This window comes from Molossus molossus, unplaced genomic scaffold, assembly GCF_014108415.1.
Source record: "Molossus molossus isolate mMolMol1 unplaced genomic scaffold, mMolMol1.p scaffold_m16_p_8, whole genome shotgun sequence".
NCBI lineage: Eukaryota > Metazoa > Chordata > Mammalia > Chiroptera > Molossidae > Molossus > Molossus molossus.
The window spans coordinates 104235609-104786880 of NW_023425402.1; the positions used below are offsets into that span (position 1 = coordinate 104235609).

General features: G+C 45.3%; 1 protein-coding gene, 2 long non-coding RNA genes and 3 pseudogenes across 9 annotated transcripts; 4 read left to right on the plus strand and 2 right to left on the minus strand.

Moving 5' to 3' along the window:
* The first annotated feature begins 6061 nt into the window (after window positions 1-6061).
* Window positions 6062-6408, plus strand: LOC118621767 (annotated as a pseudogene).
* Window positions 6409-12649: 6241 nt separating this feature from the next.
* Window positions 12650-37738, plus strand: LOC118621802. The gene is made up of 4 exons (XR_004957794.1): window positions 12650-12799; window positions 25634-25732; window positions 32796-32939; window positions 37190-37738. It is a non-coding gene; the product is annotated as an uncharacterized LOC118621802 (long non-coding RNA).
* A 20010-nt stretch (window positions 37739-57748) lies between these two features.
* Window positions 57749-471679, plus strand: ARID1B (AT-rich interaction domain 1B). Of its 7 annotated transcripts, none has more exons than XM_036249054.1 (21): window positions 57749-59542; window positions 113485-113679; window positions 186733-186882; window positions 214821-214931; window positions 355550-355793; window positions 381172-381261; window positions 402071-402250; window positions 417577-417904; window positions 419590-419718; window positions 434362-434507; window positions 441493-441602; window positions 442289-442447; window positions 447819-448028; window positions 450911-451115; window positions 456723-456861; window positions 457111-457283; window positions 460489-460612; window positions 462417-462513; window positions 463761-464544; window positions 466298-466428; window positions 469136-471679. In XM_036249054.1, exons 1-21 carry the CDS (start codon window positions 57749-57751, stop codon window positions 470858-470860), a joined length of 7224 nt encoding a protein of 2407 aa, XP_036104947.1. In that variant the 3' UTR covers window positions 470861-471679. The 7 variants fall into 7 exon arrangements, with proteins under 7 accessions (XP_036104947.1, XP_036104948.1, XP_036104949.1 ...); XM_036249055.1 differs by having other exon boundaries at window positions 457114-457283; XM_036249056.1 differs by having other exon boundaries at window positions 441511-441602.
* On the minus strand, window positions 136077-148684 carry LOC118621270 (annotated as a pseudogene).
* On the minus strand, window positions 200105-200549 carry LOC118621699 (annotated as a pseudogene).
* LOC118621700 lies at window positions 254960-263789 on the plus strand. Its single transcript, XR_004957760.1, has 3 exons — window positions 254960-255034; window positions 262546-262670; window positions 263562-263789. It is a non-coding gene; the product is annotated as an uncharacterized LOC118621700 (long non-coding RNA).
* Window positions 471680-551272: the final 79593 nt, after the last annotated feature.

Below are 551272 nucleotides of genomic sequence, written 5' to 3' on the forward strand. Positions count from 1 at the left end.
ACTGGTAATTTATGATGAAATGGATAATACTAAATGAAGGCAGTCCTTGAGGGAGAAGATCATGAGGTTGGTTGAGATGCTGAATCTGAGGTGCCCCTGAGACAGCCAGGGCATGTTGAGTGGGCAGTAGCCTACAGGTCTGGAACTCAAAGGAAAGGGCAGGTTAGAGAGATAAATTTGGGGATCACTGGCATATAGATGGTAACCATGGGTAGCAGTGAATTGGCTAAGTAGAATGTAAATAGCAAAAATAGGAAGAGAGAAAGAGAGAGATTGAGATTGACCAATTGATTTGGGGACCAAGTGTTGAGCAGCTCCAAAATTTAACATATGTCTAACAAACGTACTCTTCTAAGAAGGACCAGATTGAGAATAGGGAAGAGAATCAGGAAAATACAGTGTCTCAGAAGTCAAAAGAAAAAAAAAAGTGCTTTTCAAAACGGAGTAGTTAAATGTCAAGGCTACTCAGAACTCAAAAAAGATGAAGACCCTAAAATCTCCATTGTGTTTAACCACACGAAGGTCACTGGAGGCCTCTGCCAAAGCTGGTTGTTACCAGAATGATGAGGAAGAAATCCAGCCTGTGGGTGCCACACACAGCCCTCCAGTGTCCCTGCCAGCTGTCACACAAGGACAAGAAGGCAGCAAGATCCAGGTGCTCCACACATGGCATTACCTTGGCTCAACCTTACTTGCAAGTCCTGTGGACAGAAGCTCGCTCACACTCACTAACATCCCCCCGGGTCTACACAGTAGCATGTCCTGCCCCCCTTTCTCCACCCTCTGTAGAGGTTAAAAAAAAAAAAATTACAGCTCCAAAGCATGATAAAACCATTATTTAACATCATTTTATGGGTACTTAGGAAAACAGGATTAACTGCAGATGCCACAATTTTGTTATAAAACTAAACAAACTCAAAAAGTTTATCCACATTAAGTTAATTTAACTATAAGAAAGTACCCAAAACCACATGCAGTTAAGGAAAAAAAAGAAAAGAAAACTTTCCACTAAATAAAACATACGTATACTTTTGAATTAGTTTCTTCCTTTTTTTTTTGCAGGGGTGATCCTTGTTTATTATTAAAGATAATCCTTGTTTATTTTTCTTAATTCCTGATTCAGATTACTCTTACAAATATTGTGACTACATATTTCTAGTTTATTCATTTATAAAAGAATCTGATTCTTTTTGTCTTTTTAACAATTCTCTGTCAAATAAATCAGTTTTGAACTCCCAGACCTGGTCTTTTCTCTCTCACCACCTTCCGCCACCTCATGCCTCAGGTCTCTGCCTCCAACCCCAACTCATTTTGCATAAGCACCTGCCTGCCAAAGTTTTATTCCTAAAATCCTGTTTTAATCATTTCTCTGCCCTTTCTAGAGCTTACAATGCCTCCCCAGCTCCCATCACACGAAATATTAAGTCCCCTGCCTACAGCACAGGACTTGCCAGTCTGTTCCCATTCGACTCATTCGGTGGTTGTAACTACCCGCCAGAGTACAACTTCCACTTCCCTGAGGCTAGCATCAGAACCAGCGCCCACACTTCGATTGCCCGTCCCCTCTGCTTTGACCCCCCACCTCCCCTTTGGCTGAAATGCCCTCTGCAAGTCCCTTCACATAACCGAATCTCACCCATCTTTCAAGGCCCAGGAGAAAAAATCTGCACATAGAAATTGCTTATCTTCTATAAGAAATTTGCCAGTATAAAAACAAAAACAAACTTAATTTAATGGAGAGTTTACCATGCCATGCTCTTTTAAGGAATCATCTCAGAACAGCCCTTTAAGGTGGGCAACATTTTGCAGATGATGAAACGAAGGACGAAGTTCATTTATGGAAAGCACCTAGCACAGTGCCTACCCATAACAGGGATTAGATCCGTGTTAACTGTCACTATGCTTACTAGAGAGTGTTAGTACTTCTCCTGGGTCACACAGACGTGTGTGGAAGAACTAAAATGTGAACTCTGGCTGCCCTTTCGCCTTCTTTGCCTGCACTGCTGCTACCTTGCCAGGCTACCATTGCTGAGAGTCAGCAGTGATTTCTGCTCTCAATCCCTTAGCAGTTGGAGTGTCTGTACTACTCTGTCTTGCACTTGATGGCTATCTTCCTTGGACTTTTACTTTTTCTATGTCTGAAGTCAAATTGGCCAAGAGTAGACTAGTGGTGTGCTGATAAATGTTTAGCAACCAGATCTCAAGGTGGAGAAGGGCTGATTCATAATGTTTGTTGATTTCAGTGGTATAAATACTCCTGCCATGGTCAATTTCAAGATACCAAAGCAAAGTCAACCAACTCAGAGAACTGCTGAAATTTTAACCATCGGCTTTTGAGAGTTGGTGCAGACTGCCTGCAACACACCACGGGTACTAAGGATTAGCCGTAATACTGTGTTCTCATCTGCCGTAATGCCAGGCGTAGTGCTAAGCAAATAGGATGCGTGACCATGTATCTGGAGCTTCTGGTTCAAGGTTGCAAATGCATCTAAACATTTACTTAGCTCACCTCCCAAAATCCCATTGAAATCACGGTATTCAAAAACTAATGCTTCCATAATAGTGCTTAAACAAGAAAGGATGCCAACACCAATCAGAAAATTTGACAAATTTCTGAAAGACAAGAAAGCAGATGGAATCCTCCTGATGGATAAGCCAAAGGAAATCACAAACTGAAACATGGGTGAGGGCTGCCATGGAGATGGTAGCCATTCTACCCAGGGAGACTCTAAGCTCAGCAGGTATGGAGAGCTTAAGTGGACAGGAGAGCAAATAATCAGAGTAATTAATTAAAGGCTAAGGAATAGCTGATCCAGTTTGTCCCCTCCCTCTTCTACATATTTTGAACATTGTGTTCTCAGCTACAGGTCTCAGAATTGCTTTCTAAATCAAGTGCAATCTTTCCCTGGGGAGGACCTCCACTGTAGATATTTGGGGCTGGAGAAATAGAACAGAGCCTGTGCTATTCTGAACTTCCAAATGGATGTAGAGGGGAGAAATGGGTGTGGCTTCAGCTGCCCCACTAAAGTCTATTCTGTTCACAACTGTAGGTACTCACTATCTGTTCAGTGAATGCACAAATGGACCGTAGAACTTTTGGACAAATGAATGATTCTTTAGGCAACATGACAGCCTAAGCAAATACACAGAAATTCTAGTTTATTTAAAACCATTAAAAATTTGGCCCAGCCAGTGTGGCTCAGTGGTTGAGCACCAATTCATGTACCAAGAGGTTGCTGGTTTGATTCCTGGTCAGGACACATACCCAGGTTGTGGGCCCGATCCCCAATGGGGGGCATTAAGGAGGTGGCCAGTCCATGTTCTCTCTCATCGATGTTTCTATCTCTCCTCTCCCTCTCACTTCCTCTCTCTCTAAAATCAATAAAGAAAAAAATGTTTTTAAAATAAACAAATAAAACCATTAAAAATTTATTTTAGCAGGCAAGTTACAGAGATGGGGGAAGGAAATCTCCAAGTAGCACAAATAAAGAGAAACATCAGCCCAGCCAGTGTGGCTCAACAGCTGAGCATCGACCCATGCACCAAGAGGTCACTGGTTCCATTCCTGGTCAGGGCACATGCCCAGGTTGTAGACCAAATCCCCAGTGGGGCGCATGCAGAAGGCGGCCAATTGATATTCTCTCTCATCAATGCTTCTATCTCTCTCTCCCTCTCCTGTCCTCTCTCTAAAGTCCATAAAGAAAAAAGAAATTTAAAAAAAAGAGAGGGAGAAACATCAAAGGCCAGGTGTTAAGAACAAGCTGTACAGCTCATCTCCCTTGCTGCTGGGGGTAATCATGCGAATCGCTTCTAGCCAACAAGACTTAAGCAGAAGTGGCTAGGGGTTTCTGGGAATGTTTGGTTCTGATCTGGGGCCCATCCCTTCCTCCTTGTTTTGCTTCCGTCTCTCTTTCTTACCTGGACAGTGGCTATGAAGCTGGAAGTGGGATAGCCAACGTGCCACCAGGAAACAGGCAGAAGGATAAATCCACTGAATGATGGAGGGGCAGGAAGATACAGGGAGCTTGAAGAAAAGGACATTGATGACAGAATTTCTTCCCTGCTCTGCCTACTTCCAACATTCTCATTATGTGAGAAAAGCAAAACCACTATAGTGAGGCTTGGCTGCATCCCTAAGTAATACGTGGTATGTCTGGGAACTTGAATGGGAGACAAACACCTTTGAGAAATGGAGACTCCAAGCCTAGATACATGTGTCTATGAGGTCTGAATTTATACTACTTGCTTGACTTAAAACTCCTAAATTGAGATAGCAAACTAAATAAAAAGCCAAGTCAGTACTTTTGAAACCTCTAGTCTTAGTAGTAAAAATGTACACACACACTCCTTGGAAACACTTATACATCTCTTAGGAGGGGAAAAAAAAATTAAAGATATGTTCACAGTAAAAAGTTACAAGGTCCATGAAGGAATAAACTATGGTGAGTTGAGTCAACAAATAAAGCAGAAGGCAGAATCAGGACTCAGAGACCTGTATATAAAAGAGGATTTGAAAGGTCCTGTGAAATAACTACAACACGCCTAAAGATATAAACGAAATAATAGAAACCATAATAAAAGAAGAAAATACAAAAACAATACAATAAGCAACTTTGAAAAAGAACCAAATTAAGTCTCTATAAATGGAAAACATAGTCACTGAGATTAAAAATGGATAAATAAAACAAAATTGAAAAAAGAATCCATAAACCAGAAAATAGATTGGAGGAAATTTCTCAGAATGCAGGACACAAAAACTATGAAATTGTAGTTAAGTGCTATGGAAAATAGATCAATAAGATTCAAACTATACATCAAGTAGAAATTCCAGACAGAACAAAGAACAGAGAAATGGAGGAAGAGGCAATATTTAAGAAATTAACACCGGAGTTTTCCAAAACTAAAATAAAACATGAGTCTTTAGATTTCAAAAGCATGCAAACACCCTAGTAGTAGAATTTTTTTAATTTATAATTTAATACACTGTGGTGAAACTTCAGAATGTCAATAAGGAGAAATATTTTAAAAGCAATCAAAGCAGATGCCTAAAAACAAAAAACAAAAAGCAAAAAATATCCCATCCAGGAACATCCAGCCCACGGGCTGTATGAGGTCCATGAAATCAACACCAGCTAATATCACATGCCTCACCAAATTAACCAGACCGAAATAGCAGGCTAATTTTTAAGTTGATAATTTTGCATGGCCCTCGAATGATAAAATCCAAATGGCCCTTGGCAGGGAAAAGATTCCCTACTCTAGACTATCATCAAACTTGTCATCAGTCACTGTAGATGTCTGTGGGAAACGAACAGAATCTTTACACTGCTAAGGGAAAAGAATTCTCATCTTAGAATTCTATACCTAGCTAAATTTTTATTCCAGACAGAGAGTGAATGAGACATTTCAAAACAACAAAGATTGGGAGTTTACCACCCAATGACCCTTCCTAAAAGACTACTATAGAGTTTACCTCAGTAAGAAAAACAATAGACTTCAGAAGGAAGAATTGAAGGGCAAAATATAAGAATGAATAGAGAAATTGTTAAACATGTTGTCAAAGTTAAATATAGTCCTCCCTTGTTTATGGTGGTTAATCCGTTCCAGGCTCTAGCGGTTGCACTTGGTGTTGAAGGATCCCTGGGGTGCTCGAATACATAGGCCTACAGTCCATACATACAGTAACTGTAATTTTAATTGTAATACAGGGGTGTATAATTGACTCAGACAACTGAGCGCGCGCTGTATCATTTTCACTGTCTCGATCAACTTTTTAATGAATATAATAAACTGCGGTAGAGTGAAGCCGCGGAAGTCTAAGCTCGAAGTGGTGAGGGACGACTGTAATGACTTACTATAAATAAATTTGAAAGGACTTTAAAAATAATGTAGCACTGAGCAATAACAATAAGGTAACAGTAAGCAATAACATGGGATGTTGCAAAAAAAAAGATCTGAGTTTTAGGGTCCTAAGTTCCTGGGTTCAGAAGAGAACAGAAATATTGATTAACTGTACATTCTATTAAGAATGTTTACGCTCTCTTGGGTCCTCGCTTCCAAGATGACCAAGAAAAGAAGGAACAACAGTTGTGCCAAAAAAGGCCGCGGCCTTGTGCAGCCTATTCGTGCACCAACTGCACCCGTTGCGTGCCCAAGGACAAGGCCATTAAGAAGTTCGTCATTCGAAACACAGGAGAGGCCGCAGCCCTTAGGGACATTTCCGGAGCCAGTGTCGTCGCTGCCTCTGTGCTTCCCAAGCTGTATGTGAAACTCCGTTACTGTGTGAGCTGTGCGTTCACAGCAAGGTGGTCAGGGATCGTCCTCTGGAAGCCGGGAAGGACCGAACACCCCCACCTCGGTTTAGACCTGCGGGTGCTGCCCCCCCGACCTCCACCAAAGCCCATGTAAGAAGCTAAGTTCTTGATGACTGAAGAAAAGTTCTCTGGGAAAAAATAAATGAAAATTATACTTTGTAAAAAAAAAAAAAAAAAAAAAGAATTTTTAAGAATAAATAGTAAAAGAATAGAAATATTATAATTTTCAAACCAAAAGAGGGACATTAAAAGAAAAAAAGAACTTGAGATATTGACAATCCAATAAAAGGCAGAAATGGGGGGGGATCAGAAATACAAAAGTTAAATAAGTTTTAAATAGAAAATAAAAACGATGCTGAGTGATACATACATTATGTAAATATAAGTGTACATTTTAAAACACGAATCAGCCCTGGCCAGTTTGGCTCAGCGGTTAGAGCGTCAGCCCGAGGACCAGGGAGTCTCGGTTCGGTTTCAGTCAAGGGCACGTACCTCGGTTGCGGTTAGGTCCCTGGCCCTGGCCGGGCTGGTGCGGGAGGCACCTGGTGCATATGTCTCTCTCACATCGATGTTTCTCTCTCTCTCCCCCTCCCACTCTATCTGAAGATAAAAAAATGAAAGGGTATCTTCGGGCGAGGACTACAAAAATAAATAAATAAAAAACAAAACACGAATCAATATAAAATATTGTTAATGAACAGATATATGAAGAAAAACATAAAAACAAGAATAGGAAAGGTAGTGAGCAAGTTCAGAATAGTGGCCACCTTTACAGGGGAAAGGTGGAGACTAGAACTGAAAACAAAGGGGTATGTTTTGACATGCCTTCACATGGTTTCTCTACACGTGAAACAGGAAGGAAGGAAGGAAGGAAGGAAGGAAGGAAGGAAGGAAGGAAGGAAGGAAGGAAGGAAGGAAGGAAGGAAGGAAGGGAGGGAGGGAGGGAGGGAGGGAGGGAGGGAGGGAAGGAGGGAGGGAAGGAGGGAGGGGAAGGAAAAGAAGGGAAGAAAAATGATAAACTATTCAATCTAAGAATAATTCTAAACAAACAGGCAAGACAAGAAAACTGCCCTCACAACAAATTAAAAAATACAACAAAACAGATAAAGCATGAATAAGTAGGAAATAAGACCAACAGAGGATGATTTGATAACAGTTTGTCTTCAGTTACTGGTATTGGCATTAGCATTCTAACTACAGAGGTTTGCTGGGAGAGAAAATGAATTTAATTTGCAAAAGAAAAGATTGATATTAGAGTGAAAGAAGAATTATGTGACTCTAAAGATTTTTAAACATTTGGTAGAGGTTAGTATATATATTTTAGAGGAGTCTTATTTCCTTAAAATAGTTACAAAGAAGAATAATTTCACTAATAAAGTCTCTTTCTGACAGCAAAATGGTATATTAGACTACTGGTTCTCAACGTGTTGGTGTGCAAACATCTGGATGAAAAACTATAAATGGTAAAAGTCCCCTTGGGATATAAATGGTAAAGACCCCTTGGGATGTTTCCAATTGGAAAAATTTCAAACTGAGAAGGTTCCTCCAGCCACTGCAGTTTGCTATAATTCTGAAGAAGAAGGGGAAGGGGGAGAAGAAGAGGGGAAATGAGGGGGAGGGAGGGGATCAGATGTAAAACTATGAAAACCACTCACCTACTCTAACCTACCTGTTCCCTGTTTCTCACTGAAGCAAGGGATTGGGTGCAAAGAGAACTAGAATAAATTTCACATGTGATAGCTTTCTACATCTCCTTTTCCCAGAATTTTCTCAATAGCTTGGCATCCCTTACCTTGGCCAGGGTCAAGGGAAAGTGGGATATAATTACATCTCTTCCAATTCAAGCTGGCCACAGGTATACTATCAGTAGGAAAATTAGCTCTTTTTTTTTTTTTTTTAATTCTCACCCGAGGATATTTTTCCATTGATTACCAGAGACAGTGGGATGGAGGAAGGGAGAGAGACACAGAGAGAGAAACATCGATGTGAGAGAGACAGATCTACTGGCTGCCTGCTGCAGGGCTGGGGCAGCGGATCAGGATGGAACCTGCAACCCTTCGGCCCACAGGCCAACGCTCCAACCGCTGAGGCAAACCGGCCAGGGCAAAATTTGTTCATTTTTTTATTGTTCAGTTTATGGCAACTAGAAAATATAATCGCTGCTTTTCTGTCTTTTCTCAAAGCGATGACAAAGATTTCCACCCAGACATCAAGACTACCAGACATGACATCCTGGGCCAGTCCTGAGGACCCTTCGCTGACTTGAGGAGGCCCCGAGGACACTGTGAGGACCACCAGTTGACATGATCTCCACCACTGCATCCCGAAAGGCGATTTGGAAATGTCACTTCCCCCAGTCTTCTCTATTTTTAAAATCCTCACCTGACAATATGTTTTTATTGATTGGGGTGGGGAGCATCAATGTGAGAGAAACACTGATTGGCTGCCTCGTGTACACACCCTGACCAGGATCAAACCCAGAAACTTTTGGTGTATCAGATGATGCTCCAACCAACTGAGCCCCTCAACCAGGGCCCAATTCCTTTTTGAATGTTTTTATTGAGGTATAATTTACACATTACAAGATGCGCATTTTTTGTTTGTTTGTTTGTTTGTGTTTTGTGGTATGTGCCCCTAGCAGGAACTAAACCCGGGACTCTCTGGTCCACAGGCCGACGCTCAATCGCTGAGCCAAACTGACCAAGGCAAGATGCACATATTTTAAATATACATTTCTATTATTTTTTTTATTATTATTATTTTTTATCCTCACCCGAGGACATTTTTCCATTTTTTGTACAGATAGAGTGGGAGGGAGAGAGAGGAAGGGAGAGAGAGAGAGAAACATCGACGTGAAGGGACACATCGAGTGGCTGCCACCCGCACGACCAACCAGGGCCGGGAACAAACTGCAACCGAAGTACGTGCCCTTAGCGGGAACCGAACCCGGGTCTCTCCGGACCGCAGGCCGACGCTCTAACCGCTGAGCCAAACTGGCCAGGGCCAATTCTATTATTTCTGATGAAACTATATACCCATCCCAATCAAGGTACAATGTAAAGTCATTTTTAAAGGAAACTTATTATGTGGATAGACCCAATAGTAATGAAACACAATAGCTACTATTTCCAAATCTTACATTTGCAATCTTAGAATAGCATCCAAGATTCGAAGCTAATGAGAGACAGCATAAGAAGTAGTACATTTTACCCCATCTATAAGAATAGTTCTATTTTCCATAGTAATTTAGATAAGAAATAGAAAATGCTATAAATCACTGTAAAGTGATTTGTACTTTAAAGTACAAATCTTAACATTTGTGTGCTGAAAAGTGATTAATCATACTATATTTTCTTCTCAAATTTTCTTATACCACCACAGAAATAAAGCTTATACACTTTATCTTCCTTCCCATCTGAAAAACCTGAATTAACAGCCTAGGCCAACTTCCATCCTAGCAACGGGGTGCATGGCTACAAATAGTTCTCTTTAAGTCAAAGGAAAATAACAAATACAAGAACACCCACTCTGATGTTCCTTTATTTTGGTTTAAACCTCTCTTAACAGGCTCTTTTCAAGTCTTTGGAGCATTATTAAATGATCTGCTATTGATTTTCCGTGCTCAGCACGGGTGAAATAGAGAGGCTTGAAGCACTAATGACTGAAGTCCACTCACTGTCTAAAGGACAGGTACAAAGGCAGAAGAAGCACTTGGAGCTCATTCCTACAACCATCCTCGTAACTTAAATTCAACACCGGGGGAAAAAGGCCAGGTGGGAAATAGGGCAAGGAATTCAACTAATCTCTCTCACTTAAATGTAACGCCGCTGCTACTTGTTACTTATCTTGGGAAATTTTATAAGTATTGGTATATTTTGCTATTCAGCATGAAGCTGTATGCTTCATTTCTACCTCTGAAATCCAAATTTCCAGATAATCATTTTTAGGAAAGCATTCCTCTATTTTCAGCTTCATTTTCCATGGGCCATTTATTTGCAATCCAGAGCCATTGAGTAACTAGAGGTTACAGTAAGAATCTGTCTTGCCAGTTTCTACCTTAAAAAGAAAAGCTTTTAAGACAAACAAAGCAATTTTTTTAATGGGTAAAAGAAAAAAATTGGCACTTCACTATTTCACATAAATTCAACCTCATAAATAATCAGGAAAATGCAAATTAAAAACAAGACACCATTTCACACCCCATCAGATTAGCAAAAATTTGTAGTCTGACAATAGGAAGTGTTGATGAGGCTGTAAAATCAGTGAAACTCTCACACAAATTGGTGTGAGGGGTAAGTGCCTAAATGGGTAAAGATGATGAAAACAATTACTGTTTTTTGTTTGTTTGTTTTTTAGAGAAGGAGAAAGGGAGAGAGGGAGAAAACAAAACATTGATGTGAGAGAGCTACATTGAGCGATTGCCTCCCCAATACGCCCAAAACCTAGGTTTGTACCCTTACTGGGAATCGAACCCACAGCCTGCAGGAGCACCGTACGATGCTCCAACCAACTGAGCTACATCAGCCAGGGCAAAAACCATTATTTGTGTTTAGTAAAGTTGGTAAGCATACTTTACATCCCACCTCTTCTAGGTGCTATTAGGGAGGGGACACGTGGCAGTGGGGGAGGTGGACTCCAATTGCACCTGTAATGGGCTGACTAGTAGATGTGTTTGTTATATAATTTTCTATAGGGTTGTTGTTGTTGTTGTTGTAGGCCTGAAATTTTTCCCAATAAAGTAATACTCATATAATAAAAATAATTTTATTAAGTGAGTCTCTAGAAATGTAATTAACTGAAGGTGTAATCATGGACTTTTGGACTAATTTTAAAAATATTTTACATCTTTATTTTTGGCAAAAACAAGATTTCCAAACCAGGGCATTTAATTTCAGCAAAAAAAGAAATATATTTTTTTTTAATCCTCACTCGAGGACATTTTTCAATTTTTTGTTCATTCAGATAGAATGGGAGTGAGAGAGAGAGAGAAAGAGAGAGAGAGAGAGAGAGAGATCGACGTGAAAGGGACACATCGAGTGGCTGCCACCCACACGACCAACCAGGGCCGGGGACAAACTGCAACCGAGGCATATGCCCTTAGCGGGAACCGAACCCCGGTCTCTCTGGACTGCAGGCTGACACTCTAACCGCTGAGCCAAATCAGCCAGGGTGGAAATAATTTTAATAAGAATATTTTCTTATCATTATTACTCAGTTTTGTTTAAAATCCAAACTATCTCAGGGGAGAGGTTAAAACATGTGCCCCTTTCTCCTTAAAAGTATATATATATTTAAAAGAGGGGGATAAAGAAAGGCACTGACTCTGTAAAAAGTAGTCGTCATTTTATTCTTTCAGCATATTCTAAATTTAGGAGGAAATCTATGGCTCAGAAAACCCCTGGTGACTAGGCCCTGCTCCCAGCCTTGGCATGACCAGCCATCCCAATCCAGGCCGACTCTGTCAGGAGGCAGAATTACACATTTGCACATGGTTAAACAGTTTCGTCACCGAAGTAGATTTAAACTAGCTTTCAAAGAGGGAAAAGAAAACATTCGGTGCATTCCACATTTTCCCCTAAGTATATTGTACCGTCAAGTCATGCTGCAGTTTGCATTCCTCAGAGCTCCAAAACACTACTTAAATTGTGCACATAAATCACTCCATCCCTGGTGAAATACAGCTGTCTCCTCCTGGAGAAATAAGGGGCGACACCTGGGGTGAGGACCCCGGCTCAGCAGGAATCGATGGCAATTTGCAGGGACCCACGCTGTCTGGAAGGCTGGGAAGTTTGCGAGGTTCTCGTCCTGTTACCCATGCACCGCAATCTGTGGGTTCAAACCTCTTGTTCCAGAAAGCGGAGAGAGCTACCTCCTGACCACAGAGCCGCCGGGGCAGTCCCAGCGTGTGGGAACCGCAGGGTCACCGGGGCGGAAAGCAGCCTCCAAAGGCAGCGGTGAGCAGAGAAACTCGGAGTGAAGCTGGAAGAGGCTACAGAACCCAGAAATTCAGAAAGATATCAAGGGGGCTGCCTAAGCTCCTGGCAAAATGACTCTTCTTTTACCGAAGAATCCACCTCGGGCCTCCTGAAACGCACAGACGCGATGTGAGTGACAACAAAGCTGTTTACACATCACATACCCCGGGCTGGCCGGTTCCAGAACCAGGGCCTGCGTTCCAGACGCTTCCTCTGCAAAGCAGCAGGCCGCGGGGGCGGGGCCTGCGAGGGGCGGGGCGGGCGCGAGGGGCGGGGCCGGGCCCGGGCAGGCGGGGCGCCTGCACCTCGGCGCTCCCCGCCCGCGCCCGCGCCCGCAGGGCCTGGGGAGGGGTGAAACCAGTTCTGTCGGCCTGCCAGGGGATTTGGCGGAGCAGGGCCGGGCGATACTCGGAACGGGCCTGTTGCAAACACTCGCCTCTGCCCGGCCCGGCCCAGGGCCTCCATACTGTGCACGGACTGCATTGCCAATAAGGACCTCCGAGGAGCTAGGTAATTTCCCAGCCCGCCCCTGCACCACCCCAGCACACACACTCACACACACACACACACACACACGCACACGCACACGCACACACACACGCTCTTGTCCAGACACACGTGGGGTAGGTAGGAATTGCTAAGAGTTGCCCCCTCTCCCTACGGAGAGTGTTCAGAGCCAGCTCCAGCTGGAAGGCAGCCCTCGCTCCAGGCCCTCCGCAGGACCATGAGAGGTGGACCTCTGGAAAAGCCTGGAAGCTTCCACGTCCCTGGGCAAGAGAGAGACGTCCTCCCCTTTGGCTAGGCCAAATATTGCTCCCTCCTGTTGGGCCTGGCTTTCTCCCTAACTAAAATGGCTACATCTAACGTGGAATATCACTAAGTTGCTTTCTATTGAAGAACAGTGGGTTCTTAATTTCAGAATTAAATTCATCGCCTACTATGACAGGGCACCATGCTAGGCACTCCCACAGAAATGAACCCACTGCGTCCGTGCACAGCTGAATGGGCTGCTATTAATATCCTAGCAAGCTAAGGAAAAAGCTTAGCAGGCCATGCTATTCGGATCAAGTCCTACAGACTAGCTATTGCCTGGCTAGCTATTTCAATTCCAGGTTTCAATACTATGTAAGTTAGAAGTGACTTCACCCTTGACCTAACACAGGCAGCCCTCCAGCCCTCCATATCTAAGGGTGCCTCATTCAAGGATTTAACCAATCTCAGATGGAAAATATTTTATGTTGTTGCTGATATGTAGTTAGGCCTCCGATGGTTGTGTCTGTACTGAACATGTATAGACTCTTTTTTTCTTGTCATTATTCCCTAAACAATGCAGCATTGCCGCTATTTACATAGTATTTACATTGTATTAGGTATTATTATAAGTAGTCTAGACATGATTTAAAGTATACCGGAGGATTGCATAGGTTATATGCAAATACTATGCTATTTTATATAAGGGACTTGAGCATCCTTGGATTTTGCTATCCAGGGGGGCCTGCAACATATTCCCCAAGGATACTGAGGGCCCACTGTATTTTTCCTCACAAGTCATTTTCAGTTTCTTTTCCTATCCTTCTTTCCCACCCCTTCTCCACAAAGTTACTTTCTTCTGGACTCTGGAAAGCTGGAGAGGAGAGAGGATTAAAGGGCTTTAAGTAGGGGAAATCCTACCCATAAGAAAAGGACAAAGGCAAGGCCCGGACTTCTGCTCCTCCTGCCAAGTTAATATGGTAGGAGAACCAGCTAGGTCGGGTCTAGACATGCTTTTCTGTTCTGCAGCTCACAGAATTTTTTTCGTCCCTTTAACTTCAGTGATCTTTGGTGCCCCTGAAGGTAAGTAACACACCTGAATCATAAAGCTGCAGATGCGTTGAGTTCAAAGTTTTATTTTCTACTTTTAAAACCCTCAATAAATTATGGCAAAGGTAGCTGGAATCCAGCCTCCTGGCCTGGCGTTCCTCTGGGATTGTAAAGGTTGGCTGAGCAATCTGCTCTTGAGAAACCAGGTGTGACAAGACCTGGATGGAGAGATCCTGGGGTTGTTTTCTGAACTTTCTCCTCTGCGCCAGAGTTTGTCTGGGGCAATCCGGCAAGCTTGCCACTAGAGCTGCTGGTGGGGACCTGCCTTTGTTATGCAAGTTGCAGAGCACACAGTGTCCCAGCCCAGCATTCCTGGCCAACACAGGAAAGGGGTCCGTAGGAATTCTGGGCAGTGGGCTTAACACACCTCTTCACTCCCTCCACCCCCTTACCTCCACCCCATCATCTTTAGGAGCCCAGCTAGCTCACAATCAACAAGAGGTGACACGTCAGAGCTCTGCCACCAGTTTGAATAGAGTCATTAGGGTTAAAGTGATATAATATAGTCAAAATTAACTTTCAGCACACATCTAAGTTGATCCGAAGAAAGCAACTACTTCTGATTGTTCTCTGTTTCCCTGATCTTCATGTGGAATCATATTTTGTCCTACCTCTCTAATGTTTTTACATTTCCGGCAAAACAGTTGTTTCTTTCTAAGGCCCTTTTAAAAATTACAGTGTCAGGGATGGTCAGCAATTCCTGTGTGTTTCCCTGAGACTGTCTACCTGCAAATCTGCTGCTGTAGCAACTAACATGGTTTTGAATCCAGCTGCAAAGATGCCATTTGCTGTAGTTCTCCAGGTTGTGCTGCCTGTTTCCCCAGGGAGAACTCAGAGACCCTGGACGAGTATGTATGTTGAGACAGGAAAGGAACTGAGAGCAACAGAAGGAAGGTAGCTCCAAACCCCTGGGATGGCCCCACAATCACACCAGAATCCTGTTCTGGAAGATCTCTGCACTCAAATCAGGTTTCCAACAGCAACAATATAAGTAGGTGGGAGTGAGAACTGTGGAAGGCTCAGTGCTCTCTGGAATGAGCTTGTTGATTTTATTAATGCCTGCCTTTTCATTAGAGTGGAACTTGGAAAAAACAGAAGCTGTCTTGCAGGAAGAAAACAAAAAGAGAAAGTGAACCACTTATCAAAGATAAAGGAAATCTTTCTCACTCTGCTTTGTGTGGTGAGCTAAACCTACTGGAAGTCAGACCCAAGAGATACAGAAGCCCGCATTGATGAGGATATCATGTTGTCCGTTCCATGGGGTTTGAAAAAAGCTGAGAAATGACTCCATTCCATATGACTCTCCAGGACATTCTACAATGGTCTTCATGGTGACACCAGCTGCTTCTCCACCTCCTGTGATTTACTAGTGGGTGTTCTGCATAGGAAAGGGCCCCTTTATACTTTATTCCAATATAGTGGTCATTTTTATAACACTTTATCTCAGTGGTCCCCAAAGCATTTTATAGAGGAATCGAAATCCATTATTATGGGGAAAATGCAGACATTTAGGGAACTGAAATGAGAAAATCCTTTGGCTGAAATAATTTATCCTTTATTTCACAAAGTCTCTCAGTAACATAGAACCTGTCTGGGTGGTAAATTGATTCAAAGTCCTGGGGGAAATGACCCAAAAATTATATTTTATTTTTACTATCTTGTTAGGCTTTCTGAGTGAATTTAGAAAGTCAATGATAGTCAAAGCAGGGTACTTACACCCTTACACATCAATATTGACAGGTGTCCTTAAAAAATAAAATTAAAAACCAGCTCTTGATTTCTTACATTATGGAACAAAAAAGAATTTGTTCTAACCAGCAGACCAAAGGGCCATTCATAGAATAAGAGATAGATGAATTGGACTGAAGTGGAAATATGGGGGATTAATCTGAGTTACTGATTGTTTCTTTTCTCAAAAATCTTTCTGGCAAAGATAAATTGCACCAAATATCAATCAATTTTATGATAATAAGACTATCAAACTTATTTCATTACAACTGTCTAAACAGATTTTCCCATTTAGCAACCTATCCATCCAGAGTGTGATTATGCTCTAACTTAGGAGATTCCTTGAATCAAGTATTAATATTTGTACAGTTATTACAGTAGTTGATGATTTGTACAGGGACTCTAAAATTAAACACAACATGTCATTTATAACCTTAGAAAAGACTGTAAGTGGAAAATTATTTTCTAACCTTTGGTTTTTGCTGTAACAACTCATAAGATGACATATTCAAAGTGGTATGTATAATAAACAAACTACCTCTTTAAAGTGCACTATTTAAGCAAAATCTTTTACATTATATAGTGCAATGCTTTTCAGACTGTATTTATCTAAGGACTCTTTTCCAAACAAAATATTAACTAGAAGCCAAATAAATAAAACAGGTAGAAAGAAGGGTGCCAAGGGACAGGGAAGGAACAGATTTCATTCTTCTAACCCGTGCCAGGGCCAGACAAGTACCTTTGAGGAACACGGGGGCTCTAGGAAGTGTGAAAGCCAGTGTAGTTAAGACTTATTCAAAAGAAAATGAAAGGCCCGGCCTGTGTGGCTCAGTGGTTGAGCATCAACACATGCACCAAGAGGTCGCCAATTCAATTCCCAGTCAGGGCACATGCCCATTTTGTGGGCCAAATCCCCAGTGAGGGGCATGCAGAAGGCAGCCATTCGATATTCTCTCTCGTTGATGTTTCTATCTCTCTCTCCCTCTCCCTTCCTCTCTCTAAAAATCAATAAAGAAAAAAAAAAAGAAAATGAAAGGCACTGTTTAAGATGACATTCCTTGCAACCATATGTGTGTATGCATGTATGTGTTTGTGAATTATCATTCAATTAATATCTAGTTCCTATCTTATCATTCTTACTCTGCAGCTGCAACTTTTGTGGCATTTTATGATAGCACAAATGGATTCTGTGTCTAAGAGTTTCAAATTTTAAGTTTTTTTATCCTAACAGTACAGAAAAGGCCAGAGGACATGTTAGGTCAAAATATATGTGATCTCAATGAATTATTTAGATAAATAGTTCTATCTTGTAGAAGAACAGTAACATCTCAAGAAACACTTGTCAAATTTTGATTAAGACCTTAAAGTATTTCATCTGAAACCCTGATTGATTTTTTATTTTTATTTTTTTTACTTTAAGAACACTGAGATCCTGGAAGTTGAGGAGCCTCACCGAGGTTACAGGGGTGCATTCCGGAACCCAGTTCTCTTCCCCCTGACTCACATGCTTTTTCAATACTCTGTGTATTACATTGTATAAATTAATATGGAATTCTTACAACTTGAAAATATCAAAGTTAACTATTGACTGAAATCAGTGAAATAGTTCTGTATTTCTATAGACGAACCCAGTCTCGTTCACATTTCAGTCATAGTCAAGAAGCACGGCTTGTGTTAGATCAAAGATCATGGGAGCATCTTTAAGCAACACATGTCCCCTGCAAAAAGATTTCTGCGGGTCATACCAGGAGACAGAGAACACTACAGTATACAAAGCATCCATGCCCTCTTTGGAAAGCAGAGGTCGCATCAGCAACTGTGAGGCTGAGATGAGAAGGCTGAAAAGTTGGTGTAGAAGAGTCTGCTCTCCTTCCATCTCTGAGAACTCCGTTCACACCTAACTCTGAGCAGAAGGCGGGGAGAGGTTATCCCAGAGGCTGACTTTCTCACAGACCCAGAGCATTAAATGTCGGACTGGATGCAAAGGATTCAGTTTGGCCTGTCTTGTGTCTGTGTTATCAAAATAAGGGAGGTTCGTGTGATTTTTAACTGGTTTAAGTGTATCTGAGCACATGCCACATGCATTTTTAAATTACATAATTGGACACTTTGTAAGTCACACTTCTTTAAACATGTCATTCTCTGTGTCCAGCTAAGTTGGCATTGTTTGTTTAAGTTCCTTTTGAGCTTTCAAGAGAAATACTCAAGAAGGATTTGCTGTGAACCAAATTAATACACTAGTTTCCATTTTGGGTTTTTTGGCAGCTTTGTTTCTGCGTGGGAATACTAGCTCCCGTAATGTTAGTCGCTGTGTGCCTCATTGTCGATAGCATTATATTATATGCCTTTCAGTATTTGTAAATGTATACATCAGAGTAAGCAACCACAGTAGACTTCAGTGAGCAGGGGAACAAGGGAAGTCTGTAGGTGAGGTCGCTCAGTCAAGTCTATTGACAACGTCCTGTAACGAGTCTCCAGTTGGGAGACTTATTATATTAAACAACTTACCTGTGGTTTAGTATAGTTTGGCAAATGGAGGGTACTAGTGTCTGTGAAAACATGTGGGGTACTTGGGGCAATGATAATGCTTGGTATCCAGTTTATTCAGATTACATCTGGGTGCCTTGATTTTTTTTTTTTTTTCAATTTTTATTAATTTATTTTTCTTACAGATATTTCTCCTTTTTCCTCCATTGACACCCTCCTCCGGATCCTGCCCCACCCCCAGCATTGTTGTCTATGTCCATTGGTTATGCATACATGCATATAAATTCTGTGGTTTATCTCTTCCCTCCCCAACCCACCCCCTATTCTGAGGTTTGTCAGTCTGTACCCTACTTCTATGTCTCTGGGTCTATTTTGTTCATCAGCTTGTATTGTTCATTATATTCCACAAATAAGTGAGATCATTTGATATTTCTCTTTCTCCAATTGGTTTATTTTACTCAGCATAATACTCTCCAGGTCCTTCTATGTCATCTCAAAGGATAAGAGATCTTTCTTTCTTACAGCTGCATAGTATTCCTTTGTGTATATGTACCACAGCTTTTTTATCCACTCATCTATTGATGGACACTTGGGCTGTTTCCAGATCTTAGCAATTATAAATAGTGCTGCTATGAACATAGGGGTACATATATTCTTTCTGTTTTAAGCTTCTTAGGATATATTCCTAGAAGTGGGATCACTGGGTCAAAAGGCAGTTCCATTTTTAATTTTTTGAGGAAACACTATATTGTTTTCCATAGTGGTTGCACCAGTCTGCATTCCCACCAGCAGTGTACTAGAGTCCCGTTTTCTCCACACTTGCCACCATTTGTTTGATGATTTGCTGATGGCAGCCATTCTGGCAGGTGTGAGGTGATACCTCATAGTCATTTTAATTTGCATCTCTCTGATGACTAGTGACGGTGAGCATATTTTCATATGGCTCTTGGCCATTTGTATGTCTGGTTTGGAGAGGTGTCTATTTAGGTCCTCTGCCCATTTTTAATTGGATTATTTGTCTTCCTTTTGTTGAGTTGTATGAGCACTCTATATATTTTGGAAATTAGCCCCTTATCTGATGTATCATTGGCAGTTATGCTCTCCATTATAGTGGGTTCCCTTTCCATTTTGATGCTTGTTTCTTTTGCTGTGCAGAAGCTTTTTATTTTGATGTAGTCCCATGTATTGATTTTTTTCCTTTGTTTTTCTTGCCTTAGGCATTGTATTAGTAAAAATTATGCTGCGTGCGATGTCTGAAATTTTGTTGCCTACATTTTCTTCTAGGATTTTTATGGATTCACGAGTCACATTTAAGTCTTTTATCCATTTTGCATTTTTTCTTATATGGTGTAAGTTGATGGTCTAGCTTCATTTTTTTGCATTTAACTGTCCAATTTTCCCAACACCATTTATTAAAGAGGCTGTCTTTACGCTCTTGCCACCATTGTCAAATATTAGTTGAGCATAATGTCTTGAGTTCTGAGTTCTCTGTTCTGTTCCATTGATCTATATGCTTGTTCTTGTGCCAGTACCACGCTGTTTTGATTACAGTGGCTTTGTAGTATAACCTGATACCTGGTATTGTGATCCTTCCTACTTTGTTTTTCTTTTTCAAGATTGCTGTGGGGTCTTTTTTAGTTCCATATAAAATTTTGTAATATTTGGTCTAGTTCCATGAAAAATGTAATTGGTATTTTAATGGGTATTGCATTGAATCTATAGATTACCTTGGGTAGTATGGACATTTTAATGATGTGAATTCTTCCAATCCATGAACAAGGTATGTGTGTTCACTTTTTGTATCTTCCTCTATTTCTTTTTTCAATGTCCTGTAGTTTCCTGAGAAAAGATCCTTTACTTTTTTGGTTAAGTTTATTCCTCGATATCTTAGTTTTTTGCTGCAATGGTAAATGGGATTTTTTTTTTAGTTTCTCTTTCTGTGAGTTCATTATTGGTATATAAGAATGCTATCGATTTCTTGACGTTAATTTTGTATTCTGCTACTTTGCCAAATTCATTTATTAACTCTAGTAGATTTTTGATGGAGTCTTTAGGGTTTTCTATGTACAATATCATGTCATCTGCAAATAATGACAGTTTCACTTCCTCCTTTCCAATTTGGATCCCTTTTATTTTTTCTTCATGTCTGATTGCTGTGGCTAAGACTTCCAGTACTATGTTAAATAAGAGTGGCGAAAGTGGGCATCCCTGTCTAGTTCCTGTTCTTAAGGGAAATGCTTTTAGTTTTTGCCCATTGAGTATGATGTTGGCTATAGGTTTTCCATATATGGCCTTTATTATGTCGAGATATGATCCCTCTATTCCCACATTACTGAGCATTTTTATTAGAAATGGGTGTTGGATTTTGTCAAATGCTTTTTCAGTGTCTATTGATATGATCCTATGGTTTTTATCTTTCCTTTTGTTTATGTGGTATATCACATTTATTGATTTGCTAATATTGTACCAGCTTTGTATCCCTGGGATGAATCCCACTTGGTCATGGTGACTAACTTTTTTGATGTATTGCTGGATCCAATCTGGTAATATTTTGTTCAGGATTTTGGCATCTATATTCATCAGGGATATTGACCTGTAGTTTTCTTTCTTTGAGTGTCTTTATCTGATTTTGGAAATAGAATTCTGCCAGCCTCATAAAATGAGTTTGGAAGTTTTCCTCGGGGTGTGTTGATTTTTTTTTTCTTTATCTTGAGATAGAGCGGGAGGGAGAGAGGGAGGAAGAGAGAGAGAGAGAAACATCAATGTGAAAGAGACACATTGACCGGTTACCACCCACACAACCCCAACCGGGCCAGGGACAAACTGCAACCGAGGTACGTGCCCTTAGTGGGAACCAAACCCGGGCCTCTCTGGTCTGCAGGCTGACGCTCTAACCGCTGAGCAAAACCAGCCAGGGCTGGGTGCCTTGATTTTTTTCAATTATATGATCTATTCAGTATTTAAGGTTTCCTCAGAACAAAGCTCAAGGAAATACAAAAGTGTTCATCATGTATTACTTAATATTTACTCATCCTACCTCACAAGATTGGTGTGAACAACACATAAATTTGAAAATCGTAAGGGACATGGCAAACTGTGAAGAATTATTCACATCTGTTGATATCGATACATGTTTGAATTGCATTTCAGCACTGAAAAGTTCAGGTGACTACTTTGACCCATTCCTATGAAAATATATGACACTTGTTTTGTTTTGTTTTTTAATAGCTTTATTGAGGTATAATTTATATACCATAAAATCCACTCATTGAAAGTATACATCTTACTTATTTTTAGTAAATGTACACAGTTGTGCACCCATCACTAGAATCCAGTCTTAGAACATTTTCATAACCTTCAAACTTTTCCTCATGCCCATTTGCAGTTAGTTAATCCCTTTTCTTACCACCAGCCCCAAGAAATCATTGATGTGTTTATGGTCTCTATAAAATTGCCTTTTATAGATATTTCCTGTACATGGAGTCATGCAAATGGAGTCTTTTACATCTGGCTTCTTTCATTGAGCGGATGCTTTTGAGAGTCATCCATGTTGTAGCATGTATCAGTACTTGGATCCCTTTCATTGCTGTGCAGTGTTCCCTTGTATGGGCATACCACATTTTATTTATCCTTCAGCTGGCAGGCATTTCTATTGTTTTGCATTTGGGGCTTATGAATAATGTTGCTATGAACATTCATATATGCATCTTTGTTGGGACATATGTTTTCACTTCTCTTGAGTAGATTCCTAGGAGTGAATTGTTGGGTTTATGGTAAGTTTATGTTTAACTTTTTAGGAAAGTAACTATCTGTAATCCAAAGTGGCTATATCATTTTATATTTCCATCAGCACTGTATGGGAGTTCCACTTTCTCTACATCCTCCCAATGCTTGATCATGTCTGTCTTTTGACTAGCTTTTCTAGTGGATGTGCAGTAATTTCTCATTGCAGTTTGGTTTGCATTTGCCTAATGACTAATGATGTTAAGCATCTGTTCATGTGCTTATTAGCCATTAGTATATCTTCTTTATTAAAATGTCTATTCAAATCTTTTGCCTATTTTTAAAAACTAGAATAATTGCCTTATTATTGAGTTAGACACCACTTATTTTTTTACCATTAATTACCATTTACCTTACACTGACTTGTGGCCTCTTATATTCTGTTGTCGTCCACTGTTTCTAAATTTCTATACCAGCGATTTTTCATCTCATTGCACACATAAACTAATTACTAAAATTCTGCGGCACACCAAAAATATATTATGATGTTTGCCGATTTGACAAAAAATAGGTATAATTTTGATTCGTCCACACTGATGGCGATTGCTTTGTTGACTGTTGTCATATTTTTATTTGACGATCTACAGGAAGAGAAGTCAGTGCCCCTGACTAAATAGTCAGTTACTGCATGTTTTAAAAATGCTTGCAGCACACTGGTTGAAATTGCTGTTTTATACTATGATTAAACTTTTAGTGTGATTAGGCTGGGGAAGGCAGGAGGGGGGTGGGAGCAGGAAGGAGGGGGTCAGTGGAGAAAAAAGGGGGACATCTGTAATACTTTCAACAATTAAAAAAAAAAAAAAAACCGCCCTGGCCAATTTGGCTCAGCGGTTAGAGCGTCGGCCTGCGGTCTAGAGAGACCCGGGTTTGGTTCCTGCTAAGGGCGCGTACCTCGGTTGCAGTTTGTCCCCGGCCCTGGTTGTTCGTACAGGTGGCAGCCACTCGATGTGTCCCTTTCACGTCGATGTTTCTCTCTCTCTCTCTCTTCCTCTCTCTCCCTCCCACTCTATCTGTACAAAATATGGAAAAATGTCCTTGGGTGAGGATAAAAAACAAACAAACAAACAAAAAAACCCTTTTAGTGTGAATATATTTTTTCTCCAAACTTGACTTTCAAAAAATTTTTATTGAGGTATAACTGACCTGTAAGATATGAGTTTCAGATGTGCAACATAATGATTTGATATTTGTGAATATATTGTATAATATTCACCACAATAAGTCTAGTTAACAGCTACCAGCATACATAGTTACACAGTTGTTTTTTCTGTTTTGTAATGAAAACCTTTAAGATCTACTCCCTTAGCAACTTTCAAATATGCACCAAAGTACTGTTAACTCTGCATTACAGCCCATGCCTTCCTTATTTTATAACTGGGAGTTTGTAGTGTTCGACTCCTCCACTTATTTTACCTACTCCCACCTTCATCCCTCGCCTCCAGCAACCACTAACCTGCTGTCTGTATCCATGAGCTCCTTTGTTTTTCCGTTTTAGATCCCACTTATAACTGAGATAATAAAATATTTATCTTAATCGGTATGGCTTCTTTTACTTAGCACAAGGCCCTTAAGGGCCATCCATGTTGTCACAAATGGCAAGATTTCCTTCTTTTTATAGCTGAATAATATTCCATTGTGTATATATATCCATGGATGGACACTTTCTCCAAACTTGGTTCTTAAACTCCCTCAAGAAGGCTAGCCCTTTCACTCTTTTTTTTTTAAATATACCAAACCTAGCAAAGTACTCTGAAAATAATACGTCCTCAATAAATATTTGTTGCATACGTGATAAAAAGCTCATTGTTTTTATGCAGCTATTGTCAGCACACCCCACATCATAATTTAGTAAGTTGCATTAAATTTTGTTTCTTGATCAATTCTTTTGAACATCAGAGGTTTTAGTTTTAAAAACATTTCCAAAGGGAGTACTTTAGTGTATAAACTTGAACAAATAAATTTAATTATCAGAGAAAAGTGATTCTGAGAAAAAAGTAAGATTTTATGGTAATTAATATGTTTCAATAAAATAAATTCAAATTTTTAGCCATTTTTTTCCTGCAAATGTTCCTGGATGTCTTAACAAAAATAGCAAAACCACAATTAATCACAAATGCATAATGCTCTCAAGTTAACCCATGTGTTAGAAGAAAGCAAACCAATACTTCACCCATCACCAGTACTCTAGACTCAAAAGATTTCAAATTATAAGTATAAATTTATACTTATGTATAAGCCTGAATATAAAACAAAAACAACTTTCCTAGTAAATAATGGGGGGAAAAACTTTTGAGCCTTGCCTGGAAGGGTGCCAAAGATATACACTTGAGAATATTTTAAGGTAATTAGCATTTTTGTCTCTGTGTCAGTAAAAATAGGCTTTTGCCTGCTACTAATTTTCTTTGGGTTAGTGAGACCATTGTATGAATGAAGGGCTGTTAAAGGCCATTTATATTGTGCAAACAGAGGCACAAATTGGAGAGGGCATGTTAATAAGGAGAGGGGGCTTCTGAGTGCTCAATTATGAGCCCAGAACCTGTTTCTATTTTAAGGGGATAGAAAACACATCAATCTTGCTTTTAGTATATTTTCAATTAAAATGAACAGCACAAGGCATACTAAGAAGCAGCGAAGGCTGTGGCCATGTGGATTTTGACTAATTCTTACATGCTGTCTTAGTATCAACACTGATATACGTATAATGGGCTGAAATATAATTTGAGATCCCAGAAGACCCAGGTCCCTGAGCTGCATAAGAAATTCTAAAGGAAAAGAAATCTAAAACTGGACCATCTGCTTCACTTTTCAGCATGCAACCTTTAGAGTAGAATATTTGGAGGAGGATGCTGTTTAAAACCTGAATAGGGATGAAATATGGTACATATACTCACAACATATCATTAACTTCCTCTCTCCTAAGCATAATCAATAGCAGTGGGCAAGCCTAGTTCTGCATGTTAAAAACAAAGCACAGTGTTAGCTGCAGGGAGCGTTCAGTTTTCCCCACACCCAGACAATCCTGAGTAGATGACTCTCCGGCCCCAGGCAGCGCCTCCTGCCTAATTAGGGTGAGCAAAGGGAGGCATCCACTCTGCATAGGCAAGTGTTTGGGGAATCTAATTATACTTTGCATACGCAACTCCCTGTATAAGCCTAGTTTGCCCCTGCTGTAGCCAGTAGTACTTCCAGGGGCCTAATATCATGTATTTTATATGTGTTCATAAAAACATTTCAAGATATTGTCCCCACAAAGCTACCTTTTCCCCTATGTGAAATATCTATTTTAGAATGACAGCTAACCAGGTTGCCAGTGTTCAAATAATGTTCATAAAGTAGAAAAGCACAAAATAAAACCATGAAGGGTAGCAGGAATGAATGTGTTTGGTCTCAAAACAGAGAAACCAATACCTCCAATGCTATTCAATAAGCCCAGTGCTGAACTTCTCAAACCATGATTGTATTGGATTTTTGACTTTTTTTTTTCAGGTGGTGCTAGTCCTCTCTTGAAACCTCTGTAACTATTAAGGCTGAAGTGCCATTTAAAGAAAAAAAAGAAGGCAAAGAAATGAGCAATGAGAAGCTACGGTGAGTCATTTGTCAATGTACTCTGTCTTGAGTTTGTTGAGGAAGCAGGCTTCAGGGTGTGGGATCATAGGCTTTATTTTAAATTTGTCTGTTATAACCTGAAAGCTTTCTTCAAGGGAGATACATAGGGTTCATGTCTGTATACAATGTCTGTTGCTATGGAAAAGTTTATACTTAACCATATTACAGTGTTCTGGTAGGAGCAGGGAGACGGGGGGTATCAGTTCATCTTTTTCTGGAAACCATATGTTTTATAGGATAAAACAAAACAAAAAACATATACAGCACATATTTCTGGCATAAGAGAACAATTTTTAAAGGCCTTTTTTACATTGAATGTATCAAGGAGCTACTCTACATTCTGAGATCTATAGTAGGTTCTTGCTACAGAACTTAGTTATAATGTAATACATGTCAATTACTTGCCATTTATTATCTAGGCTCCTCTGATATTTCCATCTCTAAATTCATTTCCATGTTGCGTTTCTCATTTCCACCCGAATATCTGCTGTTGGCTCCACAAGAAAGCTATCCTGTTAGCATGTTTTCTAGTGTTCTGTTCTTGGTGAGCAATTTCAACACAGTAAGATTGTACTATAAATGCTTGCTGTTGATGAGCCCTCTGAAACGGAAAGGTGGAGGCTGCCTGAATATTAAAATCTGGGCTGTTCTAGAACAATTCAACAATTGCTTAGACACAATCTGAAATTTTTCAGTTCTCCTGTTTTTCTTTGTATCAAAGTTTGCAAAGTATTGTCTCATTATTGATTTATTTATTTTAATCCTTACCCGAGGACATTTTTGCATTTATCTTCAGATAGAGTGGGAGGGAGAGAGGGAGGAAGAGAGAGAGAGAAACATGGATGTGAGAGAGACACATCGACTGGCTGCTACCACACAACCCCAACCAGGGCTGGAACAAACTGCAACCAAGGTACGTGCCCTTAGCAGGAACCGAGCCAGGTTCTCTTTGGTCTGTGGGCCGATGCTCTAACCACTGAGAAAAACGGGCCAGGGCCTTTTTTTTATTGATCCGGTGACCTCCTGGTGAATGGGTTGATGCTCAACCACTGAGCCACACTGCCGGGCTAATTTTGCTTTTTTTTAACTCAGAAGAATTTTAAATGGTAGAATCTGGGGCAATGTGGCTGGTCATTTGAAAAATAGGTGGGGTTGCATGCCTTTCCCATGTCCCATAAATAATCCCATTAAAAAGTTAACCTGGCCACTGGGGCTCAGTGGTTGAACATCAACCCATGCACCAAGAGGTCACTGGTTCGATTCCTGGTCAGGGCACATGGCTGGATTGTAGGCTCGATCCCCAGTAGGGGGCGTGCAAGAGGCAGCAAATAGATGGTTATCTCTCACATTGATGTTTCTATCTCTTTCTCCCTCTCCATTCTTCTCTAAAAATCAATAAAATATACATATATATTTTAAATGAGTTTTGGCCCTGGCCAGTTTGGATCAGCAGTTAGAGCATCAGTCCATGGACCAAAGAGTTGTGGGTTCGATTCTGGTCAAGGGCATGTACCTCGGGTGCAGTGCAATTCCCGGCCCTGGCCCTGGTCAGGGTTGTGCAGGAGGCAACCAATCGGTGTGTCTCTCTCATATCAATGTTTCTCTCTCTCCCTTCCTCCCTCCCTCCCTCCCTCTCTCTCTTCCACTCTCCCTCCCTCCCTGTCTCCCACTCTATCTGAAAATCAATGGAAAAACATCCTTGGGTGAAGATTAGGAAAAAAAAAAAAAAAGAGTGTGCCCTGGCCGGATGGCTCACTTGGAACATCATTCAGGGCACCAAAGGGTTGAGGATTCAATTCCTGGTCAGGGCACATCCCTGGGCTGCAGCTTCAATCCCCATTTGGAGTGTATCGTGGGGGCACAACTGATCGAAGTTTCTCTCTCTTTTCCTTCCTCTCTCTCTAAAAATCAATTTAAAAAAAATAAGTTTGCTCGTACCTGAGAGGACAGCTTTGCCTTCCCATATAATAACTAGGATTCTCTTTGTCCATTGTCCTGCTGAAAGCTACTTTGGATTCTAGATAATATAAATGAAAAAGAGTTTGTCTGAATGTATATTTGTTCCCTATATTAAAATCTGTTTCCTTTATTAACAATTCTTCCATGTTAGTCAATGTAGCAAGAGGGTTAAAATAGCTTTGCTAATTCACCCCAGTATATGCAAGGCTTTACTAGTATTCCAAGTATAATAAATGTAGACGTATAGAAAAAGACAAAGAGCTCGTTTTGCACACATCCAAAGTGATACCCGAGGTTTCGGCGAGACCTGGAATTCATTGTCAGGACTTGGCATTGATCCACAGCCAGTGGAGCCATGATTAGGCCTGTTTGCTTTACTCAGAACATAATTTGGTACTGTCAAGTCAATCTGGCTACAATTGAATAGAATTTTTTGTTCTTTAAAGGTTTGTTTTTCACATTTCATTTATATACTGTCTCTAGTGAGGTCAAATTCCTCTGTAAATATTATCTAATTTATTCTCGTAACATCTCTGAGAGATCAGGGGCATTTCTCTTTATTATTAGCATCTGGTGTTAGGAGATTCACATTTACTTTGTTGGGAATCACCGGGAATAAATCTCAGAGAGACACTAATGGAAAATATAATAGGAGATAAATATAGGTATATCTGCAAATGAAGATATTTTCCCACCTTTGAAATCTGTTGACTAAAAAGATAAAAAGTGGAACAACTTATGATGATTGAATAGTAATAAAAAGCAGCATTTAATCTAAATCTCTTTCCCATGATTACAGCATGCTAAATATTGCTCAATACTAGAGAGCCTGCTGATGAGCTATGTAAATGTTTTCCAATAAAATTAAATAGATTAGAATTGGAAAGAGAATGTTAATGTTTCTAAGGCTTTTTAAGAGTCTTTGCTAAAAACTTTTCTGAAAAACACAGTTTAAGACTATGTCCCAGGGTCATCAGCCCTAGCAGAGTGACCGCCGTCATGTCCATAAGGGCAGAACAGGCAGCCGCCGCCACTGTGTTTGAGAAGTTCTTGTCATCTGTGATCCTTTATTGTTAATCCTCTTCATGTATTTTGCCTGCTACTTTGTTTTGGTTGTCAAAGTTTGTTACTGAGACAAGACTAAGATCATCCTATTCTAACTGTCACAGACTGAGTTGGTATGACGCACCATGAGGTGAGTCTAATTGCTGTTAATATTGGAAGGATGAATAATCCTATTAAAAAGAAAAACAGTTATAAAAAAATAAATAGGTGGAGGCAAGTCTAGATTACATGAAAGAAGGACAGCTTGATGAGGGGAAACCCATTAACCTGAAAGGAAACAGTTCTTTGCTTCCAATTTAGCGGTTCTGAGCAGTACTACATTCATCCGAAATGGAAATGGAAACAATGTTTCTGATTCATTTGTAGACTTAAATATTAGGTTTTTTTATATGGGGAAAAAGAGACCCTACTGTGATTCCTAATTGTTGACAGAATATCGAATGCCACGTTAGGTTTATGGGAAAACCTTCACCTTGTTCCTGAGTATTATTAAGTCAAAAGAGGTAACTTTACTAGGTAGAGAGCACAGTACTTGAAACCAGTGCTTCTCAAACTTGAATGTACACAGGCCATCATTTAGGGATCTTAATAAACTGCAGGTTCTGATTTGGCAGCTTTGGGATGGGGCCAGCATCCTGCACTGAAGAAGCCCCCAGGAGATACCCATCCTGCTGATTCAGGACCACTCTTGGAAAAGGCAGCTCCAGACAAATATTATAAAAAGAAATCACAAATGCGACATGACTTGCTTGCCATCATTTCAGGAAATTAGATGGCATTGGGATAACAATACCCATTTGCTTTGCAAATGGGAATGAAGAGAATGAGCCAATTTAAAGTTTCAAGGCCTCTTTGAAGGACAACTTGAATTATGGGTAGGGTTGAAGCTGTAATGGAACAGTCTGGAAAGGCAGGAAGTCTCCTGGTTCCCACTGGACTTTTGTTCATAGCCTCCTTTAATCCCTCCCTTCCCTGTGATCATAGTTATTAGATGGCTATTAGAAAACATGGAGCCCTGGCCGGTTTGGCTCAGCGGTTAGAGCATCGGCCCAGGGACCACATAGTCCCAGGTTCGGTTCCGCTGAGGGCACATACCTTGGTTGCAGTTTGTCTTCAGTCCCAGTTGCGGTCGTGTGGGTGGCAGCCACTGGATGTGTCTCTCTCACATCGATGTTTCTCTTTCTCTCTTACCTCATCTCTCCCTTCTGTTCTATCTGAAGGCAAATGCAAAACAAAAACAAAAAGAAAACATGGAAATACTATTTTTATACAATAGACTTCACTACTTGAATTCATGATGCCTTAGTAAGAGAGAGCATTATAGTTCTGCTCCTCCGTCCTGCTACAGACCAAGTTGTTAAGAGAATGTGGAATGCTGTGAGGACCTCATAGCAAGCATGTTTCACCCATTTAGTCTGCCCAGGACATGCTGCTTATTGGTAGTTACATACTGGAAGATCATTTGACACTCCCCAGCATGAAGTCTGGTGTTGTGGGCTCTCAAATGCATTAATCTTAATCGAACATCAGATAGCTGAATAAGAAGGAGAACATTGAATTACTCTGAATAATTAAGAGTGCATTTGAGCCCTGGCTGGGTGGCTCAGTTGGTTGGAGCATCATCCCATACACCAAAAAGGTTTCAGGTTTGATTCCTGGTTAGGGCACATACCTAGGTTGCAGGTTTGATCTGTGATTGGGGTGTGAATGGGAGATAGCCGATTGATGTTTTTCTCTCACATTGATGTTTCTCTCTCTCCCCGTCCTGTCTCTCTAAAATCAATAAAAACATATCCTCAGGTGAGGATTAGAATCTAAAAAAAAAAAGTACATTTGAGTCAGGCAAGCTTTAAATGGGGAAAATGTGTTTCAGAAACTTGACAACATGTTAAGTATTCTGAATTTTGGGTGATCGCAAACTATCATTTCTCACTCACATGGTAAGTAGGTAGGTACAGCATAAACCTGAAAAACAGATGGTGGGAAAATAAATTGCAGCAACATGGGCAGTATGTGCATGTATTAGTCTGTTCAAGCTGCTATGACAAAATACAATAGACTGATTAGCTTAAACAACAGGCATTTACTTTTCAATTCTGGAGGCCGGGAAATCCAGGATTAAGGTACTGGCTGACTTGATTCCTGGTGAGTGCCCTCACCCTGGTTTGCAAATAGCCACCTCTTCCCTGTGTTCTCAAATGACAGAGAGAACAATTTCCCACCCTCCCTCTTCTTCTTCTTTTAAATCCTCACCGGAGGATATTTTCCCACTTATCTTCATACAGAATGGGGCTGGGGTGCCTTGAGAATTGTTGCATAGGCCTTGCAGCATTCTTTTTTTTGGGGGGGGGGCAGTATATGTTACGGAGGTATCTGCTGTCCTTTTCATTTTTGTTGTGCTGTTTCTGCAACCTTGACATAAACAAACTCTTTTTATTCACGGGCTTCCACAAGAAACCTAATGGGACTGATACAAAGACTCACTAATGATTTGTTGTGGCATTGTAAAGACTTAAGTCCCATACTGTGTAAACTTGCACCCCACAACCTCACTGAACATCTCTTGTTCTTACATCTTACATCATTTCTGTCCCAGGATTCACCTATCGGGATACACTCTAATGAAAGAGTTGCAATAGAAATGATTTTTTTAAAAATTTGGCAAAGTAATTAAAGACACAGTTCTGAGCAAGGCTTCAAATCTTCCTGAATATTCTATCCCTTATATTCTTAATTTATTTTATTCTAAAGATTTTATGAGACATGAAGATGGTCATCATTATTCTTTGAGTTTTCGTTGTTCTTTCCTAATTTTTTCTTCTTTCTGAAACATAAATCTATCTTTGAAGTAATGACTATGTATTAAAGTTACATCAAACAACTACCTTAAGATTAAATCAAATAGAAGAATGCACTTTCTTTGGGAAATTGATTAAATCCAGTTTTCCTAGTGAGAGATGTAAATAGAAATGATTTTAAATCAAGTTCAACCTGGATAAGGGGTCTACTGGTAAAACTAGGAACATCCTTTTAAAATAAAATGTTTATTACACTTTCTTGAAAAAACATCTTTAGTATGTATGACAAGGTGGTAATTTTCTTGATATCCAAATTTTCTTACATATCAATAAAAAGGTAAACAAGTTGATTTAAAAAACAATAGATAAATAGTTTGCAGGGAAAAAACTGGTAAGCATATACAAAGTTCAAGCTCAGTTATAACTGAAGAAATGAAAGCTTCTAAAATTGGGAAGTGAAATTTCCTCTTTCATATTGCTAAGGGCAGAAATATCTGCTGTGGGTGTGGGAACACTACTGTCTCCTCCCACCAGTAGCCGTATAGACAGAGACAACCCTTTTAGAGAACAATTTGGCAGGATGTATTAAACTGTAACGTATAAATGTTACTTTTAACTTTAAGTACATCCTTTGATCTTCCAGTTCCATTTAGAAATTTAACCTATAGTTTTTTTTTTACACACATGAACAAGAATAACCATCGCCCCATTATTTGTAAATAGCCAGCAACCAGCTGAAGGCCCATCCATTAGGATCCTGTTCTCTTATATGTTATGGCACATCTGTGCTTGTGTGCAGATGTTTAAACGAAGGAAATAGAGCTATAGAAAGAAGTCCAAGATAAATAGCTTGTGCAAAAAAAAAAAAAAAAAAAGCAAGTTGGAAGAGAACATGCATAACATGATCCATTTGTCTAAAATAAATTAGTATTTTATGTATATGCTTTGGAAAAAAGTCTGGGAAGTGGGTGAGAAGCACTTTTGCTTTGTACATTCTTCTGTTGCGAACCATTTATTTAATTTTTTTCCTTTGTTTTTGGTTTTGTTGTTGTTCTGTTTTGTTAATTTCTTTGTTTGCTTGTCTGTTGCCATGAGCACATGTTATTCTTAAAAAGTGTGTAGCCAGTTGTGAAAGTCATTCTCACCTATATTAAATAGTTTGTTTTAATTGTCCGTAAATCTTTTGGGAACCACCACATATAGGTTTTTCCCAACGACAGGAACAAGATTAAGCGCATCATCAGCCTCTCTTCCCTCTTCTACCTCGGGGCACCCCTGGTGGCGAGACTCTCCTTGAACCGTTGACTAAAGAGATAAAGGGCCTGTGCGGTCAGAAGAAGAGCTGAGGGCCATGTGCATGCCAGGTCTGAGGGAAAGTGGGCTTGAAAAACCAAAATTAAATGTGCTTTTGCAAAGAATCTATGCTGGCCCTGGGCAGGCAGCTCAGTTGGTCAGAGCATTATCCCGATTCACCAGGGCCCCGGTCAGGGCACATACAAGAATTAACCAGTGAATGCATAAATAAGTGGAACAACAAGTTGATCGCTCGCTCTCTCTCTCTCTCTCTCTCTCTCTCTCTCTCTCTCAATTAATCAGTAAAAAGAACATTTTAAATAAAAAACCTGTGCTTATGCTTTCGTGCAGTCTGTCGTCTTCTCCCAGACCATCTCACATAGCAGCTGTTACAAGAAAGAGAAAGTGGAGAGGAGTTAAAGGCTCAGAATGAAGCCGATATTTTGGAGCTCACTTGAGTAGGAATGTCCAGTTCCACATCACCTCCCATTCTAAATAGCAGCAACAACCAGAAACAAGTGTTTTGCTTCTGATCATGTAGATTTCAGTGATATGTTGAAAAGATATATTCACACTTATAGGAGTGGGGCTTTTGCAGACTGAAAAGCACCTATGAGATGCTTACAAGTACTTATTTCAGTGGGATTTCTCTGTTATTGGACTCAATGCACTGAAAAAACAAACATAAGAGAAATAGGTTGTTCTAATAGCTGTTTTATTTATTCCTCTGATTTTCCTATTTGATCAAGTTATCTCGCAAACTCCTTTGTAGGTTCAAATTTATTTTAGTAGGCAGCACATTGGTTGAAGCTGCTTTTCAATAAGGAGGGATTAAACTGCCCTCTTTCTAATTGCTTTCTGAAGCCCTCCCTTCTTCCTAATCTCACTGTAGTTTCTTAAGAAATGAGGCACTTACATATCCCAAGGGGTTAAATGGAGATTTCTGCTGCAGAGGGTGAAGGAGGGAATTTGCTGCATTAATCATTGAATAACATCCATCACACATCCACTTGGGCAGTTAAATTTCTGTTGAACAAAGTACGGAAGTACCTGGGGAATGTCTCCCTCTTTGTAAGTGGTGTCATTAGACATCTGTCGTGAAGTCCTTGTGAAAATAGATTTGGGGCTGCAAACAAAGTCATTTTAACTCTGGCACGATGCTAGGCACCCAATGAGCAATATTCTAGCAAATTTATTGAGTGAATAAATTCCAAAATAAATTATTGCACCAGTTCCCTAAGCAGACTATTAATTACATTTTATCCAAACTTGTATGCTTATTGCAGCAAGAATTATCTTCCTTCAGCACCATTTTGATTTTTCAGAAACTACAATAGGTCCAAACTTTTTTTTTCTTTATTGATTTTAGAGAGGGAGAGGAAGGGAGATGGAGAGAGAGTTAGAAACATTGATGAGAGGGAACATTGATTGGCCGCCTCCTGCATGCCCCTCACTGGGGATCAGGCCCACAACCTGGGCATGTGCCCTGACCGGAATTGAACCAGTGACCTCTTGGTACATGGGTCAATGCTCAACCACTGAGCCACACTGGCCGGGCTAGGTCCAAACTTTTGCTCACATAAAATCTGTATTGCTGATCCATGTTGGAAGGGCTTCTAAGAATTGGTTCCTTTCTCCCTAATTTCCCTCTTGAAAAATTATTGTACATTCACATTATCCTTGCTAGCCTGGAACACATGTGAATCTGCCTTATAATTTGCTTTCTGCAGTCCAGACGCTGCTTCTGCCCTGGGCGGTGCCTTGTTCCCTCTCCCTTACCGTCCGATCCATCGCATTCTGCTCCCTCTGTCATTCGTCATCCCAGCCCACTCTGCACATGTAAGCACGGAGCAGTGTCCTGATAGTCACGACTTACAGAGTTCTATTTCTGTTTTACACGACTCTGTGTCAATGCAGTGTAGTCTTAATTTAGTGGAATATAAGCACAATGTAGGCAAAGGCTTTTATAACTCTCTCACACTCACCAAAATGATTAACATTAACAAGGGCTTCAGGACCTAGATCCCAGGGCATGATAACATCTCAGAAAAAGAGCAAAGTGACTTCGCTTAAAAGTAAAAAAATATCTGATGGGTCCTGTCAGTATCATATTGTGTCAATAATGAAAAAGTGTCAAATATTTGCAAATCAATATGAAATTCAAATAAAATTTCCAATTCTCACATATCTATTTTTTTTATTATTTTACTGTAATATTAAGAAAAAGCATTCTAAAATTCATCTTGAGAAAATTTTAAGAAGTTTATTAGGGAGGACATATATCAGTTTATTATACAAATATTTAAAAGGTAGAATAATGAAATGACACTGGTAGAATAATAGATATGTTGATCAACAGAACATGACTGAGAGTTTAAAAATGATCTATGTACATGAGGACAATTTAGTTTTTCCTAGAGATAGCATTTTGTGTCAGGGGATAAAGGATGACTTATTCAACAAAGTTTGAAATATTTGATTAACTATTTAGAAAAATAAAAATGTGGATCCCTACCAAATAACAAAATAAATACTAGATAGGTTAACAATTTCAAATAAGTCAAATCAAAAACAAAATAACACATCAAAGTATTGGTGGATATTTAGGCAGATATTTCTATAATCTGTAAGAAGAGAGGGCTTTCTAAAAATAATACCAGAGACAAAAAAAATGAGGAAGAAAAATCCTGATAAAGTTTTAAAATTCTGCATAAAACACCATAAACAATATTTAATATAATAAACTAAAGACAATATTTATAATATGTAAGGCAAAGAGTTAAATACTTAGTCTTAGTAAGTAAAGAGTATTTTAAAAATCAATTAGAAAAAGAATGCCTTGATACACAAATGAGCAAGGAACTTTTTAAATATATTTTCATTTAATTTTTTTTAGAGAGAGAGGAAGGGAGAAGGAGAGAGAAACATGCATTGACTGCCTCCTCCACACCCCCCGCTGGGGATGGAGCCCAAAACCCAGGCATGTGCTCCAACCAGGAATCAAACTGGTGACCTCTTAGTGTGTAGGACATCGTTCAACCCACTGAGCCACATGGGCCAGGGAGCAAAGAACTTTTAAAAAGCAACATAAGCCTTGCCGGTGTGGCTCAGTGGATTGAGCACCATCCCATGGACTGAGAGGTCCAGGTACAAGCCCCAGTCAGGGCACGTGCCCGGGTGGCAGGCTCCATCCCTAGTAGGGTTCATGTGGGAGGCGGCTGATTGATGTTTCTCTCTCACATCAATGTTTCTCTCTCTCCCTCTTCCTCTCGCTCTAAAAAAAAAAAAATTAATTAAAAATTAAATAAGTAACATTTAAAAAGCAACATAAAAAAGAATAACACAAATGGCAAACAAATATTTAAAAATATTTAAACATCCTAGTAATCAAAAAAGACTACTTGATAGGAAAAATTGGAAAGAATGTTCTCTCTTCTCCCACATTATCTGTTTATTAGTTTCACCTGTTTTTAAATAGCTCCCCAAATTAGCCTTTATTATTAACGTTGTGGGATATCCCATAGGTAGCATTTCTCTTTCGCTCGGGAATTCAGAACCAATACAGAGAAAAAAAGGGGGAGAGAGTCAGGAATAAGAGACTGCAAAGCCAAATATAATATTAGCTTTATTTTATATAAAGTTGATTGGAGACAGTGGTTTTAGGTCTAGGGCCAGATGGGCTTGCTGATACTTTGTTTCTGAATTAGATGGACTTGGCCCCCGATGGCACAGTGAGGCAGCAGCAGGTCTCCCTAACAAGGCTGGTTCTCAGCACCTGGACACAGGCATACCAGCAGGTTCCTTCTCGAGGGCAGGCTCCTCCGGAGGAGAGAGAATAGCAGGGGCTGAGCCAAGCATGTAGAGCTCTTCCGACTGCAGAGTCTCCCTTCATGCCTTTGGGAAGAATGGTTAAGGGTACAGAGAGAAATTAAGACTGTTTTTATAGTCCGGCTGGTGTGGCTCAGTGGTTGAGCGTTGACCCATGCACCAAGAGGTCACCGGTTCAACTCCCGGTCAGGGCATGTACCCTGGTTGTGGGCCCAATTCCCAGTGGGGGGCATGCAGGAGGTGGCCAGTCGATCTCTCTCTCATCGATGTTTCTATCTCTCTCCTCTCCCTTCCTCTCTCTCTAAAATCAATAAAGGGAAAGAAAAAAATATATTGTATCACTTGTGGAGATTGAAGTAGAACTTTTCTCCCTCCTGTGGACAGATGAGTGGGAAGTAATTGTTCCCCTAACAGTTATTACTATTATTGCTGTTTTGTTAATGTTGTTTTCTATAGTCTGTGCTGAAAGTGAATTTACTATGTAATGTTTTAGCTTCAGGGCCTTAACTTGATGGAACCTCCCAAGGCTCTGAAACCAGGAGGAAGCAGCAGCCCCAAGAGTTAGAGGAACGGAGTCCCGCCTGCCCAGAGGCCAGTCTTCTTGCTTTGGTGGTGATCTTGGAGCTGCGGGAGAGGGATGCATGGGCACTGGACCCCATGGAGCCTCAGCATCGTGCCCAAAGAGGCGACTCCCACTGTTCCGCTCTGAACCTGAGGGCCATGTGACTTGGCACACTCACCGCTGAGAACTGCCCCGGCAGGGTGGGGGTGGGGGGATAGGGTGTGGTGAAACTCAGCGACCTTGATCAGCTTGCTGTGACAGTCAGATCAAAGGGTTGGAGTTATCTGAAGACTCCCCAGCCAACAACAATAACAAATGTGAAGCTAAAATAAACTTTTCTGAACTATGGCTGATTTTATTGTAAAGGAACAAATTTTGACCAACTGTGTTAGAAGACTGATTTATCTTTCTACTTTTTTATATAGGATGATATTTAAAAGTAGTTTTCACATCCAGAGATGGACCAAGAGTATGTAGCCAAAAAATTATAGGGAATAAAATGTATTATAGAGGAGGTAAAATTATAATAAAATGTAATATATTCCTGAATTTTGTAGCATTTAGCTACAATTTAAATTTTTAATTTGCTGTGATTTCTATTCTTATTCAAAGGAAATGTAAACGTTTATACCTCATTATTTATTAATACTTTTCTTAGAAAGGGTTTCCCAAATTATGAAAGTTCTATATCCTACAAAACGTGGATCCACCCTAGTTTTTAGTTATAAAAAATATTTGCAAATTTCTTTGCTCACCTCTGCCCCGTGGCTTCCACATCTTTTCTCAAGGTCCATTGTTCTTCTCAATCAAGCACATCTTTTAGTAGTTCTCCTCGTGAAGGTCTGTTAATGGTAAACTTTGATAGGGTCAGAATTTAGCCCTAACTCTTAAATGAAACTTAGCTGGGTAAAGAAAACTTATATTTGAGATTTTCTTTTTCTCCTTTCAGCAGTTAGAGTTGTTATTTCTCTTCTGGGATTTGCCATTGTTGCAGAACAATGTACTTTTTCTCTTGAGGACGACCAGTCTGTCCTCCCTGTCTTTTCAGTCTTTTGTGATCTGTAGTGAAACTCATCCTTCCAGGTTTGAATTTTTTTTTTTCAATCCTCACTCGAGGATATTTTCCCATTTATCTTCAGATAGAGCGGGAGGGAAGGGGAGAGAGAAAGAGAGAGAGCGAAATATTGATGTGAGAGATAGACATCAGTTGGTTGCCTCCCGCACAAGCCCTACCAGGGCTGGGGACCCAACCGCAAGCGAGGTACGTGCCCTTCACTGGAAACAAACCCAAGGCTCTTTGGTCTTCGTGTCGATGCTTCAACCACTGAGCCAAACCAGCCAGGGCTGAATCTGTTTCTGTTCAACCTTTGAGGGCCTTGGTATACTACAATCTGAGAACTAATGTCATTTTTCAGTCCTGAGAGAGTGTCTTTGTTTAGCATTCTATCTTTTAAATGGTTTTTAATGAGTCCTGAGCAGATACAAAACAATACATTAAAAAGATATGTAAAGTATGCCCTGGCTGGTGAGGTTCAGTGGTTAGACTCGGCCCTTGAACCAAAGAATCACAGGTTCCATTCTGGCCTGGTTGAGTTGCGTGTGGGAGACAACCAGTCAATATGTCTCTCTCACATTGATGCTCTGTCTCTCTCTCTCCCTCTCTTCCACTCTCTCTAAAAATCAATGGAAAAAATATCCTTGGTTGAAGATTAACACACGCACATGCACACGATATGTAAAGTATAGCCCTGGCTAGTTTGGCTCAGCAGTAGAGCGTTGGCCCGCGGCCCAATGACTCACGGGTTCAGTTCCGGTCCAGGGCACGAACCTCGGATGCAGTTCATCCCGGGCCGTGGCCGGGGTCGTGTGGGAGGCAGCCAGTCGATGTGTCCCTCTCACGCTGATGTTTCTCTCTCTCCCACTTTCTCCCCCCTCTCTCCCTCACACTCTGTCTGAAGGTAAATAGAAATATATCCACAGGTGAGGCTTAAAAAAAAAAAGTAAGGTATAAAGAATGAGAAAAAACAAAAAAGAAAACTAGTACAACACTTAAATACTCACCATTGAGCATAGGCCAGAACAGAAAGAGCAATACCATTACTTTTAGGTTCCCCTATACACCATCCCCAACAAACCCACCTATTTATACCTCATTGTCTAGCAATACTTTTCTTAGACAAATTATGAAACTTTATGTCCCACAAAGCATGGCTCCACCCTCCCCCTTCAGAGGCCACTATTATCCTAAACTTACTATTTACAATTTCTTTGTAGTTTCACAAAGTTCATATATGGCAGTGCATGTTTTAAAATGTTGTATCAGCCCGGCTGGTGTGGCTCAGTGGTTGAGCATCGACCCATGCACCAAGAGGTCACTGGTTCGATACCCAGTCAGGGCACATGCCCAGGTTGTGGGCCAAACCGCCAATGGGGGACATGCAGGAGGCGGCCAATCGATGTTCTCTCTCATCCATGTTTCTCTCTCCGTCTTATTTACTCTCTCTCTAAAATCAATAAAGGAAAAAGAAATTCTTTTTTATCCTCACCCAAGGACACTTTTCCATTTTTTGTTCAGATAGAGGGGGAGGGAGAGAGAGAGCGCGAAACATCGACGTGAAAAGGACACATCGAGTGGCTGCTTCCCAACCAGGGCCGGGGACAAACTGCAACCAAGGTACGTGCCCTTAGTGGGAACTGAACCCGGGTCTCTCCGGACCACAGGCTGATGCTCTAACTGCTGAGCCAAACTGGCCAGGGCAAGAAATTTTTTTTAATAAATAAAAAAATTTTAAATGTATCAGTGGACTGATGCTGTATGTATTCTTCAATTTGTTTTGTCCACTCAAAATTATATTTGTGAGATTCTACTGTATCATTGAATATAGCTATAATTTACTCCTACTCAGTACTAAATAGTATTCCATCACCCATATTTTATTTATTCTACTGTCAACAGGCATTGGTTTGTTTCTAGTTTTTTACTAGTCAGCATAGTGCTACTTTAAGCATTTGCAAAGATGCTTCTGGAACAGGATAATTGCCCCAGACTTTATGCCCAGGAGTGGAATTGCTAGGTCATAGAGTATGGGAAGCATCATAAAGAAACATTGGTTTCCCAAGTAATGGTACTAATTTACACTCCCATCAGCATGGGAGACTGCTTTGCTCCCTGTGCCTGCCAATGCATAGTTTCAGATTTTAATATTTGCCAGTTTTGAGGATATGCAATGGTAAGTCGGAGTAGAATTTGTATTTTTGGTATTGGTAATGAGATTGAATGACATTTTATTTTTATTTATTTATTTATTTATTTATTTATTTTAAACTATGTTTTTATTGATTTTTTTAGAGGGAGAGAGAGGTCGAAACATCGATGTGAGAGAGAAACACCAATCAGCTGCCTCCTGCACGCCCCCCTACTGGGGATTGAGCCTGCAACCCTGGGCATGTGCCCTGACTAGGAATCGAACTGGGACCTCTCAGTCCATGGGACAACATCCACTGAGCCACACTAACTGGGCTTGAATGATATTTTATAGGTTTATTGACCATTTATGTTGTCTTTTCTGTAACATGCTTCTGTAATTCACTTGACCACCCTCCCCTTTTTTATTGGTTTGCCTTTTTCTTATTGATTTGTAAAACTTTTTTACATATTCAGGATATAAATACCTTGACAATTATATTTTTAGCAAATATCCTCCCATCTATGACTGGTCTTTTGATGAATGGACATTGTTAATTTCAATGTAGTCAAATATGTCCATTTTTCCTCTGTGGTTTTCAATTTTTATTTCCTGTTTAAGAAAATGTTTATATTCCTGATATCATAAAAGTATTCTCCAATATTGATTTCTAAAATTTTTATAGTTTTGTATTTTACATATGGCTTATTAATTCACCTGAGTTGATTTTTTTTGTATATGATATGATGAAGGGGTATAAGTTCTAATTATCGTATGTGTCTTATCAGTGTTTGTTTTCATATGCATGTGTCTGATCTCCCGTCTCGTTATAAAGATATATTGTGACACTCAGGAAAATGGTATTCTGAGAGAAATTTACATTCTTAATATTTTAAAGGCTGAAAATTTAGTACCAATGTTTCTAAATTTGAAAGTTAAAGAAATAATAACAGAAAACTCACAAAGGAAGTAGAATAAGAAGCAATATAAAGATAAAAGCAGAAACCAATTAAATAACCATCATATAAATGATAGATCAATTAAACAGAAATCATATTAAATAATAGGCTCAAGGAAGGCAAAATATTGTTCTTTGAATAGTAACAAAATAGATTAATTTTGGTAAGACTAGTCAAGAAAAAGAGAAAAGGCACAAATAAATATCAAATTGATAAAGGTGTAATAAGTTGAGATGCAACAGAGATTTAAGAGATAAAGAAATGCTTTTCATTAACTTTATGCTAATAAGATGGGAAATTTAGGAGAAAACATGTAAATTTCCAGGAAAAAATGTATATTGATTTGCATCTATCTTGCTAAATTCTCTTATTAATTCTAATAATTTCTCTGTGGGTAATTGTGAGTTTTATATAAAACAACCATACAGTATGTGAAGATAACAATATTTTTCTTCCCCCCATTGTCACTTAGATATCTATTTTGGAACTTCTCATTTTGTCTTCCATGTCTTATAACTCTTTCTCTATTTCTATCTTGTCATCTCTGTGTTACATTACAGAGATTTATTCACCTGTTTTTTAGTTGACTACTTTGTATGAAGATTTAACTATTCATTGAGGTTGTTTTTTTTTTATCCTCACCCAAGGACATTTTTCTATTTTTTGTTCAGATAGAGTGGGAGGGGAGAGAGAAAGAGAGAGACATCGACGTGAAAGGGACACATCAAGTGGCTGCCTCTGCACAACCCAAGCTGGGCCGGGGACAAACTGCAACCGAGGTACATGTCCTTAGCAGGAACTGAACCCAGGTCTCTCTGGACCGCAGGCCGACACTCTAACCGCTGTGCCAAACTGGCCATGGCTATTCATTGTGTTTTTAATTTAAATGAATTAATCTTTTATTTCCAGAAGTCCAATTTGGTCCTATTTTAAATCTGCTTATTCTCTGCTCATAGTTTCCTTTATTCTACTATTATTTTGATTTCATCTTTTACTTCTTTAATTATTTTAAACATAGTAACATTTATAGTCTCTTTTAGAGTGTTCTTTAGGTACCAATTTTGTTGACTATCAAGTCTTTTGATTTATCCTTATTTCCTGATATGGTTTGTAATTTTTTACTGTGAGCTCATCTTAAACACTGCTGGTCTTTCCTGCGGGAGCCCTGTGCACCCTGGATCATGGGTTTGTCCTGTAGTGAGGATTTACATTTGGTTTTGCAAGGGTCCCAGAGTTTCCATGGGCCTTGACCAAATTTGATTTTTTTGTTTGCTTGTTAATCCTCACCCAAGAATATTTTTTCATTGATTTTTTTTTAGATAGAAGAGAAGGGAGGGAAGAAGAGAGAGAGACACATAAATCAGTTGCCTCCCGCACAACCCTGACCGGGACGAGGGATTGAACCTCCAACCCAGGTATGTGCCCTTGACCGGGAATTGAACCTGAGCCCCCTCAGTCCGCAGGCCAGCTCTCTGACTGCGGAGCCAAACTGACCAGGGCCCAGATTTGATTTTTGTTGCCCAGCTGAGAATTCTTGTGCTATAAGGCTAATGTAAAGTTAGATCCCACAGTCAGGTTTGGGGGTTAAAATTCTCAGAAGAGATGTTTCTTTTTCCTTCATATTTAAAGCCTTAAATATTGCAAGATTCCGCTGTTTTTCCTGGCTGAAGTTCTTTTTTAGTGACATTTTAATGGACTAAACAACTTCGCAAGAGTTTTACCTTAATTCAACCTCTTGCTTCCATGTATTAATCCTGAGTGAAGCCACGGCCGTCTCCTGTGTCCACGCGAGGGCTGTACTCCAGCGCCGTTCTCGGGTGCTGGTTCTATTAGCCCAACGTGCAGCTGTAGCTACCACAGCATCTCCCTTCCCTTCTTCTTGACTGAATGATCTGCTTTTCAAAGCACAATATATTTGTGTATTAGTGACTTATTTTATTTTATCCCAAACGTCTATGTGTTTATTGCAGGGGGTGAGAGCGTCCCCCACGTTGCTGAACCAGAAGTTACAGAAAGAGTCTTGATTTACACTCACATTTAGATCTTCATTTAAATAAATATTCTCCATTGAGTGGGATTACAGATTATTTTAATTTTCTTCGAAAGCCTTTTATTGTTGGGACTTTATACAATGAATATATAATATTTTTATTACTTGAAAATATTATTAAATAATTTTAATTTTGAAAAAATTTTAATGAAAACTTGATTAGGTATCACATTACCATGTAGTTCAGAAATTATTTTATTCTCAATTGACTATGTCCAACAGGGGAGGCGGTCACATAAAGTTCTCAATTATTTTATATTTGACTTCAGAATGCATTAGAGCGAAATGTCACCAATTCAGACTAAATGAGGAAAAATGAATCTAAGTTATTCTAAAGGAAGGACGATTTTAATGCCTTTTAAAAATTTCTTCAACTGAAAGCAATAAATGGAAGAACAAATGGTGTCAATTAAGAAAAGTTCTATGTTATATAATAAATATATTAGTTGTTTTATGCTTCTACTTAGAAAAATATTTTTCATTCCCATCTATACTCCTCAATCCTTGTATTTACTAGTTACTGTTAAATTCAAGTATTCTTGAGTTTGTTGGACTGATAACTTTTTAAATGTCAGTGGTCTCAATTACTAATGGTAGTTGTTTGTTTCTGGGTCTGTCTGCTTCTTGGGGTGTGAGCGTGTGTGCATGTGTTTAAGGGAGACTCGTGGGTGTGTGTAGGGGGTGTCTGCACCTAATGATTTTTAATTCTCCTTTACTCTTTCAACGAATACCTTTGCTTTTAGCCTTGTGCAAATTCAAATGATCATTAATTCTAAATTATTGAGGTTCAAATAATGTTTTTCTTTAAATGATTTGCCAATATGTATGTACTGAAAACATTTTTTTTTTATTTGAGGGTTTTAAAACATCTATTTCTAAAGTAGAAGAAAAATAGAAAATATTCCCCACAAATATCATATCAAAACACCACTCAGTATATTACCTGAACGTTTCCCTCACAACTCCCGTTTCCTTTGGAAAGCCTTTACAATGAATTTTATTAAAATCAATTCTGTAGAACAAAGGATTGCCCGTCTAACAAAATGTGTAAGGCAGTTTCTCACAATGGACTGTCAGTGGATTACAAACATCTCTCTTCTAGACGTTACAGTTTTCCTAAGGCCTTCGAAGACTTTTAAGTTTTTCTTATAGAGGAAAGAAAGAAGGAAGAAAGAAAAAAAAAGGAGGGAGGGGAGAGATTGAGGGAGGGAAGTAAAAAACCTAATAAAGTCTTACCAAATATAAATATATTTCTTTATAAATCTAGCATTTCCTATTCCAAAGTATTGGTAGCCCTGAACTAGGAGAAGTAAGGAGACAGTTCCTACGTTGTGGTCTGGGGGCACATGAAAGGTAAGCACAGTAGCCTGGAACAGCCGGGCGGTGTGTGACCCTGGAATGCGACCCATCCATTGAGATGGGCAGGAAATACAGAACCAAATCCAGCCTGGGAATCAGGGAGAGGTGCAGCAGTTCGGGCCTCTCACCTGGGCCCATTCCCGAAAATGTGGATTAGCTGGAGCCCCACCCCCACCTCACCCCCACTTTAGAGTCAGGCACACCTGTGTCCAATCCCAGATTCTCTGATAATTGCTTGCGTGAGTTTAAGCAAGTCGTTTTACTTGACGTTTTTTCAGGCTCCTCCTATCCATATGCCTACCTCACAAGTCCCCAGAGATCAAATGAGATGAGCCACGCTGCGTCCTTTGCACCGTGTCCTGCCACACAGGAAACACCAATTTGCTGTTGGCTGTCACTGTTCGTGCAGTTACTCTAGTATTGGCATTTGTCCTGCAGTAATGTGGTTCTGTTGGTGATCTTCTGAAATCTGCACCCGTGTCCTGACATGAGAAGCTTTCTGGACTTTGGGGATGCTCAGAAAGTGTTCGAGCCCTGGCCGGTTTGGCTCAGCGGTTAGAGTGTCGGCCTGCGGTCCAGAGAGACCTGGGTTCGGTTCCTGCTAAGGGCATGTACCTTGGTTGCAGTTTGTCTCTGGCCCTGGTTGGGTCGTGTGGTGGCAGCCACTCGATGTGTCCCTTTCATGTCGATGTTTCTCTCTCTCTCTCTCCCTCCCACTCTATCTGAACAAAAAATGGAAAAATGTCCTCGGGCGAGGATAAAAAAAGAAAGTGTTGCCCTGGCCAGTTTGGCTAAGCGGTTAGAGTGTCGGCCTGCGGTCCAGAGAGACCCGGGTTCGGTTCCCGCTAAGGGCACGTACCTCAGTTGCAGTTTGTCCCCGGCCCTGGTTGGTCGTGCAGGTGGCAGCCACTCGATGTGTCCCTTCACATTAATGTTTCTCTCTCTCTCTCTTCCTCTCTCTCCCTCCTGCTGTATCTGAACAAAAAATGGAAAAAATGTCCTCGGGTGAGGATAAAAAAAAAAAAAAGTGTTTGAGGAGCTCAGATATTTCAGTTACATTATTACTGTGCTCTGGGGAAAGGGATATTGCCCCATTATCACTCTCACTGGTTGCAGAGATCATTCATTCACTCATTCATTCATTCCACAAATGCTAATGGAGGACCAGGTCCTATGTTAGTTAGGCCCTGGATATATGTGGGGTAATTTCCTGGAGCATTCAGTCTAGGAGGAATCATAAACATTCATAAATATTTACAATATAATATCATATGGGCTAAAATAGTGCTGTCCAGGCCGTGGCTCAGTTGATGAGAGCATATCCTGATTCACCAAGGCTACTGATTCGATTCCCAGTCAGGGCACATACGAGAATCAACCAACGAATGCATAAGTAAGTGAAACAACAAATCAATGTTTGTTTGGTTTTTCTGTCTCCTTTCTTCTCTAATATCAATAAATTAAAAATTAAAAGAAAACTCGAATAGTGCTGTCCACAGATTGGTTTTATAGCTCAGGGTTGACTATTGCACTGGGGATGTGGGAACTGTGGTCAGGAAGGCTTTACTCAGGGAGTGTGGGTTGCGCTGAATTTGGAAAGATAGTAGCTTAAAAAATTTTTTTTTTCTGTATTAATCAGAGAGGGAGAGAGAAATAGAATCATTGATGAGAGAGAACATCGATTGGCCTCCTCCTGCATACCCCCACTGGGGATCGGGCCCACAACCTGGGCCTGGGCCCTAACTGGGAATCAAACCGGTGACCTCTTGGTGCTTGGGTTGACACTCAACCACTGAGCCACACCTGCTGGGCTGGAAAGACAGTAGCTTTTGACCAAGCAGTGGGAAAGAGCTTAGAAAGTAGCCAATATAAAGGCAGAGAGCTAGGAGAGACTGGGGTGGGGCAAGAAATTAGAAATGGGATTTACTAGGGGCGAGTCCCCAAGCAGGCAGTAGTGAGCCAGACAATGGAGGAAGTGGCTGGACAGTTAGGGGGTGAAGTGCAGAGGCACAGAGAGAGCAGGCACAGGTCTATCAGGGCAGAGAGGATGCCACCTGGACCAAGGCAGGGCTGTTACCAGGTCGCCGTGGTGGGCTGGCTGGCCACAGGGACGTGCCCTGAAAGAAGAGGAACAGGAGCACCCCAGCATTGGGGCGGGGGCGGGGGCAGGGGGTGTTGATGGCAAGGAGGTAACACACGGGTGAAGGAAAAGGAGAAAGCAGAGAAGAAGCTTTGGGCTAGAATGGTCTCAAGGAAGTCAGAGGAAGAGCAAAATAATTGTGAGGCCTAATGAGTCATCAGAGTAGCTGCCACCTGGTTCAACTGCCTCCTCTTGTTATAAGGAAGTTGAAGTCCCTGCCTGTACCTGCCTCTTTCAGGTTAAAAATTCTGTCAAATGTCCTTGAAACGCCACTCACTCCCGAGTCTTCATTCTTACTTGACATTTAGAACTTAGATGGTCTAAATAGACCCCAACCTTAGCTTTTATAAGCAGGAATAGAATGAAAACCACAGAACACCATGCCTCAGATTTCAATATATGTATTTCCTAAAGATTGAAGCAGAGGAAAAACAAGAAAAGACAAGAGGGTTTTTCTAGAAGAAAGAATTTCATTAGAAATCCCAGATGAAAATCTTCCAGTGGCCAGGTGAGGTTAGAAGTCAGAATAAGGCAGGGATTATAAAATAAAAACAGAGGCAGGTAGATCAGCTGTCCAGAGAATTTATCCATGGAAGGTCGGCAAGAAAGTTATAACCTTGAACCTAAAAATTTTAGACTTCCATGAATTCATTTACATTAGTAATATGGTCTAGCCTAGTTAATGATGACTATGTCAACAAATAAATTATAATTTGCAACATTGTTTTTTTCCAGACCAGTAATGTTTCTTTTCTAGTAGCAGTGTGTCTATCTCTAGAAGACTCTGTTTTTCTTGTCCCCTATCCCTCCCTCTTCTTCTTCTTCAATTTCTTTTTTCCTGCTTTGTCCTTTTCTCCCCTGCACCAGCCCTGGATGAGGCAAATTCTCAACTCCATGCACCCGCCCCTCCTTGTCAGTGCAGCCAAAGGGACTCACGTGGCCCCATGAGTGGGGGTGGGCGTTCCAGAGGCCAGCGGTTCCCTTCCCTTCTCTCTTTCCTGGAGCCTTAGTACCAGCATTCCTGTGTCATGCAGAGGATTAACTGACCTCCAAAGTAAACATGCTCCATGTCATCCTCTGTCCTCTCTGGCCACAGCATCATGGGATGAGCCCAGCCTGGAACAGCACCCCCAGACTGCATCGCGTCCCTCTCCACCCCTGGGTCTCACTTGATCTAGCAAGGATCTACTGTAACACAGCAATCACCCATCCTGGAATCTCAGCCCTTAGGAAATGGGCTGAGGATCCCAAGCCTGAACTGTTAGGATGGTAAGAAAAAAACTTTTCAATATTTAGGTATGTTTTCCCTTTCATACTTTCACCCACTAATATGTAGGGCTATTTCTGAAGGGATACTGTGCAGGATATGGAACTGTCTCCACATTGCCCCTGCCCCAGTCACTGCAGTCTCCGGGCTTCAGCTCCTGCCTTCTCTCTGGCACTCACCCTTGTCTTCACCTCCTCTGCGTGTCCGTGTCCAAGCTGGCCTTCAGGAGTGGCTCTGAAATACTACCCGTGATAAGGTGTAAATGGCTGATAAAAGCTTATGGTATTACTTGTTAGAAACACATTTGTATTTCAACAGGGCTCTAATCCTTTAGAGAAAGGAGTAAGTCCCCAAATCTTTCATGGAGAACTTTTAGTTAGGTATCAGGAGAAATGTTTGGGGTCGAGTGGAGTATACCTGGTTTGCTTGAAACCTCAGGACAGACACCCATTCTATTTAGAAATTAACACAAACATACACACACACACCTGGCCTATTTAATCCCAGGTCATGTGTTGAATGCTTTACATATTCTCGATCATCTAATTCTTACCCCTCTACCCTACTCATGCAGGGTAGATATTTAGTGTGGCTCATACATCCTGCTACACAACCAGGTTAAGAAAATGGTCCAAACTTGCACGGCCTGTAAATGTGGACCTTGATGTGACCCAGCCTCCCCGGATGGGGAAACCCCACGAGGAGCATCCTTCTCAGCCGTGGGAAGCAGCCATCAGCCTGCTTCCGCGATTGCCTAGCTGAGGAATGTATAGCGCTTTAGAAATCTTTTCTCATAAGTCATCTTAAAAAGTCCCCTTCAATCTTTGTTTTTCTCTGAACTCCCCAGTGTGTGTATGTTATCCTCATAATGATGTGCCCCAAATGAAACACAGTGGCCTGGTCTATTTTCATTTTCAGCCTATGCAGGATATAAAAAATAAACAGCATATGGTGAAAAGTTAATGAGATTTTAAAAAATAAGTTCACTTAAAATAATCCACGGGCTTTCCTACATGTGTTCTTGGTCTGGTTTCAAAAACCACAGGAGTTTTTACTATGCTTCAGAAAAGGGTGAATATTTGCATTGTGTCTGTTGGGGCCAGTGGGAAACCAATTTCATACAATCGGCTCTAATAATCATGTTGTTTATAAACAAGTGCCAGGCTAACCTAGGACAGACCAAGTCGTACTGTGATGTGTCCTAGCATTAAACATGTTCAAAGCAACTCTGTAACTCTCCCAGTTACAGATCCCAGGAGCACAGGAGGTTCCTTTGGCCAGCAAGTGTAAGGAAGTCTTACCTAGAGAGGAAGGTGGGAAAAACCAGACAGCTTCTGAGAGGAGTAGCCCTCTGAACATATCCCAGAACTTGTTACCATAATAGGTACAACTGACCCCAAGAAAAATGTCCTACACCTCTGGAGTCCATAAAGAAAGTTAAAAATCCTGTTTTTATTTTAAATGAGGAGTCACATAAAGTTCTTGTTGCTTATGCTACATGAGTTCTCTGCATTGAAAGAAACAATTAATTTGGAAATGCATGTGAATAATTTTATTTGCATGATTGTATTTAGCCACAAAGTTCTCTCGCCAATTAAGTGCTAACAGCCCACTGTGCAGCCGGGATTGTTCTGAGCACGGTGAGGGATGCAGAAGAGAAGGAAGATAGGGACTTTGTCCTTAAGGCATGCTGATCCGGCTAGTGAGGTGTAAGGTCCTCAATAAAATAAAAACTGGTATCTAACACTTCCCTTGTGCCAGGCACTATGCTCAGAGGTTTGCAGGGATTATTTCACTTAATCCTTAGCAACACAATGATGTAGGAAATCTACAGGAGGAAATCCAGGCTTGAGAGCTGTCCCGAGCTCTCCAAGAGTTGTTGCAAGAACTATATGAGGAAACATAATGCACTATTTCAGTTAGGTTTAGATTTTGTTTCCTACTAAAAAAAAAAAAAAAAAAAAAAAAGAGGGGGGGGGGGAATATCCCCAAAGAAAACAAAGAAATAAAAGAAATAGCTCAAAAAGATAGTTTATTTTTCTCTCTCATAAATCAAGTCCAGAAAGTTACTAAGCCAGCACTGTGGCTCCCGTTAAACACAGGACACACCTACTCCCAAAGGATCGAGGAAATACAGATTTTCTTTTTTTTAGACGTTGCCATGTGCCCATGGAAAGTTAGGGCTTCTATTACTACAGGTGAGGAGAACAGATGTTGGGGTAGACAACTGGTTTCTCTACTGTATGTATGCAAAGTGCTGGGCACAGGATAACGCAATAAATGTTAAGTAATAATAGTTATAAAACTCAACGCAGCTTCCATGTGGCTTGGTTTATCGATTAAATACAACTACTTGTACCTGAGGTTTCCCCTTTTCCAGGCGATGTCCTACCCCTGAATGGGGGATGGAGTGAGAAGGGAGGGTGCGAGGTGCTCCAATACAGGGAGCTTTGCCTCCCAGGGTGGGCTTCTCCTTTTCCTCCTGCAGACAAACTCGGTGGTTTGCCCTAAGGGTTGCACCTGTGGAAAGGTGGCTGCAAGCCAAGTCTTGCCGCCAAACAAGGACACTGCCTAGGCCTGGGCGTTTCCCAACCAGGCTTTTGCTTTCTTCCCATGCAAATGATAGCTCCGCACTGTGGCAGATGGGAAGGAGCCGGGCGGCCACTCTGCCTGATTTCAGGGACAAGCAGACACACAGGACAGAGGTGTCCTTTAGATCAGTGACAACAAGCGTGACACCCCTGGCCTGTGCAAACAGGAGGCCCTGGGAAGGGGGGCTAGGTGTAAGTCATGGGTTGTCTGTCTTCTCAGTGTGTTCTCAAGGAACTTTCCAAGGATCATCTCAAGGTCCCAACTTCCTAGGGAAGAAAGAGGCCCTCAGGCCAGAAAACACTTTGCACGATGTGGATTTCTGCGGCTGCCCTTGGCTTCTTAAACCACCCAAGCAAGCTGCCTTTAGGTCTAAGATTCTGCTGTGAGCGGACCTGGCTTATCAGAGCAGTGGTGGGGGCGAGGGGAGCAGGTAAAGAAAACTGGGGTAGATGGATACGGTGGACAGGACGGTAGGGAGATAAGTTGGAGTTGCCAGCTGTTTCATACACTGATTTGGGCCAGAAAAAGGTGAGGAGCGGAAGGAAGTGACAAGACCTTGTTCCTTCGATGGCCTCACCCCGTCTAATCTATGACCAGATCCTTCCATGTTATCTCCTCACTGTCTCTCCCACGGAGGCCACTGCACGCATGCGCGGTGCTTTGTGTGACTTATAAAAAGACACCCCACCTTCTATGGACTCAGTCTTGTGTCGGGACAGAGTGAGTCTGAAAGTTAGGCTCTGGCCCCCGCTCATCTCCTTGGACAGGAGCCTTGAGTCGTGGTGGATTCTTCAGAGTCAGCTCACTTAACTCTGTCCCCGTGGTCTCCCTGCCCCCCACCTTCTTCATCTCTCTGCTGTCACTTGGTCTGCTCTGTCATGACAGGTAACGAGGAGAGCCATTTACAAAGAACCTCAAATTTAGGCTTTGGTGTGGTTGCCAAGTAACGTTATACATTTAGTCCTAGAGACACGACGACTAGATGAAAAGATGTTCATCGTGTTATTTGTTTTTAAACTTGTGATCTAGTAACAGACCACACAGCCTGTAGGCCACTATGAATCAATTAAAATAAATCTTATTCTGTGAAAAGAATGCTTGCATTGTATTATTGAGGCAGAATACATTACGTTAAAAAAAATGTAAACATTAAAATAATTTTTATGACCCTCTTTTATTATTTCTTAATATCACAATACACTAGGAGCCTTAAAAATGAAGGCAGTCAGGCCTCCTTGGCCTGAGGCCTGATCCCAGACTCCTGGGACTTGATCCCCATTTTAACTCTTGTCTGCTCTGGCCCCTCCTCTCTTCCCAGCAGCCAGTGGTGTCCTGTGACAACCCAGGTCCCATCACGGTAGCCCCCTGTTTAACTACTGCAGTTACTGTGCACTGTTCTTGGAATGTGAGCCCAGACTGAACTGGGCCTGCAGGGCCAGCGTGGTGGCCCTGCCCCCCTGGGCTCCTGCTGTCTGGGGTGCCCTTTCCCTTCTTTCCCTGGTTGGTTTCCTCCTCTCTTTTCAGTTTTCAGCCCAACCCACATTTCCTCAGGGAAGCAAGCCTTCCCTCAGGCCCAAGTCTACGGCAGGCTTCTCGTTTATTTCCTTGATAGAATTTTGTGTCTTTCCTTCAGAACATGTTGTCTCTGTACAATTATATTTTACACTTATTAGTGTGATCATTTGATTATCCAGCATTAATGCACTCAATGCAGTAAGATAATTTGTATTTTTCACTGTGGTAGCCACAGAGCCTAGAATGGGCCAGAATGAATAAATGGGAAGGTCACCTTCCCAGCTGCCCCTTGTGGGTTATGCGTTGGGAGAGGAACCTTTTACACACGTGGTACTTGAGAAAGCAGGTCACCAGCACCAGAGAGAGAAGTGTGGCTTCAGAGGAGACAACTGAGGGTCAGAGATGCCAGGGATAGCCCACCAAATTTAAATTCCTATAATAACACGTCACAACGTGGAACTTTCCTTTAAGTTAGGGAGAGAAAATTATTCTTAACAACTGGAGCATTTTTAGAGGAATGCATCGATAAGCAAATTCCTCAATGAAATGGTCATTTTGTGGAAGAAAAGCACATAACTAAGCCCTGTGGCCCTTACGAGAACAATCAGAGGGTGTCAGTAATTTACCGGCAAAGGTGACCGTGGATTCTCTTAATGAATTAGAGGCAAAGCAATTGAGTATAAGTGGGGTGAAATAAAAATCATGAATGTAATCCAGTAATGCACATGGGTTATTGTTGATTGGAATTTATTGTGCTTGATATTTTAGAAGTTTATATGTACCATGAAGCAATTTGTCACATATGAAAAAACAAAAACAAAAACAAACAAACCCAGAAAGCCCTCAGGTAAGTCACTGAAATCCTTCCAGGGAATTGAGGCGACTAGCCTTCAAAATGACTTCCCTTTGTATTCTTGTCATATATATGACCTCACGTATGTTTATTTTCCATATATTTGTAGTTTTGAGGAACTACAATAGAGTTATCTATAAGGTCTCTTTATCCAAGCAGCGGGTTATCAGTGATAAAAATTATAGGGGAGAATACTAAAATGCACTAATATATACTCAATAAGTGATTTTGATGGTGGCAAAATAATACTGGGAATAAAATGAGATGCCACTGAACACACACTTGTATAAAAGTTATAAAAAATACTTGTTACACACCATTTAAAATGTGGAGGTCTAGTACAAGATAAAAAGTGTAGTGTTCTAAAATGTAATAAGGTGTCCCTTCATTTATTTCACTGGTATTACTATGTTTGTAGGGGCTTTGGAGAGAAATTGTAGTCTAATGTTGAATTTGACTTCAGGTCCTGAAAGTCTAGTTCCAGTGGTGGTGGGTTCCCAGTGCCGAGTGAAGCCATCCAAGGTTGAGGATGAGGGCTTGGTGCCACCAATGGTGGCCAAGAGGTACACAGGGCAAGAGGTTGGGTGGTAGTGTGAGCTGGCTTGCTGACTGGTCAAGTCCTCCATGATGTTTCAGGGTAGCCGTGTCTGTTTTAGGGGAATTATTTTCTCCCCTATTGAGGACAGGCCCAAGGTAATATTTATCTTTTTTTATTCTCAGGGAATGTCACAAAGTAGATTGTAGAAAAATTTGTTGAAAGCATCGGTGTAGCTTCCCCCTCATCAACGTTTATTATCCCCACTATAATATTCTTCCTAAGTACAATAGTGTTATTGATCATCTGAGTTCCCAATTCATTCAAATTATTTGCCTAGATTTAAAAAATTCCTAATTGTTTTGCATACCAAACTTATAGGCCACTGTTAATTTGCAGAGTTGTTTCAAATCAAATGGTATATGCCGTGTCTTGCACTTACTCAGTTATTCACCGCTAACATCTAAATCGGAGAAGTGAAAAGGACAATTGTTTAGCGCTTTTTAAAGTCCCTGACCGGGATCAGTAGGGAAATCCCATTAGCTCCATTCATCGCATTTCTCATAAATCTAAAAGGAGAGCAAGTATCCAAAGCCTTATTCTTTAATAGTTCTTATTTGTAAAACCTTGACAGGGCTTTATTCTAAATTGCTTCCAAATTATGTAAAGAATACTGAGAAATATGATGGGTAGTGAATCGTGATAGTTTCAGTTATTGAATAAATAACCAGAACAGTAAAAGGGGACTAATCTGAAAGCAAACAGTATGATGGGCCCTGATGAGGCGAAAAGAACTGTGGCTTTCTTAAGCTACCATCTGGCTCAGCCCTCTGTGAGTGGGCAAGTCGGACAATCTTCTATGCAGCGCCCTAAAACTTATTCAAAAGGAGCTGTATTTGAATATTAATTTCTCATATTGTTAACAACAATAACAAAAAAACCAAACCCAAGCCCTTTCTGTAGCTGAAAAGGAATGTTTAACAAAATAATCCTCTGGCTAAACATGAGGGTGTGAGGCAACCTGTGGGTGGGAGGTCTGCTGTGTTCGCAGTGTGGCCGCTTCTAGGCCTTCACCTCTGCGGCTTCTTTGTGGCTAGGGTAACTTATTAAAGTTGTCATCATGGTTTGAAATTTAGGCAAGAGGTGCAAAAATAAGGAATTCATTAAGAAAAATGAATGCGGTAATTTCTACTACTTTTTAATAAAAATAAGAAAATAATGTAGAATTGCCATATAGGATAATGGGGGCAAGTGACAGCAGAAATGATAATCTACAGTTCAAATTGTGCTCTGTGAACTGTGAACCTATTTCATCACTTTCTGACAGACCCACCACAACTGCTGTTTTGTTTATTAAGTCCTGGATTTTTAAAGGAAACTGTAAGAGGCCTTAATTTTGTTTTCCGAGGTGTGTTTGAAAAGTGTAAGTCGAATAAATAGAAGCCCACTACTTATCTTCAGCAAGATGCTTTTAAAAAGGTATGTTAGCAATCTCTGTGGTTTAAAAGACAAAACCAAGTCCTGCCGGCTTTGTGTTGTGCTTCTCTTACAGACTGCAGTGCCTTCTGTCTGCTTTAGGGTGTGGCATCTGCCATTGGGGAGGAGAAACTGGCATGTGTCGCCTTTTATAGCAGACTGATTTCATTGTGCTGGGGGCCTCTATTTCATAGCCTCTTGGTTCCAATCTTCTAGATGACTTGCTGAAGCAAATGGAATTAAAAGAGATTTCAACTTACATACCCTTTTTGTTTTTTATTTTCATGATTTTTCTCTATGAAATATTTTAAAGAAATGGGCCAGAGCTGAACTTGGTGACTCATTTTCCCTTTTAGAATTAGTTATAAAAATAAGCCAGAAATATGGCTAGCCTTGTATGAACTGACTTTGATATATTTTATCAGTTTGAAAAGAAAGTACTTTTATGATTGTATGTGTACATTTAGTTTGACCGTAAATGTTTAAAAGCATAAATATGTAATTGATTTTAGAATATATGCATATACACACATACACAAAACAGACATATATTTGCATATGAAAAACTTAAAACATCCAACTTATGTGATATAATGCATATAATTAGTACACACGGTATTTGAATATACAAAGGGAGAAAATCCAAAAAAAAAAAAAAGTCAAAAAGGCACACTAACAAAGATGTAGTATTCTCTTGGCAAAAACTGATGAATGATTTGGCATGGATTCATCTTACAGTTCTGTTATTCTCTCTTACACGGAATGATAGAACCCTGTTTTCCAGTTGTTTGCATAGAATTGCAATTTGTTATTTCTACACTCTATAATGACCCTTGGGTATGCACCTGATTCCCCTCCCCCTCAATCAGTCACCGGTTTTTCTCATCTATCCTTTTCTATCTTGTCCTGGAACATTTACTTGGTCAAGCAGACAAAAATAACCACTGCACTTGAAATAAACTAAAACAGTCTTCATGAAAAGCTGACAAATGAAATCATTTTAGAAAACTACGTTCTACCAAATCATATATATTATTTCAGCTAGTGTGACCTCTTGAAAGCTCTGGTTTCAAATGCTTCCTATCCATGGAAACTGAGTCCACACTAGTACAAGTTAGCCATTGCTTAGGTTACAAAGTCCTTTGGAAGATATTCAAGGTAATAAATGAACAATAAACACATTTAAAAAATAAAAAAATGGTAAGGCAATAGATAATATTGTTTAAAGAACAAAGCAAGAAACATTTCTACTCTAGGATTAACTATGATCGATTTATATTATTATTGATCTCATGCTTATTAAATATAACATGTCTTAGTTTTGTTTCAAATTACTTAGAAATGAACTCATATCATGGGGGTTAACTGTGGATATTAACCTCTGAAATATGGTGAAAGGCGTCATATAGATTTATGAAGGTATGAGATAGACCTTAGCTGTCACTACTTATGGCACCGATAGTTAAATTTCCATGTATGAGTTGTTTGGAGCATAACACACCACTCTTCATACTTGAGGACTTTCTTTTCTGAGAGGGGATAGACAAGTGTGTTGTAAGAAAGACGCTCCTTTGGGAACACCTGGGAGTTTTCACGGATAAGCCTACACAGATACATGGTGTAGTCAATTACAGGCATTTATTGAGTACCTGCTGTGTACAGTGTACAGGGTACCGTGCTCCTCAACTGCGTCTAACCTTCCCTTAAACTCTTAATTCTGCAGTTTCAATAAGTTGTGGGAATTAGGCTGATGGCCCGAAATCAAGGCAGAGAGGCAACATTCTGAAAAATTACATAACTCCTGGGAGAGGCAGGGCTTTGCAGATTGCCCAAATATTTTCTTTCTCCGTCGGCTCCTCGTAACCTTTGAGGACAACAGACAACTTTGTTCCCCAGCCCTTCTCCCTCTTTTGTCTGCTCGTCAGACTCGTTTTCCACCTTTGTATCATTCCTCTTAGACGTGAAAACAAACACGCGAACTCCCGGTTGGCAAGGAGACGGAGGCACGAGGGGAAAGTGCAGCCTCCGGCCGCCCCACGCCGCCGCGCTCCGGGCGCCCGCCGAGCCGGCCCAGGTCGCCGGCCGGGCCCGCCGGGCGTCTGCACGCTGCGCCCGGGCGGCGGGCGGCGGGCGGCGGGCGGCGGGCACAGCCCGGAGGGCGGCGGCGGCCCGCCGAGTCCAGTCCGCGTTTTGCGAGTGCACACGAGTAATCAGAGAGAAGTGGATAATAGTTGCTCGGGCTCGCTCGGCTCCCTCTCACGCCGTGCTGGGCCCGACAGGCTCAGCCAGTCGTATATTTACCCATATCCGGGTTAGAGAGGAAAAAAGTTTCATTTAAACCTGAACTCAAAACTTTCACCGTGAAATCACACAGCGGGAGCAGGCCCAGACCGTAAGGCGTGACTCCCGGTTCGGCTCCGGCCGGGCCTGGGGAGGGGGAGGGGGCTCGCTCGATCCCCGTCGGGGCGTGTGGATGCGCACAGGAGGGGCCGCGGACTAAAAAGTGGGTTTTATTGTCTCCCCCCGCCCCCCGCCCGGCCTCGCCACGCCGCGGCGATCATGGCCGCGCGGGCAGCAGCAGCGGCGGCGGCGGCGGCGTCGCGGGCGGGCAGCGGCGAGCGGCGGGCGCCCCCCGGGCCGAAGCCGGCGCCCGGGGCCCGGGACCTGGAGGCGGGGGCGCGCGGCGCGGCGGCGGCGGCGGCACCGGGACCCATGCTGGGGGGCGGCGGCGGCGACGGCGGCTGCCTCAATAGTGTGCACCACCACCCCCTGCACCCCCGTAACGAACTGAACATGGCCCATAACGCGAGCGCGGCGACCGCCGCCAGCACTAACAGCGCCAAGAGCGGCGGATCCGAGGCGGCTCTCAAGGAGGGTGGAAGCGCCGCCGCGCTGTCCTCCTCCTCCTCCGCGGCGTCCTCTTCCTCCTCGTCGGGCCCGGGCTCGGCCATGGAGACGGGGCTGCTCCCCAACCACAAACTGAAAACCGTTGGCGAAGCCCCCTCCGCACCGCCCCACCACCATGCCCACCACCACCACCACCATGCCCACCACCACCACCACCATGCCCACCACCTCCACCACGCACTACAGCAGCAGCTAAACCAGTTCCAGCAACAGCAGCAGCAGCAGCAGCAGCAGCAGCAACAGCAGCAGCAGCAGCAGCAGCAGCAGCAACATCCCATTTCCAACAACAACGGCCTTGGCGGCGCGGGCGGCGGCGCGGCTCAGCCCGGTCCCGACATGGAGCAGCCGCAACATGGAGGCGCCAAGGACAGTGCCGCGGGCAGCCAGGCCGATCCCCCGGGCCAGCCTCTGCTAAGCAAGCCGGGCGACGAGGACGACGCGCCGCCCAAGATGGGGGAGCCGGCGGGCGGCCGGTACGAGCACCCGGGCCTGGGCGCCCTGGGCGCGCAGCCGCCGCCGGTCGCGGTGCCCGGGGGCGGCGGCGGCCCCGCGGCCGTCTCGGAGTTTAATAATTACTATGGCAGCGCTGCCCCTGCCAGCGGCGGCCCCGGCGGCCGCGCTGGGCCTTGCTTTGATCAACATGGCGGACAACAAAGCCCCGGGATGGGGATGATGCACACCGCCTCAGCCGCCACCGGAGCCCCCAGCAGCATGGACCCCCTGCAGAACTCCCACGAAGGGTACCCCAACAGCCAGTACAACCATTATCCGGGCTACAGCCGGCCCGGCGCGGGCGGCGGCGGCGGCAGCGGAGGCGGAGGCGGAGGCGGAGGAGGAGGAGGAGGAGGAGGAGGCAGCGGAGGAGGAGGAGGAGGAGGAGGAGGAGCAGGAGCAGGAGCAGCAGCAGCAGGAGCGGGAGCTGTGGCGGCGGCGGCCGCGGCGGCGGCAGCAGCAGCAGGAGGCGGCGGCGGCGGCTATGGGGGCTCGTCCTCGGGGTACGGGGTGCTGAGCTCCCCCCGGCAGCAGGGCGGCGGCATGATGATGGGCCCCGGGGGCGGCGGGGCCGCGAGCCTCAGCAAGGCGGCCGCCAGCGCGGCGGCGGGGGGCTTCCAGCGCTTCGCCGGGCAGAACCAGCACCCGTCGGGGGCCACCCCGACCCTCAACCAGCTGCTCACCTCGCCCAGCCCCATGATGAGGAGCTACGGCGGCAGCTACCCCGACTACAGCAGCCCTAGCGCGCCGCCGCCGCCGCCGTCGCAGCCCCAGTCCCAGGCGGCGGCGGCGGGGGCGGCGGCGGGCGGCCAGCAGGCGGCCGCGGGCATGGGCTTGGGCAAGGACATGGGCGCCCAGTACGCCGCTGCCAGCCCGGCCTGGGCGGCCGCGCAACAAAGGAGCCACCCGGCGATGAGCCCCGGCACCCCCGGCCCCACCATGGGCAGATCCCAGGTAACCCCCGCGCCGGCCGGGCCTGCTTCCGCCGCGGCGGCCTCGGCGCGCGCCGCGAGCCCTAGTTTCTTTCTTTCCGCGTACTTTTCTGCGGCTGCTGCCGGGGAGGCGGGGGCGAGGGGTCCAAAGCCATTTTAAGTCCCGGCCGCTTCCCTCGGAGGCTGGGGCGCGCACCGGGTCCGAGTGCGCGGCCCAGGGGCCTGGCGAGGGGTCTGGCCGAGGGCCGGGCCGGGCGCGGGCACTGCCGGCGGCCGAGCACCCCGCCTCGCCACCCCACCCCAGGCCGGAGCCGCGCGCCGGAGCCGGGGACTGCGCCGCCTGGCCGCCGGGTGGGCGCCGGGGACGGTCGGGCGGCTTTTGTAAGGCAGTCGGCGCCCCGGCCGGTCCGGTGCGGACGCCAACATCGACCCCGTCTTCTCGGCTAGCGCCCACAATAAGCTGTGACTGGGGAGAGAAGGGGGAACTTTGTCCCCCCTCCAGCCACCCCGCGTTCCCTCTGAGCTCCCAAGGTGAAGGAGGAAAACACACGTTAGCTTTGTGGCAGCCGAGTGTGCTTTTCGTAGTTCTGCCCAGCCACGAGCTGATGTTCGATGCGGGCTTTGAGTTTGAATGTTCGGCAGTAAAAATAACACCCAAGTGTGCAACGACGAGGACTCGAATATTCTGAAATATATCGATTCGTTCCTAAGAACCGCGAGGAAATCCATTATTTGGCTCACGGGCTGCTCGGAAGGAGTCACCTTCAACAGATAGGCTGTTTTAAAGGAACACATTCCGGGTAAATTGAACTTATTTTGATCATGGATTAGGCAAACATTTTATTCAGCGAGTCCAGGAAAATAGCAGACCAGTGAAAATGGATCTTTTTGGATCGGATTTATTCAGATTTTCTCTAATTTGCTGTCGCCCAAGTCCTACAGCGTCATTAGGAAATGCCCTGCAGCCTTGCTGTTTCTTGCTCGGAGGCTGATCCTAAAGACTGACTTGATCTCCTTTGCAAGGTTTGGAATTTGAATTGTGGAGGTAAACTGGCTGTAATAGTCTCCAGACAGCTGCCTCTGAGTTGACATCTAATCTGCCATCTGATTGGCTCCCCTCTCACCATTGGGCATTTAGCACTGCTGATGTAAATAGAAGTGCTGAGCAGTACAGTCACAAAAATTCTTGCCACAAATAATAACTGAGCTCTATTACAAGCAGATGTAAGGTTGAATATTATTTAAGGCTTAAATTATTATGAATCATATTATTAATAAGAGGATTAAATACATAAAAACAGTACTGTGGTGTCCAGTGTTGGGAATTTACAAAATACAGATCTTTGACAGTCCTGACACCGGACTTTGCATATATCACAGCCTTTAATTGTAGGGCGAGGACATGGCAGTTGAAAAATAATTAAGCCAAGGGTTTTAACAAGTTTTGGATTTGTTAAGCTTTTATAAAAGCCCCCTTTACAGATTAAACTGAGAAATATTTGAATTATGTCATCACGATTTGCTATAAAATGGAAATTTGTACTGTTAAAAAATTCAAGATTCTGGTATACAACATCTTTTAGTGTAATTTAATTAGCTTTATAACAAGGTTAAAGCTCTATTTCTAGTAATTTGTATTTTTAACAATTCTGTGTTAAGATGTTACATGTAGATGAGGTGTTTTAGTTAGAATTGACATTATATTTGAAAAAACAAAGTGAGAAAGCTGTATAATTTTTGCAGATAATTAGTAAAAAGGGAAAAATGGACATTTTAGTGAAATACTAAAAGTCCTATTCACTTCCGATTTGGAGAATACAGAAATGCCCCAAGAACCCCCCCCCCCCATTATTTTGTTACATTAGGTCATGTGAGCCTTATTTGAACTGCTTACACAATGAATTAGGTAAAGTAGATTGCATGCAAGTTGTTGGGTGTGTTTCTTCCAAATAATTTTTCTTTCATAGACCTTTTAATGCTATGAAAGTTTTAAAATTTTTAATCTGTTGCAAAGTAATAATAGTGGTTGTAATATATATTTTCACTCAGCTCATTTACTTAGGAAGGTGTATTTTAATAATCAGGTTTTAGTAGAGAGACTTGTCTGAGTGATTGAAAGACCGAATTTAACTGATAATCACGTGAATCTCAGGCTGAGGACATTAATGTCCACTGCTTTCAAATCTGTACTTATTGGAGTCTTACTTTTAATGATAATATATTTTCCATTCTTGATAGAAAACTTGCGGTTTCAATTTTTATTTTTGAGTCACACATGTAAAAACATTATAGAGAAACCTTGTGAAAATAAACTCACGTTATTAATTTTAAAAAGATTTGCTTTGTCAGCTTGCTTTTAAAGGGACAGTTTAAAATTCACATCTTTGTAAACTAGAAACGAAAGGATGATAGAGGCAGATGTAGGTTCGTGTTACTTTAGAGTATTATTTCTTAATGGTACCAATCATTTTAAGTATTTTGTTTTCTTGGAATGAGAGTGAATCCATTATGTTCTCAGTGTGACCCTTGGGAATAGCTTTTTTATTTTTGAGGGGGAAGAAAAATGACAGGCATATGACCTAGATTCACAGATTTCTTTTAGGTACCTTACCGTATAACATGTGGAATGTGTCTTCTTTATATTTTTCTTTTTGGAACCCTATAGTATTACTTAGTATTTGTTATGGTAAATGGCTAAGAAACAGTCATTTGCCCCAAATATTAAATTACTACATAACTATAGGTCGTAAAACTCTATTAAATCACGTTATATGATGACATTTTCTTGTGGCTTTTAACACATTTAGTTTCATTTTTGATTTTAGGAAATGGTTTGTATTGGGTGGCAAATGTTTTTGTAATTAGGAACAAAACATGTGCATGTATTGTAGGGGGAAGATCTTTTTAAAAAGTGAAATAAGCCATTTTATGATACAGTTTAGGGTTTTTGTGAGATAAAGTATTCAGATAGAGCAGTCTCATAAGGAATATTGAGGTTTTCTCACATAATTAAGATTTTATAATGTCTACATTTGTACTGAATTCCATTAATGCTATTTTAACTTTAGTTTTATTGAACATAATACAGTGTAATAAAAAGCCTTATTTATCATTAAAAGAAAAGTGATTAGCTGGCTTACAAAGCAGGAAGTTAAAGGCTGGTTCCCGATTACCTTAAAATTTGTATAAGGCACATTAGAGCTAGCATAACATCATTCTCCTCTTTCCTTTCCTTCCTCCCACTGAAATCTTACGCTGTCTGATATTTTACATCTTGTAAAAAAATTTTTGTGGCCTAGATTTATGTATTTTCCGAGGTATGGCTGGCTGGCTGCTCTAGTGTCAGAAGACGTGGAATTGGCAACTGTGGTTCATAGAAAAGGCCTATCGTTTAAAAAACAAAGAGCAAATAATAAAAATGTCTGCAGTTTTCTGTTTTCCTAGGTTATCTGGGATGAAATTATGCATGGTTTAAATTGTTTTCATTGGAGATCCTATAATCTGTGTACTTTTGACTTTTTTTTTTTTTTAAATAACAACTACTCTTTAAGACAGCTATCACTTAAATTTACATTTATATTTACAAAATTGATAAGTATATTTCAGGAGGGAACAACATATTTTTACCATGGGTCTATAATTGGGAACCTTAATCCTCCTTTTTTCTTTGGTTTTGTTTTTTATCTATATTTAGGAATGAATTTTTGGCAAGGCTTTTTATACTTGTTCCATTTTCCCCAGTGTCATATAGTATCAGGGATGTGTATCTATCCCTAAACAGCATGTTCCTTCATTAGAATTGAGAAAAACATCTTCACTTTGATATAAAAATACTATTAGTTCTGGTTTGAGAACCAGTTTAAAAAATATAAGACATTGTAGAGGAAGACTCTTAATATTGACTCATTTGGTGATTTTATCAGACACAGACACAGTTTTAAAAAGATAGGTGTAATAGAATGGGATTGAGTTTTCAGTTGTTATTAATGGACTTTATTACTTTGTAATTCGGGGCAGGTTGTATCTAAAAAAATGACTTCTGATGTAATAGGAATTTACTTATTTCCCTAGAATAAATACCAGTATGACAGGCAAACCAAAAAGATGATTATTTCATTTATTTAACCCTATCCTCTCCAAGGAAGAGAATGGTTTAAAATTTACTGGGGTCTGTGGCATTTTGCTACTTATTTTGAAGACTGATTTGGAGATGTAAATTTTGGATGTATTAATATAGGAAACTATATTAGCTTTTTGCCCAGTGTCCTAAATATAGAGGCTTTTCTCACTACAGTAGACTGACACCCATTCAGTTAATGGATCTGTGTGCTTTGATCCATATATGTGGAAAAGGAACTAATATTTCACTTGTGTCTCTTTCATTTCGGACTGTGTAGATTTGAAAATTTGAGGCTTATATTTCTGTTTGAAAGAACTGTCATGTGTTCCTTAAAGCAACAGATTTATGGAAGCTCAAAATGAGTATTAAACTCATTCCATTAATTTTTGCAACATTTAGATTTTGAGAATGGATGTTACAAAATTTTTATGACATTTTCAATGATGTTTATTACTTAAAGGGCCACATCTACGTCCTGGGCCTTTTTGGAATTGGGTAGTTTTTGGTAGCTTGCCTTTTAAGAGGTGTCCTTCCTTTATCAGGAGATTTGTGCAGATTCTCTGTGGATATGTAAAGTAGAGTCACATACTTGCCGTGGATTTGTGCTCGAGGCTGAGTAATCCCAAGTCCTAGTTCCCTGTGGTGTGGAGAAGTAACAGGCAAAACTGCTTATCCACCAAGGAGATATATATATATGTGTGTGTGTGTGTGTGTGTGTGTATATATATATGTATGTATATGTATATATATGTGTGTGTGTGTATATATATGTGTATATATATGTATGTATATGTATATATGTGTGTGTGTGTATATATATATATTTTTTCATGTGACATAAATGAGATCTATTATGCATTGTTGCTTTTTCCAGTTTGGAGGCTATTTATACAAGACTAAGTGGTCCTCTGGTTTAATTGGAGGATTGAATGAATGAATTTTGATCTTAAAACCTGGTATACTTTATAGTGACTTTTTCTCTTAGAAATTTGATGAAAAAAGTGATTTAGATATTATTGCCTAGGTATCATTAATATCCACTTATTTTGCCTTATGTTAACTACAGAATGAATGGAATTGTTGATATATGTATATGTATTGAGTAGTTTTAACAATTCACATTAATTGAGTGACTGAATGAATTTGTTTTATCAAAGTAAAATATGTGTTTCCACAATAAGTTTTCAGCAGACGGGCTATTTTCAAAATCTAACTTGAAGTAATGCTCAGAAAACTATTTCCTTGGAGTCACGTATTTGAATAGCATCCATTCCAACACGCAGTTTTTGAACCCGCTTCTGAGTGGATCAATGCCACGAATATTAGAAGGCTGCGGAGTTTGACAGATGACCCAATGAGGAAATTAATTTGTTTCTTGAATGGTATTTATTGCTAGGAGAGAGACCAACACCCTAACATCATCAGCATATCTGGTTTACCAGGAGACACTCCTAGGGAGATGGGCGCAGAATCTGGGATAGATCTTGCGCAGCGGGACAGTCCGTTTGAACCTGTTAACCATCTTCTCTCCCACGCGCTTCTCAGTGTCTCCTGTGGGCCTCGATGAAAGGTGAAACTTGAGAGCCACTCAGAAGTCATTCCTTCTTAGGTGACTCTGGGAGGGAAGCCATATTTGATGAAATCAGAAGAAAATCCTAGACCACGTTAAAGGGGGGGGGGGTTGCTAAAAAAATTACATTTATGTATTTTTTTATTGTAGTAAAATATACATAAAATTTACTGTTTTAGTAATTTTTAGTTGTACAGTTCAGCGGCATTAAGTACATTTATGTTGTTTTGCAGACGTCAGCGCATCCATTTCCAGAACTTTTTAATCTTCTCAAATTGAAATAAAATATATATTTTCTTTTCTTCGTGTCAGACTTTAAAACTGTTAGTTATCAATGTGTATTGTAACTACAATAATCTTATTTTTATAACTATTAATGTTGCCCCTTTATAGTCTATTAGTAAATTCTTCCTCAAATGTTCCGCAGGAATGTTAATGGTGGTTTTTTTGTTTTTAGTCTATTCTTTCCTCCTAATTCTAACATTAGGGTAATTGACCCAGTTTTTGTCTTTTTGGAAGGTTAGTTAGTTGTCTTTGTTGTGTAGGTTAGTTTTTTCATAGTCAGTTATGTCATTAAAAGTTAAAAAGCAGCTTTTTGAAGCCTTTCTGCTTAAGGGTTTGGGGTATTTTGTTGAGAGAAACATGGGACTTTTGTTAGGTAATAGGGAATGGAAATGAACTGTTACCATGATCATTTTTCCCTTTACTTATTTCTCTCATCTCTTGCATTTTTGGTCTCTTGAAAATTATTTCTTTTCTCTTTGTGCTTTAAGTTCTGGGCATTCCACCACTCCTAAGTCCAGAGCAAACAACCAGTCCATGTGATGCTGTGTCCATTTTCATACTGTGCCGAGCCTCAATTTGTACTCCCCCCACTTGGGTTTTTAATTTGTGGTCCTCTGTAAAGCTGCAGAAATTTTTGGTACGTGGAAAAATTCCTAAATTAAAATGATTGGCCTTTTAATTATATTTTAGAGGCAGCTGTGAAGGGTTACTTCTTAGATTCTGAATAGTCTTTCTTGTGAGCAGGCTTTATTGTGTGTGAGTGTATAAAATATTGAAATTGTATTTTAGCTGCTGTTGATGCTGATATATAGTCACATCTTTCTATGATCAGTTATGTACTTTAACATCGGATTCCACAGAGGACACAGAGAAAATGAACTGTGATTTAAGAGCTTGTACTGGGCAGCAACAATTGCTTCTTAAGGTGTAAACATTTAGTATTATGCTATGAGGTTCGTGTTAGATAAATATCTACCCCAGACGATCAATTGGCAAATATTTATTGAGCACCCATTTTCTTAATCAGCCTTTGGGCCAGACACAGCTGGTAGCCAGGGTCTGGGATCGCAGCTGCCCTGGTGTGCAGTTCAGGCAGAGAGGTTCTGCCAAAGCCGGCTCCCACTGTACCTGGGCTTGGGAATTTGGCATCGTTGACTTAGAATTGGCTCATTTAAACAAAGTGCAAATAGCAACCATGTGGGTCAGCAGGCTGTTGGCCTGCTTTTTTGGGCGGGGCAGTGGATTTTGGCAAAACAAATAATTGTAGATTGTTGTGTGATATAGCTGATAACGAGCTAGTGACTCTTTTTCCATTTCTACCAATCAATTACTGGCTTTGTGCCAAGGCAAAATATAGATCCACTACAGAGAATAATAACTAAAAGAAGGGAAATATAATCACTTTGAAATTTATATAGAATGGTCCTTTTTCTTTATCTCAGTTTTCTACATTACATGGGCTCTTGGAAAAAAAGTTAAAACAGTCTGCTCAGATTTAGGAAGATACTTAGATTGCTGGAGTATTTTTGGTAACTGTTTAGATAATGTATGCTGGCTGAGGAGTAAATTCAGCTACTGCTTCTAGGTCCTGAAATAAACCTTTCAGAAAGCGAGGCACTGATGATTAGTAGAGGCTGTTCCAGAAGTCTCAGTATCTCCTGTTTCTTTTTTGGACGAGCATCTTAGATGTTAAAGCACTCAACACACTTCATAGCCTCATTTTCAAATAATTGTTAAAATTCTAAAATTTTTCTGGAATTTGGCATTCAAGTTCTGAAATTTTAAGAAGAAAATTCTAAACATTCAATGTCCATATGTTTACACAGCATAGGGCAAAAGTAGGTTTACAGTCATGAGTATGCAAAACAGTTTATTTTTGTATTATAATTAATTATATTATTTTCCATATGAACAACTGTAAACCTACTTTCATCCCACTTGTATATATCAAACTATAACCCCTTCTTAATATCCTTTAAGTTTTCTGCTTCCAGTTTGTATTTTTTATAATAAATTCACTTTACCCAATGAATTATAAATGACCTTGCAAATAGAAATGTAAAACATTGCTATTATTCTGCTGAGCAAGTATCTTGCTGAAGAAATGGACTTATTTCTAAGAGAACTGGTACATGTTTGTTGTATGTTAGTTTATTCTGTCATTAGGAGGAGTGATGAGAGAACACGAATATGTTGCAAGGCATCTGATGTAAACGAAAGACCATGGACTTGGAGTTGGTCAGATTTTGACTCATTTGTAGGATTCAGCGCCCATTTTCTCTGAGATAAGGCAGGGACTCAGTTTCCTTGTCTGAAGTCTTGCCTGCTGGGCAGGGTTATCATTGAGGTTATTGCTCTAAATCCTGTGGCACCTGTCCTGGCACCTTTTCTTTCCCCTCCTCCCTTCCCCCTGGTGCAGTGAGGGGACCTGGGTTCTGTTTTCTGCCTGGCCCTGCTTGAGGACAAGTCCCTGCCTCCATCAATCAGGTGACCCCTGGTCCCTCCCAGCTGCAAAATCCTGTGTTGTTTTGAATTTTAAAAAATAGTGCCTAATCAGCTATGCACCACTGAACAGCTTATTAAACTACACTAGCTCCCAGACATGTTCAGTGAATATAAACTGAGACCTGTGCAAATACACAGGCTTTGTGAATTCCACTGTAATTTCCCTCACAAAATGTAGTTCTGTACTGATTGGGACTCCTGTAAACAGTTACCTGAATTGGCTTTGGTTTACCCATAGAGCCTTCATGCACTGATGTCATTGGAACAAGCCAGTGCCCCATTTACTATTCTATCTTGAATATTAACCAGTCAATTCTGTCCTCTGGCCAAGAATCAGTCCTTTCTTATCCTTCTTAGACCTTCCCACTTTCAGGGTCTGCAGAAATGACTGGCTTTTTAGGGAGTACTTTTTGTAAAGGAACCAAGTTTCAAAAATTTAGAACTAGGGTTTTTTGAATTTCTGGGAGGTGTACCTGAGGTCTGTCATTAGTTCTGTATCTGCTTCACTTTACTGAATACATGATTCAGATTTGGTCCTTAGCAAGATTATAATTTACTAGGGCTGCTCCTAAATAGTCAGACAGGGAATAGCAAATCTGCAAATGCCAGGGGCCTGCCTGAAATCTGTAGAGAAGAACAGTTAAAAATTTTTTTTTTAAATATTGAGATTTATGAAAGTATCAGGGACAAAATTCAATTCTATGATGAACAAATACTTACTGAGCACCACCTGGTGCCCAAGATACAAAGAGTAAATATCACATATGATCCATAATTTTCCCTGGTGAGTTACCATAGATTCCTGGTGTTTAGCTAAGTGGAAATGAAAATGAATGGCTACAGTATTGTTCTGCAATTGTATGCAGAAAGACTATATCCCTCAAAGTCCATCATCTAAGAACTCTGAAGAGTAGTTAATGATGTACCCAAACTGAACGTTTCCTGACAGTGTGTGGTACACTTCCATGTCAGTTTCAAGGACATCTGTTCTGTCAGTTTCACTATTTTAGGTGGAAGGTCAGTGTACTTGGAAATTGTTCCTAGGTGCTGTGTCATTGATGAGAGAGTGGTCTTAATTTGGATTTTGTTCTGGGTATCATATAGTGATTTTTCTGCTAAAAATGACTTAATATCATTAGCATGATGGAATTAAAGTTCAGTTCACTTCACCGTATTGAATAGTGTGCTCTGTGTCAGCTTTTGGACTGCGGGTTTGTGTCATCGCAGGGAGAGCTGGGGCACCAGACAGATGTTTGTGGAGAGCCTGCTGTGTGCCCAGCGCTGAGCTGGATGAAGGTTCCCTCGGTGACTGTGCAGTGACTAAGGACAAGAGAACAAGCTGCACGATACAGTGTAAACGGTTCGCCCGGGAGTTTCGATTTTAGAGGGAGCCTTCCTGAGCCTAGATTGGGACTGGGGTAGGAGTAGGAAGGCTCCATGCAAATGTGGTTGCCCAGCAGTTCACCAGGTGAAGTGGGGGTGGGGGTGGGGGTGGGGGTGGGGAAACCAAAACTGGGGCAAAGGCGGGAGACAAAGGCCCGCAGGTTAGAGAACTCGGAAGATTGGCTCTCAGGCAAGTTACTTCTCTCTGAGGTTTGTAGTTCCCTGATGCATAAGGGATGGGAAGGAACCCTTGACTTGTGCAGTTGCTGTGAGTAGCCTTATCAAGTACTGATACACTCTCTGGCAAGGAGAGAGACGTTCTCATACAGTAACAAAGGACTGCTTTCTCAGGGGTCAGGAATGAGTTAGGTTGGTTCTGTATTAGTTAATTTAACTGCTTATTAGTCTTCTCAGACCAAATACGTTAATACTTGAAGCTTATTTCTAATCTAGACATTTCAGACTTTTTATTGCCTGATACATCTTTACCTTGCTGACTATTTAGGGAAAGCAAGTTACGGAGCAGCTGATCCCATCTCTAAAATGTCTCCTGTAATTTTCCAAACATTTTTAGTCTTTTTTTTAACTGGTAAGGAAAAGTCCAGAAGATCGATAATTGGAACATTGAATTTCACCAGCAACAAACCTTAGGTGCCCTTGGTGTAGGGGCACAGTGCCAGATAAAAAGATATCCAGAGAATATTAATAAATTGTTAAACTTTGTGTTGTTCATTGTCATAGAGGAATGTCCTTAGATCACTAAGTGAATATTGGTGAGTAAAATAAATAGGATAGTTGGTAGGATGTTTTTAGTTTACTTACTATTCCATTTAATTAGAAATTTGGATTGAATAACTGGCCTCATAAGCAAGCTACATGTTGAACTGAAGAAGGGTGGTGGTAGGCAGACAACTTTCCAAGTTTGAAATGGATCTTTTGTTTGTAATTATTGTTTTCATGTATTAAACAAGTTTATTATTGTTAACTGTTGAAAGTTATAGCTGTTAAGCCCTGGCTGGTTTGGCTCAGCGGTTAGAGCGTCGACCTGCGGTCCCGAGAGACCCAGGTTCGGTTCCCGCTAAGGGTGTGTACCTCGGTTGCAGTTTGTCCCCGGCCCTGGTCGGTCGTGCGGGTGGCAGCCACTCGATGTGTTCCTTTCACATCGATGTTTCTCTCTCTCTCTCTCTGTCCCTCTCTCTCCCTCCCATTCTACCTGAACAAAAAAATGGGAAAATGTCCTCGGGTGAGGATTAAAAAAAGAAAGTTATAGCTGTTAAGAGTTGTAGTCATATTTGTTATGATTTTGTTGGATTTGAAAATCTGCCCTTTCTCTCCTGTTAGTGCCAGCTCCCTTTCATTTGGTTGAGTAGGGAAGACACTCAGCAGGTGCCATGCTGGCAGTGGGCAGAGCTGTGCTTTTCAAAGTTTTGGTTTCTTACCTAGTGTCCGTTATGAGTGGCAAGACTGTCCTTCTCCACTGAGACGTTTGTCAGGAGCACGAGTGCTTTAAGCAGCTTTCTTTCCTTTACCACAATTATTTAGTGAAGGTAGGATGCAAAGAGCACTTTGTGTTCTCTTTCATTACGCATTAAGTTCCTGTAATTTTCCATATTGCCATATATTAATGAGGAGAGAGAGAAGCCTGGAGGGAGAAGGTGAATTTTATTTAAGACAGTTATATGTATTTGGATAACTTGAAGAGAATGTTGCTTTTTAGTCTAAATTACCTTTTCCTGGTCTAAGTAGGTTTATGGTTCATTGAAAACTAATACAAAGAAGTTGTAATCAGCCCTTAAGAATCTGAATAGGCAAATCACAGACTGGGTGAACATATTTACAATATGTGCATTTTAGAAAGAACTTGTATACAGAATGTAGAACGAACACCAACAAATCAAAAATAAGAAGAATCATCCAGTTTTTTAAATGTGCAAAGGACTTGAAAAGATGCTTCACAAAAGCAGATATATGAATGGAGAAGTTGCACGTGGAAAGATGCACGACATCAGAGTAACAGTGATAAACGCCACGCGAGGCGACACCACGTGCCCACTAGCACGACTGTAATGAAAAGGGCTGACAACACCGGGTATAGAGAAGTATGTGAGAGGCCAGACCTCTGGTGTTGCTGGTGAACCAGTTTGGAGAATGGTTGGTAGTTTCTCCTCAAGTTAAACATATATCTTTTCATTGATCCTGCAAAATCCATTCATAGGAATTTACCTAAGGGAAACTTTTCACAAAAAGACTAACAATCTTCTCAGCAATTGTATATATAATAAGTCCAAGTGTGACAGTAACCCTAATGACCATCAGTTACAAAATGGATAAACAGAAAAGCAAAAACAACAACAAAAAAGTTGTAATCAGCTGTTAAGATATTTGAGCCAACTGGTTGTCAATATGTTGAATTGCATTGTCAGTGCATCTAGAAATTTCATATAAATGCATTTTATGAAGAGCGAGGTGTACCAGCATGGCTAAACTAGTAAAGCGGAAATCTGGATTTGATTTGCATGTGTGGTGTTTGTAAGGGACTCTCAAAGTTTCACACATGAAATAAACTAGGTAGTGTGTGCGGCATCACATGATCAAAATATTTTTCCCCTTGCTGCTGCCAGAAGCTATCTATGGCTTTTCAACAATCTTACTTGTTGGGCATCATGCCAAGATGTTTAAGACAACCCCTTACGTGAGCTGTTCCATTCTTAACCTCTTTGACTGAAGTGCCGTGACCTTCACATATGTAGATTAGCCATGTGCTCTGTGAATTGAAACTTGCTGCCTCAGGAAGAAAGGGTTTTTCTTTTTATTCCACTGGGAATTTGACAGCCATTCATCCCTGACCTGGGCAGAGGTAATGCAAGGAAATTGGATTCACACGGAACGCGGACAGATAACACAGGGAGGCAGGCAAGCTATCTACCTTGTCGGGGATGAGTATTCTGTGTTGTGGATAATGTGCTGATGCGAAGAATCTGAAAAAAAGTGAGAGATGTAGCATTATCGGAACAATGTCTTTAAAAGAGATTGTTATTATGGGCCTTCCTTATTAGTTTGGACTCTACCTTTTTCTTCTTTTCTACCTTAAGTTTTTGAAATATGTTTTGCATTTTTGTTTATTTCTTAATTCTACTTGATAATTAAATAGTTTTAATATTGTGGACAAGCATGGGCTTATGTACATTTAATTTAGATGAGCCTTTCGAAGCAGAAGTCATCGGACAGTTGGCGAGGTGGAAGTTGCTATCTGGATGTGGACTGGCCGCTGGTTCTGCAGAGCGAGGTGTACCCAGGTGTGCGTTCTTACTCAGTTTTGTAGTGATTAATAAAAGTAATTAACGAATGGTGGCTGTTTGGATTTTTATTAGACAAAACCAGTTTTAAAGAATGTTTATCTTTGCTTTGTTACTAAACATACTTGAAAATATAGTAAAATTCAGTGTAAATAATAGTCATGATGCTTGATTTGATTGATATGACAGTATTCAGAGGAAACGTTCTCATTATGAAGAATAATGAGTCTGAAGTGGTTCTTCAACTTGTTTCTTAGCAAAAGGAGAGGATAGTTAGGGCAGTTGGAAATTTACGAGTGCTTTTGTGTGCTTTTCAGACCAGGCCTTTCGTGTGTTCCTTAGGGCTTGTGAAACATTATGGGTCAGAGCATCCGTCTGGGCTCTGGGGGAGGGAGGGATTATAGATACCTGGCTCTCTCTGCAGGGTACAAAGGAGGATGTCTGGGCGGGAATGTGTATAGTGGGTGCAGGAAGCAAAATTGTCCCTTGACTTGAGGAACATTTTCTTTTCCATGTGATGACTGACAGAGACACTGAGGAAGGATCTGATCATGCCCGTGGAGGAGTGTGGGCTTCCGGATTTCTGTTCACGTGGCAGACAGAAGAGTAACAGTGCATCGATGGCAGGACTGATGTCTTACCATCATCTTGATGTGCAGCCGGGAGGATGGAGTGGCAAGTTGGCCACAAATTAAGTTGATACTGTAAGGGTGGAGGTGAGGGGGAGTGGCCACCCCTGAGAAGATGGAGTAACTCTGCAGTTGGAGGAGGAGGCCATTCAAGCCCCAGTGGACAAGTGTGAGGCCCTTCTGGGAGAGCAGCCAGCTGGGTGCAGATGAGGCAGGAAAAATGTTAAGGTGGTTGTGACTCAGCAGCCAGGCTTTGAGTGATTTGTTTTTTTTAAAGGAGGGTGGCCTGTATGAGAATGTTATGTGGGGATACATGAAATCTGCCTCTCATTCTAGTCAGATGTGCTTGGTACAACTCTTACAAACATATTACTTCCTTCTCATTCTTGGCCTCTCAAATAAAGAGATGCAGGTTCAGAAAAAGATTTTTTGGGAGAGCCCTAAATAATTGTGATACAATGAAAGCAATAACAGAAATAATAGCTCCTGTTATTGAACACCTACTATGTGTGCCAGGCACATTGCATGGATTTTTTTTAAGGGTGTATCATTACTTTAAAAAAATATATTCTTTTACTTTATTGGTTTTTAGAGAGAGAGGAAGGGAGAGGGAGAGAGAGAGATAGAAACATCGATGAGAGAGAACATTGACTGGCTGCCTCCTGCATGCCCCCCCACTGGGGATTTGGCCCACAACCTGGGCATGTGCCCTGACCGGAAATTGAACTGGTGACCTCTTGGTGAATGAATGGGTCAGTGCTCAACTAGTGAGCCATGCTGGCCGGGCTGTATCATTATTTTTTAAAATTAATTCACTAATTGCATTTTTATTGAGGTAACATTGGTTAATAACATTATATAAATTTCAAGCACATAACATTATAATTTGCTATCTGTATACTCCTGTTATTGTGTGCTTACCACCATCTGCTACCATATATTTCACCCCTTTACCCATTTTGTCCTTCCACATTCCCCTTCTTTGATAATCATCTTGTTGTCTGTATCTGTGAGTTTGTGTTTGTGTTGTTTTGTTTGTTACTTTTTTGTTTTATATTCCACTTATGGATGAAATCTTAAGTTTTTGTCCTTTTGTGTATGACTTATTTCACTCAGCACAATACCCTCAAAACCATCTGTGTTATCGCACATGGCAAGATTGCATCTTTTTATGGCTGCGTAGTATTCCATTGTATGTGTGTCACATCTTTGTTCATTCTTCCATCCAAAGACACTAAGGTTGTTTCCTTTTCTTGGCTATTGTAAATAATGCTGCAGTGACCATATGGGTACATATACCTTTTCGAGTTAGTGTTTTAATATTCTGCAGATAAATACCCAGAAGTGAAATTGCTGGATCATATGGTAGTTTTATTCTTAGTTTTTTTTTGAGGAACCTCCATACTGTTTTTCATTGTGGCTGTACCAATTTACATTCCTACCAACAGTACACGAGGGTTCCCTTTTCTCCACATCCTCACCAGCATTTATTTCTTGTCTCTTTGATGAGGGCCATTCTAACAGGTGTGAGGTGATGTCTCTTTGTGGTTTTGATTTGCATTTCTCTAATAATGATGTTGAGCAGCTTTTCATATACATTGCACATATTAGTTGTAATCTTTTCAACAGACTTGCAAGTCAGTCTTTCTGTTTTATAGACAAGTAAACTGGTAAAATGAAGACATTTGTTCCATACTGAGGTTTGTCCGATGCTAAAGCCTGCATTCTTTCTACCATAGAAGTGGTTCTCAAGCCTGTTTGCACATGGGAAACACTCAGGGGGCACACAGGTCCCCCAGGCCCTCCACGCTGTCAGGCCGTGCAGCGTCCTGTATGCCCGCCTCCTGCCGCCCGCAGAGGCCACTGACGGGCTCGAGGTAAAATGTAAAGATTCTTTTGTTATTGTCAAGACATGTAGAATTACATTCTTATAATTGAGGAGCTTTTAGTGTATTTTAGCTTTATAGTCACACCAGAGAAAGAGGAGGAAAGAATCTGCTGCAAGGACATGAAGCTGGCATTTGGGTTTTTCTGACAGTGTCACTGACTATTAATTTATATCTGCCTGTTAGGTGAAACTGACCCACAATCTGGGACACTGGTTTCATAAAGAAGCCCGTGAAATAGTCTGTTTAAAGAGGAACATAGATTCTCTTCTCTCTGGAGTTGGTTAAGTTGGCTGAGACTGAAGTTAATGAGTTGGGGAGATGACGGACCAGCATCTGCAACGTGTCTGTAGCACATAGTATGTGCTTAATAAGTAACTTCAGCACGGCTGGTGTGGCTCAGTGGATTGAGTGTTGTCCCGTCCCCTGGACTAAGAGATCCCAGTTTGATTCCTGATCAGGCCACATGCCCAGGTTGCAGGCTCGATCCCCAGTAGGGGGCGTGTGGGAGGCAGCCAATCAGTGTATCTCCCTCCATGTTTCTCTCTCTAAAAAAATCAATACAAATATATTTTAAAAAATAAGTAGTTTTGGATAGATGGGAAAATGGATGAATGGACTGGATGGTGTCTCAAGGTCACTGGTGCTACACGTCCAGAAAGTGTAAAGAGAGAGTAGGGAAGGGAGGACAGTTGGGGATCGGAAGATTGGAGAGAAGGGAGAATACAGGGAGCTTCAAGAGCGAATTTAGAGTGAGACCAACAAAATAAAATTCAGTGCTCATTATGTGCCCAGAGTGAACTGTGGTGGTGAAAGTTGTAAGACAGACTCCCAAATTAGCATATCTTAAAATAATCAAGATGTTAAATGCACAGTTAAAAGAAGAAATGTAAGACAGAAAAATCCTCCGATTTGGCAAGGTCATGTTGTGACGGATTGTCACGATTATTTCTGTCTTTGTGTTGCCACATGGCCCGATGCAGCGGTGCTGGAAGGTAGGAAGCACTCACGCTCTGGAGCCAGCCAGATGCTTCGTTGCTTACTTCCCCGAGGACTGACTGTCCAGGCTGGGCAGGCCGAAGGCTATCGGGATGGGCCCAAGACCCTTTTAGTCTTCCTCTTCTAATTACGTCTAATGGTAAAGTACGATACTGGGAGATTCCCTTTGTGCCCCAACTATTCCTCTCTCTTAAAATTTGTCAATAGATCCAAATCTCACAGCTTTAAAAAAAAATCAATTTGGCTCATAACCTTGTCTTAGACGAGCAGTGTAAGTTCAGTTGCACTTAACCAGCCCTGCAGAGTGTGTGAGCAGTAGGAAAGATCTCAGTGCTGGGGCTGGTGCCTGGTTTCGACTTGTGTTTTCCTTACCTCCTGCTCGTTCCTAAATTTGAGGCCGAGAGTATTTCCGAATGACTTAGCTCCATAATGCTCCTTTTAGCTTAGAATTAAATGAAGGCTTTCCTCTCTCGTTTCCTATTTTATAAAAATACTTGAATTTGCTTTATTCCTTAAAATAACATATCACTTCTAGAGTAACCGTGGATTTATAGTTTTTTGAAGTTAATGCTGACTACACCTAACTTATTTTGAGTACATGAATGAACAGTATTTTTAAGAATGTACAGGAAGAAAAAACAAAGCAGAACTGGTAAACTGTTTCTTTTTATAGACTGTTGCTGTGTGTCATAGGAAAGTTCTTTTCTCTAAGACTGGATCTTTAATTGTGTTTGGGTCTTTAAACTTGTGAAGAGCTTGGGCATCTTCGGTGGCTTAGCAGCCACCTTTTATCTTGCTACTTACGATAAAAAGGATCATTTGCCTAGAAAGCTAGCACTGTCTTCCTGTGTTGGTCCTTTCAGAGAATTTCTGTAATCAGGTTTCATCCATCTAGTGCTACAGTTTCAGCCGTGCAGTCTTAACGTTCTGCAGCAGCCCCAAAGCCCTAAGAAGATAACCAGCATAACGCTCGAGCTTGACTCTCTGGGAGAAGAATAAAGCCCCCCCCCCCCAAGCATGGGTGACAGTCACTTGGTTTTCCATGGGAACTTTCCTTTGCCATGTTGCAAGTACAACGTGGAGACGTTAGCTGAGCAGCTGCGGGGCAGCAGACGGAAAGTAAGGGGCCCATAGAAGCAGACAGGTTCTGCCAAGCCACAGGGACGAAACAAGCTGTGCCAGCCAGCGCCCGATGACCTCGTGGGGGAATCTGAGAGAAGCGAGCCGAGCCTTCCATGCCCTTGTGTCTTTGAGGGCCTTGGGCACTGATCTGTAGGAGATACACTAAGTATAGTAAAACAGGGACATTCAGGGGAAACTTCCATACCCCAAAGACCCTGGGAAAGAAGAATGGGAAGCTAGGGTGGGGGGTAGGTGGGAGACCTAAGTTGATTGCTAGATACTGTGTTACTTTATAGACTTATTGACAAAGAGCTATTGATATCTATCCACACCTACTGTGTGATGGATACACTGAATAAAACACAGACCCTGCTTTCATAAGGCTTACCTTCCAGTAAAATTTGATCCCCAAAGTCAGCAGAACCACCCATCCACATGGGGGTGGGCACCCTTTATAGTAGGATGAACGGCAGCACAGGGGAATCCGAAGGAACCGAATACTTTCAAATACTGGTTATGTAGTAATGAGGCTATAGATGAACATGTAATAAAATCAATATGTAAAGGAACAACCACAGTTATTACTGCAGCCTTACTAATAAATGCTTTGCCTGTACCTCTGTGTCACAGGACAGTGACCAGATGAAGCGTTCTCCCTGTCTGGTTGGCATGGCTCGGCTGTCATGTCCTCCGCGCCCAGAGGAGGTGCTGCAGACACGGGGCTCTAGAGCTGTCTCCCCCGGAAGTCACACGGCCCTGGAACTTTCTGAAGGTGTCCAGTTGGTGTTTCAACTTGTCGTGTATGTTTAGTAACAGACGTGTTCCAGAGCCGAATGGAGGTGCTTATAGACAGCAGGAAATGGGGATCTGGAGTGGAGGAGGGTGATTTGGGCCCAGTATATAAATGTGGGTTCTCAGCATGAGAGTGGGGTTCATGCGTTTGCCTTTGGGAGCACTGACATTTAAGGGGTGAAAAAGGAGCCAGAAAAGGAGGTGGAAAGAGTGGGAGGGTCCCACAGAGCGGCGGAGGACAGGTTTCTGGAAGAGACTGGGGAGCGGTCCAGCAGAGAGGGAGCACGTCTTGGTCACTGGCCATTGACGACCTTCGCCAGGGCAGAGGAGGGCAGAGGAGGGCGGCGAGCTGCAGTAGGCTGAGCGTGAACAGAGTGGGAAAGGCACTGAGCTGGTTGGAAGAGGAGCAGGCTGCTTTTTTTTTTTTTTTTTTATCATCACTTGCATTTATCTTCAGATAGAGAGGGAGGGAGAGAGGGAGGAAGAGAGAGAGAAACATCGATGTGAGAGAGACACATCGACTGGCTGCCACCACACGACCAACCGGGACCGGGGACAAACTGCAACCGAGGTACGTGCCCTTAGCGGGACCCGAACCCAGGTCTCTGGTCTGCAGGCCGATGCGCTAACCGCTGAGCCAAACCAGCCAGGGCCAGGAGGAGCGGGCTTCTTGTTGAACGTCTTTTATTTAGTTGAAGAGGGGTAGAGAATGCCTGTTTGCTGCTCACCTTCCTTGAGCCCAGGTGCTGTGCCCAGTGCTCCCCTAAATGTCACTTGACCAGTTATCCTCCCGCAGTGGCCCGGAGCCCTGGGATGGGCCGAGGCGGGGGCCTTTTCCTTCCTGTGCCCCCAGTGCCTGACGCAGCGTCTGACACGGCAGGCCAGGCGTGCTCTGAGGCCCACACGTGCTGTCTGAGCGCTCTGATTTAATCTTGCAGCTTGCCTGTGTGACAGGTACTGCTGTCCCCATTACACAGATTCTGAGGAAACGTAGGACCGGGGGCACGTGTGCTTTGACCGAGGCCATTCAGTGATGGCCCAGGAGTCAAACTTGAGTCAGGTCGACTCCAAAGCCCATGTTGCTCTTTCCCTTTGTGAATGATGGAGCTATTCCACCCGATTTGTAGGCTGAGGGGAAGAGGCTACATTTTTATAAAGATTATTTACAAACTTGTACAGAAAATATATTTTGTAATATATCAGACTACTAATGTATGTGGGTGCTCTTGATATCTCTGGTAACGGGTTGTGAACATGAAGCTGTGAGTCAGCGGGGCTGAGGGAGACGTCTTCGACGGTCTGGAGAGACTTCTCAGAACAGGCACTACTGCATTTAGGGAATAACTGTGGTTGTCACCGTTTCTGTGCTGGTAATTTTAGGCCAAGGCAGTGGTCAGCAAGAGTAAAAGTTGTTACACATTTTCTCATTATCCCCTCTGAAAACCTGTGTTTGAGAGCTGGCTTCCAGGATTGGCCACTGAAACTTGGCAGTTCTGAAACGGTTTGCTTTATGTGTATGAGGTGTTCTTTGATGTTAAAATTGTTAATTTAACACAGGTATGTGTTTGCTACCATGTAATTATAGTGAAAACATTCTTTAAACTACAACTCACATATCCATCCCCTTTCAAGCATTATAGATTATAGGTTGGATTCCTTTATGGTGCCTGGAATCTCAAAGGGAAATCACTTGTGTTTTCATTGTATCGAGTAGTAGTAATACGGCACACTTGACTGAAGTTCCTAGGTGTCGGGCACTGTGCTGAGAACTGTGTATGCACTCTAGGACGTAGTGCTGTTGTTGCTGACATTGTACCCATTGCGCAAATGAGGAAACAAAGGCACCATCGAGCGCCTAAAGCACTTCTCTAGGAAGTGGCATGGGTGCAAGGTGAGCCAGGCGTTCTGACTGCATTGCTTTCTCAGACTGTGCTTCCTCTCAGCAGTGGCTGGTGTGAGTGGGGTGACGAGTGGGTGAATTTATACTGTGGAAGCTGTCATTGCACCAGCATGTTTTTCTCGCTTGCACTCTCATTTGATATTCCACAAGGATATTGGAAAAATATCCTCTTCCCACCCACGTAGGGGATAATATCATTTGGTGGAGAGAGAGAGAGAAAGAGAGAGAGAAATTGAATCCTTCTTAAAGCCATATGGTAGGTGGTACGACCCCCAGGCCTAGGGTGAGACTATAAGAGAGTCATTCCTGTCTTCCCTGGGTCCTAGGAGACAGGGGGAGGGGGGATTCCTAAGGTGTCCCCTGGGACTCTCTCTTTCCCTGTGACAGACATTTCTACTGTGCACGGTCCTTCTGCCTCTCCATTTGGGAAGCAGATTTGGACTCAGCATATCTCTTGTTTGATGAGAATGTACACGGGGTCTTTATAATTGGTATACTTTCCATTGGCATTCCCCCTGAAGAAAACTCAGCGCGCGTCGGGACACTGTGAGTGAAGGACCTCTCTCCAGCAGAAGGTCCTTTTAGCGTTTCAAGTACCCTCTAGAATTGCTCTGTCCAGTATGGTAGCCACTAGCCACGTGTGGCTACTTACATTAAAATTAACTAAAATTAAATATATTCAAGAGTCCAGTCCCGCAGCTGTACTAGCCACATTGGAAGAGCTTTGGAAGGCACACCTGCAGCGCAGGAGTCGCCCTGTCCCTGCGGCTGTCATGGGACAGCTGGGCGTGCGGACGACAACAGTGGATGACGTGCTGCGCCCGTGAGCAGGAACGTGGGCCACTTGAAGTCCGGATGGCTGTCGATGATACGGGATCTTGAATAATCATTGTTTTGAAGCTATCTTTGCTGTCAACAGTACAAATGTATTGTAGTGATCCAAAATGTAAAAATAATGGGGAAAACCAATGAAACGACGTTGTAAGAAGTTACTTGTCCTTGTTGCGGGGGAGCGTTGTGTCCAGGCCCTGCCTGCCCGGTGCGAGAGCGGGAGCAGGGAGGGCGCCGTGGTGCCGCTTCTGTGGGAGAGGAGCGGCCGCAGCTGGAGGCCCGTGGGCCGGTTGCCTGATTTCGTGGTGTATCCCCTGAGACCGCAAGGCTCGGCGTGCTCCTTCTCCTGCCGCCGGAGGGAAGGGCTTGATTTCCCTCCGTGTCACAGTTTGAACTTGAACCAGTGGCCTGGTACAGTTGGAATAGGTTATGCATTTTGCTGTGGAAGAAAATCAAATTGCTTTCTCGAGATTGACGAAAATGTTTTAACTCTTCATAGCAAATGAGGCGTGAAACAAATTGTCAAAAGGATGGAGACAAAATTATTGCAGTACTGAACGTTTAACTGGCTGGCGATGTTCTGACGGGGGTGTGAGCCTAGCAGATAAGTGTTACTCGGCACCTTTCTCTTCTCCCTGCGTCCCCGCCTCACTGGGGGACCCAGGGCGGAGCAGGGACAGCGGAGCAGGGACAGCACAGCCCTCCTGAGTGCGCGAGTGGACATCTGCTCCGAGGATGTGGATCAGAAACAAGACGCTGCCTGTTCGCACTCACTTCCCTTCCCAGCATCCCTAGATGGGGCAGAAGTTCATTGGGGCTCCCTGCGAGCTTGGCCGGTGTGCCAGGCGTGTGGTTCTGGGTGCCAGCTCTCCGCTCAGCACCGGCTGCCTCCACGCCGAATAATTCTCTTCTTAGGGCGTAGGGTTTTAGGGTCTGGCTGTTTGAATAATGATGCTTGAACTGAAAAAAAAATGAAGTGTTTAATCATGGGCTTTCTACTTTTAAAGTATCAAATTTTAATTTAAGGAATGGCCAGAGGTTTAATAGGCAGCACTTGATAGTTGTGGCTACTCCTCCTTCACTTTTCATTTTGAAGCTTCACTTTAGGTTCTTAGAATTGATTAAGAAATAGCAAATAGAAGGTTATAGCTCTTCTAGCCCACTGGGCCTTTTCATTTCAAACACATCCTAGAATGGCTAAAATAGATGTTCCCTACACAGTGTGATGGGAGAAGTTTTAAACAGAGAAAGAGTATGCATTGGCCTTGTTTTTCTGTGACTAAGTATAAGTTATTTTTCATATTTCTAAGTATTTTGAGCATCATAAACAAAGGGGTATATAAACGTGTACATAGAAGTTCATGATTATGTATCACAGGTATATGTATGTATGTATGCATGTACTTATTTGATGTAACAAGGATGGAAAATAGAGAAACTCACCCTGTCCAGTTTGGCTCAGTGGTTAGAGCATCAGCCCGTGGACCAGAGAGACCTGGGTTTGTTTCCCCGCTAGGGGCACATACCTCTGTTGCAGTTTGTCCTCGTCCATAGACTGGGTGGCAACCAGTCTATGTGTCTCTCTGACATCGATGTTTCTCTCTTTCTCTTCCTCCCTTTCTCCCTCCCGCTTTATCTGAAGATAAATGCAAAAATGTCGTAGGGTGAGGATAAAAAACAAAACAAAAACAATTAACATTACCGACTAAACTTATAATCCTATCAGTAATACAGCTGATACTGCTTTTTTATCTTTACATTTACTACCTTTTTTAAAAATGTTTTTTATTGAACTTTAAAGAGAGGGAAGGAGAGGGAGAGATAGAAACATCGATCAGCTGCCTCCTGCTGGGGATTGAGCCTAAAACCTGGGCATGTGTCCTGCCTGGGAATCGAACCAGCAACCTCTTGGTACATGGATCGACATTTAACCACTGAGCCTCACCAGCCTGGTTCTACTACTTATTCTTGATGGGTGTGTGAGTATGACCACTTTTTTCATCCTTTTTTTAAGTTAGCACTATAGTGATAGGTATATGTAAGGGATATAATAAATTGATTATACAGTTTCCTAGCAACCATGTTTCCTTTTTACTGGACTCACTTATTGGAACTGACTCCAGTATGCTGAGGTGATTGAGTTTTTTGGTGTGTGATTTAGTGCATTTATTAATCCTTTCAGTGAAGGTTTAGGAGCCAGCATTTTATTTATGGAATGCAGTCCACATTCCTAAACTTACATAATAGAAATGCATGTACATTTCCTGTGCGTTTCACCTGCAGAGGGGTAATGGGACTTGCAAAGGTTGCTACTTGCCTTTATAAGAGGGAACCAGAATATTTTCCTTTCCTTTCCTTTTGATTTACTCTCATCTTTGAGCTATCAGTCGTCTTCATCCCTTTGTGTGCATATGTCTCATATTTACCTAGACTTATCTTTGCATTTGTTTATGGTTCCCCACCCCCAATCCCTTCAAGGGAATTCTTTTGCTCTCATGGTATGCTCTCTTGCTTTCATTTTGTCCTTTTCTCTCTCTCTCTTTTTTTTATTTCCTTTTCTTGATCCAGTCCTTCCTGTCCTGCTGCTGCTCACACTGAGTGGATCAGTTTATAAGCTTCAAAGTCCATAAGCTACCCTGAGTGGGCATGCATACAGATTTTTTTTCTGTGTGTGTCTTGTTGTATTTTACTAATATGTATTAAATATTTGGCCCTTTTAACCTCCTAATATCTCTGGTATTTTGTCCCTCCTAAAACTGTAAATTTTAAAGAGTAGGCAATATTAGTAATTGCCAGTATTCATAATGAGATGTAATTAGATCAAGTGTTTAACAAATGCAAACATCTGCTGACATTCTGTACTTTACTCACTGACTTCTGACTGACCAGTAGTTGCTTCTTATAACTGTATTTGTTTGCTTGTATTGCTCAGGCTGGAACAAGTCTTCCTCAACTTACCCCGAGTCTTAATTAGATGCTTTTTCTGGGATGTGATCCTGGCCCCTTGGATTGGAATCTTAAGGCAAATTTAGCATAAACAATTGACTCTCACCTGCCTCTTGCTGGGCAGAGCGCTTAGTGGAGGAGGGAGTGGACAGAATAGTCCTGTAAGGCATTCATTGTGAATCCCCGGCTCTGCCATATGTTATTTGTGAAATGGAGATGATAAAAGTAGCATTGGGTTGTTTTGAGGATTAAATGAGGTAGTGTATATAAAGCTTATAGAATGCGTTTTCTAAGTCTTGGCTGATTGTTACTATTGCCATTATTGAGGAAAGTAACAGGTTTACACTTTATCCAGGGGCAGGTTTTGCTTTGCCTTTAGGAATACTCTCTCTCTGCTCTTAGAGCTCCAATCAGAAAAAAAATTGTTTCTATCCAAAGCCCACCTTATGGAAGGAAAGAATAGGAAAATGTTATATACATTTTGAAACCTTGTGATGTGTTTAGAAAGCTCATTGCTAATATACATCATGGCAACTTTGCCTCCATTACATTCACTAAATTAAGTTCAGTGCTTGCCCCCAAATTTTAACCCTAATAAACCTTGTTGAGCTTCTGTGTCCTTGTCAGTAAAGTGGGGGTTAGTGAACTGTTTGTTGTGAGGGTCCACTGTCTCGGTCTTCACGTACTGCATATCTATACAAAACTTGAAAGCGTTGAAATAACAAAAGCTTACAGTCTTCAAAAGTGTTTTTAGTTACTGAAGTTGGGACCCTGTGCCTTAATATGCCACTCAGTGGAAAAACAGGTTCTGTCTGGCTTCCAGGCTTTCGTCGGGGTGAACTGGAGGTGTTCTGCTCTCCATTTGTGCTTTCTCCTAAAACACAGCTCACATAAAAATGTGTTCTACAGGCTTTTTTGCATCACATTTCCAACCAAAGTTTAAATGTGGATTATTTTATTATACTTAAATAACTCTGCAAATAATTTAATACTTTCCAAAGTGCTGTTATCTAGTCCTCATAATCTTGTGAAGTTTGGTTAATGTCCCTGAAGCAGAGTGGCTGGGTTAAGGGAACAACTTGGATTCAAACTGGGTTTTTGGCCCCAAATCTGACCTTTTGTACTGCACACTGTCTCTTACAGTGATGTTAGACCGTTAGATCAGGGAGCAGTGGACTTTTCCTGTAAAGGGTCAGGTAGCACATATTCTAGGCTTTATGGGCATGGTCTGTTTCAGCTGCTCAGCTCTGCTGATGGAGCACTGAAGCGGCCGTACACAGTCGAGAATGAAAGGGAGGCTGTGTGCCCAGAACACTGGACACCTACACTTGAATTTCACAGAATTTTACATGTTGAAATCTTCTTTTGATTCCCAGTGCAACTACTTAAAAATGTAAAAAACATTTCTTAGCACGCTGGTCCTGCACAAACAGGCGGTGGTCCAGATTTGGTTTGTGGGCTGCAATTTGCTAGCCCCAGTTTAGATCGTGATGTGGACAGGATATACCTTTCCATTTCAGGTTCCATCCAGAGCTGTCACTGCCTGCCTCATTAGCTGTCCTTGTCCACACTTCTGTTCTCTGGGATCTCAGTCAGCAGTGAGCCAGCATGGGCTGGGAGGATTTGGGGTCTGTTGGAGGAGACTAAGGTCCAGAGGGAGCAAATGGGTCACCAAGGTTGGAAATCCCATGAGCAGTACAGCTTGCACATGTTAAACCAGGCTTCTTAGTTGCCATCCAGTGATCTATTTTATATTTTGTTGGCAACTGTCATTTAAAATTTTCATGTCATTTAATTAAATTTCTTTGTGTTCTGGGCACTCTGTCAGTTCCTTAATTTTTTTCTCCAAAGTTATGAATTTTATTCTGAAAATTTAAAAACATTTATAGAAGTGTAGTACATGAATACATTCTCATATAAAAGATTCAAACACTGTCAAAAATATATACCTTGAATATTTAAATTACCCTTCACTGCCTCCACTTTCCAGAAGTATATACTCTTAAATGTATTTTTCCTAACCTATATTTTCTTTAAAAATACTGTAAATGAACATATACAATTATTGAAACATAAACATCCATATATAAGAGCATACTATTCATGTTCTTCGACTGGTCCTTTTCCCCATTGAAGCCTCCTTTTGACACAGTACAGCAGTGGTCCTTGGTTTTTCCTCTGGATAATTTTGTGTGTTTAGGGCGTGGGGGATGGGAGGTGGGAGGGAGGAGAGATTGTCTTGTTAGTGTCTAAGGAGTCACTGAACAATGAAAAAAAAACACAATGTCTTTTCTGTGGACTGCTGAATCATTTTGGAATGTTGTCTTCTGAGGCAGTTGGCCAGGAAGGTTTGCCTGAGGGATCCGACAGGGTCTTCAGGCCTGAGTCCTGCTGACCTCCTCTCCGGACACCCTCCGACGTAGTCCTAGCCCAGTCCTAGCCCGCTCTGTCACTGTGTGCTGTTTGTAGCCAAGTTTCTTGTAAGGAGTGTTTTAAAAAAATGCAGCCTCTTCATTGCCAAGATGTGTTACTTTTTTGTTGTTAATTCTCACCAATTCTCACCCGAGGATATTTTTTTCCATTGATTTTTAGAGAGTGGAAGGAGGGGGGAGAGAAAGAAAGAAAGAAACATTGATGTGAGAGAGACATCAATTGGTTGCCTCCCGAACTCGCCCTGACTGGGGCCAGGGATCGAACCTGCAACGCACATTACATCCCCTTGACCAGGAATTGAACCCGACCCTTCGGTGGGTAGGCTGATGCTCTAACCACAGCCACACCAGCCGGGGCTAGATGTGTTACTTTTGATGCTTTAACTCTCTTATATCCCAAAGCAGAAGGAGACATTTCAAAGTAATTGAATTCAGTAATTGAAATTTCAAAAGTCATTGAGAGAAGATGAGAGCATTTCCTGTTTGGAAGGCATCAGCTGTATTTGTTTTCCATAAGTTATTTTCATCGTATCTAGTTAGCTCAGGAATAAGAATGAGGAGAACATGTAGTGGTATAATACAGACCTCGAAATATTTAGTTCTTCTTTTTCAGGTGTGGTACTAAGTAGCTAGACATCCTAGTCAGATGTAGGCTGTAACTTTGTAATGAAAATATCTCGAAAGCAGGGAGCCCGCGCTGTGTTCCGGGCCACGCGTGTTCCTGAGAGAGAGCGGCTCTGGCCTAGCGGGAGCGGGAACCAGAACAGCCTGGGCTGCTGTCCGTGCTGTAGGCTCAGGGTCTCTCAGCAGATTTCCTGGGCCTCATACCATTTTCCCATTCATTCGATTTTGTACCTACTTTTCCTGTTTCAGCTGAATTTTTAAAAAGTCTTTTAAATACACTGTCTCCATAGTTCAAGAACTTTTTTTCTAATCTCTATACAGATATGAAAATTGAAAATAAAAATATCTGTATTGTTTGTTAATCAGAATTTATTCGTCATACACATTTTTTATTTGTTGATCTGCTTTTAAAATATAAATGATATTCTACTCTCTTCTGCTCTTGTTTTTGCTTGATGAAAAGAAACTTTATTTTTTTAATCCTCACCTGAGGACATTTTTACATTTATTTTCAGATAGAGCAAGAGAGAGAGGGAGGAAGAGAGAGAGAGAAACATTGACGTGAGAGATACATTGAGTGGTTGCCACCCACACGACCCCAACCAGGTCTGGGGACAAACTGCAACCGAGGTATGTGCCCTCAGCGGGAACCGAACCCGGGTCTCTCTGGTCTGTGGGCTGATGCTCTAACCACTGAGCCAAACTGGCCAAGGCGAAAAGAAAGAAACTTTTAAAAAAATTAGCAAACATCTAGAGGCACTAAAATCTTTGATTACAAACAGTGTTAAGGATTTTTATTTTATTGGACTTGGGGGGAGAAATATATTAATTTTGTACATATGAGTTTGTTTGATCTCTTTGACGAATCAAACTCACATGGCTGAGCAAATCTCTGAAACACTACTTTTTGGAGATTTTTATTCATTGTATCTGATTTACTCAGTTGATTTGTTATTTTTGAAAAAGTAAAACACCAGTAACCTCATCTAAGAATGCACTGGCCATCTTACTCTCGGCCTCCTTTACGTTGCCAATTCTGTGCGTGGAGCTGGCGCATGAAGGCTCAGTGTGCGGTGGCTCTGGGCGCGAGGAGCGCGGGCCACGCCCACCTCCTGCCTCCCAAAGGCGCGGAGACCCGCAGTGCGCAGGCCCTTGCTTCATATGCTTTGGGCACGGTGCGGTCGTTTAGTGCACAGGGTGTTAGAATGTGGTGTTGACATCTTACTGATCCAGAAACCTGTGTTTCTAAATTAAGCTGCCTTTCTTTTTAAAAAGAAATTTCACAGTTGTAAAATTTTAGCCCTGTTTTAATTTTGAAATCTAGATGAAATGTAATCCCTGGAGTGCTCTTTCAGTGTTGCAGTATAATCTCTTCATATGATACCTGATTTAGTTGGAAACAAATTAGTAACTAACTATGCATGCTTAAAGGAAGCAATTTAATAAACAGGATTTTAGAGAAACCTCATCAGAATTGTAAAATAATGCTGCAAATCAATTACATTATACAGCATTACTATGTTAGATAGAGCTTTTAGGTAAGAGCGGGTAAACCTGAGGCTTCTGTGCTGCCATTGTCAAGTGCCTTTAAAAATTTGCCTTTCTCACTTAAAAAAAAAAAAAAGAGGGGAGGGGAGATGCTTTTCCCCTTAAGTATATTGGTTTATTCAAAAAATAATTAAAAAATATCCTTTTCCAACCAGACAGTGGAGTTGGCTCCAGCTGTGACATCGGCTCAAACTAAGTTCAGCGCACTGGGCAAAGCCAGCTGTTTAGAGGTGGGCAGGCAGCGGTAAGTGGCCAGGTAGCATGCACAGGGCAAGGAGATGCAGCCCTGGACTTGAGGATTGAAGGAGTCACTGGAAACCCACAGGGCTGATAGTCCAGGAACAGGATTCAGGAGAGGTGAAGACCGGCTGGTGACACAGCCTTTGACTCCGGGACCTTTGCTGCCTTTGCATAGGTGGTGTGAGCAATGAGAAGTAAGCAGCTCCTCCTTGAAATCATGTTTCCTTGTCAGCATACATGCCTGTGCTATTAAATAGTTGCTGTTAGTTTTCAATCCATACACATTTTCTTCTGTTGGTGTCATTGTAGTACTTTGTTTTTTCAGTTAGAATTTAGGTGGACTCTTCAAGTATATCTTAATTGTCATATTGATTTATTTCTATATATTGTGCTAGGTTCTAGATATAGACACGGAGTACTCACTGGAAGATCATTGTTTGGTAGAAGAGAAAATTGAGGCCTAGAGAAGTGGAGTGACTTGCCTCATGGCAGCTCCTCTGGTTGGTGGGCTAGAATGAGATTCTTGCCTGTTCCATCTCTATTGCAGCACCGTGGGTGTTTTCCTTTATCTTTACAACCTGTCTCACTGATTAACTTGGTTTCTGCTGTGGAGGAGACAAGTGAACAAAGTTGCAAATAAACCTTCTATAATAGAGGTTCCTTCAAAGGTCTCTGAGACCACAGAAGGGACAGTTTTTTATTCTATCTGATGATTTAACACTTGACAGGGGAGGTAATTCTAGAGTCCCGGTTTGGAGGGTGAGTGGGAGTTGGCCTAGAAGTGGGAAAAGTAAAGAGCCCTGGTAACTCTGGTCTGTCTGTGTCCAGCGTCCCGCCAGTGGAAAGACTGGCCAGCTCCAGCATTTTGAGCAGCATCGTGTCCCGCCTGAGAGGAAGTTTAGAGCAGCAGTCTGCTTGCTGCATGAGGGTGGAGGACCTGTGTGAAAGCATATTATTTTTACTAAGTTGTGGGTTGGTTTTCTTTTGCTGCATTACAAATTGAGAGGCTTAAAACAACACACATTTACTATCTCCCGGTTTTTATGGGTCAGGAGTCCAGGCACCTCTTAGCTGTGTCCCTACTCCAGGTCAGAGGCTGCAGTCAGGGAGTCCCCTGGGCTGCACTCTCTGGAGGCTCCACCGGGAAGTCATCCCCACTGGTGGCAGAACTCATTTCCTTGGTTGTAGAAATCGTAGTAACTTGCTCTTTCAGTGCCATTAGAGAGAGAGAGAGAGAGAGAGAGAGAGAGAAAGAGAGAGAAGAGAAGAGAAGAGAACAGGAGAGGAGAGGAGAGGAGAGGAGAGGAGAGGAGAGGAGAGGAGAGGAGAGGAGAGGAGAGGAGAGGGAGAGAATGAATATGAAAGAGATTGTCTCTGCTGCTGGGAGTCTAACTTCTGAGAAAGCCTGGACTTTCTTTTAAAGGGCTCATCTGATTGTGTCAGCCCCATCCAGGATACTGCTTTGATTTACTCAAAGTCAGCTGATTAGGGACCTTAATTACATCTGCAAAATCTCTTCATCTTTGCTATATTCATTGGTTAGATGCAAGCCCCAGGTGATTTTTTTTTGGTACGTGCTGCTAGTGGAAACCAAACTCGGGACTCTGGTCCACAGGCCGATGCTCCAAGCGCTGAGCCAAACTGGCCAGGGCAAGCTCCAGGTCTTGTGCATTCTCAAGAGGAGGGGATTACACAAAGGTGTGGCTGACCAGGGGCTGACTCCCAGGGAGCCCTCTGAGATTGCCGCCTGCCCATCATAGGTTGTATGTTACAGAGCAACCCGGAGGGCAGTGGTTTGTCATAGCCACTACTCAGGCTGCCATAATCAAGCACCATAGACTGGGTCTTCAACAACAGGGATTTGCTTCTTACAATTCTGGAGGTCTGAGTTCCAACATCAAGGTGCCAGCAATGGGAGTTCCATTCTGAGGCCTCTTCTCTTGGCTTGCACACCTTGCTGTGTGCTCATGTGACTTCTTTGGGTGCGTGGGAGCAGGGGTGGGGGAAGAATATGAGAGAACACATACTCTGGCCTCTCATCTTATTAAGGACAGCCATGCTAACAGATTAGGACCTACCCTTATAACCCCATTCAACCTTTATTGCCATGCTTATGGGCCGTCTCTCCAAATACACTGGGGTTAAGATTTCAACATAAGAATTTTGCAGGGACACAATTCAGGTTAAAAGAATCTTCTATTCACAGTTTGTTCATATCAAGAGATACTAATTGGAGTGGCTTGGAGGGGAATTTAATGGCGGTTAAGTTATAGACTTCTCCAAAGAGCACCAGTCAAACCTGGGAAAATCCTGACTCCAACATACTGTAGTGTGACATTGGGCAAGTTACCTAATCTAGGAGATGACCTTCTTCCAAATAAAATTAGTAGTTTGCAGGATTTTTGTAGAATGGTAATGTCATTTATAAAGCACCTTGCACAATGTTTAGCTCACCAGGCACTCATTAAATGGTGGCTATTATTATATTTGTAGTTTGATATTTCTGTATGTCTTCTTTATCTTTTATTATCCACATTAAATGATAAATTTCCCATGAATTCTCTCATTTCTTCCAACCACAAGTTATTACCCTCAGCTGAACTCTCATAGGACTTTGTTTTCCACTGTCCTATAGCATTGACAAGCGTATTTATACCTTGAATTATTTATATACATCTTTTGTTTCCTCTGTTAATAATGTATGTTTCTTTTTTTTTTGAGTTGAAATATATTTGTTTCATTGTGTATGTCCTTCAGCTTATGATTTTGTTTAGAATCATAGATTTTCTTTTTTTTTTTTATTCTTCACCCGAAGACATTTTTGCATTTATCTTTAGATAGAGTGGGGGGGGGGGGGGGAGAGGAAGGAAGACAGAGAGAGAAACATCGATATGAGAGAGACACATCCACTGGTTGCCACCCACACGACCCCACCCAGGGCCGGGGACAAACTGCTACCGAGGTGCATGCCCTTAGTGGGAACTGAACCTGGGACTCTGGTCTGCGGGCCGACGCTCCAACCTCTGGGCCAAACCGGCCAGGGCAATAGTGTATGTTTCTTAAAGTCAAGGACCATCTTACACATCTACTTCCCTTGCCTGTCCTTGTTGATATTTGTTCAGTTTAAACAGTATTGAATGAATGAATGGATATGGCCTCTGAGATAACGCGTTTCCTCTTTTATTGAAATCTGTGTTTCTTAACCTTCTCTGAGTCATGCCTCCTTTTTATAAACATAGATTTCCTCACAGCTCTTTCAGCATTCAGATATACCCCTCCCCCAAAGACCAGGTCCCTACTCATCACCTCCCTTGAAAGGATAGAAACTAGACTTTTTATGCAAATTCTTAACAATTGAGATTTAATCAAGCTCAACTTTTACATGGTGTTATAAAAAACGATTTCCCCCCTTTTCCAAATAGAAAATCATCCTAAATATACATTTTCACTTGTACCCTCATGACAGCCCCCATAGGAATCTATGTATATAGCATGCATTTATTTTCGCTTCTGCGAATTACTGCTCTGAACCATTTCTGTCCTACTGTAGAATCCTGTTGTAGTGGTGGTGATGCGAGCATGAAATGGTTAGGCGAAGACTCCACCCCCTTTGCACATTTATAAGAGAATTCTGTTTTCCCTTTATTTGGTTCTTTTGTAATGAAAGGTGTTAAATTGAGATGTATTTGAATTTGTGAACCCTATTTTCCAAAACAATTACAGTGTGTGTAGCCTAAGAAGTGATCCTAGGGGTGAATTATGCTTTCATAATGCCTTTCTTTCCAGAACAGAGCACTCCGTAGATATCACCTTATCAACACTAAGGACTTCCCAATGCCTGGGAGTCAGGTAAACACTGGAGACCATTGCTGTTTCTCTGCAGGGGGGGAACGTGGCCCGGAGGTCAGGGGGGCCTGCCCTCCACAGCCCCAAGCTGTGAGTCCTGTATGGACTTTGCCTTGATGTTCACTAGCTGTGAGTTTGTCATGTTGGCCTGCAGTGTGGAGTGGGTAGTGTCCCAATTAGCTCTCTTACTAAGCTAGCAAACAAAACACCTTTGGTCACAAGATAATAGAGCAAATTTATGAGGTGATCTTTCTTTTTAAAGGAATTCTGTGACTGTACAAAAGAATCAGAATTTAGTGTACTGAAAGGAGGTAAATTACATCTGGTCTCCAGAGGAGGCCTCTTTTCAATCAAAGTGACCCATTTAGAAGCGGCCTTATTTGGAATTGGATTGCATTGAACAGGGATTGTTTTAAATGAGTCCCCCCTCTATTCTGTGGATGTATTTTATGCCTTTGAAGTGACTTGGCCTTGAGTGGTCAACTCTGCTTTTGTGGAATGTTGAGGATGTGGGCAATTCAGCCGTGAGCGTGGGGGAGGCAAGAAGTGGGGGCTTTTGCAGAATTGGGCATTTTTCCTGAAAAGGCAAATTAATGGTAAAGAAAAATAGAATCTTTGGCTTTCTGGTGCTTACGTGGGCCTGTCTGATGATATGGGTAATGTGGTCTCACTTTTTTTTTTTAAATCCTCACCCGAGGACATTTTTCAATTTTTTGTTCAGATAGAGTGGGAGGGAGAGAGTGGGAGAGAGAGCAAGAAACATCCACGTGAAAGGGACACATCAACTGGCTGCCACCTGCATGACCCAACCAAGGCTGGGGACAAACTGCAACTGAGGTACATGCCCTTAGCGGGAACCGAACCCGGGTCTCTCCGGACCGTAGGCCAACGCTCTAACTGCTGAGCCAAACCATCCAGGGCTGGTCTCACTTTTAATGATACCTGGTAACTTAAAAAAACTTCCCTTCTTAACGCTCTTGTTTCTGGACTCATCTTACCTTTTTTTTTTAAACACAGAATTTGCTTTTTAGCCTAATTTTTGTTAATTTATTGTGATGACACATTTTCAGGTGAAGACTGACCTACTGCCAGACTATTAAATATTAAATAGTAAGCAATTAATTAAACATAGAAGTGTGTATAGCTCACAATAATAGGCACTAAAATATTTTTGAAAGACTGGATGTATACTAATGTGTGTTTTTGGTATGCTTAAAATACATATATTTTGCTATCAGTCACTGACTCCTAAAATTTTTGGTTGTACATTAAACAAAAATATTTTTTAGGGTTAATCCTCACCTGAAGAGATTTTCCCATTGATTTTTAGAGAGAGTGGAAAGAAGGGAAGGAGGGAGGGAGAGAGAGAGAAACATTGATGTGAGAGAGATTGATAGATTGCCTCCCGCACAACCTGGACCAGGGCTGGGGATTGAACCTGTAACCCAGACAGGAATCATATCCGAGACCCTTCAGTCTGTGGGCCGATGCCCTAACTGCTGAGCCACACTGGCCAGGCTGGGCATACCTTTTTTAATAGAAAGTGTGAGAAAAGCAGAGAATGTTAAATTGAAATGGTTGGCAGTTGACAAGTAGTCTGCAGTCCAGCATAGCACTGCTCTTTATCGGTATCAGTGTTCAAGATGCCTAGTGTGCCTGTGACCCCGGTTACAGTTTAACTCCAGTGGAGAATCCATGCTTTTACCTTCTGGAGATTATTTTCATATAGTAAAAATCTTTTATGCCCTGAATCCTATGTGTGTACATTAATTAATTTAGTGGAAGAGTATTGGTATCAAGTGTAGTTAGCATAAAGCACTTTCAACTTTCTTTCAGGCTGAAGGGGGGATAATGTAACAACTTTGGTTTTCCTCCTTTCCCCCTTCTTCCCACACCCGTTTTTAAAATAGCAGTGCTTTTCGTACTGTCAGAATTTCATGTTGTGACACCCTACTCAGAAGTTATGACAGCAGGGTAATGACAGCAACTGCCTCCTAAGAATCAATCAGGCAATTAATTTTGTAAATGAAATGCTGATTATACAAAGCTTCACATGAGAGGCCCAGTGATTAGAATCAATTTAACAAATTGTTTCAGGTGGGACTTGATTAATAATTTGCCATAAATGCTGAGGATCTATGACCAGCATACTTTATTGTTACTCTTACTATCCAGCTATATATAACAATTCCTGTTTCTCTTACTACCCAACGATGTATAAAAACCTGCAGGTAAGCTAAGCAGTTACCCTCTGAGAGTACCTGGGATAGAAGTCATATGCACATGTATGCATGTAGACAAAAAGACACACACTCACTCTCACACTCACACATGTGTTCACTCTGGTTGTTTGTCTACCTAGATAGACCTAGCCAGCAATGAAAATTAAATGTATTATTACATTTTTATATCATCCTAATTTATGTTGTCCTGTGTTCTACTTAAAAAACTAAAGATTTGTCCAGACAGTTTTGGGTACAACCAAGTTAAACAGGTGTTTTATCTTTTTCTTTTTTAAAATATGTTTTTACCGATTTTTTTAGAGAGGGAGAAAGGGGGAGAGAGAGAGAGAGAGAAACATCGATGTGTGTGTGAGAGAGAGAGACAGACATTGATTGGCTGTCTCGTGTATGCCCCCCACTGGGGATTGAGCCAGCAACCCTGGTATGTGCTCTGACCAAGAATCGAACTGGGACCTCTTAGTTCATGGGACAGCACTCAAGCCACGGAGCCGCACCAACTGGGCAACAGGTGTTTTTTCTATGAAGCACATTTTAGTCTTTTCTTATGCTAACATATATTATGTATCTTAAAGAGTGGCATTGCTTTATAGACATTTCTCGTTCTTAATTACAGGAATAGCTATAAACATAGTTTGGGGAATGATATTTTAAGAATATTAGAAATAGTGACATTATAGCATAGAAATAAAACACGCCTTTTTGAGCATTGTAATGTGAATCCAGGAGAAGCTGCACTTGGCATAGGAGACACAGCTGGGTGTCTTTCTCACATTCACATACAAATATTTATTAAGTACTGGTTACAAGCCAGACTCAGAGTCAGGTTTCATAGTTGTTTTTTTTTTTTTTTTTAATTTAATTTTTTTAATTTTTATTTATTTTTAAAATATTGTTGAATGTATTACAGATGTTCCTCATTTTTCCCCCATTGACCCCCTCCTCCCCCCTCCTGCCCTTTCCCACACTATTGTCTGTGTCCATTGGTTATGCATATAAGTTCTTTGGTTTATTTCTTCCTACCCCACAACCGCTTTCCCTTTGAGGTTTGTCAGTCTAGCATTGAATTTGTACTTCTTAATCCCTTCACCTTTTTCACCCATTCCCCCAACCCACCTCCCTTCTGGCAACCAACAAAATGTTCTCTGTATCTATGAGAATGTTTCTGTTTTGCCTGTTTATTTTGTTTGTAGATTCCATTGTCGATAGATATGTATTTATTGCAATTTTGTTTGTTCATATATTTTATCTTTTTCTTCAAAAAGACCCTTCATCATTGCATATAATAACGGTTTGGTGGTGATGAACTCCTTTAACTTTTTCTTGTCTGGGAAACTCTATATGGCCATCGATTCTAAATGACAGCTTTGCAGGATAGAGTAATCTTGGTTGTAGGTGCTTGCTTTTCATCACTCTGAATATTTCTTGCCACTCCCTTCTGGCCTGCAAAGTTTCTTTTGAGAAATCAGCTGACAGCCTAATGGGAACTCCCTTGTAGGTAACTAACTGCTTTTCTCTTGCTGCTTTTAAGAGTCTCTCTGTCTTGAATCTTTTGCATTTTGATGATGATGTGTCTTGGTGTGGGCCTCTTGGGGTTCATCTTGTTTGGGACTCTCTGTGCTTCCTGGACTTGTATGTCTGTTTCCTTCACTAAGTTAGGAAAGTTTTCTGCCATTATTGTTTCAAACAGGTTTTCAATTTCTTGTTCTCGCTCTTCTCCTTCTGGCACCCCCAAGATGTGAATGTTGGCACGCTTGCAGTTGCCCCAGAGGCTCCTTACACTATCCTCATTTTTTTGGATTCTTTTTTCTTTTTGCTGTTCTGATTGGACATTTTTTGCTCCCTTATATTCCAAATCAATGGTTTGCTTCTTGGATTTACGTACTCTACTATTGAATCTGTGTAAATTATTCTTTATTTCAGTTAATGCCTCCTTCATTTCTGACTGTGCGTCCATAATTTCTGACTGGTCCTTTTTTAAGCTCTTGAGTTCCTCACTAAGTTCACTGAGGTTCTCACTAAGTTCATTGAGCATCCTTATAAGCAGTATTTTGAACTCAGCATCTGTTAGTTTGCTTATCTCCATTTCGCTTAGTTCTTTTCTTGGGGTTTTGTTCTGTTCTTTCATTTGGGACTTGTTTCTTTGTCTCCTCATTTTGGCCGCCTCCCTGTGTTTGTTTCTGTATTACTTAACGAGAGGTATGGGGCTCGCTGAGACCAGATGCTGCTTGTTTGAAAGAATTTAGGAAAACCTGAAGCAGGATCCAAGACAGGCCAATCCTACGGTTAAGCAAGTGGCAACAGCTTGGGTGGGCCTGAAAGTTGGGTGGGGCGGGGCCTCAGGGAGTCACCAGGGCGGGGCTACCAGTGTGAGCCAGGTTGCTGGAGACCCAGATATGGCTTCTGTCTGCCCCCCCCCAGGGAAGGGCTCACCAAAGGAACAAAGGCCTCTGACAGCATGTCTGTCCCGGAGAAAGCCCCCTCTCCAGCCCTCGCTCCAGTGCCAAACAGCTCAGTCCTTCCCTGTGTGTCTCTGGCGCCCCTCGAGCTGCCTCCCCTCCAAGCTTAGAGGGAGAGAGTCCGATAAGTCCGTGCGCGGGCCCTTTAAGGAGCTGCCTGGGGCTCCAGCCAGGTCAGCTTCCCTGAGCCTCAGTTCCTGCTGGTTTTCCAGCCAGAAGTTATGGGGATTCTCTTCCTGGCACTGGAACTCTGAGCGGGGCACCTGGTGTGGGACGGGGACCCCTCAGTCCTCAGGAAGGACCTTCCCAGCCGAGGTGTCCTCCTGATTTTTATCCGCCACACGTGGGTGTGGGCCCCGCCCGTCCCCTCCGCCCTCCTACCAGTCTCGTGTGGTTGCTGCTTCAATTCTGTAGCTATAGGACTTCCATTCAGCTTGATTTCAGGCGGTTTTGAATGATGGTTGTTCTGTAGTTTAGTTGTAACTTTGATGTGGTTGTGGGAGGACGGTTACCGCGTTTACCTACCCGCCATCTTGACCGGAAGTCAGGTTTCGTAGTTTTTATTACTGATAATGGACACATCTAGGATGGCAGTACAATATTATTTATCAGAGGATGGCTTGGGGAAGTAAGGGTTAAGGTGCATTTGAGTTTCTGTTATTTATTTCATTAACGAAATGATAGCAGCAGTAATTGTCCACTGTGTGTGAGAAGTTGGGGCCAGAAGGAGAATTAGGATGAGGAAGACACCATTCATGCCCTTCTGGAGCTTGGTGGTGCGGGAGACTGACATAAGCAAAGAGTTGCAGTTGGTTATGATAAATGTTTACTATCTATTAAATGAGAGAGTCACAGTATACAGTGGGGGTTCTGATAAGGCAGAATACTCTATCTTGACACTTTGTGGGGTTAGGGAGAGTTTTTTCAGTTTGTAGGTGTTTGGGGTACAAGGGCCTTCTCAAAGGGGGTGTATTAGATGCCTTGGTGTGCTGGCATGGAGGTGTGCAAGAAGGCTGTTCAGATTCTGTGTGGGCTAAGACTTGACAGGTGGCAGGCGGGTCACCTTAAGTTGAGCCTTGATTATATGAATGTTGAACTTGTGGGTTTTGAATTCTTTGGACCCTCCTATAGCCTCTACCTTTTACCTTCAGAGCAGTGTATTGGTAATATTTCTGGTCAAAGAATGAGACAGAAAGGAGAAATACTTCTAAAGGTCCACATTCTTTTGCTTCTTACCAAGGTAGTTGGAAGTTCTGGCAAGGGGGAGGGATAATTCTAGAATACTAGAACAGGAAGGGACTTTAAGAGTTCATTTCTTTTTAAATATGTTTTTATTGATTTCTTTAGAGAGAGTGGAAGGGTGAGAGAGAGAAACATCAATGTGAGAGAGAAATACAGTCAGCTGCCTCCCGCACGCCCCCTACAGGGGTTGAGCCTGCAAACCGGGCATGCGCCCTGACTGGGAACCGAACCAGGACCTCTCAGTTCATGGGATGATGCTCAATCCACTGAGCTGCACGGCCGAGCAAGAGTTTATTTCTTTTTAATCCTCACCCAAGGATATTTTTCTATTTTTCTTCAGATAGAATGGGAGGGAGACAGAGAGAGAAACATCAATGTGAGAGAGAGACACCAACTGGCTGCCTCCCACACGACCCGACCAGGGCCAGGGACAAACTGCAACCGAGGTTCGTACTCTTGGCTGGAATCGAACCTGTGACTCATTGGTCCGTGGGCCGATACTCTAACCACTGAGCCAAACTGGCCAGAGCCAGAGTTCATTTCTTAATCCCTCACTGTAATTGAGGGAGTGTGAAGCTCAAAGCAGTGCAATTGGCCATAGAAATAATCTCTGACACTGAATTGATCACTTAGGATGTGCCAGGCAGTCTTCTGAGCATTCTGCACCTACCCTGCTACTTAATAATAATAACAATGCTATGAGGGCGGTGCTATTATAGCCTACCTTTTCAGAGGTGGAAGCTGAAGTTCAGAGAACTTATGCTGTGTGCCCGAGATCACACAGTAAGTGGTGAGCCACGGGCGGGCCAGGCAGGGCTACCTCGAGTCTGTGTGCTTGACCCTAGTCTCCTGTAGTGGGGCTGCTTAGTCCTATGGCAGACGATGGGAGAGGCAGGCTTCACCTGCAACAGCACCGAAACTGCTCGTCCATTGGTGGTCTCTGAGCCCTTTTCTTCCTCCAACTGAAGCTTTGTCACACACAGTTTTGGAATAATTTCATTTTTATTTGTACTGAGATTTAAAAATCCTGGATATGTTTTTATTTGGGGAGTTTCTGTCCTTATTTTAAACCAGAGAGCCTGACGGCCCTCCCCCGGCTTCCTGCCTTGGGTGCTTGCAGGGCCGCAGGTCGGCTTGGCCTTGGAAGGGCAGAGGAGGCAGCGAGGTCGCACACGCAAAGTGGCAGTTACAAGAGCACTGTTTGAAACTTACAAAAACAAATCAGGGAGAGTTCTGGGTTAAAAGATGGCACATTTCACATCTTTAAGGGCTGATTTGAGATCTTTTATTTATTTATTTTTAATTTAATTTTATTTTTTATCCTCACCCGAGGACATTTTTCCATTTTTTTGTTCAGATAGAGTGGGAGGGAGAGAGAGAGAGAGAGAAACAGCGACGTGAAAGGGACACATCGAGTGGTTGCAGGGACAAACTGCCACCGAGGTACGCGCCCATAGTGGGAACCGAACCCGGGTCTCTCTGGACCACTGGCTGACGCTCTAACCACTGAGCAAAACCGGCCAGGGCTGATTTGAGATTTGAGATCTTTTAAAAAGCATAGGCCAGAAGCTTCATTACATCTTGAGGATGGAGGGTGATAACTTGCAAAGGTGATTTATGGGAAAGGGTTTCCCAGAGCAGGGTTTTAACCTGAAGGTCTTTTTGTTTGTTTTTGTTTTAAATTGAAAATTTGTGTGTGTGTGTGTGCAGAATGGAAGCTTCCTAAGAACTTTTAGATATATACTTAGAAGTATATATTCAGTGTGTGTTTTGCCAGCTTCAGTACTTTTTTTTTTTTTATCCTCACCCGAGGACATTTTCCCATTTTTTTTTGTTCAGGTAGAGTGAGAGGGAGAGAGAGGAACAGAGAGAGAGAGAGAAACGTCGATGTGAAAGGAACACATCAAGTGGCTGCCACCCGCACGACTGACCAGGGCTGGGGACAAACTGCAACTGAGGTATGCGCCCCTAGCGGGAACCGAACCCGGGTCTCTCAGGACCGCAGGTCGACGCTCTAACCGCTGAGCCAAACCGGCCAGGGCAGCTTCAGTACTTTTAGGAAAACCATTGCTGCCTCTATCTCCCTTCCCCAGTTGTACCTTACCACGTACACTCGGTCTTCCGGCTGTGTGCTCGCTCTCCTAGGTTTTTGACTCTTCTAGCCCTCCTGTATCTTCGACCCCCTGCCCCCGCTCCCATCCGCGTCGGTTCTAAGGCTGCGGGAGGCCTGGCCCGATGACCTTGCAGGCTGTCTTTGGTGGCTCTCATTTCCCAGGAGCTGCAGGCCACCCTGCAAACATGAAGTGTAGGAATTATTTTGGTTTTTCGTTATCCTTGTCTTTCCTTTTTGTCCATTTTTAGCTTTTATTTAGAAATAATTATAAAATTTATAGAAAAGTTGTAAGAATATTATAGAGAAATCTCATATAACTTTTACTTTGATACATCAATTTTTAACGTTTTGCTACATTGTTTTACCTGTTTATCTGCCCTCCTACCTATCTATTTGCAGTGTATTTTCTCAGAACCATTGAGAGTGGGTTGCTTACATTCTGCTGCCTTATTTGGGTGTGGTTCCTGGGAACAAGGTCACCCTTCCGTACCTGGTGTTTACCTTTGCTGCAGCTCCAGTTCTCTTTGTCTACTGTCCCATAGCGTTTGCACAGTGGTCTTTCCTTCAGGCTGCCTGGGCTCGTCCTGTTGCACTGAGGTGCCCTGTCTTTTCCAGCCTGTGAGTTTGGTTATATATTGGTCATGTTGACTTTTTTCTTTGAACAATCACATTACAATAAGAGTCAGTACATGCTCGTAGAGAATTGTGGCTCCGGGAAAGGAGATCTTTAACAGGGCTGTGCCTCTAAGAAGCATTAAAAAAATTTTTTTTTTTCTTTACTGACTGGGGTTTTGGCCCACAACCCGGGTGTGTGTCCTGACTGGGAATTGAACCGGTGACCTCTTGGTGCATGGGCTGACGCTCAACCACTGAGCCCCATCAGTTGGGCTAAAAAGCATTTTTACCCGATGGGTCTGTAGCTTGTGTATTAGCATGTGGTGATGTTTATAATATTTTTATTGACATTTTCTTTCTTTTTAAAAAATCCTTACCCGAGAATATTTTTCCATTTATCTTCATTTGGGGGGGGCGGTGAGAGAAAGAGAGAGAAACAACGATGTGAGACAGACACATGGATTGGTTGCCTCCCAAATGACCCCAGGGCCGGGGACTGAACCGCAACTAAGGTATGTGCCCTTGACTGGAATCGAACCCGAGACTCTTTGGTCCGAGAGCCAACGCTCTAACTGCTGAGCCAAACCGGCCAGGGCTGTTTTCTTTAGCAATCATGAGACTTGCTGGGGAATCTGACTTCTGTGTGTCTTTAGGTGCTGCTTTGATATATCTTTGGGATTGTTTATTCATGCAAAGTATACAGCAGACAGCTTTAGAATGACGTCTTTTTGAAGGGGGTATTCTTATTTTCTCTTGAAGGATGGTAAAACTGAGGCTTGGTCGCTGGAATAATTTACCCAACAGTTCATGGCTAGTAAGAAGCAGGAGAGGCATTGAAACCCAGGTCTCCCCAGTGTCAGACTTTATGCTCTTACCATTGTACTAGACAGCAAATTGGTTTCTGCTTGTTTGCAAAACCTGGCAATTGGTGCTGGCTGCTTGCAATGCCGAGCCTTACTGGACTTGGGAAAACGAGTTCTAGGACTGATTAGCAGTATGTGTCTTTTGCACAGCAGTGGCGGGGTGGAGAGTATCCATGCCTCATGGTGATTATCCTGGAGTTGTACGTCCATGTAATGACAAAAAATCTATCCCTATGAAAAGCCTGTCATGTGCTGAGAACTTGACTCCAGTTCTGTAACAGCTCCATAGCGATAATGGTGTTCTTGCTGCACAGGTGAGTTAATGAGATGCAGGCAGAGATGCTCCACGGTGGCTTTCTCAGCATCACACAGCTGCTAAAAGTGGTGGGAGTGAAGTTTGACATCTCACAGAAGTTCTTTTCTTAATTCAAATCTGTATCTATATGGAAAATATACCATATTATTTCTCTTTCTTAAATAAGAGCCTGCTACTAGGTTGTCAGTGGTGACACGTGAATATGTACGATATTGTCTACTTAGAGATGTAAAGTTTAGAAATTGTTAAAGCTGTGATAATAGCTTTACAGTTGTTTTTTTTTTATGGTGAGAATAACAAATCTGAGGGAAGGCAGAAATATAGTCCACTATTATTTTGATATTGCTTTTAGATATATATGTATACACACTTTGGTTTGTTAATAAAATTATTATATCTGATAAATTAAATTTCAAAATATAGTTCAGTCAGACAGTAATTTACTCATTGAATAGACTTACAAGCTTCTGTACTTGGGGGATTAGACAAACAGAAATAGGTTTTTGCCAATTTCTAAAAAATCAGGCAAAACCCGAGAACCAAAACAGCCTCATTTTCTGGACTTACTCTGTAGTACCTAGATGATAGTTATGAACGGGTTTAATATTTGTCTTCTCCACCTCGCCGTTCCCATTCCTGGGATAAAGTCTAGTTGGGGAGGGACGCTGATCAAGTAGTCGCAAGTACATGTTCGTGTAGACTGAGTGCTGGCATGCAGATGTGCAGTGCTCTCTGAGGGTGGTGCCTCGGCTGCGTGGGGGGCTTATCTGCGGACGGGTGGTAGCGCTAGTTCTGCAGGACTTGGAGAGAAAGGCCCAGTGGGGGAGAGGACATGTTTTTCTCGAGACCCCCAGAGGCCAGTATAGTGAGAGGGGGAGGCTTCCTGTTGATGGCCGTGCAGTGAATCAGTGGAAAGGATTTTTCTAAGGTTTCTAATGAAGATTTTCCTCCAAAATACTAACTTGATGATGGGTTGGCTGTGGTGGAGAGAAAGAAGAATGAGTCATGATGCATCCTTGGATCCTAACTTGTATGTCTGGGTGGGGGAGATGGTGTCTTTTACTGAGATTGGAAACAGGTGGCGAAGACCTGGGCATCCAGACAGGAGTGTTTGGTGGCAGCTGGGTACAGAGCTCTGGGGCTCAGAGAAACCAGCCAAGGGAGACACATATGGGGGATGCAGGTATGAGGAGGTTTTGAAAGCTGTGCCTTATATGAACTTGTTTTGGAAAGTGAAACTTTGTTTGCAATGGTGCATGATCCTTTACTTCTTGTACTTAATGGCCATCAAGAGGCATGCGTTCTAGTTAGAGCCCTACTGTTAATTGGCTGTGTTGGGAAGTCATTGCTTTTTCTGTTCAGCAAATGTTAACTATGGCAGGCATTGTACAAAGTGCTATGTATGCAAAGATGAGTAAGACAGAATTTCCACCTTTAACAGTTTGCCAGGCAGACAAAATAGATAGATTAACTTATTGAGTGATTTTTGCTCTGACTTCAATTCACTAATTTGTTGAGAGGGGAAAAAGAGATTTAAGAAACTCTTCCTATGTGCTAAATCCTGTGGTACCTAATTCTGTCAGTCCCCCAGCAACACGAGGTGAAAATGTGAGCCTAAGTTTTTACATGTCTAATAAGTAGTACAGGCAGGAGTCACATCCAAGTTGGTCTGGCTCTAAACCTCCTGCCTTTCCCTTATATATTTTTTTGTCTTGAATTCTAAGTGTTTTCTTAAACTTGGGACTATTTATTTTATATACTAGAAAAGATGGAGGAATTTGAAGCATCAGGAAGTTGTCATGGATTTGTGGTTGCATGAGGAGCTTAGTCAGTGAATCAGGAGTGCTGCTGGTCAGTGGGAAGGAATTTTCTAAGGTTTTTGATGAAGACCTTCCTCCAGGAATGCCCGTGCCTGGAGGTATGTCAGTCGTGATGAGTGGCGCTGGTGGTTAGCCCAAGGCTCTGTCCTTGCCCTTGACCTCTTCGATATTTTAATCAGCGACATGGATGAAGACATGGATGAAATGCATGCTGATTTCACTGGTGGTGGTTGATGCCAAGATAGGAAATGCAGTTAATATGTTAGATGTCAGGATAGAACGGTAACCATAAATAAGCAAAATGAGAATAAGCAGCAAGAAAGACAAACTTCTGCAACTTGCGTCAGCTACCAAACTAACTGTGTAGTAGGAGATAGGGAGGTGAGATTTGGTCACAGCTGGTGAGAGGGACCAGGAGCGGAATGGGGCTCCTCCATGAGCACAGAGCTCTGAGGCCACAAGAGTAGCAATGTAGGTTCTGGGAAAAAGGAAGCAAGTTGCTCCCGAAAATTCCTTTGAGCTACAAGAACTGAGAATTGGCATATTTTGCTCAGAAAAGGGAAATAGATATAGCTATCTTCAAATATTTGCAAAAGGACCAAGGTAAAACCAATGGATATAAATTACAAGGAACAGATTTCTGTTATATACAAGGAAGAAATTCATAACACTCATGGTATAGACACTTAGAGAATTCATACACATATCACGTATGAACCAGTTAGGGTCTTTTCTGTTCCACGATGCTGTTTTGTTGCTGAATCCTTTTTCAGGGTGTCTTTAACACTTGTGAGCAGATGAGAAGGTACTGAAGTGCTTTAGTAATGCATGGCAGGAGTTGGTCAGTATTTGACAATGCAGGTCAGGAGAGTCTTTGGATGGCTTTTCATAGGATATTCCATGAACCTCTGACACTGAATGATACATTTAGGATGTATATACATCATGAATGCATTTTTAGAGTATCCCTGAGAGTTAAGAATCACAGCTTCTGATTGTTACTTTTTTTGGTAGTTTATGACAGTTCCTTTATCCTTTACACACAGATAACAACATGTTAATATTTTATGGCTAATCTTAATTCTGAAAAGTAAAAATTCAGTGATATTTTAGATTCAGGATAAAATTATAGTGTAGCTAGATAAAATTATTTTTTTCCTACTCCTGTTTAATGATAATGTTTGTGAAAAACAAACTTTTACATTTAAACTTGTACATCAAAACATGTTTATTTCAGATAAAACTGCATAAATAAAATTTTCCTATAATCCCATTTTTACACAAAAAAATTTTCTTATCCCCTGCCCTCTTCCTTCAAATTTCATTCTGTGGTTCCACGGTATATATATGTTCTCTGTAACTTACTTAAGGCCAAAACCAAAAATATTGACAGTAGGCTCTGGCTGGATAGCTCAGTGGGTTAGAGCATTGTCCCAATACACCAAGGTTTGTGGGTTTGATGTCTGGTCAGGGCACATACAAGAAGCAACCAGTGAACCCCGGCCCACGGTGTGGCTTAGCGTTTAGAGTGTCGACCTGTGGACCAATGGTTTGCGGGTTCGATTCCATTCAAGAACACGTACCTCAGTTACAGTTTGTCCCCGGCCCTGGTTAGGTCATGCGGGAGGCAGCCACTCGATGTGTCCCTTTCACATCGATGTGTACCTTTCATGTCGATGTTTCTCTCTCTCCCTCCCACTCTATCTGAACAAAAGTGAAAAAATGTCCTTGGGTGAGGATTAAAAAAAAAAAAAGAAGCAACCAATGAATGCATAAATAAGTGAAACAACCCATCCTTTCTCTCTCTAAAGTCAATATATATGTAGATAATACACATATATATTATCTCTCTATATAGATACTACACACACACACACACACACATATTTATAGATAGATAGATAATAGTACTCTTTCCATCCACGTCCGTGAGTATTCTGGCCCCTTCCTGCCCTCCTCCCACATTTTGAATGGCATCTTGGTGAGAGGGCATCAATAATTTGATGGTTCTTAGAGGCAACCATAGAACAGCCTTTTCTGTTTTTCCTGGTATCTTAGAATTTCACTTCTTGATTCCTCCTATTGTAGAATGTGGCAGAGATTCCTACAGTGGGAAGAAGAACTTCGAGTATGCTCATACCCAATTTGAAGTTCCAGTGTTTTAGTTCAAGTCTTAATAAAAAGGTATCATTTTGTCACCAGCAGAAAACAGAATGGTTTTAGGTGCTGGGTTGAATTTTTTCCTCAGTCTCATGATCATACATGGATGCACAGTGCAGTAGAGGGAATAAGACCTGAGTTAGGAAACTGGTTCTGGTCTCAGCTCTGCCCTAGTTCTGTGACGCTAGGCGGGCCCACAGCTCCCAGCTTCCATTATGCCATCTGGGCTGGAAAGTTCTTTGGTGATTGGGTTCTGTGGTAGTGCTGACAGTAGGAACTGAGAATCTTGGTGTTACCTGGCTTGAAGAGGAATGTGGACTCCTTATCAAATGAGGGAAGAGTCTCTGGTGCCCTGTTCTGTTTTTGACTTAAACAGATTTTAATGCCATTAGGAAAAGAACTTGACTATGACTGTTGGATTTTGTGTTATCATCGACTTGACATGTGCCAAGCTGCTGTAGACATTAGTTAGTGATGTTTACTTCTTCTTTTCTTTTTTTTATCCTCACCCGAGGACATTTTTGCATTTATCTTTAGATAGAGCAGGAGGGAGAGACGGGGGAAGAGAGAGAGAGAAATATTGATGTGAGAGAGACACATCCACTGGTTGCCACCCACACAACCTCCAACCGGGGCCAGGGACAAACCGCAACTGAGGTACGTGCCCGTAGAGGGAACCGAACCCGGGTCTCTCTGGTCTGCAGGCCGACGCTCTAACCGCTGAGCCAAACCGGCCAGGGCTACTTCTTAGTTTCAAGAATGTTTTACTTTAGGTGATCAGTCATCATTCCGCAAGTGAATCACCAGTCATCTAAGTAATTTGTGCTGTATGCTGAGTGAGACATAAAGAAATGCAAAGCGTGTACATTGCCATTTTAGTCAGCTTGGGAGGTAAGAAATAACACATGAAAAGTGGAAAAAGAGTACATGAATTAAATAACAATACAAGGCAACTCAGAGGTCTTTTACAGGCAGCACCGGAGAGATTCTGGGCAGGTCCGCGTGGTGTTCCGGGGGTGGGGGAAGGGAGAAGCTCTGTGGTCTGGAACAAGACTGAGGGAGCGTGGTCGTAGGCAGAGAGGAGAGCAGGAGCAGCCTCAGGAGGACTAGTAGCTCTTCCCTACTTGTTTGTGCTGCACATGGCGTGTGGGTGCAGGCATGGAGGACGAAGGCGGGACAGCTGCGGCCCATCTACCCCCACCCCACAGAGCGCCCTGGTAATGTTTGCAGCATGCCTGGGAAAAAACTAGAGGCATTTTAGAGTTATATTTAGCATCACAGAAAAGTAAACATAGATCGCTTCAGACATGACAGCACTTCTTACAGGTCACGGTGGCAGCTCTGATCGTCGTCAGCCTGGTTTCTCGTGGCCGTAATTCACGCGCACTGCCCTTAGACCTCCGCGTGGCGGCCGTGTGCTCGCCGTGCCTCTGTGTAGCCCCGTGCTGATGTGTTACGCTCGTTCGTGTGTTCGTAACCACTGAACACTTGGCAGTTTCAGTTTTCTCCTTGGAACAATTGGGAAGTGGCTCAGAGATCCTTTATCGTTCTTACTAATTCAGTTTTCACAATAATTGTTAGGTAGGTCTTAGTTCTCCCATTCAGTGAGTGAGAAAACCAAGAAATAAGCAGTGTGTTCAGGTTCATGCGGTGGTAGGAAGTGGTGCGTGAGGGCTTGGGTGCACCTGCTCTGGATCCAAAGCCCGTGCCTCCCCCCCAGACCATGTGGTCCCCCGCAGAATTGGAGTCCGCGTCGCTGTGGGCACGTTTGGGTAAATCGCACCCCTGCCCACTTGGGAGAGCATTAGAGTTGGAACAGATACAATTCCTAAAGCTTTTGTTTAAAGCTTATTGACCATTATCCTTCAGGAGTTTTACCTACTCATTCAAGTACTCAGTTACTCACATTGGGTTTCATTATATTTGTCTTTTTATTGGTAGTGAAATATTACTTCAAAAGTTTTTTTTAGTGTTGAGATAGAACATTTTCCCAAATAATGACTCAGAAGGGGAAGGTTTCTTTCTCTGAGCTCTTGTTTAATCTAGATGTATAGGTGTGACTACAGATGAAAAGGTGCGAGCGATGGTTCTTTGTCATGCCGTTTTTAGTGTGTGGTCTCAGGAATTGGGCTAAAAAATTGTGAAATAATATATATAAAGAAACTACTATCAAACTATCTTTTTAACTTGATATTTTGGACTAAATACAGTTACATAGATATCTTTATTATAAAAACATGCTCTGGCCCTGGCTGGTATGGCTCAGTTGGTTGGAGCATCATCCCATGAACTGAAGGGTTGTGGGTTCAGTTCCCAGCCATGACACATACCCAGGCTGTGAGTTTGATGCCTGGTTGGGGTACATACAAGAGGCAACCAATTGATGTTTCTCTCTTACATTGGTGTTTCTCTCCCCATCTCCCTTCTTCTCTGCCTAAAATAAATGAAAAACATCCTTGGGTGAGGATTAAAAAACACAACATCTCAAAAACCCCAACATACTCTGAAAGAGTGGTAATGAAGGAGTATCTGAGTATAAAAAGCATCAAGTTTAGCTAAAGTATAATAAAAGTAAGTTGTTTTTAACTTGGATACTCTTTATTTTTTAATTATTTAAAAAATATTTTTAATTGTTTTTAGATAGGAGAGGAGAGGGAGAAAGAGATATTAACATTGATGAGAGAGAATCATTGATTGGCTGCCTCCTGCACTCCCCGTACTGGGGATCAAGCCCGTAACCTGGGTGTGCCCAGACCTGGAATCAAACCAGTGACCTCTCCATGGTGCATGGGATGACGCTCAGCCACTGAGCCACGCTGGCCGGGCTTGGATACTCTTTCAAAGGGGAGTTGGATTCTTAGGCTGGCCTCTGAAAACCTTTAAACCTAGACTACAGCCTAAGTGTGCTACCTATGTGTTTAGAATCTATATTCCAATTCATATTTTAAAAATCTACATTGTACTTCTTATGTAATATAATCTGAGGGGTGGAAACATTCTGAGGCTTTTGGAGGATGGAGGCAGCACTGGCACTTAGAAGGGAGATCCAGGAAAGGGTGTGTGTGACATGACATATGACATATGACCTGTAACATATACGTGTGTGATGTATAACCTGTAACTCATACATTCACATGTGTGTATGAGTGTGAGATGTATAAGTCATACATATCTGTGTGTGGGTGTGTGTGAGATGTATAACTCGTACATACAAGTGTATGTATGTATGTGTAAGAGAGATGTATAACTCATACGTGCATGTGTGTGTGAGGTGTATAACTCATATATACCTGTCTGTGGGTATGTGTGAGATATATATAACCTATAGTTATGTTAAATGCTCTTTGAAAATGGGTGGTTCATACTGTGGCCTTCAAAGTACTTGTTTTATTTTACGAAATTGAAGCTTAGACTACAGCAGTTGTGGAATGATATCTAGGAAGGAAAAACATGTTTGGAATAATATGTTGAGAGACGTATTTGAGGACTACTCAACGTGGATGATCTTTTAATACAGTGTAAATTGTAGTATGTGAGAAATGAAGATGGAGATACTCTGGAATATATCAACAGAAGGGTAGATGATAGAAATAGAGAATTATTTCGGGTTGATGTGAATATGAGAATCGACTTGGCCTTTATGTTTTTTTGAAAAAGTCTTATATTTGGTTGGGTCTTTGGTTTCTTTTAGAGGTACTTGTAAGAGGCCGGGGTTGAGACCCTGCAGTAGTCCATATTTAATATCAGAAACAGCAAGAGTACACAGCAGGAGGATTTGAATTGTGGGTGAATATTTAATAATAGGCCAAGGGAGAGAAGGTTAAAATTAAATAATTTGCACTGTATAAGTATCAGTTTTCATATCTGAAGTTTCCCTGAAATGTATTTGATGTATTTTGAGATGTACAGATAATCTGTGTATTTATTTCATGCTTTCGATTTTGAGAAATCTCGTGGTTAAGCTAACATCTTTGACATGGGTGCAAATTAACTGAATTTTAAGTAGTTCTGGGAGAGTTTATGGCAGTGATGAAATTGATATTACAAAACAATTTTAGTCACTGATAAGATGAACTTGCTGCACTGTTATCTATAGCATTAAAATGTAGACATTCTAATCATTTTCCCATTTTAAGTTTCTGCTTTAATTACTCCAGTTTTGGTTGTGTGTTATGTAAAGTGAAATAAGCAGACCTTCCCTCTGCCCTGGCTAATCCGGACTGAATGTGAAGACAGCGCTGCCACAAGGCCCGTATTGGAAATTTAGACTTAAATCAGACTTGCTCAGCCTCTGTAGGCTGTTCATTCGCTCTGCGGATTCTGGGCTCACCAGCTCAGCCTTGATTTTTCACACTTCCCTAGAAAGTTTTCTTTTATCGTTTGCAACAAAGCGTGGAAAATAATTACATTTTGCTTTTTAAGGCATAAATTCTACTTTAAATCATTCTGGGGAAAACTTAATTCTTAGTCCTACTTTATAGTTTTATTTCAATATGTCTATGAACATATGTTTGTATGTTGGATAGTGAATTCGGCACATGTGTAACATCAGTATATTGTTTGAACAATTTCTGTCATTGTTATGTACAGTTTTTCTTGACTGGTAAAAGTAACACAGTTCAATATCCATGAAATTGTGAATTTTGAGCAGAACTGTTTGGCCTACACATATTTTTACTCAGTTTAGATTTCAGATCGGTTTCTGGCAGATTCCCACAGAGCCCTCAGGACTGAGCTCAGGTGTTTCCTGGAGGGAGGCTTTGTCAACACCCGCGGCAGACCCTTTGAGATGCTCCCAGCCAAGGCCGGTGTCCAGTTAGGACGTCCCTGCCCGGCCTGTGGTCGTTCAGCCCTGTCCTTCAGTGAGTTGCTCGCTTCTCCGAGATAGCCACTGACACTCATTTTCCTGCCTCCAGTACCTGGCACAGTGTACATGGTAGATATTCAGTTAATGTGTGGCGAATGGATTGATCGTCATTCTAATGAGCACAAGGGTAACCCTAAGAAGGGAGAGGGGCAAAGACCCATGCTGCCTTGGGTTGGGTGTCTGTGGAGGCAGGCCTGGCAGTTCCTTTAGCTTCTTCAACTTGGGTTTGGGGTGTACAGTCCTGGCTCCCCTCTCCCACCTCCCATTCGCGCCCCAGTTCCTAGACTTTCATTTTCTGCCCTCGCCTCTGTGATGAGACTCCCTTGCCAAAGTCAGCAGTGACCTCCTGGTCACCAGTACTGCGCCAGCTTTAGCCTCACCCGTTGGGCACCTGGTCTGCATCTGGCTCGCCTGTTCTGTTGCTCCGCATAACTCCCTTTTCTTGCACAACAGCATGCTCTCTAGAACATCGAACTGCATTTTCTGATGATTTTTTCAGTCTCTTTGTGGCTTCTTTTTTCCCTTAAATGGTAATATTTTCTAGAATTTTATCCTCCACCTATTTTTCTGTTTTCATATATTCTTCCTGGATAAAATTATTGTTTTGCATGCTTCCTGTTGATTAATTCATCCAGTATTTATTGAGCATTTATTATGTGCCAAGTGCACTGTTTGACTTACGTCCCGGAGGTATAATAGTAGAGCAGAAAGGATCGCTGCCCTCCAGGGGCACATGTCCTCTGTGCGATGATTTCCCTAGTCATTCTAGGTCAGACCTGACCGCCCAAACGGAACTCATTGTGTCTCTTCTTTCTGTACATTTTCACCTGGATTTCCTGTAGGAGCGTCAGATTTAATATAGAGTGCTGAAGGCTCTCACTTCCCCGGAGAGCCTTACCCCTGCTTACCCCTGCGTGCTCTGCCTCAGATGGTGTCTTATCACCAGTGAAGCCATCTTGATCCTGTCTTCCACCACTCAGTCTCCAAATTGTGCTGCATTTCTGTTCTGTGACTTGAATCCGGGCTGGTTTCTTCCACCACTGCTACCAGTTCAGGACCTCAGCTCACCCGCCTGCTGCGGCCACCCGCCCTGGCTCCAGCCAGCTGCCCCAGAGATCAGCCTTCTGAGAGGCAGATCTGACTGTAGCTCTCTGTTTATCCCTGAGGTACAATCTGAAGCCTTTCAAATGACATATAAGGCTCACCCTTGTATGTGCTGGCTTCTGCCTTCTTCAGCTTCTTCTCTGCAAATTCCTGCTTCATTTGGATATAAACTGCTTGTGTCCCTCATAAACGCCAGACAGTGCCTCTCCCCTGAGCCTGTGCGTTATGCTGCTGCTGCTTTGTGGTATTCTGCGCCCTGCCCCTCCCTACCTTGAACCTGGATTTTTCTTACTTGTGCCGCGCATCCTGAAACCTTCTTGAGAGTTTCCATGAACTCAGTGTGAACATAGAGTCTGGCACACAGTAGGGAGCAGTCTATGGTTTTGGAAGGAAGGACCAGCGACCTGTTAGATGAATGCTGCAGGGCTCTGTACCATTGCAGGGAGGGACTCCCCCACCGTGCTTTGCTTCTTTGAAGCACCCAGGGCATGAAAGCCCAGGCTGAGGCTCGAGTTCTGGCTCTCCCGAGTGGCCTTGGCCCTGAGGCCCGTGGCTGACTCACTAAGCCAAAAATAAAACTCAAAGTCTAGTTTTGAACTGGTTATGTTTGGTAAGATGGTTACTTACATAGGAAGATGGCTTGTGACTCATAGTCTGGGTGCTTGTTCATGCGCACTGGTGATCTGTGAAAAATTTTACCCTGGACATTTGGTAGTATTTAAAATCTATCCTTTCACTTTCTAATGAGCACTCAGATGCATTAAAGTTTGATAAGGACTTGCAGACTCAGGTCTAAAATAAAGTAGTTCTAAGAATACTTTGAAGTCAGAAGGTGTCCCTAACCACTCAGTATACTTTGCCTTTATTACTAGTAAGCAAAAGGAGCTGGGTGAGATTTACTGTCTTGCTCATTTCTATATGCATAATAGAATTTCAGATGCAAACGTTTTCTCTCTGCTTGGGATGCATAATCTTTCCTTATGTTGTTTCCTCCCGATTCCTCTTAATTGTTAAAAGTACAAAAATAAAATATCTTGTATTCATGTAGGTATTTTTCTTAATGTTTTTCTGGGTTTTCTTTCGTCAGATCATTGTTTTTAACATTTTTCTAAATGATAGTTGTGGTTTTTAATGTATGTGTCAGCATAACAAACTTTCTTCCTTTGTAATAAATAATTAACAAGCTTACTTCTTCATTTATCCCTTCACAGGGCAGCCCGATGGATCCCATGGTGATGAAGAGACCTCAGTTGTATGGGATGGGCAGTAACCCTCATTCTCAGCCTCAGCAGAGCAGCCCTTACCCTGGAGGTTCGTACGGCCCCCCAGGCCCACAGCGGTATCCTATCGGCATCCAGGGTCGGACCCCAGGGGCCATGGGAGGAATGCAGTACCCACAGCAGCAGGTTTGTGCCACTTGTTACTCCCCACCACCTCCTCTCATCAGTGATCGTCTGTCTTGTCTTTTACTGTCTACCTAAGATTGGTATTGAGACAGTTAGGGGCATACCACTGATTTTCTGCTCTCTTTTAATTTTCATAGTATTTTCAGTATGATCACAGGTACACTTTTCCCCCCTTTCTTTTAAAGAAGGAAAAGTGAGCTTCTTAGAACAAAGTGGACAAAAAACCTGGTTGGGAGAAGGCCAGCCAGTGTTACCAGCCATATTTGAAAGATGTACCCTGTCATCATTTTGCAGCAAATTATATAGACCTTGGTCCCAAAGTGAGCTTGGCTTTCCAACATTTCTGGTTTTGACTGTGTCAAATTGTGAGCTGTGAATAGATTTCCTAAGGCGAAGTTTTAAGTTATTTAAAGGTCTTTCTCATAAAGACAGCATCAACTTAAAAATTTTTTTTGCTTCCCAGAAAGTTATTTTGCTTTTATTTCTTAACATATTATCTTCTGTACCTTTTGAAACCGGTTTCTGTATTTCACGTAAGAGGATTTGATGTGCATCTGTTTTCTTAGATTTTCTGTTTTTACTTCAAACAAACAAAAAAGACTCTTCCTGTTCTCAAGACCCAGCATTTGTCTCTAGAATCAAACAGTTATAGTTACCTTAAACGACCATCTGCCTTCTCGCAGTACTACACCCACAGTCTCTGGGGCACAGGCGAGTATCTCCTTGTTATGTTGGCCTGAGGAAGCATGAAATTTGGAAAGGGTAAATTAGGTTCTGAATTGTCAGGGTAGTTAGTTAACTAGGAACACCAGAGAGGCTTATTTATAAACTCACCCCATGCCTTTAACCCTGAGGGTGCTTTGGGCTGGTGCCCTGGAACGTGGACTGACTCCACAGAGGTGTCACCACAACCCACTCCAGGGGCTCACTGCACTTCTCTCGGGACAGTCATCCTCATGTTTGACCAAAAATCCATTGTGGAGATAAAAACACTGGCTAGCACTTTTGTTCTCTCCAAAGTGGATCGGAGGATGGTCCCTCATACTTTAAATGCCACGTAACTGTGAACTGAAATTTCATGGATAAGTTGCAGCTGAGCCTGTTCTTTTAGAAACGAACATTGTCTTTCTTCTTTTCCTTTGCTCCTCCATTGGTGATGTTTTTATTTTCAGGTGGTTGTAGGGAAAGACAGAAGTCGCTCAGCCTTAGAGTCCTTGCTCTTGGTTCCTTACACAGCCTTTGCTCCTGTCGGAAGTTCTCGCCCCGGTTATTGGAGATCAGCCCCCCAGAAGTCTAGCAGTCAGTTGCATATTTAATTGTACTCTTAATTTTTTCCAACATTACTCCTTTCTTCCAGCAGTATTTTACTATCCAGAGTAAAAATCTTTCATTGAGACTGCTAATTGTGAGAGGGAGGTACTTTGTCAAGGGTTGCAAAGTAAGGTGAGAATTGTTTTCTCTCCCTGTTCCTTTGATCCAGTTTTAAAGCTGATTGGCCCTTAGTTGAGGGGAGGAAGGCCTGGCTGATGAAGCCCTAACTCTGCCCTGGCGCGTTTGTCTGGAGGCTGATAGTTCTGTGTGATGCTCTGGCCACAGGAAGAGAGTAGGGGCGGAAAGATAGTAAGAAGTAGCAGGACCTTAAAAAATCTTAAAAGAAAAAAAAGAATGTAACTGGATGGACCAGTGGAGAGGAGTGGATGCTAGTCACTCCTGTTTCTGCACCTTCCTCTCCACTGTTTTCCTGATGTGAAATTGGAAAGGCATTTCAAAAGGTGCTTTCCCTGGCAAGCTGCTGGGTGCTCCTTGATCTCTTTCTCTGAGTGAGTTCGTCTTCCTAGAAGCTTTTGACATGGGCTTAGTTGTAGTACCAAAGTGGGACTCTCACAGTTGGAGAAGGTGTGTGAAGAATGATTACTTAGGAATGTTGTTATTATTTTCTCCCCCACATGTGTAAGGCTAAAAGTAGAGTACGTATTTCAGATACATAGAGTAACCTCAGAGTTCTTAGCGTTTTGGTTTATTTAGTCCCTGAGACTCTTAACGTATTTATGAAATCCAGCAAGCAGACAACTTGATGAAGATTACTTACCAAGTATTTCAGCAAATTTTTAATTAAGGTTTTAGATTAGGTATTTTACTGCTAACCAAAAGAAATGCCTGATTGTTAACACAGATCCTTCTGATAATGAAAGGGAAGTAGTGTATTTGGTAAGAAACCGATGCTCTGGCTGAAAAATGTTAAACTCTCTTATTGGGTTCATCATAAGCAAAGGTTCTAAACTTTACTGCTTTTCACCTTTTCGTTAGCTATGATACAGCCTTGAAATATACTATTTTGTTTTGAAATCTAAAAAGCTAAACATAGCTGTAAGTGCATTTTTGAACGTGTGTGACATTTTAAAGGGGACACAGCTTTTATCATACATGGCAACTTATGTGATCAGTTAGGTGTAGGCTTTGGGGAAAAAAGGGAAGTTTTTGGTTAAAGGTTATTAGATCAGATTTATTTTGTTAGCTTTAGTCTCTGTTCTTGGTGAGGAATTTTCAGTGAGTTGCTTTGTTTGTGAATTTTGGGTAATTATAAACTTGCCCACGAAATCCTGGCACAGTGATTGGCTGGCAGTCCTGTTTGTCTTCTCCTAGTATTGATGTAATTGTCTGAGCCTTGTTGTAGCCATGGTTGCTAATGTTCTTCAGGAAAAAAGTTGAAAGATAATGATGACATTGAGTTTTTATTGAGTGGACATCACCACCTAGCCATGACTTTGCTTTGGACGGCCTCCAAAGCTTTCTGTGTTTGGTTTGTGAACCTCTAATGAGCTGAATCCATTTCATTTAATATTGCTCATGTATTTCTGCAAAGGATTAAAATGCAGGAATTCAAGTTTGTAAATTGAGTGGCCCACTTACCAGCTGAGTGGTAAGTTGTCTTTGGCTCGGGGGTCACAGTTTGATTCCTGGCAGGTACTCCACTCTTGTGACGGGAATTTTAAATGAGGATTCAGTTAGAAAGAACTGCACAGCTTATAGGAAATTTAACATGGGTAGTGTCACTTACTTGCTTTTTGTCTCTGAGTCTGGAGGAGCTGCTGGACACTCACTGTTGGGGTTTAGTATTAACCTGGCGATTCTTGATTTGTATGGTGATAATTTTGAAATAAACTCATGACTGATTCTTTGAAGCATGATGTGATAATAGTACATCATTTTGGTGTTTATTAACTGGAACTAGATTTGTGGTCTTTCACTTGCTGATTCTCCCATATCATCAGGCAAATACATGGCTAAACAGATTTGTTTTGCATGGTGCCCTAAAAACTAGCCTACTTGGGTTTTCATTGAGCTGAGAGGGTAAATGAATTTTCTATGCCTCTGTGGAGAATGTTCTGCCTTTAGGCTCCTGGAATTCAAACCTGGGGATGGTTAACAGAGTACACTGGTTGATTTCATCTAATACAGAACTGCACAGGGGATGTCTCTTTTAAGGGTACTAGATTCGGACTCTTCCTGAGTTTTTCTGTTATTTTTAAAAACTTCGCAAGATATCCCTTCCTGGATCAGGGACATAGGTGAACAAATGTTTTGTTTCATTTTTCTTGTCCTTTGTGCTGTAAACGTAAGCATAGGCCTGTGCAGCTTGCTTTAAAAAAGGTTTTTCATATAAACGAAATAGCACCCAGGAGAAATAGGCTACAGAAACCAAGGTATATTTATTTGTGTCAGTCAGATTATGTAGTCTGAGATTTTTCTTGAGTTATCAAGGGTTATTGGGTCAATATTTGAACTCTCTTTACCTTGATGCAGATGTTTGTGTAATCTGATGCCTGTTTGCATTACACAGTGAGGGAGAGGGAAGGAGGGCAAGGGAAAGATTTGAGTTCATGAGCGCTTTTATTATGGGAAATGATGACCTTTTTAGTTTTTAAAAACATCTGTATTGTGAAGACCTTGACAACTACAAGAACATGGAATATAATCGTTGTTTTGAAAGAAAGTATGGCAAAATTAAATAGAAATTTGTTATTTTTGTTAAAGTAAAACTTAACACTTTCCATCTAAATAAAATGGAATTAAAAATGAGTTTTTTTTGCCCCGGCCCGTTTGGCTCAGCAGTTAGAGCATTGGCCCATGGACCAAGGGATCACAGATTTGATTCCTAGTCAGTGGCATGTACCTGGGTTGCAGGTTCAATCTCTGGCTCCAGTCAGGGTCATGCAGGAGGCAACTAATTGATGTCTCTCGTACATTCATGTTTCTCTCTCTCCCCCTCACCCTCCTTTCCACTCTATTAAAAAAAAAATTGAGTTTCTTTTGAAAAAAGTTTAAAATTCGATAGGTGTTTTAATTTGCGTCTTTAATTTATCTTCTACACCCTTTGGATATGTCTATTTTGCTGTGTGTATTTTGTGTAAAATATTTATTTTAGAACATAAGCATTTTATTTGGTGCCATCTTAACAGCCAAAACACTTCTTCCAGTGCAAATGTTTATCTTGGCAGCAGATGTTTCTAAAAGGAGACAAACATTACAATTGTTTGGCTAAAATAAATGTTTTTTGGGGGGTTATTAAGGCAGCCAAGCAGGTTCTAGGATTCCCACCAGTGTTACTTTTATAATTAACATTGTTTTGATATAGTTTGAACAATGTCTCTGAAAAGTAAGGATGAATGGGGAGGGGAGGTCTGGTTAAAGACTTAAAAACTCTACATTCTTTTGACACGAAATGTTTGTTTAGACTCCGTCTCTGAATCCCAAATGCGAATCTAATAGTGAGGGCCTAATTTTCGTTTTCTCTTAAAAGAGCTTCGACTTCCTATTTTTAAGGAGCACGATTGGGTGTGATAGGATGAGAAAGGCAGGCTTGACGACGTAGCGGAGAGGAATGTGTGTCTAGTGTCTGCTTTACATTTAGACTTAATTTTTTGGTAGTTTATATTCACTTAAAGATGCTCGTCTGTACCTGCGTGTGCACACACTCACACACAGAATTTAAAACATTTGTTTGACGCTGGTATCGTACTGTAAAGAAATATATCTGTATATGTATATAGATAATATATTAAACATGCATTTTACCTGTGTAAAATACACGTAACAAATACATTAATAAAACAAAGGTAAACATTTTGGCCTGTAAAGTAGGGAATGCTGTGAGAGTTTGTTCACCGTTGATCACAGTGCTTCTATACATGCACGGACCCTGCTAAGAGCCGCGAGCCAGGCTCGTTGCTGACACCTGAAGGTGTGCAGCCCTCGGCCAGGCGGACTTGAAAAACAGCGGCTGATTGTTGGCCACACTTCGCCTGGGTTTCCTCAGTTGTTCTTCATTGGTGAACATGAAGGTGCTTACAGTTTACCAACAAAATACGTTTTACGCCTCACATTTCTGCTTCCAAGTAGAGAGCAGATGCTACTGTCTTCGATGCCAAAGTTCCCTGTAGAAGGAGTTTTGTACCAAGAAAATATTTTTTTTTTGAAAAGATTTGTAGATATGGTAATTTTTATTTGCTCCTTAAAATTTAAATTTCTGGAATACTTAACTGGTTTATTTACTTTTTATATTGTAGTTGGATTTCAAAGCATGTGATGTGATATTCTTAGTAGAGGTGTATTAAAGGAGATCATATTTCAAGTTATATAAAGTTTAAAATCTTTAGCCTTTTCCCTCAAAATTAGAAAAGAAAAGGTTTTATACTTGAAATCACCTTAATGAGAAAATGTGAGATGATTTCTCCTTTAGTTTGGAAGGCTACTTTTATACTAGGAAGTTTATGTTGCTATGTATATATATTTTTTTATCTGAACGTTTACTCTGTTGTGGCTCAGTGGTTGAGCGTCGACCCATGCACCCAGAGGTCGCCGGTTCGATTCCTAGTCAGGACACATGCCCAGGTTGTGGGCCCAATCCCCAGTGGGGTGCATGCAGGAGGTGGCCAATTGATGTTCTCTCTCATTAATGTTTCTATCTCTCTCTCCCTCTCCCTTCCTCTCTCTCTAAAATCAATAAAGGGAAAAAAAATTTTTTTTCCCAATGTTATTTTATTTTATTTGAGTTCTTTCTCTTTTTCTTTCCTTTTTGCACACCCTCTTTCCCCCCCTTCAGAGCTGTCTGCCTGCTCTCTATCTGAGTCTGTCTCTGTTTTGCTTGGTAGTTCAGTTCATTAAATTCCACATATGAGTGAAATTATACAATACTTGTCTTTCTCTTACTGACTTATTTCACTTAGCATAATGTTCTCCAGGTCCATCCATACTCTCACAAAGGGTAAAGTTTTGTTCTTTTTATGGCTGAGTAATAGTCCATTATGTAAATGTACCACAGCTTTTTTATCCATTCATCTACTGATGGACACTTGGGCTGTTTCCAGATCTTAGTGATTGTATATAACGCTGCACTGAACATAGGGGTGTATAAAGTGTCTCAGGTTTCTTCGAATAAATAAAATCGTTTTTTTGCTTTCACCAAATAAATATGAAGTATGGTATTTATATTAAAATGTAAACAATTCAAGTAAAACTAACAGTTGATATCAGTAAAATCAGCCAACCATATTCCTTCAGTGTGCCTTTAAAAACACACACACAAAAATCCCAGAAGATAAATTAAAAGTTCAAGTGAGGAAGTAGCATATCTTAGGCCAGTGGTTGGCAAGTTTCGTGGAATGTTAGAACCTCCTAGGTCCTTTAAAAACTCCAGGGATGGATGCCCATACCAAGGGCATCTGCTTGTAAAGGACCCCCAACTCTGGCTTCTGTGAGCGCCACAGGTGATTCCCCTGCGCAGCTGGAATTAACAGCCAGGTGTTCGAGATAGACCAGGGAGTAGGGACCCAGAGCAGGTTCCTAACCAGCAGCCCCCACCTGCTGGCGGCTCCTTCTGGGCCCTCCCCTGTGAGCCAGAAACTGCCCTAAAGGGATGAAATGTGCCCAGGACCAGGAGTTGGAGCAGTTTAGTCCTTGCCAATTAATGTTTAATCTGTGTGCAATAGTGGAAAAATCTAGACCTCCCTGGGCTCATCTGCGGCTGAGGGAATTTGACTACAAGGTCTCCTAGCTTGGAATTTTCCTTTAAAATAATACTAAGTGAATGTTTCTTCATTGTAGTTTTAGATTTTAGTCTTGTCATTTCAGATGTAGTCTTTTGAAATTTATAGGTTGATGCTTGACAGTTTGTATTAATACAGCTACTGACCCACATTCTTTAATTTTATTGTTTTTAAAGTGAGAGTTTTCTCAGATAACTACTTCTGCACTCCTGGGATGTTAGATGTGTAGAATGGCAGTCTATCTTTTTAGTATGTAGAAAACCTTCAAGTTGAGATGGAATCACAAAAGGAAGCAAAGAAAGATGGAGTAATTACTCATTTTACTTGTTACTACTTTCCAAGTAGTTGGAAAATAAGTATATACTGTACAATATTGGGATCAGCTGTGCACAGTGACCTCTGACCACAGACACACTTTAGGATTTGAGTTCTGCGCCGTTATGTTAATCTCCTGTGGCGGCCAGTTGCAAGGCTTTGTTTGTTGTATTTTAAAACAGGTTTTTTCTAAGGCTAAAGGTAGTTTTCTTTTATGTTAGTATAAGAAAGTTAAAATTTTTTGGTAAGAAGTTCTTTTTTGTTGTTTGTTTTTTGTTTTTTGTTCAGGTAGAGTGGGAGGGAGAGAGAGGAACAGAGAGAGAGAGAGAAACATCGACGTGAAGGGACACATCGAGGGGCTGCCACCCGCACAACCAACCAGGGCCGGGGACAAACTGCAACCGAGGTATGTGCCCTTAGCGGGAACCGAACCCGGGTCTCTCAGGACCGCAGGCCGACGCTCTAATCGCTGAGCCAAACCGGCCAGGGCGGTAAGAAGTTCTTTATGGCGATTTGATCATTTTTATATGCAACAAATTTATTAAAGACATATATCCTTATAATTTTGAAAAGTAGCTTTGAATGTTAAATCTGTAGTTGTGAGTGAAGTGAGAGGAACAAGGCAGCAGGGAGGGAGGAGGGGGGTGGGTGGGGGCATGGGGGGAGGAAGGGGGTCACGAGGGAGAAGATGGGAGGGAGGAAGCAGCTTCGCTTCTCCTAGGGTGGCTGTGTGGACGCCTCACTCGCTGGGGGCTGCGTCATTTGGGTTTCTCTGGCCTCAAGGGGAACTCCCCACGTGGAGCAGGTGTCAGACATTTCCTGGAAAGTCTGAAGCCGAGCCCTGGGGGTGGGGTATTGGTGGAACGTGAACACCCCTTCCTCCTAGTAGCCGCAGCCAGGGTGTTGTAATAGTCTGCAGTACCAGGAGCTACCAGCTTCCTGTTTCCTAGGAAGGAGTCTGTTTAACCCCGAAAACAGACCGCCTTCTAACGAATTAACCAAACTGGTCTGCCTTTATTGGGATTGCATTATTAAGAGCATACTTTCTTTTTATCTTTTTAAAATAACTGTCAGACCAGTGGCTTTGGCTCTTCCGGGTTCGTCAAAGGTCCATGTCAAGTTCTACAAAACTTCAAACATTCAGAAACAGAGTGAGAGTAGTATCCATAGCAGAAAAGGACAGAATTAGAGTAAAAGACAAAAGTCTGTCATTGCTGAGATAATTAAGTTTTCCTTACTGGTCTTGAGACAGAAAAACTAGCTGGATAGCGGTGGTGGCTGGTCCCAAGGAGGGCGATGGAGGACGGTGTGCTGGGAAGGGAGCAAAGGCAGCCACTCAGGGACAGCTTCCCAGCCCTGCAAGGGGGCCACGTGTTCCTCTGTCGTCAGCATCGTCACGGCTCCCAGAGAGGACTAAGGAAAAGGAAAGGGTCAGAGTAATTGTTGGCCTGTGGGCTGGATGACCTCAGAATATTTCCTTAACAGGGTCAGCCCAAGAGCTGACTTCCCTTTCCTTTAATTATTCTATTTCCTTGAAATTTCCCAGAAGATTTTCAGATATCCCAATAATAGAGATATTCTAAGCATTTTATATCTTTGGAGGTTCTCCTCAGTGTTCTGGGCCTTATACAGATGAGTCTTTACTTCCTATTCATAATTCCTTTGCCATTTGTCAGGGGTCTTGGAAATGAGAAACTCATATTCCTCAATAGCAGGCCAAATTTCAGTAGGTTGGAGAGAAGAGGAAAGACCACGTTCCCTTCCAAGTCCCCTGGGTAGCCAGGGGGAACTTCCTGCCTTCTCACCCGTGTCTCGAGCTGAGCTGTGGGACGAGGGATAACCTAGCGACATCATTGGCCCTGTCTTCAACATCAGGTGTTCCACGGTGCCCTTGGAGTCATTCCCAGAATGACAGCCCGAGGATGTCTTACCACACACATGCGGAACACTAGAGAGTCTAGTACAGAATGGAGAGTGAAGCGAGGGACCAGGGACCCATCCGCTGTTGCTGGAAGCCTCCGGCAATGGGCAGTGAGCAGTATGCAGTGTGCAGAGCGCCAAAAGCCCTCAGCTGTGATCGTCTTTAACTGAGAATTTAAGTCTTCAGAATGCCTCCTAGCTGCAAGGGAAGCTGTGCATTGAGTTCTGAATTCTAGATTTTGGAGGCTGAGCTTTTTGGTTATAATTTTTGTAGAGAACACAGAATTATTCTTGATAGTTCCAAAGTTTCTCAGTAAGTGGCAGCTTCATCCTTTGCTTGCCCAAGCCAAAATTCAGTCCCCCTTTTTTTCTCTGCCTTTCAATCTGTTAGATAATCCCATTGCCTCTTCCTTCAGAATATATCCAGAAACTGAGTACTTCTCGCCACCTCGACGTCTACCACCTGGACCAAGCCCCACCACCTCCCACTGGGATTACCACAGTGGACTCCTGACTTTTGCCACCCCGTGGTCTGTTTTCAGCAGAGCGCCCAGAATGGCCCTTTCGGAGGGTGTAAGAGAGGCCAGGGGACTGCTCCTGCGACCTCCACTTCACTCCTGGTTCCTGAGGCCTCACTCCTGCCTCCCCACCGCCATGCGCACCCCTCCCACCGTGCCTGTGGGTGCTTCCTTCTGCCTGGAAGGCTCCGGCCAAGTCTTTGTCGGGCTTGTGCTCTCACTTCTTTTAGGTTTCTGTTCACATGTGAATTTGAGATGCCTTCTGGGACTTACTCAAGTAAAATTGCCTCTCGCCGCCCCTCGCCCTGTTCCGTGTCCCCATAGCACTCACCACGTGAGGTGTGCACGTCGCTCCTGTTAGGCCTTGGTTTTGCCCTGCTGTGGTCCCTCTGGAACAGAACATGGCACTGCACAGACATTTCAGACGAACAAAGGGAAGAGTTTACAGACTAGAAGACGGGCCGGTGACCTCTGGCCCCCGTTGCAGGAAGGTCCAGTGCGTTAGTGGCAGACCTGCCACCCGTGCCGGCGGGGAGGCGGCTGCTCCTCCACGGCGTTCAGTGTCCAGTGGAACTGCGGTGCCTGGCTCCTCTGATCTGCTGGGAAGCCCGCTGACAGCCATGTGGCCTCCTTGTAACCCTGCGCCTGATTCCTCAGGAATTTCTGCTGAGGGGCTGTTGTTGCGTATTTCACCGTGTGCATTGTTAGGGTCTGTGTTCTTCCTCTGATACCAACCCCATTGAATAACTGGAGACAGCTGCTACTTGACTTCATGGCTGGTCCTCTGAATTCTCTCGTGTGAGTGGGATACCCTAAGTAGGGAAGTGAGCAAAGATTCCAGATCATAGCTGGATTGGATTTGGCATAAGGTGATACAAACTCAGATCTTGGTACTAATCCCTGTCGTTTGACAGTCCTTACTGAAAAACTTCCCAAATAGTTAGGGTGCCGGTTATAGCAAACTGATGTTTTTCCGGTAGGGATTTATTCCCGGAGGGGGGAGAATTCCTTCACAGTAGAGGCAGAGCCCTGCCATGCGTGGGAGGAGAGCGGGGCTGTGAAATGGGCCTGAAGCCCTCTGTGGTGTGGGAATGTTTGAAGCCCGTGCTTAACTGGCATTGTATACAGCTTGGTGTTTGTTTATGAAGAACAAACCTCAAATATGACATTTTAGTTCTCTGTAAGTTAAATTGGTAAGTTGAACCCACTCTTCTTAGCAGAGACTTTCATATGCTTTATGGGGCCAAATCGGGTTAATCTGAAAGCTTAGCTTTCAGCAAGGGCATGTTCCACACGCAGACTTGGCACCGTGACGCATTGTGCCCACCACGCTCTGTCGCTTGTTGATCATGGCTGCCCCTAGCATGAGAGTTACACCTAGGAGGAAGGATGTAATTTAGGTCGAATGCAAACAAACTGTTCCTCTGTGCTTCATTCTCGTTGAAGGTGTGTGGTAGATTGTAACTTTTACTTTGAGAGAACTACAGGAATTGAGTGCCTCAGAACAGGCCTTGCCGCTTTGTCCTCATCATTGTCGTCACCATCTTCCTGGGCCCATTTTCTTATTTGTAAAGTAGGAGGTGTTGTCCGTGGGTGATGATAATAGTGACAATTGTGGTGCCAGGTATTATACTAGATACTTTTGCATGAATGTTCTCAGACTTTGCCATACTTGTTTATCTTTATTTTATGATTAATAATAATAGTCCTTGCTTATTCTGTGTCAGGCACTGTTTTACTCCGTTTACGTGGATTAACTCAGTCCTCGTGGTGGCTTTCTGAAGCCGGCGTTACGACCATAATTAGAGATGAGGGAACTGAGGCAAGGGAGGGTAATCGGGTTAATCTGAGCAAAGATTTAGATCTATGGCTAGTGCTGTCACTAAACTTTATGATTCTGGTAAAACGAATGCTTCTCATCACTGAGACCAGAATTCACTAGAGTTTTTGAATAATAAGACTGATTATAATTAAGGTGGCCTCATTTTGACATTGCACATTAGCTTCATGGGAAGTCCTCTGTGACCTTTACTAAGTTGAAAATTGAATGTTACTTACTACGTCTGTCACACTTAGAATCAGAGCAGTTATTTTTATCGGGGTGAAATTCATATAACAAAATTAACCATTTTAAAGTATGCAGTTCAGTGGTGCCTTCACAGTACTGTGCAACCATCACCTCTGACTAGTCCTAAAACATTTCACCACCCCTAAAGGAGACCCCTGTACCCAGTAAGCATCACTTCCTGTTTCTTCCTTCCCCAGCCCCTGGCAACCACTGATCTTTTTTTCCTCCATGGATTTATCTATTTTGGATACTTCATATAAATGGAGTCATGCAACATATGACCTTGTGTGTCCGTCTTCTTTCCCTTCCTATAGTATTTTCAGGTGTGTATTAGTGCTTCGTATCTTTTTTTGTTTGGCTAAACGTTACTCCATTATTTGGATAGACCACATTTTGTTTGTCCATCTGTTGATGAACATGGGGATTGTTTCCACTTTTTAGCTAATATGAATAGTGCTATTGTCAACATTTGTGTACAAGTTGTTTGAATACCTGTTTTCAATTTTTTGAGTATATACCTAGGAGTGGAATTGCTAGGTCATATGGTAATTCTGTGTTTGACTCTAAGGAACTGCCAAATTGTTTTCCACAGCAGCGGTACCATTTTCATTAGAATCATAGGATTTTAACTTTGGTCCGATATTTACTGAGATTCTGTTAAGTGCCAGGGCATCCTACCAACCCCCTTACATGTATCATCTTGTGTCATTCTCGCCGAATCTTTGCCCGTGGGAAGACAGAGCAGTTAGGTAGCTTGCCCAAGGCCTCGAAGCTGCAGGGGCGGACGCTGCTCTCTCTGCAGGTAAGTGCGGTGTGGAAGCCCACCTGCCCTGAGTTTCTCATACGTGCCACTTGTCCCGCTGCTGCTGGGCAGGTCGTTGCATGGCACTGCGTCATGCAGTAAGAATTCTCTTACTTTCTGTCTTTCGTGTGGACTGAAGTCTACCATTCTAACCCTTCCTGGCCCCTCCTACCCGCTCGTCGTTTTCTAAAGATCAGGCCTCCGTCTAAGAGCCTAGGGAGGGCGTCTGTACCCAGTTAGAATGTAATCATGCTGTGTTGTGTTCATAGAATGTATTTTTGTGATTAGCTTCTGTATGGCAAACAGTACTGGTTTTCTGTTTGTGGTAGTAAACACAAAGTTTTTAAAAAAAATAAAATTGTATGAAAGTGATTCGCTTCAAAGAAAAATAGTTCATACTATAATTTGAGTTTGCTCACTTCTAGTTTAACTCGGCACATATATTGAATGTCTGCCATGTGTTCTATACTGTCCTAGTCATTGGAGAATACAGAGATGACAATGACCAGGTCTTTGTTTCCAGGATACTCTGCAGACAGATAGGTTGAGCAGATGAAGCAGTGCAGGTATTGATGTTTACCCTGGTGCTAAGGCAACGTGGAGGGATACTTCCCTGGGTGTAGGGTAGGAAGGGGTAAGTTGGGGAGGGGGTTGTTAGACTACACATGTGAATCCAAGCAGACTCTACTTATAGCAGATCCCTACTGAATTTTAAAAATTGGTCTTTTGGGTTCAGGTAAATACCATTATCACATACATCCATTTGATTTGCTGTTATTTTTGGTTTATTGAATTACGAGAATGTTATTAAGGTCTTTAATGGTTTATTCACTGTAGGGGGCCTCCAAGTACACTCATGGAGTCACATGTATGTAGCTACTGGAAGATGATGTGCTGGGTGCTACAGTCAAGATTTGTAGAGCATGCTCTGGGGCAGGTGGCTTTCTGAAATAGGTGACATTAGATCTGGGTCTTGGAGTAGGACTTTCTGGGTCTGAGAAGAAAGTGGGGGTGCTTTTCAGTTCAGTTAGGCTTTAAAGGTTTTTATTGGGTGAATTTTACAGAAATTTTCACATTTTAAGTTTGCACAAGCATAGAATCTTAACTTTTTTTTCTTGTGTCTCCAGATTTTCCTTTCATCTTTGCCCCTTGCCGTGCTTTGACGGATCTGTTCAGAAAGCAGCAGGGCTCCTGCTTGAAGGCTGGCTGATCTTGTTTGATTTTTAAGAGGAGAAACTCTCTCTCCATACCTAGGCTTTCAGAATGGAAAAAATTGCTAATCTCTTCATGTGTCCAGAAGGGGAAGAAATGTAGTGTGTGTAAACATTGTTTTAATAAGTAGACCTTTTAAAAATGGCCTGTGATCTCCATTAACCGTACTTTCTCCCACCGGGGAGGTTAGAGTGTGCCCCTGCTGCACACCACCTCCAGGGCAGCTGCCTGCACACCGGGGCAGGCAGTCACCTTTGCAGTCGGCGTGGCTCATGAGTTTTGCCTTTAGAAGTAGGAACCTGCCAAAAATCTAAAGTGATATTCAGACAATGTAATCAGTAATCTGAACTTTTATTGTGGTTGAATGATGATATGGAAATACACACACACACACACACACACGGAAGTTAAATTTTGAATAAAAACTTAAACATTGTTTATTTTCCTCTTTAAAGAAGCTTAATAGTTGACTTTTATATTTTTCTGTGACCTGTGCTATTGTAAATAGGAATGTAAGCAATGGCACCTCTTACCAGTTCTTCTGATTATTGCCAGTTTTATCTGTTATTATTGCCCCTGATAACATATTTTAGAGCATCTGTTCTTGTTATGCCAGGTTGCATACATTTGCTACATATCTTTTCAGATTACAAAAGAAAAGGTAATAGAGTTCTTGCTTCTGTTAATCAGATCTATTAAATTCACTATATGTAAGATTTTCTCTTCCTTCATGTTTCCCCCCCTCCTTTATTTCATTTGTGGAGCATTTTTATTAGTATTCATTACATTGTTCTTACATTAATGGCTAATGTAAGACTGGCATCATACGATTATTACAAATTAGTTATCCAGAGTCATACATGAATCAAGTCAAATGATTTATTTTAAAGGTGAAGAGTTGAAGACTGACACCCTGATTCTAATGTGGAAGGAAGGCTGCAAACCTGGTGCACCCTCATGGCTCACCTGCCGTTAGGAAATGGGATGGACTTTATGCTTCGATTGTGTTGTCAAGTCTGCATGCTTAAACACTCCACAGGCCGCGTGTGGTCGCTGTACCCAGCAGATCAATTAGAAGGTCATGTTGAAAGGGTGCCAGTGTCACCACTAGCAAACTTTCCCCTTGTTGCCATTGTTGCTCTACTTCGCTTAGTTTGGTTCTGGTTCATGGACCTCCAGGTCAGTCTGACTGACCCAACAGTCTCTGCTTAAGAGTTTTATCTTACTTGGAAGGGTCGTTCCCCTTTCTGTGTAACAGAGGCTGTGTGCTGTGAAAAGGGCACAGCTGGGTGAGCGGTGGGACATCTGGCCACAGGTGAGCGGTGTGAAAAGAGGGTCTGCCGTAGGTCCTCCGCCAGGAGGAAGGGCTGGCCGTGGAGAGGCTCACAGTCTGCTGGAGGAGACACATACTCGGAAAAGCTAAAAAAAAGTTTCCTCAATGCTATGTGCACACAGTTTAAAAAACAGTATTATAAGCTCCTTGTGAAAAAAACCAAGTCCCACTCCGTCTCTCCTTGCCCGAGTGCTAGTCCCTGGGGCAGCGGTTCTCAACCTGTGGGTCGCGACCCCTTTGGGGTCGGACGACCCTTTCACCAGGGTCGCCTAAGACATAACAGTAGCAAAATTACAGGTATGAAGTAGCAACAAAAATAATTTTCTGGTTGGGAGTCACCACAACATGAGGACCTGTGTTAAAGGGCCGCGGCATCAGGAAGGTTGAGAACCACTGCCCTAGAGGCTTCCATTTTCATCTCTTAATGGTTTATTCTGGTACTTAAATCCATATTTCTAAATGACATGATTATGTGACTAGTTTTTCATTTTTCAAATTTAGACTATCAACTCCACTGTGCAAAGTTAACTACTTTACACTGCCCTGCCCTACTGTTCCCTTCCCCCGTTCCTGTTACATCATAAATCCAGGTTAAGTCAACATCCAATGTTTACATTAATAGGACTGTATAAAATAACTGTCTATAGTTGAGATATGAACTGTGACTATTTCCTTAATATAGAACTTCATGTTATTCTAGAGTTGATAATTGCCTCATTGTTTTACTTTAGAAAAAAATATATATCACCAGTTAATCCTCATCCTCTGGTATGACTGTATAGTTCCTCTCAGTTATGTGGAACTCATCAGTTAGTCAGACTCGAGTGAACCCCTTTCCTGTTCATAGCTGCCCATCATCTTTTGATCAGCCTTTCTGTGCTTGGGGAAACGTCCACATTTAAAAGCTCTGCGTCTACAATTTAGAATTCAGAACTCAAATTCATAGCCTCCTTTGCAACTGGAAGGCATTCAGATGTTTCGGTTAGACCCACCATAGCAGATTTTGACCAGAATGAAACATGTTGCATGTTGCTTGTTTCCAAATTTCTGTGGCTTCGGCAGCAGTGGTTGAGCCCCTCGGTGGTAGGTCTTGCAATCGCTGTGCCTCGTTCTCCACTCTGTACTGTATTACTCTTGTGACCTGCTGCACACGGAGTAAGACTTCCCTTAACCACTGTTCTTGGAATTACTTTGTCCTGAACCTCAGTTTTAGGCATTCATGTCTTCTGTCTTTATGTATCTCCTCATTTTGGTGGGGCCATTCTCCAGTAATTTCTTAAGAATGTGCAGGAGAGGAAGATTTTCCTGTATGTCAGAAAGATGCTATTTCTGCTGTCACACTTGAATGATTGTTTGGCTGAGTATAGAATTCTAGATTGGCAGTAACTCTTCCTCAGAAGCTCTTGTGCTGTTGCCCTGTAAGCTCAAGTGTTTCTGTTGAGAAGTTGTATGTCTCCTACTTTTCCTTTCTGGCAACCTTAGAGGCTTTTTATTTCTCTGATTTCTAAAATACTGATGAACGTCGGAGTTGATATTTTTCTATTCTTTTTATTGGTCCCATCCAGTGTGGAACTCAATTCTGAGAATTTTTTGGAGGGGAAGGGTATCAGCTTTCTGATAATTTCCTCATCTATAGATTTTCTTTGCTCTTACTATCTTGAATTATTAGTTGGATGTTAGAAATCCTAGATTAATTCTTTACATTTTTAACCATTCTATCCTCCCCCCACCACCCCCTTTTTTAAAGAAATTTTATTGGTAGATAGTTTGTTTATTAGCTGTTCTGGTGAATTTTTACTTTCTGTTTTTTTGTTTTTGTTTTTTATAGTATTACTTTTTACAAACTTGTTTTTATTTGTTAAATTCTTTTATTTATACCATTTTATTATTTCATGGATACAGTTTATCTCCTTGGAGATCATCTTAGGATCTTTTTTTAAAATTCTCACCCAAGGACATTTTTGCATTTATCTTCAGATAGAGCGGGAGGGAGAGAGGGAGAAAGAGAGAGAGAGAGAGAGAGACATCAACTGGCTGCCACCCACACGACCCCAACTAGGGCCAGGGACAAACTGCAACCGAGGTACATGCCCTTAGCGGGAACTGAACCCGGGTCTCTCTGGATCGCGGGTCGATGTTCTAACCATTGAGCAAACAGGCCAGGGCAGGATCTTTGTTTTTGAAGGTTTACTCTGTGGTGTTGCTTGTCTATGTTTCCTTTGAGTCCTACTGTCTTTCTTGTTGGAGGCTATCTTGAGATGTCTGATGTCATTGGTGTTCTGTTGACATGTAACAGTGAGGTGCATGTGAACACAAAGCTAAGAACTGGATATTTGGGCAGGTGTGTCCACAGGTGTGCCTGGGCCATTTTGTTTGGGACCCTGAAAAGTTGTTTTCTATATCCACCCCTCCCCAATTAACTCATCCAGAGAGGAAATCACAGCATCTGGAGGCTGAATATGTATGTATGTATGTATGTATGTATGTATTTATTTATACTTCCATTTAATCCTCTCTTTTCCACTGACTTCTGTCTATTGCCAGCCTCTCCTGTGGAAATCCTCTTGACTTCTGACAGGATTGGGGTGACGATTAGGAAGGGGGGCTCTGAATTACTCCTTACAGATATTTCACCCACCCCACTGCCACGATCTGATTCCTGAGTCTTTGGGGTTCTGAGCTTTAATTATCTTGCCTCTTATCTTTTCACTTAGAACAAATTAAAACTTTAATTATCACTTGTGTATCAGCAATTTTCCTTCCAAAATTTTTTTGACCTCTTATCTGCTGTTATCTTATGTTTTCTTTGTCCTTGTGGATTTATACTTTTAAGAAAATTTCTTTACTAATTAAAATTTTCTCTTTACTGTTATTTTAATGAGGTTCTATGCGAGAGTAGAAATAAACATGAGCATTTAATCTGAAATGTTGACTGGAAATCTTCACAAAGACATCCTTAATATAGCAGTTTTTCTCACCAACCTGTTGCCTGCTTACAAGGTTTTTACAGTGTGCTCCCTGGTAATACACGAGACTTTTCAGTGGCTCAAAGCATTTGTGGACTAAGAATAAACCTCTGAATAAATGCGTTGGTCAGTACACGGGAGTGCCCTCTGGCAGGCAGAGGGCTGGTCCGAGGAGGCTGTGCAGGGGGATGGCCTTTGTTTAGATCAGCCAGGAAAGGCCTCATGGAACTCAGGAAGTGCTGCTGGGAAAACCATCTCCCCAGCTGTGTTTAGGACAGGGAAGGGGAGGGCGGAAGTGGGGAGGCCAGTAAGGCTCTCTTAGTGTCCGGAGAAGTCAGTGCCCGGTGAAGGGGACCTGAGAGAGAGAGTCTAGTCGGGAGAAGGGATATGAAGGAAGAAACATTCCGGTGGGGATTGCATGTGAGAGCAGACATCTTAGTGACATTTGGGTCAAAGATGATCCTGCTTGTTTAAATTGTAAGGTTACACTGAACGTGAGTACATTCTGTAAGAAAGTTATTAACGCAAACTCCAAGTAGATAACATTTTTCTGGTTGCCTTTTGCTGTTTAGAATAATAAGAGGGCAAGTTAAGTAAAATGTTTTAAGCTTATATTTAGTTGGAAAAGGACTTTCTGACTGCTGAGAGCATCTGCAGCCCCCCCTGCACCACGGAGCCTCCCCGAAAGTCAGGAAATGGATCCAAGAGAGGGGTGCTTGAAGCCCACCCGCCCGCCTCCCCTTGCCCCTGCCCCTGAGGTTTTGTTTTCAAAAGTGTCAGACTCATAACTAAGGCTGTGGAGAGCCTCCAGGACTCAAAAAAAGGAAGATGAATTGTGTTCATTTAATGCAGACATTTTTACCAATGTCTATGTTTACCTGTAATTTTTAACAAGAAGGGATGAAATTAAAAGAACTTTATCATTAATACTTATTTCCGCAGAAATTGCATGCGCCGCGGGAGCATGGTCCTTGAGGCGTTCAGTGTGATCTCGCTGCATTTGAGTTGATCTGAGGGAAGGAGCAGCCTCGTGGTATCTGTATGGGTGGCTCTTTGCCAAGGCCAGTGTGAAACCAAGAACAGCAGCAGCAAACAGAGTCATTATATCAGAAGTCTAGTATGTAGCTTTATGTGTCAGGAATAAAAAATAAGAGTCCAGTTTATTTGGCCAGTGTTTAGTGTTCACATTGCTGTTTATGTAACGATACATGTGGTCTTTTTAAGTGATCGTGTTCTTTCACAATGAAATATATGCCCACTTTCATCAACTTTCACAAATGTTAACTTTTTATTTCTCCATGCTATTAAGACACTGATTGGTAATTAGGATACAAGGGAAAAACCTTATATATAGACCACCATCCTGCTGGAGGCTGTTATTCATCCCTAAGCATTTTGGTGCCCTGGTGTTGGCCTCATCCTTAGGCCCCTAAAGTTAAAAATACCCGGTGTGTGGTCTTGCCAGCTGGCCAGAGGCCAGGCTTTTTATAGCCTTGTCTGGCCTGGGAATGGAGCTTAGCTCCGGGGAGGTGCAGGAGTGGCCCCGTGGGCAGGGTCTCCTGGCCTGGGAGGCCGGCTGCCTGTGTCTTAGCTGTGTTATCTGAAGTAAATACAAGTGTAATCTGATGCCAAACCCTCTCTGATAGCTTTTGGTAAGATGTTTGTTAAACTAACCAAGGAGGCAATTTGGAGTAAATTTCCCCCTTATTTTTGAAGCCTGTTGGACCATCTGCTAGGAAGAGAAACCTCACTGATTAGCAGCACCAGGTTCCTACAGAAGCCTGTTTATTAAATGCCAAAACTTGGGGACATTGAGTCTTCATTTTTGTCTTCTGTGTCCGGTGGCATTTTTCCTAAATTATGTCCAGAATTTCTCTGGCATTATAGATGCTACTTGTTATTCTAAATTTTTGCTTAGTTTTTTCTGAAGGGTTCATTTATTTGCATAATTTTTCCTCTGCTCCCCTCACTATACCAAGAAAACCATTTTTACCTTTTTTCTCTCTATGATCTTTCTTGGATGCTGTTTGATACACTAAAACCACAGGGTTCGAGTAATAAAAGCCATTGACATGTTGCTTTGTTTTGTTATTAAACACTGGCAAGGGAATTGGTGAAGTGAGGAATGGTATTACAGTTTCATTAAAAGTAATTTTCAGGCCATACCCTTTTGTCTCAAGATGTGTGACCCATTGCTGAGACTTAAAAATATTAAATAGCGGAATGTTGCTTAATTCATAGAAGCTTCTGCATTTCTGTAGTTTAGAAGAGTCAGAATTTAAACACCTTTCTGTAAACTCTTAAGGTATTTGTGTGTTTTTCTGTCCCAAAAAGCAATCACATTAATTTTCTCCCTCCTTTCTTGCCACTTGATGAAAGGAGAAAAAGAAAACAGAAGCATCTGTGTGAGTTTTGGGAAGGAAGGTTCTCTGTTTTGTTTTTTAAAGCTCTTAAGGAGTGTGGTTGATAACCCGGTCGCAGCAGTCTGCGTGGGCCTGCGGGGGGGAAAGCATGTCGTTGGCCCTGACACTGATGACTGAAGGACAATTGTTCACTTTCTCTGGTGGATTAAAAATGCACAAGAGCACTGTTTTGACTCCGGGTTTGCTGAAGCATCACTTCTGTCCTTTCTGTAATACCCCTGTCGATGTTTTGCACAAAGTGGTATCTGTCAGAACTTGAAGGATCCTTTCATGAGTGTCTTTGAACAGGTAGCACTGGACACGTTTTAGCACCTAGCTACTCAACACAGGCTGCCTGTCACCGGGAGGGTGTCATGCTGACCTGTGTCTAAGCCGAGAGCGTGAACTGTGCCAGTTTGGGCGTTGCGTGCCCTGTGCACGATCACCGTGCTCCTGTTTTGTTATCCCTTCTTCTGAAAATAGAGAAGATAGGACCCAGTGGTGGGCAGTCTTGAGAATGCTGAACAATTTGTGATTAGATTGCAGACCCTTTTTTACTTGCCAGTATGAACTTACATTTTTTGATTATAGCAGTTCTGTGATTTTGGATTAAATCAGGTTTTATTCGGGATCAGGTTCTCACAAGAAACTGCATAAATAATTTTCTTTTGGAGGAACTGTTTCTAAAACGTAAGTGACTTTTGTAAATTTACTTTGTCAATTTCTAATGTTGTGGGATGGGCAATTTATAAAAACAATCCTTTTTTAAAAAATTCTGACCCAAGGATATTTTTCCATTGACCTTCAGATAGGGTAGAAAGGAGGGAGGCAGGGGGGAGGGGAGGAGATACATCAATGTGAGAGAGACACTCGGATTGGTTCCCTCCTGCATGACTCTGATCAGGGGCGGGGATCGAACTGCAACTGTTACTTGCCCTTGACTGGAATAGAACCCGAGACTCTGGTCCACAGGCTGGTGCTCTAACCATTGAACAAACAGCCAGGGCAAAGCAATTGTATTTTTAATGTCTTTTGTATTAACATCTTTAAGGGGATTAGTAGCTGCCTTGCATGAATAAGGACCATTTACGGATCTTGTTGTTGCACGTGGTATTATTCCTTTTTCATAAATGAGGCACATATGACTTCGAATGGATCTGCTTTATTTCCAGGGAAAAGCTGAGCTTCACATTTTGGGGAGGAATAGCAGAATGGTTTACTTTCTTTTTGCCCTCCGCCCCCCCCCATTACAGAGTACTACTTTTAAAAGATGGAAAAATGCTTGATGCAGAAAGTAAAAGGCTAAAAATCCTCTGAAATCTCACTCAGCGATGGTGTCTGGTATATGTATTTCTAAATAAAGTTTCGAAATGCTGTCATATTACAGTATTCCTCTGCAACTTGTTTTTTTGTTTTTTTGTTTTCTTTTGCTTAATATATCTTAGCCATTTTCTACATGTTTCCATTATCCATATTTAGATAGTGTTGCACAGTATTCCTCTGTTTGGACATACTGTCATTTAATCAGATGTTTGATTCAGACCTGTTTGGGTTGATTCCAATATTTAACTGTGACAAATGATGTTGCAAAGAATGTTCTCTTACGGCTATATCTTTGTGAAAGTATTTCTTCAAGGTAAATTCCTAGGAGTAAAATCGGAGAGTCAAAGACTCAGGGCTGCTTTTCTGGTAATAGAAGGAAAACAGTAAAATCCCAAGAAGTCAGCTTGGGCTGGTCTTCTGCTATTTATTTATTTAATTATTATTAATTTTTTTTAAAGTTCAGCTTTTTATTGAATGTGTTACAAAAGAGGTTTAGCCAAAATGACCAAAGCCCATGTCATCATTAGACTCTTCAGATTCTTCTTTCTTTGCTTCGACTTTCCTGTCCTCAGCTGAGGCAGCCGCGGTGGAGAGGGCAGGGCCTCCGCTGGGGCAAGTCCACCGGCCCTGCGTCGCAGGTGAGCGCTCAGTGTGGACTCCAGCGGCTTTAGTGAGGGCATTGCTCTTGTCCTGCATCACCATCACTTCACCCTTGTGCAGGATGAGGGCTGCGAGAACAGGTGAGCTCCGTGCTGGAGGCCAGTGTGAGCGAGCGCTGGGAGCCGGAGGAAGCGAGGGCCTCACCCCAGGGCGGCCTGAGCACCTCACGGGCAGCTGGGGAAAGGGCCGGTCTGCTTCTTACAAAATGCAACTTTAAGTAAACTGCAGTTTGAGGGGCAAAACCTCTCAGGATTAATTTTTGTTTGGAAATTCAATTTTCTGTCATCTAACTTTCTCATTTAGTCTTTGATCTGCAGTTAAAAAATGCAAAGTGAGCCCTGGCCGGTTTGGCTCAGCGGTTGGAGCGTCGGCCTGCGGTCCCGAGAGACCCGGGTTCGGTTCCCGCTAAGGGCACGTGCCTGGGTTGCATTTTGTCCCTGGCCCTGGTTGGTCGTGCGGGTGGCAGCCACTCGATGTGTACCTTTCACGTCGATGTTTCTCTCTCTTCCTCTCTCCCCCTCCCACTCTACCTGAACAAAAAAAAAAAAAAAAAGCAAAGTGAGTTTTACAATTTTTAAAATTTGCTTGCATTTTATAATAGGTGATTAATAAAATGATAAAGTCTATTTGGTATGAACATTATTTCTTCCTGTTTTACAATCTGTACTGTATGCTAACATTAGTTAGGGAACTTCCTGGAGCTTGTTCTTTGTCTTTGAGTTCTTTTTGATTCTATGGTCGGAATGATGGCTAAATTGAAGTCTAGAAAGTAGATAATGTCCATTGGTCAGAAATTTCTTGAACAGTGTTCTGTGCAAAGTGCTCAGCAAAGTGAGAAAGTTTCTGACCTCAGGCAGCTAGGGATTTGATTGGAGTTATAGGACACTCCTCAGAGGGTGAAAGTAATGGAAGGCAGTACAGGGTCATTAAAACGCTGTAATAATCCCCTACCCTAAACTTCAAGTAGAGTCATTTTTAATAGTCACAGAGTGACTCCCCATGATAATTAGTATCAAATTGTATACTTAAATGTTACCAGTATTACCCTTTTAAGGTACATGACAGAGAAGAAGTTTTCTGTGATCATTGGAACCGTTCTTCTTTTCCATAGTTTGGAGCTCAGTAGGTGTGTTTGAAAGCCACTGACCTAAAGATATGGAACTTACTTATCCCTTCTTTGAATCCACACTGAATTAAAAAATTAAAAAGGAAAACGGCTTCATTTTTTTCTGACTAGAGAAACGAGAGGTTCTTTTTGTTAAACATTCAGGTAATGTGAAGCATTTGAAGACATAGAAAGTTCCCTGTGAGCGTTCTACCAGAGAGAACTGGTTAACAAGGTACCCAGGAATGTCTAGAACTTTGCATACTTGTTCCGGAAATACTTGTTAACAGCATTGAGCACTCTTTTATACGTGTTCTGCGTGGTCACGTTATTTATCACGATGCTTGATGGACAAGCTCAGGCCCTTCGGGTGTCCTGTTGCACATGGAAAGGCTGATTCCTGCGCTCACTCTGGATACCAGAGCCCCCCCAGCAGTGGGGGTTGTTCTCAGGTCTCCATGAAGCCTGGAAAGAGGATCCAGAACTGACTTGGGGAGTGAACACCCACACCACACCCTCTTTGTTCTCCAGACGCAGTGCAGTCATTAGGGTTCAGCTTGTTTCTTGTTCTTTTGCAGCTTCTATTTTTCTGGTTTGCTGTTGACATTCCCATACTTAATTATATATTTAAGAAATAATAAAGAGTGTATTTTTTGAAGAATGGTTTTTGGAAGGGATTTATTTTTTCCCCTCTCTTTTTGACAATGAATGAGATTCCTTGTGAAGGCTCTGGATCTAGGTTATTGCAGGGTTTGCCTTCTCTAAGCTGGAACTGTCCAACTGTTATGCTATTTCAAACCTGGCCTAGCTTTCACTTTCAAGCTCCAGAGATAATTTATAGCTGTAGGGTGTCAGGAGTGGGTTTGAATTGGGCCTGCACAATGTAACATGGAATTTTGCAAAGATTGTTAAAATTACTACTTCAGCATTCAAATGACTAAGTACAGTAAACTTCTGACTCAGTTCATTTATTTGAGTATTTATTGACCGAGTGCTTCATGTCGAACACTAAAATAGTGAAAAGGCCCAGCATATGTTCAGAGCTGGTTTGGCTTTTAAAAAAATTATAGGCTTGAATATAGCTAGCTAAATGGTCTTTAGCAGAATCGGCAGTAAATGGATCCCTAAGGACGCCGAATCAGCCTCTTATTTTTAAAGGTATTACAGAGGTATTGTTATCTCCCAGTGTTCAGTTGATCTAGAAAAAGGACACTTCTCAGTTGTGTAAATTCTTGTTTTTACATATTCTTTTCCTAATCGGGGGAAGTGATATTCCTACTCTTTTATCTCTGGCTTAGCGTACAGGGACCTTAAATCAGAATATTTTGTTCAATTTGCAGTAGCCTTCATACGTTTAGTTTGTTCTGTGTTTAAATCTCTCTTAGCTTAAAACCATGTAAAAAGAAGTGATTGGATTTTATTAATACAATGTTTTCATAAAAATAGCCCCCTAAGACTGTGACTCTTTTCCAACCAGAAGGATGTAATTTTTATCCCTCTGAACCCAAAACTTTACCATTAGCAGATGTTTTCCAACACTGGCCACAAGGAAACATGTCTCAACGAACTCAGAATTATACAGAAGATTAAACTATGATTTGATTACAACAATTGACTCTCTGGCTCTATTAATAGCTAATGACTTATACTTTCCTGGCCTGTGAGGTGTGCTTCACTGTGTTTTAGAGCTTTTAGGTGTGATCATTATTGTTCCCAGAGACAAGCTTCTTTCTTTTCATTTATGGTTCAATTTTTATACTTAATGTTTCTTCCTCCCCTGTTTAATTGGGGGAGCAGAGGAAGGGAGGTTTACCAAGTATACTTAGGCTTGAAACCCCAGACCTCTTGATGCCTTCCTGAGCTTGCTGTAGAATGTATTAAAATCCTGGTATGCCTATAGGAGGGATAATGCCTAGAAACGTACAGTGTTACCTTGAGGAATGTTCTCTCTCTCTCTCTCTCTCTCTCTCTCTCTCTCTCTCTCTCTATATATATATATATATATATATGCATCATTTCAACATAGGCAATATGATAGAATTACCAGGACCATGGTATAGGGTGGTACTTTATTTATTTATTTTTTATCCTCACCTGAGGACATTTTTGCATTTATCTTCAGATAGAGCGAGAGGGAGGGAGAGAGAGGGAGAAACATCAGTGTTAGAGAGACACATCGACTTGTTGCCACCCACATGACCCCAACCGGGGCTGGGGACAAACTGCAACCGAGGTACGCGCCCTAAGTGGGAACCGAACCTGGAGCTCTCTGGTCCGCGGGCCGGCACTCTAACTGCTGAGCCAAACCGGCCAGGGCTGGGTGGTACTTTATAATGTTACAGATTTTAAGGACTGAATTAGGAATTAGCATTAAGAATTCTGGTTAACTCTGTGCTTTAAGTCTTAATTAATGCATTGGAACTATAATCCTTAAATCAGGCTATATCGAAATGTGTTGTGAGACTAGATGAAAGTCTATGTGAAAGTGATTTGAAATACTTTGATATATTCTTTAAGACAGTCTTGTCCTTTTTAAATTCAGAGTCCTAGGCTTGTCCTAAGAATGAGCTTTATTTCCACTCTGGGCATGAGAATGGGTCCTAGTGGGTACATCCCTACATTGGTCAGTTTGGGGCCCAAGCTTCCTTTACAGGGAGGCCTTGGGTTACCTTTAGGCCCTGTGGGCTGGGGTCGGAGCCTTCTGGAAGCTTGCTTCTTCTCCACCTTAGTTGTTTGTGGTGGAGGAAAGGTCTGACTCCTGTCTCCTGCTGTGCCTGCACGGTCGCCTGGAGTTGTGTCACCTTGTGACCGAGGTCCTCCCTCCTGGAGCTCTCGGGCTCAGCCTAACAACTCTGACAGGCGGTGTTTGCACCTGGCAGGTGGGCCTGCTCATGTCACCTGCCTCCCTTGGTTTCTCAGGGTTAAATGAGATGATACTTGTAAAGAATTTACTAGTTGAACTCACTGAAAACTATGGTTTATTAATTTTTTTAAAAAACATGAATGCTTTCACAAAACATATGGTTCTTTAATGAGTTGTGAATTATGACATCAACCATTTTATTTTACAAACCAAAGCTAGCTGACTTATACCCTATTTCTCCCCCCCTTCGTTTTGGCTACAGTGAACTTGAAAACTGCTATTTTCTTGGGCTTGAGTGATTATTGATGTTTATTTGGGGAGTTTTTATGGAATTCAGAAAAATTAAGGATTTTTACCAGCTATACCTGAGGCAGTTTAGGGGGCCCCTTTTGGAGGGTGGGAGGCGGGGTTGGGATGCTAGAGGAAGAAAGTGTGTTGAGATTTCTGTTTCTGGATCATTTCCCCAGGCTCATTAAATAGCCTCTTCAGACCCAAGACAGGTATTGGGGGCAGATCTCAGAATTGTCTCAGGATGAAGGAAATACTCTGTTCTATTCTAGAATAGTCTATTCTGGACTATTCTGTTCCTTGTGCTTTAGGTCTTATTGATATAGATGATTGAGGATCCCTCCCCCGGCCCCAGCGTAGTTCGGGTGGAACTGTTTCAGACTCTGCTAAGGTGCCGTGGTCTGGTTGTGTTCGGGCGTGTTGGGCACTGATGAAACAATGAAAGGTTTTATTATATTGAGAGTTTATTTCTTTTGCAAAAATGTTACAGCACATTAACTGCTATAATTACCATAAATAATTAAAACAAAAGTGTGATCATCAGAATAATTAAAGTGTGTTAGGTGGTAATGTTAGCTTCTGTTTCTTTCATTGCTTTGTCCTATGAACTTCCAGTTAACAGTTACACAGTTTTTGTCCATTTAGGCCTTTGATAAGGCTTTAGGGATAAACTAGCTGGGGGCAGTTGGGGTGGGTGGATGCTTCTCATATGGGATGGAATATATGTTAAAGGTAGAATCCCAGCTATAATAACATCACCAGTGTCAGCATAATTTAAAAACCAGGGATGAATGACCTAGGTCAGAGAGATTGGAAATAATGTGCAATTTTGGAAGAATAAGCTTGTAATAATATCAAAACTATTAAGAATTAGTGCCCCAACTGTTGGTTGGAGCGTTAGCCCATGCACCAAAAGAGTTGTGGGTTTGATTCCCAGTCAGGGCACATGCCTGGGTTGCAAGTTCGATCCCTGGAGGCAGCTAATCTATGTCAGTTGCGCGCCCCCCCCCCCCCCCCCCCCCCGCCCAAATCAGTAAATGTTTCCTCAGATGAGGATTGGGGGAAAAAAAAAAAAAAGAGCAATGCATTTTTTAGGGGGTATGGATTATACTTTAAAGTCAAGTTAGTGAACAAATTGCTATCTGATTTTCAGAAGCTGGGAATTTAACCAGAATTTATACTGAGAGTGAACTTCAGTTACAAAAATATGGTATGAAGTGCATACAAGTTTACATCCTGTAGAACATAGGCTGTTTCTTTTGTGGAGTGTGTGTTAAAATAGAAGCGTGTGACTTTGTTACACAGAGTACAGCAGACCTGCTCTTCACTTGTGTGGTGTGCGTTGTCCTGGTTTACCTGGCATTTATTTCACAAATGAATAGTCACTTTATCACACTGCATGTTTACTTTCATTTTTAATTTCTCTGTTTTAGTAAAATACTACTTATTTAAGCAGTGTTTCTTTCAAAGGTTATAAAATAATTTATAATTGCATTAAGATATTAATAATCAAGCCAAGCAGTAAATTAGCCATATGAAAACTAGTTAAAACAATGAGATCATCAAAACAGTCCATCATTTCGACTGGAGCCCTAAATCTGGGGTGTATATATGCGTGTGCTGTTTACAGTCCCACAACTAGAGATGGGAATATAGAATCTGTTGGTTTATATAAGAGAAATGAGCTCTGGAATATGGGAACCAGCTGGTTACTCTTAGGCGTGGATCCTTAGAGATGCTTAGAGCACTTTTATGAAAAAGACATGTTGAAACTACTGTGAAAATAGCGACTGTAGTGGTTTGTTCTGTAGTATCAGATTTATAAGGAAAACTTTTGCTTATGTTTATTATTTTCACGTATTGTAATTATAACTGTTCATGTAAACTGGTTGTAGATGGTGCATAAGATGGTGATTCTGGGCCTCAGTTTCCTTGTAGTGTTGTTAGGAGGATTAAGTGTGTTCTTATGTGCATTGAGTTCTTAGAACAGTGCCTGGCACAGGGTGAACACTCAGTATGTGTTGCCTAATATTAACCCAAATGAACTTACTGCATATAGAAAGATGTGTGTATGCTTAAACAGATACATTTAACTGTGTGAATGCGTAGAACCACATATACACGTGTACATGATGATCATACAACCTGCACTTTTCAGGACACATTGAATGATGATGCAATATAAACAGTTGTAATGCCCTACTGTACACATGCTGGTTTTAGCATGTTATATATATTAACTCATTTGACTTCATAGCAGTTCTGTGAGGTATATGCTGCTGTGTCATTTAACTGATGATGAAGGCACAGGGAGGTAGGGAACTCCCCCAGTCCTTGCACTGGAGAGCCTGGGACTGAGCCCGGGACCGAGCCCGGGCAGTGCTGCCACCCCCTGCACTGTGGAGCTGTGCTGCCGGCCTGGCCTTAAAGTGCATTGGAGCTAGTTTGGATGAGCGTGCGCACATCTGGCTGACTCGTACAGCTGTGTGTGAATGATGTGTATATCATATATATCATAGCCCATTTATTGCTTTGTGTGTGTGTTCTCATGGAAATGTCAGCTTTTAAGAACCCCCATTGCTTAAAAACACATTGCTTTGCTTAATTGTAAAATGTGTCAATCATTTTGTTGAGACTATAGCATAAATATAAGGGGAAGATACTTGGGGGGACAGCTAGAAAAATAATTGACGCAGTTCCTAAACCGAACAGTCGAGGGCTTGAAGTACTGGGATGTAAGGTTAGGCCGGGGTCTCTGACTTCTCTGACTTCCTCCAGGCTGGAAAGGCCCTGAAAGGCTGTGTTTGAACTGAATGGTGGCCTGGGGCGGCCGCTCTTATCGAAGGTGGAACATGTTCCCGCTTTGGTCTTGCTTGAAGTATCACAACAACTAGAACATCAGCTGAGTATGATTTGTACGGTTTGCTTAAATGCTTTTAAATCACTAATTTCACCTGAATCTCATAGTAGTCCTGTTAAATAGTGCTGAGAGTATCACCATTTTCAGACGAGGACATTGAGGCTTAGGTTAAGTAACATTCCCAGAGTTCTAGAGTTTTGAAGTGTCGAAGCTGAACCTAGGTTTTCTGAGGACAAAACCATGTTCTCTCTTTCTGTTACCCAGTTTCAGGGGAGGCGGAACCCTCCTCCCCTCCCCGTGTAGAGGCAGTATGTAGCCCTGTGAAGCTCAAATGCCAGGCATAAGCCGCTTGAAATTAAAGGACAGGTGGCCCAGTGGGTAGAAGCAGGGGCCCTGGGGTGGCCTTGGCTGGGGTCCAGACTTCTGGTGTGGGGGTTCCGCCAGGCCCTCCTGCTCAGGAGCATCGTGGTTTGTTTGCTTCTGTGGGCTGTCAGCATGAAGGAGGGCTTTTTCCTGAAATTTCTACTTGAACTAGGAATTCCAAGCGGAGTTAGTTGGGAGAGGGGCTAAAAAGCCCTGACAAAGGTCTGGTCACCTGTTCTGGAGCTGCTTTTGTTTCATCGTTTCTCTTTGGTTTGAAGAGGAAGAGGCAAAGAGCTTTCTCTTCCTTGGCCAGTTCAGGAGTCGGTTTTGCGTTTAACATAAATGAACCAGAGTCTCATGTGCGCCTTTCCTGTTATCCTTTAAACTTTTGGCCTTCAACCTGATGTGATGATGTGCTGCAGCGTGGCTCTGGCACTGATGCCATTGGCATGGCCACCCATTGCGGGCCATGAAGGGACAAGAACGGGACGCCTCCTTGCCTCAAGAGTTACTATTCATTGTTTGGTGACTTACGTAATATTTAGATTTTAGTGTTTTTTATTTTCCTTTAAACATTCCAGTGTTTACTGGCATGCTGTAGTACAAATGTGAAAAGGAAACTGTTAAAAATTTATTTTATAGTTTATACACCAGCATTTTATACGAAGCCGTGTGTATGGCAGCTTTTCCATTTGTGTTAACTGGTACTAAAGCTTTTCTAGATTAAAAACTGTAGGTTGCAAAACATGTGGTTTATTGCATGTGCAGTTATTTCTTTATCACTGAGTTGTCCTTCCAAGCCTGGTCTCAATGTGCTTGAAAATTGCCATCTGCTCCCTGAGTTTGGAGAGGGCACGGAGAGACTGAGGTGGAAAGCTGTCACTTCTAATATTTTCATTCCGACTTTCACACCCTTCTTATCTGGTTACCTAATAGCATGCAGCAGGCGTTGTCTCAGCCATTTGGTGTTATCCTAGTTTTTAAACGGGGTGGCACAGGGAAATCTTTTAATTTTTAAGAGCTGGGACACAGTACTGTTGAAAATTTGAGAATCTGATAAACCATGAAAGCATTTAGAATGTAACCTCCCAGCTCAGTCAGTTAGTGGCTAAGTCCATTGCATAAGTGAGATGAATATGAATAAAAGCACCTATACTTACGTATACACTTTCTGATGTAGAATTTGCTCTCCTACAGATTTTTAATGCTATAGTCTCAAATTTCATTTTCTGAACCTTGAATAGTGTAGATTTAACGATTTAATGGTGTTTTACAATATTGATGTTCAGAATTTATTATAGATAATATCGGAAGGATTTTGGATTGCTTACATAATTTATTTTTTAATATCTTTTCTTTTTAATCTCAAAAATTGATCTATTTTGATTTTGATTGGAATGAGTGGCCACAATAGGATATGGATGTGAAACATGACGGAAACCTGTTATTGTGAACTGCCAATAATTTCTAATAGTCAGGAAAAAGAAGACCATTGAAAAGTGGGATTTATGCCAATAAAAAGGTAGTAAGATGAAATGATAGTATTACTGCAGTCTAGAGCTGTAAATTTTGATCTTCCTACAAGTTAATTATCTCACATCTATACCAAGCTGAAGACAGTAGTTTTACCCTTTCATTTACTTGGGAATGACTATAAGAGAAAAAAAATTTTCAGTCTTCAGTTGGCAAATGATGGTTTTAACTTCCTTTTAATAGAGTCTTCAGTAATTCCCACAAAAGGTATTTAGTTAGAATGTCAATAATTGATGTTTGAGGAACAGCATTCTATACTTCTCATAATAAAACAGAGAACTTAACATAGAAATCTTTTTTTTTTTTTTTTTTTTCCTTTCTAATTTCTAGCCTGTGACAATCTGAGTATCTTTAGAAAAAACCTTTGGTCCATTCATGTACCGGCCCCTCCCTTGTGCCAGGATATTTGCCTTTTATGCAGCTGATGTTTTATAATTTCTCTAAAGTAGCACAAACTTGTTTTGGGCCTCAGAGAACAGCTGGAGAGCCAGAGAGCAGGTACCAATAACCTTACACGGTGTGATTAGTATAATAGAGATATATACACAAGAGCAATGGGGATTCGGGTGAAGGGGATATTGAAGGGTCCAGTGCTAAGTGGAGGAAACACCTGCACTGAGTTTTTGTGAGAATAACAGGAGTGTGTCTCTCATATTCTAATGGAAACAGTGTATCCAGTGTTTTATAACCCTAAACTTGTATGTTGATGAAGAGTAATCTGATTCTCATAGGGCTAAAGATGTTGGAAAATGGGATAGAAGTTTGGATGGTCATAAGGGCAGAACCCTCATGAATGAGATTAGTGTCCTTTATGAAAAAGCTCCCCTGCCCTTCTACCATGTGAGGGCACAGTGAGGAGACCGTGAGCCAGGAAGTGGCCTCTCACCAATTTCCAAATCTGCGGGTGCCTTGATCTTGGTCTTCCAGCCTCCAGAACTGTGAGATTCAGTTCTGTTGTTTGTAAGACACGACACCTGGTTTACGGCGTCGCTGTGGTCGTCTGAGGGAGCTAAGGCAGGCTGCTGAGACTGGATAGAAGGTGAGCTGGGTAGGGCCTGGAGGTCCACCGGACTGGGGTGAGGAAGCTGCGGACGGGGGAGCACGAGAGTCTGGGTAACCCCAGATCTCCCGGTTTGGAATGAAATAGAAGATTTGGGGCCCATTCACCAAGCGTCTGAATGTAGAAGGAGCCCCGTTTTGAGGGGGAGGCCGACGAGTTTGATTTTGGATATATTGGGTTTCAGGTGATTATGTCGGTTGTGTATGTTTGAGGATAGTAGAGAGAGTATTTTGTATTTCTTTTTTCCTTTAAGAATTTTAATCCCGCCCTGGCCAGTTTGGCTCAGCGGTTAGAGGGTCTGCCTGCGGTCCGGAGAGACCCGGGTTCGGTTCCCGCTAAGGGCACGTACTTCGGTTGCAGTTTGTCCCCAGCCCTGGTTGGTTGTGCGGGTGGCAGCCACTCGATGTGTCCCTTCACGTCGATGTTTCTCTCTCTCTCTCTGTTCCTCTCTCTCCCTCCCACTCTATCTGTACAAAAAATGGAAAAGTATCCTCGGGTGAGGATAAAAAAAAAAAAAAAAAAAAGAATTTTAATCCCACTTTGTTCTCATAAATTTTCTTGTGAAATATAGAGTAGTTGTCTTTATTTACAGATGGAGAAATTGAAGCAATTAAAGTGTTGAGTGATGTACCAAGAGTATAAAACAGGAAGTGGAACTAGTTTATGAATACCGCGGTTCTGTATTCTAATTAGATAGAGTAATCGCCAAAAATGTTTCCAGTTGTTGAATGGACAAGTAAATTGTTCTGATCTCCGCGATGCCACACGCAGCTCCTGGGCGTTTGGGCGGAGTCCTGGCTTTTCTGTCCTAAGACCGGGCACGCCGAGGGAGGTCTCCGACGCTTCGTCCTTTCTGGCTCGAACATTCTGTTTCCAGACTTGCAGTGCCATCGACCTGAGATTGTTCTTTTAAGTAAGAAAAAATGTTCACCCCTTAACAGATGATCTGTTGTTGTTTTTCTATTTTTTCTTCAAATAGAGAATGGAAAAATTGTCTGTAGAACATAGTAGGCTAGGAATGGCTTGTGAGAACTAGTTATTTTTAAAAAAGTAATCTTCTCCCTCATAGCGAAGCCTCATGTATTTAAAGTACTTGAACCAGGCTGTAGGGTATACTGGGAATTAAAGTTTTTCAGTTCTTTGTGTTGTGAAGATTAATAATCTGGCAGCCCTCGTAGGGAGAGGAGGAGAGGACCTCTGACAGATTGTTGTCTGTTCTGTGGGAAGTATGTTTGAGCAGGGAGATACCCTCAATGCCTCCCATAGGCTTTTAGCTTGATCTGAGTAACAGTGATATGTAAAGTATGGCTCTCAAATTTTTTTGGTTTATGATACTGTAATTCTTTCCCACTAGTGACCTTAATCTTTCTGTTAGCCTAGTTTTACAAAAGCTTTTATTTGTATCAAGGTTATAGATGTAAATGGTTTATAAAGTCAATGGTTTTACAAGATCTGCCATCAGAAACCGTAGTCACTGCCCTGCCTCCCCTAGAGTAGCCACTTTGACCTCCCTTTTTAGCTGGTTCTCTAGGATACCGCTAATTTTCTTTAAAAAAAAAAGATTTCAATTGATTTTTAGAGGAAGGGAGAGGGAGAGAGAAAGAGAAACACTGATGTGAGAATGAAACATTAGTCTGTTGCCTCCTGCATGCCCCCTACCAGGGATCGAACCTGCAACTTCTGGGTGCACAGGATGACATCCAACCACCTGAACCACACCGACCCGTGCCAGATGCCTCCCTAGTTTTGAATTTGTATTGCTACTTTCGGTTTGGGTTTGACTGTTGGTTTCCTCCAGAAGATGACGATTTCATTCTCTCTTCACACCCTGTCCTCACCACAAGCATGAATCCTTCATATCCGCTCGTCCTCCCACTATAGACTTGTTGTGATTTCTGGTGTGACCACTGTTGTACTTACGTTACTGAGGCTGGGGACTCTTTAGAAATGAGCCATGTGCCAGAGGGCTCCTTTCTTTTCCTAGGCAGCTCTTTGTTTTCCTTGAAGTTACTAATTGTTTTTTCCTTTTATTTTCTATATGAACTCATTACTCACAGCATTTTAGATATTTTTATTGGTTATAATATTCTTTTATAAGATGTTCACATTCAACAACATATCATCGATTGCGCCTCCTAGAGGTGCCTGCTGGAGCCTCTGCCTCTCCGGTCATTCCCTCAGTACCTGATGCCGCCTGTTCCTGGGGAGTTCTCTCTACAGTCATCTTGGAGTTGCACTCCGCCTCTTTGCTGTTTGGGATTGGATCATTGGTTTCCTGGATTCTGTGTCTGTCTTGTTTGGGTGTAGCCCATCCTCCAGTGGCTTTCTCAGGAATGGTGTAGGGAAGTAAAATGTTAAGATCTCGCATGTCTTAAAATGTCTACTCTCATACATGACTTAAAGATTGGGAATAGAATTCTGGAAATCATTTGCCTTCAGAATTAATAAAACTTAAATTTATTGGGATAACATTGGTTAATAATATTATGTAAGTTTCAGGGCCTTCAGATTTTGATGCAGCTGCTGTCCTGGAGCCACCAGTGTTGCTGTGCTGAGGTCTGAAGCCATTCTTCCTGCTTTCTGATGCTTTGCCTGTGACCTCTCCAGGTGCTTGCTACACTTCTGTCTGTAGGGCCTTCTTTTCCCAGTGTCCTCATGTTTTATCTAGGTCCCTTTTATCCACTTCGCTGTGCATTCTTTCAGTCATGGAAAATGGCTTGCATTATCTCCTTGATGTCCCGTCCCCCTCAGTTTTACTCTTCTCCGTTTCTAGAACTTCTGTCATCTGATTCTGGACTTATTAGACTTCTGACTTTCTTATATTTTCTGTTTTCTATGTTGTTTTCTTTTTGTTCCCATTTCTGGGAGATTGCTTCAGTCTATTACATTTGTAACTTCCAAAGTTCTTTCAAATCCTCCCAAAGTCCCTCCTTCCCTCCTCTTCCATCCCTCTCCTTCCTCTTTTTTTTAATCCTCACCTGAGGATATTTTTGTATCATCAGATAGAATGGAAGGAAGGGAGAGAGAGAAACATGAATGTGAGAGAGACACATTGACCGGTTGTCTCCTGCATGACCCGACCAAGGCCGGGGCAGAACCACAACCAAGGTACGTTCCCTTGACCGGAACCTAACCTTCGATTCATTGGTCTGTGGGCTGATGCTCCAGTCCTGAGCCAAACCAGCCAGGGCTTTTTCCTTTTTTTTTTTTTTTGGTATGTGCCCCTAGCGGGAACCGAACCTGGGACTCTCTGGTCCGCAGGCCGTCGCTCCAACTGCTGAGCCAAACCGGCCAGGGCAGGGCTTTTTTCCTTTTTAAAATTCTTTTCTGTTGTAATATAGTTCTGTTTTTGTTTCGGGGTAGATTATTATTATTATTTTTTTTATCTCTTTGCGATATTGATTTACATCATCTCATTGTCTTCTCATTTGTCCTTTTCTGCTTGTTTTGGTCTGTTTTCATGTTGCAGGCTTTTCTCAGCTACCAGTCATCCTTGGTTGTCCGGATGCCTTGGCAGGGCTTGCTGACCATAAGAGGGGCACCAGGGTGGGCTGTTTAGGGGAATTTCGGACACCCCACCCCTACCCGAGTAATGTCTAGATCTTTGCTACTGGGCCGGCCCCTGCTGTGCGGGAAAGCGGTGTAGGCAGGGCTGCGGGGCTGCGGGGCTCCCAGCATTGAGCAGACGTTGCTGCAGCAGTGATCCTGGAGGAACCGTCCCTCAGGTGGGAGCCAGTCTCTGCCAGGTTGAGGGAAGTGCTGCTACCGGAGCTTCCTGGTCCACTTTTCACCATCCTGTCTTGTTTGGGGCTCATGTACACCTACCCACCACCTCTCCTCTGGGAGGTGCCTGGTTCCACCTTTTAAAAATTCTGTCTTGTCAGCTGTGTTGGCTAAGTTGGTAACTACTGGTCCATCTGTGTCTAGCATGCGGTATTTTGTTGCTGCTGTTTTCCTGTGCTTCGGGGATTGTTGTAAACAAACAAAAATCAAATGGAAAGGACACTTTATTGCCATTTTGTTTTTAAGAGGGAATGATACTAGATGTAAGCGTTGACTCGGCCATGTTTATCGAGAGTTTCTCTTTAGGATGCAAATATGTAAGTCATAAAATTAAACAATTTGGCTATATTTACATTTGTATGTCTGACTCATGTGCTATTTTAGAAATACCTTTGTAATTTATGTGAATATGTACATGACTGTGGGTTATAGTCTGCCCAATACATGAACAGAATTGTCAGACATTAAAATGTAATTAATAGCTATGAGAACAGTCTTCACCATGTGATTTTCCAAGTGGTTTAGACTGTTCGAAAGTTGAAAACAGTGGATTACGTAAGCATTGTGGAAGCCGGTTCATTTAAATGTGATTCAGTGCATTTTACTTTCTACAGACATCTGAAAATGACTTGTGACCAGTCTCTCTCTGTACCTGGCCTGGCACAGTGCTGACTTGTTACAATGGCGCTTGTTTCAGAAGTAGTTTCCTTTGGAAGCATGCGTGTTTGCATGGAGGTGTGGGTGACTGCACATGTAAGTCATGCACTGTGGCACTCTCGCTGTGTGTCCCCTGCTCCCAGGGTACAGCCTGCCCTCAGCCAAGGGGGCCATGCGAGGCCACACCCTGCCTTGAGCCTCCGAGCACCTTCCTGTGCATGCCTGTGGCCAGCTCGCGGGGACGGTCTGCAACACCCTTATTTTCTGCGACCTCTTTTCTGCCAGTTACTGATGGACAGCTTTGACTCTTTTTTTTTTTTAAATTCTCACCCAAGGATATTTTTCCACTTGTCTTCAGATAGAGTGTGGGGGAGGGAGGGAGGGAGGGAGGGAGAAAGAGAGAGAGAGAGAGAGAGAGACAGACAGACACACACACGTCGATGCGAGAAATCTCACAGGACCCTGACCAGGGCCAGGGACCGAACCCCAACCGAGGTACATGCCCTTGACTAGAATCGAACCCACGACTCTTGGGTCTGCAGGCTAACGCTCCAGCTGTCGAGCCAAACCATCCAGCTTTGATTCTTGATGGCCAACCAAAGGTGTACAAACATTTGTGTACCCACGAAGGAGATTATCTTGCTGGATGTTGAAATGCAAGTTTAGGGGGGTGTGAGGAGCGTTCAAGGAGACGTTTGTGGAAGCACAGCAGGCGGGTGGGGACCGGTGGGAACCTGTGCTGTCCCTGTGCAGCAGGCCCCAGGGGGCATTGTCAGCGGGAAGCACAGCCCTGGAGAGAGGCCTCACTGCCCAGGGACCGGAAGAGTGTGGAAGAGGGTTAGCTGGCTGGGAACCCGTTTTCACGGGCCTGCACCTGGACGGGGCGAGGGGTGAGCACTGCTTGCTGTGGAACCACATCTAGCTATTTTACTGCAGTGTTTGATTCTTTGACCCGAAGATGTTCAACCTTTTTCGTCTCCTGGCACACACAAACTGACTACTAAAATTCTGTGGCACACCAAAAATACAATTTTTGCCGATCTGACAAAAAAAAATAGATGTAATTTTGATTGATTTACACACACACACACACACACACACAATAGTAATTACCTTCCCTTATTGCTCCAAAGTGACTTTTTAAAAAAATCATGTGCTTATACTTGTATATAAGGATTTCTGATACTAAGAATTAACCAATCAAATGCAACCTTATTATATGCTGTAACCAGAAAGATGCAACTCTGACCTATATATTTATGGTTCAAGACAGGGCATTCATACCCCATGGCTATTGTTGTGTTGACTGATGTCATTTTTTTAATATGACAATCTAAGGGAAAGAGGTCAGTGCCCCTGAGTAAGTAGTCAGGTATGGCATGTTTTAAACATTCTTGCGGCGCACCGGCTGAAAATCGCTCCCTTAACAGAATGTGCTAAATAGTTACTGGACGATGTCATTATCAGGATTATCTTTTCCCCCACTTTTGATTATGTGTGAAAAGTATCTGAATATATTATTTTGAAGTTTTAAAATAGTGCTTTGGAATATTTTTTTTCCTTAGATTTTGTAAATGTCTGTCTTTTCAGATAATGAATGAGAAAGAGGACTTATTTACTTTGAGTGTGGCTTTTTAAAAAGAGCATTTCATCTCAGAGATAGTTCAGCAGAGCCCTGAGTCCTCTCTACGTGCCCTTTCCTTAAATCTCACCCCATTCCTTTGAGTCCAGAACACACTTGTTCCGGGGATCAAATACTCTTGTATAAAAAGACAGATGAAGAAAACCCCTTCACTTTACTGTGGGGTGTTGCTGTTGCATTTCCAGCTCGTGACTTGCCCTACAGTCACTGGTGTTCTTCATAGGAGTGGTGGTTACAGGCACTTGAACCCGGTAGCCCTGTGTGGGAACACCGTGGCAAGCTGTGAATGGCTGGTTGTGTCAGTACCGAGCCATGAATGAATATCAGATTTTTACCTTGGATCAGTTTTCCACAGGATCTTTACTATTTGTTGGGCTATTTGGATACATTGTAACTTAAAAACACATGTATTCAATCATTCTTCTTCCTGGAGGAAATGATGTTTCTTTAGTCTTTATCAGGGAAATACTGGGTGCTTCTGTTGAATCATATAACACCAGGAAAATAATCTGATGAAGAAATGACTTTAGAAAACAAATGCTGAAAGGCTTTAAGGCAAAACAAAAGAATAAATCATATCTATACTAAAACCATAAATGGTGTGTCTTACAGGGGTGGGGAACCTCTGGCCCATGGGCTTTATAAGGCCCTTGAAATCAATACCAGCTCACATCACACACCTCACTAAATGAGCCTGACCAAATACAGCAGCTAATTTTTAAGTTGATAATATTGTATGGCCCTCGAATGATGTTATAAATACCCAAGTGGCCCTTGGCAGAAAAAAGGTTCCCCACCCCTGCGCAGTTTTTGTTAGTTTTGATATGTGGTGTATTCTGTTTTATGATTGTGAAATGCAAAGGTCTTGAAGAGGAATTCAGCAAATTTGTTATAAAAGAGGTGAGAGGCTTATGAAGAATAGTGATTGTTGGGATATCTCATTTTATTTGGGGTATCTAATTTTACGTGGTTGAGGGAAGAGACATTTGATGGTTTATAAAACATTTCTGATTTAAAACTGAATTTCATCTTTTCTTCTTGAATACATTAAATTATCTATGTTATCACTTGAAACTTCTGACTTCACTTTAATCATTGTACTGTGTGTGTACTGTATGTATTTTTTTCATAAGGAATTTAAAGATTTGAAAATCTGCATTCAAATCTATATCATAAGTGGTCACATTCTCAGATTTAATAAGTTTAGTTAGACCTGGAAAGGTGGCTCAGTTAGTTGGAGCGTCCTCCAACACACCAAAAGGTTGCAGGTTCAATTCCCGGTCAGGGTACATACCTAGGTTGTGGGTTTGATCCCCAGTTGGTATGCATATAGGGGGCAACTGATTGATGTTTCTCTCTCTCTAAAAAAAAAAAAAAAAGAAAGAAAACTAAATAAGGTTAGCTATTTTTCTTAGTGATAATTCTTGCAAAGACAAGAAACTAAAAATATTTTTTTGTATCGCATGGGTCATCTTTTTTTGGTATATTCATTTATCTTCCCTTGCCTCAGCTTCTGTCTGTAAAATGTGAATAATAGCATTTATTTGAAATCAGTACCTACATTTTTGGATGAAAAGCCTCTATCATTTAAAAATAAACATTGAGTACAGCTGTCTTATAAATATTAATGAAATTTTGTAGTCAGATTAATAAATTTTAAAGATGTTATGATGCAGAAATTTGATTTTTCTGAAAATAGGGAATTAAGGTAGAAAAGTGTCAATGGCAGTATTGACTGATGTAAGGGGAGATGTCAGGTAATAAGGGAAGACATAGATTTGTTTAGAGTGAGCTATAATGTGAATTTCTTTATATCAAACTTTATGTGCCCATTGAGATTTCTTTTTAAAAATGCATTCCTATCGGGGGAAATTGGTTCTGAGAACTAGTCATAAAATTACAGATAAGAACTTTAGACATCTATCTGTTGACAATGCATATTTAAATATCTTCTCTAATAATGTTTTAATGTTCATTGTAACGAGATGGAGTAGTTGATAGTCACAGATATCGTTGACTTCCCTGGCAAATGTTCCCTCAGCCGGGAGCAGTGGAAGTGGGCAGGGGAGGTCAGCTGCTTGGTTGTCCTGCCTTTTCCAGGGTCGTCCCGCTGCTGATGTGCTTGGGTCAGGCTCTGCTTCTCTGTCACTCTTACTTGCCCTCTTCACACCCTGGACCGCAGTGTCTTTGAAGAGGTTGGAAGGCCAGGAGCCGCAGTGCCCACTCTTGTCCTTGCTTTGTTCATGAACATGATCATCCTACGTTCTCTTGGGTGATAATAGGGGAGGCTGCAGAGAGTTCCTTGTTTCACTGGGGATTTCCATAAATCTCTGCCCCCTTTCTCCTACTTGGCTATGTATATAGTGTGGTGGCAAGCCTTGGTTCTGAGCCCCACTCCTGGCTGTGTTAAGAGGTGGGACTCCGCAGGAGCTCCAGTTGCAATTCTGATGGCTGTTTATAGATCGATCCCTGCCTGATCTTGAATGAAATGCATCCAGCCTTGTGCCAGAGGCCAAGGACATGTGGAAATGTCCTAACTCCAGGACTTAGGCTATATTTGGCATTTAACAAATTATATAGGTTAAATTTTATTCATTGTCTTTTATATAGGAATAGTTTTTTTTTTTTTTATCCTCACCCGAGGACATTTTTCCATTTTTTATACAGATAGAGTGGGAGGGAGAGAGAGGAAGGGAGAGAGAGAGAAACATCGACGTGAAGGGACACATCGAGTGGCTGCCACCCGCACGACCAACCAGGGCCGGGGACAAACTGCAACCGAAGTACGTGCCCTTAGCGGGAACCAAACCCGGGTCTCTCCGGACCGCAGGCCGACGCTCTAACCGCTGAGCCAAACTGGCCAGGGCTATATAGGAATAGTTTTAAAACTCTCTATTGTTTAGTGGCTGTGTATTGAAGAGTTTGGTTTGAATTTAATCCCATCAATGACTGAATCTGTGTGGTAGCTTAGAACTTCTGGTGGGAAAATGTGGATTTTAGGTTTTGCAGGGAAAATAGAAGTACTTCTTTTTTATTAAATCCTCACCTGAGGATAATTTTCCATTGACTTTTTTCAGATAGAGAGAGAGGGAGAGAGAGAGAGAGAGAGAAAGAGAGAGAGAGAGAAACATTGATGTGAGAGAGACACATTGATTGGTTGCCTTCCTCACGACCCTGACCAGGGTCAGGGATTGAACCTGCAATTCTTTGGTCCTTGGGCCTACCCTCTGGCCAATGAGCCAAACCGACTAGGGCTAGAAGTACTTCTTAAGCAGTACTTAAAATGGGGCATATGTCCCCATAAATAGGGAAAAGAGTTGCTAAGTATACGGTATTTGAACATTTATGTATATGTTTACATATTTTTAAAAAATATCGTATTATTCTCTAGACCTAATCTGAGTTAGAATATTTTGCTAAACCTATTGCTGTCTTGCAGCAATCTTTAATGATTCTCTATGCAAAAATTCCCTGACATCTAACAAACAGCCATCCTATAGTCTGAACCTGTTTTATATTTGTGATTTTCATTCTAGTTTTGTGATATCAGAAACTTTGGATTTCGTAGCATCATGCCTGAAGGACTGTTAATGATTATCTCTTTAAGCTTTGTGACTAGAGTCTGATTTTTTTTCTCCCTTGACATTATCTGGAAAAAGAAAGACTGTCCATTGATGAAGACCTGCACATAGGTTTGAATCTTAAGACCACTTTCCTGGTTTCTTCTTTTTTGTGCAGCCTGGTTTCCTTATGTACAGACCATGTAGCTGCAGTCTGTGGTTAGAAAAGTGTACCTTTGGAGAGCACGACTTACTCATCACTTGCATTTACCAGCACCTGGCTGGCGCAGTGCTTGGCAGCAGGAGATGGGAATGGAGTTTGTCAAATGAAGGCAGAGAGAGAGTTGAGGGAGCCCCACCGAACGGTCTGGCTCACTGATGGCAGCGGACAAAAGAAGTTTTCTGTGACAGAATGGAAACCAATCTCTTGGGCCACCCCCTTGAACATTATGTGGGGTGTAGTGGAGAAAGCCTGACTCAGGTGGGGGGCTCAGGTAGCGTGGTTAAGGTCTCAAGGTCACGTGAGTAAGTGACAGCAAGCACCAAGACTAGAATCCTGATCTGACCAACTCTAACACTGTTGTTCTTAATTACTGTTTATCCTACTTTTGAGATGTTTTTAAAAGGTGTCACGTGGAAGGACATGTTCTGGTCTGAGAATATCAGTCTTACATGCTCTTACCTGCTCAGTAATTGGGACTCTGTGTGATTATAGGGTAGCCAGTGTGTTTCTGTCATCTCGTGTCTGTGACGTGAGCTGCAGGAGCGTCACTGTGCAGTGTGGTGCGTGATGGTTTAGTGCCCTCCAGGCCACTCGGGACTGGACTCAGTATGAGTTACTGGGACAGTCACTTCGTTTTTTTGTCCTTGGGGAACCATGGTGTGCTTTTTTCCTGATGGCTGCTTGGTGTTTGAAAGGTTTATGTATACTTGAAAACTTAGTTTTTGCTTTCTGTTTTTTTCTATGTGTTTAGACTTAAAAAAGAATAAATAAATGTATGCTTATATAATATGGTATGAAGACATTTAATTCTGCAGTCCTGTGTTAGGAGGAGCGTGGAGTGGAGTTTGTGTGGAATAAAATGAACCTGATTTAAGCAACAGCTGCTTCTCAAGGTGAGTGATCTTGAGCAAGCTACTTAAACAATCTGTCTAATTTCCTCCCTATTAAAAGAGAGTTGTGATTGCTAAATGAGATTTCATGTGTAAGAGCAGGTAGCCTAGGACCTGGTACTAAGAATTTAATAACTGTTTCTTCCTCCATTTCATTCTTTCTTGGAATCATAGCTGATCTGATTAACCCAACAGTTCCTGGTATGTCTTGTTTCATGGCTTGATAAACGTTCATTGATAATTTCCATTCAGCAAGACGGAGCATTCTAGGAGGCAGAGTAAGGGGGAAATAGGTATTTAGGAAATAACCAATCCACATAGCCCCCCACCCCCAACTGCCTCTGCCATGCTCTTCCTTTGTTCCCAACCGGCTGGTGTGGTTTCCTTACTCTTTCTCTGGTTTCCTGGCTCTTTGTCTTTCTACATACTGTTTCTCGCAACTCCCACCCGTCTACCGTTCTGTTGTGTGTGATGGACCAGCTCCTCCACTCCAACTTGGCTCTGCTTAGCGAAGCCTTTGGTTCTTCCTCCTCCTGCCAATCTTTCTTCCACTGTAGGCTGAGCTCCAGTGTGGCAGTGAGCACACCGGGCAGCTAGTGTTTCTTTTCTTCCCCTGCAGTGCTTCAGCCTCCCCTCCCCCCAGCTTCATTGAGGAATAATCGGCAAATAGCACATTTAAAGTGTGATTCAGTATGGAGGTTTGATATACATGTACATTATGCAAAGATTACCAAGATCAAATTAATTAATACATCTTTTGCCTGACATAGTTAACTTTTTTTTTTTTTTATGGTGAGAAGGTGTATGATCTACTCAGCAACTTTCAGTATGGAATACGGTGTTAACTACAGTCACTAGGGCTCAGAACTACTTCTTATAACTAACAGCTTATATATAGAGTCCATATATAAGTGATACCATACAGTATTTGTCTTTCTCTCTCTCTCCCTTCCTCCCTTCCTCCCTCCCTCCCTTCCTTCCTTCCTTCCTTCCTTCCTTCCTTCCTTCCTTCCTTCCTTCCCTCCCTCCCTCCCTCCCTCCCTCCCTCCCTCCCTCCCTTCCTTCCTTCCTTCCTTCCTCACCTGAGGATATTTTTACATTTATCATCAGAGAGAGTGGGAAGGAGGGAGGGAGGGAGGGAGAGTGAAAGAGGAAGAGAGAGAAACATTGATGTGAGAGAGACACATTGACTGGTTGCCTCCCACATGACCTGACCAGGGCTGGGTTTGAACTGTAACCAAGGTACGTGCCCCTGGCAGGATCGAACCTGTGACCCATTGGTCTGCAGGCTGACCCTCTAACTACTGAGCCAAACTGGCCAGAGCTTGCTTATTTCACTTCCAGGCTCATCCATGTTGTTGCATGTGGCAGGATTTTTTTCTTCTCTTTTTTTTTGCTTTTGATTTTGTTAATCTTCACCCGAAGATATTTTTCATTGATTTTAGAGAGGAGGAGGAGAGAGGCATCGATGTGTCTAGGAATTGAACCTGCAACCCAGGTATGTGCCCTTGACCAGGAAATGAACCCGAGGACCTTTGGTGCACAGGCCAACGCTCTAACCACTGAGCTATACCACCCAGGGTTGCTGCTTCTGTTTTTCAATGACTGAATAAATTGTGTATAATTTTTAATTTGTTCATTCATCAAAGGACATTTAGGTTGTTTCTGTATCTTGGCTGTTGTGAAAATGGGGTATTTTTTCAAGATCCTGAGTTCATTTCCTTTGGCTGTGTACCCAGGAGTGGGATTGTTGGATCCCATAGCAGTTATTTTTAATTTTTTTGAATAGCCATATTGTTTTCTATAGGGGCCACACCATTTTACATTCTCATCAATAGTGTATATGGGTTCACTTTCTTACATCCTTGCCAGCGTTTGTCATCTCTTATCTTTTTGATAATAGGTATCCTAACAGGTTACATCTCATGTGGTTTTGACTTGCATTTCCATGATGATTAGTGATATTGAGCATCTTTTCATGTATCTATTGGCTATTTGTATATCTGTTGTGGAAAACTGTCTATTCAGGTCCTGTGCTAATTTTTGATTAGATTATTTGCTTTTTGCTGTTGAGTTGTATGAATTCTTTATATATTTTTGATATTAACCCCCTATGAAATACAGGGTTAGCAAATATTTTCTTCCATTCAGTAGGTTGCCTTTTCAGTTTATTGATGGTTTCCTTTGCTGGGCAGAGGCTCTTTAGTTTGTTGTAGTCCTGCTTGTTTATTGTTGATTTTGTTGCCTTTGCTTCTATGAGTTTTATGGTATCAGGTCGTGCATTTAAGTCTTTAATCCATTTGAAGTTCATTTCTGTATATACTATAAGATACGGTAACTTCCACTCTTTCGCATGTGTATATCCAGTTTTTCCAACACCATTTACTAAAGTGACTGTTATTTTTCTGTTGTGTGTTCTTGGTGCCCTTGTCAAAAATTAGTTGACCGTATATGGGTGAGTTTACTTTGGGGCTTTATTCTGTTCATGTGCCTGTTTTTATGCCAGTGCTATACTGTTTTGATTACTATAACTTTGCGATATAGTTTGAAACCAGGATATGTGATGCCTCCAGTTTTGCTCTTCTTTCAAGATTGCTTTGGCTATTTGGGGTCTTTTGTGGTTCTATACAAATTTTAAGATAGTTTTTTCTGTTTCTGTAAAAATGCCATTGGCTCTTTCTTTCCCTGTTGGGCTGGAAGCACATTGGAAGCCAGGGAGCTTGGCTTTATGTATTTGTCCCTGACACTTCGAGCGCTGCCCGGCAGAGGGAGGCCCTCAGGGGACAGGTGTTGAATAAATGGAGCTGCGGCACAAAGTTTGGTCTCATGTAAGACTAACGAGTAGATTGATGATTGGAAAATTCTGAGTTAGGTCACTTGTATAGAATTTTCTTTCACTGTAATTGTATAATAACTTAGCTCAAGATGCTGACTTTTTTTTTATATAACTAGTGACTAGTTTTCTGTTAGAAAATATTCTTCTTGTGAAGAAATTACTGTACTTTGAGAAGATGATAACTAATACTCGTCTCTTATTTTAAACTAAAAAATTTAGACATGAATATTGTTGTGAATCAGTATAAAAATTAGAGACCGCTTTTTGAAAGGGAGAACCAGCGATTTCCAGGATGAGTGAAAATCTGATTCTGTGCCGGTGGAGATGTAGAACTGTGCATTTGAAATCCGTGACCACCTGCTGTGGTATCATCTGTGTCTTTGCAGTTGGTTTGCACATTAGAGCTGCAGTACACAGTGAGAATCACTTACAAATGCAGTGGAATCTTGTATTATGCTTCACTGCAATACTTGAAGCACTTTGAGGGTTCTTCTTCACTTAGATGTGTTTGCCTCATTGTGTCCTGAAGGGTAAGCCTGGTCTCCAGCTCTCTCGTCTCTGTATAGTACCTCTGTGGATCGTCTCAGGCATCTGGCTGGCTTCAGCCGCCTCGCTGAGGCTGGCGCCCTAACCCATCTCCCAGCCTCTTCTGCTGTCTGCTAAGGCGTTTCTCTAGCCGCCCCAGAAAAGCTACTACTGCTTCATTTGATTTGCCCATTTCTCTTAACAAAACCATGGTATCCTAGTCCTGTGGGGGCAATGCCGAAGACTCACTTGATTTTGCCCTTGTTTCCTGGTTAACTTCTCACGTTTATTTCGTCTTCACGCGTGAGGGCAGGGGCACTGGCCTCAGGTATTCCATGTTTCCTGTGAGGCTTGTTCTTTGCTTGGGTGCATGCTGTGGAAAGTACTGACCTGGCAGCCTTGGTCTCCTCGTCTGTACAGTGAGGATGATGCTCTCTGCCTCATCAGATGCTTGAGAGAGTGAAACACCGTGGCTCAGGACAAGCATAAGGGTCTATGATCAGCACCTAGTGGACTTTCAGACTGGAATTCACCTGCTCTCCTGTCACTTGTTAGAGAAGAGAATCCTTAGAGACTTCTAATACCTGGCCCAGAGCCTCATCTCCCTCTTAGGGGACCTCCCACCCTCTTGCCCCTCTCCACACACCCTGACTCCTTACACGTACCCCACACTTGTCATTATGCCATTAGTTTTGGTTTGAAAGTTCTGATCTCTTTGGGTAACTATTTATCTCTGTTGAACCTCTGGCCATTCTCAGAACTCAACTCCACTCTCCATTAGGGAGCTCGTCTCTGTGTCTAGAATGTGGCTTTAGTGGATTTCGTCATGATCATAGCATGGTGACTGTTGACCTAGGTAATTTGAGTACTGTCCTTTGCTCCATTAGGTAGGAGCAGGGGCCACATCTTGACTTCACCGCTGTGGTATAAAGTAGAATAGCCTACTTGTAGTAACTGATCAGTTAAATATTTGAATTTAATTGCCATGTAACATCTTCTTTCACCTAAAATGTGCAGTGTACTTTGCATCTTCAAATCAAGCGTAGTATCTAGGTAAGTATTTGAGGCTGATAACTATTTATGGTACCTTCATTCCTTCATTAAATTGGCAGTGAGTACCATCACATCATACATAGTATATTATGTAGCAGAAAATCCATTATGTAGAAGGAAAGAATTCTTTAGTTTTTTAGGGACTGGATAATCAGATTACAGAGCTTTGCAAATTGTTAATTGCTTGCCATAATTTTTCTTCTATCTGTGTCCATCTTTCAGTCTAGTTAGTGACATCTATACTTTGTTCCCTACGAAAATGTAGAACCATTTACCATTATTCAAAATTAATTGCACTTATAATATTCAATGATAAAAGCTGATGAGGTGAAAAGGAGATATATGACCACCGGAGTTCTGTTCAGTTAACGCTTTTGTTGTTTCTCCCACTGACGTCTCTGCGCAAAGTTAAGATGCCAGACTTGGCCCAAATTTAAACAGTATCATGCTTTTGCTAGTGAGCTATTGTTTAAAGCGAGTTCTTTAGGAAGAAATAAAATGAGTTCTTTAGGAACAAAAATGTCACAAAGAAAGCTGTGTTTATTGAGAATGTTTTCTTTTTCTTAATAGAAGGATGGATGACTGCCACGTTTTGTTGTTTAATATTGTGGAGGTTTGCTGCAGCTCTGTTGGTGATTACAAGAGTGCTACATTTTGGCTAACAAATGTAGTAAATGTGATAGAAATCTATGTTGTACATTTGTCTGAATAACATGTTTATGTAACATGCTAAATACTTCTATTGAAAGAATTGCTTTCCTGAAAGGAGGTTGAAATTTCCTTTATAGATTTTTTGTGTTATTGAAGTATACTGTTTAATATTTTGAACATCATGGGTAGTTTAAAAGCATACTTTAAAAATTTTTTATTTGCACACATCATCCTTTTTGAAGTTAGGGCTCTGAAAAGATTGAGAATTGTACCTCTGGTTAATACTGTTGCTTTCCTTATTGTCCTTGTTGGCCACTGAACAGAGTTGTTTAAAGACATGTATTCCAGCTTGTTTTGTTTTAAGAGTCGATAGCGCTAATGCGCCCATGCAGATAAACCTCATGCACAGGCCAGTGCATTTGTATTTCTGTTTATGAAATGGTCCTGTGGTGGTGTTCTGACTGCACCCGATGCCCTTATGGGCTGTGGACCTCATGGTGAGTCCCAGCTGTCCTTGGGATCCCTGGCCTACCACATCTAGGTGTCTTATGCTGCCTCTGCTTTTCCATGTTGGTCCAGTGACTCTGCTCTGGACTGCGGCCTGGTCAGCTTGAGACCGATTGCTGAGCGTCAGCTGGGCGTCTCCACCCAGTGTGTCTCTGGAAGCTCAGTTCTGAGTATCCCGTTGGCTTGTCTCTTCCCCAGTCTATCATTCGTTCCCTTAAAATCATGGCCCGGCTCAGCCATTTAAGTCATCTATGTGGAAGTCATCCTCGTTCCTCCCTCACTTCCCACATCCAGCTGATCCCGATTCTGCACGTCCTGTCACACCTGCTCTATTTGTGACCCCGAGTGGTTAAGGGCCCCTTGTAGCTTACGTATTCCTTCACCTGGGGCTTTTAGAGCAACCTTGCTAAAATCAGCTGTGGATCTGATATGTATTCTCCTGCATGCAGTTCTGTAGTGAATTCTGTCTAAAATAAAATCCAAACTTGTCAGCCTGATGGCGTGGCCCTTCTGAACTGACTCCCGCCCTCCTCTCCAGCCTGTCCCCTGCCAGCCCACCCTCCTCGCTGTGCCTCAGTTCACTGAGACGTTTGCCGTGCGACAGGACACCATGTAGTGTTTCCTCCGTACGTTGTCCCACTGCCTGTCGCTGTCTGACAGGGCTCACTCTGCCTTCCCTTCCCTGGCCGCTCCAGCTGTCGCTTTCTCTGGGACACCTTCGTTGCCCACTGGCCCCTCCACATTTAGTCCACTTCGACTTCAGGGAACACTCTCCCCCTGTATTCAAATTCTCGGTCGGTATGAACGTATCCACGACTGAACTCTGGTGGTCCTCACGTAATACGTGGGAACTGCCTGCCTCTGAAATCATGCTCCGTGTGACTTGTGAACCGTCCCACATAACCGCGTTCATTCTCGACTTTTGGTTAGTCACCTCATGTCCTGAGGACCTTGGTTCTTTGTATGCTCTTGTCCTGTCGACGTGATCTGGGACTGGTCCCCGTCGTGTGTATCAGGACATTTGTGTCTCTGTGCTGCCTTCTGTTTCTGCTCTGCTGTGCTACACATTTTGAAGTGCTCCTGTAATGCCCCTGCTTACCTTCCCTGCTGCTTCAGAAACTACTTGTATTAGCCAGAATTCTTAGTTGTAAACAATGAAAACCAAGCTTGGCAGTCCAAGCGGAAATGGAAGAATAGGCAGGCTGTTCGAAGCTCCCAGAATGGCCAGGAAGGCTGAAGAACGGGGCCGGCAAGGAGGCAGGCACAAGGAGCCCACACCGTGAAGTTGACGCCCAAACCAGGTCATGGGACAGAGAAGGCATCTCCTGTCACTTCATATGCGATGCCACAGCTTGTCCTCCATCATCACTCCCTGGGATCCTGGTAGCACACGTGTGACACACCCCTGAAGTCGAGTGGTACTGCCAGGAATACTCCCCGTTGTCTCTGTGTGTTACAGTTGAGCCAGAGGCCATGGTGATGTGCATTCGAGGACTTGATCCTGGGTCCCATGCCAGTACCTTCGTTGGTCGTTGAGTGTCTGGCATTTTAGCCTCTCTATTAGGAGGCCGAGTTGACCTCTATAATTCTGACACTAGTTACAGTATGTTTGTGTTTTTTCCATACCACCAAGCAATTCTCAGCACCAGTTGGGTGTCCTACAGTTTAACTCAATTCTTACACGATCTCTCTGGACGCAGGCTCAGATCCCAGAGTCCTACGAGACGGCCTGCTCACCCCACTTCAGATGGCAGTCACAAGTGCAGATTGTCCCTTGTGCCATAGATCCAGAGTTCCCAGCGACACCTCCCTGCACCTTTGGTTCAGTTAATTTGTTGGAGCAGTTCACAGAACTCAGAGAAATATTTTACTTAAAAAATCACTAGTCCATTATACAAGAACAGAACTCAGGAATAGCCATTGGGAGAGATGCACAGAGTGTGGGGGCAGGGGTGGGGAGCTTCCATGCTCTGAGCCTGTCTCCCCAAATCTCCACATGTTCACAACCCGGAACCTCGCTGAACCCTGTTCTTTAGTTGTTTTGTTTTTTTTTAATCCTCACCCGAGGACATTTTTGCATTCATCTTCAGATAGAGTGGGAGGGAGAGAGGGGGAAAGAGAGAGAGAGAGAAACATCGATGTGAGAAAAACACATCGAGTGGCTGCCACCCACACGACCCCAACCAGGGCCGGGGACCAACTACAACCAAGGTACGTGCCCTTAGCAGGAACCGAACCTGCAACTCTCTGGTCTGAGGGCTGACACTCTAACCTCTGAGCCAAACTGGCCAGGGCTCCTTTAGGGTTTTTAAGGAGGCTCCAATACATAGGCACAGTTAATTAAATCATTGGTTATAGCCCGGGCCGTGTGGCTCAGTGGGTTGAGCTTTGTCCCATGGACTCAGAGGTCCAGGTTGAATTTCTCTCCCTTACCCGCTCTACAAAATGAATAAAAACCTATTAAAAAGAAATAAATCATTGGTCATAGATTCAACCTCTAGCGCCTCTCCCCTCCTGGGGCCAGGGTGGGGGTGGGGTGGGACTGAAAGTTCCAACCCTCTTATCACAAAGTTGGCTCTCCTGGCAACGAACCCCCATCCTTAGGTGCTTCCAAAAGTCACCTCAGTAACATGACAGCACCTTTATGATTCTCATCATTTAGAAATTCCCTGTGTTTAGGAGCTATGGGACAACCTCCCCCCCCCCCCCCAACACACACACCTTATTATAAACCATCATATCACAGCTTCCTGCCAGACTTAAAAAATGAGGAATCATCCAAATACTGGGAGCGTGTTTGTCGCCGGGGCAGCCAGAGGAGGGACAGGTGTTCAGCCACTACTGTACCCTCACTGCGTGTACTTGAGGAAGTGTGGTAATATAAGTGTGATTATCCTGTGATTATTTACACAGTGGTCGGCCATTTCGGAAGTTTACACAACAGCCTCTCATTCAGCGAGGTGGAGGGTGTTTCGTAATGCCGCGTGTGAAGCTGGAGCTAAGGGAGCCGGTGGGCAGAGAGGTGAGGTGAGGCAGGCTGGCGGAGGGCATGAGCTAGCTGTTCAGGAGAGCTGGAGCTTGGCCCAGCACCCTGGACTCCAGAGTCCACGCAGCGTGCCCCACGGTCCCGGCCAGCAAGCAGCGTGCCCTGCTGCCACCAGGGGCCCAGAAAGGTGCGCTCACCACAGGCGCACGCCCTGGAACCTCGTCCAAGGACGGAGCTGCGCTAGCGGGTCTGGTTCTGCGAGCGCTAATTTGGCATTTTGTATTCTGGTTCTGTCTACTCGGGTTGTTGAATGCTGTAACATCTCTCTGGTTGACTGAAGCCATATGTCATTCACATAGAACCTGTGCGGTGGCATTGGCCTGACAATCATTCAGCTGTGGAGTGCAGCAATAAAAATTAGGGGCACTCGTGTGTTCGTCAGATCGGTGGAATTTACAAGCCCTTGCGTGGCCGAGCCTCACTACTCTGCACGTGGACACGGAGCACAGGGCCCCAGCCTTGCACTGTCCCCTCTGCGGGTGCTGGGGAGGCCACATCGGCGAGCACTTGGAAAGAGTCTGTCGGCAGACGTTTTTTGGGAATTGACTGCCTCAAAAGTAGTAGTATAAGAGGTGCTCTAGTTGATTTTTTTTTTTCTTATAGTAAACACAAATTCTCAAGAATTTTACGAGTATTAGGTAGCTATTCTGTTATAGGGACAGGCTTTATATCTTACAGTTCTTATAAAGTATTACATCAACTCTTGCTGTTAAGATATAAGCATGATACATGTATGTATGTATATACGTGTAGAGGTGTGCATTAAACTTGGTGTTTTCCGTCTTCTTCAGACTAGTGGCACATGTTGTAGGAAAACGGAGTCAGCACTTCTGTGATGCGGGGAGGGGAAGAGAGCAAACCCAGCAACAATGAAAAATCTCAGACTCTCGGCAGCAGCAGATGGCAAACTGTCACCAGCAGAGGAACTCCCAGTGTTCAGGGATTGCAGAAGTCTGGAGTCTCTGCGGGGCGTGGCCTTCTGGGGGCCCAGGTGGGGTATTTGAGGTGTGAGGTGGGGGCCCAGGTGGTGACAGAGTGCAGGTTACTGTTACAGAGGGAGAGGCGAGCCAGAGGACGAGGCTGTGAGTCAGAAAGTTAGAACGGGTGCAGTGATGGTGGAAAGAGGCATTTTCTGGGGAGGGAGTGTCTTCCAGTGAAGAGTGACCCAGGGTGTCCAGCGTTCAGTGACTGTGTTAGAGACAAGAGCTCACTGCGGAGCATTGGCAGGGTAGTCCAGAGTTGCTGTAGTGTTCAGAGTGTCCAACACAATGCTTTGTATAGATTAAGAAGTGTTGCCCTGGCCTGCTTGGCTCAGCGGTTAGAGTGTCGGCCCGCGGACCAATGAGTAACAGGTTCGATTCCGGTCAAGGGCATGTACCTCAGTTGTGGTTTTTGTCCCTGGCCCTGGTTGGGTCATGCGGGAGGCAACCAGGGGATGTGTCTCTCTCACATCAATGCCCCCCCCCGCCCCACTTCACTCTATCTGATGATAAATGGAAAAATATCCTCAAGTGAGGATTAAAAAAAAAAAGGTGTTTATAATTATTTAAAATGTATTGTGTAAGGTTTGCATAAAAGCACTTTTGGTGGATGGTAGTTATGAAGCTTTAATTATTTTAGAAAATACTTGTTAATTGTGTATAGCGAACAAGTTTTAGGTCGACAACAGGTGTGCATTCATTTCCTCATGTTTCTAACGCAGAGAGAGGAGGCGAGGGAGGGGTTAGAGGTGTGTGTACGGGTCTGCGCCCTGATGGAAGGCATCGGTCCAGGCGTGGCCGCCTGTGTTTGACCGGGGCCTGCAGGACTTCCCACAGCTCTGCCTGGCGGCTTGTGCCACCCCAGCCCTGCCCTTTCCCCACCCCCGGCGGTGGGCACTCCTCCAGCCTCGGCGGGCTCTCTGCTACTTAGCACGGGGGCCCCTGAAGTTGCTTATCTGGACCCAGAGTGAGGTCTGGTATGTGGCATTTGAAATTTTGGATGTACCAGATTGGGAATTCATGATATGCTGGAGGAAATTTGAAGCCATTGGCTAATGTTTAGTTGTTTTATTTTTTAAAAAATGCACAAGTGTGCATGCATAACATACATGTACACATACAGTGTCACCTATAACACATTTGTGTTCTTTCTTCTCGTGTCTGCACATATGGTGTGTTGTCTCCTGTTCTGTGTCACTCCCTTTTCAGGGAGTCTAAGGACTGCACGAGGTCTGGGACCTCAGCAAGTGGCCCCCTCCTTCACTGCTATGGGCTAGTCTAAGGGATACCCATCGGGGCATGCTCAACGTTGTTCACGCTGATTAAAGGGGAGCAGGGGTAGCAATAATTCCAAAGGGAGGGGCTCCTGAAACGTGACTGCGTGGTTTTAGAATGCGTGGTTTGATTTCAGGAGGGGAGAAAGTTCTTTGAGTTAATATGAGTGGTAATGTAAGGAGGCTTTGGTATTTGAGGATTAACTATAACTCATTAACTTGGGTGGTAACTTACATGTGTGTATTTTAAAATAATGTGTACTAATTAATACAGAGTCAACCATTCATACAGCCAATATTTTTTAAGCATCTGCTTTATGCATAGGGTGGCCTTGGGAATTAGTCAAAGTTCTTCTCTCTCATTGTCTCACGTTGCACTGAACTATTTATTCCCCTTCCCCTTAATATGTTCTGTCTTCCACAACTGGATTTCTGTTAGTCAGCACAAAGTCTTCTTTTTTCTGTCGGTGGAGGGCCAGTCCCCCTCTCCAGGCTGAGTTCCAGAACTTTGGGTCTGAACAGCATTTCCTAGTGTTCTAGGGTTACTTCCTCACCTCTTCACATGGGACTTGCCTGTCCCCTTCTCTGCTGGCCTTCTCCGTTCCTGCTCAGAATCTCCCTGTTTATGCTGAGTTGTAAACACGTACTCTCTCTCTCTCCCGCTTGTAAGTTGCTTATATACAGGGATTTTGTCTTATTCATATTTGTATATTCTACAGGGCCTTGGATGATTTTGTTGACATTTTATTGCTCAATAAAATGTTGAATCAATACACGTGATACAATGGAAAATGCAGAGAATGTTGAAATCCACTTGGGAGAATAAAGCGTAGCTACATATACCAACTCTAAGGAAGGCTGGTCATGCTTCTCTTTAACTTCTGGGGTCCGTTTGAACCAGGAGACAGGCCTAGCACTGATTCTTCACCAGTGGCCACATGCTCCTGGAATTTCAAGGTTCTTTGTGAAAGGAGACTCATGCTGCCCCTTTTTATAGGATTGCCCTGGAGTTAGTTACACAAGATCATCTATATGCGAGTAGTTTAGAAAGTTTTAAAGCACTGTGTAAAGATGAAGTGTTGATATTGTCATAAATGTTATTTGGGGGGGGGGGCAGCTGATACCAATGAAAATGTGTTATAATGAGGTCTGTGTGGTAGTTACTGTAGTAAATCAGAGAACAGCCAGAGCTGGTAAGCCTTATGCTGTATGTAGTTGGTAGCATAGGAGGTTTCACATCGTGGCCCCGGGGTAGGGAATAAAGAGAGGTTATGATGCAAGAGCACAGGGGAACCCGAGGCGGGGAGGCGGGGAGGCGGGGAGCAGGAACTCAGTGGCTTAACTTCTGTATTTTCTGAGGGTGCAGAGTCTGGGAACCCAGCTGCCTTCAGTTTCCTCTGGCCCTGTGCTGGCTGGGCGGGGACGTTCCCGAGACACCGTCAGGCCCCGTTCTTATAGCATCTTACCTAGGGCCTCCTGCCTACAGCTGTCTTTCTCATAAACATCCAACTTCTCCATTATATGTTAACTGTCTGTTCTTCTTGGTAGCATTGTTGCACATTTCAGGTAGAAGTAGCAATACTTTTTCCTAAGTATTTCTCCCAGAGAGATTATTTGCCTTAATGATCTTGTAAACCTGGCAAAGACCTCAATTGCTGGGGAGCCTCAGAATTACCCCAGGGGCATGGTGCTCGGGATTCCCAGAGTTAGGGTCCTCATACTCCCCCTGCCCTCCCAAGAGATGGTGCCTTGTCCCTGGGATGTGTTACTACTGTTCTTCTTTGGGATCTATAGGGAACCTGGAAAGAAGTCTTGGCCCTTCCTCTTCACTCCTTGCTTTGTGCTCTGGAACTCCATGCCACACTTTTCATGTTCTCCAGCCTACTGTCAGGTTGGCTGGTGCCATCTCTGGCACGTGCTTCTTGCTTCACCTCAGCACCAGCCCGTTCTGACTCTCAGCTCAGGGCCGTGACCTAGCTGACCCAGCTTCAGCTCTCTGCCCTTTCTAGCTTGCACTCCTGCCTCCTTCCAGGAGCTGCTGTCTCCTCCCTCCGTGCGGCAGGGACACGCGGGCGGTGGCTTCCCTGCTCTGTGGAGTTTGCCTTCTCCATTGGCAGCTGTGTCCTGTTGACCTGCTCCTGCGGTGGCTCTTTCTCTGGCCGTGGCACTGTGTATCTATGGCAACTGGGACTTCAGCAACCAATATCCATAGACATGAATTTATTCTGGTATAGTATCACTTGAAACAGTTTTCCCTGCAATTCTCTGAAAAAAATCAAGCTCAAATGCACTGTTTTAAAACTGTTCATTGTGAGTCATTCTTTAGTGGGACCATGAAAGCAATGTATTAAGCTACAACCAGAAATTTTCTAAAAAGGGAAAGCATTAGAACATAAAATATAAATGCATCATGTGTGGTAAGGGTGTTGTGTGTTCAAGGATGTGAACATAATTCTTCTGATTTGGAGTCAGAACATTTGCAGGCCATCGCTCTGATTAACCTTCATTATATTTAGGTTCCTTTGATTCTCTACTCTCTTTCTTCTAATGAAAATTTAAGAAATTGGTGTTTTATTGTTTTGTAGTTGAGATAAAGTAGAATTAGAATATGGTCTGCTTGCAGGACAACCTGCTGGACAATTGAAAGCACAGTTACTTAATTTACCAATTTCAAGGCAGGTCTCCTGTGTCCCCATCAGCTGTGTGTCAGGGTGTGGCCACCTGAAGTCGCCTCTGTGGACGGGAGTTCCAGAGGGAGGGTTAGAACCTGTTAAGGATGGGGTGCCCAAACCCCAACAGTTGATTTGTCCTGGACGTGTGGGGTTATCATAGTCTGCTAAGGAGGTAGCTGTGATTTTTAGGTTTACTAGGCTCCCACCAGAGTGGAGAGTGGAGGACACTGGAAAAAGGTTTCAGGAACCAAATGGTCAGATACTAGTGTTGCCCATTCTTTGTTCTAACAGTTAGATGGAGGTGTAGGTTTTAAGTGGTTGTAGAATGTCATGTCTCTGGTTAGAAAATGTGACCGTTCTTCACCAGTTCCTCATACGCCTCCTCACACCTTGTCTTGAGCTGGTTCCACAGTCTTACAGGCCACATTCTTGAAAGGAAACCGAATATGTCAAAGGAACAGTTGGAAATCATTCCCCTTTCCCCAATGTGCACAGTACATTTAGTAAAGGATTTGTGAAAGTGAAAGTCATTGTGGGATGCCGTTTGAAACCTGGCCTTTTCATTTTAATGGTGTGTAAGAAATTGTTTTCATATAGTTAAAATAAAATTAAATTAAAATACGGTCTAATTAGAAATATTTTGGCCCAATTATCCGTATTTGTCATTGGACCACAGGACTGCACCTTAGGACAATAATTTCATAGCCCTTCACGTTCTAGCATAACAGTTCTGTGACTTCCACATTTCCCCAAAGTCTACTGACTTACCTGCAAAGGTGCTTCAGACGGACAATCTGAGATTACACCTGTGTCGAGGTATAGTTTTGAGGATGGTAACTATGATTTTATGATTATTAATTTTCATAATGAGTAGATTAGAATGCCCAGTTTTACTGAGTTGTTAAAATAGAGGAGACAGTAGAAAGTAGTGAAACATAATTTGTTAAACATTCTACGTTAAGTAAATCTCTCTCTGCCTACCCTCAGGTGTCTTGCTGTCATTCATTTAAAATGTCAACATTCTATATTTTTTTCTGACCAATAATCTTTCAGGAATATTTGGCACATGTTCCCTCTGATGAAATAATAAAAAAAAATATATTACAGATCTTCTTTCTCAAGGGAAATAATTTAATCATTTTCTCTCCTTTATACAAACATTTACTTTGAGATATATTTATATTTCAAGGACTTTGATATTTTTTTCAAAGCATCATTTACTCATACTGCTTCAGCCTCATAATGGAACTCAGTTCTCTTTAAAATATCACAGGTTGATGCCACGGGTTAAATGCATGTTCCAAATGGCTCAGACTGAAGAGACTGTCCCCTTCTTGCTTTTCTTTGAGTATATGATGTCTGTGTTGGTAGAGATTTTATATCCTAATGCTTTCTGAATTAATCTAAACCACCTAAGTTTTAACATTTCAGGTTCTGAAACTTCACAACCATGCTGTACTCCTTCCTCTGTAGCCACTGTTCTTTTCACTCACCTGTGTCCCCTTGCAACCCCGTTGCTTCTCCTGTGTCCATGGGTCCAGCCCTCTTGTCTGTTGCTACAAGACTTTCTTTTATTTTTTTGATATTTTGTTCAGATAGAGAGGGGGGGGGGAGAGAGAGAGAAACATCTATGTGAAAGGGACACATCGAGTGGTCGCCGCCCACGCGACCAAACTGGGGTCAGGGACAAACTGCAACCGAGGTACGCGCCCTTAGCGGGAACCGAACCCGGGTCTCTCCAGACCGAAGGCCGACGCTCTAAACGCTGAGCCAAACCGGCCAGGGCTTTCTTTTAGAGCAGAGCAAAGTCTCCACAGCGTCCTTCCCTCTTCCTGTCCCTGCTCAGTGTCCATTTACAGCCTCTCCTCCTTGCTTCTCTGGCACATGACTCCCCTCCAGGGACTGACTGAGCGAGGGGGTGGGGCAAGGCGCCTGGAGCCCTGAGTTCTCTTTTTGACTCTAGCTGGGTGAAATTGTGCAGGTTTCCTAACCCTCGATCTTAGTAAGGAAAGGGCTGGACCAGTGACCTCTGAAATCTCTACCAGTTCTAATAGTGCATGATAAAGTAACGCAACTAAAGGGTAATTAGTCTTTGCTTGCTGAGGATGGCTGAGTGGATGTGGATTCTCCATTTCAAACAATATGGTCCAAATATGTATTGGATTTATTTTTGAGCGTCTTCTTCATCCTCACCTCCCCCCCCCCCCCCCAGACTTTGATCCAGGGAATAAAATGCAAGAAGTCACTTTTCAACCACTTAGGGGAGAAATCCCTGCTTTATGAGAGAGAGGGGTTGGTAGTAGAAATATCTTCTAATGTACATGGACCCTTGCTTCTCACGCCTCATTATTTGTTATGAGTACATTCTGAAAGTCAGAGCAAAACAAAAAGGCCAGTTCTGCTCACCTGAAGCCTGCTGTGTCCCTGGGGAGCACAGGACAAAGCCCACAGCCGCCTCCCTGCCTCCGAGCCTGTGCCCTCCCAATCAGGGAGGGCAGCGGAGGTCCCCCTACTCTGCTGGGACTGGCTCAGCCTCTGCGCTCCTCTGTGTTCTCTGTTCCAAGGGGACGCTGTTAGCCTGGTTGGGGTTTTGTGGAGAAGTCAGACCCTCCTGCATCAGCATTGCTATTGGTTTTCTCCAGTCCTACATTTTCCACTATATAGGAGTGGATAGATTAATGAGTACATTTCTTCCTTAAAAATTATCGTAGGGAACACTTAGACTGAATATTTTTAGAGAATCATGTTTAACACAGTATAGTTTTTGAAATTCCCATTTTTGAGGGGCTTGGTGTTTTGTTTTGTTTTTTGGTACGTGCCCCTAGCGGGAACTGAACCCAGGACTCTCTGGTCCGCAGGCCGACGCGCCAACCGCTGAGCCAAACCGGCCAGGGCGCTTGGTGTTCTTTTACTCACATTATCATCAACTCAGTTACCAAATCTCTTCCATCCCCCACCCCCTTCCTTCCCAAGAGGAAAAAGGGCGGAGAAAGGCTGTGGAAGAAACTAGCCCCTTCACCGTCAAAGGGTGAGCTGTAGACTGTTAGTAATAATGTAATTGTATAGTTCCATTGAAAAAGAAACAACTTTAAAGCTGTATTAAAACGTCACTCACATGCACGCACACGCACACGCACACGCACACGCACACACGAAGAAGGAATTTATATGCTTGGTGTAATCAAATCCCCAAGGAGAAGGAGCCTGCTGTGAGTTATCTCGCTCCTCCTCTTCCCCACCACCAAGTTCACCTCCATGGGAGATACCAGTTGCTTGTCTCTTGGTTGGCTGTTTTAAAATTCTGGTAAATCCCTGTTCTCTCCATAGTTAGTGCAAATAGAAGTCTTTCCGATCTAGATTGACAGCACACGTTCCAGCTGTGCGCGTACAGCGTTGACATTGCCGCCTCAGCAGAGGTTATATGTAAAATTCTCTGAGATTCCCCTGTGGCACGTCCATTTTGGCAGCTGGGTTCCTAGAGGAAAGTGGTAAAGCTCTTGGCTCCTCTTTCTGTGCTTTATGAAAACAGAGACCTGCCAGAGGGCAGCTGGGCAGAAGCTGCTTCTCCAGCCTCCACAGTTGTGCTTGGAGTAAGTGGCATCCTTGCCGTGCATGGACCAGTGCTGGTTTGTTCCAACACCAGCACACTGCAGCCTGACCCTGTTTGAAAGTCTCTCCAGAAACCCTGCTGCTCCAGCATATGAGTGAGGTACTGTTTTGATGTTTATTTTATAATCTTTTAAAAAATCGAAACGACTCAAAGATTATATTCACTGATTCAGAAGTACCTGTAGCAGTTTGTACAATAACATAACAAAAAGGATGGCAACTTCACATTGTTTTCCAATGAGGTGTAGTCCTTACTACGTAAATGACATCATGTGCCCCTGTCTTGGGAAAGCACTTTCTTGGATGGAGGTAATGGCACTCCTTTGATCAGCACGGGCCTTTTCCTTCCTGTAAGTAGCCTTTTCCTGGAAATCGTTGCTTCTGTTGGCATAATGGACCTATTTATTATGGTAGATGCCCTCAGAGCCCTTCATTTCCCTCTGCACACACCGCGACCTCTGCAGAAGGGGGCCTTGTACTGGTCACGCTGATGCGCTTCCTAGTTGGGGTGGTTGAACTTAGAGATGACTGTGTGTGTTTGGTATGGAAAAGACGTACTTTTCATTTTGCCTAAACGTAAATGCTGGTAGTGCAGAGGTCAAAGCTTTCACATTACAAGTGAGCATGGCTCCTTTTATTGCTAAATTTTTTCTGTTTATGTATATATAAATAAGGCATGTAGACTCATGGGTGAATTTTTTTCCCCAGTGATAATTTATGAAAGATTTTAGTCCACTTGTTTAAAAAAATTTTTTTTCTTTATTGATTTTAGAGAGAGGAAGGGAGAAGGAGAGAGAGATAGAAACATCGATGAGAAAGAACATGGATTGGCTGCCTCCTGCATGCCCCTCACTGGGGATCAGGCCCACAACCTGGGCATGTGCCCTGACGGGGAATCGAACCAGTGACCTCTTGGTGCATGGGTCGACACTGAACCACTGAGCCACACCACTCCACTTGTTTTTATATACTGGTTCTCTTTTCTTCAAGGATAGGTATATGAATTCACAACCTTTTGCTGTTAGGCATCCTCCCCCCTCCAATTTATATACAGTGTAAATTCCTTTTTTTAGCTAAAATTTTTAGAATGAGATTATCGTCCTGTGCATTACACAAATACTTTCATTTTGAAGCTGCAGTTTTTTCCTGTTATGCTTCTGTTTGATCGAAAAGTGCACTGTAGACTTTACAGACCTGTGATATCGAATGCCCTTCATGGATCCTTGGTAAGAAAGTGTTTTAAAGTGCATAATTAGGGCACTTGAGCCTACAACTACAATTAAACACTTGTGTGTTAATTTTGTGTACAGTACGACTGGAGCTCGACACTGGTTGTAATGGGAGGAAGCGTCTTCCTGCCAGTGGATGCTGTGTCCTGTGGCTGCTTAAACAAACCCCCGTTCGTCTGACCTGGAGGCAGAGGTGGAAACAGCTGTAGTTAGGAGGCAGAGCAGACAAAGTGTGTGCTAGGGGTTTCTTTTGAAGAGCAACTAGGAAAGTAATCTTACTTTGCCTGCAGCCACGTCTCCTGTGCCTGCGTGGTTCCTGCTCCCAGTCTCTGTTCCAGCCAAGGCCAGCAGGGAGCGGTGCGCTGAGCCAGAAGGAGAGTCGGCAGGGGAGGAGGCAGCGCGCAGGGACCTGGTCTGCTGGAAGGGAAGCTTGGCTTGGGTTGGCTGACCACACGTTTGTTGATCAAATCTGGGTACTAGCATCAGGGCTCTCCTTGGAGAGGTAATTCCATGGAAGCTGAAGGATGTACCACTTTACAAAATGGATAATAATGTTCCAGAACTTGTTACCCTCCAGAGAGAGGTGGCATGAACTAGAAATATAAATTAATTTAAGAAGGGTATAAATATATTCATGGATAATAGAATGATAATGATAATGAAGAGGAAATAAAGGCTGTTTAGGACATATCTCCGGGTTTTGGGAATCGAGGTCATGAAAGGCCCTACCCCATGGTCTCCTCAGCCGTGCAGAATATTCACTCTTCAGAAAGTTGGTCTGGCCCGGTATTCGCTTAAACTGTGATTTGCTAAGTATAGACCACTTGGACTTAGAATAAGCAGTGACATTTTGTAAGCAATTCATTGTAAAGAAATCTGAGGGAGATTTTAATATATTATTGTCTGTTATTTATTTTATACCTTCTAATATTGTATGTACCTGTTAAGGAAGTTTTAGAAAACAAATTTGTCACGTATAAAGACTTATTACTGATGACAAATGAGAACTTTTCAACTTCGTTTCACAAGTCAGAAAGTAAATTTATTTTCCGATATGAATCAAAAGCAAGGTTTTTACTAAAGGAGAGGGTTAAATAACCCAGATATCTTGGTTGTTTTTCAGTCTATAAAACAGCAACAATGTCTGTGGCCTGCAAGGTATCTGAGGACGGGGCACAGACACACGTGGAAGTGGGCTCCACCCAGCACGAGCTGTGTACCAAGCTTGCTTTTGTCCTTGGTCATCAAGCCTGTTCTGGGGTTGAAGACACTGACTCTTTTTTTTTTTTTTTTTAATCCTCACCCGAGGACATTTTTCCACTTTTTGCACAGACAGAGTGGGAGGGAGAGAGAGAGAGAGGGGGAAACATCGATGTGAAAGGGACACATCGAGTGGCTGCCACCCGCAGGACCAACCAGGGCCGGGGACAAACTGCCACCGAAGTACGTGCCCTTAGCGGGAACCGAACCCGGGTCTCTCCGGACCGCAGGCAGACGCTCTAACTGCTGAGCCAAACTGGCCAGGGCGAAGACACTGACTCTTGAATGCTTTGCCAACGCTTCCTTCCACCCCTGGTTGTCTTTCTTCTGTTACTCAAGGGAAGCTGGACAGAATTGGAAGGAATTGAGCTAGAGTGTACAGTGCATACAATAAGTGCTCAATATACATTTGTTGATTGTATCTCATTTTTCAAGCGTGAAGGAGTAATTTCAGGAAATTGTGCAGTTTTTCTTTTTTTCTCCCTAAGTCAAGCCTCAGGATAAGATGTTTCTTTTTAAAACAAGAAAATAGGGGTGAAAAACAACTAAATTGTTTAGAAGTCTCAATTGGGAACTTAGCTTAAGGGACTGTAGATTGTGGAGCAGTTGTAGGATTTTGACCTTGTAAACTTTATTTATTACCTTTGAGCACATTATTTCTGACTGGACATGTTGACATAATAAAATTTCCTCATGCAGTTGGTTCAGCCACACATTGGCTTGCATCTGAATTTCTGGCTGTGGGGAATTTTCAGTCTGTCTCTTATGCGCGAAAAATAGCATTTGATCTTTCTTTGCAATTGGAAACCAGTGGATTTTGCCACACTAATGACTAAAATGTAGCGGTTGTGATCTTAGGATTTTCCTGTGCTTTTTTTTTTTTTGCCTTTTCATTTTGTAGTATTTACCTGGAGGGGCTCAAACCTATGATGAAAAACAAAAATTAAGGAGGTTTCTGCTATTAAAAGATAAATTGGTATAATATACTTTTTGATAACTCTTAGAAAGACAGCAATAAATAATCCTAAATAAATTGCATTTTGTTCTAGATTCATGAAAAACACTGAGTTGGTTTAAGAAGTGATAGATAACATTGTGTGTTATTCTTCTTCTAGGCTATTAATTCTTTATTCACATACCACACTTAAACAGATTTTCATATTCAGAAACAGCATTATACTATATATATTGTTTTGTAACTTGCTACCCCTTAATCCCACCTCAATAATCCATGCACAGACCTTCTTGTCATTCAGTACTTATTATCTACAATAAAATTCATTAATTTTAAATGGCTCTCTGCTAGTTTATTAAATCCCCCGCTATTTTTTTTTAAACCAATCCCTGTTGATGGATATTCAGGTTGTTTCCATATTTTTGAGTAGGGGTGCAGTGAAGTCCTTTCTACATGTAGCTTTTGGATACTTGTTTTGTATTTTTCTTAAGGTAAATTCTCAAAAGTAGAATTCTGGGTAAAGGGCTATAGTTTCTATACATACTGTGACTTGCATTTGATATTTGAATTTACCTACCACCATGCTTATTTAAACATGCCTAATTGTTGTATAATATTTTGGATTATGTAGAGTGAAAATATGAAAATTCCTCGTTTAGCCCCTAGGAACAGTCATTATTTAATTATGAAACAAGAAATTTACATATAGGCATAAATAAGGCAGGAATGGTTTTAACATAAATATAAAAATGTGAGGAGAGAATTTAGGTGCGACCTTTGTTATTAAGTATATATACATATTCTGCCAGGATTTTTTAAAGTTATAATTTACATAAAATGCTCAGATATTAAGTGTACATTTCAGTAAATTTTGACAAATATATAAATCCATGACCCCACCACCCCAATTAAGATACAGAATATTTTTATCACTCTCAGAGAGTTGTCTTATTCTATCTAGTCCCCATATCTATTGTGATTTCTGTCCCTATAAATTAATTTTGCCTGTTTTTGAGCTTCATATAAACAGATTATATAGTATGTTGAACATATATACATTCAATACAGTTCTTGAGGGAGTACAGATACCAAAGCAAACTGTGCTTAGAACAAAAGGATCTGGAAGTGATGTGAGAGTTATATAGAGCAGAACAATAGGTCTTTCCAAAGAAGAGGTTGGACCCTTTACACTGTATACCAAAATTTTCTCAAAATGGATCGCAGGCCGAAACATAAGAATTAAAGCTGTAGAACTCTTGGAAGAAAATACAGGGGAAGCTTCATGACTCTGGAGTTGGCAGTGGTTTCGTGACTGTGGAACCAAATGCACAGGCAACAAAAGAAAAGAGAGACACTGGACTGCATCAAAGTTAAAAACTTGTGCATTGTCCCTGGCCGGTTTGGCTCAGTGGTTCAAGCGTTGGCCTGCAGACCAACGAGTCCTGGGTTTGATTCCGGTCAAGGGCACGTACCTTGGTTGCAGTTCGTCCCCGGCCCTGGTCGGGGTTGTGCGGGAGGCAGCCAGTCGATGTGTCCCTCTCACGTCAGTGTTTCTCTCTCTCCCACTCTATCTGAAGATAAATGAAAAAATATCCCCAGGTGAGGATTTAAAAAACAAACAAGCACCCTTGCCAGTTTGGCTCAGCGGTTAGAGCGTCGACCTGCGGTCCTGAGAGACCCGGGTTCGGTTCCCGCTAAGGGCGCGTACCTCGGTTGCAGTTTGTCCCCGACCCTGGTCGGTTGTGCGGGTGGCAACCACTCGATGTGTCCCTTTCATATCGATGTTTCTCTCTCTCTCTCTGTTCCTCTCTCTCCCTCCCACTCTACCTGAACAAAGAATGGAAAAATGTCCTCCGGTGAGGATAAAAAACAAACAAGCAAACAATAAAACAAACAAATAAAAACTTGTGCATCGAAGGACACCATTGAGAATGAAAGCAGTAGGAGAACATATTTGCAAATCATATACCACGTAAGGGATTAATATCCAGAATGTGTTAAGACTCCTACAACTCAACAACAAAAAACAGCCTATTAAAAAATGGGGAAAGGATTTCAATACATTTTTCCAAGTAAGAGAAACAAATGGCCAATAAGCATGTGAAAAGATGCTCAACATCACTCACTAATCATTAGTGACATGAAAATCAAACCCACAGTGAGTATGATACCACTTTGCACCCTTTGGGGTGTCTTTTATAAAACAAGCAGAAAATGGCATCGTCAAGGATGTGGAGAAGCTGGAACCCTTGTGTAATGCTGGTAGGAATAGAAAATGGCACAGCCACTGTGAAAAACAGCCGCGCTACCGTGTGTTCCAGCAGTCCCGCTTCTGAGCGGGCAGGATGGGGAAAAGTAGGTCTACGCTGTTCGTCTGGAAAAGAATACAATAGTTAGTAAACGATACAAGAGCAGACTTGTATCTGAGGTACACCCTGGTCCAGGGTGTGTGTCCGTTTACACAGCAGCATTATTTACAACAACCCAGGTGTCCCCAATAGACACCTAGATAAACAGCATATGGGGTATACTTACAGTGGAATATTTTTCAGTCTTAACAAGGAATGAAATTCTGATGCTTATAACATGAACGAGCCTTGAAGGCATTATGCTAAGTGAAATAAACCAGACACACAAGGACAAATATTATATGGCTTACTTATGTGAGGTACCTAGAGTAACCAAAATCGTGGAGACGGAAAGCAGAATAGTGGTTAGCAGGGGCTGGGGTCGGGGGACTGAGTACTGTTCAGTGGGTACAGTTTCCGTTTGGGATGTGAGCTTCTGGGGGTGAGTGGTGGGAATGGATGCACAGCAGTGTGAGTCTTCCTAAGGCCACTGAACTGTACACTCCAACGTGGTAAAAACGGTACCCTTTATTTACGTTAGGTGTATTTAGCACAGTGAGACGAGAACACTGGGTCTTCGATCTGGGAAGCGGAAGATAGGGGGAAGAGTGCTCATTCCGTCGCGTGTCGTAGATCTACGTTGGGGTTCAGTGGGGAGCTTTACCTCCATACGAATGTCTGTGTTAAGTTTAGGCCAGTGCAAAGTACTTCTTTTTATCTTAAGTTGTTTTCCTGCAAAAGGAGGGCCAGACTGATAATGGAAATAGTTTCAGATAATCCAGAGGTGACAGATCCATCATCGGAACTAAGTTTGTTTTCCTACTGTAACTTCCCAGCCCACTTCAAGGTGGGTTATGATATCTTTGCAAGTGTTTTTATGAGCTGTTGTGGAACTAGAACATTGGACTGGACCAGGGTGCCCCCCAAGACAATGCCCCCCAAAGCAGAAAGCTCTTGCATTTGTATCAGTGGTGTGCGATGGCTAGCATGTGGTTCGTATACTGATCCCAGGAGGTCAGTCCACCTGCTCATTCGGCATTTACTCCAGGCTAGGAGTTCTGGGCACAGTGACGAACCCACCTGCCAAGCTCCAGCTCTGTGGAATCTCACCTTCCAGTGGGTGTAGCGGTGTGCTCGTGATCAGATCAATCTGAGAAAACCCCAAATTTAAAGGTGGATGGGTTTCTTAACTTTTTAAGGATTTCACAGATCTAATTAATGTTATGTTTTATTTATTTTTTAATCCTCACTCAAGGATACATTTTCTCAAATATCTTCAGATAGAGTGGAGCAGGGGTAGAGAGAGAGAGAGAGAAAGAGAAACATTGATGTGAGGAGGGAAACACGATCCCGACCAGGCCCGGGATGTATTGCAGCTGAGGTACGTGCCCTTGGCTGGAATTGAACCCGCAACTCTTTGGTCCGTGGACCAGTGCTCTAACCACTGAGTCAAACTGGCCTGGGATCTTATGTTTTATTTTTGTAGCACATGTATTTCTGAAATATTTTTGACTCTAGAACTAATTTCTGACTTGAGTTGGTTAGTGTTCTGTGTAGGAGCCATAGAGAAATGCTGCCATAAAGCCCAAGCCCTCCCTGTCAGAGATTCGCTGGGCTGTAGGACGTTTGGAGGACCATGATGAAGTCTCTGGCCTGGACCTGCCCCACATGAAAGGCCTGAACTTTGGGCCTCCTCTTTTTGGCTGATGGAGCTGGAATGTGCAATGTGATGGAGGTGACATCTTTATTATAAATGATGAAATGATTTAGGCATTCAGAAAGTGCAGAAACAAACATAGTAGACACTGTGTAAGTACACCAAGATTATAGGGGTTGTTCATTTTGTTTGTTTGCTTCATCTCTTTTTATTTATTTATTTATTTTTTAATCCTCACCCGAGGATATTTTTCCATCCTTTGTACAGATAGAGTGGGAGGGAGAGAGAGGAAGGGAGAGAGAGAGAGAGAAACATCGACGTGAAGCGACACATCGAGTGGCTGCCACCCGCACGACCAACCAGGGCCGGGGATAAACTGCAACCGAGTACGTGCCCTTAGTGGGAACCGAACCCGGGTCTCTCCGGACCGCAGGCCGACGCTCTAACCGCTGAGCCAAACTGGCCAGGGCTGCTTCATCTCTTTTTTTAAAGGGAAAAAAATGCAAGGCTGAAGGTCCACCCCTTCTTCTCCCTTCTCCCCTCCCTAGAGAGTGCCATCGTATATATACTTTTCGGTGCAAGTTTTTGTACTTTTACTACATATGTATATTCATGAACAATATTTACTACTATTGTGTATTAAAAATTTATACAAATGGTATCACATTGCATTAACCTTTTGTTGATTTCTTTTTAAATTCAGCATTATAATTTTTAGATTTGAGCTGTGTCAGTGTGTGGGTCTTACTGCTCTGCTCTTTCCATTGTATGACTGTAGGAACCTGTTTTTTCATTTACCTACTGTGCTAGAGTTTGATTGTGCCCTCTGTCTGCCCTCGTGAGCAGTGTTCCATCGAGGGTCCTTCCTGGGGCAGGTGAGCGTTTCCTGGGCGCGTGTTTATGTTCGTGGAAGTGGCGGGGCCCGTGTGCCTTGGCACCCGGTGAGCAGCTGCTCTCCAGAACGTTGTTAGAAACAAAGAGGGGAAGTAAACCTTGATCGTTTCTTCAGGTTTGAATTGTGAGCATGTAGTTCAGGGTCAGGTGAAATGAAAGATGGAGCCTGGAACTCTGCTCATTCAACGTGATGCAGAGGTGTGAAGTGAACCCTGAACCCTTTATCAAAGTAGTTTCTCAAAATAAACATTAACGTAAACTTTCCCCTCCAACAGTGTTGGGAAGCACCCAGATTTCTTTGGAAATTCGAATGAAGGTTCTGCTACTGTGTGTGCTCACGTTCTTCCTTAAGGACCTCTTATTCGGGGACCGGTAGAATAGATTCTTATCTTTCGTGTTTGTTTTTAAATAACAAACAGAAAAGCTGTCACCCTAGGAGTTTTTGGAGATTTTTACTGAGTTTAAATTAGAGCTATTATTTTCACTTACACCGCGCTACACGTCCAGGGCGTTTGCTGGGCAGTGATGACCTAGAGGGCGAGGCTCAGTGTCGCGGCTGGTGGATGAAGCTGGATCTACGTGTATCAAAGATTTGGATACATGTGACTTCAGTGTTATAATGTGTTTCTTCATTACTTAAAAAAAATTTTTTTAATAATAACTTGATTTAATAACCTGTTAGATGACATTCATTCATTCGTTCATTCGTTCATTCAACAAACGTCTGTTGGCTGCCAGGCTCTCTTCCAGGAAGCATACCATGAGTGTGAGAGCTTATATTTTAGTGATGAGGGTAGATAGTAAATACATGATCACATAATTAAGGAGTTAACTAACTAAATCAGATCATCTCCCCTGGGGTGAAATAAAATCGGAAACAGGCATGAAGATGAGGAGGTGGGGGCTGTGCTCGGCTCGCCAGGCGGGTCAGGGAGAGGTGGCTTTGGAGCGGAAGGCTTTGTGTCCTTGACTCTCAGCACTTGGTTCCTGGTACTCAGTATCGTGCACTCAACAGCCTGGTAATCTTATTTATCCTGAATATGGTTGAGAGCTAAGAATAAACAAAAAGACTCTCAGTAGCCAAAATCGACTTCACAAAACAGTGAAAGCCCACGTGCTTCCCTCATGGGCTGATCCGTCACAGTTGTAACAATGTGGTGGGTTTCTCTGTCCTCAGCAGATTCCATTGGGGATCGAGTTCAGAGTCACGAGCAGTGGCTGCGTGCTTTGATGGCATGTGAGAAGACAGCACAGTGACACCAGAGTTGTGCTCTGGGGCTGTGCAGAGAGCTGGCGGCAGAAGGCTTGGGCCTTCACTGTGTTCCAGCCCAGCTTGTCAATTTACCATAATGATTATTTGTTTAAAGATGTCAGAAAGGCATACAATAGATTTTTGAAAGCCTTGTATCTAAATTAATTAAAACAAAAACAATATTGCCCTGGCCAGTGTGGCTCAGTTGGTTGAGCATCATCCTGTGCACCGAAAGGTTGCCAGTGTGATTCCTACTCAAGGCACATGCCCAGGTTTGCAGGTCCGATCCTCAGTCTCTCTCTCCCTCCCCCTCCCTCTCCCCCTGTCTCCCTTCTACTCTCTCTACAAATCAAAAGCATATTAACAAAAACAATATTGATCACTAAAAATTAGACTTTAGTTCCAGACAACTGAAGTATTTTACTTAGAAATTGCTCTTTAAAGGTAAAACTTAGGAATAATACTTTAGAGCTAACACTGCAACTTGTAGTTTAATAAGTAATTGTCGCATCTGTGTAGAATTCCTAGTGGGCTTATTATACTGCTGGTTATAATAGTAATATGAATTAATAGAGAAGGCAGTCCCATTTTAGAGGTGGAGACGTAGGCCAGATAGCATTATGATTGACCATATTTCCACGCCTGAGGAGCACAGTAGGACTTGGATTTAGATTTTATACATTTTAACCCAGAGAGTCTTTAGCTGAACTAGAGTTAGTGATCTCTGTTCTGTTCTCTTCCGTTTTGTTCTGTGGCTCCCACGGAAGGGCAGTGGACTAGCTGATTGGCCCCAGGCCCCAGGTCTAACTGCCAGTCCACTTGTGCACATTATAGGTCACCTCACCCTAGCCTCGCAGAGGGTGAGGTGCCAGTTAGGTTAGTGCCAGATGAGTTAGACCATGTCTCAAAAAGCAGAGCAAGTAGGTTTCTAGTTGTGGAAGACAGTGAGATCTGCCGAGGAGACGTGTCGGAGGGCTCCCCCCAAGCCCGCCTGCCCTGCACATTGTTGCTGTGGCTCCACTGAAGGTGCACTTGTGCCCCCGCCCGCACGCCCGCCTCTCAGGCCGCCTCCCCCACCCTGCCTACCCAAGCTCTCAAAGCTGAAAGATGGAGATTCTGGTACATTGTGACTCCTCCAGTCTTAGCAGACTCCTTCCTGGAACATCCTGTTGTTGTTTCGCTTGGAAAATAGAGCCCCTGCCCCAAACAACACTTCCATATTGTGTGTGAGCTTTCTGTAAACCAGAAAGCAGCATATTAAAGTGCAATTCAGAGGGGAGTTTGCTGGCTGTGTTGACTGAGCTTTGCAGTCATTTTAACACCGGCAAAAGTGTTATCCTAACTGCTTCAAATCAAACTGCAAAGATGCTTGTGTGAAATATCGTATTAGATATCAAATCAAACATATGGGTGTTGAACGGAAGGATATGTGTTGTGGGTAGTATATGGTATTCCAGCATGTGGAGTTGTATTTTATGGAAATTCTTTGGCTTGGCTTATGGCAGGGACACACATTCATTATGAGATATCAAACTGTAAAATAAATAAAAGCAAAGAATTCAACTGTGCTGTTAAAGGATTTTCAGTGCAAACTTGTCTGCTCTACTGACTTAGGCTCTGTGTGATGGAGGCACTTGTGAGCATGTGAGCATGGTGGCCAAATGCTCCGTGATCATTGCTGACAGATCTTGGAAATACCCCGATTGGTTCAAGAGGAATGTGAACTTGAGCTTTTTTGCCTTCTTTCCTTTTTCTTCCTTGTATGTGTTATGAATTACAGTGCTAATTGGTCGTAGAGGCAGAGTATTTAACATTTTTCTCCTTTAACCGTTCCCTCTTTTTTATCAGTCAGCATTCTATAGAGAATCTGTTTTTCAAGTATGTGTCTGGAACTGATCACTGACTTTTTAAGTGTGTGGGCTTATGGGGCTCAAGTTCTTGGAGTTCTCAGATGGACCGTATTGTGGTATCATCAGTGACTTCACCATTCTCGTCCCTAGAGTGCTTTTTTCCATCGTGATGTCTTGGTTTTCTTTTCTTCTCCCGCTTTCTCTCCCACTTAGAAAAAACAGTCAATAGATTTCTCATTTGAAAAAGAAAACATTAAAAAATATCAACGGTTTACTTAATGCATGAGGAAGGAAGGACTTCAAGTATTTTAATGTAAATTAGAGATGGAGAGGACTCATTTCAGGCCATATTTTTGTGTGTCTCTGGTTTTTGCAGTGCAGTACACTCTGCTTTACATCATTACCTGTTTCACCCACTAGGAAAAGCTGTTCTTGTATTAGATACAAATATCTTCCCTTCAAGTAATCATACTGATGGGTGTGTTATTTGGTATTCATAGTATTATTCTAAAAGGATTTCATTTGATTGTAAAGCAGTGTAGTAGTTTGTTTTTCAGCCAAATTGTCAATGAAATTGCTAATGTGACTGTACTGTATGTGCTACAAACGGATTGGAAAGTTCTGGCCTTAGTTGAAATGAACATGCTCCCAAACCACAGCATTCTACAAAATGTGAGTGAGTGAATCTGGACCCCTGGAGTTCATTTTTAGCTTGTGTGTTGAGTGAGAATGAATTAACATAAATGCTTCTTTCTTAGCAGAGGCTATTTTTAAATGTCAGTATTAGGATCCCCCCCCCCCCAGATTTTTACGAAGTTATCAATATTTGCTGTCTGATAAAACTATTATTTTTTAAAGCAAAGTCAAATTATCCTTTGTCTTCATAGATAGTATGTGAATAGAAGGCAGGATGTCGATTTCTGTAAGGGGAAAGAATATTAAAAATATTGAATTCAATTGCTTAGCAAAGAACCTGCTTCACGTCACTGAATTGAAACCACATTTAATTTCACTGAATTGCACTTTTTGACTTTCTTGCTTTCTTTGCCTGACTTTTTGACAGATGCCACCTCAGTATGGACAGCAGGGTGTGAGTGGGTACTGCCAACAGGGCCAGCAGCCTTACTACAACCAGCAGCCGCAGCCTCCGCACCTCCCTCCGCAGGCTCAGTATCTGCCGTCCCAGCCCCAGCAGAGGTACCAGCCGCAGCAGGTGAGCGCAACTAGTGACTGCTCTCGGGCCTCTGTTCTGTCCTCCAGGTCCGGCGAAGGCCACACTCGGCTCTCAGACGCCTTCCTGCCTCCCTTTACAAACTCTTCCTGGTGGGGAAAAAGGTAGTTTTGAGAAAGTGCAAAACTATAACCTAAACTGTTTGTTTATGAATGGGTGTTTGAGATTGAAGGGTAGGAAGAATGTTTAATAGCTTCTTACATTACTGGATAGTGACAGAAGAAAATGCCAGTCTTTTCATATTCTTTGTCATTTGTGTTCTGAATCTTTCAAGAAAGTGGTCTGTCACTTTGAGGCTTATTCAGGAAAATGGTTTTATCGATCATTTTATCTTGTTAGTTGGCACATTCATGGTATTTTTATCTTGCTCTTTTTTTGTTTTGTTTTGGTTTTTAATGGCAAGTACTACTATATCAAAACATCGATGCCTTTGGCAGTGTTATTCTTCTTTAACCAGCTTATAAACAGATAATCACTTCAATTACAACATATTACAATACTAAAGGGAATCATGTACTTTAAGTATATTAAGCAGCTTCTAGTTTAAATTAGCCTCATTAAATACTCTTGTTGGTTATTGAGCTATATATTTCAGCATATAATTTATAGAAAAATAGTATATATGCATTTGGTAAAATTATTCAGTTTCATCATGTTTTAGAGGCTGTCATTGAGTGATACTAAAGTGTCATGAGCTAGGGCCTCTTACTTTGAATCCAGATAAAACTTCCATATGCTTCCAGTCACAAGCATCATGATGTAACTTTCCATTTGATATCTTTTTCTCTTCTTCCTCTTTTGTGGGGTAGGGCTGGTGAAGAGATGGGAAGACAGTGACATTGACTATTTTATTTTTAACCTATTTTCACACATCTTGAAGGTATTGTTGAGGCAAAGTAAAATATATAAATATATGAAGCTTACTCAGTTCGATTGATTTCTTAAGTATTATCTTGGATTCATTGGAGTCTCCCCATGTGACTTTTATTTAAGAGTTTTAAAAGGAGTTTATGACTTTAAACAAAATAGGTTAAACATGTTAAATCCTGTCTTTTGCATATATGTTTTCAAAATTTTGTTATTATATAAAGGGATTTATAGAGGTCGGATTGAACATTATTTCCAAGTTATTTGTTACGATCTTTTATTAAAATGTGGGAAAATAAAAAACCTTTCTCATTTCTTTTTTAAGTAGAAGACTGGTATCTGGGTTTGTGAGATACAAAGTTATAGGCTTTTCAAGGGTTTTCAGAAGCTTATTGAACTTCTCTGTAGATACAGAATGTTTTGTCATGTCATCAAAATTTAGGAAGGACTCAACTGAGAGATTTCATCACTTGTTTTCCTTCAGTGTGCTAAAATGAATCTCTGGTTGTAAAACCAGTTTGGTTAAGGGTTCTGAGTGCCTGTCATTTCCTTCAAGACCAAGCTCAAATTTACTTCCTTTATGAAGCAGTCATTGATGACTTCTACCACATGGTAATTAGTTATTTAATATCCTTCACATTTAAATATTTAAAGCATTCTACAGGTAAAATTTTATTTTAATGAATAGTTTTTTAATGGGCTTAGTTTAGGTCTGTTTTATGCTTTGACTGTTAATATCATTGTATAGGAAATACTATGTAACCATGAGTTTTTAACATAAATATTGTGTTTATCCTGAGAAAAACCAAACATTCCTCAAAGTGTGTTGGAAATGCTTTCTTGTTTTCATACTTCCTAACTGTAATGTCTAGCCTTGTTTAAGTTTTATTAAACTCATTATGGGGGCAAGCAGGGGAGTTGGAGACGTCGGCACCCTAACCAGAGGGTCTGGTCTGACAGGAACAGTGTGTTTTTTAGGGAGTTCGATGTTCTGACTGATTAGAAAGTTTCTCTGGGAAGTGAGATCTTGTACTTTAGATATAGTTAGCACCTCCAAAAACAGAAGAATTTCCCTAAATATATCCAAAAACAGAGTAAAAATAGCCAATAGAATATTTTAAAAATCAGGCTGAATTTTAATAAGAATTTGTAATACTGAATTCACATACATTTAAAGACCAAAGAAACTTAATTATGTTTAATGTAATAAGCCTGTTTTTCCTAACAGACAAAACATTTCTTTCTGCAGACTTTTTTGTTTCCAGACATAGCAGTTATAGGTTTTATATTTGGGAATCAATCAGCAAATGATACTTCATGTGTCTTGTCAATGTGACCAATGCAAAAGGTAATTTTAGAGTACCATTAAAATACCTCACTCTCTTTGTGTCTTTAACGTTTTTAAAATGTATAATGCTTTGAATAATCAATATATTCATATGTTGAAAAAATTTTAAAGTACAAGGAAAGGATACAGATGAAGGTCTCCCACCACAGTTCTTGCTAACTCACCACCCACCCCATTCTTTGCCAGATGACCACTTTATTACTGTGTTGTATGTCTTTCCAGAATTTTCTTTTCTTTTTTTTTTTTTTTTTAAATCCTCACCCGAGGATATTTTTCCATTTTTTGTACAGATAGAGTGGGAGGGAGAGAGAGAGAGAGAAACATCAACGTGAAAGGGACACATCGAGTGGCTGCCACCCGCACGACCAACCAGGGCCGGGGACAAACTGCAACCGAGGTACGTGCCCTTAGCGGGAACCGAACCCGGGTCTCTCCGGACCGCAGGCGGACGCTCTAACCGCTGAGTCAAACCGGCCAGGGCTCCAGAATTTTCTTTATACAAAGCAGCAAAATACCGTATTTTAATTTTTACCCCATTTTTACACACATGGTGGCATACTATAACATCCTGTTCGTGCGCTCTGTTCTTTGTAACCCCGTCCTCCATTCACGTAATTTTCCGAAGATCTCTGTGAAGGAGTACGTAACGCAGTCCTTCATTCTATTTTATATAGCTTTATTCTGTTTTATGAACATACCATAATGTATTCAACTGGTTCTCTTTTGGTGGTCATTTATGTTATTTTTAGTTATTTGCAATTTAAACAATATTGTCATGATAAACTTTGAATATGTGCCGGTTCGTAAGTGTGCAAGTATTGGAGGATGAATTCCTGGACTCGACACTGCAGTTAGGATTTTGGTAAATACTGCCAGATTGTTCCTTCGAGGGGTGTACCAATTTATACTCCACCATCCGTGTGTGAGAGTACTTGTTTCCCTACACGTGTGCCAGAGGCATGGTTTTATGAAGCTTCTGGATTTTTGCCAATCTGATAATATAGTTTTAATTTGCATTTATCTTGTGATTGATGGTTAAACATCTTATATATTTAAAAGTCTTTGTATTTTTTTTTCCTGGACTTTAAACTGTCACATTTTTTTATCTTAAATTTTTCTATTTAGTTGTTGACCTTTTAAAAAATTGTTTTATGAAAACTCTTAATATATGAGGTAGACTGGACCTTTGTGATTTGAATTACTTACCACAATAATCATCTTGTCACTTGACACTAATGGGACCTTTTTTGGGGGGTGGGGTTCATGCAGAGGGGCTTTTAAGTTAACTTTATGTAGTCAAAATTATTTTTTCTATTATGATCTTTGGATTTTATTTTTAGTGGTAGTATGAGCCTTTTATACTTCAAAGTTACAAAGTAACTTTTTCATGTTCTTTTATAGTATTTTCATAGATTCATTTTTTACATTTCATTTGTCCTAATTTGTGGAGAAACGTATTATCTAACTTAATTGTCTTTCAAATGGCTGCTTGGTTGTTTGAGTACCTTTCCTTGTGGAGGCTATTTTATCAGGGCTTTGGGGAAGCAGAGCCAATGGGATGTGTATATGTATACTCATCCGATCGGGTAGGATAAAGTGATTTATTGTAAGGAATTGTCTAACATAATTACGGAGGCTGGCAACTCCAGAATCCACTGTGCGGGCCAGCATGCTGGAGACCCAGGAGATGTTCCAGTTCTCATCCCAAGGTTGGTGGCTCAAGACCCAGGATGAGGGCCCGCAGTGAAGATGAAGTCTGGAGGCAGTTTGTGGGTCTTTTTGTTCTGTTCAGACTTTCACCTGATTGAATGTGTAAACCCAGGTTATGGAGAGCATATACTTTATTTAAAGTCACTGATTAGGTGTTAATTTCATCCAAAACCACTCCGAGTTGACACATAAATTTAACCGTTAAGAGTTATCTTTTTCCAATTGACTGGAGATGCCATTTTTTTTTAATCCTTACTGGAGGACATTTTTCAGTTTTTGTTCAGATGGAGTGGGAGGGAGAGAGACAGACAGACACATTGACGTGAAAGGGACGCATAGAGTGGCTGCCTCCCACACGACCCAACCAGGGCCACGGACGAAGTGCAACCGAGGTACGTGCCCTTGACCAGAATCAAACCCGTGACTCATTGGTCCGTGGCTGATGCTCTAACTGCTGAGCCAAACCAGCCAGGGCTGGAGATACCACTTTTGTTAGTTGCTGAACTTCCTTAGGTACAGGGTGGGGTTATTTTGGGATTTTCTGTGAAACAGATGATACTTAGAAAAATAGTAAAACAGCCCTGGCCGGTTTGGCTCAGCTATTAGAACATCAGCCTGCGGTCCAGAGAGACTGGGTTCAGTTCCCACTAAGGGCACGTACCTCAGTTGCAGTTTGTCCCCGGCCCTGGTTGGTCGTGCGGGTGGCAGCCAGTCGATGTGTTCCTTTCACATCGATGTCTCTCTCTCTCACTCTCTCTCCCTCCCTCCCACACTATCTGAACAAAAAAATGGAAAAAATATCTTCGGGTGAAGATAGAGAAAAGGAAAATAGTAAAACAAAAATAAGCACCGCACTTGAGCAGTTTTCGCACACCGACCACAGACCAGGAGCACTTTTGCAATAAAACAAGTTGGGTTTATTCCGAGGAGCCTCAGGAACATTGTGGGAAGATGTGGGGGCTGGGCGTGTGCTCAGTGATTCCAGGAGGGATGAAGGAAGGGGGTCCCACCTGGCTGTCTGCTCGCAGAAAGCGGGGGCCTTTGGTGACGAGGTGGTGTCGTTTCTGTGTCTGAGGCAGGAGGGCTGGAGTGGGCACAGGCTGCCCTGGGCACAGAGCACCGGCCCCTCAGAGGCCGGCAGAGGAGCTAGTCCTTCTGCTGTCGCCCGCGGCCTGTCCCCTCTGCCTCCAGCTCTCGCCGGTGTCCTCCTCCTCCGGAACCACTCGCTCGCCATTTCTTCCTTGTTTAGGTGGTTTTTAATTTCTTTCAGACATTCTTTAAAAGAGCTGTTGCAGCCCTGGCTGGTTTTCTCAGTGGTTAGAGCGTCGACCCACAGACCAGTGAGTCGCGGGTTGGATTCCAGTCCAGGCACGTACCTCGGTCGCAGTTTGTCCCGGCCTTGGTTGGGGTCCTGCGGGAGGCAGCCACTCCATGTGTCTCTTTTACATTGATGTTTCTCTCTCTCTGTTTCTCTTTCTCCCTCCCTGCCTCCCTCCCTCTCTCCCTCACTCCCACTCTCTCTGAACAAAAATGGAAAAATGTCCTCGGTGAGGATAAAAAAAAAGAACTGTTGTACTTACATATATTTTCCTATAATATATTGCATATTTTTATTTTGTTGATATAAATTGCTTTTAAGAATTACATTTTCTCATTGTTACTGGTGCACACAAATATATGTTACTTTTTGATCCAGTGACCCTTTGAGTTTGTATTAATTCTCTTAGATTTCCTCCATTGAAAAAATGCTTTAAAAACGTCACCCGCACCCCCTCCTTTGTTTTTCTGCAGATTAGCTTCTCCAAAGAATTTGTTCGAAAGAACTGTCTATCTTTTTATTATCTCTGATTTAAAAAAAGACTTTTAGCATTTCATCATTAGACATGCTTACCCCCCTGTAGCTGCTCTCTTGGGCAAGGAGGTCCCCGTCTTTTTCTAGTTTGCCAAGAACTTCTGTCATGAATGGATGCTGAATTTTATCTTATGTCTTTTTATATTTTGAGATGATCACTTTGTTTTTCTCTTATAATCTGTTATTGGGGTAAATTGTGTGTGTATATGTTTTTGTAAGTATTAAAACAAACATGCATTCTGGGATAAATCTAACGTCATGATAGATATTACCTTTTCATATATAACCAAATTCAGTTTACTGACATTTATTTAGGTTTCTTGGATCAGTGTTCATGAATGAGATTGAACTGTAATTACCCTTGTGAGGTTTTGGTGTCTGTATTATGGATTTTTGTAAAATGAATTGGACAGTAGTCCTTTTTTAAATTTGCTGGAACAGTTTATGTTACAGTTTGGAATTAATGTGTTTTTTGAATGTTTGTTAGAAGTATCTATAAAGCCATAAGGATTGTGTATTCCTTGATGTTTAGCTTTTGTCCCTTTTTTTTTTTTTTAAATCCTCACCTGAGGATATTTTTCTGTTTATCTTCAGATAGAGAGGGAAGGAGGGAGAGAAAGAGAGAAGGGGGAAGAGAGAGACATAGAGACATCGATGTGAGAGAGCCACATCGACTGGTTGCCCTCCTCTCGATGGACAAACCACAACCGAGATAACGTGCCCTTGACCAGAATTGAACCGGAGACTCATCGGTCCTCGGGCTGACACTCTAACCACTGAGCCAAACCAGCCAGGGCCCATTTCTGATTTTTGACCTTTGATCTTATTATTTTTTTGTTTGTGAATATAGGCATATTCAAATGATCAGTTTTCAGTTTTTTCTGCTTAAATATTATCTCTATATATTAGAAATTGATTGATTTTATCCAGCTTTTCAGTTTTTAAATAAGAGTTGTTCTTACTAGTCTTTATTACTTTAATTTCTATAACATCCAGAGGTAAGTCATTTTAACTCATCATGATTTTCCTTCTTTCTTCTATTTGGGATTAATCTTTCCAGCAGTTCACCTTTCCAAAGCCATGTTGGGCATTGTCCTCTCTATTACATGTTCTTTTTAAAAAGTTTGATTAAATTTTGTTTATTTGATTATGGCTTGCTTTCTGTTTTGTTATTTGTTTTGCTTTTTTAAAAATAAATTTCAATCAAGGGAATGCTTGGCTTATTTGAAATCTTTTTGTCTGATAAAGCCAAATATGAGACTAAAAAATTTCTTCTTAAGCACTGCTTTGGCCGAATCTCTCAAATTTTGACATGCATTAATTTTGTTCTCTTTTAGTTCTGAGAACTTTTTTAGTTCCCTCCTTTAAAAAAAAATTTTCTTTTTTTTTTTAATCCTTAACCGAGGACATTTTTGCATTTATCTTCAGATAGAGTGGGAGGGAGAGAGGGAGGAAGAGAGAGAGACAGAAACATCGATGTGAGTGAGACATCGAGTGGCTGTCACCCACACTACCCCAACCTGGGCGGGGGACAAACTGCAACCGAGGTACGTGCCCTTAGCAGGCACCGAACCCAGGACCCTCGGGTCCGCGGGCCAACGCTCTAACCTCTGAACAAAACTGTCCAGGGCCTTTCTTTGTTTTTTGAAAACAGTTTCATTGAGGCCTGGGTTTGTTTTCTGTTCCTTCAGAGGAGTTTGTATATGCTTTTGCCAGTGCCTGTAGGCTCCAGTTCTCCGGAACCATATTTTGTGTTTCACTTTGTAAAGTTTTACTATTAAAAAAATTCTTAATATGATGATAAACAGAATGATATAATGAGCACTCACATGCTACCATAATTCCTTGCCTATACTAATCTAGCAATATTTGGATATCCCAAGTTATCCTTAGAAAGCCTTTGTAGTGAATTTTTTTCAAGCACAATTCAAATAAGATTAATACATTGATTTGGTTCTTTTTATCTGGAACGGTTCTCTCTTACCCCACCACCATTTGTGACTTCGGCATGTTGAAAAACGAGTCATTTGTCCTGTGAAATGGCTTTGTTGGATTGTTTTCTCCTGATGTGGCTTGTCCATTAGCCCCTCTATTTCCTGTGTATTGCAGGTTAGAACCAGAGGCTTGAAGGCTGAACATTTTTATTTGTGGTGGTTTTAAATCATGTCCCCACATTTAGGGCACTGTTCCTGTTCAGAGGAGGTGTCTGTGACCCTCCCTGGGAGTGAAGAAGCCTCTAAATGGTTCTACTCCAGTCTTTCCAGTGATGGGCAGCTGTCTTTCTGCTGAGGCTGCAGAAACATCTTGATGAAGACAAGCCTGCCTTTTGCACTCTGTCCAAATTCCTCCCCACTAAATCTGTGAGCATCACACATGCTAGCAGCTCCAGACCACTGATCTGGGTGTTTTCTCACATCATTACTGGCTGACTTGGTTTGAGCTCTTCCTAGGTGATGCTGCTGAGTGTGTTAGACCAGGACAAACACAATGGGATGTCGTCCCACAACAGTGATGTTAAGACTGATCGGAGGATTCAGGCGCTGATGGCCTCTGGGACCACTTTAAGCGGACTTTTCTTCGTGAGGTTTTGCAGACCACACCATTAAGTGTTAATTTTGACCAGAAACCCTGGTGATGGTTAGACTGTGGTTGCTAATTCTCAAAGGAGCCATTTTTAAATTTCTCCTACTTTTGAGTATTAAGTTCAAGACAGGTATTTCTCTTTTCTGTTTAGTGGGGTTTCATGCTCTTAATTGAGAGGCATTATCTCATATTCCACTCCCCTTCGGCAAATCCTGCTCTGCTCCTTTCCCCGTCCCTGTGTCGTCATCGGGTGGAAAGGTAAAGTGTACACTAAAAGTCAGCTCTGCTGCTCTCGGATTCTGTGTTCTTCGTTTATTTTCTGTTTGTATGTGATTAAACTCACATTTATGTCAGGTCTGTGAAGCATATGAAGAGGCATTTCATCCAGTATTTGAGATCTTTCGATCAGTAGACATTTAGACTATCTGATCTGCCATATTGTTGGAACTGGTACACCTATTAATATTTTCTGGTTGTTAATTTGACATCCCTTTCACAATTTAAAACTGTATACAAATGTAATATAGTAGAAAATATAGAGCATACAGGCAGTACATTCCCATTTTATAATGAAACTTTTCTAATGCCCCCTTTATCCGTTCAAAATAAAAATCACAGATGTTACCTACACGAAATTCATAGATGGTATATGTTACCTACACAGAATTTCAAACAAGTCAGAATAATGCCCTAACACTAACTGTATATGGAAAATAGAAAGAAAAATGGCATATAATAAAATACAGAATATTTAATTAAATAAATGCTCAGGCATGACTACAGTAGGGGACTTGTGAAGTAGATGCTCCCGTGTACATGTGGGGTCACTGTGAACTTGACAGCCACAGAATGCACCTGAGCCAGGAGCCTTGCGTTAGCAGCTCATGCCGTAAGCGGGGCTGCCAGTGGTGATGAGAAGGTGAGCAAGTCTTGGTCAGAATTGAACAAAATAAAGTCCAATCTTTCCTCAATGTACATGGTAGTTTTATGCCTGGAAAATTCAATGTATAGTAAAATTATTTTAAGAGTACTTTGTTCTTATAAGCAAAATAAAATTGGGTTCTAGGCTCAGACAAATAATTAGCATTTTGTATTGTTTTGTTTTTACATCTAAATGGATATCGGGAGTTTTGAAAGTGTGCGGGGCATGGTCATCTGTTGGATCAGCCTCTCTCATATATTGCAGGACCATCCATCATCCCTGCATCCCTGCCCCCCCCCCCCCCGAGTCTCATTGCATCTTCAGCCTCAGGACAACTAACTGCCTCCTGGAAATCTTATTAATATATATAAATTAAATGCTTCCTAATTTTTTTGAAATAAAATTTATATGTAATATGAGTTACCTATATACAAAATTTTAAACATCACTGTAGTGATTAAATGTGATGGGAAGGACAGAAAGTGGTTTATCATACAATGTTGTGTTTTTCCTAAGTAAATGCTCAGACGCGTCTGCATTGGAAGACTTGTGCAGGGTCAGAGGCTCGCCACCTACGCGTGGTACCCACGAGCTCTCCGCTGCTACAAACTAGTGGTGAAGCTGTGGTGGTGTGTGCACAGCTCAAAATTGTCAGCAGGATTTGAATCCATGGGATTTACTACCACATGGCAGTAAATATATAAAATGAAAATACAGAACTTGTAAAAGAACATGTTCCCAGAGTTGTTTAACATAAAAGGTAAATTACGCCAAAATAAATATCCTAAATTTGTAAATAAAGTACACCCACACACAGTAAAAATTAGTCAGAATGTTATCTGTGCTATTAAAACTCCTTTTTTTTTTGCCTTATCTGCATCTTCTAAGTTATCTATAATAAACATGTGTAATATATATATTTTAAAATATTAGGTAAATGATGCCACTTTAATTATAAAATATAAGGAATCACGAATTCCCACAGTATAGCTAATTAGATACTTTAAATGCCTCTATTGATTGGAATAATCTAAAATGGTGGCTCAATTCTTCTATCTCAGTGAACACCCAGCTAAGATTCCTAACCCACTGCTGTAATTACTCCTTTGCACAAACTCTTAATTACATTGTGCCGCCCCTCCGCTCCCTGTCTTAGGAACTGCTTCAGCAACCCTGATGAAATCCATCTCCCTGTGTACCCAGAGGAGTGGGGTGGGGCATGGGCCACTCACTTTAGACCATCCTGCCCTGCGTGGAGCCCCTCTCCCCAAGGGCTGCATCTGTTGCCCTGTCTTCCAGCCCCACCCTCACGCTCAGCTGGGGTGTTGCCTCCTATGTCATTGGAGAAATGCGTGCAGGTGATCAGGAGAACTCACAGTACCAAGCAGCCTGTGTCTGCACATACACGCCACCTTCGCTTGGTCTGCTCTTCCAAACCCCGTTCTGCCTCCTTGGCGTCCGCGTGAAATCTCTCTGTTCCGCCACAGCTTCCCTGCGTCCCTCCTCTAATCGCATCATCAATTTCCCTTTCTGCCATTCTCAGTAACATTCAGACATGCCTATAAAACTCTCACCTTAAAAACAAGACCAAAAAAACCAACAACTGCCCTTTCTTTACCAAAACCACCAGCTTACTTCTCTCTGGACTCTCAGTCCTCATTTACTGGTTTCCCTTGAATCTACTCCATAGAGGCTTTGATTCCAGCCACTTAACTGAAGCAGCTCTTTTCAAAAGCACCAAAGGACAGTTGGCGCTCCATCATGCTTCACCTGTCAGGAGCATTTGATGCAAGTGATGGTGTCTTCCTCCTTCACGCTCCTTGCGTCCCTTGTTTCCCACATCGTTTCCACCTCATAGAACTGGCACGTTTTAAAAACTTGGTGTTCTCTAGAAAGTTTTAACAAATGTCAGCTGACTTATATACATTTCAGTATTTATTTTCCAGTGGTTCTTATTTTGGTATTTTATTTCTAGTAAGTATTCTACATAATTGTTTTTGAGCCCCAACAATGTCAAAGACACCTCACAAAATTTTGAATTAGATACAGAATCTGCCTAATGTGGTACTGTGGTCATTGATTGAATAGATAACAGAAATTGATTTTATCAAGGAAGAAGTACACAGTTGGACATTTATAATGTTTTGCATAGCAGGGAAAACCTGTAAAGTTGTGAGTATTCATTTTTTTAAAAATTTCTGCTTGCTTCCATTTTATCATTTTTGGGTCAAAATATCATGTGCAGGTGTGTTTCCTGGTTCACTGGCCCCTCTCAGCAAACTCATTACCTTCCTGTCTCCTCCTTGGACCTGTAAACTCTTCATCCCCGTCTTTCTGCCTCTCACTCCTGTTCTGCTTCAGGGGCTCTCGTGAGATGCCGGGGAGACACCTGTGTTCTCGGGGCACCGTTTCTCCAGGACCTGCCACCACAGCCTCACGGGCAAGGGCAGTGCTCTGAGCATCAAGCACCCTGGAGGGAGTTCCGTGGGGTGGAAAGCGGACTCTCTGTGAATACCCTTCCCATTGCCCGTGCTCCTCTGCTGCTCAGCTCTGCTCCAGGCCTGCGACCTCGGCAGCCTTGCAGAGCCCTCTCTGTTTTCACGGCTTGAAACTACACAGTTCGTAGCCTATCTTTTCCTTAGAGAAGAACTGTGGGAGGTAACTTGATTTCAAGTGAGTTCGAGTTTATTTAAAGAGGAACGATATGTCAGGAAGGATTTTTTTAAAGCTCCTAGTGTAAAGTGGCAGGAGAATTTCAGATTTTGTCTTTTGGGGTATAGTTTCTCTTCCAACCGATAGAATTATCTCAGATTCTGAGAGAAATATCAGGTATTATGAATGCATACTTCTCAGGATATAACTTTATCTTTTTATCATTCTTTTAACTTTAGGTTTATTGGAAAAATTGCAGACTATGGAATGGTTAGGAAAAGCAAAATGTAGAACATTTATTGAAACCCTGTGCTTGGGAATGTCTCATATGCTGGGAGCCCAGAGATGAGTAAGACACCGTGTCCGACCTGAAGGAGCTCCGGCACAGCAGAAGGGTCGACTTGGACAGGGGGTGACAGTACAGTGAGAGGGGTCTGACAGTACTGTGACTGGTGCTGGAAAACGGGTCTTGGAGGTGAGCTGGAAGAATGAGCAAGTTTGCTGGTGAGAGAAGAAGAAATGGTCTTGGGGTAGGACCCGTTTTTTGTTCTTGAAAGTAGAGGTAATGCTCAACCCTGAACGACCCTGAACTACACTCTAAGATTGTTAAAGAGTCAAGGTCATTTAGAAGGAGCATATTAATTATGCTTGGAACTGGGACTTATATTGCCTTTTCTTTTTAATCCTTAACCCAGGACATTTTTGCATTCATCTTCAGATAGAGCAGGAGGGAGAAAAGGAGGAAGAGAGAGAGAGAAACATCAATGTGAGAGAGACACATCGACTGGCTGCCACCCACACGACCCCAACCGGGGCTGGGGACAAACTGCAACCGAGGTACATGCCCTTAGTGGGAACAGAACTCTCTGGTCTGCGGGCTGACGCTCTAACCTCTGAGCCGAACTGGCCAGGGCTTATATTGCTATTTCTTAATGATTGAAAATGAAATAAAAGGTTATTGTTTAATACTGTTTTTAAACAGAAAATAGCACTAGCTTGGCAGGTCATGTGTCACACTGGATTGACCGATCATTCAGTAGTTGAACCAAGTGGAAGTCTGTTCCAACTTACATATGAGTAGGTAGGCACATGTATTTAAGTTGCATGTTCTAAAATACTGCTTTATTTAGACACCACGATCTCTTTCAGAAGAAGATGCAGTAAACGGAAAGGATATGGCAAATGGGCATCATTTGAAAAGAAGGAGATAACGTTGGAACATGAGGATAAAATATTTTTAAAATGTTTATTTATTTCGTTTATTAGCCCATTATTTGTCTTCTGGTTTGTTGACGCAAAAGGTCAGACAGCATTTGCCACAATGATGCCTGTCAAAGTGGCTGCCATAAAACTCTAGCACCGCGCTCACCTGAAGGGCACTCCCGACCGAAGCTACTGGTTTGGCCATTCTCATCCACTTTATATTATTTCAGGACAGCCACCTTCACCTTCTTTCTCTACGCTCATTCTTCTTGGGAGTGTGTAGCACTTCTTCCTTTTCTTAGCATCACCACGAAGTCTCAACACAACATGAATGTTGTAGTCAGACAAAGTGTGTCTGTCTCCAAGTTGCTTGCCAGCAAAGATCAGTCTTGGCTGACCAGGAGGAATTCCTTCCTTATCCTGTATTTTGGTCTTTAAGTTTTCTATTGTATTCGAGGGTTCAACCTCAAGAGTGATGGTCTTCCCCATAGGGTTTGCATGGAAATCTGCATCTTGGTGGCCACTCCACCACGGATGTCTGATCAGAAAGGAGGGTGAAATACTTAATAGCCTGCCACTCAAATAAGTCACGAAAGGAGTTAAGCACATTGGCAGTGATCCATTGTGGTATAAACATATTTTTATTGCTATTGTTATTTGATTATTCTAATCTATGTTTCGTATTATTTATATGATGAAATGTTAGTTTAGAAACTGCTCCATATTCTGCAGCTTTTGGGGAAAATTAACTATAAAAGTCCTGTGTTAAGTCACCAGAGTGTTCATATCTTTTGTTTTATAAAATATGTTATAAAAGCAAAGACAGGAACATTTATTGTTTGCTGTCATTAATTGTTTAGCATTTAGTTACTATACTAACACTGGAGTCTGTTAATTAACTTGATAATAAAAACTTTTGGAATGTAGGTTGATAAAAGTTACTCTTTATTTTAAAGGTGATTGATTACTGGTGAAACCTTGGATCCTGTTTGAATTTTGAATCTCCTCTTTCTTCTTGCTATCCCTATTTGCAGTTGTCTTAGGCTTTGAACCATTGCTAGGGAAAACTTCCTTTTGAGTTTAAAGACTTGTGAGCTCCTAAGGGAGAACTTTTAACTTACTTTCAGGTCTGAGCAAGGCCCACCCCTGGACTGACTGCTGGCTGTTGACTTGAGTAACCACTTAACTGCTTTGCCAACTTGGGTGGGAACCGCTCCTGGCTGCGGAGAGGTGGTGCAGGGTCCGCTGGCCGCGGAGAGGCGGTGCAGGGTCCTCTGGCCGGGGAGAGGCGGTGCAGGGTCCGCCGGCTGCTGGGCAGAGGGGAGGAGGATGGCAGGAGAAGGTGGTGGCTTTTTTCTCTGCTACTTTCTTTCCTCCCTTGGGAGGCAGAACAGGATAGTAAAAGCTCAGCACTAATTTTGAGTATAGATACAATTTGCTGCCTTAACAGTTTCAGTTCATATAGAATGGTCAATTTTGTGTGTGTGTGTTTTGCTGTTTGTTATTCCTGAAAGCTTCTTAAATAAGTAAATAGAAGAAACGACTAAGAAATGAAGGAAAACATTTTGAAAATGTTAGGATGTCATTTGACATGAACGCTTTATTCTTTCTGATTGCTGTGGAAATCAGGGTGATCCTAGTCAGTTGCAAATGTGTCTGCCTGGGCCTTTGCTTTTATTTTATAGAAGTGAAGAAAAGAAAGAAAAATCCTCAAATTTGATACATCTCCTCCGGTAATAAAGCATTTTTGGCTCTTTGATGGAAACCTTTCAATAGTTACTGTTTTTAAGTTTTATATTATAGTTGGGAACCTAATTGCAACAGATTATAATTTGATAATGGTATTCATTTCATGTTTAAAATATTAAAAAAAATTTTTTCAAGTACTAGAATCGGAAAACAAAACGAAGAAGTGAGGAATTATACAGTGCTAGCAATACTTTTAACAGTTAGTTCACTCTAGAAGGTGCTGGAAGGTTCCTGCTGGGAAGAGGAGCCGGAAGCCACACGCAGCCCGAGCCTGTGCGCGGCCTGGGCCCCGTGTCCGGCAGGCGTGGGAACATGTGGACGCAAGGCAGCCGGCCGGGACGGCTGCTGTGGATACAAGAGGAAACTCATTGTTTAAGATATATTTTATTAAATGCTGAAAAAACCTTCAAACACATTAATAGCAGGATTCAGTCTAAAAATCAGCTTAGCTTTACACCCTTCCCTGTGCTTCTAACACAGCTGTAGTAGTATGTGGGCTTTCGAAGTTTTTCCTCTTCCTCCTCCATTTGCCCTCTCTTCATCCATCCCATCTCCAAGAGAGAGGGAGCTATGCAGTTGAAGCAGAGATGCCGCCACTTGGATGCACTTGGGACATGATCTCTAGCTCTTCACCCTGTTGCCCGGACTCAGCTGGTGGAGGAGGGAGCCTCTGCCTTGGAAGGAGGGATACTATGTGGGACTCGCATTCACACCTGAGTGTGGTTCTCTACTTGACCTACTTCCTCTCCTCTCTGATCCCCCTACTGGAGTTGAAGAATGAAGTTGAGGACAGAAGAGGATATGCAGTTAAAAGTACCATCGAGATTCATCATATTTATACAGCTCTTTTACCTTGATATTTAAATTCTAACACAAGGGAGATGGGGGATTTTCCCCCCTGGATTGTATTTCGCTGCTCTCCACTGCCTTCATTTGTCTTTAAATGGTCATTTCAGTTTGTTAATTATATATAACATAAAAGTTCTCCATCAGTGTCTTTGATTTTTAAAATTCTTAGAGTAATACGCTGTATGTATAGTGTATTCCAGGAAATTATCTGCAGATGTTTGAAACAGGGTTACTTTTAGAATTTGCTAGTGTGTGCACCAGCCACCTTTCCCCGGGAGAATACAGAACCAGCCCCCTCGCTCACTGACTGATTTTGCTCCCAGTGCTGAGCTCCTGGAGAGGGATGGGTGTGTGTCTCATTGCGTTGGCCTTAGAGGGGAAAGGAGGGTCGAGATGAAGAGGGGCAGGCAGGGCCGGTGGGTAAGTGCAGAGCTGTGGATTTCTAAAACGAAGAAAAGGGATTTTCTGCATTGGATCACCTGGAGTGTTAGCTTAAGTAAGTTCCTACTCCAGACCTGTTCTCTTTGGGGGAACCTGAGGATCTGCGTTGAATTCTGCCGGCAGTTCCGGTGCTTTCCCGAGTTCCAGAAGCACTGGATGCAGAATGCCACCCAGCGCTCTCCTTCCTTTTCCTCTGCGTGGCCCCGTGGTAACATCTGATTCATTGCTGCTGACCCCGAGGGTCACATGGCAGTTTGCGCCTGGTGTGGCGGGGTTCAGGTGTGATCCCGGCTGTTTTAACCTAAAGGTTGTGGTCTTCTCTGTTAGTGTTTGCAGGAGAATGCGTTTTGCTCCAGAGATAGGCTGGGCCTTTCCATTTGTTAACTAGTGTTTTCAAACAGGGTTCATTCCGATCACCTGGAAAGCTTGTTAAATGCATATTGTTGAACCCTACCTCTGGAGTTTCTGATTCTATGGCCCGATCATTTCATTTCTAACAAGTCCCCAGGTAATGCTGATGTTGCTGCTGACCCTGGGGTGCCCTGCTGTGCTTTCGATTCTTTTAGTTTTCACCCCACAGCCACGTCATGGGGAAGGCAGACCACTTTCTAAAAGGGATTCTCTGCACCACTTTAGGGACAAGTTGGTGAGGTGGGCTTGAGGTAGGGTCTCTCCAGCACCCTACTCCTGCATTCCCATGGTGGAAAACAAACTTCCTGCCTGTTCATACGGCACGTGGGCTTCAGAGTGTGTCAGCTTGTTGCTGTCATGCCTCCTGGGTCCCTCGTTTATTCCTTTAATTAGAGTATGGTGATACAAGGTTCCTGTGCAGATAACTTGTTAGACCAGAATTACTTAGGCCACTTGAGCTTTTACTGCATATATGATTTGGAAACTGTCTTTAGAAATTCTTTTTTTTTTTAATCCTCACCCGAGGACATTTTCCATTTTTTGTTCAGATAGAGTGGGAGGGAGAGAAAGGAAGAGAGAGAGAGAGAAACATCGACGTGAAAGGGACACATCGAGTGGCTGCCACCCGCACGACCAACCAGGGCCAGGGACAAACTGCAACCGAGGCACGCACCCCTAGCGGGAACCGAACCCGGGTCTCTCTGGACCGCAGGCCAACCCTCTAACCGCTGAGCCAAACCGGCCAGGACTCTTTAGAAATTCTTTAGTAATTGTATTTTTATTTCAGTTATTTAGATACAGATTATAATCTTGAATACAGTCATCCCTCGCCACTTCGCGCTCGACTTCAGCAGCTTCACTCGATCGCGGTTTTTTCAAATATGTTCAAATATAGTCTAATACTTGGAAAAACTGCGAGTGAAACCGCGAAAGTGGGAGCCCAAGCGGCGAGGGGCGACTGTTTAAAGAACCCTACTTCGCGGAGATTCATTTATCGCGGTCGAGTCTGGACCGGATTAACCGTGATAAATGAGGGCCAACTGTACAGTTATTTGTACTTATCTGGTTTATAAATCTCTGTGAAATTATTATATTCTCAATTCTGGTGAATCCCATTTTTGATATTATTATTCCTGATAGTTCTTGCCTGTTAGCTTTTTTGGGGTCCTTGGGAATTTGGTAAAAGCTAAAGATTCTCTTTCCAGAAAAATGTGTGTATACACAGAATTTGCCTTAATTTCAGGGGAGTTTTCAGATTCCTTTCACTCCAGGTTAAGATTTTAGGCACTGAATACACGTTCCAGCCCCAGAGTCCAAACCTCTGGCTCGTGTGCCTGGATTGGTCACTGCTGGACCTGGGAGGACGGGTGTGTGTTTTGGCAGTCAGATCATCCCTCAGAGGGTGTGACATATCTGTGCCACTTCATTTTCAGAGTGGCTGGTGACCTTTCTGAGCATAGGTAAGGGGTGGGCATACTCAAGTCCACCTATTTTACAACCATAAAGGCCTGGTACACTAGACCTTATTAATGATACAGTAAGATGTCACATAAGATACAGCCAAGGGCATAACACCTAAAACCCCACATTGTAGCAATCTCTTAATCATCAAACTTTAATGAAAATACTATACTATCTTTGGTCAACAGTTTTCAAACTTTAAAACAAATCTGGGACATTTATTAAAAATTTAAAAATTTAGATTCCTGGACCCCAGGCTCAGGTTGAAATTTATCAGCTATGGAGCAGAGTCCAAAGATAAGTTCCTGTCCAGTGGGAGGCAGAGTGGAAAGGTAGTTAAATGCATAGACTCTGGAGAAAGAATATGCAGTATTATTTCCCATCCCAGCTCCACCACTTGCCAACAGAATGACCTTGGGCAAGTTACTCAGCCTCGTGACTCCTTGATATCTAGACAGAAAGACTGTCCTCGGTGACTAAGGCGCTCAGAAGAGCGCCTGTCAAAGAGTAAATGCTGTCGCCATCCTCCTCCTTCCATGGCCACAAGGTGAAGTCCCAGTGGCTCAATGAGAATATCGAGTCTCACTCTTAAGTGTGGTTTTAAGTGTATAAGTAACAATGAGTAATGTTTATGAGGCAGTTAAATGTGCCAGGCACAGTGCTAGTTGCTCAAAGGTGGTCTCCTTTAGTCATTGATACAACTCCTATATCTTGGTTTTATGGATGGGGAAGTGATTCTTTAGGTAAAAACTTACAGAGCTGGGATTCTTTTTTCCTGTCTATGTATTTGTTACAAAAAGCATAGCTGAACATTCACTGTGGCTCTGTGGGTGAGTTTATGAAAATAAACTAATCAATTAAAATCGTAATTGCTATAGTCCTTTGCTCTTGAATATGGTAATATTTCTCTTTGATATTTTTAGGAGATGTGATTTTAGACAGTCATGTGGCTTCTTTCTCACTCTGGGCCCCCTGATAGTTTAGAAAGAAGTTCTTGCGAAGACCGAAAGAAACAAAATAAAAAGCTTTTCTTAAGTCTTGAATGCTGGAGGAGTGGCCTGGGATCCTAACTGGAGTGTGGGAGAGCAGCCGCTCCTGCCGGTGGTGGTCTCTGTTTGCAGCCCCCTCGGGGTCCATCTTTCCTGCAGGCAGAGGGGCCGCTGCAGCCTCCTGGACACTGGTAAGTCCTGCGCCAGTGACGTTCTTGTTGATGGCAAGCTACAAGTAGAGTAAGGAAGCTGCTATAGTATTAATGAGACTCACCAGTAAGGAAATGTCATAAAGTAGCTTGTGCAAGCCTATCCTTTGTCTAGAATTGTTTTTAGAAATCTGGAAATAATTATATCTTTGAATTAATAGAAAGTAACATTTTGAATCTAGCCTGTGAACTCATCAGTATATGTGTGTGTTAGAGGGCATATGGCTTTAATACAGGCTGAGAGTTGGCCTGTGGAATAAGTAGCAGTAAAAAGCCATCTGAGCTTTGGTTGGGATTTTCTAAATGTAATATATAACATTTTGGAGCAAGGATAAGGGAAGATACAGGGGAAAGTCTCGATGTTGACTTCGAAGAATTAAAGTGATTTACCACTACCCTAGACAGAAACTAATAGTAATAGATAGAGAACCCTATTCTTTGAGCACCGTGTGCCCCAGGAGCACATTCTCAGGGAGCAAAAGGGACCTTTGGATGTACCCTGGGCCTTCCTAGCTCAGCTCAGTCTGGTGTGGCTTCCAGAGAAGGAAACTGAGCTTGGAAACCTTTGTTCAGGGTCGCACAGCTAGTGAGTAGTCTTGAAGTCAGAATTTGAGCTTGTGCTTGTTTGACTCCAAGGTTCAAGGTCTTTGGAGCGATCTGTGTCTGGAAAAGACTTCTTGGAGTCTGTGAAATAGGGAGCTGGGCCTTTAAGAGGCTGGAACAAGAGAAGGAAGGGAAGGAGTCGGATTTAGGCAAGGATGGCAGCTGGTGCTGCGATCACGACAGCGTGATCAGGAGATGAGGCTGAGAACGGATCGCGAGTCAACAACAAGGGCAGGCTTTACCTCGGGGGTCTAGGGAGAAATGCAACGGGCAAGGTTAATTTAGTTAAGATTATGGAGGGATTTTTTTACAGACAGCCAAGTGTAAGGATTAAATAGTACAGCAAACATGTTAAAGATGAAATGGAAGGGGGATAAGAAACTGCAAGGTTAAATGATCTGTGGTTAGTGGGTTTCTTGGGAGAGAGGAGCTGGGGGACAATGGGCCTGATGTTGAAGTTCTTGTAGTCTTTCTGGGGAAACCTGGAGCCAGCACCACAGCCTCAGCCCTGCTTCTGGGTTCACTTCGTTCCGTTTAAGTGAGAATTGTTCAACAGCAACGGAAACCGACGGGCTCCCCGTGCTCCCACCACTGGGCTTCCCACAGTCGTGTGGCCGGGCTTGCGTCTGCGCTCTCTTCCCTCACCCGCTACCTCCACCCTGATACTGTATTGAGGTAAATCCCAGGCAGTGTAGCAATTGATCTGTAAATATTTTAGTATATCGCTGAAAGATGAAGAGTTTTTAGAAAAGAAACATAATACAGTTATCCCATTTAAAATATAAATTTTTCATGCCATTATCCAGTGTTCAGTTTCCTCCAGTAGTCTGAAATGGAGTCAGTGTTTGTATTTAATTTACATTGTGGGATAATTTGAATCAAGATCCAAAAAATGTCCAGTCTTACAATTGGTTTATAACTTCTCGTCACTATGATTTTCTTTTGTTTTTGTCTCCCCCTTTCTTCCTCCCTCCTTTTCATCTTCCTGTTGCAACTTATTTGCTAGAGAAAGTAGGTCACTTGTCTGGTAGAGGTCCCCACAGTTTGGGAATTGCTGACTGATCCGCTGTGGTTTAAGGTATTCTTCAGTCCCTTGTATTCCCTGTAAGTTGGTAGTTAGACATACAGGCTTTATCACATTTATTATCAATTGTTTTGGCCCAAAACTTCCCATTGCTGGCTTGTTCAAGAGGATGTAGCATGTCTTGATTTTTTTCTCTCTTTTATGGCACCTCTGATGCTCGCCATAGTCTTTTTCCTCTTAATTGCCAGTTTCGCAGTCATCTTTTTGCCGTGAGACTGCCAGTGACAAACAGCAAAGTGTGTTTTGTAGCACATTGCTACCAGGCAGTGTAGCTGTTAGCAGGATAGATACTCTTGGACATGAGCCCAAGTTTTGTTCACTTGTATGTGTTTGTCCTCGTGCATTTACTTTGTATTACTGTGAGATTCCAAGTGTGAGCTCCGAGAAGCCAGGCGCTCCCCAGGCTCTGCTGGGTGCTTGCACCCGGAACCCGAGAGGTGGGAAGGATCTCCTTCAGGAAGTACACACACATAGTTAAAACACAGCACTGGAAATTCTTTCAGAGGGGTTGATCTGAAGTCGGCGAGGTAGTTGTTTTGTGTGATGGAGTTAATTTCCAGCAGGCTCTCGAGGACAGCACGATGCTTTGCGGATGCAGAGGGAAGGACATCACTTGGGACCCAGACTGAGACCGAGAGAGCTGTACATAGAGATACGCGGCCCCTGAGCAGTCGAGTGGGTGAAGCCAGGGACTTGCAGTGGGCCCCGGGGAAGGCCAGGGGAGGCATGAGCTCCTTCATTCCGTGGGCACCGAGGAGGCAGCCTTGTCCGCGCGGTGGTGCCCACGCCATTCCTGTCTTAGCATGTCTGCTGTGCTGACACGTGGGCGAGAGGATGTGGTGCAGAGCGGCCTCGTGAAGGTGCTGGATCGAAAGAGGAAGGGGATGACTTGACAGTGATTTGGGGTTTGGTGAAACGTCTGTGGGGTGTGGATGGTGAAAGAGGTCAGCTTGAAGGGGGACAGTTAGGAGAGTCATTTCTTGACATGATGAGTTCTTGGGACTCGACCTGCAGTTAGAGATGTTCAAGTGTGGTTAAAGTACACGGGACTTGACTTAGAGCTCTGGAAATCAGCCCGCCTGGCGAGCAGCATGGAGTCCTGGCGGGGGAGCTGAGGGGCACTAGCTTCAGACAGAAGGAGGAGCCAGCAGAGTAGCCTTGAGTGAATGTAATCTGAGAAGGCAGGATTGATGAGAGGAGTTTGCAAAGAAGGGACAGAAAAGGAGCGCGGAGCTGGATATTGCAGGTGTTACAGGGCGACCCAGACCCTCCCCTCTGCGGATCGTTGCAGCCTAATAATTGGCCATCTCCATTTTCTTGCTAGCACATCTGTACTTCATATAGGTATTGGAAAAACCTTCCTTAAATCACACCGGAATCATCATGTTTCTCGATCCAGAAGCCATGTGGCTCCGGTCTCTTTCATATAGACCTGAAGCTCTCTGCAGGACTGGAAAGATGACAGCTAGTGTTCACCAGCTCCTGGTCCATCCCCCCCTACTCCCCCCCCCCCCCCACCTTTTAGGACCTCGTTTGTCTAAGATCGTCTAAGTTCCTCGGTTCTTTTGTTTCTGTTTTTTGGTTACTATCTATCAATCCTCTCTCTTCCCTGCTCTGGGTTTGCTGCATGTCATAATGTGGTTAGGCATCATGCGATGCTCAGGTGAACATCCTTAGTAAAGCTTGGTTCTGTTCCAGAATGATGGGCTGTGAGTGTAAATTGACACTCCTTTAAGAGCACTTTGCCAGTTGCTATCAAAATTTTAAAGTGCCAACCCTTTGGCAGAAATTCCACCTGTGGGGGTTTTGTGCAACAGAAATACAGGGTGGGGCAAATGTAGGTTTACAGTTGTGAGTACGCGAAACAGAATTTATTGTGTTATTAATTATTGTATTACTTTTCACACGAACACCCTGCATTTCCCATGCAGGTGCATAGGAGTGTTTATTGCAATGCTGTGCAGAGTAGGGAAAGGCCCTACAAGTAGGTCACAGCACTGACAAATAACGCAGTGCTGCGTAGTGTGTTAAAAGAAGAACGTAGATATTTAGGTGCAGATAGAGAATGAGCACTGTAATATAGTAAGTGGCCAAAATACTCTGTATACAGAACATGTATCCTGACCATGTTTAAAGGAAAGAGCATTTGAGTTCATGTTTGTACTTGTTGTGGAGGTGATCCTGGGAAGGAAGAGGCAGTCTTTCTTTTCATTGTTTATCTCATTGTATCCTTTGAACTCATACCATGGGAATATTTTTTCTTTTTAATTTTTTTAAAAGTGCCCTTGAGCCCTGGCCAGTTTGGCTCAGCGGTTAGAGCGTCGGCCTGCAGTCCAGAGAGACCCGGGTTTGGTTCCCGCTAAGGGCACGTACCTTGGTTGCAATTTTTCCCTGGCCCTGGTTGGTCGAGCGGTTGGCAGCCACTTGATGTGTCCCTTTCACGTCGATGTTTCTCTCTCCCCCTCCCATTCTATCTGAACAGAAAATGGAAAAATGTCCTCAGGTGAGGATAAAAAAAAAAATAAATAAATAAAATAAAATAAAAGTGCCCTTGACATGTTATTCTACATTTCCCCCCCAAAGTCTAGTGTTGCCATTAGTACTGAATTAGTTTCTTTAAAAAAAAATTTTTTTTTCCCTTTATTGATTTTAGAGAGAGAGGAAGGGAAACGGAGAGATAGAAACATCGATGTGAAAGAACATCGATCGACTACCTCCTGCATGCCCCACACTGGGGATCGGGCCCACCACCTGGGCATGTGCCCTGACTGGGAATCGAACCAGCGACCTCTTGGTGTATGGGTCGACGCTCAACCACTGAGCTACATCAGCCAGACTGAATTAATTTCTTTATATTAAAAGAAAATAGCCCTGGCCGATTTGGCTCAGCGGTTAGAACGACGGTCAGTGGTCCAGAGAGACCCAGGTTCGGTTCCCGCTAAGGGCATGTACCTCGGTTTGTCCCCGGCCCTGGTTGGGCTGTACGGGTGGCAGCCACTCTATGTGTCCCTTTCACGTCAATGTTTCTCTCTCTCTCTCTCCCTCCCACTCTATCTGAACAAAAAATGGAAAAATGTCCTATAGTGAGGATAACAAAGAAGGAAAGAAAGAAAAAAACAGACACTTATGCGCTTGGCCTTGGCACTAGACCCACGGGACAGTTTGGCTCTTTTCCTCAAGTGGACACTAGAGCTTTTTCCTGGTCCTGCTTCATGCTGAGCCACGTTAAGTACCAGCGAAGGGGTGGGCCACACTGGGCAGCCAGCACATGTCCAGGACAGTCAGGAGAAACACCCTGTAAACTTCTGAAACAAGTGTGTACACGCCCTGCCCCAGCTCTTTTCACACTTTGGTTGTGAGTCAGTCTCCCTTTCACATTTGTCTCAGCTAAAGAAGGTGAAACCAGAACGCATCAGCTGTGAAGTCTGTGGGTGAGAAGAAACCATGCCGATAAAGCACCTTGAGCGGGTGAACCACATTATCCCCCGTGTGGGTATTTGCATGCAGCGCAGGTTCTCCGTTATCTGGAACCGTCCCTAAGCTGAACTGGCGCGCAGGGTGGGACTGTCCGGCCCGCAGGCTGAATAAGGCCCTCGAAATAGTGCCAGCTGACTTCACACGCCTCACCAAATGAGCCCGACCAAGTATAGCAGCTAATTTTTAAGCTGATAACTTTGTATGGCCCTCGAACAATGTTATAACTATCCACATGGCCCTTGGCAGAAAAAGGTTCCCCACCCCTGGAAGTGAAGAGGTAATTGCGTTTGGACGCATCGTGCTAAGGGATGCACAGCACAGATCAAGAGGAAGCACAGGTGCCCAGCTCAGCTGGCGCTGTGGCGGACCAGCCCGAGATGCCCATTGTGGCCCCGGCAGGAGCCTGCGGGCGCTGCTGCCTCTCTCGGGGCTCAAGCAGAACACACTGAACGCCATTTCCAGGGTTTTCGTAAAAGGGAGAATCCTCTTCAGACTTTTTCTGTTAGCAAAAACAGGGACTGATGTAAGTCTTTCCTAAAAGCAAAATGGCACAAAGTGAACTTTGGAAAAGGGGGGTATATACCACAGTCTGATATTCTGTTAAGAGTCACGGCTTTGTAGATGTATGGCAGGTGGGTGCAGCAATGACGTGTGTGTGCAGACCAGTGCACATGTGGTGTGCTCCACTTTGAATGTGTGGTAAGCAAAGATGCAGCGGTGTTTGAGAAATTCAAGGCTGTGCTTATGAACTGTGATGCTGAACAGTCTTCATTTGCTGATGCTGACATTGCCCTCTTACTGTCTATTATTAAGTTACTTATTCCTACTCGACTCTGCTTGAAGTGAAAAGAAGTACATACCAGAAAGCAGAAGTAGCCCTGACGGGGCAACGGCTCAGGTTTGTCAGGAGATATGACGTGTATCTTCATGAAGGCTGCAAGCATGGATGGTAGTCCCGTGTAGGTTACTGGTAGATGATGATGGTCTGCCGTTAAACCTCGCCTCCTTTTCTGAGTGTTCCCTTAGTTAAATTTAGACTTGTGTTCAAACATAAATTGAGGTGGAACAAGCCCCATTTTCTCAGTGATTCTTACCATATTTTGTTTTCAACTGTATTTAATAATGGGAAGCCCCTGTGGTTAGGAAGGAGACTTGGTAAAATCTACTTAGCTTGAACTTCTAAAGCCTTAAAAAGCAAATGTAAAGTCTTAGTAAAATTTTCTGATAGCTCACAGTCTGTTAGTTCATGTTGCTTGTTTTACAGTGGACGGTATTTAATTGAAATGTGTATTCACTATAGTTGTAATGGTCTTTTTCAACTTAAAAAAAAATCCATTCACTTAGCTACAGAGAGAAAACAAAAAGAAATGTAAAAGGCTGAGAACAAGCATAGGGCATGTGAGCCGGTTCCTGTTTCTTAACTGAAGTTTCCTAAAATCGTGTTTGAGCACCGCCTGTGAAAGTGTGTGTGTTTGAGGAACAAACGCCTGCTCATTTGTTTGCCTATTGTGATGCCTTCACCCTGCACATTTGCAGGGTTTTTTGTAACCTGGTGAAGGCCCCTGAATGGAGGCCTTGTGCTCTACTTGATTTGAAATCCGTGCTGTTAATCTAAAGGCCTCTGCAGGGCCTCAGCAGGAAGCCCGTGGGACAAGTGGAAGTCCAGGATCTGGAAGAAACTTGGTGTTGGGGTGAGAGTAGTGATGGCCTTACAGCATTGGCTTTTGTCACCTGCAGCCTAACTGGGTTGAAGAGCAACCCCTTGGATTGCAATCCTTGGATAGCATGTGCTCACCTGACTCTTGTAGGTTAAGAGCCTGGACAACTTGGATTTAGTTCTCTTACAAAAGTACACTACTCACTTGGCATTATGCATTACTGTTAGAGATTTGGTATCTTGATTACTTGTGTGTGCGTATTTATTTATGTAAAGGGAGGAAGGGTTGCTTGGGAAATGCTGGCTCCTTGGCGTGCTCTTCAGAGTCTGTTTAAAGGCGGGTTGCACCACACTTGGCTGGTTAAATCTAGTCTGTGCAGCTTGTGTACTTTGTAGTACCAGCTATTGGTCCAAAGTTTCTTGGCTTAAGAAGTCATGTAATTCTAAGTGCATACTGTGTGAGAAAGGGGTGGGGCCGCAGAAGCTTTTTATAGGGTTTCACCTAATACACGTTAATTTTTTCAAAGAAAAATTAAGTTTTGAAATATGATTTTGAGAATTTATCAGGAGAAGTAGACCGTGTATATCATATTTCTTTATTTCTGAAACATTTAAACTAATAGGGGCAGGGAGAGAACTTGATTTTTAAGTAAAGTTTTTTCCATTCCCCCTCTTCAATCAGAAACTGGTTCTTCCGCTTTGAGTGCCAATTAAGACCTGCTGTAATAAGTGTTTCGAGTTCTGCCCTGCTGTTTGGCTTCAGGGTCAGTGGGGGAGTGCTCAGTAGCTGAGCATGCAGTTAAACAGCAAGAGACCTGGCCTGCAGTAAGTCCGGTGTGCTGTGACGTTTGGTTTATATAATGTCATCTCAGCACAATGCCGAAACCGTGCGGAACCCATCCTGGAGCAGTTTCCACAGGATGCTAGGAAGGCCATGTTAATGATACGTTTCTGGTGCCCTAGCAGGTTTTTTGGGTGTGTTTTGCTCCCCACTGCTGTTTCACTCTTTATTGTGGTTCTCTGGAAACTATACCACGTGAACATAAGGAATTGTATGTGTAGAGTTTATTGCTTTTGTAGAAACCCCAGGATACTCTGAACTTAATACTTATGTTGTTTTGTGGGTTATTGAGAGGGCATATTAGAAGTCAGTTAATAATAAAGTTTTCATTAATTATTTTAACATTTTTCAAGGTAATATTAAAGGTAGTTCAATCAAAATTAGAATCAAGCATTACAACTAAAATCAGAATTAACAGTAACACGAGCTTTTGGTTTGCAGGAAGCCTGGTTACAGCTGCCCTCCTCCATCTTTTCCTGACAAGTCATCTTCCTGCCAAACTCAGTCTTTAGTTCACATGGTCTCATAATAAAGTTAGTCCTTTTTTTTTATCCTCATCCAAGGACATTTTTTGTACAGATAGAGTGGGAGGGAGAGAGAGGAAGAGAGAGAGAAACATCGACGTGAAAGGGACACATCGAGTGGCTGCCACCCGCACGACCAACCAGGGCTGGGGACAAACTGCAACCGAGGCACATGCCCTTAGCGGGAACCGAACCCGGGTCTCTCTACACCGCAGCAGGCCGACGCTCTAACCGCTGAGCCAAACCGGCCAGGGCATAAATTTAGTTCTTAATTATACATGTTTGTGCTTTTGATGATTCACTGCCTTTCTTGTCATTTGCTTTTACTTTTGATAAAGTATTAAAAAATGATAGCTATAACATTTTATGTCTGCTTAAACATAACATGAGTTGATAGTTTGTGGTAAACCTTTGTTTCATTTGGTTATTGAAGAAGCTTATAACTCATTGAGATATTTATGAAGTGCTTTATGTTTGTGTTTGTTTAGGACATGTCTCAGGAAGGCTATGGAACTAGGTCTCAACCTCCTCTGGCTCCTGGGAAACCTAACCACGAAGACTTGAACTTGATACAACAAGAAAGACCATCAAGTTTACCAGTAAGACTTTAATGTGCCGATTTGGAAATGTAATGAGTTAAAGATTTTTAAAAAGAGCTGTTGTTTTTGTTTGTTCTACTTTATGTTAAGGTTTAGGAGAGATGTTCTAGATTTCAGATATATTTGTGATTTTTTTTTTTAAGAGCTTCATTCTTAGGAGCTATGTAGCCCTGGATAAGTTAATTTCATTTGTAGGTGTCTCTGAGTCCATTTGGAAGGTTTTATTTGGCTGCTGGGTTTTGTGGCAGAAAGGTGGTGTGTAGTATAGTGGACTTGGTACAGTCTCTGTGTCTCTGGTAGTGACCCCCTCCCCCCTCCCGCCCCGTCTTTATGAGTTCAATGTAAAGGAATTCTCCCGAGGCAAAGGGCTTAAAGGATGGGATAAAAGCATCCTGTGGTGGTTTGAATTTTTTCAAGGACTTTATATAATGAGAAATCACTCAGTCTTTTTCACCCAAAAGAAAGTATTTTAGTTTAAAATGGGAAAAAGCAGCATATAAGTATTTCCACCAGCAAATACTGGATGGTGGCTGACATACATATTGATTAGAGGCTATATTATAGGGTGTCTAGTTGATGCCCATAAATTGTTCATCTGTGCTTAATTTGCTTCTTAAATAGGCAGCCTAATTTAAATGAGGTTTTTCTTATAAACTAAAAGAATACATCTGTGCAAAATTTTATATTTTCTTGTTAAAAATGTTTTGGTTTAAGGAATTACTGTTATTGCTTAATCTCTATTAAGAAATTTTATTTAAGGTTCAGGCTAACCATGATATTCAATGTTTACATTAATTAAGATTTATTATATTGCTTCTGAACACGTGAGAACAGCATTCGTAGTGAATGTTATACATGACATTTGGCAGGCATACCATACCCGTTTTCAACGTACATGTAGCCTTAGGGAAGAAGGTAAGTGACGGCGACAGAATGTCCAGTGTCTTTGAATCTGATGCACATGTTTTTGAAACCCTAATTTTACAGCTTTTATTTCTGTGGTGAGTGAAATTTATTGTGGTTATGTTTTTAGTCACAGTGGAGTATTTATTGTGTAGTTACTTGGATTTTGAAGGAATGAAAAAGGTGATGGATTCTGTTTTATGCTGTAAGCTTTTTTCTTTAGCAGATAAATCACAGCTTTGGAGAGCATGTAGAGAGAGAGAGAGTGTGTGTGTGTACGCACATGTGTGCGTGCATGGGCACCTATGAACACTGTTGATAAATGGAACATTTGTTGAATATTTAGGAGTTGGCTCATGGTTTTAGGAATTTAAGTCAACTCCTGGGAATCAGATGGACAGTGAATTCTACTTTTCTTCCACCAGATTTAAGTGTTTTTAGAGAAGCCTCACTTTGTAGGTTTGTCGTTGGCTGGTGATATATACTGATATATAGGTAGGACATTTTGTTATATATTGAGACAGATGTTTGTGTAGCTATAAGAGTAGTTTGCAGCACTGCTGTCTTCAAATCTCTGGAACTGTGGCATCTCTCAGGGCCGTGCTGCTCCTCCCGGCTCTGCAGCAGAGTGGGGAGCACATTCAGCTAACTCGACAGCACGGGAGGGACGGGATGGAGTGGGATGGTGCTGTTTTGGTGGATCACTACTGGTAGAGGGGCGTTCAGTATTTTAGAAAGTGAGTCCATGTACTCATCAGTAGTTTAAATTGTTCTGCCCTGTTCTGTTTCTATACATATCATAGGATGGCTTGTTTTCTTTCTTAATCTTGATGTTGCCTACTTCCCAAGAGGATTTAAGGTTGCTCATAGTATACATTTTCTTATGAAGCTATTAAAAAAAATGTCCTAATTGCTGTTTTCTTTCTGTTTTTGTAACTCACAGATTAATAAGATGCTGACTGACTCAGTAACATTTCAGTAATCTTTTGTCAGAGCCCAGGTTTCAGGCTGCTTGGTGAGTTACAGCAGTGCCATTCCAGCCACTGAGGGAGGGACGAGCTGTAGGTCAGCCCGTGTGCCCACCCCCGCCCCATGTGTTAAGGTGAAAATTGGCTTTATTTCAATAAATTTTAGTATGCTACTTTTTTTCCAACAGGCTTTGCTTATGTAGAAAGTTTCTATATGAAGTTTACAAATATGTTTTTATTTATGTGGATGCTACATTGATGTGTTGTACACAGTTAAGGTAATTATAGTTTAGGGGAAAGATGTGTTGATATTCAGTATGGCTCTAATATCACATATTTTTACTGTTACATTTATTATTAAATATTTCAGTTCTCCAGGTTGGCTAAGGTACTGTGAAACTATACTTGTTATCTATCTGAGTCTCCTATGGAGCCTTGTAGATTTCAAGTGTCAGTGATATGCATTTTGTCATTTTACTGAAGGTAAAAGATTAGCTATCATATTGGTAATCTCTGGTTTTGTAATTTGGAACTAAGGAAATCGTGGTCTGATCTATACATTTGAAAAATATGTGGTATAGTGATTCTAATGTGTAATTAGTAAGTCTTATTCATTATATATGTGACTATTAGGAGGAATCTTCTCAAGTGGTTATTATTTAACCTTTTTACTTATATTGAGATAGGTTTTGTCATATTTTCTGCACACGTGATATTTTCTTCAGCATATGTTTGTTACACAGTTAACTTTCCATTGCACGTTAGGACCTTTCCCGCATCCTCATGTGAGATCTATAATTTGATGCCTTAGTAAGTTGTCCTCTCACTATTGTTTGAACTGGTAGTTCCCTGTATTTGCATGTCATTAAATTCTTGGTGATCTTCAGCAGCTAATGCAGTTGTTTCCAGCTTACTAGATCTTCAGATCATCCACATAAAGCAAATGACTGATAAATTAATACTTGTCCTCTTGTTGCCTTGAGGCCATGACCAGTAATATTTGCTTTTCACTTAATGCACTCAGACTTGATCTCAGAACAAATCTTCTTTAATAATAGCCACTTATTTCTATACCTCTTTATCATACAGCTTTTCTCCTGCTGAGATACATTAGCTTATATACCTACCCTTTGTATTACCATTATTGATAAATCTTAGCATATAGCATGTGATATAAAAATTACTTTGAGCCTAGCCGGGGTGGCTCAGTTGGTTGAAAGCCGTCCTGTGCAGCCTGTGCACTGAAGAGTTGTTGGTTTGATTCCCGTTAAGGGCACATACCTGCGTTGTGGGTTTGAGCCTCTGTTGGGGCACGTCTGGAGGGCAGCCAGTCTCTCTCAGCATGTCCTCAGGTGAGGATTAAAACAAAATTAGGCCCTGGCCGGTTTGGCTCAGCGGCTGGAGCATCATCGGCCTGTGGATCAAAGAGTCATAGGTTGGATTCCGGTCAAGGATGTTTGCCTCGGTTACGGCTTGTCCCCGGCCCTGGTCGTGTGGGAGGCAACCGGTTGATGTGTCTCTCACATCCATGTTTCTCTCCCTCTCCCTCTCCCTCCTCTCCCTCTTTCCCTCCCTCCCTCTCTCCCATTCTATCTAAAGATAAATAGAAAAATATCTTGGGGTTAGGATTAAAAAATTAAAAAAAAAAACAACCCACAAAATTAGTTTGAAGAATGCTGTTTCCTTGGAATATTAATCACTTAAAATTGGAGCATATTCTATAGCTTTTTTCCATTTCTAATATTGATGTGAAATGAAGCCAGAATTTAAACAAAATAAACAGTGCAAAGTCTTAAAAAAGCCTATAAACTTAACTCTTTTATTTTATAAACACTGAGTATGTCTCAATGTATATTCTAAGATAACCCCCAGAATATGATTCAGTGCACTTTCTGTTGAAGTTTGTGATCTTTTCATCTCTCGTGGCATTCCCTGTTTATCCTTTTGTTGCAGTTATTTTTATAGCTGCCTAGTCCCCATTAGACTAGCATCTTTTTAGAGTATTTATTATGTTTTATTCAGTAGGTATTTTCCTAATAGAATTCATGTAAAAACTTATAAGTACATTCTTTCTCCAGTTTCAGAATTTTCTCTTAATTGCTTATAGGGTCTTTTCCCAGGTGCTGCGCTGATACCAGCAGAGCCTGTGGCCCGGCACACGTGGTCGGTGGAGTGTGCTCCTGTGTTGCAGGTGGTCTCATTCTTACAGACATTTTCTCTTATCATAAAATTGCAGTTGAGTTTTACCTTGGACCTTAAGCTTTAAGAGAAGAAGTAGGCACTTTGGGATAATGACGCTAAAAGGAGCGTGAAACCATTCTTCCTTAGTAATAGATATTTTTTAATTAAAAAATAAGTGGACAGAAACAGTAATGATAATCTCAGTAAATATAATACAGATAGATATGTTGTTAATAAAATATTTATAAATATGTACAAAGAAGTAAACAAACCAAAGATTTTTCTTCCTCCTCGAAGCAAATAGTGCTTTCTCCTCCAGGGTTTTAAAGACTTGTTAAATATTCCTCCGTTTAGAAATAACGAATTTGTTTCTTTCTTCAGAAAAGAGGCCTGCCGCCAGTTGTGTTTCAGATAGGTCCATGGTTCTGTTTACCTAAGAGAGAGTACGATCAGTCATGTTCTAATGACTTCTGAGAACCTCTTTGTGACCCTTTCTTCCTTAAGTAGCACATATTTGAAGAGGTCGACATGAAAAGGATTTGCTCTTCCTCGTTTAGTTAAAAAACCCTAACTGTCCTGTGGACTAGTGCTCATGGCAGTTTCATCGAGTTTGCAATTAGAGGGAAATGCTGAGGTTTAGATGAGAGCGTTGTCCGTCAGCCCGTTGTGAGAGGGGTGACGGTCGATGCTGCTGTTCTCAGGAACAGAGGGTGCCAAGCAGGGTATGGGAAGCCCAGAAGAGAATGGTTGGAAAATGTTGTTATGGAAAGCATTCTTTGGGCTTAGGTGTTGACCACAGAACATACAGTGATCTTCCTTAACGGAGAAAGAAGACTCTGTGTGTTTTGTTTTTTGAGTCTTGAATGGCATTTGGGTTGGGCAGGGGTAAAATGTCATATACTTTGGGAGCATATATGAATATTGATGATATGTTAATAGGGATATTTTAAGTGTATAGATTTCATAGTACAGTTCCTGTGAACATTTGAAAACTATTGGAAAAACCTAGGTGAAATGTTTTTAAATTGGATTTTGCTTTTTACTGCATTCTTAACCCAAACTGTGTGTCATATTGGAAACTCCTCCAAGAGGGGGGCGGGGGGTTCTCGGCAGGGTCTCTGCAGGGTGGTGCCTTGTCAGGGAGAGTGTCTACAGGTACCCTTAATTCCTGACAGTTTCAGAATGGAAGGTGCAGACACATTCCCATATCTTGGAGGAGTTTTCAACAGAACACACATTTCTTACCTAGGATTTGCCATGTCCTTAAATGTCATTTTAGTCACTGGCCTTTTCAATATGGAGACATCTGTTCTTGTTGGATTAAATTGAGACAAATATGTAAAGACCTTACTCAAAAGTCATGATTTAGGACAAGTGATAGTGGCTCCGTGAAGTGTTTGCTTTCTGACCTGGATTGTGTCTTTAAGATGTGATACTCTCTCATTTTGTCCCCAGAATATTTTTGTGACATTTATAGCCATTTTGAAAACAGGATAATGCTTGAACTTGAACAAGATGAGAAATAGTAGGGAATGGGAAGGTGTGTTTCTCCCTCTTTGAGAAAAATCTTGCATGTTTGTTCTGTAAATGAATATTCGGTAACACCTCACCAGTTTGGATTTCTTCCAGGTAAAAGCAGGCTAAATAAATGGAAATTTTGAATAAATTAATATTTATAAAGAACTATAGTTTGCTTTTAAATAACTCAAATGTTTGTGTACGAAGTGTTTCTAAATTGAGATGTTCAGTTCTGTTGATAAATGGATAATTTTGAATTCATTATAGCTGAGATATTTGCTTAGTGGCAATGCGTTATTTTAAAAAATGATTTAGTTTTTAAAAACACATCAGTAACTAAGCATACACCCTGAAAACTTTTTCATGTAATATTCTGAAGATTTCCATTTAAAATATGGGGAAAATGAATTTTAACCCATTTTATGGGACTGTCAATTCCAAAAAAAAAGTTAATGAAGGAGTACTATAAACAATAGGAACTAGACAAAATTGAAAATAAGAGATGCTGAAACAAGTAATTTGCAGGGTATTGGTTTTGGTAATAGAAGGATAACCGATCTGCAGTTGATAAGTGAAGCTCGGCAGGGAAGGGGTGACAGACGCACAGGGCCCTGGCCAGTAGAACGGAGGCCTAAGCGCTTTGCCGTAACAGGGGAGGGGCCGGAGGGTTTGACCCAGCTTGCTGCTCTGACCTGCCCGAGGCCATGGAGCCTTCTCTGTGCTCAGAGGCTGGGCTGCACCCCGCTTCCAGGTCTGTTAGCCGCAGAACCACACCACACCCGAACATAAGCCTTTCTGACCAGAGGGGCTCCCTCTGCTTCCTGCGGGGAGGGCAGTTGTGTTGGGCTTTTTTAGTATAAACCACAAAAAGCAGTGTGTGTAAGGAATTCTCAAGTCTGGGCCTGGGGCTTGGCTAGGAGAATTTGTCAGCAGGTAGCTCTTTTACATTTTAACTTGAGTATTTTTATGCAAGAACGAAAAACAACTGATGTTGAGGGGTAGCTTTTCTCTAACCTGCTGTTTCTGTTTCTACAAACAGCAGTTCTTGGCATGTTGTGCTAGGGAGCCTCCTTCCCCTCCTGCAGTGTCCTTCTTCTCCACTGGGTCAGGGGCCGAGGCCTCCTCCAGACCATGCAGGAGCGGCCAGTGTAAGGCCTCAGAGGCATTTTGCTTTATATTGCCCAAGTTAGGTGGGAAATAGATCTTAATTTACGATTGCCACTTTGTAGGTAACTGAAGGCACACATCTGTTTTATATAACGCGAGATACGTAACCAGCAGGAGCTCATGGTAGCAGCTGTGGGCTGGTTAATTGCATTTATTTTTCTTTTGGACTGGAAGTAACTATTTTTAATATTAACTGTCAGTTTAGGAGCTCAGAGGCCATTGAAAGCAAACTGGTAGACTAAAAATTTCAAAAGATGTGGGACAGTTAGTGCTTCAAAATATGCACAGTGTGTCATGGAGAGCCTAGGGGACACTGGCCATCTTCCCAAATAGGGGGCGCCGGAGCCAGATGTCACTGGAGGGGAATCGAGGGAAGAAGAAACACTTAGGCAGCAACCCCTCATCTGGGAATACATACTAAGAAAACAGATTTTTAAATAAATGCATAAAATACAGCAGATTTATTCTGAGGCTATAACCTGTAAACAATCAACACGTTCAATTACTGAAGAATAGTTAAGAAAATTTTGTATTGATTCAATTGTCTGACCATTTCGATCTATAAATGGCAATGTCACATTCTGTCACCCAGTGGACTTTCACCCTCATGGAAGTCATTCCAATGAAAATAGGAGAAAAATCTGTGAAGACTGTGTAGCAACAGAGAAAGGAGTTCATGCAATAATGGCAGGTGAAATACAAAGAATAAAAATTCCATGTGTAATATAAATTCAGGTGTGTAAATACATTTCCATGTTGACAAAGATGAAAAGGAAAACAAATGAGAGTTGTCATAGAAAAGCAAAAACAGTAAGAATATTAAATATCCATTCATGTTGTTTTATTTATGTGTGTATGTAAATATGTATGTATATACATGCACACACGTATGTATAAATTTAAAGTGTGATAAACCAAGGTGATATGAAATTATAATCAGAACCCTTTAAAAGTGGTTTAGTAGGTTATCTAAAATATTCTATTTTAGCTAAGCCTGAAAGAAACATGTTAACCTGAACCTCAAGGGAGAAAAAGAAACTCACTGATTTGATTCTTTAATAGAAATATCAAATGGCAGCCCACTGAAAGGGAGTGTTTCGAAGTTGTGGGTTCTAGGGGGCAAGGTCCCAGAACACATATTTATTCCTGCTGCTATCATAGTATCTGAGTCCAAGATGTGATGTGCTCAGTTACACCTGAAATAGCTTTGAAAATCTTGTGTTGGAGATTTGGGGGACACTTAATTTTTTTTCTTGGGTCTTTGGCAAGAGTTCCAATCGTGTTACCTCTTCTGGACCTGGTTTCTGACTGATAAATAGCAAGGGTTTGGGCAAAAGCATCAACTTGATGTGGTGTTGCATCTATAGAGACCTGCTGGTTCACATGGTCAAAACTGTATGTAACAGGTTCCTGAGTCTGAGACATAGACCCTGGATGCATAGGAGCATCTAAGGGTGTCTAAAGAGTTGTATCAGTCAGGGTAGGTAACAAAGAGCCCTTCAATCTCAGAGGCTTAAAAACAAAAGTATATTCTTTGTTTTTGTTGCATGGACAATATAGTTTTGCAGAAGTGCAGTAACTCAAGGAATCAGACTTAACACTGCAGCACTGTCCTGAGCATCGACAGTCACTGTCCCGGAGAGAAAGCAGCACTGCGGGGGTCTGTCAGTGGTCTGGAAGCGATTCGTTACTCTCAGTTCACTTGCAGAGTTGGTCACAAAGCCCTACCAATCACAGGTGTGCAGAAAGTGCTGTCCCACTGTGTGCGGGGAAGGCAGAGAGCTGGAATGCTTGGCAAGTGTCCTTGTTGCCTGCCGAAGACTCCTGCATTGCTTATTTTCACAGGACCATGCGATCCCTCAGGTCTGGTGCTAGCAGTACCTTCAGATACCGTCTCCAAAACACAAAACTGTCACTTTAGGAGAGGAAATAAATATAAATAGAGAAGATTCTTACCGAGAGCAAAGTTTTCTATTCTTCCCTCACAATGTGGGATTTTAGAGGCATCTCCATCTTTCTCATCTGTTTCTTTTGCCTTCTCTAAATTGTTGTAAAATAGCTGAATGGTCTTGTTTTCCTTTGTTTGGGTCAAGAAATTTTAGCTGAAAATTGTTACTGTGTGAAAGAAGATTATTGACTCAACAAGCCTTCAATTTTCCATGAATAACACTCCCACCCCCGAGCTTCAGGAACATGCCGTGCGTGTATTCTATTTTAAAAGACAGACTGTAATTTAAAACAGGCAGTTTGATGCCCCACTGAACTTTGTTTAAGCCTGGAATAAAAGAGGGGAAAAAGCTTTAAGCCACAAGAAAGTGACTAAGCTTTCTTCAACCACTTTTCCTCATAATGCAATCTATTTAAAAAACAAACAAATGCTTCCAGGTACTATTGTTGTCTCTTTTCACAGGACCTAAATTTTATCCAATGTTGGATTGTGCTGTGTGCGGCTTTGCACTGTTTCCTAGCGGGCTGTCGTTGGGATTTTCAGTGTTTAGAGTAGAGCTCATTCGCGGTGGTGACTGTGCGCGTTGTCCGTGTTCAGTGTACGGAGAACATGAACCCTAAAACGAAATACATCCATTTTAGCATTCACGGATTGATAGTTATTTTCTAGAATTAAATAATACCTGATTATTAGACTGGAATGACATGAATTTTTAACTCTAACATTATTTGCTATCAGATCATTATAAACATGATTAGATGGACGTAGTTTATAGCACTTGCCTTTTTTCCCTCCTCACAAAATTGAAAATGAACAGCTTATAATGACTATCTGGTAGGAACAATGACTTCATTTTGCTAAAATAATACATTTTGACCCGGAGAGCTGTTCTGACGATGGTGCTGAATGGTAAACTGGGCTAATCTCAGCTAAGGTTCTGGTCTTGAGCCATTGATGGGATTTCTCAGGACCTTTCGGGTCTTTCTCTGGAAAGTGAACATTAGCGTTAATGGTCTTAGAGCATGTTGATGCTCCTAAATGTTATGTTTAAGGGCCTTTGTGAGCGTGTAAGGAAGAAGCACTGATAAAAATGAACTCTGCTCTCAGGAGGAAGTTGAAGGAGAGAAGTGCAGCCAACTTGAAGTCTTTGGTAAAGGCTCCTGTCTGCCCATGGTGGTTTCCCATTCTAGGTGCCATTTGCTTTCAACATGTGTAGGGACTTTAGGTTGCCCAAGTGAGGAGAGAGCTTATGTGCAGGCCGTGGGAGAGCCCCGGGCCTTCCTGTGGATTCTGTCCAGCACCTCAGAGAAGACAGCTCTCCCTCCATTTGGGAGTCTTGTGTCACTGAGATGTATTTCAGTATAGGGAGGTCTAGGGAGAAGGAGAAAGGTTCATGTGAAAAGTTGAGAAATACACTTGACCCATGAACAACATGGAGGTTAGGGGCACCTGTGCAGTCAAAAATTAAGTTTTGAGCCCCCCAAAACTTCACTAGTATCTTACTGCTGACTAGAAGCCTTATCGATAACATAAACAGTTGGTTGACGCATATTTTCCATGTTGTATGTATTGTGTACTGTATTACAATGAGGTAAACCAGAGAAGGAAAATGTTCAGAAAATCATACATTTACAGTACTGTATGGGTTGTTTTTTTTTTTGTTTGTTTTTTTTTTTATCCTCACCCGAGGATATTTTTCCATTTTTTGTACAGATAGAGTAGGAGGGAGAGAGAGGAAGGGAGAGAGAGTGAGAAACATCGATGTGAAGGGACACATCGAGTGGCTGCCACCCGCACGACCAACCAGGGCCGGGGACAAACTGCAACCGAAGTACGTGCCCTTAGCGGGAACCGAACCCGGGTCTCTCCGGACCACAGGCCGATGCTCTAACCGCTGAGCCAAACCGGCCAGGGCTGGGTTGTTTTTTTTTAAATGTCCCATATAGTTGGGCCCATGCAGTTCAAACCCATGTTATGTTGTTCAAGGATCAGCTGTACATATACCAGGTGTCTTTACGACCACCTGGTAACGTGGGAGGTAGAAAAGTCAAACAAATAAGGAAGCAGCAAGACAGTGAAATCTTGCCTTTTATGCCTTTTCCCATTGCACCAGTGGGCAGTGGGCACCCAGTGGAGACCATTTTCCAACCACGATGGTCATGCAGCAGTCGGTGTTAATTTCACGCTGGGTGGAAGGAACACCCGGGGTTTACTTTGTGTGCTGTAAAGTAGCTGAGCAATTCTGTGCTTTTGAAACTGAGATTTACCATGAGTGGAAATACTAGCAACCCAGAGACATGAAAACCACCATTTGTTTTAATGAACTGAAGCCAGTTTCATGGGTAATGTCCCCTGCGTTTGTGTCTTGTCTGTTTTTTTGTGTTTTGTTTTGTCTTTGAAGCTCACTGGCTTGATTTCGGTGGAGAGGTATGTCACACGTCTTGCTTGTTACTTTACTGCTCTTTCTGTCAAAGCACAAAATGGAGTGGATTGAGGCAGTGGCATAGGCTGTGCCGATCTACACGGAAGTCTTCTTTCAAAGTAGCCCAGAATGAGTGAGCCCGTGACCGCCGAGTGACAGGGCCGCACGGCCGCGTCCGGTCCCCATCTGTAACTTGTACCCTGGTACTAATACTCTGCCTTTCTAAAAAGTTTCCTGGTGTAAGTAGGGATCTTAATTAGTCTTTATTTTTTCCATGGGCATGGGTGATGGAGTGCAGTGAGCCAGTCAACACCCTCTGATGACCCTAAATATATATGGTTGGTCTTTTATATATATTAGACACCATCTTAAAAAGCCTTGTTTCATATAAATGAAAATTTCAGTTAATTAACACTGGAAACGACTAGTAAAAGACTAAGTATGCCCAGAGTGAGGGTCTCAGAGCATACCCTCGGTGTAAGGTGCATGAACTTGAGAGAGAGGACTTCCTGCCATCGCTTGCCTGCTCGGCGCCAGATCCCACCTGCTCATCTAGTGTTGGGACTTTCAGGTTACCGAGGAGGGAATTTACCTTGCTTTTTATTTATGCAAAGCCGTTATTTCAGAATGCCTTTGTTCTCACCCCGGGGCAGGGAAACAGCTTTAGAGGCTACTGGGTTATCTCACCGTTGATGGTGAGTCACATTGTTAAAGGGTGAAGGCAGGGAGAACACAGAGGGAAATTGTTGAAACAAGGGAGGGGTGAATGACCAGGAGGTGTGGTGTTGTCGTGACAAACACAGGGAAATTGGTGGTGGGAGCTGGTTTAGGGAGAAAGGAGTACCCAGAGATTTTATGAGATTAAAACGCAAGTCCTGAATGACTGCTCGAATTTTAAAACTCCTAAAAGAAAGCAATTTATTTTTGCTACTAAAGCCTTCTTTTTGTATAGTTCTTGATAAAAGATGTGAAACATTGTTATAAATAGGAATTGATGTTGAGAAAATGATCATTGGCTATTAACTTTACATTCCATTTAAATCCTTGGAGATTGTTTGAAGACTACTGTAGCAGAGTTTGTATCAACTCAACGGATTGTACTTGAGTGTTTCTAACTCTAGCTTGGAGTATGACAAGGGTGCAGTCTAAAGAAATATAGAAACTATATATAGTTCCATTGGGATTTGTGTCTGGTCTCCTAATATTTGCTTTTAGGATAGTGTATCTTAATCCGTTCCTTTCCTTGCTTTGTTTGGATTACTCTAGAATAATTTAGACTTTGTTCTTGTTGTACCAGTTTATTTTGGAGGAACATTCCTTAGTTAAATTGATCTCATTTTAATTTCTACTTTTCTGAAAATTATTTTGAATTTATGTGTTTGCTGAGTTTATTGTACAAATTTTATGTCTTTACATTTTGGGGGATATGTGACTGGGAGGGGGTGGAGAATATGGTTTTAACACACTATTTTTGAAAGAGATTCTCTTTTATTTTGTAGAAATAGTTTACCCCTTTGAGCACCATGATTTCCTATGATATGTTGAATCCCAGCAGAGAAAGTGGAGCCTCAGGGAGATTACCATGAACTCGGAAGGAATACTCTCTTGTTTTTAAAAAATGAAGCTGTACACCCCCCCCCCCCGTGCCCCTCAGGGTTTTTTTAAGTACTGTCATTTTACTGTTTACATAAAGAGCGCAGGTTTAATATTAATGAGTTCTTAATATGTGTGTATTTTTGCACATTTAATTTGATTCAGACTTTTAAGCTATAATTTCCAGATGTGAAAATAGAGACTTAAAAATGGCAGCAAATTTGCCTCAATTCAACAGACATGAATTGGAGCCCACCTGTAGACCCTTGTGCTAGAGCCCCCCCCCCCCCCCCCCGCCTTGTCCTCAGTGTCTTTGTAAACTTTGGTCGTCAAGCCTAAGACTTTCTCTTCTTTTAAATTAAACCTCTTGTCAATTTTTATTAAAATCTTGAGTGTCCCTGAATAAATACAAATGTGTTCAATTTCCTCAAGTGTTTTTGCTTTTCATAGTTAGTATATTTGTTTTCCTTAGCTAGCATGCCTAAGTGTTGACATTCTCAATTAAGCAACAAGATTTCACTTTACACAGAAAAATTCAATTACATTTAACAAACATTTATTGATCGCTTCTTTATTTTTAAGATTTTATATTAGATGTGGGAATAAAATAATAAAGTTAGAATTATTTCACTAACTTATTAGTGTTTGTTCTTTCCTATAGCACATTTCAACAGTAAGAAGTCAACAAGAAAACGTTGCCTGTTATTTAAAATACTTTAACATATTTTCTTAATTAATCTTCAGAGAACTATCTATAGAATCTGCAGAATTTATACTTTCAACGTGTGTAATTTCGTAGAAATGGTTTGTCCTTTTGTGGAAGTCTTGAATATTTGAAAGTATAAGAGCAGTGACGTTTTTATCACAATTACGTAAGCTTTTTATACAAGACGTGCACGCCCGTCAGGCCCGGCCCCGGGTTGGTGGGAGGACGCTGCTGCCCAGCGCTTTTGTGACACTGTCCAGGTGGAGGAGTGGTGATGCTGCTTTCTCCAGTGATGTCATGAGGGATTTCATTATTTTCGCTGCCCTTTTCCTGATTTCATTTTCATTTTCTATTTTCGTAGGGATGAAAACAAAGTATTAAAGTTCTAGCCATCTTTGATATAATTCTGGCCCTTTTGGGGGGGTATCAGATCTTGGACACTGTGTCTGACTATGCACAGTATGGTTGACAAGGCACATTCACATGTATTACCAGTTTAGCTTTACTGCCTGTATGCTTCACCTCTGCCCCTTTGCATGATGAGATAGAACATATGAAACCTCATGTGTAGTGCAAGTCACTGCATAAGTGCTCAGTACATGTCAGTTTCTTACCCTTTGTTTGCCCTCCTCCTTGACGCTCACTTAGCTGCCAGGGCCTGTTAGGGGACTAGTCCAGCCACTTCCCTGAGAGCCGACCTTCCTCTCCCGTGGTGAGGAGAACAGAGCAGAGCTGCGGAGTCGCTGGCATTGTGGCGGCTGACTCTGGGCTGCTTGACCTCATTGACTCCTCTCCTGTTACTCCATGGTTGAACCCAGGACTACGGACCTCTTTGGACTGAAATATGTTGGTGTAGATACCACTGGGATTCTTCTGCGTTCATTTTGATTTTGTTACTCTTCATTTTTATTTATCACATGAATATATGAAAACTACATTAAGTTACATTGTAATTAAAAACAGTTTCCCTGATATTATGCTGCAACTTATGCTGCAGATGAAATAAATTATTGGGGGGGAATGGAGATGGGGATGAAGAGGCAAAAATCCTATAGGGTTTATTTCATGGCTGACTAGTGATGAAAAATTACCCATGTATAGTTTAGACAATTAAAATATATTTGACCAGCCCTGGCCAGTTTGGCTCAGCGGTTGGCGCGTCGGCCTGCGGACCAGAGAGTCCTGGGTTCAGTTCCCGCTAGGGGCACGTACCAAAAAATAAAAGAAAGAAAAAATATATTTGACCATTGAAAACTGTAATGTTGATAAGTAGTAGTATACTCTTCTGCACTCCCAACGTTATCATCAGAGTTGGGGAGTTAACTAGCTGGCTGTGGTGGTTGGAGTTTACTTGTCCCATGCTCTTTCCGCTTGTGACATTATCAATGAGTAGTGAAGTCACGTAAAAGAGGACAGAGAAAAGAAAAAGAAGGCATATGTAAGCGAAGACATGGCTAGAAATCTTCGCTTGCAGTCAAGTCTGCTTTAGATAAGTGCTTAGATTTTGCAGAGAGTTTTCAGATTTCTGAGACAGATAACCCTGTGAATCATGGTGGCTGTCCAGGAAGAACCATTGTGGCTGGGAGCACATCTCTAATGGATCAGGGAAAATAAGATATACTTCTAAGTCATGGAGGGGGAAGGGGGAGAAAGGGAGCAAGCAAGGGGGGGGGGGGGCTGCTTTAATAATTATGTTAATATAGGAAATACACCTTTTTGAATTCTGCCTTTTTTCATCCCAACTGATTAGTTGACATTAAGTAAATGTGCTGTTTTAAGCCAGGTGGTATTTGAAGGGTGAAACACCTTGGAAGTATCTTATCCTGGTGTTTTGGCATTGCTCTCTTAGACAGTTGTATTTATTGATGTTTAAACTATACATCCCAAATAGGGAACTTTTGCAAATGATTATTTAATAAGTCAACTATTTTTAGCCAGCATGGTCTTGTGAAATGGTACCTGGACATATTATAGAGGAAATGAATATGACTTTACAGTTGTAACTAGATTAAGACATTTTGCTTTTTCCAGTATTTTATGGACCATTGTATCATTGTGTATTATACTCACTATCACCAGTTTTATTTTTGAATTTACCTATAAGCCTAGTTTCTTATTAACAATAAAAATAGGTAAAGTTTAATATAATTGATGCATTCTTTTTTTTTTTTTATCCTCACCCGAGGCTATTTTTCCATCCTTTGTACAGATAGAGTGGGAGGGAGAGAGAGGAAGGGAGAGAGAGAGAGAAACATCGACGTGAAGGGACACATCGAGTGGCTGCCACCTGCACGACCAACCAGGGCCGGGGACAAACTGCAACCGAGGTACGTGCTCTTAGCGGGAACCGAACCCAGGTCTCTCTGTACCGCAGGCCGACGCTCCAACCGCTGAGCCAAACCGGCCAGGGCTTGATGCATTCTTTTAGCCTCCCTGACTGATTTTTTTTTTTGGAATGCTGTAGCACTCTAATATAAGGTCTGACCCAGATACTGTAAAACTTAGTAATCAATATTTAAGAATATAAATTTCTTCATCTATAAAAATGTTTAAAAAGAGCTTGGATGAGGTATTCTTTCAATGTGTGTCCCTATGAATTATAATTAAATTTATTTTTAAATATACCAGTGACCACTTTTAACTGAAAGATTCCTGTTGTAACAGACTGTTTTCATTTCCTATGACTTTTTTTTAACCTCACCCGAGGACATTTTTCCATTTTTTGTACAGATAGAGTGGGAGGGAGAGAGAGGAAGAGAGAGAGAGAGAAACATCGACGTGAAACGAACACATCGAGTGGCTGCCTCCCACACGACCAACCAGGGCCGAGGACAAACTGCAGCCAAAGTACGCGCCCTTAGCGGGAACCGAACCCGGGTCTCTGGACCGCAGGCCGACGCTCCAACCGCTGAGCCAAACTGGCCAGGGCCCTATGATGTTTTTTATGTAAAATTTATAGCCTATATGCTTCTAAAAAGGATTGGAATTGACCTTCAGTAAAACATTTTGTATAAACTGAGACTACTCAAAGTAGGATACAAATTTATTAAAAAAATATATATATATGTTTTCAGATGGGAGAAGCAAACTAACCATGATAATAGAGTACCAGCAATAACTTCAATTTGAGGCTGTATTCTTGATAACCAAGGTTTTGCAGTTATCAACAGAGAACGAAAACATAAATTCTTAAGGAAAGAAGAAACATAATTTCCTAAGGAAAGAATATTACTTCTATTATTTTAGAAAAGCAAATATTCTATAAAATGAATATAAAATATTCCTGTGAAAATGATGCCCAGATTTGGGGTTTTCGTGTTTTATAGTGATAAAGACTTTTTTTTCTGTTATCTGGGATGGTTATCCAGGGCCTAAATTAGACATCCTATCAACTTAATGCATGAATGGCTACTTATTCTATTACTTGCTTAACTGTCAAAATTATAAACCCAACAATTCTGTCCAAAGGAATAGCTTATTGAGCATGTTTTCATTTATAATACATTTTAAAAGTAATGATTTTGGAAGCATAATATATGTAGCAGGATGACAGTCACTTAGTAAGGAAATAATTCAGTTGTGAAGAGAGTATCTTTCATCAACTTATGTTTATTTTTTGTTTTGAGGGATAAGTCATAAATTTGTTTTATAGTTTGGCATTTTTCTGTTGTATGTTTTTATGGGAGAAGATTGCTAATATTTGGGTTGTAAAATTGGGCTCAAGATTAATTGGTGAGACAGGTGATGGCCCAAATTTTACAGTGCAAACATTCTACTAATGACTTAATAGTTATAGCTGTGCCATTTTATATCTTGTGGCAAAATTTATGTGATTTTTCTTGTACCTCTTGACTTGAGTACATTATAAAATTGGAGTTGTGTTTCTCAAGAGAAAAAGAATACATCCATCATCTGCTTGGCTCCTTTCAGAGTTTCAGTGGGGAAGAATGCTAAAGCTGCAGTCCTTGCCCCTCCCCCTCTTAAATGCCACCCCTCCCCCACCCCAGATTGACCACGGAAGAAATTTAAGACTAACCATATTTTGGTTGCTGTGCCTTGTACTTTAGATAGAGTGGGTGTGGGCAGCAGGCCAGAGACCTAGTAGGGGGTAGGAGTTTGACACCGGCTGTGATTTGAATCCACAACTGTCATTTTCCTTTGGCCATTCATCAACCTTAAGGAGGAAGGGGAACAGAGATCTGTTGAAAAGGGGTTGCTGTATTTTACTCCTGTTATTGTAAGGGAATTAGGCTTTTTAAAGCCCCAAACCATAAGAGACAATGTAACAAAAAGAATTTAACATACTTATTCTCATAAAATAATAACATTATAGTGAAACGACCTCTGTTCCTTTGTTTGCCAGGCTAGCCCTTTACAACTTCCTTCTAGTAAAAGCAAGTCCTGGTAGTTTGGTAGTTCCTCCTAGTAGAGAATCCTCAAAAAGACTTTCACATCAACGTTTTATTAAGACACAAAAACCTGTAAACTGACAAATTGTTTTTCAGTATTTCCCTTCCGAGGGCTTAGAGAACAATCTTGAGTATGTTGAGATTGGATTGGTGGCTGGAGGAAAACTCCAGGGTTAGGGCAGCTCTCCTGTAGCTGACGGCACACATCGATCTGGCCCCCTTCGCTGGCGGCTTGTGCTGGAAACAGTTTCTGACAAGTGCCAGAGTTTCACAAATGTAGGAGTAGCAGTTACGGAGGTGGCTTTGCAAGTCCCTTGGAACAGCCATGCACATCTTCAGTTAACTCTTAATCTGAATGAGAAAGGGGATGGTAGAAGCTATTTTTATTTTCTCCTGGGAGCAGGAAAAGAGGAAGGCGGTACTCTGTACCATGTAATTTTAAACAACAACAACAAAAAATCAGATTCCATTGAGATTCTTTCTTGCTTACTTTTTGTTTTACTTTTGCTGTCTCCCTGTGTGTTTGACTAATGTAAGTCTTCCCCCAGGAATATGAGACTATGTGGTACAGTCTGCCTCATAACCTTCCTGGGTATTTTTATAATTTATCATCAGCTGACACCGCCTGGGTAGAATATTCTTACCACTCCCTCTGGCTGCTGGAAGTCTGAAATTACATCTTTGTCTTTGAAGTCAGGCATACTGTTAGCGTTGCTATGGCGACAGGGTGGGTAATGGAGTCCACAGACAGGAGATTGGTATTTAGCGTTTAAACGCTGCTGTACACAGGCCTTGATTTTTAGAGTGGTTACTGAACTGTCCTCTTTTAGGAAATGTTTAAAAATTACATTTTTACATGGTCTTACTAGATTAATAGTCATGGTTTATTTCATTTTAACTGCAAGGATAAAAGCATTATTCCATTAAATGGGTAGCTTTTTTTCTCTTGGCTTATGCATTATTAACACAGGCTTTCCTGTTTTGCTTGTAACATTTTATAGGCTTTTTCAAATATGCAGTCAGATTTGCTCTGTTGCTCCTTTATTTTTTGGACTTAACCCATTATCAGCTTGATCTTGTAGAATTTCAGAGGAGACAAAGTTCTAAAGAACTAAGATTTTAAAATACTAAAAAATGAAATGTGTGTGAATTTCAGCAGTGACTTTATTTAAATTTTTTTAAGTTTCTGTTTAGTCCTTCTCTTGCAATGTACTGTACCCTCATGCCATGTTAAAGGAAAGATTTCACCGTTGTTGGGAATTATGGGTTATTTTGAAAGGTTTTATATCATATAACTTTTGAAATAATAGTCTCTCACTTTATTAAATCTTTATTGTCTGAGACCAGTTACTTACATATACATATGATTTGTTAATTTTTTATTGTTTTGTCATTAGAATAATGGTAAATCTTAAAAGGTCATATAATATATACATGTTCCACCCCACCCGATATATGACTGGAGTGAATGAAATATTACTATTATTTTTTATCCTCACTGGAGGACATTTTTTCTATTTTTTGTTCAGATAGAGTGGGGGGAGGGGGAGAAACATTAATGTGAAAGGGACACATCAAGTGGCTGCCACCCGCACGACCCAACCAGGGCTGGGGACAAACTGCAACCGAGGTACATTCCCTTAGCGGAAACCGAACCCGGGTCTCTCTGGACCACAGGCCGATGCTATAACTGCTGAGCCAAACCGGCCAGGGCCTAAAATATTTGAATGCCTTGTGATAATGGCCTCTCTACTTCACAAAGTATTTTATTTCTGGTCATTTAAATGGTTAGGAAATTCTTCCTTCTGTTAACTTGAAATGTTTTCTTGGATTGTGTTGTACTTCTTCCTTCTTAACCATTGCAAGATAAGTCAAAATCCCTTTTCTGTAACATGGCTGTTTGCATATGTGAAGATAGGTTTCAAATTACCTAGGCTTTTACTTAGCTAACTAGTTCCTTTAACTGTTTTCCCCATTATGTAATTTCAGGTCCTTCCACCACCCTATTCTTAATTTTTTTGATAAATTTCATTTTGTACAAGCGTTTTCAAATACGAATCCACAACTAAACTGAATACTCCAAAGGAATGGCTGGTGTAGAGCCAGCCTGGCACCCCTTTATGTTCTGGATCTGGACTGTCATGATGCTGGGGTGCAGGTGTTACAGCAGCACCACCCCACTCTGGTACTCTGACGGGAACTGCTCCTAAGGCATGGTCTCATCTCCCCCAAGTGCAGTTCTCGCCGATACCCTGGCTGAGTGCAGTCTTATCTGTTGTGGGCCATGGTGCAAGCCTACTAACACTTAGGTGGATCCTGAGTCTAACACGCATTGTGTTTAGTATAATTGCTACCTTTGGGTCAACTCTAAATTTGTATCTCATAAGAGCTCTTAATATAAAAAAATTAAAGAGACTAAATGCAGAACCTTTGGCATTCTGTTTTCTTTTTCTTTTTATTGAATTTATTGGGGTGACACTGGTTAACAAAATTATACAGGTTTCAGGAGCACAAGAGTACAACACATCACCGGCACACTATTGTGTGTTCACCCCCCCAGCCAAGTCTCCGTCCGTCCATCACCATTTATCACCCTATACCCTTCTCTCCCTTTCTCCCTGCATCATTCCCCGCCTTACAATCACCGCACTGTTCGTGTCTATGAGTTTTTTGTTGGCATTTATCTAGGTCTAATAAATCTAGAGCTTCTATGTGTTCCAGGCCATACCTTACATATTAATTAACCACAATGCTTTGCTTGGTCGGAGGCTGGGCGGATATCCAGAACAATTAAGACTCTAGTCCTGTTAAATATGTCATAGTGCTATTTTTCAGAATCATGCCTGTGAATTATACATGATTTTTCCATTGAAATAATACATATAAAGGTCCTATAATATTGAAAGTTAATACATAATTTGCTGTTGAGATAGTTCTTTCTTTATCAAACCGAAGTTTTGTGTGTGAAAACTTTGTCTGCTTTGTAAGAAGCCGGCTCATGTCGCTGCATCCAGCCATATGCACTGGCCAAGATAGGCATGAAGAAAAGACAGAAGAGCCCTGGCCAGTTTGGCTCAGCAGTTGGAGCATCGGCCTGTGGACCAGAGAGTCCTGGGTTCGGTTCCCGCTAGGGGCACGTACCAAAAAAAAGAAAGAAAAGAAAAGACAGAAGAACCTGTGCCCATCTCTGGGAGGGCCCTAGAAACAGTGCCTAAATGTCATGGTCTAAGGCAGACGACAGTTCCCCCTGATGCTGGGATCCTCAGAATGAGGCAGTTTCGTTTGACAGGCCCGATATTTCAGGGACTGGGACTGTTGGTCACAGAGGCCCAGAGGCCAGCCCATGAGCACGGCTGCAGGGCGCAGGGGCCACCTCCACTTCCCTCTTTCTCTCTGTCCATCTGTCCGTCTGACATGCCCTTGGCTTTGCTCTGTATCCCCAACTGGCCAGGACTGAGGGGATACCAGAGAGGTTAAAACTGGCATAGTCCTTTCTGAGGGTCTACACCTTGGGGAAGACGTGCACAGGGGGCCTGGCATGCGGGAGGAGAGCAGGGCACCTGCTTCTTCAGGACACGGGGCTCTGCCTCCGTGTTCACCAGTGCCTGTGGGAGGGGAGGCAAGGGTGAGCCTAGTGGGTCCTTTCAAATATTCATGGAGGTTGGGCACAGTTTCTGCTTGGACTTGTAATATGCCCCCTGTGTCCTCCACCCCACCCCCCACACACCTCTCTCTCTGCAGAAGCCAGAGTTTGCATTCTGGAGATAGGTACTCAGCAGCAGAGCACACGCATTAAAAATTTGACAGAAAGCCCTGGCCGGTTTGGCCCAGCGGCTAGAGCATCGGCCTGTGGTCCTGAGAGACCCGGGTTCGGTTCCCGCTAAGGGCGCGTGCCTCGGTTGCAGTTTGTCCCCAGCCCTGGTCAGTTGTGCGGGTGGCAGCCACTCGATGTGTTCCTTTCACGTCGATGTTTCTCTCTCTCTCTCTCTCTCTCTCTCTCTCTCTCTCTCTCTCTCTCTCTCTTCCTCACTCTACCTGAACAAAAAAATGGAAAAATGTCCTTGGGTGAGGATAAAAAAATAAAAAAAATTTGACAGTAAGTTTTTATAGATTAGGGAAAAATTTACTTCAGACTAGTGCTGGTCCCTGAAGGGCGGGCAGGTGGGAAATACTCCTCCAGAGATGGTCTCTAGGGACAGTGTTCCTTCCTTCGACACTCAGTAGGCCTGTGTGTTGTGACCAGGTAAGTTTCTCTAATTGAGCAGCAGTTTGGGCTTGAATTTGGGGTAAGGGATGGGTAAGTTCTCACTCCACTGAAACTCTGAATGTGATTTTCATTGAGTGAATGTTGGTTGCTGGCCGCTGCCCTGTTCACAGCGTTTGTAGCAGAAGGTACGTGTAGGACAGGGTGTTCCAGGTCTGCAGTGTCGGGGGACTTTCTGCAGCAGGAAAACGCTCCCTCTCTGCGCTGGCCAGTACTTGCTGTATGTTGCTATACAGCACTTGAAATGTGGCCGGCGTGAGCAGCGGAACTTCAGCCTTTAATTCAGCTTACATGGCCACGTGTGGCTGATAGCTACTGTATTGGACAGTGCGGTTCTAGATTAGAGGTCCTCTGCGGTCATGTTTTTCCTACAAAGTGGATTTTGGTGAAAATAACAATGTGCTTACATTACAGCGTTCACATTCTTGGCATAGAAATCATTGATTTGCAATGCATTCTGACTTAGCATTTAAACATAGCTCATTCACACACGTAGTGGGGTGAAGGCACAAATCTAATTTAGATATAGAGTTTATCTGTTGTGGGGTTTTGGCATGCAGTTTGAAAACCACGATTTCGGGAATGAGGGTAACAGCAAGTGAACACTGTGCACTTGGGCACTGCGGTGAGAAAGCTGACGTGCTCACAGGTTCTTCTACCCCTGTCTGCACGAGCTCCCCACTGCCTGTGTGTTCTGGGGGTAATGCAGAGGCCGCTACCTTAGGCTGCCTTCCGGATGCCCCCACCTGTCTCCCACCCAAACAGTGATGTGGCCCCGGGAGCAGTGTCCTGTGGACTTGTAGGACTCTGCTGCCTGCTCCACTGTGCAGGTCTCAGCTGCAGCACCAGGACACAGTGTAAGACGTCTTGACGCTGGTCATGGCGTCTTCCTCGTAACTTAGGTGCCATCTAAGAAGTCGCTTAAGGTTAAGCCTATGGTGTTGTAAATAATTCCTCTTGAATGTGTGCAGGTATGTCTACTAATAGTTAGGATTTTTTCCTGTTTAATTTTAAAGGGCATCAAGTCTCAGATAATTTCATAGTTAGAACATGAGAATACGTGGCAATTTCGGGACGTGTAGGAATTTTCAGACTCTTGACTTTTTAAGACTGATTTCCTCATTTGCCAGGTGATGATGGAGATGCTGCTGCAGGGCCTGGGGTCGAGTCCATGCTGCTGCCCGGCCCAGTTCCCCAGAGGGCTGGATGTCTGCGTTCGGTTAGGGACTTTGGTGTGGCACTGCCTGCCTTCTGTATTGAAGAGCAGCCATTTCATTCCTTTTTTTAGTGTTCTGCGTGTTTAGAATTTTCACAAGAACTATATTTTATATTCCAGTAATGTAGTTGGGCAGTTTGAATAGTATGTTTCAGGATTTCCGATTGACTTGTCACCGCCTTCAAACTCAGCTTGTGTTCCTTGTCTGCGCTCATTTCACCGAACGCCACGCTCACAGCCGTGGTGCAGCCTGTGGTTCCCGGTACCAAAGGTTAGGTGCTGACTTAGTTTCTCCCGTCATCATCCCACACCTGGAACGGTGTTTCATCTTTAAATGTTTACTACTCCCCTCCTTTAAAGAGGAAAAACACTAGGAATGACTAATAATAATGTTTCAGTATTTGTTTGATTCTGTGGCATACTGTACACTTTAGCATCAGAATTAGATGGATGGGTTATTACTGCTGGTTGTTCTTACTCATTCAGTCTGTAAACCTAATTTGTTTTATTTATGATGGGAGAAGGGGAATTGATGAATTCATTTTACGTAAGCAGTTCTTGAGTCTTTGTAGTACATTTCTGGTTTGAAGAAAGACAAAGAAATACAGAGTTTGTGAGATTATGAAACACTTTTTGGCAAATATATTTTGTTGTGGTGTGCATTTGCCCATCTTCTTGTGGGATATTTAAATGTTCTCCAATGTCTTCATTAGCCAAAGAACATATATACATAACCCATAGACACAGACAACAGTGTGGTGATGGCCAGAGTGAGGGGAGCTCATGGAGGTGGAAAATGGGGACATCCGTAATAATGTTAACAATAAAAATAAAGAAACACAAATAAATAAATATTCTTCAATGTCTTCAGTATCTCTTTTGAATAATCATTTTTTTAATTTATAGTCCAGATTTCTCTTTCTTCTTTTGATAAACAGTAGTCTCCCCTTTGTACCCCTCTTTTTGGAAAAGCCAGTAATCTAGGTAAAGCTCTGTTGAAATCAGGGAGTGATTGCAGTTCGGTGATGCACAGAAAGTGGCGGCAGGAGCAGCTGGGAGTCCTTTACTTGGTCAGGGCGAGGAGAAAGAAAGAAGCCCCGCCCCTTTCTTCCAGCTTGGCTGTTATCTGGAATTTTAAGTTAAGTAAAACCATTCATTGTGTATATGTACCTCAAACTAAACACAAGCTCCAAAGACTTTCATGAGCATACTTTTGTTAATAAGAGCATGAGAAGGTTATTAAGTGAATCTGTGGGCTTTTGCTAGGAAAGGTGCTAGGCAGATGCAGTTCTTTCCTTTATAGTAGGAATACGTGGATTCTTTCTTAATGGTTGGGTGTAACGTTCTGCTTTGTAGTCTATTCTGTAAAGGGTGAAAGCAAGAAAATGACCTTTACTTCACTTTGTTGAAAGGTCTTGCCTAATTTGAGTTGTTTGCTGTAGCAGAGGTTCTTAAAGCCAATTAAAAGATTGAATGTTATGTCTTATTATCCAGATATTTTCAATAAAATCTTAGCAGTTTACTAAAATTTTAAGAGGCATCTTTAGAATAAAGGTGTAACAGTTACAGAGTTGAGTTGTTGACTGCATCGTCTGAGTCAGTTCTTTTTAAATAAATAGCATCAGTTTAAAAAATATGGATCCTTCCTCATCTCCCACAGTAAAATAATAATAATAATAGTAATATTTAAAGCTTTAGATTTCTCCTGCCACTGTCTTCTTTGCATATAGTTTAGCTGGGTGAAATCTGTGCGAGCACTGGTGAAAGTGGGAGACGATTTAACAGCATAGTTGAGGCACATGGCTATGAAGGTTTTGTTTCTCCAGAGAAAGCCCTGAGGTATGAGTTCAGAATGGGGTGGCGGGTGGTGTGGGGGGAGGGGAGAGTGGGAATAATGCTTCCTGCTCTGATAGCTCTTTGCTGATCTAAAAGTCCATTTAAAGGGTGTTAGGTCACCTCGGATTCTTATGAAGAGCATTTTGTGTTCTCCGATCAGGATGGAAACAGCCTCTTTTTTGAATAAGTTGAGTTGAAGTGACTTTCTTGCCCTGCTTCCCATCCCTTCTTTTTTTAAAAAAATATTTTTATTGCCCTTTCTGGTTTGGCTCAGTGGTTGGAGCATTGGCCTGCGGTCCAGAGAGACCCGGGTTTGGTTCCCACTAAGGGCATGTACCTCGGTTGCAGTTTGTCCCAGGCCCTTTGGTCATGCGGGTGGCAGCCACTCGATGTGTCCCTTTCACGTCGATGTTTCTCTCTCTCCCTCCCACTCTCTCTGAACAAAAAATGGAAAAATGTGCTCGGGTGAGGATAAAAATATATATATATGTTTTTATTGATTTTTAGAGAGAAAGGAAGGAAGAGGAAGAGAGAAATAGCGATGGGAGAGCGAAGCATCATTGGCTACTTCCTGCATGTTCCCCACTGGGTATCGAACCTGCAACCGGGGTCTGTGCCCTGACCTGTATTCCAACTGGCAACCCTTTGGTACATGGGAGGATGCTCAACCAACTGAGTTGTGCCTACCAGTGCCCGCCCCTCCTTTAATCCATGACTGGCAGATGAGAGGTCTGCATACCATGCATGCTGTGGCTGCCCATTTTCCTGGTTAAATTTTCATTCTGAATTGTCTTTGAAGATCATCCACTTCTTGATTTGACTGAGAACACTACGTTCATCCTAAATTACTGTTGTGACTTTTAAAAACATATTTCATTTTCCTTTATAATTCCTAAATTTCTTTGCTTAAAAGTAAAACAAGCCCTGGCCAGGTGGCTCACTTGTTTGGAGCATCATTCCCTACATCAGTGGTTCTCAACCTGTGGGTCACGACCCCTTTGGGGGTCGAAAGACCCTTTCACAGGGGTTGCCTAAGACCATCAGAAAACACGTGTTTCCGATGGTCTTAGGCACCGAAACACCGCTCCTCTATCCGTCTCCAGGCGGGTCCGCCCACGTGCATTTACGCCATGTACAACATGAGGAGCTGTATTAAAGGATTGGGCATTAGGAAGGCTGAGAACCACTGCCCTACACAAAAGAGTTGTGGGTTGGATTTCCCAGTCAGGGCACATACCTAGGTTACAGGTTCGATCCTTGGTGATGTCTGGTATGGGAGGCAGCAGATCTTTCTCTCTCTGTCTCTCTCTCTCTCTGTCTCTCTCTCTCTCTCTCTCTGTCTCTCTCTCTCAAACCAATAAAAACATATCCTCTGGTGAGGATTAAAAATTTTTAAATTTTAAAAAAATCAGTTAAACAAATTTCTGTTCTCTGCTGGGGAGTTGGGTTGTGTATGTGTGAGGTGGCATGTTTATATGACAGATGTCCTTTGCTGACTCAGTACTTCCTCCTGGGCACTGATATAATGGAATTACTGTTTTGAAAATAATTTATCCTAGTTTATAGTGAACTAAAATTATATTTTTGTTTGCTAATTATATTAGTTCAACCAGCAAGAAATAATGTCCATAAACCTTGTCTTATTGGCAAAATTTGCCCTTTAAAGTACTACTTTTGTTTATGAGCAAATGTGTTTATGGTTTGATGAGTTTGGGTGTGCATTCCTTCGAGTCAGTTTCCACAGTGCAGCTATTTACTGAAGCCTTCGAAACGAAAGCACTCGTTTCATGGCTAGTCTGAGCATTTATTTTCTATATGTTTAAAGGAAGTTGTCAAATGGGAGAGAACCTGAAATTATTCTGTGAAAGAAGAAAAGATCCTGGGAAACTAGAGTAAGATTTTAATTCAGAGAAGTTACAGGGTTGTAGAATTATAGGCACACAACATTTTCCTGTATTTTTTTAAGGCTTGAATTTATGGAGGTGATTTTTTTCGGGGAACAAGCAGAATTATTCCCTGAACATTTCATGAAACAGGGCACTAGGCCATCCGGAGAGCGAAGCTCCCTGTATGTCCCTGTGTAGGTCAGGCTGCCATTCTGAAAAACCACTGCAAAGTGGGCCACATTTTTCTCTGTTAAAAAGGAACAAAGCATTGTAAAATGGAACATTGATTTCTAAATTTGAAGTTTTATGTGTTCTCACGGAAAAGGAAAGAAATTGCCCTCCTAGAAGACAAAGAACGAACGCAATGCCCAGCCCCTCAGCTCTGCACAGCCGTCCCTTGCTCACAGCTGAAGTCAGAGCCCGGTGCGCCTCATCGTGCCAGTGGGCATGTCGGGGGGGGGGGGGGGCTACTGAAGGGAACCACCATCTACAGGAGTTCTACATTTAGTTAGCTTCCTCTCCCTGTTAGGTTCCAAGCCAAACTACATTTTAAAAATATGAAGCTGATCTACACAACCTAAGATATGTATTGTGGAGAGTGAAATGAAGGAACTCCGCAGCAAGGACACTTGGGAGGTGGTGAGATGCAGGCTTAGAGAACTGTGACTTTGGCCCTTCCACATGACACTGAGGTGACTTCCTGTGCACAGCATCATGTCCAGCTCTTCAGCTGCTTGCTGGTTTGTGCCCACTGGCAAGTATTGTACCCCTGAGCCTGTGTCCTCATCTGGATCGCCCTGGGGTTACTCGGGCATGGAGCTGTCCCTCGAGCACATGTGCCTGGCCCTTCACCTGCTCTTGGCCCAAATCTCAGGGTCACCACTTGAGTGACCTCTTGATAGAAGCCTGATGATCAGCAGTATTACTGGGAATGCTTGAAATTAGGCGGAAGGGCAAGACCAGTGTGTGCATAGCTTTACCGTTGAATGTGAACTCTGTGCACACATAGTATTAGCTGGTGTTTCTTGAACTAGAAGTAAATATGCACACGAGACTGAAGCTATGTTTACTGAGGAATGTATTTTTAAAAGAAAATTCATATTATTTTCTAAAATAAAAAATTCTAAAATAAAGTAACAAATATGTGGGAGGAGCAGCCTGCCGATTCTTAATAAAAATAAGTCATCTTCACTATACCATCTGCCCTGTTTTTGCTAGAAAGAATGGGCCTACTGATGTATTTCATGGACTCATTTCATATATACATGTGTGTTCTTTAAAAATAGTTTAACAGGGTAAATGACAATTGAGCAGTACATTCAAATTTCCTATTTTTGCCTTAATTGTCTTTAAGCACTGTTCATAACCTGCTTAGAAAAGTTAACGTAATTTCCTATCAAATATGGTTGTATACCACCATTTTAAATGAATGCATAGCATCCATAAGGCGTAAGCTCATTTAAGAAAATATTAAATCTAAATATACTGTATAAGCATTGCAATTTTTAGTTTTCTTCTTGTTATATTGATCTTTAGTGTTCACAGTGATTCTCAGATATTAAAAAGGAATTCTGAGTAGCATTTAACTAAGAACAATCAAATGCTACTTTAATCAAAACCATGGAAGAGTTTGTTTTATAAACAAATAAGACTCCTCAAAACAAAACAAACTTGCCCTTTTGCTGTATTTATTTGAGATTCTCCTTGTTTACAGAAATTGTGTCATGTTTATCTTGAAAACAGAAGATTTTAATGTGCTTTTGAGGTAGCGGTGAGAGGGATGACGTGATCTGTGGCATGAACTAGGCATGGCGTGAGTTGGGGCTCGGGCGGTCTTCTGTCCCCTCCCTCCAAGGACGCGCATGCCTGCACGTCTGGAAGGAAGATGCTTCAGTAACACCGGAATGAGAGATTGCTGCTCGACATTCTTCTGTTTCAGTTTCAGAATCTCTTGTCATTCTTGGAAGCACCACAAATATTCTGCATTTTGGCTTGCATTTGTGGGGAGTACTGTCCCTAGTGTCCCCCCACTCCCCCACCTCCCACTCCCCCACCTCCCACTCCCCCAAAAAGACACGAAAAGCCCAGCCTTGTGGACTCAGCTGCATGCCTTATTAACTCATCCCCGACCTTTGGCTCCTCGGGACCGAGCTGTCAGGGCCCCCATGACATCAGAGGTATGCGACTTGAATGGATATGCTGCACATGCTGAGTCAGTGTTTTCTTTCCCTTCCCCACAAGAATCCAGGCTAAGTCTCATTCTGAGAATTTATTGCTATCTGTTGGTGACACTTGAGAGACCACTCTGCTTATTTGACTAATAGCCAAATGGAAGCTAATAGTCTGTTTTGGCCATTGAAGGCTAAAATCCTACTAATTTCTTCCTCTGATCAAAAAAAAATCTCTTTATGCTTGTGTGCTAATGTGAGATGTTGTGCAGAGAAAATTAGGATAGGATTATTTGAGAGATTTGTGCTTTTAAATGCCTTTCTGATAGCATCATCTGTGTGCACACTCAGGACATAGAACGTTGTACATGTGTTTGTCTCTCTGTAAAAATTGTAAGTTTGGAATTGTCACTGATTTTGCAAGAGAGAGGATATATTTTTAAACCACTTTAAAAACACAGCCTAATTTCATCTGGTATAGGTTCTCTTACTTGAAAAGATTTCTTTTTTATAAAAAATATAGGAAAATTCAGTGAGGTTGTATTTATGTCTGCATGTGGTCTGTAAAGGTTTTGTTTTTGGTATTTGAAGAGAATCGTTCTTTGGTTCTGTTTTGTTTTAGTTCTAGGGAGTGGAAAACCCCTAAGCACTCCGAGAATCGGCGTGGACAAGGCGCTGAGTGCCTGGTAGGCTCGGGACAGAGCCGGCCCCAGAGCTCCCTGCGGGTTCTGCTGTGAAAGGTTAGCCTCTCAACCGGAAGACTTAATTACTCTCCAAATGAATATTTCATAACAGTTATTTCTTCATTGAATATACATCGGCATGCAGATTCTAATCCCACTGTGTAGACACCCGTTACCAGCAGTTTGACATTCAGTCAGTTCCACTGACTTTTTCTCATAGAGCAGCTGTGATGAAGAGTTTACTTTTATTTTTAAACTACTTTTTTAAGGTTCAGAGTAATAACACAATTGAGCAGTGCTTTCCCTGCCATTACTTGGTTGAATCTCATGTGGAACGTGACCGCACAGTTTATTTTCTAAGTTTCATCTGGCTTGCCCGAGCGCCCGCGAGTGGCGGTTTCCACGCAGCACGTGGGGTGCGGCCGGCTTTTCCGAAGCAGGTGGCGTCTCTCTGCTGGGCCCTGTACCTGCGCAGCTGGAGCGCGCCTGGGAAACTGCTGTTAGTCACTCTGGGGCTGTTTGCCTCGTTTAGCAGGGGTTAATGGGGTAAACTAAATTTGCACTTTAATTCACGAATATGTATTAATAGTTGTAGGAAGCTTAGAATAAAATTAATAAGTTTAAAATAAAACCTTAGTGGTTTCAATTTAGGGGAAAAGTTATTGTAATACAAATGTAGATAATTTAATAGACTTTTTCCCCCCATCTCTTTTATATTAAATACAGTTTTAAAATTTTGGAACCCAATGTAGAATTATAGTTTGCTAATTATCTTTTGGGGGAGTTTGTGAACAATGAAAATTCTTTAGCTTGATTATCCAAATGTCATATTTAAATGTACATTTGGAGTTTATTGCAGATCACGCAAAAATTCAATAATCTTTACTAAGTTCTGAGCGTTTTTAGATTAGACTTATTTAATTTTGTCTAAGATGTAGGCAGTATGTTCTTGTTTTAGTTACTGGGATGTCTTCCTTGTGTATTTACACGTGGCTCCCCCCTTCCTGGTTTTTATTTTAAATTTATTTAATGGGATCCCCACAAAAGAAGGGGGCGATGGGCAGGAGCGTGAGGGGACACAGAAGCACGACGACATGGCCAGGGACACAGCCTCTGTCGTGGGGGAGAGGGATGGGAAGAAGAAGCCAGGCTGGAGCCAGTGGAAGAAGACCAGGGGAACACTGTGCTGCGCCCCCTCCCCCAGGAAACACCTCTGCTCCTGGATCCCCGCATTTCCCCCACCTTCTGAAGTTCCATTTTTCATGTGCTTTGCTTTTATTTTATTTTATTTGCTGTTGATGCAGCACTAGCAGAACTGAAGGATACTTTTGACTGGCGTCGGCATCAGGACCACAGCTTCTCCTAGTATCTCTCAGGTGTTTAGGAATTGCTGCCCATTTTCTTTCCAGTGAGTGGGATGAGTCTCCCTTGGTGTGGACTGCTAATTTGTCACTCAACAGCTAGACCTACAGCCAAACAAACTGTCGTTAACCATTTCTTGCTTTATTTGGAATTTACATTAAGACTTTAGAGTGGGCAAATGTGATATATTGCTATTTACAGTATACCAAGATTTAAGAAGGCGTACTTTAAAATCTTGTTAAACTTTTATTTTGAAAGTGTAAATGTTTAGAGGGAGTGGTTTCAATTTGGGGAAAAAGTTATTACAGTACAAACACATACAACTTTTAATAGCTTCTTTTTCTGGCTCTTTTAATAACAATATATTTTCTTTTTGTCTGTCTTTGCTCTTTGTTAATTCTGATAACGTCCTACTTTTTGATTGCTTTGATTAGAGATTTTATCTCAACCATCATTAGTGGATTTGTAAATCTAGTCTTTTGAGAGACATTAAAGGGATTATATAGTATTACTGTTTTTCAAAATGCACCTCATATTTGAAGATGTGTTACTAAATACAAATTAGTTTTATACATACACATGTACTTGTACACACAGAGGCATATATACACACACATATGCTCTCTAGATAAGAATTTCATAGTATTAAGACAGAAATCATAGGAAATGTCATTAAATAAGAATGAAGAAGTCGTGAAGATAAATCAGCTGTCACCTATCAGGTTAATGATTAATTTGGAAATGGGATTTTTTCCTCCTAATATACTTCCTTCTCTCTTTTGACTGATTTTTACTGCTCTCTAAATGATGAGTAGGAACAAGAAAAAAAGGAGGAAGGTGAGAATGTGTTTATTTGTGAATTTGGTATATAAAATTGGTTTCAATGCTTTAAAATGTCATTTACTTTACTGTATGTATTTTATTTGAAATATAAATTTCCAATCTGCTGTTACATATTAAAATGGAAATTTAAGTTTTCCGAATGTATTTAGTATTATTTGATCAATGAGTTGAACTTATCCTTTCATATATCATTGACTTATATTAGAAACAAATACTGTATGAACCTCCTTTGGGGGGCTTGTGACTATTTTGAAGGTAGTTAAGATTCACAAAGTGGAACTAAGATTCACAAAGAACTTTTTTCATCCAGTAGGGCCTCAGTTTCAGAATGTATTTTTCTCGGCTAAGTAAATCTTTGCCATAGATGTGTGCAGAGTTCAAATTTGTGCAGATCTGGGCACCGCGTTTGCCCCTGTTCTTATGTGTCGGGAGAGTGCTGTCCTTGCTCCACCTTAGGGCACCGTCATCGCCCCGGCGCCTGTGTTCTTCCGGCGTGCTTGCGGGTCAGGGGGGCTGCCGGGCCAGCCAGCACCTCCACGCAGTTAGCCAGACGCCCCAGCGCCTGCCCTGGACGCTTGCCCATCACCTGGAAGTGATTATTATAAACTTGTTTGGTAATGCTGCTTGGTGGCCAGTATTTTAGTACTGACTACTGTAAGTTGATACAAATATTTGAATATTTTGCTTATTCTCCCCCCCTTGCTGTCCTTGCTCCACCTTAGGAGCATTTGTTTTTTTTTTTACTAAAATGAGGGTGAAATAGGAAATTGAGTGACAGTATTAGTGATGAGACATCTGAAAATGTAATAGAAAGATGTGAGACATTTGGAGAAGGTGAATGCAGAAAATCATTTGTCTTAACTGATTATTTATTGTTCCTTAACAAGAAAGTAAATCCTCATTGGAAATTGTCTTAGAAGGCAAATATAAATGAAACATTTCTTCTCCAATGTTCTCATCCTGATGATGATCACTCTGTCTAGAGTGGAACCTCATCGAGCCCCCATCGTATTTAGCTGTTGCTCTTTGGCTTTGTACTTGTTTTTGGGAATACTCTCTGTGACTGCAGAGAATAATCTCTAAATTCTTACCCCTCCAGTGGTTATGGGAATAGAACCTGCGAGGGTTGGTTGGACGAATCTGAGTCTCATCATTACCACTTGTAGCTCTGTGCCCTGAGCCATTTGTGCGACTTTTCTTTCCACCTGCTGGCTTGCTGACAAGAGGGAAGGAAGGGTTGTGGCTGGGATTCCTGAGACCCCACACGTGCAGCACCACATTTTGGTTGGTAATGGTTATTCGGGCCCTCGGTTCTGTGCCGGCTGCTTGGAGGGAAGGATGCATCTGTGAGCAGATCTCTTCCTACTCCTGAGCGGAGTCCAGGCAGAGGGGGTTGGGGTGGTGCTCAGCAGGAAGCTGGGGGACTTTTGCTCCAGAGGGAAGCATATTGTAAAGGATAGTTAGCTTCCGGTAACATTGGTTCTGTTTACGTGTTGAAGTTTTCCATAGGCTGAAAAATTTACCTTCAACTTATGTGTATTTCTGGAAAATGCATTCTAGGTTCCTAACAAGGTGGCTTAGAGAAGAACCTGACTATGTAAGTTATTCGTTAATTGCGTCAAGATCAGACACCGAGTAAAAGCATACCCTGCTAGTAGTATCTTAGTTGATTTTGTCTGTGTGTGTCAACAAAATTATCCAGATAATATTCAGTATGAATGTAAATCTTTATTCCGAATAAGTTTGTTGGTCTGGGCTAAAATTGTATCCCTTCCCAGTCCACAGGTGGTTGGATTTGAACTGGAATATTGAACTTGAATTGTAGGCTTTTCTTCTGAGTGCTGATATGTGCTTTAAGACACCCAGCTAGAAAAAAGGGGAGAGTTTGAATTAACTTTGTTTGAGCTGCTACATTCACACGGTAGATATGGTGAGTCAGAATTTTCTGCATTTATTGAAAAGAGATGTCAGAAGAAAATTTAAGATCTCATAATAATACAATAATTATCTTACATATAGTAGTTCACCATGAGCCAGGTTAATTAACCTTATTCAGCCTTATTCCAATGGTATTATTTTTATAACTATCAATCTAGAACTGTAGATGTGTGACTTAGGAGCTTTGTGTAACCAGGGGAACTTAGATTCTGGAACATTTATTAAAATAGAAGTTTAAAAGTATACTGTACTACTATATTCTAATTTTCTAAAGAAAACATATTGTCTAATGACTTAGAAAGCACAGTAATTTCGCCCTGGCCAGTTTAGCTCAGCGGTTAGAGCGATGGCCTGCGGTCCGGAGAGACCCGGGTTCGGTTCCCGCTAAGGGCACGTACTTCGGTTGCAGTTTGTCCCCGGCCCTGGTTGGTCGTGCGGGTGGCAGCCACTCGATGTGTCCCTTTCACGTCGATGTTTCTCTCTCTCTCTCCCTCCCACTCTATCGTACAAAAAATGGAAAAATATCCTCGGGTGAGGATTAAAAAAAAAAAAGAAAGCACAGTAATTTCAATTTAGTTTTCTTCTGTCTGGCTTATTTTTGATTCTGCAATGACTTTTGCACTGACTAGTAGCAGATAAACCTAAGGTAAAGCAGTTCAGACTTTGTAAAGAAAATTGATTGTTATCAATTAGGGAACTCTGGAATGTGGGCCTTATGTAGAATGTTGTATTTAATTACTAGGAATAAAAGCTTTGATTCTTTAGAACATTACTTTTGATTTTTATATTTTAAAAACATTCTACATTTTATTCTATAACACTTGAATTATGCTTTAACTACTTTAACCAAGATTGTTTAGTAATTCTGCTATGATGTTTTACATTTTTAAATATTAACAGCAGTTTGTTATAAACTGGTTTAACCCTGATTCATTGATACTGACAAATATATGTGAGTAGTAAACAGCACTGAAGAGAGATCTCTCAGGTTATGGCAGAGCCACTATTTATTGTCCCACATCCCCTCTGGGTTGTGGGCCTCTCGTGGGTTCCCACTCTGTATTCACTGATGTGATGAAACGTTTGGGTGCCTTTTGCCTCCGGCTGCCTCCGTGGATTTCGCTTTCGTCCCCTGTGTGTTGTGCAATGTGTTTATGCCTTTCTCAACCTGAATTACAACATCGATGTTTGTGACCTGAGCGAGCGCTCGTGCTATGCGGGACCTGGTTCTCTCTCAGCCTTGCTTTGACTGCCCTCGTACCCCTGGGTCTCTGGTGGAGAAACATAATTTTGCCCGTTTGTATTTTGTGTGAAAATGTAAATCTCTCATTTTCTCTGGGCCCTGATTTTTCTCTCTCACGCTCGGCGCACATGCAAACCCAGTTTACTGCTGCGTCTCACCCGTCTCAGGCATTCTGAAATCCACGGTTGATGAGGTTGTCAGAGACCTGTTTCTGGTTAAGAGTAACCATCAGAGAACAAGAACTGAAAAATTGGTGGGGTTAGGGGCTTTGGATTAAAATAGATTTGAATTCAAACATTCCAGTTTCTGCTTTTACTTGCTTTGTGATCTTGGAAAAATTATGACTTCTTTAAAACTGCAATGTTATTAGTAAAATGAGCCTCATATCCTTATTGATAGATTGCATGAGCTTACTAATGTCTTATCATAGTCATTTAGCCTCGAGATTTTCTTGTCTTTACCGTGGGAATAATAGCAGGTAGCATTATGTAACAGGGTTCCTTAGAGAAGGGTGTGTGCATCTGTAGTCAGAAAATTTCTGAATGAAATATATCAAACAGTCAAGAGCGGATGAGTTTGGGAATGCGCTAGCTTTTATTGCTATGTGATAAATTACCACTAAAATAACACTCATTTTTATTTCATAGCTCAGCATATCCTATGGCTGATAACGGGGTGTCAGTCGGGGCGGGGTCTCCTCTGAGTCTTGGGGTCTTCTTCTAAGTTCACATGGTTGGTGGCAGAATTCATGTCCTTGCAGCTATAGGACTCATGGCAGCGTGTCTCTTCAGTGTGGCTGAGTTGCTCTGACCCCCTGTGAAGAGCTCTCCTGATTAGGTCAGGCCCTCCCTGGATAACCTCCCTTTTGATTCACTGCAAGTCAACTGATTAGGGACCTGAGTTTCATCAGCAGAGTCCCTGACCATTGCCATTAATGTAACTGAGTTGTGGGCTCATATCCCAACACATTCTCAGGCCCTGCCTGCTCCCATGGCGAGAGGTTGTGCAGCAGGAGCCAGGAATCTTGGGGCCATCTCAGACTCATGCTGTCCACCGGGTGGGAATGGGTTAGGAAGGACTTATACCCCTTACCTCATAGAGCTCTGAACTGGAACATTTTAAACTCAGTACACAAGAAGACCAAAGACATTATTTTTGTTCACTTGACAGGATTTCCTCCAGAATTCCTATATGAAAATTTTAAGACCGAAATTCTAGAAGGAACATTAGCTAATATCTATGTAGTCATCAATAGCCGTTCTCAAAAGTTAATTGAGCACTTATGATGTCTTGTGGCTTAACAAGCAGAAAAGAGAAGCAAATGGCCCAGGATGGTCACTTGTTTTGTATCTGGGGGACGGTGGGGCAGCCAGTGCCTGTGCGGAGCCCAGTGCGTGCTCTGTGCCACAGCACAGTGATGAGGGCTGGCAGTGAGCGCCCTTCACCTGGTGCCCTCGCTTTTGCCTCTCTGAGTGTAAAGTTATGCAGATCTACTTTATTAAGAGTAATTATTTGAATAGATCATGTAACTTTGATGAAGAGTTTTTCCTATTTTTAATTTTTTGAGGAACCTCTATACAGTTTTCACAGTGGCTGCACCAGCCTGCATCCCCAGCACCGTGCAGAGGGGTTCCTTTTCCCCACACCTCACCGGCACTTGTTTGCTGATGTGTTGAGAGCCATTCTGACAGGTGTGAGGTGATCTTTCTTTGTGGTTTTAATTCACATTTCTCTGTTGATTGGTGACGTTGAGCATCTTTCCATATGTCTGTTGGCCACCTGTATGTCTGTATGCACTCGCGTTCATTGTAGCACTGTTTGCAATTTCTGAGACATGGAAGCAATCCAAGCGCCCATCCATAGATGAGCAGGTAAAAGAGCTGTGGTACAAAGGTACAAAGGAATATTCCTTGGCCATAAAAAAGAATGAAATCTTACCATTTGTACAGCATGGATGGACCTTATTTCTCGCTCAGTGAAATAATTCAGTCAGAGAAAAGACAAATACCATATGATTTCACTTACAAGTGGAATCTAAAGAACAATATAAATGAACAGAACAAACTGACTCCTAGATACAGAGGATAGACTGATGGTTGCCAGAAGTTTAGGGGTTTGGGGGGCTGAGTGTAAAAGATGAAGGGACTAAGAAATACAAATTGGGCCCTGGCCAGTTTGGCTCAGCGGTTAGAGCGTCGGCCTGCGGTCCGGAGAGACCCGGGTTCGGTTCCCGCTAAGGGCACGTACTTCGGTTGCAGTTTGTCCCCGGCCCTGGTTGGTCGTGCGGGTGGCAGCCACTCGATGTGTCCCTTTCACATCGATGTTTCTCTCTCTCTCTCCCTTCCTCTCTCTCCCTTCCTCTCTCTCCCTCCCTCTCTCTCCCTCCCACTCTATCTGTACAAAAAATGGAAAAATATCTTCTGGTGAGGATAAAAAAAAAGAAATACAAATTGGTACTTACAAAATAGTCACAGGGAATACAGTCAATAATGTAATAACTATGTATGGTGTCAGTCAGGTGGGTACTGGAAATGTCAAGGGGAACACTTTGTAAAGTATGTGATTTTCTGACAATTATGCTGCACACCTGAAACTAATACAAAATAATGTAAGCTATAATTGAAAAAAATGTTAAAAACCAACAACAAAAAAATCATTTTTCCTTAGTTACTAGTGCAAGATTAACATTTTTAGTAACCATGTACACAGAAACTTGGGTACCATAGTTTGAAATCAGCACTCCAAGCTGAAATGACTCTCATCCATGTCGTTTATTAAAGTAGGAGGCTCTCTTACCGGGCAGCTGTGCCCTTGCTCCCTGCTAGGTAGTCTTCGGGATTCAGGTGAACATCTCAGTTACTGCCGTCCTCTCATGTTCACCAGATCCAGCCAGAGGAACCTGTAGAAATTAGGAATGGGGTTGGTTACAATTCAGAGATACTTCTCCAAAACAAGTGATCTTCTAACAGAGGACCCACCAAAACAGTTAGCTTAGGAATCTGGCAATTTATTTTCTTATACTTTCAGGAATTTCTTTGTATTTTGACTCATTTGAAGGAAATGGAATAATCCTAGAAAGAAGTGATGCTTTGATTGGCACTCATGAATACTGCGTGAATGTTACATTTTATGTCATTGTAACAAATTTAAATTTGACCAAGTACATTTGGTTAGTGACTGTCATATTGGACAGCATAGAACATAGAATGTTTCTCTTGTCACAGTGCTGGTGTAAAGGAATGTAGTTTTTAAGTTTATGTGATAAAGAGCCAACTAAATTATCTTCAGTATCTTTTCTGGTTCTCAAATTTTATGCTTTATTGTTTCCCATAAATTACTTTAAAAAGCATTTTAATAGGATATGTAGGTTTATTTTTATTAGTGAGTTTCCAAGTTGCTTATTTTCTGGAGTATTTATTTTTACTTTCATGCAATGAAACTAATTTTTAAAATTTTTTATTTAAAAGGGACTTAGTTTTGCACCCTGGCCGATTTGACTCAGTGGTTAGAGCGTCGGCTCTTGGACCGAAGGGTCGAGGGTTCCAACCTGGTCAAGGGCATGTACCTGGGTTGCAGGTTCCAAACCCAGCCCTGGTTGGGGAGGCCACCAATCAGTGTCTCTCACATCAATGTTTCTGTCCCTCCCCCCTTCCCTCCCTTTCCAAAAATTAAAAAACCAAAACAGCCCTGGCCAGTTTGGCTCAGCGGTTGGAGTGTTGGCCTGCTGTCTGGAGAGACCCGGGTTCGGTTCCCGCTAAGGGTATGTACTTTGGTTGCAGTTTGTCCCCGGCCCTGGTTGGGTTGTGCGGGTGGCAGCCACTCGATGTGTCCCTTTCATGTCGATGTTTCTCTCTCCTCCTCTCTCTCCCTCCCGCTCTGTCTGAATAAAAAAATGGAAAAATGTCCTCGGGTGAGGATAAAAAACCCCACAAAAACAAAAACAAAAAATAATAAAAATAAATAAAAGGAACTTAGTTTTTTAAGCACCGCAGAATCCCCACTATTAAATAGAGGCTAGAGGCACATGAAATTAATAAAAAATAATTCATGTAGTTTATATTTTTAACTCTGCAAAAATTATTCCACTAGTTTGTCTTGAATGAGATTTCCCCTCGAACACACACACATTTTTGGTTCAGTTTGATTCACTAGTTTTATCTCAATAGTTATAACATTGGATTTATTTAGAAATTTCTTTATAGTAGTTTAGTGACATATTTTATTCTGATTATAAATAGAAAAACAAGACATATTAAGCTATATATTTGTGGTTATGATGAAAAAGTGTGTTGTGATCTATATCTTTTTGTGTGTTTGTTTGTTTTTTCAATTCCCAAACATCTCTACTGTTCTGGTTACTTTTTATATAACCTGAACAGAGGTTCTTTCTGTATCTCAAATGTTATTTTTCTGCAACATTTTGCTGGGCTAATTTAGAAAGATTTTTCAAAGGGATCTGATTGGAGCCCTGGCCAGTTTGGTTCAGCGGTTAGAGCGTCGGCCTGCGGTCCTGAGAGACCCGGGTTCGGTTCCCGCTAAGGGCGCGTACCTCGGTTGCAGTTTGTCCCCGGCCCTGGTCGGTTGTGCAGGTGGCAGCCACTCGATGTGTTCCTTTCACATCGATGTTTCTCTCTCTCGCTCTGTTCCTCTCTCTCCCTCCCACTCTACCTGAACAAAAAATGGAAAAATGTCCTCGGGTGAGGATAAAAAAAAAAGGGGATCTGATTGGAGAACGTTGTTTTATTCATTTAGGGGTTGACACTGCCCAGGATTTTCGGAGAACAAAAAACGAATATGGGGAGGAGTGAAGTAAAAACTGTAATGTAGTTTTGAAATTGGAATTTTTACTGTGAGTATATTTCAGTGATATTTATGTGCATTTTGTTTTTTAATAATCTAAATGAAGATGTGCAATCTAAACAAGTTCCGTCTGACTACAGTTGAGGATCTTGAAAATGTAAACCCTCAGGGAGGTTAGCTTTGTAAACCTTGTAATAACAAAGCCAGAGGAGTCCTGGCTTCATTATTCATACTTCTTGGTTTCTCACAAGGGGAGCATTACTGACTCTCCTTTTTGCAGTAGAGTGCATTTGAAAACACACTGAATTATGGCTATCAAATAGTTTCATAGTAAATAATCTTGTTTGGTTAATGTACATGACAGGCTAATTGTTTAGAGTTAGAGACTAAAGTGTTGCAATTTTGCCTAAGATTGAAGAAGATAAAGGTTAAATTGTTTCTTGAAAATGTAACAACACAGAACAAAAAACAACCCCAATACTATTCTCTACCTTCTTCACACAAGACACATTATTATGTCAATGAAATTCAGATCATTAAAAATCCAAGTGAAAGCACATATGAAAATCTCCCATCTTTTAGCTTCTCTTTTGTTAGATATTGGCAGATTTGTTTTAATTCCATGGGTAGCATCACCTGGAACAATAGAATTTATTAGCTTTAATTTGTTGTCCTAGCTGTTGCTTTTGGGTTTCAGCTTCTCTTCTACTTGTATTATGCCGCTTCACACAGAGTATAATGACTTTCCAGCAGCCTGCCTCCCTGTCTTTCCTTGTTGCTGCTGTTGTCATAGTTTTAATCAACCACTATACATTTTATTTCTCCACCATTTGGTGGGCGTTGTTTCACTTTTTCATTATCATGAATAGTTCTGCCTGGAACATGCCTAAGTCTTTCTGTAGACATCATGTTTTCATGTCCTGTGAGTAGTTTCTGGGCTAGCAGAATTTTGCTGAAACATGTGGTAAATTTCTGTCTAGCAATTTAAGAAACTGCCACACTGGTTTCCAAGGTGGCTGGACCGTGTTATATTCCTACAGCAATGTTCCTCTCCACATCCCACCAACATTTATCTTCTGGATCTTCATTACAGCCATTCTGGTCTATGTGACTGGGGTTTTAATTTGCATTTCCCTAATAACTAATGATGCTGAGCATCTTTGTATGTGTACATTGACCATTTCTATGCCTTCCTTTCTGAAATACTTGTTCAAATCTTTGCTAACTTTTAAATTGGATTGTTTTGTCTTCTTACTGAGTTTTAAGAATTCTTTATATACCCTAGATACTTCTTTATCCTATAATGATTGGCATGTATTTTTCTCAGTCTGTGGCTTATCTTTTCATTTTTCTTAAAGGTGTCTTTTGAAGCAAAAAAAAAAAAAGACCTCCAGTTTTGCCAAAGTCCACTTTATCATTTTAAAATCACTTGTGGGTGGTTTGGTGTGTGTGTGTGTGTGTGTGTGTGTGTGTGTGTGTGTGTCTGTGAAATGTATGATTGCTTCATTTTTGAAAGATTTTTTTTTTCTTTTTCATTACTGAATATAGAATTTTAGTTTGACAGTATTTTTCTTTTAGTTCTTTTAAAATACTGCTTTACTGTCTTCTGGTTTCATTGTTTCTGACAAGAAGTCTTTCTTATTTTGGTTCTTTGTATAATGTGTTTCTTTTTTCCTGGCTCATCTTCAGACTCTGTTACTGGTTTTCGGCAGTGTGGTTACCGTATATATATGGTCGTATGTCTGTAATTTTCTTTGTGTGTCTTTTGCGTGTAGTTTTGTGAATTTACAGTTCGTAGTTGAAAAATTTGCAGCCGTCTTTTCCTCAAATATTCTGCCCACGCCCGTGCATATATATTGAACTTCCTGAGTTTTTTTTTCTCTGTGTTTTTCTTTCTGTATTATGAGTTCAGTTTCAGATTTAGGAGTCTTTTCTTGTGCATTGTTTCAATCTGCCATTAAATATACCCAGTGTATTTTTTATATCAGACATTATAGTTTTTATCTCTAGAAACTCAGTTTGGGTTATTTCACTTAATTTCTGCCTCTACTTAAAATGTGAACTTTCCCCCTCTACGCTTTTGAAAGTTGGAATATAGTTAGAACTTTGAATATTTTACTTACAAGTTCACACATCTTTGTTATTTTTCTGTGCATTTCAGTTTATTGCGTTTTCTTTTTGTTTGGGTCATATTTTTATGCTTCTTTGTATTCCCGGTAATCTTTGATTGGGGCCAGACACTGTGAACTTGACCTGGTTGTTGGGTGCTGGACAGTTATGTATGTATGTAGGTATGTATGTATTTGTATACACATCTTTATGCTTTGGTGTGGGACCCAGTTACATTACTTGGAAACAGCTTTATCCTTTTGGGACTTATTTTAGGCTTTGGTAGGTAGAACCAGAGTGGTGTTTAGCACTAATTTTGTACCCCTCACCTTTCTTTAAAATCTGTGTTTGTTTGTTTATTTATTAGAGAGAGAGGAAGGGAGAGCGACAGAAACATCAATCGGCTGCCTCCTGCACACCCCCTGCTAGGGATCGAGCTCACAACCCCACATGTGTCCTGACCGGGATCAGACAGGGACCTCTCGGTCCATGGGATGACACTCAGCCACCGAGCCACACCAGCCCAGCTAGTTTAGTCCCTCGTTTGAGACAGGGTTTCTTCCAAGTGTTTTTTGCAGTTTTTCATCTCAGACTAGTTAGGCAGAGGAACTCTCGTGGGTTTAGCCCTGAGGACTGTTCTTTCCTGTCCTTTTGGGTGGTTCATTCCCCGTCCTCAGATTGTTTCTTCATGCTTATGGTGTGGACTGAACACTCCTCTGCTGGGCCTGGGGGCCACTGCTGATATCCAGAGTCCTGTCTGTGTGTAGCTTTCTCCTTGTCTTTGTCCTTCCCTGGGAACATCAGCCCTTTTGGCCTCCTTGGGCCCCCAGCGCCTTCCTTAACTTAGGGAAAAAGCTCCAGACCGCCTGTACCCCACACGGGCTGGGGACCCACTCTGGGCGGTCAGCTGGGCTCCAGACCGCCTGTCCCCCACACTAGCTGGGGACCCACTCCGGGCGGTCAGCTGGGCTCCAGACCGCCTGTCCCCGACACGAGCTGGGGACCCACTCCGGGCGGTCAGCTGGGCTCCAGACCGCCTGTCCCCGACACGAGCTGGGGACCCACTCCGGGCGGTCAGCTGGGCTCCAGACCGCCTGTCCCCGACACGAGCTGGGGACCCACTCCGGGCGGTCAGCTGAGCAGCGAAGGGTTCCCCTTATGTTTTCCTGTTTCTCGGGCACCACTTGCTGCTTGATGACTAGTGTCATGAAAATTGTTACATTACGTGTTTTGTCCATTTTTTGAAAGGGGAAGAGGAAATGCAGTCTCTGTGACAGACACGAACACCGAAACAATGGGACTTAAAACTAGGCAAAAGTACAGCTTGCTTTATGCCTGGTATTGAGAAGGTGTTTTCTTCCATAAGTTTTGTTAATGCAGTTCTCCTGGGTAGACATGGTGCTAGACATCATTTTAGTGTAGTTTTTAAATACAGAAGTATGGCAACCCACGTGTATGTGCCAGACCCTTCTGGTCACTGAGTGAAAGCTTTGCTCCGGGTCTTCCATTACGAGAAGAGCCTGTTGCGTGTCACCGTGTGGATGCCGTTGTCACTGCGGTTTGGTAGGGGGTCTTCACTTACCCTGTTGAGTTTCATGGTAGGAGTGTCTGCGTTAACACATTTCAAAAGGATTTAGTGATTGGGTTTTGTTGGTATAGAAAGGACCGTTTCCTTTGTAGAATCATAATTTTACTTTCTAGCAGTGTATATTAAAAAGTGACGTGTTACTTTTTCTAGCTACACATTGTTTCAGACTTCCTTATGATAGCACATCAAACTTATTTTGTTCCAAATTCTTCTCCATTTTCTATCCAAATGGCCACTGGCTCAAGAGTACATGGTAACACATTTACATTGTCCCAGTTAAAAGTAATAAGTGCACTTCCATGCTGTTGAGTTGCGTCGTGAAGGAAGATTGAGGTGCCCTTGGCACCCGCCTTTCGGTGTGTAACCCTGGAAGCGAGGCGGCGCCAGCGGGGTTCCCCGGTTCTGGCCGAAGAATTTTATTTTTCTACTTTGTAGTTTTGTTATTACTCTTTCCATATTTATCTGGTTACAGAATCATTTGAAATTCTTAGTTGACAGGAATCTCAACTTTGCAAGGACAGCTAGATGCTGTAGCACATCATAGTCAAATACCTGTCTGGCATAACTGCTGAAATGCCTCGTTGGGAACTTACCCTTTCTATCTAGGTCAGGTTCCAGTGAAGGCTGTTTCCCTTCCACAGGATATGCTGTTAGCAAACTGACTCAGCTGTAAACTGCACATCCTGCCGAGGGGAGAAATCACCCACCCCGGTGACAGGTGTGGGAGGCTGGAAGCCAGGAGGGGGCTGCCCATCTTCTGTGCCGCTACGGGTGCTGAACTACTACTTGCTCTGCCTGTGTCTGAGCTTGGCAGAGGCTCAGCAGCAGGAGAGAGTTACATGAATACAAATAGGATTATTTTAGTCAGTTGGTTCTTCCTTTTAAACGTGGACTGCAGTGTGGCCTTTCTTTTTAGCACCCCAGTTAAAAGACCCTGGAAGTTAAAAGTATCTAAAAAAGTTTAGCATTTCTCATTAAAAAGTCATTCAAATTTCTTATAATGCTTAGGTCCGTAATCATGGCATTGTTATAATTTGATTAGTATCTGTGGCAAAGAATTAGTGAGCCAGGCAGTGAGCTAGTTCAGGATGCTGTCCCTCGAGGGGTAGGTGTGTGGCTTCGTCCAGAGGCGCTCCATGAAGAGCTGCCCTGTGTAAAGTCTGCCGTCCGCCCCGTGCGGGGGGAGACCTGGCCCGCGCAGCCCGGCCGCTGCAGGTCGCAGCCGGGCAGGAGTGTACTTGAGCTCGGGTCTGGGCGTGAAGCAGTGAAGAGCCCTAACATATAGAGGAATACATACATCGTTTTTGGCTCACTTTCATGACTTTATAAAGGATCTCAGAATTGAAGAAACAGTTTCATGGTGAACCTATTCAGAATTTTTATTTTGATACTTGTACTTCAGCATTGGTCTTTGTCATCCTGGCAGTTGAGTGAAACCAATCTTTTTGTTTAATTCATGACTCAGCAAAACACTGAAAGGCATCTTATTTCTTGAGACTTCTAGCAGGCGCCTTAGCCTCCCTCGTCTGATGTGCTACGCGAATGCTCTCCTATTAGACAGCACCATAAGCCTCTTTCTCCGAGATTGCTCACACTTTCACATCACCTGTGGGTGGACAGGGCCGGTGACTGTCTATTTTGGGGGGTAACAGGAAAGCGGGGATGGGAGGTTATTAGTGGCCTAGTTCACCACATCAGCACATGGAGAGTTTCCACATTTCCTCCTGTTGGCTACACTGAGCAGGCGGCAGAAAACAAAAGTGGATGGAAGGCACTTCGGTACCTTTCTCCTCGGCTACATTGTAACCCAGGTAGTCTAAATTTCCAGAGCTACGCAAAACTTACAAATACCTAGCTAATGTATAGATAATATTAAAAATCAAATGAAAGTGTCTTTTGAAATCTATATGTCTTTTAAAAATTCACATGCACATTTATATAATCATAACCCTATATTATCTCTTAATTCTTCAATTTGACATTATTTAACGCCTCACTGCTAGATGAGGATTACAGCTTGATTTGTACCCTTTCTTTCCCACCCTTCACTGTCCTCCAGTATAATCACATCTCAGCTTTAGGTTACGACCATGTTACTGTTTTCATTGTTAGGTCTATTTGTTCACTAGTAAGTGTGTGTGTGTGTGTGTATATGTGTGTGTGTGTATATATATGTATGTATGTATTTCATGTGTGTGTACATATATAAATAAATAAAATAATTAAATTGACTTTTAGTTTCGTCTGGAGTTAAAGTTTGCCCCATTCTTTTCTCATGTTTTTGTGTTGTTGTTAACATCTTACTAGTACTTTCTGCACCTTCTGAAAGCTCAGCAGTTTTTCTTATTGTCGTAGCTGTCAGATTGTTTTTTTTTTTCAATTCCTTTTTTTTTTTTTCTCTTATGAGAACTTTCTGGGATGCAGTCTCCCACGCCAACTCCTGCGGCGGGTTGTCTTACTAAGCTTGTGCTGTCTGCTCTGTACACAGCTCTCCGCTAGGATGCTCCTTCCTCTCTTTCCTGCCTCTTCCCTTTCCTCTTCCACGTGGATCTTCTGTTTCCTGAGTCACGTGTCATCCAACTGTGTACACCCTTCAGTTGCTTCCTAAGGACGTGTGAAGGGGAAGCACATTTTTTAGACCTTGTATTTTTCAATATACCTTCCTTATACCCTCACATTTAATTGGTTTGGCTAGGCTAGACAGAGTAATCTAGGATGGAAATAATTTTCTCTAAGACTTTAAAAAACATAACCTTCGAACTTCTGATACTCCTGTCTTCAAGCATTTCACGTTGCTGCTGAGAAAATAGATGCCATTTTGGTGCGCTTTACACAGTCTTCCCCGCCACCTCGCACTTCCACTTCCCGGCTTCACCGGTCGTGGTTTTTCAAGTACAGTATTTGGAGCCCTGGCCCATTTGGCTGAGCGGTTAGAGTATCGGCCTGTGGTCCAGAGAGACCCGGGTTCGGTTCCCGCTAAGGGCACGTACCTCGGTTGCAGTTTGTCCCCGGCCCTGGATGGGTCATGCGGGTGGCAGCCACTCGATGTGTCCCTTTCACGTCGATGTTTCTCTCTCTCTCTCTCTCTCTCTCTCTCTCTCTCTCTCTCTCTCCTCTCTCCCTCCCTCCCACTCTATCTGAACAAAACACACAAAAAAAATGTCCTCAGATGAGGATAAAAAAAGAAAGAAAAAGCTGCGATGGAGTGAAGCCAAGAAAGTCGAAGCCCAAGTGGCAGGGACAACTGTATAAATAAGGAATCCTGCTTCGCGGAAATTCGTTTATCGGGTAGAGTCTGGACCTGATTAACCGCGATAAACGAGGGCCGACTGGCTGAGACTTCCTCTGTCAGTCCCTGGGAGCTGTTAGGATTTTAACTGTGTGTTTGTGTTTCTGTTGGTCTTTTTTTGTTGTTCTTCATTGTGCTGGGTGCTAAGTTTGTACTGTTTTCTCTTGGCAATTATCTTGTAGTGTTTATTTATAATTTCTTTCTCTTCCTTTCTCTACTTTCTCAATCTGGATGGATTTGGATATTGAATTGATTGACCTTTTTTTTTCTTATACTAATTATTTCATTTGTTTATTGTTGTCTAAAAGATAACTTTGACTTTATCTTCCAACCTGACTCTTGTTATTTTTCTCTTTTTATTTTATATCAAAGTGTTTTTCTTTATATTTCATTTCTTATTACTTCATTCTGTATTTGTTTTATGTATACAGTGTCTTTTTTCCCTCTTGGAAACAGAATGTTATTTTAAAATGTTCTGTTCCTTGCATTATCCCCGTTTCTTCTGAATTACTCTCTTTCCTTTTTATAATTTCTTTTATGCCAAAGACTTCACTTAAAAGTGTTCATTTTTAAGGGGGAAGCATGAAAATGCTGATTGGAAGTTCCCGTGTGAGCTGGATTTGGGGACTGGAAGACATCTCTGTGGGGTCATGGTGCTATCGTCCAGCCTTCTCACTGGGGACATCCTCAGGTTGATATGTGAGTATCTGTTCTCTAGAGGAGTTTATTTTCTCAGTAGAGGGCACCTATTGTCTCCTGCTTGGAGAGATGGTGAGTGATCTTTAAACCTGGCTGCTGACATTGTGGAGCTGGGCTGGGAAGGGGGTTGAGTTCTCAGTGCTCAGCACTTACTCTCATGGCTTGTCCCTGTTTCACAAGCCATCGCCACCACACTGTGAGCCTTGAGCATTTCTGGTTCTGTGTCTAGAGAACCTCCCTTATGTTGCATTAGGGATGGTGGTGGTCTGATGCTTTGGTTTTTGCAGACTTTCAGGTAATTCTCCCAATTTTAATCTGGAGATCCCCAGTTCTTGTGTTTTCTAGGTTACAGAGACTACTTCGGTTTGCTCCTTATTGCTGTTCTCTTTCTGGTGCCCTTGAGAGACTCTGGTTCGGCCCTCCTTCTCCCTGCTGAACTGTTTCTCATCCCTCCATTGGCTTTTCTCTCTGCATATATTGTGCGTAATGTTGTTTCAGCTAACAAATCATCTCAAAACTTCAATTTATTAAATAGTCATCTTATTATCTCCCGCTGTTTGTTTGGGTCTGGCATTCAGGAAGGGTGAAGCTGTGGCTAGGCTGCAGACAGACCCTGGCTGGAGTCAGGAGGGGGATGGAGAGCAGCGGGGACTGGCTGCTCACCTCTCACTGTGTGGGGCAAAGCCCGGGGACAGGAAACAGTGTAGCAAGGCTGTGCTGCAGCAGTCCTGTGGCCTGGCTCCGGGAACAGGTGTGAGCTGTGGGGGATGCTTCCTTTAGCATAATAATCATGGCAGCTAAATCTTTGTAACTTCCAGTTTGGTCTATTCAAATGTCTACTTAAATCTCTTCTCAGAATATAATTTTCAGATCCTTATTTTTGCCCCACAGTGCTCTTGTGCCTACTCTTTCAAGGTACCTGAACTTCACTGTGGAAGAAAGGAAGGACATGCTGGGTAAGTGAGAAATGGCCCAAAGCAGTTACATTCCTAACTGGGATTTGGATCTCCTTGGACCCGTTGGTGTTCCGGCTCTTTAGGAATTTTTGAGAGGTGTATGGTAATAACTCAGTGTTACTGGAAAACAAAAATAAAGTGAGGAAAAGCTTCTATCTGTGAACGTGTGGGAGGAAGTTGCAGGGTGGGAGGCTGGGGGGTGCAGCTGCGCTAGGGAGAGGCAGGTGTGGGTGACATTCAATCTAGAACTGGAGCGCTATCAGAAGATCTGGCTCAGGCCAAACGGAGGATATTTTAGGAAGATGTTTTGTGAGTGAAGACTTTCATTTCCAAATAAATACAGTAGGCTATTATTAAACACTGCTTTATTTTTATTTATTTTTTTAAATCCTCACCCGAGGATATTTTTCCATTGTTTTTTTTTGGTTGTTGTTCTTTTTTGTTTGTTTGTTTGTTTTAAATAGAGTGGGAGGGAGGGAGAGCGAGAGAAATATCACTGTGGAGAGACACATCCATTGATTGCTTCCTGCATGAACCCACCCGGGGTGGGGATCAAACCCGGGACTCTCTGGTCCGGGGCTGATGCTCTAACTGCTGAGCCAAACCGGCCAGGGCTTTATTTTCATTTTACGTTCTTATGGAAGGAAAACTTTCATATATTTTAAACATTTTGAGGTTCTTTTAGACTGTGGTTCTTAAGAGCAGTCCATAACATACATCTTATTGACAGTAGCCCTTGAAGAAAAGAGAAGCAAAGAGTAGTGAGAATATGGTGTCATGGTTCTGTAATTATTAATCAAATGATTTGAAATTGATAATTGATAATTTGTGGATTTTTCCTTTCTAAAATCAGTGTAATAATATCCTCTGTTTTGATAAACTTAATTGGCAAAAGTCGTCTTATTCAGTGTTTCTGTAATAAGTGTAAAGAAAGGTTTTTAATTCAGAGAAAACGTTCATGTTTGAAAAGACAGTATATGAATCTGGAAGAAGTAAAAGCAAATCTTTAAACTCGGATTGCAAGGCTGTCTGCTCATATTTAATTGACACGCATTTAAACATTGGTTGTAATGGATCATTTGCCATTTAACTGACATTAACGACCTCAGTTAACTCATGTTTTTATATTACATTGGCTGTTTATTTTTTGTTAATTTACTTTAGTATTCAGCTTCCTATTCATTAAAGGTTTTTCTTTTTATAGATATGAGCAACTACTGTGTCTTGAATCTTATTTTATTATTAAAACTTTTATACACATTTTGGGTTTAATTAAATATACATTTTATAGCCTGAAAACATGAACCATATTGATAATAAAACTTAAACATCTGCACATTGTTGCAGAACTTAATTCTGCAAGAGAACTTATAGCTAAGCATCATGATCCTGTTGAAATCATCCCTAGAAATTTGATTTTGCTCCGCGTCGTTTGCTTCGGATCAGATGTCCCATTGCATGGGGCGTGTCAGTATTAGCATTCTCACCTCCTGCTATTTTTCTGTCAATTTTTATCAACTTCTGCCAAATTCTCTCTACTTGGAAGTCTTTTTTCTTTGATCTGTCAAGATCCACACTGGTGGGGAAGAGATTTAGGGAGGCTTCCTCGCCCTTCCTTTCAGGGTGGAATTACTCATCTGCCTTCAGACGGCTTCGGGGCTGGTTTAGTGGCCACCCTGCCCCTCCTCCCATCCCCTTAACTAGCGAAGTCAGTCACACCTCTGTGGGGTGGTATTGCATATCTAGTCATTAGAGGGGCCACTTTCTTTCTTTCAGGTTCATGACTAAGTTTTATTAAATACACAATTTTATTTCAGTTCTGATTTCTGTTTATTAAAAAAGATTTTTAGCCCTGGCCGGTTTGGCTCAGCGTTTAGAGCATCGGCTGGTGGACCAGAGAGTCCCGGGTTCGGTTCCTGCTAAGAGCACGTACCTTGGTTGCAGTTTGTCCCTGGCCTGGTTGGGGTTCGGTTCCTGCTAAGGGCACGTACCTTGGTTGCAGTTTGTCCCTGGCCTGGTTGGGTTCGTGTGGGTGGCAACCACTCAGTGTGTGTCTCTCACGTCGATGTTACTCTCTCTCTTCCTCCTCCCTCTCTCCTTCCCGCTCTATCTCAAGATAAGTACAAAAAAAAAAAAAGATTTTTAAGTTCCAAAGTTTGACCGCCTCATTTTAAAGCATTATTCAAAGTATAAACCTCTTGTGGACAAACATCATCAACCAAAGAGCAAGCCAGGACTGTGGTTGGGCTCTTGCTTTGGGTTTGGCTTTGCCACTCACATGGGCAACGTGTCTCATTTCTTTGTGCTTCAGTTTCCTTTCCTGGCAGATGGGGCAGTAGTACCTGTGCCTTAGGGAAGAGTAACATATGGTGCACTCAGAGTATTTCTTGACACACGTAATTTCTCAGTAGATGCTGGTTGTTTCTAGTACTGTTGTTATTAAAGATCCTTATTAGTCAAGTCCTTTTACACAGACTATAGTCAACCTTTTTTTAAGGCAGTGTTGCCATTTTTGAAGGAAACAGCTCTCAGCATAACAGTAGTAAAAGTGATTAAACATGACTGAAATACAAACTGGCTACTTATTGTAAGTAATCTGTAAAAAAAACATAAAGGGGGGGGTACTTGCCTTTGTTCCTTTCTAGACAGACAATTACAGCTCATATTTTTATCTATTTCTTTCTTGCCCACTCTAAGAAAATTAGACACATGGAAAAGTTCTATTTGTAGAACACAGTTTTGGGCTGAAGGTAGAGGGATTATTGATTCAGCTGTAGATTCGCTAAAGACTGGGGTTTTGAAGAGTGAGGAGGGAGCTTAAGGGATAGAATAAAAAACTAACCAATAATGCCTTAAATAATGTCAAGTGTTGGGCCAGTGAATTAATTTGCATGTGCCTGACTTGTACCTGACCTCCAAGGAGAACGTGTTGCGCTAAGTGTGTCGGAGAGAGAGAGAGAGAGAGAGAGAACGATGCGAGAGAAACATCAGTGGGTTGCCTCTTGTATGCACCCTGACTGGGGGCCGAACCCGCAACGTAGGTATGTGCCCCCCACCCCCCGGAATTGAACCTGTGCCTTTTTAGTGCATGGGACCATGCTCCAGCTAACAAAGCAACATGGCCAGGGCCACACATTTGGATTTTAATCCCAGTTGGCCCACTTGATAGCTCTGTGGCTATGGCCACTTTACTCAACATCTCTAAACCTGTTTCCTCATCTGGAAAGGGAGATGGTAGCCCACGTCACAGGCTGCAGGGGGCAGTGTTTGCCATTCACGGATTAGCTTGCACACAGGAGGAGCGCTCAGTCGGGGGTGCAGCCAGTAGCTGTAGACGTGGTAATGTTCCTTGTGCTGTTTCCCGGGCAAAGGGAGCCCTTTCTACTGCGCCCTGTCGGGGAACGGTAAGAAATGGTGATGTCTCGTATTTAATTACAGACACTTATGCTTGTAGTTTATCCCTTTGGCATAATTCTTGCCAATTCATTTGATTTATAACTTTACAAAAAGTTTTGCGAAATTTCTTACCAAAAAGCATTTATTTAACACTGATTCAGGGAGTGCCTACAGAACAACGTGCTGTGTGGCCAGCAGGGGCTCGCTGGTCCAGCAGCGCAGAGGCGCCTGGGCTGTGGCCTTGGTCCTCGGAGAGCGGTCGGACAGCCAGAGGCCGTGCCGGATGGAGCCCAGGCAGATTCCTGGCTCTTTGTTTCATTTCACATTTTTGGTTTATTGCACTTACTAACTGTAATGACATATCATAAATGGTTTTTCATGGCTAATCCTATTTCCAAGATGATTAATAACTACAACTAATAATGGTATCAACAGCTAGCATTGATTAAGGGTTTACTTATGATCCCGGCACCTTTGCAAGCATTTTACCCGTATTAGCTCACTCACTTTTCCCACATTCCCGCGAGGACTGTCATTAGCCCTGCTATGCCTTCAGGCTCTGAGGGGCAGTGACCTGGCCGTGGTTGCACAGCTGGCACAAATGGCAGGGACAGAATGTGAGCCCTGGCATGTGGCCCCAGCCTACCGTGCTGGCCTACCTGTACGATATCGTAAGAAATAGGCCCACCTCTGTAGTCGGCTAGGATTGCCCACGGTAGTGCGCCCGTTTAGAATTCGAGAAATGTTCTGTTTCTATATAGTTCTTATATATATGTCTTGAATTTCAAAACTTTAAAGGATATTTTAATGACTACATTGTCAGAATACTGACTTTTATAATTGATCTTACTCAGGAATCATGAAGCGTAATGTTTTCTTGAGCAAAAACAATAGTTCTAAACATCCTGATCCCCGACCCCCCCCCCCCCCGAACATTTTTGGTGCTTCATAAATTCTACTGGACTTGGATGCAGTATTTGTAAACTCCTCTTTGTTTTGCACCTTAATTTGTTCTCAAGTGTCAACATGTATCATCTCTTGTTATGAACAATAACCTTGAACATAGATGCTTAGTTTTAAGTTTAATTTTCTTTCCACAATAGAAATATTTCATGCATAGTGTGTAGCATATACCCTGTATTTATGTAACAGAGTATACAGCATATAATGATAACTTATAGCTGTAAGTAAGATGGTATATAAATGTAAATTGCACTAAACTTACATTTTAGCTTTTGAGTTTCTGATTTTCCACTGTAGATAGTTAAATAACAATGGATACAGACACAGCATGTCTGTGTGTGTCTGGGGAAGGCCATTTGGTACAATGGCCGTTCTTGTTGCTCCTTTCTCAGTTTGCAGGTTCAGTGGGAAAACCCCGTAGTAAAAGAAAGTGTTACATATTAACCTCTCGTCATGATGTAAATGCCCCTTCTAGTTTGTTCATAATCATAAAAAAATCATAATAATAAAATGAAAAGCCAGTTGCTTCCATATTATTTTCGTAGCCTTTGAATATAGGAGATGGTTGGTTGATTTTCATCGATTCTCCAGCTTTGTTCTAAATGTGTTTCAGTTGTGCTGTGCCTCTTTGTGAGTTCTCTGTCTGCTTTCCGTGTGGGCAAAGGAGCCCAGTGAACAGAAGGACAGACGCCTAGCACCAGGGTCTTGCCTCCTGGAGCAGGCGGTGTTCAGAATGGGCTTCCGTCCGCTGGGCCTGCGCACTGACAGACTTGCACCAGCTGCCGTGGCGCTCCGGCCACGTGTCCTGTTCTGCTCAGAGAACACTGGACCTTGGAGCGCTGGCCTCGCTGTAGAGGAGTCCCGCTAGGCTACGGGTTACACACTGATGCAGTGGCACAGAGGGTGGTAGCCATGTGTGGGACTGGACCTGTGGAGCCACCAGCCACAGAGGGTGGTGAAGAGCAGCAACTCGGTGTCATTCTTTTGGTGGCCAAGTTTATGTTTTGGATAAACAACATCAATACATGATGAAGAAAATAGTACTCTGAATTAAAGGACAGATCTTAATAATAGGTCTTCCAGTGCCTGTTGTAGAGGGTGGTACCTTTATCATTCAGATTTCACCATTTGAGGCCATATGGCTGTGTTATGAGATCTACTCAATGGTGGGAATTCTCATTGTAACACAAGATGGGGAAATCACTTTATTTCCTCAAGGTTTTATCAGAAGTATTCAGTTAGACATGCAATGTGGAAAGTCTGGCACACAAACATTTATTTCCAATTTTGTGAGGTGTTTGTGATACTTTATATTAGTTTGCAAATAGACATGATGCTTGGATATAAAATATTTGCCTGGCTGGTGTGGCCCAGTGGATTAAGTGTTGACCCATGCACCAAGAGGTTGCCAGTTTGATTCCCTGTAAGGGCACATGCCCAGATTGTAGGATCGATCCCCAGTAGGGGGTGTGCAGGAGGTAGCCGATCGATGTGCCTATCCCCCTCTCCCTTTCTCTTTCTCTAAAAACCAAGAAACATATAAAAAAAGGCCCTAATATTTTTAAAAATTCTCTGAAATATAGATTCTTCAGAGCATCCATCAGAAAGTCACAAACCAAAGCTGCCCATGTTGCTTAACTGCAACTATTCTAACCGCAGTTTTTCTGAACACACGAGAAACAGCACTTACCCCTTTGATGGCGTAGGTAGGAACCGTAGCTCTTTCGTTAAGGCTAGAAATGAAATAATCTAGTTGTTTTTTTTTTGAAACGGTCTATTAACTTGTAATGATTAACTTTTGAATTTTTGTTGATAAACATGGATAGTACATTCTGAAATTTGTAAAATCAAATGCAAATTCCAAATGTTACCTCTTTGTAAAATATATACTGTACCGAATATTTACTGAATAGCTAATATAATTATTGGATTACAGTTATTCATATTATAAAATCAATATTTAGTGAATATCCCAGGCTGACAAAAGGCACTGTACCATGACAACCAGGGTTATACAGGAAGCATGAAGTTGCCTGGTGTGCGGAAATAGAGACACATTTCTCTTTGTGATAAATGTATATTGTGGATTTCTGCGTTTGCTTTTTCAGAATGTTTGATACAGTGACCATGGAAGTAGTGATGTATTCAGATTATTCTTTTCCTTCATGAGTCAGTCGACTTGAAGGCATTGAACGACCCATGTTTATCATGCTATCAGCCTGGAACTCTGCACATTTTAACACTGGTCTGACTGTGTACATGGGGACAGTCTCCGCGCACAGTGTCTGGGGGCTTTCACCCTCGAACATACTGTCAGCGGCACAGGCACCAACGACTGCCACCTCGTTGTCCAGTTTGTGCACAAGGAGTTTATGAGGTACATTACTGATCTACTCCCTCCAAGGAGGAAATGATATTTTTTAAAACACTCAAACAAACAAAAATTTACAAAATGCTTTTACCAAGTAAAAACCCAGTCCTCAGACATGGCTAATCAGAAGCAGCTTTTTAATTTTATTTTAAAAAGGTGATTGAATGAGGGTAAGCTACACTTCCCTTACTTTTAACAGATAGTGTCATTGTTACTTGTTTTGGTCACCTTGTGTGCTCTGTCTGTAATCCTGAAGTCTAGTGACCTGTCTTAAGACCACATCCCTTTTAAGAGACCAGAGCTGGATTCTGTCGTTCTCTTTCCCTCCTCTCCCTTCCTTCCCCTTCTACTTCCATCTCTCAGTACTGAGCCCCACCTCGCCCAGCCATGCCTGGGTGAGCCAAGAGCAGACAAGTCAGGGTACACGGACCTCGCAGTGCGTCCTCCCTGTGACACCGTCCTGTGTAAGATCGTGAGCAGAGGAGGTCACTGAACTCCAAAGACAGGCCCCCCCAAGAAATAGCGGAGGAGGTGGCTGCGCCCTGTTCTCTCGGGCTTAGGGCTTTCGGCACACCTGTGACTAGTGAGGTCGTAGGAACCACAGCATTTCCCAGGATGGGCTGAGGTGATTTCAAACAAGTCCCTGAAAAATTAATTTTATTTTCCTTTCTCTCTTTTTTTCTTACCAAAAAGAACTCTGATTGCCTCTAAGGTACAAGAAGGGCAAAGGGAAAGGAAGCGATTATAAATAACAAACCTGTTATGACCCTGTTTTCCAAATTGACCTGTACAGTGTGCTGACTGAGGAGCCAGCTGATCGGATGCTTTAAGGACAAGGATTGTCTTAAGTGAGCAGCAGAGTCTGGTCACTGCTAGAGCAGTTGCTTTACAAGGATAAGTGTTTGTTGGAGAATATATATGTTATTGCATAGAGTGCCCTGTCTGCTCTGTGCCAAGCCCAGGACACTGTCATAGAAATGAACAGTCACTTGGGACTAGGTCCTCGAACCTGCCACTTAACTAAGAGCCTTCATTTGACTTAGGTGACTAGTGCAGAGTTCTTGTGGAGGTGAGCTCCGTGGTGGTCCTGGAGGGTTACACTGTTGTTAGTGCTGTACCAGCTTCTATTAACCTCTCACCAGGTACGCTGGAGAATCTGCTTGCAGCCTGGTAATGTGTTACGGTGTCAACGATGTGCAAGTAGGGTGGCCAGATAAAAGGCCACCAAGTTCAAGTTGAATTTCAGATAGCAGTGAATAGTTGTTTAGTATAAGTGTGCCCACATGTTGTATGGGGCACATGACACAGAACATATTACTGAATCTGCCGCCCCCCTCCGTGTATTAGAAGAATTCACTTTGGCCGTGGGAAGGAGGCCTCTCCGAGTCCCATGAGAGAAGCTGATGGAAACCTCAGGAAGTCACATCAGTTGGAACTCTTGATTTTTTAGCTCCCCTAAATCTTTAAGCTCTTCCAAAGTCAAGACTAACTCCTTTAACCCTGCGTCAAACTCAAGTAGAACGTGAATAATAGGAATACCTCGTATCCACAAAAATTTTCCTTAATTTTGTCCAGAAGCTTGGATGTTGAGTAGTAGTCTGGATGCTGTTCCTGTTCCCTGCGAGAGGCACGGAACCCGTCTGGATGCTGTTCCTGTTCCCTGCGAGTGGCACGGAACCCGTAAGGAATATCGGCAGGGCGGAGCTCTAGCCAGGGGCACAGTCCTTTGCCTGCACAGCAGGGGTGGCCTGGTGAGACTGGAGGACAACCAGAAGGGGCTGCGTGTTCTAACAGACCGTCACCAAAGAAAGCCCACCGCCTTCGTGTACCCGCTTCGAGACAGGATGATAACGCGGAAGAGCACTGACCTTCAGGAGCCGAGGCCCGAGTCCTGGCTCTGTCGTTTCGCTGCCAGAGCTGGGCTCAGTGTTTCACTCTAGAAGCACTCTAAATGGGCGTATTTGCCCTCAAAGGATTTCTGGGGGGCATCAAATAAATAAGTGCAAGCCAAGTATCAAGTGCTTGGACACTAGGGTGTGTTGGGAGGCAGGGGTGTAACGGTGAGGGCGCCCCTGCGCTGCTGCGTTTTCTTGTGGAAGTTTGACCAAGGTTTCTTCTTTCCAAAGCAATGGAATTTTAAGCCTTATCAGTGCCTAATATCGAGTGAGATTTTTCCTGCATAATTGTTAATACATTTTGTGAATAGGAAATGTAGTTTCACAATGGCATTAATGTCCAAATAAAATCAGCCTCCTGATTGGTTTTTTGATCCACATTCTACCTGAAGTGCCATATTAGTAGATAACCCTCATCATTTATTATGACGATTTAAAAACCATGGTGCAAATATGATGACATGGGATGGGGTGGGGAAGAATCATGTAATTAATAGGGAGTGTGCAATATAGTAAAGTTGGCCCAGGAGACTTGTGTTTTTTTTTTTGTTTTTTTTTTAGCATTACTTAACACTGATACATTTTCAGTAATCTCAGTCTCCAGGGAATTATTTTTTTTAATCTATAGTTTTCACAAGCACATGAATTGGTGTAGTCTATAGGAAACACCAAAATAGATGTAGAATTTTTGTTCTTAGAAGTTGTGATTTACGATGTATATTTTACTAGTTATTTGCATAAACATGCTTTTTCTCTCTAACAAAATTAGGGGTGAATACGAGGTGTATCTCAAAACCATAGAAGAGTGTTTCCATTGTAGATCCCTCTCCCGTTCTGTGTAAGAACCCCATTGACACCTTCACCTGCTTCCTGCTCTGAATGTGTAGGGGCTGTAATTACACATTCGCCTGCCTTTCACTTCAGTGTCAAGACACAGTTCATTACCACTGTCGTCGTCATGTAACATTTTATAGCTTTCAGAAGGTTTTGCATTACTATCATATTAAATATTTACAAATATCAACAGGTACACATGGCAGGCATTTCCCCCATTATTCTATATGACAGGGAACAGGTGGAGAAAAGTTATTATTTACAAAGTTCAGGTGGCAAGTAGTAGAGCTGAGATTTAAACACATGCGTTTAACTTTTTTACTGTTATTTCCACTGTACCACATTGGTCCCCAAAGAACCCTCCCCATCATTTCTAGAACTTTACACTGACAGAAAGTAACGCGTAAAAAAAAATCCTCGATGAGGATTAAAAATAAAAAGAAATGCATTTTAATATCTCAAGTTTTTCCTATTGAAAATCGATACAAAGTTATTTGACTCGAAATTTGCTATTTCTGGAAGATTGAGGAACTGAACTTGCACAGAATAAACTAAGCATGAAGACACCATTATCCCAGGAAATTATTTATCTGAAAGTGTGAATAGTAGGAAAGTCTTCATAAATTATAGTGCCATGGGTGTGAATAAATTCATGTGAGAAAATATTTTGGGGTATATTCCTACCTTTTTCAGTTTAATGCTTAAAGTAACCATGTCTTCTTAGAGACTGTCACTTTGGTAATCCTGTTGGTCACAGAATGCTAACGAGCATGGATTACAGGTCCAGTGCAGTGGAAATTTTTACAACTTTGCTCCTGGGTGTGGACAGAAAACAGCTGTGAATACGCTTGTGATGTGAACATGTTGACCTGGATCTAACTTTTCTATTTTGACTGCTCACCCAATCTCTTTCTCTTTGGAAGAAAATAGAGAAAAGTTCGCAGAGGTTGGGAGGCGTCAGGGTGACGGGATGCAGGGCTCTTCCACTCCAGAGTCGGTGCTGATCCCCGACTTCACCTGGGGTACGGGTTGAGTCGGGAGACAGGGTAGAAGCACCACCAGGCTGGCAGTGCTCTCTGACAGTAGCAGCGTAGAAAATCAACCACTGCATTTTCTCTCTGATCAAACAATGACTGCAGGCTGTGTTTATTCTGCCTGAAAAGCAAGAAGCAAGCATGCTTTTCCTCCAGCTCTGGAGTGTGCTCTTCAGAGAAGGTGGCTGCGCTCTCTCTCCGCAGACTCGCGTGGTGGGAGAGGATGTTCACGTTACTCAGCTGGAGGAGGAGGCATTCGACCTCTCCTCTCTTCAGTGACGCGCTCAGCCTCCCGTGGCATGCCCACGAGGGCCTGTGACTTCCAGCCCAGGCGGTCAGGAGGTGGCACAGGAGCCCAGAGCCCGCCCTGTGCCCACGGATGCATCCCGAGCCCTGCTGTCAGGGCAGCGGTGATGGTCTGTGATGTGAGGTCGGAGAGGACTCGACCCCTCTGCTGCGACTTCTGCGGCTAGAGGCCAGCACACCTGCGGAGCAGCGCTTCTGTGAGGGTCGCTGGAGCCCTGTCGTCGCAGTCAGCCGGGGTTAAGGGACATGCTGCCCTGTGGGGCCTCAAGACGGGGTTACTTCGCTTGATTTCTGGCCTTGGTTTTACAGCGAGGCACCAGGACACAGGTACCTCCACTTCTCAAAATTCACCTACGGCACTTCTCTTTTACAAAAGACCAATATTTTGCTAATCTAAAGAAATCCAAAGAGGATTTTCACTTTTACCAAAAACGGCCCAAAGTGAAAACAGTGTTCAGTGTTTGTTTCGCAGGGGCGGAGAGAGCAGCTGCGCCCACAGTGAGGGGCCCCCAGTGAGGGGCCCGCACGCTCCTTCCCGGGCCACGCGGGTGTCTCTGCCCACTGTGCTTTATCTCCGTTTATTTTCTGCATTTCTCCTTTTACTATATGTTAATGTTATTTTAGAAGTTATGTGTTCGTTGGTATGATTTGGTAGGTTATTGGGGGGAGGGGTGCCTAAAATGTTTCCATGAAAGCTAATGGTGGTTGCCTCTCCGCATCACCCCGTTTCAGCAGAGGGACAGTGTCAGTGGCACGCGCTGCCTCCCGATGGTGGGGGGACTGTGTCCATCCCTGTGGGAAGGGTCTGTGAGCAGGCAGGTGCTCCTGAACCACTTCAGAGGCTGCCTTCTCCATAAATCTTTAGAACCTGCTTCTCAGTGGTGCGAGGGCCCGGCCCGTGTGGCTCAGTGTGGCTCAGGGGTTGAGCATCAACCCTGCACCAAGAGGTCTCCGTTTGGATTCCCGGTCAGGACACATGCCCAGGTTGTGGGCCTGATCCCCAGTGGGGCATGCAGGAGGCGGCCAGTCAGTGTTCTTTCTCATCCATGTTTCTGTCGCTCTCTCCCTCTCCCTTCCTCTCCCTTCCTCTCCCTTCCTCTCTCTCTAAAACTTAATTTAAAAAAAATAAAAAGAATGGTGGTAGGAGCAAGGAGTCTGTTCTAGTGGATGAAGGTCGGTCCGCAGTAGATATGCAAGGAAGTGTCAGAAGGCGATGATTGCTGCGCGTGGAATTACATGTGACCACATGCAAGTGAGGGAGCAGGTGGCTGATTGACGTTGCATGGTCAGGAAAGACCTCTCAGAGGAAATAAACCTTTAAGCTAAAAATCCAAAGGACAAGGAGCCAGCAATGCAAGAGGGACTAGATAAGCAAAAGACCCTGACACGGAATGGGTCCGAGTGGGGTGAGCGGCAGAGCCCGAGTCGTCGTCTTTAATTCATTCTTATGGAATGGTTTGCCATTTTGTTTTAAGTCTTTTCTTTTAATCCTCATTTGAGGATATGTGCGGATATGTTTTAGAGAGAGGAACAGAGGGAGGGGAGGAGGGAGGGAGAAGGAAACATGGATGGGTGCCTCCTGTAAGTGCCCTGCCCTGGGATCAGACCTGCAGCCCTTTGGTACACAGGATGATGCCCCAGCCAACTGAGCCACGCTCAGGGCAGTGGGCCGCAGTTCCAGACTTCCTGTCATGTTTCTGAATGGGACTTAGGAAAATCACTATGAATCAGATGGAAATGAGTACTTTGCTTCTGGAAACTTCTTGGTTATCAAATGTGAACATATGTTTTGTGTCTGTCTGTGATGGGCATATGGGAACAGTATATGAAAAATGTCTCGCACACTGTGAACCAAAGACACATTGAAAATAAATATTGTGCAATGTCATATTTTAGAGCAATAACATAATTTTGGAGATTTTGATCCTCATTTTACTTTTGCATATACTTATTTGCTTGGTATCCAACGCCCTGTGTAGATGTCCATGATGGCCTTAAATGTTCTACCACTGTGGAACACTTTGGAGGGAGCTTGGTGTCTTTAGTGATTACGGTGGATTTTACATTGCACTCTTGCTCTTTCCAAACTCCTTTTTCTAATGAGGCGTGCCCAGGTGAGGGCTGAGTGTCACTGGAAAGGGACACCAGTTTCCGTTGTGATCAAACAGGCATCCTTTGAATATGATATGCCTGGGAGAACATTCTTAGTAACTAGGCTAAGTACAAAGTTTTTATTTATTTCATTTATTAATCATTAAGAAACTTTTGTGAGTTTAACACTGGACAGATACCAAGAATGAGAAGTATTTCCGTGTGTTCAGAATGCTCGAGCAGCACACAGTGCTCCTAACCGACTCCCGAGGAGCCTGCGCGCTGGTCCTCGAGCAGGCCCTCCGCCCCCAGCCGCAGCTTCCAGCCTGCCGGTTAGTTCAGAATGCAAGAGACTTGGTTCACAAAGAAGTCTGCTGCCAGAAATTGTGGTCTTTTTTCTTGTTTAAATAATCCTTAATTATGATTGTATAAAAGGAAACGTTAGCCATCTAGAGAAAAATGCCTGTGTGTATACAAACTCACACGCAGATGCAGAGTTGGTCATGCATCATCGAAAGGGTCCCCTTCTGTAACGTGGTAGTCCAGGTCTGAGGGTCAGTGCTGGGGAAATAATCCAGAATGTTGGCGCAGGAAGAAGTGTGCACGAGGACAAGGTTCTTGCTATCTTATTAGACTATTGAAAAGCTGGGACCGCCCCCGGGACGCAGGGCTTAGTTTAATGAATTTTCACACATCCCCTCAACTGGAAATTTTATATCACTGAAGATAATGGTTATTAAAACTTTTAGGAAGTTGGAAAATGTTTAATTAATGTTAAGTTTAAGGTTATATTATATTTTTCCCAGTTTCCTAAATTTTCTAGATTTGTACTTAACGTTACTTTCATTGGGGGGGGAGGGCACCCAAAATATGTTTATTCTGTTTTTAAATTTTTAAAAATAAATATTGAAGATTGCTACCAGACTAGAGTCAGCGACTTTAGAGACCCTGAAACTTGGATTTTTAAAAAACACATTGATGATTTTAGTACATTTTCAGTTTGTTTAATTTGAAATGAACCACTTAGCTTCTGTTAAATATTTGTTTTAAAATTAAATTCTAGAGAGGAGCTCTAGAATTTGGAGTATAAAATTAAAAGAAAGTAGAGCTTTAAATAATTAATAATAATATTTTAAAAAGAGAATTCCAAAGAAGAATTTCTGGAACATCAATATATTAGAAGTTCCAAGAGAACTTTTGCAAAAATAGTCAAGGAACCTAAGTTGAGACATTTTTAAAGGTTAAATTACACAAAGAGCTTATCAAAACATTTAATTTGGGAGATAAGTGTTACTATTACTAGCAAGAGATAAATGACTTAGGTTTATGTTCCCTTTCTTCCCCCCTTGGTCCCTTCCTCTTTCCTTTCCCCTCACTTTCTTCCTTTCCTTTTTAAAAAAAAATGTGGTAAAATATACATGAGACTTACTATTTTAACCATTTTATTTTTTAAAGATTTTTATTGATTTTTGAGATTCAGAGGGGTGGGGTAGAGAAGAGAGAGAGAAAAACATAGATCATATGTGCCCCGACCAGGAATCAAACCCGCAACCTTTTGGTGTACAGGAGGATGCTCCGACCAACTGAGCCTCCCGGCCAGGGCTGTTCTAACCATTTTACAGCGTACAGTTCTGTGGCGTCGTGTATGTTCCCATTGTCCTGCAACCTTCACCACCCAGAACTTCGTTTTCCTCCCCGGAAGCTCTGTTCTCATTAGCGACTAACAGGCTCTGCCCCTCCCCCAGCCCCTGGCACTCACTGTTCTGCTCTCTGTCTCCATGGATTTGGCTGCTCTGGCACCTCATGCCATCTTCTCCGTCTTTTTAATCTAGATGCTATTAAGCACTATCCAAACGCGTCTACTCCTCCCACACGTAGTACTTATCTCCGCAGTTCAAAGGCTCTGGGACGCCGAGCGGTTACGAAGAGCAGGGCCTTGTTCTGGTTTACAGCCCAATTCGTAGGGACAAGTCCAGCCCTGCACAGGTGGCCACATTAAGGATAACAAGTGGTGTGTCAACCGGCCAAGAGAGAGAAGTGTGGTGCTTGAGGAATGGAGAGACCGAGGACTGGAGTAGGGCCCAGTGGTCACCCTGGTGGGCTGTGGAGCCATAGGGAAGAGTTACTCCAGGTCTCCACTGGGATTCACCTTTGATTACATTTTGTGGTGGTTATTTGCTTGCTTGCTTGCTTTTGCTTTATGGTGTGCGCGCGCGCGCGCGCGTGTGTGTGTGTGTGTGTGTGTGTGTGTGTTTGGCAGCAGGTGCTAGATTGGGCTTGGTCCCTTCCTTCCCTGGTTTCTGTAGTAACCCCTTGCTGGCCCGGGCCGTGGTACAGTTGAATAGTTGGGGAGCAGAGTGGGAATCTAGGAGAGGACTCTGGCCCATTGAGGAGGCTAGAAAACCTGCACACAAACCAAGATCTGTGCCCTGATCTGTGAAACTTACTTAACTCGGGTCACATTTCCTGGTAAGGGTGCCTGGTGGCTGGGATAGTGATTTTTCATCGCTGCAGTTCTTGTTAATAGCTGACAGGTGTGTCTTTCCAGTTGGGTGGGAGACGGCGACAGGTCTTACCTAGCACCCCTGGCTCAGCAGGGCTGATGCCCATGTCACTTTGTTCTGGGAACCTCTTCCAGGTGACAGCGTGTGCCTTCACTGGTCATCCTTTCAGTGACTTGCTTGAGGTGTCCCGGCGAGTGCATGGGTGGCTGCTGGTTGCTGGCACCTTTCTGTCTGACTCTGGCTCCCTGTCCTCCGAACTGCTCCGAATGCCGCCTCCTGTGTGGAGATGTTTGGGCTTCCTTTTCTTTTCTTTTCTTTTTTTTTATCCTCACCTTAGGATATTTTTCCATTCTTTGTACAGATAGAGTGGGAGGGAGAGAGAGAGAGAGAGAAACATCGACGTGAAAGGGACACATCGAGTGGCTGCCACCCGCACGACCAACCAGGGCCGGGGACAAACTGCAACGGAAATACGTGCCCTTAGCAGGAACCGAACCCGGATCTCTCCGGACTGCAGGCCGACGCTCTAACCGCTGAGCCAAACCGGCCAGGGCTGGGCTTCCTTTTCTGTGTTGAGGATATAGCTTAGATATAGCCTGTCTCGAAGAAGGTCAGTAATTCACCGAAGACTGGAGCAATGAAATAAGGTTTCTTTAGCTTTAGACTTGTTTGTGAGTGCCAGTCACGCCTCCTTCCTTTGCCTTGCGGTCCGTCTTAGCACGGGGTCTGCGAGAGGCGAGGCAGACTGTCGCCGCCCCGAGAGGCTGCCGTGCGCAGAGGCAGCCGTGTGCACAGATGTTGCTTGTGGGTGGGGAGCCACCCAAGACCGTGTCGGGAAACCCAGCTGATGTGCACTGTTCTGTGCCATTTTATAAGGGACTTGAGGGTCTGTGGAGTTTGGTATCCAAGGGGAGTCCCAGAACCAATCCCCCGTGATACCAGAGGAGCTCTGGAGCTCTGCTTTGAATAAAAGAGGGTACATCAAGGGGACTAAGACCAGATAAAGGAGGGGCTCAGGGAGGCAGTGGGGTGCCAGCGAGTGCTAGCAGAGAGGTGCAGGGCACAGACCCCTTGGGTGTGAGGGTTAGGCATTCTCAGAGTAGCGAATATGATGACTGGAGGGGGGAGCCGGTGAGGAAACACGTGTGATAGTCGGAAAATTGTCCTACACCAGGTGACAGTGGGTTTCTCTTCAGTGAGAGGACTAACTGGAGACACTGTAATTTCTAGAGTGCGTCTGTCTCTAGGGCTTCACTCAAGTGTTAGCTGCATGTCACCACCTTACACGTGGAAGCTTTATCCGTGTCAGCACAGAATTCTCACCAACTCCATTGTTAATAATGAAGTAAAATGCTCTATCACTCAGACGTTTAATTGATGTTTACTTGCTAATGATACTAATATTAGTTCATGTACTTTCCTGTGTTTCGCATTTTTTAATTTGTTTGATCCCTCACAACACCCTGAGATACCGTTAGTTCTTCCTGCTGTAGCTATTTGCAGAGGTGGACAGTGAGGCTCCGAGGGGTTAAAAGGCTCCTCGCTCAGTCCCGTGGTGCCAGGATGGGGTGCCCGCTGTCTCCCCGCGTAGCCTGAGCTTTGCTCCATCTCTTCAGCAGAGAGCGTGGTGTCACATAGCCAGACTGTTTACCATAGTTCTGCACTGTAAGAGGCTATTCTTGATCATTTATGAAGTAGTCTTTTAGTAAATCTTACCCCTTCTCATGTAAGGGGTGTTCCAGAATCCAGGAATAAGGGAACCTCTAAAATGCAGTGTAGTAAACTGTTTGGACCTCAAGTGACCATTCTTACACTGAGAATTCACTGGTTTTAACTGAGAGATTTTCAATTTCCCGCCCTCCCTTCCTCTGTCCCTCCACACCCCCATTTCTTTGGGTACTATTGAATAGGGCAGAGTGATTCTTTGCTACTGATCCGTATTAGATTATAGACTGCTGTCTCTAATTTTGTAAACATTTATGTGTTTCAGCCTCATTGCCTGCAAAAATAACTGTATTTGAATGCAGCAAGGCTTCCTATAAATTTAAGTAAAGCAACATGTGTAAAATTATCTAAATTGAGGTTATGCATTTGTGAAAGTGAAAAATCCTTCCTCAGAGTAGCTAACCCTAGTAAGGAAGTAGGTATGACCTTTTTTGTTTTTAGCCATGAAATTGCTACTTCATTCTTTTTGGTTCTGCAGGAAGTGTGTAGGTCATGATCAGTAAGTAATGCCACCAGCCCGGAGAATTGAATGGTTTAACTTAAACACAGAAGCAGAGGGAAGAGCCCTTGTGCTTAATCGCACCTGCTCAGCAATAGCCTGAAGATCCAAAGGCCAGAATACCTCTCAGACTTTCTGCTCTTACATGATGTTTGTTTCTTTTTTTTTTTAATTTTGCATCGGGGGAGAGGTTTGGAATGGGCCAAAATGAATAGGATAACCATTTTGCCATTTGCTCTTGTTTCTTGTTTCCTTTTGTTTTTGGTGCAGGTGTCTTAGCAAGGTCAAGGATTTTTGTGTTCTTATCATTGTGCTGTATATTTTGTTGATATTTAAAGACTTGGGAAAATGAACATAATTATAAGATAATTAGATGGTTATATGAGTATTTTTGTAGTTCCTTTGAGCTCTAATTAATTTTTGAAACAGTATTGTAGGTCTATCATAAATTCCCTTCCATGTGAATTCTATACCTTTAGTCAGTAATTAGGAGCCAAGAACAAATGATGTAGTGGTTGTGATTTGATTAGTTAAGATGAACTAAGTGGAGAACTGAAAAGGAAGTCTAATAGGTATGAAGTGTTGCATTATTTTATGCTGTGAGAACTTTTATGATGGAGTATAAAATAACAATGTCATATAAACTTTTTTTTGAAATTTTTGAAGAAAGAATGATCTGTTATCAGAAAGTTGTTTTTTTATGAACTATGGTCCATGAACAACCATATCACAATAGACTTTGCGGTTCATAGTTTAATTGTAGATGTGTCTTATTTACTTTTGTGAGATATTAATCTGGATGTTATCAGAGGATTTGTTTTTTATTATGAATGAATTTTAAATGCATAAATAGTACCATAAAATTTATCATCCTTGTCTTTTCCTACTACTTTTTCTTGGTTGGTTACCTGTGTTGCATATTTCAAAATGTACAGTTAATTCTCAGAGTTTATGAACATAAGGAATCCATAGATCCAGGAAGCACAGCACATTCCAAATTTAAATAAATATATGCCTAGACTTCACTGTAGAACATCAAAGACAAAGAGAAAGCCTTGAAAGCAGCCAGAGAAAAAAGAGAGTATTGCCTATAAAGAAACAGAATGATGGCAAATTTCCATAGTTCTGTGGAATTCAGAAGAAGTAGGAAAAATATCTATGAAGTGAATTTAGAAAAATTATTTAAGTACTCTTCAAGAATTATAGTAAAATGAAAGCACTTGGAAATAAACAAGTGAGGGAGTTCGTTTATCAGTGTAAAACCTGTACATACAGTCCCTCTAAAGGAACTTCTGTAAGATGTGATTGAAGAGAAGAAAAACTATCCCCGCAGGAACGTCTGAGATGCAAGATGGAAGAGTAAACAGATAGAAGACACAAATATAGGCAAAGCCAAACAAACATGATATAAAATAATAAGTAATTGTGTTTAAATTATGAAGTTAAAAGTAAAACAACCTCAGTGTTATCTGTTATTCATTAAGAGTAAACTAAAAAGTGGGAGATTGCAACTGAAATTTTTTTTGCAGTCCAGAAAGGGAGATTTTGTTTAGTTAGATATACGTGGTAAAATTTCACGGAAAACCACTGAACGAATAAAAAGAGTGAAAAAATTATAAAACAGTAAAGAAAGGGGGAAAAACAAGCCCCGGGTCCTATGATCAGATAGTAATCTTACAAAAACAAAATAACTCAACTAGAGCATCTCAGAGCTTCTAAAATACTGTTAGACTGATTCCTGGTTATGAAACATCTATACAGAATGCAGCCAAGTTTTAACCTTAAGTAGCTTAAATTCTCTCAATTTGTTTACAGTATTGATCTAACCTTTATAGCCAAGCTCCTTCCAAACTAATGGAGAGTCAAGTTACTGAGGCTTTGCTATTCTCTGTGACACTGGAGTCCCTAAAGGGATTATTGATATTCTTGGCATTGTTAGGTGCTTATCTTATGAAGTGGGTATTTTAGATAAAATAAGAATACAGGTAGCTTACAAATTATGGTGGTTTTTAGTAATAATTGCCACTGTTGTTTGTTTAGTCTCTTTCTGCCCCCTACTTTGAAATTATAATAATCGTTCTTATTTATTGATCACTACTTTAGTCTGGGCATTTTCCTAGATTTTTTAATATATACTTATTTATTATTTATAGTGCTCACAAAAACTCTGCAGTCAAAAGTATTATTTTGCCTATTGCACACATTAAACACTGTATGTTCAGAGCTCTGCAGCTGGCCAGTGGCCAGAGAGAATCCAGCCCATGTTTGCTTCACTGTAAAGTGCCATCCTCTTGTCCGACCAGCGTGGCTCAGTGGTTGAGCGTCGACCCATGCACCAAGAGGTCGCTGGTTCAGTTCCTGGTGAGGGCACATGCCCAGGTTGTGGGCCTGGTCTCCAGTTTGGGGCACGCAGGAGGCGGCCAGTCAATGTTCTCTCTCATCGATGTTTCTATCTCCCTCTCCCTCTACCTTCCTCTCTCTCCCCCCAACATAAAATAAAATAGAGCAACATCATCTTTCTAAAATGGGTTCTCTTTCAGCTCTTTAGACATTCTTTAAAAAATGAATACCAGTCATACTTTATTTCTGTTATTTATTTATTTAAAATGTTTTTGTTTATTTTGGGGGAGAGAGAGGAACATTGTTGTGAGAGAGAAAATCAGGCAAGCTGCCTCCCACACGCCCCCTACTGGGGACTGAGCCCACAACCCAGGCATGTGCCCTGACCAGGAATTGCCCTGGGACCTCGCAGTCCATGGAATTGACACTCAACCCACGTAGCCACCCTGGCCAGGCTATGGTTTTTTATTAAGCTGTGGGTCTGTCTGTCTTTCTGAGAGGCAGTTCCTTTGTTAAAGGGAGCAGCAGGGAAAGACTTGTGGAGAGATGCTCAGAGTACCCTCGTGTTTGCTTACGGGAAAGCCAGATCCCTGCATCGTGTATTTTTTGGCGGAACAGCCAGAACTGGTCCCAGTTACACTCCCCTGTAACAGAGACATGTGACCCCAGGGTATCTCAGTCACCATCACTTGTGTTCAGACCGGAAGCATTTGTGAGCTGCGTTTTCATTTCCGTAAGTGAAAGAAGAGAGTCTTTAAGCCACATCATCAGGGCCCACATGGGTGCCACCGGTGGGTTCCCCATCTAGGGAATAAAAACAAGGTCTGTGTAGTGCTGAGCTGCTTTATTTGAGGATACTGTTCATTAGGGTTCTGGTTCTCAAAGATCGGGAATGCGGGGGTAGGGGAGGCAGCAGCATGTGGGACACTGAAATTCCTGTGACCCAGGTCGGCTAATTTGAGGACCTGCAGGGTGAGTGAGAGTCCCCCTGTCTCCCGAGACTCTTGGTTGCCGGTAGAGCTGGTCTCCCTGTCAGAATGAACTACTTTCTATGCCCAGATGTTTCTCTTCACTGCTTTGTACACACATGCAAAGGTTTAACTTTGTAAGAGCTTCCAGTAATCATAGGTCTGGTGGACCAGGTAGGTATAAAATAATCCATTAGTATATCGTTACTATTGATTACACATTGAAAAGGTATTAAGTATGCAGTGAATCAAACAAAAAATATTATTTAAGTTAATTTAACTTCTTTTTTAAACTCAATTTGTCTACTAGAAAATTTATAATGATCTCTGTGGATCATAGTTGTGGTTTATATTTCTTTTCAGTTGTGAAAGTCTAGAGCATTTCCAACCAAATTTCTGTGCCTCTGGAAGGGATTCTCTGCCTTAGCTGAAAATTAACGTGACCTGGGAACTTGAGAAACGCATGCCCCAGTCATACTCCAGATCAGCTAAGAGTAGAGTCTCTGGAATTGAGGTCCAGACATCAGTAAAGTACATTGTTTTTAAGGTTCCTATAAATCCATGACCTGCCCCCTCCCAGTTTTAGCTCTCTCAGTTAAATTTATAAATTAATCAACTCTTTCTTTACTTCTCATAACCTGTTTTCCTTGTTACAGTTAACCTTATTTCTTCTGTTCGGGCATTCTGTAGAGTAAGAATTAAGTAATATATTTGAAAGACATGACGTTTCAATTCTAAGAAGTGAGAACTGGGAGAGATGCTGGATTTCAAATCATCCTGCATAAAGTAGGTCCCGGGGAAGGGCTGCAAGCAGAGCTGGACGGGAAGGAAGTTGGTTAATTCAGTTTAGAGCTGCCCGCCAAGAAATGGGTCCCAAAGTAAAAAAACATTAATCCTCACCCGACATCATGCTTTTGGTGATTTGAGAGAGAGAGGAAGGGAGAGAGAGAGAGATACCGATGTGAGAGTGAAACATTGACCAGCTGCCTCCTGTAAGCATCCTGACCTGGGATCGAACCCTCAACCTGGGTGTGTGCCCTGACTAGGAATTGAGCCCGTCGCCTTTTGGTGTATGGATGATGCTCTACACTGACCAGGGCCCGAGGTAAAAGTTTCAGGAAGTAAAAGTTTTGAAGAATGGGGAGGTTTCTGTGTTGGGTGGAGAGGTAGACCGGCACCATGGGCTGCCCTGGCATTAGCTGGTGATAGTATCTTTTTTCCCAGAGGGAGTCGGTCCAGGTTGAAGAACTCCAAACAGGCGCTGGGGGAATTCTGGGGTGGCAAGATAAAGCAGATGTTGAGGGCTTCGTTCTGAGCAGACATGGAGCAGAAACCAGGAACAAGGTCACTTTGGTGGACAGAAAGGTGCATCGGAGGCTGCGCATACACCTGACCGGTGGGCACTGGTTGACTTAACCTCGAGATTCTTCGACTTGTAGCCAGGTCTCGCCACTTGTAAATGTAAGACACCACTGCAGTGGTATAGTGACAAAGAAAGCCTTGACCTCAGGTCAGGAGACCTGAGTTTTAGTCTAATTTTCTCAAGTAACTATGTTTGTGGCCTTAAACAAGTCATTTAATCTAGTGGGCTTCCATTTTTTCTCATCTCTAAAATAAGAAGTACTCTCTTAATATCCAGTATTGCTTTCAAGTCTGTAATATCCCTGTAAAATATCAGTGAAAGAAACAAATGTGCCCAAGTAATAAGTATGGTAGAAAACTAGAAAAAAAATTGCATTTTATGTAGGGTATGGCATTTCTGAATCGTTATCTTATTGTTCTAACAATGCCCAAGCCATACTGTAACTGTAGAGAGGTAGTCAGTGCTTCCAAAGTTTGATCTCAGCTTAAGGTACTCACCTTCTGAGGTGGTCCAAGAGCCAGCAACCCTATTCCCTAAGACTTAGATCAGTCCTTTCTGAAGTATATTTACTCAGCATTATTCATTTGATATGGCACAGTAGCAGGAAAAGATCTCAGTATCAGACCTGTCGCCCCCTGACTGAGATCTCAGTGGAGCCTAATGATAACAAATAACTGCTAGGAGCACCCACGCTTTACAGCTACTTTAAGTGGTTGATCTAAAGGCATTTACCAGGTTTTGTAACTATCGCTGCAGATAGGATCTGTCATGAGCCAAGAATTTCAATGTGCTTCTGCTCACAGTGAGTCTGGTGGCCAACACTCACATTAAATATCCTAGGAAGGTTTGGGTCAAGTGTACATTGAAGGTGGAGGGGTGCTTGCCCACAACCTCATGAATTTATTTTTTTCTGTACCGACCAGAAACTGATTGCACCATAGTCCAATTGGATGTCAGCACAAGGGAATTCAGTGGCATTCCTGAACAGACTAGAAGTGACAGGTGAAAATCAATGAAAGGAGCCAGCCTCACGGGTACATTCAGTAACACAGTCCAGCACCAGAGGACTGTTGTACTCAATGTCTTGCTTGAGATCAGTGCTTTGACTTTGCAAATTCTAATACACAAAAAACCTTTGGGCATCACAGTATTTTTGATGATAGTGTTGAATATTTGAGTATTTGCTGAGATTGTTTTTAGTGGCTCAGTTTAGAAATTGGCTTTCTTTTGGGGGCAGTCCCCCAAGAATAAGAGTTGGGGAAAACAGTGTTGTATTTTCCACTACTGAATGTCAAGGGGACCAGATCTTAGAAGCTGTTGAGGGAACATGTGACTGAGGCCTGGCCTGTCTTACGCTCTCACTTTATTAAACCACACACAAGTCAGGAGCATAGCGATCCTGGAGGCATTGTGTGTCCATTGCTGGAGATGCTGGGTGACATTGTGGGCGAAATTATTTCCATTGAGGCATCACCCTTGTTTTTTACCTCTTCCAATCCCGATCCTCCACCACCAAGTCTGTGAAGTCCCCAGTAGTCTTTCGTGAGATTCCCTCTCAGGATAAGTTAGCTAGACTCAGTTTCAGTTCTTTCTAAGGACTTTTCTTGGTATAGTTAGTAAATTTGCTACTACCTGTGTTGTAAGCCGAGAGGAGGTAAGCTGTGTTCACTGGTAATGAGGGTCCTGCCAGACTGACGAGATGGTCTTTCTGTTACTGGATTAAAACTACAAGAGACTTTCTAGATTTCTCACAAAGTTACCTTGGGCAATACAGTGTGGGATGGTGCTGTCAACTCCATTGAGTTAAATACCTTTTGATAGAAATATGATCATCTGAATTCCAAATTTGAGGAAAAGATGAGTTTTTAGTTAAATTAGAACCTTCAGGAGGTATCACAAGTGGGGCTGTTAGGTCTCATTGTTCATTTTGTTTATTCCACAAAATTTATCAATTACCTTCTATATACTAAATACTGTGCTGTCTCTGTATTGTGCCAGGAATAAAAAGATAAATAGCAAAATATGTCATTCTCCGACTTCTAGGAACATGCAGGCTAAAGTAGAAAACACATAATGAGATCATTATCATTTAGTACTTTGAGGAGGAGCTGGCGGAGATGTCGGATGGGGAAGGGAGAGGTGCCGTTTGGTACCACATTGCACACGATGCTCGACACACAGTAGGTGCTGGGAAAATGCTTGTGGACTTCAGTTTGGATTGTGCCTGGAAGGATGCGGAGCTGGTGGGAGCCTGAATTGCAGCAGAAATGATGGAGCGCTAGAGAGAGGCAGCGGGGCGATTTCTGATTGGAACTGTAAGGACAGGTGGGTAAATTCTGGTGTTGAGCTCAGGCAGATCGATATTTTGTCAGTAATGGAACAGAGAGAATACAGATGTCTGTTTGAGATCAGTGCAACGATGAAAGAAAACTAGTTCAGCTTTTGACTTGCTAAATTTAAGGTGTTTGAGGGGCGAATTTAAGGCGTTTGAGGGGCGTCTTTGTGAGATTGTGGTGGAAGAGGTGTGGTCATTCCTGCTGCTCAGGTGGAAGAAAAGAAGATAAAGATTTCGGATTCATCAAGATATTTCATTTCTGAAGCCATGAGTGAGTGAGATTGCTCAAGAACAGTGATAACAATGTCTGTGATAGATCTTTGAAGAAGATAGATCTATCTTTTATTTAATATTTTCAAACTGACACTTCTGGGGCTGATTAGATTTATTCTAAAGGGGACCCACCCTTGAAAGAACAAGCACTTCACCATCCTGTTCTCCTAATTTAGACAGAGTTGAGCAAGAGCTAACCCTGCATTCGCTGTCATTCTGTCCTTCCTGCTTTCATCCCTGGCAGGACAGTCCCAGCAGCACTCCCACTGACCACCACACACAACCCACCCTTCAGAAAGAAAGGCCAGGTTACCATGGATTCCTGCATCTTCATTGTCTTGGTGACGTCAGACTGGTGGGAGCCTCTTTGCAATAGCCCCAAGAGCCTGTCACTGGAGACATCCTCTCACGGATGGGAGCATTTCACAGCTCGGTCCAGGGGAGGGCGGGTAGAGATGGTTCTTTCACATCTGTCTCTGAGAGGATACTTGGCTAATTTAATTTAGGCACTTGATCAAATGGCTGCTATTTTTGCATTATTAGAAACATTTCAGTGTTGATCTTTATAGATCCCCTCTTTTAATGTTTTGTACTTGATTTCCATATCAGTAATCATGTGATACTCTTTATGTACTGATGTCTTTAGTTTAATAAAAAGTCTACCTCACTATCAGTTTAAACTCATTACCCAATTCCAAATAGTTACACACACCCACACACACCCACACCCACACCCACCACCTCTGTCCGATATGGCTGTAAAGCACTTGACCTGGGGCTTGTCCAAATTGAGATGTGCTGTGTCTATAAAATATACATCAGATTTTGAAGACACAGCATTCAAAAACTAAAATACCTCACCCTGCCGGTGTGGCTCAGTGTTTTGAGCATCCTCCCATGGACTGAGAGGTCCCAGTTCGATTCTAGTTTAGGACACATGTCCGGGTTGCAGGCTCAATCCCCAGTAGGAGGCCTGCAGGAGGCAGCCGATCAGTGTGTCTCTCACATCTTTCTTGTCCCCTCTCTCTCTAAAAAAATCAATAAACGCATATTTTTTAATAAGTAAAATACCTCAATTTTTATATTGAGTACATGTTGAAATAATATTTTGGATATATTGGGTTAGATAGACTATATTATTAATTTAACCTTTTTCTTTTACTTTTCTTAATGTAGCTCCTAGAAAAATTTAAATTCCATGTTTGGTTGCATTATATTTCTATTGGAAAGCATTACTTTAGGCTCATGTATGTCAAATATAACCCCTTCCCCATACACCCCAGATGAGTTGCCCTTGCCTGTGGATTTATTAGTGATTGATTTTCTTATGTCACTGCACCATGTCAAAGCCTATGCTAATCCAGCAACAGTTCTGATGATTTTTTAAAAGCCACCATTGTTGATTACAGAGAATTTTGCAAAGGGCAGATTAGGGAAATAATTCACATATATTGAGATACTCAAAGGTAATAAGTGCAACCAGTAAAACGTCTATTTGGGACCACAGGAAGGTAGTCTTTGTTTGGTTCGAGTGTACTTTCTATAAAAATGATTATTGGATTTTTTAAAAATATGTTTTTACTTTTTACCTTTTCTCCAAAAGGGATTTAAAGAAGCCAGTTTTAGCCCTGGCTGTTGTGACTCCGTGGCTAGAGCTGCAGCCTGAGCGCCCAAGGGTCTCAGTTTGATTCCCGGTCAAGGGCATGTACCTGGGTTGCAGGCTCCATCCTTGGCCCCATTTGCGTTTGCTTGCGAGAGTAAACCAATCAGTGTGTCCTTCTTACATCGATGTTTCTCTCTCTCTCCACCCCCACCCCCAACCCTCCCTTCACTCTCTAAAAATCAACGGAAAAATTATCATTGGGTGAGGATTCATAAAGTAGCAATTTTATAATGTAAGTACAGTTGACCCGTGAACAAATGCGGGAGTTAGGGACACCGGCCCTGCCCCCTCACACACACATAGTAAAAAATCTGCGTATAACTCTTCACTTATGTTGTTCCTAAGTATTCACAGGTTGTTGATTCCAGGACCCCATCGGATACCAAAATCCACTCATGTTCAAGCCCTCTATATAAAATGGCTTAGATCAGTGCATATAGTTGACTCCCATTTGCAGATCTAGTACTGATATTTATTGAAAAAAATTCATGTATAAGTGGACCTGATAAGCCCAAACCTGTGTTGTTCAAAGGTCAAGTGTAATTGGTTAGCACTTTTGTAGAAAGATGGAAATGAGCAGTGATGGTCAAAATTCCAGTATAAGAAAAATTCATGTTCCTCTAGATGATTGCCTATCTTTTTTCAGTCTCTCTCCTGAGAATAGACCTCATTCATCTGGAAACAAAGTTCTATCAATGTGACAGAGGGCAGTCCAAGGGTCAAGATCCAAGAGTCACATTTAGAATGGCACACCTTCTCAGATTATGCTTTGAAGTTGAAAGTCAACAGCAGGATTCTTCTTCATGGTGCAAGAGTCTACAGCCTAAACATCTTTTAAAATGGAATATTACCTTTTTACTGTTCAGAAATAAATATTAAATTTAAAAATAATTGCTCCCTGCCCGGCCGGTGTGGCTCAGTGATTGAGTATTGACCGAACCAAGAGGTCACCAGTTCGATTCCTGGTCAAGGCACATGCCCAGGTTGTAGGCCTGATCCCCAGTGTGGTGCATGCAGGAGGTGGCCAATTGATGTTCTCTCTCATCAATGTTTCTGTCTCTCTCCCTCTCCCTTCCCCTCTCTCTCTCTCTAATATTAATAAAGAAAACAATTTTTTAAAATAGTAATTGCTCCCTTTTTGTGATGATAAAGAAAACTTGGCACTTTCTGGAGATACTTATCTGAATACAGCTATTTAATGATTGTCTATGTACATGTGAGAAAGAAGACCTTCAGGTCTCAACCATACTTCCTGTTTACTAATCTGAGGCTTGGTAATGCTGGAGTATGAGAATGTCTAATTTCTAGCATTTCTCTCTTTTTAAAAATTTCTGCTTAGTGTAGTACATACTATGTGTAGCATACTTTGTAGGGGTTTTATGAGCAGGAGAATATACATTAATACACAATTGATGGACCCTTCCTTCAGAGATCTAAAAGGAAAACACACATGTATATGGGTACATATAAAATAATAAAATTCTGTCAGTCCAGGCTAGTAGTGTACAAAGTGTAGTTCATTCTTTGAAGGAGATCAAAAAAGTCTTCCTGTAAGGAAACATGGAGATTTCAAAAGGGCAACATTGTAGGGAAAGCAAAGTGCTCGATATGATAAAGGCCTGGAAAGAAAACTACATGGTAGGTTCACATGTCACCAAAGAGGGTGAGTAAAGGAGTAAGTGCAGGGAGAGGGACCTGCTTGTCAGATTAGAAATAGGTCCCCCAGGGTCCCTTCTGCCCAGCTGAGTCTGGACTCAACTCTCTTGATATTCTGCAGGACTTACACAAACTATAAATGATAGAGTTTTGTGCTCCTTGGCTACAAACCTGTACATGTCACTGTACTGAATACTGGAGACAATTGAACATAATGGTATTTGTATCTAAACATAGAAGAGGTGCAGTAAAAAATATGGTAAGAAAGATCAAGTGTGTGTGCTTGTGCTTACCCTTTGGAGGGTGGGGGCATAGGGCCAGAAGGCAGGAGGGAGGAAGAAAGGGAAGGAAGAGATGGGGAGAGAAAGGGAGAGATCTAAAGAGACCCAAAGAGATAAAGCCTGAGAGGAGAAATAACAGAAGGAAGATAGGGAGGAGAGGGAGAGGGAGCAAGAGCAGAGGAAGCGAGGAGGAAAGAGGTCAAGAGAAACAGCTGGAGGGAAGTGAGTTTGTGTGCGTGAGTGTGTGTGCAGGAAGCAGTGCAAGGGGTGGGGCAGGCTCCCGGGCGCCCCTCCTGCTCTCTGGCTCCTCTGGCTCCTCTGGCTCCCCTGCCTACTTCAGGCCCAAGCCCAGCTCAGAGCAGGTGGTCAGTGTCCTGATTCTCCTCATCTATTCAAACCACTCAGAGCTAGCAGTACATTCACCACTAAGTAGTCAGAGCCAGCCTTTTCTTTCAACATCGCAGACAACCTTTTTGCTTACAAATCATATGACTATGCAAATCTGTGTTTGCTAAACACTGAGGCACTGTGAAAGATAATGGATGGGAAAGAGCACGGTGTCAAGGAAAGCAGTTTCACACCATTCTAGGTTTTAAGAGGAGAGTGGAGGCCCTCAATTAAGTCAGTGGTTACAGGAATAAATGCTAGGATGATTTGAAGACCTGGATTTAGGCAATAATTGGATGAGTATCAAAGCAAACTTTTAGTAAATGCTATTTAATTCCCATAACAACCATCTGCTGTCATTATTATATTCACTTTATACATGAGGAATTTGAGAGCCAGAGATGCTAAGATCTCTGCTTCCAGTGCTTGGAGAATTAAATTCACTCCCAGGTAACCTTGCCTGAGTCCAAGCTGTTAATTTCTATTTCTTGGATATAGAGGAAAAAACAATTCCAAAGTCCTAACATTTCTAGCCTCTAGTAGCTGTTGCTTCCATCAGAGACCATGTAACTTGTCCTTTACATGTTAATGCTCATGAAGGTTCTGTTTTAGGCTTTATTCTCATCCCATTTTGTTTGCTTTTCCATGATCTCGGTCATCTGCTCCCATGAACTCAACTATCATCTAATTGCCCATGACTCCATGTTCTTTAATCTTTAGTACAGGTACCCTGACCTGTACTTTCCACGGCCAGCTGGCTATGTCCTCCTGGGTGTACCACAAGCTTGTCAAAGTAAACAGTTCCAAACCAGACTCATGAATTGACAGATAATGTGATAACCATGCATTGTTCAGTCCACCAAGTTGAAAACGGGGGTGTCATCTTGACTGCTCTCACATACAGCCATTATCGTGTTAGAACTAGAACCACCTGAAAATTTTATTAGGTCCCTTAAGCAAGCATGCATGTATGCTAGAATGTATACATACCTACCAATTAACACAATTTGGAGGGCTAAAAAGCAGGGGGAAAAAACAAAAACAGAAAGTAGCTGTGAGAAGGATAAGAGGAGAAAAAGTAATTTCAGGAGAGAGGGAATGGTTTATGTATAGATGGTCCTCAATTTACAATGGTTCCACTTAAAAATTTGTTGACTTTATGGCGATGTGATAGCTCTATGCATTCAGTGGAAACCATACTTTGCATTTTGCATTTTGATTGTTTCTGAGGCGAGATGTGCCCTATGATACTCTTTCCTGATGCTGGGCAGTGGTAAGAGGGCAGTGGCAGTGGACAGCAGTTCCCGGTCCATACTCTACGGTGTACTGTGTTGCCAGTGTTTGGGGGATAATTTGTTCTGAGCACATTTTTTAAAATATGTGTTTTTATTGATTTTAGAGAGAGCGAGAGAGCGGTAGGGAGAGGGAGAGAGAGAAACATTGATAGGCTGCCTCCTGCATGCTCCCTACTGGGGATCAAGCCTGCAGCCTGGGCATGTGCCCTGACTGGGAATCAAACCCAGCAACCTTTCCTTGCATGGGACTAACTCAGCCAAGTGAGCCAGACTGGCCAGGGTTGTTCTGAGCACATTTAAGGTAGGCTAGCAACTCTATCATAGGTTGAGGAGCACATGTACAACAAGACACTTGCTCTTAAGGAAATGTGAATTATTTATGGCTTTAAAAAAACTTTGAAAATTATTTAGCAAAGTATTTTTGTAGGAAAATTAGTAATATTCAGAAAATAAGTGGGATGAATATAAATATTGAACATTTTTTCGCTGATGAAGAATTTACCTAAAATTTGAATTTGAATAGTCATCTTTATTCTTGCATTTTAACCTTTATATAGCATTTTGTATATATGTTACTCTTTTACACCCTGATATAAATTCAGCACTTTATAAGGGATGTAATTTAAACAATAAAATATAGATGGGTTAATCTTTGTATTGAGAAAATGTTGTATAGCCACTAAATTATAAATTGGGACATAAAAAATAAGTCTAAGTTTGCTCCAAAATAAATTTCATAAGCTTGTTTTTATTAACCCAAACTTTAAAATTTAAATAAGGATTTGTAATTTTTTACTTATTGGAGTATATGCCACCATGCATGTTTTCTTTGTTGTTGATGTTGGTACTGAAACCTGATTTTAGCCATTTCTCTCACTCATATTGAGATTCAGAATATTACATAGTGATTTAAAACCCTTTTTAACTATTTCCTCAAAATTATAACATTTGCCCTCAAAGACATGCTGAGGATGATCTTTCAGACACTGCTGACTGCTGGCTGGAACCCTTCCCTGCACGCCTGTCCTCGCCTGGTCCATCTTTGCTTCTCTGTGGCTCTGGCTCTAGCTTGCTCTCCTCCTGCTTTCCTTGTTGGCCTGCCTGTCAGCGTCTTAAGTTAATCATTCATCATCTTATCCGTTTATCTACTTTTATTCCTTGCCAGAGACTGGCTTTGGAGAGTATTGAATATTTGAAGGGGAGATAACCCCTTTCTAGCCACCAGCTTTAATATGACCATTTTCATTTTTCCACACATTAAAAACAAATCTACATTGGTTTCTTTCCTTTTCATAACTAAGATCTTATGTTTAACAATTTGGAATCCAGTGATTGACTTGGCAGTCAATTTGGAATAATAATAAACAGACAAATGTTTAGGATGAAAGTATGAAAAAGGAACCTGAAAGGGGGGTGGTGGTGGGGCGGGGGGATGAATGATTAAGCAAGTTCAGAAATTCCCTCGGTGCCTTGAACCCCAGGAGTTACCAAGGAGTTTCTGCTTGGAGAAGCCAGGCTGGAGGAGCGAGGCAGGGCTGCGTGGGGCGAGGTTGTGCAACAAAGCTCTGGCCAGGCGCTCCCAGCAGGCAGTGCTCCCCGCCCACTGCCCCAGGTTTCCCGGCAGGCAGCCTTCGGCCCGCCCCGCCCCGCCCGCCCCGCCCCCACAGAGGCTGCGTGCGAGCGTGCGCGCGCGCGGAGGGGGGAGTCCTCCCAGCCGGCGGAGCGAGCCGCCCCTTCTTCCCCGCCGCGCACCCAGGCCTCCGTGGCCATTTTCCCTGGGACAGAAGGCGCCGGCCCGCTTCCCCCGGGGGAGCGCCGGCCCGCTGCTGCAGGGCTGTCTGAAGCAGAGGACGCGCCAAGTGCCCAGTCATACGCGGTTCTGTAAAGTTTCTGCTGACGCAGCTTAGCGCTCAAACGAAACACGCCGCCGGATGAACGAAGGCAGAGCGCGCTTTCCTGTGCCTCTGCTCGCCACGGTTCCACCCGAAACTGCTTCCTTTAGCCCTAACCTTGTGTTCCCTTTGGCCTGCCGACAATGCGTGTTTATTCTTCCCTGCTTCTTTAGGTGCGTCCCTTTTCACCCGTTTTCCTCCGCCACCCTAAAAGAAGCACCACCACCCAACTTCTAAGGCTCGATGAGCTGCAACTTATTTTGCGAATTTAAAACGAGTGCTTGATGGCGGAAAGCACCAAAAGAACTGGGGAGGACAGTCTTGGGGTCTGAGCCCAGCCCCAGCCATCACACACTGGGAGGCTTGGCCCAATGGGCAGGGGGCGGGGTCGGAGCAGAGCCCTGGACCCTACACCCTGGGCAGTACAGGTGGCAGAGGGTGAAGGGAGGGGCGGGGCTGGAGCCTAACCCAGTTGACAATAACAGGGCGGGACTATCGGCGAGGGGCGGGGTCAGAGCTCAGCCTGGCTTCAAACACAGGGCGGGGCCCTGCGTCTGTGGGCGAGGAGAGGGTTGGCAGGGAGGGTGGAGTGGAGCCTGAAGCTCAGGCCTGCAGGAATTCAGCTGGGCCGCGTGAGGGGCGGGCTGGGTCAGAGGCGTGGCTGCCGCCTCCATTGGCTGCTTCCTGGGCCCAAGATTTGCCAGGAGCTGACTGACCTAGGCTGGCGCTGCTTAGACAGGTTTCCATTTGTGTAATAACTGCTTCTTGGAGCCTAGTACATGATCATCAACCTTCCTTGGCGGGAAAACCAACTCACAGCATTTTTTAAAAGGCAGAGAAAAATCTAAGCTTGTAAAATTTCTTCTCCGCTCGCCTGTGCTTTCCTGTTCTTAATTAAGTGTTGAAAAATTTGGGGGGAATACTGCTTTTCTGATTTTCAGCCTTTCTTTGTCATGAAGACTTAGGGATCATTGGATGTTCTTGTTGGTCTCCTTCTGTAGGTGTTTTAAGTAGAGTGTTGCAATCTAGACACCTTTGACAGTTTCAAGTAAGGTAAAGGATACAAACTATAGTAGATTAATTAAGACATGCATTTAATCTAACTAGTAGTAGTCAACTATGGCCACTTGGTTTTAAAACTTATTCCTCTCTATGGACTATGTAATTTCTAATGTCTGTTCATTTACTCTGTTGTTGATACTGCTTACTATTTGGTACTGGAGTTCTCGCACTCAAATCAACTTAATTTTGGAATTCTGGATATTTAATAGAGAATCTTATGTGAGAATGTTGATTTAGTTTATCAATATTGATTTAGAGGCAGAATCGAAGAAATTAGTGTTTTGAAGAATATGAGAAATGGCTTTGAGTAAGTTCTGAATGTTAACATTCTTCTCCTCACTTTAATGTATATTAATGTTTGCTGTGCAGGTGAATATGCGCAACATTTTCATCTGTGTCATTATACAAACATTTTATTAAAATGATAGATTATACCACGGACATTTCTAACCTTGATTATTATTGCTGACTTATGACACTTGCCAGTTCTCTTTTAAATTAAGTTCATACTTGTTTGAATGTTTTGTTAAAAGGAGTGAGTCACATACCAGGATATACTGTTGTATTTCCCTGCCCTCCTCACATTATAGTAGGTATGAAGGGCAAATGCAGTGTTAGGGTAAACCCCATTGGTGACCTTCAGTGGGCCATGCTTGGAAGCTCTTGTTAGGTCTTGTGTAATAGTAATTAAATCGATTCAGGTCAGTGAGTTTTTTAAAACTCCCCGACTTTGTTAATATTGAATTGATGGAAAGGTATAATTTTTTGTGTATTTCAGAAATGACATGTATACAGTAATAGGAAACAGAACAAACTCTTTCACATAAGCTAATGGAATGTGGAAATAATATAACATGCATACACAAGAATTTTACCTCTCATCCTCCCAACATATTCCATGGTTACATGGATACCCCTAACCCCATCAGTGAAAATGCATCTGAAATTATAAATATATCAAACTTTACTTAGGAGTCACCACTCTGATGTTGTTCAGAAAGTCTTGGATTTAAAAGCCTAACCCAGCCCTGGCCGGTTTGGCTCAGTGGTTAGAGCATCAGCCTGCGGTCCAGAGAGATCAGGTTCGGTTCCTGCTAAGGGCATGTATCTCGGTTGCAGTTTGTCCCTGGCCCTGGTTTGGGGTCATGTGGGTGGCAGCCAGTCGATGTGTCTCACATTGATGTTTCCCTCTCTCTCTTCCTCCTGCTTTGTCTGAAGATAAATGCAAAAATGTCCTCAGGTGAGGATAAAAAAATAAAAGCTTAACCCAAATAAGTGTTAGCACCAAAGACATGCCTATTTAGATTGTCATTTTATGCCCACTTTCTTCAAGAGCAGTTTCTGTTTACCCTATTAGTCTGGTTTATAGCAAATTCTGGAGTTATGCTTTGTCTACCAAATATCCTAGTGAATTTAAGAGTCCTCTACTCCCCTAGGCTTTTCAAAGGGAATCTTGAGGTAGATTTAACTGAGAATTTCAAGCAAATGTGTTATTTGACTAATTTTGCATTTAGATTGTGGATAGGGTGCATACATACATACATATACATACCTATACACACATGCTAACAGGTGTTACCGATCTCAGGGGTTATTTTTACTTTCCACCTTTACTCAGTTCCCCATTTTTTAAAACAGTAAATTTGTGTTAAATATAATTGGCACCCCACTCCCCTTTTAAAAGGAAAATATGACATTGAGCTCATGTTTCTTATGAGTAGATGTATCTGCCTGTGCACAGTTGTCCCTGAACTTGAGAGCTTCTTTCTGGAGGAAACTTTGTTTTACAGTATTTTCCTAAAATTCTGCTTTGTGGAACCTTGATTCTGTAGCTTTTTCTACTACGAACACTATGACACGTGGTTTAACTGTTTGAGTGATTGAGGTGAGATACCTTTTGGTCCAGACACTGTTTATATTCCTCTTAATAAAATGATTGAGGTAAGATCTTCCTGTGCTTATACTTTTGAATATTAGCAGTTAGATTTCCCATATTTAGACCAGTTTTTCTCAACTTTGGTACTACTAACATTTTAGGCCTGGTTGTAAAAAAGCTGTCCTGTGCATTGTAGTATATTAACCACTAGATCAGGACCAAACCCCACCCTGACCCACAGTTGTGATGACCACAAATGTCTCTAGACTTGCAAAGACCACCTGGATTGGGGGAGGGTGGTGTGCACAAAATTGTTCCTGGTTGAGAACCACTGGTCTAGACAAAAGTCTAATCTACTAGAAATCCTTGGTCAGAGTTGTTTATAAACTCTTGGTGAGGGGGAAAACAGAATAAATGAATGGTACTGCCAAGTAGCTAGTTTCATTTTTAAGTTTGGCTGTATATTGTTTATATCAGAAACCTCGTTTTTGTTTAAAAAGCTTTAAGGAATTTATACGAACAAAACTGAGTCAACTTATTATAAAAATGCTGAAAGACCTACGAGAGTAGATGTTTCAGGCAAATAAAATAAACTTTTCAACCTTGAGACTATATTTCAGGTTTTTTACTGCTGTCTAAGTAGAAAGTAGTTTTGTGGTATAAGCCCAGTAACAGTAACTGTTTTCTCATATATCTCCTAGGGTTATTAAGACTGACCACACAAATGTAAAAGTGTGATCCTTTAAGAATATTTTGTTTTAAGATTTGAAGTGTAAAAATTGATCTTCAAAATTTCTGAGCTATTATAAGTAAAGGTACTATTACAAAAAAGTAAACAGCATGCTTCAGATCTGCAGGTTGTATAACGTATTCTTGTCTGAACTTGTGCAACCTATTTGAATGTTGCTGTAGTTTTGATTTGAAGCTTGTGTAATATTTTCATGTCTCAATCTGTGTGCAATACTACTTTAACTTGAGTTTTGGCTGTAGTTTGGTTTTAAGTTGATTTGCTGGTTTTCGTGTTCAAGTTCAAATTGATATGCAATTGTATTAAATAACAAAGATTTTTTTTATTAGACACATAATTCCTTTTTAGCTTTTAAAAAAACAACCCATAGGTTGTTTTTCTGACCAAATAATTTCAACCCCTATACCATAGAATAATGTAGCAATTCACAAATCAGATAATCTCTAGAAATTATCAACTGAAAGTTTCAACTCTATGATCTAAAACACTTTAACAAAACATAAGTTATACTGTACAATGAAAATCAAAGGCATTTTGAGCATAAGAAACTATGGAATAATACTTTAATTCTAGCCCATATATTTGGAAAAGCTAACATTTTATATGTACCATAGATTATTGTGTTATGAAATGCAAAAACACCATAATATTTAAGGAATAGTATTCTAAAAGAACCTTAGAACGTTTCTAATAACATTTCTATCATCTCAAAAAGTTTCCCCTTGTCCCTGTAGAGTCAACCCCTCCTTCTACACCCAGCACCTGGCAACCAGTGATCTGTTTTCCTTCCTGGTAACTTGGCCTTTTCCAATGTGTCATAGAAGTGGAATCATATGGGAGGTAGTTTTTGAGCCTAGCTTCTTTTACTTAGCATAATACGTTTGAGATTTGTCCACGTTGCTGCTTTATATCAGTAGTTAATTACTTTTTTTGTAGGTGAGTAGTTTTCTATTGTGTGGATATGATTTTGTTTATCCATTTACACTTGATAGACATTTGGATTGTTTGGAGTTATGTTTTGACAATTATGAATAAAGCCTCTAAAACATTCTCATACAGGTTTTCATGTGAACATGTTTTCATTTCTCTTGGTAAATACCTGGAAGTGGGCTTTCTGGATCATGTAGTGAGACTACTTTTACCTTTAGCAGAAACTGCCAAACTCTTACCAAGTGGCTGCATTATTGTGTTGCAATAGATTATTTTTTAAAAATCAGTTCTCATATTTGAATCCCATGTTATTAAACCAATGACTCATGTCTTATTTTGCTATACAGTACTGCTGTTTGTGGCAAAAGCAGAAGATTCCTTCTCGGTAATTTATTCTTTAGGGGAGCGTTGTGATCATATGTTACTAGTATTTTAGAAAGTGACTTTGTTATTTCATGTCGAGACGTGCCCCTTGATATGTAGTTGTTTTCTTAATAAAGCAGTTACAGATGAGTGTCACTAAGGAATGTGGTGCCTGCCCTGTCCTTTGGGCCAGTCTTATCTCCATAGCTCTGCCAGTTCAGGTTTCTGACGGTGGCCTCCAGTCTAACCTTAGCCTCATGTGTTCTCAGACACCCAGTTCTTAAGTGCGCAGATGAGTGTCGTCGTTTTCCTGACTGTTTTCTGTACTAAAATGCCCATTTTTTGAATGATTAATGTTTTTTTTTTTTACTGTTCAATACTAGAGATTCTTTAGAGATAAGGTTTTTTATGACCCTTTATTCTAAAAGATTAATATTAAACACCTTTGAACTCAAAATGGCATTAAAATAAACTCAGTACCAAAGCCTCCTTTTCACACAATTAATACCTATTTTTGAAGGCTTCCTCTTTTTTTTGGTACAGTTTTTTTTTTTTTTTAGAAGATATGCTTATTTCGGTGAGAGGAAGGGGGCAGAGTGGAATAGTGGTATGCTGACAGTTAGTTGCCTTGAAAAACATCAGCTCTTTTTTCTTAATTTGCCTCTTCCAGAACTTCCTGTACTGGCCTCAGTTTCCTTCGCATACTCACACTCTTGGTCTAAAATTTTCGTTATTGTTGCCCTTAGCAGATAAGGCTAATCTCAAGCAGTTTGTGTGAGGAGAGAACAAAGAGCGTGATAAGGCTGGTGTGGAGCCAGTGCGGGGAGGCTCTTGGACCAAGAGCACCTTAGGGAGCAGTGAGGAGCATGGAAATGTGGTGGTTTTCCCCAGAGACTTCTTCGGTTTGCAGTTCGCTCGCCTCACTGAACAGGTAGATTCTACAAAATAAGTCGCACCTCACACAAGCATCAGTTTTAAAGGTTTGGGGTTAAATTGAAGGATAACTAACTTTATATTCTTTTCCTCTCTTTTATGGCGTTGTCTTTCTGTTCCAGTTTGGTAATCAAGATAGTCCTAAACAATTTAAACTTGTGAGAAAAGTCTGATTGTAACTGTTGTTTCAGTGGTTTTAAAAACCAATCTCTTTTGGTAGAAGTTTATTTCATTTGTCATTTTTCTTACATGCAGACCTGGTGACAGAGTTGGTGGCCCGGGCATGTGAGCAGGGGAGAGGACAGCAGAAAAGAAACCACGGACACTGATCAAATTAATAATGAGCAGATGCCATTTTAGGGCAGTAATTGAAGTTTAATTTGTTGATTTAAAAATGTTTCTGTTTTTAAAACAACTTTGTGTTCTTATCCAATCGGTGAAGTCGTCTTTCTTGCAACTCCTTCCCTTAGACAGGGTGGTAGCTTTTAGGTAGTTTTGTCCGTGGGTCTCCACAGCCCGTAACTTCTGCATAACGGTCTTATGACAACTTTCGACTTGTTTTCCTGAGCTGACCTTGATGTCGGGGGGACGGGACAGGGGTGAGTATGGTCCACTGTTATTACCTTAGTAAATTTATCCAGTTATTTATAAAATACAAAATTTCCATCTTAATGAAATGTAATTAAAATTAGAAAGCAGAGTTTATATTATTGGTTTATGTTTCTAGAGCATTTGATGAATTATCAAAGTATAGAGTAAATTTATAAATATAGTACAGTAAATTTGAAAAACTTTTAATATCAATTTATATATGAATGCATAGCCTTTGGGTAAAGAGAGAGGTATTGCTTAAAATAGCATTGACTTATAACAGAATTCTCAAAGTATATGACGCAATGGGAGATGAGATAATATTATCTTATAATTTTTGTGAACTTTAGATAAACTACCTACCACCTTCTTAGTGTTCAAAGTAAACTTTTGAACTGCTTGGACACCTAAAACTTTTCATTTTCCTTCATCAACCTCTTAGAACTTGTAAGTGTAGAAAATCTTAATAAGAAATAGATGTTAACTTGAAATATACAGAAAAAAGCAATCCCATAGAAATGATGGTATAATGAATAGTGTTTTACGATGATATATTTTCTGTTTTAATAAAATAGGAAGATCTAAAGGTAATGATGAAAGCATTGCTTTTATTGAAAGTATGATGTTTTCAAAACTTTTGTTTATAAGTTTATATTTTTTGTATGCACTTGTGTTGAACTAGAGACACCAAATGAAATCATGAACTGATACATACTGGTCATGGTTCCACAGCCAGTATTTCTTGATCCTCACCGGAAGTACAGAAATGATTAACTTGTATACATGTAATTCTTTAGGAATAGCACTCTGAATGTCCCCACATCTATAAATATGTAACTGATGGGCTTCTACTTGGGCTCCTAGGCCACTCTGTCTCAAGGAGCTCATGTGTGGAGTAGGCGTGGTATTGTGACAATTCAGCCTCCTACTGCCCATGCTGGTCTGTGGCATTTACTTCTGCCGGCCCCTTCCCCGCGAAGACCGGCAGCAGGCTGGGGCTTCTCACCGTCTGCGGTGGTGTAGTCAGCCAGCCCAAATGTAAGGCTCAGATTTTCCTGAAATTACTTTTAAAAATGAACGTTAGAAGGATTGTGAAATATATGTGTTCTTTATAAAATATTTATTGTAGTCATTTCTTGGTACAATACAATTATAAAAGAATCATTATATTTGATTTAGAAATAGGGAGAAAAGATCTATGTGAGCAACGTACTTCCTTCGCTGCCATCAATTTAAAAACACCCAGTCCTTTTAAAGGAATTAAAATTTATACTAGAGAGAGACAAATGCATGAAATGCATGTATATCACCATTAAATATAGTAAAACTGGGTTTTGTTTTTTAATAACACTGGTATGTAAGGCTAGTGTGTATATCATCAGCCAGATGGCACCTAGGACTTGAACTTACATAGTTACATTAGGTAGAGCATGTTTCACATTCTCTTACATCTATGCCTGTGACATAATGAGCTATGTCACATTTGGGTTAATAAACATGTATTTATATTTTAGTGTTTCTGTTACAGTCTTCAGCATTCATTCATACACATTTATTCATTCAGCTGTTGTTTATTGAGCTCCAACTCTGTGTCACACACTCTTCTAGGTAAGAGACAGCGTGAGCACGCGTTCCTGCTTTGTGCAGTTTACATGCCATACAGGGACATACAGCACATTTCGGGCAGCGATGTAGAGGGTGAGGGCTCTGTGAGGAGCCCCCTGTAAACTGGGAGCCATGTGAAAGGACCCGTAACAGGAAGGTCTGGTAGCAGAGTGTCCAGGAGCCGGGAGCACCAAGCGCACAGGTCCTGAGGGAGAAAGGGTTGTTTTGAGGATGGAAAGGATGCCAGCACAGCTGAACCTGTGCCTGGAGGAACGTGCTGGGCCTGGGGAGCAGGGAGGCAGGCGGGAGCCGCACTGGTTAGCTTCCTGTGGACCAGAGTAAGGAACTGAGAGAGAATTTGCTGGTCTTGGGAAATTTCAAGCAGTGAATGGAGGTGGAGGAAGGACTTGGCTGTGTGGCTGCGGTGAGAGCTCTCAGAACTGCCTTTAGTATCATGTTGTTTTTTTGCTGGAACTCTGCCAATCGATGTAAGACACCTAGGTTCTTTTATTGAAAACTGTACAATGTATTGGTTAGCTTTTGCTATGCAGCCACCCGACCCATAACTTAGTGTTCAGAACAACCACCATTTATTTTGCTCACAGTTCTGCTACAGTTGGACAATTTGGCTGGGACTGGGTAGTCCTTCTGGTTTCCGCTGGGAATCATTCTCCCTTCTCCAATCAGCTTTGTGCCTCCACTTCGTATAGTTGACTGGCTCTTGGCTAGGGTGATGTGGTAACAGGAACCCCCTCCACCCCCTTTGGTTAATCCTCACTCAAGGATATTTTTCCATTGTTTTTGTTTTGTTTTTAAGAAAAACTGGAAGCAAGGGAGAGAGAGAGAAACATTGATGTGAGAGAGACACATTGATTGGTTGTCTCCTGCAGGACCCTGACCAGGGCTGGGGATGAACTGCAACCCAGGTATCTGCCTCTGATTGGAATCAAACCCTTGACCCTTCAATCCTTGGTCGATGCTTTAACCGCTGAGCCAAACCAGCCAGGGCCCATATCTCTCTTATCCGCCAGCAACTATGCTGGGGCTTGTTCTCATGGTGGCTCTTTTGACTTTTGAAAGGATGATTAGACGTAGCGTGGCCTCTTGACTCTCAAACGTGGAAGTGCTCCATTGTGATTTCTGTTGCTGCATTCTGTTGACCCAAGCAGAGCACCTGTCCCGCCCAGATAGAAGGAGTAGAGAAATGGGCTCCATCTTTTGCTGGCTTGGCCTCTAAGTCACACTGCAGAGTGGTGGCTGCTCTTTCACTCTGCTCTGTTCTCATGGTCTCTGTTTTCTCTGAGCCATATCGTGAGTTCATGACTGCTTGTGAATCTTAAATGAGGGTGTCGTCACTCAGTTAAAGAACATGATTAGAAAGAGGGGTGTGACCACAGTGTTGACAACCTTTGTTTTAGATTTAACAACCTAGGATATGAAGACACGGCAAATATCCTAGTATAGGACATAATGTGAGCATAACACTTGTAGTGAAAAGAATAATGTTAACATCCATTCCTTGTCTTGAAATCAGATACATGGTATTAATATATGCTTTTTGGTTGCATAGATGAAATTTATCATTGTTATTAATATTTATTGGTTTCCGATATAGGGACCATTTTTAGTAAACTTTGAAAACATTGAGAGAAGGGTGGTTCTGCTTGGTAGCATCTACCAATAGAAGGCGTCACTGTGTGTTCTGTTACCAGCTAACCGAATGCTGAGCGGTTCAGCCAGCTGTGTCCTTGAGCTGCCATGTGGCCTGAACATTGCTAATGAGGAGAACGAGGAGGATTAATAAGTAAGAGAAGAGAGCTGGCAAGGTTCTACATGTTTTGTTTCTGCATTTGTTTTTAAATGGATTACAAAAAGTAAGATAATGATCATATTAGTAGTAAGAGATAATATTAATAAAGAAAAAGATAAAACAGTTTTCTTGTGCTGAAATTAAACTTTGAGACCCAGTGTGAGCTCTGTGTGTGTGAGAGAGCATGCGCACACCAGGGCCCTAGGGACCCCTCCTGCAATTTGCATGGTCATAAATCCTAGGACCTGGTTTTGAGCAATTTATTTATGAATCTACTTCTTCTTAATGTAGGCAAAAACAGGCTTAATGGAGTAGGTTCTAGTTGGTATATTGATTTTTTTGACCCAACCAAAGCAGACACAGCAATCTTTGTAAGTAAAATAGTATTTTAATCCCTAGAATTATCTAGGCAAAAGTTATTTTTCCAAGAGCATCTTAATTTTTAGCAATTTGGACAAATATTGTGGCTGTATATATATTCAGTCAGGTTCTTATTGATTATTATCAATCTCCTCCCCCTAACTCCCATCTCCCTTTGAGTTGAATACCTTTTTCCATTTCTATCTGGAATTGGAGGCAACACTCATATCACTTTTATATGTAATTACAGTTAAGACATGGTATCTCTGGTCAGTGGAGTTATTCAAATGGAAAATTAAAACTGAGTCACCTCCTCCCCTTGTTATTTCAAAATAAATTCTAGATAGATTAAATATTTAAATGTAAAAATGTATTAAAAGAAAACATAAATGAATATTTTTTTAAAGGCTCTGGAGTGGGGAGACATTTGCCAGCATAGTACATATTCTAAAGGCATGCAGGAAGCAAATAGGTCAGTTGGAAGCATTTTCCTATGTTATAAAATATTTCCTGAAAACAGTGTTTTAGGATTATGTAGTGATCTAACCTATGAATATACCATACTTTATTTAACCATTCCCTATTTTTGTACATTTTTTTTTCTGATTTGTCTGCTATTTCAAATAATGGCATAGTACAAATACGCACTATAGAAATAGTTGATGACAAATTAAATCACAAAGTTGATTTCTCTAGCAAATAGATTGCTGAATGGGTATGAATGTGTTTAAGGCTATGAATGGATAATAGAAAATTATTTTCTGGGAGGGCTGGTCTTACTGACATAGCCATCAGAGTGTCCGGGGATCTGGTTGTACACACAGGCGTTGACTATATTTTTAATCTTTACCAACTTGAAATAAAGGATGTTTATCCACGTTACTATGACTACTGTTGACATTGAACAATTTTTTAATGTTATTATTGGCTTATTTTGTTAACTAATTATTTTTATTTGCACTTACTGAAAAAAAGTTCGTACATTCTAAGACACAATACAATGAAAATAAATTTTGAAGCAAACACTGATGTGTTTCTTTCTCTTTTTTTTTCGTTTATTGATTTTAGAGAGAGAGAGAGATAGAAACATCAATGAGAGAGAACATCCATTGGCTGCCTCCTGCATGCCCCCCACTGGGGATTTGGCCCACAACCTGGGCATGTGCCTTGGCCGGGAATCGAACAGGCAACCTCTTGGTGCATGTGTTGATGCTTAACCACTGAGCCACACCAGTGGGGCCTGATGTGTTTCTTGCATATTTTTCCAGAAATGATCTAAGTATATCAAGCATATACCCACTCCAACTTTTTTAAAAAATACAGATAATAACTTACTACGCACACTGTTCTGATTTTTTTCATTTAACGCAATATCATAGCCATCTTTCCTTATCTGCACATGGAGATTTACCTCCTAACAGCAGGAGAGTATTCTGTTGCTTGGCTATGTGATCATTTATTAAACATTTCCACCCTGGCCGGTTTGGCTCAGCGGTTAGAGCGTCCACCTGCGGTCCGGAGAGACCCGGGTTCGGTTCCCGCTAAGGGCATGTACCTTGGTTGCAGTTTGTCCCCGGCCCTGGTTGGTCATGCGGGTGGCAGCCACTCGATGTGTCCCTTTCACATCGATGTTTCCCTCTCTCTCTCTCTTCCTCTTTCTCCCTCCCACTCTATCTGTACAAAAAATGGAAAAATGTTCTCGGGTGAGGAAAAAAAATAAATAAATAAAAAATAAATAAACATTTCCTTTTAATGGGCATATAATTGATGGTTGTTTTCAGCTATTTATTGTTAACAAACAGCTCTGGTAAATAGCTTCGTAAATCTTTTGTTTTTGCAAAAATAAAATATCAGTGGAATTGTTGGGTTAACACCTAATCACGTGCACATACATTTTGATGGGTTTTGCCAAATTGCACTTTATTCTGTTATCAATACAAGGCTATGTTTTTAGTGATTTCTCACACCTTTTTTGACATTGTAATGATCAGAATTGCTCATCCTTAGTAATCTGTTGTGAGAAAAATGGGATAATGTTGGGAGTGTTGATTTGCATTTCTTTAAATATCGGTGAGATATTGTGTGTGTGTGTGTGTATTTTTTATTCTCACCCGAGGACATCGTTCCATTTTTTGTTCAGAAAGAGTGGGGAGGGAGAGAGAGAGAAACATTGACATGAAAAGAACACATCAAGTGGCTGCCTCCCACACGACCCAAACAGGGCCAGGGGCAAACTGCATCCAAGGTACGTGCCCTTAATGGGAACTGAACCCGGGTCTCTCTGGACCACAGGCCGGTGCTCTAACCGCTGAGCCAAACTGGCCAGGGCTATATATTTTTACAAATAATTATTTGTCACTTTATTTCTTTTTGTGACAGGGTAGCCCTGATTTTAGAATTTTTTTAAATTAAAATGGGACCTAGTTTTAGCATTGTTTTATTTTAAAGAAAATGCGGCTGGATATTAGTATTCTCTGTTTTAGAGGCGAAGGTAAAAAGGATTTTGAAAGTGATTCAAGCAAATGAACAACCGGTTTTACTTCAAAATTTGTGAATCCACATTTTCCCAATTTTCTTAATGGAATGATTGGAAATTAAGTGGTTTGCTTTCATTTCGCCCGAGGAGAGAGGAACCACGCGAAGGGCTCTGTTCCGCGTGGGATGGGCACTGAGAGAGGCTTCGCTGCTGCTGAGCCGTGCGGATGGGTGTGAGTTCTCCGCCGCTGAAATCGGGTGCTCCTGTTCTCCAGTGTTGATTGTAGCATCGCATGAAGTAGCGTGGAAATGATTTCCATCATTTGGTGGAAAGTGCCCGGCCTTGGACTTAGCAAGTCGCTGCTTTGTTAGCCTGCACCTGTGGTGCCTGGGAACCTGCACAGGCCCCCTCCCCGTGATGTCGGGTATGCGTCCCATCCTCCAGAGCTGTCTTGCATTTGCAGCAGCATCTGTGAGGAGGAGAGCCTTGTCATTATGTCCTGATTTCGCATTTGCAAAAATTTGTGACCTTTTTTCTTAATGATTTTATGACACTATCAGTTTTAAATCTTTCCAAACTGAAGTTTAAAAAGAAAAATGACACCATTAATAATTTTTTCTGGTCATTTCTAAATTTGACTTTATTTTTTTAAATGAATGTTTGATTATGTTTCACCCAGGTATTAATACCTTAATGCAGCTCATCACTTTGCCCCTCTTCCAGTACTAAGCACAGTGTGTGCACATAGTAAATGGCCAGAAAGGGTTTGTTAGTGGCTCAAGTAAACGCAGACGACCAGCGTTCTGCCCTGCACCGCAGTGAGAACCTGTCCCTTGAGAACGTGCTAACTTTTTCCAGTTGGACATTCTTGTTTTAAATTAAAATTGTGATTACTTTATAGCCAAATTAAATTTGATGATGATGGTTGACTAATAACTAAAATCCCTTCAGATAAAAACAAATCTGCTTCCAGTTTATATATAGGAGTCATAGGTGTTTTTGACTTGTTAAATATTAAATATTTATCTTCTTTTTTTTTAAAGATTCAAATTTATGACAAAAGGAACAAAAAAATTAAAACCATTTTCTGTTGATAAGTTTAATGACTGACTACCTGAAAATTCTGTGTAAAGGTTGAAATACTCCCTTACTCCCACTAGAGGGGGATTCCTTCCAGCTTAGGTAAAAATGTCTTAGATCCAATATGAAATCCTTTGTAGGACATTGATCGTTCTTTTTTACAAAGTTGGGGTTAATCTGTTTTTAAAATCTGCTGTTTTTCTGTATGTATTGAAATTAAAATCTTACAAAAACAGAAAATATAAAAGATATTGAACTATAGTACATAGGCATTTAAACCATAGTGCTTTTGAACAAAACATAATTTTTAAAAGTTAACTTGAATCAACTCTGGCTGGTTTGGCTCAGCAGTCAGAGCGTCTGCCTGAGCACCGAAGGGGCAAGGGTTTCCTGGTCAAGGTCATGACCCTGGGTTGCAGGTTTGATCCCTGACCCAGGTCGGGGCCTGAGGGAGGCAACCAATCAATGTCTGTCTGTCTGTCTGTCTCTTTCTTTCTCTCTGTCCCCCTTCCTCTCCCTCCCTCCCTTTCTCTCCCTCTCCCTTCCATTCTATCTAAAAATCAGTGGGAAAATATCCTCAGGTGAGGATTAACAACAACAAAAAAGTTACTTTAATTAAATTGGTTAATACTTAGGAATTTCAAAACACCCCTCTGAGCCCTGCTGGAGATAGTCTCTGGGTGTAGGGCGAGGCTGGCCCTTCGAGGCTCACCTCCATCCTCCAGATATGCCTTTCCCCTCGGTGCTGTGCAGCCACGTGGGAGCTCCCAGGCCCCGGCAGAGCTGGGCTTCGCTGCCAAATCGAGTCATCAAGACGCTAAAGCCGTATTTTTAAATAGATTTTTATTTGCTATTGAATCGTCTTGCTATTTTGCCTTTTTATAATATGTTAAACACATGCAGAATTCACTCTGGGAATGATTTTGTACATTTAAACCTCTATTGTATATTATTTTTTTATTATTTCTCACCTGAGGATATTTTTCTATTTATCATAGAAAGAGTGAGTAGGAGGGAGGGAGAGAGGGAGAGAGGGAGAGAGAAACATCAGTGTAATAGAGCCACATCCACTGGTTGCCTCCTGCACAACCCGACCAGGGCCAGGGTCTAACGGCAACCGAGGTATGTGCCCTTTGGTCTGCGGGTTGACGCTCTAACCACTGAGCAAACCAGCCAGTGCTCTATTATATTTTTTAAATAATTGTATGTGTATTAAAATATCACATCTGGGTTGAATGTACCCAACACTAATGTATGTAGATATGATCTATGTGCACAGGAGTGGGTAAAAGTAGGTCTATGGTTGTTCGTATGGAAAAGAAACGTGCAAGTTATGATTATGATCATACAGGAATAAACTCTGTTTCACATACTCACAACTGTGCACCAACTTTTGCCTATCCCTGTATAATTCAAGCACGATGTCATAGGGTTTATAGTAGTGAAGATTCAGCAAATTTGTTGTTTGTGCTTTCTCTTGAACTAAAGTCTTCCATGTTGATTAGAGGTTTTAATGTAAAGATATTTGAGGTCAATAACCTAGTGTTGAGAAAGGCAGGGCATTAAAACATGTAGATTGCAAATCACTTTTTTTTCCTCTTAAACTAGAAGTCTATAGTAAGATCTTGTTTCTAAATCTAACAATTAGCTCTGGAAATCGAAGTGTAAATGGAAATGCTGTCAGTGAATCTTACAATGATTTTGTGCTATAGTTGACCCAGCATTTCAGTCTTTAGCCTAAGTTCACATGTGGTACCAGCAACATACGGGTTTCATCAAAATGAGACTGCCCTCTTCCTTACACCCCATCATGCATCTCTGGCTTTGTGCACCTGGCCAGCCTTTGTCACGCGCCAGGTGGCGGGAGCCTTGCTGACAGTAAAGCAGGTGGAGAATACCATTGCTTTCTTTTTTTTTTTTAATCCCCACCCGAGGACATTTTTCCATTTTTTTGTTCAGATAGAGTGGGAGGGAGAGAGAGAGAGAAACATCAATGTGAAGGGACACATCGAGTGGCTGCCACCCGCGCAACCCAACCAGGGCCAGGGACAAACTGCAACCGAGGTACGTGCCTTTAGCGGGAACCAGGAACCGAACCTGGGTCTCGTGGGACCGTAGGCCAACGCTTAACCACTGAGCCAAACCGGCCAGGGCTCTTTCTTTCTTTTTTGGCCCCTTTACTTTCAGACAGTCTTATTGACTTAACTGGCAGACAGTCTTATTGAAATGATCTTCCTTCCTGTACTTCCCTCCCCCAAGGGAAGAATCCAGTTTTGTTATAGCAAGATAACAGGATAGGCCTGTGTGCCTTCTACTCAAAACACCTACTACAAACGCCGAAATCCAAAGGTTTAAAACTGACGGTGAAGCCGGCTAGTCTAATGTTTTTGTCCCACCCCCACTGTCTTCCCCAGACACTTAAAAAAATTCCTATTTGTCCTGTCACCTTCTTTGCTTGCTCTTTTCCATCTACAGGTACTTTGTGGTAGTCAGTGAAAAGCTTTCTACATCAGACTGAATAATTGTTCAAAAAACAGTAATTATCAGTGCATGTCTTGTTCCATGCAGCTTCTAAATTTCATGTTAATGAGCTGTGTCTTCTAATGCCTAAGACAGGCAGTTTTGAAGTTTCGCCGTCATTTCACAACTTGTTGCTTGGGCGCTGTCGGCCTTTCTCTGCGCGTTGCTTTCAGGAACTCTTGCTCTGCAACATTCCAGCTCTTGAGGGCTACCCGCTCTGACGTCAGCGGGACAAGAAATTACTAGCAGCTTCACAAACATGATGAAATTGCTTTACGAAGCATAACTGTCCCCTCACTGTCTGTAAAAGATCAAAAAGTATATGCAACATCGTGTGATTTAAGTGAGAAGGACGATTCTCCTAACTTCCTAGATCACTTGGAGGAACTTACACCACCACTTTCAACTCGATGGCAAATGTGTTCATTTGAAAGAAACTTGCCCAGTTACAGAACTTGAACCTGGGGCAGTGACCTGGATTTATACCCAACTCTTGGAGAGACTCACATATCCCTCTTTCTTGGCACCGGCCATACGTTGAATGCCCCTTTCTCAGAGCTTGGTTCCAGGCTGGGCTGGTGCTCTGGTGTCTGTGGCTAGACGCAGAGGAGGTGTCGATGGCACCTAAACTACTGTTTCCTTATGGCTTCAGGCTGAAGCTTTGACCTCAGAGGGCACCGCCTGTGGACGCAAGGTGTGTGTCTGATGTAGTCTGTGGTGTGGTTTCACCTCCCCCGAGGTGGACCGGGAAGCTCCACAGTGAGGACTTACTTAAAAGTCAAGTATGGGTGTTCTGAAATCTTCCAGAGACCTCTCTTCTGTTGGGGTGAAGTTTAGACTAGGGTAGTATTTTCTTTACCGTCTTTCTGTTTCGTGGAAAATATGAAAAAATGGCCCAGGAGTATTTTTAACTTTGAACTAGCAGTGGAACAGGATTTACTGACACACACACACCCACCCACCCACCCACACCCAGTTTGGGAGTATTGAAATTTCAACCGCCCGTTGTTATCAGGGTGCTGTGTTTTGGTTCATACCTCCAGCTTCATTTGTCCATTTATGTATTATCCCTGCTTCAAACATTTTCTGAATCCCTGTGTTCCACTCACTACTAAATTCGGTCCCAGCTCCTGCCCTTAAGTTGCTCACAATCAGTTGGTAGGTATAGACTATAACTGGGTAAATTATCCTTCGGTGTTATCTCTAGGCTAGAAATTTGCAAAGGATCGTGGGAGTATGGTGGTGCTGAGTGGGAAGGTATTCCAGGAGGTTGGTCCTGGGTGGACCTTAAGGGTTGTGCTGTAATTAGGCGAGAGGGGAGGACAGGGAAAATAAGAGCTATTTTTAGGTTGGAGGACAACCTGGGAAAAAAATCAGAGGAAACTAAAAGTATTTAAATTCTGCCTGTGGCAAAGATCTGAAGTTGAAGAGGTTAAAGATTTGCATTTTACCCTAAACAAAATTCAGAAGTAGTAAAAGGTTTTAAGGCAAGTAGTGTTAGGTTTGCAACTTCGGTGCTCTGGCCACTGGGAGGAGGAGGGTTGCAGAGCGGCAGAGAGCAGTCGAGCCCTGGGGAACGCAGGCAAGGAGCCCTGAAGAAGGCCGCCTGCAGGCCGTGCGAGCCCAGGGAGGAGGCGCAGGGAGCTGGCCGGGCTTCTAGAATTAGTCTTCCCGACCTGTAGTTTTTCTCGGATTTACTTGCTTTTCCTATATATCCGCTACTAATACACTGCGTGAGTCATCGACAAGAGGCACTCATGGGGGCGTCTGACCCATGTTCACGTGTAGGTGCAGAATTGCGGCAGGTGGTGCCGGCGCTCACTGTGGAAGCCAGAGTCTAGGAGAAGAGTTGGTGGACTTAAAAATACACCTCTTTTCAAGACAGTGCACCCTGGGGTAAATTCCACTGCTTACTTGTTTGGCAGTAATATAACGTGGTTACCAAAATAATTTTTGAAAGCTTTTCCTTATGAAAGGTGGGTGGACAGAGATATGTTATATATAATCAGTTTATTGGTTTTCCAATGTTAAATGGGTATTAGAATTCCACAAATCCAAGAATATTTTGTTATACTATTTTGACTGGCATGTTCTTTGGAAGAACAAAATTGTTAATTTTATGTTCCTTTTTATGATTTTTGATAGAAACTACTACAAAAAATGTGTGTGGGGAGATCATTAAAATTGAATGATTAGGAATATCCGAGGGTCAGCATATATGTTGTTCTAAAAAAGAATGGGAAGAAGGAAAACAGTGAAATGTAGGTCACAGGGTGCACAGGTGACAGAGTCCCTGCCCTTGGGAACCTTTCATGCTTCTGCTCTTCCTGGAGGTCACCGGTCCCTGGTGGGGAGGAGAGACCTACCTGTCTCTCGCCCCCACCCCCGGAGAGCACATTGAACTTAGTAAGGCCTGTTCTCTGAAAGCCTGGTGCAGGTCCCACTCCACACTGTGTCTCTTTCCTCCTGCATTTCTCCTCTCTCTGTCTTCTCCTGAAACTGCACTTTATCCCAGAGCCCTAAACTGTTTTTTTGTTTGTTTTTTTTTATCCTCACCCGAGGACATTTTTCCATTTTTTGTTCAGGTAGAGTGGGAGGGAGAGAGAGAGGAACAGAGAGAGAGAGAGAGAAACATCGATGTGAAAGGAACACATTGAGTGGCTGCCACCCACACAACCGACCAGGGCCGGGGACAAACTGCAACTGAGGTACGCGCCCCAGCGGGAACCGAACCCGGGTCTCTGAGGACCGCAGGCCGACGCTCTAACCGCTGAACCAAACCGGCCAGGGCAGAGCCCTAAACTTTTATCCCTGCAAGAGATCTATCTCCAGGGCCCTCTGGACTGTCCCCCTCCCCGTTGCAGAGGAGGGAGCTGAGGGGTTAGGGATCCTTGGTTCCCAAGGTCCTATCATTACCAGCAGAGGTTAGACTAGACGTGAGGACTTTAGTAGTCTCATTATTTTTTCTCTTAATATTTAAATAAAATATTTAATGTTTCTTCTTAATATTTAACATTACTTTTTATCCTCTTTTGGCAATAATTTTTACTCTTTGGTTTAGGCACCTAAAACTTGTTGATATTTAAGAGAAAAATCTAAGCTTAAAAGATCTAAAAATAAGATTGTAAAGTAAATACTAAATTTGTTTACTCTTATGTACTACTTTTTATCCGTATCTTTGTTGGATAAAAATATCTTAGAGAAAAATAACATCACAATTCAGACTGGTCTTCTAACCTCCAATTAACACAGTCTCATGACTACACGGAGCCTTAGACACCCCCGCCACCAGCCCCTGGTGCTCCCCATCCTCTGGTTGCACAGATCCACCCTACCCTCCGCTCAGTCCGTAACCCTCCTCTGTGATGTCTTCCTCAGTGTCGCACACTTCTGAGCTCTCGTCCCCTGAGCTCCTACAGCACCCACTTGGGATTTCTCTTCTGTCGTCTGGTTTGTTTGTATGTAGGAGACAGCGTGGCGTGGCTCGGCCCAGCTCCGTTATGTGGCATTTCTCCCAGCAAGTTTGTAAGCTAGAGACTCCATCTTCTTTGTCTTTTTACATCCATATTGCCTTGACTGGGTTCACAGTATAAGAAGTATTGCTGATTATTTAGAGTTCCAGGGATAGTTTAACAATTGTGACTGCCAAGAGGAAAGCAAAAACCCACACACCTGTGATGGTAACATATTGCTACTGCATTGTGTTCTATTCTGGGCTCTTCTCACTGATCTCCTGTTCCCGGGTTGATATACTAACTTGGCATTTGATGTTACTACTTGTTGAAGCTGTTGAATGGTTCTGGTTGACACTGACAACCAGTTGGTTCCAGTGTATCTCACTGTTGTTAGTGTACATATCTTAGTTAATCATGTTCTGCAGTTATAGTCATTGATTTCGCTTTGTCATTGCGTTGCCAGTGACTACTGTGTAGGCAGTGCATACATAGGACATTTCCAGCTTCAAGGACATTTCTGTTGGCCAGAGCTGGTCCAGAAAAGAAAGATTCCAAGAATTCATGTGACACAGGACATTGTAACATAACACATTTCACAATGACGACAGCCTTTTTTTTTTTAATTGGTAGAAAAACCTGAAGATTAGAGCAGATAAGTAGAGAACAGAAGGAATTTTCTGTTCTAGTAAAGCAAAGCAGAAAAGATGTTCTGTTCAGTAAAACAAATACATATAAAAGAACGTTGGCATGTTGCACTCAGGTTTGAGAACAGAAAGGCTTTGAACCGGCTCATGAAGTGAGGGCTCTTTCTGGTGGTGACTTGTGATGGCTCCTTCATTGATGACCTGGGGTTATGCTGGGCTTTCAGTGTAGTATTTCAGATTTAGAATGGCTAGCCTTGCATAGTAAGTTTCTAGCTATTAAGACGTTCTTCCTTTTATTAATGTAATCACATGACAGCATACATTAATCTCCTTTTAAAAAACACTCATTTTTTCCTTGTAAAATTACATGAACTCTGGTACTTCTCAACTCTTTCTATCTTAGCAGAGTGTGTGTTCTGGTGAATTTACTTGACTAATAACTAAGTGGGTATGAATATAACTCAGGTGAAAGTATGTGTAAGGTAACGATGTCATTCAAATAAAACCAGCAGAAATTTTCTTTCTGAAGTTCATAATCTCATCTCATTACTTTTCATAATATGAAGGATTTATGTTTGCATTTATATATTTTTATTTCATGGAAACCTTTTAGAAATCCTTAGAGAAGTTGAGAACCAAGTTTATTCTTTACTGTTTCAGTTATTGAGTCTCAATTAAAATTCTAGAATATATGTGTATTCATACAGCAAAAAAATTTTCTATTTCTCTGCAGAGGAAGATTCAAGGAGGAAAAAGAAAATCCAGGGCATTTCCCAAGCCCTGGTTGGGAATCCATGTTGATCTGTTCCCTTCTTTTGTTAGAGAATTTCCCAGCCTCTCCTTCTGCCATCTGCTGGTGGTTCAAACACTTACATGTTGACTTTTAAATCTGCTTTATTCTTATTTAGGAGGGATTTGGGGAAAATGTTCTATTTATGTTCACCTGTAATATATTTTGATGCAGTTTTGCTTGTCATGTTTAATTATAGTTTTAGAGGTTATTTAGCTCCTTTTTCAACTCGGTCTTTAGAGAATGCATGAATAGAAAATACAGAGACTGTGCAGGCCCAAGCACAGGCCACGAAGAGAGAAAGATGGAACTTACCGGTGAGAGGTCTCAAATGCCATGAGGCAGTTTCTCGAGACTTCTTGGGGTCTTTCCTAGTTTTTGAATTCAAATTCTGATGGAACAGCAACTCTGTCTTATTCTTTTATCACAAAGACTTATTGAAGTAACCAGCCCAGTATTTTACTTTGTCCTAATATAAGGTTGGCAAATTGATTTCTTGTTGTCAGTAACATTCTTTTCAGCCTTAAAATGCTATAGGTTCGTCTGGATTCATTAGTCAAACCTCCAGCTCATCCTTACTTCTTCTTCTGATTCTTTCTGCGTGTGTACTAGACTAAGCCATTCTCATCGTCTTGGGAAAAATTAAACATTTTTTTTTTTTTGGTCCACAAGCAAATTTTTCTATGAAAGAAAGCCAAGCAAAATTTTTACAAAGAGAGACGAAGTGTGGGAATTTTATTTTCTGCTGTCTTAAATCTCCTTTATTCATTTCCTTTAGAGCTGCCTTGACTAATTCTAGAGCCTTAGATTCATGGGTCAGTTATTTTTTCATCATTTCCTGAAAGAGGAAAAGTAACCAGAATGTCAATCTCGGCATTGGTCTTTACAGTGAAGGAGGGGGAGGGGGTCAGGTGACGTAATAAGTTTCCGCCCCTAGGCCACTGCCCTTTCCACACTTGGCAGGCTTGTCAGTCCCCCAGGACCTGAACTATCCATTAGATCGACACCTACAGAATCGGGGTGTTTGCGGCCCCAAACAGTCTAATGTTAGCAATTTCACGTGGTTCAATTCAGTGTATCAGGGCTCTCCTGTATCATTTTGAATCTACATTCGATAATAAAAACACTTTTTCTTTAAAAGCTGTTTATCCCAGTTGAAAATGTGTGTGTGTGCAGTTTGAAGTGTTAGGTGATCGATCACAAGGTGTTTGTGGAGGTTAATTGGCATGAAAGTACCCGGTGAGCCCCACACCCCAGTGCAAGTGATTTTTTTCCAGAGCATTATGTGCAAAGTCAGAAATACTTCATCGTGACCAAGTGGTTCTTGGTGTGATAGGAGCTCGGTGTCTTCTAGACTAAATCCTTGGCCAGGTGATGGTGGCAGACTTTTCCGATGGATTTACTGATTGCATGGTGCGTTGGTCACTGGATCTAGTAAGTACATTTGTGCAGAAAGGTTTGCCCTAATTATGTAGACGAGTGAGTGGAAAGGAACATACGCAGTACCATCCATGCCGCTTTTGTCAGAATTACACTGTGTTCTTTTGTTTTTAAAAAAATGTCAGGAATTAAACATTGCCTCAGGTACTCTGGATCTCAAAAGTGATCTTTTTAAGGGAGGGAAGAGTTATGCAGAATGAAAGCTTATTTACTTGTGTGTTCTGGAGTTTGATTGACTGCATTTTTTTTCTGGGGACATTATTTTGGCACTATTTTTTGAGGCCTTAATTTTCTAGTAATAATAAAAATGCATGTATTCTCCTTATCCCCACCCTCAAACACCTGTTCATTTGGGGTGTGCACAAAAAATAAGTCGCTTGCCTATAAAATGCCTTCGCATAGAGGTACTATGACCATATCAATAAACATCAAGCTGCTTAAGGTTTGTTGGGAAAGAGCAATGAAATTATTCCAGGGAAGGTGAGGGATGCTTCTGACTGCATGTGGTTTAGTTCTCACCAGTGCCAAATTTTAAAGCCTGTTTTGTTTCTTCAGATGGTGAAACCCACCCCCTCCCCTCCTACCGCCTTAAATCTGGCTTGTACCCAAGCCATGTCAATTTTTGAAAGTCAGTTGAGAATGTCAAAGTGACTGGTGTTGAAAGAGCCAATATGTTGCAAGATGCTTAATGCCAAGTAGAACATTTATATGAATTAAAGAATATATTAGGAGATGATTTTTAAAAATCAGATTTGAAAAAAAAAACCTGTTGAATTAATACTTGCATACCAGATGTATCACTGATAAATACTTGTAACAGATATTCCCCAATAAGCAATAAAATTACCATTTTACAACTGAAGTAATGTATCCTGTGGGTACATTTGCAGAGATATGCCAAGAAAAATACATTCAGAGTTCGTGAAGTAATAATGCAAATAAAGCATTTCATATTATAATTTTACAATAACAGGATTTGGAAGCAAGAAAAAGTCTGGGAGACTGTTTATTGTGTCTAAATTCTGCTTTTACTGGGGTCTTTTGACAGTTGGCTTTTTGATATTGTATAATTGCCTTAGTGTCTCTGTGTGTATTGAAGGACTGGATTGAATTGTCCTCCAGAATTGTGGTTGAAAATTTCACAAATTCTAAATAACAAATGTAATAAGTATCATATTTGGTTTACTTTGTTGCAATGATGGCCTATTTCATACTTCCCTGAATTCTGTTGGTGTCATGGCTACTATTGAATCGCTAGGCAGAGGGTTTTGTCATGTAATTTATTCATTTGTGCACCGCCAGAGCGTCTGTGCCACGTGCAGCGATTATGTGTCCCTGGGTACCAGGTCGCCCTGCTGCGTGACACGGCCCCCGGCTGAGCGCAGCTCGGTGACGGCCTTTGGTCTTAGATGGACAAGTGGACGGGGTGATGGCTGAGGAAGGGGAGGAAGTGCAGGAACAACAGGCCTGGTGCTCTACGCGGTGGAGACAGTAAATTAAACCCACAGAAAGCGCCTTTTGCTTCTGGCTACACATGGCAGCTAAAAGCACTTGCTTGACTGCTTCATGAGAAGCCATGTATGTTTTTGTAAGAAATTGCTCCCAACCTCTCTCCACTCTTCCCCAAATTAAGTTTTCACGTTAGAATGACTTTTTTTGTATCTCATTGAGAGGGAAGGGAGGTGAAGAATGGTATTAAAATAAATACATACTACTTAAAATGAGATTTGGATAGAGACCTACATAAGATATTACATACTGAACATCATAGTAAAACCGATAATCATAGTAAAACCAATAAACTTACAGAAAGGATTCCAAAATAATTTCAAACAAATTTCCTGACCATTTTATAGAATTTTAAAAAATCATTTGTTGTATCTTAAGTTCGCAATTTCTTGTAAGTGTCTCACATTATATTCCTGTTTATCTCATTTAAATTTTAAACCCCTTATAAAGTCTGTGCTTCTTTTCTTCAGTCATCTCAGTGTTCACCTGTACTTGGGATTGCTGTCATTTTAAAAAGCATTGTATGTTACTGCAGTATAAGAATAACAACAGATATCCAATTAAAAATATTTTCTGTGATAAATGAATAATTTGGAAAGAAGGTGGGAAATGCTGATTTTTAAGATGCCTAAGAAGATATCTTCATTATGTAGACAGTTGAAGGCTTCAGTTTTGATAGTAAACGAGTAACCTTTATTAAAAAATTATTATTTTGTTTTACCTTAAGATGAGCCATGAAGTAGAACATGTAATGACATGAGATTCATGAAATGACGTTTTGTTTTCTGAAGAGTGGAATTTTTTATTATATGCTATTTAATAGTATGTGCAAACATCTAGAAACACAGGTATTAATAAACACATGAATGTGCGTGTTGTGAGCAGTTCCCGCTCGTGTACACGTGTGTATACATTCTTTCCTTTCACACATGACGAATGGCTAAGTTGACCTCCCTAAAGGATACGTTTGAAAAGGAAGGAAATGGAGATCTGCCAGGCTGGTTGGCTCGAGTCGTGGACAAGAGCAAGGTCTGTCTGAACTGCCACTCAGTTTTTATTCTGAGAGTTTGCAGGGTTGGTGATTAGAGTGGCTTTCGCCCAATTATGCTGTGATTATTCCGCTGCACTGTAATTGACTGGGGAGATATGCTAATACCTGTCATTTGGGATGATAAAAGATGAGCGGGGGACGCGATGCATTATTTAGCTGGCTGTGTGATAGATGAGGGATGCGCAGAGTGCTTTAATTGCTGAGAAGAGAGGTTAAGCTGAACGAGCGGATGAATTAGAAATGAGTTTTTTGTGGCTTGTGGAAAAGTGAAATAAAGGAAAATGTGCCTTAAACTAAAGCAGCAGATAGAAATAGGCACAACAAAACTATGTCCAGGTAGCTTGCTTTATCACTTTAAATATTAATGAAAAATGTAGTTTAGAGTTCAGTAAATAGTAATCAGAAGGAAAATGTACAACAGATTCTCCTGTTAAGCAAAAAGGAATTGTTTTTATTGGAGATGACAGTATTTATGATTTGTAATCTCTTAAATTTGTGCTAAATTTTAGGTTATACTGAAATGTAATATACTATAATTTTGAATTTCATGCTTTGTATCTTTTGAGTGTTAGCTTAGAAGTATCTAGATTTGCTGTGCCTATGTACCTATCAATAAATGCAGGCAGAGGAAGGCAAGAAAATGAATGAATATTTATAATACTAGGAGAATGTAATAATATAATTAGTGAGAAAGTACAGATAATTCTTGAGTGACGGGATCTAAGGCAGTCAATCGCACAGTCCTCACATGCCACACACTTAGTTATTGGTGTTATTATGGAAAAAGGTTAAGTCAAGAACGGTATTTTCCTTTTCATAATGTTTCCTTTTGTCACAGATATATATAATCTTGTATATATATTTCATGAAAGTATTAAAAAACCCTCCATTGTAATCTGTATGGTTGTTGATGATTTGATGTTAGTGTTTTGCTGTGTTTTGGTTCCGTGCGCTCACTAGGTAATTATTTTGAAAATGCAGTCGAACAGTGGTTGGCAGAAACCGGCTGTTACACGCTGAAGGTGGAAGCCTGGCACACACAGGCGCATCCTACTTTACAGATAATGATGTAAGAAAGAGCCTTGTCCCCAACTGTGCTGGTGGTCTTGTAGATGAAGCGATGGGAATACAGATGGAATAGAGAAGCTGTGTTTTTTGTAAAGTGAACAAAATGACCCTCATACATTGTTGAATTATCTCCATCCAGTCCAGCTTCTCAGAGCCAGCCTGTGTGACTCGTCTAGCAGAGCGGAATTGATCAGGGAATAGCTTCCCACCAGGTTGTTGAGTGGTGGTGGAACAAAGCATGCCTACTGGAGTGGATGTCAGCTGCAGACACATGTCCCTCTGCTGCCCAAATAAGTTTTGTTGGAGCTGATCACTTCCCCCCAATATAATTTGCACCTGTTTTTTACATTTCTTTCTGAAACAAAGTGAAGTTTCCTATGGATGTTTTAAATCAGGATCCTTATTGGAATCTCAGTGCATGCAGACTCTTGTAGCTACCTAACTCTCTCATATACAGGGGCTACTTACATAGTGTAAGGTGAAGGAGAATTTTAAATGAAAAGATGCAATTCAAAGAACTTAAAATTAAATGGACAAAGGTAGGACAAACACAGAAACTTACAAGCAAATAGCAGCACCTGAGAACGTTTTTTGGTTGAAACTCTGCATTTTAGAGTGTCAGCTGACCCAGGATGAGAGGGGCAGCAGCGTTTTGGGGATAGGGTGTCTTCATGTTTTTCTTGTCAACAGTATAAAGAGTAGCATGCAAACCTGTTTAACTTTGTACGTCTTTTTAAAAAATACAAGCAGTTCACTATATGTCTTTCCCACTAGGCAGTTATTCAGTCTTGAGACTTTGGGCCTGCATTTGGCTATAAATATCACCACCTGAATGGGAGAATGATTCTTTCTTGATGGTCCTTCCTCTAAAAGATTTTGCTTTGTTTAACCTGATCAGTAAAAAAATCATGTTTGTGGGGATGCCCGGGAACTGTGTGATGTCACCATTCTTTAATGTTTTCCCCTTGGAAATACTCTGTCTTAAAACTGAGATTTGTAACCTGAGGGTGCACAAAACTAACATTCTTAAGTTTCCTTAGTATCTTTTAATAACCCTACTACCCAGTTGAAGGATTTTTTATAAAATGGTCATGAGTTATAGTGTTTTATAAATAATGTGATTATAATAACATTGTATTTTGTGTGTGTGAGAGAGAGAAGCATCAATTTGTTGTTCCACTTATGCATTCATTGGTTGATTCCTGTATGTGCCTGACAGGATAGAACCTGCAACCTTGGCGTATCGGGATGATGCTCTAATCAACTGAGCTACCCTGTCAGGGCTATAACTTTTGAAATATGATTATGGGATTACTGCCACAGGAGCATGAGAAATTATGTAGCCCATGTCCCCCGTGTTATACAGGCAGGAAGTTAGGTGAACGAGGGACCCTGCATCCCCTTACTTCTCATCTGAGGCTTTTCCCCTAGCCACGTGGAGGGTGGTTCTTGCCTGTTAGCAAGGTCTGTGGACAGTAGTTGTGCATGTTGAGCTGAGCATAAGCCTATTCACTAGATGTTGCTAGTACACGTGTGGGTGGTCAAGTTGGTTCAGACAAATCCTTTTAAAATGGTACTTACATTTTACATTTTAACACAAAATACATAATGGACATTTCTATGTACACCCCTCTCTAGCCATCTTTTACAGTTATCTCAGCCATTCCTAATTCTACAGCAGTGGGTTAGCAGTTCATCTTTAGTAGAGGAGGGATTTTCAGTCCCATCACTTGGTTCCATATTTTGTTAAGTTTGCTACCTGGAGGAAGGTGTGGCATGAAACTGCGCAGGAGGAAACCCAGCTCCTGTTGGGAAGCGTGCACCTCAGCTGGCATGCGCAGAGCAGTGGGTGGGCTTTCCAGAGAGCCCTCCTCTGTCAGCCTAGAGAGGCGTGGGAGGTGACAGGGCTTCGCGGGTCCATCCGCCAGGACCTCCCGGGGAGGTCGCGAGTTCTGCTGTGTGGACGTGGACACCATTTACACTGCCTTCCCTCTGCTGTCTTCTTCACAGCGAGTTCATTTCCTGGAGAAATAACAGTAATTACTTTTCCTTCTGCATCAAGCCAGGTCCTTGATAATGTGCCACTGGAAGAGATAGGGGTCATTAATCAGGTTACCGGAGAGCAAGCAGTAGTCTACCTATCTTATGTTAGGGTTTGGGTTTGCTTCTGGCCAGTAAGGTACTGTTTTTTGTTTATGTCCTTGTCGTGTAAGTTTACCTGGAGACCTTGAGCACAGTACCCTTGGGGAATAGCTGCTCTGAGGTGGGTTTTTTTGTTTGTTTGTTTTGCTTTAAAAAGAAAACATAAATGTAAATAATTGCCTTAAATGTCAAGCCTTTAGTGCTCATTATATCTCCAGGCAATCTTTTGTCTTTCTTAAATTTAATTATTATACTCTCCCCCCACCCACCTTTGGTTCTTCAACTCATATAGAATAAAACCATTTTATTTCATTTTTCCTTTTTAATTTATTGGGTGACACTGTTTTACAAAATTACATAGGCTTCAGGTGTACAATTCCACATCATCTGTACACCGTATTGTGTGTTCACCACCCCAAGTCAAGTCTCCTTCCATCACCATTTATCTCCCCTGTACCTAATTATACTATTCTTGATAAAGATAGAAAACTACCTTTTAAAAAAGCGAACATTCAGAAATCCATACAGATGCCCTCTGGTTACATTTGAAAGGCCAGGGAAATTGCTAATATTATGGCCACAAATTTAGCATCTTAAAACCACACCCATTCACTGCCTCACCTGCTCCGTGGGTCAGCAGTCTAGTCCCGGGTCCTCTGCTGATTGTCTCAGGAGGTTGAGATCCAGGTGTTGTTGGGGCTGTGGTCTCCTCTGAGGTACCGTCCTCTCCCAAGCTCGGTGGTGGTTGGCAGGATTCGCCTTTCTGAGGCCTGCACTTTCCTGCTGGACATCAGCCACCAGCCACCAGCCATTCCTCCAAGTGGCCATTTCCACAGCACTGTGCCCGCATGCCCCCAGGCTCGCTCCACATCTCTCCCACCTGTGACAGGATCGCCGCATTAGGCCCGGCCCACCCAGGTGTCTCCGTTCTGTCACTCAAAGTCAGCTGCTTAGGGGCCTTAATTACATCATCACAGGAGTTATTTGTCCTGTTTGTCACTGTCTTGCACTAAGGGAAGGTAATGGTGCAGAGTGTGTGCACCAGGGGCCCAGGGACTGGAAACCTTGGGCCATCTTAGCAGTCTGCCTACCGCAGCTTCGGATTCACATTTGCTGTCAGATTTTAGGGGTGAAAAGGTTTTTTTCTCCATGTACTGAAAGTTCTTTAACTTGTTTGTTTGTTTGTTTTTTAATGTAGTCTGGAAAAATGGAAGTGGAATATAAAAGAACATACTTGCCCTGGCCAGTCTGGCTCAGCGGTTAGAGCGTGGCCTGCGGTCCAGAGAGTCCCGGGTTCGGTTCCCGCTAAGGGCACGTACCTCGGTTGCAGTTTGTCCCCGGCCCTGGTTGGTCGTGCTGGTGGCAGCCATTCGATGTGTTTCTCTCACGTAGATGTTTCTCTCTTTCTCTCTTCCTCCCTCTCTCCCTCCCACTCTATCTGAAGATAAATGCAAAAAGCAATGTCCTCAGGTGAGGATTAAAAAATAAAAGAACATAGTTGACTGACAGCACCGAACATAAACGATGAGCACCTTTACCAGAGGTACCTGCCGTAACCGCGGTGTTAGCCCCTGGCTAGCTCCTGAGGCTGTGCTCCAGAGCGGGACCACCTCTTGCTGCAGACTGGCGCTGTGCAGTCCATGTCTCCCAGGGTGGCTGCAGAAGGCACTGCCTGTCCCTTTGCAGGGACTGTCACAGGCCTGAGGGTCATAGTTTCTCCTTCCAGTAGATATGTTTGGTTAAGATCTCAGGAATTTTGACAGGCATGCCAATTATAGAAAATTAAGTTTCTGGCAATTCTGGTTAGTTTTATAGACCTGAAATGCTAAGAAAAAAATTTCTCTTAACAATGTATTTGAAAATCATCATCTTGACTTTCAAATTGGACTAATCATTTTTAGAGTATATAAAGAGAAAGTTGGCTTATAAAATTTAATTTTTTGTTATTTTTGAAGGGGTCTGTGTATATATGTGTGTATTAGAAATTGTGTGGATCAGTCTCAGATATATAATGTATTTAAAAATCTACCTTTTTTCTTTTTTAAAATTAATTTTATTCTCTTAAAATTATGTACTCCCATAAAGATATTTTGAATTTATCTTTGTCTTTAGAATTATATTGGAAAATGTATTTAAAGTAGGATTTTATGTACTTGATTTGAGTTCTTTTTTAAAAAAAAATAATAATCTTTATTGTTGAAAGTTTACAGATGTCCCTCCTTTCTTCCCCCATTTGATTTGAGTCCTTCTGTGGAAGAATTCCACTGAGTCAAAGCTTTATGAATAGGCAGATGCAGAGCAAACCTAACGATGTTTTCATTTCACCCAGATTTTGAGAATGTGACAGATACTTTAATTTTAAAAAGTAATGAATGTTTACTGTACTTAATCCTAGAATCAAATAAAAGTTTAGAAACATTAATTTTATAGGGTTGATGATACCATCAGTATACTCCATAACTGGAATGGGATGGTTTTCTAATTACAGAGGAATTACTGATTTTGGCGTGAAAATTACTCATTTTGTTTCTTTTGCAGACTTTTTGAATTTTAATGGAGTACTTGATGGGCTAATACTTGGGGGGCTGTATGTGACTACAAGAATGACATCGCATTTGAGAAAAGCAGTGGCATAATCTGGCAGGGCAAACACCTGTGACGAAGCTGTCGCGGTGAGGTCGTCGTCCCACCTTACCCGTGGCTTTCTCTACTCCAACCCCACCTGCTGCCAGTTGGGTCAGGACGTTAAGATGTGCTCACAGGCATACCTGAATATTTTTACTGAAGTGTTACTAGCAACTCTCTCTTGACTACTTTATTGTGATCCCTGTGCTAGGCTCTTTATTCTGGCCACTCCGAAGGCCAGCCTGTGTTGGCATGGTGTGGAGTAGGGGCAGGCCTTCCCTGTGCTGGGTCCTGAGGACCCAGGGCGAGTGAGACGCCGTTCCAGTGCAGCTGGAGAAATGGGCCCTGCAGCACGGGACCAGGAGAAGGGTCACTGTGACACAGACTCCAGAGGGTTTGGAAAGCACAGTGTGATTTGGGGTGATAACGGCTTTGAAGAGCATTAAAGCAGCCTCACAGACAGGCTGGCAGGAATAGGCAGGCATGCCTGGGGCAGTGACTTTTGTAGGAAAGGGGTTGGAGGGCCCTTAGCCTCAATGTCCCATCATGCTCCAACATAAGGAGTTACAGCCAAAGGCACCACAGCTTGGAAATGGGGTTTTCTTTTTAAAAAAGCAAGCAAGCCCTGGCAGGTGTGGCTCAGTTGGTTGGAGTGTCGTTCTGTACACCAAAAGGTGGTGCGTCAACCCCCAGTGGGGCACGTGCTGGAGGCAAGGTATTGATTCTCACATCAGTGTTTCTCTCTCTCCCTCCCTCTAAAAATCAATTTTAAAAAATTGTCAATAATATCTCTTGGCAGGAGAAGATATTGATTAGCTGCATATCTTTAGCTTTTTAGAATCAAATGAGAAAATGTGAGTGCTTGGAAAATAGTAAAATGTTATATAAATGAAAGTTTTAAACTATCTTTATAGCAGCTTGTTGCATAATAAACGTATGTGATATCAGGAAACTGATGAAATAACTCCATTAGCTAGATAAAGTAAAGAATCAGCCAAACTAAGTTATTGCTTTTTAAAGAGAGAGTTTAAGAGTTACACATTTGTTTTTTGCTTTCCTGCCCGAAACTTTTATTATATACTGAATTTGATTGTAAATATTCAGTAGTGTCCTGTAACATGAGGTAACTTGAGATTTGTTGAAAATTGAACTGATTCATTTCATGAAAATTAGTCATTGGGTAAGTGAAAGAAATGTTTATTCTTGTATGTCACAAAATGTTTTCTGGGTTTGGAGTGCTGACAGGTTCTGAGGCTCACACAGCATTTGTTACTCATGTCCAGTGGGCTGTGGGGAATCTGGGCTACAATGATTAGCAAGATACAATTGACCCTTCATTTTCTTTTGTATCCCCACTCTGCTGCCTGGCTGGATCTGGTGGCCTTGAAGTCCCCTTTCTGTCTTGGAAGATTGTGTGTGTGTATGTGTGTGTGTGTGTGTGGAGAGAGAGAGAGAGAGAAACCTTTTTTGAGTATTAGTGATTCTGCTTTTGCCTACATGTTACCACATTTACAAATGATTTCTAGGACTTTAAATGAGATAGAATGCATTTGGTTTTAGGGAGAATAAGAAGGAAAAGTTGGTTTCCGTGCCTTTGCTTAATCCACCTCTGCGCGGCCCTTCCCTTCAGTGCTTCCCTCCCGGGAGGATCCGCTCTGGTGGGCCACGCAGAGGGGACAGGATTGTCCCTGGCGGGGCACTGGCATCCCTGTTTGCCAGAGTCCTGTCCTGATTGCGATTACCTGGACACCCAGGCAGGCTGACCTTTGGAAAAGAATGTAATAAGTGAAACAGGAACTTTGCTGCCAACTCCTTGTCTAGATGCTACACTAAACAGAACCCTGATAAACACAGCTGTAAAGACAACCCATCAGTTGATTTTAAAAAAAGTAGTTGTTCTTTTTTTTTTGTTAATCCTCACCCAGGATATTTTCCCACTGATTTTTAGACAGAGGGGAAGGGAGGATGGGAGGGAGAGACAAACAGACAAACATCATGTGAGAGAGAGAGAGAGTGATTGGTTGCCTCCCACATGACACCGACCAGGGCCGGGATCGAACTTATAACCCAGGTCCGGGCCCTTGACCAGAATCAAACCCGAGACCCTTCAATCCTCAGGCAGACACTCCAGCCACTGAGCCAGACTGGCCAGGGCAATAAGACCAGTTGTCAAGTGTAGTATGTACCGTGCACGTCAGCTTCGGTCTCAGAAACAAGCGGGTGTTCGAGCGGAGGATGTGCAGGTTTTGCTTAGTAATAGCATATATTCTGCAGGTGTGCACCTGGTGTAAAGAATTGTCTGCCAAATAATCTATCTCTATACGAACATGTGCATTACATACTTGTATTCATAAATGTGAAATCCTGAGTTCTGTAGTCATTGAAAGAAAAAGATTATTTTCCAATATTTAGTTGTTTCAATAGTAGTTTTTTAAAACAACGCTTTTCATTAAAAAATTCACGCACAACAAAAAGTTTGAACCTACTTACAAATATAGATTTAGACTTATAAAACTATTTTAGTATCTTTAAGGCTAACTGAAATATTTATTTTTCCACTTCTCCCATTTTCTCATCACATTCTGTATCCCCACCATGCTGCCTTAGCGCTGATTTGCAATCCTGAGATGGTAATAATTATCTGCTTATGGCTTATTTTACACATTTTTGATTCAGTGCTTAACCTCCTGCCAATTTGCTCCTCTCAGCTTCTGAGTTCTGTCCTTCCTATCCATCTCGACAAATCCCTTGTCCACCCAAGGTTAATTTTGTACGTCTATGGTTAGTTAACTCATAAATGATCTTTTACAGCTTCTTCCCCATGGAGTTGCTAGTCTTTTGCATTTCCAGCCTTCTTTGCAATGTTCCTGAGTGCCCCCCCCCCCCCCCCCCCCCCCGTGCCACGACGCCCCTGGACAGCAGAAGGCGGGTTGCCCTCCCTCCTGCGGTTCACCCCCAGGTGTGGTCCAGCCTCCAGCCGAGACCGTCTTAGTTATTTTCCCAGTCTGATTCTTTCTCCGTCTTTGATAGTGGTAAGAACATCTCCTATTTGTGTATCTTTTTGCATACACTTGTCATATTTTTATTTTTACAGCAATAAATTAGGATCATAGACTTTGGAGCCTGCCTGCATTTGAATTAACATTGTTAGCTTTTTGAATAATAAGAATATATAACAGGATAATTTTACATGGGAATAATAATAGTGAATACCTCAAAAAGTTTTAAATTGGAATGAATTCATCAGGTAAAGCACTTAGAATAGGACCTAGCATACAAGTGCTGTTGGTTGTTGCTGCTGCTGTATTGTTGTAATTTAAGTCTCATGTCAACCTGCAGGGTAGCTGTGGCCAGTATAGTCCCCTTTTAATAGAGAATGACAGAGAAGGTCTGCAGGGTTAAGTCACAGCTTAACGTCCTACAGCTGGTGGTGGATCTGGGCATTGGGCTCAGGCATTTGAACTCCTAATTATTATGCCTTTTTCCATCCATCTATCCAAGGGTTTCCAGATTCAGAAAAACAAACAAAAATCAGATCACTCAGTTAAATTTGAGTTTTAAAGAAACAATGAAAAAAATTTTAGTATAAATATGTTCCAAGTATTGCATGGCACATGGTTAATACTAACATTATTTTTTGTCTGAAATACAAATTTAACTGGGATCCTATATTTTATCTGATAACCCTAATTTATACAGAGTACCTACTCTGTACAGGTCCTTAAATGATAATCCCAAAATTGAAAAGATAGCTGATAAAATTCTTTCTGCACTTTTTTACAACATATAAAAATCTTTTTTGTTTTTCAGACAATCCAATTAAAGACAGTTAAACTGAACTCTCTGGGCCACAGTCTTCCCAAACCAGCAGCATGTCGTGGGTGGGGAAGTGTTTTTGGGAGACACCTTAGTACTTCTCCCAGCAGCGAATGCCCACAGTGCGGTGGGGAAGGGAGGCAGTGAGCTGGAAGGAGCTGGAGGCAGCCCCTGTCACTGTCACTTTGTGGGGACACCCAAGTCTGACATAGCCGTCGTGGCGACTGGCTCTCCTTTTCCAATTGCACAGCTACGCACTGGGTGCTGTTGTCCATTCCTGCCGTCCTTCCTCCAGACACTTCTCTTCCCTCCGTGCACTGCTGTCCGTGACTGCAGACATGAGTCTGGGTGCGAAGCCTTTTCTCTCCGGGGTAGCCGCAGGGTGTGTGAAGGGGGTGCCTGAGGAATTGTTCACAGCGTCTGGTCAGGACTCGCGTCTTGTTTCTTCCATGAGGTCTGTCGTTCAATTCAGAGCATCCGATAATGTTTTAAAATACATTTTAAAGAAATAAGTTTCATTTCAGAGTGAGGATGAACAGATCCAACTGGACCATCCTCACTCTAGGGTTCGAAGAATACAGAGGATATTTTATATGGCAGCTCTTCCTCTTTTGACATTTTCGAACATTAGCAAATTACACTCAAGTCCCCTAGATAGGAGGACATCTGCAGGTGCTGGTGGACGGGCCACCACTTGTTTCTCGTGCAGCGTGGAATATTGGGTGAGGGCAGCGATGGGAGAGGACTGACGTTTCCTGAGTGACACGTAACACCGGGCACTTTGAAAAGTACTTTGCTTGTGCTTTTTCTCTTACACAGTGTACCCAAGGAGGCAGCTGGTATCATGCACTTTTGCAAATGACGAAATAGGCTCAGAGGTTAGATAGCTGACACTAGAGGACACGTGGCTAGTGGTAAATAGCCACTGCTTTTCTAGGCGGCCAAGACGCTCCTCATAGGGGCCGCTTTGTTCTGTTAGAGGTTTTCTTAGATGCTTGTGCTATTAGTGATTTCTCTGTACAAAGTGAATTTAATTCTGTTACTGTGAGAATTGTGTCTATGGGAAGGCAGTGTATTAACTTACCAGGTGTGTGTGAGTTAACAAAGTAAAATGTAGAATTCTTATTAACTGTAATTCTAAGAGGTCAAACTTCCTATAGTGGTTTCCGCGTGGAATGAATACCAGTGGGTGGACCTATCCATCTTCCAGGTGTTAGCAGGGAAGGTTTTCCATCTTTGTGGTTCATCACAGAGTGACATTACCTTAGCACATGTTAAGTCCAGGTCTGATTCTCTGTTCTGCAGGGCTCAGAAAGCAATTTTACAGAAAGATGCCAAGAGACTGCTGACCATCCTGGCTGGCAAGGCAGGGGTTTTCCTGGTGGCAGACCTCGGCAGGAAGATGTCACTTTGTGAGCAGCGTCTGAATGTAGGAAGGCTGAATCATGTGACTGCTTTGCAGTGTGGGCCTAGGCCAGCCAGCCACCTCCCCTTGCACACGAGGCCTTCCCTGCCTGCGTACAGTTAGCGTTGGTGTGTGTCTGTTGGCCTGGACTCCCATCCTCAGCTGTCTGTGGAACCTCTGCAGTTCCTGTTTCTTTTCTAATGCTGACCAACCCCTCAGCTGATTCATGAAGTTTTCTGGAGCTAGGTCAGTGCAGCTGGTCTGGTTATAGGAACATATAGCTAGCCTAGGGGTTGACCTTGCTGTTTAAGGTAACTGTAGATATATCTGCTAAACAGTAACAATTGTTTTTCATGTACAGGGTGTATTTTATGTACAGAAGTATTTTACAGTTGTTGGTATGAAAAATAATACAATAAATAATAAATACAAGAATAAACGTTCACATACTCACGACTGTAAGCCTACTTTTGCTCCCCCGTGTGGATGAGCACAGAGCATCTAAAGCCCGTTTCTCCAAAAAGCTCCAGTTGTGTTCATCTGCAGTGCCGAGTGCAAGTTTCCTGATGGTGCAGAAGCAGCCTCCTTCGGGTTTCTTTTGTGTTTTGAGTATATTGTTGCTCACAGTGAAGAGTTTTTACATTTTACTCTACAGACTGTCTCATCCATGACTACTTGTAACCCAGTCCAAAGCTGGCGGGTTCAACCCCTGGTCAGGGCACATACCTCGGCTGCAGGTTCCATCCCAGGTCGGGGCGTGTGCGGGAGGCAGCCAATCGATGAATGTTTCTCACATCAGTGTTTCACTCTTTCTCTCCTTCTGCCTCTCTCTCTATCTCTCTCTCCCCCTCCTTCCTTCTTCTATCTCTAAAGTCAGTAAAACATGTCCTCAGGTGAGGATTAAAAAAAAAAAACATGCACAGTGCTTGGTTGGACTCATAGAAAAGACTTTCAAGTGCTTCCTAAGCTACTGTTACCCTGAAGAGTGTGTGGCCCCATGGTTCCCACATCCTCACCCCACTGGTTTGAAAGCAGTGCACTTTGGAGACAGGACCCTGACGTAGTCTGACCTCTCCTACCGAGCCCCCCCCCCCCCCCCAGGAGTCCCTTCTCCCCTGGGGCCGCATCTTCTCGCCTCCCTCTCCTGTCCCTCCTCTTTCATTGTAGCTCAGTGTCTTCTCTCTCGCCTTTCTTCTCCATACAAATGAATGCTAGAGGGAATTACATGTCTTTTGTTCTTTTATTAAGAACTGAATTCAGTTCTGAAAACTTACTCCACCTTTAAGTCCCATCGGGCGTTTGCACCAGTCTGAGCCTGTGGTCACCAAAGGCGTGGGGGGGTGGACTGGGTCTTCTGCCCGAGGCTGTCCGGAAGCCTGAGAAAGGGACATTGTGGTGTTTGAGCAAAGAGATGACTAAAGCAGCATGTTATCATATTTGGGGACATTTACCTCTAACCATGCTGGTCACAGGCATGAGGAATATAATTTAAAGGAAGTTCAAATTAATGAAAAGTTCAAAGGAAATATATGAAGCAAAAGGAAAATACTCCCAAATATAGTACTAAATACAGGTAATAAAGTAAAACTGTCTCTTTTCTTAAGCTAGAACTACTTTGGCTTTGAGTGTATTATTGGTTCTGTACTTTAATTGGGATGTATTCTTCCATACGTATACGCCTGTCAATTTATTCATGTAAATGATGACGATACTGTGCGTTTATACTTCTGTTACTTTATATTCGAAAACCATCTCTCATTGAGGAAGTGTGCTTTGTGGTACAGTTATTTTCGGATACGTGAAGCACTGCTTGTGTGGACCCTTGACTTGGTGGGCTTGTTGGTCTGTGACCCAGAACTGGGAAGTGAACCCTGCAGGGAAATCACTGCAGGATTTGAACAACTGTGGTAGTGGGGTCAGAGGTCAAACCATTGCCTATCCATAGGAGCTTCCGCTGAAATTGGACCCCTCTTTTCTGAAAGCAGGTCATACAGTCGGAGAAGGCTGCAGAACGTCATACACAGTGCTGTCTCGGGGGAGACAGGGCTGTATGTGTTCCGGTGTCTGCTTCATGTTCTTTTAGTTGCTTGCTTTCTCCTGTGTCGTGGCAAATGACGATGGGGTCGTTGTCTAGAAGTCGATGTTTTTCAGTGTAAATGTTGTGGAAACAAAACAAATGCAGCAAAATACACAAATTATAAGTGTGCAGCTTCATTCATTTCCCCAAGTGAACACACTCGTAGAATCAGAACCCAGTTCAAGCCCCCAGGACTGGACGTGGTGCTCTTACTCCCTTTGCCATCACGGTCCGTCCATCCCTCCGCCCCGCAAGGGGAACCGCTGTCCTGAAGCAGTCAGCGGTATGTCGGGGCCGGCGGTGGCACCGATGGGGACTCCATGTGTTAGTATTGCTCCAGAAAACAGTCTGCGTCTCCGCTTAAAATGTTTACAAAGTTTATGTGAAGAAAACACAACCCTTATTCAAGGAGCTTATGTCAACATCAGTTTTTCCTTTCACATGTTTTTCAGAAGACATTTAGAATTGCTATATGTCACAGAAAGTATTCTTTCCTTTGCACTGAAAATGAATTACTCAAGAGTTACCTTTAGGAATTAGCAGAAAAGAAGGAAGTTATAGTTCTATTCTTTCCCATTTTTTTCCTACTATTCTTCCTTATATAATTACTGTTTTGCTTATTTTACTATTTTCTGAGGACTGTATAATCTTAGAATTTTCCATTTGGCTTCTGACCATTAAATAATGCATATTAGTTTTAAAATAGCTTTCATTAAATATCTGAATATCTAAATGAAGAAACTTTTTATATTAATGGTATCGTTAGGCCAGAACACCATCCTGCATGTGTGGTGTCCTGATGGTCTTCAGCAGGTAGCTTGCGTCTGGATTCAGGGCTGTCTTTTATTCCCAAGAGTGAACCCCGTTCAGCCCTCTTGTCAGAACTGGGGGTGGTGGTCTGCCACCTTCTGTCCCAGTGGAGGATCTGGGAGCTGACTGCAGTGGGGAGACTTCCATTTGCCGTGAACAAACTAAGAATTTTTTGTTAGCAGAGGAAGAAAATGGAGTTGGATTGTTAATGATTTTCATTCTCGAAAAATAATGAAACACTGCTAGAGTACCATTTTTTCTTTTATTCTGGCTTTTTTTTTGTTTTTTTTGGTCTTTTCTTTTGTTCGGCTTGAGAGTAGGGATAGTAAGTAGCAAGGAGAGAAACATGGATTTAGAGTCCAGGACATTGAATGTCAGAGATTAGGGCTGGGATCACGGCCCAGCTGCCTCACCCTCCGAAACCTTTTTCCTCATGTGTAAAATGCACTTAGCTGGTCATCGGCACCTAATGAAATGGCTGTCAGGATTAAGTAACAAAATGGTTTGGATAAAAAGATGCAATAATAATAGCTATCAGTTTCTTTGTACTCTATTTGCCAAGCACTGTTCCAAGTACTTTCTTTTATATCGTCACAAACATAAATTTAAAGACACTTTCCCGTTTCTCAGCGAAGGACTTGAGGCATCAGAAATCTAAGTAATGTGGACAGAGGCTGAGTGGCTAGTAATTAGCAGAAAGAAGTGAACCAAGGTCAGACCACCAAGCCCAGGCTCCTGCCTGCTAGCTCTTTCCCCTCGTCACCAGGTAAGTAGTGCTGTCAGCACCGGGAGGGTCCGGTGGCGCAGCACTAGTGTTCACTTCCGGAGTGAGCCTGAGAAAGGCACACCGTTTTCTGCCACAGAGCCACATGGTTCTGTGGGGCTGCCCCTGCCCACAGGCCACTTTTTCCTGCTTCTCACAAAGGCGCTTCCTGCCCAAACACACATGTAGAGTTTTCCATAGTTTGGCTTGGCAGTGACAGCTAAGATCTTACATAATCTGTCATTTGCTAGACCTGCCCGAAGCACTGTCTGCTGTGCTTCATGTCGCACATGTAGTCATGGGCCCAGCCGTTCTCTCCCCAGAAACTCGTCTAACACTTGTCGTGCGCATCATGCCGTGTTTATTTTTTCTTGTCTTCTGTTACTTTCTCTCATTTTCTCTCTCCCCTTGTTCAGCCTGTCTTTGTGTCCTACTGTGTGTAATCATGTTTTACACGTGGTCCTAGGTACAGTTAGTTCCACTGTTCTCAAGAATTTAAATTCAGTTTATGTGCTGGGCCCAATATGTTGAAGACCTAAAACAATTACAGATACTTCAGAACTCAGAACTCCATAAAATAAACTATTTCCCCTATCAAATTGCACTGGAGATCGGGCCAATGTGGGTTGAGGACTGTGCTAGATCACAGATGGTATACTTCATGGAGGATGATTTCACACCACAGTCGGTCTTCACAATTTGCTTCTCTTCTGTTTTGTGAATCCTGTGGGTAGTCAGCAGACAGAATGAGAAAACCCAGTGCTTTGTCCGTTTCGGTGATAAAATGCATTGACCTTATTACTGGTCGGACTTCCCCTTCGCTGTGCTGGAGGTGGGCGTCCTGCCCAGAGCAGGTTGCAAGGGAAGAGGACGCGGGTGTTCTCCCTGTGCCCGTGGGAGTTAGATGTCCTCTGCGTGCCACTTTATGGTCTCTTGGTTTATGGGCCTGCCTGTGACAGCTGCTATGACTCACCCACAGGAGATGCAGTGAACACATTTGCACGTCCAAGAAATTGGAAAACTAGAAAAAGCATTGGGTGAGACACACCAAACGGTAGAAATGATAAAATAATAGATCGGTTTTAAGTCACCACAGGACCCATTAAGTTGTGTCCTGCTCTTGCCCACTCTGGGACCTCTCTGCCACATGGTTGTTCTTTCTTTTGTCACTCACAAAGTCACATTCTTGTTTACCAAATGAAACAGGGTATTTTGAGATGGTCATGTACCTGGATGTGTAGTGTGGAACAATAACTACTGGAAAATGCACTTAAGTATGAGAGCACACATTTAAGTAGTGCATATGCTTGTGTATATGCACGCGTGCACACATACACTTATACACACATACAAACACACTTACATACACACAAACACACTCTCACACAAATGCACACACACACACACACACACACACACACAGCCTCAACCGAGAATCCTTGGAACTCTCGGATGAGGCTGTCACTACCAGTGCTAATGTGTTAATGAACATACCAGAAAAGTGCATTTCCTTAGAACCTGTGTGCATATTTTCAGTATAAATAATTTAGTCTCTCTGGACCTCAGTTTTGCATTTGAGAAGCACAGGATAGGAGGAAGTGCTTACTGTGGCTTTTTTAGTTCTGAAAATTCTGTACTGTTCCTAACAATTCATTGTGTTTCTTTTCCAAGGCAGTCAAACTTTGCTCTCCCCACTTTTTGTGTTTGTTTTTTGTATATTTTTATTGAGATATAATTGACTTATAGCATTATATTTGTTTCAAGTGTACAACATAATTATTTGATATTTGCATATATTGTGAAATGATCAGCACAATGTCCACTGTATGATATTAGTTTTTTCTTGTGATAAACTCTTTTAGATTAGATCTTATATCTACTCAAATATACAATAAAGTATTATTAACGATAGTCACAGCGCGATACATTACATCCCCGTGACTTATTTATTGTACCGCTCTCTCCTTGTTCTAACATTTATCTCCTAGTACGTTTCCACCTGAAATACTGGGTGTGTGCCCTAGTAACATCTGCTAAACAGCTCTAGAAATTGGTGAGATACACTTTGGTTAATACTAGCATGGGTTAGCTGTTGAAGTCTAAAAATAACTCATTTTATTTTTTTATATGCTATTCATGTCTTATGTGTGTCAGATTTGGGAACCTGGTTTTTATTGTTTATTAATGTTGAGAGAGGATTCAGTAGTGAGTTCCTGAGGCCTGTTAATAACCTAACATTGTCAACCACACCTACTGCAAATTCCACACCACAATTTCTGGTACAGTCTGCCGTTCACGCAGTTACTTAGCTGTTTCAGAAATGTTCTCTAGAAAAATCCACCTTTCCCCTGTGCTGTTGACTTCTTACCAGTCTTGGACATTTAAACTCCCCTTTTTTCAGCATTTATTCATGTTCCTTGTAGCAGTAATGTTAGGTTATTCAAGGGCAATCCTGTTTGAATACTGAGAAGATAGACCAATTGCCTGAGTCTAAAGCAAACATGGAGAATTTTCTCTGTGAAGAATTCAACATCAGCTTGACACCAGTAATCACAAGTGGTTGGTAGGTAATGAGAGGCTGCGAGCCAGTGAAAGGAATTGTGCAAATACACCTTTCATTGCAACACACCCGCACTTACTGGCCCAGCTTCTGTACTAAGTAGCTGTACCAGTGGCGTCAGCCTATGAGGATATCTTTAATTGTTCTCTTAAAGGTGATGATGTGGGACATTTATATATTTTTTTAAATTTAAAGTTACATTAAAAATGCTTTAATTATGAAACTGAAAATCACCCGGGGAACAAAATGTTCATTTTCTTGATAGAGGATGGCAAGTCGGCCAGTTGGTGCCTCGTTCTCGTGTGCATATGTATCATGCTTTCAAAGATAATTGCTTTGCTATACTTAAGTAAAAAGACTAGAAAGAAATGTGCAAAATGTTAGAATTTAGTTACCTCTGAATAGTGGCATTACTCAGGATTTTTATTTTCTATTTCGTTTTCTGATGTGTTTCTCATTTGTTTTTAAGAATACTGAACTATATTACTTTAAAATATTCATTTTGTTTTTCTTTCTTTTAAATAAAATAGATGATACCATGAAATATGTTTTTCTTGTTGCTAAAGTACTTTTTTGTTTTGAGTTAGTAGTAAATGAAATCAAGTTTATGAGATCTTTTCTCCTTTTAATTAGTATCTGAATTCGAGTAAGTGGATGTTTGATATTCTCTGCTCTTCTTAGAATACAAGGACATAAAATTGAGGAAGAATTTAGATTTGCATCTTATTTTTTACTTATTATAAAACTGAATCTTCTTTTCTATTAAGAGGCATTGATAAGAGCTCAGAGATATAGATATCTGCCTTATGCAAAAGGTAATGTTCATCTATAATGACCCACTAATACATTCCAATTTTTTAATTGCTAAAAATCAACATATCTTTCTAGCATTAATAGACCTGTACGTCTTTTTTTTGTTACTAGTTTAAAATCTTCAGTAAAATAAGTTTACACTGTGTGTCACTTCCTAATTGCAGTAATGATCACACAGCTGTGCTTTCCTCAGTTTATAACACATGTCAGCATCAGTTTAGGAGCTCGGCTTCATTTCCTGCCCAGATAGAATTCTGCAGAGCGTCCTGTGGGTCGCTGCTGGGGTGCCAAGGCCAGGGGTGGTACCGGTCCCCCGGGGTACCAGGCTAAGCTTTGCTATTTGCCATGCTTCTTTCCTTTATACCTTTCTGTACTTGCTTATTTCTTACTTCTCCCGCATTTTTCTCTGCTAGATTAAGAACCATTTTATTTATGAGTATGTGAATTTTCAAGGAGGAACTCTTACACTTAAATGAACCTGTAAGGAGCCCATAGAAAAGCAAGTGCCTGCAGCGCTAATAATGAGAACTGACAAGGCAATCCTGCTGGGTTTATTTATGACCTTCTGCCTTTGTGAGCTCTTGTGAGAAATTCCTTTCTAACCATAACAATATTGTTGGAGTTTGGCACTGTACAGAGAAATCCTACCGAGCCCCGAGGCCCACAAACTGGCACTCATTCAGCCCATAACAGATTGCTTTGCTTGTTGTAGTTTTACATTTTCCTTCACTCCTCTTTTATTTAATTCATAAGTAGTTTTCACCAATCTTTATATACATGCTTTAAAAAAATATATTGCTTTTATTCCTAGAGCCAGAATTCATTTTTCCTTAATACAGTGTCTTATCAACTGCTAAGCAGTGTTGGGAAATTTCAGAAATGGGCAGAGTACAGACAGGCAAGGAGAGACAGGTGTATTCAATAGAGAAAAATCATGGACAGCCATATCACATTGTGCAACCTGATGGACTAGCGTGGTGCCGAGTGATCTCCTGAGGGTCCTCGTTCTAGCGGTTAAAGGGAGCTCAGCAGAATGCGTTTACCTGAGACTATAATTCTGTAATACACTGGTTATTATTGCAACTCTATTTTGATACTTTAAGTCCCTGCTTACTCTAGCTGGTTTGCTTTCTTCAACAATATCCAATGAAACAGGAAACTTAGAAGCATCAGTACGCAAAGAGAATGATGTTAAAAATTGTATTTTTTGTGGAAGTAAAGGAAAATCGATAATGTTGAACATGTAACTCTTAAAACGAGACCCTTGACGGCAGTATTCCATATGGATCTATTTAGAGCAAGGCCCTACCTAAGCCTGGCGCACTGGTAATTAGTATTGCCTCCTAATTGATCCTGTTGCTTCAGTGTTGCAACAATGACAAAATGACGATTTGTATTAGATTCCATTTAAAGTGTTGATAGGCATGTGACTTGTATTTCTTCCCAGAATCTTTGAGTTCGGGAGGCCAGCGTCTTGGGGAATAAGCTCTGCAGGACCGTTGAAGGGAAGTTCCTGCGTCTGTGTTGAGGCTCGTCGGGTTGAGAGGACTGGTTTGTTGGGCTGGGGCCTGCTATGTCAAAAGGCCATACTATTAAAGTCAACATTTATATTTTTGCTTTTTGTTCTACTTACAGCAAATCTGATTTTTTTTTCAAGTTTTCTTAGCCATCTTACTTATGTACAGACTTGCTAATGAGGAAGATTTATTAAAAATCTGAGCCTGAGAAAATGAGAAAACTATAGTTACGAGCATAATCTGTCATTTGTTTACTGTCTTGTCATTTCATTACCATACACTTTTGCATTGTATTAACATCTATTCTGAAATTATTAATATAATTTCATGCTACTACTATTCAACTGTTTCCCATCTTTTGAATGGGCTTATTTTAAAGTTCATTTGTTATTTGCCTTAGAGTGGGAATAAGTTAATGCTCTGTTGGTTAAATTGTGCTGTGGCTATGTGTTAAAGATTGTTAAACTCTCCAGGGGCTTCCTCTGTTTTACTTCTTTTACCAGAAAGCTTCAGCATCTGTTAAAATAACGGCTCAAGTACAACGAAGAAAGAAAAATTCCTCCCAAATCCATCACCTAAAATAACCACCGTTAAAAATTTTTTTGAGCATCAGTTTATACCTCTTACACATTAAAAAAATACATGCATCTATTTTATATATACACATAAGTATCTGTGTTTAATATTTTATACTATTTTACATGAAATCAATCATGATGTCTGCTGTACCTGTTTTTCCCTCAACAATCTTTCCAATAAAAATTACATTATTTTTAGTTATTTTATATATTTTGTTAATTCTCACCCAAGGATACTTTTCCATAGATTTTTAGCTAGATAGAATGGAAGAGCGGGAGGGAAGGAAGACAGAGTGGGAGAGAGAGCGAGAGAGAGAAACATTGATGTGAGAGGGACATATCAATTGGTTGCTTCCAGCATGCCCCCGACCAGGGTTCGGAAGACCTGCAACCCAGGCACATGCCCTTGACCTGAATCAAACTGGCAGCCTTTTGGTCCGAGGGCCGATGCTCTAACCACTGAGCCAAAACTGGTAGGGCTATAATTACATATTTTTAAATGGCTCACTACTAAACTGATATTTAGGTGGCTTCTAATTTTTTGCCATTTTAACATCTAGTGTTCTTGTTTTAAACTGATCTGCATTCTTCGTGACCATATCAAAATCATGATGGCTAATGTTTATTAAACTTGTTTTGTTCTGTCAGTCTCTTTGAGGCAGAGATCCGTCATATAGCTGAGAAACTCAGGCTTTGGGATGTTAATTCACACCAGTAGGATGGGCTGGAGCAGATTTGAACCAAGGCTTCCCAGCCTAGGCTGGTGAAGGTCAGTGTCCTCTTTGGCATGCAGTGTCTACGATGGGCCCCACTGCATTTCACAGGTGTGAAGTTATCAGTCAGCATCGTGCTCTCTGCCCAGTACAGAACTATCTGGAAAACATGTGTTGCAGAATGGAAGGGTGCATTCCGACCACTGCTATTACTCAGCTGTATTTATAGGTCAGAATTTTTTCCAGGTGTCATTTGCAAAATTCTTATTACATGCTCAAATTGTATTTTACATTTTAAACAGTGTTAAGAATCAAACTCTATGTCTGATAAGTGTGTATGTTTATGTGTGTCTGTATGCGTTTATATATATAGCACCTGTTTGCTGAACACTCATTGTATGCTTATACTTCTTATTCATAGATATGTTTAATCCTCACCATGGTCTAAGTATATTCTCCCCATTTTTGGATAGTGAATTCGAGGCTTAGCGAGGTTAAGCAACTTCCCCAAATTGGAGGGGGAATGATGGCGCCACGACTCGATCTCCAGCTGCTCTCACTCGGAGCCGTGCTTGCGTCTGCGCGCTTCGCTGCACACCTGCACACCTGCACGCAGTGACTCTTCAGTGAGCTTGTCTGGTGCCAGGCATCGTGCTTAGTGCGTCCTGTACAGCAGCTCACTGAACTCTCCCAACAACGCTGAGGCCATTACTCTTACGGTTCTGTAATGCATACAGGTGAGAGGTGGAGGCAGATGGGGCTCCTCTGTTCAGGTCCTTGGAGTCAGTGAAAGGGGGGTTCAGATGCTTAGTAACTGACCCTCCCCCCACCCCAGTGCAAGAACAATACTGTTATGATATAATACCAACATTGAAAGGACATCTAACATGTATCGAATGTTTTTTCAAAAGCAAGTTTAATTAGAAAGGGGAATAAGACGCAGAGATTGGGAGGAGGCGTCGTGGCACTTCCCAGGGATTTTGGCTTGAGGGCCAGCTTAGTTTAAGTCCAGTTTTATTTTGAAATGTATGATTTACTGGGATAAAGAGGAATTAGAAAATGGGATGGGTTTGCAAGTCAGGTTTCTTAGGTCTCTCCCCTGTTCAAAGGTTTCAGAAGGCAAAAGAAACGTCAATTTGACCTTCCACCTTGTGGAATTCTACATCTTCATTTGCTTATGCTGCTTCGAGACTGCTTGTACGGACTAGAATGATCGTCAGAGAAAAGTCTTTATCCTTTCCCTGGGCCTGGGAACATGCTCAGGCACCAGATAGTTACTTGTAAGCATGAGGTGAAGTGATGCCCTTGCGTGGCTTACAGAGGGCTCTGCTGAGGTAGCTGCTTGAGTGTGAAGTATGCTGGGCTTCCAGACCTGATTCAGGCCCTGACTGGTATTATCACCACCATCACCACCACCACCAACACCACCATCACCATCACCACCAACACCACCATCACCACCATCACCACTGCCACTATCACCATCACTGTCATCACCGTCACCACCATCACCATCACCACCAACACCACCATCACCACCACCACCATCATCATCAGTATTGACAGTTTCTGTCTGAACCCCTGGCTAGGTTTCTGACCTCCTCTTTTTGGGAAGCAGTGTTTGAAGTCATATGTTATGAACCAGTTACGATGTAAAATTGCGCTCGAGCGCCAGCACTGGAGGTGGTAGGTGGCCAGCTGCCCCGTACAAAGATGAGAAACAACTCTTTTGGGAAACCTCTTACCTAAGTAGTCTGTGAATCATAACTGAAAATAAGAAAAGTGCCTCTTTTTAAGGTTTGATGTTGGGGGGAGTATCCAGTGTGTCGAATTTCATTTAAAAATGTAAAATAAAAAACATTTCCATCTGTAATCTACGCAGGCTAATCATGTAAAAAAAAGTTCTGGGTTCTCTACTTTTTCCTAAAGACTTCAGAATTCTTAAAAAATGAATTCTATGAAAATGTTCAGCTTTTTGTATACTGAACCCATTATTTTTTTTTATTTTTAACAGATAATTTTAAACTGTCTTCAGATCTTTAAATACTTTAGAAAGGAAATAACTCCTGTCTTCCGTTTTTTTGGCATTTATATTATAAAGAGAGATGTGCATTCAGGCAAGGAGACTGGGTTTAAATGGATGTAGCCTCCGTCTATTTCATTGCTGTTCTGTTTCCAACGTATTCATTAAAACAGGAGTGATTTGAAGTCCGTGTCTAATATGTAACTTAGCATCAGGGAATAATACCATCTTATATTTTGCAAGTGATGTTCTTCACCATTTCCTTATCATCTGCTGTATTCGTCTGTCGACCCATTGACACAGTAAGCATTCTAATCCCCGTGCGACAGCGGACACAAGATTGGATTGTGTTGTCCACCGGGATCAGGGATGGCGTGCTGCGTCACACCCTTCTTACATCCAGCTCCTTCTGCTGAGGCACAGAGTCTCTGTGGTAACATTTTGTTATTTGTGATTCTTAAGTAGTGAGTCATTTGGGGTATTTTTCTTATCATTCTTCTGCTCGCCACTTTCCAGGACTAGAATATTTGTAATAATGCCATGGATAGAAATACTGTTGAAAATCTGTGTTCATAAACAGAGTGAGGCAGGCAGTCCTTGTCTTACTCATTAAAGAGCTTATGAGTGATTGATCCAGTGAGGTCGCCAGAAAAACGGGGAAAACCCTGCCTCTCACACAGAATTCCCTTGCTCTTTTGGTTGCTGCTGGCTGAGGTTTCATTTTTAAACCCAGTTCCAATAGGGCCTGCAGAGTCTTTGTCGTGTCTACGGGGTTCAGTATAACGGGGAGGGCAGATTTCCCTTGTCTTCTGCTCTGTCTGGGCCACTCCCTCTGGGCACCACTGGTTTCCTGCACCGTGTCACCACGTACACACGGTTCCCGCTTCTGTCCCACAGCCTCTCCCTCCTGGTCAGTGGCGACAGCAGCCTACACACCTGAGATCTTGCTGCACTGATCCGTTTACTTATAATTTCTCATTTTATCCTCACAACTCTTTTCAGCAGTTACTATACCTCCCCGTTTTATAGATGAGGAAGGAGAAACATGGAAAGGTTAAGTATGTCTCCCACAGTCTGTTATGAAGTGACAAAGCTGGGAACTGGATGTAAGTCGTCTCCCCCCAGAGTTTGCACTGTGGCAGATGCTACCAATTCATTACAACTCAACAGGAAACGTTCTGCAGTCGATAGATGTGACCTGGATGTGGGGAAGGAGCTTTGGAGCTCGTCTTGTGGCTCTGTGTCCAGGAAGACCTCACCCAGACAGGCAGGCTGGCCCTTGGAGGGAAGTAGGGCTTGTTGGCTGGCGGGATGGTAGTGAGGACCATGAACTTACCTGCCTGCTGTCTGTCTGTTCCCGCTGCCCTCTAGTCCACAGCACCCTCCCCTCGTCCTCTCCTTGGTCTTTGCTGACGCCACTGCTCTAGACTTTGGGGATTTACAAACCATGTTTATGGTCCACTACACTCTTTTAAACTGCATGGATTACATATTGCTGGGTTTTTCGTTTGTTTTCTATCAACATTGTTTATGAGATTCATATTAATCTTTTTAGTTCTGGCTTCTTTCAGTTTCACTGCTGGATAGTATCCCGTTTTCTGAATACATCTATAGATATTTTATATTGCTGGGAAAATAAATTGCCTCCAATTTTTTGCTGTTAAATACCAAAACAGTGTATCTGTGCTTGTAAATCTCCCCTTATGTACACGTGCCCGAGGACACACCAGGAGAAGCCTTTCCGGGTCGCAGCGGAACGCACCTTCAGCTTCATCCCATGCTCACAGCTCACTGTTCGAAGTGGCTACTAGCTGTGTCTGGGAAAGCATGAAGTAGAAATCTTTTTCTCTCCCATATTTTATCATCAGAAATCTCAGAAGTATCACTGTCATTTAGTGTTGGTAAGAGTATCACCTAATCATCATATAAAGGAATTTAATTTGTACCAAAAAAATATGTATGAGAAATAATTGTCTTGACCGTGTAAAAATGAATGGAGACAGGACAACTTTTCCTTAGCAGAAGAATTCTGAAAAATGTAGAAGGAACAAAGTAAATGGAAAATCAACCTTTGAACAACAGAGTAACATGAGATCCGCTGACAAAACGAAGATTAATGGGCAGTACTTCAAGGAGAAACAGGATTCGTGCGTAACTTTGTGTGGTTCCCCCGAATATTTACTAATTACTGGATGCTTGTTTTTTAATTACTATGCAGTTTTAAAGTGCGCAAATTCTTTGGCACTCCTCCTCCAGGAGGTGGAGCTTATTAATTCCCCTCCCTTGGGTGTGGGCAGGACTTGGTGGCTCCTTGCTCATGAGTGGAGTGGGGGAGGGAAGAAGAGCACCTTGACAGTGGAGAGACCTGGCGCACAGCTTCACCGAGTGATCAGAGGCAGCACCGCCTGATAAGTCAGGCGATGTCATACCCTGATACGCCGCTGTGTTCCCCCAAATCTGTAACCCCAGCCTAGTCATGAGAAAACAGATTGAAGGACATTCTACAAAATGCCTGACAAGTGCTCGTCAAATGTGTCAGGGTTGTGAAAAAAAGAAAATACTTGAGAAATTGTTACAGATTCGCCCAGCCCATGTGGCTCAGTGGTTGAGCGTCGACCCACGCACCAGGAGGTTGCCGGTTTGATTCCTGGTCAGGTTGTGGGCCAGATCCCCATTGGGGGGCATGCAGGAGGCAGCCAGCTGATGTTCTCTCTCATCGATGTTTCTCTCTCTCTCTCTCTCTCTCTCTCTCTAAAAATCAATAAAGAAAAGAAAAAATTAAAAAAATCAAGAAATTGTTACAGATTAGAGAAGGAGGCATGATGAATAAATACACTATGCTATACTGTGTTGGATCCTGGAACAGAAAAAAAGACATTACTGGAAAATTGGTAAATTATGAATTATCTGTAGATTCATTAATAGTACAGTGTCAATTTCATAGTTTTGACGGGTGTGCCATGGCACTGTGTAAAGTGGTGTCATTTAGGGAAGCTGTGTGAAGGGTAGTAGAAACACTAAGTACCACCTTCGCCTCTTTTGTGTAAGTCTAAAGTTACTTCAAAATAAAAAGATTTTAAAAATCAGTGAAGGATATAGAACAAGTATGTATGTTTATATGATTCATGTGACTGGAGAAAATTTCAAAATAACTAAGTTATTGTTCTACAAATAAAACTTCCCTTTATTCCATGTAGACTCAGTACAGTTTGTGAGTTGTGTGTTTTTCTGGGTTTTATTTATTTTTTTATTTTTTTAGGTTGCTAATTTATCTTCAGTTTCTATAGGTCTTACTGTTTTAAAGTATTTCATTGCTATGTACTGAAGAAATAAATGTCTCCTGAGGGTTCGTGCCTTTTTATTTTTAAGTTTTATTTTCAGAATTGCTACGTGCTAAGCATTGTGTTTCTAAGGTAAACCGTAGTGTTTTTTACCAGGAGGGATGCAAAAGGTGATGTTGATTGTTTTTCTGTTATAAGGATTTACGTCCGCTTTCAGCAATAAAAACTGGTATCCGTAGACAGGCTCAAATCTTACATAGTTAGAGATCTTGTTAGTTTGTCAATTTGCTTTCAAAGCACCTGGATCATTTTAAGGATATTTTCATACCTGGCATTGATATGCGCAAAGCAAGCGACTCACGAGCTCTGTCCTCCTCCTCCGCATGTGGCTAGCTGACATCCCGTTTGTAACTGCATGTCTTGGGCACTATCACCAGCAGTTTGGGAGTAGAGTAGATCGTTAAAGAGTATAATCTGTAAAAGGGAAATATTACTCATAATTAGTTCTTAGACACCGTTGTGCTATTTTAAGGGTAAGGTATATATCCTTCTTCGTTTTATCCATTAATGCTTAAATATAACGAGTAGTAGTAGGAAGAGGATGCTTGTGGACTCGAGATGATTGCAGTCTGAGACTATACTGCTCTTGAACCTCGCCTGTCGCTATTTAGGCACTTTTTGTTGTCATTCTTAGTGTTCATTTATTTTTCAAATTTTATAAAATAGTAAAATAATATAGATTAAAATACTTTACAAATGTATTCTTAACTGGTACCTATAATTTTAATTGTGTTTAAAGCATTGCTGCTTCTTAAATACTTGAAAACATGTGTGTGTGTTTTTTCTTTCAAATGTTTAACATTTCTTATTTGACACCCCACTGCATTTTTTCCCTTCTCTGGTGATAGTAAAACTTGCCTCTTAGACTAGAATGGCAGCCGTGTTCCTTGGCCTGGGCACAGGAGGCCATTCACAGCTGCCCGCAGGAGGCTTTGCAGCGCACCCTCTGACCCTCCTCGTTCCCCAAGTGGCCCGCCCTCCACCAGTTCCTCCTGCCCTCACCCACTGTCCTCTCTGCCTCCTGCCCCCTGCCCTGCACTGGTCCAGAGCCCACCTTCGCTGCGGTCAGCCCCTGGCCAGTGTGGGCTGGGCAAGACCGTGCTGGGCCCTGCACTCACAGGTTCCCTCCTCCATCACAGAGCTTCTGCTTTTGTATTTGTCTCCTTGGCTCTTTGTGTCTCTTCATGGAAACTTCAGGAGAGAAGGACATTTGAGTATACAGATCGCATATTATAGGCCAACTTAACTGTAACATATCCACATGTAAAAACTGCCCTCTTCCTTTCTCCCACCTCCTCCCACCCACGCCCCATCCCAGGCTCCACCTGCAGACCTTGGATAGGCCAACCTGCCTAAGGGTGGCACGCCACGCAGTTACCCTGTCCTTGTACAGCTTTAATCTCTGCAGTGGTCTGTAACTTGCATTGAGTATATTTTTTAGAATGCCATTGCTTCTGAAGACTGAAGGGCCAGCAGTTACTCACACGAGTCTTTTAGTGTTTTCAGCACGGACTTGGGCCTTGGCTTGTCTCAGGAAGGTGGTGGCTCTGTTGGACAGTGAAGTCAGTAGGAGCAATGGACTGGCTTCCTCACGTAAGAAACTGCGCAGGGTCTCGGCACTTAGAAGGTGCCAAAGCCGCCGTCGTCTCAGCCGTTGCTAAAAAGCCCCAGGATCCTGCTCATCGTCACTGTCTGTGAGGTGGTCCTCGGACTGTAACCACAGGGTGCATTACTTCCAGATGAACGTCATCCCCCATTCCGAACAACCAAAAGAAAACTGTAAATACATTTTCTTACCAAACTATTTTAAGTTCAAGACTGCCTGTACTATGTTAAAGGGGCTATTTGTGGTTCTTCCTAGCCTACGTAACACAGCAAGACTGTTAATAGCAGAAGAGCAGAGAATCTCCCTGAGCAGGGTTCAAACCAGAATAATTTAGGATCCCCTTGAGGCCCGTGCAGTGGAAAAACATTCCCTTACATGATGCATTTTTCATCCTTATATTGTTTGCCAATCCTCAATTTAGAATGGCAGCACTTTTTCTACCGGGAGACTTAACCCAAGGACCTTTGAGGCTAGCTTTTATTTTAGGTGCTGGTTTTTTTAAAATCAAAGGAAATATAACCCTTACAACAATTTTTGCTTAGGCTAGTATGCTTAACTCTGAATCCTGCTCTTGTGAAGTATCAGTTTAGCTGATTATCCTATAAATGTTCTCTTCAGGGGAGTTACCCATAATGGAGTATTTGCTGGAGAAAAGTGCGAGTGAATCAGGTGAAAGCCATTTCCCCAAAAAGTGGTTCTTGGCTACTTCTCTTCAAATAAGTGTTCGACTCATTAATTCTCCTTGTGTTATCCCTGGCTTTGGATATAAGATTGTCATTTGTGGAGCTTATGACTATTTTTATGGAGCCTGTGACTGTTTTTAAATTAACATCAAACGTTATTTTTCCAGGTGACCTCATACATCTTAAGGCTATGCCTTGCCTATATTGTCACAAGAGATAAATATTTGTTATTTGCACATGTTTAAATAGAAAGTAACATTTATAAAGCATCTCGGAAAGACGTTTAAGACTCAAAATTAGTGCTTCATGATATTTTCTTCATAGAGTCTGTTTTTCTGTGTTCGTTTAGACAGGAAGTCGGAGCTTCGAGGCCATTGCCATTTGCCGTCTAGACAGGTGAAAGAGCAGGGACTTTGGGGGTGTTTTGAAATAACTATTCACTGCAACTAGGTTTGTGCTGAAAGAAGCCTACAAACATCATGGAAATTAAACAGTCATGAGGTTTTTTTCTTCTGTGTATATATGTCAGTCAAATTATTGGCTCAATTCTAAAACCAGTTTCAAGGTGTGTCTGTGTCACATGTCCTAATGATAGTTCTAAAATCAGGTTGGCAGGTATGCAGTGATTTTACAGGGTGTCTCTACAGAACTAAGCATCTTATGAGACTGGATGCTTGGCCTCCGGGACGGTAATTGGAAACAGAGGGCTGAGAATTCATTGCTACATTTTAATAGCGAAGTCAATAGTTTTTAGTAGAGCATTTATGGTAAATATTTAGAAATATTTACATGCGCTGGCTTACTACTAGTATAGTGTTTGCAGCTGTATTTTACTGTAGAGCTTATATATCCAGTGACATTCACCAGTGACCAGTCAAATCTGCCCTCTCTTTAGCCCCACACCTGGCACAAAAGTCAGGGTTTAGTTGGAGAGAGAAAATACACGCCTGAATTTCATACTCAATATGCTAAGAAGGAGAAGAGATACTGTTTCTTCCGAGGATGACTGAGACTGTTCGGAAGACCACCGAACTGGCATCTTCACCTGTGCTTCAAGCCCCTGGGGAGTCACAAGAGAAATCATTAACTGTATCCTATTAAAATCCTTAAACAAGAGACCTGAACTGGTCTCATTGATTGAAATATCTTCTCTGTTTCTAATTCAGTGTTTATCCTCCTGCTCTCTCGGGGCACCTCTGAGCAGATGCCCAAATGTGTGCGAAGCTGCTGCTCACTGTCAGCGACTAGACCATAGCTTAGAGTATTTTGAAGTCGATTTGCTTTTTTAAAAACCCACTTATTTAATTAAGCAAGGGAGTAAAATTTTCTTATTCCCAGTTCTTTAGGACAGTAAGACATCCCCAGCAGTGACTGATTTTATACTTTAATAAGAAGCTAACTTATTAGATAAATTGAAAACCATCAAAACCAAAGCTGTCTTTTGAGGTAGTGAGTCATAATGTATAAATGTAAAATTTTTAGGGAGGATCATATACAACATGTAGACACGAGAGAATATTTATATCTAATGCTACAAGTCTATTTTATATATGTGTAGATCTCTAAAAATTCTTTCTTTGCTCCTTCTTGGTGGCATGTTCCCTTATACATCCTCTGCCCCCACCCCACGCCCACCCTGTCCCACTGTATCGAGTCAGGAACATACATTTTTGTGCTCTCTGTTAATTCCTGAGTGTTTCTCTTGTCAGAGTCTGATAGGATTTTTGTTACTCTCCCGTGGCATTTCCTTCTAAGCACGGTGAAATCTCTTGTACTTGTCACTTGGGTTAGAATGAAAATTTTACACAGGCAGAGGGGGCGTGGGTCTTTGCAGAAAACTTTCATTTAAATTAAATTTTTAGAGCAAAACAACCTTTTTTAAGACATGGATTTTCTAAAAATAAATGAACCATTAGTAGTAGGAGTTATAGATTATTTTTGGTGTGCTGGAAAGTATCTTGTAATCTGAGCGATTTCAGATATTGAAAACCCAACTCATTAGCAAGGTTCTGCCAAATCAGATTGTCATGGTAAAATACTGAATTTACTCCGCCTGAGCCCATGAAGTCTCTGCCTTCCCATCACTCCGGCACTGAAGAGGAAGGATGTAAGGAGCGTGGTGGGGCGGGGGCTCCAGCCCCTCGGAGGAGTCCTCCCTGCAATTACCTCACCTGCCAGCTCCCCAGCAAGATGAATGGAAGCACTGCAGCTTGAAGGTGCCTCGGTTAGAATGAGATGCAGCGAGCCTCTCTGTTCTTTACAGGCATCATAGATCTGATCGTACTTATAAAAGAAGAATGGAGTTGGTGCCCTGCTGACTCAATTGTCCTCCAGAGGAGTATTAGTTACAGAGCTTCTTTGTTAACTAGGCTGAATGTTTAAACCGCTGTTGAACTTCTTTTATTAACGTGTTGTAAGATAAGCTGTACATACGGATACCCTAAGTGTCTGCAGGGCGGGAGTATTTCTCTGTAATTTACATATAAAAGCTATGCGTGTGTATAACAGTAATATAGAAATTATATCTTTTTACTGCTCTTCTGTTGCACCGAGTCTAGTCAGCACTGAAATTCTGATGACACGTGAACACTAAGAAAGCCACCGTTTTTATGTTTCTCTTGGTATTTCCTTGATCAGTGTGTTGAATAGCAGAAATGTTTTCCATGGCTCTGCTGCTTGAACGACGCTGTCCTGACACCCGTCCGAGTCACTTTTCCAGCCGTAGCGTGGAATGTTGAGGGAGGACATGGAAGGAATTTATAGGTCGTGCAGAGAATTTAAAAATTGCAAAGCAGCAGTTTGTTTTTTTATGAAGAGATTTGCATAGAATTATTTAACTTCAAGTAATGATTTTTTTTTAATTGAGACTAATGATTTTTTAAAATATTAAGTTTTCTCTGTTTAATTCCATATCTAGTATAATCGAAGAGAATGATTTCATATCTAGTTATCAATCGTTTTTTTCTGAAACACAAAAAAACTGCCCCACAGTCCGGTGCTCTCAGCTCGGGGCTCTGCGGACCTGCTGTGTGAGGGCCAGAGAGTGGCCCTTTCAGGCCTGCTAGCCACAGGTCTCTGTCACTCTGCTCTCCCTTGCAGCCCAAAGCAGCCACAGGCAGAGGAGTGGTCATGGCTATGTTCCACTAAAACATAATGGATGCCAAAATTTCAATTTCAGATTTTTTTTATATATCACAAAATAGTAATTCATTTTTGGGGGGGTTTTTTTTGAGTCATTTAAAAATGTTTGGCTTGCGGGTGGATCAAATGCAGGTCTGGTCTGATTTTTAGCCTGCAGGCCAAAGATGGCAATGCCCTGCTTTAAAGAGCCAGGCCACCGGCTTGGCTCAGCGGTTAGAGCGTCGGCCTGCGGTCCGGAGAGACCCGGGTTCGGTTCCCGCTAAGGGCATGTACCTCGGTTGCAGTTTGTCCCCGGCCCTGGTTGGTCGTGCGGGTGACAGCCACTCGATGTGTCCCTTCACATCGATGTTTCTCTCTCTCTCTCTCTCTCTCTCCCCCGCTCTATCTGAACAAAAAATGGAAAAATGTCCTCGGGTGAGGATAAAAAAAATAATAATAATAATAAATAGCCAGGCCTGGCCCGGCCAGTGTGGCTCAGTGGATTGAGCTTCCTCCCACGGACTGAGAGGTCCCGGTTCGATTCCTGGTCAGGGCACATGCCCGGGTTTTGGGCTCAATCCCCAGTAGGAGGCGTGCAGGAGGCAGCCCATTGATATTTCTCTCTCACGTTGACGTTTCCTCTCTCTCTCTCTCTCAAAAAGTCAATAAAACATATTTTTAAAAAGCCACACTGGTGTGTCCCTGTGCAATGAACGAATCGGTTCCATGTGGATAAGAGGGGAGTGGCGTGGGGGCAGGACCCCCAGCTCTGAGGCCCCGCCCAGTGAAGCCCCGTCCAGCCTGGGCAGGAGGGTAGGCAAGGTGGGCACAATCCTGCCCTGCCCCCGCTTGGCGCGCCGGTCTGTGTGCGCGCTCACTTCTGTTGGCTCAAGTTCTGTGTCCAGGAGCTGAGCTCACCGCTTCGAGTGCGGGCCTTGAGCACCGTCTGCATGTGTGCAGATGCTCCTTGCTCTGTAGCCTTCCTCCGCTTCCACCCGCTTCCCACGTTGTGTGCAGTGGAAAGTCTGAGTCCAGCTCTCTGGTCATCAAGTGAATGCGGTGACTTACCAGCCAAGTATGTGCAACATCATGCGTATCATGTGGCCTGAGTAGAAATGTGGATATTTTTTCTCTGAATTCTGAAGATATGATTCAATTTGCCCCCATTTTATTTTGAAGATTTAATGATATCTTTTCTAGAGTGATATTTTCAATCTACTTTATAACCGTTATATTTCTTATTCATAAGCACAGTTGAATTGCTTTCCATTTTACCTAGAAAGACGTTATTCTCGGTGCAAGAAAATTTTGTTTTTCTGAAACATTCTGTGTGTATGTGTGTGTGTCTGTGTGTGATTTTCATCACCTGTTTTTTAGAATATATTTTTTAATCATTGGCAATTTTGGTGTTAGAAAAGGAGAAGTTAATTGTAGGACATGCTTAACAGATAGACTTTCCAGGAAACCAGGATCTCAGTCCTGAGTTTGCTTTGCGACATTTTGGGGACCCTGTAACCAGCTCTGCTGTATGTGGCCCCTTTGGTGTGCTTCCTGGTCTAGATTCATTTTTCAAATTCCAAGCATCTTCCTCCACTAGTTTTCAAAGCCCTCGTTATAGAAGTTTCAGTAGTAAGCACTGAGGAAAGTTAAACATTAATAAAATTGAATGGGTGGAGGGAATCAGTTCAGATCGAAGATGCTCTGTGTTTCTGATTGCGTGCCTCAGTGTTCAGTCCTGGGTTACCCAGACAGCTTTCTTACCGCACCTCTGCCCCTCGGCCTCCACCGGCGCTGCAGGCCCAGTGTAGGGGAGGCCAGTCGTGCGGCAGGCTGGCCCTGGGCACCCGCTGGCGGTGGCATTGTGCTAGGCCCTGTGCCACAGCGGGGAGGAAGACCAAAATAAGTCTCTGCCCTCTGCTCATTCTGATGAGCGTGCAGAGGAGTTTCCTCCCTTCTGCTCTCTCGTCCTCCCTCCATCGTCTTCAGTGAGTGCCATCTGTCCTCCGCGGTGTGGCTCTCGGCAATAACAAACGCTCTGAACTTCAGTTTCTGTGTCTGTCAAACGGGGATTTTAATAACTACCTTAGAGGGTGTTATGAACAAATTAGATGGCATTAAAAATTGTTCAGCTTCTAGTTGTTATAAAAGTAAGGCATAGAGGGGATGTTGAGGGGGAAGAGAGAAACCACAGAACTTATACGCATGTGCGCATAACCAGTGGACACAGACGGCAAAGCTGGGGAAGGGGCGGGAGGGATGGGGAGGAGAGTGTCAATGGGGGGGGGGGGGACATCTGTAACAAAAACAAATTAATAAAAATAATTTTTTTGAAAAGTAAGGCATACCATTAGGATTCATTTCTACCAACATAATTCCAGAGGGATTTATTTTCACAATATCATATAAAAATATCACTATTTTGTTATAATGGCATTTATGCGATTGCTTAAAATGTGATCATTTTTCACCACAGGGTTTGGTTAAAATTTTGACTGCTATTATATTTGAATATCCTGGTTTGAAACCCAAACCGTCCTCCAATGTTGACATCTAAATAAAAGGATCCAAAGCCTGTTTTCAGTTGGGGAAGGGATCTTTTAAGAATCAGGCATTCCATGCAGATGGCACGTCTCACCTCGCTGCTGTTTCCCGAGGCTCTTTGAATGGGTTGTTGGACTGGGGGCTGACAGCTGAAAGCAAAACTTTTGTAGGATGGTTTTATGGAGTACAACTTTATTCACTTCTTAGAGATAGATCAGATCTTATGGTTCAACTTATGAGAGACTTCATTAAAGTTTTCTAATAACAAGTGGCCGTGCTCTGAATTTTGGGTGTTATCTAGAAAAACTTTATTGCTGAAGGGACGCTGTTATGATTTTCAAATAGTTTTGATCAGATATTGTCCAATATGTGTTCCTCTATAAATAGATACTATTTCTTTCTTCGCAGGACCTGTCTGGCTCCATTGATGACCTCCCCACGGGCACGGAAGCAACCCTGAGCTCTGCCGTCAGTGCATCTGGGTCCACAAGCAGCCAGGGGGATCAGAGCAACCCGGCCCAGTCACCGTTCTCTCCACACGCATCCCCCCATCTCTCCAGCATCCCTGGGGGCCCGTCACCGTCTCCAGTGGGCTCTCCTGTAGGAAGCAACCAGTCACGATCAGGCCCAATTTCTCCTGCAAGTATTCCAGGTATTCAGTCTCAGTAATTGTTGTTTCACTCTGAAGTAGAGAGAGCTAATGTTCATCAATAGCAATATATATTCCATTACCTTTTTTTTTTTTGCTATTTTAAAATCTAGTGATGGGATCATGTATTAGGAGCATAACTTTGTAAATTTTTACCAAAGCATGTGGGAGTCCTAATTCCTAAAGATACTCAACTAATGACTGGAAGCACTCAATTAATAAAATCACCACTCTGATATCTTCAATTTGAACATTTGCCTAAACTTATGTCAGAAAAGTATTTATTTTCTTTTTTAAATATGTTTTTATTAATTTTTGACTTCTTCTTTTAGAGAGAGAGAGATAGAAACATCGATCGGCTGCCTCCTGCACGCCCCCAACTGGGGATCAAGCCTGAAACTCGGGCATGCGCCCTGATCGGGAATTGAACCAGGACCTCTCAGTCCATGGGACGATGCTCAATCCACTGAGCCACACTGGCCAGGCTATTTATTTTCTTTTCTTTATTGATTTTAGAGAGAGAGGAAGGGAGAAGGAGAGAGAGCTAGAAACATCGATGAGAGAGAACGTTGATTGGCCGCCTCCTCCATGATGCCTGCTGGGGATTTGGCCCACAGCCTGGGCATGTGCCCTGACTAGGAATCGAACTAACAACCTCTTGTTGCATGCTCAACCACTGAGCCACACCATCTGGGCTATTCCTTTTATTTTTTAAAAGATGTTTATTATGGGATGTTTTATATGTGTATGAACATAGATATGCACATATGTTGCATGCTAGTTATGAAACATAACAGTGAAGCCTCGTGAGCACACCCCCAGTGTTGGGATTGGAGGTCACCAGCGGTGGAGCATCCCCATGTGTGCCCCTGCGTTCTCTGCAGCCCTGCACCCCCCCAACCCCCGCCTCAGATGTTCTCCGAATGTTTTCTGATCGTTCGCTTTGCTTGGGGGAATTTTAAAGAATTTTATTACAAACTTTTATAGAGTATCTGTCATTAGTTTTATTTCGCTTTGAGCTCTGTAGAATTGCATCGTGTTTAGAATGACTGTGCGCCCTGCCGTCCAAGCTGCGACGCTGCTGAGCATGTCAGGGCGGCTGCGGGGCAGCAGTGGACAGAGGCGTACACCAGGGAGACGGGCGGGAGCGGTCGCCCGCACTGCACGTGCTCTTCTGCACTTGCCTTTGACCGAATGGTATGTGTCTGAGGATCGTCCCCGTTTTGGATATAGCTTTAATTTTAATGCATTTTGATGTGACCTTTCTTTCAAAAATATTTGTCCTCATGGTAATTGTAATAAAACTTGGACTTACCAGCTTCTAACATTTTTGCAGCTGGGGCTGCTCTACCCTGCGGAGTTCCTCGGGCAGGGTTGGTGTTGAGATGGTTTTCAGGCGTCACCTACCTCGACATTGAGGAGTCATGTGTGAATCCCGTATGTGCCCATGCAGAGTACCCTCCTTTTTGGGTCAAAGGGCTTTTTCCTAAAGTGAAAACTTTTCTGAGGTATAAAAATACTGTAGTTTTTCATGTGAATCCCTGACATGGGTAGTTCACTATCCGATAGTTTCTGTCCATATGGTCATCATTCCAGATGGGGATTTCGAAGCTTTTGTTTTGCTGTTTGGACTTTGATATGCTGTATACACGTGACCAGCGCAGGAGCTCACCTGGACGCGGCTGCCACGTGGGGCGGGGGCGGGGGCCAGCAGGTGGAATCGCCCTCAGAGTCCGCGCTCAGTCGTGGTTGTGCAGGGTTCAAGCTGCTCGGAGGACTGGGCTGCTCCCTCAGGCTACTGCGGGCTGGGCTCCCCGAGTTCTTTCTCTCTGTAGCTTCCTGGGGAAGTGAGTTTCAGCAGAGAGCATTCAGCTTTCTTAGAAGTGTTTACAGCATGTAGTTTGTATTTTAATCTTGTGTCAGAAAGCTAACTGCGCAGGCCTGCACTGTCCTTTCGGCACCCCAAGTCTGCCCCGACTGTGTCTGCGCGGCGCTCTGCGCCAGCCACTGAAACTCAGCACAGGGGCGAAGTCACCGCGAAGGGCCCTCGTGTTTGCAGGCATGCTGGTCAAGTAAATCCGCAGCCGCCTTGTGGAGTGTGAAGCTGTATAGTGATGGAATTATGTGAAACGTGGCAAATAGAACATTGCTCAATGTTAGTGTTATTTTAAGAGGAAAATCTGATCAGCAGTTTGGGCATTTGTTCACCTTTCTCCCAAGTGGAATCACAAATGGCCTTTGACCTGGATGGACTTTCATAGTCGTCTGCTCTTACCTCCTCACTTTATAGCCGCTTACTAGCTGTGTAACCTTGGACACGTCTCTGCACCTCTCTGTGTCTGTCTCTGCGTCTGTGAAGATAATAACCGCATCTCGTAGGGTTACTGTAAATAGTACATAACACACATAAAGCAGGCACCCAGTGAGCATTCAGTGCCTGGTAATTGTGATTAGGGTTGCTGTTACTGTTCGAGCTGAGTCTAGAGACTTGTCCGTGGTAATTGCTGTCTGGAACAGCAGTCTCCTGAGTGTTCATCCAGTGCTGTTCTTGTACAGCTCAGATGTACAGCAGCCCCTTACCCAGGGGGGTAGATGTGTCCCAGACCCCCAGCAGGTGCCTGCCCCTGCAGATAGTGCCAACCCTGCGTACACATGCATCCCGTTCACTTACAGGAAGCCTCGCGGCTTCTCTTTGGCATCTATCAATAGCCAGAGTCACTACTCTTGCGCTTGGGCCTGTTATTAAGTAAAATGAGGGTGGCAAGCACCGTGATACCAGGACGACTGGTGTGATAACCAGCTGAGAGTGGCTGATGGGTGGGGAGTGTCTACGGTGTGGGGACGCTGGGCAGAGGAGCTGCAGGTTCGTGTCCCGGGCGGGACAGAGCACCTTGCAGGAGAGTTCATCTAGCTACTGACAACGGCGTGCAGTTTAGAACTTATGGGTTGTTTGTTTATGGAGTTTTCTATTTAATATTTTTGAACCATGGTTGACCACAGGTAACTAAAACTCGTGGAAGGCGAAGCCGCAAATAAGGGGGACTCCTGTATATAAAGTCTCCAGAGATGATTTGCTGTGTTTAGTGAGGTTATGTAGTAGGAACGCTAGAACTAGCCATAAAATCATAATATATCTTCACAAAGTTGAATCTGTTTTTCTTCTAACTTGGAAAAAAAAGATAGGTCAGCGGTTGCTCTTCTTGGGGGTTTAGTTCTGAGAAGGTTATGAGGAGACCAGACACCAAGGGAAGATAAGAATCTAAATCTGCTTCACTCAGATCTTGGGCACATTGATCTGTGTGATGTGATAGGCGGGCAGTCTATCATGAAAGTTAATAATAGATGCAGTTCAGAATCCCAGGTTATTGCTCACACTTTCTGCATGTGTTGAGACATCAGCCAGCTAAGATCAATACCCCCCTCTAGGTTCCCTGGCCGGGCTGCCACCCGCAGTGAGCAGGCTGCTCATTGGACAGGACACGGGCCGAGGGGTAGAGTGACTCAGGCTGCTATTCTGGGAGAAGGGCGCCCTTTATAACCCAGACAAAGGGGCCCCAGAGCCGGCAGCACCAGGCCCTGGGCCTCTTGGTCATCATGGTCCATGATCTGAGCCCTGATACTGCCTATTTCTCTACTCTGTTCCTGCAGTTAAGTCTATTCCAACATCCTCATCAGAATATTTTTCGACAGATACTTAATAAAAATTTTATATGGTGTTATTTTAAGAGGATTTCTCAAAAATTCATGTAGGTTTTTTGTTGGAAAAAAAATTATGGTCTTCTATTTCCCTCTCTCTGGCCTGTATGCCCTCTGTTTTCCTTTTTCTTTCTTTTTTAAAAATGTATTTGTGTGAACTTGGTCATAGGTAATAAAGCCACACTTTAGAAATGATCATAAAGAGTTCTTTTTTTTTAAATTTTTCTATTTACCTAAATGCAAAGACACCTTTCCTTGGAGAACAAGTGGGCCCGGTTAGTCATCTCACCTCCTCCTTTCACCTCTAATCCCTGTTTGAATTGTGTTAATCTGTACATTCAGCCCTAAGGTAATTCACAGTTTACCTTCATTTGCTTCTGAGTCTGTACCAGTGAAACAAAAATGTCGGGGAGAGATTGCATGGTTTCCCACCCGGGGCAAGGTACACACACTGCTGCTTTGGAAACATCTGTTTGGAATTTCCCTTGGTTTTTCTGTACGTAGCCTTTTGCTTTCTTTTCTCCCCCTTCCTTCCTCTCATTCCCGGGACTAACTTGTTTTCTGACCTCACTTCTCTCCTGTTGCCTCCCACCGTATCTTGCTTCTGCCTCTCCACGCGTCACAGATTTGCTCTCTCAATCATTGTCTCTCCATCAAGTCATTGTTAAAATGCGCAGCTGTTGTGTGGCTGATAGCCGGGTGAGGTAAAGCCAAAATGTGGGGGGCTCTTCCTAGTGTTGCTTTCCCAGGGTTTGCTGAAAAAGAGCAATCATTTTTCTCCATCTCTGCCCTGGCAAATGAAATTGACAGCTAATGAGAAGTGTCACAGAGCTAGATAAACAAAGCCCAGCAAAGCATCCCAAATGGCTGAGTCTGTTTCTTGCCTGTTAAACCTCTCCTCCACCCACTGCAAATTCGCCCTCCTGTCATGCTGCCTCACAAACATTGTGAGTGTCATGGGAACAACTGCTGTGACACACTGGCACAGCGTCGCCTGGGCTCATCCCTAACTCAGCGGGCTTTTCCTTCCTGCCTTCTCTGCAGAGCAGGACGGAGATTTCTGTGCCGTGGAGCCGCGTGGATTCTGTCCTTTGTTTGCGTGTTGCCGGCTCCAGCATGGCAGCTCTCTGCACTGGGAAGGTGGAGGCTCTGCCCTGGCGTGGAGTGGAGCCTCCACACGCACTCGAGCAGAGATGGACACGTCCCACGTTCTCCACGCCGTGACCAGTGTTCTTCTTTCCACTTACCGTTTCCATTCCTCCCTCTTTTATATTGATGTATTTATATTTAGAAAGAGAAATGGAATCTCTCTTTTTAACTGGCCATGTGCACGTAGATACAAACACATTGAGATCAAGAAAATCTAAAGTCGATGCAGTTGGTTCTGAAATGTATGATATCAAACTTTTTTCCCTTCTAATAAATTACCCTGTGACATTATACTTTTGCCTGCTCCCTGGGCTACATCCAGAGTGGTTTCCTTTGGTTAAGGAGTCTGGCCGCTGGGTGTGACGGTCTCGGGGGCTCCTCGGGGCCTGGCCGTCCCGCACAGCGGAAGCCGCCGCCGCACCGCGTCAGATCTGGTGCGTGTGGGTGTCACTTGTCTCGCCATTCCAGTTTACTAACACAGCAAAAATGCAAACGAGCTGAACTTTTTTAAAATTTTTATTTTATTGGCCAAAGGCTTTTGTCAGCTTTTCCTCCATGTGCTGTAAGCAGCCACAGTGTTTAAATATTAAGAAGGGTGAATATACAGTGGCGGACGGCGATGGGCAGGCGAATGTTGACTGTTCAGAGCCCGACAAACGTTGTTTATAAAACTTTCAGTGTCCAGAGTGCTGAGGGTAGTTCATCAGTTTTTGTCATATCTGAGGACAGTAACTGTCAGTTCCTGAACAGATCCCCCGGTCTTTATTCAGCATTTGGCATCTGTGCCAAGCCCGTGCCAGGTGGAGCTGGCACTTACTGCAGCAGGCTGGGGCCACAGCGATTAGGCCACAGGTCAGGGCAGGCTTCGCAGTGGCGCGCGACGGAAGCCGTGGCCGGGCCACTCTCTTTCTCCCACAGCTCCGGTGTTTGTCCTGAGAAGACTCATCAGTGACGTCTTCCTGACCATCACAGACCGAAAGAAAGTTCCATCAAAAATAAAACTCCCCCGTTTTAGGTTTTATGTGCTCTGCTGTTAGACTGGCCGAGGGTTGGGCAGCTTAAGAGCTGAGCGACTGAGGGGAGAGAAGTCTTTCATGAATCTGTCAAGAGCAGATCTTTCTCTGTTCATGCCTCCTCCTCCAGCAAGCCCTCCTGTGCTTGCCTGATGGTCGGCTGCAGCGTGTCCCCCGTGAACACACTTGCTCACCTGCCTCCACCCGGAACTGCTTCCCGGGGCCTCCCCATGGTCCGCAGCAGCCGGTGCTCCAGGCCCCTTGCTTAGGCAGACTCGTACCTGGGAGTAACTTAAGTTATGTCCTTCGGAAAGGATCACAGGTTGTAAGAGCCTGTAGGAAGGGGTTTCCCAGAGACCGTCCTCCGAGCTCACCAAGCCCCAGGTACTCTGCATTCAGCCCAGCCCGCTGAAGCTTTCTCACGTCAGTTCCCGGAACGTGAGCCAGGCCTCCAGCACACCAGCCAGCCACAGTGAAGTACCCCTCCGGGAAATCTTAGACACTAGAGAGTGAACTCCCAAAAGGGTGGCACCTGTTAGATGAAATAGGGAGAACACCTCTTCGGGAAACACGGTGGTGCATTCAGAGTGTCCTGTGCGATGCTCACCCAGTTCTGCCCTCCTCAGCACGTCGAGCTGGGTAGTGTTGGGTAGGAGCCGATGTAACTGCACACACAAACTAGATATTCTGGTCAGAAAACGAATTTTCATGCTTAATTTGACACTCAGACAAGTAGATTCTGGGAGGATGCTATAATGGGAAAGAGAAAAATGAATTGCAGTTAGGAGTCAGTCACATGTTGGAGTGAGCAGGAAGGACTTTAGAGAGAGGAAATGATGGTTCCTGGTCTAATTTGTCAAGATTAGTGCCTATAAAATGAACACCAGAGGGTGCGAACCAGGGTTTTTCTCTTTTTTAAACCTATTCCCCTGATATTTTGAACTCTTAGGGGTCAAGCCTAACCTATCTTATATAAGAAAATTTTCCACTGTTTAATGTATTGTGCTTAATAAAATTCAGGGTAAAATGGTGACTATATTTCTGTATAGTGGTTCTGACCCAGTTTCTTGTCATGATAACATTAGTATAATCTCTAAAATGGCATTGCATGTAATGCCAATTTTTTTTATTTGAAAGCCTGCAGTCACCCTACCTGGTAATCTTATTTTAAAATGCTCATCAAGTGTTCTTTTTTGGCTTCTCCCAAAGTGGGAACCCTGCAACAGCTTGCTGTAAGGAAGATGCATGCTGCTTATTGGCAAGCTGAGCAGGAGGAAAATTCTTAAACACAAAATGCCATTGATATATGGTGTTTTTAATCTGTGGCAGCCCAGAAAACATCAATTCAGCAGTTCTGCAAACCAAAGAGAACTTCAGCCAGTCTTTTTCTCCCTTACAAAGTAAAATATTTGTATGTTATAGAAAACAGTAATGGCAGATCCTTTCCAAATGGTGCTTAGCAACACTTAAGAAAGCAACAATATATTTGACTTCTAGATAAATGCCATTGCAGCTCTGTATGGCTGAGTTACTAGTTATTAGCGCCTCCCCTCAAATTCAGACCAGGCTCCTGGTTGTAGAAGCTCATTGTTCTGGCCGGAATATTCTGTTTCTAAGAGAGCAGGTGCCCCCTTGCTGACCTGCAGCCACGTTTTTGGCTCGAAGCAGCTGCTCCAGACTCTGAGTTACTCTTCCGTTTAGAGGGCCCTCAACTCAGGTTCGGTTTTCTGATCATTGGGGAATAAGCATTTCTTCCCTTTTTCAAAAGCAGAAATACTTCGGTTCTTCCGTCCCAACACATTTAAAGTTAAGCTGCTTCTGCTTCTCCTTCCCCACGTTCAGAAATCAGGGGTCATTAGGATTTCCTCACAGTGCACACCTCCGGTGCTTTCGTTCCCTAGTTAACTGAGTTGTGCACCAGTTGACACCCCCTCTCCCTCTCAGTCCCTTTCTTCGGTCTTCTGCACAGGAAAGCCTGTGTCACCCAGGCGATGTTCCGTGCCTCGTCCTCGCCCTGGGAGGCGGGCAGCGAGCCACTGATGTGTCTGTGGTCGCCCGGCGGCCCACGCCCCCCTCTCCAGTATTTTGTATACCGTTCACTGAAGAAGCCCTTCAGATGCCCTGAGTACTGTTTGTTTTCATTTCCTGAGCTGAGTAGACTCGCCTCCCTAAACTCAGGCTTCATGGAATCCATGCCCTCGGCCCAGCCGTGCGCCGCTGCTGGCGTCGGCCTGCTGGGTGACCCGTCTCCACTGAGGGACTCGAGGTGCAGAGGCTCACAGGCTTGTCGGGCAGATTCCAGCCTAGGAGTAAAAACGTCCAGAATCGTTTAGAAAATGATGCTAAAATAAATAGTACTTATAGTCAAGATGTTCCTAGTGTTGATTTCCGAAACTTCTGATCTGTGTGCCTGTGTTTTCTAACGGGAGTAAGTATCACTTGTGAAGGGGACACAACCACTTTGCAGAGAGGGTTATGTTATTGCCCTGTCTCCTGATAACCCGGGGCCGGGATTATGACGATGTGTTGATTGATTATAGCCGTTCAGTCTCTTACTAATCAGTTTCATCACTTATTCTCAGTTCACACACTTGCACCTTTGATTTCTCTTCCATAACAGGGTGATATGGGTTGTCATTGACTAATGAGGAACAGAATTGGTTTCGGCATGAGACAAACGGAATGCCGACACCAATACTGAAATGCATTAATCTTTAATAATCCACATCTGCATGTTTATAAATGATCTAACCGGGGATTGTTAATGTTGATATCCTCCCTTCCAAACAGAAAGTGACATAGGAGTTTGTACTTGCAAACGACATTAAATGCATATAGCTGACTGCCAGGACTGTGACCTTGCCGGATGCCAGATGTGCGAATGCGTTGGGTGGGTTTTTGTGGGGTTTTCAGAAGTAGCATGCTGCACTTTTGCTATTGGATAAATCAGGTGATTTCCTGAGGAAGGCCAACTAACCCAGTTGCCTGTTTTGTTCCTTTTTTAATTTATGGTCTCTTCCTTTCATTAATTCAGCAAAGTTCTGAATGGATATTACACTGCATGCGTGTTTTGGGGAACTGGGGGAAATATACTAGACATAACTGACAAAGGGCCCTGTTGTGTGGAGCTTGAATTCTTGCAGGAAAGACAGGAAATAAGCAAATAACGATATAATTTATTGTCAGGTATTGTTCGTGGTGGGGGATCCAGTTGTTTCTTTAGATAGCAGTGATTAGGGAAGGGTCTCTTAGAAACTGATGTTTGAACTGTGGTCTCAGTGAACGAAGGAGAGAGGGGTCCAGGCAGCAAAAACCAAGTGTAAAGACTGAATCAGTAATGTGGTTCGTGTGTGGGCAGGGGCACCCAGGGTGTCACTGGGCTGGAGTATGACAGGGAGGGGGCGGGGGGCACATTGGGTAGGCAGTTAGGTTAGACCGGAGCCAAGGCCAGCTTCTGTAAGACCTCCTGTGTTATGAATAGGAGTTAATATTTTAAGTGTGAAGGGAGGGGAGTGTGTGGTCCAATAGGACGTTCGGGCTGCGGAGTGGAGAGTGTACTGCTGGTGGCCAGGCAGGAAGCAGGGGGCCTGGCCTGGAGGCCCCTGTGGTAGCCTGGGTGAGGAGGGTGGGGCTGGCTGGATGTGTGGGTAGACGCGGGGGGAGGCAGAATTGTTTTGGTCCAAGAAATTGATAAAGGTGATTCTGTACAGTGGCAGACAAAGGAAGGAGCAAGTGTTTGAAGAGGGAATCTAGAGTTTGGTTTTGAACATGTTACATCTGAGATGTCTGTTAAGCATCCATAGGGGGATTTTAAATAGGCAGCTGGGTTTGGATTCAGAGTAGACATCTAGGCTGGAGATAGGTTTGTGAGTCATTGGGGTTCTAAATGAGATCACCTGGGGCACCTGGCCTGCATCCTGATCACCTGGAGAGCTTGGGACAACCTGGATGGCTGTGCCCCACACCCAGTGTCTGAGTCAGTAGGTTTGGGGTGGAGCTGGAGAATTTGCATTTCTTAGTGGACTCTGAAGCTGCTGGTCTGTGAGCTTCTGACCTAGCGAATGAGGGAGGTCGAGGTTCTCAGCACTGGCTACACAGTGCTAAGAACTGGGGCTGGGCCCGCCCCAGAGATGCTGACCTGCTTGGTCTGACTGGTACTGCCCCATCCTTCCCGAAAGCACTCGCGGGGTGTCATGTGTAGCCAAGGAGGGGAGAACTGGGGAGAATCCTGAGGACCGCACCCTGGAACACGCAGACCCGGGCCATGCGCAGGAAGTGAGCAGCAGCGGGGCAGGTGAGCACCGGCAGAGTGTGGCGTCCAGGACCATGCGGAGAGAGTGTGTCTGGGACGGGAGGGACCGCGGCCAGGGCCGCACCCTGGAACACGCAGACCCGGGAACACGCAGACCCGGGCCGTGCGCAGGAAGTGAGCCGCAGCGGGGCAGGTGAGCTCCGGGAGAGTGTGGCGTCCAGGACCATGCGGAGAGAGTGTCTGGGACGGGAGGGACCGGGGCCAGGGCCGCTTCCTGCCGAGTGTCCCAGGTGTCTGGTTTTGACAGGAAGCTGCTATTCTTACTGAATGTGTGTTTAGGTCATAGAAGAGTTTAGGGATAAATTGCTTTTTTTTTTTTTTTAAGGGTAGCATGTATGCCCCTTTTTCCCTGAACTTTCTATAAATAGGTTGTGGTTCAGTTGAAATCATGTCACAGGAAAAAAAATTTCTGTGATAAAATAACTGTCATAGTCTCAGGCCTAATTCGGTTAGTAATAAAATCCCCTATTTTCACAATTGTTCCTTTCAGTTCATTTCACACACAATCTGAGAATCACATTTAAATTCTGCTTGAAAAAAGGCATAACAATGTTTAGAGAGCTGAACCTCCGTGTGTAGTTTTTGGTCTTCGATGCTGTGTCATGGCTTCTCACTAGAGGTGGGTAGGGGGACTAGCTCAGCCCCCCTTTTCAGCACGAGGGGCACCGCCGCGGGTCGGAGCCTCAGGCCTGCAGTACTGCCCGTCCCTTCCCCACCTGGCAGACTCCACTGTCTTCCTGTGCAGAGTCGCACCGACCCTCCGTGCCCGCGAGCCTGCTCTGTGTGGCCCTCCGCCCAGCCCGGGGGCCCCACCGGCTTCCTCTTTATCCCTGGTGCCAAGGACACTGCCTGGCAAGAAAGAGACACTCAGTAATGTTGGACTTATTTGTTAAAGAGCTCACAGTTCTCTTGGAACTCTCCAGAATTCAAGAAAAGAACATTCTAGAATTGATTACTTCCATAACCCTTCCTCCCACGGGCTGGGAGCCATCGCTCTGCCATTGTGTGTCACATTTATGGATCATCCCAGTCCCCTCCCCCTCAGAGATTTCACTCTGAGAGTATTTTACTTCCTGTCCCCTCTCTTACAGACAGACCTGAAACAGTGGTTGTACGGTGTGCCCGTCTAAAGCAGATATCTTCTCTGTCGCCCCCGCCTCCTTCCAGCCTATCACACACACAAGTTGTGCCATATCAATGTTTGTCGCAAAATTCTGGCATTGTTTACTGGCCAATGTTTTCATGATCTCATCATTTTAGTAGGTGTTTTTTTTGTTTTGTTTTGTTTTTTAATTTTTTTTTTTTTTGTATGTGCCCCTGGTGGGAACCAAACCCAGGACTCTCTGGTCCGCAGGCGACGCTCCAGCCGCTGAGCCAAACTAGTAGATGGCCAGGGCAGTAGATGTCTGTTATTAATAACTAACCCTATCTTCAAAGAAATGGTCCATTAAGAACAGATTTACTATGGAGAGAGTTTAGCCATGACCCAGATGACATTCCGCTGTCCACGCAGCCAGTCAGCACTGGCTGGATGAAGGTGGAGTGGGGACGTCCTAGCCGGGGACTGGGACCTGCATTACATCCACACATGAGTGATGTGCCCCCGGTGTTAGAAAGTGACAAGCAGAGGAAGATAAAAACACCTGTTCACGAGAAAGACAGTTCAAAGGCATACTCGCTGAACATTTACTTCAAACCTGAAATGAAAGGATTGTTGGTCCAGACCGCCTTTCCCTCTGGGTACCAGGTCTGTGTCCCGCATTCTCAGCACCGCCCGCGTCGAGTCCCTGTGGCCCGAGCTCAGGGCCCAGCCCCTGCAGGCCGTGCCCGTGGCCAGGCCGTCCCCGGCTGTGCTTTGCTTCGAAGGGGCACAACCCTTTAAGCATCGCTGCTGCCTCCCACCTTGGCCGCCCAAGGACCTATAAATTTAAAAATAATAAAGTAATGTGAGTGTTGGCTGCACCTCTGGGAAAATGGAGATTTCAGTTAGAAGCCTTTGATTTCTGTTCCAATATTTTAGCTGTCTGTTTATTCTGAAAAGTTGTTGTAGCCCTGGCCGGTTTGGCTCTGCGGTTAGAGTGTCAGCCCACAGACCAAAGAGTCACAGGTTCGATTCCGGCCAAGGGCACGTACTTCAATTGCAGTTCGGTCCCCAGCCCTGGTCCAGGTCATGTGGGAGGCAGCAGCCAGTCGACCTGTCTCTCTCACATCGATGTCTGTCTGTCTGTCTGTCTGTCTCTCTCCCCTTCTCCTGTCCTCTCCCTCTCTCTTTCTCACCTTCTCCCTCCCTCCCACTCTGTCTGAAAATAAACGGAAAAAGATCCTTGCGTGAGGATTTTAAAAAAAATTGTCTTATACCAAAAATTTAGAAATCTAAAGTTTTATCACAAAAATAAGCTCTCAATATTATATGTAATCATAAATGGGTGGATTTTTAAAGACTTTAAGAAATGGTATATTATTTTAGCACCTAAACTGGCAATTCCATATTTAAACAGAAAATGTATAGAAACCATGTTGCCTACAATGCTGGCATCTTATCTGTGGGCCCCAAATGTATATATACTGGGCTTATTTTCCTCAAATTCCATTATTGATTCCCAAACTGGGTGTCTTTCCCTCCCTTATCCGGCACCCGGAAGCAGCATCAACCTGGCCGCGCACTGACCACGGGCTCCTTGGGTGTGGAAGTGTGGTGCCCGTCCCTGCAGGCCCCGGGCCCCGCTGCGCTCCTGCTGCAGATGCGAGAGGGCCCCCGCGAGGAGCGTGGGTGTGGGCACTGCTCGTGTGTACAGATGAGGGCTGTCCGGACACGGGGCCAGAACGAGAAGCGGTGACGAGAGGAGAGAGGCAGGTGGGACTTTCATTAGAGAAAGGAAACGCCTTGGTTGGAAAAGGCCCGTCCCCGGCCGGTGACTGGAGCCGCGAGGAAGCGGGAAGCGGCGAGCAGGCGCCTCATCTGATCTTTCTCCTGGGGGCCCGGTGGACAAATTGGCAGCCCCGTTCACAGCTTTTTCTCTCTCCCCTTTGTACCGTAAGAACTGCTAATCGGATCCATGCTGCTGCGACCGTGGTTAGTTATTAACAGAATAAAAGCAGATTTCTTTAAAAGAACGGGTGGGGGAAATGACTACACAAAATTGCAAGGTTGTTAGAATCTTAAATGCACAGCAGTCGATTCCCCCCTTATTCTGAATTACACGATGAATACAAGTCTTTCATCTGTCACTATACCCCTTTCTTCAGAAGGCAGCCAAATATTAAGCTTCTCAAACAAAAAAGGAATCTTAGAAAGAGGAAAAATATTGAGGAGGAATAAGAATAGGTTAGAGTGGGATAAAATTGGGTTTTGTTGTTATTAATTTGTCCCAGCGAGAGAAATATAAACTGCCTGCTCTGTTTGCGGTCCCCGCCCCTGCCTCACCTGTCGTCAGAGCAGGTCTCCAGCAGGGTGAGCTGCTCGCTGTGCTGCACTCGGTGGCCGGTGTTCCACTTGCCTGACGGTCAGAACCTACCACTCTCCTCGGCGACAGGGCTGTGGGTCAGGACTTCCGGGTGGAGGACAGGTAAGCTGTGTTTTATCCAAACACACGTGTTCCTCCTCCACCCCAAGGGGATGTTTCTGTACCCCAGAGACCTCGGACTGCACCTCTGAGCTGCACGACTGTGCAGATGGTGTGTGTGCTGCACTGCTCAGTGTAGCAGGTGCTCAGTGGACCTGGTGGTGCCTCGTGCGTTTCCCACCTTGATGGGGAGAACCGAGAGCCTCGGACCCCCAGAGGCGACGCGGCTCCTGCTCTCAAGCAGGCACGTATTTCCTGTTCATGTCCTCACACTTAACGGACTTTCCCTAAAGTTTTGTCTTTGATTAGTGGCCCTTTTTTTTCACGAAGGAACTGTTTTTATCCACGTCGCAGAGCTGCTGGGGGAGTAAAGGACATGTGAGGTGAATGGAGCTGCGCAGAGAGTCCGGCCAGGTGACGCCACGTGGTTCAGGCCCACCCACCTGTAGGGCAGGAAGGAAGTCAGGTCCAGGCCCCCGTCTCCTCTCCTTCCCGGTCACTTGGGGTAGTCCACTCGAAGAACGTGTGTTTTAAAGTTGAGAATCTCCATATGTAAGTGCATTTGGATTCTGGTTTATCTTGCATCAGAGCCTATGGTGACCTCAATAGTCAAGTCCAAAGCTCTGGTCTCCGGTATCCCTGACTCATCTGTCGAGTGCCTGAGTGAGGGCCTTTCTAGTTTCTACCCAAAGGCCTTAATGAGCGTCAGGTAATCCCACCACGAGACTGACTTCCACATGAAATGTATTAGGTGATTTATGAGAATACTTAATTCATAAAAGAGGGCAGTTGGGAAAATGCTGGCTTGAATCCATGGGGCTAAATGAAATAACGATGTAACAAGTTGGTCTTTGTCATAAAAACAAAGTATTTTTGGTAGGACGCCCCCGTGAAGGCCTAATTCTTAGTGGACGCGCCACATTCGCTTGTGTCCACTCCCCCAGCGGCCTTCGCAGCGCTGGGCTGGACTGCAGCGCGAGGTTAGGAAAGAGGCTGCGAGCCCCCAGCCTGCGGGGGGGAGACCGGTGGGCCGGTGCCTGGCCGCGGGTTCGAGGGAAGATGTGGCTCCTGTGAGGCCCGCCACGCCCAGGGCATCCTGGGAATGTGCTCCTCCTGCGACAGCTCAGACCACTGAGTCACCCTCTGCAGCGCGGCTTGCTGGTGAGGCCGGTGGCACACTCCTCATTTCTCTGCAAAGGCAGCAGCAGCCTCCCCTGAGTGTAACCACACAGATTCACACCCAACCTTTCCAATAAGCCTGTCTCCTGTTAATTTCAAGGAATTTGTGAATAAGACCCAAATCTTTGTCACTGAACACCTAATAATACCCCAGTACCCTAAGGATATCTTTTTTGTAAATCCTCATCCGAGGTTATTTTATCTTCATACGGGGGTGGGGAGGGGGGCATGGGGAGAGAGAAAACATGGATGTGAGAGGGACACATCGGCTGGTTGCCTCCTGCATGACCCCAACCAGGCCAGGGACAAACCGCAACCGAGGTACATGCCCTTGGCTGGAATTGAACCCGGGACTCTTTGGTCCATGGGTCAATGCTCTAACCACTGAGCCAAACCAGCCAGGGCGAAGATATCCTCACTGAGGAAGATCGGCCAACAAAACTGGCCCGGTCACCGTGGCTGGACCTGCGACTTCACGTTCACTTTCAGCAGCGCCCTCCTGTGCCAGCGGAAGGCTGCCGTTAGGCCACTGCCTTCTGCGTGTAAGTGCTCAGGGCTTTCGCTTCAGTGCTTACGGTCAAGTTGAACCGTCTCCAATTTCTGTGAGAACTTGTAAGGCGAATCATTGTGCAGCCCAGGCGTTGCTCTCACGTTATCCACTTTCCCCCAAAGTCAGCTGATGGAGTAGAATTGGAGGGGAAGGGTGGATCCCTGGAAGTAACATTGACATCAGGTAGTGTTCGTCATTCAAACTCCAATAGGCCCTGCTGATCAGCTTTGTCGCTGTCACATCTTTGATAACTAAATGCATATACTAGGTTAGTTGATTTCTTAGCTGCAGCCATGTGAAGGGAAGAAATGTTTTTCCTCTGGCCACTGCAACTTTTGAAAAATGGAATTTTTGCTTATGAGTATTTATTACATAGAGATAGAACAGTATTACTTAAGAAGGGATGAATGATTTTTCGTCAGAGGCTCTTGCAGTTCAGAGTTGGTGATTTTGTTCTTAGTGAGTTCCTGTAGTTAGATGCTAAGTGATTTAGAAAGGCATTAACCCTGAGAAGTTCAGCTCGATGAAGGGTTAATGTGGAGATGCGGTTCACCTCCGTCTTTGTTCTCTGCTGCCCCAACCAAGTGTTCGGGTATGACTTAGGTGATGGCGTCTGAATAGTACTTCCAGTTTGTGTGTTTTGGTCTGTCCAAGCACTGTTGGGAAAAATAAAACTGAAAGTAATTCCTTAAGGAAAGATTTACCTGCTAAGTGCACTTGCCGTGTGCGTCGTAGCACCGCCCGCACGGAGGGCGGAGAGTGCAGTGCGGCCCGCAGCGCAGCAGCTCTGGTTCGGAGCTCACATGCCCCAGTCTCTCCCGGTATTTGTCTGTGACCCTTCATTGCGTATGGGGCGTGTGTCGGGCTTGTGCGTCACTGCTCTTAATAAATACCACTGGATGCTTACTGACTTCTTGAGCAAGTATCGCTGAATGTTTCTTTGCCGACATTATCATTTAAATAAGGGACAGCAAACTACCACCTGTGGGCCAAATCCAGCTTGCCTCCTGTCTTTGTAAATAAAGTTTTATTTGTGCTGTTTTGCTTATGTCTTGTCTATAAGTGCTTTTGCATTACAGCAGCTGAGTTGGATATTTGCAACAGAGAACGTATAGCCTGCAAAGCTTAAATTATTTACTACCTGGCAGTTTACAGACAGAGTTGGCCTGTTCCTGATCTAAAACAATAAGGTAAAACTATAGACTTACTGCTAACTTACAAAGGTTTAATTAGCTATTAGTCTGGGCTTGGTTTCTAAAGTAATCAGCTACACAGTTATTTATTTAACAAATATTTATTGAATGCTTACTGTTTGTCTGGTTCAGGGGATATAGCAGGAAACAGTTCTCTATACTTGAGGAACTTCCGTGGTAGTGAGATGAGACAAACAGTAAACAGAGAAGTAAAATAAAAACTGTGGGAGTGTCTAGACTGTTGTTCATAAGAAACATATACGTGTACCTGTTCGTACGTACTGCCCCACCATCTTGTTCTGTGAAGTATGCCAAGCTAGAATATATTCTCACTTCAGTTCATCCACCGTAAGTTAGACATTACTAGATGTGTACTGATTTGCCAAAAATATGCATAAGAGCCTGTTTACATCCAATTCTGTTACATACTAAAATTCCAATGTTACCCTGGCCAGTTTGGCTCAGCAGTTGGAGCGTCAGCCTAAGGACCAGAGAGTCCCAGGTTCAGTTCCCGCTAGGGGCACGTACCAAAAAATAAAAATAAAAGTAAATAAAATCCCAGTATTTTTTTACGAACAATATTTATCTTGATCCAGTTCTTAAAAGCTATTTTTAGTTGGAAATTTTTCCTCAAAACCTATTGAGTGTAAAAATTTAAAAAAAAAATGTTAGAAAAAAGAATCTAAGAGTATGTTAAGAAAATAATATACCAAGGCCAAGTGAGATTTATTCCTGGAATGCAAAGTTGGTTCAGTGTAAACAACTCCATTAATATATAATATACAAATAGTCTTAAGGGAAAATATCATCACCTTTAATAAAATTGAATACCCAATCATGAGTGAAACACTCAAGGAAATAGCAAGGAAGGGATACTTTCACATCATCGTAAAATATATATGCTTTAGTTTTAAAACCCAGTATCTTATGTAGTAGAAAATTATAGAGACATTTCCACTAAGATATAAGCAAAGCAAGGATGAACACTATCTCTACTACTATGCAACAATGTTCTAGAGATGTTGGCCAGTGCAGTTAGACAAGAAAACTCAAAGGCATAAGAATGGGCATAGACAAAATAAACTTGTCTCTATTTACAGATGCTGTAATAGTAAATAGAGAGTAAAACTCCAGAGAATTAATGATAAATTTAAACTGTAAAAGAATTCAGTGCAGTGGCAGCAGAACATAAAATTAACATATGAAAGCAATAGCCTTCCTCTACACAAGCAATAAACACTTAAAAGACATACTAGTAGAGAAAATCCCATTTGTAATAGCAACAAAGATTAAATGCTTAGCAATAAACGTCACATAAAATGTGCAAAACATATATGTACCTGAAAGAAACCAAAGAAAATTTGAAAAAATGAAAGACATCTGTTCTTGAAAAGGATGAACCCAACAGGTCATCAGTTCTCCTTGAGTTAATTTATAACATCAGTGTGTTTGTGTGTGTGTGTATTCCCAGTGAAATATCAATAAGCTATTTTATATGGTTAGACAAGTTGAAACCAGAGTTCATATGGAAAAAACATACATGCTGGAAAACACTGAAAAAGAAAAACTGGCCCTGGCCAGTTTGGCTCAGCGGTTAGAGCGTCGGCCTGCGGTCCAGAGAGACCCGGGTTCGGTTCCCGCTAAGGGCACGTACCTCGGTTGCAGTTTGTCCCCGGCCCTGGTTGGGTCGTGCGGGTGGCAGCCACTCGATGTGTCCCTTCACATCGATGTTTCTCTCTCTCTCTCTCTCTCTCTCTCTCTCCCTCCCTCCCTCCCTCCCTCCCACTCTATCTGTACAAAAGATGGAAGCCACTCGATGTGTCCCTTCACATCGATGTTTCTCTCTCTCTCTCTCTCTCTCTCTCTCTCTCTCTCTCTCTCTCTCCCCCTCCCTCCCTCCCTCCCTCCCACTCTATCTGTACAAAAGATGGAAAAATGTCCTTGGGTGAGGATAAAAGAAAAAAAGAAAAACTGGGGTGGGGTTAGGGAGCTAGCCTTACAAGACATTAAATCATCCTTTAAAAGTAGATCTTTAAAGTTCTCATCACAGAAGATCAAATTAAATTCATTTCATACCACACACAAAAATGAACTCCCGGTAGATTAAGATGAAACCATGCATGTACTTGAAGAAAATGGAGATGAATTTTTCTTTAACCTTTTGCAAAAAAATAAAAAAATAGCTATCTAGGATTTAAAATACAGAGGCAATAAAGATTGATATATTTGACTACTTTTTATAAAATTGTATTACAGAAGGTAGCATAAATAAAATCTAAAGACAGGGACAAACTAGGAGAAAATAATCACAACTTCTTCCACAGACAAAAGGGTAACATTTTTGATATATAAAAGATTCTTTAAAATTTCAGGACAAAGGACTACAAACCCAGATAGAAAAATGGTGGAAAGACGAGAATAAACAATTCATCAGAATAGATAAAAATAGCCTACAGACATGAAAAAGTGGTCAGACTCACTCAGAATTAGAGGAATGCAAATCCCAAAATATCAGATACCGTCTCTCACATACCATACAGGTCAAAACATTGCTGGTGAGAATGGAAATTGCTTCAGAGCTTCATGGAGGGGAAATTTGGAAATACATAACCTTTTAACCCAACAAGCCCACTTCTAAGAACTTGCCCTGAAGATAGACCTCAAATAATACAAAACTACATATGCATAAGATTGGAAACCACCTAAGTAAGTACCCACCCAGAGTACCGTGGTTGGACAAACTATGGAACATTCCCACAAAGGAGTACATAGACCTACATAAAAATGAGGGTAATGGCCCTGGCCGGTTTGGCTCAGTGGTTAGAGCGTCGGCCTGCGGTCCGGAGAGACCTGGGTTCGGTTCCCGCTAAGGGCACGTACCTCGGTTGCAGTTTGTCCCCGGCCCTGGTTGGGTCGTGCGGGTAGCAGCCACTCGATGTGTCCCTTTCACATCGATGTTTCCCTCTCTCTCTCTTCCTCTCCCTCCCACTCTATCTGAACAAAAAATGTCCTCGGATGAGGATTTAAAAAAAAAAAAAAAAATGAGGGGAATGTTATTAACTGATAGGAAGTACTTCCCAGGACATGCTAAGTGAAAAAAGCAAAGCCCAAAAGATGTTAGGATATGCTACCCTTTATGTAAGGGAGAAGATAATGTGAGAGAATATGCAGATATCTTCTCACTTATACAAACAAAATATATAGAGGGGAGAGAAACCAAAAACCAAGGGAGGTTGGTTATTTGTAGAGGGCAGGTGGCAGAGGGACAGAAAGGAGAAATGGGGATAGCGCGTAGCAGGGATGAGGAGGTAACAACAACTCTTCTGCACGTGTCCTTTTGTAGAAAGCTGACTTTTAGAACCAGAGAAGTATCTCACATATCCCCAAAATAGCAAAACAAAGCCAATCAGTATGTAGAGGGAACTCAAAATGGAATACAGGCCCTAATAATTGGCTCTGTTTTTCACAAGGATATAGGTTAGTAACTCTGAAATTATTTTGTATATGAAATAAAATTTAACAAATAAGTAAATTGATTTAGATAATGAGAATTGGGTTTCTCACCATTGGAGAAAGGAGTTATAACCAAGGAACAGGAGAAGGATGAAGTGTATTCTCTAGTCTTGGATTGGAATTAGAGGTATTCGCATAAACTCGTGGTTACACACACACACACAATTAAATACTGAAATACAGGTGTGTGCATGTGCAGGTTAGTGTACATCGATTTCCTGTCTGTTCACTGAAAGGGTCTAGAAGCAATAACACCCCAGAAATAATAAGCAGACCTAGTGCCCAAGTCCTAGTCTTTGAAACCATTCTCCAGTACAACGAACCGTGGCTCCTAGGAAAAGTTGTTGATTATAGGGCTGGGGCAGGAAAAATCGCATATAAGCCTGGAGCACTGTGTGGTTCCCAAAAAGGACTCAAAGGAGCGTCTAATGGCCAAAGCTGGAGCAGTTCCACCAACAAAATCACATCAGTGTTGGATTTCAATCCATAGAATAAAAATATTCATGAATGTACTAGTTTTTTTTGTCTTTATGACATTACTGCAAACTTAGCGGCTTAAAACAATGCCCATTTATTATCCCCTAGTTTCTGTGGCCAGGAGTCTAGGCACAGCTCAGCTGCACCCTCTGCTCGGGGTCTGGAGGCTGCAAAGTGTTGGATGGGCCATGTTCCCACCTGGAGGCTCAGCTAGGGAAGAATCTGCGTCCATTCTCTTTCAAATTATTGGAAGAACTCATTTCCTGTGGCTGTAGAAACGAGGCCCTTGGGTCTGGAGGCCTCCTGCCCTTGCCATGTCTCAGTTCCCAGTCCAGAGGCTCGGCCAGCTCAGAGAAAGCCTGAGTCCTGGAAAACTCAGGCCTCCCCAGGATCATTTTGATTATTTCAAAGTCATCTGATTCAGGACTTGTACCTGCAAAATCCCTTTAACTGCCATATAACATTTTTAGGAGTGATATTTCCTCATTTTTCTTATTTCTTTGGTTGGAAGCCAAGTCACAGGTTCTGCCCAGTGGCTCACTGGTAGGCATTCGGTAGTGTGTCTGCCACAATGAGTCATACGGATAGAGGTCTAGTAAACACAACCAAGTGGGAAAGAAGAGATGGCTCTTCCTCGCAGGAGACTCCTGTTAAATGTGGAAGGAAGGAAGCACCAGGAGCAGACACCGCGGTAGTAAACGCTGCAGACAAGGTGCTCTAACGGATGCGAAAGTTAGTGGGTCAAGTTGGAGGGGACACAGGGTTTGCATAGTCTCAGATATAGCCCCTAAGATACTTATCATCTACAAGAGCAAAATAGTGACTTTACATTGGAGGAATTTGGTAGGCACCGTGACCAGGCAGGTAATCAAGGTAAATGTCACCAGAAATGACACATAAAAATGTCGTGAACCCCTCGACAGAATGAAGTGAGGAAGAGAAGTGCGTGACATTTTGGTGGTGCACCTCCCAAAATGCATAGCCTCATTTAAATCACGGAAAAATAGCAGACTGAACCAAACCGAGGCCACTCTGCGACATAACTGATGGGTACTCTTCCAAAGTGTCAAGGCCAGAGTGAAAGGGAGGAGGGGGGTGGGCTCTTTAATGACTGGAGGAGATAACAGCTAAGCAATGTGATATCCTAGAATAGAAAAAAAGAAAGTAAGTGGAAAACTGTTGAAATTCAAATATGGTCTTCAGTTAACAAAACTGTACCATGTGAAGTCTTGTGGGAATTATATTATGGTTATATACGATACGAATGCTAGGGGTGGTGGGCTAGGGGATATAAGAGAACTTGTCCTACTTTTCTAACTTTTCTCTAAGTCTAAAACTAGTTAAAAATAAAAGTTTTTAAAATAAAAATTGATAGTATAGACTTGTGTTGAGAGTCAAAAGTAAAATGTGAATGTCAGCAAACAGTACCAATTCAGGTGACTTATTGATGTTTCATTTTTAGTTTGTGCAAAATCTTGCCCACTGTTGTATATACACAGTCATTGGAGAACAGGAAAAATGTTTTTTAATAAAAAAATCATAGTAAAGACTTGTGCTGAGAATCAAAAGTAAAAAGTAAATGGTCATCAGAGAACAAATACATAGGTGTAAAGTGGTAAAAGTTACTCCAACTCACAGCGTGGGTATTCCAGGTGTAATTTTTTCCATTGTGCTAACGTCTTTATAGACAGACGAGGGGAAACATGGACTTTCTTTGAAAAGAAATGTTAAAGCCTTCTCATAAAGTTGGATTGTTCACTATGCATGGCAATGTTCTCTTTTAAAATAATAACCAAATTTTGTTTAAAATATTTTACTTATGCAAAACGTAATAAAAATTCATGGTTTTGAAGATGTTTACTTAATTTGGTTGGTGCAAAGGCAATTGTCATCTTTACATGGAAATTGGACGCCAGTGAATCTTCCGTAGCATGTTTTCTGATCATCATCTGCTCTGACCAGCTATACCCGTGCTTATGGAGAATGAGTTACTATTTCCTAGTAACTGCGAAACTGTTGATGGAAAGATGGAGGTGAAAGCAAAGGGGGATTTTCAAACAGTTTGGGCAGATCTGTCTTTACCATGAATGGTGCTTGTTTGTTTCTTTAAAGGATGGATTTAATAAATGAATTTTCTCATGGCTCTAAAGAGATACCTGTCTTTGAATTGCACCAGGCAACCGGTAGCACTGCATGGTCGTGGCGGGATTTTATGGATTCCTGAGATGGTTTTCTAACAGCCTTTTTTATTTTTAGTTGTGTTGTATGCAAGAACAGTGCCTTGAGCGTGCATAGTGTGAGTAGTGGCGTCCTGGGGCGGCATAGTGGGAGTAGAGGCGTCCTGGGGCAGCATAGTGTGAGTAGTGGTGCCCTTGGGCATTACATGGTGTAAGTAGTGGCGTCCTCCATTAATGCAGAATTTCTGTTTGTTCTCACTATCATAAGTCTGTAGGTTGAGCCTGTCGTGCAGAAAGTCATTATAATGTAAGCACTTACTGTCTTAGGGCAGCTGATGCCCTGGGGACATTTTGAAAAGTCTAGATTTGGCTGCAGAGTGCTTTAAATTTCTTTTTTTTTTTTTTTATCCTCACCTGAGGACATTTTTCTGTTTTTTGTTCAGGTAGAGTGGGAGGGAGAGAGAGGAACAGAGAGAGGGAGAAACATCGATATGAAAGGAACACATCGAGTGGCTGCCACCCACACGACCGACCAGGGCCGGGGACAAACTGGAACCGAGGTACGTGCCCTTAGCGGGAGCCGAACCCGGGTCTCTCCGGACTGCAGGCCGACGCTCTAACCGCTGAGCCAAACCAGCCAGGGCGAGTGCTTTAAATTTCTAAGTGGACTGTAGATCAGGGCCTTCGGGTATTTCATAGGAAACACATGACCCAGAGCAGACACATGTGTGTATCTGTAGCCAAGTTGATGACCAGTGTTTACTGTTGAAATTGTTTCATCTAGAATATGGAGTGTTTATACTTTACCTGTAATTAGTTGGTAATAATGCTAATTCACTACACATGTCTAAGAGTAAAATGGATGGTCCGGCTGTGCACTGTTTGTCTGGGTCTTTTATCCATCTGGTTGTGGCTCTGACTCGGGAGCAGTAACCCTCGCGGGGTCACAGCCGCATTTCTCCGTGGCTGTAAAGTCAGGTCTGTTATCTGAGGAGGAGAGTGGCAGAACCCCGAGTGCTCAGGAATGCATGCATAAGTTTTACATTCTTTTCTAAAAGGGAGAAGCCTAAACTCCCAAACACAATTTGAGAATTTTTTATGGTTATATTTTAACTACTATTTCTAGCTATTATCTAACTGGAAACCCATCCCCCCCTTCCTCCAGACTGTCACAGATACAGCTGCTGTTAGTATTAGTAACGCCTGACAGTCCCCAGAGACCCTGGACCGAGCTCTTCCTGGTCTGTTCTCAGCTGCCTGGCCTCACAGGTGCCACGGTGCAGACACGAAAGGGCTGTCGCTCACTGTAAACACCAGGCTCTGCGTCACGACCTTCACCAGGGTGCACGGGCGGGGATCCCAGTGCATTCATTCCTTCTCTGCTCAGCTGCGATCCTTTCCAGCACTGTCCAGAGCCACCGAGGAGGAGGTCCTATGATGTCAGAGCTTGGTCACAACCCCTACCAAGGAGATATTATATGCATATTTCTGTCTTTCCTCTTTATTTTAGCAAAGTGGGGGAGGTTCGAAGATAAAAGAACATGGTCCTCGTGCCATGACAGCTCGTGCCTTGAGGATTGAGCTAAGTTCAACTGCCTTTTCAATGCTGCATTTTCCATCTTAGAGATGCATTTAACCCTCTGAGCCAGAAAGTGAGCGGAGATAGTCAAGTAGCTCTGATGAGTCTTAAATTTCAAAATCCTGTCTCCTGCTCACACATGACTCATTGTCTTCTTTAATTAACAAAACAATACGTTTTCTTTTAATTCATGTTTTCCAACTAAGGGCCATTAAATAACTAAGATTTATAAAATATTTGTTATGCTAGTACAGGGATTCGCGGAGTAAAAGACAGGACTGCTCTGTCAAGGAGCTTACATTATAGTTTGAAAGACAAATCAAGCACACATTGAGTCAACAGAAATCAAGTACATGCTGTATAAGATGCTACTGCGCTATTAGCAATAAAGATCAAGAAAGATGCAGAGTAGTATTTTCTTTTAGTGATAATATACGCTATAGTTTGTAGTCCTATGTATTACGTTTTTTAATGGAGATCTTCTTGTAAGTTTATGTTAAATCTCTGATTAATTACAAAGGTTTTTTTAGACATGGGTTGCTATTACTACATAGACTAAATATTAATCATGAAAGATTGTGGACCACTATGCCGTGCCTGCCCACTTAGAGACTAGTTTAAACTCAGGAGGATGAGTTCCTCCCATCAGTCTTGGATTTTGTTAAATGCAATAAAGAAGTGTGTGTCAGGAGATTTCAGCTACTAATTGATTTGTCTGTGACTTTGGGAACTCATCCAGTAAAAATTGAACTTTTCTGGAGGTCATTTGCTAAATATGTTTATGCATGTTTCCTCTTAGATTTACACGCCAAAAAAAAAAAAAAGATGAAATATCACGCTTTTTGATCTCTTTCTTTGGGGGAGGTGCCTTTTGTGATAAATAAAGATTAAATACATTTATAACCATGTCTTCGTTTTGCACATTTGCAGTATTAATGCATAGAGTTCCTCATCCCCACTCCCCCTCCTGTGTTTTACAGGCAGTCAGATGCCTCCTCAGCCACCTGGGAGCCAGTCAGAATCGAGTTCCCATCCTGCCCTGAGCCAGTCACCAATGCCGCAGGAAAGAGGTCAGTCTTCAGCTTATATCGTCCGTGCCTTTTGGGTTTTGAGTATATGAGACTCATATGAATTCGCGTACCTATTCATAGCCTTGTAAATAATTTTCAAAGGCTATTATGTTTCTCTTTGGATGACTGAAATAAGTAAGAACCTACAGGAAACAACAAATATGGGGAGAAAGGATACTTTCTTGCAGATGGGGTGAAATTTTACCAAAGCTCAAGATTCAAAGGATGTATGTATGTGTGTACAGCACCATGAATCAGTTTATACATAACAGATATATACATATATCTGCTGTTTGATCTAGCTTTGTAAAAATGACTGTTAATGATTCAATTTGCATAGTGGTTCTAAAGAGTAAAATGATAGAGTGTGTGTATGTTTACCTGATTTGATCAATTATTTGTTCCACAATATTTAATACTAAAAGTTTAAACACATAGTAAAACCTTGTGTTATAAAATGATCGAGCCCTGGCCAGTTTGGCTCAGCGGTTAGAGCGCCAGCCCACAGACCAGAGAATCCCGAGTTTGGTTCCCGTTAAGGGCATGTACCTTGGTTGCAGTTTGTCACTGGCCCCGGTTGGGGTTGTGTGGCAACCAGTTGATGTATCTCTCTCTCATTGATGTTTCTCTCTCTCTCTCTTCTCCCCTCTCTCCTTCCTGTTCTATCTGAAGATAAATGCAAAAAAATGTCCTCGGGTGAGGATAAATAAATAAAATAAAATAATCGAATCTTAGAAATAGAGCATCTTGAAAGATCACAGAGCCCAGGCGCCTCAATTTATAGATAAAGAAAGTGAGGACCTTAGAGGTTCTTCCTCATGGCTTCCTCTTTCTCGGAGTTAATGCCACAATCAAGAAAAGAACTTTCCTGCCCTGGCCGGTTTGGCTCAGCGGTTAGAGTGTCGGCCTGCGGTCCGGAGAGACCCGGGTTCGGTTCCCGCTAAGGGCACGTACCTCGGTTGCAGTTTGTCCCAGGCCCTGGTTGGTCATGCGGGTGGCAGCCACTCGATGTGTCCCTTCACATCGATGTTTCTGTCTCTCTCTCCCTTCTTCTCTCTTCCTCCCACTCTATCTGTACAAAAAATGGAAAAATATCCTCAGGTGAGGATAAAAAAAAAAAAGAAAAGAAAAGAACTTTCCTGAGCCCTTGAACATTCAGGTTGTCTTATATGCAAACCCCTGGACCATTAGCTCAGCTCTGCGTGCTGACCTCCACGTATTACTGCCTTTGGCCTTCATTTGTTAGCCTCGGCCTGTTTTTTTTTTTTATCATCCTCACCCGAGGACATTTTTCCATTTTTTGTTCAGATAGAGTGGGAGGGAGAGAGAGGAACAGAGAGAGAAACATTGATGTGAAAGGGACACATCGAGTGGCTGCCACCCGCACAACCAACCAGGGCCGGGGACAAACTACAACCAAGGTACGCGCCCTTAGCGGGAACCGAACCCCAGTCTCTCTGGACCACAGGTCGATGCTCCAACCGCTGAGCCAAACCGGCCAGGGCTGTTTTTATTCCCTTCAGTAGTCAGGCTACTTCTGTAGGTGGTGGTGCAGTGATTTCCACCCAGATCAGTGGAGATGGTTCACAAGCCTACTGCGCCCTTTGGTGCGGGGCCAAGTCACTCCCACGCCTGTGCCTTGGCCTGCCCCCCCCCCCCCCCCCAAGATGCCACCTCCTTCAGTCCCCTTCCTCGCTCACACGCACCCACAAGACAGAATTGGTAGCTAATATGTGAAGGTTCCTGACCCATGATGTTTGGAATTATTTCTGTAAGAGTTATACAGGTGATGATTTGCTACTAATTAGCATTATAAAGTTCAGTTATTTTACATATTAAAAACTCAGTAGCACGTTGCTTAGAAAGTAATGCCAATAAAAAGACAGATTCACCTTATCTGCACATCATTTGTGTTGAAATGACTATTTAGTAGGAATAAAATGAAATTTGAATTGTCTAATACTTTTACATATTTAACTTTTTTATTATAATTTATTGTATAGTTAATGTTTTCATTTTCTTATCAAGGTACTACAGTATCCAGTGATACTATAACACGCTTTCATGATTGTGCAATTGTTGCTCTAAACTTTCCACTGCGACCTCCTGTAACTCATTCTTGTGTCTCATCCTGCTGTTGCTGGTTTTGTGTTCACTCCTCACACACGCCGATCGTCTGGAAGACCTTGCAGAGTCCGTGCATAGCACACTACGGCCGAGCAAGGGGAGTTCTCCCCAAGTACCTTTCCTGGTCATGAGTTGCACCTGTATTGTGTCCCTGGTTCGGGGGAGGGAGGGGAAAGGACTAAAGAAGTTATCCTGCACTGGAAGCCTGCTCAGGCCAGACCCAGAGCGAAGACAAAGGTGTTTGTCACTTCATTCCACCCTCACTGTAACCTTGTAACATCATCCCCACTGGAAGAATTCTCCTTTTGCAAGCATAGCGGATAAGAGGTACCTTATTGAAAAGCACTACAATTCTAGCCTTTATCTCTAAGAAATAAATAGGAGAAACCTCTCCAAGATCCACCAACAATGTCTCCCCCAACCCTTTCCAACTGACACGTGTTTAAGAGATTTGAAAATGTCCAAAACCAAATGTCAAGGACAAAACAACAGTGAGGAAACATAGTTAAACTGAACTTCTAACTCAAATGGATATATTAGCAAGGCAGAAATCTAGGGTTTTCCTCCAGTGTCGCTGTGGAAACTCCTAGGTTGATGTATTTGTTATTTTTTTCCTGATTATCTTTATTTTTTGTAGTGTGGTTTTGGTAACTGATAATGGATACATAACAATCTGGGTAGTTATAATGACCATTTTCTTCAAATAGCAAATAGAAATTTTGTCATTTGCCAAATCTGAACTTACTTTCATGAACATGTTCACCAAACTGGCTCTGAAGACGGGGCTGGAGACCTTGGTGCCTCTTGTTGGTGGCACGACCCATGAAGGGGACTGCACATTTCAGAGTGACTTGGATGATGCTCTGCCAGGTACAAGTTAGATTTCCTTGCAACTGGGTAGCAAGCTGTACATCTGAAACTAATGTTGAATGTAGACTGTAATTGGCGGGGGTGGGGGTGACTGCCGACCAGGATTGTAGCATTTCCATATGTATTTATTTATTTATTTTTTATCCTCACCTGAGGACATTTTTCCATTTTTTTGTTCAGATAGAGTGGGAGGGAGAGACAGGAAGAGAGAGAGAGAAACATCGATATGAAAGGGACACATCGAGTGGCTGCCACCCGCACGACCCAACCAGGGCCAGGGACAAACTGCAACCGAAGTACATGCCCTTAGTGGGAACCGAACCCGGGACTCTCTGGACCGCAGTCCGACGCTCTAACCGCTGAGCCAAACTGGCCAGGGCTCCATATGTTTTTTGTTTTGTTTTTTAATATATTTTTCACAGTGAAAAAAAAATAGTAGCAATAATTTTTTTAATGGTTTTGTTATTTGTTAAAATCTAGGAAGAAATGTTAACTCCTAATGACTTTTGATCAGATATTTTAATGGCATTTAATGCTTTGATACAATAATAAAAACATTTTTCTTGCTTTTTTTTTTATCATCGTCTGTACCAGTAGCATGTCCAGTGCAAAGCAGATCTAGGCAAACACTTAATAGAAAATTCCCCGGTGCTGACTCCCATGTTTGAGATGTAATTTAACTTCATTTATGCCTTTACAGTTATATATCATGCCCCACCCCATCCCCAGTTTAGGAAAATGATGAAGCAGAGAGGAAAAATATATTGATGAGTTAGCATCTTATGAAAAAAATGTATTCTTTCTCAGAAACCATGGATCTTGATAGACCAGATAAGAACATACCTTCTGTACTGCTGAGTGTTCAAATAACAAAATTGTACAATTTCTTTTATACTCATTTTGTTTTAATAATAAGATTAAGAGTAAGATTCCACAATTGTACATTTTTTTTAATGGCAAAGAATCTAGAAACTCACTTGTCCAAAGACACTGCACAGAGCAAGAGACGCAGCCTACATGTGTTTGGATGAACGGTGTCCTGGTCCTCCCCAGAGTCCTCCTGGGGGACCGTGGTACTGACAGTGCCCAGAGCCTCAGTCCCTCAGGCTCGAGGAGCTGAATGCCAGCCCCGCTGTCCACTTCCTGCTTGTCCTTATACCCCAGTCAGGAGGAACGTGTATTTAACAACGGCATACTCTTCATGTCCTGGATCTGGACCATCTAGCCACTGCAAGGCCGTGTAGAGGCAGGGTGCTGGCCAGATTTCAAGAGCAGTGGCTCTCATGGCCCCTCAGTCCCCCACCCACCCCATCTCCAGTTCAGTGTCCTCCTTATCTGGTGGTTCTGGTGTCGAGTTTGTCAAAGGACATCAGTAACACATCCATTTCCCCACATTATACAGAGGTGAACATAACTGAGTGTCTGTCGTTTTATATTTTCCATCTATTAAAGTATATGTGCACGTAAATGTGGATATGGCCTTCGTGGGTTACAAAGAGAAGGGAGCACTGGAGATCACAATGGGCCTCTTTACTCCTCTGGAGCGTCTCTTCTCTAGACTGCCATCTGCTCTCCAACACCAAGCTTGGTTCGCACTCCTGTATGCATTTTATATGGTACTGGGACTGCTTACTAACTTAAAGAAAATTAGCCCAGCCCTGGCTGGTTTGGCTCAGCGGTTAGAGCATCGGCCCACGGACCAGAGAGTCTCAGGTTCTGTTCCCGTTAAGGGCATGTACCTCAGTTGCAGTTTGTCCCTGGCCCTAGTTGGGGTCGTGTGGGTGGCAGCCAGTTGATGTGTCTCTCTCACGTCGATGTTTTTCTCTCTCTCTTCCTCCCTCTCTTCTGCTAATTAAAAGGAAAAAGAAAAAGAAAATTAGCCCAAATTTTCTCGGAGGAAAAAGGACAGAACTTTAGATTAACATTCTGGAACACATTTACCACTGGTTTTTATATTAAACCAAACCTTCTCTCTAGACCTCATAGAATGACATAAAAAAAAACAAGTAGTACACACTAATGCTACCTAAGCACTGTGTAACCCTAATATACAGAAATAGACTGTACAAGAAAACTGTAGCTAACAAGTTTAGATTAGTTTTCTCCTTATTTCATCTTTAACGTAAATTTCTTCAAGATTGAAAAGAGCAATAGGAAACAGCTTATGGCTTTGTTGTGTTTTCCGAGAGGGCTAGGAGGGAATATGGAGAAGTCACCAGAGTAGATAAATAAGTATAATTATTATTAACATCAAAATGATTGCATTTTTAACCCCTGTAAAATGCTAAGCTTAATGAAACTAGTGAATGCTCTTCTAGTTTATTGGATTAGCAATTAGGTGAAACCATTTCAAGAAGGCTTATTTATTTGGACAGATGTAGAGAGGTCAGAATTAATTTTTTTAAAACCTTTTAATTGAATTCCCTTTTAATTTTCACAGTGGTATCTAGTTAAATATGCATGTTAATGCTGGTGGTTTTCTGAAGGTCTGAGCCAGATCTGGGTTCTCAAAAATCAACACGGGTTATTTAACCCTTTTCATCTAGTGGGCCAGCAGGGACTTTCTCACTGTAATCCCATAGCATCTGAATAATTAGAAGGTAGTAATGAGGATTTAATTAGTCCTTGAGATAGGCTGGAAGCAGAGCCGCGAAGAACTTTCCCTCTTGGACACTGCAGACAGACGGCAGGTGCCGCAGGGCTGTGATGTGCTAGGAACGGATTCTGTTGCTGGAGGCAGTTCTTGGGCACCGTTCTGTGACCGAGAGATCTGCACAGAGGTGTCCTGGGTGAAGTCTTCCAGGATTATTGAAAAGCACCGCACCTAACCTTCATTCTTGTCCACCTACATGACCGCCTATCTTTCCTCTCTCTCTACTGGTTAAACGAAGTTGTGGTGACCGTGAGCAGGCTCCCTTGCCTCATCGAGAACCGGCTTTCCCTGAACCAGTGGTATCAGCGTCCAGCCAGCCAGGCGACTCGTGTATTTACTGTAGTTGCGGGGCAAGAACATACACCAATTTTGCAGTTTTACCCATCTCGAGTATTTAAACCAAACTTAGTTCTTGACAGCTGTATGTCAGAAGAATGACAAAATTCTCGTGTTTGGAATACAGTCTTCACAATGATATTTATCAATAGTTCCATTTTAATGAATATACATATGACATTATCCAGAAGTGTGTAGCAGATGGGGTGGGGTCAGGCACTGAGTCTGCGAGTCTGTTTTAAGCATGTTCTCGTGTGCACCATGAAAAGGAAGCTCAGAATTTCTGTCTTTCAAAAGTAGGAATTTTCAAACTTCATGCATTATATAGATTGATCCACTAGAATATGTCTTCATTATTCTTACATTTTTTCTTCTGTTAATCCCAAATATTAACTGACTTGGTATAATTTATTCCTCCTCTTTAATGCTGTATTTTAGATTTTTTTCAAAGTCTAAATAGAATTTTTCATCAAATTTCTAGGCATTCTATTTGCTAAGGGCAAATCTTTTTCTTACTTCTTAATGCCAAGGACAAAGAAAAGCATTCTCTTAAAATAAATCCAGGGTCTTACTATGAATGAGACCGAGCTCGGGGGCCAGAACTGAATCTTGCTTGGCTCTGCATCCCTAATGGATGGGCACCAAAGACTGAACTGGACAATGGAAACAGGTCAGCCTTCACACCATTCAGAAGTCCCAACTCCTTTTAGATCATCGATCAATCAAATAAAACACTTCTTGTTCTTAAATTCAGAAGGCATACCATATTAATAAGACGTCTTTCGATTTTGCCATCGTAGGTCATGTGCTGTGGCGTGAAGTGTTTCTCTGTAGGAATCTGATTTAGCACCAGATTCGAGGTGCCGCTTCTGCCCTGCATCTTCCCCCACATCTTTCTACAGCTCACGTCAGTCCGAGCTGGAGTCCTTGCACCAGAGCCTGGCACTGAATGGATTGTCCAGAGGCTACTGACCACCCCTTCCCCATCAAAACCATGCTCTTCACAACCCAGGAATAGTTCAGTGGAAATAAGTAAAAAAATGTTAAAGTTTTAAATGCTGCTAGCTGGTTTCATAGTGATTTTTACACCAAAAGTTGGTTTTGAAATTTTCTAAGTCAATTTTTTTTTTTTTTTAATCCTTCACCCAAGGATATTTTTCCATTGATTTTCAGATGGAGTGGGAGGGAGGGAAGGAAGGAGAGAGACAGAGAAACAGAGAGAGAGAAACATCAATGTGAGAGAGACACATCTTTTAGTTGCCTCCTGCCTGATCCCAACCAGGGCCAGAGACCAAACTGCAACCAAGATACATTCCCTTGACCGGAATTCATCTCTCCACTCTTTGGTCCTCGGGCCAATGCTCTAATTGCTGAGCCAAACCAGCCAGGGCAAAAATCATTTTTAAAAAAATGTTTTTATTGATATTTTAGAGAGAGATAGAAATGTCAGTGTGAGAGAGAAACTTTTATCCTCTACTGGGGATCGAGCCCAAAACCCAGGCATGTGTCCTGACTGGGAATCAAACCAGGACCTCTCAGTCCATGGGACAACGCTCAACCCACATGAGACACATCAGCCGGGCTTAAAAATCTTTTTTGAATATCTCAATTGACTATGGGTGAAGTTAGTTCAGAGACGGAGACCACCAAGGTCATTGTTAAGGAGCTGCAGTTAGGACTTAAGTTTCTTTCTGTTTTTAGTCTACAGGAACGATTTTGTTTCTTGTCTTCTCTCCTTTTAAGTCTGACTGTGTAGGTGCCGACTGTTTCACAGAGAGCACTGGCTTTTGGAAGACGTTCCGTCAGTCTCCCTTTCTAGTTGCCCTTGTATATGAAGGTGTCCTTATTTCTGTTGTAAACATACTAAATAAAATCATGCTGCCTTCCGGCACAAGGGTGTTATCAGGAGAGAGAGTATATCACTTGCCTCGTGTATCGCTAGGTAAGTGTAGCTGCTCAGTGTTTTAAGGCTTTAATGAATCTGCCCCCACCCCCAGATGCAATTAATTTAGCCTCTGCTTTTAATTGAGGATCCCTTTTTTAATAATCTGTGGCAGATGAAAATGAACTCAAATGGGAGGTTATATACAAGAGAGAATATCTAGAAAGCTGTTTCTAATTTCTTCAGCCTTCGAACTCTGGGCCGGATTGTGGACCGAGCCAAAACTAGTGAGTAAGAAGGAAGTAACAGTGTAGACTTGCATTCGAGTTCTCATTAAATTCCTCTGAGCGTGCTGTCGTGAGAGTGAGTCACACAAACCTGGGGAAACAAGTAGCACATACAATACCAGTCAATTTGTGGTCATTGAGGAAGCTTCCGTCTGCATTTTAAAAAGTTTAAAAGCATGCTTTTGTTAATTTTGTCACATGCAGTATATTTTGAATTGCCAATTTAAGCTTGTTTTTAATAGTTAACACTCATTTATAATTGGCTCATTATTCTTCAGTGAAAGTGTTTGCAAACATCTGGGTCCCAGGTAAATTCCACAGTGGGCCTTGTGTGCCCTTATTTATAATGGCATGTTTCCGCCTGTGCCGGTGGGTCTGGCTCTCAGGGACAGACCATTGTCTGCCTGGTGTCCAAGCCAGAAAACTAAAGGCGTCCTTGATGCCTTCTCTTCCGCATCCGCCCCACACGAGCCATCACCGTCTGTGGACGCTGCCCCTGTGATGCTTTGCCCACACTTCCTTCCTTGGTATCCCCTGCCACACCCTGGCCCGGGTCACCTCGGTACCTTCAACAACCTCCCAGTATCCTTCCTGTTTCAGCTTGTTCCTTCCTGCCCACGTCCATGCTGTGGCCACGTGGTCTTCCCAGAAGACGGCTTGGATTGTGTCATTCCTTTATGAAGGCCTTGAGGAGCGCCCTTTGCCTTCCGAGAGAGGCTGCCCCGTTAGCTTGGTTAGGAGGCCTTTCCTTAGCCGGCCTCGCCTCCCTTTCTCGTGCCCGTGTCGTCCCACCGCCGTCCCACAGTACCCGCCACGTTCGGCCTCTTTGAGGATCTTTATTTAATAAACTCTTCTCTCCCACCCATTTGCCACCCACACCTCAACCCCATCTTTGCTAATCCTGAGTGTTCTCAATAGCCTGGCGCCTGATGGGCGCTTGAGCCGTGTTTGCTGAGTGAAGCACTGAGTGGGCGGTGCCTGTCGCACGTGGTGCCCCCCTGCGAGTCGGGACCACTCAGTGGGCGGTGCCTGTCGCACGTGGTGCCCCCCTGCGAGTCAGGACCACTCAGTGGGCGGTGCCTGTCGCACGTGGTGCCCCCCTGCGAGTCGGGACCACTCAGTGGGCGGTGCCTGTCGCACGTGGTGCCCCCCTGCGAGTCGGGACCACTCAGTGGGCGGTGCCTGTCGCACGTGGTGCCCCCCTGCGAGTCGGGACCGCAGTTACGCTCTGTCCCCAGCACTCTGAGGACAAGGACCGTGTGGCCTCGTTCGGTGTCGTAACTCCAGTGTCTCCTACAGCACATGCTTTTTCTCATTTTAACCTTCAAGGAATTTTGGAACCAAAATATCTGGGTTTAGGCACAGGCTTTACCACTAACTAGTTTTGTGGCCTTGGGCAATTAATTAAATCTCTGCTTCCTCTGGTAAACTGAGGATCAGTGTCCCATGGATTTGTCACATGAGTCAAATGCACTCGCGTATCCAAGTTAGAAATTGCGAAGCACTGTGCAAATATGACAGTAAGCGTGAGCGTCAGGCACGAAGGACTAGGTGAGATGTGGGTTGAAAACCTTTAAGAAAAGTAGTTTCTTCCTCCAGTACAGAGAAACATCGTGCGATTGTCTTTGCGCTCAGCGCTGAATCATGTTTTTGTAGCAGAAACTCAAAGGATATTTGTAAGGAAAGGCCAGATATTTGCCTCCATCTGCCGTCTGGGTAATGAGTCTGATCCCCCCCTGACTCCCGTTTTCCCGATGATCGGCCAGGCCAGTAGCTGAGGGTTTGTGGGTGGGCAGGCAGAACTAAGGTACTGTATTCCATGCCTCTGCCGAGCACATTGTGGGGGCAAGGAAGGAAGGGGGCCATCCTGCCACTTCGCCTGATGGCAGAGCTGGGAGAACCCAGGGGCCTGGGTCGCAGCCTTGAACGGGCCATTAATTCCTGTCCTCCAAGCAGACCCTGTTGTGAGGAGAAGCAGGTAGCAGATAAACACTGGAGATACTCAGATGTAACAAGAATATTCTTTCATATTTATTCTTCTCTCCGAATCGGAGCCTGACCTTTCGTGCTGAGATGTGACTGTCTGCCTGGGTAGTGGGAGCCCCTCCGCTAGGTGGTGCGGCGTGTGGCCCTTATTCCCTGTGTGGGGAGCACCTCTCACTGACCTGCCCGAAGAAACAAGGCAGTCACTCTGTGAATGCTTAACAGATGCCAACATGGAAAGAAAGTGTCCGCGTGCCAAAGAGAAACATGCTTTGCTTTTCGGTGGCTTGTGGGCCTTGGGTCTTTGCTGGTGCCCGACGGGGGCGCCTGCCCGCTCAGAGGCCCTGGGCTCCGACACCAGTCAGGCGCTGTCTGCGCTCGCTGGCGCTCCTGCCGTAGCCCAGGCCTGCGCTCGGTCTTCGCTCTGGGCTCTGGGCTCTGGGCTCACTGCGCTTCCAACAGGAGGAAACATCCTTAAGGCTTATGTTGCAGAACTGTTGTCTTGCATGCAGAGCAAAGGAAGTAGAGGTGGAGGCTAAGACCCATGCTCGAGTGCCTTCTCCTTTCATTTTCTGAAGTTTCCTGGCTTTGCTTCCTTGTTTATTCGACTTTCGTTCTAAATCAGTTTTCTGCTGCTCTTCAAGTTAGGGGTGCCTTTCCATCGGCCGGTCCTCTGACCTGTCAGTGACTGCTGGGAGCGGTGGCCCGGCGCCGCCCGTCTGCGCCCATCCCAGACCGGCCTCAGGGCCCACGTCGGCTTGTCAGCTAAGTCTCATTTTGTTCCGTTTTTGAGAAGTTTGAAATACTTCTGAAGATAAATTCCCTCTCTCGTAGGGAAAGTGGGATCTGTTTGTAATGACTGCATGGGTCAGTTGCTTTTAGTATTTGTTGTTCTGCTAAGGCAGCAATACTGGTTCTTTTCTAGAAGAATTTTCTTTTTTTACAAAGAATCATATAGCATGTTTTTTAACCCAGGAGAAAATATTCACTTAATAAACCACAAATGGCATCATGCTGAAGAAAATATTTGAAAGTTTCCGAAAACTCACGTATTTAATAATAATATAGGTAAACATTTCAGAAAGGCTAATTATCTGTTGTTCCAGTTCTCCAAAATAGCCATGAAGGCTATTCATCAAAAATGAATATTTGAAAAGATGAAGGAAAGGAGACTGTCTCTGGCGCAGGCTCACACAGGTCTGTGTGGGCACTGCAGTGGCGTTTTTCTCAGTCTTGACTCGAGCCTCGCACACTGTGTGGTCAGAATAGAGTGTCCGTGCAGGAGTTTTCCGCTGGCACTAGTCTGAGTACCCACAGCAGAGTGACCCCAAGGAAAACCGTGCCGAGCATGCCGACTAAGTTCCTGGCAACCCCACCAGTCCTGCCTTTAGTTATTGGGTACATAGAAAACAGCATTCAAAAAAGTATCCAATTGTAATGAAATGCCCAAATTAACATTATGTGCCTTTGGAAGAAACTTAAGGGTGAGTTCTTAGCGTCTTACTGGGTGGTGGGAACAAGCCTGGCTGGAGCTCTGTGGGAGCCCCGGCTGAAGAGCGGGGTTCCTCCTCCAAGGCCACTGTCCTGTGTTTTCCTTATAGCTAGACAGAGAATGGTCTTCTTATTTCTGACTCTGCTCTCCCTTTAAGCCCCACAAAAACCCCTAGTGAATTGATCCACCCATTGCGTCAGTGTTTATCAAGCTGGTCACAGTCACAGGTGCTTGAGACCCAGTGGGAGAAGGGAACGAGGTCCTTGCTCTTCACACGGAGATGGACCCGTGCACTTGATTTGATCCCTGTCAGGCCCCTTCCCGCCCTCCTCTCTTTTCTTCTCTCTCTTTTTCCAAATATTTTTGTTGATTTTTAGAGAGAGGAAGGGAAGAGGGGGAGAGAGAGAAACATTGATGCTAGAGTTAAGCATGGATTGGCGGCCACCTGCACGCCCCACCGGGCACGGTTCAAGGGGTGATGACCAACCCAGTGAACCACACCGCAAACTGCAGGGAATCTGCCAATCAGGAAGGATGTGCATCCAGTTTTATACCACTCCGGGCTCATCAGCACTGTAGCTGTTGACAAGCTTAGCTTTTCTGAGGCATATCACATGGTGGACCAGTTAATTCTGGAAAGGGCACTGGTTTCTGGATGCTAAGCTGAGTGGCTGTGGTGGCAGAAGGGTGGCAGAAGGGCGGAGCCGCCGGGTGCTGCCAGGAGGCTCGTGGGCGGGGTGACTTTGTCTCCTGTGCCCCCACCTCGGCCAGGGACCTGCAGCCCTTCCTGCCTTCACCAGGGGGAGTGGTTTGTAGTGGAGCCTGGCGAGGGGGCTAGTTTGGAAACATGGGGTCTCTCAGACAGCAGGTAGCTGGTGGGTTAGAGTTAGAGGGAGAAGAGTGACTACTGATTATCACTCACCCAGCCTCCGCTCTGTGCGGAGGCCCCCCAGCCTGACCGTTCACCCGCTTGCCCGAAGTCACCTGCTGCAGGCAGGGAAGCCAGCAGCTGAGTTTTCGGGGTCAGTGGAGATGGACACTGGACACATTCTGCAGATATTCAGGTGGTAGAAATAACCATCTTCTGTGGCCTGTGAGGCTGGCAGTGGCCAGTTATTCCTTCCTGGGTAGCTGCCTTCTTTCCCCAGAAATGAGTCCTCGTGTGCTGTGCACTGAGGAGCCAGGGCGTCCCCCGTGTTAGACGGCTTCTGGAGAGCAAAGTAAAAGGGCTCTAGGTGAAGCTGCTTTCTCATTCCCAGAAGCATGCGTTTGCTTCCAGGTCTGTGCCAGGTCCTGGGCAGACAGATGCGAAGGGCATGGGTTTGAAGCTTCGGTGCTCAGTCCAGGGGAGAGGCAGTCACTAGCAAACCGCGGCCGTGCGCTGACCGCTTGGCCTCAGCGGACGTGCTGCCCTCCGCTCTGGACGGCCAGGCAGGATGGGAGGACATCAGTTAAGGGCGGTGACCAGCCACCTGGGCACACCATGGAAACAGCACGTTCAGTGGGGGATACAATCTAACATTTGGTTTTCAGGCTGTGCCTCCCCTTGGTGGGTGTTTCCACTGGGAAAGAGGTGTGAAATGTCAGTGGTCTCGTGCAAGGAGGGAGCCCTAAGGACGGGCAGGGATGGCAGGTGCCGGGGCTGAGAAGACAGGACGCTGATGCAGCATTGCCCTGTGGTTTGTTGACATTTAGCAGCTGAGCTAGGGGAGACCTTCCAGAAAGTGGTCAGATGTTCAACTAACCGTTGACGAGAGCTGACCAGGTAAAAGGTGCCTGAGTGACTCAGATTTAGCTGAATGCAGGGACTTGAGCTTCCAAGAGTGTGGTACTCACTTTGCTAGTCAGACATATTTTGGTCATAGTCGATCTCAGAAGCCATGTAGTTTGAGGTGTCTGGGCCATTCTTACACATCTTTGAGGTCCCGGCTGAGAAGGCCTTCTTCAAGGACACCGTCCTCGTCCCGTTTGAACGGGTCCTCCGACACCTCGCAGCACCTGTGCTTTTAGGTTCCTTGTTGCCTCTCGCGTCCTGCTCTCTGCTGCTTGGTGGGCACACACGGTGGGTCACCATTCCACCCCGTCCAGCCCCGTGCCCGGCACCTGGTCCAGGGCTCGCCATTTTAGGTCATCGCTTTTCCCTGTTGGTAGGTTGTAGTTTCTGCTCAACTACTTTTAGTCCTTCAAGGGCAAGGATCGAATCTTTCCATTTTTCTAATGCCCCCTTATTCTTACCACAGTTCCCTCAGAGCCAGAGTGAAACCGGCGTGCTGCTGGGGGGTCTGTGTGACATCACTGCATTGCGTCACCCGTGCGGCAGCTTAGGCCAGAGCTCACAGTGATCGAAGGGCCATGGCGTCACCAAGGAGGCCATGGCAACACCCTTGTATGGCACTTTCCTGCCGTTTGCCGGCCTAGAAAGGCACTTTGCATATGTTTTCCTTACCGACTCTCAGGACAGGAAGTGTGTTCCCACAAAAGAGCCAGGCTTCTGACGCGGGCGTCGCACGGTTGTTCCTGCTGCCTCTTCTCCAGGACGCAGCGGCGGCTCTGCCTCCTGGGGAAGCTCTGGTTTGCACGCGAGCGTGGCGCTCCTCATTTGGAGTGTGTTCGCACAAGTGTTCAGGCTGCACACGTCAGGCGGGACCCGAAAAGGTAAATTCACTTACATGAGCCTTCTGTTAGGCTTATAGATAAAATATATAAATCACATTTTCATATGGCGTTTCTAAAATTTTTTTTTTCTGTTAAGTCCTTCTCTAGCATATAAATAGTAATTATCTAAATCGGTACTTTTTTCCAAAGTTTGGATTTTTCATTTTAGATATTTACTTGGGGCATATAATTTTGTAATACATCTAGTAATTTAATACACTTTTGTAATATGTAGGAAATTCATTTTATATTTTCTAAATTTTACTTACTGGAAAGTTTGACTTCAGTGACTTTAACTAGAAAAATTTCACACCTTTTTAAAAAACACTTGAATCTCTCCACTGTCAGTGTTCACAAACTGTGTTAACGCTGCCATTTTAAACATACCTTTCTAAAAGGAGAAAGGACAATCAAAAATATGTCACTGTAAATAAGTAGAAATTTGGGGGTTGAAATTTGATTTTGGAAATATTTTAAGGGAACGTTTTAACATTTATTTCATTTGCCCAGCCGGTGTGGCTCAGTGGTTGAGTGTTGACCCATGCACCAAGAGGTCACTGGTTCGATTCCTGTTCAGGGCACGTGCCCAGGTTGTGGGCCTGCCCCCCAGTGAGGGGCATGCAGGAGGCGACCAGTTGATGTTTCTATCTCATAGATATTTCTATCTCTCCGTTTCCCTTCCTCTCTCTCTAAAATCAATAAAGAAAAAAAATTTTAAAAACAAGCATTTATTTTATTCAAAGTAAAGGTTAAGACAAGACAAGAAATGCCCCCAAATAAACAAACATGGAAATTACAGATCTGGCTTTGGTATTTCCTGGAGAAAAGTGTTTATGCCGGGATCGTAGGGAATTAGAGCAAGGAGTCAGTGGCCCACGGGAATTGCACGTCCCCAGTCCCCACACCACAGGGAGGAAGCCAGGGGAGAGGCGCTGGCTGCGCCGGCTGCACAGCCGACAAGGGGGCAGGTGGCGTCCTCCCTCGGTGCCTGCCGCAGTCCTGGCCACCTCCCTAGTTGACGATGTGGTAACAGTGACAGCTGATAATTACCGGGAGCCTGCTGTGTGCCAGGCACTGCTGGGGTCGGAGGAGGAGCTGCAGTTGTCCCCATTTCGCAGATAGGGACACAGTGATAGACATGCAGAGGTTTTAGCTTTTGGATGAAAAGTAGAAATACTTCTTTTTAAACTGACTTCTCCCGGCCAGTGTGGCTCAGTGGTTGAGCGTCGACCATACACCAAGAGGTCACTGGTTCGACGCCCAGTCAGAGCACAGGCCCAGGTTGTGGGCCTGATCCCCTGCATGGTGGGGGCCATGCAGGACGCGGCCAGTCAATGTTCTCTCTCATCGATGTTTCTGTCTCTCTCCCTCTCGCTCTAAAAGCAATTTAAAAAAATGTAAACTGACTTCTGTCTTTCTTCTAACTTGAAACCAGTTTGTTTAGATTGCTATGATATTCAGCAGCTTTTTAAACTGGTGTCTTTTGTCTTTTTTAGTGGGACTCCTGCCGTCCTAGAGTTAAGACAGACTCGCAAGAGAAAAGTGGGCCATTGATATCAACAGTTCTAGAAAAGGAAATAAAAGCAGCAGTTAAATGAAATGTTCAACTTTATTCATGATAAGAGAATAATAGAATCAAACACAAATTATAGAGTATCTCTGAAGGGGTCCATTAAAAACCCTTTTGCCCTTGGCGACAGGGTAGAAGATGGGTGTCTGGTTTTTAACCTTTTGGAATTTTACTCAGTTACATAAGCAGCAGGGGAATGTGGATTCTACATATAAGTAAAAAACAAATGTAGGAAGGAAAACTAGCTTGTTTATTCTGGTTGGAAGCTGCATCTCAATGTGTGGGGTATTCAGGAGTCAGAAGACAGTCATGGTAGTTAATAAACCAGAAGATGGGCATCGTAATCTCTTACTTCTGAGTACCCATGACAGATTGCAGAACATTTTCACATTTCTCTCACTTGACCTTACAGCAATCTCCTCTTCATTTTATTTTATCTTTCTTTATTGGCTTTAGCGAGAGAGGAAGGGAGAGGGGGAGGGGGAGAGAGATGGAAACATCGATGAGAGAGAACATCAGTGAGCCGCCTCCCACATGCCCCCTTCCTGGGGATTTTGCCTACCACCTGGGCATGTGTCCTGACCGGGAATCAAAACAGTGACCTCTTGGTGCATGGGTCGATGCTCAACCACTGAGCCACACTGGCTGGGCCCTCCTCTTCATTTTAATATGAGGAAACTGAGACCCAAGTAATTTTTTTAATGTTTTTATTTATTGATTTTTTTTAGAGAGAGTGGAAGGGAAAGAGAAACATCGATGTGATGATGAAACACTGATCAGCTGCCTCCTGCACGCCCCCTGCTGGTAATCAAGCCTGAAACCCTGCCCTGTGCGATGACCGGGAATCAAACTTGGACCCCTCAGTCCAGGGGATGATGCTCAGTCCAGGGAGCCACACCAGCCAGGCTCAAATAATTTTTGACTTGCCTAAAGTCACACAGCTAATTTGATCAGTACGCCTGTAATATATTTACAGTAAAACATTGATATAACAGACTAATTCAGGCCAAAAGTCCGTTATATTGTAAAGTAGGTTTTTCCAAATGCATATGTTAAAAAATTAAAATATTTGTTAGTTTACCTATTTTTACTTATGTGGATACATTTGTGTAGTTAAAATTAAGTATGTATGTGCTCTGACCATTTTGGCTCAGGGACGGAGTCCGCCCGGGGTCCGAAGGGTCTCAGGTTCAGTTTTCGATCAAGGGCATATATCTGGGTTGCAGGTTCGACCCCCGGATCCTGTTCGGGTCATGATAGAGGCAACCATTTGGTGAGTCTCTCACATCGATGTTTCTTTCTCCCTCTCTCCCTTCCACTTGATCTAAAAAAATCAATGGAAAAATATACTTAGGTGTGTATGAAAGTTTAATTTCACAGAAAAGCTTTCTATATGCATTACAGTAATTATAAATTTATACTGAATGGGTCTAGTAAATACATGCATTCGCCAGTCACTGCAAGTAAACAAATGCACACGGCTGGGGCGGGGTTAGTGGAAGTGGGTACATCTGCCAGCACATGTAAAAACTGCTGCAGAACCAGTACCAGACACGATGCCCTGTGACCACATGCTCTTCATTCGCCGAATATTATTTACGAGCAGTGACTCTTGGATTTAAATATGTAGACTATACTTTTAGATACGTAATATTTATTTATGTTGGCAAAATTATGACAGTGTTTTTTCCAGTGTATTGCCTATTCGTTAAAATTTATTAAAAATACCAATGAATTAATAACAAAAAAACCTGTTAATTTAATTAGAAGCAAATCTTGGTTAAAAGCATTTTTAAATGAACAAAGTGTTAATTTTCACATATGATGATACAGGGACTGGAAATTTGTTTAGTCTCAAGTTTGTTAGATTGAGGGTTACTGTATTTACATTCTGGTTTTCCTACTAGGTTCTGAACTAGTGACAAACAGGACTGTAATCTCAGCCTCTGTTTCCGTTTCGGTGCCATTAGATGAGTATGGTCGGCATACTCAGGGCAGTTACATGACCTTCTTTCCTTGTCTTGGGGGTCACCTGGAAAGGGGTGCATCTCACTGAAAGTATAAAACAACATTTCAGGCCCTGGCCAGTTTGGTTCAGTGATTAGAGCATCAGCCCAAGGACCAAGGGGGTCATGGGTTTAAATCCTGGTCAAGGACACGTACCTGGGTTGCAGGTTTGATCCCTGGTCCCGGTCGGGGTCGTGCAGTGGGTAACCAATCAATGTGTCTCTCTCACATCGATGTTTCTCTCCTTCCTTCCCTAAAAAAATCAGTGGAAAAATATCCTCGGGTGAGGATTAACCAAGAAAAGAACAACATTTCAAGTAGCTGTTGTAAGTGATGCCATTACAAAAGCGTGCAGAGAGAGGATTAGCTTTCCCATTTCATGTCTGTGGATGGAGGTAGAGTCCATCCTCCATGTGACCTGTCCCCAGTATGTGGACCTGGGCACCGCGACACGTTCCATTGAATTAGCGTTGGACACTCCGCCCCTTTGGAGCCTTTCCCATACTTGGTTTTCTGCAGAACGCCAGTGACAGTTCAAGTGGAACATGACATGTATATTTTAAGGACAGAAATAAAGAAATAGCTTTGCCCAAGTAGAATCTTAGAATTCATTTGAACAAACTTGAAGCCCGTAGTGAGTGTCCCAGAGGCAACAATAACTTAGCAGCGCACATATTATCAGAGGTTGTAAATCCTTTAGCATGGACACTTCCATGGCTGAAGCGAAATTTCATGCTACTTAAAGGACCTGTATTTTCCTTTCCAAATGAAAAAGAAAGCAGTCGGTCTCTGAAAGAAAGAAAAACCCACACAATCTGTATGGAATTGAAACACGTTTTTTATTAAACAGGACTATATATGAAACTCCTGAGAATTTTATAGTAAAGCTTAGATAAATATTTCATGTAACATCTTAAGATGCAATCATTTTTAGTCATTTTAGTGCTCTGATTTCTGTTTGTTTTCAGATTTGAAAAAGCAAACATTTTCTATGCTTATTTATATCTGGAAGCTGCCAATTGAGCTCAATTTCATAAGGCTTATCTTTATAAATAAATGAAATAGGATAATAAGGAGCAGCTCTATGCACTTTCATGTCTTTCTCTTTAGACAGAAGCAATGTTAAAAGATCCCTTTTTTCTGAGATATAAACCACAGTCTCTGTAACTGCCCTGCCCCGTCCAGCCCTCTGATTTAAGCTGAGCTTGGATTAGGGCATCACCTTCCCCTCTCGCTGCCTCACTGGGCCCTGGCAGCCTCTGCTGCAGGTTCCCCTGTGGACCAGGCAGAACCCGCCCCTCTCGGCACCGTCCAGCACACCGGAGCCTTCGCCTGCCTCTCAGAACCTCCCACCTACCAACCGTGGGTTCTCGAAGCCGTTCTTCAAATGGCCTCTGTTCGTGTGCTGTTTGATGTTAGCTTTTCTTCGAGGCCAGTCCTGATTTGGCGTGCACTTTGTCTGAATGGGTATTTCACAGCTCGTTCTACATTCTGGCCTACATTCTGGTACGTAAAGTCGTCTCTGATACCCACCGTGTGCCAGGCACTCCTAGGCTCCCAGGATGCCTCGGGGAGCACAGATGCCCTCGCCTGCACGAGGCCGGTGCGTAAGTGGGGGAGACGTGAGAGTGAGCCCAAAACGAAGTAAGAGGACAGGCCATGAAAGTGCTGTGGCGGGACATCTGTAATAAAAAATAAAAATAATAATAATAAGTATTTGAAAGAAAGAAAAGTGCTGTGAAGAAAAGAGTGAGAACCGGCAGGGGTGGTGCCCGTGGCTGGCGGTCGGAAGGCGGGCCTGGAGGGCGGGAGGGAGCCAGCCACAGAAGAGCATCTCGGCCTCCAGGAGCTGCCAGGAGGCCAGCGGACGGACAGGGTAGTGAGGGGGAGGAGGAAGCAGTGGAAATGGGGTTCCCTGTGAAAGGCAACGCCACAGCCTGGGTTACCCCAGACCCCGTGGTCAGGTGTTTGCACTGAGTCCTAGGACTGGCGGGAAGCCTTCTGAGCATGGGAGAGAGACGTCCTCGTTTTCTTCTGTATTCCTGAGACATCATCCTGGCAGCCTGGTGAAGGTGCAGCAGGAGGAGCAGGTGGAGGGTGGGGCAGAGAGAGCTGGGCCATGGCACTCGTGGGAAAGGAAGGCGTGGCTGGGCTGGCTTGTGGACGGGAACGGAGGAGACGCCGTGGTTTCAGGGCTGGAGGCAGTGGGAGGTGCTGGCGAGTGGATCCCTCACAGGGAATCGGGAGAGGGAAGCGTGGCGTCGGGTTCCTGGCGTGAGCATTTGGGTGATGGTGGTGCCATTGAAGGAGACCGGGAGGCCTCGGGCTGAACTGTTTGCAAGAGGAAGTCCGATTCTGTTTCTGGATATCAGAGTCCGCCTCGGTCCGGCAGCCGCTTCCAGGTCACCCCTAGGGAGAGCGTGAACCGGGGGCTCACAGTTCTGCACACTGGTCAGGAGTCAAGGTGAACAGCTGTGCTCTAGGCGATCAGAGGGGAGAAGGACAGCATGTGCAGGAGAAACCTGCTGTTGCCTCGGCTAGAGAGGGTGTGACGTTTGCGGGACAGCGTCCCAGAGATGAGCGAGTGGGCAGAGCTGCTCCGAGGCCCCGTGCACACGCGTCCGTCCTGGCAGGAGTGGAGGGCTTGCAGTAAGGCGAGTCCTGGCTCTCACAGGAGCTTTCTGTAGGGACCTCATCTGCAAGGCAGGCTAAGTAACGCCTTTCCTCCCTCTTCTCTTTCCCTAGTTCAAGTCCACAATGCACTGGGTCCCGGGAACTCGAACGAGAGTTTAGAGTGAGGACCAGGGGAGCCCCGTGAGGCTCTCCAGAGCCCCCACACTAGGTCTGAGCTGTGCTTCGATGTTCCTTCTCCCCACCCACCTTCCACACAATTCTGTGTCCATGTTTGCCACCTGCATTTATCTATTTTCGTTTGTTTCCTACTTAGGTTTTATGGCAGGCACACAAAGAAACCCTCAGATGTCTCAGTACGGACCCCAGCAGACAGGACCGTCCATGTCGCCTCACCCGTCCCCTGGAAGCCAGATGCATCCTGGGATCAGTAGCTTTCAGCAGAGCAACTCAAGTGGGACTTACGGTCCGCAAATGAGCCAGTATGGACCACAAGGTAAAAAAAGAAAAGGAAAAGTTTTTCCAAATGTATTGCAGTAGGTGGTAGACATTCTGTTAACATGGTAGTCCTTTAAGATCTGAGTATGGTAAACATCTTTTAAGATCCCGTTATAGGTTGCCTGGCAGATTTGTGAGGTCAGTGCAAACCCATAGTCCTTTAGTTGCCCATAATGATGGGAAGGATAATTATAGCAACTCTTCATTAAGCATCACGCATCAGACACTGGTAATGCTTCTGTACGTGTGATTAATAAAGGCATAAACCCTCGCTTCTGTAATGCTTGCTGAGAAAAAAGACAGCCTTGTCCTCAGAAATTTCTTATTTCGTTGGGTTCTGAGCTTGCTGCCTCCTTGTGTGCGCTTATCGCTACGGTGACGCGCTCCCTGTCCAGAAGGGCGTCGTCCCGCCACAGCCTCTCCCAGTTTGTCTCCGAAGCGCTGGATCTGGTCCGTAGTTCGCGTCCTCCAGTCACCACCAGCCTTGCCGTCAGGAGACGGGACACGGCCTGAGATGGACACGTCTTTCAGACAGGAGAATTAGCCAGAGTGCAAAAGTAAATGGGATCATGCCCGAATGCACCGTTTACATTCTGCCTTCCTGGAAGTCGATGTATGTTTTGTCATAAACATGTAGAATCCTTTCATCAAGGTTTTAAACCTTTTATATGTATATATTAATTATATATTTATATATACACATATATATAATCATATACTCATATATATGATTATATATTTATTTATTTATCTAAATATATATATAATTTTTTCCTAACTCACTTTTGGCAACAAGGCATTTAAATTTAGCACCTTTTTAATATTTTGTTTATTTGAATTAGACATTGATGGATAATTTACAGAGAATGAGGTAACCGGGCACCATTCCCAGAGTTTCCTCTCTCCTGAAAGTACCAGGAGTACTCCAAGTGAAGACGAGGGGCCCGTTAGGGAACCTAGGGAAATGTTCACCCCCCGCAACAGAGGCAGGTGTGCTGTGTGCACGAACGCCTTCCGGTTTCCTAGAGGCCTTTGCATCCTATGGGTGAGCAGACCGTCCCTGCGGAGTGAGTGCCCACAGGCCAGACGCCGCTCTGAGGGGACACGGGCACCTTCTGGGCCGTGCCTGCTGTCCCTCAGAAAAGCCTCCCGCCTGTTTGATAACCCTTCGCGGTTTGAGAGCGACTTCTCTGGTCCTTTAAAGGTGTCTTTCAGAAGCAGGTGAGCACCTTCAGTACTGCTGGTCAGCATCACCTCCTTGTCTCACACTTGGTTCTGTTCCATGCCAATCATTTCGGTGCAGAAAGCTGCACTAGAAGCAGAAGCCCCCACGCATAACACTGTCTCCACGGCCCCGACCTGCTCTGTCTGTGCATGTAGCCAGAGTGGATGCAGACATGGGGTTTTCCCTGCCCCCCTTTCCACCGCCAGGAACAGTTCTCCACGGTGTTCACTGCATGAGCCTGGGAACTGAAGTCCCAGCCGACAGGCCCGTGCGCAGCCCGCCATGGGCGCTGCCCGCGTGCCCTCGCTCGGCGTAGCGTGTCCTCACGCCTGAGCTGCTTCGGCTTTGTGACACGAAGAAAACTTTCATGACGTTGGAAAGTAGGTTATAAGTTCTGAGGCACAGAAAATGGGGGCTTTTGCTCAGAATGTGAGTGGAGACAAGGTCGGAGCCATGTCTCAGCACTGGGGTAGCTAGCTGAAGGCCTGGGGTGCAACCATTGAAACCACAGGCTTCCTGGGACTTTCAGACTTGGTCTGGCCTCTGAAATAACTGCTCTTGCAACCCCACCCCCGCTGCTCGCGGAGTCGGGGAAGGAAGGCCATCTGGTCAGCGCTGGGAAGGACTAGGGAGCACTGCTGTGGCAGTTACAACACGGCACCTCTGTGCAATGGGTTGCTCTTTGGAAGAGAGCCCTCGGTTTTCTGGAATCGTTGAACACCAAGACTCCTGATTCCAGAGCGCTGAGCCTGTGAGGGGCTCCTGCAGACTGCTGTGTCCTGGGCCAGCTGCTGACTCTGGGAGCTCCTGTTCCTGGAGGCAGGGAGGCTGTGACCTCGGGAGCTGCGTCTAATCCTGATGCTCCGTGAGTCCACGCTGCGTGGCGGCTCTGGCCTGTGTGACCGCTCGGGGGCTTGTTTGAGGTCTCCTGAGGCCTGCCTACTGAGTTTAGGTCAGCATTGGGGACAATTTAAAATAGGGATGATAATTTCCACACTCAGCACTTTCTAACTTTGCAAGAAAATGTGTCTGTGCTCCGCCTTTTCCCAGGCGACATCGCACAGGTTCCTCTGGGAGGTGTGTGCCCTCCTGTGCCGCCCTGTCCTCGCAGACCCTGCCCACAGGAAGCTATGCGGGTGACACGTTCATTCAGCTCAGCGTTCTCACCTTGGCATTTCTCTCTGTTGATCCTTTGAAACGGGGTCCCGAGTGAAGTGTTTTGTTCCTTCTTTTAACTACTGGAATTACTAGTGAAACATGTAGCTTGCGTCTTTGTGGTGTATATTTTAAATCTCTGGAAAGAGTCGCTGTGCGGTGACCCTCCCCCCAGAGGTCATCGGTGTCACCTTCTGTGTCTGTCCTAAACAGATGACTTTCTTCTGGCTTAGTTTTGTTTTTAAGGTATCTTGTGGGGAAATACTTCACAGTCTCTTTTTTGCTATTTTATTGTCAGGAGCAGCTTCTCCAAAATTGTTATTAATGATAACAACCAAAATGTATCAGTGTTACTATGTCCTGGGTCCTATTCTAAGTGTTTTTCATATATTAACCCTTTAGTCCTCACATGCTGTTATCATTCTACCTGACAGATGAAGAAACTGAGGCACAATGGGCAAACACTAACAGCATTTCCCTTTAGAACAGAACAAGACAGTGATGCCCACTTTCACCACTCTTGTTTAACATAGTACTGGAAGTCGTAGCCACAGCAATTAGACATGAAGAAATGAAAGGGATCCAAATTGGAAAGGAGGAAGTAAAACTGTCATTATTTGCAGATGACATGATATTGTACATAGAAAACCCTAAAGACTCCATCAGAAATCTACTAGATTTAATAAATGAATTTGTCAAGGTAGCAGGATACAAAGTTAACATCAAGAAATGGATGGCATTCTTGTACACTAATAGTAAACTCACAGAAAGAGAAACTAAGAAAACAATCCCATTTACCGTTGCAGCCAAATAATTAAGATACTTAGGAATAAACTTATCCAAAGACCTAAAGGACCTATTTGCAGAAAACTACAGGACATTGAAAAAAGAAACAGAGGAAGATATAAAAAAGTGGAAGCATGTACCTTGTTCATGGATTGGAAGAATTAGCATCATTAAAATGTCCATACTGCCCTGGCCAGCGGTTGGAGTGTTGGCCTGTCGTATAGAGAGACCCGGGTTCGGTCCCTGCTAAGGGCACATACCTCGGTTGCAGTTTGTCCCCGGCCCTGGTTGGTCGTGCGGGTGGCAGCCACTCGATGTGTCCCTTCGTGTCGATGTTTCTCTCTCTCTCTCTCTCCCTCCCGCTCTATCTGAACAAAAAATGGAAAAATGTCCTCGGGTGAGGATAAAAAAAAAAAGTCCATACTACCCAAAGCAATCTATAGATTCAATGCAATCCCCGTTAAAATACCAACGACATACTTCACAGAATTAGAACAAATACATCAAAAGTTTATAACCAAAAAAGACCCCGCATAGCCACAGCAATCTTGAAAAAGAAGAACAAAGTAGGTGGGCTCACAATACTGGATTTCAGGTTATACTACAAAGCCACTGTAATCAAAACAGCCTGGTACTGGCACAAGAACAGGCATATAGATCAATGGAACAGAACAGAGAACTTGGAAATTGACCCAAGACATTATGTTCAATTGATATTTGATAAAGGGGGCAAGAGCATACAGTGGAGTCAAGATAGCCTCTTCAATAAATGGTGTTGGGAAAATTGGACAGCTACATGCAAAAAAATGAAACTAGACCATCATCTTACATCATATACAAGAATAAACTCGCCCTGGCAGGTTTGGCTTAGCAGTTAGAGCATCGGCCCATGGACCAGAGAGTCCCTGGTTCGGTTCCCACTAAGGGCATGTATCTTGGTTGCAGTTTGACCCCAGCCCCAGTTGGGATCATGTGGGTGGCAGCCACTCGATGTGTCTCTCTCACATCGATGTTTCTCTCTTCCCCCGTCTCTCTCTCCCGCTCTATCTGAAGATAAATGCAAAAATGTCCTCGGTGAGGATAAAAAAAATAACTCAAAATGGATAACAGACTTCAATGTGACTCATGAGTCCATAAAAATTCTAGAAGAAAATATAGGCAACAAAATTTCAGACATCACATGCAGCAGAATTTTCACTGATACAACACCTAAGGCAAGAGAAACAAAGGGAAAAACGAACACATGAGACTGCATCAAATTAGAAAGCTTCTGCACAGCAAAAGAAACAAACATCAAAATGGAAAGGGAACCCACTATATGGGAGAGCATCGTTGCCAACGATACATCAGATAAGGGGTTAATTTCTAAAATATATAGAGTGCTCATACAACTCAACAAAAGGAAGACAAAGAACCCAATTTAAAAATGGGCAGAGGACCTAAATAGACACCTCTCCAAACAGGACATACAAATGGCCAAGAGACATAGGAAAAAAAGCTCAACATCATTAATCATCAGAGAAATGCAAATTAAAACCATAATGAGGTATCACTTCACACCTGTCAGAATGGCTGCCATCAACAAATCATCAAACAACAAGTGCTGGTGAGGGTGTGGAGAAAAGGGGACTCTAGTACACTGCTGGTGGGAATGCAGACTGGTGCAGGCACTATGGAAATCAATATGGTTTTTCCTCAAAAAATTAAGATTGAACTGCCATTTGACCCAGTGATCCCACTTCTAGGAATATATCCTAAGAAGCCTGAAATACCAATCAGAAAGAATATATGTTCATAGCAGCACCATTTACAATTACTAAGATCTGGAAACAGCCCAAGTGTTCCTCAATAAATGAGTGGATAAAAAAGCAGTGGTACATATACACAATGGAATACTGTGCAGCTATAAAGAAAGAAAGATCTCTTATCCTTTGAGATGACATGGAGGGACCTAGAGAGCATTATGCTAAGCGAAATAAGCCAGTCAGAAAGACAAATACCAAATGATCTCACTTATTTGTGGACTATAATGAACAGAAAAAGCTGATGAACAAACAGACCCAGAGACATAGAAAGGAGTACCGTTCAGACTGAAACTGCAGAGGAGGGGGTGGGGAGAGGGATGAGATAAACCAAAGAACTTCTATATGCATGTATATGTAACCAGTGGACATAGACAACAATGCTTGGGGGGGGGGGGGGGTGTCTGGGGAGAAAAAGGAGAAATATCTGTAGCAAAAATATATTAATTAAAAAAAACAAACAAAAAAAAACCTGAGGCAAACAACTTCACCAGGCTATACAGTGGTCATGCCAGCATTCAGATTCAGGCAACTTGGCCATTTTCTTAATTAACAGGAAGCCCATAATATTATCTCCATTTTGCAAATGAGCAGGTTATGTAATTTACCCACAGCTAATACATGGCAGAGCCTGGGTTCAAAGCAAGAAAGACATCAGAGACCACTCATCTAGTCACTGGTGGGTTGTTCCCCAGCCTTAGATGCACCCTCCTCACTGGTGCATTTGCCCAGTGAGCCACAAGGAAAACCAAAGACAGACGACTGGCCCTCAAGGAGCAAGGAGCAACATGTTGGAAATACATCAACAATACTAGTGATTAAGAAAAAAATTCCCGTTTAGAAGGAGAAATTTTTAGAAATGTATGTTAGTACTGTAAAACCTAAATTATTAAATATGCAAATGGGATGAAGCCAATCTAAATGTGTAAAATGTTCAATTGCAGTATATTTTATGAACTACACTTTTCTACCTTCGAGCAAGCACATTTAATAACTACTCTTACAGAGTGTTTGCAAGTAAAGGGGGCCACAGGGACTCGCTCTAATAAACAGAAAGGAGTTATGTCTTTGACATGTTAATTATTAACCAATGAATCTGTATGGGAGGAAGAGAGCTGAGATGATCCTCGCAGAGTCAGTCTTCTTTGTTTCTGTGCACTTTGGAGCAGTGGCCGCCACACTGGCTGTCCACAAACATCTCTCCCGTATCTGCCGCTAATTGTAGGAAATGAAGGGCCAGCCTCGCTTTGCTATGAAGAAGTGTTGCCTTGGGCATCTAACGGTAAATGTGAGCCTCGATCCCCCCAGCTGTCACTCATTTGTAGACAGTGTCTGGCCACCACACGTCTGCACAGGTACATGACACGGCCCTGGCTTTGTGCCTCCATGTGTGCGTGTCTAAGGAAGGAGAGAACTTATAAGCAGGTGAGTCTGAGGAGCCTTCTGTTTCTAAATTACATGGTAAAAGATGTTTTTCAGTCAGGTTAAAGGTTTTTTCTCTAAAATAAATTAGGTGCCATTTGAAATCTTCCTTCTCAGCTCATTAAAATGTGTTCATCATTTCAGCGAAGGCAAACTTGAAATGATACCTGGTTGAAATGACTGCAGCTCCAAAATAGTGAATATCATGTTGATAATCTTACAACTGTTTCAGTTCAAGAGGAACAATGTATAAATGTTACTGGTTGGGGACTCCCTAGCTATTGGAGAGGACCTTATGGGCCATGACAACCTTGGTGTCACCGTGACCCAGGATTTCAGTCTCTGCTCTTGTCAGTCCAGAACCTCAGTCTTATTATTGAATTAAGGTAAATGCAGCCTTTGCTGCAGCCCGGAGCAGTCTGCCACCTGGGCTGGCTCCCCGACGGCACAGTGGAGGGGACCCTGTTCCCAAGGCTGGCAGCCCACTCCCTCCTCAGCTTCCTCCTTTCTCTCTTGAAATGAGTTGTAATACACCTGCTGTGCTTACAGCTTTCTAGTCCCTTAATCTTATTTTATAGTTAAATTGACAGTGCTAGGCAAAAGTATTAATTCTATATTCTATATTGCTTTCTTGTTCAATATTCTGAATGTCTTACTAGTCTGAGAAAAAACATTGAAGTGGGTCATTTTATAGCAAAAGGTAGTTAATGCAATCTTCTTTTAATGCTCAAATTTAGCCTTCAGGTTATAAGATTTAAGCATGAAGTTTTCTTTAGCAGACTTGATAGTCATCATGGTTTTATCAAATCCTGGGAATTAGGAAAGAAATGAACATTTAAAGTACAAATCAACTTAAAAGTCAAAAGAGAAAGGAAAAAGTAAAAATAGGGCAACTTTAATTTTGATTAGCTAATTATTGTAAATAATTAAATTAGGTTAATATTGCTAATTAAAATCACAGTGCCAACATTGACTCCCCTCCATGAGTGACTAAGCAAGTCGTTGCAACACCTCATCCATGGCCTTTAGCTCTGCTCCCGGCCTTGGTCCTGACAATCCTGGACCGCAGCGTAGAAACACAGGATGTGGATATGCCGCTGTCCTTTACATCTTACATCTCAGCAGGGTGCCTGTCCCTGGGACCCACAGCTCTGCCATCTTTTCAAATGTTTGTTTGAATCACAATTTACTAACTATAGGAGTGGCATCAAGTGTCCTTTCAGAAGGGGCCCTTGACCATCAGGTGAAGCAGAACAGAGCTCTCCCTCCAGGGGGCGCCATTCCCACACAGTCTCTGGGAGAGTGCTGGGCAGGACACAGCAGCTCAGCCCAGGGAGGACACAGGTGCTCTGGCAACGTGTGACAAGGGTGACTCCGAGACTCCATTGCTTACCATAGAGATTCTGCTGTTTTTATACTAAATTTGGCTGAGTTAAGATAATACCATTTTACATTTCTTATGTCAGTGCTTTTTCTCATACTTACCCTGTTTGAGAAATAAATTGAAATATCTGCATCACCAAAGTAAAATGTGGCATATGACACAATATATAATAAAAAGATAATTTCACTGATTGAAAAGTTGTCTTTTTAATACTGGAACAGTGTGTATCTATTCCATGACATTCCATCTATTCTTGTTTGTGTCCCACAATAATTAGTTACTGTCGTGCTTTCTTCGCACAGCAACCACACGAGATAGATGCTCTCGTGTTATACCCTCTTTATAGATGAGGAAACTGACCTCAGAGTGACAGGCAGCCCCTGAAGGTCACATGCGCAGCGGAAAGGTATGCCCTGCTCCTTGGGGGCCCGTGGTCTCTTCCACTCACTGCCCTGAAGTCAGATCCTGGCATCTGACTGGGCACATGCGTCCCCTGGGCCTGTGTGTGATGTCAGCTTTGGGGATAGTTGTTTCTGCAAAGATGCTTCCCCGGAGCAGCTCTCGGCACCCCCCCCCCCCAGAGGCCCTCCCCGCACTGTGTCCTCCCTGCCCCATTTCTGTCCACAGCTCAGCGCCGTCTCACACTGTCTAGGTTTGCTTTTTTGCCTGTCTGATGCCACCAGGATGTAAGCTTCTTGCCTTTGTTCTCTCCTGAGTCCCTGGCCATTAGCACAGAGTTGACACATGAGAGGTCCTGAAGAACTGTTTCCTAAGCCAGTGAGGACAGGACCCCGGAGACCCTGGACGTGTCCTCACCCTGCTCGGTGCTCTGATGCTTGAGAATTGTCTTTGAGAAGTGAAACTACGGATCTTCTTTCTGTTTCTCTCTATGCCTCTATTAATCTTCTGCATTGTGCTTGTATTACTATATAATTAAGTTTTTAAAGGAGTTAACTTTTATGACGTATGTAGAAAAAAGCTACCAACAGTGAAATGCTGAAGTCACACTATAAGGTAATTGGTCTTTCCTCTTTTACAAGCTTTGTGTAATATTGTTACTTTGACATTTTGAAGACTTTTGAAACTGCACTTTGGTCTAGGAAAAACGTGGTACCTTATGTATCAGTTCAAACAGAAATTTTCTCGATTTCCACAAATAGTAGGCTCTGATGCACTTGCTGGGTAAGTCAGCTTTCCTTCTGAACCTGCGTTTGTGGTCGTCGTAACTCCTCGGTCGGTTTCCCTCCTACAGCGGTGCCGGGGCAGCAGTGCCGCTGATCCTCCGGGAGAAGGTAGACAGGGTGTGTGTGAAATACGACTTTTGTTTTTACACAGAAAGGATCTTCCTTAAATATGGTGACCTGCGAAGAATGCGCAAAATAATCGGTCATTAGGGAAATGAAAATTAAAGCCACAGTGGAACCACACCTGTTCGAACTGGCCAGTGGTTTTTTGTTTTTTTTTTATCCTCACCCGAGGATATTTTTCCTTTTTTTTTGTACAGATAGAGTGGGAGGGAGAGAGAGGAAGGAGAGAGAGAGAGAAACATCGACGTGAAGGGACACATCGAGTGGCTGCCACCCGCACGACCAACCAGGGCCGGGGACAAACTGCAACCGAAGTACGTGCCCTTAGCAGGAACCGAACCCGGGTCTGTCCGGACCGCAGGCCGACGCTCTAACCGCTGAGCCAAACTGGCCAGGGCTGGCCAGTGGTTTTTAATAGGCAGTATCAAGGACAGACAGCAGTTAAACTCTCGTACATTTTTCTGGTGCAGTTTCTTGTAAGTTAAACATGCACTTACCACACAACCCAGCACTCTCACTCCTAGGGCTTTTTCAAGAGAAATGAAACGTGCACACAAAGACCTATATGTAAATGTTAGCAGCTTTATTCATAATTGCCAAAAACTGGAAACAGCCCAAGTGTCCACTGAATGGGATGCTACCCAGCTACAAAAGGGAACAAACTACTGAGGTGCAACAATACGGAAGAGTTTCCAAAGCATGCTTCTGAGCGAAGGGAGCCAGACACAAAAGACTGCAAATGTACAACTGTATTTCCGTGACATCGTGGAGAAAGCATCCCGTGGGACAGAAGTCAGGTCAGCGGTTGCCAGCAGTGGGAATGAGATTGACCACAAAATGGCAAGTCTTTGTCATGATAGAAATATCCCATGTTTTGACTGTGTTGGTGGTTATAGGATTATATGGTTGTTATTGTATGCAAATTCTCACTTGATAAATCTGACAAAGTAATATTATATAGACCCTGGCCAGGTCGCTCAGTTGGTTAGAGTATTGTCCTGATATGCCATGGTTGCGGGTTCGATCCCCAGACATAGCACATACAACCAGTGAATGAATAAAGAAGTGGAATTAAAAAATCGATGTTTCTCAAAAAAAAAAAAAAATCGGTTAAAAAAGTAATATTATATAGTAGGTAGCTGTAAAAAGTGGTGAACATCTTTGAACAACAAGATAAATGCGTGGTTAGCTCTAATTCATAAATATTTATCCTGATATGTAGCTAATTATCCATTTATTCTTTCCCACCCAGATAAAGTGTCTATTGTGTGATTTCTGCACCATTTCTACCCTTCACAGCAGAGGGGAATAATACAGAATCTTTTGTGTTCATAGTAATTACTGAATGATTGAGAAGCAAGATTTCCTATGTGAGTGGAAACATTTAATAGTTCAATAAAAGCACTAAGCTTGGAATGTGGATTGTAGCAAGCAAATTTACATATTCTAGAGTCAGGTATAGACCTCTTTGTGATACTCCTAAAATAATGATGGTAACTTGAATAGAGTCTAGCTCCTGCTCCCTCTATCTGGTGTTTGAATCTGACTCCTGGTGGGTTGGAATCTCAGTTCATTTGGTGACCGACTTCCTGAAGCTGGTGTGCCAAGATGAACCCACGTGAAAACTGTGGGCTCTTGGATTTGGCGGCTAGAACGGTCCAGCTGAGGTGGGCTGGCCCCGCATCTGCGGCTGCATTGTGCCCCATGCTGGGTCCGTCTGCTTCCTGCCAGAGCCAGTGCCAGCAAACCACTAATCGATTAGAGAACATGGGGGATTGCACTGCTCAGTCCTGGCTTTCCTCTCACGTTCTGCTTGACTGACATATTTGATTTTTGTTTATTTGGGGGAGAAAGATACGTTATCGAGTAGTCAAAGAGTGGGGGGCATGAATCATGTTTCACTCCTTCTCAAGCATTTTTAAAAGATTATGGGGGAGAAAGATCCTGTTAATGGTTGTTGATAATACAATTGGTGGTGGTGGTGGTGGTGATAGTACCTCCCATTTATCAGGTAAGTATGCTCGGCACTGTTCTGTCGGTTTCTGCCTATCCCCCATTGTCATCATTCCTTTACAGGTGGCGGGACTGATGTTCAGAACGGTTGAGTGACTTGTCTACGGCTATGCTGCTAGGAAGCGTCAGAACCAACCTCAGACCCAGATTCTAGAGCACATGCTGTAGTCACTGCTGCCTCTGAAGCTGAGTGAGGCCTTTAGAAACTGTCTCCTCTGGGCACGTGCACTTCACGGGGACAGCCCTTAAAACCCAGGGACACGGCAAGGGGACTTGGTATTTCTTCCACCAAATCGAGGCCCCTGATCAGAACATACTCCCGTGGCATGTGCAGTCTGTAGGCCCAGCTGACTGAGGAGCAGATGCGGAGCCTGCACCGAGTGACCTTCCCGAGTACGCGTGTGCGTGTCCGTGCGGCGTGCACGTGTCCGTGCGGCGTGCAGTGTATACCCCGCCCAGGCACAGAGCTGTGAGCCGAAGTCCAGCTCCTGAACTGAGCAAAATATTGAAATGCTGCTCTTCTGGTTTTAGTACATAACGGGAACGGGAAGGGTGGAAGTAGGCTGCAGAGTCACTGAGCATCTTGGTCATTTCTTTCCTGTGTTTGCTCGAACACAGCCCCTGACTGCCAGTTAAATCCAAGGTGCCGGCACCCAGAGTGACAGCATTTCTCAGCCCCAGCTGTGAGCAGAGGTCGAGAGGTCGACAAGATTAGGAACCTTCTCCCCTAATGAAACTGCACCCTGGGCCTCGGCTGCAGTAACTACGTCTGAATGCCTGTTTTCTAAACAAGATTTTAGTGTTCTTTCATTTCCTTCGAAAGCAGAGTACATATGTTTTCACTGCATAAAGTTGCTTACCCAATGAGTCACCAAATGAGCGTTGGGGGAGGGTGGAAACTAGCTACAGAGTAATAGCGTGAATATGTAAATTAATTTTACTTGCATTCAAACTGTGAATGAGTTTATTTTTAATAAAAGCAAGAGGCAGAAAGGAGCACTGGATTTCACTGGTGTCATCAGGCATGTGAGGTCAGGAGGAGGAGGCGTCTTGGCTCTGCTCAGAAGAGTTCCGACTGCTGGCGCGTTGAGGACGCGGGGGCAGGGAGGATGCAGCCCGCCCACTGCTCCGCATCCCTGCCCGCGTCCCTGCCCACCAGGGTACTTAGCAGAAGGTGCCCTTTCCGCAGAGATGTGTGGCCAGAGACAGACCTTATGTGTGGTCCCGTGGGAGAGTCAGAAGTGAATTAAGAACTTTTTATAAGAAAGAACATTGAAACTGATAAACTGAGTCTTACCTTTTACTCGAAACCGTGCAGGTTTGATTGCTTCTGCAAAGGCAGAGTAGGGTTTCCTCACGAAAAGACGGCAGAACTTGAGGAGCTGGCGGTGAAAGACCTGCCCAGTGTGCCCCGTGGCCCCGCAGGTGGTCCGTCCAACCTGCCCGTCCCTGCGGCTCCCTTTGCTCGTGCAGCCGCTCGCCCGGCCCCGTCTGTAGCCTCCGGAGGGTAATCGGGCAGGGAGCTGGCTTGAACCAGTCCCTTTCTGTGCCGTGTCCCAGGACTGGTCCGCAGCAGGGCCCCTTGGTCCGCCATCTGTGTTTGTGAATAAAGTTTTATTGGCACACAGGCAGGCCCATTCACGTATCTCCTCTGGCCGCATTGGAGCAGCCGTGACAGACGGCCTGGCCCACGAAGCCTGTCCAGCCCTTTACATAAAGTGTGCTGGCCCGTGGACAATGACCTTTGCACCCTCTGCAGCAAAGGACACACTTCACAGACGACCAAATGGGAAAGGACACACGATGTACCTAGCAAAGGGCAGGCAGCCAGTCAGTGTTGGACAGTCTGGATTTCTTGCAGATTGGGGGGGGCGGTGCCGCTTCCTAGGTGTGGCCTAAGAACACCTGGGTTCGTGATTGGGAAGATTAGTTGCACCAGTGTGTTTCCTGCAGCTGAGCAGGCCGCACCTGTTGCGCCTGGGCTCTGACCTGCACTCACAGGCTGCCCTGCCCAAGCCAGGCTCCTCCCCTCCTGCGCCACGTGGCCTTGCACAAGCTGCTAATGCCCTGGCCTCGGGCTCCTCATGTCCGGAGCGAGGGTTGTACTAATAGGGACCTCTCTGCCCGATGTAAGGATTAAGTGAGTTAATACAAATAAATTAGGACTGACCTTAGCACATAGTAAATATTGAGTATCTGCTTCTATTGTTGCTACTAAGCGTATTTTATTGGTTAAATCCAGTTTCTCCAGGAAAACCTGGAGAAGCTCCCTATCTCCAGAATAAAGCCCAAGCTTGGGAGCACAGGGTTCAAGGCCCTGCTAAGGTGCCCCCCCCCCTCCCCCGGGGCCACCTCCTCCTCGGCGACTTCACCTTCAGTCTGTCTGCTCTCTGGCCCATTGTCTGTGACCTCTTCCTTCAGTGCCCTCCCCCTATCACCACCCGACAATAAAACCCCTACCATTTGTCATATCCTTTAACCCCAACTACTCTTCAAGTAGTCACTATTAGAGAGGATGGTCTGTTTTACAGAGAAGAGATTGAAACATTAAAACAACCTACCTGAGGTCATACAGTCCGGAAATGCGGAGCCTCTACTCGGCTCCAGCGCTCAGATCCCAGAGCCCGCCCCGCACAGACCCTGAGGCGGCGGCCCAACAGTGCCTTTATTCAAGGACCTTCCCTAACTCCACTCCAGGTCTGCGTCCTGCCCAAGCAGACTTGCTCCTGGTTCTGCTGCGTCCTGCCCAAGCAGACTTGCTCCTGGTTCTGCTGCAGTTTCTAGTGCATTGTCTTTTTGTCCTTCTGTGTTTTCCTTGCCTTCCCCTGCGGCTCCAGCGCATCCACGTACCCAGGGCACACACGTGCTCCGACTGCAAGCTGCTTGAGTGCAGGGTGGGCTGTATTTAACTCTGTCCCCTGCGCCCGGAACAGGTGTGTTGTATGGGCGAGGAGATTCTTCCGGAAGGTAGCAACACACTAATTCTTAATTCTAGAAACACTCAACAGTCATTTATTGGAAGGCAGCGTATTTTATTGGTTAATTGCATGGGTTCCAGAGTCAGTTTGCTTGAACTTGAATCCCAAGCTACTAGCTGTTGGTTTTCTTCACTTGTAAGTGGAGTCATGGTTGTATCTGTATCGCACGTGGTCATTAGAGAAATGAAGGAAATTGTTGATGCAGACACGCAGTGAGGTACAGCAGGTAGTATTACTGGTGTTCAGTATGCCTTTAATTAACTTGAATTTAATGTATGTACACTCGATCAAAGAAAAGGTATAGTCCTGGCCAGTTTTGCTCAGTGGTTAGAACGCTGGCCTGCTGACTGAAGGGTCTCGGGTTCGATTGCCAGTCAAGGGCACGTACCTGGGCTGCAGGTTCAATTCCCGCTCCAGGTCAGCATCGTACGGGAGGAGGCCAATTGATGTTTTTCTTTCTCTCTCACCCTCTCTCCCTCCCACTCTATCTAAAAAAAAAAGTCATTGAAAAAAATATCCTCAGGTGAGGATTAACAAAAAAATAAAGGTATAGAAGGAGAGAGAGTAAAACCATTGAAACAGTCTGGGCCATGCAGCTTCCGTTCTTCCCAGTGTGAGCGGGGATGGGGGTGGGAGGGTTGTAGCTCCTCGTCTTGGGCCCTGCCTGTTCCCCAAGTGCCTCCAACTCATTGGGTTGAGTTCCATGCAGTGCTCGAAACTGTTTTATGAGACATGGCACCAAGCACAAACCAGCCGTTTAATCTGGTGCCCAAGCAAAAAAAAAAGTGTTTCCAACACCAGAGGAAAATGGATTGTGCCGGACTAATGTCGGGTTTCCACATGACACCTTGTGGGGTACTTCAGAGGCTGATCGTGACCACCATCTGTGTGTTTTGTCTCCCACACCGTCTCTGACCCCTCCAGCCCTCCGTAACTGTCGGGTGCAGCCCTGCGGTCAAGTGCAGGCAGAGGGGACTGGGGCAATGGTTGGGTTGAAGTGCAGGGATGGGGGCGTGGGGGTGGAGCCTGGCTCTCCGCTCCCAGGCGCGCTGTCCGGTGCGGCTTCTGCTCGCGAGTGTGCAGGAACGCCGTGGGAGACTGGCAGCCTCGCAGCACCAACCCGGAAGCTTATCAGAACGACAGTAGTCTGTGCTGGTCGCATTGTTGGACAGAAAGTATTTCCAGTGAGTGTTTTCACAAGTCTGGATAGTACATAAAGGCCTAAATTTGTGTTTGCTTGCTTTTTGTTTAGGTAACTACTCCAGACCCCCAACGTATAGTGGGGTGCCCGGTGCAAGCTACAGCGGCCCAGGGCCTGGCGTGGGCATCAATGCCAACAACCAGATGCATGGACCAGGGCCAGGCCAGCCATGTGGTGCTCTGCCCCTGGGACGGATGCCGTCAGCCGGGATGCAGAGCAGACCGTTCCCTGGAAACATGAGCAGCGTGACCCCCAGTTCTCCCGGCATGTCTCAGCAGGGAGGGCCAGGAATGGGGCCACCGATGCCGACCGTGAACCGTAAGGCACAGGAGGCAGCTGCCGCAGTGATGCAGGCCGCTGCAAACTCAGCACAAAGCAGGTATGCCGTCGGGGCGGGCGGTGTGTGCACGTGAGCACGTGCTGAGCACGCACAGGCCCGGCGCCCCGGGTCACACGGGGCAGAGCCGCAGGCTGTCATTTTACTTGGCTGTAAAGCTCAGGACAGTAAATGACAGACCAGCTCTCTGAGACACTGAAGAAGGAATCTGCGGGTGGGCAAGTCAGTCGGGGGTGTGTTACTCCAGGTGGCTGAGTGGTCTCTGGACCAGCCCCCCAAAGCCCTAACGGGTCTGTGTTGCTCCCTTTAAGGCAGCAGGAAATCTAAAGCCTGTGAACTAGTCCAAATCTAAGACATTGAAAAGGAACCTCCCCCCTTAATCACCCCACTGCAACATGTTTATGAAAGAGAAACTTCGTGCACATATATGTACTGTGTGTTTGTCTATGTGTGTATGTGCGAGAGTCATATGCTTCCTATTCTTACGTTTCATTTTTCTGGACGTAGTTCTGTCCGTCCAAACCAAAGTGAGGTGAGTGAAGCACATAGCACTGGAGAGAGCTGATCCAGGAGGCTCTGTCCTCAGTTGTTTTCCATGCTGATTTCAAATTAATTCTTTTATACTTTCAGTAAATACTTGACCTGTATGTAAATAACATGCTGAATTTAAAAATTATGAGGCCAAAGTGAATGATTTCAAAGAAACACATGTAAATATTTTTTATGTTTAACATACATTAAAATGCATTTTAAAACAAAGCAAATTGAAAGATTTGTAAGAAAATAGGGTAGCTTGAAGAACAGATAGAAGTTCTGGTTATTTTCCAAAGGGAAATAAAAGTGTGTGTGTGTGTGTGTGTGTGTGTGTGTGTGTGTGTGTGTTATGTGTGTTTAAATGTGTCCCTTTGTTACTTTTCCTCTGAATCTGCTGTTTGGGGATGTTAGGGACCCCTCCATTCTCTCTGTTTCCCTGAAGGAATCAAAATGCAATCACTCGTCTCCCTTTCTCCCCATCTCTGCATCTCTCTCTCATCCACATCACAACGAGAATCTTGAAACGCCAGTGTACCTCTGACCCAAACCTGAGGGGCTTTAGGGAGTGTTTCATTGAACCTGTCTGTGAGGACTGGTCTGACTGGTCCAGCTGAAGTTCCCATTTAGGTTTAAATGAATTGTCTGTTGTTGAAACTCATAAAGCACAGATTATTTTCTATTTAAGTAGAAAGAACTTGATTGGATTAGATGTGGAGCCTTGGATAGTGATCTGGGAAGAAGATAACCATAGAGATGTTGATTAAAAACTCTCGTCTGCTCCCTCTCTGCATCAGTTTGTCCCTTTAGAGGAAGCACACTGTCACTGTACATTCATGCATTTTCATTTTCTGTTGGTGGTCAGGAGGCCTGGCCACAGCCTGGCCTCCCCTGCTCCTGTTTGAGCTCTCCAGGAGTTTGAATGGGGACTGTATATTTTTTGGTTTGACCAACATCAAAGCTGTACTTCAGAACTGTGAACTGAGATTAGACCTGAGAATCTTACTCTGCTCTCTCCTTTGCCCCCCTTTTTAAGGACTGCACCCCGTCCCACCGCCAGGCAGCTGCATGGCACAGAGTGTTAGGCCGCATTCTGTCACCCTGCACACCTGCACGTGGGACTGGCCGGTGGACAGGGGTGTTCACACTTGTCTACAGAACAAATCCAAAGAAGTTGTTCTTCTGTTCTGCTTTAGGCCACCATACATTAGGTCGCCTGCTTATCCCAGCCAGTCTGGGGCTGGCGGACGCCCCATGTTTTCTTCCCAGCACCCCAACTATGGCAACTCTCAGGCTCCCATGATGCACCAGCCTGACCAGTACGGGTAGGTAGCAACAGATCCAAACTCGCTGGGGACCTGGGCATTGTTTAAACTGTTAATGAACGTGCCATCTGGCTGCAAAAGTAACACCCAAAACAAGAAAGTGAAAGACCTAGAAGGAAATCCATCTCAGAGGGGCTGTCTTTTTGTTTGTTTCGGGCTTTCTGTTTGTTTTGTTCTGTGTTGTTCTCATTAACGGCACTGTGGTAGTTCGGTAGCAGCCTGCATGCCGTCCCCAGATCTGTCTGCATGGCTATCGGCACGGCTTCTTCCCTCACGCCCGAGAGGAACCGAGTCTCACCCACCAGAGGAATGAGACCACCGGCTCTGGGTCAGCCCCCATGTTGTCACGTGTTGTCTGGGTACCTGTGCTGTGTCATCATGACGGTGTTATTGTCATTCCTGCCACAATGACCTGCTCCCACACACACCCCCAAAGTCCAAGCGCAGTGACCACATTTGGCCAGGGACTCACTGCAGGAGACATGACAGGTTACAACAGGACTTGTGAGGGGTTCGTTATATAATCACTGAACAAAGGTCTGTGCCAAAGGTGTCCATGATCTCCTTCTCCCAAGGAGTTTTAGAGCGTTGAAGTCTCTAGGAAAATACAACCAAATAATCCTGCACAGAATGTTCTTTCTAAATGCAGTGTTGCCGTATTGTTATCAATTACAACACAGGAATTACATACAGCAACAAAAAGTGTCTCTCTTCCTACTACAAACTAATGTCAGGCTGTCACTCTTCTAGGCTAGTGAATGTGCTGAGAGTGTGTTATTATTGAGTGGTGTACAAAGCAATAACATTATGATTGATACTATATTTTCATACAGTAATGAGAGGGTTATCCTACAGAGGCTGAAGCATGTGCAGTAGGCAGTTTCTGTGGTTAGAATAGGGAGCAGCCAGCCAGCTCTGTTTCAGGACTGACCTTGTGGGGCTGCTTTCACTGGTTAGGAATGGTGATTCAGAGTGCTTTGCACTAGTGTACTCAGTATACACTTACTTCCACAGCGAGAGCAGATGCTGATTTTGCAGTTGAGAGTTCTGAATCCTGTAAACGTGGTCCTAACTGTGGACCAACAGAGAGTCCTGTGAACATGACGCTGAAAGTGCAAGAACAGACGGGATGGGGTGACCACACGCCTTCTGAGAGGTTGTCCTCTCTGTTCTTTCCTGTGGCTCCTTCGGGGTCACTGCATGAGTCCACAGGAAGGTGGCAGTGGGCAGAGGGGAGCGTTGGTCGTCAGCTGCTGATCCATGGGCCTGCCCTTCCCACCCCAGGAGTCCTCTAGACCCTCCCAGGCGGCCTGGGCCGTGCCAAGCTGCCCGAAGCAGCTGTGTGAAATGAATTTAGATGGCATGCATCAGAGTCAACTCCCTTCCACTGGGCGGAAAATCAGTGTTGGCTAGCCGGCCCAGGAGACAGATGTGCGCCGCCGCAGCCTCCGGAGGCTCCTTAGGGACCGCCCCCGCCCCTCGGTTAAACCAGGAAAGGAAGAGGTTTGGTCTCTGCGTAGATCTGACCATGCTCGGTCGGGGCTCATCTGCGCAGCCCCACCCCGTACCTCTGGATTTTGTCTTTCATGTCTGCAGCATTCTTTCTTTAAAAAAAGAAAGAAAATACTTTATTTCTATTTTAAAGTTTCCTTCCTTTGCACTTTGCAATACACATAACCTGTTGTGCTCCCACCCCCCGCCCCCAGCAGAAGCTTGAAAGTGAGAGCACACGTCTGGTGCGTGTTAGAGCTGTGGTTGAGGACTTAGGTTTTCCACACGCTTCTGCTTTACTTAACAGCTCGCTGCAGGAAACTCGTGTTGTTGCCTTTGTCTTGTTGTTTGCCCACTGACAGCTGTCAGGTAAATGCCCGGCTGGCAGTCTGAGCAACTCGCTCGGTGTCAGTCTGTCTTTGGGAAGAAGTGTTTGATGACTTCTTTCTCGAGTCGGAGTCCCAAAGGGGCTGGAGCCTGAGAAGGAGCCGAGAAAGGCAACTTGACGATGAAGGTCGTGAGTGAGAGGGGGTGTGGCAATTAAAAAAAGAGCTCCCTGTAAAAATGGGGGTGTGGGCAGGGTGCCTCGAGCTTCCTCATCTGGTTGGATTTAAAAGTCGTAGAGCGAGCCCTGGCCGGTTTGGCTCAGCGGTTAGAGCGTCAGCCTGCGGTCCAGAGAGACCCGGGTTCGGTTCCCGCTAAGGGCACGTACCTCGGTTGCAGTTTGTCCCCGGCCCTGGTTGGTCTTGCGGGTGGCAGCCACTCGATGTGTCCCTTCACGTCAATGTTTCTCTCTCTCTCTCTCTCTCTCTTCCTCTCTCTCCCTCCCGCTCTATCTGAACAAAAAAAAATGGAAAAGTGTCCTCGGGTGAGGATAAAAAAAAAAAAAAAAAAGTCGTAGAGCGAGAAACACCCGGGTGTAACTGTTTGGAAGACGTTTTGCTGATTTCCTTTCTGAAGAGTGGCCCACGGATGCCACATTGAACAAGTTAGGATTGAATAGGTGAATTGTTGCTTTTTTCTTTTTCACCTTTTCGGTAAAGGAATCCCTCATTTTGATGTATAAGAGGATTCGCAATACAATGTGACAAATCATATTGTTCAGGTACTAGACTAACTTGAATAACAATATCCAGTATTTGGAATTAACCTGAAATCAACAATTTATATCTGTTCAGCGCCCCCCCCCAATACACTGATAGACTCTTTACTCAGAAAATGCATTGCTGTGTTCCGTTTTAAAGCATTTCCAGTTCATGTTTTTGAAGTAACGAGAAGCAGAGCATTGGAAATAGTTGTTGATCTTATAAAAGCCTGGTTCGGGGATGGCAAGTGACGTTCATCTTCAGCCGGCCTGATGGCCGTTGATAGAGAGCATCGTGTGGGGAGGTGCTGAGGCAGGTCCGAGCAGAGCAGAGCAGAGCCAGCCAGAGCGCGAAGACTTGGCCTGCGACCTCCTGGAGCAGCACCGCCGTGTCCCGGCCGGAGCACTGGCTGCAGCATGGTTCGAATACTGACTTCATTAGCTTGTGCTTAAAACACACCGTGAATTTCTCTTGGTCATTCAGCGTGTGTCACATCCGTGTATTCATTTGAGGTGGTACCTGCTAGTGTCTGACAGTTGGCATATAGCCCTGTACCCCTGGTCTGCAGATCTGGCTGTTTCGGGTGTCCAGATTTTCCCCAGAAGTGAGCTCCAAGGGTCCCGGTGAGCCCTAGATCTGTGGCGTGGGGTGGATTTCGATCCTTGAAGTCCACCACTGCCAGCACATCCTGTATCTTAACTTCAGTCGAGTCTTTGGTGGTTTACGTAGTTTATATCAATGTTTGGCACAGATCTGTAAGATGATATTTTCATAAAAATAGATTCCAAGAGGATATAGAGGTTCAGTGGTAGAATAGTAGAATTAGAGCTGAAAGGATTTTAGATGTCGTCCAGCCTCTACCCTCGATTTTAGGGAGGAGACGGAGGCCGGTACCTGCCCAGGTGGCTCCTGGCCCTTCTGCTCTTTGCTACTCGGCACTGTCTCCACAGCTTTTCTCTCTAAAAATCTCAGATCTAGTTCCCCCTCATATCTAAAGGTAATTCTGTTAGAACCAAATATTAGCCTGTGTCTTAGGGGGACCCTGTGTCTCACGCGAGGACTTCCCTTCGTTAGCTCAGCGTGGTTTCACCGGAGAGGAAGTTCTGCGCATCCCACTCAGACACAAAGCGCAGCGTGGGTGCTGCGTGTCTGGAGCCCACCCCCGGCGGCGCGCAGAGGGGCTCGGACGCCCGTCCGCTTCATGCTGCCGTGGCCGGCGTGGGGCTTGCGCGGGCCGCTCTCGTGGGGTGACGGTGGCAGGAAGTGCGGACACCTGCACGGTGCCGCCGTGAGCGGCGCCCAGCGTCCCCTGCTGTCCCCAGAAGGACATCTCGAGGAGGAAAACTCTTAGACTTCTGAACGTTAGAGACGATGAGTCTGTTTGAAAAGTTCTCTTTTTATCCTGAATATCACAACCACAGTCCGGAGACCCACATTGTTATACTTTGTCATACTGAAAACGAGGATAACTGAAGTTAGTTTTTAAATGTTTTTGCTTTTAGTAAAATACGAGATTGAGGATTTTAATTAACATTATTTTTTAATCTTAGCCACCCTTGAATGGGGCACAGAGATTGCGTGGAGTCTTAGCCTTAGGGAGCTTGCCAGTAGCCGCCCAACGTGTTGGTGTTGAGGTGGTGGGATGTTTTGTTGGAGTTTGAGCCGCGTCTGCTCAGAAACACCCGGCTCCACTTAGCCACGCCGGGGGGTGGTGTGTCCTCTGGGTTCATGGCCCTTTTGTCTGTGTCTCGTGTACCCCACAGACACACACACCGTCCGGCGACCGTTCTTCAGTGCAGTGTATTTACACTCACTTCCCCTCCTGCAGTTGGCAGCCAGGACGTCTCTGGTTCCCTCCGGACCAGGGGACGCAGTTCTGTGGTGACCAGGAGCCACGGGCTGGGGACCCACCAATGGCGATCGAGAAGCCAGATGTCAAAGAGGGCGAGGGCTCGCCGAGCCCCAGCTGGAGTGGGGTCCGAGGGCCTGTGGGCCCGGGTGGTTTGTCTTAAGTAAGAATTTAGCCCTTTGGATTTTGGACAGTTCAGTTTTAAAGTAATAGCTATGATTTGAAAAGTAATTAGAAGAAAAAGAGAAACTATTTCAAAGGCTTAAATCATGTTGTATTTCTGCAGTTAAATATAAGCCTTTGCATTATCATCTAAATACTGTGCTTTAATTTTCAGCCCTTTTTTCCCTTCAAAATTTAAAATCTGAGTGACTGTTATGTTGGTATTTTAAATTGTGTTTCAGTCAGATCTTTCAGAGCCACAACTACATGGCAGTCATAAAGCTCATTCGTTGCTCCTTGAAGAAAGGGTAGTGGAACCCTGGTCAGAGTGCGAAGTCACAGCAGGCCTTCCTGCACCAAATCAAGTCGGGGCATTCCCTGAGTGGCCCTGGGGAGGCCCGGGGGGAGGGGCAGGGAGGTGCCCACTGGGACACCCCTTGTTCATGCATTTTTCCGAGGGGTGTGGAGTGCCGACGGCGCTGGGCTAGAGCTGGACGCTGGGACCGCAGGAGGAACTGGTGTGCCAGCTGCTGTGGCTCAAGCACCGCCGCTCTCGACCCACCGCCATCTCCCCGAGTCCCTCACTTTCTGCCTTGTCGCGTCCTCAGACACCAGTGTCCTCATGGTCTGAGCCATTCCAAGCTCCCAGCCCCCCACACCTGCTCCTGCGCTCACATTGCCCGCCCCTCACAGCGGGTGCCGTCCTTCCGTCTGGCCAGCGCAGCCGACGCCAGGGGCTGGGGCCCTGAGTCCGCAGACGGTGTCTCCGTGGAGTGTGTGCCCCGGTGGCTGGTCTGGGCCTCTTGTCTTCTGACCTCACATATCTACACCCTCTCCCCAGACCAACTGGGGCTGTCATATCTAGATTGAGCGTTGCAGTGTAACCCTCACCGGAAAAATCAGCACAGCCCGCCGGCCCCGGGTGTTCGGTCACTAAAGGCCATGACTGTGGCAATCACGGCCCAGGTCCAGCCCGCAGGCTCGTTCTGGATGTGCCTGTCCTCAGTCTGAGATTGGGGTCCTCACCCGTGCTCCGGGCCGCAGGGGCGGGAGCAGGGAGGCGGTGAAGAGGCCGTGCTGTCTCCAGCTCGCCCCGCCTGGGGTTGCGTGGTGACCGGGAGATTTCAGGGGAGCACTGCATTCCCTGACTCTCACAGGGCTTCTCCTCTCAACCTGACCTTCATTCTTATTTTGAAGTCCACTTCCATTGCATAGATTAAACAAGCCACATAAAAACGCACCGCTCCAAACACAAGGCTTTGTTCCTTGCTTTGAAAGTCACCATTGCTGGGTTGCCTTTGATGGAGCGGTTCCCAGGTAGGAGCCTGCTGGGCTCCGCCCTCCCGCCCTGGGGCACAGAGCTCCCCTTGCTCAGCGGCAGGCCTTTTCCCAACGCGTGCACCCCAGTCAGAGCGGTCTTTCTTAACCTAAGTAACTAGGCCGCCCGATGCCGCGAGTACTTCAGGAAATTGATAAGAATTTTTGGAGGATTTTTAAAAATTAGAAATGACTATATTAATATATTTCCTGGCATGATAGCCCTGGACAAGTGCATTCTGTTAGGGAGTTTCACAAATTACTGCTGTGGCAAAGTATATGAGATGGAGATCTCTGGACCCAAATCCTTTTTTTTTCTCAGCCAACAGACTGGTCCATTAAAGGTGCCAAAGTCTATGACTACATAGAGGTCCCTGCACCTGGCTGATGCCACTCCTCAGACATCACTCCGGCACTTCCCCTTGGTGCTGCCTAGCTCCTCAGTGTTTCAGGCTCACGTGCTCCCCAACCTGAGGCACCCGCCCCTCGGAGACCCCAGTCCCTAGCCGGGTCAGGCTCTCATCGCCCCGGTGCCCAGCAGGGGGTCCTGCAGAGACAGCGGGCACCTGTCACTGAGAAGGGACCGCGCCCTCTTGGGACATTGTTGGAGATCTCGTCAATGGCATTGTGATCTCCACGTGCACCTTCTACCTAGGGAACCTGAGGGCGGTTGGAAAGGAGCCCGTTCTTCCTGCGGAGGACATCAAGGGGCTGCTTTCTCTCCACGGGGACAGCGGCCGCCATTCCCCAGACCGTGCCTGTGCCTTTGCCTGCTGTCGGAGGCCAGTGGGAGACTGGATCAGAACCCACAGAGCGCTGAGGGCGCCTCTGGCAGGGAAAAGACAGGTCTGGGGACCCACTTTGCCCCCGTGGCTTTCTGTGCACCTTGAACTCAAGCAGCCAGAGAGGTGCAGACACAGCACCTCTGAAGCTTCTTCCAAAGGAGACGTTGAGCTCGTTTTAGTATGATTGTCAGTAAACAGTTTACAATAGTAGACAAGAGGCTTAGCAAACTAAAATCGCCTTTGAGATGAAGAGAACATTCTCAGTTACCAAAATTCAAGCACCAGACGGGTTTTGCATTTTCTTTACACCCTGACAAGGAAGTTTCTCGCTTCAAAACCCTTGAGCTGTGTTCTCACTGCGTTAAGAGATCAGTCGCTCCTTTAGGAGCCGCTCACTGGCTTCCCTGCATCGAGGTGAGCAGGAATACTGAGTCCTGAAATTGTGCACGAGGTGCCATTCCGGCGGAACCGAGAACAGGTTGGGACCAGTGAGAGGTCTGCGTGAAGTGGTTGACAGAAAGGGGGAAATGTTTCTGAAGTTACTGGCTTCTAGGAACCCCAGCATGGAATGTGCTGTATTCCTCTCTGATTGGTGGACTAGCTTCACCAGGGTGTGGGGTGAAGTACAGCTCTTTGGAGGAGGTGGAGACAACCAGGAGAACAGCTCAGACACGGAGAGACCCCATGGGCACTGTCACCTCACAGAGGCCTGTGGCAAAGCCAGGCCCGGGACACGTTCTGTTCTGGAGAGGGGTCCGCTAAACTTTCACTAAAGGGACCGTTCTCGGGAATATGCTGGCAGCGGTACCACCGCCCATCTACTGAAAGGTCTTTTTCATAGAGCTGTTCAAAGTTAACTTTCCTCTTTGCCCATTCTTAAAGGGAAAACATAAAACTTAAACCTGTCCATTACCAAAGGGTTGGGGAGTTGCTTGTTTATAGCTGGAAAATGACTAATTGTCGCCATAGCTTTGTTGCTGTTGTCATACATCATACACAGCTTTCTTGAAGGGAACAGAGGGAAGATCTTAGACGCTCAAGAAGGGCTGTGAAGGGTGCTCTGCTCAGGCAGGAACGAGGAATGGGAGGGCCCCACGGCCTTCCCGACCGGAGTTACCGGCTGTCTCCCGGCATTGCCTGCTGGGAGCTCAGGCACCATGCTGAGCCAGACTCGGGAAATCCACAGCTGGTGACAGCCCTGCGGTGGGCACCTTTCCTCACAGCATCTCGTTCGTCACCGAGCCCCGTCACGTTCACCTCCAGGTCTGGCTTAGCTCTTGCTCCCCACGCCCCGTTCCACAGCGCCTTCCTCGCCTCCAGGGACTGGCGTAGTGACAGCGGTGAGCCCTACCTTCCTCCTCTGCCTGCAGAATGTCCCCCACGGTCAGAGAGCAGAGTATGCCTCTGACGTACACCTCTGTTCGTGCATTTCTCCTGCTTAAAAACCTCCAGTCTGCTCCCTTGTCTCTTGGGGTACAGACAGAACCTCACGAACTAGCCTGCGTGGGTGGCCCTCCCCTCTGCTCTCGCGTCCTGCTGGTCTGCCTCTCGCTCCGCCAGCTGTCCCCTCCTGTCGCCCTCACGACTGACCCCCGTGGATCCCTCAGGGAGCTTTCCCCCAGCACCTGTGCCTCCCTTTTACCCCACAGCCTGGTGCCCTTGATACTCACCGCCCTGCGGGTCTGACTCCGTCTGTTTGGGACCAGGGCTGAGCTTCCTCCCCTCCTCCCACACCCGTCTTCAGACACAAGCTTGAGCACGTGGTTGGAGCTGTCGACCCAACGGAAGGTATTTCTGATTAGTTATTTCTAGCAGGTCTCCCTGAATGAAAGGGGTGCAGTAGTTTAGTTTGTTTTGCTCTGTGGTTTCACAGGACGCTACAGACTGAGTCGTTGGCACTTCTGTTTGTTCTTTGTCTTTGGTCTAATGATAGAAAGCACTTCACCTTCACTGGATTGGTTCCCAGCCAGAGCAACTGGCCGGCTGAACTGATGCTATAACTCTGCACCAGAACCACTCATGCATTTATGTTTACAGGTGTGCTGATGGGTCAGATCCGCCACACCAAATTGGGCCAGGGCTTGGACAGCGTCTCGTCTGTTTGATTGTGTTGTTTTGGAGACACAGGGAGTGTTTTTCCCTTTTCAGATTTTCGATTGAAAACACTCTCAACTGGAGTCGTCCTTCTCAGTACCACTTTGGAAGACTCACAGTGTGACTTAGGTTAGAAGTCAATTTCACCAGCGCTGGACACATTCGCGAAAATAGCTTGTGTGTATAAAACATTTAAAATAGGGCGTGCTGTGTGAAGTTGGAGCTCTGCAAGAATAAACTGTTGGAATTGGGCTTTCCTGTTTCATGCTCCCGTTCTGGTAGCTATTGGGTTTAAGTGAAAGGGGCCCACATTTCAGTGTCAGCCTAACTCATTCAGTGAGTCAGCAGCCTTTTCTGGCTTCAAAATGAAACCGCGCCTCCAGTGACAGCCCACGGCGACGGAGACTCGTGCTCGAAGGCGTGCCCCGAAGTCGTGCGCCAGCTCCTGCTGCTGTTCACTTTGAATGTGACTCCCGTGAGCTTTCTGTGGACTTGCTAGGACCCTTTGGCGTGGGGCTCCTCTCCGTGGGTCTTTGCCTCTAGGTTTAAATACAGTGGCTTTACTCCTGTAGTGTCTGTTTCCAAAGCCTTTCTTCTCTCTGTCCCTACCCTTCCCCAAAGAGCTGTATTGGAAATCCGTTCATTTTCAGGATACGCATTCCACACTTCCCTGACTCACTGCTGACAGAAAGTGGTGGTGGTTACTGAAACCATACAGCCACAGATTTCTTTTAGAGCACCAAAATCCTGGACAGACTGTTTATTTTTAATCTTACTGTACTTGACATAAAACAAGATATTTAGATGGATTTCCTTTAATGTTTTTAACTGCCAGACTCGAACTCTAGTGGGAAGTGGTATTCCACCTTCAGTGGACCGCTGACCACCGTCTCTAAAATTGGTGTTTGCCTTTGGTTTTCCCCAAAGCCAGACCTTTGTTGGCAGATGACCGTTGATGTTTGAGAATTCTCCGAAGCGACTACGGGAGAACCTGTAAAGATCCTCGTGTGTCGCAGGCTTTCGGGAGATGTGTCCGTAGGCCCACTTCTGAGTTACTCTCATTAACAAACCTTTTTCTTGGTCACTGAATAACAGATCTTAAACCCCAGCATCTCGTCCCAACCAAAGACCGATTTAAATAGAGTTCTGGCCCTGGCCGGTTTGGCTCAGCGGTTAGAGCGTCGGCCTGCGGTCCTGAGAGACCTGGGTTCGGTTCCCGCTAAGGGCACGTACCTCGGTTGCAGTTTGTCCCCGGCCCTGGTTGGTCGTGCGGGTGGCAGCCACTCAATGTGTCCCTTTCACGTCGATGTTTCTCTCTCTCTCTCTGTTCCTCTCTCTCCCTCCCACTCTACCTGAACAAAAAAATGGAAAAATGTCCTCAGGTGAGGAAAAAAATAAAAAATAAAAAAAATAAATACAGTTCTGCATATTCTGCAGGTGTGGGTGTTTAAATGACAATCCATGTCATACTTGGACGTAGACCTGGTAGAGGGAGGGTGCCCGGCCATCTGTAGACCTGGCCGCAGTACGCGCGGGCCTGTGGTCAGCACCTGTGTCTGTGAGCGCCACCAGCTCGTCATTTCACAGGGCGCAGGCCAATGGCTGCCTTAGTTACAACAACATGTTCTTTTCCAGTGTTTGTCGAGTCCCTGCCGGGCGCTACGGGCCTTCATCGCCACTGCAGGCCGGGCATCTGCGGCATCAGCTCAGCCATTTGCAAGAGACACTGTCTGGGCCCAGGACCCACTGGAAACCAAGCCAGGGGTCCGCAGACCCAGGGGTCAAGGTTAGGGTGCTTGGCTCTGCCAGGCACTGTGCACTTTTGGTAAGGTTGTACAGTGAAAATGTTTCCCCCGTTTCAGCTTGTATTTTTGCTGCTCCTGTGTCCTTTTGAAAGAGACAGTGTCTGGGGAGTGACTTGCCTCCTCACTCCGCTGGGAGCACTCCGGTGTTGCTGTGGCAGGAAGGGGCCACCGTTGGTGAGAGCTGCCTCTGGAGAGGGCCGACCCCAGGTGGCTGTGGTCCTGCTGATGGCGGTGAGCCAGGCGGTTCGAGGCTGTTGTCTCGAGCCACGGAAACCCTCCGCAGTAGCCACTCTGTGCTGAGCCGGAGCGCTCCGCCTGGTCGCAGGGGCACCTTGCGTCTTCTGCCACGGAACACATTGTCTCAATTTCCGAAATCAACAGAATGCATCGAAAGCTCTTGTTTAGTATTAAGCCCATCTTGCTTGTTCAAAATCACCAATAGTCTTCCAAAGTAACAATGAGTAGGATTTCATCTGCGGTGATGAAAGGCTGGCTCTCTCCCCATTCAGACAGGCAGCCAAGTGCTGCACTCATGGCCACACGTGCCCTGCTCCTGGGAAGACTCGATTCCCCTGGCTGCTTTTCTGCGGGGGCCCCCAGGAGCCTGCGGCACACAGGATAAGCTCCTCCCTGGAAGCAGGTGTCCAGGGAGCTGTTGCATTTACCTCCACCGCCTCCCACTGTTCACCTCGCTGCAGGGTGCCCTCAATTCTGATCTGTCAGCTGTCCCCAACTGCAGATGAGTCTGGTAGACGCACAGAAAGCTCCGCGTCGGCTGCGGTGTGGCGTCACACGTGGTCTTTCCGGTGTCAGCTCCGCGTCGGCTGCGGTGTGGCGTTACATGTGGTCTGTCCGGTATCAGCTCCGCGTCGGCTTCAGTGTGGCGTTACACGTGGTCTGTCCAGTGTCAGCGGTGTCAGAGGGCCCTGCAGGAAGAAGTGGACACAGCCGAGCCGCAGGCCTGGGGACCCTGTTCTGCCAGTTGTTGTCTCTGTGTCTTCAGGCTCTGTGTTAGCTCTGGGCTATCTAAACTCTGATCCTGTCTTTCTTTGTATGTGAGCATGATTCCACCTAGGAATTTAAAAAATTAAATGTGTAATGCACAGAAAACGTGTTAACGCATATTTGTAAGAACTTCATAAAGTTTTAACATTAAAATCATTGCCCATCCCTCCATGTTTTCATATGTAGAAACTGAGGTCCAGCGAGCCAAAGTGATCTGTTCCCTAATCCCATTGACAGTGGAAAAGTGTGGCTAGTGACAGAGCCAAGACCCTGGCTTTTTCACCAGACTCTTAAGAACTGTGGGCATGGTTTAGTCGAGGACCATTGTAACCAGCACCTGGCCTCCAACACAGACATTTAAATCTTTAATTGTTTGCTCCCTGAGGGTATTTTTTAATAGCTCTATAATACATATGTTCATCATCTTGTTGTGACAGTGTAGACGAGGGAGAGAGTGTAGAGAGCGTTGGATGAGTCCTTGAGTTCCTTCGCTTCACTGTCCGCCTGGCGGACTTGATGTTCGATTCTCATTCCCACCTTAGTTCTGAACAAGTGTGCTTATGGAGCCGTTAGTTACATACACGTGGTAGGCCACGGGGTGTGCAACTGAATTTGGTGGAAGCCTGAAACGGTGGCTGTCTTTCATAATTCCTATCGACCATGATACAAATGTTCTCTATCAGTGTATTCATTTAAAATATATGTTTTAGTAGCTGTCAGGTGTCAGTTGCTCCTCTCGGGAGGCATCCACACCTAGAAGAGCCAAGACATGCACGTGAATTGTTCAGCACAAAGGAAAGGACATGCTGCTCTGAAAGACGTGTGTGCAGAAGGCAGGGCCTCCAGGGAGAGGAGATGGGGGCTGCATAGAGGAGGTGCCCCAGGTCTGGGTCTTGAAGGGCGGACAAAGCTGGCTGGGGTCTGGAAGCAGTCAGTGAGTTGGAAGTGATCTCCAGAAACAGCCTGCCCCTAAGTTAAGGATGTGCTCCCTGGGATCTCCGTGGGGAAACTGGGGGACTGTCCTCATCTGAAACAGTTTAAGTGCTTTGAACGGAAACACGTCAGGGAACCCAAGATAGTTGAGTTAATGCGAACTGCCTGCTGCTAAGACCCTAACCACATAGGAATGCGTCTGTAGCTGCTGGGCAAGGTACTTACAGGTGTGGGCCGACCTGGAGGTTAATCAGAAGCCAGGGTGACTCGGGTCCACTCTGAATGAACTGCAGTGGGTACTGTAGCTCTGGTTCAGCAGACTGTCCTTGTTCCCAGTGGAACCTCGGTGAGCTGGGTGTTCAAGGCTGAACTAACACTCCTTTCTCCTAGAAACACTCACACCATCGTCTTTCAGCCTTCTTGAATGTTCTTTCCAAGCCATCAAGTGTTACTCTGTACAGAATTTCCCTGAATTGTTTAAATAATATTTAAAAGAGGGGGAAAAAAAAAACAAAAAAACACTTAAACCTTTGGTACTTTGAATTTTCAAACAGGCCATGTTTGAACTTTTTCTACAATCCAGAAAGTTAAATTCACTGAAAATAGTTACACTAGAATAGTATATTGTTTTTTATTAATGACTTTTGTTAATCTTTTAAAGAATCTCTGTAATTTTTTTTTTTACTATTATACATTAAGAGCCAATAAATGACAGTTTAATGGCCCTGGCCAGTTTGGCTCAGCGGTTAGAGTGTCGGCCTGCGGTCCGGAGAGACCCGGGTTCGGTTCCCGCTAAGGGCATGTACTTCGGTTGCAGTTTGTCCCCGGCCCTGGTTGGTCGTGTGGGTGGCAGCCACTCGATGTGTCCCTTCACGTCGATGTTTCTCTCTCTGTCTCCCTTCCTCTCTCTCCCTCCCACTCTATCTGTACAAAAAATGGAAAAATATCCTCGGGTGAGGATAAAAAAAAAAAAAAAAAAAATGACAGTTTAATGGAGGTGGAGGGGTAGTAATTGTAATTAATTTGGAACAGACAAGCAAAGTGGATTTTTACCTCGCCTGTTAGTGTTACTCCTAAGAGTAAATATTAGTAGCCAAATCTTTGGAAAGTTTTTTAAAGGTACTATATACAGAAAATCTTGACTATAATATGGAGTCTTTTAAAGATTTTGCCACATTGCCATTATCTTTCTTTGCTGTAATTTTCCTGGGAGAATTAAACTGCCTTGCCAGTGAAATCCTCCCCTCCGCCCCAGCTTCCTGCAGTTAGAGAAATGACGCTGCATGTCACTTGTCTCCTTCAGATTAAAGAATACCCTTTGCCTATTTGCAGGAGTGAAGAGACTTGCCTCAGAGTGTAGACACAAAACTAACCAAACTAAGTCACCAAAAGAGAGAAGTTCATGCGTCTGCATGGCAGCAGGGGAGGGCCGGTCTATTAGGACAGGAGCCTGCTGGGGACACTTGCATCCAGGCTAAGCTCCCTCAAGCTTTCTGTCTCTGGAAACCCTACAGAAAGAAGTGGAAGTCTGATGTTTACTGTGTAATTTTAATCTAGGGAACTTGGTGTGTTTTTAATAGCACCTAATTTCAGAATGTTAGACAATAGGGTTGAAGGGAGTTTGGGGAGTGCTTTCTCTCATATTCATTATATCAGAAAATTTAGATCAAAGAATTTTTTTAAGTAATATTCCTACACTGCTTATTTGTTTTCATTCCTTGACTTCTGCTTTTTGATGTGAGAATACTAAGTAATGTTAATAAAGAGTCAGATATTTAAAAATGTTAGTTGATTTTGCTTGCTTTTGTAATTCCTGTTCTTATTTCAAGTTCACCCTTTCTTGCTGATATTCCCCTATATTAACCTTGACAAGCTTAAATAATGTGGAATTTATTTGTGAAATTTATATTATTTGGAATTTTTACATAGTGCATTAAATAATTACTTAGCAACAGAGTTCAGCCTCTCTCTCCAGGAAATACACTCTTTTAAGCTTAAAAGAAACATGAAAATAGTAGCCCCGCCCCTTGCATAAATGCATCCCAAGAAAGGGCTGCCAGGGCAAAGGGCTGCCGGTGCCAGTCACACACGTGTGCGTGTGCTTTCTCTCCACGCAGGCAAGGCGGCTTCCCGGGCCTGAACCAGAGTGGACTCATGACTTCCAGCTCTCCGTACAGCCAGCCCATGAACAGCAGCGCCGGGCTGATGAGCACCCAGGCCCCACCCTACAGCATGCCGCCCAATATGGTGAACAGCTCCACAGGTAACCTGGCGCCCAGGCCGCGCCCTCCGCCCCCTCTCTCCCAGGCGCACGCCTGCTCCTGCCTCTGGCCGCCTGGGGGACGCGCTCCTTTCTGCTGCTTGGAAACCTGTTCAGTCTGTTTAGCTGCTTTAAGACTTGAGGATTACATTTTATATAAATTCTTTTTATTCATTCTGTGTATAATATGTGGACATATTTAAGGAGTCATTGGAGATTACTTGCTAAATATATACACCGAGTTCTTTCCGTGGGTGGGGGGCATTGTGGGAGTATTGGGCGACTCAGGACAAAATCTAATTAGCTGTTTGACAGTGTGGAGATACATTTTAAAATCCTGTTTCAGAGAAAATGACTGAAGGGCAGAAAGAGGGGCAGGGGTTGGAGTCCTTTTTCCCTGTAGGGAAATTCATCTTGAAATGTCTACATGGGAGCCCTGGCCAGTTTGCTCAGTGGTTAGATCATCAGCCCTGGGACCAAGGGGTCTTGGATTTGATTCTGGTCAAGGACACATACCTGGGTTGCAGGTTTGATCCCCCGCCCCAGTCACAGTCATTTGTGAGGCAACCAATCGATATGTGTCTCTCTCACATCAGTGCTTCTCTCTCTCTCTCTCTCTGTCCCCCCTCCCTTCACTCTCTCTAAAAATCAATGGAAAAAAAAAAATATATATATATATATATTATATATCTCCTCAGGTGAGGATTAATAATAAATGTCTGCATGGAAATGCAGATTGTCTCTGTTGGGAAATTATACACTTTTTTGGTGAACTGTTTACATTTTTCAGTATGTTTATAATTTTTCAACCCAGTTTATGGCCTCAACTGTATTCTTATCAACCCATCTGATCAGTGCAGTAAGCGAACTCCGTCAGTCTGTGGGAATACGAGGTGTCCACACCTGTGCACAGGCTCTGTGTTCTCAGACTCCTTGGAGCCTGACCCGCCCCTTCGGGCCCTGCCCACCGAGGACGAGCGCTGTCAGCTGACCGCAGCTGGCCGTGCGCCGGCCTCTGGGTGGGCCGGTGCCCTGGGTGCTTCCCAGCGCGCGCAGCACCCTGTGGAGTCAAAGGCTGGCGTCCCCTCGTTGGTGCTTTCTGTCTCCTCTGCCTTCCGCTGCCTTCCCGGCCGCTCCGTCTCTGAAAGGCGCCCAGAAGCCATGGTCTGTCGGGAGCGCACAGCACCGGGCGCGCCCCCCGAGCACCTGCCTCCCTGGGGTCTGCGGCCTCGGCTAAGAGAGCCTGTCCCTGATCACGTCCTTTAAAAGTTTGTGGAAGAGGAAACAAGAGAAACTACTGGTGAGAATGACAGTTTTTACATCAACAGAACAGGCCTTCCTGGTGTGGAGCCGGCGGCCCTTCCTCCCCGGAGTTTTCACGCTGCGGTGACGAGGGCAGAGCCTGGACGTCTGTTAGCCGGACGCCTCCCCACGCTCCCGGGTGACGGGGACTTGGGTTATGACGTTGCGGTTTGTCTGGCTTGCTGAAGTGAAATTACTTGGGAGCATTGCAGCTACACAGTAAATTCTCACCTTCGATCAGCAATACCCGTTTTTCCCTGTTTCCTTTGGACTCCAGAGCCACAAACATACCAAGAACAAACAGATGGCACCGTGCCCTGCCTCAGAAGATTTATGTATCCTGAGGAGTAACCAGGTTAACGGAGATGCGCAGGGAGGGGCGTTGCACACCATTCAGATGATTCAGTTATTTGTTATTTCACACAGAGGTAATCTGTTCCAGGAAAGGCCATTTATCCTCGCAGGCTTTGTACAGGCTAGCAGTATATATTTTTTATTGCATTGTGCATTTTGAAATATTGAATTTTTAATAATTTAAACATTTATCAGATTTTTTCCTACACATTTATGTGATTTTATTTCAGTTTTATTAAGTCAAATGCTGTCTGATAGAAAGTAATCATCCAGCACATGGAAGAATATCGAGGATTCGGCGCTTTGCTGTCGCTTGGTGACGGTACACGCGTGTCTGCAGGGCTGCGTGGCAGGCTCCGGGGATGCCGGCCGGTGCAGTGAGCACCTGAGGGGTGTGTAGTTGGCTGGCGCTCAGGTGACTTTTCTAGAGACGGGCCAGAAAGGGCTGGGCTCATGGTCACCCCCGTCGGCGTGGTGTGGGCCTGCGGAGGTCAGTTCCTCGTGGTAACAGCGAAGCGTCTTCTCCATCAAAGGACACTTGTGGAGAAAGTACAGAGAGTGGCTGGGCGGCCACGGGATTTTCAGAACCTCACTTAGCTGAGGCCACGGTGCTCAGCACCCTCTGCCCGGCTCGGACCTTCGTGCCGTGGCGTGAGGGGCCCAGCACAGCCCTCCTGGGCAGTGGGCAGTTCCAGGCTTCAGGGCGCAAGCAGTGTCCAGGGAGTCAGTGCGAGTACGAAGTGGCGACTGTCCTTCCCTTTAGGTGCTGGGGAAGTGGGATGGTGAGCAGGGGGGTTTCCTCTAAAGGAGCTTTTTAAAAATAGCATTTGGATTAAAAGATTAGAATTATGTATTATTATGGTCAAAATTGTAAGTCCATATAACCTTGCTAAATTCACCTTATATAATATTCTGTTGTTAGTTGCATGGCACTGATTTGTGTTTCATTGTATAATATTCTTTAGCCATAGAATATTGCTCAGTCTGCACGTAAGCGTCATGTTGAAGAGGACCCCTAAGCCAGGCACTGCCCTCCGGCTGTGGCTGTCCGTGTGCTCGCCGGAGGCGCTCTCTGGTGGTAGGGCGTCCGGCAGAGTCCCCTGCACGCAGGAGTGAGCGCCAGGTGCCGCGGGCCAGGCCTTCTGCTCGGCCTCCGGGTCCCCTCCCTGTCCCTATCACTGTCCCCCGTACAGGCTGTCCTGGCAGGAAAGGGGCAGTCACACTGCACAGTGGCCGCAGCTCCCCACCTGTCCGAGTGCCCGCAGTGCTTATTAAATAAAAGTACAGACCTCAGCCCACAGTCAGAATTTCTAGTAGGCTCCTCAGGTGTTTCCGTGTGTGCGCATGAACGCTTGACTTAGAGGTGTTTCGCTCAACACCTCTCCTGGCAGCTTTGTGTGACATTAGCCATTTACTGGATAATTTGCTGTTTTGAAATTAAAAAAAAAAAAAGATTTACAGATCTGTGCCTAGAATATAAATCTACCAGATGGACAGCTGTTTTCTGTCTTGAGATTGTAGGGCCTTTCACTAGGAGTTTCAGGTCTGACACCATTGCTAGTGGTTGTCTGGGTAGTTTATAAATATTGTTGGGTTTTTGTTTGCTTACTTTCAGTTATTCTTTTAGGTGGATTGCTGCCCTCCTCCCACCAAAAAAAAAAAAAATACAAAAGACAATAAATTATGAGAACCACATCTCTTAAACTGGTAAAAACAAACAAACAAAAAAAAACGTACACTGAGTTATACCAAGTGTACTGGTGGCTCCAGACTGCGTGTGTGGCTGGGGCTTTCTTGGGGGCCTCGGCGCAGCGTGCAGGCGGGAGGAGCTGCCCCCCTGGGAACAGGGACGCCTGGTGTGCATGCTGGTTTTGCTCAGGCTGATGTTGCCGTGGGTGGGTGGGCAGCGGGCTGCGGTGGGCACGATGGGGTCCTGCATCCCCCTTGCTTGGCCCCCATGGAGGCGCATCAGCGTAGGGGAGTTTCTTCGGGCCGTTCTTCCAAGACTGCGCTGATCCGGGCAGAGAGCCGTGTTTCTCGTGAGCGTCTCATATACTTGTATGTGTTATGTTAACCGTGTTCTTTATGTATTCGCCACATATAAACATAGTCATGAACATCTACAGATGGATGCACATAGATAGGCCCATTTGTGTTTTCAGAAACAAGGAATAAGGCATCTTGCAGAGTGGGGTGTGTCATTTACCTTGGAGAGAGAGGAACTGCGCAGCCGGTCGTTGCCCACCTCTGAGAATGATTTCGAAGCCTCGCACGGAGACTGAGAGGAAGTGGGGGAGCAGAACGAGTGTTAAGTTCACTTTGACTCCACCGTGTGTTCTTTACGCTCTTCTTGGATATATTGAACCCAGGGTGAACTAGCTGCCTTAGGACCTGGGCCCACACTGACGTAAGAAATCTCTCTGCTCCTGAATGCCGGAGGCCCTGCTGCAGTGGATTTGCAGCCCTGGGCTGGCTGCACCCCCAGGCCCTCAGTGCCCCGATCTGACACATCCCCGGAGAGTGGTGTCCTTCTCCGGAGAGGGAAGAAACCCTGCCCCTGGATCCCGTGGCCTGGGATGTGGCTCTTTGCATGACTCACTGAGAAGTCTGCTGAGAAGTCAGAAATAAGCATTCCAACAAAAGAATAGTAAAAGCCACAGTAGACAAAAACCATATGATCCCTTTAGTAGCATAAAACTTACATTGTAAGGCAGGAATGTGAAATAAAATGATTACTGTAAGTCTTGTCCTTATTTATCTCTTAAAATAATAAAGCAATGCAATTTTTCGCAGCTTTTATTTTTGTATAACCCAAATGCCCACTTTAAAATACATAATATTTTATATATTTTAAATGAAGACGTTTGGAGAATTTCAAATCAATATATATGCTTATATTTGTCTAAGTTTTATTTTTATTTTTTTATTTTTTTTTTATCCTCACCCAAGGATATTTTTCCATTTTTTGTACAGATAGAGTGGGAGGGAGAGAGAGGAAGGGAGAGAGAGAGAGAAACATCGACGTGAAGGGACACATCGAGTGGCTGCCACCCACACGACCAACCAGGGCCGGGGACAAACTGCAACCGAAGTACGTGCCCTTAGCGGGAACCGAACCCGGGTCTCTCCGGACCGCAGGCCGACGCTCTAACCGCTGAGCCAAACCGGCCAGGGCTAAGTTTTATTTTTAAATCAGTGTAAATTGTTATCATTAATTATCATAATACATAGCTACCTAGTTCCTTATGCTTCAAACTTGCTTCCGTGTACATTAACACATTTAATGCACGAAGAAAGGTATTGCTGTTTTTTATTTTTTTAAATACTGTTTAGGTGTAATGTATTATAAATGCTGACAAAAACTATTTGTCGTGGCCTTTTGAGAAGCAGGACTTAACATGAGCTGCGTGTCCGGGACTTTGCCACTTTCTCTGGAATTGGGTGGCTGTCATTCCTTTGAACCTACTCTGAATAACCAGCAAGGATATGTGGACTTTCATGAATAAGCCCCTTTCCACGCTCGTCTTGCTTTCCCCCTTCTGTCTTTCTAAAAAGGGTCTTTCTTAATGTACAGATTTACCGATTCCTGTCTCGCTAGACCCCAGAGATAAAACCACCCAAAAGCAGCAGGGCGGGCTTCTCCGTGTAATCTCTCTCAGCTGCTTTTTGAGGTTTCACACATTCACAAAAATAACAGCATTTTTAGCTGATCCCAATAGATTTTTCTCTGCAGCTGCATCACTTGAAAAAGCTTTTTGTTCCAGTTCTTAAAGTCTAAGTATTGAAAGTAATTTGGAAAAAAAGAAAAACATCCCAATTATGATGTGTGTGTGTGGTGATGACTTCAAGGGCTGACTGGGCTGCAAATGGGCTTTGAAACACAAGCCACTGGAAAATAGGCATTAGAGCGCACCATTGAGTGTGCCCGTGTACAGCCATGGGCACATGGCAGGGTAGGCTTTTTTGGCAGGACCTCTGGTCCCAACCTGCAGTGATGCTAACGATATTAGCAAATTAGCACCACAGAGCTTGCCAGCTAATTCGCAGAGCCCTGCTCACTCTCTCACTGCTGTAATTAAAACTAATTATTTTCTAAAACATAGTAATACACGAATATGTGCAATAATCATTTTGTAGTAGGCAATCTGTGGAGCCTTTTTTTTTAAGCTTCCTTTTTCTTTGTTTTTGTTTTTTTTTGTTTTTTTGTGTTTGGCACATCATGCTCCGCGGGCACTGCCTGCTGGAGACAGCTCTCCCGCAGGATGTGAAGCGGGTCCCGTCCTGAAGCCTCGGGTTTAGCTCCCTTTGAAACAGGAGTGTCTTCTGGTCTTTGCTCGCAGTTCTCTCCCGTCTTCCTTGCTGCCGCCCCCTCTTCTCCCTGCCTCTCCTGGTCTGTCTGGTGCTGGGCAGATGGTCTTCACCGTGGGGTTCTGCAGGGATTCAGCTGTTACTCCCCGGATTTCAACACTCATTTCTTCCTGTGGCCTTGCTCTTCCTTTACAAAGAAGTCCAAACCCAAATTCTTCACTTGAAAATGTCTATTCATATTTGCGATAAATGTGTATAAATCCATTGTTCTTTGGTGACCCCTTCATTCTGAAGCATAGGTGAACTTGATTGAATTTCTGGGTCTAGAGATAGAAAATGAGTTTTGCCTGGGATTGTTGGGTTGACCCTTGAGCGGGTGTGGGTGTCTGCCCTGGGCATCTGAGCTCTGCTAAGGCCTGATCAATGCACACAGTGCACCGGGCTGAAAGAGAACCAGCCCCATTGCAGAATAATTAGAAATTCTTCAGAACTTACTTTTGATCATTGTCTTTGAAGTCATTTGTTATGATTGTCTTCCATTATTAGACTAGACCACATGCAGTAGATAAGGTTTTCAGATAAAACGATATAAAATATCAAATGATTTTGCAGGCTGTATTATGTGAATTTAGGAACTTAAGAAAGCACTAAATCCTCTAGTCACAGGTGAAAACATACACAACCAGCATTTGCTTTCAGCACCGACAAGCAGTTTAAAGATCGGGCGTGTTCCCACCTGTCACCTACTCTGTTCAATAATATTGCTGTAAGTTGACTCTCGGTGGTTTGGATCTTGAGAAAATGATTGCTTTTTAATTTTTAAATAAATTTTTAAATAGATTGCCAGAATGTCATGCTATTTAGATTTCAGAAATTAGTGTGCTCTGTTGCGATTTCTGTTTTCCTTTCTTCCTTCAAGGGAAATTCAGGTGCCCCATGCATCCCTCAGTAACTTGTGTTAGCGGGAGCTCAGCCTGACGAATCATATGTATAATCCTCAACTCTTTCTCCTGTTTCCGATTAGCATCTATGGGTCTTGCAGATATGATGTCTCCTGGCGAATCCAAACTGCCCCTGCCCCTCAAAGCAGACGGCAAAGAAGAAGGCGCTCCGCAGCCCGAGAGCAAGGCGAAGGTATTTCCTCCCCTCTGCACGCGGTGGGGCCTGCCTGCGGCCGCTGCCCAGCTGGGCCCGGCCGCTCTGCTCGCGCTGGTCCCTGCTCTGCATGCCCTCATCCGCGCGCCCTGTCTGCGCTGTCTCCCCACCCGTCCTGGTGTGGATCTGAAAGTTACTAGTTCTCACGGCATTAACTCCTGGTCGCGGGAGAGGGGCGGAGGGACAGCCCGCCCAGAGAGCGCTGGGGGGTGGGGAGGTGAGGGTCTGGCCTGGGTTTGATTCTTGCAGCCATGTCTCTGCCTTCAGTTTGTAGCTTCCTGTTTTGGCCGCCTCAGCAACAACAACATACTTAATATTTTGCTTTCCTGCCTTATTTCATAAATAAGGTGAACAGCTTTTTTGGTTTGGGTTTTTTTTTTTTTCCTTTCTTTCTTTCATGCGGGGTAACCCATGCTTAGCATTCCATGTGAGCTTGAAGTAAGCATGGTGGCTCAGTGGCCTCAGCATCCAGCAAACTCGCCAAGTAACACTGATTAAGAATGTTGTTTTAATACCTTTATGTCTGTGTTTGTGTGTGTTTGTTTGTACATGTCTTTATGTATATATAAAAGTTAGTCTGTTAACTGGATGTTCTTTTTGTTACTTAAAATAAAGTTTGCCCTACCTTTGTCTTTTTTTTTTTTTTTTTTATTCCTCTACCACAGGATAGCTACAGCTCTCAGGGTATTTCTCAGCCCCCAACCCCCGGCAACCTGCCAGTCCCTTCCCCAATGTCCCCCAGCTCTGCTAGCATCTCCTCGTTTCATGGAGATGAAAGTGATAGCATTAGCAGCCCAGGCTGGCCAAAGACTCCGTCAAGCCCTGTAAGTGGCTCTGGTTTTTTGGTTTTGTTTTTTTCGGGGTTTTTGGATAATTAACTGATTCTACTTTAATGCTTGCTTATTTATTTATTTGTTTATAAGACTTTTTTCAATAATTTATCCATGAAAGGGATTTCTTTATAATTGCACTAGTAGCAAAATGAGTGTTGTGAATGTGTCTCGGAGAAGTTACCTCTGTTGATGAAATGCTGCTGTAAACAAGCACCTCTGTACAAATTGTCCTCCACACAGTGACAGTCCGAATGTCACACCCCTGTGCACTTCAGAAATTTAAAGCCAGTTACTGCTCCATTTACATGGGAACTAATAGCAGCCTTGGAGTAAATGACAAGTTTGGCCTTTGGCCTAAATCTTTCATGGGCTGTTGTATCTGAAACATCTTATTTCAAAACTGCCTACCTGAAAATATAAACATTACACTCTGGGCATGGTTTAGCATAACATCAGCTCTGTTCCAATGCACTGTCAGAAATTAGCAGAAAAGGTGTGAAATGTTGGTGCATGTGACTCTGGAGTGCTGCTTTGAGATGAATAATGTATGCTTACCTACGCTAGAATCAGGTGAGATGAAAATTACATCTTGCATAAGACTGCTGATAATCTTGAAATTAGGTGTTGATTTCCATATGATATACAAGAAACAAAAATGATAATGTGTATATAAGGGAATTTTTTAGCCTTTATGTTCTTCTACCTGTAGAGTCTTTATTTTCTTACTAAAGAAATTAATTCTGTGCCATTAAAAAATGAATGGCACCATAGTAACCTTTATTTTACATTCATATCAGGAATCAAAAGATCTTTAAAAAAAAAAAACCTTAACATGCAATTACTTGCCAAGAAGGCTTAATTAACACGCTAATTTTTGTAAGACGATGTATTGGAGAGCACAGCTCAGGAAAAGCAAGTTGGAGAAGACTCCCACTGCAGAATCTGGCGATCCGGTCAGAACTCCAGAAGGAGGCTGCTGTTAATTGTTTATTCGCTGGTTTAAGCTGATAGAGCTGAAGGTTTGAAGAGTAAATGCTTGGGAAATTCATACGGAGCTCTAGTCTAATCAGCGTTTTCCTTTGCAGAGAAGAAAGGGTAGATACTTGCTGTTACCTTCTCTGTAGACACGTTTCGCTTCTGCAACAACCAAGATGAAATGAAAGATGCTTCCTGGTTGTGTTAAGCAGAACCAGTGGGGAGGGAGAATGCAACTTCTTAATGTTGATGTCTTGATGTTATTTGCTTTGAATCTCAGAAGGCAGCCAACATTGTGGGGGTTTCCCCATAATCTACCCTGGTTTCTGGTTTTTTGTTGTTTTTAATTATAAGAAAAGTAATTTTGGGTCAGTAATACTCTCAAGTCTAACAGGTAGAACTCAAATTATAACTTTCCAAAAACATCTTTGTTGGCTCAGAAGGAAAAATTTTAGAGGTTGAAAAATCTTTAACACCTTATGATAATAATTAAAACCAATAATTTGTTAAAAATAAAGACTACTTACTGATAGATTCTAAAAATTCCACCTTGCTGATTTCTGAATTATAAAGAATTATTGAGGTATTGTATTTTAACTTACTAGTTGCATACACCCACTTTCTACTTAAATGTAAGAAAAAAGCAAACTGAAATGTTAGCTTCATTTCCCAACTATAATACAATTATACTGAAAATTACACATGACTTTTATCTTTTTTCTAAATACTTCTACATCTATTTTTTCATCCTATACCATAACTGTTTTAAGAATTTACAAGCAAACTTCTGGCCCCTATGGTCAGTAAGTTCAGAAGAGGCCCATGGAGGAAGTGGAGGTGCTTGGAAGTGGAGGCGACTCCTCTAGGGAGGGAACAGCCACTCCATTGAATGAGATGCTAAGTCAAGAAAGGAGCAAAGGAGCTTGTAGTGAAAGATCTCAGCCTATCTCTGCTTTCAAATCACTGCCGATATATACAGTTTAGGAATATTTACCTGCTGTCTGAGGTAGACTTCAGTTTGCACTTAGAGTTGCTCTCACCAGTGCCCATGATAAAGCCTGTCTAATAGCAGGCCTGACGTGGACCCAGCAGTCAAGATGCTCTGTGCTTTGACAGTGTGCTGTGGACGAACACTGTTGTTGCGAAACATTCTACAATAAAAATAAACATTAGCACATACACATATTACCGGGCATATGGTAGAGACTGCTGAAATGTAAATCTGCCTGAAAGACTTGAGGAAGAATGTACTTATAGACTTAATTAAATTATATGCAAGGAAAACATTTGTGGCACTATAACAGTGTCTTTCTATAATCTGTCAGCAATCCCCATTCCTTCGTGCAGTAGGACACAGTTTTCCCGACGCTGAAGCAGGATGAGATGGAAAGTTAACACCTCTTTCTGCAGAGCTGGTGGTCGGCCCATTGTCAGTGGGTAGGGTGCCCAGTGATGTTTATCCAAAAGTCACATCGTAGCTGATATCTGAACAAGAAAGCTCTGTGGAGCCCCATCAGTGATAAACTATGCACTCTTTATTCCCTAAGGCGTTGTTTTTCTTCATGTTCTTTGTCTCTGTCCGGACACCCAAATACTAACTGTGGCCATGGGCCCGGAAGTAGACTTCAAGGCCGGGAATGGAGACGGAGACGGTCAGTGTCAGCTGTGGGCACGATCCGGTCTCAGCGTTCAGTCTCCCTGGGTAGCGTCCGCACTCACCTAGCTCCTTGCTCACAGAAATCCTTTTCATGGGATGTTTCAATCAGCTGTTCATTCTTATTGGGATGGTGCCAGACGTCACAGACCTTTTCGTTCGTGGAACAAATACGTGCCGAGTACCTTGTGTGCAGGCACTATTGGTGACTGCGGTCAGCAGCAGCCCTGCCTCCTGGAGCTTAGAGAGCAGTCGGGAGAGGGCGGGGCAGGCAGAAGATCCCATGCAGAGCTTGGTTTCTGTGCACTAAGCCACCGCCAAGGGCAGGTGAAGCCTGCAGTGAGGGGGCAGGCTCAAGGGGCGTGTTCTAGGACCTGACACACAACCGGACTGCTTCCTTTTCATGCAGATGCTGTTTCCCACAGTATGGCCCCATGCAAATGCTTTTTTGAAGCTCTAAGAACTATGAAAAATAAAATGATTTTATTAAAAACTATGATCTTCATTAAGTTTTTCTAATTTTAAGAGAACAAACAGATTTGCAGACACTAAATAAGTTCATTTAACAAAGAAAGGTAAGAAAAGTTGAAACATGTATAGTCCAGCTAATTTAGGCCTGTTTCGGGTCCGGGGAGCCCATCCCTTTCGTCGGTAAACACAAACCCTCGGGGAGCCTCTGGCCCGGCCTGAGCGACTCCTTCCAGAGCCTTCCCCGGGCGGAGGGCCCGGCCAGAGATGGCAGCTGGATCTTATATTCGGGGTGCGTGTAGAGCTACTCTGAGTAAGTTTACATCGAAATGGTTGCTTTTATGTCTTACCCTGAAATCAAATCTGAAACATTTTTAGTTTTTCACAAATGAAATGCAGAAGCGGGGGTTGGTTTTATTTTTATTGATTTTAGGCAAGGATGCTTTTTTCCCCTCATGTCCTTATTTCGAATCTTCATTTGTCATAAAACACTGGACCCATTTTCTTAGAGTACCTCCTGAAAAGAAAAACAATTTAATACTAGGATTTAGAAACCTCCTGGTAATACCCCGTTAATGATGAGAAAGCTGCTGAAATACCAGTGTGAGGGTGTGGAATAACATGTTAGAACCATTCTTTTTCTAGTCAGAGACTCCTGGGCTATACGAAGGAACATAAATGTGCAGCACTTCACCGCTGTCTGCACAGCGTGACCCACACTGGGTGCGTGCGAGGCGCGGCCGTGGGGACGCATGCACACCGGGAAGCTCTCATCTAAAGTAATTTTGAGTGACTTGCAGTCTAGCTTTGACATCGGTGTCAATTCTGAAAGATCACTATTTTTTATCCTGCTAAACAAGCGTAAAAATCCTACTGAACAAGGTAGCATCAAACCTCAATGGCAATCTTTTTTTTTTTTTTAGTTTACATCAACTGTATCACCTACCTCTGTATATTTGATGTAATTTCAGCGAAAACAGCCTGTTTTCTCTGACATTCTTGCTCAGGCCCTTCTTTTATTGGGGATTATCTTACTAAACAAAGTAGCATCAACCCTCAATGGAAGTCATGTTATCCAACCCCCCAAATTTCAGCAGTCTGTTTAAAATTATGTTAAACTAAGTGTAGTGAAGAAGAGTTCAGAAAAATTCCATCTAAATAATGGCTCTAGGTTGCAAATGATAGCACAGTAAATAAATGCGACTAGATGAAGTAAATGACTGTTCCAGGGAATCTTCATAGGGAAGTTGGAAGTGACTCCCAGAGGTGCAAATATTACAAGTACATGAATATTGTTATAAATACAGAGACATAAAAGGAAGGGAAGATAAACAGTTGGGCTGTTTAGGACCGAAAGTGTTCTCTTCCCAGATCACTCCATTCAGACAGTAGGCTTCAGGTGTGCAGAAAGAGCAACTTTCAACATTTTTGTATCAAGTATAGTTAGAAAAAGGATAAACCAAGAACTAGAGCACTCGTCTAAACCATGTGGGTATGTAGACACACGTATAAAGGTAAATCTATATTTACCTACGTCTACGCGGGGAGTATGAAATAGCACGTGCTCATGATGAAAGCATGGTTACCTAAGAAATGTATTTAAATGAGGAAGAGCCCTTCACCGTGCAGAGAAGCAGGCGGCGGCGTGGGTAGGGGAAGCTGGCCATGCTGAGGCAGGGCCAGAGCTTCAGCCTGCGTCCCTGAAGCTGTCAGACGCGCGTGGGCCCGCACCTGGCTCCTGGGACGGGTAGCCCCCCTTTTATCTCCAGTAAGTTCCTGTGTCTGCCCTTCCTCCATGTGGTTTGCACTTTTAATGAAGACACACATTAGCCATTCTTATTTTGACAAGGAAAAGGAGAGTCCATATAGGTTTTTTGGGGGGCTCTGTACTATTTCATGTAAATTTTTAAATTCATTGTGATCATTTTGTGAGTTAATACGCTTTTATTTTTAAAAATGACTTGAGGTATCATCGGAATCTTGCCTTCTGGGATTCAACGCTTATATCAATAAAGTAAAAGAGGTTATGTTTTTAAGTGTATAAAAGGGGGAGTCTGGGCCTTTATTTAAAGTCAAAGTAAATTTTTAATTAAGAAATGTATAGTTTGTGCCTGAACTAGTAGCCTTCATTCCTAACTGTTGTGTGATAGCAGTAGTTTTGAAGACTTCTTCTCTTTTGGTATTTGGTAGCTCATTACTTTTTCTCACCTTCTTCCCTTTCCCCTGCACACCCATCCCCCCCCCCATGCTGCCTCTGGGCTCTAGAAGTCCAGCTCGTCCACCACCACAGGGGAGAAGATCACAAAGGTGTATGAGTTGGGGAATGAGCCAGAGAGGAAGCTGTGGGTTGACCGCTACCTGAGCTTCATGGAAGAGAGAGGCTCCCCTGTCTCAAGTCTGCCTGCCGTGGGCAAGAAGCCTCTGGACCTGTTCCGGCTCTACGTCTGCGTCAAAGAGATTGGGGGTTTGGCCCAGGTAAGACTGAATGGACGAGCGGACAAGGAGACATTCTAGATCGGGTCTGACAGCAACTTCCTTTGACTATAGACGCAGATGGTTTCTCACAATGAAAAAGCGAAGCCTGCCCTGGCCGGTTTGGCTCAGCGGTTAGAGCGTCAGCCTGTGGTCTGGAGAGACCCGGGTTCGGTTCCCGCTAAGGGCACGTACCTCGGTTGCAGTTTGTCCCCGGCCCTGGATTGGTTTTGCAGGTGGCAACCACTCGATGTGTCCCTTTCACGTCGATGTTTCTCTCTCTCTCCCTCCTGCTCTATCTGAACAAAATGGAAAAATGTCCTCGGGTGAGGATTAAGAAAAAAAGCAAAGCCTGGGAGAAAGGCACCTTACGGGGACCCGTGCAGGGGAGATGAGTGGGGCTGGGGATTCGGCTTTGCAACCCAGCAGGTTCCTCATCTGGACCTCAGCCCTTATCTGAGACATCTGGGCTCAGTGAGACATCTGGGCTCAATTTTTCTTTAGGATCCCTGACTTCTCTGGAGTTCTGTGGGATCTGCCAGGGTTTCATAGTAAATATTCCAGAAGTGTTTTTGCAAATGACCAAATTAATTGTCTCAATCAAGTAAGTCAGATTCCCTGTTTCCCTCTGTCCAGAGCAATTTATCAAGGAAGCTAAGTCATAAAGTCATCATGTCTCTGACACCTGGGCCACAAGGGGCAGGGCTGGCGCTAGAGGGGCCAGGTGCCTGCCCTGGGCTGGCCTTCCTCAGCACGAGGCCCTTAATGCTGTGTCCTCAGGGCCCACTTCCTGGCCCAGTCCTGGCCCTGCCTTGAGTATAGAGTCTGGTTGGTATGGATGAACCCTGCAGCGGGGACAGGGAAGGGTCCTGACCTCAGTGCTCCCTGCGTGCTGGGCGCTGGGCCTCACATTTGCTCTTGCCTTGGCCTTTCTAAATCCCCATAAAATGCAGGTGTCATCAGCTCCAAAGAAGAGGCGAGGAAACGGTAACGAAATGAAACAATGGTATTGTGGCCCTGGAACTCAGGGCCAGTGTTGGGGCCAGGTCTGATTCCAAAACACCTGCTCCCCCATCACCTGCGGCCCGCAGGCCTAGCTGTGCATTCGAGTCACCTGCGGAGCTTTTTAAACTGTCATACCTGGGCTCTCCCCCCCCCCCCCCATCAGTGAAAGCAGCCACCGTGGGCTCCAGGTGGTTGATACACAGGGAGGCAACCTGCATTCCACCCGGGTGGCACAGGTCACAAACCATCCAGGGGCAAATCGTCTAACCCACAGGTCTCACCTGGTCTCAGTGCTGTACAACTCTGGGGGTGCAGGAGAGGCCTTTGTTGTTCCTGAGGTGCCCCATCCCGCCCCCCAGGGACCTGAGACCTACAGTTGAAACAATTAGAGGTTGGTTCAAGATGGTAAATTGCACTGTACTCCAGGTCGGCCAGGGGAGAACTGAGAGGCACATGTCCCCTCTGCACTAGGCCTCCGGCCTCTCCCCTCTGCACCTGTACCCCTCACATGGCTTTTCTAGAGTCCCCAGGATACTAAACAACTGGGGGTCACCATCATAGAAGTGTCACCCTCAGCTGTGAGTTACCACGCTGGGTCGCCAGCGAGGCTCCACTGGCCTAGCTGATGAGGGCTGCTCGGATGCAGCTGTGGTTCGGTGGCGAGCGCTTGGCATGGGTTGCTCACACCCCATCACAGGCTCGGTCTGGTAACCATCAGATGTGCTTGGAGCGGCTGCTGCAGACAAACACATCTCAGCTCAGCGCCTTGCTTTTCAGGGTGTCCTGGGCAGCCCTCTGCTTAATGTTTGCAGCAATCCACAGGCCTGCTTGTTGGCAGGCTGGTATTAGGCGCCAAGAGTGGTATTAAGCACTTGTGTGAGCGTGTGCGGTTTATCATGCACCATTTAGTACTAAGTAAATGGATACAAAGAGCTTTGTGAGAAAGTTTGAATCCAAAAATTTAACATTTCCTTGAAATCCACTTGTGCCCTTAACCCTTACCCATGCTGTTGAACACAGGACACATGTGAAAGCAAAATAATCCCTGGTATTCACAGGTCTTCATGTTTCATTCATGTACTTAACCTTCCATAACTCTGTTCCCCAGTGGGAATCAAAAGGTTGAAAGAATGCCTAAGACCCTTACCTCACATTGCAGGATTATTTGTTTCTCTTCTGTCTGCAACTGTATCTTTCCCGCCTGAGTGGGAGCAGGAGCCCGGGTAGTGTGCCTGCCTGCAGGCAGCCAGCGGATTGCCGAGCCCAGCCAGGTCCCGTGCTTGTGCTGGGCATGTGAGTTGGGATCCTGTGGTCAGGGGCCGTGTTCGCCTTGCCCAGCACCACAAGAAGGCCTCGTGTGTGGGGGGATGTGGCTGGGTGTACAGGCTCATCTTTCTGGGAGCTTGTGACTGTTGGAAGGAAACACTTTTTCTTATCAAGGCTGAAACACTTAACTTGCAAAATAGTTCTGTTACTGCTTTTTAATTCATTTTTAGATGTCTTTTTTTAAAATTAGAGGTGGGATGGGGCCGAGTGTGAGAGAGGGTGCGTTTGCTCAAAGATTCATCGCTGGCTGTGCGCTCACCGGCTCTGGGAGGGGGCGAGGCCCTGGAAGATGCACCAGGCGGAAGAGTACGGACCAGCAGTGTCTTTTATGTCGCTATCAGCAGGTTCCTTAATGGTTTTATAACTGTAAATGCTGGCTTTGCACTACTGAGTGGGAGTAATGAGCATTAGTTAAAAGAGGCAAATGAAAAAAAAGTAAACCAAGACATTAAGTGCTTTTTTTTGTCTCCTGGCTTTAAACAAGCTACTTTGCTGCAAAGCAATGATCCTGCCTTTTTTTTTTCTTTTTTTTTTCTTTTTTTTTTTTTTGCTAGGTTAATAAAAACAAGAAGTGGCGTGAGCTGGCAACCAACCTGAACGTTGGCACTTCAAGCAGTGCGGCGAGCTCCCTGAAAAAGCAGTACATCCAGTACCTGTTCGCCTTCGAGTGCAAGATCGAGCGCGGGGAGGAGCCCCCACCAGAGCTCTTCAGCACCGGGGAGACCAAGAAGCAGCCCAAGCTGCAGCCGCCATCTCCTGGTAAGTGCGAGCATTGCAGCCTCGCCAGGCAAGCAGAGGAAGGGGCGTCTGTCTTGTCTGTTTAATCGGGCCCCACTGGCAGTGTTCGGGGGAAGAGAGACTACAGCTGGGCCCAGTGTCCTTTCCGGTCAGCACTTTGAAAGTTCCACTCTTTAGCTTTACCTTTTTTGGTCAGAGTAGACTGGAATTCTGAGCTACATACCTTTCTTTATTCCCTGTACACGTATTTTGAAATAGTCCACCTAACTCTGGCAACATAGCCACTCCAGGAAGCTGTGCTAGTGGTTTGCACCCCTGGAGAGTCCCGCCCTGCAGTTTGACAGGCAGCTTCCACCTGCGGGCCCCTGAGGAACTCTCAGGCTTGCACTGGAGTCTGGACTTGTTCTTAATGCCCCTGCCCAGCAGGTCCTCACTTGCAGGGAATTCAGCAGACGGTCGTGACAGAGACAGAGCAGTCCAGTTAGCTTTGACCCGGAGGTCAGGAGTGTGAGGAAGAGCGGCTCGCTGGTCACCTAACTGTCGCACACAAATCCAGGTTGATTCCTGCCTCTCCTGTCTCTCCACTGACCTGCTGGTGACCCTGAATTCTCTCAGCTCCTGCCAGCCCTCATTCTGCCTGTTGGTGTTTCAAATGTGAAGTTACTATATCGTTCTGTTCTGATAAGTGCAATATTAGAGACGAGAAGAAATTTGCGTCATCTCTGTTCTAGGTGGCAACCTCTCTCAAGTTCAGTTTGGCTGTTCCTTGTCTGATTCAGCCCTGGGATGGTCATTACTTACCCCTCTGCCCTGCCTGCACTTCCTGTCGCACGGCGTGCTCTGGGGTGAAATCACAGAGCTAATTGCCAGTGTGTCCCGGGCACTCACAATCACAGCGTGCCAGGCGCCGTTCTGCGTGCTTGATCGTTTTGTCTTCACGTCAGACCTCGGACAAGAGGCTGTCTTAAAAATACATCAGCAACTAAGGCAGAGTCTAAGTAACTGACCCAGCGCCACAGCGACAGTGGGTGGGAGAGTGGGACCCTTGCCTCCTGTATCTGAAACACCGTCATGATGGGCAGAGTGTTGGTACACAGGACATAGCATCTGTGAACCGAAGAAAGAAATGTTCTCTCTGCATTCAGCTGCTCCCTGGGTGGCAGTGCTGACGCCTAGGGTCGCTAGTCAAGGGCCGTGGTGTGAATACTTAGGCACAGACCTCTCATTTCTAAGTACAAGGGGAAACCCTCCTCTCACCGCCCCCCCCCCCCGGAAGACCCAAAGCTTTGCCAGTGGCGGTGTCCCTGAAAAACTGGGAAACTAATTTTTAAACTCTCAACATTATATTCACAGAGTAAAACAAGCTGCCTAGGAACAGTTCTGAAACTATTTTTCCAAAATAAAAACCCAGTGGGGCATAGGGACCAAAGTGGCGATGTCTGCAAAGATCTAAAGGTGCATTTTATTCACCAAGAAAGAACTCGAGTCACCGAATGGCCTGCACTGGTGTGCGGAGAACAGTCCTCCCGGGGTGCGGGGCTTCAGCACAGGCCCGCGGAGGCAGGCCCCTCAGAAAGCTCGGCCTGTTCTAACAGCCAGCTCGGCCTTTCTCTCTTTCTCAAACTGCCTTCTTATGGCAGCAGTGCCGTTCTAGCTGCGCCAAAGAGCTTGGGTTGCAGGTGTGCTTCAGGCAGTCTGTCCTTCCAGTGTCCACAGGCTCGGCCCTGGCAGCAGGCAGCGGAGGAGGGCTCCCTGGGCTCCCTGCCGCATCCGCTCGTCCTGGCTGTTCTGTGCCCTGCTGCAGACAGACTTCTCAGCAAGACAGACAGACAGGCGCGGCCGTTGGGGCGGGGACTCAGTCAGCCCGCAGCCAGGAAGGGGCCAGTGCTTTCCCAGCACCCAGGGCCAGGGTCCCCTCTGGCTCCGGAACCGTCACTGCGGAACTGGTCTCTGAGCGTGTTGATCGTCAAAACAGGAGAATCATTGTCAGCAATTCGCCATGTCAGGTTCTCACACACAACATTTCTAAGAACTAATTTGCAGCCACAATGTGTGTTCTTTGAAGTCAGCTTCCCATGGGCACATACTTGTAGTTTATTCCTGACCAGCACATCCAGGCAAACTCAATTAAAAGATTCCTAAGGCACAGTCTAGATTATTTGTTTAAGTGGACACTGAACCAGCTCCCACCCTCTGTCGTTTGGCTGTATTCAGAGCATTCTGAGTCGTCGTCTGAACTCCAGTTTGGATGTTATGTGGCTGGTACGGACCTGAAACTCAACCCTGTCAGCCCTGGGAGGTGTCACCCCCAGGCCTGTGGTTCCCCACTAAGATCAGGTTGCCCCAGTGGGCCAGTCAGCTGAAGAGTCCCCCCCCCCCCATGAAACCCGGACAGGGCCTTGTGCAGGCCCTTTCAGGCGTGGGGCTCGCATCGAAATGCAGCTGTGAGTGCTGTGGACTCCTGGTGAACTCGGCGGGCTGGGCTGCCTGCACACAGTGGGGGGCGGGGGTGGGAGGGGCAGGGGAGGGCGGGACAAGGAAGTTCCACATTCAGTTAGGGGAGCCTGTAACCAAAAACCCACCCTCTTTGCTGGCAGGGGCTGGCTGCTTTTCTGTTAGCTGACAGGTGATGTCACAAAACTTGTCACGGGTCCAACCAGGGAATCCTCAGTGGAAGATAAACGAGAAGGGGCTCAGGTTATAAACAAAGGTGCCCTCTGAGTGACCTAGCACTGCAGACCTGGGCAGATCAGCTGTTCTTCCTTCTCCCACCCTGCTTCCTGCAACCCCAGCCAGGAGCAGGGCCCGGTTCATGCTGTGTAAATTACCTTCCCAGCCAGGAGTCTGGCTGCACAGTCTGAAGTGTGTGAATGTACTTATCCTTCAGTAACCTTTCCATTGTTTACTTTCGAGTATACATTTGTAGCTTCTGGCAAAAGGTAGGGACATCCTAGAGAGTGTGCCGGCCTCTGTTATTAATGGAGCTTCAAGAGGTTGCATTCATTTTTTTCCTGAAAGGAAAGGAAGAAACTCTGGCAAGAGAGAAGAATTTTCCCCCTTTTTTTATGAGCTGTAAATGTGAATACTTGTAAATAAGGGTCATTCTGAAATCAAGCCTCGTGAGCCATGTTTCCAAGGAAGCTGCGTACTGCCGGGCAGCGCGCCCCGTGCAGAACGCCAGCCCCGCCTCCCGCTCGTGCCTGCTGGGCCATCTCACGTGTTTGTAGGAGGCTCTGCGTTTCTGTTATTACATTTTAGGTATTCATTTCCAGGGTCTCACCAACATTCGATTTATAAGCATGAGTTAGTAAGTCGTCGTTTTTTGGTTTTTTTTAAAGATATCTACATCTAGCCCTGGCCGGTTTGGCTCAGCAGTAGAGTATTGGCCCGCAGACCAATGAGTCTCGGGTTCGATTCCGGCCAAGGGCATGTACCTTGGTTGCGGTTCATCCCAGCCCTGGTCAGGGTTGTGCGGGAGGCAACCAGTCTGTGTGTTCCTCTCACATCAATGTTTCTTCCTCTCCCTTTCTCGCTCTCTCTCTCCCTCCCACTCTATCTGAAAATAAATAGAAAAATATTCTCAGGTGAGGATTTAAAAAAAAAAAAAAGTATCTACATCTAAAAAGATACATTAAAAATAAGTCTTCCCAGCGTCTCTGAGAACCTCCCCAAGTCACACTAGCCCTGTGTAGCCAGGAGAGACACTGGACAGGACACACAGCCCTGTTGTCCTGCGTCAGTACTGACCCCTGGCCAGGCGGGCCTGGTGGCCTGAGCTCGCGGGTGGGCTGGACAGCTGAGGCTGAATGAGAGGCGTGCTAGGCCCCTTGCCGATTCTGACACCTTTATGGCGACTCTACGCTGTAGTGACCAGTGAACCCCGTTTCCTCTAAAGTGAAACGTGAATGGTCACTGTCGTGAGCCTTGGGAAGTGCATAGGAAAGGAACTATAGATATAACATACACATTAACATATAGATAATAACGTACAGTGTTATTATTTACAAGCAGCCAGTAATTCTGCCCTTTGTTACGGTTCTGAAAGTGTTTACTGTAAACTGCATGAGGGCAGGGATGTTTGTCTTCTCAGTTCAGTACACTGGTGGAATCCAGGCATAAAAAAGAGCCCACAATAGAGCACTCCCTTTCTTTATTGAATAAGTACGTAATCCATGAAACCAGTATCTATTGAACACCTAATGTGCTAAGGACTGTGATCAGTGATAAAGCAGGAGTCCTTAAAATACTGTTTTTCCGGGCCTGGCTGAGCATCGACCCATGCACCAAGAGGTCACCGGTTCGATTCCCTATCAGGGCACATGCCCAGGTTGTGGGCCCGATCCCCAGTGGGGGGCATGCAGGAGGCGGCCGATCGATGTTTCTATCTTTCTCTCCTTCTCCCTTCCTCTCTCTCTGAAATCAGTACAGAGCCCTGGCCGGTTTGGCTCAGTGGTTAGAGTGTCGGCCTGTGGTCCATAGAGACCCGGGTTTGGTTCCCGCTAAGGACGCCTACCTCGGTTGCAGTTTGTCCCCGGCCCTGGTTGGTCGTGCGGGTGGCAGCCACTTGATGTGTCCCTTTCACTTTGATGTCTCCCTCTTCCTCTCTTTCCCTCCCACTATATCTGAACAAAAAATGGAGAAAAAAATAAATAAAATCAATACAGAAAAAATATTTTAAAATAAAATACTGTTTTTCCTATAAGGTGATGTTAATTTTTTCAAGATTCCTGCTTAAGTTTTGAAAAGATCTGCTCAATTCTGAGCTCTGTTATTAGAATGTAATTATAGTTAAAGCCAAGTCTTAGAACTGACAGTGACAGTAAAAAACTCCAAACCACACTGTTTTGTAGTAACAAATCTGATCTCATAGCTCCAAAAATCACTGCTAAAGACAGAGTGTAGACACATTTAGACATTGAGAAATTATTGAAATATGATATAAGGCCCATTATCATTTTGTATCATTGCTTTTCAACTTAAACATTTTTTATTGCCTAAGATGAGAACTAATTTTTCTAATTTTTTTCTAAAACAGCACAATAGTCCATCAAATTGATACACCAAAATTTTCATCCCATTTTTTTATCATTCTCAGACATTTAAATTATCTGCATTATAAACAACACTGAAATAAACATTTTTCTGCCTAAAATCTCCTTTAATTAGATTATTTCATTGGGATCAATACCCAGGGAAGTCATTACCCAGTCAAAAAGTCTAACTATGATTTATGACTCACACATGAAGTATGTTTCCAACGAGTTTACTAAAAGAAAAAAAAACCTTTTACTGATTTTCACTACAAATAACATGTAAGAGTAGTTCTCGTTACAAGAAAAAAATGTATAACTATGTATAGTGAAGGATGTTAACTAGATTTACTGTGGTGATCATTTTGCAGTAGATACAAATATCAAATTACTATATTGTACACCTGAAACTATTATCTATAAAAAAGGAAGAGCAACTAATTTTACTACAGCGTTACCGGCGATGGATAGTGTTACTATTTCTAATAAGATAGTATCTTGTTTTCTTTTCCTTTTTGTTTTTCATAACTAGCAAGGATGAGCTTACTTTAGTAACCTGGTTTTTCCCTCATTTTCTCTTGGTACTTACTACCATCAGCTAATTCAGGATCCTTGCAAGGTCCACAGACCCCCCAATCAACTGGCAGTAACTCGATGGCCGAGGTTCCTGGTGACCTGAAGCCACCTACTCCAGCCTCCACCCCTCATGGACAGATGACCCCAATGCAAGGTGGAAGGTACGTTAAGAGAACTGTGCGCCATACAGAATCAGGCTGGTCTATGTTAATTTTCTGAGGCAAATCTTGTAGAGAAAATGGTGTTCCCTAGTGAGCTCTTAAATGTTGATTACTACTAGTTTTATTCATGTCATTTATTCTGGGTAGTTTTTTACATTTATAGATTTCAAGATTAGCTTGTTTTCTGAATCATTTGAAGTAACACACCTCCTGCTATGTCATTAGCTCTAATCTTTCTCATCTCCCCAGAAGCAGTACTGTCAGTGTGCATGACCCATTCTCGGACGCGGGTGATTCATCGTTCCCCAAACGGAACTCCATGACTCCGAGCGCCCCGTACCAGCAGGGCATGGGCATGCCGGACGTGATGGGCAGGGTGCCCTATGAGCCCAACAAGGACCCCTTCGGAGGAATGAGAAAAGGTGAATGTGGGGGCAGCTCAGCGCAGGCGTGGTCCACAGGGCGTTCTTCTCCCCACCGACCTGCAACCAGTTCACTTACACGTTCGAGGCGTATTTGAGTCCCCGCTCCCACTTCCTGAACTTCCAGCCTGGGGAGAGTGCTCAGCATCTCTGCGCCTCCATTTCCTCTTCTAGAAGTTGGGGCCGTGGCAGGACCTGCATGAAGGGCGTTGGGAGTGTTGATGAGTCAGTGCCCACAGAGGCCACTGAGGAACGACTGCACCGTGAGCAAGCCCAGCAGCGGCGCAGTGGTGGGCACAGAGCGCGGTGGGCACGGGGCTGGGTGCTGGGGAGCGTAGCCGCAGACCAGGCCTACCGCCTCTTGGAGTCCACGGTCTCTTGGAAGGAATCAACAGAAAGCAAATTAAACCACAAAATATATTTTATATAGTGTAATGTTTCAGATTTATCTTTTACATAAAGCAAGATAATCTTTACTTTTTCTTTCCATGCTTCAGAGCTGCTTATTCCAAGTAAAGATCTTGCAGAACATACAATAAATCTGTAAACTCAGAAATTCAGAAGCTTTGTGAATGTCAGAGGTAGCTGTTTTCCTTAGTGGTATGAGGTATTAGAGAGAACATTTTGTTAGTGCTCTTGGTGGCTGTATCACATTTTTAGACTTTGAAAATATGACAATACCAATTAGTATCTGGCTTCAAAGTTACTGTGCGCCGTTCCAGTCCCCACTCGCCTGCTGTTAGACTGCGAGGGGGTGTGTCCTCTGTTGCCTGTGCCTCCACGCTTTCCGCTGCGGAGGGTGGGTGCCCGTGGCTGACCTTGCCAGCAGCGGGGGGCTGTGTACCTCGTGCTCATCGCCCGTGTAAGTGACACAGCTGCTCAGAAGGAAGGCCCATCTCACATCTTCCCGTAGACTTCCACTCACTTGCTCCTTTGTACTACTGGTGCATTTAGTACCAAATTAAAGTAGGTGAACAGAAAACCCCCAGGAGACAGACGTCCCCACAGCCCTGCCCTGTTACAGTCAAGTTTTGCATTCCTCCGTCCACCTTGTTCTGTGAGTGAACTTGGTGGCACTCTGATTTTTTTATTTAATGACCAACATCAACGGACACCCCACCCTTTGTCCTGTTGCCCCACTGAGAGGAGGGACAGAGGATAAAGGAGCCTAGTCTGAGACTCAGAGCTGTGGCCCCGCCTGTCTGCCTGCTGTGCTGGGACAGTTCTGTGGTGGGTGGAGTGGTTCTTTGCTCCCTGTGGTGTCAGCTGGGACCCCAGTTGCCCAGTTAGAGCGCTCCTGGGGCTGGGATGTCGATATGAAGCAGCAGCGGCTGTTCCGGGAACTTGGCTGGGGGCCTCCGTGGAGCTTCTTGGGCACTGCATGGCTCTGGGTGGGTCTCAGGAAGGGGCGCTCCTGGATGACAAGTGCCTGCAAGCCTCTACTGCTTCATATTTGCCAGTGGCCTGCTGGTCAGAGCCGGTCGAAGCCCAGTCTCACTGTGGGAGGGGAGTTCACCAGTGTGACTCCCTGGAAATGCGCTCTGTAGGGAGGCGCCCAAGCACAGTCGACTTGAGCAGAACTGGCAACACATGCCACTGAGCACCCTTAGCGCGGGCGTGCGGGCGGGCATGGGCCTCACTCGCGCGGAGAACCATGCTGCCCGTCTTTCCGCATTCGCGGGCAGAGTGGGAAGGGGACGGCCGCACAATGTTTTAGCCTGGATTTCTTCATTGTTAGCGAGGCCACGCACCTTTCCATGCATTTCTCCTCTGCTGTGAATGTCCATTCATGTGTTTGCCCATTTTTTCATTTGATTTTTTTTTATTGATTTTTAAGATCTATTTGTATATTAGGAAATTAAGCCATTTAACTTTAATTATCCCCCTTAATTTCTGTCTCTGTTTTTACATCTATAAAACGAAAAATAACATCAAAACTGGTTCTCCTGGGGCTGATGGAGAGCAAATAAGATGAAGTGTGTGAAAGCACAGGGCAGACAGCACCTTCCTGCAGCCCAGCCTCCTCGCTGGCTCCTGCCGCCAGCCTCACATCCATCAGCTCACAAAGTGTAATCAGCTTTTTACCATGTAAGATAAAAGTAACCTTCACGGGATGAAGAAGGCAGTAGTACTATATATCAATTAAGATTTGCATTAAAATGTTTAATTTGCCTGTAGGCTAGTTTCTGGGCTTGACCCAGTTTCCTTCAGGCTCTGAGCTGATGCTAATTTGCATAGTTGACCTAATTGCCACTCTACTCCGATAGAAATAGTGTATCTCATCCATTCTGGAGCTGTTCTGACTCCCTGGTGAGGTTCTCGGTCCTGACTGGAGTGGGTCATCAAGGCCCTGCTGTCCCGTCGGGTCCCCGTCAGGGCCAGGAACGGCCTTTGTAATTGCTCCATCTCTCTCACCAGCCGTGTTTCTAGACGAGGGGGTAAACTCAGAGTACTGACTCACCAAGGGCCTGGGACTGTGTTTATTTTCAATATTCCTGCATAGCAAATTACCACAAATAGAGCAGCTTAGAACAGCATAAACGAATGACCTCACAGCCCCCGCGGGTCTCAGCTCGGGCTCACACGGCGAGCATCGCGGTGTCAGCCGGGTGGGTCTTCTCTGAGGCTCGGATCCTCTGAGCTCCCTGGGGCTGTTGGCAGGACGTGGTTCCTTAAGCTGTGGACGGAGGTGTCTTGTTGACTGTCGTCTGGGGGTCTTGGCAGCCCCCAGAGGCTGCTGGCTGTTCTCATACTTGGCCCTCTCCCGGCAAGGCAGGTGCTGCTTCAAGACCAGCAGGAGGGCACCTCTGACTTGGTCTGTCTCTGACCTTGAGATGCGCTTTAAAGGGCGCACCTGGACAGTCTTGGTTAACTCCCAGTCAGCTGATGAGTAACTCTAGTTACATCTGTGAAATCCCTTTGCCATGCGAGGTAACAGCCGTGGGAGCAGCATCCCATCATATTCAGGGGTTCTGCCCACTCTCAGGGAGGGACCATGCAGGTGTGCACATGGGGTGGGGGCCTCTGGGGTCCATCTCAGGATTCTGCCCCAAAGGACCCATCTTGACTATACACCTTACGCTCTCATTCATACTGTCGCCAGCCATATTGAGGGTGAGCTACATCTGCCATGTTAACAGTAACAAGGGACTAGAAAGGGACTTTGCTGTTGCAAACGCTGACTGGTCTGTTTACCGCCCCGCAGTGCCTGGCGGCGGCGAGCCCTTCATGGCGCAGGGGCCGACGCCCACCGGCAGCACGCAGGACATGTACGGCCTGGGCGTGGCGCAGCGGCAGCAGTTTCCCTACGGAACCACCTACGATCGGAGGTGAGTGCCCCTCGGGCGAGCGCGGAACCATTCGCTAGAAACTGCTCCCCTCCCAGCCCGTGCTCCTGAGCCCTGGTGGCCATGTAACGCACGGTGTCCGCGTTCCTGCAGGAGTTCATGGGGCTGTGAGGGGCAGGTCCTGCCCTCGGTGTGCGGCTGTAACGGGCCCAGAGGGAGAAGGACCTTGTCCCCAGGAGCCAAGTTCAGCTGCACTTGCTGTCAGCAGATGCCCAGAAGCCTAAGTTAGACTGGCGCTGGGCTGGGCTGCAATGGCAAGTCCTCTCCTGAAACTCAAGGCCAGGACCGTTCCCCGAGACAGGGATGTCCCACATAGCAGCGGTCCTCCCGGCACTCAGTGCTGTCTGGCGCTCCGCTGACCCTGACCCCAGCTTCCACGCACGCCTCGTCTTGTGATCTTCCTGGGTGTCCGCACGGTCTCCCTCCGCCTGCATGTCCTGAGGGCAGGTCTGTGGTGGCCACGCCGCACTCCCGCAGACACGGTTGTCGTGAGCTCTCGGGAAGCCCTTCCAGACGTTTTCTTTCAACGTTTCCACTCTTCCCTGGACATTTCGTAATGCACCCTTCCGAGGAAAGCCAGGCCCAGCTTCATGGCAGCTCCTTTTCAGGACGGCACCCCGACAGTAAACGGACGTTGCAGAGCTGCTCCGGGTTTTCGTTTTACAAGAGGGGAGTCATCGCAGGGTCTCCTAGAACAGCGTGAGGGTGGCCCGTGGCCCATCTCCATGCTTACCACAGAAGCCCCCCTCAGTGCGGTGTCCGTGCCGCCCCGAGAGGTGCGCGCTGACCCGTGTTCCTGCAGCGCTGGCGAGTTAGGGGAAACGAGCTCTTTCTCCAGCTGTCCCGCCCCGGACAGTGGGCCAGGCAGCCCTGAGCCCCCTGTGGGTCCTGGAACAGGTGGGCAGTGAGGAGCTGTCCCTGGTTCAGCACCCGGGGAATGGTGCAAGCCTGGAGCTTGAGATCCACAGCCGTCACCTGGTCAAAGTGGAGGATGCTTTCCCGACGAGACTTAACCCTAGACTAGGGATCCTTTACCCCGGGGAAGCTCAGTGTTTAGTGTAATATCTGCATTAATCAGCTGATCATTGAGTGATGTTTAGTGGACAGAATCAAGGATTTTCCCTAGATTTGGTTTGTTTTTGAGGGTCCAGGCAAAGCTGGTGTGTGTGTGTGTGTGTGTGTGTGTGTGTTTGTGTTTTGGCTGATGAGCTCAGAACAGTTGTTCTGGAACATACATTCTTTTTTTTTTTGCCTTTATCTTCAGATAGAGCCAGGAGGGAGAGAGGGAGGAAGAGAGAGAGAAAAACATCGATGTGAGAGACACATTGACTGGTTGCCACCCACATGACCCCAGCCAGGGCCGGGGACGAACTGCACAGCGTTCTAGAAAGCATTCTAGAAGAAACAGAAAAGTATATTTGCTCTGGTCCCTTTAAGAATGTGTGTTCCCGCCCTGACCGGTTTGGCTCAGCGGTCAGAGCATTGGCCCACAGACCAGAGAGTCCTGGGTGTGGTTCTTGCTTCCGTTAATGCCCACATCACAGTCCTGTGTGGGCTCCCAGGACAAGTCAGGGTGGGCGGGGCCTCGACTCAAAGGCAGAGGGCGCTGCCCCGCCAGCTGGGACTCCTCACACCCAACCAGGAGATTGGCAGCACTCCCGAAATGGGCGTTCCCATCCCTTTGCTAAAGGTTACAGTCTGCAGCTGCTCAGACGGCCGGGCGGCGTGTGAGTGAAGGGAAGGAGAGCTGTTGTAAATGAAGTTTTCTTTGAACGCCTTGTTCCAGGCATGAACCCTACGGGCAGCAGTACCCAGGCCAAGGCCCTCCCTCAGGACAGCCGCCGTATGGAGGACACCAGCCTGGCCTGTATCCACAGCAGCCGGTGAGTGGGCGGGGGGCCGCGCCTCTGCCTCCTGCTTAACCCACACCTGTGTCACTGCTGACGCGCACTTACTGAGCAATCACCATGTATCTGTTTATGCTAGAAAACAGTCTCAGGGTTTTGAAGTATGCAAATTAGAAATAACTCTTGATAGATGGTATCCAGAAACAAACATAACACGTTGTAAGAGGCTAAGGACATTCATCCTTGTCGATAAGAAACCCAACTTAAGTATACTTTAAACATGTCTGTTGTGTATTCTACCATATCAAGTGCCATTTTAGACCAGAAGTTTGTGAATATGTTTTAAAGAGGACATGTGGGGGGGGGGGACAATTTAAAATATTATCTACTACTGAGTGAACATTAACTGGCTTTTTAGAAGTCAGACATTGACAACAGTGCACTTGACTCCCGGGTAGGTTTGGGGGGGGGACTGCATGTCAGGCTGGGACTTTTCAGGCACAGGAAGCGTTTCTAACAGCGTTAGGTCCAAGGCCTGCTGCAAACGGGCTTTTAGACCGCGCTGGATCTTACTGGTGCGTGTGTGCACAGTGAATTGTATCATTAAATCAGCTGATCGTGAAAGAACACTGATTCACATGCCAACATCACTCACTCGGCCCATCAGGAGAGTCCCACCTGATCGCCGCTGGTCCCCTTAGTGTCCCCAAGAGGAGAACTTAGTGGGGCTGCCCCCAGCCCTGTCCTCAGAGGCCAGGGGCTGCAGGGCTCATGGGAGAGTGTGACCTGGACAGGCTGGAAGTTGGGGTGCAGGCCATGGAATGTCGGGTGTCAGGGTAGCACGGGTCCAGTCTGAGGAGCTAGATCCTTTGTGAAGGCCCTTCTGTAAAGTTAGGCCTAAGGAGTCTGTTTGATCCAGGCACCTCTCGGGTTGGCTCTTAGAACGCTCAGTCCATGCTGGGGAGATTTTTCCTGCCACCCTCTCCAGCCCCGCCTGTGTGGCGGTCAGCAAGCCATACCCCCAGTACTGCAGCCCAGGGGCTTCTTTTTCCCACGAGCAGTTCCAAGCACATGGAAATAAACGTGGGAAGCCCTCCCTGGGCGTGTGGCATGGTGGCACCGACGCTGAAATAGAAGACATGGGTGGCTAGTCCTTAGTTGTGGCAGGAGCTCCCCATGTCCGTCTCGGAACGAACTCCCACCAAGGAGTGACTGTTCTGCATGATTGTGGTGTGTGATTACCCCTGTAAAAGCACATCCGTGGATCTGTCTCTGAATTTCAGAACTACAAGCGCCACATGGACGGCATGTACGGGCCTCCCGCCAAGCGCCACGAGGCGGACATGTACAGCGTGCAGTACGGCAGCCAGCAGCAAGACATGTACAACCAGTACGGGGGCTCCTACTCCGGGCCGGACCGCAGGCCCATCCAGGGCCAGTACCCGTACCCCTACAGCAGAGAGAGGATGCAGGGCCCGGGCCAGATGCAGCCGCACGGGCTCCCCCCTCAGATGATGGGCGGCCCCATGCAGGCCGCCTCCAGCGAAGGGCCTCAGCAGAGCATGTGGGCGACCCGGAATGATATGCCTTACCCCTACCCCAACAGGCAAGGCCCCGGCGGCCCTGCGCAGGCGCCTCCTTATCCGGGCATGAACCGCACGGATGACATGATGGTCCCTGATCAGAGGATAAATCACGAGAGCCAGTGGCCTTCTCACGTCAGCCAACGTCAGCCTTACATGCCCTCCTCCGCCTCCATGCAGCCCATCACGCGCCCGCCCCCGTCGTCCTACCAGACGCCGCCCTCACTGCCAAACCACATCTCCAGAGCGCCCAGCCCCGCCGCCTTCCCGCGCTCCCTGGAGAGCCGCATGTCTCCCAGCAAGTCCCCCTTCCTGCCCTCCATGAAGATGCAGAAGGGCATGCCTGCCGTCCCCACGCCCCAGGTCACGGGGCCGCCGCCCCAGCCGCCCCCCATCAGAAGGGAGATCACCTTCCCTCCCGGCTCGGTGGAAGCGTCTCAGCCAGTCTTGAAACAAAGGCGGAAGATTACCTCAAAGGACATCGGTAAGCATCCCCAGCTGCTCCCGCAACACCCCCTGTGGCTCGCTTTCTGTCCAGTTCAGACGAGTGCCTGTCGGTCTCACAGCAGGGGCCATGGTTGCCGATAGCGCACTAATGCGAATTGGAAGCAGCGCCAAAGCTGTGCTGCAGGGGTGGCCTTCCACCTGGTGTCACCTGTGTGGGAGGTGGCTCCAGGTGAGAAGCCAGGGCGCCCCAGGGGCTGGGGGCTCCGCCTTGGGCTGCAAGACTGGACCTGAACCAGCACTTACTCTCTGAGACAAAGCCACTCCGTGACTTTGGTAACAACACAGACGGTGGGTTTCCACGGGAGGAAGTGGAGCCCTGCCTGTATGTAGGTAGACGGGGGTGGTGTGATCTGCAGAATTGATTAAATGGACGGCACCGTTAGGTCCAGGCCAGGAGCTGCTTCTGTGCCCAGTGGTGCTTGTGTGTCCTGGGGACGAGCTGAAGACCAGTGAGGTATCGGACTCTCGGGGAGCACACACAGTTTTTCTGCATTATTTTTTTTTTGAAGTATAGCAAAGGGAATTAAAGATCTTGACTATACTGAAAAATTATTTTCCAAAATGTCAGAATCACTTGACATGAAATCATTTGCAGTAATTAGAAAAATATTAAAGACGTGTTCAGTGATTGGACATTAAAGAGATACAGAGGGGATGCTGGAGGTAAGCAAGACATACAGACACTGAGCACCGTTTCATATATGGAAATGTATGTAAGAATATGCATATGTATGTGTGTGTGTGTGTACATATGTTTAAATAAATATATTTAAATTTTTATAAAATTCCTTAGTACACATACCAATATTTGTCTGTAGCCTAGGGAAATTTACATTCCTCCTTGTAAAAAGGAAGTTTGCTTTTTCTATGATAAAAATATTAGGTGTCTGTCTTGGAAAAATGGAAAAGTAGATGGACTTAAAGCACAGGTGGAAACCCACTGTCCCCTCCCAACGTGAGGTTGCTGTTGGCGCCTGGTGGCGGTGGTCGCTATGGCGAGTTCTGACTGTCCAGCTCCGCCCACACCACTTTCCTGCACCAGGTTCCCGGGTGGGCTGCCCCTGAAATCGACAGGCTGATGGGCCTCTTTTCCAAGCCCCAGCCTATGCAAACCCTGCACACGCTCTCTCCGATCCCTCTGGCTTCTTCAGGAACAGGAGTGGGGAAAACAAATGTGCGACCCTCAGCTTCCCATCCCTGGCTCAGGCCAAGCTCTTGACAAATCTGAGTCGTCAGAGTGCTGGTATTTGTCAGCGGCAGGTCCGGAGGGTCAAAGCTCAGAAGTGGAAGAGGACGGCATGAGAGGTGCTGTTTGTGAATAATTTTAGCTTTTCTTCTGCATATTTGCCAGCCTTCCCAGATGCCACACTGAGACATTTGTGAATGCACCAGACAAAAAAGACAAATAGCGCAGTTTGGTTTACCTCGGTTATTGCAACTCGGATGCGTCAGGCCGGTAGGAGTAGACAGCCGTGTGCTCGACCTCTGCCACCTGGAGAAGCACATCGGCTCGTGTTCAGCCAGCAGAGCAAAGAGCTTCCAGACCCACGTGTCTTAGTACAGCTATCGCCTCATTTCAGATCTGGAAGTGATCATGTTTAACAGTCCCTCGGATATTTACTTAAAATCAGTACTTAACACTCCACTTCTTTCCTCTCATCCTTCTGTTATTTTCTGTTCTTTCATGTGGTTCATATTAATCACGTCCTTGTTCTTTTCCCCATTTGTAGTTACTCCGGAGGCGTGGCGCGTGATGATGTCCCTGAAGTCAGGTCTTTTGGCTGAAAGTACTTGGGCTTTGGACACTATTAATATTCTCCTATATGATGACAGCACTGTTGCTACATTCAATCTCTCCCAGGTAAGCCGGCACCAGCCAAACCAAGGACCACACTAGAATAAGGGAGTTAAGTAGCGTTGGTGCTTGAACTAATGCTGGCTCTCGCCGTCCAGTGCTTCTTATCACAGTGTCAATGAATGTGTGGTTGTCCAAGGGCTTAGTCTGCAAAACAATTCATTTCAGTCTTTATATGAATTTATACATGCCTGTGTCTCATATATGAAAACTGTGACCCATGTACATGCGTGTATGTGTGCGCATGTGTGTGTGGGGGGTAGATTATAGTAGTAAAATTAAATTGCTGTTTAGAATGAATATTAGCAGCCCAATGGGAATGAACTCAAATGTCACATGAAGTTATGTCTTAGGGTTGGAAATGCAGCAGGTTGCATTAGAGTATTACTCTTCTTTCCAGTGGGACCTCACACCTTTCTCTTAACTGAAAAGCAAAATGTAAATATAAAATTTATCTTTAAAGATATATAGTATGCGCCCTGGCCGGTTTTGCTCAGCGGTTAGAGTCTCCGCCCGTGGTCCAGAGAGACCTGGGTTCGGTTCCCGCTAAGGGCACGTACCTCAGCTGCAATTTGTCCCTGGCCCCAGTTGGGGTTGTGCAGGAAGGGCCACTCGATGTGTCTCTTGCACATCGATGTTTCTCTCTCTCTCTCTGTTCCTCTCTCTCCCTCCCACTCTGTCTGAACAAAAATGGAAAAATGTCCTCGGGTGAGGATAAAAAAAAAATTAAATTAAATTAAATTAAAAATGAATAAAGATATATAGTACGTAGTTGACCCTTGAACGATACGGGGGTTAGGGATACCCCCACACTGTCAAAAATCGGCATATAATTCTAACTCCTCAGATACATAATTTGTTCCTTGGTTTCCACGGGAATTGGTTCTAGGAACCGCCATGAATATCGAAATCTGTGGAGTCTCAAGTCCCCTCTATAAAATGGTGTAGATCATCACATACAGTCAGCCCTCCGCATCCACAGATTGAAAACTGCACAGGTATTTGTTTAAAAAAAGTCTGCGCATCAGTGGACCCTTGCAGTTCAAACCCATGTTGTACAAGGGCCAGCTGTATGTACAAATAGAGAAAACAGTGTAATGAATCCCATGTACCCATCACTCACCTGAAACAGTCGTGAACTCATGGCTGCACCTGTTTCCTGGTGTTTTCCCTCCCGTCTCCACCTCTCCAGGTTATCTGAAGCTGTCGTTGGAAAGCCTGGCACTTTGAATGCACTTACAACCCTCCTCTGTTCAGAGCTGGTTTAGAAGAGCTTCTAGCCTAACAGCTCGCACAGTGAAGGGGAGCGAAGGCTTAGGAAAATGCCCAAGGGTCAGCTGGTGCAGACTTTTAAAGAATCTTCAGAAACAAACATGAGAAGAGGGTATTTTCCCTACTGAGTGTAAACAATTTTCTGCTTTTGGTGGGGAGAAAAAAAAGCCCAAACATCTAATTTCTTGCTTCTATTGAAATAGGATCAGACTCTTCCACTTTCTCTTTCTTCTCTCATTTGTCTCCAAAGGCAGTTTTTCAGTTGATAGGAAGGGCACTAATAAGGTCATAAACATTACATGAAGTTCGTTTCAACTGAAAATAAGTATTTTTGAAAACGTATATGCCCTTTGCTAGAATAATTAACTTTGTCCTATGTGAGGTGAACTGCTGTTGAGCCCACATTCTCATAGCAGATCTGCTTTAGCAATTCCCCCCGATTCCTTGCCCTGGAAGAAAGTCAAGTTCCATGTGCAGGGCGGGGGACACCCTAAACCTGCACTGGAGAGATCCTGCCCTGTACCCTGAAGGCAGTGCTGGCTTGCTCCGCCGGTTCCCCTTCCGTAATAATTACGTCAAACTCAGGAACTGACGGCTGCCTAGGAAAGGGCTGCTTTCCCTGCATCACTGAAGAACCCTTGTTTACTCTCTGATCCTTTTCCATCTGGCTCCTCAGTCCCGAAACGTGCCGAGGTGGACATTGGGGAAGGGGAGTTGAGCAGTTCCTAAACAGGGAGTATGTTGGTTTTCTTGGGACAAACGTGCTTAAAGGAAGCAAAACTGGTCCTTTGGGGCTTCCGTCCTCCGCTCGAGTTGTGACACTGAGATGTAAAATTGCATTCCGTGCAACACTCTCGTCCATTTATCAGGGGCTCAATTGATTTGTTTTTAATTTTCTCTGTGAGCTACTACATTGCTGGAATTATCTTCTCGCAAAGATATATGGAGAACGTAAATTAGAGTGACCTATGGCACCTGAGACAAAAATAACCATCAAGTTTGATAACAATAACCGTAAAAATCCAGGCAAGCAGAGTCACAGATAAATAATAGAAAAGAACAGGCTCTCTTTCCGGCTCTTGTAATAATGAATACGTTGTGTCTAAGTAAGAAAACAAAAAAAAAAAAGGTGAAGAACAGCAAAGCTCTCCCTCAGTGACAAGCCTAGAAAAATGAAAATAGCAGGTAAGTTTTCATGTGGATAGTGCAGGAAAGTGAGCGGAAACAAGAAACACGGTGAATATTGGTTTAGTTAATAATGAACCCTCAGGTAGTGCTAACTGGTAAGTAGTTTCTCTTTCTTGGCAGAGCCAGAAATGCAGCAGGGCGCGTGAAACCATCACGAAACGTGTTTCTAGCTGTCAGGACCTTCCCCTTGGCTCTGACAGCCCGTCTGATGTACGACATTGAACCTGTTCTTGTTCTTTCTTCTCCTCTCCAGTTGTCCGGATTCCTCGAACTTCTAGTAGAGTACTTTAGAAAATGCCTGATTGACATTTTTGGAATCCTTATGGAATATGAAGTGGGAGACCCCAGCCAAAAAGCACTTGATCACAACGCAGTGAAGACAGACGACGGCCAGGCCTGGGCCGGCGAGTCCGGGAAGGAGGAGGAAGCTGCCGAATGCCTGGAGGACGAGGAGGACGAGGAGGAGGACGAGGAGGAGGACGGGGGGAAGGCAGAGCCCGAGGAGAAGGGCAGCCCGGCCTCGAGCGCTCCCGACGCCGCTGCAGATCCCCAGGAGAAGCCCCGGCAAGCGAGCAAGTTTGACAAGCTGCCCATCAAGATCGTCAGGAAGAACACCCTGTTCGTGGTGGACCGCTCCGACAGGCTGGGCCGCGTGCAGGAGTTCAGCAGCGGGCTCCTGCACTGGCAGCTGGGCGGCGGGGACACCACGGAGCACATCCAGACGCACTTCGAGAGCAAGATGGAGATCCCCCCGCGCAGGCGCCCGCCGCCCCCTCTCGGCTCCGCGGGCCGAAGGAGAGAGCCGGAGGGCAGAGGGGACTGGGACGAGCAGCAGGAGAGGAGCATCATCGCGACCATCGACGACGTCCTGTCCGCCAGGCCAGGCGCGCTGCCCGAGGACGCCAACGCCGGGGCGCAGGCCGAGAGCAGCAAGTTCCCCTTCGGCATCCATCAGGCCAAGAGCCACCGCAACATCAAGCTGCTGGAGGATGAGCCGCGCAGCCGCGACGAGACGCCGCTCTGCACCGTCGCGCACTGGCAGGACTCCCTGGCCAAGCGCTGCATCTGCGTGTCCAACATTGTCCGTAGCTTGTCTTTCGTGCCTGGCAACGACGCCGAAATGTCCAAACATCCAGGCTTGGTGCTGATCCTGGGGAAGCTGATTCTTCTTCACCACGAGCATCCGGAGAGGAAACGAGCCCCGCAGACCTACGAGAAGGAGGAGGACGAGGACAAAGGGCTGGCCTGCAGCAAGGACGAGTGGTGGTGGGACTGCCTCGAGGTCCTGCGGGATAACACGCTGGTCACGTTAGCCAACATTTCCGGGCAGCTAGACTTGTCCGCCTACACGGAGAGCATCTGCCTGCCCATCCTGGACGGCTTGCTGCACTGGATGGTGTGCCCGTCTGCAGAGGCCCAAGACCCCTTTCCGACGGTGGGACCCAACTCCGTCCTGTCGCCTCAGAGGCTTGTGCTGGAGACCCTCTGTAAACTCAGCATCCAGGACAATAACGTGGACCTGATCTTGGCCACGCCTCCGTTTAGTCGGCAGGAGAAGTTCTATGCTACGCTAGTTAGGTACGTGGGGGATCGCAAAAACCCGGTCTGTCGGGAAATGTCCATGGCGCTTTTATCGAACCTGGCCCAAGGGGACACGCTCGCGGCGAGGGCAATAGCTGTGCAAAAAGGAAGCATTGGCAACTTGATAAGCTTCCTGGAGGACGGGGTCACCATGGCCCAGTATCAGCAGAGCCAGCATAACCTCATGCACATGCAGCCCCCGCCTCTAGAACCGCCGAGCGTGGACATGATGTGCAGGGCGGCCAAGGCCCTGCTGGCCATGGCCAGGGTGGACGAGAACCGCTCGGAGTTCCTTCTGCACGAGGGCCGGTTGCTGGATATCTCCATATCGGCCGTCCTGAACTCTCTGGTCGCGTCTGTCATCTGTGACGTACTGTTTCAGATCGGGCAGTTATGACAGCAGTGTGAGTGAAGGCTAGAGCTCCCGTGTAACTGGCTGTTTTCTGTTCTCGTTTATCCGTAGGGAGAAGGAAAAGAAAATCTTTGCTCCTCTGCCCCATTCACTACTTACCGATTGGGAATTAAAGAGATAATTAATTCGAACAGTTATGAAATTAATATTTGCTGTCTGTGTGTATAAGTACATCTGTTTGGGTTTTTTTATTTTGTTTTTTTTTTTTTGTTTTTTTTTTTAACCAAAATTGCTGTCTAGTGCATTCAAAGGTCACTTTTTTTCACCGATTTTCTTTTTAATGTTCTTTCTTTTTCCATGTTGTATTGCATTTTTGGGGAAGCAAATTGACTTTAAAGAAAAATGTGGCAAAAGATGCTAAGATGGGAAAATTTCACCACATTGAGGCCAAAAGGTGAGAAATCATCAATATCCCAGGTGTATTCTTCAGATAATGAATTAAAAAATGTATCCCATCACCCAAAGCTCTGTGCAATAAAATCTTTTAGAAATGTAGGGATAGGGGCTCAAGGAGGTGTGTCAGTCAGTGGTCAGACTATGAAATGCGACTGGTTTCTCCACAGGAAAATGGTCACATTAGGCTAGGAGCAAAACTAATGTTTCTTTTTAAGTTAAGGTTGACAACGGCCCACGGAAATGCTTCCTCACCGATGCCGCCACGTCCGCTGTCCGTCTCCGCCTCCCACGCGACAGTTCTTCACAATTCCTTTAACCATTTTTTAAATATTTTTTTTTACTGCCTATGGGCTGTGATGTATATAGAAGTTGTACATTAAACATACCCTCATTTTTTTTTCTTTTTTCTTTTTTTTTTTTTTTTTAGCACAAAGTTTTTAGTTTCTTTTTCATGATGTGGTAACTACAAAGTGATGGTAGATTTTAAATAATTTTTATTTTTATTTTATATATTTTTTCATTAGGGCCATATCTCAAAAAAAAAAAAAAAAAAGAAAGAAAGAAAAAATACAAAAGACAAAAACAAAAAAAAAAGAGGGTAATGTACAAGTTTCTGTGCGTATGAAGTCATGCTCTGTCCGGGAGAGCAGCCGGTCACCGTTCGCTTCACGAATCAGGTGTGGAAAGGGTTGGTATGGATTGATTTAGAAAATGGTTACCAGTACAGACAAAAAAGAGAAAAATACAACTAAAAGGAAGAAATACAACTTCAAAGATTTTTCAGTGACAAGAATCCACATTTGTATTTCAAGATAATGTAGTTTAAAAAAAAGAAAAAGAAAAAAATCTTGATGTAAATTCCTCCTTTTCCTCTGGCTTAATGAATATCATTTATTCAGTATAAAATCTTTATATGTTCCACATGTTAAGAATAAATGTACATTAAATCTTGTTAAGCACTGTGATGGGTGTTCTTGAATACTGTTCTAGTTTCCTTCAAGTGGTTTCATAGCAACCAAGTTATTTACAAGATATAGGGAAATACAGCCGTGTACTAACAGCCCCTCGTTACAACCCGTGAGGTCGGGAGGGACCTTGAAGGGTTACCTGCTTTAGAGTGGGGAGCAACAGTTTGACTTTCTCAAATGATTTAGCTAATTAGCCTTTGTTGGAAGCAATCAACTCGAACGACATTGAGGTATGAGAACTTTCAGCATATGTGGGAGGTGGCCGCTTGCCCACGGGGTGAGGCCTGGAGCGCCCGCTGGCCTGTGTGTGAGACTCTGCCTTTTCCTAAGCCCGTCTTAATTTTAATCAGAGTTCAATCTATTCCATGTTTCTTCTGTGTGCCTCAAAGTTATTTTGCATTTAGTTTACTCCGTGTATAATATTTATATTGTGTAATGTTAAAAAGAATATGTTATATTGTATGTGGTGTACATAGTGCAAAGTGATTATTTCTATTTCAGGGCATATTGGTATTCTCATATTCCTTCCTACCTGGTGCACAGTAGCTTTTTAATACTAGTCATTTCTAATTTAAACGTTTTCTTCCTGGGTCATTGACTGTTATTGTGACAAAATCACTTTCTTTGAAACTGCTGCAGAATCCAGCTTAGGTGGACACCCTCCTGATTCTACCTCTTCACACCACCCTGTCATCACTGCATATTCAAAACTCAGTCCTTTGCCAGACCTGTCGTTGGGTCATATCACTCATGGTCACACGTGGAAGAGTTAGCAGTTATAATCAGTGTGAGGCGTGACTCTCGAGTGTCACAAGAAAAAATCTGCAAGCAGTCTCATCCATCAACGCCCATGTTACTTAGTCTTCTTACATAGCAATCAGCCAAATACATGTTGAATTAAAAACCCATTTCTAATTCTACTTGAAATACATCTGCTTGCTAAGAACAGATTTTAGAGCTCCAAGCTTCAAAGGGAATTCAATATTATTAGAATTTCTCTCCTCTAGAGTATGAATAAAAGGTGTATACAGACTTGGAAGTTATCTAATATCCCAATTCATTTGTCAATCAAAAGAGTAAAATTATTACAAGAGACTGTTGTTGTCATGGTTGAGTTGTACTCACTTCCTAGAGTCTGACCATTGAGCAACAGGTGTTTGCATACTGGCATGACCGTGACCTCTAGAGAAATCCAGGAGGAATTTAGCATCCTTCCTACATTCTCACCCCAGGTTCAAGACAACAGACGCCCACGAAGAACTCACAGCCCGCCTGAGATCATCTTGCCTACAAACTGAGTTACTGCTTTGTCCTAAAAGTTAGTCGGTTTTTCTTCTTCCTGTGAGGCTTTTCAGAAATTTACAGGATGCCCATACTTTAAATGTGTACAAAAAAAAAAAAAGATAAAAATAAAGGTGCAAAGAAAGTTTAGTATTTTGGAATGGTGCTATGAAGTTGAATCTGTTGGTATTGGAGTGAATTTTTTTAAAGTCACATGAGAGAGAATATTGGGTGGCATGTTCTCAGAAATAACTATTCAAATGTTGTGTTTGAAGTTGAGAATGCTAGAGAATCAGTTTTTATTGGTGAATGTGGCCTATTCCAGAACTAGTTAAGCTGTTTTTGAAAGTTATAATAGAGGATGATTTTTGTAAAGGGGGGTGTCGCAGCTTGCTGATACAATGTAAGTAAGCTGTTAACTACCTCTTTTATGAAAAGAAGGTGTCCTTTGCCCCGAAATTAATCCAGTTAAAAACTGTTGGAAGTCTTTCATTTCCTATCAGACCCGTGTACCAATTCCTGTATCTGTTCACCTTAAAGGAAGCAGAGGAAGTGTTATAAATGAGCCAGACAACCCATCTTCTCGCTGAGTTCTGTGTCACTCTGTCTGGAGACCTGAGTCCCAGCTGCTTGACGGTCCCTGCCGTCCCCTGTCCCGTACCCCCAGCAGCACCTGGAGAATTTCATAGTCGGACAAGCTTTTAAAGACGCAGATGAATGTGTCTGGTGGCAGTGCATAACCTGCTGGCATGTCCCATCAATTATTAATTCGGCAGAGCTGTATTGAGCACATACTATGTGCCCTGATGTGTTCTAGGCTCTGAGGAATCATTAGTGAACAAAGACCATTTTCATTACATTCTAGTCCTTCACATCAATTGGAAATACACTGATCTTCCCCATGTAGTTTATGCATTGAGAACACTTAGTGCGTTTTGAGGACTAAGAAATAAGGTGAAGCTGGGTGTGGGGAGAAGAACTGTGGGCTGAAGCCCCAGCCGTGGCCTGGCCCCCAAGCTCATCGGATGCTCCCCAGACGTGCTGGGCCTCCAAGGCCCGCCACTCGGGCAGGTGGATCCTGCAGCATCCAGGCCCTGCCTGCTCTCCAGAGGGCTGTGCCTTCCAACGTGGAAGGAAAGGCAGCAAGGACCTGGACCCAGGGTGCATGATGAGCCCTTGGAAAGTCAGGAATTAAACTGCACGAAGACCTTACTCAAGGGCTTTTTTATTAAGTCCCACAAACATGACGTGTGCTCAGGCCCATCTCGTCACGGCTTCATGCTCTGTCCACTGATTTCCCGTCCTGCTTTTGGAGGTGACCTGAGCCTTCGGCCTTCTCCAATGCCAGTCAGTTGACAAGTTAACTCACTTTGGGATTTAAGTACAGGAAACCCCAGGGGAAAGGGGGGGAGAATATTAACTCCCAAATTATGAGACTCAGTTCTTCCTGAATTTGGTTTTAGGGACTTTTCCTCAGCTTTTTCCAAAGTATATTCTAAGAAGCAGAAGAGATCTCAAAAAGCAAACACACACCTTGCATGTTGTCTTTGTCATCTGCAATCCATATTGTCACGTTAATGACAGAAATCCTGCAGAAAAGCCTGTGTTTCCCGAGCATGTCCTGACCTAGTAATTGGGGACCCCCTTTCTAATCCTATAAACCTGCATCGCTGTGTGAAATGCCTGCCTTAGCCGCAGACATGCCTGCCTGCCCTTGTGAACATCCGTGTTCCTTGTGTACGTGTCCAGTGTGTTCTCACTCAAACTGAAGTAGAGATGTCGTCACAGAGGGAGTTCTGCAATCTTCTGACGTGCCCGTAGCCCTCAGCAAGGTACTTAATTTCTTTGAACCACAGTTTCCTCACCTGTACTATGGAGATAACACCTTAGAGTTGGTGAAGATTAAATAAGAAAATTATATAAAGGCCTTGTAACCTCAGTGGTCCCTGTACATTAGTCCTAAACAACGTGTGTGTACACACTCTTCTTTGCTGTGTGCCCTAAAATGTATTTTCATGTGATTTTTAAATCTGGCCCGAGAATATCTTAGCCGTTTTCATAACCCAGTCATGCATCTGTGTGACTTTGTCTTTGGTTTTCTATGAAAAGCCTGGGGGCTTGGACTCCGGATGGCCTGCGTCCAGTGCCGGTGACTGCAGAATCCGCTGGGGCTCGGGTGGGTGCGGGCTCCGCAGGTGGAGGGATCGCGCGCCTGGATTTCGCAGGCTTGGGGAAGCGTCCCCGGAACGCAGTCAGCCCCGCAGTGAAGGCGCCCTGGCCTGCCCTTCTAAGAAAAGGAAAGACAGGTGGCCGGCAACGTGTTTCAGGGGTCAGACATGGCAGGTGGCCGACCACTATTTCATTGGCTGTTCCTTTTCATCTGGTGCACACCGCAGGCCTCGGTCTTCACCCGTAGCTGGAGAGGGGCCACCGTCCCGTGGCAGGAGAGGCACCTGCAGCTCGCTCGTGTCCACGGGAGCGTCAGGTCACGTAAAGAGTGACACGGGCTCGCGTCGTCTGCGTCAACTTGGTGTTGGGCTGGGTCCAGGTCTCTTCTACCAACTGTAGGCTTCCCAGAGGCTGACGGAGCCTCAGCTTGGATTTAGCTTCTCGAAGATTTGCTCAGAGAAAGCCGTCCTCTGGCCAGCGCTGGCCGCACCTGTACGCTGCTCCCTGGTGAGTGGTCACTTCATGTCCGGATGTTCTTGCACTTGGGAGTCTGCATGACCTTGAGGCCTGTGTTTCCTTTGGGTTTCGTGGAAGCTTCGTGGCTTGGGGCTCCTAGGACAGTCTGCCTAGTCAGTGGCCTCTGGGTTCCCCGCCTGGACCACATTGAGGGTTTTATTTCTTTTTCTTTTGTTTCACTCGTCAGTCACCCATTGTGGCTCAAAAGACACCTGAAGACTGAGAAGTGACAAGGGACATATGGAGAGGATACCAGTTGCTTGTGTTTGGGTCGTAGCTTTAAGAATGATGGCCTCACGCAGGACGTCGTTCCCGTGGGGCGGGAATAGGACGTATCGTCCACGCATGTCGGATGAACACATTTCTAGTGTGAAGAAAACGTCCCCTGTGCACTGTGCCTGTTTTGCTGGTTCAGCATCTTTTTCACCAGATGGTGTGAGCATGTGGTCAGTGCTTCCCTGGCCACCGGGTCTGAGGGGAGAAGACTTCTGACGGCGAGAAGCCAGTGGTTTATGGGATGTTTCGATTCCAGAGGGGCGCCTGGAGTGGAGGCCCCTCAGCCAGCTTCTCGGGCAGGGCAGAACCCTCGCCCACATGGAACACGATGCCTGCTCGCTGGGTGGTAGAGGGACGGAAGGCAGCTGGAAGATAAGGCAGGTTTTGTTCATCAGTAGAAGTCATCTTGGTGGGCCTTGTTTTCAAAAGTTAAACGTGGTGTGTGTTTGGGGGCTCAGCACTGAGCTATCCAACCCTGACCCCCCCACACACACACACACACTCATCTCCCCGTCAGCTGGGGTCTCTCCACGGGCTGCCGTTAATGTTGGGGTACGCAAGTACCTGTCTGCAGAATTGCACTTATATTTTGGAGAACAGTCTCCTCAAGGCCTCCTTTTTGGCTTCCTGTGGAAGTGGAGGTGGAAAGTCTGTCGTTTTCTATTTTATCAAAAGCACGTATGAAACCAGACTGGTGGAGCCCCAGGGGGATTTCACGCCCGAGTGGTCCACGTCCAGGCCCCGGCCCCTCCTTTCCTGCAGGACGGAGCCCTCCTGACCGTCCCGCCCCAGCAAGGGCCTGGGGGTGCGCAGGACCCATTCCCGCACCTGCCACGGGAGCGAGGCCCAGCAGGGTGCTGCCTCGGACCCCACTCGGCCCCCCACATGAGCAGGGTTCTATGTGTGCTCCCGCAGCCCAAACAACCCGATTCACCTCCACGCCTCTGTCATCCTGACATTGTAACATCGTGGGCAGAGCCTGTGCCCGCCGTCTGGCATAAAACAGGCTGTACCACAGCACTGTTTTAATCCGAAAACAAATACTGAGCCATCACACATCTAATGGGGCCCTCACACGTAGGCAGGTGTGAACCTTTCAGTGTGATGCCAGCTTGGAGGGGGCAAGCTGGGAGGGCTTCCTGTAAGAGGCTGCCTGGACTGGAGTGGAGCTACGAAAGGAGGCCTTCTTTCGCAGGCAGAGGGCTTATCATATTGGAAAGAGTGTTAAAAGATCCCCGGGTGTTCTGGGATCTAAAATAAATTCAAAATTGTTCAATTGCAGGTTTTGAAGTGGTCCAGGGAAGAAGTGGGGTGGGGTGCCGAAAAGGAGGCTGGAGAGGTCATTATGCACCAGACCAACCTCCAGAGCCTGGATTCCCGTGTAAGAAAGCTGGCCCTCATGGACTCCTGGAGGTCAAACCTGGGGACAGGGTGATCAGCTCCCCAGTTTAGGAAGACATGGGCATCCAAGGAACGAAACAAAGCTGAAAGCCATCGGGAGTTTGCAGTGTTCAGGCAAAGGGCCTGCGGCTGGGTCAGAGCGGTGCCTTGGGCTAACGAATTTGCAGCCTTAAAAGGATGGCACAGACCGAGGGGCACTAAGGAGGTGGAATCGTGGTGGGGTGGGTGAAGGTCAGAAAAGCGAGGGTGGGGTCCTGGCATGGGGCACTCAGAATGGTGTCACCGGTCGTGGGCAGGCCAATCCGGGGGCCCAGGCACAAGCCTCAGGTAGGCAGCCTGCTCAGAGGAACAGCGGCCCGAAGATGTCCAGCCGCAGACGCGCTCGGCTGCTGGCAGAGGGGAAAACCGGGCTCCCAGCTGACCGCAGGACAGGGCGCTCACCCCGACTTGTCCAGCCGCAGACGCGCTCGGCTGCTGGCCGAGGGGAAAACCGGGCTGCCAGCTGACCGCAGGACAGGGCGCTCACCCTGAGTCGTCCAGCTGCCCAAGGTCAGCACAGGGTCTTCACCGCAGAGGAGACGGGATGGAGGGAGGTGTGCTGCGTGGTCAGATGCCACACTGCTGGCCTTGAAGACGGGGCTGGGGCAGCGGCTGGAGCTGGAAGAAGCCAGGACACCTGCCCCCAGAGCCTTCGGAAGGGGACGCAGCCCTGGGAACCCCGCTCTGGCTCCGGAAGCGTGTCCGGCCCAGCTGCAGACCTAAGATGGTGCATTGTCTTGCTCTAAGCTCAGAGTGTGCGGCCATTCGTGCAGCAGCTCTGCGTGTGCTGCTGCGGGACACCCCGGGGGAGCTGGAGCACGGGGGGCTAGAGTGAGCAGCTGGGTGTCACCTGCATGGAGGGGACAGCGTGGGACCCGAGGGCCGGGCTCAGAACTCAGAAAGAGGCACGGCAGGGAAAGGGAGAGAGGAAGAGGGGAGACCATGAGAGAAGCAGAGCCCAGAGATGGGGCGGCCGGGGCGGAGTGTGCTTCAAGGACACAGAAGTTGGCCACGACCACAGCTGCCGGCCCGGCCCGCGGGTAGGACACGGCACTGTGTCCGGCATTCGGGCGAGGAGGAGGGCCAGGGTGTGGAGAGGGAGGTGTCCTTCAGCATCTTCAGATCAGCTGTGAAAGCCCCCCGAGCCTGCCCAGACCTCTCCCTTTAGATGCTCCTCAGAAAAAAAAAAATGTTAAGGCCCAATTTTTGGCTTGGAGATGCCCCGAGAACAGAGCTTGTCGGTGGTCCAGGGAGTCCTGCAGGCAAGAACACTCCCACCTGCTCTTCAGACCGCGGCATCCAGGAAGCAGCTCGCGCCAGCACCACAGTCCTGCGCCGCGGGAGCTGTGCTCGGGCCTGCGTCCACGTCTGTGCCGCGGGAGCTGTGCTCGGGCCTGCGTCCACGTCCGCGCGCGGGAGCTGTGCTCGGGCCTGCGTCCGCGTCCGCGCGCGGGAGCTGTGCTCGGGCCTGCGTCCGCGTCCGCGCGCGGGAGCTGTGCTCGGGCCTGCGTCCGCGTCCGCGCGCGGGAGCTGTGCTCGGGCCTGCGTCCGCGTCCGCGCGCGGGAGCTGTGCTCGGGCCTGCGTCCGCGTCCGCGCGCGGGAGCTGTGCTCGGGCCTGCGTCCACGTCTGTGCCGCGGGAGCTGTGCTCGGGCCTGCGTCCGCGTCCGCGCGCGGGAGCTGTGCTCGGGCCTGCGTCCGCGTCCGCGCGCGGGAGCTGTGCTCGGGCCTGCGTCCGCGTCCGCGCGCGGGAGCTGTGCTCGGGCCTGCGTCCGCGTCAGTGCCGCGGGAGCTGTGCTCGGGCCTGCGTCCGCGTCTGTGCCGCGGGAGCTGTGCTCGGGCCTGCGTCCACGTCTGTGCCGCGGGAGCTGTGCTCGGGCCTGCGTCCGCGTCTGCGCGCGGGAGCTGTGCTCGGGCCTGCGTCCGCGTCAGTGCCGCGGGAGCTGTGCTCGGGCCTGCGTCCGCGTCTGTGCCGCGGGAGCTGTGCTCGGGCCTGCGTCCGCGTCTGTGCCGCGGGAGCTGTGCTCGGGCCTGCGTCCACGTCTGTGCCGCGGGAGCTGTGCTCGGGCCTGCGTCCGCGTCTGCGCGCGGGAGCTGTGCTCGGGCCTGCGTCCGCGTCAGTGCCGCGGGAGCTGTGCTCGGGCCTGCGTCCGCGTCAGTGCCGCGGGAGCTGTGCTCGGGCCTGCGTCCGCGTCCGCGCGCGGGAGCTGTGCTCGGGCCTGCGTCCGCGTCAGTGCCGCGGGAGCTGTGCTCGGGCCTGCGTCCGCGTCCGCGCGCGGGAGCTGTGCTCGGGCCTGCGTCCACGTCCGCGCGCGGGAGCTGTGCTCGGGCCTGCGTCCGCGTCAGTGCCGCGGGAGCTGTGCTCGGGCCTGCGTCCGCGTCCGCGCGCTGGGCTGGGCTCGGGCCTGCGTCCACGTCCGCGCGCGGGAGCTGTGCTCGGGCCTGCGTCCGCGTCAGTGCCGCGGGAGCTGTGCTCGGGCCTGCGTCCGCGTCCGCGCGCTGGGCTGGGCTCGGGCCTGCGTCCACGTCCGCGCGCGGGAGCTGTGCTCGGGCCTGCGTCCGCGTCCGCGCGCGGGAGCTGTGCTCGGGCCTGCGTCCGCGTCCGCGCGCGGGAGCTGTGCTCGGGCCTGCGTCCGCGTCCGCGCGCGGGAGCTGTGCTCGGGCCTGCGTCCGCGTCAGTGCCGCGGGAGCTGTGCTCGGGCCTGCGTCCGCGTCTGCGCCGCGGGAGCTGTGCTCGGGCCTGCGTCCGCGTCTGCGCCGCGGGAGCTGTGCTCGGGCCTGCGTCCGCGTCTGCGCCGCGGGAGCTGTGCTCGGGCCTGCGTCCGCGTCTGCGCCGCGGGAGCTGTGCTCGGGCCTGCATCCGCGTCTGCGCGGGAGCTGTGCTCGGGCCTGCGTCCGCGTCTGCGCGCGGGAGCTGTGCTCGGCCTGCGTCCACGTCCGCGCGCTGGGCTGGGCTCGGGCCTGCGTCCACGTCCGCGCGTGGGAGCTGTGCTCGGGTCTGCGTCCGCGTCTGCGCGCGGGAGCTGTGCTCGGGTCTGCGTCCGCGTCTGCGCGTGGGAGCTGTGCTCGGGTCTGCGTCCGCGTCTGCGCGTGGGAGCTGTGCTCGGGTCTGCGTCCGGTCTGCGCGCGGGAGCTGTGCTCGGGCCTGCGTCCGCGTCTGCGCCGCGGGAGCTGTGCTCGGGCCTGCGTCCGCGTCTGCGCGCTGGCTGGGCTCTGGCGGCGGGGAGCTGGCTGCGGCTTTGAGGGGGACAGCGGGGACCTCGTGGGGGTCTCCCAGGCGCCCTGGCCATTGGGAGGGGAACGGGCCCCGCTCTGCACTGTTACGGTGTCCAACCTGGAGATGGAAACCAGACCTGAAACCACCCTGACACTGAGTCAGGATGAACTCGAACTTGGGGCCCTTTGGACAGACCCCTGGTGCCTCCGTCCTGTGCTGCCCACCCCTCGGGCCCCGGGACTCGGGAGGTACAGGTTTCGTCTCAAGGCTCGGCGGCAGGCACCACGCTGCGCCCTCCGGATGCCAGTGTCCTTTCTGCCGGCCTCCATCTCCTGCCCAGGCTCTGGCCGCCAGGGCTCAGCCCAGACGTCCTGAGCTACGGGAACACTCCGAGGTGAGCGCCTCGGGTCACGGCGCCCCTCACTACTCCATAGGTAACAGCCACCCTGGGGTGGGGGCTCACGGACGGCCGGCACAACCCACAAGCAAGACGAGGCAGGGTGCTGCGGCCTGGTGTCCCCGAGAGCCGCTTGCACCAGCCCAGAAGGGACACTGTGGCGTCGCCTACCCAACGGCCATTTAAGCAGGGCTGGCACTCAGGGGTGTCGCACTGCGCGCTCAGATGAGGATGGACAGGGCTGAAGCTGCTCCCTGGGACCCAGAGAGGGGCTGACATGTGTCCCCACTGGGCAAGAGCCCTTGGGGACAAACCTGTCATCTCCCGGTTCTCAGCAGCCACAGGACTCATCTCTGGCGGCTCACCACCTTCTCCTGCCGCCTGGCCTCCATGTCGGCACAGCTGTGTCCCAGGGAACCAGCCAGTTGCTCAGACTTGCGTCTCCTTCTTCCCTGCAGGCTCTTTGTTCTTTGTCTTCCTCCTTCTTCGCTGGAATATTTATTTTAATTTCTGCTTCACTTTGTAAAACATCAAGTCATCCATGTTCTGGGCAGAGCCTGCCCTCATGCTGATGACCACGTCGTCATGGTTTCGTGAGGACCTTGTCACAGCGGTGTCCCCCTCGCCCCCAGGATGACCCTTCTGCTTGGAAAGTGGTTTCGTTGGGTTCCCCGTTCTTCCCTCTGCTGTTGCTCTTTCGTTTAATTGCATTATTGTCATGGAAGGTGGCTTGTGTCGTTTCTGTATTGGATCCCTTCCTCCCAGCATTTCCTCTCTGCTGCTCTGGGACCCCTGTGTGCAGACTCCTCAACACCCACCCCCTGCTCTCGCCTTGTCCTCCTCATCCAGAATGTTCGCCTGCGCATCTTTCCTCCTGGGCGCCAAGATTTCGGGAGGTACCACTTTGGCTTTCTATAATGTTCAGACTCTTCCCATGTCTGTAGAGGGAAACAATGAGTAATTAATGTCGTGCTTCTAAAAATACTATCTTAACATTTTCAGGTGGTTCTCTGTCTTAGATGCAGTTTCTTCCCTAGTCTCCTTGAGAATCTGAAGTTTTCTTCTGCTTCTTGGAGAAAATCAGTTTCACAAGAAATGCTTGCTCACATAAGCCCCCTCGTTCTAGGTTTCTGAATCTTCCATCGGCCCAGTTTTTTCTCCATAACCGTTCAGATTTGAGGTGGGTTTGCCGGAGACTGTTAACACGTTTTAGTCTCAGGCGGAGGAGTGGAGAGGAAGGACATCTGTGCTGACTGCTGTTTCCCGCGGCTCCGCGGGCCCAGGCGGAGCTTGGCGAGGGCTCACCAGCCAAGCAGCCCCTGCCCGGGGTGCTGAGGGCGTTTCTTGAGGCCACGTATGGAGATGTGCTTTTTGCCAGTAACTTCAGGGCCTGTCTGGCCCCACATTGAGGCGGGGGTCCCACAAGAAATAAACAGGGAGCTCCATGGAGGTGGCTGGAACCCCTGTGTGTACACTCCTGCTACTGTGTGTAGCAGTGTGGGGGGTGTGTGTGTGAGTGTGAGCGTCTGTGTGGTGTCTGGGGTGTGTGCATGTCTGTGTGTGTGTGGGTGTGTGTGTGTGTGTCTGAGTGTGAGCGTCTGTGTGGTGTCTGGGGTGTGTGCATGTCTGTGTGTGGGGGTGTGTGTGTGTCTGAGTGTGAGCGTCTGTGTGGTGTCTGGGGTGTGTGCATGTCTGTGTGTGTGTCTGAGTGTGAGCGTCTGTGTGGTGTCTGGGGTGTGTGCATGTCTGTGTGGTGTGTGTGTGTGTGCATGTCTGTGTGTCTGTGTGTCTGTTGTGTTGGCTAGAGGGATAACATAGTCACCTCCCTTAGGGGCCCTTGTGGAAATGTCCCCATTTACTAAGCTCTGTTCTTTTCAAATCCGGCCTGGGGATGAACGCCAATTCGGGGCCCTTGGCCAGGGGATTGGTGGTACATTTCCTAGAGTCCTTCCTTCGGTCCCCAAGCCCGGCCCCAGGCCAGTTCCTGGGCCTTCGGAGCACACACCCTGCAGCCCGGGCCTAGGGGCCCTGTCCTCCCCTCTCCCCCTCCCTCTCTCCTGGCTGGTCTTTCCTCACAAATGCCCTCCATCGATTGAACATGTTTTAGCAACAGGAAATCTAAATGGAACTTGCCCAGGGTCTGGTCCCTTCTCAGGAGGTCCATGGCTCTCTCCCCGCAGCACTCAAGCTCAGGGTACCACAGCATTGGGGAAGGGACACTTGTCCCGCCGAGGGTGGCCAACCAGTCCCAGCTTGCCCGACTCCCTTGCTGCTAGCACTGAAAACCCCACATCCCAGGAGGATGCTGGCCCCCTGCCCAAGAATCAAGGGCACCTACTTTCTGATTTCTGCGCAGGCCAAAGGGCCGCCCATTTGGCCCTCTGGTGACAAAGGGCCCTTCCTGCCCAGGTGACCGCTGCTTCCTCTCTCCGAGAATCTGTCGGCAGCTGCTCACTCTGACACAAGTCCTTCCCACAAGGAGCCTCCTGCTGTGCTCCTAGCCCAGCTCCCAACTCGGGGTTGCTGCGATCCTGGGGGGAACCTCAGGCAGGGCCCCTCGGCCCACGGGGAGTGCTCACAGTCCTGCCTGCGTCACAGCTCTGGACACGGGGCCATGTCTCAGCTCGGCGCACAGTTATAGGCATTTTCGCATTCAACAGGGTTTTGGAGGGCGTGGGAGGCTTGTATTCACGTCTGAAACTCGCTGTCAGTCTGTGGCAGTGTCTCTTACGTGTCACAGTTTACCAGCCTGTGGCTGCGGATCTCACTGAGGTCGCTGCCCCGGGGGCTGCCATCCGGCCCTGGAAGGGCTTCCCCAGGCCCTGGCCTCTGCTGCTCGGAGCGCCCCTGCAGGGAAAGAAGGGGCCTCGGCAGCCACACCCCGCGTCCAGACCTGAGTCCGAGGGCAGGAGTGTTGGCTGGGACGCGGGAATCTCTGGAGCCAGGAAGGTCCTCGGAGGAAATCAGGGAAGATGGGAAGACATCAGCCCTTCGTTGTGTTCCCACTGGCTTCATTCACCAATTCTGCTCTTGGGCAGGAAGCAGTTTCCTCCTTCCTCCCTGGCATCGTGCGGCCCCGCACCTGTGGTCCCTCTGCTTCCCCAGGACAAAGGACCCTCCCCCGCCCCGGAAGTGAGCAGGCCTGGGAGGAATCCTCTCTGGTGGCCACGATGGGCAGGCCCTGCTCGGGGAAGCCGGATGTACAGACAGGGCAGCAGGGAGGGCTCAGCCCCAGACCAGACCCAAGAAGGGCCCTGGGAGTGACACTCGCTGATAGATGGGAGGAGGTGACAGGCCAACCTTTGTGCAGGAAATAAGGGGGATCCCACAGCATCCCCGACTCGAGTCTTCATTCGCCCGGAAGACCAGAGCGTGGCCGGGTCCTTCCAGGAAGCGGCGCAGTGGCCTCAGGCAGCCTCGGGCCGCTGGCTCTGGCTCCCAGGGCCCCACGTCCCCCCGGCAGGCCGCAGATGCTTCCTGGTGCCCTCGGAGGAGCTGCGGTCCAGCCAGGGTCCTTGGTGGCCGACAACGGAAACCAGTGTGGGTTCACTGAAGCAGAAAGGGGGTTGACTAGAAGGACACCAAGGGGCTCACAGTAGAAACAGAAGGACCAGGCTCAGGAAGTGGGCAGGGCCACGGTGGGGTGGGGCCCGAGAACCCACAGCCATGCCCAGGGCCAGCCCCCACCCAGCCCTTCCGGCTGGAACCACGGCAAGGCTTGGCTGTCCAGGGACACTGGCCACCGACATCCCGTCATCACGGCAGAGCCGGTGATGTCAGGTGCTTACTGCGTCATCACCCTGTGCTTCCTGTGGCTGTCGCTGTCCACGTGGCTCAGGAGGTTCAGCGGGTGCCGAGGGAACCTCGTGTTGCAAGGCCGGGGGCCTGAAGGGGTCCTCTCTGTGCTGATGTTCAGATGGTCCTCGGATGAACAAGGCTGCTGAGGGCGCGGTGCTCCAGGGGGAGGGCGGGGGCGGTGGGTGGTGGTTCGGGGTGCCCCTGGGTGGGGTTCAGGACCCCAGGTAGGTGCAGACTGCGTGGGCAACAGAAGGACTCGCCTGGGGATTGTGAGGGGAGGTGTCGTCGGAAGGACACGCAGGGACCAGCAGGTTTGGAGTGTCGTTCGAGGGGGACAGTGCGGTTTCTGACAAAGTGAAGAAATGCGCAGGGTCATCGGAGACGCTGGCGGCCTGTCCTGTTTTCAGGCGGCTTTGCCGGCGCTGACTGCCCTGCCCTCGCCCGCCCTCGGGAGAAGCCTTTGCAGCCACAGACCCGGGAAGGGACGGAGATGGGCGTGTCGGGGCCTCTCTGGGGGGCAGGGAGACTGGTAAACGCAGGTAGAAGTCCCTGGAGTTGCCTGGAGAGGAGGTGGCGGGTGGAGGACAGGACAGAGGAGGGGCCGCTGGGGCCGCAGGGCTGTGATCGCTGTGACGATGAGGAAGGGAGCGTCCTCCAGGCCGTGGGGAGGCAGGGCGAAGCCCTCCTCGCGGGCTCCCTGGATCCGGAGACTGGGGTGCTGCAGGCCGGGCGGCCGCAGGGTCCGGTGCCCAGTGCTCTGGGCTGGGGCCCAGCGCTCCTCCCCGCGGGCTGGCTGTTCACGGTCACGGCGATTTCCACTCGAGCCTTCAGCTGCCTAAGTACGCAGAGCCCCTGGGGTTGCTGGGGCCCCATCGCAGCTGTTACAAGGCCTTTTGTCCCAGCGCTCGGAGCACCCCGGCGGCGGGGACGCAGCACCTTGGAGAGGTGGGCTCCTGCAGGGAGCTTGGCACTGGTCAGGAGGGGGCGGGGACTGGTCCTTCTCCAGATGCGAGCACTCCCCCCTTTACAGAGCAGGGACTGATAAACCCTACACAGGAAATCAAAGCAAAAAGGACCCTGTCTTAGGGGTGAGGGACAGAGTGTGCAGAGGACAGGCAAAGCCCCGAGCGCTGAGGACATATGGCATTTGTCAGTCAAATACAGAGCGACCTTCAAAGGCCATTAGAAGGCAGCCCCCTGCTGTGTCTTGTTTGCTGGCCGGTGGCTGGCTCCCCTGTCCCGAAGGCCCCACAGATGCTCCACTTCTGGGACTCGTCAGCCTCCCTGAGGGCGATCAAGGGCCCTGGAGGAACGCCCTTGAACTGAGCTGGCAGATGGCCTCACGCGGGCAGCAGCAGGAGCCAGGACAGCGGTGCCCCCTCCTGGAGGCAGGCCCGGCTCTCCCTGCCTGCAGCCGGCAGCTCTGTGGCCCTCACTCGGCCACGTCCTCCACCATCTCTCCACGGCGGCCCTCCCCCCGATCCAGGTCCTCTCTCTCCGACGATACTCCCTTCCAGCGCTCAGCCTAACTTCTCCGTGTCCAACTGTGCACTTGTGTCTCCGGGGCCCCACGCGGCAAGTCCTGGGTCTGTTTTGCTCACCGCAGGGTTTCGGAGCCTGGACGGGCGCCTGGCGCTGAGCACAGTCAATCAGTGTGGCTGCATACGTGAGTCTTGTCCTAGCTGGACCAATCCTGGAGCATTTCCTTCCAGAAATACTGAATGGGCACATGTGCTTATTTCCTCTTGTTTTCAGCAGGATTCAGAGTTAGGGAGAGTTTTGCCCCTGAATTTGCTTCTCCAATTCCTTTTGGTGTGGGCTGCACACACCTCCCAGGAGTGGCGTCAAGTGGGGTCCAGAGGCAGGGCCAGCTTCTGCGAGGCCCCGCCGCCTGACCTTGCCACCTTCTGAAGCCTGCTCCCATTGCCCAGGCCCCTCCTGAGTGGTGATCACACAACCCCCCTGGCGGGGGCGGCCGGTTCCCACTCACCTGGGTCTCAACAAGCGTGTCCTGGGGCTCGGTGCACATCTGGGGTGTTGGATGCCGTCACGGGCTCCCTGTCCCCTCTTCTGTGTGTTTGCTCCCACCTTCCCTATCTCCTGCTCGGTGAATTCCACGCCCACCCTTGCTCGTTGCTGCAGCACAGGCTGGTGGGGAGACCCTGAGGCCTGAAAACTGGCTGGTCCGTGTCAGGAAGGGAAGGGGGTCGTATGCAGCACCTGGAGGAAGCAAAGAAGTAGGAAGTGCATCCCACTCACCTGTGCCAGGTCGGAATAGGGGGCAGGGAGTTGGGGCGTTGAGAAAATGAAACTTCACAATGTACCAGAATGAGAAAGTGTGGAACCGGGACAGAGACACTGGTGCCAGGAACCAACCAAAATCCACTTGGTTGTCTCCGTATTTCTTGAAGCAGGTGCAAACGGGTCTGTGGGCTGCCCCGGCCTTGGGCACCACTGTCTCGTCCCGGGGGCTGCCCCTGGCCCTGGGCACCACTGTCTCGTCCCGGGGGCTGCCCCTGGCCTTCGGCACCACTGTCTCGTCCCGTGGGCTGCCCCTGGCCCTCGGCACCACTGTCTCGTCCCGGGGGCTGCCCCTGGCCTTGGGCACCACTGTCTCGTCCCGGGGGCTGGCCCTGGCCTTGGGCACCACTGTCTCGTCCCAGGAGCTGCCCCTGGCCCTCGGCACCACTGTCTCGTCCCGGGGGCTGCCCCTGGCCCTCGGCACCACTGTCTCGTCCCGGGGGCTGCCCCTGGCCCTCGGCACCACTGTCTCGTCCCGGGGGCTGCCCCTGGCCTTGGGCACCACTGTCTCGTCCCGGGGGCTGGCCCTGGCCTTGGGCACCACTGTCTCGTCCCAGGAGCTGCCCCTGGCCCTCGGCACCACTGTCTCGTCCCGGGGGCTGCCCCTGGCCCTCGGCACCACTGTCTCGTCCCGGGGGCTGCCCCTGGCCCTCGGCACCACTGTCTCGTCCCGGGGGCTGCCCCTGGCCTTGGGCACCACTGTCTCGTCCCGGGGGCTGGCCCTGGCCTTGGGCACCACTGTCTCGTCCCAGGAGCTGCCCCTGGCCTTGGGCACCACTGTCTCGTCCCGGGGGCTGCCCCTGGCCTTGGGCGCCACTGTCTCGTCCCGGGGGCTGCCCCTGGCCTTGGGCACCACTGTCTCGTCCGCGGGCTGCCCCTGGCCTTGGGCACCACTGTCTCGTCCCGGGGGCTGCCCCTGGCCCTCGGCGCCACTGTCTCGTCCCGGGGGCTGCCCCTGGCCTTGGGCACCACTGTCTCGTCCCGGGGGCTGCCCCTGGCCTTGGGCACCACTGTCTCGTCCCGGGGGCTGCCCCTGGCCTTGGGCACCACTGTCTCGTCCGCGGGCTGCCCCTGGCCTTGGGCGCCACTGTCTCGTCCCGGGGGCTGCCCCTGGCCCTCGGCGCCACTGTCTCGTCCCGGGGGCTGCCCCTGGCCTTGGGCACCACTGTCTCGTCCCGGGGGCTGCCCCTGGCCTTGGGCACCACTGTCTCGTCCCGGGGGCTGCCCCTGGCCCTCGGCACCACTGTCTCGTCCCGGGGGCTGCCCCTGGCCTTGGGCACCACTGTCTCGTCCCGGGGGCTGGCCCTGGCCTTGGGCACCACTGTCTCGTCCCAGGAGCTGCCCCTGGCCCTCGGCACCACTGTCTCGTCCCGGGGGCTGCCCCTGGCCCTCGGCACCACTGTCTCGTCCCGGGGGCTGCCCCTGGCCCTCGGCACCACTGTCTCGTCCCGGGGGCTGCCCCTGGCCTTGGGCACCACTGTCTCGTCCCGGGGGCTGGCCCTGGCCTTGGGCACCACTGTCTCGTCCCAGGAGCTGCCCCTGGCCCTCGGCACCACTGTCTCGTCCCGGGGGCTGCCCCTGGCCCTCGGCACCACTGTCTCGTCCCGGGGGCTGCCCCTGGCCTTGGGCACCACTGTCTCGTCCCGGGGGCTGGCCCTGGCCTTGGGCACCACTGTCTCGTCCCAGGAGCTGCCCCTGGCCTTGGGCACCACTGTCTCGTCCCGGGGGCTGCCCCTGGCCTTGGGCGCCACTGTCTCGTCCCGGGGGCTGCCCCTGGCCTTGGGCACCACTGTCTCGTCCGCGGGCTGCCCCTGGCCTTGGGCACCACTGTCTCGTCCCGGGGGCTGCCCCTGGCCCTCGGCGCCACTGTCTCGTCCCGGGGGCTGCCCCTGGCCTTGGGCACCACTGTCTCGTCCCGGGGGCTGCCCCTGGCCTTGGGCACCACTGTCTCGTCCCGGGGGCTGCCCCTGGCCTTGGGCACCACTGTCTCGTCCGCGGGCTGCCCCTGGCCTTGGGCGCCACTGTCTCGTCCCGGGGGCTGCCCCTGGCCCTCGGCGCCACTGTCTCGTCCCGGGGGCTGCCCCTGGCCTTGGGCACCACTGTCTCGTCCCGGGGGCTGCCCCTGGCCTTGGGCACCACTGTCTCGTCCCGGGGGCTGCCCCTGGCCTTGGGCGCCACTGTCTCGTCCCGGGGGCTGCCCCTGGCCCTCGGCACCACTGTCTCGTCCCGGGGGCTGCCCCTGGCCTTGGGCACCACTGTCTCGTCCCGGGGGCTGCCCCTGGCCTTGGGCACCACTGTCTCGTCCCGGGGGCTGCCCCTGGCCTTGGGCGCCACTGTCTCGTCCCGGGGGCTGCCCCTGGCCCTCGGCGCCACTGTCTCGTCCCGGGGGCTGCCCCTGGCCTTGGGCACCACTGTCTCGTCCCGGGGGCTGCCCCTGGCCTTGGGCACCACTGTCTCGTCCCGGGGGCTGCCCCTGGCCCTCGGCACCACTGTCTCGTCCCGGGGGCTGCCCCTGGCCTTGGGCACCACTGTCTCGTCCCGGGGGCTGCCCCTGGCCCTCGGCACCACTGTCTCGTCCCGGGGGCCATGGGCTGCCCCTGGCCTTGGGCACCACTGTCTCGTCCCGGGGGCTGCCCCTGGCCTTGGGCACCACTGTCTCGTCCCGGGGGCTGCCCCTGGCCTTGGGCACCACTGTCTCGTCCCGGGGGCTGCCCCTGGCCTTGGGCACCACTGTCTCGTCCCGGGGGCTGCCCCTGGCCTTGGGCACCACTGTCTCGTCCCGGGGGCTGCCCCTGGCCTTGGGCACCACTGTCTCGTCCCGGGGGCTGCCCCTGGCCTTGGGCACCACTGTCTCGTCCCGGGGGCTGCCCCTGGCCTTGGGCACCACTGTCTCGTCCCGGGGGCTGCCCCTGGCCTTGGGCACCACTGTCTCGTCCCGGGGGCTGCCCCCAGTGGCTGAACTTCTGGATCCTGGGCCCAGGGCCTGACGTGGGTGCCAAGCACTGTGGGACTCGGGGCCATGAAGGACAACCTGGGCCAGGCCCCTGCCCCGTGGCAGTTAGGGGCTCCTGGCCAAGGGGCGTGGCAGTTAGCAAAGACTCTCACAAATGCTTTCTCCTTCACTCCCTGTATCCACCCCTGCCCCTCATAATTCAACCTCCCTTCTGTGTCCATCGTAGACATTTTGAAGAGGATGAGAGCATAGAGATAAAAATTTTAAAAAAAATTACCTATAATGCTGGCCCCCAGAAAGGACCAGAAATATCCACTTCAATAAAGGATTCAATTTTATAAGAAAATTATACAATGTATTTATATCATGAGCCTTTCCATGTCATTAATTTTTCTAAAATTTGAGTCTTAGTGGCTGCCTAGGGCTCCATTTACGTCAACCATCCCCGGCATTTATGTCTTTCCCAAATGTCCACCACAATGAACGTCCGAGAAGATAAATCTTTGGGACTCTCTCTAATTAATTCATTAAGATAAATTCCGAGAATAAGGCCCTGTGGACGCAACGTATGAAATGGGACGACTGTATTTAACGTTGTTTGGACATCACGTCATGGAAAATCCCAGGGGGCCAGGGGACCACTCCTGGAACCCAGACAGCAGCTGAGCGTCTCCCCCCAACGCTGGAGACACAACAAGACCTTTCCTGTTCCATTTCCGTTCCTTTGCCAGCCAGATGGAAGCTTTTGGATGTTGTAACTCACCTATATTTTGTCTGTTAGAAAATTTATATTTGTATCCTTTGTTGATTTTCTGCCAGAATATTAATCTTTTATAAACATTGAATCTGTATGAATTAAATAGATATATATTTAAAACGCTTTTGTCACATTTTTCCTCTTTTTTTTTTCCCTCCCTTAGTTTTGGGGTTTTGACCTCAATGTCTTTATCTGCAATGAATCACTTGGACTAACCGCCCTCTTGATCCCAAGGTCATTTCCAAGGGCTCAGACCTTCCTCTCGTCACCTCCCCTGCGGCCTGCCTAGGTCTCCCGGTCACGAGCACAACTCCAGGGACACGTGAGTTCCAACCGCTGCCCGGTGGAGTTTCGCGCTTGAGCAGCTGAGTGGGAAGAGGGAGCCCGCCCCCCCGGGAAGGGTGGGCTGGGGCTCGGGTCCCCCCCCCCCCCCGCCCCGGGACTGGGTGTGGCACCTCACAGCCCCTCCACCCCTGGGCCTCAGTGCAGACACAAACGCTATGGGCTGGAAGAATTTGCTTCTAAATTCCGGTGAAAGCGCTTCAGACGCGCGCGGAGAAGGTGGCCTGCTAAGCGTCTCCCTCCCGGGAGATGGTTACCACTGCTTATCCGGTCCTTTCCGTTCGTGTTGTCCTACAACAAATGCGAGTGGTCCTTCAGTGACCGGCACTGCCGTCTCTCTCCCTCCAGACCCCTGCCCGGTGGGGGGACGGTCGCCCGCTGAAGGCACGTCCCCCCTGCTGCCAGCCTGGCAGCAGCTTCAGGGACTCGGGCCCCCACGCTGTCTGCCGTCACATCACCGGGAAGCCGGCGCCAGAGGCTGGCTGTCGGGCGTGGAACGCCTTCTTCAGAAAGGGGGTCCTCCCTTTGGCCCCTTTGTGGATCTCTGGGCCTGGGGTCACGACCTCTTAAAATAGGGGTCCTCCTGGGCATGGGAGCAGGGCTCGCTGCCCTGATTACCTCCTGCCACTGTCCCTGGCCAGGGGGGACAAGAGAGCAGCTGTTCTGCTGTGACAGACAAGTCATGGCTGCAGGCCCACGGGGAGGGTGGGGGTGGCTGCCGGACCCTCCGGGGGGGTGTTTGCCCCACGCCCCAGCTGTAGGAGCAGGCTCAGGGGAGATGGGGGCCGAGCTCCTCTGTAACTGTGCTCACAGGTCCGCGGCGGAGCTCCTGGCCTGCCGCCTGCTGGCGGCCGCTCCCAGGCCCAGGCCCAGCCGCAGGGCAGCCCAGTGCGGCCCCTGGGCCTCAGAGGAGCCTCCTGAAGTCGAGGAGTCCTAGGAGACAGAATGCCCCTTCTAGATGCCAAGAGGCAGCTCAGAGTGTGGGAGAGACTGCAGGCAGTGACGGCCAGGGGCTCCCCGAAGGGCCAGGGGCTCCCCCCAAAGGGCCAGACTGGGTTTTGGGGGGCATTCTGTCAGAGTGACAGGTAATTTCACAGACACACATGATGATGAAGCTTCAGGGTTGTCAGCACCTGGGATTCTTGTGCTGGCTCATAAAAAGCTGTATTTAATCATCTTTACATTTAAGAAGCCCAGTGGTCCCGCTGCCCATGTGGGTACATTGGGGGCAGGGATTTGGAGTCGGAACGACCTCGAGCAAATGAAACTTTCACCTCCAGTGTTTTGCTCGGCGAATGGGCTCCAGGGGTCTGGGTCTGGGACGCGGTGAGCCGAGTCTGTGCGGTTCTGCCCGGTGCCTGTGCCTTCGGGAGCTCAGTCATTCTCGCACGCGGCCTGTGGATCAGAACCAGGGAAAACGCAGGGCCCAGCGTGGAGGCCAGGTCCGCGTGACCTGCCAGGGCCACCTGGGCGGTGGGCTCGGACAGCAGGTCAGCTCCTGGTCTAGCAGGGACATGTCCAGTAAGAAATCGGGCAGCTCATCGGGTGGTTATAATCACGACCAAGTAGGCGGCGAGACCAGCAGGCTTGTGATCTGGGAGTCCAGGGAAGGGCCAGCCAGGCATTCATGACATGTGTCTTTGCACCAGGCACAGTATTTGCATGACATTACACACATATGCCCGGACTATGATGGGCAGGCAGGGCGGCAGAGAGATGGAGGGTAGGTGCGGATCGAGTGAACTGAGGGAGACTACCAGGGGTCAAGAAGACAAATTAAAAAACAATTACAAAAACATTATAAAGGGGGAAGCTGGGGTGACACAGAGGATAACAGGAGGTTCCCATGTGGGTGTATCAGGGAGGGCTTCCGTGAGGAGGTGAGAAAGTCGAGCCTGGAGGGCACCACCACGGGGAAAGTGAGGAGCAGAGGTCAGAGGGAGCCCTGGGGACAGCCCTGCGGTGGGGAGACTGGGCTCCGGAGGGCCACAGGAGCCCTGTGGAGGGGACCCAGGGAAGGTGGAGTAAGACGGGGAGGGGTCCGCTCATAGCTGATCGGACAAGAGAGCTTCGCGGAGGACACGGCATTTGGGAAGGCGGCCAAGACCAGGCAGGACTTCCCTGGGTGAAGGCGGATGCAGTTCTGAGAGTGGACGTGGAGAGTCCAGCAGGTGGGACCCCAGGGCAGGAACCGGCGAGGGGCCAAGGACAAGGCTGGAGAGGCCAAGGGCATCAGTGGGAAGGGCAGCCGCCCCTAAGGAGCCGTACCTGCCTTGGCCGACCTCGGGGGTCCAGAGAAAGGCTCGGAGGGGCAGAGGTCTCTCCAGGCACGTTGCCTGATTCGGGCTTTTGGTCTGCAGCTGCCCCTCCCTCTGCGCCCACTCCAGAGGCACCCGCCAGCCACGAGCCAGGTGCTGCCACTGGAGCTGGGGTGTCCCGGGCGCGTGGCCAGGGTTTGATCCCCGGCCGGGAGGCCCCAGGACGGGCAGCCCACCCAGCCTCCTCCTGCCACCCCAGAGCCGCATGCGGCCCGATGAGGCCCGACCCCCTGGCTGGATGGCCAGTGGGGTGCTGGGGGAGGGGCGGCTGGGACGGCGGAAGGGAGCTGGGGCTTTCTTTCCATGTTTGGTCGCTCAGGGCAGGGCCCCAACAGCAGCGTCCACCCACCCTGGGGTCTGGCCTCCAGGGCTCTGGTCCCTGCTGCACTGGTTCCTCGCCCTCCGGGGCCTGAACATCCCCCTTTTCGCAGTACCCCAGGGCTGGGGCCTGGCTCCCGCTGGACGCAGCACATGGCCGGCACAGGAGCGGGGGCGAGCCCCCTGCAGGCCAGGCTTGCTGCCCCAGGCTGCCGACGGCCCCTCAGACCTGTCCTCACAGGAGCTGCGCTCTGGAGAGGCGGGCCGGGGGCTGCTCCAACTCAGTGGGGTCCGGGGGACCCAGGCCCAGTCCCTACATGAACGGGTCGTCTCTGTGTGTCTGTCCCCAGACCAAGGGTGCTGGCCCTGGAGACTGTTCTGTGTATCCGGAGAGACGCTTCTGGAAGATCTAGTTCAGATGCCGCCTGACATCCATCTCGAACTTAAACGCCTTCCGCGTCACAGCTGCGCGGTACCTGGTACAGTGACCCCCCCCTCCCTTCACCAGGTCTCCCCCCGACACCGGACAGCGTCGTGTCTTCATTCAGCAACATTCTGTGCATTTAACTCTCTGACTCGCCTTCGACACGGTCCCTTCAGCCCTTCGTTCCTGCCTCCCTGGGCCTGCTGGCCGTTTGTCTGGTCTCCATGGCAACGGCACCTCTAATGGTGGCTGTTCCTACAAGGTCATGCTGGCTGCTTCCTGTCACCTCCCTGCCTGCACCCCCGGCTCACACACAGCTCCTCTTCCCCAAGTCACCAACGCGCACCGATGCCTGGTTTCACCTCCTAAGATTCATCCCCCGCCCAGTTCTCATTTTCTGTCCAGTTTCAGGAATCTCAAGGGTGGTTTGCTTGAACCTTTGCTGGTCTGCTCTAGACCCTTGACAGTGGGGACTGGAGCTGGTGGGGTGATATGCTGATATGCTGTGGCGGTGTGGGGTGACGGCCTGATGGGGGCGATGCGGCTCTGTGCCCCGACGGGAAGGGCTTGGGCTGCGGTGCTGGCCAGGCCAGGATGTTCGGCCAACGGTTCCTGAGCACCTACAGTGAGCCACCCTGGGAGGACGCGGGAGCACAGGTCTCTCCGTGTAGCCTTCGGGCTGGCGGGACTAGGGTCGTCCCACTTAGCAAGTGAGCATACAAGATATCCAGTTAGATTTGAATTGCAAATAAACGATGATTATTTTTAGTACAACTATCAATATTTGTTGTTTATCTGAAATTCAAATGTAACTGGCCATCTGACAACCCTCAGTGGGAGAGAAAGAAAACAAATAAGCAAATATGGAAATAACGTAATTCCAGGATCTGGCGGATGCTGGGAAGAAAAAGCCCGTGCTCTGTGAGAGCATCCCAGGGGGTGACTGCGTGGTTAGAGATGGACTCCAGGAGCATGGGAAGGAGCCTCCATGTGCAAAGGCTTGGGGGAGGGGGAGCATTCCAGGCAGAGGGAATAGCATGTGCAAAGGCCCTGAGGTGAGAGAGAGTTCGACATGATCCCCAGTCAAACAGGCCAGTGTGACTGGATGGAGAGGCCAGCAGGCAAGTGTGGACAACTTGAATTGATGACCTAATTGACCTGCTGTAATGAGTGGGTGTTCAACAAACTGCAGTTACTGTGTGTCATTATTATTATTTTTTTTAAGAGCACTTTCCTTTTTTTTTTCTTTATTGATTATTTAGAGAGAGAGTAAGGGAGAGGGAGAGAGAGATAGAAACATTGATGAGAGAGAACATCGACTGGCTGCCTCCTGCATGCCCCCCACTGGGGATTTGGCCCACAACTTGGGCATGTGTCCTGGCCAGGAATTGAACCGGTGACCTCTTGGTGCCATGGGTTGACGCTCAACCACTGAGCCATACTGATCGGACCTGTGTGTTATTATTAATAATTATACTCTAAAAAGTCAGGTTAAATATGAATTGTAGACACTGCGTAGAACACTCTCTACGTCACTGAACTGCCCGAGTTATCTTAGCTTTCTATGAAGAGGCCATTTCAGTGTGTGTGTGCTGAATACCATCCCACCTGGGTACACCTAAGGGTTCCCTTTAAAATATTAAGAAGCAGAAGGTTGCCTGAAACGCACACTTTCCACCGTAAGACAGGGAGACGTCAACTGGGCCCCTCTGCCCCAGCCCGAGTGTCACTGGGAAAGTACTGAAACACAGGTGTCCCCCGGCAGACTTGGGTCCCACTGTCTCCTTCGCACTCCCTGCCGCCCACAGGGCTGTGTGGGTGGGGCCTGTCACTGGACTTCTCTGAGACCCAGTTTGCTCATCTGTAAAATGGGAATAACAGGAACACCCAGTGCAGGGGGTCACTGTGAGGGTCCAGTGAAATGACGTCCGGCAAAGTGTCGGTGTGGCACGGAGGGCCACGGAGAAGAGGCGTGGTCTGGCTGGTGTTTCCATCACGATGGCCCCACCGATGGCCTCCTTCGCCTGGAAGGTAAGGAGAGGGCCCACGTCCGGTCATGTGCCCCAGGACTGAGCCGTCCGGAAAATCACCTTCCTGGCAGATCGCTCTGAGCCTGCTGGTGAGGACGGTGATGTCACAAACTGCTCCCCAGCACAGGGGGGAGATGTAGTGCAGGGACGTGTGTCCTTTGAAGGCTACGTGCCGTGGACAGTGTTGATGGAGCTGCGACTTGCCCTCCTCTCGTGGGACCAGGGCCAAAAGCGTCACCTTCTTTTCTTTAGCTACTCGGCCCAGGTGTATGTCACAACATCCCAGCGACAGCAGGGACTGGGAGGCTGTCTCCGGCAGAACCCGCTCCAGTGGGGACACGGTGGTCAGGGGCCCAGGCCTGGCCTCAGAGCCTAACTCCACAGCCCTTAGCCACGTGAGTCTCATTTTCCCTCTGCCACTGGGACAGGGCTGGGCAGTGCCATCCACGTCCCAGAGCGGCAGTGTGGCTTCACTGGGATGGCGTCTGGCCAGCATGCTTGGCACAGGGCCTGGAACATAGAAACATTCAGCAGTCGCCAAGGGCAAGACACCTCCACCGTCAGGGCCGTCCAGGCTATTGGGGTAGGGGGGCCGTGCATGATATCACTGTCTCTGAGAGTGTGTGTGTGGACACCACGAGCCACAATCCCGCCTGCCCGTGTAAGCCACACCACAGCAGTTTCAGGGCCCAAGGGCTCCCAAGTCCCCAAATCCTTTCCTTCCCAGCCGAGGCCTAGCCGTCAGCGTCAGCTGCGGGCCCCTCCGTCCGGGCTCTGACCCGCATCGTAATTGTGTCCTCAGTCCTGCCAGCCTTCGCGTGGACAGACTGCCGGCTGGAGGCCAGGGTCCCAGAGGGAGTGAGGGCCGAGGGTCAGGAGGACGTCCAGTTGGAATTTGAGGTGCAGTCACTTTATAGGGACGTTAGCTGCACCTGCTGAGACAGTAACCTTATATTTTTGCTGCACCTCAAAAGAAAACTTTGCATTTTAAATTAACAGCATGTCCGCCGCCAGTATTTGTGGTCACCACCTGTAACGTAAATCTCTTTTAGAGATGTGTGAGGGCAGCATACATAATGAAATATCAACGCGCAACTTGATTTAAAGTGGCTTTTCATTAATATGACAAATGAAGTGTATCAAAACTTGAAAGTATATTCCTTTGGGCCTAATTAAAATACTGAACAAAATACATGTATATGTATATTTCAAATGAAGACATTCGGCAGCCGGAATGAGCTACGAAAATCCACTCAGACCGAGGCGTGCGCAGTGACTGTGTCACTGCCACCAGCGAACCCCTGCCGAGACCCGGGGGCGTGTGTCCGACTCCGTGTGTCAGGGCCCCGAAGGTGTCGGAGGGCGTCCTAGGCCCCCTGCTGTGGGCTCCACGGGCAGAGTGGCCAGCGCCTCGGGGGCGTGACCAGCGCTCAGGAAGGTGGGCTCTCCGCCACCCCAGCTGGCATCCGGGAGCGGCTACCCTGGGGGTAGCCAGGTGACCCACGGAGAGGCAGGGTAAGGCGATGAGATCAGGGATGTGACCGGTGTGGAGATGCAGTCTGGTCCCACTGCTGAGTCGAGGTCAGGGGTTAAGGTGCCATTTGCCATGACCCTTGTCCCCAACCCTGTGATGGCTGAAAACTGAGGGCTACACCAAAAGGCCAGCGAGGGGTCCCCGGTGGGACTCCAGGCGTCTGCGCTCCAAAGGCCTGGCATAGGGTGGGGGTGGGGAGGAGTGACTCCCGGGTGATGATCCTGGTCAACATCCAAAGATACCCCGGAGGTCAGGCCACCTGACAGAGACCCCTTGTCTACCCACATGTCTCCTTGTTTCCAGGTTGTGGAGCGGGATTTAACGTGACCCTCTGGGACATGCAGGGCCTCTGCACTCGGCAGGGAAATCCCTCCTGACTCCCCGAGGGCCCGGGGGGCAAGAGAGCCGACTCGGGGACTGGAGACAGGTGTGAGCCACGCGCTGTGTCCGCCTGAGGACGCGGCTCCTGGAAGACGGGCTCTCCAAGCAGTGGCCATGCCTGTGCTGGCTGACTGGCCGCCAGGACTCATGACGGGCGGCCGTGTGACCCGCTGCCCCACCCTGCGAATGGAGACCCCTGAGCGCGAGTACCAGCTGGACAGGAGGCCGGCACTCAGCTCTGCTGGGAAGTCCCATTCCTGCGAGCGCTGAGCTCTTCATAACCGGTCGGCATCACTCTCGTTACCGTGAGTTACTGCTCACATGCCAGCCCCTGGGGACCGGCGGGAAATGAAGTAGCGTAATAACAATTTACAAATCACCTCCACGTACCTTCCTTCCTGCCAGTGAGCGACAGCGCAGGCTGGGCTGGGCCCGTCCTCCTCCCTTTGCCCAGGAGACAGGCTCAGAGGGGTGGACGTGCCCAGCATCACAGCCACTAAAGGGTGGGATGCACGCCCTGGCCGGTTTGGCTCAGTGGTTAGAGCGTCGGCCTGCGGTACAGAGAGACCCGGGTTTGGTTCCCGCTAAGGGCACGTACCTCGGTTGCAGTTGGTTCCCGGACCTGGTTGGTTGTGCGGGTGGCAGCCACTCGATGTGTCCCTTTCACATCAATGTTTTTCTTTCTCTCTCTCTCTCTCCCTCCCACTCTATCTGAACAAAAAGATGGAAAAATGCCCTCGGGTGAGGATAAAAAAAAATTTTTTTTTAAAGGGTGGGATGCAAAGTCCAAGCTGAGGACCTGCCTTTGAACCCCTGTCCTTTGCCAGGGCTGGGGGAGGAGGTCCCTTGGAGAACCCCAGGGGAAGTTCTGTAGAACTTGGAGAACCTGCCTTCGCGTCCCGGGCTGGGAAGAAGAACTGAAGCAAGAGGTGAGGCCCAGGTGGCAGGGGGAATCTGACCTCAAGGACGCTTCCACCTGGTCACCCACGGGCTTTCCTTCACACAGTTGCAACACCCGTGTCCATGGTGACGGGAAGACCCAAGTCCCAGGTCAAATCTCTCCATTTCTGGGTAGTTTGTTGGAAGGCGGGTGGCTGCTGCCAAAGTCTCGGTATTTAATTTTAAAAAGCATTAATAGGCACATAAAGATGTCTGGGCTCCTGGGAATTATCAGATCTTGAGCCGCCACACATGCCTCTTGCACTGGGGAGCACGGTGTCGCTCCCCGTGAACACACGCCTGGGCCGCCCAGCAGGTGGGCCCGAGGAAGAGGCCTTGCTGTGTGGCCGCAGCGTTCGCGCACTTAGCGCGTGGCTGGATTCCTGAAACATGGACGTCTTCCTGGAAAGAACTCCCTTCCTGCCCAGCTCCGCCTGCCGGCTCGCACACCCGGTGCCACCTGCTGTTTCATGAGCACAGTCCCCGAGGAGTCAGGCCAGACGGGTTCGGTTGGGGCTGGGAAGTGGGGGGATGAGCAGACTGAGGAGAGGCTGAGGAAAGAAAGGTTGGTGGGATTTCTTTCGTCGTAAAAGGCAGTGGCGTCGTCCCAGGCTCCAAGGCTGAGAGGGACACAGGTTTCTGTCCCGCAGGGAGAACTAGAGTGTACTCGGGTGTGTGCGCAGGAAGCCAGGCTCACCCCGGGTAAGGGACATCAGAAGCTCATTGCTCCCCATGAAATGATGGAGCCAGAAGATGGAGCTGGACCCCACGGGCTTCTGGGTGGGAGTGAGGACCAGCGGGAGGACAGGGGTGTGACGTGCAGAGGACTAGAGGGGATATGGTGGCTCCAGGCTGCTGAGGCAGAGCCCCGGCCACCAGCACGCCCTCCAGCAGGGCCTCCAAACCGCTGGCGGTTCCCATCGCTGGGGGCTCGCACGGCCCCTTGCCTCTGCATATGCTGTTCCCTCGCCTGGAATGCCCTTCCTCTCACTACTGACCTCCAAGGTGGAAGCTTCCTTGAACATTATGTGGGTGTGAGCGACATTTCACAGGGAGGGTGGGCGGGATTTGGATCAGACTGAATGTGGCGTTGAGAGGGGCAAGGGATAGACAGAGGTCAGCCTAGGTCACGTGTCTGAGGTGGAGTGCTTGGGGCTCAGCTCTTGCAAGTAGTGGGGACCTGGGAGAGGGGTGCATCTGTGAACGTAGAGATGCTGTCCTTCCTCTCAGCGGGGTGTATCTGCCATCAGAGGCACAGTCATGGAGGACGGCCGAGTCACCAGTCATGGAGGACGGCCGAGTCGCCGGTCGTGGAGGACAGCCGAGTCGCCGATCATGGAGGACAGCCGAGTCACCAGTCATGGAAGACAGCCGAGTCGCCGGTCGTGGAGGACGGCCGAGTCGCCGGTCGTGGAGGACGGCCGAGTCGCCAGGGGAGGGCAGGGTGAGGACTCAGGCCTGGGAGCAGCGACAGGAAGTCACTTCGGTTGCTGGTGCAAGAACAGGGTGGGAAGGGAAACTCTCAGACACGGTGGGACATCAGGGTGCAGGAACCAGCGGAAAGTGGGCTTGGACCAGGTACCCTCTTCCCTGGCAAGTTTCACCTGCTCACATCGACTTTGGTTTTCTTTACTGCTCTGGAAGGGAACCCAAATCCCCAGGATTTAAAATTTTATGCTGCTGCTCAAATATACAATTTTAAAAGCGCTCCTTGGCGTTCGGACCTGCTGGCTGACGGCGGGAGAGCCAGGAGCCAGCTGCGCACAGGCCTGCGCCAGGCAGGCGGCTGCCCGGAGGGTGCTGCGCGGCGCCCAGCCAAGAGTGGAGACAGGTAACGTGTGCCTGGGCCATGGCCATCTTGGGGTTGTGGGACACAGGCTGGTCCCCAGCGAGAAGGTGAGAGAGGGAACCAAACACCCCTCCTCAGGGGTGAAAAGCTGGGGTGGGGTAGGTGCTTCTGGGTTCCAGAGAGGAGTGAGGGCCAGCAACACCCATGGAGCCATGGAGAAGGGCATGCGGCTGGGGGTTGTGTGAGGGGCTGGGCAGAGTCGGGGTCCAGGTGCTGTCCCATCGAAGCCTGTCTCCCAGCGCGGCTCCCAGGCCGCAGCAACGGGGGTGTGACTGACACAGGTTGAGGCTTCAATCCAGTGCCCTGTTGGAGGCCTGGGGACCATCCCCAGCCTTGGTCCCTGGACAGGGCATGGTGGGGTAGCAGGGACCTGTGGGCAGAGCCTGGGCGGAGGACAAAACAGAAGGCGTGCACATGGGCTCATCCCCACAAAGTCACCCCCCTGGGGCCCTCGCAGGACTCAGACCACTGCCCTGAAACTGAGGTGTGAGCTGGTTCCCCCGCCACAAATAACACCATCCCAGACACGCCCGCAAAGACTGGCTTCTCCCCAGATGGCAAAGGACCTCTGAGCTCGGCTGGGCACAGCCACCCCACCCCCAGCTAAGCCCCAGAGCTACCGTGACCCCCTAGAGCCATCGCCCCGCAGGTGACTGTGGGCACCTCTCGGTCAGCAGGTTATCCATGCCACCTGCTCCTCCCTTTCCTCCTCCGAGCCCTGGGCCATTTCTGGTGGGTGTCCCCACCCCTGCGTGAGCCCAAGTCCCACCTGTGCCCCTGTGTGTGAGCATTGGAAGATAGGGGTACTGCTGGCCACCAGTAGATTGGGGGTGGCCCAGGGCCACCATTCAGCCACTCTGGGTGAGCAGCCGAGCCTTCCGCGTTTTAAACCAGCCTCGGGCTTCAAAACTGGACGGCACTTGTTCCGCTGACTCTGCCCTCTGGGTGGCTTAGAGGGGTGCCCCTCGAGGTGGGGGAGGGTGCTTTCCTAGGGAGGGGCACAGAAAGTGGGAGAATTCTGCGTCGCCCTGGTCCTAATTGGAAGTGGATGGTAACGACGAGCAATTGAATTTTGTAAAGTGAAATGTCATGAATTCCAAGTCTCGCGTGCACCCCTCGCCTTTGGTATTTCACCATCTTTGTCCCTGCTGTGTGGTTCCCATGTTGCAGAGTCACAGCTCTAAGGGTTCACAAGCCCCACAGACTTCAAATAGCTCTTTTAAAAGCACTTTGATGGCTTAAAAGCAGACACATGAATTACATATCTCTTAAATTACACAGGGTTTTAAATCTAAGGGAAAATGTCTTTGGCACAATGGACTGGGGCTGTCTCGTGCGGGCAGTGTTTTAGAAAGCACGTGTGACTTTCCGGTTGATGGTGGGAAGGGAAGGAAAAGGAGGCACTGGGTGAAGAATGCGGGGACTCCCTGCACCTGGTCCTGCGGCAGCTCAGAGCAGAGCAGTGACACACGGGCCCTTCATGTTCCTCCCAGGCAAGGGCAGCAACGTGGCCACATCTGACTCCTGAAGGGTCCTGGGTGAGCTCCTTCCCGAGGGACTGGCTCCACGTCTTCATGCCCCTCCACCCAGATCAGCGGTGAGTGAGTGAGTGAGTGATACAAAGAACAAATGAGCCCTCGGCAGTTTGGCTCAGTGCTGGAGCATCAGCCTGAAGGCCAAAGAGTCACGGGTTCGATTTCAGTCAAGGGTACATACCTGGGTTGCGGTTCACCCCCGGCCCTGGTCGGGGTTGTGCGGGAGGCCACCCATCAATGTCTGTCTCACATCGATGTTTCTCTCTCTCTCTTCCCCACCCACTCTATCTGAAGATAAAAATGGGGGGGGGAGAACAAATGAATGTAGAAACTACACCTCCATTCTTGCTATACCTGCAGCTTGCCCACAACCTAAAGTGATAGATATTTTTTTTCTTTTTCGATTTTTAGAGAGGGGAGAGAGAGAGAGAAACATCGATGAGAGAGAACATCAATTGGCCACCTCCTGCATGCCCCCCACTGGGGATCAGGCCCACAACCTGGGCATGTGCCCTGACTGGGAATCGAACCGGCCACCTCTTGGTGCATGGGTTGACGCTCAACCACTGAGCCACACCGGCCGGGCACGCGATAGATCTTTTTAATCTCTCCAGCTCAAACCTTCAAGAGACTCAGGCAGGAAGGCGGTTCGGTATGTGGTGAAAGCTCAGGGCTCAGCCTTGAATTCCTGCTCTGCCCCTTCACTTATTATCTGGGTGATCGCTCTAATTTGTAGTGCTCTCATCGAAAAAATGGGATAGTAGTGGCTGCTCAGTTACTGGGTTGTGAGGATTAATCTAGATACATGTAAAGCACTTAGCAAAGGGCCTGGCCCACAGGACCTTCAAAATGGTGATGCTGGTGGTGATGGAGGTGATGGTGATGCTGGTGGTGGTGGAGGTGATGGTGATGGTGGTGGTGATGGAGGTGATGGTGATGCTGGTGGTGATGGAGGTGATGGTGGTGGTGGTGGTGGTGATGGAGGTGATGGTGATGCTGGTGGTGATGGAGGTGATGGTGGTGGTGGTGGTGGTGATGGAGGTGAGGGTGATGGTGGTGGTGATGGAGGTGATAGTGGTGGTGGTGGTGATGGAGGTGATGGTGATGTTGGTGGTGATGGAGGTGATGGTGGTGGTGGTGGTGGTGATGGAGGTGATGGTGATGCTGGTGGTGATGGAGGTGATGGTGGTGGTGGTGGTGGTGGTGATGGAGGTGATGGTGATGCTGGTGGTGGTGGAGGTGATGGTGATGGTGGTGGTGATGGAGGTGATGGTGATGCTGGTGGTGGTGGAGGTGATGGTGATGCTGGTGGTGGTGGAGGTGATGGTGATGCTGGTGGTGATGGAGGTGATGGTGATGCTGGTGGTGATGGAGGTGATGGTGATGCTGGTGGTGATGGAGGTGATGGTGGTGATGCTGGTGGTGATGGAGGTGGTGGTGGTGGTGGTGGTAATGGAGGTGATGGTGGAGGTGATGGAGGTGATGGTGATTCTGGTGGTGATGATGGAGGTGATGGTGATGGTGGTGGTGATGGAGGTGATGGTGATGCTGGTGGTGATGGAGGCGATGGTGGTGGTGGTGGAGGTGATGGTGATGCTGGTGGTGATGGAGGTGATGGTGGTGGTGGTGGTGGTGATGGAGGTGATGGTGATGGTGATGGTGGTGGTGATGGAGGTGATGGTGATGCTGGTGGTGATGGAGGCGATGGTGGTGGTGGTGGAGGTGATGGAGGTGATGGTGGTGGTGGTGGAGGTGATGGAGGTGATGGTGATGCTGGTGGTGATAGAGGTGATGGTGATGGTGGTGGTGGTGGAGGTGATGGTGGTGGTGGTGGTGGTGGAGGTGATAGTGATGGTGGTAGAGGTGATGGTGCTGATGGAAGTGATGAATAGATTAGGGATGATGGTGGTCACCCCTCAAGCTCTCTTTCAGAAATTGGGTTTCAGTGTTATCACCCCACTTGTGTGGTGACTGTGCCTACTGTCTATGGCCTGAGCTTTGGAGCACAGCTCAGCTCATAGTCCTAACTGTTGGAGATCCCCAAGGGCGGGAGACACCCCGTCCCTCTCCCATGGTCAGCTCTAGGAGCAGGAACCAGCCCATATCACACAGCTGTGGCAGCTGGTCGTCTTGCAGGGTGCTGGGATTACCCCCCAGAGCACCTCCTCCCCCCAGGCCTCAGCGATTCACCTGCTGATGAAGTGGACGAACAGAGAAGCAGACTCTTCCGCCCTGCTAGGGCGCAGAGGACTTGGCTGGAGAGTTTCCGGAGCCCCCAGGGAAGCTCTGAACAGTCTTGGCTTAAGGCACAGGGAAGAGTGGAAGAAAAGGTGAGAGTTCTCTGAACTGTTTCTTAGAACAATAAACTAGGAAATGAGATTTCCCTACCAGAGAGGCTTTGGGAAGACAGATCTTAGGGATCATGGTTCTTCAAGAGAGGCAGAAAATAAATGCTCACTGGAGGCCCTGCGGACGGGCCATGTCCACTCAGACACCCCCATCTCCAGTGCCTCCCCCAGAGCCCTTTGCACAGAAAGGAAAATCCCCTTGACACCTCCCATCCTTCCCCGGGAGCTCTTGGTCTCCTCCACTCACCCCTCACTCGACAAGGCGCCAGTTCTTACTCCGTTTGTGAACTTGCTCCACTGCACTCGTTTATGGCTGCTGGGCCCCAGCCCCAGCTGGGATTGAAGGCTCGGGAGTGCAGGGCCCTGATCTGCTTCCTCCAGCGCCTCACCCAGCCCTTAGGTGAAGCAGAGGGGCCGCCCATGTCTGGTGTCTCCCGTGTGCCCAGCACAGTGCGTTGCCCGTACTGGATATTGGCCAACGTCTGCTGAACGGAACATGGCCAGTGGCAGAGGTGCGGATGCGTGTCATTGTCTCAAGGCAGACCCCGGCCTTGCCCTTCCTGATTCAGGTGGCCCCAATGTCATGTGCTCAGCGCCACTTTATGTCCAGGTGGGACACTGGCAGCTACCACATGAGCCCCTGAAGGTGAGCCCCTGGCTGCTCCCAGTACGCGCTCCAGGCTTTAAATCCACCCTGTGGGCTCGGGGAGCCTGCCTCCTCTCTCCCTAGGGCACTTTGTCATTTCAAACAACCAATATTATTCGATTTTTAGAAACAAATTCCTCATTCAGTCAGTTTTCGTTCCAAACTCAGAAATGCTTCAAATCTTCAAGCCCTCTGCATCAGAATGTCTGGTTAAAAGTGCTAACTCTCGGTTTTACTGTGTGATTCATCGTGGGTTTGGGGGCTGCTGGGGGTGGGGATGAAGCTGGAAAATCCCCACCAAGCACCACCATCACCCTAATCTCTCTCTATTACGGAAATGGATGGCGAGGTGGGGATTACCATGCTCATAAATCAGCGTGCTGTTCTGGATAATCTAATACATTTTTCAAGTGTTGTTCTCGCCGGTTGGCACGCACAGAACTGCTCAGTTGGCACAAAGTTTGCAATCAATCTTTCCCTCCCACTACCCTCCCCCGCCTCGCCACCTCCTCCGAACCCTCCTAATATTTTATACATAAACCAGTTTGGATTCACGGGGCATTCCAGCTAGTAAACGCTCTGAAGATTCATCTTTATGGACTAGCAGCCCAGCCCGTGGCGTCCCAGCTCCTCGAGATGAAAAGGAATTTTATTTGGTGTGTTGCACGGCGCAGGGAGGGGATGCTGGCAGGTCGCTCAGCTCCGGTATTACCTCCTGCGCGCTTCTCCAGGGATGGGAGTCAAGGCCGACAGGAGGCCTAAAGGGGGGGGGCGGGCTCAGAAAAACGACCCTCTTCTTCTTCCTGTGGTCCAAGGCCTTCCCAAGCAGCATGCCAGGGCCCTTTGAGGCCCCTGAGACCCAGGAGAATGAGGATGGTGAGTTTTCAGCCGGGTCCTTGACGGCACCAGGGGAAGAGGGAGCAGGGATCAATAGTTTCAGACAACCATCAGGGGAGGGGCACAGCCCTAGCAAAGGAAATGAAAACAGTGGCAGTTTCATTTGCCTTAAAGCACGGCCCTCGTAATAAATGCCCATGGCAAATGTGCTGAGCAAACACCTCGGTGGTCATCAATATGCGGGGGCTGTTTATTGCCTCATAAACTTGGAAGCAAGTGATATTGTCTCTTAAATCACTGGCCGTATGTACAGCCTGGGCGCTCCAGGAGCGCGGGATACCCAGACCGCACTGGTGCTTAAATTAATGGCCAGAGCAGTGACCGAGAGGTGCTTAGTCACTGTCGAGGGAATTAGGAGCCACTGCAGAGGATGGGAGCATCCTCTGTGTGTCTGTCAGGATGATGGGCCACAGCACCTGGGATGCACAGGGCATGACTGACCCTGGGGGAAGGAGGAGGCGGGGTCTGTCTGCCTGACTCCCTAGACCATGGTCCTCGGGGCTGGTCTGGGTCCAGCTCTCCAGCTCCCCAGCACCTTGCATTGGGTCCTTACGGGGTCGATGCTGGAGGAAGGGGATGGAGAGGATGGAAGCCAGATACCCAGGTTTCAAAAGGTGAGCATGGCCAATTCTGGGAGGCACCACCTCCATGGTGGGATAAACTGTCCCTGAAGTTTGTGAAGTACCAGCCCCATCAAGGGACATTCCTCAGGCCATTAATGAAGGGCCGGGGCAGGAAGGCACTTGCAAGAGAGCCAGGCTGCTCCCCCAGCTCCCTGTAGTGCACTGAACGGTGGACCACAAATGAGGTCCACGCCCTAATCTCCGGAACCTGTGAATGAGACCTTATTTGGAAAAGGGGTCTTTGCAGATGCGATTAAGGATCTTGCGATGAGGAGATCACCCTCAATGACCTGCGTGGGCTCTAAATCCAATGACAAGTGTCCTTGTCAGAGAGAAGCAGAGAGGGATGGAGACAGAAGACACAGGAAAAGAGGCCATGGGACGAGGGAGGCAGAGATGGAGCCGGGCACACCAAGCATGGCTGACGGCCACCGGAAGCCCGGAGAGAAGCATGGAACAGATTTCTCGCCCTGACCCCCACCTCAATTTTGGACTCCTGGCCTCCAGACCATGAGAAAGTACAGTTCTGCTGTTTTAAGCCACCTTGGTCCCGGTAATTAGTGACAGCAGCCACAGAGACGAATACACTCTTCTTCCCCAACCTGGGGCTCAGAAAGGGGTCTTCCAGCAGGTGCCCCAGCGTTCCTGGATAACTGGTTCCGGCCAGAAGTGCCCGAGCCAGGGGGCAGCTCGGCCTGGAGAGGCGGGAACCTCTGGGCCCCTCCTCCCCGCGGCCTCAGCCAGTGCTGTTCTCCCGAAGCGCGGTGCTGTGTGCACCCAGCTCGCTGACCCGCCCAGGCGCTGGGGATTCCTGCCAGGCGAAGGTCCGTCCAAGCAGCCATCGCCACTAGAGTTGTACTGAGGTCGCCGTGGGCTTGGGGACGAGTGACAGGAACCTGATGCAGCGTGTGCTTCGTGTCTGGGCAGCTTGTGTGGCCCTGGGTGGTTTCCTTGGTGGACCCAGCCACTTCCAAGTTGAAGGTTGACTCTCAACCCTCTGCCCCAGCAGCTGTGTCGACATTTTCTTTCCTCTCACCCGCCCACCACCGACCAATCCCCTCCACCCGGGAGAGTCACAGCTCAGTGGTTCTGCAAGGGAGGCAGGCTCCCTCCGCACGCTGAGCGGCCATGGCGCACATCTGGCGGGCGCACATCTGGCGGGCTCTCAGAGCCTAGAGGACCTTGCCCACTGAGTGCAGTTTAACGTTAAACCCTCTGCCAGAAAGGATCAGAAACCCCAAATCATCCACACCCAGAGACGGTCTTTCCGCGTCTCCCGGGAAGTGGGCTCAGGGGGGGCACGGCCCCAGGACCGCTTGCTAACCTGCAGTGAGACACAGTTAGGCTCAACAGAGTGAAACTGCCGACATTTGAACGCTTTTGGCCTAGAAGAGTGGCAGTTTCATATGGTCCAACATTAATCTCACCTCGGGGACCTGGAAGACCCAGATCCGCGCGCCCACAACCGTCCCTGGCAGGCCCCACGTGTGGGGAGCCCAGCTGTAATGAAGGGGCCCTGGGGAGTGATGGGCAGGAGCGGGGCTACTGGAGCTGGCCCGGCACTCACAGCCTGGCTGGGCTGCTCTTTCGCTGAACAAACTCAATTTTACTGACCACCAACATCAAACAAGGCCACTCTGTGACCAGGAGGGAGAGAGACAAAAGCAAGGCCACACAGACAAAAAACGAGCACGCTATTTAAACTACAGTGGCCACACGCCCCTCCCTCCTAGCGTGAGTGACAGCCACTCTTCCCAGTCCCAGCCTGAGCCTCAGCCCCGCCTCCGCCTCTCAACAAAACAGCGATGCCTGGTCCTACCCAGTGTCAGTGTTCTCGCACCAACACCAAGCCCAAATTTTATAACAAGTTCCCCCACCGAGACACCCCAAGTCTTCCCACTGTGTTCAGTCTTCCTTGTGGCAATAAGTACAAAAAACCCAACTTTGTTCCAATACCCATATGTTCCTGGTGTGTTTGGCTAGTGGCCATTGTTAATGGCATCAGCGTCTACCAACCCAAACTGGCCATCTCTGCATTGAGGATAGGCCCACTGGTACTACCATCTCCACCACCATCATAATCACATCCACCATTCCTATGACAACCACTGCCACCACCACAATCACTCCACTGTTTCCATGACAACCACCACCATCATAATCACTTCCACTGTTTCCATGACAACCACCGCCACAATCACTTCCGTTGTTTCCATGACAACCACCATCATAATCGCTCCCACCGTTTCTATGACCACCACCACAATCACTTCCACTGTTTCCATGACAACCACCACCATAATCGCTTCCACAGTTTCTATGACAACCACCACCACAATCACTTCCACTGTTTCCATGACAACCACCACCACCATAAACGCGCTTGCCATTTACATGACAACCACCACCACCACAATTACACCCACTGTTTCCATGACAACCACCACCACCATAATCACATCCACCATTCCTATGACCACCACCACCACCACCACCACAATCACTTCCACTATTTCTATGACAACCACCACCACCACTATAATCACTTCTATCATTTCCATGACAATTACCACCGCTACCATAATCACTTCCACTATTACTACCACAGTCATCATCACCACAGTTCTCACTACCACCAGCTTGCTAAGAGATTTGTATGCATTCTATTATTTTATCCTTCTTCAACTCTGGAGTAAGTACAGTTATCTTCATTTTCCCAAATAAGGCCATATGACTCAGAGAGGTTACGTAACTGGCTCGAGATCGCTCAGCTAGTAAATGGCAGAGCAGGGGTTTGGAATCCATCAGCCAGGGATACAAGCAGAGTGCTCTGGTGCTTGGCCCGGAGGTCCCCGCCAGGGCCCTGTGCCCCTCTGCCCTGCCCCTTTCCCGGGCTTGGATATGAGCTGCCCGCAGCTGCCTCTGTGACTCTCCCCAGCAACCCTGGCTGACCCTGTCTGCCTGGCAAGTTGTGGTCCCTTCAGGTGGCTTTGCACATGTTTGGCCTGGTCTCTTACACACACAGTTCGCAGTTTAACTTGTCAGGATCTCTCACTTCATTCCTACCCAAGTGCTCGAGTCTGCCTCCCAGCTGCCTCCACGTGTCAGATGCAGCCTTCCCAGGGCCAAGAGCGGAAGCTGAGACCCGTGCGCCCCGCCTACTGCTGCAGCGGGGGTCACCTGCTCCCGGCTCCTTTATTTCACGACCAGATTTTTCTTCATAAATGGCACCTTCTTCAGATGCTACATAAAGAGGCCCAGTTCATAGTTTTAAATTCACATTATTTGGGCTGAGGCCATACAGAGCATCTGAACTCTGGGTGGGAAATGCCCTGTTACATGCTTCACTGAGTCCAAAATAGCAGAAAAGATTTTCTTCAACTTAAAAAAGCATTCACTCTGGGCCGAGGAGGAGAACGCGATACATTTCCACAGAGCGATGCCCAGAGAGCGTACGCGCTGGGGAATCAGGGGCTTCCCGGGAAACGCGGCCCAGCCTACAAGCAGAGCCCGTGTCCTGCACACCCCGGCTCAGGAGGGTTTCCGGGTGTCTGCACCCTGAGATTCTTCAGGGGTGTGTGTGTGAGAGTGTGGGAAACCTACCCAGGACAAAGAGTAGACTGTCATTAGGCTCATCATAAAGCATTTGAAATGATGTTTGATGGTACTGAATGTGAGGTGCAGAGCCTGGCACGAGTCACAGCGTCGCGGCAACGCCCAGTCGCTGCAGAGAAGCCCCCGCTCTTCCAGGAAGGCAGCACCGTGGTCCGAAGAGCCCCCAGATATCCTCAAAAGGTGCTTCACTGCCATGCTGGTGGCCTGCTCCCGGGGCCTGTGTACACGCGAGTCCCAGCGGCTGCTGTCCATCCCCGGGCCCCCCTGCTGCTGTCTCGGCCTCCACCCGCTCCCCAGAGGGGTCGCCCGCCAGGCCCCGGTCCCCTCCAGGCCCGCAGACGGGAGGGAGCACTCTGTCTACATCTCCCAACACCATGCCATTGTCTTTCTTGAGAAAAACCTTTACGCCAGGCTCAAGGGTTCTCTAGTAGTGTGAGCACCCCATGACTTTCTCTTGCCTCAAGCATCATCTTGGATGAGAGAAAGCATGTTAAAGGCTCCATAGAACAGTTGTCTCATCGTCTTTGTTCATAGACAGTCTCCCTCCCCAGCAACAAGGAAAACACAAAAACAAGAGAAAAACAGCCAGCACGGCTGTCTCCCCCCGAGACCCCGGCAGCCGCCGCAGAGAGGAGAGGCGCTTCTCATCCACCTCCAGGAGGTGCCTTCTGCTGTTTCAGCTCTACTGTCTCACGGCGGTGACTCCTGCCAGACACAAAGCATGAACACTCCCTGTCTCACCGCCCCCGCTCGCCCCTTCTGCCTGGGGTCCTGGTCGCCCCTGCTGTGGGTCTGGGCCCTGTGGGTTCTCGGCAGGGGTCTGCATTTCACTAACATCTCAGATCGTCCGTGCAGAAGCCTGTGGGTTTCACCTGCCCTTCCAGACAGCCCCCTGCACCCCTAAACCCTAGGCCCAACTGCACCCATTCCCACCTGTGCCCCACACCCACCTGCACCCTCTGCACCCCGCGTTCCCCACCCCCACTCCAACCTTTCCCCTCACACGCCCCGAGCCCCTCCAGCCCATTCCCAGGTGGCCCTGGTCTATAGTTGGACTTGTGGGGGCCCAGGGCCTCTGTTCCTCAGGCCCTGGCCGCCTGGGTGTGTGGGTGGGGGTAGGAGGGAGGGAGGAAGGAAATCAGGGCCAGGTCAGATTAGCAGCCCCATCAGAAATGCATTGATTTTTGTTACAGCCACGAGGCCCATCCAATTAAAATCATCATCACCGGCGTGTTCCAAGTCCTCACTCCTGCCAAGCGCACCGACTGCCGCTTGCACAGAACAACGCTGTTTGTTAACATGGGCTCGTTTCGCAGCTGAAACACCCCCCGTGCTGGGAGGGTAGAGGTTTCTGCAGGTGATATCAGTCCACACTTACGCCCCGAGGGGGTTGGGGCCAGGGCCACTTTCCTGGTCTGGGGCTGGAGTTGTCCCTGAGAGCCTGTTTTAGGGTTCTCTCTGGGGCTCCTGAGACAGGCCAAGCTGCTGCAGAAGAGGAGGGAGAGGAGGATTCTGCGCATGTAGCCCCTGCCTGGGAGTGTTTATGAACTGCAGGTGGGGTGAGGGAAAGACAAGGTAGCCATTGGAAATTACCGAGCAAGCCATAAACATAGCTCTTTTTCTTTTTTTGTTCCTCAACTGAGGATATTTTTCCACTTATTATCAGATAGAGTGGGAGGAAGGGAGAGAGAGACAGAGAGAAACATCAACATGATAGAGCCACATTGACTGGTTGCCTCCCACACGACCCAGCCAGGGCTGGGGACAAACCACAACTGAGGTACGTGCCCTTGACCAGAATCCAACCTGCAACTCACTGGTCCTCAGGCCGACGCTCTAACCGCTGAGCCATACCGGCCAGGGCATAAACATATCTCTTACCATTACATAAACATACAAGATAACAGCAAACAGGGTGGAGGCAGGAGGGCTGAGTATATGCCCGTCCAAGAGACCCATCCGATGGAGAGGCAAACCCAGGTTTCAGTCTTACCTCTGCTACTTCTTAGCTGTGCGACCTTAGGCAAGTACTTAACCTCTCTGAAGGCCAGTTGAACCATCTCTAAAATCTGGCTAATAATATCTTCCTTCAGAGATCAAATGTCATTATCACATATAAAATCTTTGTAAACATACCTGGCTAATACTAAGTGATCAATGAACAAAATTGTAATTATGCTTCCCAGTTTCGGCAACTCTGATAATGTTCCTAGTATCTATTTGCACAAGTCTAGAAGTATCTCAAGAGTGTGTATTTAACTATTTCCTTTCTGGTTGAGGGTAGCAAAGAAAGTGAATGTTCACTGCCAATCCCACTTTTTTCCTAGAGATACTCTTTATAACATTTCCAAATTTCCCAAGGTTATCTTTTTAACCCAAATCTCTGTATAGCCGCTACTGATGCAGCTGTGTCTGGGGTGGAGTGAGTGACCTTTCTCTCCACCCGTCTGCGTTGTGGCGTTTCCTTCGGTGGGGTCTCTACGGCACAGCAGCTAGCGCCCCGAGACAGAGTGTGCAGTGTTTAAGCAGTGGGCTGGGGAGTTGGCTTACCTACTTTGAATCTTTAACACTAACTCATTTTCTCCAGGTCTCTGTTACTGGTCTCTTAAATGGGGATGATGAGAATCGTACCTTCTTCTTGGGATTGTTGACCCAGGACACTGAGTTTTAGGATCCTGACATCCAATTAACCATTATTTTGTAATATAGTACTCCTCCAAAATAACTTTTTCTTTTTTTTAATCCTCACCCGAGGACATTTTTCCATTTTTTGTTCAGATAGAGTGGGAGGGAGAGAGAGGAAGAGAGAGAGAAACATTGATGTGAAAGGGACACATCGAGTGGCTGCTTCCCGCACGACCCAACCGGGGCCGGGGACAAACTGCAACCGAGGTACGTGCCCTTAGCGGGAACCGAACCCGGGTCTCTCTGGATTGCAGGCTGATGCTCCAACCGCTGAGCCAAACCATCCAGGCCTCCAAAATAACTTTTTCAAAAAGTAACCAAATTATTTCTAACTCAGATTGGAGATCTCATTGCCCTGCCTCCTTGCCAGAGCTTGGTAGGGTCGATCTCTTTAGTTTGTGATTTTAATTGGCAGTTCCCTAGTTATGAATTTTTTGAGGCTCTTTCATGTGATTTGCCATCCATATATATACCTTCTTTAGCATTATCCAATTAGCCGAATTGCTCTAATCTTCTGTCTAGTTTTGTTTTGTTTTTTTTAATCCTCAACTGAGGATATTTTTGCATTTATCTTCAGATAGAACAGGAAGGAGAGAGGGAAAAAAAGAGAGAGAGAGAAACATTGATGTGAGAGAGACACATCGATTGTCTGTCACCCACATGACCACAGGACAGGGACAAACCACAACTGAGGAACGTGCTCTTAGCGGGAACCGAACCCCGGGACCCTCAGGTCCGCGGGCTGACGCTCTAACCGCTGAGCCACACGGGCCAGGGCTTCTGTCTACTTTTTCATTGTATTTATTTTTTATTGAGTTTTGAGAGTTTAAAATATGTATTCTGGGTATAAGTCTTTTATCATATAGGTATTTTACAAATATTTTCTCCCAGTCTATGGTGTTTGTTTCTTAACATTTTCTTTCAAAAAGCAGACATTTTAAATCTTGATGAAGCTCAATTTATCACGTTGTTGTATGAGTCATGCATCTGGTATTGTGGCTAAAAATTCTTTGCCTAAACCAAGGTTACATTCTCTTTTTAATTTTCTTCTAGAAGTTTTATAGCTTTAGGCTTTACATTGAAGTCCATGATCCATTTGGAGTTAATTTTTGCATATGGTGTGTGGTTTGGATGCAGGTTCATTTTTTGGCATATGGCTGTCCAGTTGTCCCAGCATCATTTATTGGAAAGATTAGCTTTTCCTTCATTGAACTGCCATTGCAACTTTGTTGACAAGCGATTGACCCTCTGTGTGTGCGTCTATTCTGGAGAGCGGCTTGATTTTCACTGTGTGATCCTGAAATGGAACCCTGCTCCCAGGACACCCCCACAGGGACCTGTCTCTGCCCGCAGCACCAGGGGGTAGGATAACCGAGCTGATAAGTAAGCACCTGACTGGTAGGGAGTGTACACAGTGTGACTACACTGGGCAGAGGGACGGTTCATGTCCCAACCCAATGGTGCAAAATTTCACCATGCTGCCCTGGCCGGTTTGGCTCAGTGGTTGGAGCATCTGCCTGCGGTCCAGAGAGACCTGGGTTTGGTTTTTGCTAAGGGCACGTACCTCGGTTGCAGTTTGTCCCCGGCCCTGGTTGGTCATGTGGGAGGCAGCCACTCGATGTGTCCCTTTCACGTCGATGTTTCTCTCTCTCTCTCCCTCCCACTCTATCTGAACAAAAAATGGAAGAATGTCCTCGGGTGAGGATAAAAAAAAAAAAAAAAAAAAAAAAATTCACCATGCTACTCAGAACAGTGCACAATTTAAAACTTATGAACTGTTTATTTCTGGAATCTTCCACTGAATATTTTCAGACTGCGGTGGACACGGGTAACTGAAACTGCAGAAATCGAAACCGTGGCTAACAGGAGACAACTGTGAGGCTCATTCCTCTCTGGACCATAACTCTGGGTGCCCGAGAGGCTCTGGAATCCTGGCCAAGCTAGAGGACCCAGAGCTCCCCCTCTTCCTCCAGCCCCCACCTCGTATCCTCACCTTCCCCGAATGCCTGTCAGGCTGGGAAGCTGCAGGAGAAAGATTGATTAGAAGCTCCCAGGTGCCTTTGGAAACACAAAGGTTCACCTCTCCGCAGCCTGCCTTGGCCGCCTCTCCGGCAGGGCCCAGGGAGGGACATGGGAACCTCCGCTTATCTCCCCAGCAGTCAGGGAGGAAATGACGCCGTGACCAGCTCTCCACCCCGCAAAGCACCTGGACACAATAGTCCGCTTAACGAACCGATCAAATGTCTGCAGTGGAGCCCGTTTCACTTGTTTGACGTTTACTGACCTCTAAGGAACGTCCGCCAGCATCCCGGCACGGGACGGGCAGAGCGAGGCGTTCCCGCCGGGCAAGGTGCACACTGACCTCGGGGTCCCCTCTGGCTCCCCGGGCCGGAGAACTTGGCACCATTACCTCGATCTCTAAGCTGCCTCCCCTTAGATCATTGAATGGGCACTGAGCTGAAACAAATAACAACACAAATGTTTCCTTTTCCGAAGAACACTGGCCTCGGCCTGGCAGAAAGCCAGGGGCTGTGCACCTCCAGCTCCCACCTCCCAAGGCTGAGGCCCCGCCCTCAGGGCCTCCAACTGGCCGAATGTCCTGTGTTTTGTATCCAGGACAAAACATATTTCTAGATACTTCTGCCAAAGTGTCACACCACAAACAAAACAAACAAACAAAAAAAAAACCTCATTTCTAAAAGGGGAAGTTTTGTTTTGTTTTGTTTTTTATTTTCACCCGAGGACATTTTTCCATTTTTTGTTCAGGTAGAGAGAGAGAGAAACATCGACATGAAAGGGACACATCACGTGGCTGCCACCTGCACCACCAACCAGGGCCAGGGACAAACTGCAACCGAGGTACATGCCCTTAGCGGGAACCGAACCAGGGTCTCTCTGGACCGCAGGCCGACACTCTAACCGCTGAGCCAAACTGGCCAGGCCTGAAAGGGGCAGTTTTAATGGGAAAATTCCCTTGAGAAACTCAGCTACATTACCCCTCCTGTAAGGTCCACAAAGCACCTATTATATTAATGACAGAGGAATTCTGATGTAGTCACCTGCAAATTTCCCCAATTTTCACTAAGAACACTTTTTCCACCTAACACCTATTAACACTAGGGAACTCGGCTGGGAAATGATGTTCCCAAAAATTCCATAAGATGTTCCAATAAAAGCAGTGTCTGTGGCTCTGCTGCTCAGTGAACGTCTCAGCACAGGGCCGGCTGAGAGGGCGAGGACTTGGGGATTGTCCGGGCTCCCTGCCGGGCTCCCTGGCATCCAGGTTGGATGTGGGAGGAAGTGATGGCAGCTGCCAGGCACTGGAGGCAGAAGCCAGCCAGAGCCCTCCCACTAACCCGCTGAGTAAGACCGCTGGGAACCCCTAGAGCAGAAGAGCCCATCTCCCCAAATTAGCATGTACTGACCTACGGTGACACAGAACGTCTCCAGCCCAGCTGCCCGCTGTCCTCTCAAACCAGCATTCCAGGGATTCCTGTCCTCTGAACGTCTGAATTAAAGCATTTTCCCCAACTCCCGTCTGTCCGCAGCTCTGTCCTTCCCCAGACTCATGTTTGGGGCTAGGGGTCCGCTGTGGAAGACTTCCCATCTGTCTCTGAAGAGGTGTCAGCACGAGAAACTGGGCGTGCTCCAGGGACAGTGGTTCCCCCCAGCTTAGTGCCTCTGCCACCAGCTGCGGAATCGGCTGAAGGGGGGCGTCCCCCGTGGGTGGGGAACAGGGACCCGGGACCAAGCATCCAGCTGGGCGCCAGCCGCCCCATCTCCCTGCAGGACCGCGCCAGGTTGTCACCCGGAGTGCCCCAGTCTAATTCTGTACGCCTGTTATCCTGTCAACGCCTTGACCTATGCATGCTGGCTTTATTTTCCCTGTGCCTGTTGTGACAGCAAATCCTGAAATCGCCGTGGTGGTTTCCTGGAAACGGCCGTTACTGAGGGAGAGAGCAGGCCCGGGATGGAACCCTGGTGCCCCGTGGTTTCTGGGCCCGGCAGCTGTCTGCGTGAGCCGCACGTCCGTCCGTCCTCCCCTCCGGGGGCTGCCCAGAGGGGCCCCAGCACCCTGTGTCTCATGTACACGAGCGTCTCCGGGCCTGGCTTCAAATGCTCGCTTCTTCCCCCTTTTGGAGAATTTCTTCCAACATTAATAAACTCCCTCCCTTCTCCTTATCTTTTTGTTGGCAATCTATAAAAAATGCAAATGGTCCAGAAACCAATTAATTTGTAGGAAGTTGCGGCTGTTGTGCTGTATTCACAAGACAGGGTGGGCACGTTTGGGGTGGGTGTCTGCAAAGGCACACGGTGGGGCATCTGACTGCTCCCCACGCACCAGCGGGCCAGGGGCGGCTGGATGGGGTTGAGGTCCCGGGACGTCAGCCTCCTCAGGTGCACTGTGCCTGATCTAAGAGACTCCAGGCAACCCCGCGGATACCCCAGGACAGCACATGTGACTCAGTGGTGACCAGTGAGACACAGGACACCTCTGTTGATGGGGCTTTGGGGAAAGACTTTTTTTTTCCGCCAAAAAGGCAAAGGCAATTCAGGAAAAAGTCTTTCTGCACCTTCGCCTTCTTCCTGCCTCAAATGCTGTTGTGTGCTGCTGGCTTGAGGCTCGCAGGGCCCTGGGAGCGTGAGGTGGCAGGGTTAGGATGACAGCCACGCGCTGAGGACGGGGAGCGGCGTGCTGGGAAGCCGTCCAGCACCTGTGCCATCCTGGGCCAGCCGACCTCCAGACGTCCAGCCACGTGAGATAACTACCTCCCTTCTCTGCTTAGCTCCTGTTGCCTCCTTGGGACCGGAAGAGACCGGGCCCAGAATGACAGGCCAGGAGCAGCTCTAAACGCCTGGCCGGTATCCAAGCGTCAAACTGGAAAGGAGTAATGGAGGAGTGTGCTTCTAATTCACCTAGGTGTCACGGCAAGGGCTTGGAGCGCTCGCCCTCCCGAACGGTTGGTCTCGCCCGCTCACCCAGACTAGAGGTGTGCAGCGCGGGGCCCTGCTCCGCCAGGCTGCCCGGCAAAGCAATCTGTCAGGCGTATACAAAGTGTGATCCACACGCTTGACCCTCGTCGGAATTATGCTCTTATCACCACGTGCCTGAGCGCTGAGAGATGAGGGAGGAGGCTGAGAGCCTGAATCCCTGGTGGGGCTCAGAGCCACCAGGCAGGATGGCGGCGGGTTCCTCGGGAGCCCTGAACCTGCAGCCAGGGCGGCTCGTGCCGACTCCCGTGGGGGGAAGACTGCCCCCTGCAAGCAAGGCCCGGGCCGGGGCCCACGTGGCCCAAGAGCTGGAAGAGCCACCGTCACGCTCTTCGTGGGGCTTCCTGTCCCTTTAGCTTGTCCCGACCTATCCTCCACCAGGGAGGCAGCCACAGGCCCAGCGGCTGGTGGGGCGTCTGGGGGGCAAGGAACCCACCCCAAGGGGGGCTGCGGGATGACTGAGTTTCTGACAGGCCGAGGAGGGGTTTCAGTCTGATAGGTTGCAAATAACAGCAATTCTGCTAAGGAGCCCTTGAAGGGAGAGAGCTAGACGATGGATAGATGGTAGGTGACAGATGATGGATGGATAGATGGACAGATGATGGATGGATGGATGGATGGATATAGATAGATAGATGATAGATAGATAGATAGATAGATAGATAGATAGATAGATAGATAGATAGAGATATAGATAAATGATAGATAGAGATGATAGAAAGATAGATAGATAGATGATAGATATAGAGATAGATGATAGAGAGATAGAGATAGATAAATGATAGATAGATAGATAGATATAGATGATAGAAAGATAGAGATAGATAAATGATAGATAAAAGATAGAGAGATAGAGATAGAGAGAGAGAGAGATATAGATAGATGATAGATAAATGATAGATAAAGAGAGAGAGAGATAATAGAGAGATAGATAAATGATAGGTTCCACGTTGCTAAGATTGCATTTGTTTCTAACCTACAGAATTTCTCCGAACGTGCTGCTGGGAGAGCCCCGCAGCAGAAGGTACGGGAAGCGTCCAGAGGCAGAAGAGCACGTCTGCTCCCAGCCCTGTGGTGACGTAAAGGAGGCACGGGGTGCACATGGTGTGCAACCGAGTAGGAGACAATGATCGTGAAACCCTAACCTCAAGCCAGCTCGAATCCTTCATGGTGATATGTGGTCAACGGTCACAGGGTTTCAAGTCACTTTTAATATTCTTTGCTGTGTTTTAGAAATGTTTGCAGTAAGCACATATCACTGCAATAATCAGATGAAGATCGAGATGAGAATAAATGGATATCAGATGAAAGCAGAAAGAACCCCAAGGGTCAGGCGCAAGGAGCTATTGGAGCGAGGGGGGCACCCTCTGGTTCCTTGATGACTGAGCAGCGAGGGGCAGAGGACAGGACAAGCGTGTGTGGTCCTTTCTTAGCACATGACACACTGCCCTGTCTCACCCCCGCCTCTTCCTCACAGGGCCCCGCCCCCGCGTGGGAACCTGTATTTCCCGTGGACGTATCATGCCTCAGTACGTGGTGGGTGCTACACACCAGGGCTTCCTCGGTGGGAATGTCTTCAGGAGAAGCCCCTGGTGGTAGAGGGAGCCTAATCTGGGAGGTCACACTGCCATTGGCTGCCTTCACCACACTTCTTCGGGGAGAGGAGGTAGATGACCACAAAATTCGGCCATAGCCATTTTAGGTTTCCTGCATGTCAGGGACCCCCGAGGTTTTGTAGGTGTCACATGTGACAAACCCTGATGTAGTGGGTACCGATATCCCCCCACCCAGCCCAGTTTACCAAGTCAGGGACTGAGGACCCAGGAACTTGAGTAATTTGCCCAAAGTCACGTGGCCAGTTAGTGGGAGGGTCAGAACTAGGTCCCCAATTCCTTGGCTCTGAGCCTGACACTTTGCTCCTGCTTATGAGCAGGACTTTGGGCCGTGGGTCGTGGCTGGCCACGTCCAGGTGTGCTTGTGGCTGTGACTCCGGATGGTTGCGTTGCAAGTAGCAAAGGAACACGGTGGTGCTTTTCAATGGCCCTTTGATACTTGACACTATTGTTAGACCCTGGCAACTACCCTTCTACTCCCTGTTTCTGTGAGTTTGACTACTCTAGGGATCTCACAGAAGTGGGATTGTAGAACATTTGTCCTTTTGTGATGGGCTCATTTCACTCAGCATGATGTCCTCAAGGTTCATCCGGGTGGTGGCATGTGTCAGAATGCCCCTCCTTTGTAAGGCAAGCGATCCCATTGTGTGGATAGACCACATTTGCTGACTCAGCCGTCCATCACTGGTTGACATTCGCTGCTTTCAAGTCTGATGAGAAAGATCTGCCGTCCCATCCCCAGCAAACTGGGCACCCCTGAGCTTGGGATGGTGTTTCTTGACCTCTCAGGCCATTCTCAGGCCGTAACTCTACGTGTCCAGAGTTACAGGTCTTAACAGGAGCAGCCATACAATTTATCACCTCACTGTAGACTTACTCTCTCCCGGGTCACCGCTACACACACACACAGAGCTTTTGAAATCTGGTTGAATCCTTGGCTTCCCAGTGGCCATGAGCCCCACAGAGCCAGGGTCACTGCAGAAAGGGAGAGTTCTCTTAACGCCCCACAAAGTGGACAGTGACCAGCACACAGTGTATTCAGGCCTCACTGCTCTGCCCGACCCCTGCACTAACTTCCCCTGACACGCAGAGCAAAACGCTGGCTGCTCGTGTTGCCCTGCAGGACTGCACAGGGCCTGGCTGTTGTGCCCCGCACCCCAGCGCACCCCAGCTCACCCCCAGTGCACCCCAGCTCACCCCCAGCACACCCCCAGTGCACCCCAGCGCACCCCAGCACACCCCAGTGCACCCCCAGCGCATTGCTAGTGCACCCCAGCTCACCCCCAGTGCACCCCAGCGCACCCCAGCACACCCCAGTGCGCCCCCAGCGCATTGCTAGTGCACCCACTCACTCTGCTGGTTCCAGCTCGGGCTCTGGCCTCCTGCCGCTCCCTGAGCTGGAGCCTTTGTCTGTCTGTCTGTTTGTTTTGCTGCCCCTCTGCCTGCAGTGTTCTCCCAGCCTTACTGGGCTCCCTCTCTGCACTGTCCAGGTCTCTGCCTCCCTGCCCCTGCCCCCAGGATTAGTCCGCTGGGGCCACCATAACCGAATACTGTAGACTGTGGGCCTAAGCAGTGCTGGAGGCTGGAGTCTGAGGTCAAGGTGACAGCAGAGTTGGTTCCTGAGGCTGGGGGAGAGGATCTGTTCCAGGCCCCTCTCCTGAGCTTGTAGTTGGCCATCTTCCTGTTTACATAATGTTCTCTGTGTGTGCGTGTGTGCGCGTGTGTGCGTGCATCTGTGTGTGCATGTGCGCATGTGTGCGTGCAGGTGCGTGTGCATGTGTGCATGCGCATGCATGTGCGTGTGTGTGTGTGCGCGTGTGTGTCCAAATCCCTTTCTATAAGAACAGCAGTCAGACTGGATCAGGGGCCTACGCTGCTGAATTCATTTTAACTTTACCTCTTGAAAGGCCCAGTCTCCAAACAGTCACATTCTGAAGTGCTGGGGTTAGGACTTCACTACACACATTTGAGCGGGACACAATCCAACCTATAACACCCCATTCTCCACCTTGACATCCTCCTCCCTTTCTGGCTTTTCTGTTCTTTGGAACACTTGTTAGACCCTGCAGTCATTCCATGTGTGGGTGTCTTCCCACATGACTGTAGCCCCCACGAGGACAGGGCACCCTCTCTCCGGGGCCTGGCACCTCTGGGGACTGGGTGAGTCTGCCTGTCCCCTGTCCCCTTCTAGTGACAGCGGCAGCCCAGCCCACCTTGTCCGGTTTGGCACAGCGCTGGCAGCCGGAGGCTCACCCACAGGGGCCGAGAGGAGAGGCCTGAACGTCCCCCCGGAAGCCGAGGTCACAGAAGGGTGACCGCTCCTCTTTTTCCTTGTTATCACCTCCTTGCTGGTCAGATCTTGGCCTCCTGCCAGAAATAACAGGAAGCCCAGCACATCAACTCCTTTTAATGTACATTTCTCTCTGATGCCCTGATTAATTATTTATTTTCCATAACAATCTTGTTCATTTTTTGAAGAGTAATTTCTGTGCTTATCAGCCAAAATGCCAGGAGCAGGTAAATACCATTAGAGAGAGGCACTCGGGCCCGGGCCAGCTGCTGCGTAATTGGACTAAGATTAAGGAGGTGCTATTTGGTTTGCAAGCCTGAGGCTCTCGTATCGCCAAGCTCTTTTTAAAAGAAGAGATTCTCCTTCTGGGGCCAGAGGAGAGGGGAGTTCAGGGGTGACCCCGAGCAGCCAGGGTTCTACTCACTGCCTCACAGAATGAGCATCACCATTATTATCCTAATCATCATCACCAACGTCATCACCATCATCACCCCATCACCATCATCACCATTATCATCACCATCATCACCATCATCATCACCACCATAACTACCATCGTCACCATCATCACCATTATTATCCTAATCATCATCACCAGCATCACCCCCATCACCATCATCATCACCATTATAAACATCATCACCATTATCACCATCATCACCATTGTCATCACCACTATCACCATCACCATCATCATCACCACCATAACCACCATCATCACCATCATCACCATTATTATCCTAATCATCATCACCCCCATCACCATCATCACCACCATAACCACCATCATCACCATCAACATCATCATCACCATCATCATCACCACCATAACCACCATCACAACCACCATCATCACCACCATCACTTCCTTCATCATCATCATCACCACCACCACAGACCCCTCTGATGGGCCAGAACACCAGGGCTGGGTGCCAAGCAGGCGAGGCAGAGGCTTGGTGCCCAGTGGAGGGGTAGGGATGGTGTTGGGACCCGAAATTTCCCATGACCGGCCGTACCATAGGGTCTGCCAGCGTTTGCCCTGGAAAGCCGGAGACGATTTGAGAATTCAGGCGGCTCACACCTTCAGACACCACTTCCTGTCGGTTCGGAACGAGGCCCAGCAGGGAGAGCCGGTTTCCTTGACACCGTCTTGCCGGGGCCCGAGGGCAGGTGCGCTGCTGGTTCAAGACAGAGCTCCTGGGACTTGGGCCAACTGTCCTTGCCAGCTCCTTGGGGCAGGTTTTCAGATGTGAAGGCAAAATCCCAGAGGAGACCAGGAGCCCCATACCCTGATCCCAGACCTGCAGCCCTCTGTTCCCAGGGCCTGCATTCCTGGGGGTGGGGCAAAGAGGTTGGTGATGGTGAGGTCGGGCATCACAGAGGGGACACGGTGGCTTCAGCGTCCCAGCTGGCATTGAAAACCCAGGTTGCTCTGTCCATCTGTAAACCAGCTAGGACAGCCCCAGCATGGGTCACCACCGGCCACCCACCAGGGCCACCTGCTGAGCTGTGCCATCCCCAGATGTTGGAGTGAGCACATCCCCGTGGAGCTGGAGGGTTCCCACTGCACAGTGTTTACCAAATTCGCTTCGGAATCTGCACATTGTTCTGCTAGCCCTTGAGGAGGGTGACCACCATTTTTTAAAAATATGTTTTCATTGATTTCAGAGGGAGAAAGGGAGAGGTAGACAGAGACAGAAACATCAGTGAGAGGGAAACATCTACCAGCTGCCTCCTGTACACCCCCCATTGGGGATCAAGCCAGAAACCTGGGTCAGGAATTGAACTGGCAACCTTCTGGTACAGGGGACGATGCTCAACCACTGAGCCACACTGCTGGGCCCTGACTTTCTGGCTGGGTTTTCACAACACTATGAAGGAGCCTCCAAGGTCCCAGACCTCAGGCCTGGACACTCTGGACCGTCCTTTTTGAAAACAAGTTGAATTTACCCTGGCCAGTTTAGCTCAGCGGTTAGAGTGTCGGCCTGCGGTCCGGAGAGACCCGGGTTCGGTTCCCACTAAGGGCACGTACTTCGGTTGCAGTTTGTCCCCGGCCCTGGTTGGTCGTGCGGGTGGCAGCCACTCGATGTGTCCCTTCACGTCGATGTTTCTCACTCTCTCTCCCTTCCTCTCTCTCCCTCCCACTCTATCTGTACAAAAAATGGGAAAATATCCTCGGGTGAGGATAAAAAAAAACAAGTTGAATTCTATTGCACACGCCATACAGTTCGCCCACTGTAAGTGTGCAGGTCATTCCAGACCTGCTGTTGACTTCATGTCCTCTGCTGGGACGGTGTGGTCATCCTTGCCCTTCAGAGAACCCACTTTGTGGCAGAGCCCCTGACCAAAAGTCCCCAGGATCCCTGTGACCTTAAGTCACACGAAACTATCAGGACAAAAATTACTGAGCAGGTCAACTCCCCACCCCTCCTCCTTGCACCCCTGCTTATAGAAAGAGCACAAACATCGTGTCCCTGGAAAACTTCTCTGAAGCACTGAACAGAACAACAGCACTGACAGTGGGGGGTAGGCAGAGACCCCTGCAAATGCGCTTGTTACTGCGAAATAGGGTAACGCCCTTCCTCCCTCCCTCCCTCCCTCCGTCCCACTCTCCCTCCCTTTCTCCCTTCCCCCCTCCTTCCTACTCTCCCTCCCTCCCTCCCTGGCACGAAATACTTGCTTTGAGATAAACTGCTCAGACCTAGGGACTCCCTTTCTCCATCCTGTTGAGTCCCTTCTGGTCCACTCCTGGCCACCCCAGGCCCGGGCCATTCCTGGGACTTTGGTTGTCGCTCAGCAAACACTGAGAATCTCTGGCACGAGGAGCAACATGGAACTTTCATCTTGAGGGTTTCGTGTCCCAGCAGGTCCAATGGAGCCCACCCATCACCCACCAGATTATACCCTAGAACCGGTTTAATGCCAGTACGGTATTCATCTGACAACAGGAAATCAAATGCTGTCTTTGCCTCGACCCAGCCGGTCTTCCAGACCGAGAAGCGGCATTTCCGCTGGAAGCCGCTGTGGCTGCAATGACGGGGCGGCTGCCGGTGGGAGGTGCTGTTCCGGGGAGTGTCTGGGGCCGCTGGATGCTTTGTTCTCAAATCCACCGTTCTGGGCCGAATCGGAAACTTTTCTTTTTTTTATCCTCACCTGAGGACATTTTTTGATATTTTGTTCAGATAGAGTGGGAGAGAGAGAGAGAAACATCAACGTGAAGGGACACATGGAGTGGCTACCACTCGACCGCACGACCAACCAGAGCCGGGGACAAACTGCAACCGAGGTACGTGCCCTTAGCGGGAACCGAACCCGGGCCTCTCTGGACCGCAGGCCGACGCTCTAACCGCTGAGCCAAACCGGCCAGGGCCCAAATCAGAATCCTTAATCAATTTCCTCGCCTCTCCACTTGCTTTTTGGAAGTAAAACTGTTATCTCGGGGTGTCATTTTCTCGTTTGGCTGGAAGTCTTCAGAAAACTGGCTTCTATAGAGTTTAAGGACTTACCCATCGTTTCGGTGTTTTTGAAACTTTAGCTTAAGGAATGTAAAGGATGCAAACTGCAGTCACAAAATCACATGAGCAAAAATTGTAGCTTTGGTTTTCTACAATTAAACTGAATTTTTATCCTGAGCCTCATTTCTGTGGCGGAAAACCTAATTTAGTGAGTGGCAGGTGACTCGCACAATTTCAAGACGTAGCAGCCACACGGTGCTAAGATCAGTCACAACAGATTCCCTCTCCTTGTTCTGTGGCCTCTCCTTCCGGGGGCTGTCGGGCAGGTGATGCTTTGCATGGTGTGGCAGCTTCAAGCATGGCCCAGTTATTCCTCTCCCTGTGCCCACCCTTTGCCACAGAACCCTTCAGCGCCTGCCCACTCTGGCCTCAACCATCTGACTTGCTTTGACCAATGGGATGTTAGCAAACGAGCAGCAGTTAGAGCCTAGAAAAGCACCCACGACTGGACTTACCTGTTCTCTCCCTCTGTCACTGCTAAGAGAGGGAAATGCCCACGCCAGCCTGCTGACCCCAGGAGAAGGAGGAGGGACACGTGGAGCTGAGATGCTCGCTCCAGGTGTGACGGAGACCATCCCAGATTAGCCAGGGGCCAGCAGCCTCAGAAAGGTGAGAGCCCCGCCTCTATCCGAGAGCCACCTGGTCAACCCACGGCCACTACAGGGACGTGAGAGAGCCCGCCTCAGGTGAGCTGAACCCCCGACACCACCGAGGCTGTGGTTCTCATTGTGCAGCGTTTTAGTGACAGTAACTAAATGATACACAAGGCTGGAACACGTAAGGGGAGCGTCTCCCCTTCTTGCACTAGCATTTACAGAGACAGGGTATTCCTGTCATATGTTATTACTGACATGCATTCCTAATGAGGTCCGCTGGCCAGAACGATTCCTCATGGTTTTCACTGAGGTGGTCACAATCCGTGTGGCCTCAGGCTTGCATGTTATTGCTGTGTGCATGGCACCTTCATCACGATGCCCTCTGAGCTATGCCTGTGCCTTCTCCCTCAGCAATGCCTGCGCCTTCTCAGGGCACCAGGAGTGTTCCTATCCCTCCTCTCTGGACATCAGTCCCCTTCTAAGGGCTTCTCTAGCATGGTTGGTGGTCTGACTCTTCGTCTCTTCTCTCCCCCATGTATTGTTGGCGGCACACACCTCTGACCAGGTCCCTTCAGCGCTTCATCTTTCAACTTCCAAATGCCCAGCACTTGCTTTCAATACAGTTGTCTCTGTGATAAGTTTCAAGAATTGGTTCTAATCTGAAAGCCAAGGATCTGACATCCTCCCGCAGGTCCCGGGGTTATTTCGGCTTTCTGAGCAGGGGCTGCTGCTGAGCTCATCGGAGGAGGGTGGTAACTTGGCACAAGGAACACACGAAAGAAACCTCAGTCAACTGCACCAGAGTTTATTCTGTCGCAGGAATACGATTAGATTGAGAATCTTCTTTTGATGTGAGGTGATTGGCCAATCAGGGTTTGGGACAACACCAGGAAAGGGTTTGAGTGGAGAGTGAGGACAAGACCATGGGGCTGACAGCCAACTGGGAGAGCGAAGTTCCAGCCTCAAGGCTGGTGGCCCCCGTGGGTCTCAGGGCAAGTCACTTAGCCTCCCAAAGCCCGAGTTCATCACCTGGAACAAGGGGCCGGATGAGGTGATGGTTTGGGTCCCTCCCACCTCCGAAGTTCTGTGATGCTAGGATTCATGCCAAGAACAATGAAGGCCAGAAGCCAGAGACTGATCTTGCTGAACTGATGACCTCCCCTTCTTAAAACTGACAGTTTTTCTGAATTCGATCACTTCTAGAATTGATGGGCATTAGGATGACAATGGACATCGGAGGACAGCTGAACCTCCAAGCAAACATCAGAGTGTAACAGGAGAAAGATCACTAGCTTTGAAGTTAGACCAACCCAGGGTTTATGTTAGCAGATCTTCAACTGAAAATAACGAGTGAACACCCGAGTAACGGTAGCTTCCACCGTATGCGCACTGACTGCTTACTCAACCAGACGTCTGGAGGCAGGACGTCCTGAGATTGGTTCGACATCCATGACGTCATCCTGGCCCTGGCCCATTCCAAGCTTCTGTTTTGCACCTTCAGCTTTTTGGCTTTATCCTTGTCACCTCGTGGATCTATGAGGGCTACCCCAGGCCACAGGCAGGAAGGACAGGTGGAGAACTCAAGGTGCATCTGAACTTGAACTGTTCTCTCCTTTGTGTCAGGGAGAAAACCTTTCCCAGAAGCCCCTGCTTCCCCAGCTTTCTCTCCCATCTCATTGGCCAGAATGGGTGCCACGTTCACTGCCATCCCAACCACTGGCAAAGGGGAAGGGCTCTGTGACCAGCTCGGCCGATCCTAATGCCTCCCCTGGGACTGGCCAGTTGCCATGAAAAATTAGGTGCCATCAGCAAGGAAAGGATGCGGGCAGCTCCCAGGATCGACTGGCTTCGTTTATTGGCCTGCGTGATCCTGAACACATCACTCAGCTTCTCCAGCCCCATTGTCAGCAAGGGACAATCTTGCTAACTTCCCAGGGCTGTTGGGAGGACTCTGGGGCCTCTCCAGGACGCGCGACCACGTTGGGCACGTACCAGGCACTCTGGGAAGGGTAACACTTGCCCGTCCTCACGCTTGGGATGACGGTTGGAGAGGGCAGCCTGCTGAGCCACGTCTTCCCGGCTTCCACTTGCAATAAGCTCCATCTCCACGATGAGACACGCGTGAGCATGGCCAAAGTCTGCACGTCGGCCGCAGTGTGTGCCCGGCGGCACCTGCTGCTCTGTGCCACGTCGCACGCGCTGGCTTTGGACAGAGGTGCGGCACATCGTGTCCGCGGGTTTCTTGAGGGGCAGATTCAGCAGGGGTAGCGCGGCCTCGGACTGTGACGAGTCTCTGGCAAGCTCTGTCGCTGACCATGAGCTGGGCTCAGGCCTGAGGACAGAGGAAGAGCGTCTGCTTAGAAGGGCACCTCCTCCCTGGGAGAGGGCCCCCCGTCGGTGTTCCCACAGGGATGGCAACTGGGCGTCTCAAAGGCGTTTCTGCAGATACCAAGCCGAGCTCCCTGTTCCCTGCCCACAGCCAGTCCATCAGCTCTGTCTCTAAAACATCCCGAAGCCACCCACTTGCGCTGGTTCCCCCCGTGTGGCCCAGGCCAGGCCCTCGTCCTGGCTGCCCTCCAGCTGTCCCCTCTGTCCCCCTGCACCTGCTCTCCCCTCCCGCTACAGCCCAAAGACAGACACCATGCCGGTTCTCACAGGTCCTGGGTCCTTCCCACGGCTTCCATGCAGGTGGAATAAAATCCAGGTCTTTCCTGTGGCCCGAGGCCTCGTCATCTGACCTTCCTACACCTCAACCCTGTCCTCACGCAGGGGCGGCTTCAGGGGCACCCAGGCCTGCAGTCAGCAGGACCCCCATGCTTGCTTCTTACTCTGCCGTTGCTGGTAGAAATCCTTCATCATTCTGAACAAGGCTCGGCATCTTCCTTCTGCACTGGGCCCACAGATTGTGTCCTGTCCTCACCTGCTCCCTGCCGTTCGCCACACTCAGCTCTCTTGTCCCTGGACACCCAGGCATCCTCTTCCTTCTCCGGGCTCACCTCGTCCCTTCTGCACCAGGGTCCCCAGCTTCCGACAGCGCCTGGCACAGGGCCAGTCCAGGGTCCCCAGCTTCCGACAGCGCCTGGCACAGGGCCAGTCTAGGGTCCCCAGCTTCCGACAGCGCCTGGCACAGGGCCAGTCTAGGGTCCCCAGCTTCCGACAGCGCCTGGCACAGGGCCAGTCCAGGGTCCCCACGCTTCCGATAGTGCCTGGCACAGGGCCAGTGCTCAATACACGTGTTGTTATGTTCACTATGTTCATTACATATGTGTATTATGAGTGAAGAACATAATACAACCATCCAATTCCAGAACTCAGATTGACTTGGAGGAAGTAACTACAAAAGTGTTGTTCTCAGAAAGCATGAACTGTTCTGTGACTCTGATTTGGGACAGGGGTCATCTGAAGGAGAGAATAAATACAACTGTCCCTTTGGTGGCACCGTCACTGGCTTCTGCACAGAGGACATTAATTGAAAATTCTGAATATTCAGTGAAGGGCTCTGATGATTTAATTAGGAACCAAGGTAAAGGACTATGCTCAGAAGATTAGCACCCTATGCCCTGGCTGGTTTGGCTAGGCGGTTGGAGCGTCGGCCTGCGGTACAGAGAGACCCGGGTTCGGTTCCCGCTAAGGGCACGTACCTCGGTTGCAGTTTGTCCCCGGCCCTGGTTGGTCGTGCGGGTGGCAGCCACTCGATGTGTCCCTTCACATCGATGTTTCTCTCTCTCTCTCTCTCTCTTCCTCTCTCTCCCTCCCGCTCTATCTGAACAGAAAATGGAAAAATGTCCTCGGGTGAGGAAAAAAAAAAAAAAGAAGATTAGCACCCTACACACACACTCACACCACACGCATACATACATCACGCACATGTACACTCACCCTCACAGCACATGCATACATACACCACACACGTACACTCACGCTCACACCACAGGCATACATACACCACACACATGTACACACACTCACAGCACACGCATACATACACCACACACATGTACGCACACACACACACACAGTGGTGGGGGCCTGGGGAGGTGCACACCTGTCCCCTGAAGGATGGGCTCTGGCCCCTCAGCCCTCAGACCCCCAGCTCCAGGCTGGTGTCCAGGAGGCCCAGGGTGTCCACCTTGCTCTGCGTGGCCCAAGAAGCACCTCCGAGATCCCGGGTGCACTCCCATGGCTGTCTCAGTGTTCCAATCTCTTCTAGATCTGGCAGGAATTTAGGTTTGAAGACAAGAAGGTAGGGCTTTCCTGAAAGCCTGCCCTGACTCCTACCAGCCTGACCTGCTCAGGCAGCTGACTCTCCAAAGCCAGCCGCCCTCCTGGCCGCTGTGGGGACTGACAGACGGCGCGGTGCGGGCCGCGTGGGAAGATGACGCGGTCCTGGCGCGGCGGTGCGCGGTGAGGGGTTTACCGTCGGTTGTCTTGGTTTTGGATGACCCATGAAGCCGAAGGGGAATTTTTAGAGTGCATTAGAAACCCTTGGAAGGCTGAAGAAACAGCTCAACGCTGATCTTCCAGGGTCAGCACCTGGAACCCTACCACACCATGTACCGGGAGCGCAACTCCACGGCCACCTCGGCCGCCGCCACCCCGATGCCACTCCTGCCCGGACTGGACCCGGCACACGGGGTGGGCCCTGCAGCCACAGCTGCCGTCATCACCGGCAACTAGGTAGACCCGCCTCCTGGAAGACAGAGCCCCCAGCTGAGCCTGTTCCCATAGCGCTAACCCCCAACTGAGGTCTTGCATGTCACACCTCATGGGTGGAGCCTGCATCCTAGCTGCAAGGGGGCTGGGGTCCTGACCTCCGTGTAGGGAAGTGCTTGCAGCGTCGGGACTTCCCCACACATAGGAAGGTCATTCAGAAGGCAAGGGGTAGCTACCAATGGGACAACATACACTACAAGGCACATAGATACCAAAATAAAAGGGAACTTCAAATACGGCACCTAAGCCCAAGCCTTGGTTTCTCTGCCCAGGCCCATTTGGTGCCAGTCTCGTGGCAGCGGTCAGCAGGTGCCCCATGGGAAAGGGCGTGCAGGACAGTGATTCCGGGGCACGTGCGAAACAGGCACAGCAGAGCTGGACAGCCTCTGCCAACCAGTGAGTCGGAGGTGAGGTCACCAGGCCTTGCCCCTGTTTCCAGGCTTCTCGGCTTCTCACAGCCCTGCTTGGAGGCACAACCAACGTGCATCTCTCCTGCAGGCCAGGGCCTGACTGCTCCCAAGGACGTACTAATAAAAATAGTCCAAAAGAGATCCAGAATCATGGAGGCAGGGAACAGGCTGACAAACTGTCAGGGGGGTGGGGGCGAGAGGGGAGGGGACATAAACCAAAGAACTTATATGCATGTATGCACAACCAATCGACAGGGACACTAGGCTGGGGAAGGCAGGAGGGGGGTGGGAGCAGGAAGGAGGGGGTCAATGGGGAAAAAAGGGGGGCATCTGTAATACTTTCAACAATACAAATAAATAATTAAAAAAGAGAGAAAGTAAGCTGCACAGTTCAATGATTACTCAGATGCCTTGTCAAGCATCCTGAAGTTATACAGCATTAAATAATTAAGCGTGGTCCAGACACAAAGAAGTGGGCCTTGCTGTCATTTACATAGTGCCGAGCGCGGAACCGAGCACTTTAAACCTCTTCTCTCTCAATACAGGAGCCCCCTTGACTGGTGATGACATCGATGCACCGAGAGACAGTAAACCACACAGCGAGGGTGAGCAGCTGGAACCCGAACCCAGGCCCTTGGCCAGCACGTGGTGCTGTTGTTGACAAGCTGTGGGCATGAATTCTCACGGCCGCACGGCCAGCGAGCCACACAGACCACAGGTGAGGCCGCAGTGGGTCACGGGGAGTAGTCGGAAGGCTCAGGGGACAAGATAAGGTTGTCCTCCAAAGGGGAGGGCTGTCCTCTGAGAATGTCACACGTTCATCCCACGGAGCACAGGCTGGAAGTGGGGAGGGGAGGGCTCCTTGCAGTCGTCTGTCTGAGGAAGAAGATGAGGCCCTCGTGTCTCTGCAGAACTACAGGAACCTCGGACTCAGTTCTTCCGAGAGCTGAACTGGGCCAGAAAGCAGGTCTTGCCAACTGGGAGGCCCAGAGGCTTGACGTAAAACGTGCCCAGCCCCTTTGTCCACGGGGCAGGTCTGTAGGGAGAGGGCGTGGCCTACACTTCAAGTTCCGAAGCAAAAAAGGCCGCACTGTTCTGGCTCAGCCCGAACCGCAGCTGGCCTGGTGAGCTGGGGCAGCGAACAGCAGAAGCTCGGAGCATCGAGCACTGTGGGCTCGTGTTCTGTCTGTTCATTCACGCTCTGACTTGCTTTTAGAAAAGAATTTGCAGTAGGACATAAGAAAGCAGAACATAAGAATTTATATAACTATATGTTTAAAAAGACCCAGGAAAGTGGTTTTAAAAAAATCAAGTCAAGATCAAAATTAGAATAGAAATATGCGTGTGTGTGTGTGTGTGCGCGCGCACGCACGCGCACGCAGGGCGGGGGGGTTTATGGGGGTTGCTGCTCAAGGACCACAGCTGATCTGCACGTGGGACTGAGATTCCTCACTGCAGGGGCAAAAAGAACGATGCTGTCAGCTCTCGGACTCATGCATGGCTTCCAGTCCCCTGCTTCTGCCCGTGTCTTTCCAGGTCAGAGTCCTGTTTTTAGTCTGCTCTCAGGGGGACCCTCCCCTCCTTCGCTCTCCCTTCCTGTCCTCATTTTCCTTGCCCTTCTCTGGGTTTATTTTCGGCCGCCTTCCCTTTCTGAAGCTGCAGGGGCTGCACAAAGGAGGCCAGGTTCCCTCCCGGCTCCTCCCTACCTCCGGGAAACAGGCTGATCACGGCCCCTCCCTGCCCTGTCCACCTGCCTTCCCGGCGGGGCCGGGGTGGGCGGCCAGGGGTGGAGGCCAGTGTGCAAGGAGACCTGTGCCTTGAAGCAGCCAGCGTGGGAGAGAGCGCTGGCTTCTCCTTCAGAGCTGGGGCCGCTCTGACCTCCCTCATTACTCCTGGCTCGTTTATAATCAGCTTTTCCATTATCGTTCAGCGAAGCCCTCCCAGAATCACATTAATTGCCTATAGCTACAGCTGGGTGGTTCATTTATTCTTTCTAATTTGGAAGATCCAAATGGTTTAACCCCTGTTTTTATTTTAAAAGCTTTAGGGGTTTTGTAAACTTTGGAGGCGCTAAAGTCAAAGTGGCCAAAAACACGCTCATACAACTCCAAGCACTCACGCCGTGACACAAGCAGGAAACACCACTCGGGGCAAGAGTGGGGCAGGCGGGTAATATGATCTGAGGGACGGGTAAGTAAGCAGCATTGCTGCCATTACCACCCCCACCAATGATACCAACACCACCATCACCTCCACATCAGCACCAACACCATCATTACCATCATCATCACCATCATCACCACCATCATCACCATCACCTCCACCATCATCACCATCATCATCACCATCATCACCATCACCTCCACCATCAGCACCAACACCATCATCATCACCATCATCACCATCACCTCCACCATCAGCACCAACACCATCATCACCACCATCATCACCATCACCTCCATCATCACCTTCATCACCTTCATCACCATCATTACCATCATCACCATCATCACCATCACCACCATCATCACCATCACCTCCACCCTCACCACCAACACCACCTTCACTATCATCATCACCATTATCACCATCACCTCCACCATCAGCACCAACACCACCATCACCACCATCACCATCACCACCATCACCTCCACCATCAGCACCAACACCACCATCACCACCATCACCATCACCTCCACCATCAGCATCAACACCACCATCACCACCATCACCCTTATCACCATCACCTCCACCATCACCACCATCACCTCCACCATCAGCACCAACACCACCTTCACTACCAGCACCTTCACCTGCACCTCCACCACCATTATCACTGGCCTCACTACACCTCTACTTTCATCATATTTGCATCCCTACCACCACCACCACCACTCATCCAGTTGCCTAAAATTCCACCATTACAGCTTTATTCCTTTGGCTTAACCATTGCTTTCTTCAGCCATTCTCTTTGAAACCATTGCTTTAGTGTGAAGTTGTGAGACTCAGACCTGCTCTACTCAATGACTGAATGTCCCAGGTGTAGGAGCTGGATGCTGAGCGAAGGCTTCTCAAAATCCAAGGAGGGTTGAAAGATGTATGAGTGTGAGTGTGTGTGCACACGCACACATGTACATACACACACACACATACATGCATGCATCAGTTAAATAATGAACAAAAAATTTGACACCTCTTATGTATTACTACTTTAAGGAGCAGGTCATAAAGATCTGGATTATGCCAAAGACAGTTCACCCGACGACATTTTTCCATTTTTTGCTCAAATAGAGTGGGAGGGAGAGAGAGAGAGAGACAAACATAAACATGAAAGGGACACATTGAGTGGCTGCCACCCATACAATCCAACCAGGGCCAGGGATAAACTGCAACTGAGGTACGTGCCCTTAGCGGGAACCGAACCCAGGTCTCTCTGGACCGCAGGCCGACGCTCTAACCGCTGAGCCAAACCGGCCAGGGCATGAAAACAGTGATTTTCAAGCTTTATCAAGTCAGAGAATCACCCACGGGTCAGAACTCCGATTCTGAGCCCTGTCTAGGTTTCCTGTTCAGTGGGTCTGGGAGTGGCGGGGACCCCACATGAGAATCAGCATGGTGGGTTGAAAGACACCCACACTCACACAGCACACACACACACACACACACACACCACAAACACACACACTTGCAGAACGGATGGAGCCTTTTATATAAAGGATTCCTGTCGAAGTAGAGCATGAAGGACGTGAGGAAATAAAAATGAAATAAAGTGCAGAGATAAAGACATATTAAACTCGCATAACCAGCTGAGAAAGGTGGTGATAATATTGGCCCAGAGATGTGGTTTCAGGGGACTTACTCAGAAAATAGGAAGTTTTGAGGTAAAAGAAACAGAACCTACTTCGTGGGGACGAAGCAGTTCGCGAACACCTGGAATCGGAGCGGAGCCCTCCCGGGGCCCTGAGGGGTGGCCACTCCTGGCGGCTGGTGGCCGGGTGAGCAGCGCCACCCACACTGCACAGGTGCCGCCCCCACCTGCCTCCAGACCCGCCCAGCGCCCGGGGAGGAGGCCAGCGGCGGCAAGAGGCACAGACCCCCCAGCACGGGCCCAGTCCCTCTGAGAGTCCCTCACCCACAACATGGCAATAATCACCCGCCTGGGCAGGTCGACAGGGTTAAGGAGACAGTGCTCAGGGCTCTGTGCGGCCTCAGGTGCTTCTTGCTGCAGGACACTCCAAGTCAAGGGAACAGGCTGCTTACGGCTGTAGGTAACGCCTGTTCCTTTGTCTCCGACTTGAATCTCATTTTTTTAAAAAGGAACAAACGGATAAATCTGAATCTAGAAGGCGTTAGGAAGACCGTAGTCAAAGCATGAGGCCCAGCCCGCTGCCTCCTTCCTGCCCGCAGTGCCTCACACGTTCTTGCTCTGGGGCCTTTCCGTGCCCCAGTTCCTGCTACCAAAGGGAGTGTCCCTGGAAGACAGCCTGCCTTGAGCCCTCCAACCCAGGGACGCGGCCCCTCCTGTCGCCCCCATTATCCGGGGTGTTTGGGCTCACATGTGGCCCATGGTACATGTTCAGACACCCAGGCAGGAAAGAGAAACCATAAAATGCAGGTCTTTAATCAACAAGGTTTGGGGATCTCAAGATTCAAATGGAAAGAACCCCATTTGAAGCCAATCCTAATGGTTTTAGACAGAAATAGAGGCTTGTTATCAAGAAGAGAGTCAAAGATCTCATAGTATCATGAAACAGACCCCTCCCTGCCCGTCACGCCCACCACGTCAGCCTGGGTTGTTCTGTGTGCTCAGAAGGTTCTCTGACTCTGCTGCAACCAGACACTCCAGGGGGTGGCTGCCAACCTGTGCCCAGAACACACCCAGACCAATTAAATCAGTGTTTGGGCTGTGACTGGCATCAGTACTTTTCAAATGCCCCAGGTGGTTCTAATCGGCGGCCAAGCCTCAGAGCCAGTGGCCTGCTCTGGTTTAGGGCAGGAGAAACCCAGGCCTACCTCCTCCACTGCTGGCTGGGTGGCATCGGGGACGTCGCCTGGCACCGTGGGCTCAGTGTCCTCACCTGTGAAGTGGGCTGAGCACCGCCTCCTTCCCAGGGTTGCAGTGAGTAATGCAGACAGCGTGTGTGCAAGTGCCCGGGCACAGGGGGCCTGGCGAAGGGAGATGCTGTCACTGTAATTCAGGAAACTGCGGCACGAGGTTTTGACTGTCTCAGTCTGGGTCCCGCTTCCCATCAGGAAAGCGAGACAGTTGGATTCGAAAACGTGTCAGGCCCTTTGTGCTCTAACACTGCGAAATGGGGGTCCTGAGTCACCTTGAGAGAAAAAGACGAAAATGAGTCACATCTTTCCCCAAAACCTTAGAAAATTATCAGAATCGGCACATGATGAAACAAAATGAAACAAAACAGGACAAGCTGGCTACCAAATCATTCTCCTCCCACTCCAGCCCCGCCTGCACCCCCTTTGCTGGCTCCTCTCAACTCAGCACTGTCCTTCAGCTTCTCGCCCTTCTTTGTCCCTTGCACCTCTCAGCTGACCCAGGAACGACAGTCAAGGCTGTGACCTTTCAGTCCGTGCTGCAGGCCGACCAAGGCTGGGAGGCTCTGGGGCCCCAAGGGAGGCTGTCGAAGCAGGAGTGGAGCAGGGATCCTCGACCTTGGCACTGGTGGCATTGGGGTGGCTCATTATCTCTGGAGGATGCCCTGGCCACTGTGGGGTGTTCGGCAGCATCTCTGGCCTCTGGCCACTAAATGCCAATAACAGTGCCCAGTCATGACAAGCAAAGATGTCTCCAGTCAGGGCCGAGTGTCCCTGGGGGACAGAGCTGCATCCCTCATCCCAACCAACACTAAGCCGGAGGCCCGTCCTTCCTGTCCCCAGGTGGAGAGGAACAGTGATGCACCTTCGTGTGTCAGCATAGGTTCCACTTGTCTTCCTTGGGTTAAAGTCACTCCAGAAAGAAGGGCCACTCCTCGAAGGGCAGACTTGTTTCCACCCAAACGTGAGCAGGGAGGGAGGCGAGGAACCGGGCAGGAATGCAATGTTCTTCCGTCACAAGACACACTTCAGCCCTGGACCTGAGGCTGGACGAGACCTCACCAGCTGCCGGAGGGCGGGCGAGGCACCAGCCCTGGAGACGGTGCCCACCGGCGCGGCCCCTTCCAGGGAGGGCCCGGGCCAGCCGCACCTGGGGCCTCCTGGTTCAGCCGGTGGCCCTCGGGTCTGCCGGCCAAGCGATGGGCGCCGTCGGACCCGCTGCTCTGGACCCGCTGCTCCGCGCCGAGGCGCAGGTTTGGGACAGGGTGTGGGACAGGGTGTGGGACAGGGTGTGACCCCCCCCACAGAAACAGCGCCCTCGCGGGCCGGCCAGGAGCAGGGAGAGAAGTGGCGGCGGGCGCACCACCGTCTCCGCGTGGGCACTGCCGGCGGCTGGCGCTCCGGGACTCTTCACTCATTCGCTTGTTTTCCCGTTTTTGTACCGGACCATGCGGTTACCGGCAGCAAGGGGAAAGGTCACTCAAATAAGTAAATAAAAAGGAAACACTTGGGAAAGGCCCGTCAAACCCAAATTGCTGGGAACAGCGATTGGTCAAGGAGGCTGTAAGAAAGGGGGGGGCGTCTGCACCCCAGGGCGCGGAGGACACGCAGCCTGGGGGAGCCTGGGGGAAGGAAGTCAGCGCGCTGCGCCCCCGGAGCTGTGGGTGCACCGCACAGGGTGCAGCCCGGGGCCTTGGACGGCAGATACACACCCGCAGGCCTTCTGGAACCTTCCGGGCCCGCAGGCTCCAGGCCTGGGCGCAGCGGGGCGGGATGGAGAGGTTGGGCACGTGGCTGTGGGCATCTCTCTGGGCGCGGCGGGAGTGGGGGTTCGAGGGTGCTGGGGGGTGCCCAGGAGCCCTAGATGGGCTGGGTCTAGGGAATGGAGGAGGAAGAAGGAGAGAGGATGCGGGGGACAGCTCGTTCCCGCCCATTTCGCGGACAGAGCAGGAGCCGGGGCTGGGCTCCCCCCCCCCCCCCCCCCCCCGACTCCAGGGAGCCTGCGCCGCGGGACCGCATTCCGAAACCGACAGCCGTGCCTCCGCCGTCCCGCGCGGCCCGGGCCTGGACACCGGGAGGGCCGAGCCCCACGTCCGGGGCCGCACAGACCTGCAGGCTGCACCGCGGCCGGTCCTCGGCGGGGGCCTGGACACACCGCCACGCGCAGCGGCCGCGGGGCCCGGCCTCGGCCGCCCTCTGCTGGGCGACGTGTGAAGTGCAGCCTCGGGTCGGCCCACCGTCCCCCCAGCGATCCAGACAGGGCTGGGGACACAGGGACGCGGGAAGGCTGGGGCGGGGCAACGTGGGAGTGGAGACGGAGCTTAGAAGGGAAGGTTCCCGCGGTGCATCAGAGGGGAGCGGGAGAGGCTGACCTCCCGTCCCACCGGGTCTCCTAGATGGGGACGTTTGCCAAGCACCTGCTGTGTGCTGAGTGCGTGGAGGGCGGGAGGCAGAGGAGCAAGGCGTGAACCCATTGCCTGGGGGGCTGCACGTGGAGAGAGGGACAGCCAGGGAAACAGTAAGGCCATCTGCAGCGCAGTGGGATGGGGGCTGGCAGCACGGGGACTTCGGGAAAAGGTGGCGGTGGACAGCAGCTCTGATCACCGGCTGGATGTGGAGCAGACAGGCCGCTGTATCCGTTTCCTGGGGTGGCTCAGACAACAGAAACTCATTCTCTCTCAGGGACATTTATTCTGGAGGCCAGGAGTCCAAAATCCAGGTGTCGGCAGGGCCACACTGCCTCTGAAGGCTCCAGGGGAGAAGCTGTCCCATGCCCTTCTCTTAGCTTCTGGTGTTCCTGCAAATTCTTGACGTCCTTGGCTCCCAAACACATCACTCCAATCTCTGCCTCCGTGGTCCCCTGACCGTCTTCCCCTCTGTGTGTCTGTGTCTCTTCTCGTCTTATAAGTACACCAGTCATTTGATTACATGCACAAAGTCCCTATTTCCAGAGAAGGTCACATTCCCAGGTACTGGGGTTAGGACTTTAACATGTCTTCTGGGGGGACACTATTCAACCCACACAGGTATGTTGGAGGGGGCAGAAAAGTCCAGAGGGGACCTTGGGGCTTCACTCCAGAGGTACAGGGGACAGGGAGAGAGCCTGAAGATCTAATCAAGTCTGAGCCCAGGGCAGGCAGTAGCCCGTGGTAGGCAGCGTCTGGAGGTGAGGGCTGTGGTTCTGCAAGGGCAGTGGGGCATTTCTCTTCCCCCTGGAGAGGTTGGACTTGGGGACTGCTTGAAGGCTTAGATCAACCAGTATGCTGTAGACAATGGCTTTTATTCTTAATAATTAAACTTTTTTTCTTTATTGATTTTAGAGAGAGGAAGGGAGAAGGAGAGAGAGAGAGAGAGAGAAACATTGATGAGAGAGAACATCAGCTGGCCACCTCTACATGCCCCGCACTGGGGATCGAGCCCATGACCCGAGCATGTGCTCTGACCAGGAATCGAACCAGCGATCTCTTGGTTCATGGGTCGACGCTCAACCACTGGCCGGGCTATTCTTAGTAATTTTTTAAAGCTCCATCACTTTTTTTAGTTAGAAGAATAATCCATCTGGGGGGAAAAAATCAGACGGTACAGAAAAGTATAAAGAAGGTTTTAAAATCACTGAAACCTTAGCCCAGTGCTAGCTACATGTAAAAATGCATGCGCATGTAAATGGAAATGGTTTTGATGACACTGTTCATGTTGAGAATAATGCCACATAGTCAGCCTTTCTGGAGCTGTGACTTTTGCCAGCACTTCATAAATTTAATTTTGTAGACTTCTTTTTAAAAAGGCTGTTCTTTACTGAAAATTTGGCCAGCAATTAGGATCTATTGCCTCTGTAAGTGACGGGTGTTTGCTCATGAGGCCCAGAGGAGGAGAGAAGTCCTAGCTCCCTAAGTGAGCCCAGGTGGGGGGTGGCGGGAAGAACAGGAGACACAACCAGGGCTGTTAACCGGGGTCACTGTCAGGAGAACAAGTCTGTGGCTGAGGGAGAGGGTCACACTCCAGTGTCCAGTGTCCAGAGAGGACAGGAATGAGAAAAGAGACCCCAGGGTCTATAGGGTCAGAGGCAGGGCTGAATTGGGGTGGACAGAAGTTGAGGGGAGAGGATCAGAACAAAGCTGTGCATGACGTGTAGACGCCTAGCTCCTCTTCTGGGTGGTGGGTGGTGTTTGGGATGTGATACAGCCCCAGGAGGGCTGAAAAGAGAAGAGACTGGCAAGATAGGGAAGGTGTGTGTGTGTGTGTGTGTGTGTGTGTGTGTGTGTGTGTGTGTGTTGCTGCTGCTTCGTTTGAACTACTTTCTATTCTGTCCTGTCATGTCATATTCCATTCCTTTCCTTTCTTTTACAACTGCTAAATACTGATACAATTATATGGTAAAGTGTTTAGTCTCATAGGTGAAGATTTCAAAAAATAAAGGCACATAACAAAGGTCCGTTGGTCCCTTCCTCACTCCCCCAGCCTTAGAGCAGAAGGTGCCTTTGTCCTGACCCTGGATGGCTCTCAGGGGTCTCTGCTCTGTTAGAACTAGGATTCCCTCCAGAGTTAATCACAGGGGTAGCCTTAGTTTACTTCTTGGCTCACCCTGTTGACCAGGACATCCTTTCTTCCTTTGGCCTCTGGTGGCAGAAAGAAAAGGAACGACGATATGCTACCTACCCTGGAACAACGTGGGTTGGAACTGCTCAAGTCCACTTATACATGTCCCCCCACTCTGTAAATACTGTCTACCATTCGCCTCTGCAGGTGTCACATCTGGGGATTCAACCAACTGTGGGTAGACCAAGTATGTTCAGATTTCCAACCACAGATCCCAAAGTGGGACTGAAAATACTCTTTTCAATCTATACTTGGTTGAATTGCTATGCTAAGAGCCTACAGTAGTTAACTTTGGGAGGAGTCAAAAGTTATATGTGGATTTTCAACTGTGCAGAGTTGGCACCCCTAACCCATGTGTTGTTCAAGGGTCAACTGTATTAAAAGATGCTTCTGGCACCCCTACAGGCAATTACAAGGGTTTAGGTGTTCTGTGTCAGGAACGGGAGGCAGAGACCAAATATATATTTCTTATTTTATTACAGTCATTATATTTTAAATACTGAATATTGACTTAGCCAACATCACAATAAAATTGTGTTGAAAGGTGAAATGAAAGTGTCTGCCATGGGGCTGGGGTGAGGAAGAACAACGTTTTCATATCCTGTCATGAAAAGTGTGTCCAGGACTAAAATATCAAAAGTGAAAATACAAGCATAACATTTAGATACAAAGGTATGAACATACATACACACCATCTAAAGGAAGTGAAATAGTAACAGTGAGGAATTGTAGCCCACCCCACTATTCTTTTGACTTTGTTTCTGTAAATGCTGACTGAGACTAATATGTAGCTGGTGGATAAACAAGCATGTTTGTATAAGAATCTTGGGAACTAACTTCGAAAGATTCAGACTCTGACTTTCAGGCATTCCAGTTCTGGGAGATTTGCTGGCCTTCCAGTGAAAACCAGGATGACGCACACCACATCATCCCTTAACCAGTTTTAAGGTCCTTATCAGAGTAAACAGTGCTGGCCTGCACGTAGAGGATTTTTCAGCCCCATCTCCTTGATTTCTTTGTTCTGCTTTTCCTCTTCCTCCTTATAAAAACTTTTTCCTACACTGAGGAGGGGAGATGGACTTTGGGACAAGAGTCCCCCATATTCTCAGGTTGCCAACACTTGAATAAACCTATTTTCTTTCTCACCAGCACCTGTCTCATGAATTTGGCTTTTGGTGTGTCAGGGAGCCAAACCCGAGTTTCAATTACAAAATTAGTTATCTTGGGAAAGAGGGGAAGGAAATCAAGAACTAGTGTTTTTCAAAACAAATTAGTAGAAATATCTGCTCTTTGATCTAGATGCATATACAACTTTGATGAAATCTTAAGAAAAAAATAAGAAAAGGCAAAGAGGAGAAGACTACAAGCAAAAACAGCCAAACTATTCTTCCTCAGCTTTGTAAATAGCAATGCCTCTTAGAAAAATAAATTTAAAAAAGAAAAGGAATGACACTCATATCTTCTCTAAAGCATAAATTCCCCAAGGCTGTGCTTCCCTGAACAGAACTCACTCTACATTTCCCAATGTCCTGCTTCAGCCACTCCCAGGTAGCTAACATAATCCCCAAATTTGAAACACTACTTGCTAAGGCTTAAGTGAGGTGTTGCAAACAGCCACGGCTAGAAGTAACAATGACTACAAACTTCTCCCTTGAAGATTTTCAGTTGTGAGTCCAGGATTACAGCACCAGGATCTTTTACAGAAGCAGACACTTTATTATTATTATTATTATTATTATTATTATTTTATCCTCACCTGAGGACATTTTCCCACTTTTACTCAGATAGAGTGGGAGGGAGAGAGAGAGAGAAACATTGATGTGAAAGGGACACATTGAGTGGCTGCACCCGCACGACCAAACCAGGGCTGGGGACAAACTGCAACCGAGGTACGTGCCCTTAGCGGGAACCGAACCCGGGTCTCTCTGGACCGCAGGCCGATGCTCTAACCGCTGAGCCAAACCGGCCAGGGCCAGAAGCAGACACTTTAAAACGTGTCAGCGCATAGCATGCTTTGTGCTGAATTGATCACAAACGCCAAGTCAGGGTTTGAGATAACTCCAGAAATAAGGAAGCGACATGAGGAGATTTCAGTGTATTTATTTCTACCTCTAATACGTACCCCGGCAGCTTCTAAAAAGGATGGGAGGCAGCTTCCAATGAAACTCATGCACAACAAGGTTGCGAAAATGGGCATAGAAAGTGGAAAACTCATGCGGAAGGAGGAGGGAGCAAAGCACCATCCCAGTGACTCAAAGCTACTCTTGGTGCCCAGCCTCTGGTCACTGAAGGGACGACGGACACAGGAAGCCTTGCTGAAGCGTCATTAGCGGAGGAAGGGATAACGTCACAAGCGGCGTGTTAGCTCTCCAAGGGACGTCAGTGCATCTCAGGTGCTGTGTTCGCTTGGTGAGGAGGGTCCAGCCCCACAGCCCGAGGCCAGAGGGGCAGGTACAGCAAGGCACAGGGCACAGCCGAGGGGGTATGGAGGGGACACGAGCTGGGCAGAGGGGACCTGCTGGCCCTGGCCTCCTCCCTGGTCCTCCTCCAGAGAGGCCTGCTGCCTCTTTTCATAGCCCCAGGCCCCATGAGTGGCGAGGGGTGGCTGGCGGGGTGCCAGGGACACAGGCTGAGGGCCCCTGCAGTGCTGGGTCAGCGGACGTTGTGGTAATTACAGGCACACCTCGGACCTATGGTGAGTTCAGTTCCAGACCCCACAATAAATCAAATATCAAAATAAAGCGAGTCATAGTCTTGGCTGGTGGGGGACCTTGCCTTCAATTCTTAAAAATGCAGCTTCTGTAAAGCAATGAGGTAAAGCCCAGTGAACGGGGCCTGCCTGCATTTGGAGCAGGGACTGTTCCTCCCTGAGTGGGTCTCCCCCAATTCTCCCTCCCAGTGGGACCCCTGTGCTCAGAGGCTGGAAGTCCCTGGGGGGCCGTGAGGTGCTGCCACCCGCAGGTGCGGACGGGCCTCGCCTTCCCTGAACCCGAGCGATTCTTACCTTCTCTGATGCTGTTAACAGGCAGGTTCCGCTCACACCAGCTCTGAGGATGGCCCCAGGGTGGATGCTGCACTCCGTCTCAGCCACCTTGTGGTTCAAACGTCTCACCCTCAAGAGGTCCCCAGGTCCCCCTCGGTCACAGCTCTGCTGTTCATGCTCCCTCTCTTTTACCAAGAGCAAAGCTAGCACCGAGGAGGCCTGTTGAAGTGCAGTGACAGTCTGCAGCTGCGTGTTCCCAGCCCTAAGTGGGCACAGGGCTCAGCAGGGTCTGGTCATTTGGGTTTGGGCTCTGCCGCCTCCTGCTGGCCACCTGAGGCAGGTGCCCCCACAAACGTTGGTCATGGTCTCTTTCCAGTCCATTCTCTCAGTCAGATACCCTCCCCCTCCCCCTCGGTACAGTGGGAGCGCTTAAAGGAAGGACTCTGATCACTGTCACATCCCTCCCCCACCCCCGCAGCAGCAGGCACCTACTACTTGTGCTTTACATGAGCGAACACAGGATTGAAATGCCAATCTCATAAGGCCACAAGCGCAGAGACGTCCATGGACCTCCCACTGCTTACAGGCAAAATCCCCACGTTCCGCCACCAAGGCCTCTTGTAAACGGACCCCTTCCCTCTCACCCCGGCCACCAGCTGGCTGCCCTGGCCCCGGCTCACAGGCTCCTCCACGCCAGCCTTGCCCTGGCCCCAGCTCCGCCGCCCTCCATCTCCAAGGGCCCTCCCTCTCCTTCCAGGTCATTCTCTCAGAGTGCGTGGGGGAAGGGCTCTCGGCCACACTGTCCGCTCCCCTCGGGCGGTCTGGGCAGCAGACATTTACTGAGACCCCGTGTGCCACGCCAGCGGCAGCGTAGACAGCTTAGGGACTGAGCCCAGTCAGGCACTTCGAGGTCTTCCCCACTCGTTTCCGAGTGACTCCCTGGGGTCTCTGGGGGTCTGTGTTTTCTCTAAGGTTCTGGTGTTTGTCCCTGAGCCAGCAGCGTAAGCATTCCTGGGCCATGTTATAGGAGCACATGCCCCCAGACCACTGAATTGGGGTGCTGGGGTGGGGCCAGGACCCACGTTCTCACAAGCATGAGGTGATGGGGTGATTCTGGTTCAGGCTGAGGTTTGAGAACCACGGGTGCAGGGAGGGTCCTGGAGATGCATGGGGCCCCCCTCCCCCCACCGGGACCACCCCTGAGCACTGTTCACCCCGACCTGGGGCAGCCAAGCCTTCCTGACCCCCTTTCGATGCCCAGTGGTCCCTGAGCACTCAGGGGTGTGCCAAGAAGGTGGAGGTGGGGTCTGTCCCCCGACAGTGCCTGGCTTGCCAGCAGGAGTGGCCTCTGGAGCCCTGGCCAGAGGGGGCTGTCACCCACTGGGTGACAGATGAAGGACGGGCAAGACCTGGCGCCAGCACTGGGAGGAACCTGCCGGGTCAGGTGAATGGATGATGCTGTGGGAGGCATTCGGGGTTCAGTGCGAACCAACCAACATCGAACCCAGTGCGCCCGCAATGGGCTGGGAGGTCCCAGGAGCTGGCCACTGTATTAAGCACCGCAGACGCTTGACCCTCTGAACAACGTGGTGACAAGGGTCCTTGTACCCATTTGGGAGATGCAGACAGTGGGCCTGCCTGGGCCACCCGCCCAAAGTCATCCCTCTGCAAGTGGCAGGGTTGGGGGGCAGGTTTGGGGTTAAGCTTGGGAGTCTGGAGAAGGCTTGCAGGGCGGCCCCTCCCCCCACCAGTGGTCCCTGGAACCCCTCAAGGAGGACAGCCTGGGTACATGGGTGCTGCGTGATCGTGAGAACTTGAAACGTGTACAACAGGGTTTATCATAAAGGAGTTTTAGCTGCAAAGAAAATGTTCATTGGCATGTTGCAGTACTGAGACCGTAATAACACCATGGACAGAGATAAGACTGGGGAAATGACCACCCCAGGGCCAGGGAGGACACTCCTAAGTGAGCAGAGGGCACTGGGCAAAGCTCGTGAACAGAGGCTTGCAAAATCACTCAACAGGTCCTCGTGCAAACAGGAAAAAAAGGAAAAGCTGAGGCTAACTGAACTTGGCGACATGCTGCTGACTTGTCTCCCTTTGAAGAGCTGGGGCTGGGTCCCTAGGAGAGGATTCACGCAGGTGACTGTGCCGACGCCTGAAGAGGTTTCTGCGGGGGGTGGCGCAGAGCATCCAAACCAGGGCACGGAGCCCCTGCCTCGACCTTCTGCCAGCGAAGACTCCCCCAGGTTGGAGTAAACGTTCCTTTGCTTACGAATGGCGTTATGTCTTGCTTTTCCAGGTGTTCCTGGAGGGGCAGGGAGGACCTGGAAGATAAGAAGAAGGTAGAGAAAGTCTAGGTGAGGCAGAAGACAGAGGCCAAGAGGGAGGGGTGGCATCACCTTCGGGCAACCTCCGAATAGAGCAAAGAGGGCAATGGAGAGGAGAGGGCAGCTCAGGGTGGGGAGCATGCGTGCCCCGTGCCCTTCAGGTGCCTTGCACTTACCTAGAGAGCACCTGAAGCTACCAGATGGTTTCAGTTTGACTTCTAGGGCAGACCCAACACACAGGTCTTGGAGACAGCATCTGCTCCCAGCCTGCCCTGTCACCATCGGAGGTGACACTGACCCGTGTGGGGTGGTGTAGCTCTTGGGCCACTGAACAGCTACTACAAGGGGTAATATATTTATTTTTATTTCTAATATGTTTTTATTGATGTTTTTAGAGAGAGATAGAAACATCGATCAGCTGCCTCCTGCACGCCCCCTACTGGGGATCGAGCCTGAAACTCCGGCATGTGCCCTGACCAGGAATGGAACCAGGACCTCTGTCCACGGGACAACTCTCAATCCACTGAGCCACACCGCCGGCATGACTGGGTGATTTAGAAGTTTAGAGGGATAGAGAAGAAAATCATTGCAGTCGGTCAGGATGGCTCAGGTCCCTAAGACTCAGCTGCTTTTAGTTCTGGTTCCTGAGGGCCCGGAGTGTGGCATCACACGACACCAGAAGTAACACTAACCAGCCCGCCTGGACCTCCTAATAACTGCGCTGTCTCCCGGCAGACACAGCCCAAGGGACCAGAGGTCTGTCGTGCTGAGTACGTGGTGTGTGACGGCACTCAGCTCAGAATGACTTGGGGGGGCGGGGGGCTGCGGGTACAGCAGAGGCGCCAACTGGGCAGAGGACTTCTCCTGGGGCACCTTCGGTGCGCGGGGAAGCGGATGGTGGGCTGGTCTGTCTGGCTTCTCCAGAGGGCAGCTCTGTGCCCAGGGGAGCGGCCCACTGTGCTCCGGGTGCCCTTCCTTCTCCTCCGTTCTCAGAGAACTTCAACTCGGCCCTCCGGCCTCGAAATAAAACTCCACCAGAGATGCGGAAGGAGCCTTACCCCCCGATGGTGCTGCCAGTTCGTCCAACGGGCAGGCAGGGGGCTTCTGAAGCAATGTGGCAGTGAGGGGTCGTTTCCAAGGTCTTCTGTTATTGGAGAATGTCCCCTCTGGGAGCCTGTCCAGGTCCTACACAGCGAGACTGCATGTCCTCCTTGGTGGGACCAGGTCGCCCTGAGTGATGTTTGTTCCTACGGATCTTCATCTCCTGTTTCTTCCCTGGCCCGCAGGTCAGAGTTGGTGAGCGCATTACAATCTTGCTTTTAATTTTTAATTTTTGGACTATCTAGTTACAGGACCAGGAGACAGAAACCCCTGCAAGTCCAGCACCGACCTCAGAAACGACGTCTTCATCATTCTGTTGTGATTGTTCTTCTGAGTTTGGGTGGTTGAGGTAAATGTGGTCGGCACGGGCAAGTGGTAACTGTTTCACCAGGAGCTGGATGGGTGGTCGGGACATGTGGACCCTCTCCCCATGAGGAAGTCCCTCCCTCCCCTCAGCCTCCTCCTCCCTCCCTCCCTCCCTCCCTCCCTCCTCCTGTCCTCCTTCCCCCTTCCTTCCTCTCTCCCTCCCCCCCTTCCTCCCTTCCTTCCTTCCTTCCTTCCTCTCCCCATGAGGAAGTCCCTCCCTCCCCTCAGCCTCTCCCTCCCTCCTGTCCTCCTCCCTCCCTCCCTCCCTCCCTTCCTTCCTGAATTCATATTCACTAGGGGCTGATTACCCGAAGGAGTCCAGCAAGGCTGATGCCCGCTTCGCTCAGGGACGTAGCTGTTTCTCTAGGGTCTCACCCGATCCTGTGTTTTAGCCTAGCCCTCACTCCCTGCTCCTCCGTAATGTTGGAAATACTGACAAGTGAAAGCAAATGTACTCCTGTGAAGAGTACTCACCTCAACTCAGCCGCAGCAGACGTGTCAGAGACGGCACATTCGGACGTGTCCCACGGGGACCTCTCTGCACGGCGTTTGTTCAGCCAGAGCCCATCTTGCAGGTTGGCACCTGCCTCCAGCTCTGGATGAGCCTGGATAAGGGCGGCGGCCGCCCTGGTCACTCGCTGTGGCTGAAGCAGGGCGTCAGCAGACTTGATAACGTGCTGTTCCCACCTGGCTAACTAGTCATTTGTGATCAAGTCTGTGAGGAGGCCAGAGCTGGCCCCCGGCAAGCTCAGAGCAAGGGCCCCCTAACCACTCTCTCTTTGTAAGAGTCTTGTTAGCTTGGCATGGGGTTCACTGCGCTGGGTTTTCAAAGCTTTAGGTTACTCTGTCCCACCTGACAGACCTCTACGTAGTTGAGCCACTGTGGAGTGAGGGACATGGGAGGATCCGGGCGAAGGGGGTGGCAGCGGGGATGGCTCATGGTGGGAGATGCCCACCCTCCAGCTCCTGGATGAGGATGTCTACCGTTTGGGCTTCGCTCAGAGTAGGAGACAGAGGGCTTCAGCCCCCGTAACAGGGGCAGTTGGAGAAGACAACCCGTGATAATAAATAAAAGTAAGCACATGCCCATCGCCCAGGTTGGCAGAGCAAAGGGGCTCTGCGGAGGTTGGCACAACTCAGTAGGAACTGAAGTTCAAGCTTTCGTTTAGACTCAGTTCTCAACATGCTCCGTTCAGCCAGCAGGCCACGCATGCTGGAGACCAGGTCTGCGCCCGAGCCCCTCCTGGCAGCCCCCCCGTGTCCCTGAGCGCCTGTCGGGCTGCAGACCTGGAACCATCTGGGCCTGGCAGCAGCGGCAGCGTGAAGGTGAGTTGGGAGTTTTCAGACCAGCAGGTAGCAGGTGTTCCATAGAGGCACCAAGCTTCCCGTTTGCCGGAAGCAGCTTCTTAGGAGGGTCCGTGAGGAATGGCTTCACCCCGTCTGCCATTACAGACATGCATACCCTTTCCTGTCTATTCTTTTACCAGTGTGTCTTCTTCAGTAAGTGATCATGCCTCATCGAATGATGAAGCAAAGGGTCTGAACTAAGTCACTCTGCCAATGCTTGGGAGGAAAGTTGAAACTATACACGTGCGCTTCTTGGTAACTGCTGGTCTAATTTTCTCCAAAACCTGCCGTCAGATAAAATTTGCCAACAGCCTCACTCGTTACAGACGAATGTCACTGCTTGTGAGAAACGCTCCCTTTCCCCTTCTCTCACAGAATCACAGCCTCTGATGGTTAATCCTGGTAGCATCAATACAGAGACACAAACACTTGACATTCAGTGATTCTTGGCAGGAAGGAAAAAAAAAAAACCTCACGTGAACATGACAAAATACTATTAAAAAGTGTATTCTGCCCTGGCTGGTTTGGCTCAGCGGTCAGCCCATGGATAGAAGGGTTGTGGGTTCGATTAAAGTCAAGGGCATGTACGTGGGTTGCAGGATCAATCCCCGGCCCTGGTTGGGTTGTACAGGAGGCAACCAATTGATGTTTCTCTCTCTCTCTCCCTCCCTCCCACTCTCTCTAAAAATCAATGGGAAAATATCCTTGGGTGAGGATTAACCAAAAACAAAACAACACTCCCCCCCCCCCAAAAAAAAACAATGTGTATTCTTCTACCATTCATGAGAAATTTATTTGGAGAATTTTTAATTTTACTTAGCTGATTTTCATTTGTATTTAACTATTTGTTTTACTTTTAGAAAAAATGTATGAAAATGAGGTGAAATATACAACATTCTCCACAAACCAAACCTAGGAGATTAAATTTCGACCCAAGTGAAATAGCTCAATAGTAGATTTTAATTACTTTTGTCCCCATGGGCTTCCCCCCTTAATTTCTTATATTTTCCCCTTAGGTCGCAATGATTAATTTGCAAGTTGAATCCCTTACTAGCCATGAAATGAAGCGGGATGTACGGCGGACGAGATTAGGTGCCATCTTTGACCGAGCGGGTGAAGAAAGGTGTCCCCTAGGTCAGCTGGTGTCAGCGAGACGGAGTGAGGGTCACCGGCAGCCACACCTCTGCTCTGCGGGGCCTCGGCAGCCTCGGGCCTCCGTCCCCAGAACCCACATCCCCGGTAGACAGGCCGCTGGGCATCTCGAGGTAGTTCCCGTGCTGCGCTTCATTCCCAGGTTGTTCAGAAACTGCCTTTTCTCGAGTCTGAAAACACCAGCAGCCCATGGATCCATTTTTCAGGAGACCGATAACTTACAAGGATCCGTGTGTTTTCTTTCTTGAATAAATCCCAAGGCCTCGAAGTCGCCCCGTCTCTGCCCGGTGTTTTCTGTGTTGCCTTCGCTAACAGCTCTTGTGGGGACTGAGAGTCTAAGTACAAAGCCTAACGCTCCGCCGGTGTCAGCGAAGTCTTACTGAGCT

What these genes read in the sequence shown, in the direction of transcription:
- ARID1B (XM_036249054.1), top strand. Translation starts at nt 57,749, where the DNA reads ATGGCCGCGCGGGCAGCAGCAGCGGCGGCGGCGGCGGCGTCGCGGGCG. An exon ending in ACCAATGCCGCAGGAAAGAG is followed by an intron (nt 381,262 to 402,070) that starts GTCAGTCTTCAG and finishes TTTCCTACTTAG; the next exon opens with GTTTTATGGCAGGCACACAA. An exon ending in GGAACCACCTACGATCGGAG is followed by an intron (nt 460,613 to 462,416) that starts GTGAGTGCCCCT and finishes GCCTTGTTCCAG; the next exon opens with GCATGAACCCTACGGGCAGC.